The 498,595-nt window shown below is 39.2% G+C and overlaps 13 protein-coding genes and 2 long non-coding RNA genes across 30 annotated transcripts; 6 read left to right on the top strand and 9 right to left on the bottom strand.

Annotated features, from left to right (window-relative positions):
* Positions 1-11,370: 11,370 nt before the first annotated feature.
* On the bottom strand, positions 11,371-41,151 carry LOC139684648 (uncharacterized). 2 transcript variants are annotated; one of them, XM_071580785.1, is made up of 7 exons: positions 41,076-41,151; positions 25,194-25,358; positions 23,190-23,312; positions 21,120-21,167; positions 19,595-19,683; positions 18,641-18,733; positions 11,371-12,963 (listed from the first exon to the last, which is right to left on the bottom strand). In XM_071580785.1, the coding sequence occupies exons 2-7, from the start codon at positions 25,303-25,305 to the stop codon at positions 12,775-12,777; spliced, it is 654 nt and encodes a 217-aa protein (XP_071436886.1). In that variant the 5' UTR covers positions 25,306-25,358; positions 41,076-41,151; the 3' UTR covers positions 11,371-12,774. The 2 variants fall into 2 exon arrangements, with proteins under 2 accessions (XP_071436886.1, XP_071436887.1); XM_071580786.1 differs by lacking the exon at positions 18,641-18,733.
* A 6,120-nt stretch (positions 41,152-47,271) lies between these two features.
* BRD10 (bromodomain containing 10) lies at positions 47,272-102,140 on the top strand. The gene is made up of 8 exons (XM_071579922.1): positions 47,272-48,096; positions 51,007-51,207; positions 55,487-56,916; positions 67,028-67,104; positions 71,004-71,093; positions 84,466-84,581; positions 90,618-90,805; positions 93,559-102,140. The coding sequence occupies exons 1-8, from the start codon at positions 47,543-47,545 to the stop codon at positions 97,179-97,181; spliced, it is 6,279 nt and encodes a 2,092-aa protein (XP_071436023.1). The 5' UTR covers positions 47,272-47,542; the 3' UTR covers positions 97,182-102,140.
* A 5,094-nt stretch (positions 102,141-107,234) lies between these two features.
* LOC139684757 (uncharacterized) lies at positions 107,235-118,743 on the top strand. Its single transcript, XR_011699969.1, has 3 exons — positions 107,235-107,658; positions 111,488-111,520; positions 112,903-118,743. It is a non-coding gene; the product is annotated as an uncharacterized lncRNA (long non-coding RNA).
* On the bottom strand, positions 109,088-114,596 carry MLANA (melan-A). The gene is made up of 4 exons (XM_071581004.1): positions 114,512-114,596; positions 111,894-111,990; positions 110,236-110,337; positions 109,088-109,292 (listed from the first exon to the last, which is right to left on the bottom strand). Exons 1-4 carry the CDS (start codon positions 114,583-114,585, stop codon positions 109,224-109,226), a joined length of 342 nt encoding a protein of 113 aa, XP_071437105.1. The 5' UTR covers positions 114,586-114,596; the 3' UTR covers positions 109,088-109,223.
* LOC139684755 (monocarboxylate transporter 13-like) lies at positions 116,386-137,007 on the bottom strand. 2 transcript variants are annotated; one of them, XR_011699968.1, is made up of 6 exons: positions 136,773-137,007; positions 131,894-132,195; positions 128,193-128,336; positions 125,540-126,346; positions 123,428-123,752; positions 116,386-116,412 (listed from the first exon to the last, which is right to left on the bottom strand). XR_011699968.1 is itself a non-coding variant. In XM_071581003.1 (5 exons), the coding sequence occupies exons 2-5, from the start codon at positions 132,093-132,095 to the stop codon at positions 123,547-123,549; spliced, it is 1,359 nt and encodes a 452-aa protein (XP_071437104.1). In that variant the 5' UTR covers positions 132,096-132,195; positions 136,773-137,007; the 3' UTR covers positions 122,185-123,546. The 2 variants fall into 2 exon arrangements, 1 of the variants encoding a protein (XP_071437104.1); XM_071581003.1 differs by lacking the exon at positions 116,386-116,412 and having other exon boundaries at positions 122,185-123,752.
* Positions 137,008-145,521: 8,514 nt separating this feature from the next.
* Positions 145,522-167,414, top strand: ERMP1 (endoplasmic reticulum metallopeptidase 1). 2 transcript variants are annotated; one of them, XM_071580467.1, is made up of 15 exons: positions 145,524-146,067; positions 146,763-147,064; positions 149,992-150,119; positions 150,479-150,584; positions 151,453-151,599; positions 153,150-153,242; positions 155,312-155,524; positions 156,437-156,657; positions 160,085-160,259; positions 160,815-161,005; positions 161,616-161,768; positions 162,291-162,493; positions 163,211-163,326; positions 163,952-164,115; positions 165,207-167,414. In XM_071580467.1, exons 1-15 carry the CDS (start codon positions 145,784-145,786, stop codon positions 165,369-165,371), a joined length of 2,661 nt encoding a protein of 886 aa, XP_071436568.1. In that variant the 5' UTR covers positions 145,524-145,783; the 3' UTR covers positions 165,372-167,414. The 2 variants fall into 2 exon arrangements, with proteins under 2 accessions (XP_071436569.1, XP_071436568.1); XM_071580468.1 differs by lacking the exon at positions 151,453-151,599 and having other exon boundaries at positions 145,522-146,067.
* A 5,416-nt stretch (positions 167,415-172,830) lies between these two features.
* RIC1 (RIC1 homolog, RAB6A GEF complex partner 1) lies at positions 172,831-220,016 on the bottom strand. 4 transcript variants are annotated; one of them, XM_071580463.1, is made up of 26 exons: positions 219,452-220,016; positions 207,966-208,073; positions 202,993-203,069; positions 193,381-193,488; positions 192,165-192,307; positions 191,804-191,940; positions 191,288-191,379; positions 190,134-190,222; positions 189,112-189,256; positions 188,615-188,663; positions 187,499-187,648; positions 186,951-187,154; positions 185,550-185,588; positions 185,164-185,274; positions 184,489-184,578; positions 183,719-183,879; positions 182,565-182,703; positions 180,903-181,019; positions 179,307-180,035; positions 178,832-178,990; positions 178,588-178,721; positions 177,304-177,590; positions 176,361-176,555; positions 174,359-174,548; positions 174,030-174,218; positions 172,831-173,743 (listed from the first exon to the last, which is right to left on the bottom strand). In XM_071580463.1, exons 1-26 carry the CDS (start codon positions 219,590-219,592, stop codon positions 173,458-173,460), a joined length of 4,269 nt encoding a protein of 1,422 aa, XP_071436564.1. In that variant the 5' UTR covers positions 219,593-220,016; the 3' UTR covers positions 172,831-173,457. The 4 variants fall into 4 exon arrangements, with proteins under 4 accessions (XP_071436564.1, XP_071436567.1, XP_071436566.1 ...); XM_071580466.1 differs by having other exon boundaries at positions 174,359-174,536; XM_071580465.1 differs by having other exon boundaries at positions 191,288-191,376.
* Positions 220,017-220,305: 289 nt separating this feature from the next.
* On the top strand, positions 220,306-227,088 carry LOC139684743 (uncharacterized). Its single transcript, XR_011699965.1, has 2 exons — positions 220,306-220,682; positions 222,933-227,088. It is a non-coding gene; the product is annotated as an uncharacterized lncRNA (long non-coding RNA).
* Positions 227,089-243,405: 16,317 nt separating this feature from the next.
* LOC139684529 (programmed cell death 1 ligand 2-like) lies at positions 243,406-257,917 on the bottom strand. 3 transcript variants are annotated; one of them, XM_071580585.1, is made up of 8 exons: positions 257,910-257,917; positions 252,238-252,313; positions 251,554-251,622; positions 249,905-250,267; positions 248,580-248,864; positions 247,033-247,170; positions 245,977-246,018; positions 243,406-243,840 (listed from the first exon to the last, which is right to left on the bottom strand). In XM_071580585.1, the coding sequence occupies exons 3-8, from the start codon at positions 251,606-251,608 to the stop codon at positions 243,758-243,760; spliced, it is 966 nt and encodes a 321-aa protein (XP_071436686.1). In that variant the 5' UTR covers positions 251,609-251,622; positions 252,238-252,313; positions 257,910-257,917; the 3' UTR covers positions 243,406-243,757. The 3 variants fall into 3 exon arrangements, with proteins under 3 accessions (XP_071436686.1, XP_071436684.1, XP_071436685.1); XM_071580583.1 differs by lacking the exon at positions 257,910-257,917 and adding an exon at positions 257,278-257,444 and having other exon boundaries at positions 249,905-250,238; XM_071580584.1 differs by lacking the exons at positions 252,238-252,313; positions 257,910-257,917 and adding an exon at positions 257,278-257,444.
* Positions 257,918-262,261: 4,344 nt separating this feature from the next.
* Positions 262,262-272,375, bottom strand: CD274 (CD274 molecule). Of its 2 annotated transcripts, none has more exons than XM_071581424.1 (8): positions 272,027-272,375; positions 270,027-270,110; positions 269,028-269,381; positions 268,281-268,562; positions 266,980-267,090; positions 265,243-265,293; positions 264,221-264,286; positions 262,262-263,298 (listed from the first exon to the last, which is right to left on the bottom strand). In XM_071581424.1, the coding sequence occupies exons 2-8, from the start codon at positions 270,094-270,096 to the stop codon at positions 263,276-263,278; spliced, it is 957 nt and encodes a 318-aa protein (XP_071437525.1). In that variant the 5' UTR covers positions 270,097-270,110; positions 272,027-272,375; the 3' UTR covers positions 262,262-263,275. The 2 variants fall into 2 exon arrangements, with proteins under 2 accessions (XP_071437525.1, XP_071437526.1); XM_071581425.1 differs by having other exon boundaries at positions 270,042-270,110.
* A 45,981-nt stretch (positions 272,376-318,356) lies between these two features.
* LOC139684764 (relaxin-3-like) lies at positions 318,357-321,668 on the top strand. Its single transcript, XM_071581016.1, has 2 exons — positions 318,357-318,623; positions 320,869-321,668. Exons 1-2 carry the CDS (start codon positions 318,416-318,418, stop codon positions 321,234-321,236), a joined length of 576 nt encoding a protein of 191 aa, XP_071437117.1. The 5' UTR covers positions 318,357-318,415; the 3' UTR covers positions 321,237-321,668.
* Positions 321,669-335,285: 13,617 nt separating this feature from the next.
* Positions 335,286-421,232, bottom strand: JAK2 (Janus kinase 2). Of its 5 annotated transcripts, XM_071579997.1 has the most exons (26): positions 421,043-421,232; positions 420,535-420,583; positions 379,201-379,346; positions 375,872-376,122; positions 369,245-369,368; positions 368,336-368,453; positions 367,671-367,816; positions 366,003-366,321; positions 363,831-363,950; positions 362,549-362,706; positions 362,101-362,212; positions 360,251-360,437; positions 358,861-358,988; positions 358,235-358,369; positions 356,491-356,578; positions 354,266-354,393; positions 353,356-353,494; positions 351,983-352,134; positions 351,670-351,820; positions 351,248-351,384; positions 350,005-350,194; positions 348,949-349,073; positions 345,517-345,689; positions 344,187-344,304; positions 340,643-340,756; positions 335,286-338,447 (listed from the first exon to the last, which is right to left on the bottom strand). In XM_071579997.1, exons 4-26 carry the CDS (start codon positions 376,089-376,091, stop codon positions 338,340-338,342), a joined length of 3,390 nt encoding a protein of 1,129 aa, XP_071436098.1. In that variant the 5' UTR covers positions 376,092-376,122; positions 379,201-379,346; positions 420,535-420,583; positions 421,043-421,232; the 3' UTR covers positions 335,286-338,339. The 5 variants fall into 5 exon arrangements, with proteins under 5 accessions (XP_071436098.1, XP_071436099.1, XP_071436101.1 ...); XM_071579998.1 differs by lacking the exon at positions 420,535-420,583; XM_071580000.1 differs by lacking the exons at positions 420,535-420,583; positions 421,043-421,232 and adding an exon at positions 391,905-391,919.
* Positions 421,233-437,635: 16,403 nt separating this feature from the next.
* Positions 437,636-463,888, bottom strand: RCL1 (RNA terminal phosphate cyclase like 1). Its single transcript, XM_071580362.1, has 9 exons — positions 463,745-463,888; positions 461,206-461,277; positions 460,302-460,477; positions 455,332-455,406; positions 453,856-453,980; positions 451,293-451,418; positions 449,560-449,716; positions 445,265-445,368; positions 437,636-439,229 (listed from the first exon to the last, which is right to left on the bottom strand). The coding sequence occupies exons 1-9, from the start codon at positions 463,878-463,880 to the stop codon at positions 439,079-439,081; spliced, it is 1,122 nt and encodes a 373-aa protein (XP_071436463.1). The 5' UTR covers positions 463,881-463,888; the 3' UTR covers positions 437,636-439,078.
* A 6,616-nt stretch (positions 463,889-470,504) lies between these two features.
* On the top strand, positions 470,505-482,520 carry AK3 (adenylate kinase 3). Of its 2 annotated transcripts, none has more exons than XM_071580020.1 (5): positions 470,505-470,611; positions 475,845-475,964; positions 478,893-479,065; positions 480,694-480,812; positions 482,169-482,520. In XM_071580020.1, the coding sequence occupies exons 2-5, from the start codon at positions 475,904-475,906 to the stop codon at positions 482,317-482,319; spliced, it is 504 nt and encodes a 167-aa protein (XP_071436121.1). In that variant the 5' UTR covers positions 470,505-470,611; positions 475,845-475,903; the 3' UTR covers positions 482,320-482,520. The 2 variants fall into 2 exon arrangements, with proteins under 2 accessions (XP_071436121.1, XP_071436120.1); XM_071580019.1 differs by lacking the exon at positions 470,505-470,611 and adding an exon at positions 471,274-471,717.
* Positions 482,521-485,717: 3,197 nt separating this feature from the next.
* CDC37L1 (cell division cycle 37 like 1, HSP90 cochaperone) lies at positions 485,718-496,112 on the bottom strand. Of its 2 annotated transcripts, none has more exons than XM_071580016.1 (7): positions 495,920-496,112; positions 494,415-494,696; positions 491,921-492,011; positions 489,234-489,349; positions 488,827-488,949; positions 487,382-487,537; positions 485,718-486,452 (listed from the first exon to the last, which is right to left on the bottom strand). In XM_071580016.1, exons 1-7 carry the CDS (start codon positions 496,052-496,054, stop codon positions 486,351-486,353), a joined length of 1,005 nt encoding a protein of 334 aa, XP_071436117.1. In that variant the 5' UTR covers positions 496,055-496,112; the 3' UTR covers positions 485,718-486,350. The 2 variants fall into 2 exon arrangements, with proteins under 2 accessions (XP_071436117.1, XP_071436119.1); XM_071580018.1 differs by having other exon boundaries at positions 495,944-496,112.
* Between the last annotated feature and the right edge of the window lie 2,483 nt (positions 496,113-498,595).

Below are 498,595 nucleotides of genomic sequence, written 5' to 3'. Positions count from 1 at the left end.
GGACTGGGGTGACAGCAGCAGAAGAATTTCTAGAATTATAACAGCAAGGAAAGGAGTCAACAACTGGAGACATACTCAAGAAATTAGTGACCAAAAAACATAGAGTTGCATAGAAAAGGAAAATTTGACATGATATTTTAGGAGATAAGACAATTCTAATTTTCTTAGAGGAAAACTCTAGTACGAGTGATTGTTTCAAGGAGGAGCTGTGCAAGGGGAACAGCAAGCCAAGAAGGAAATTTTTTTCTTGGACTTATTTCTCTAGGCAACCTTTTAATGACTTGCCAACAATGTATTAACTTGTGTGGGTATTTCATTATCAGCAAATGTGATGACTTGTCTTCCAGGGAAGAGGAAGAGAAGAAGGAAAGTGAAATTGTCCATATGCCCAACTGAGAAGAAATGTGTCCCTAACTCCCACAAAGTCAATGTGACCATTCCAATGTAAACAAGAAAAGAAGGGAGACAACCAGGATGGCTAACTTCATTATCTTCATTTAAACTTGATGAAGAGACTAAAAGAAATGCAGTATAGTTGTTGCAGCTAATGCAGCAAAAAGGCATAAGAATGGTATCCTATGTAGAGCTGACTGTGCTTTCCATCCTGTCAGGGAAGTTATGAAAGACAGCAAAGTTATGACAGTAAGAGTTTATATCATAAATATTTCTATTTGATTACTATAGGAAGAGAACTGCTAACAAGTCTGTCTCATTAAAGATGATATACATAACAATGTTTCTTTTGCCAGAAGGTTGAGACAGAAGTTGTTAGCACAAGTGTGGGCTCTGTGACAGAAGAAATGAGAAGAGGCCTACCCTAAGCCCAGTAAGAGTTCAAGATAAGAGAGCACGGAGTGTTTTGCCCTGCTTATAACTAAGAAAAGTCTATTTTTATTTTACAGTGAAGAGTCCCTGTCCTGTATTTATATAACTGCATACATTTTCTACTGTGCAAAGGTAAAAAGAAGTAGATGTAAGTATACTATATCATTCTAATAATCCCCTACCCAGGTGCAAGTCAAAAGTTCACATTGCTTTTTCACATAATTCTGCTGATTTTAGCAAAATCACAGTAAGAATTTCACTCAGTATATGCTTTTGTTAAATGCTTCCTAATTCATTCTAGTAAAGTTGTCATCCTTGCTTTTTTCTGATGTCAGTAATTTTTGTCATGAAAAGTAACACTTCATGACATTACAGCCTTTGCCATGTATGTGATGTGAGTCCTTTTTCTTGGTTTGAATTGTTCACATCAATTTAGGTATCAATACAATACAGTGTAGCATATAAGAGTAATGGATTTTTTTCATGGAAATGCAGTGATTTTATCAAGAATTATTGTTTTATAATAGTGTTGTAAATTCTACATTACATTACTAAAATGAGTGATGAAGCATTACATTTTCTTTCAAGTTTTTGTATATAAATTCTATGATATTCTGGCTAGATCTAACCATATTGCATTTTAACATTCATCTTTCTACACAAATGCATAACTTAAGAAGAAAACTATTGTGTGGGGGATAGCATTTATAGTTCTGTAATTTATAGTTTTAATATAGAGAAATATTTTACATGTACTATAAAGTCAGTCTTCTATAACAAGGCAGAGCAATATTAAATTACCTAATAACTACTTGAAAAATTTAAGCACTACTCATGCTTAGTTGGTCAACTGCAGGTTTTTAGGTATTAGAGATGAAAACACAACTCATCTTGTAAGCATAGAAGTTAGAAAATCAAGAGGAAACGTGGTCAAAATTACTTATATTTTGTTATGTAGATAGAAAGAGGCATATCTACTTTATGTCTTGTGGTCCATTTTTTCTCTGACTCAGAAATGTCAGTCTAAGTCTCTGTTATTTTTGAGGGGATATCAAAGAACAACATATATGGGTCCATTTATTGCTTTCCACAGTACCCATTAACTTTTAGACATGTGGGTATTTCTCTGTAAAAGATGGAGTGGTTTGAACACAGTCTTATCCTAAAGTTCTTCCCAGTCCTCAAAACTTGGCTTAATCAGGAGGACAAGCCACTTCTCCTTTAAAAATCTTCACATAGTTTGGAGCCATACTTCCTAAGATACTACTGTTTCTCTATGAGGCCATCACTATAGGACTGAAACTGTCCCATGATCTCACCGTATAAGCCAGCAGTGTGCCCAGGTGGCCAAGAAGGCCAGTGCATCCTGGCCCATGTCAGAAATAATGTGGCCAGCAGCAGGACCAGGGCAGTGATTGCACTGCTGTGCTTGGCACTGGTGAGCCCACACCTTGAATTCTGTTTTGGACCCCTCACTACAAGAAAGACATTGAGGTGCTGGAGCTTATCCAGAGAAGGGCAACAAAGCTGGTGAAGGGTCTGGACCACAAGTGCTGTGAGGAGTGGTTGAGGGAGCTGGGATTATTTGGCCTGGAGAAGAGAAGGCTTGGAGGTGACCTTACCTCTCTACAACTGCCTGAAAGAAGGTTCTGTCTAGGTGGAGGTGGTCTCTTGTCTTAGGTAACAAATGACAGGACAAAAGAAAATAGCCTCAAGTGGGACCAGAGGAGGTTTAGACTGAATATTAGGAAAAGGGTAGATGCAGCAATTAAGGACATAGATTAGTGGTGAACATGGCAATGGTGGGTTAACAGTTGGACTTGATAATCTTAGAGAACTTTTCCAACTTAAACATTTCTATTACCTTACCTTATCAACTTAGATAATTTCAAATTCCAGTTGATGCCTAAGGTGTTTTTGATTTTTTGATTTTTTTTCATTTTTATAGATTTTAGACGTTCTTGTAACTGTAGTAAAAGGCAAATTTAGTGTGTTAATATTTCTAGCAGCTTAAGTTCAATGTTTATACATGCCAACCTCTGCTACATATCAGTAGCTCAAATTCTTTTAGCTATCTAGACTCTCTTCAAGGCAGAATGGTGAAGAATATCAGAAAGGTCTGCAGAATGAAACATAAACATAAGCCACTAACCTCAGGTCTAAAGAACACTGGAAAAGCTCCAAGGGCCCTACATGTGCTGAGGAAGAGAAAATGATGAACAGCAAGTCCCACTGACCCCTAATTCAAATCCTGAGGAGGTGTGACCAGAGGCAGAACAGGGCTGGAGCAAGAGATGTGTGAACTGGGGATTGGGTAGACAATATTATAAAAACCATAGAAATCAGTGTTCAGGGTGTGTGTCAATATGTATTTCTGTGGGTCCTAGGCCTGATATTAAAGAACTTTCACTTTTTATTTTATCCCACACCAACTTGGCTTGGAGTCCTGCTTTGCTGGGGTTTCTCACGCCATTACAGTTCTTCTCCAAACTTGGCACAATAGCATCATGTTTAACAAAATACAGCAATTTCTTGTGGATCCAGGTATGACAATATGTCACCTTGGTCTGGTCAGCCAAAACAACAATATTAACCTTAACTCTTATAACAGCTCCCAGTAAAACAGCATTAATCCTAGCTCATCATTCCTAAAGCTTCTTCTCAGATTAATATAACTATAATCTGAGCACATCAAACTCTGCAAGGTGTAGAAGGCCAATGGGATCCAGTCCTGTATCAAAAATAGCGCGGCCAGCAGGACCAGGGAAGTGATCCTTCCCCAGTACTCTGTGTTGGTGAGGCCACACCTTGAGTATTGTGTTCTGTTCTGGGCCCCTCAGTTCAGAAAAGATATTGGGGGGCTGGGGTGGGTCCAGAAAAGAGCAACAAGACTGGTGAAGGGCCTCTCCTATGGGGAGAGGCTGAGGGAGCTGGGGTTGTTTAACCTGGAGAAGAGGAGGCTCAGAGGTGACCTCATCACTGTCTATAACTACCTGAAGGGGAGTTATAGCCAGGTGAGGGTTGGTCTCCTCTCCCAGACACTCAGCAACAGGACAAGGGAGCACAGGCTTAAGCTCTGCCAGGGGAAATTGAAGTTGGATATCAGAAAAAAATTCTTTCCAGAGAGAGTAATCAGGCATTGGAATGGCCTGCCCAGAGAGGTGGAGGATTCACCGTTCCTGGAGATTTTTAAACTGAGATTGGACATGGCACTGAGTGCCATGATCTGGTAAATGGACTGGAGTTGTACCAAGGGTTGGACCTGATGATCTCAAAGGTCTTTTCCAATCCAATCTATTCTATGATTCTATGATAAGTGCAAAGACTAGGAATAGCACATACCAGGAAGCCTATGTGTAACAACATGTATCCATAATTTATTAGTACGGATTACAGCAGTCTATTTCTAGATCTTTCTCTAGCTCAACAATGCCTGCCAGCCCTCCCTGAAGCCCTAGGCCAGCAGAGCCATCTTCCAGCCTCATCTAGCCTTTCATCCATAGCAGATCCAGACTTTACTGTTGTTCCAGGGTTTGGAAGGATTCTGGGCTGAAACTGGACACCATTTAAAATTCAAGCAAACAGCTTTTATTGCAGATAAATAACAAACAAAAGACCAAACTGAGAAAAGGAAAGAAACAAACCCCAAGATTCCCACTCACTCATAAGTGCTGCTGCATCCTTTGGCTTTGGTAGGCTCAACACACTTAGCAGGCATCCCACAGGAGGCAGTGTTGTCCTCTGTGTCAGCACACCTCCACGTTGGAGCAGGAACTGTCTGTGTTTTTACACTCGATCTGTGATGTCTGGACATATGTGACCAACACATGCCCAGATAGATGTCTACAGTCCCTTCCCCTGTTATGTAACTGGAAAAACCCCTTGCACCTGCACAGTGTATATTGAGAGTCTCCCTTTTTGGGTCAGTGGTTGTTACTTCTTCCTCCTCCTCTTCTCTTCTCTTCATGTGTCCTTGCCTGGCTGCTGGCAAGCAGCCAAACTACAAGACAGTCTCAGGATACACAAGACGTTTCTCCTTCAAGGCCAAAGTCCCAATTATAAGTTTTTGTTTTCTATAACTTGACAGTTGGCAAGGCCAGACTAGGACCAAAAATAATAGCATCTCATCACACCCGAATGCAACTGTAGAACATCATATCTTGTTATCCTACTTCCAAACTGAAATTATCACCTCATTTTGCTGTCTAATTAAAGACAATTGCTTGTTTTATGTCTCTTTACTTAGAATTAAAGGTTCTAGTTTTGCAGTTGTCATAGTGCATATGTTCACCTCTGACAATCAGTGAAAAAACCCTGCACCTCCTTGACTCCATCAAAAACCAAGGCTAAAGTTCATAGTTCTCAAACAATACTTCAAACATCTGCTTTAAAAAAGCGAAATGTGCAAAAATTAAAAACATTTTAAGTAATTATATCTGAATTATAAAAATATTTACTTATGAAAACTGAAGGAATTAGCCAGCAATTAAGAAGCACATGCTTGCCGATTTTTTGGGGGGTTTATTTGCATAATAAAATATATTAAGTTTCATCTGCTAACAATGTATTCATTTATATGAGTGTGGTTTTCCTTATATAGCGGTCTGATTATTAATTAAATGTCAGAGAGAAATGTACTTCAAAGCTGAAACTGTCTGTACCAAGGCCAAAATTCTTTCTTCTAATAACATAAGCTCCAGAAAATAAAAGTAAAGGGACTAGAATGGCTTTCATAATCAAATATGGCATATTGCTTCAGTATGAGAAAATAAAGAGCAATTAAAATCAAGATGATGTGTACTAAAAATTACTAAGTGCTGCCAATATGTAAGTAATGTAAGGTCAGTTGAATTACACTACACCTATTCTTGTATGTTTGGAGACTTGTAAAATCAGAGAATGGTTTTAGTTGGAAGGAACCTTTAAAGGTCATCTAGTCCAACTACCCCCTTGCAATGAGAAGGGACGACTTTCATTAGACTCGGTTGCTCAGGGACCTGTCCAACCTGGCCTTGAACACTTCCAGGGATCCAGGAAAGGCATCTACAGCTTCCCTGGACAAGCTATTCCAATGCCTCATTACCTATGTCATAAAAAATGTCTTCCTTATGTTCAGTTTGAATCTACCTTTCTAATGGTTTAAAGCCACTACCCCTTGTCCTATTGCCACAGGCTGTACTAAAAAGTTTGTACCCATTTTTCTTATAGGCCTCCTTTAAGTATTTATGGCCCCAATAAGGTCTCCCTGGAGCTGAACAGCTCTCCAGGCTGAACAACCCAAACATCCTCAGACTTACATCACAGAAGAGATGCTTCAGCCATTTAATCATCTTGGTGGCCTCCTCTGGACTGGCTCCTACAGGTTGATTTCCTGATGTGCTGGAGACCCCAGAGCTGCATGCAGTGCTCCAGGTAGGGTCTCACCAGAGTAGAGCAGAGCAGAGCAGAGGGGTAGAATCCTCCCACAATCTGCTGGCCATGCTGCTTTTAAGGCAGCCCAGGATACATTTGGCTTTCCGGGCTGCAAGTGCACATTACTGGATAATGTCCAGCTTCTCATCTACTAGTATCATCAATTCCATCTCCTCAGGTTTGCTCTCAGTCCCTTAATCCCCTGAGCCTGTACTGGTACTGAGGGGTGGACCTTGCACTTGAACTTGTTGATTACCATGAGGTTCTTGTAAGTCCACTTCTCAAGTCTGTCAAGGTCCTTCTGGATGGCATCCTGTCTCTCAGACTGTCAGCTGCACCACTCAGCTTGGTGTTGTCAACAAAATTGCTGAGACTGCACTCATTCCCTTTGTCTGTGTCACAGACCAAGATATTAAACAGTGCTGATCCCAGTGTGGACCTCTGAGGGACATTACTTGTCATTGAGTTCCATTTGAACACTGAATCACTGACCACTACTCTCCGGATGAGACCACTCAGTCAATTCCTTATGCAATGAACAGTCCATCCATCAAACCCACCTCTCTCTACTTTAGAGATGGTTGTTGTGGGGGAACCATGTAAAGGGCATTGCAAAAGTTCACACAAATGACATCCACAGCTCCTCCCTTTCCACTGATGTAGTCACTCCATCATAAAAAGCCAATATATTGGTTTGTCAAAACTTGTCCTTGGTGAAGCTTTGCTGATTTTGTCAAATCACCTCCCTTTTGTCCAGGCTGTGCCTTAGCATAGCTTCTGGAAGCTATGCTTCCATGATCTTTCCAGGCACAAAAGGAAGGCTAACAGGTTGGTACTTCCCAAGGTCCTCCTTTCTACTCTTTTGAAAAATGGGTGCAATATTTTCCTTTTATTGGTTGCCTAGGACTTGGTCTTGCTGCTGTGACATTTTAAGTGCCATGGAGAGTGGCTTGGCAACTGCATCAGCCAGTTCTTTCATGGCTCTGTGTGGGGTAATGGCCCTTGATGAGCTGAGGGAAATGCCTCAGCCCCCGGAAGGATGCTAGTAAGTGATGGGTGTTACCAAAGTGTGGAATGTTATTGAATTAGCATGGCCTTTCTTTGCTGCACCCTGTGGCACCCTGCAGGAGACCTAAGGAGCCACCCCTCAGGCATCTGTCTATCACCCCCAAAGTTTTGACTTTATTAACACAAAAATCACCTAAAAAGAAAAAAAAAGGTATAAAAAGAGATCGAGTACAAACTAAAAGTGGGGAAAAAACTTCCACCTCTGGGAGGGCAACCTACAAGCTACTCTGTCTCCCCCCATCCCATCGGACATTGCAGGAGTAAGCAGCCAAATTCTTACTTTATGTTCCTATCCCTTACTAATTATAATTTGTTATAGCTTACTGGGTGTATACGTGTTAATGGGAAGCAGCTATAGTTTTTACTGTTGTTTTTCTCTTGGGTTACTGAGTGTGTTTAGATGTGGTGTTAAACTGTAGTGTTTCTGTTTAGTAATCCTCTGTTAGTTAAGTTTGTCATGGGAGGGGTATACTGCTGGAGTTGCCTGTAAAAAGTGTTTTCTGCCAGTGTGTTTTGGGGTATTTTGTACAATCCTGCAGCTAAATGTTACAACCAACAAAGTAACACATATAGTCATTGTCACGTACTTGTATTAATAAATGTTATTTCGGGAGCTATCGGGAGGAAAGTTCTTTTCTTGCTGTTAAGAGTGGTCTCACATCAGAGGTCAGAAACCCTTCCAACCTGTGTGCTATCCCTGACATTAGGCAGTGTTGGGAAACGTAAGGATCTGATTTTCTGGAGGCGCTTATTGCTGTTAAGTTCTCCCTGGCATAAGTGTGGTCCTCACAGGAAGGTCAAAAATCTTTCCAGCCTGTGTTCTGTCCAGTGTCATCAGGCAGCATTGGGTTTATAAAGCTTTGATTGTTCTGAGGACGCTTATAGCTATTAACTTTATATTAATACATTTGAGACTAGAAATCTTTGTATTTCTGTCTCTCCTTCCTTTCTTGTGACACTCTGAGATTCATCTCATCTGGTCCCTTAGACCTATGTATGTTCAGGTTCCTCTGGCAGTCATAAACTTGGTATTTCCTTCCAGTGGGAGAGTTTTTCTTTCCCTTCACTCCCTTGTGGTCCATCCACTTGAGAGGTGTGGAAAGAGAGATTGTCAGTGAAGACTGAGGCAAAAAAATTGCTAAACATCACAGCATTCTCTTCATCTGTTGTTACCTGTTTGTCAGTCTTGTTCATGGTGGATGGGTGTTACACTGTCAGTGAACTTAACTTTCTGTCTGTCATGACTTTAGAAGCACCTATTATTCTTTGTGTCCCTTGCCAAGTTCAGGGCCAGTTGTTTTGTGGTTTTAGCTACAAATACTGGTTATCTAAAAATTTACATACTATGAAGTTCTAAAGAAGATACTATTTTACCTGTTGAAAAGTTTGATAATTTTATCCAGTACTTTTTAGTGGCAATAGAATTTATCTTTCTAAAAATATTTCTGTTGCTGACTATCCATCAGAGAAGTGATTCATGAACTAGGAGAAACCCAAAACAGCACCATGCAAGACATTTCTAAATGATTCACATTTCATCCTCAATACACAGAAAATGCAGTGTGTTCTTGTCCCAGCCTATCATAGGGGCCTGTGAGAAAGTCAGAGGGCTTTCTTGTGCCAGTAGTTCATTGAAATCACCAAACAGCACAAAACTTTCTGGTTAAACAACTAGACCTTTGCAAGGATGGGTACGTTAAGGGAGTAATCTCACAGCAATGCAATATACCTAGCACTTCTGGAGTCAATCATAGACCTCTGAGTGAAGCACTGAAGCTAACTGCACATCATATGCTAAAATTAGATGTCCAAGAAGTACACCCAAAACTGGCAACATGATGAGTGGTGAGCTATTTAAAGACAGTATGAACAGTTTATGTCTGTCTTGATCTAGCAGGACTGAAACAATAAGGGAAGTTGTAAATTCTGTTTTGCAGATAATACAAACAACAGCTCAAACAGCTAATTCTGGATTCATTTTTAGTCAGATTGGAGTTTTCTTTAAAAAAATATTCTTAAATATAATAAGGTATCACTTCCTAAAGGTAAGTAAGACCAGATAGCTAAGTGACCTGGTGTAAGAGATCACAGGTTTGGCTTGCTGTGATAGTATTCTGAGCATTTATACCACCAGCATAAAACTATCAGCCTTCTGTACACCATGGATGCCACCCTTCATTCCTGAAAAAAATGGTCTTTCTAGTTCCACAGAGCAAACACTGACGTGTCCAGAAGGTGGTGCTGGAGACGGCTTTGAGGAACTGTAGGCTGACATCAGAGGTGTGTACATTAGCAGCCTCTATCTTTCCAGCTCGGTACTAGTTAGTCCATGTAATTTGCCAGAAGCAATGAAGAGAGGGGCTGGTAGAGAATATGCTCCTCTGTAGTCTCTTCATGTATACAGGAAATATGAGGAGTTGCATTTAAAGCAAGCAAATGTCCTTGCCTTTGATTTCTCTGGTTAGACAAATTATGGTCAAATAGAATCAAAACTAAATGACAGTAAAACAATGTCTGTTTATACACACCTTCAGAATTCATGCCTTGTACCTCTAAAAGTAGCAACCCTCAAGGCAGAATACTCTTCTATTTAAATCAGTGGGGCATTACAATATACACATATATTATTATATCTACTGTAATGGCCACATCACCCCATTATCCTGTCTAAGAAAAAAGAATATGTGACATCAGACAGTGCATGACTGCAAGGTGAGAATGTAACACCAGGGAAGAGGCAGAAGTGAGCCTGTCTACTGATGTTTTGTGTTACTGAAGATCCTTAACGGAAACTGCATAATTTGGATTACTTACAAGTTTTAGTACTATTGCAATGGTACCAGTGTGAGAGTGTAATAATTTGTTTAGACTCTAGAAACATTCAGTAACCTAATGATTTCTCATTCCAATGTCCAGTTATTTGGGCTCCCCATAATAAAGGTGGTATGCAACACAGAGAAGGATCACATCCTTTACAGTTACTGTAATTCTTCTCACAGGTTTATTGTAGAAAGTCACAGATATGGTCAAAATACTAGAAGTTATATATGAAGAATACTTGCATTACATTGGTCTACAGCAAATAGAATGTAGTATTTTCTTTAAGACATAGCTTTTGAAGAGGAGAAATAAAAGAACAAAATATTTATTACATATGTATTAAAAATATATAGTATAGATATTATTTTAATAATTAACATATCCACTAAATAAAAATTAAAGAATCTCCCTGTTTTGAAATAGCAAAATAGTAATGATATTTTATATTCAGCTGTTAGACACATTGGCTAAATGGGGGGTTTTGTATTGTCAAGTGTTAAAGGCTATATTTTTCTAAAAGATTAACTGGCCTTCATTTTCTATTTTAAAATAAATTTACTGTGTGATTTACACCTCACAAAAGAAAAACTTATCTGCCACTCACAAAACACTGGGTTTAGACAGAATTTGAAAATGCTGGTTTGAAGAGTTTATATGGGCAAAATGAAACTCCATGAAAGATAAGGCTCCAGAAATTGTTAACTTGCTTTCATTTGTACTTTTAGAGCTACAAATCTGGCTGAATTTATTATGTTTTATGAGAAAAATGTGAAATGACTTTCCTATTTTATATCTTAGCTCTGAAATTTTACAAACTTATCACTGCTGTTTTCCATCAGGGCTTTTGTTCCTTGAATTGTACAAAAAATGTTTTTGTTTTTAAAGCAGACAGTAAAAGTACAAAGTTCTGCATATAACCTTAATTTAAGGTTTAACTATAAAATACATTCAACATTCACTGAGGTCAATATCACTCTTGCAGTGATATCGGCAATGCTGATTTTATCAGTATGTTTTGTACAAACTTTGCGATAACTCATCATCTTTTCTTGAACTTGCCATCTAGAGAGTACATTCCGTAACTTGGTGAGGTGATCACATTACCAATAATACATATGACTTTGCAGTGTTAGTGAAATTATTGTGCCTTTTGCATAATTTAATTTATTTCTTGTGCAACATCATAAGTAGTGCTAAAATAATTTCATTCTAGTGTAATGTATGCTGAAAACAGTATCTAGAATTTTGGGGCTATTTTTCTTCCAACTAACTTTATAGAGCTCTTGGCAGGCCCAGAAGTTTTAAGTATTATTTGGAGAATACTCAAAATCTTTCTTCTGTTCAGTTAGCTTTGAAACCAACAAAATGATTTTCACTATTTGAAGAATACAGAAAGCAAGCCATGAAACCTTCTAAGGCCTTACAGACCTTTGGAGTTTGGTCTACAATAAATAATTGCCTTATTGCAGTGTTAACACATTGGTCTGACTGACTGACTGACTGACTGAGACTGACTGTAGGGTTCACACTTCAGATATGCACTATTTATTATATTTACAAAGACCAATTCCTGCAAGTGTTGTGTATCTTGTAGGCTGTTTTGCCACAACTAAGCAACAGCCTCTTGGCATAGATTAATCATGTCTATAATTTTTACACATGCATTCCCAAATGACTTGCATCACATAAAATGGCCACTGAATCACAGTGGACCTCCATGTACGGCAGTGGAGAAGCAGATCTTCAACACGTAGTAATCCTGATCACTTTTAATTTGTTTTGTCTTCTATTTCAAATGTTGCGTCTTGCAGGTTATGATCTATGGGCATTTAAGTGTTGACATCTTCCATTCCACACTTACATACCCTGTTTCTAAAACGCAGGTACTGTTCCTGGTCCTCCAGTATACCCCACATAAACCCCCAGTGTTTATTTTATTCAGTGATTTTGAACATTATTGTTTTTCAGATGTTGTTCTGCACTCTGCTTTGCAGCTGAACACACGATGGCATTTCCCCTCTATGATGCAAAGGTGGGAGCCATTACATCAGAGCAACTTTCTGACAGTGTTCAAAGGCACCTGTCAGAAACTGCATAATGGAGTGTATGGGATGACTTTGAGCTACAGGTGCAGAGAGATCTCCTGACTTTCAGCTTCTTCCTTCATTCTCAGTTAGACCTGAGACAACTTTTCCATTCCTTCTCAAAGTCAGTCAGTCAACATACACACAGATATGCATTTACTAACTTCTAAATGTTTTCTTGCCAAGTTCAGAGCTTATAAGAAACATTTTTTTAAAAGTAAAACATTTACTACATGGAGAACTAATAGTGCTTTTTATGTTCATATGCATGTATATTCCTTCTTTTTCCATCTTTTAATTATCCCTTGTGTATTTTTCCCATTCAAGAAGATTTCATATCCTTAAAAACATAATTCCAGAGGTAAGACACAGGGACTGATCAATTGGTATATTTTTCAAACTTAGCCTTCCTCTTTTGCTATTGAAAGTACAGAAATAAAGGGTGTTGGTGACTCAGAAATTACATAAGTGTAAGATTTCAGCCAAAACAGAAATTAGTTTATCTCAAACTTCCTCCTTTTTTTAGGAGTTGTATGGACACTTAAGCCACTGGAAAGTAAATATGTTAATTTTCCTGTAAATATGACACCTTGAAGTAAAAATTTTTGTCCTCCTTGGGTTCTTTGTTTTCCAGCTTGCAAATATCAAGTGAGTCATCATTCACATGCAGATAGTACCTTCTGTCTTCATAGCATTGGAACTGTACTGATTCTCCTTGGTAATGCATGATGAAAAAGTTATTATCTTCACTCAACTAAGAAAACACACAAGGTAAAGAACACATGTTATATTTTAAAAGCATTTTTATAGGGTTCCACATGACAAAAGTTCATATATGTTGCTGGATTATTATATTTTGAATGTTTTTGCTCCATAACATATATTTACCAATTTTTAAAATAAAACTTTGGCAACATCTAAACATTTCAGGACAGATTCTGTGATAACTATGAATAAAATAACACCTATTTTCCCCAGAGAACTCAGTATGCCAGACTAATAGCTGCACTCTTTTGGTTCACAGAAGTATCAGCACGGTTTTCCCAGTGTCATTAGGATAATTTGGGATTTCCATCTGGTTATTTTCTTATCTTAGACCTACCCTGTCAGTTGTCTCCAGTAAAAGAAATGTCAATTCACAGTTTTTCTTGCCTCTTTTGGAGTAAAATCAGAATGTTGAAGTAGAAATTACTCTTAAACAACTGTTCTGTTACCTATGATCTTTCTGAACATCTCCAGTTTCCAATGTGCTTTTTTTAAGATCCTGGAGGATAAAATATTAGAATTATTCTGGTGGAACAGCTATTGTCCAAACAGCCCATCAGTATGTGTGGATATATTTGGGCTCTTTGGGCACCTTAGAGTAAGGATGGAGAAACAGCTACCAGAAAACACCATGCCAGAGAGAGGAAGGGTATGTGCTGAAAGGTAGCCTCTCAAACCATAAACCCAGAAGACTAGTAGCCCTGTTAAAACTGGCAAGCCTGGGGTACCAAGGAGCTGCTGAAGTTGCCTGTGTCCTCCAGCACACACCGGCACCTACCATGGGTCATGTAACCCAGATCCCATCCAAGAGGGCTGCTATAGGTAGACAGAGATTACAGGGTAGTATATGTGAGCACGAACAAGGAACCTCGTGTGTGACTCTGCACAGCTGTTTGGAAGCCCCTGGAGAGTGTGGGTGTGAGCCCCCACTCCTGACTGTGTGCACTGAATGAGGGACTAACTGAGAAGACTGTGTGGATAGTTATCTGCTCCTAATAGTAAAACCCTGCTGGCAATAGTAAGACCCTGCTGGCAATAGAAAGATGTGAATTAATAGAAAGTTGAGATTTGTCTTAGCCACAACTCAGCCTCCTCTCAGGGATCAGGGAATATATAATATCTTTTAGGAAAAACTGAACGCATCTTCATCTAAGTATTTCAGTCTTCCTTTTGAGTGACCTCTTTGAACACTGCCATCCTACCCAAAAGACTATGCTATAACTCTGTCCAGTTTAGTGTATTATTGCTTAAGGGGAACTCTAAAAGGAAACTGAATGCTTGGGGGAAAGCAGGAGCTCCTTCTGTATCAGCAAAGCTACAATGGCAACTAGCTAAACCACTCTTCCCAGACAGACACAGTGTGACAACAGTGTATCTGCAACTTCAATCCAAGGAGTCTATCTTAAGTAATATTATTAAGAAAGTTGAAGCAAATTTGTCTTTAGCAAAGAAATACCTTCTAGTGTCTCATGATAGACATAAAGAGACATAAATGGGATAAGGGAGTTTGGTGAAAGAAAATCTGCAGAAGCAAGAACAGCAATTCATATGCACAGTGCAGAAATTTATCCTAGAGCAAAGGAGACCTCAGTGGGATCTGATAAATGTGAAGCCAAATTACATGCTTGCAAAAGGATATGGAGATCCAGAAATTAAAACATGCCTACTGTAACTGCATGAAATTACAGAAAATCAGATAGAGAGATACCACAGGAAAATGATATGATGAATGACATGATGTGACTGGGAGAACAAAGAGGAACTGGGAGTAGAAGCATAATAAAACACTGCTTTTCAGCTACAATTTGACCATTTGTTTTCCATTGCATTCAATGAATATCCAATTTGAAGGTTTGGTTTCATATTCAGTGACAAAAAATACACCTTTTCTCATGTCCTATAGGTAATTCACAATGCACTTGCAATAGTGCATGAATGCTCATGTTAGAAAAATGCTACAAGTATTATCTTCACAGGTTAGAGAAAAATATATCAGTGATGGGAGCTACAGAAAGAAATGTGAGAGAGTAGTACCCAAGTTTTAAAATAGATACAGAATGATGTAAACTCAGATTGAATAAGGCACAATGAACATAACTCCAGGCTAAGTTCAACTGCTACACTCTGGGAGTTTCCAGGGGGGATTTGGGGCTCACTGGGGGTTCCAGCTCCCCCAACCCCCCCCAGGGAGCTGCTGTGGCTCCTCATGATCCTGGGGGGCGTCCTGGGTTGGGGGTGGGGGATCTCCAAGGGGCTGATACGAATTTAGGGGTCCTTGGGGGCCTTTGGGGGTCCCTGGGAGGGTCGTCTCGGATTTGGGAGGTCCATGAGAGGGTTTGGGGGTCCCCGGGGGGGTGATCTCGCATTTGGGGGGTCCCAGTGGCATGACTTTGTTCAGCTCAGAACAGTCCACTTTCACCTTCTGTCAGACTTTCATGCTACCCATATTTGACTACTAAAGGGTGAGTGAAGATTTCTGACCACTCCTTGGCTCTCCAATAAGTGAATCAACAGTGGGAGAAAAAAAGCACCTCCTCAGTCTGCATGCTGAGTGCCAAAAAGGACCTGGGGGCGGGGAATGGGGGGGTGGGGTGTTGTTTGACCACAGCCAGCTGCCTAGTACAGTAAACATGGCAGGGTTGCTACTTAAGAGGTCTAAAGTTTTGAACCAAGGTATTTTGGTGGATCTCATGTGACAGGTTTTTCCTGTTTAGAGTTTAATTGGGCCTGCTTAACTGCAGTAGATAAATAAAATCTTTCATGAGTGCATAGCTAGTCCTCCAATGTAATCTCTGTTTTATTTACCTTCAGCCAGCTGCTCAGTAAAATATAGACAATCCTAGAATAAAAACTGTTACATCTCTTAATGGGACTTCTATAGCTGCAGTCCTTCAGGTCTCAGTTCACCCAGGATGATGAATTCCAGCCAATTTTTTTGGAAAACACTATCCAGATACAGACACCTATTAACCCTGCATTATCCAGCAGGGAACAACTCGAAGAGCAGCAGTCAGATCCAGTGATAGAATTGTTGAATTCTATATTTTACTCATCTTTTAAGCAAATGTGCTAATTCAAGAAGATTTGAAACTGAGGGAAAGCTGAGTGCTAGTAGCGCTTAAGAAAAGCTGAGAGGAATAAGTGTACATATGTAAAAGTCCGAGGGAGGTAATGTGTCCAGAATAATAAAACATTACAGTTGAACCAGAACAGAAACTACACTGAAGGGAGACACTACAGATCTGTGCTGAAAAAGATGTGTGCCTTTTTGATAACCAATATATACTCACTAATTCCTGTGCTTCTGGAAGTGTAAAAAAAGAAATAGTAAAAATTTATACATAACTAATAAAAATGGTAAAATGAGAACCATATTGTCTAGTGGAAGAAATATATGAAGGGCTGGGGCACATTGCATCATTGTTAACATATTGTCAGGATACAGCTGGGAAAACCTTTTCAGTGGTGGAACTAAAAGGACATACTCTTCTGTATCTCTTAGTTCATCATGTTGTATGGTTGACTGCATTTTCTTCTATGATATTATTAATTATGATAAGCATGCTCTACTACAGAGTGTAAACAATCACAGTTATAAGTAAATAACAGTGATGTTATTTAACCTGTGATGTTATTATAAACTCTTATGTGCTGTAACAAGTTTTTATTACTTTATTCTCATGACAACATAATTAATAAAAGATGTTTTGATTAATATCGATTGTGAACCATGTCTCCACAAACCCTACAGAAGTAGACATTGACAGTACTATATGTAACTCTACCTGCTTGTGTAACAGCAGGCTCCACAGATTCTCACATTTCTGGTAATTCTACTACCACTATTCAAATTTATAAAGGAAAATGCCCATCTTTTAGGATTTAAAGTTCAAAGCTGCCAGAATAAATGTCACATTGCACCCCTACATAGCATTGTCATTGTCCATGAAAAGTATTTCTCCATATCAGTGAATTACTCCCACACTTTTTGTGCTAAGGACAATGGAGGTTCTATTCATCACAGCTGAATTAGTGCAGTCATTTTAGAAGGTGTATTAAGAATCTCTTGAGTCAGACCTGACTAGGATTTTACCTCTTGGCCCAGATGGATGTGTTTCAAGTGCAGACTGCTGATTTCTTCTCACAAATATGAGTAATATTTCTATTTGATTTGTGGGTATTAGCAAGAAACCATGATGAATTGATCACTATCTGTCTTGTTAGGCAGTGATTGGGTTCTCAGTACGAGTTTTTAATTTTAGTTATTTTTAGAAACTCAAACAGATGAGTAGGTGTCTACAGGCAACTGTTACAGCTCTTCTTCCCAGATGTCTCCCAAAACTTGCAGGCATCAAAACTCTAGTTCTTTCCCTATGAATGGCTCCACAGAATAAATCAAGTATTTCTACTTTTAAAAAAAGTGTATGAATATATTTTAAAAGAACAAAATATGACTGTGAAAGTTAACATCATACAAGGAAGGGACTAGTAGTTGCCTTACACATTTCCTAAACTTTGATGCTTTCTCCTTCGGTATAGAGTCAAGGAATATTAGTGGCAGGTGAGTAACTTAGCAGAACACACTTAGATGTTCAAGACCAGTATACAGGAGACCTGTTCATTAACTATTACTTAATTAGTGCAGCTCATACCTTGGGAAGATCATTTCAGAAAGACTTCAATTTACCAGAATCAGAAAACTAACCCTTTCTAATTTAGGAGAAAGGCTAGCAATGTTAGAAACATTAGGCTGGTTTTCAGGGTTTTGTATTCACTATGGCAAAGTTCTGAAACTATCTGATCCCAGAGAGCTCTAATTCTGCCTGCCGAAATGGAAAAGATTGTCTTTTCCATTCCCCTGAATAATAAACCCACAGGGCTACAACCCTAATCAGAAATTATTATAGGTACAATTCCTTAGTTTTGCATTTCCTTTAGGTTAGAATGTGTATCTAAGGTATCTTATAGAGCAACTAAAGTAATTTCCTTCATGTGCTTACAATGTTTTATCATTTCTATCTAGAGACGTTTGAACAAAATCCAACTTTCATCACAAAAACATATTAAGAAACCATCTGGCTACATGTATGTCTATCCACAATGCATTACTACTGATTTATAATCATCTAATGATACAGAATTCAATCTGAATATATGACAGGAAATGCTCACTTTGAATTTCTCCTTTAGAATAAATCATATATGTATTTATTACTTCCCAGAAGTTTATGATTGATGGAATCACTACCTCTTATGAATGTTCCAACTTTTATAATCTGATTCTCTAGATCTGCTGATAAACTCATCCAGACTTTCTAGCTCTTGTCTAAGAATTTGTACCAGCTGAAAACTACTTTGTATCTCCCTGCATTTTATGTAAGTATAATACTACAGGAAACATATCCATCTTTCATGTATTAATTGAAAGTCAGATATTTTGCCTGTAGATGGAAGGATGTACCATACATAGAAGTCAAGTCAAAAAATATGGAAAATTTCTTTTTCTGAAGAAAATACCAAAGATCATCTGAAATTAAATGAAAGTAAACAATTTGTCACTTAATGAGTAATAGCAGACTGCATTTAGATGCCCTTTTTATATACCTATATTTGCATACACAAATCCCCCACACACTTTTTTTTGTTTTCTGATCATGATTGTATACCTGTTTGAAGTCAGGATCTTCATGGTTACATGTTTTCATGTTGCATCTTTCCACTGAAGGATAATCTGTCTCTGAACAGGATGCTTTTAAGACCTGTGTTTACAAACCCACGAATTTGTTAGATTTGTAATTTAATTTGGTAAATTTGTTTTCATATTTTGTTTTTTTTTAAACTCATCAAATGCAGCATAAATTCTAAAGAAACGTCTGTTTTTTATGAAGTTCATTAATTATTATTATTAAACCAAGACTTTGTGAGGAAGCATTTGGTGATTTACACCATCATGCATGGCCAGCATTAGATGAAGGGTCACTCTTTACCGCAACACAACCTTGTGTAAACAGAGCTTCTTGGACCTTTGCCCTGTTTTAGAGCACAAATTGCAACATAGCCTTTTTCCTCAGACAGATTTTAGTAATGGTTATAACCCATCAGCAGGGAAGAATGTCCGTGCCTTCTCTTCCTGTCATCAAGAAACCTTCACAAGACTGGAGAAAATGAGAACGCTCGGACAACAGGTGGTAAATGTTTTAAACAGGATACTCTGTTTCAGCTCAGTATTTTGTTTTCCTCACATTCCTCATCTTGCAGCATGGAGTGATTAGGAGAAAATAATTCCTGTCTTGAACTCTTCTCTTTTAAATGCAAGATTCTTGCTTTTTTCTCACCTCCTATTTCCTGAATGTTTTCTGGTTAAGAAGTCCCCTCTTCTTCCATCCCTGTCTTCTAGTGACAGTAGTCAACTACCTAACCCAAAGATTATTGCAATAACCTTGACTATTTCCCCAGACAGAATAAAGGCAGGTAGTCATGAAATGGGAAAGGCAGATAAGTAGCGTGACTTTGAAAAGCTCAGGGTGGGGTGGGGGGAGGGGCGGAGGGGGGGGGGGGGGTATTGTCCTACAGCAGGAAAGAGCACCCAGCGGTTAGAAAGGAAATAAACAACTTCTTACCTTCAGACAGAGGTGCTTCTTACCCTTGCACAATAGGACAAATTCATTAAGCTTTGATCTCTGAGTAAGGCTCACCAGATTTTTAGAATCTGTTTTACATAAAGAAGAATATTGTAATAATATGAGTATCACTTTGTAAAATGAAGCATAGATAAATATGATACATAAAGAGAAAACATTCAGTTTACTTTGATAAGTGTAGGAATTAAAAATAAATATAATCACTCGATACTGTATTGTTAAAGACAAAAAATATAAAGAATGTAGCAGTTGATCTGGATGTTCATCACTGCAGCAACTGGACACAAATTTTCCTGACTGTGTTAACAGTTGCAGTTAAGGAAATTTGTCATTTTTATTGCCTTTTGTGACATCAGTTTCAATTTTCATTGCAGTTACAGCTGCAATTTCAGCTGTAGTGTGTAGGAAACTCATCATCAGGCAGGACAGATTTCTTTACCAAGTCCAGACAACAAAAGGGTATGCTGCATTCCACTCAGTTGGCCAGGGACATAAGACAATGTGAGTTACATCCTCAATATTCTTGGCTTTCCTTTTATATAGAGTTTATGGTGACTTGCTTCACATGTTCTTTAGTCTGAGTAACCCTGAGGAGTCCAGCTTTCTACCTCTGAAAGATGTGACGAGTTGTCTACCAGGCAGCCTGTGAGTGGCAAGTAAGAAACCTTTCCATGATTTCAGGCATGTACTTCCACTCTCTGATGGCCTTTGAATTATTTACCTAGTCTCTCTGGTTACTCAAACCTTACCAGAGTGTAAGGGACAATTTAAAAATCCATGCAAAGAAAATGCTTGGAAATTAATTAAATTCAATAACTTCTCATTTGGCATATCCCTAAAATGCAAAGCATAGGGATTTGGGAGGATGTCAGTATTCTATACTGTTCCCTAGAAATCTTCATTTGGTCCTTGTTCAAGGTGCAGTACTGGACCAGATGGTTATTTGTTCTCATTGATTACAGCAGCCTTTGATAGCTGGAACTGAAATGCATTTTTCATCCACTGTAATACCTGAAACTAACATATCTTTAATTTCCTGTTGTTCCTTATGCATACAGTATGAAAGTTCCAACGTTGTCTCTCCTCTTCTTCATATCCATTTCTTTTTGGTCTTCCTCCCCTGCTACAACATGATTTTGCTAGCTAAGACCCATATGCCTGCAATAGATTATTCACACTTTTCTACAAAAAAAGTTGGATCTTCTTGTTTGCATACGATATATTTCATTATACACATTTTTGTTCAGTCCAAGCCACTACTCCTAGTTTGCTAAGGCAAATTTTGTGACTTTAAAGATTTCTTCTTATGGAACACAGAAAGGCTCTTTCATTTTTAGAATTGTCCAGTAACCTGAGCTAAGTGAAAAATCTAGTACAGTATGTTACTTCTAATGTCAAGTCTATGTATAAAACATTACTAGCTTCTTTTCCTACTCTCAAACATATCTTCAAAACCAGAACCTAACAAAGAGAATGATACCCTTTATTCCCACAGGAGATTTACCAGTGACTGCTGGTTCATTCTTCGTAAAGACGCTTAACCATGCAATATCTAAAATAGAAATATTTATCAGATACATGGAATTAGAGAGATACTTCATTGAAATTTAAAAACATTACAAAGAATTTAAAGAATTGTTTTAAAACATCATCTTAGAAGGAGCACGTAATAGCAACAGGCATCAGGCTTCCTTTCTTTTGGCTCTCTGAATTCATTTAGCCCTGGAAGGCTGTACAGGTTAGACTGGTGAACAAGTACCTCCGAAGTCTGAACTCTGAGTCTAATAAGTCTATTGATTTATTAATTATCTTTTGCAAAAGCTAATGCACTTGAGAAACTACAGGTTGGTAAGCAGATGTAAGGCCTAAAATCCTATTAAGAGGGGCGCCTGAAAATACTTTGGCAGCAGAATTAAGTACCTTAATATGAAATGTGCAAGACTGGCAGATAACAGTGCAGTAGCAGGTGGTTTCAGGTTTTTCTAACATTGGCCTGAATCACCCAACCAGTCAGTTGGAGAAGGCATCACACACTTCAAGTCAAAGTCACAAACATCCAGGTTCCTAATATTGAGTTGTCTTAACTATATCATCATGAATATATGTTTGTAGTGCTTGTGTTTATATACACAATAACATTACATAGCCTTTCCTTTTGGCTTGTTTGTTTTTCTTCTAGAAATATTTTACATATCAGGATTGTCCATCTATGCATCTATTCAAAAATTGCTTCCACTGTATACCTGTACAGGTTTTGGTTCTCTTCATAAATTAACAATACCGATTGTAGGAGTTACCTCAAAATTCTACTACATTATCAAGAAGAAGATACTTAAAAATATGTAAATCACACTTAGATACCTTATCAGTGCAGCTTTCATTATTTACAATTGAATAGAATAAAAACAACACAAATTTAGTTCATAAATATATCAAACAAGTGCTATATTTACTTATCTGAATCATATGTAATGAACTTCTCATGCTGTAAAAGCTGAGGTTGTGTAGGGAAAAGATTCAGTAATTCAATAGCTAACTTACAGATTTCAACCTTTTCCTGTATTTTGGTTAGAAATTTATTTTATTGGTTTTTTTCCTCTCTACTTTCACATCTCTGTAAAGTGTATCATTCTTGAATAATTGCATTTCATATTATTTGACTTTTCCCCACAAAAAGAATAACCTCTAATGGGCACTCCCATCGTGTTAGTTATGATAACATTTTTGGTGTCAAATACAGAATCCCTATTTGAGACAAAAGAAGAGTTCCATGAAAAATAAAATAACTCCGCAAATTCCAAAATATGCTGGTTTTTTCTACATTTTGCCCTTGTCTCTGAGGATTGTCTTTGCCTTCTTTGTCTTTAGCACCAAATATCTAGACTTTCCACTGAGTCAAATAAGCATAAACAATTTAATCTTCTTATCATTTAAGTGTATTACATACCTACTGTAAACTGGGATAAAAGTTTTCTTGTATCACTATCAGTATTCATAAGGATGCAATATAATATTATGTCTACAGAAAATAGAATCATAGAAAAACACGATCATCGAGTCCAAACACTGATCTGACACTGCCAGGTCCACCATGTTCCTAATCACCATATCTACACAACTAAATCCCACCCCACCCAATCACTTTCCTGAGCAGCTTTTCCCAAAGCTTGGCAGCACTTACACTGAAGAAATTTTTCCTAATGTCTAAGGTAAATGTCCCCGGTACAGCTTGAGGCCATTTCCTCTTATCCCGTCTCATGTCCTCTAGGAGAAGACGCAGACCCCCACCTGGCTACAATCTCCTCTCAGGTGGTTGTACAGAGTGAGAAGGTCCCCCCTGAGCCTCCCTTTCTCCAGGCTGAACAACCCCAGGTCCCTCAGCTGCTGCTCTTTGGACTTGTGCTCCAGTCCCTTCAGCAGCTCCATTGCCCTGCTCTGGACAAGCTCCAGCACCTCAATGCCTTTTGTGGTGTGAGGGGCCCAGAACTGGACACAGTACACATAATAGGACATTTAAAAATGTCCTGAGTACTTCACATATAGTTGGTAAGTTTTCGAATATAAAACACACTACCTTCATGGGATTGTGAATCCTTCGTTGATATTTCATGATGCCCATCTTCATCAATGTCAAAATGCACTGTTTTTGAATCTTCGGTTAGTATATAACATTTCACCGTTTTTCGCAGACTAAACCCTGATCAAAAATGGGTTACAATTAATCTTACTAACAACAGAGAATGGTAATATTCCACAATAAAAATATCAAGTGTATTTTTCTAGCAATCATTTCTTGATAATCTGTGTGTATTTGAACTGTGAGCAAATAGCCAAATACGTTAGAAGTTTTACAATGTGCTTAAACAGTTCTACAGTGTGTTTTGGGGTCTTGATGGTGGTGTGAAGAAAGAAAACAAGTATTTCTTTGCCTAGAAGGCTATTTCAGTGAAAAGATGTATGCTGAATTTTTTTGAGAGTTTACATGTGTGAAATCTTGAGTTTGAAAAAAATGGTTTCCAACCCAAGAGCCTGAGGGATAGTGGAAGGAGGAGGGATTGTGGACAATCTGCACATCACTGTGTTAAAAAAGACTAATGGAGACAAGCATGAATTTGAACATGAGAGAGTGGGCTCATATTAGCAGTTGGCTGGTGAATTAGTAGACTTATGGTAAGGGATAGAGTTCTGTGGGAAGCCAGAGCCAGAGCAAGATTGTGCACAGAAGCCTTTAAATAGACAGACATGTGAAAACCAAGTCTTCATTCTGAAGAAAAGGAGAGGTGAAGTAGAGAATGTTTCTCTGCAGCATATTGTTTCTAGCCAAGTTTCTTTATTTCATAGGTGAGTATTTGCCTGTTTCCCAATTTTGCCCTTCAAAAATTGGATTTGTGTATAAACAAGAATATTAGGTTAGAGTGCATATGGCTACCTAAAATAGCAGCATTTATTCTGGGGACCAGATATCTCTTACTGGAAAAAACCCCAAGTCTTTTTGGTTAAAAGCTTCTAGGAGGGAACTTGTTCCCTATCACTACTGAATACAACTGTGCAGTTCTGGATGTCAGAAAAGATATAGATCCAGATGCTGGGATGTCAGACACCTACAGAATAACACTATAAGGGACAATTTAGATTATGTTCAGCTGAACATTGTTTACTGGAAGAGGTTTGCTACTTTGGAATACGGGTAAGACATTTCTGAGATCACACAGACCTTCAGGGTATGCTGCAAGATTAACACTCCTTTCTTTGCCAGAACAATTAGGCAAGCAAAACAACAGGATAAACAGAATGCTCCACCAGTGGCATAATGTTCTAGGAATGCTTGACTTTGCCAAAAACTTTGTTACTTTGTATTGAAGTTCCTCCTCTGAAACATCTGTATTTAAGCAGATATTTTCCAAAAAAGTGTTGTTTCCAAGCAGCTTTCTTCCTACCCTGTTAAGCAGAGCAGAAACTCTGCACATGGAATGAAAGAGAGGGTTGATGCACATTCTGACAGTCCGAGTCACACCCTCCAGATGCAGCAGGTCTGACACCTGCTGTGTTGGACCTTCAGCATGTGCATAGCTGATTTATCCCTGGGCAAAGGCTCTCTCTTCAATGACAACTGGATATTAGGCATCCAGAAAAAAAGACAGGTTGTTCTAATGAGCAACAGGACAACAACTACACGAATCAATACCACAAACCTTTAAAAACTTATTATATTGCAGTAGTGATAGTATAGGAATTCTACTTCTAGTTAGAAGTACAAGAACTACTACAGATCCCAAACCAAAATGGTTGGCAAGCATGTTTATGTGATTCACTCTTTTCCACGGAGGTACAGATATATTTTAGGAATTACTGATTTAAATTTAGTGGTTTGAAAAATCTTATGTCAACATTTTAAGGAGTCTTTCTGCTCTAGTTATTTTAAAGACAGCTTTTGGGTTTTAGTTCCACAAGTATTTTTATTTTCTTTTGATGGCATTATAGATAAGCTGTTACAGAAACTAAATTTTTTGGATTCTGCCTTGGATTGGAATGATCTTTCCAAGATTACAAACATATCTGTCACTCAAGTAAGAGTCACCTGACTTTCCATGAGGTCTTTTCATATTTCTAAGCAGAGATTTCTTCTCAACAGGCTGCCTTCTATGGAGAGACACTTCATATGGCTTCTTCCAGCCTGAGCGGAGCAACATTGTGGAAGCACTTCAGAAATACTGATAACCTCAGCTGAGTTTCTTTTCCAGACCTAAAACAGGAATTAGAATTTGTCACAAGACTTCATGTTTCCACTGAGAAACAAGTTTGCAAATACAATTTTGATAAACGACAGTTAAAGGAAAGAGATAAACTCAGTAATGGTTTGACTGCTTGTATGACCCAAGCATGTGTCTTGCAAGGCAAAAGCAGTGTGTTTTCAGTGACAATAAATAATAATAAATAAGTTAGCTATCTACACTTCCACTAAGATGCAGGTTATCATGGACAACACAGTTGTGTTGAAAGAATATATCTTGAAAGAATTTTCCTTAGATAAGATATAAGCAGTTTATATGAGTTCAATTTCTTTATGCTTGCCAGTCATAGGAAACTAGCTATACTTTGCTAAATGGATTGAAAAATCATGTTCATTTTGTCCTTCAAAATACAATGTAAGAAAATTTTCAAAGTGTTCATAAGTGATTGAAAATGATGCTAACTTTAACATAGCAAAATCTCACTCTCAGTAAAGACATACATCTATATTGCAATCTTAAACCAAGGGTCAGGAAAGAATGAGGACTGAAACTTGTAAATTTGAGGAATATTATAATTATTAAGGAATATCAGCTAGGTCAGATATCTGAAAGACAGGTCGATGTCTAAGAATGGGAACAACATTGACAGAGGAACCCCCCAAGCAGATAATAATATATCCTGTTGTTGCAAGTGAAATCACCGCATTTCAGAAAAGCTAAGAACCTCTCTCTGGCTTGAAGAAAGGGAAACTGAAATTCTGAAGCCTACACACTCTCCTGAAGTACAATTTTAGCCCTGTGCAGCTTTGCACAGAATAACTAAGTATCTCTTATGTCAGAGATCATGGCTCTGACACAAACGTAATGACTTGTGAATTCATCTAGGGAAGGAGAGGGCAGTTCTGTTTTCTTCTTTGGTTTAGTTCCCTTATGCATAGTTTCACATTAAATATTTACATGAAATATTAGAAATTAAAGACTTCTGTCCCTGACAATTCTCTTGTTATTAAACTACAAAGGGTAACTGAGGTTCTTTTTCACTCTCTCTGACACTTCAGTTGTAACAACATTTAGTAAGGTCACTGAAAAGTGAAACATTTATTATAGGGAATTAACTTGTTCTTCTTGGTAAAGATGTCCCATTTTTCAAATGTCTGATAACTTGCAGACAAAGGCTGAAAGAAGAGGCTGGGTCATCCTTATCTAGCTAAAATTGCTTTATCATGGAACACATAAAGAGAAGAAAACACTCCCCGTAGTTTTTCAGTAAGCCCTAATTGGAACCTGATCTCTGGAAACATCTGCTTGACTAGGGCTGTCAAGTGTGAGTGGGCAGTAAATACCAGCTTGTGAATCTTGAGGTAATAGCATACTGGGTGTTCAGCATTAACAAAGCATTAAGCCTTTGCTAGATCTATGGGGCTAAAAACCAGACACTTAATCCCTCACTGGAGATTCCTACTGAACACGTAAGTTTAATTCCAGTTTACCTGCCCTCAATCAGAAGTTCTGAGTATCTTGATTCCTGATTTTTACCTACACTCAGAGTCTTGCACCTGCATTACTTACACTCACTACTGTAAGAAAAGAAGGAAAATTATTTCAAGTCAAGACTGAAGAATTCCTGAAGAGGGCAGGGCAGTTCCAAGACATTTTCAGAAACATATTTAGGAAGTGGATAAATTCTTAGGAAACCTTCTGTGATGAATGATTGACAGTAACCTTGAAGTTCTGAAGGACTGTACTTAATTATTTTGGCTTGTAGAAAATTGAAAAGTTTGTTGTAGAACTTCACCTCTGTTTGCTCTCCAGAACAATTAAAGATCTTTACAATAAATGACAAAAGCTTCCACTGCTTGAATTGCCTCATGTGTCTCTGAAAGCTAAATGACATATAAATATTCCTATTTCAATAAGCCTTTCTTCTCATGGCATGTTCTTCCATGGATATTACCTACTCCCACTCTTTTCATTCTTAGTCATAATTTTTAATGCTGTGTATAACTCCCTATGTCAATTTCTTTATTTTAATGCCTTTCATAATTTCTTCTTCTGTTCGTTCCTCTCTTCTGTAAGGTATACACTGCTTGCAGAGGACTGGGAGAATCTGGATGCTACTCTTGGCAGCAGACCTGTCTGTCAACTACTATTTTGGAAACTGAATCTGAATTTTTTTCCTTACTCCACAGACCATATAAATTCATTTATATAAAGGCAGCAAAGAAAATCTGTTATATAGCCTCTCTTGCCCTCCTTAGTGTTCTTAGCCATTATTCTCTCTTTCACTTAACCCCAAGACACATCTGATCATAAAATTAAATCAAATTCAGTACATGAAAACAACATCTAAAATCTATCTCAGAGGGTACTGGTATATTTGTAACAAAATATAGCTAAGATCGTTAAAGAATTAGAATTGGTTTTGTTGAGGGTATTGCATTGCTGCTTTGAGTCTTGCTAGCAAGGATCACAAGTAACTCCTCCAGTTTGTTCCAGTTTAACAGGGATTAAAAAGAACTTTTGGCATCCTACAGCTAATAAATAATGAGGTTACAGTCTCTTTCAAATCTGGCTTTACAAAATCTATACTCTAAACTAGATACAGGAATATAAAAAAACAGACATAAACAAGACAAAGAAAGATATTTCAGAAGAAAACTTTAAAGTTAACTGAAGAAAATCATTACTTCATTACTAAACAAGCAGTCTGATAATATAATCTTAAATTGAAGCATATTTTACCCTGCTATAATACTTTACTCCTGCTTACCTTATTTCGCCTGTTATTGCCTCTGCTGGGATACTTCTACTCAACAGAATGTTAGAAGCAGCTCTATTACAGTGAATTTATTGCCTGAACACAGGGCAGGAAGCCAAACATCTGAATACAAGAAAAGTCTGACGTGGACTTAATCTTCTGTATCTCTCATTTATGTCAATGTTCTAATGGCTCCAACTGCTCATGGAATTCCCTGAGGGTTAGAAAGAGTAAGAGCAAACTATTAAATGTCTGTTTTTTAACATGCCACAGAAGCTTTCCTGCCTGGAACTGCATGCACATTTTTAGCCAATAGTTCTGTGCAATGCCTGAATATACTCATAAATTCTACTCTTAGATTTTACATCTTGTTGTCTGTCATTTTCCAAGGCTTATTCAAGTGCATATACTGGGTTTATAGTAATAGAGGCATATTAAAAGTAGGAGCATAGCCTTTGTTGCAGGGAGCTCAAAACAAACTAACTGCTTAAACATTTACACAACTATCAAATGGGCTTTGCAATGGCAATACTTGGACTGCTTGTGGCATGAGCGAACTTGTTAAAGTGGATGTGCTACATTTCTTTGCCCACAAAGCCCAGATAGTAAATAAGTCTTTTATCAAATTATCAAATTTGGTATGTTCAGTTGGCTTTATCTATCTATGCATGTACATTCCTAACCCTTCACTCACTGATTGGTGAGTCCTCTCTATTCATATTAACCCTTTTTTTTTTCAATTAGTGAGCATTGCATTTTTAAAGAAGTGAATCACACTTTTATTTACCTCACTGAAATAATGAAATTCCTCTAAAAACAACAACATTGACCTTTTAAAATTATTATTATTTTTTTACCCCTCCAGAGTTTTCTTAAAATCACAGAGCTACTGTTTTTATCTGGAACTTGTACACTACGTCATGAAAGTTCTATATTTCAGCTGTGTTTGGTTTAGGAAAAGTCTCTTCGTTTATTAAGTCCTGTACACTAGAAATACATCAGATCAGTAGAAACACTTAACTGAAAGATATATTTAATGGTAAATCAATGTGAAACTTTGAAATCTCGAGTCTTTGGCCTATTACCCAAGTAGACTGAAAAATGTGAGAATGCTTCTAAATCATACACTTGTTCTGACTGTGTCTGGGATAGAGTTAATTTTCATCCTGGTAGGTAGTATAATGCTGTATTTTAAATTTAGAATGAGAATAGTGTTGATAACACACTGATACTTAGTTGTTGTTAAGCAGTGTGAAGTGTGAAGCACTAAGAGAAGGACTTTTCTCCTCCTCACACCACACCAGCAGTGAGGAGGCTGCGGGACAGAAGAAGCTGAGAGGAGATACAACCGGGACAGCTGACCACCACTGACCAAATGGATATTCCATATTATATATATAGCTCAGTAACATAAATTAGGGGAAAAGCTGGCTGGGGTTCACAGGTTGGGCACTGGCTGGGCATTGATTAATAAGTGGTTGGCAGCTTCATATTTTTTCATAATAGTTATTTTTATTTTCCTTTCTTTTTCTGACCTTTTAAAGTGTCTTTATCTCAATGGGTGAATTTTACTTCCTCCCCCCCCCCAGTTCTCTGCCCCATCCTGGGGTGATGATGGGGAAGTGAGCAGGTGGCTTTTGTGGTGTTTATCTGCCCACTGAGTTAAACCACAACAGTCCCTTTTGGCACACAGCCCATGGGACATGAAGGGCTGAGATAATCACAGGTCTGATGAGAGCATGCTAAAACCAATTTTTCATAAGCAATAAATTGTATTGGTTTAATGGTCACTGGTCATAACATTGATTTATTTGATCTCAGTGTCATTATGTGTGTTCTCAAAGCTGCGTTATATAACACCTTACTTGCTGTGTATGTTGCCTGTTGTCTTATTTATCATCCTGGGGTTAAGGTTAAAATGTTGTTGTACTTTGTAACACAGGTTTGTGATAGGATGACATTTCTGCTGGCAGGATTGCAGCATGTATACTCCTGACATCGTCACCATGTCTGCATGGTGGGAGCTGTCTGTTGGAAACATCCCTAATTGCACCATCTGTCTCCTTCCCTTGCAGCCTATCCATGACAGAATTGCCCTCCTCCATCCTCCTGTTCTCCTCCAAGGGAGTTACAACAGCTCTTGGGAAGTCTCAATATCCTCCGTGTGTTCAAACATGCATGAATGTGAAAGCTTATGAAACTCAGTAAGAACATTACCCAGTGATCTGCCCCAAGGCTGGATAGTTACATAAGCGACAGTGTGTGGGGGACAGTATGCGCAAGGACCTAGGACACTTGGGCACCTCCAGTGTTTTGGAACTTCACCTCTGAATAAATGCAGAATGCAGAAAAAAAATTGTAAAATATCTAGAAAATGAGAGCTGTCACCCTGGCGATTCCAGAGAGACTCGAATGACCAGTGTGTTGGGACCAGGCTGATCGAGCCCTGTTCAGCAGCAGTGCTCAGTGCTGGTGATGGGGAGGGAAGGTCTCTGGGTCTGATAACAAAGCAACAGGATCCACAGCTGAACCAGAGAACCAACCTGTGCCAGTATCAGCCTCTGTATGAAAGAAGAAATACCGGAAGGTGGAAGTCAGCTCATTCAATAAGGGATGAAGGAGATGCTTCTAAGAGGGAGCAAGAGGAAGAGGATGAGGCTACTTCAAAATAGGACTATCACAAGTAGAGGAGGAGGAAGATAAGTGGCCACTGCTCACAGAAGAGGAAGCATCAGAACTCTTAAATGGGGGATGATCCTTATCACTGAGAAAGCTACAGGATAGATGAAAGGATTTCACCTGTCAGCCAGTTGAGCACATTTTCAGGTGGATGCTCCAGTGCTGGGATAACAGGACCAGTAGCCTGGAATTAGAGGGTAGGGAAGCCAAGCAGCTGGGTTCATTTTCTAGAGAAGGGGGCATTCATCAAGTGATTGGAAAAAGCGTCCTCAGCCTGTGTAGACTGCTCTTGCCAGGCATGAACAAAAGTTATCCCTTCAAGGAAGATGTTATATGTTGCACAAGCAAGAAGACCACCGTGGAGAAAGGCATCCACTACCTGAGGGAATTAGCCATGCTGGAGGTGACTTATGGCAACCTGGGGAAAAAGCAGTTATACAAAGATCCAGATTAAGTCAGGTGCATGCAACCCATAAGGCTGCGGTTCAACAGAGCCTGAAGAGATGAAGAAAGACAAAGGGCAGATGAATTGGCTGGCCAACTCTGGTAACATAAAGTCTCTCTCCCTCATCTTGTCTGTGGGGGAAGTGGTCTGAGAACTCAAAGAGACAGATATTACTCCTCACCTGTACAGACGAGCATCTCAGTTACCAGGAGTAATCATTTTTCTGCTCAAGAGAGAGGATGTAGTGGGTAGACACCATGGATCATCCCATGGTTTTATTAAATGGCTGTCTGCCTTGCCTAGTCTCTCAGAGGACCCTTCTGTTATGGGGTTGGTGAAGGTTAAAGAGTAGCAGCTGCCAACTGCTACCACAAGGGTACACCAGCAGCAGTATTGCATCAGCCAAGACTCTGTGATTCCAACCCACAAGCCAATTCATTAACTAGACCCAGGGAGTGATTAGCAGGAGAGGACCCACTCACCCTTTAATGGTCCCATACAGCCAGTGTGAAGATCTAATGGAGAACAGAGACTAACAATAGGCTATCATGGCTCAACAGAAGGCACACAGACAGTTGCTGCGCTGAACACGCTGGAACTTCAGTACCAATAGGAATCCAAGGCAGCAAAGTGGTGTGCCTTGGTTTTATTGACAATGTCTGCCAGGAGGTGAAACCTCCAATGGAATAGAAACTCCTCCCCCTAAATACAAGTATGAAAATTAATTTTAAAATTACTAAAATTAGATAACAAAACAGAATAAAACAATGATCGAACAGTAACAGAGAAAGTGTCACCCCAAATCACTCTTTCGCCTCTGCACCACCGAGGCGGCAATGCAGTCTCGATGGTGTCACGTGGTCCCATTGCAGCTGGAGCAGAGTCATGGCTGTACGAGCAGCATCAGTGGTGGCAGATTGTCCTATTAAACTGTCTTTATTTCAGCCCATGAACTTTACTATTTTCCCCTCTAGTTCCTTCCCCCATCCTGGGGGCTAGGGAGGGGCAGTGGTGGAAGTGAGTGTGTAGCTGTGTGTTGTTTAGCTACCTGCTGAATTAAACCATGAAGAGGACAAACACAATGAAAAATGTGTGATGCAGTAAAAGCATTTTCCTTTGTTTTAATACAGTTCTTCAGAGGCTCTGCTGGTTCAAGATCAAACGATGCTGTTGCAGCTGCATTTTTTGGGAGGGAAGAGATGCATCTAGGTTTTAAGGTATAGACTAAAGATCACATGAGCTGTGTTTGTAGGCTGCATACATACCTGGGCCATGAGGTAAAATTCCAGATTTAAATTTGTTGTCCCTACAGCCACAGCACAGAGCAATTTCTTGTTTTATGAGGAACTGTATGAACATCATAATGCACTACACCACCCCTGCTCTAGAAGAGCTAAATATGCCATCAGCAGCCACAAAAAAAGAAACTATCTTAAACTAATTGCAATTGATACCATCTGCATAGATTAAGCCATAGAATACTGAGGTTGCACCCACATTGCAGCTGATCTTCTATTTTAACCTTTACAGATGACTTTAAACTTTACAGTTTATTGCTCCCATTAGAAATAACAGTATCAAAAGCTGGAACAACCAAGGGAATTGTGTTCAGATCCTGATGAAAAATACCAAGTTACCAAGTTAGTAGGTGGGACCACCTGTCCCATTTGAGAGGGAAATAGGGGAGGATATTCATCTGGGGAGCCCTGTAAACTTCTCTTGTAGGCTGACCACTGGGAAGCATCTTCCATTCTCTGCCTCTCTCCAACACTGCCCTCCCCACACTGCTCCTTGGCACTTATGTCTCCCCTTTCCCTTCCCTTCCTGTAACTGCATCCTCACAGTCACATTGGGTTCAGTCCATCACTGGACATGTCTTCAAAATTCTCTTCTAATTAATTTGTCATATTAAATTCTCTTGAAATGCAACAGCCTCTAGAAAACACTGATACACAGAAAAACATCAGTAAAATTACTAAAAAATTAGTTTTGGTATCAATATTGCCATGGAAAGTAACAAGGAAAACAAATGCTTGAAACTGGTTTGTTTTTTGTTTTAGATATCCATCTGTGAAAGGTTAGTATCTGCACAAAAGAGAAGAAGGAAAAGTTTCCTAGTACCCCATGCTACTGCATGAATAATATTGAGTGTGCAGTAAATATCATAAACTACACTTTATCATCCAGTTAATTTGCAAATAATATGCAGGAGACCTAGCTCAGAGTATCTCAAGCTGGAACAAAACTGAAACATAGTCAATGGACTGCACCAGAAAAAATACCAGATATAAAAACTTATTTTTAATTCTGACTTCAGTGTATAGTCAGATTTACACTGGGGAAAGGTTTGATCACAAATAGTAATACTGTGAAGAAAGCCTGTCCTAAGTATTTTCAGTGAAAGTGATTGAACACATTGAAACAGATGTTGAAAGGTAGAATTTTCAGATTTAGGAGATGTCAGATGAAAAAATCTTGCTCTACCTTTGAATACAGGACTTCTATTCTAGAATCCACTGACTTACTCGTAGGAAATACTGATTGTATTTTCATTGTGCCAGAATATATATTAACATTTTATAAGAAGTTCTTGTTTCAGTTCACATTGCAGTCTTTCTCTCCCAAAGACATGAAGATACCAAGCTGAATATATTTAGCAGTAATATATTTTATTTTTGACACAAACTGACATGGTAACCTATCAAGGCGTTTTGTTTCTTGGAAACTGTTGGGTTTTTTAATATTCTAAGAACATTTTATCATGAATCTTTTAACTTCCAACTTTATCTTGCTTTGCATCCTGTTAACAGGGCATGCCAAAGACATACATAGGACTAAATAGAGTCTACCATAGCCTATCTATTGCTCCCAGAACTTCCAAAATGTCATTAAATAATTCTGTTCTACTGTAAAATGAAGACTTCTACTCAAAACAGTAGGCTTTCATTTAAATCTCCACGTGTTTCTGTACACAACAGAAGACTAATGACATTGCAATGCCCATACTGCTGAAAATCAGTATAGGCATTACACTGATGCAAAATCATGCAAAATCTACGATTTTTTAAAACTTGTTCTTAAAAACATACGAAAATGAAAAATGATGCTGTGTAAATGAAAACTACTTCTGCTTCAATGCCATTTTACTACTTTTTAACATTTCTCAAAGCTGAGAGTTTTTACATTGAATATTACTGTAGATGCTTTTTACTCATTATGGGTTGCATTACTTTAGGTGTTTCCAGGAATAAGAGAAAGATGATGCCTCTTAAACTGGAGATCACAAAAGATGTCCTTCTTTTATTTGCTACAGGACACATAGGACCACAGATGGGGTTCAGTAAAAGGGGTCCACTGCACAGTAATACGTAGAAGCCATACAAGGAGCAGCTGAGATCATTTGGTTGTTCAGCCTGGAGACGAGGAGGCTGAGGGGGAGACCTCATTGCAGTTACGACTTCCTTGTGAGGGGAAGTGGAGAGGCAGGCACTGATCTCTGCTCTCTTTGTGGCCAGTGATAGGACTAGTGATAGGGAATCATATGAAGCTGTGCCAGGTGAGGTTTAGGTTGGATATTAGGAAAAGGTTCTTCACTTATAGGGTGATTGTGCACAGAAACAGGCTCCCCACAGAAGTGGCCACAGCACCAAGCTTGACGGAGTTCAATAAGCATTTGGACAATGCTCTCAGGCACATGGTGTGACTTTTGGGGATGGTCCTGTGCAGGGTCAGAAGATGGACTCAATAATCCTTGTGGATCCCTTCCACTTCAGATATTCTGTGATTCTATGTTTCTAACACCCTGTGGTGCTAATAAGCCATGTACTTCAACTGCAAATAGAGAAAAATATGAAGGTTGTCTGGAAATCTTCTTGGACTACAGTATTATTACATTACACTATTATGTCTTTATTACACACAAAATTTTAGTGGACCCTCCATCCTTGAAAATATTGAAAACTCAAATGAACAAGGCTTTGAGCAAACAGTTTTAGTTGTCCCTACTTTGAGCATGGAGGCACGTAGGCAAGAGACATGCAGAGGTCTGCTTCAGTCTCAACTATACTGTGATTCTGAGAAAGCAGTGTTAAAGAAATATTATTTTTATGTGGATTCATTTACTTAGTCTAACTCTTCTAAATGTCCACTTTAGAAATAACTGTATTTCCTCTCTCCATGTAGAATCAAAACAGATATGCAGAACAAACATGGTTGGATAAGACTGAAAGCTGTTACATTTTAACCAAATTTTACTGATAAATTCCTGCAACTTTTGTGACAACACTCCAGAACAAGAATCAGTATTTGTACAGATAATCCTTTTAATTTATAATTTTCAAATATTTCCCAGTCTTTCCACTACTTCTCATAATAGACTGGTACTGTACTGTACTGTACAGGTGTTTTGAGGTGTGCTTTATGTGCAAGGTGTGTCTATACATAAGATGACTAAGCACTGCCACAGCTTCTTTCATTTGACACCACCCACCTGGAACAGTGACATACAACACATACTGTAGAATTGCTGATAATGTGAACATATTTGGAGGAGTTCTCTTTTCCCCTGTCAGAAGCAGACATTCATATAGGGGTGACTGCAGTTTTAGTCCTTGCATATTGTATTTTTACTCAGATACTTTAGCAACCCAGTCTTTACAGTTAATGATCACAAAGGAACTGAATGGGAAGTGAATGGAATAAATATTTCAGTCATCTAAACATTGATTCTTTGTGCTCTTTTATTCTCCACAGCTAGCTTTTCTCAAAATGTCTCTTTGCTATTAAAATTACACCCTTGTATTTTGTCTCCCTTCTTCAGCAATGGGAAAGGGAAATAACTCATTTCTATAATATCACAACAATGAAAAACATGTTTCAGCTATTCAATTAGACATATTAAAGTACAATTGCATAACTTTTCACATGTTACGTCTATATGAAGCAATTTTGTGATTTCCTTTCCTGTGTTGCACAATTACACAGAGCAATTACATTACAATTACACACCTTACATGTAAAGTGTTGGAGATGACTAAGTTCCTGCTTCCAGTTTTCTAAGGGACTCAGGCTTATGCAGTTGTACTGTCTGTCTGTCCTCTCCAACAAGTTTTTAACTTGCTGCATAATTTTGACCAAGTTTGGTAATGGTGTGGAAGGAGGAAGCTTAGTTGAAAATAAATACACATTCTTCCCCGTTTTGTGAACACCAGCAGCTGAACACCAGACAGGCTGACATACATCGCTGAATGAAAAACTGCAGCCTCATCTCTACAGTCATCCCTTCAGTTTGGCTAAGGACCTAGTTATCAGCCTGTAGGTACTAGCTGTTCCCCTGTCAAGTGCAAGACAGTAAATGGCAACCCACAAGGGATCTGAACTCTTGAGTTTATTGCAGAACCAAAGAGACTAGACATTTTACCCTGCTTGATTACCTGGCACAATCGTTCACTGACATCACATTTCTAGGTCTCAACTTGTCTCCTCCTCTGGTTGTCTGGCATAGGCAGGAAGGTCCCTACTGGTGGTCTGGTATGGTTGGGCAGAAAATTGTGTTGATTCCTGTTGTGCTGCCTCCTGCAGTCTCTGGTCTCAAGCATTACTGGTCAAGGTCCCTGGCCATCCCACAGCATTCATCTCCATACAACCTCTGATCTCCAAGATCTCCTCAATTTTTAGGATCATTCCTCCAAACAGGATTTCAACTTCCTCTTTCAGGGCCACTTTTCACTTTATGAGACCACTTCTACTCAGAGACTCTTCTTGTTGAAGTCCTAGGTCCCCAAACTCTTGACTTTCTAAATCCATGCAGTCTATGTGCAGAATTATAATGCATGATCTGCCTCCCAACTGGTAGTTTTGTCTCTTTATTAATTGGAGGGTTCAGAAAATGTGCCTTTTACTTTGCATAAGTATTGCCAGTCAGCCTGTACCAATTGCAGACAGCAGGTATCATGCTCGTGTTTCAGACTTTCAAAGTTCAGTTTCACACATTCATCACCACCTCAACATGACACTATTATCTGCCACCTTTTAGCATTCACGGTTTATGTTATTTTTTTCTTCTGTGCCACCAGTGATCATGTATGTAACTGAACCAACCAGAGCACTGGGCTGTGACACTTGGTTCACTGTTATGGGAAAGTAGTGGAGGGAATGAGGGAAGGTTTAAGAATATGAAGATATTGTAGCACAATAACTTCCTATCAGTGCAACACCAGTAAACAGTGACCCAGCTGAGATTAGTTTTACTGTCCAGGAACAAACATTACAGCTGTATCTGTTCTGCTTGTCTAGGTGACAAAAATGAATTTTAGTGCAGTGGTATGGAGAAAAAGTACCTGGTATAAGGTGAGTTATACTATGAAGAAATGGGGAAGAATTCACCATTCCAGACCATTCCATTGTTTAGAATAAAGATGGCAAGATCCACCACACTGCTCTTCACAGGAAACCTAGGAATGCAGTTGAGTAGTCTAATCAGAAGTAACTAAGTCATGCAGTGGACTTCAAAGGCATTCGGGAATAAAGGAATAAAAACCCATTTGAAAGTGTTTAATTGCTTTATGCTTTCCCTAATTCTAAAAAGACATCATAACAGAACTTTGAGTCATGTCATTAATTTAAAAAATATTATTATATAATAATTATACTCTCTTTCTAAGACAATGGATTTTTGATGCATTGCAACACATTGTAAAATTTTACTTCTGCTTTAAGGTGCCAAGAATGACTTATTTTAAAGAGATCTGTAGTTTTTCAGCACTATTTGCAGCAGAAGTTTGAGTGCAAAACAGGTTACAGCTGTAAGAACTCAAAAAAAGGGAGAATGAGTCTACAATGCATAACTCAAGGACGGTTTCATTTTTTTCTGACAGATTGTATATATGATTGGCAATGAGGAGAGCATTAGCAATAAAAAGTGCCACTGTATCCCTGAAAGGGAGAAAGATCTAAGTCATGGTGGTGGGACATGTGAGAGGACGAAAAAGATCAGCAGAATAACTCATCTGAAACATTTCAAAACTTGATTATTTTCTTCACACTCCAGAGACCTGGTTGCCCAAGAACTTTTGTGCATCTGATAAAAAGGAAGCTTCAGGTGGCAGAGCTGCAAATGGAAAGAACTCTGATAGTGTTCTCTAGAGTTTGGTGCTCATTTTATTTGCCATTAGCTTATATAAGCAAAAGGAACATGTAGTTATTGGGCATACAATTGAAATTATTCTGGTGGCAGTGCTAATTTTGTCGTCTCACAGAGGAGCTCCAAGGACCTTTAATGTGGGCTGTCCTGTATGCCACTGTGGTGGTCATCAGGAGCACAAAACTGTACTTTGGACCTCTGGGTTTAATATATAAACTGAAAGAAGCAGAATTAAGGAAACTAAGCTACTCAGGCAATATTTCTAACACTGCTAGGAGAAGAAAATGATACACTGAGTGGATGGGTATTATATAAAAAATGATTTTGTTTCTGATTTGTGAAGCTTAACCTAAAGCTGAAGTTAGAAGGTACTTTTGGATCTCCTTTACTAATCCTGAAACAGGGAATGTGATTTCAAGGTACAGGAAGTCCAGGCCTTCACAAAAAAAGACAGGCAATTTTACTCCTCTTCCTAAACATGGGTTCTATGCTGTTGTTGCAGAGATCATCCATCTTTCTTCATCCCACACCCTGAAACAGGCAACTCATGACCTGTTGGGACACAACCTTCCAGTGTTCTAGTATGAATACTATAATTCTGCCAGCCTAAATGATTCTTTGAGGGTACAGTGCCATCTGCTCTTACAAAAATGCTACAGTGTCCTTCTCGATAGGATAGACGACAACTTGAGCTAGAGGGCCTTTGGATTTAAGAACTTTACAATAAATTATTTCACACATTTTCTGAGAATTATATGTAAATCTCTAAAAATACATACATAATCTGTTGTTAGATACAGACAATGGGTTCAAGTGATTCGGAGAGTTAAAACTGATAGGTTTTTCCTAGCAATTCATCTTGCTCTATTTAATATTTGTAGCCACTAGCTACAAATTGAAAGCAAATACAAAGTCAAAGTTTCAGGTTAGGGCATAAGATAAAACCTTAACAATAATGCTCAAATCAAGTTTGAGGAAGAGACTATTTTCATTGTCATTGGGTGTATGGAGAAATTGTGGATGCTTTCATGGTCAGTCTGAAATACTGTTTTAGCTTTAGATTCCTGATTATGACCTCTATGACCTGATAGCGCTCCCTCACTCAAGAATTCCATCAGAGCTGGAGGATATTTCATGTGATAGTTATCTCTATTCCTTTACAAGATCATCTTGTCCTTTGTGAACTTTATATGAAAGACTTTCATTTCACTATTCTTTCCCAAGCATACCTCCCATTCCTTCCTCATGGTGCACTTTTATCCACTTGCCATCTGCACTTTTCTGTAACCACCTAAGATATTGTGGATAACACTATAATCACAAAATTTCTTGCCATCTTTGTGATAACATAAAGGCAGAGGGGCTCAGTGTAACATCCTGTCGTTGAGGAGATCCATACTTGCAACTGTTTTTTGTGCTTACAATGTATGTAAATCTCTTTAATTAAATTTTACAAAAATTATATAGCAAAAAGAGATGTATGGAGCAAAATTAGAATATTTATCAGCTCTGTATGTTCTGAACAATATTTTTTTCTGCTATGCAAGTCATACCTCCTATTATTAAAACTGAATATTAGAATCATAGAATCATAGAATTGATTGGGTTGGAAAAGACCTTTGAGATCATCAAGTCCAACCCTTGGTACAACTCCAGTCCCTTTACCAGATCATGACACTCAGTACCACGTTCAATCTGAGTTTAAAAACCTCCAGGGATGGGGAATCCACCACCTCTCTGGGCAGGCCATTCCAATGCCTGATTACTCTCTCTGGAAAGAATTTTTTTCTGATCTCCAACTTAAATTTCCCCTGGCAGAGCTTAAGCCTGTGCCCCCTTGTCCTATTGCTGAGTGTCTGGGAGAAGAGACCAATCCCCACCTGGCCAGAACTATAACTGAATATACAGGTTTTCAAAAGTATTTGCTTTATACTCCAGGAGTCCTACCCTGATTACATCGAAATGGAATATTGACTCTAATTTAAGGCAGGAATCGTATATGGTTTTTATTCAACAGTGCACTCATGTGGCAATACTTAGAAAATACATAGTGTATTATAGGACTAGTTGAATGCAATGTACTTTTTCCATTACAGAAAATAAAATAACACATAAAAGTTGTTGTAGGTTGATACAATATTTTCACCATAATTAATATTTTTTTAATTTCCTTTTAAAACTTACTTTGATTGCATACTTCGAAAAAATATTTTAAATATTTTGGTGATACCAGTCAGAGCTTCCAATAAAGGATATTATCTAGTTCTTTCATATGTGGCCCTGTTCTTCACTGAAATTTAATTTCAGAGCGTAAACTTTAACCCTCCATGTTATCTCAGATCTGTCTCACAGGGCACTTGCAAATGATGAGCACCAATCTAAAATTCTAACTTTCTGGAACAGAAAAAAAGGGTGGAAAACAGATACTACCTTGATACTTCATTATACATTCTCTTCTCATGAAAAAGCTACATATTCCAGAGATCTTAAATTCTTTTCCTTTCATTAAGAAGGCAGTCATCTCAAAGAAATCTTAATGGGCACCTGTATCTGAAGCCTCAGGTATAAACCCAGAAATAGGAAGAAACTTGCAAGGGATGTGTTGCGGGACATTAGAACCGAAGGGACTGCCGCGGTTTTCCGCACTGGCCGCGATCGGCTCCCGCCACCGCCCCCCCGTCCCCCCCCCTTCGCTGCGGGCCAACCTGGGGGACACCTCTGGAGGTCGCGCACAGGCTCTGGCGGACGCCTTGCCTCTCCCCACGCTCCCGCCGTGGCTCCGGCTGCGAGGGCACTGCACCCCACCCCCCACCCCACGTCCCGCCACCGCCGCCTCTTCTTGCTCCCGTCGCCTCCACCCCCCCAGCCTTGGCCGCCGCCGCCGCGCGGGTCCAGCTCCCGCCGCGTTCGGGGATCGCTGCACCCCCCGCCGTCCCCGCCGCCCTGCGAGGGGCTCCAGACTCGGCGCAAGAAAGAAACACGGCACGAAACAGAACTGGGAGGAGAACTGTGCATGCAAAAACAAAAAGCCCCGTATTCCAGCTTTTCGATGCTGAGAGAATTTTTGCTGTGAAATTTCGAAATGGTGCTGCCACTCTGAGATGGGAGGGGCCAGCCCACCCTCCGATGGGGAGGGAGGCGGGTCCCTCGGAGACGTCACCGTGGACAGGCGGAGCTTTGCATACGACATCAGCTCCTTGCACAGGCCCCTGGGTAATGTAGTCTCGCAAAGGACTCTGGTTGTTGTGGTTCCAGTCTGCGAGCCTGTCAGTTAATCAGAAAGCAGCTTGAGTGACCTCGCTTTGACAAACATCAGCCCAGCTTGCCTTTGAGACAACGGAACACAGGCACCCGATGCCCTGTGTCACAGCTTTACAATACATCGTGCACAGACGAAATGCAGCATCTTTCTCCAGCAATTCAGAGAGCAACAGAGAAGCCTTGAAGAGATCTGTTGAACTGATTTCTTTGTTAATTTTTGGCTTTTCTTAAATGGTTACAGAGTGTTCTAAGCTTTTAATAATTTGGAGAAAAGTTTCTATTTTTGTCTCCACAGGTTGGAGTCAGCGATGGATAAGAACAACCAGTTTCCTCTGACTGAATCAAGATCAGTTACCAGAACATTTGAGTGACTGATTAAGCTTTTAATTTGATCCTTCGGATTCAAAATTCATAACACCTTATAGTATTTGATGTATTTCCATCTGTTGGTATTAAGCATTTTCAAACAGCTCTTTTTAGGAGTTCTGAAGTGAATTAAACCAGAGAATGGTTATAGTTATATAGCATTGGATTGGTTAGGATATGTTCTTTTAAATACAAGAATGCATATTTACGACAAGTAACACTGGAATTATAAGACTAAGAGATGTTAAGCTCTGTTTTTTATGAATATAAGACTTCATGCAACATAACTTTGTGAGTTCATAACATACTTTTGGAATCTTTGATTGTTTAGGTCATTGCAGCTGCCCATTATGCCAGTCCCTAACAGCCCATTAGCAGACATGACCCCTCAGGCTGGGTGTTAAGGTGCTGCTGCCTCCCTGGAGAGGAGTTATCACAGCTGAGTCACTGATGTGAAGACAGAAACATTCCCATGCTTTGCAGGGTTACTTTAACACCCAGCCTGCAGCCTGAGGTACCAGGTGTGCCCTGGGCAGCTTCTGCAAATGATCCATTGTTAATAGTTTATGAGAAATGACATAGAGGTTGTAGAATGCAGTTTGGGTTACACCCACATAGTGGTAAACTGGTCCTGGCCACTGTACTGGGACAATGAGTCTCCAGGCAAACAAGCCTTAAAAAACCCCCAAACAAACAAACAACAGAACAAAAAAAAAACCAAAAAAAGAACACTGTAGCTGTCAAGAATAGAATGAACTCAGTCATGGGGGCACAAACTGAATTCATTTATTAAACATGCATCTAGCAATATAAAAACCCTGAAGGCAAGACATGTAAATCAAAAGGCAGGGTTATGCTAACAAGGTGACCAAGCGAATTCTCTGCTACAAAGACACAAGGACAATTAGTCTTTCTTGACAGCATGGGACTGGCTAAAGGAGCTTTCACACAATCTTACAACATCGCTAGAAAGCTATTTCTAGGGCTATAAAACACAGTTAGGCATTGACAAACACAGTCTCTGTTGTACCTCCTTGGGCCTCAGGAATTCAGTTTGAGGAGTCTTTTTCCAAGGCTTGCAAGACAATCCTTTCAGCTCTGTCTCTGCTAAATGTTTAGATTCCTACAGAAAACTGTGGAGTTGAAAGTTGAACATACGTTGAAAGCAAGTGGTTTTACTTATTTTGATATGCAGCATAGAGTATAACCCTCCATGTTATCTCAGATCTGTCTCACAGGGCACTTGCAAATGATGAGCACCAATCTAAAATTCTAACTTTCTGGAACAGAAAAAAAGGGTGGAAAACAGATACTACCTTGATACTTCATTATACATTCTCTTCTCATGAAAAAGCTACATATTTCAGAGATCTTAAATTCTTTTGCTTCGTTAAGAAGGCAGTCATCTCAAAGAAATCATAATGGGCACCTGTATCTGAAGCTTTTAGCTGGAGAGATGCTAACCATTTAGCTGACACAAGTCAAGTCAGTTTTACTATTCCCATTTCTAGTCTTTGTGAAACTGTATTGCAGGGACAAAAAAGCCTCTTGGAGCACACATCACATTTTGGGCAATCACAAGCAGATAAGCATAATGTGAGTGTCAGGGAGCAGAGAGATACAACGGAGGCAGTGCAGAGTGCTCTCTAAGAGAAGCAGTACCATGGTATCCATGCCAGAAGAATTAGACTTCTAATTCTCTCTCTCCTCTGACATTATGTCTTTAGTGTAACTGAAATAGTAAGAAAGACTGTCTAGAGTCTTAGCAAGCCTTCTTTTGTTCTGCCATTTCCCAGAGCTAACAGGTTTCTTCTTACAGTGCCTGGCTGTCAGCAGGTCCCTCAGTGGTGAGGTTGCAGGCAATGCCCATTTCAGTGGGGCTGGAATACAGGAAGATATTCAGTCCTGAAGGAAGAAATGCTCTATTTTGAAGATTACTGGAGAGATGATCTTTGATAATCTAGTGCAGGCCTGATCTCAAGACCTGTGAAGACTCATGCCTTTCATGTTGTTAGACCAAGGACTGAAGGCCAAAGGGATGCCACTGCATGCATGTCCTGTTGAAAGAGACCTAAGAGACCTGTTTGGACTAATTTTCCCATCTAATTGATCCACTACTACCAGAAAATGAGTGTTGCAGGCCAAGCATCCAAACACCAGAAAATTTCTAAAAGAGTTGTCAGCTTAATTACTTCTATTTACATTATACTAGAAAGTCCCACTGTAACTTGAATGGCTGCTTTCGATTATATCCAAGTGTGCTTGTTCATTTTATCTCCATACATGTTGCAGGAATCTCTCCAGTTCTGTCCTTCTGATGACAACCTTTCACCTTCAGCTTGGAGTGGGACTTGGACAAGATAAACACTATTCCTGAGATAAGTTATTAAAGAAAACATAACAAATAATTTCCTGGTTTGCACCAGGACATGCTAGTCCTTATGGTCCCAGTACAAGAAAGGCACTTGGACTCTGATACTGAAAGCATCATTTCAAATGTAATTTATAGTGATACCTTAAGATTACTTATATGAGAGTGGATGATTAACCACCAAATATTGGTGAATGATGCACCTCTGAGGGGCTCAGTTCTGCGTGATTAATCAGCTCTCTGCGCATCAGCCCTAGCCCCTCAGAGCCCAGGAAGGCTCGTTCTGCATCGATTACCCACCACACCCCAAAGAGAGGTCCAGGGGAAATTGAAGTTGGAGATCAGAAAAAAATTCTTTCCAGAGAGAGTAATCGGGTATTGGAATGGGCTGCCCAGAGAGGTGGTGGATTCACCATCCCTGGAGATTTTTAAACGCAGATTGGACGTGGTGCTGAGTGCCATGATCTGGTAAATGGACTGGAGTTGGACCAAGGGTTGGACTTGATGATCTCAGAGGTCTTTTCCAACCCAATTGATTCTATGATTCTATGATACATGACAGTTGGCTCAGACCTTAGATGAGTTTAAATGTCCTTAGAGTGCCCTCAGAATGAGAAAGTGCAGTAACAACAGCTGAGTGGTTCTTCATTTCTTTATGCTGCAAAGTGTGATTTATTCCCATCAAGAGAATTCCATTATAAGTGTGCTGGTTTGAAGGTGAACCAGCAAGGGAAAATGAACTCACCATGAGAGAGATTATAAGTCAGAGCTAAAATTTAATAATAATATTATTATAACAACACTGACACACAAGGGAAATTGCTTTCAACTCACAATACCCCAGCAGTATAACCCAGTGTCCTGGGGCACAAACCCAAGGGGGTTTGTTTGCCCTTGTGCTGAGACCCCTGTGGCTCCCCAAGTCCAGAGCAAAAGGAAAAGAAAAAACCTGTTGGTGCAGGCGAGGGCTGTGGTCTGGGCGAGAGCGGTGATCTCCTGCTGTCGAGGTCCTGCTGCTGCTCTGGATCCGACGAGAAGTACCCGAGGTCTTCTTACCCACCACTTATGTACCCTCAGGGAGCACTCAGTCCCTCCCCCTGGGCGGGGACTCACACAATGGGTGATTGACTCTGGGAGCCAGGGGGTGTTGAGCTGTTGATGGTCCATTAGCAGCTCCGCCCCCTCAGGCTGGGTGTGAAGTGATAATGGCTTCCTGGGCAGCTGCTGCCCATTGTCCTTGGGGAATGAATAGAGGGGGTAGAATACACAGCTTTGATCACCCCCACACAGGGTTAGCTGGTCCCTCCTGCTGAACTAGGACAATAAGCAAGGCCTCTGGAGTGATCTCTGTAGAAAATTACTCTGCAGCATGCTTGTATAAATATCTGAAGGGAGGGTGCCAAGAGGATGGAGGCAGGCTCTTCTCAGTCATGCCAGGAAATGACAAGAGGCAATGGGCAAAAGCTGATGCACATCATGTTCCATGTGAACACGAGGAAGAACTTTGTTACTGTGTGGGTGGTTGAGCACTGCAAGAGATTGTTCAGAGAGGTTATGGTGTCTTCATGACTGGAGATACCACAGAACTGTATAGACACAATCTTGTGCAATGGGATGACCTTGCTTGAGCCGGAAGGTTGGACCAGATGATCCACTGTGGTCCCTTCCAACCTGACTCATCGTGTGATTCTGTGAGAATGGCCAAGAATGCCCCTAGAATCAATGAAAACTTCCTTTTTACCCTGCCTCCTTATATTAGTTCTCAGTCAGCAGGGTGCTCTCAGGTTTTCATAGACATGGATGTGGGGAGGATAAAGCTGGAACTGCAGCAATAACTATCCCTCAGGTGTTTTGTACCGCTACCGTGGAGTTCCCTGGTGTGGGAGTAACGTCCCTTGGGATGTCGTGTAGGGGTGAGCGGGGACTGAAGGCGCCTGAGGGTTAAACCTGGAAGGCCTGCAAGTGCACGCCGAGGACAGGTCAGCGCCGTGGGTACCAGCCTCCTCTCACGAACACCAACGTCCTAAGACGACTCAGGAAGGACTGAGTGTAGAACTGAGCGCCTTTGTGAGGTCGTGCCTCTTTCGTGAGTTGCTGCCTCTCTTGTGAGGTGCTGCCCGCTTCGACGGATGAATGTCAGTGCCGGAAAACCTCTGACACTCGGTACCAAATGCGCTATCTGGGTGTCCTTTGAAGCCAGCTCGCAGGCCTCGCACAGTGCGGACGTGAGCGGGTCCCCACCCCCGGCTCCGGGCGCGGCACCCATCGATGACGCCACGTCCTGCGCGGAGCTGGACCCTGCAGCAGGCAGTGCGCAGGCGCGCGGGGTGAGCGGCGCCGCGTCCGCCCGACCTCCCCAGCCCGGCGCGCGCGCGCCCCGCCCCACCCCTCGCGCCGCCGCGAGCGCGGGGAGGGCCCGGCCCGGCGGGAGGGCGCGCGCACAGCGGGACGCGCTCGCGCGGCCCCGGCAGGGGGGGAGGGAGGAGGGAGGAGGGAAGGACACCGGGACGCGCCCGTGTGGCCCCAGCAGGGAGGGAGGGAAGGACACCGGGACGCGCCCGTGTGGCCCCAGCAGGGTGGGAGGGAGGAGGGAGGAGGGAAGGACACCGGGACGCGCCCGTGTGGCCCCAGCAGGGAGGGAGGGAAGGACACCGGGACGCGCCCGTGTGGCCCCAGCAGGGGGGGAGGGAGGAGGGAAGGACACCGGGACGCGCCCGTGTGGCCCCAGCAGGGAGGGAGGGAAGGACACCGGGACGCGCCCGTGTGGCCCCAGCAGGGGGGGAGGGAGGAGGGAAGGACACCGGGACGTGCCCGAGTGGCCCAAGCAGGGGGGAGGGAGGAGGGAAGGACACCGGGACGCGCCCGAGTGGCCCCAGCAGGGAGGGAGGGAGGAGGGAAGGACACCGGGGCGCGCCCGTGCAGCCCCGACAGGGGGGGAGGGAGTGGCAGGAAGGACTCCGGCACGCGCCCGTGCGGGGCCGGCGCCGGGAGGAGTGGCAGGAAGGGGCGGGCCCAGAAGCTGAGGGCGCGGCCCCTGGGCGGGCGGGGCCGCGGGCAGGCCCGGGCGGTGCTTCCCTTGCGGCGGCCGCGTCCCGCCCCCCGGTGCTGGGCAGGGGCAGGGCCGGGCCGGGCCGGGTCAGCGCGGGGTGTGTTCCCGCAGGGGAGCCCGTGCGGATGCGGCGGCCGCGGGAGGGGCAGCGCCGCGGTCCCCGAGCGGTGCCGAGGAGCCGGCCCGGCGCGGGGGACAGGGACCCCGGCGGAGACCTCCCTGCGGGTCGGCCCGCGGCCCTCCAGTGCGGGATGGAGGAGCCCGACAGGGAGGCAGAGGGTGCGGGAGGGAAGACCGCCTGGCAGCAGAGCCTGAACCCCGAGCTGCAGCAGGGATACCGCATCCTGCGCGAATTCCTTCTGGAAAAGTACCGGCCTCTGACGGCGCCGTTTCTGGAGCCCCTCGAGGATCAGGCATCCTTCAGGGAAGAAGGCGCCGGCTGCTCCCCCTCGGGCCGTAAGACCGGCCAGTCGTACGTGCAGCTGCCAGGTGGAATGTGGCTGTTGAAGATGGAAGAGAAATTTTCCAGTGGGCAGTACAGAGGGATAGCAGATTTCGTGTGTGACTTCCGGCTCATGCTGGAGAGTTGTTACCGGCTGCACGGGGTGGATCATTGGCTCTCCAAACAGGCCCAGAAGCTGGAGATGATGCTGGAACAAAAGTTGGCGCTGCTGTCCCGGTAGGTGTAGAAAACTCTGTAGGGGCACTGCCATATGTTGTTTACATAAAGTAACAGGAGAGTGTGTTTCTTCATGTAAAAAGCTCCATTAGAAGTGACGAAACATCAAAACAAACAAAGCCCCACAACGGAACACTGGAACTCTCAATACTTTCACGGTGAGGAACGCTTCCTACTGTGAACTATTCAAATCTTAATTCAAAACTCTGGAAATTCCAAACCTGAATATTCAAAAATAATTCCAAACCAAAATGCCAAATAGAGCACAGCATTTCTTGGCTAAGATTTTCCTTCGAAAAGAAACCTATTGTGAACACGGAGGCACACTTGTTTACACAAGCTGTCAAATGCTCCTTTATTTTACTCTGTCATGAAACTGGTAAACTCTGTATGAAAATCTGGCTCTTTGAAATTGTTATATTTACATTCTGTGATTTTTTCCCCTGTTTTTTAAGTAGGAGTAAAATCTTAAGCCAAAGTTATGTGCTTTGAAATGGCATATTTTTTAAAGATCATAAAATGAGAGACAGTGCTTGGTATACTATAATCTTTAATGGCAAAATGGTAATTGTGAGAAATTTAAATACAAGGCCTTGACGGGAACTTGTGTATCAGCCAAAAGAGCTGAAACATGGAAAACTGTTGAGCTATAGAAGGTCCAGTTTAAATCACAACTGAAGTAAATGCTTTCTCATGAGTTTTTCACAGGCATAGCTTAATCATTATCAGAAATGCATAATGGCTTCTTAAAATAAAAGGCCCACCAGCCTGCTGAATGATATAGTATTTTGCATGTAAAACACAGGGTTTTTTGGCTAAGGATTAAGGTGAAGAAGGAACAGTATTGGGAAATTTGTGAAGCTGTGCATGTCCATCACCTTTAGTCTTGCTAGTGACACAGAGCATGAGCTGCCAGGTGGTGAGAAGAACCTTACTTGTGTACTAGGAGCAGTTGAGAAGCATCGTGCAGAACTCGGCTGAAACCAGAGTGACTATATTCATTCTGCTGTAGCAGCAGTGTATTTGAAATTGTTTCTGTGTAACAGCAGTTTTGGGACCATTCTGGAGTAGAAGGGAAGGAGCGGAACCTATTGGGGCATGAGTGTTGCGAGTTTGCTTGAGTAAAAAACCCCAGACTTCAGAATTCCTGGCTTAGTAGTTACTGCTGGCAAATAAATCACCAAATGCACCTTGAAAGATCTGTGCAATGTTCATTTATGTACATTGTGTGGCTGTAGCATCTCTCCTGTATTGAATTGAAGGACATCTTGTTGAAGGCTCATGCTTGATCCAAATGGCTATTGGTTGCATTTGGTAGAACCTGAGAATCCTAGAATCATAGCATCGTTTGGGTTGGAAAAGACCTCCAAGATCATCAAGTCCAACCCTTGGTCCAACTCCAGTCCATTTACTAGATCATGGCACTCAGCGCCACGTCCAATCTGCGTTTAAAAATCTCCAGGGATGGTGAATCCACCACCTCTCTGGGCAACCCATTCCAATGCCTGATTACTCTCTCTGGAAAGAATTTTTTTCTGATATCCAACTTCAATTTCCCCTGGCAGAGCTTAAGCCCGTGCCCCCTTGTCCTATTGCTGAGTGCCTGGGAGAAGAGACCAACCCCCACCTGGCTAGAACTTCCCTTCAGGTAGTTCTAGACAGTGATGAGGCCTCCTCTTCTCCAGACTAAACAACCCCAGCTCCCTCAGCCTCTCCCCACAGGGCTTGTGCTCCAGTCCCTTCACCAGCCTTGTTGCTCTTCTCTGGACTCGCTCCAGCACCTCAATATCCTTTCTGAACTGCTCAATGCCTTTTTGTTAGAAATTCCATAAGGAAGCAAAGGCAGTTTATGCACTGTGTCATCAAATAGCAATTTCTGTATTTACTAAGAAAAAATGAATTCTCTTGCCATTCTTTCAAAAATGCAGTCTTTTTCAAATAAATAGTAGGAAATACTAAACTGTCTGAAAATAATCATGTCTTAGTGTATAGTGACTTCTCTTGTATTAACGCTTCAGACATTTTTAAATACTCAATATGTCTGTGTGCACTAGCTTAATAAAGCTTTCCAAGAACTATATATGTAAGTATGGAATCTAGGAGTCTCAAAGTTATTTTATAATATTTGATCCAGCAAATTTGTTTTAGGTGTTTACCAGAACTAGTTTTATTAGTAAAATGAAATTGAAGAACTATGACTTGGAATAGTCATTCTTGCATCATTACAGAGCAGTGTTTAGTTCCATGATCCTCTTCAAGTGAGTGAAAGGCATCAGTCAGTGTTGGTTGTTTAATTCTCAGATACAAGCCACAGAAAATTATCTTAGAATGAGGTTGCATTGGAATTGAGATTGAATTTTTCCCATCTGTCCACTCTAATGTTTAATGGAGTGTTTTGAAACAATATAAGATGAAATGAAGCTTTGCAGCCAAATTTGTCGTGTTTTGCCTTTCACCTTTTGTAGTTTAGACCAGAACTAAACTGGTGTTTAACCCACACTTCCCCAGCTGATACCAACAAATACACCTTTTTTTTCCCTGTTTTTTTCCCTTCCCCAGTATTTTTAGGTATCTGCTAAAAATGATAGTTACTTATCTCAGGTCTTGTGGAAGTTTTTCTTTTCAGCTATTTACAGGTGAATATAGAGAATTCAATTTCCAAATAATATTTAGTTACCTGAGATAAATATCCACTATGTTTAATTGATGTGAAAACATAGGTCATATTAGCATGTTGGGTTGAAGTTTAAAATTTCATAAAGAAACTTTTAAAGTAATAAAAATGGCAGATGAAAAAATAACTGCTTTTGTCTGAGTGAATATTCTTGATCCATGGTTGATAGGGTAGACAGTGGAGTGCTATTGTTAAGGACAACCATAACTGTGAATTGGCTTGCTTTTTTCTTCTAGGCATTTAAGAGAGAAAACATCATTAGCTGTCACATCTCGAGGATGCTGTGGGCAGGAAGATGAGAACGGAACCGCCTGCATTTCCACAAGACGACGTTCCACACCTCGCAATTTAGTAGGCTTATCAACAGGCATGTTTGAGTCTGTGATGGTTCAGGTTCTGAGACAAGAGGAGCAGCTGAGAGCAAAAGAGGAAAAGAGGTAATAGAAAAAACTGTTTTGTTTTAGTTTTAAATAACAACATTATCTTAGTTCTCTACAGGGGCTCACTCCTTATGGCTTCTTTAGGTAAATAAATGTCCTGGGTATTATGGTCTTGGGTATTGAAGTTCATGACTTCAATGCAATACATCCACAAAGCAAGAAAGTAAGTGCCACCTTCCTGAAAAATTGCTGAAGTCATATAATTCATGATACAATGACGAAGGTATTACATTAAGTTATAGCTGTTGTTATTTTAGGATTATGAAAGTTTTAATAGTAACTAAAATCATCAATGCAATTTGCTGTTGCCTCATTCACAGGTTATACGTGTCCTTGGACTGTTTTTCATGGAACAATTAAACTAAAAACTGCCAGAACGCTTAACTGCAATCTAATTCCGTGATCTTGTCACTGCTTCCCTCACTGATAGTTCAGAAGCAGATTATCTCTGCCAGTGCCACTGCTCTTACCTCACAGATGTGGCATTTCAGCTAGTCAGATAGGTAACAATTTTAGAATGTGTGTGTAATTAACTCTGTGGGATTTTGTGGTCTTCATAAATTTGAGAGGTATATAATTCCAGGCAGTATTTAATGTTTCTGTGTTTCACTTGACAAAAAATGAAGTTTATAAGCTTGTATACTTTAACAGTAACTTGAGTGACTGTCTGAAGGTGGACCATGATGATTAGAACATGCTTGATTTAGGAAGCAAAATGTTTCTAGCTTTTTTCAAAGTTGACAGCTTTGGAGACTTTTTCCCCCTAACCAGTTCACTCTTAATTTGGTAGGTAATCTTTGTTTTCAACAGACTTGAAGCTATTTGGCTGAGAGTACTTTTCCCCTAGAAACAACTGAATCTTTCTTCTAATCTACTAATCTTCTAATCACACATTGCAAAAAAAAGAAAAACAAAGATCACTAGGGTTATTCTGTCTCTTTGGTAAAAGTCTCTATTTTTGATCAACTCTGTGTTCTAGAACTCAGAATTTGCTAAACTGTTATGAAAAAGGACATTTTGACTGGACTTTTGTTCATCCATAGAGTCTGTTTACCAGACAAAGTGAAAGTTTTGCTTTCATACACATGTTTTAAGCACATTCCTGCAAAACTGTAGTAATTAACAGTTAAATCTGTGTATCTGCATATAATTAAAAGTCCCAGATCCTGGGCAAAGGATACTCCACAGTGGCTGATTCTTCAGAATGTTCTGCGGTAACAGAAAAAGATCACAACTAGCTTGCCTCTTTACACCTTAGAATTTTGTACTGTACCACTTACTAAGAAGTGATAAAAATCTGTCAGTAGGTGGCTGGTTGAATGTTTCTTTCACTGTATTGACCTACTCAAATAATCATACTTCAGATATCTTCTTAAGTTCTATTTCGTAATGGATCCCACCATGTTTTCAAAGTAATTTGGATCTCTCTATACCAGTTGTTTCCCATCTCACCAAAAATGTTCCAAAAGTACCTTTCAGTAGCATTTTATGAAAAAGTCTTGGAAATTGGAAGGCTTATAAAATTAGTAATGTATTACCAGTGAAGATCACATGATACAATGTATATAAATTTTCAAAGCATTGTATGTATGTAAATGCACATACTTTCAACACTAAGATGGGAAACTTTTTATTCAGAAATATATGTCAACTTTCTAAACTTATTTTGGCTTACTGCTAAAGTATAGATCGTGCTGTTAAGAAGAGAAAAAGATTGTTCTGCTTTTTCTTTAGAAGTCTGATACATTGAGGTTGGCACAGAACAAGTATTTTCAAAACTATATGCAAGATTGCAGGTTTGGGTATTTTAATTGGAGAGCTCATTGCTGACAAATCAGTCGTGTTTGGATAGGCAGCATCTGCTGCTTATCCAACTTTCAAGTGACTTATCAGGAATATAAAAAAAAGGGGCCCCTTTTCTGGTCATCCATCAGGCCATGTACCTTCTAGCCAGTAACTGTCTTGGTTTAGAGTGCTGAGGAATTACAAGTCAGTTTATCTAAACGTAAACATAAATACAATAAAGGTATTGTATTTATTTAGAAAATTCTACCTTGATTTAAATTATGAATTGATGATAAGTTGATTCTGCTTGCAAAGATTATATTTTAGATTACCCAGTGCTTGTGTTTTTATCAAAGAATACTGAAATGTTATTGTTTGTACATATTTTCCATCTCACAATCTACTCATATTTAATCTTACTTCCATACTGTATTAGTAGAGCTCATACTTCTTGGAGGCAGCAAGTTATTAAGAGGTGTGTTTTACATTTAGGAGAAAGGAGTGACTGGAATTTAAGAGTGCTTTGAAATTGATGTTTGAGACCACTTTTTACTTTGTATAATTTCTCCCTGTGCCTTACTTGTAAATTAGTTATTTTTATGTGTTGTTTTCATTTCTTTTTATATCTTATATCAAGGGAATTTTATCACATTGAAATAGAACATTAGTCAGAATAAAAAAAAGTTCTCATTTTACCTATGCAAGAAGTATTGCTGAATTTACTGGTTTATTCCCATAGAAGGGCAAATGGGATTTTGTGCTGCAAAGTGGGATTTTGTTTTTATATCCCATCCTTTACATCGCCAAATTAATGCTGCATTGGGAGACTAGAGTTAAGAAAACTGCCCCGTGTGCCTCTGTATTGTACATGAATCTGTTGTTCTGCATTTGATAGATACATAAATAACAAAATGCATGTATGTGGTATTAAAGATTCCTCGTTAGATTAGGGTAACGACTCACTGGAGATTTAATTCCATCAGATAAAGTGTCCAATGGACTCTTACTGTATTTTGTGTTACTTTGCACATACATGGCATATTTCTCCTGTGCTGATACTACAATGTGGACTAAGCTGGATTTGTCACATTTTTTACATTGTTGAGGTAGCTAATCAATAATTAATGCTTCAAATGCATGCTCTTCCTTGTCAAAATAAAGATTCTAATTTATCAGTATTCTTTTGATGAATTTGAAGGCATTGATGCTTTGAATGGATACATGGCATTTATTTGGTACTTGTATATGAAAAAATATGTCTGGAAATCACGACGTGGACATTCCAATAACAGGTCACATTAGTGTTGGGGGGGTCATTGTTTCTGCCAGTGATAGAAGTTTCAGAAAAAAAGATACGAGGAGCTTAGGATGAGCTCTGAAAAAATTTTCCTGCAAGTACAGCTGTATCCTAATCTTGTCTTTTGGAATCTGGTCATGCCTTCTGGCAAAAAATGTTAGTTTACTATTGCAGCATTAAAACAAAATCCCTTCTATTGCTGGTAAGCTTTAATATTCTTGTGATTCATGGAGTTGTCCAGTTTTCCCCTTTGAAACTGAATTAACATATCCTGTATTTTAGTAAATTAGGTGGTCAGCTAAGTGTCATTTGTTGTCTGAAATGGAAGTGTTTCTTCTTCTAACACTTGTTGCCATTAAATTTCATGATGAATTTGCAAATAAAAGTAAATAGAAGTTCCCAGTATGTCCTGTTAGGTTTATATATTGCTGTCATGTTTCCTCTTGTTAGTGTTTCGTGATTCCAAAGTTTTTATAGGCCTCTGATTACTGATAACCTCCTTCTCTGAATACACATTATTTCTGCTCTATCCCTTTTTAAGATAGGGGGACCAGAACTCAATACAGGTTTTCAGTGAGGGCAAACCATTTATTAATGTAATGACATTTTATTTCTAGTGTTATTTTCCATAATATTCTTCGTGCATCCTGATACTTGTTTTCTTTTTGACCACCATTGCAAATCAACACAGTTAAGGATGGGAGGGAAATGGGCTCTTGTGTGTGTAATTAACACATTCAGCAATTGGGCCTGTACACTTATGTGCTGAGGAAGGGAGGTACAAGGTGGGTGCCAGCAAAATTTGCCCGGAATTTGTTTTAGAGATTTTGTTATGGATAATTTGATGGAAGTGCTTAATCCTGACAAAAGGGATTGGGGAAGGAAATATATATTTTATAAAAAACTCAAAAATCTAAATCATGCAAACAACTGATACATGCCTTGCTTTTTTTCCTACCTCTTTCTCTTTGTTTAAACTAGTGGTGATAGAAACAAAAGACTGTCGCTTTCCATTTTGGTCCAGTGATGCATCGTGTGCTGCAAAGTAAGAGAAAGTGAAGTAAAACTTTATTTGCTGTGCTCTTTATTACTTCACAGCAAGTATGTTTGTCATGCTGTAGCTCTGATTTTTTTTCTCCCTCATTTTTTTTTGTTCACCCAATATCTGAATTTTTATTAACTTTCTTTTAATAGGCAGAGAGATCAAGAAAGAAAAGAAGCAGAAGAAGCTAGTCAGAAAGAAATAGAAGAATGGGAAAAATCACTTTTAGCTCAAGCAGCACCTACAAGGATGGAGACAATGTGGGAGATTCCAGCTATTGGTCATTTTCTTTGTTTAGCACAACAGATTTTAAATTTACCTGAAATAGTATTCTATGAATTGGAACGCTGTCTTCTGATGCCTCAGTGTAATGTTTTTTTATCTAAAATAATGACTTCTTTGTTGAGTCCTCCTCACCGCAGATCTACGTTACATCGCAGGCCCACCTTTTCTTACAGGACTTGGGAAGCAGCGCTGAGAAAGAAAGTACAACACTGGTACACTGTTGTAGGGCAGACTGACAATCCTAATGGCACTGCAGAAAAACTTGGCTTGTGTCCCCAGTTTTTCAAAGTGCTTGGAGAAGTTAATCCCTTGGAGGAAAAACCATTTCATGAACTACCATTCTACCAAAAAGTATGGCTGCTCAAAGGTCTCTGTGACTTTGTGTATGAAACACAGAAGGATGTTCAGGATGCTGTGCTGGGTCAGCCTATCCACGAATGCAGAGAAGTAATTCTTGGTTATGACTGCTTGGAGAATGCATATGTTCATTTCCCACAGTTCTGTGGTGCCGATGTTCGGATTTACAAACAAAAACCTTTTCAGGCTCCTGAATTCCCATCTCTTCCCATCAAAGTTAAAAGAGTGCCACGTATTAAATCGGAAAGAGTAAAACATGAATGTGTAACCAAAAGCAATGGGGAGGTCAGTTCTGCCGATAGACAACTGGTACGTCAGTCCAAGACAGAAGTAGAGAAAAGTATGGATTCCATTGTTATCTGTCCAGAAAAAAAACCACATCTCAGCACGTTTGCAGGCCCTACAGAGGAGATAAATATTAACTGTGAAATTAAAGCCTCGGGAGTCTGTGACATCAAGAAAACTGGTTGTTATAAAGAGAACTTAAGGAATTTGGTTACTTCAGGAGAGACTGTTGGTATGGGTGGTCACCCTAGTTCAAGGGAAACAGATGTGGAGAATGGACAAGGTTGTGCTGAAGTGGCCAGACTAAGATCTGATATATGTCCATTCAAAGAGAACAGACTGAAGGCTTGCCAGGTGCATATCAATGGCACTCACAATGACAACCAAGACACAAATCACCATGAATCTGCTAAAGAAACTGTGCTAGAGAATTCACTGCGAAGTAATAAGAAACTAAGTAAGATACTGGCAAAAAAGAAGAAAAAGAAAAAAAAGAAGTTGAAGGATATTCTAAATGAAAATCTGCAGAGAAAACTTGATGACTTGCAAAGAAAGCGTGAGATTCATCTTCATCCATTCAAATCTTATAAATCTGAGATCCAGAACAAGTTGTTTATAATTAAAAAGAAAGCAAAACATAAGAAGCACAAATCTGGTAAGTTGACATTTTTATCTGCAGTAAAAATTAAGAGGATACTGATTTCTTTTTTAAATTGTGTTCTTAGCTGATAAGTCAATACTTTATTTTGTTAAACAGGACAGCCTTATTGCATTAGACATTTGGGATGTTAATTTTAAAGTGAAAATTTCCCATTCAATAACACAAGCTCATCAGCTGATCCAATCATGATTCATTTGCAGAATTTCCTTTAGAGATTATAATTAACTGGAAGAGGTTGTTTGTTGCAAAAAATATTCAGGAGAATGAATGTGACTGACTGGTTTAGCATCAGAGAGTGTTGCTTGAAGTACTTTAATGGTGTCTTATAGCAACTGTGGAAATGTTTCTCCCGTTGCTGATAGTATTACCATATCCACATTACAGAGAAACAGAGAAATTGCATGAGACTGTGAATCTAATGTCATTCATACTGGAACTGTGCAGTGTTTAGGTCACCAAACAGTCCTGCTTAGACTGTGGGCCTGAGTACATGTCTCCTGAGTCTAAACTGAGATGCAGAGTTTGTGCTGGTGGCGTTTTTATTACAGATTTGGGCAACATCTAGTTAAGTGTTTCAGCTAGTTGATACACAATCCAGATTTCAGTTAACTCACTGGAAAATTTTAAACCTATTTGGAAATAGTAAAGTTTTCAAAGTTCTGAAGTCAGTTCAAATTGTCAGGTAGCTGTAGAATTTTTGACATTGTTTGAAGCATCATGAAACCTTTCTTCTGCTGAGTCCTGGGCTGAGCTGTCTTTGCTAGATTTTAGCAGACTGCTTCAAACGTTGTATTTTTTGAAGCAAGAAGCTACTTCTCAGAGCACTGTCAACTGACAGATAAGTACTGGATTTCATCTGAAAAGTAAGAAGCCAAAATGAAAAACCTGGAGGACAGCAAAATGTCTTTTAAAAAGGGTAAGAGAACTCCAAGATCTGATGCCAATGCATTTTAGATAAAAGTTAAAATTTAAAGCTAAGAAAACAAGTAGTATTTAGATTCCAAATATTTGTGCATAATACCCAAAGAACTCTTACATTTAAATCACAAGTTCCTCCTTCCAAAAAATTTCAATACCCACATCTCAAAAGAAATTTTTAAAGTTGCTATTAAAGTTCATATGTCATATTCAGCAAACCCAATCTATTTTATGGTCACTTTTGTGACTGTCAGGTCTCCAAGAGTGTCACTGTTTTCTTTCTTCTTAAAACCAAGCAAACTGAATAATAACCCACATTGCAAACAAAGTCTCTTTAGTTTATAGAATTGTTACCCTTTATCTCTTAAAATGTTGAGGCATTTTCCATCTTATTCTGACCACTTCGTCATTGTAAATTTCGATCTTACTGGAGAAAGTTTTCCTAAAACTTAACAGCCAGAAAGAGCTTTGCTTCCTATGCTTTTTAATGTCCATCGATCCTGTCCCTGTTAGCCTGAAATGGATACGATGGGATGCAAGCCATGCTAATGCCATGTTGTTCTGTAAGGTTTCATCATGGTTAAGGAATATTTCTCAAAGATCAACTGAAATGTTAATCTTCTGTTTAAAGATTCCCTTACAATGTAGAACAGAAAAAGATTTGGTAAAACCTGGTCTGAATTCACAAAGGCATTTGATTTAAATCTGCTCCCAACACTCCTCACAACATTCTTAGTGCAGTGGGTAGAAGAGAGCATCAGGAATGTACATCTGAGTACCTCTACTTATTTTTTAACAGAAGTATTATTTTACTACTACTGGTTCTCTCAGACAGCTAAATGTAGCTTTGAGTCATATGGTTCATGTTTTTGTGGAGAGGATCTGCACACTCCTGGCTTGCTGTAGCAGTGTTACTTATTGTGAATATAGACCGGGGGTGCAGTTTTTCTAGCTGAAAACTTCCCATAATGATTGTGAGCAAAACTTACTGGAGAACACAGCCATGTTATGGGCTTTGTCATGATTACGAGGTTTTTTTAAAATTTATGAAAAGGTGTAACCACTTCACTGAATCTGTCTTTGAAACAGGGCGATAATTATTACTGTGTCAGTATTATTGACGGCGTAGTGTACTGAATAAAGTGGAAAGGCAGAATCAGCGAGAGCAGTTCTGTAAACTTGCATGCTGTGCCTTCCTCTTTAAATGTTAAATTAGATAAATTAGATTATACATCCTTGCTCTGGACTGTGACAATGGTGATAAGGCTTGCCTAGATGTGGACTAAGACAGCTGCACTGAAGTAAATCGTGAGGTAAAGGTTTCAGTGCAATCTGATTGCATGTTTGAAATAGGGATTGGATGAAATTCAGAACATCTGTAGGGCTGAGAAAATAGAAGTCACCAGAGGCTACTTGAAATAACCTCTGTGCCTGAAGCAGAGTTTGAAGTGTGAGCTGAATCTCTACTTATTCCAATTGATGTAAAAAACACCAATATAGCACACAACTTTAGAAGAACCTTGTAAATTCTATGCCAGTACTCATGCTCTAGAAGATTCATAGCAGTCTGCCTGCTCCAGGTCTGCTTCACAGTATATTTTATTTCTTTAAAGGGCAACTACTTTTTGGGTACGAAGTCAAGCATTGCTTCACTGTGAGGAAATGAATTAAAAAACCTGGCAGCAATTTTGTAGTGTGTGGTTTACTGTCCTGGGGAGTTTAATCTTCAGAAATCTCGTGAAGACTTTTGTGTTCAGTGTTGTAAAAGCTGTTGTAGAATTGTCTAGCCTCTAGATACGTTAATCATGATGAAGGTCTTCAGTGAGGTATTCAGCCCATTGGTAACAATGTACTCAGTGCTTTCAGCTTCAGTGCCAGTATCTTCAGACACATGTTCTGCTGAGGTTTTGCAGGGTTTCCTTACATTGCTCTTTAAATCAGCAGCATTAATCCTCTTGTCCAAACTGGTTTTGCTCTTTTGACTATATCAAAGCATGCACTGTGCCAGTATGGAAGCTTCAAAACTCTGTCATGGTGCTTCTTTTTCCAGATTGTAGCATATTTTCTAAAAGAAGAGCTGTTGGGACCAAGATCAAAGATTAGGAGATTAGAAAGGAAATAGGACATCCTCAGTAGTTGCTCAATCTTTGAAAGGCATGAAATGTGTGTTACAGATTTGTTAACAGAAAGGTATAGTGCCTGTTCTTCAGTCTGAGAACAGGGGAGTTGTTGCTTGAATGTAATGAGAAATTCTTACACTTGGAGGGCACTAACTAAGCTGTATATTACCATGACAGGCTACTGCAGTAGTGTTTGATGTTAAACACATCCATTGCCCCATTTGGGATAATAAGACTTGCATATGCAGTAAAAATCACATTTTTATAAAAAATTATTATTCAAAGAAGCCTTTATTAAAAATTGCTCTATGTTGTCACTTTTTAATTTGAAGCATGGATTAACATTCCTTTTCTTCAAGCAGCCACAAGGACTCAAATTTCACAGTTCACAACAAAAAGTTTTACTAGGTCTGTAAAAACGTTCCTGTTTTCAAGTAAAAATTATTCCAATGTAGAACAACGTAAAAATGGGTTGTGTTGTTCTTACTTAAGTAATTTACAAGTGTCAGGAACATTCCTGTCACTGGGTGTATCTGTCTGATTTTTATGCCTCTAAAGTAGTACTAGAAGAGATCAGAATTATTTATTTGTTTGTGTTCCCTCCTTCACCCTCAGATGGCAAGACCAACTTGAAAAGGCTTATGTTTTAGTTGTATCTCATCTCCCTAAGAGCATTTTTTGGAGGCTCAGAACTAGTGTTCAGGTCCTGGTTGTTATGTTACCTTGTTAATGTTTGCTCATCTATTCAGTACTAACATCTGTGGAATGGAAAGAAGCCTGTGGCAACCAGACGTCTTCTGGACCTACTGGACTTAAACTGAACATAAAAGAAGTTTCACAGACCTGGCAAAGGGGGTCTTGGTTAGGAAAATGTTGATTTTTTGTGCATCTTACAACAGAATTGTTCCACCAGTAGTGTTATTTAAAAGAAATAAATTTGAAAGGTCTGTAGATCTGTATTTGTTTTTTACTTTCAGCAATGAGTTTGTTTAAAAACTTACTTGATGACAACTATTAAGTACATCGAAGAAAAATCAATAAAACCTACCTCTTAACTATCAGTCAAAAGTATAAAATAATCCAACCTCTTAGGATTTGTAGTTTAGAATAGAAGATAAAACAATCCTGATTCAGGGAAGTGATATTTCTTCAGCCTTGCCTATTGTGATCACCGTTTATTAGCATTAATTAGCTTCTTAAGTTGAGCAGTAATGTAAAAAGTCGTTCACATTGAAATTGTGCTGCACATTTATTTTGGTTTAGTTTTGCTTTGTTATAGGAAGCGCTATCTTTGAGACTGAGTCATACATGAAACCTGCAATACACTGTTTTAAACAGTAAAAGTATTTCAGTGCTTTCTAATGTGATGTTCACTTTTGCTTTGAAGTCAGCTTTTCTCGGAACAACATTTGTTTTGTGTTCACTTCAGTGCTTTCACTAATCTCTGATACTTGGTTTATACTAATGCTATTCAGATTTCTGTCCTCATCAAGCATCAAAAACAGGGTGGATAAAGCAGTATCCAAGTGAATGCTGCTTGGGTCTGCTGAATACAGTTTTCAGCTTTTTTGGCAGATAAGTAAGGGGTGGTTTGAGTTAGTTTACTGTGGAAAACCTGTGTTTTGCTCTATTCCTTCTGTGAGAGAGTTTGTTTTCATTCAGGCAAAAGAGTGGTGTGATAGCTAAAATGTGACTAAAAGGATAGCTGTAAGGACTACTGCCCTGTCCTTTCCTGCAGAGTGTATGCATTTTGACAGTGCTCTTGTATCAATTTAATATGCAAGTAGTTTGTTTCAGCAGGTAAAGTCAGAAAATGTGCAGGTTGACTTTTTGGGCTCTGATACCACCAACTGTAGGCATAGCCTGGTCACATGTTACTGGAGAGAAATTTTACTTCAAGTCCATAAATAATTTTGACTTATATCCACAGATAATTGAATTTTAGTTTAAGTTAGGGTAAGGTTTGTTGTAGTTTGCTTGAGGAATAAGATAATTGTGAGTATTCCCTTTATTCTCTGGTAGAGAAAGAAAACTACTATATTTGTTGTACAGTTCTGATTCATTCACTGCACGTGAAACAATTCTGGCATGGGATGTCTGTAGTTGTCCACTCTGTAGCATCAGACATGACTTAGCTGTCTGCAAGTACTGGAGTTGGTATAAAAAGAGGTGATCCTCTCCTGCAGTGTGGGAGGGGAAAAAGAGATGATGTCTACAACTTCTGCTTAAAGTAGAATGTCTCATAGCCTCTTTCCCTCTGAACTGAAACCAAACTGAGATGTGAAGCCTGTTGGAAAAGGCGGTGTGGAGACATTGTTCGTAATTGTGGCACAGTAAATTGTTACTAAGTGAATGTAAAATTACACAGGAATAATGCAGGCTGAGGGGTGGTCCCGTGGTATAAAGGAGATCACTCTGGACTCTGAATCCCAAGGACCTGAGTTCAAGTCTCAGTGGGACCGTCCCCTGGCAGTTCAAGCCTCCCTGCCATCCCCTCCCGTCAGTTCTCGGATGCTCAGCAGGGTCAGCCGCGGTTAGTACTGTGTGCTGTGACAGTCCCGAGGACTTCCCTGTCACTGTCCAAGCTCGCTCAGCCGTGGCAGATGGACCTCAGGAGCTAAAGGGCCAGTTCTGTGCACGCCGTGCCTCACCTAAAACATCCACTGCGCAGGCTGGAAGGGCACGTGGGGAGAGCCCTGCCCAAATCTGCATTTGTGAAGTGTGGCCATGCATATATGTATACAATGCCAGGCTGACAGTTCCTAGATTTAGAACAGTGCCAGTTGATTTTTATTTTTTTAGTAATATTATTTTATAATCCTGGTAATAAATAAAGCACTTTTTTTTCCCCCCAAAGAAGTGTTGCCTATATTTGAAATTGAACTTTATATCAAAAAGAAGTAAAACTTCAGTCTTTATCACAAGTATTGGCAAATAGTGGAAAAGGAATAAGAATAAATCAGTATTTATTTATCAATATTTATAAAATAGTTATCAAACACTTGTCCAAGTAAACATAATTTAGTGTTGTAGCTATTGCTGGATGGGGAGGCCACTGTTAATGCCTCAGGATGTGGCAGATCTAAGAACAGCTTTTGTGTACTTGCAGCTGTTGAAGTAAAGGCCTCTTCAGCTCTTCCAAGGTCATGATTTTCTTTGGACTTCTTGGTTTAGTTTAGGAAACTCTTCATTTGTTTTAATGGGAGAGTGTTTTTCTCATTTCAGTATTGCCTGATTGTGAAGAAGTGTAACAAAATGGATTGGACAACAGTGTTGTCTGACTCGCCTTCCTTCCGGGCAGTGCAGTCCTGAGTTAGTGGCTCCTGTGTATTTGTTACTAGTAAATGCATATGTGCAACACAGTCTTTTTAAAAAAGTCACAAACCATAGAAATACTGTTTGGAGGATGATCTGGAGGTTATCTGCTGTGATTCCATGTTTGGAGCAGAAATGAGACAAATACCAGAGCAGGTCAGGTGTAACTTGAAGACCTCTAAAGATGGAAATCTGTTTATTGAACCACTGTTCCCCCTTTCTTCTCTGAAAAGTTTTGTACTGCAATTGCTTTATTATTTTGTCTATGTGTAGAACTCTTGCTGTGTTCTTTATAAATTACGACTTGTAAAAGATGGGGTCTGGGACATGGGAAGGAAGTGAGCTGTGTTGATTTGAGTAAGTAAGCTAAAGAGATTATGTATATGAGATTTCCTTATTGGAAATATTTGGGTTTCTCTTCATTATTTCTTGAGTTTTACAAGTTTTTTTTAACTGATTGCTATTAGTCAGCAATTAAACATATTTGTACATTGGGTATGCTCTGAAATGTACAGTGCAGTGAACTGACTGCTATCAAAAACATTAGTTCATCTGCTAAGAAATTAATATAAGCCATTTCAAATAGTTACTTTACCTAGGATTATGGGCAAAATATCTCTAGCAGACCTCAGTGGAGTGATTTCAGAAGCTGCCACTCTAGCTGCTGACTGGTCTACCCCTTAACGATTTTGTTATCCCAAGACAGGGTTACTGACCAGATGTGGCAGAGCCAATTACACACAGACAAAGGGTATTTTAGTTCATTACAGAGTTGTAGGTCTGGGTGCTGGGTGGTAATCCACAAAAGCAGCACACTTCTGGGTTACAAAGGTGAGCTTTTACACACTGTTTTATAATATATTCCACCTACGTAATACATGTGGATTACGAGAGAGCTGCTGATTGTGAAAGAATAGGCTCTGTTACATTGTTGGCAGATGTTTGAAGTTGAGAATTACAATCTTTAGAAAAATAGATAGAAGCTTTTTTAAAAGGGAGACATTATCAGTACTACTGCTACAACTTCTTTTTAATATCACTTTTGTATTTTATAAGGATGTTACTAAAATAGAAGATAAACTTGCCATAAGTAGTTTGCTGTATATATTAATTGTGCAAATATCTGTAATGTTTTCTTAGCTTTTGGTATATGATAGCCAACAATGCCTGCACCACAGGTTATCTGGTGTCAAAAAATGGGAAAAAGACAGTAGTGCTTCTCTGTATAGGTAGATGCTCAGCTCAGGGCAGATGAGAATTGTGTAGGTCTTTTTGGTACATATATTCCAACAGGCATGCTTTATGATAACTCATATGTCATACTCTAACTTTTTTTTTTCCTTTATTCACTTTGCACAGAAGGTAAGGCTCATTTTCCTTGTGCTTCTTGAAGCTTCTTTTAATTCTTGGTCTGTCTGTTACCTGATATCTTTCCTGCTTTGTACTTTTCAGATGCTGATGCAAAGGAAGAGATTTTTATTTTATTTGGTTTTTGAATTACTTATAATTCTTTCTAACAATTTTTACCTCTTTCTCACAATGATATATTGAAAAAAGAGGAAGACTATTTCTATTGACAGTTATTTTTTTAAGTACACTGTATCATATGTCATACTGCACTGGACACTGAAAATATTCAAATAAACATTTGTTGAAAAATATGTTAAAATATTCAAGTAAAGTGAAAATTTAATTTTAAACTTACTCAAATCTTCCTTTTTGTGAAGAAGAAAGAGAGTCTATCTGTGCTGTTTTTTATCTTTTCATGTTCTTTCCAGATAACATTTTTTTACAGAACTATAATGAGGAACCACCATATGACCAGACTTCTTTTTGAGTCAGTTTGTCAAGAAAGGTTATGAGGGTCTACTTTAGTTCAGTAAGTGGATAGCACTGTCCTCAGTCGCAGCAATTATGTTTTCAATTCAGCTATATTAATGAAGTATATAATAGAAATGCTGACTTTTTTGCCCCTTGTCAGGACATTTGGTTCATTATTCTAATAAACATGTTTCTCTGTTATATCCCTTATTCTTTAATGTGAAATCTGTTTGGTTTTGGTACTTGAGGTGTCTGTAAATTTTTTTATGTGTTCAGTTTGGGGAGTTTCAAATGTAGGTTAGTTTATTGATTTTTATACAGTTTGATTATATGTGGAGTTTTAGATCTAGAATCATCAAGTCCTGTGCCTTGTCCCTTAGTGTTTTTATTTCAAATTCAAGTAAAGTGTTGCGGAAACTCACAGTGAAATAAACTGGAAATACAGATGCCTAGATATCTGTGAATAGGTGTGTGTGTATGCACACATGCATTTGCACACACAAGAATGTGCTACGAAAAAGTTAAATGCAATATTTGCCAATATTTTCATTATTATAAATATCAAATCTGCCTGTGCTTGTGTCATTACCAAGTGCTTGTAATTGTACTAGTTGACAAAAAATTTCACACTGTATGATTATTTTTTCAAGGTTTTTTTTTGTTTGTTTAAGGTTTTTAATTCTTTTTTAAGACTCATGAGGGGCAGTCCCATGGTGTAAAGGAGAGCACTTTGGACTCTGAATCCCAAGGACCTGAGTTCGAGTCTCAGTATGGACCACCGTCCCCTGGCAGTTCAAGCCTCCCTGCCATCCCATCCCGTCAGATCTCGAATGCTCAGCAGGGTCAGCCCCGGTTAGTACCTGGGGCTGTGACAGTCCCGAGGACTTCCCTGTCACTGTCCAAGCTCGCTCAGCCGTGGCAGATGGACCTCAGGAGTTAAAGGGCCAGTTCTGCACACGCTGTGCCTCACCTAAAAAATCCACTGCCCAGGCTGGAAGGGCACGTGGGGAGAGCCCTGCCCAAATCTGCATTTGTGAAGTCTGGCCATACATAAATACATACATATGTACAAGACTCATGAATGTGAACACAGTAGTCATGTTAGAATGATAATCTTGGCATGAGTGAAAAATTAAAAGTGGTCTTGTATCAATTTGTCATGTGAATGTAGGAATAACCATATAAGAAACTCTACTGGCTTGCATATATTGCTTGGTGACATAACAACTTGATTCAAGAAATACATGTGACTTGTGGACTCTGACACTGTAGGCAGTAAAGCATTTGTCTTAACTTCAAAGGGATTTTTTGTTATATACATGTTATTATATAGCACAGATGGGTGTGAACTGCATTATAGGAAGGTGTTTGCTTTCTTCTGAAAATGTTAGGTTTTGCCTCATCCAGAAAAAACATATCAATAATCTGATTTCATTGGTAACTTCTGTATGTTCAGTCAGAGATTTCTAGATATTGCTTGTACTTTGAGTGTATCTTTTTACTGTAAGATACAGAGATCCCAGATCCTAATGTGTGATTCACTTTACAGTGTCAGAGAACTAATCTTGCAGGTAAGGTGCTATGTTTTTAAGTTTGTGCCATAAGTTCTGAATTTCACTCCTTTCAGAAGAATGGTGTGAATGTTTCTTTTATGACTTAAATTTTTAGGTGCTGTATTACTGGAATTGTAGTGGATTTGTTCCTTTTCTTCTTTTTTCTTTTTCTTTTTTGTCCTTCCCCCCACCCCAGAAGACTGCACTCCACAGATACTTGTTTAATGTTTGCTCTTGCTGAGTCTAGTTCTGATTCATCATGTTTACTGTAAGCCATTTGTTAGTTACAGTTTAGCTTTCAATTCTCTGTGTAATTTGGTTTTATTAACGAAGTACAACAAACAGCATTATGAAGCTCTTCTCTTTTAATCTTACAAGGAAAAAAATCACTATCTAAAAAAGCAATTACAAAGAAGAGGAAAGGTGTCAGGAAGTCTACCATACCAGAATTTCAGGTAAATTATTTTAATTTCTGTTTTAAGCACTTGAAATCTGAATGTCTCTGAAGTAAGTCCTTTGGTTTCTAATAGACATGTTGGAAATCCTAATTAAAGCTGAATTTCCTTCTTCTAGTTTAAAAGGTTTAATCTGATAGTACTTTTTAAAGTGCATTTCACCCTTTCTTGGTAGAGAATGTTTTAGTGATTTTATTATATGCATCTTGCACACTGTACCACAGTGTTGTTTAGGATCTCAGATATATCTGTTACAATAAAACTTGTAATAGCTAGGAGCTGGTAATGAAATTATATCCCAGATACAATTTTCTGGGATAAAATGACTTGGGTTTTGTATGAGGTGTGACAATGGTTATTGAATTGAAATCCATCTTGGTTAACTGAAGGACTTGCAAAAAATTTGTAGGCAACTGCACTCACCTTGCTTGCAACACTTACTCCTTAGAAGCCAGAGATCACCAAGAGTATTAATCATGATAAATGTGGTTTTATGATGCTGTTGTAGAAGTGTTACAGTACTTCAGCTCTGGTTTGCTATTTACAACTGCGTGCCTACTTGGATTGATGTTCTCCTTTGGCTGTTTTTTTTTTACTTCAGGAAGCAATCAGTGCTATTTTGACCAGTAGACACACACTAAATTATAACTGTTTGGCAAACCCCAGCACTGAGTCAGTTTATTCCATGATGATGATGATGTGTTTCAGATGATGCTAGTTGAATTTCTGGTGATAAAATTGATTACTAACAGTCAGTACTGAGAAATGACTGATAGTTAAATGTAAACTGTCTTTGGTCTATGTTGTAATGGTAATATTTAAAATGTTTCCTAGCAGCTCTAAAATACAGGTGCAGTGTCTAAAAATTTTATTTTTCCAAGCACATTACCTGCAGAGCATGGATCTATACAGTTAGATTTGAAATAATTTTTTACAGTATTAAACTACTGCATGGAAGTAGTCTGTCTAAAACATTGTCTACAACTTAGCCCAGCCTTTTAGCTACATGCATTTACATATCTAAGCATGTATTTGTCTATGTAAAAACTTAAATTAAAATGTAACAAAATATTTCTGACTTTTTTGATCAAAGCTAGGAGTTTTATCTAGTTTAGGGCAGGCTCTGATTGATTAGTATTGAGCAGTTTAATCTTATTAGGGGACTTTTTAGCAACTTAACCTGCCTTTTTCAAGAGGACAGACAGGATTGGTATAACTGGTGGAAGTACTTGCAGATACTAAAGTGTTTATAATTGGAATAATACTAAGGCTTTTGGAGTCTAGTAATGTGTGCTTCAATATATGTTTCATGTGCCTGCAGCCTGCAAGTGTAAAAATAAACCGAAACCAACCATAAGGCAATTTATTTTATAAGATTAGGTTCTGTACTTAAGTATAGATCCCTTACCTGAAAATCACAACTTGGCATTAAAGCGGAATAATATTAGTAAGTTTTTAATATGCGCAGTGACACAAATTATATGTTAAAATCAATTATTAACAAAAAAGTTTGTGAGCAAATTGTACTATTAATCCTAAGATTTAAAATGCCTAATATTTATAAAGGAAATGTTTTTTCTCCTCAGATTGTTTTTCTTATGATAGATGATTAGAAAATGTATTCTTCAAGAGCTGTATGTGAAACTATCAGTAAGCTATCAGAATGTGACAAAATTATTAGATTGTAGCATTAATACCTTTCCTTTTACATTCATGTTAACTTACCCATTAAAACATACAAAACAACTTAGAAAGGCAGTGTTGTTCACAGGGAATTGAATTGCTAAGTTCTGCCAATTAACAATCAGGAGTAAAGAACACTGAAACATAAATGAAAGTCTCCTTAGGAGAAATAGCATCTAGGTTCCATATCAAAATGATCATACAAAATACACTACACTTTGTTGTTACTGTTCATCTTTCCTTCAAAACAGTGGCTTCCTCCTGTAAGGTGGGAAATGTTAACCAAGTGAGAGAAGTTTCAGAAATAGTTTCTTCCCCATCAGTGTGCATCCTTATATCCGCATCTCAAATCAACTGTAAATGAACGAAAACAATATGAATTTTTTCTTGAACCTTTTTTATTGCAGTTTCCAGTGCACTATTGGAGTATATCAAATAGTAAACTGATTTTGACTATAAATCCTCCAAGATCAGCTGCAGTTACTTTCCTTGATTTACCAGTGGGTAATTGACTCACAGACATGAGCCTCAAATGTAGACCTCCTCTGATGAGAACTGGAACTTAGAGATTTGATTACTCTTCTCTGCCATCTCCAGCCCCAAGACAACTAAACTTCATATACTGGAATTGTTTTTCACATTGATGTAGTTTGGATTGGTTTCACAGGAGAAATAAAAGGCAGTGAAAAATTTAGTAACTGAATTATCAGGTATTTGGTCAAAAGAGCGGATTGTAATTGTATAGGGAAAATCTTTATCAATGCCTTTATTGGCTCTTGTCCAGGACTTTATGTGCCATACTTGCCATGTTTGGCATAATGGTACAGTGTCATGGTTTACTTCACAAGCCAGACAGGAAAAGAAAAGCCAGTGTTTGGCCTCAGTTTATATCTTAGTTATGTGGAACTTCTTTAAGTGCAGGACAAACATTCATGTTGAACCTACTAAAGTTACACATGATAATTCTGTTTCCTGACTTGAGAGATACCTTTTGCAAGTTAATTTTGCATACATTGTCTGTGGCAAGACAGTGTCAATTTTCTTTTTAATTAGCTATTCTAAATGTGAAAACTACGAATTCCAATTCCTCAATTCTTCAAACGTACACAAGTGTTATGAAAAAAGGTACGTATGTATTAGAGGTTTCTGAAATTTATGCATTCAGCTGTAAGTGTCAGTTCTGTGTTTTAACAGCGAAAGGCTTTTTTTAATATGAAATTACTACAAATCTAAAACTGTACATGAATTTGATGTAAAAATATATTGCTATGAATTACTGATGTGGGAAAAATAATTAGCAGTTGTATGATAAAAAACAGTTTTTCTGGAGTGGGTTTTGTACAGTTGTTTCTTTTAATATTTTTTTATTTTCTTAAATTATTTTAACATGTTTTCAGTAATAATGGAAATATTTCCACCTAAGGGTATTCAGAAAAAGCAAGTCTTAACCTGAAAGAACCAAACAGCTTAATAATCTCCAGTTAAGTCCTAAATTGCCCTGTGATGGTAAGACGAAATGTACAGATTACTTCCATTTGACGATTTTTCCAAGATACTGGCATTCATCTTCTGCAATGAAAAAGCTGATTTCTAGGGACAGGAATAAGAAGAACATAATACTCTCTCAAAACATACATAAGTAGGTAGATTTGATAGACAGCTACATTGCTTTAGAATCATAGAATCATCAAGGTTGGAAGAGTCCTTCAAGATCCTCCAGCCAGCTGTGCACCCAAGCACCACTGCTGTAACCACTCCACCATATCACCAGGTCCACCTGCCTCTTGAACCCCTTCTGCAATGGAACACTCTGTAAGCACAGAAAGTTACGCTCAGAAAAAAGTTGTAATAAGTGTAATATATTATAACCACAGCATACTCCAGAGCTAGTATACTTTAGTTCACCAGGGAGTAGTTTGGTACTCAAAGGTGTTCCAGTTCATTACTGTACTTGAGACAAATTTTGTAGTTGTCATTCACAGAAGTTTTAAGAAAATACCTACATTTTTAAATAGAAGCTTACAGGTATGATTTATGTCTGAAGGAAATAATATTTTATGAGATTTTCTTGCTTTCAAGTCCTGATTTTTGGTTTTTTTTTTCCGCTAAAAATGCTATAATAAAAATAAAAATACTGTGCTTTTACATTTTATTTAACTACGTTGTACATTTTCCAAGTCCCACCTCACCAAGTGTTTGTATCATTTGTTTTTTAGCTTATTTGCACTAATCTTGATGAACTCAGGGAATTAATCACAAAGATTGAGAATGAACTCAAAGATCTGGAGGACATGAAAAAGAAATCGGTATGTGACATTAAAAGCTTTCTCTTGCATGGGTATGAAACAGTTATTTGCTGAGTCCTCTCAGCTGAAGATTTTTATGCTGTTCAGCAACTGCCTAAAACCTCATGTGATACCTGGAAACTGTAATCGCAGTCTTTCCTGTATGTAGTGTCTGTTCTCAATGTTTTTATGGTAAGTGAATTCAATAACTATTTTAACACTTTTCACTGCCAAAATAACTCTGGATAGTGGTAATACCTTAGAAGGAGTAGTTCATTTCAATTAAACATGTGAGCATTCTGTGCTGTGAACAAATTCTTACCAAAAAGCAATTACGGGATAGAATTCTCGTGTCAGAACTTTTAGAGAGCTGACTCTTACATTGTTTACTAGGATTCATAACTCCTTTTGTTTGCAAGTTATTAAAATTGGTTTTGTTTCATTTTTATTGAAGTAGGTTGTACCAGAAAGCATGCTATCTGACTTTGGATGTCATATTGATACACAAATATTAGCAATGTACGCTGGATCACTCAGTCTGTGCAGCTGAAAACTTCAAAAAGTAACAGACAAGAAAATCTACGATGTTTTGGCTTTTGTAGGCGGCAGTAATTTTAATTTAGATGGTAGATATGTTTAAATGCGTGGATACTACTCATTCAAGTGAACTCTACAGTGAATTCTTAATTTTTTCATTGTGGTTCTGTTTATTGAACTAGGCGTTTCTGTGGCATTCCTATGAAAGGTAGTAGATAAAAATGTTTTTCCCTAAACCTTAGAAATTAGGCTTCTTTCAATTCAAGTGACTGTCTACAGTCTCATGCAGAAACAATTTATACTTAGAATAATAATTATTAAAATACCCAAAGGAATAAAAACAGTCTTATCTTGAAATCATTTTGCAGTTGCTAAACCATAAATTGGTATTATGATAAGAATGTCAAGAGGTTATCAGAAAGGCTATGTCAACAATACAAGAAAAAACAAAAAATGAGAGTATGCTACAGCATATCAATAATCTTAGTATAGGTGAGACTTTTAGTCTGCTACTAAAACTGTATGAACAAGACTTCTTCAAGGGTAGACAAATGCTAAATATGTCATAATTGCTCTTTGAACTGAAATCTGATAATGTCATTATGTAAGTAAGTTGCATGACTTCAGCAGGAATACTATGTTTAGTTCTAATTGCATCGTCTTAAAAATACCAAACTCTTAAGTACAGGGGAGTTAAGATAGAACTCATTCAGCATTCAGAAGTTGTGAGGTAAGGACAATCTTTCTTTGTGCTTGTACAGACCTATCAGGCCGTGCTTCTGGATCCCTGAACACGTGTTGTTAGAAATTTTATGTAAAGAAAAAGGGTTAGGATTGATTACTGAAGAAGTGGTTGTGAGGAAATAGTAAAGTGAAATACTGATTTCTAAAAACCTAATTATCAGGGAAGTTCCATATTTATATTCCAAATATACAAATAGACATTAAATTAGATGAATAATCATAAATTTGAATTGCTAAAATTAGGTTTCACTTTATAAGGGAAGTCATTAGGATGTCATTTTTTATGTCTAATACCATGTGTAATTAAGTCAGATAGCTGAAAAACTGGAGAAAAGACAGACTTCTATTCTTCAGCACTGAGTAAATGACAGTGGTGGTTTCAGCAGCATCCAGAATCAAGTTTGTTCAGTTTTTTCTGAAGTGCATAGACTACTAAGTAAAACATTGCTTTTATTTGATAATGGAAATTGGACCTAATGCAAAAGCTTGTTTTATTCATGTATGCTCATGTTCATGGACTTCTTTCTTGTTTTAACCCAAAGATTATCATGATCTTACAACTTCATGGTAACTTTATTGATTTTTGTTCATGGCTGATCTCCTTGGTAATTCCAGTTATAGTAATTACTAGCACATGTCGCTGAGAGAAATCCTCAAGGCCATGTTATGTTAAATACTAGCACATATTAGAAACATAGCTTGTCTAACTGATAGTAAGACTTTTAGATATAACCTTACCTTAGTCTTAACCTCCCTTTTGTTTCCTAGAAGACCATTCTAGAGTACATAAAAGGAATTCCTTCTGCAGAACTTGAAAGTAGTGGAGACTATAATGAAAGAGCTGAGCTGTAAGACTTTTTTAGCATGAATAAGCTTATTGGTTTCCCTCAGTTTTGTAGGTAGTTGGACTGGTTGTATCTGACACTTTTCAGAACATCAGCTTGAGACAACAAATTACTTGACAGATTTTTGTTTGGCAAGTTAAAAGCAAATTAGAACAGTCTTATGTAATGGAAAGCCATGGATAATTTTAAGTGTGGGCATTTCAACAAGTTTCTTCTACAACAATGAAGCAATAAATCTGTTTGGTTGACTAAAACATTTTGTTTCTTTACTCTTGTACACTTGTACTGTCTTTTGAATTAGCTGTTAGTAGTATTTTTCCTTTTAAAAAGTCTTGTCCTCTGGCTTGATTACTGGTGAGTTTGTACCAGTTACATGATTTGCTTTGTGCTAGTTTGCTTTAACTGTTTAGAGAGGAAAATTAAATTTGACCTCAGTTCTGTAATTTTGAACAGAGTTCCACTGTGCTCTTGAACTCTCGCCACGATTCTGAAGCGATGCTGCAATTTCACATATGCTTTCAACCGACATAAGCCAAAACTGCTGCCAGATAAATAGTTCCTGCTCTCCGTGTCTGGAAACTTCTGTTTTCTGTGCCACCCCATGAGACAGGCTAGCGAAATTCTTTGTTCAGCTGCATGATGAGAGTTAGTCTGTGATAAACCTAACTACTCTTTTTCTGCTGCTAAGCTGTTTGTAAGACAGGTCCGTTTCTCAGTGCAATTTATCATGCAGTTGCACAAATACCTGTGCTTGTATTCTGACACGCTCTGAGCAGTAGTTGTAAGAACAGGAATAAGCATCTGAGGGCAGAAGGGAGTGGGACTGATTTTGACAGGAAAAATGCCTTTTTGTGGCATGTGAAGTTGTATGTAGTATTACTGTCAGGGGTGCTCTAAAAAGTCTATCCCTTCAGCTACTAAACAGTTCCTCTCCTTTCTATATAGTACACAGGGAGATGAGATTTACAATTTCTTTGTGTGCCCTAATGGGAAATCAGAAAGTGAAAGGTGCAGAAAGGGTACTTGAAGGATTTAAGTTTAATTTTCTGTGCACTATCTAGTGAAAGGATGGAGGAAAGTTCCCTAAGGAACGTCTAAGCTAGAATCCTTTAATTATAAAATAGTGTAACTAAAAACAGGAATAAAAATTGAATTGATAAAAAAAAGTGTGAAATTACATAGATGGAATTACAAGCAGCCAGGAGACAATTAGAAGCCTGAACTAGAACATACTGGCTAAAAATTCTTTTGAGATTTTATTGCATTTTTCCTTCTTCTTTGCTTAAAATTTATACTGTATATTTAATATGCATGGCTGCTTGGTTGAATATGAGCTCTTAGAAATTTTCTACAACTATCCAATTGGTCAGGATATGCAAAATAGCCTAATTCCACAACTGGAGTGATACTGCTGAAAAAATAATTTTGACAAACACATGATAGTGAAGCATTCTGCCTGTATATTTAGGATGACATGGAGACTTCTATCTAATATATGAAATTTCTTTTAAAAGAAGAGATGGTAAAGTAGCACCTTCTGTCCTGATCAGTACTCAGTGTAACAACTATCAGTTTCTGACATTTTGGATGCCATTTTTCCCTAGGTCTTCTGTGTCTGATCAAATCAGTGGGAATTGCAGCATATGAATGGAAATCTTCTTACTGCCTTGCAGATAATCAGCTTCTCTTGTGATCTGAAGTAATTTTTCTTTTGTGTGTGAAACTGTTAATTGAGCTATTCTGTAGATACCTTGTATGTACTTAACTTTTGCTATCACAGTGATGCCTAAGGATGTGATTTAATGCAATTTTAGAAAGCTTTTAGAATCATAGAGTCTTTTCTGAGTTGCCCTGATCTTAAGTCTGAATATTAAAGTGCCTTTCCCACCAGCTAGCAGGCCTGGTCAAGGTCGAGCTGTTTTGCAGCAGACACCTGCAAGATAACAGAAGACAAACAACAGAAGAAGGCCTAACTGCCTCCCCATCACGAAGGGGGTAGATTGGCAGGACTTTTGGGTGGGCATTAGAGAGAAATGGGAACTTTGGATTGGATGTCCATGAGGGGTATTTAACCCTGAGACTTCCTGACCGAGGGGTCAAACCCCCAGGGTTTGATCGTGGAAGGTCCTTCTAATAAAACCTTCTATCTTTCTCCATTAACTTGTCTGCAGTGTGTCTCTGTTCACAGGGGTATGCAATCTACAGACATCAATAGCAGAATTATTTTTTTTAATCCAAACCCTTCCTGACATTGTGTAGTAGGAAAGTGACAGGACTGCAGGTACTTGTATGAAGTATTGAACTTTCAGCTATTTTGCAGATATCATTTTGCAAGCTGACTTTGTGGTGAACGATGTGGGTTTGAACACGAACATTGAAAGATTTCTTGTTTACTGAAATGCAAGACTTTACTTTGGTAGGACTATTGGATTTGAATCATTCCCTGAAAGTCTGATCAGTAAATGAGTAGCTGTCTAGGGAGTGAGAAGGGAGAATGGAGCCCAGGATTCCTGCAGTTAAATTGAGAAGGTTAAAATGGATTAAGGGCAGTACCCTCCTGAGAAGGAGACCACTCTCTCCTAGAGAGAGAGAAGTCAAAGGTTAACAGAAGGGGAATTACTTAGTCAAAGGACACCATCCAAGCTAACAACTAGTTAGGGTTTGGAGAAAATGCATTGAAGATTTTATTGTTTACAGAGGTCTGTGAGACCCTGATGTCCTTGACTTCATCACAAAAAAGGTAGAAACCTCCCTTATAAAGGCTTTGAGTTCTGCTATTATTTCTAGGTGTTAGAATTGTTCCTGGGTGTTAGAATTACAGTCTCAGGACAGATCAATGTCTTTGTCTACCTTTATAAGCCAGTATTCATTTTAGACAGGTGAATCAGAAGAGCTGAAAGCATGGTGAGGTTTTTTGCAGCTTCAAGTCTGTATCTCCTTAAAATATATGCGTTTCAGAGTGCACCTGAAAATTTAGAGTGAAAAACCTACCGGTTCAGTTCAGAAATATTTAGAACCTTGGACATGAATCATTTTGTGAGGCTAATCAAAGGAATACATTGATCCAGGATGGAACACAGAATTTCTCATGTCTGCTTTTTTTTGACCTTCTAAACAGGCTGCTGTAAAATTTGTTTGTAGGACATGTGTCTAAATTAAGAGACTGTTTTCTGGAGGTTTTAATTTATTTGATACATTTTATTTTAAAATATATTAATATATGACAAAAATAATGCAAAATTGTTCATGTACTAAATAGAAGTTTATAAAATACTTCTCTCTGTTCAGTGAAGAAATGAGAATTACTGTCATATGTTTGAAAACGTTTACTAAGGAAACTGAGTTTAGACAAGACTGTACAGGGACTTCCCAAGAAGAACTTCCCTTCAACAGAAATTCATGTAACCATCAGAAATAGGTTATTAATATTTTAGTGAATCAGACCTCAACTTTACAAACAATAAAGTGGAAAAACTTACTGGGTCTTCTCATTGGGACCCTGTGAAAACTTTTGTATTATTCAGTTAAACCTTCCATTTTTGTGAGCAGATTGACTTCCTCCTCCCTGTAATGGTTTTGATCCATGGCTTCCTCAGTAACTAGGTGTAACCAAGGAAGCAGACATCACAAGTATTCCACACGTGTTTTCCACGTAACAGAGGAGGAGTTTAGTTTTCCTTCTTCGGGGGAGCTGGGTGTGGGAGAAGCCTGGATGGTCTGTTCTGTTCTTGTGGTGTTCCTGGCCTGGGACGTGGGTGAGACCATTTCATGCTTGTTCTCCTTTAATTGCATTTGTCTGTTTCATTTATTTAGGTTTGGTTTTGTTTCTTCCTCTTTTCTGGTTAACAAGTTGTTTGGTTTTTTTCCCTTTTTCCCTTTTCCCTTTCCCCTGGGGGTGGGGTCCTATGTGGTGTGTACACATTGTATATATGTGTTTGCAAATGTCAGGAAAATATAATTTCTTTTTAATTCAGTTCAGTTTCTTTTGAGTTCTTCTCTTTTCAGTTTTTTTTCATTTTTTTTTCCTTTGCTACGAGGACTCAGGGGGGAGGGAGAGGGCAGTCCAGGGTTGGTAAGAAGCTAAGCCAAACCTGAGACACTCCCCATTCCTCTCTCCTCTTTGACTGATCTCTTCCTCCCTCCCCAATAAAATATGTACCATGCTTGAGACTTTTGCATGTAAAGAGGTTTCGGTTGTACATGTTTTCTTCACCATTACTATATTTACATGAATGTACAGACAAACAAGAAATATTGTAGTCTGAGAAATGTGGATATGCGCACACATTTGCAGGTTTGAACTGCAGGGGCAGAGATCTCCAATGAAAGAGATTTCAGTAGATACTTAGGATAACAGAATTTTAATAGATGCAGTTCAAGTCTTGCAGCTGAAACATTTTCCATTTAAGCCTGGGTTCTGTGTTACTGTGCATCTTCATCTGTAATGTATCTAACACATTCTCTTTTTCCATTCTTTATCTGAAAAATTAGATTTATACTTTGGTCACTTCTATTATTGCTTCTCTTTGGCTTGACTGCATCTCTTAAAACACTAATATGAGCCCAACATGTCAAATTTTGAGACTGAAATTTACACATCTACCCCATCCAGCCTCATGTACTTCTGAGGACAGATTGAACATGTGGAGCTTTTGTAATATTTAGTTGTGTAATATGAATGAATAACACCAATTTTAGGCTTCAATTTTTGTTCCGCAATATTTAATTTGTCTTATCTGATGTTTCTGACTTTGTCTTATCTCATTAGCTTTCAATATTTTTGTCCCAGTCTTCAGTTTATCTCAGCTCTTCCTGCTTTTGGTCTTTATTGGCTACTTTTTTTTACTATTTTCCTTGATCTTTCACGCCTTTCCTTATGGCTGACTAAACATCCAACAAATGTATGCTAACAAGCTTTCTTTAGGCCACTTCCTTCACACGTTTCTAAAGCTCCAAATGTGAAAGTGTGGGTTCTGCATCAGAGTTGTACTCATACATTTAATATGGAACATTTTTGTCATAGAGATACTACTGTATATTCAAAACATTTCACAGTGCTCTGGATTTTGGTCGGTTATTATGTTGTTTTGAAGAAATAATTCAATGCATTTCTGTCAGCATACAGTTCTAACTAAAGAGATGATTTTATGGTGCTCAGTTGAAGTACTTGTCTATCCAGATTTAAGAAGATTAAATATTCAGCTGTATAGAAGGGATTTAAATAAGATTGTAACAGCTTAAAAGACCCAGAGTTTTTGTAAATAGTTTAAGATACTACCTACACCCAGTTTCTTCATATGTTGTGCAAGTGTAAGGTAATAACTTGAAGTTCTTCTAATGGGGAGTAAAATATGTCAGCTCAGTGCTGGATAATTTCACTGTTCTGAATTAGATTCAAAACTCTCGTAAGATCATGCTAATAATAAACTTTCTTCTATGTTTTTGTGGCTTATATCTTTAAAAGAATGTGGTAGATTGATCAACACAGTGATTGTTTAACAATTTTGCCTAAATAAAATTGAAACATGTAGCTAAATGAATGAAAGGCCATTTCACAGTAATGAACTACATCAGAAGACAAAGACAGTCTTGGCAGCAAGAAATTTGTTGTGGTTTTGTTGTTGTTTGTTTTACTTTATTTGTTTGCAGTGTATAAGAAGAGAGTATGAGATACCATTTTATGATATAGTTTGCTGTGATCAGATATCTAGGTCATGGATGTTCAAGCTGAATTCTGAGGACTTCTCATTAGTTGCTGGTAAATGCTCAAAAATAAAATTGATAAAGAGATGTCATGGGTGAATTTGTTTTATAATTTACTACTAGTCATTCTTCCTCACTGTATCTAATCCCAGTCTTCAAATAACATCAGATGTTAGCTGTTGTTATATATTTATAATACTCAGAATAATGTTGCTGAATATAAAATACAAGATACTGACTTTCAGAACTTTTACTGTAAAATACAGTTCTAAGCATTTTCAAAATTGAAACACTTTCCGTAGTAGATGAATATTCGTAGTATAAATACAGAATCTCATCATGCATTCTTACTCAGTTTAAAATTGGAAGTATCTGAAATTGTAGTATTTGGCCCATAAATTAGTTTTTAAGAACAGTCCATGTTAATCCATATCTGAATTGAAACAATTACTGATCTCTATTCTTTAGGTATCTGCTGTCCAAAGCAGCTGGAGATCACCAACTCCCTCTCTGTGTGACATCACTAGAAAACGCTAGACTGGTAATGTCACATATACCACAGAACCCCGCTGCAGAATGGAGCAGGCCTATTAAGGGTAAGTTTTATTCCTCCACCACCACCCCTTTTTGACAATATTGGATGGTTTTATAAAATTACTAATTTTCTTTACTTTATGTCTCTAGAATATAAAGTAAAGATGACAGCAAATCTTATAAAACTGCAAAATATTGTGGTGTTGTGTGTGTGTGTTTATTTAAAAGCAAAACAAGAACTCCTATATAAAGTTCAGTCCTTACCCCATATATTAATATCCTGGCTCCAGTCTGCTTTGGGATTCCATGATGAGTATGCCAGAATAGTGTATTTTGGGGCATCAGTCACAGAGAGTGGAGTCAGCATTTCCTGGCTGCTGTGGATGTCAGAAACCTTGTTTTAAAAGGTAAGTTTTCAGTTAAGAATGTGTTGAATGTCTCTTTGCATTTATATGGAAACTTTCAGCACATGTCTAAAATGTATTTTTATTGTGTTTGTATTTTTAAAATTTACCTGTAACTTGACAAAGCTCAAAGTCACATTTTATATTTATTCTCTGTCTAGTTCTTATTTTCTCTTTTTCTGTTGTTAATATCCTATATTGTGTTTCCAGAAAAAAAGGTACTGTTTTGTTTGTCTACCACCTGCAACAAGATGGTAACTAAATTCTGTTTAATATAATTCTCAATGACCTGGACAAGGGTATCAAGGGCACCCTCAGTCTCTTGAAAGACAACACCATGCTGGGCCAGAGTATTGATCTGCTGAGAGGTAGGAACGCCCTGAAGAGGGATCTGGATGGGCTGAATTGATGGACTGAGACCAATGTGAGGTTCAACAAGACCAAGTGCTGGGTTCTGCACTTGGTTCATAACAATCCCAGGCAGTGCTACAGGCTGGGGAGGGAGCAGCTGAAAGTGTTCCAGCACAAAGAGAACCTGGAGGTGCTGATTGACAACAGTGAACATGAGCCAGCAATGTGCCCAGGTGGGCAAGAATGCCAATAGCATCCTGGGGTGTGAAGTGATTTGTCCCCTGTTCTCAGCACTGGTAAGAATCAAGGCACATGGAATCCTGAGTTCAGTTCTGGGCCCCTCACTGCAAGAAGACACTGAGGTGCTGGAGTGAGTCCAGAGAAGGGCAATGAAGCTAAGCGAGGGGTCTGGAACATAAGTCCTGTGATGAGCAGCTAGGGGAGCTGGGATTGTTTAATCTGAAGAAGAGGAGGCTTAGAGGAGACTTTACTGCTCTCTGCAACTACCTGAAGGGCTGTGTGTTTCTGATGAAAATATAGCTTCAGATGTCAAGCCTGAATCTTCTAGTCTTCAGTTTATAGTTGATCTCCTACATTGTATCATTTGATATTTCTGAGAATTTGCAACACAGACATTTGTAAGAATAAGTTCATTATCTATAGAAATGAGTAGGCAGCTATGTAATGCTGAAGTTGTAGTTTCATCAGTTATTGATTTGCCTTCTTATTTTTTATCCTTCTGGAAAAAAAGCACAAGACTGTGTTAGAGAATGTTGAGAATGATATTGTATAAGAAATGCTAAGTTTTGTAGTGCTGTATCTTAAGGTTATATAAATTTTTTTATCTCTCTTTTTACTGTTTAATATTTAAGGAATAATGGCATCTGGCCTTTGCAGAGATATTACATGTTTGCAGGGAAAATCAACTGAACCACTATTAAAAAGACAAGTATTTTTTTTTATTCCAATATTTTGATTTATATTTGTTCTGTCCTGACTCTTTCTTAGGCGTGTAGGTTCTTCTCATGGCTTAAATTTGTCTATGTTTCCATTAACAGGTTTATTGTCAACTCTAAAACCTCAGTAAGAAAAATGAGTAATTGGGATAAAAGGAAATAATTCATTTACATTTTTAAAGTTATGGTGCTATAAAATTTACCTTAAAATTACTTGGAAGCAAATGTGGAGTTTTCCAGAAACTATATCCTGTGGACACTATTTTTCACAGATTCACAGAATGGGTCAAATTAGAAGGGACCACAATGGTTCATCTGGTCCAACCTCCCTGCTCATGCAGGGTCATCCCGGAGCACATGGCACAGGACTGTGTTCTGGAATACCTCCACTGAGGAAGACTCCACAACATCTCTGGTCAATGTGTTCTGTCACCCACACAGTAAAGAAGTTCTTCTTCATGTTCAGGTGGAACTTCTGTGCATCAGTTTCTGCCCTTTTCCTCTTGTATTGTTGCCTGGCCCCACCGATCAGAGCCTGGCTCCAGCCTCTTGGCCCCCTCCCTTCAGATACTAAGGAACATTGATGACATCCCCTATCAGTTGTCTCTTCTTCAGGCTGAACAGGCCCAGCTCCCTCAGTCTTCCTTACAAGAGAGATGGTTCTGTCACCTCATCATCTTTGCCACCTTTGCTGGACATGCCTGGGGAGCTCCATGTCTCTCTTGTCCTGAGGAGCCCAGAGCTAGGCACAGCACTCCAGATGAGGCTTCACCAGGCTGAGCAGATGGACAGGATCATCTCCCTCAAACTGCTGGCAAGGCCCTTCCCAATGCACCTCAGGATGCCATTGGCTTTCTTGGCCCCCATGGCACACTGTTGGCTCATGAACAGTTTGTTGTTGCCGAGGATCTCCAGGTCTTTCTCTGCAGAGCTGCTTTCCAGCAGGTCAGCCCCAGCCTGTACTGGTACCTGGGGTTGTTCTTCCCCAGTGCAGGAAGCTGCATTTGCCTTTGTTAATTTCAGACCGTTCTTCTCTGCCCATCTCTTCAACCTGTTGAGGTACTTCTGAATGACAGCACAGCCCTCTGGGGTACCAGACACTCCTTCACCTTTGTGTTGTCCATGAACTTCCTGAGGAGGCCTCTGTCCCTTCATCCAAGTCATGGATGAACTGGTTAAACAACACTGGACCAGTATTGCACCCTGGGGGACCCCACCAGTGACGTGCCTTCAACTAGATGAAGCTCTAGAATTCAGGAGGCAGGGATTGATTAGGTTTTTTTGTTCATTTTTGTAATTAAGGAGAAAAGTGACATATTCGTTCATATTTGTTATTTTCTGAAGTGTTAGTGAGGTCAATAAAGACTTTATGTCTGTTCTTGACTAAATATTTATATCTGGCTGCATGATACAGTTATCACTTCATTTACTCAGTGGTCAGCTGATATCTCTGTCTTATAAATACTCTTTTTTATCTATTAAGTTGAGATCTTAGCCTTATTTAAAGACAAATTAGTCTCAGAAATTACTAATTTCATTTTAGTCTGTAGTGATTTTTCTTATCTTTTTAATACTACATTTTCACACATCCCCTTCTTTGGTATATTAACTTTATGTACTGCATTTCTATACCACAATAGTGGTGGCATTGTTTATTTTTATTTGATTTTTGTTTTGAGACAGTCCACTAATACTCTGGCATATAAATCCATTGTTTTAAAACTGTCTGTGAAATGTTTTGTATATCTTACAAGAAAAGTAAATCTGTGCACATAGTATTCTTTGATAAGTTAACACATTAATTCTGTTGATTACTGACATTAGGGGATGATGCCAAATGCCCCAGTAGGCTACTGCATGCACAAGAGCTGTTTTCTGTTGCAGGGGCTAGTGACAGGTTTTATGGTGCAGTGCATTATTACATGTGCAATTGTGACTGGCCACAAGTGAAGGAAATTAGAATATGATTTGCTGCCTTGTGTGTGTTCAACACTGATCGTTATGTGGGAATGTGCCATAATATCCTATTTAAAATCTTTGCTTTTGTAATTTTAATCAAAGAATGTTTTATTAGGTAACTTGATTAATCATAAAAAATGGATACCTGGTCTTCAAACAAGCATTCAGCCTGACTTGTCTTGCTGTATATTGGAGAGATCTGCTGAAATATGTGTAAAGTCATTAGGAAGATCATTCTTACAGACTGCTGAAAGGCAGCTATGTCAAGCTTTGTCCAGATTTTGCTGCCTTAGATTTCTTGGTGTGCTAGACCATAGGAAGCTGTGAAGGATATGAGAGATATCAAAAGTTAAATAAGTATATTTAAGTAAGTTCCAAGCATTGCTTCCTTTTCTTTCGGAACCATAGTCTCTTTACTGTCTTATATCCTCTCTGATGAGTCAGCAGGTAAAACCGTCATTTACATAAAATGCAGAGTTAGTAGAGTGGCAGAAGTACTAGAGTGCACCACATCTGTTTTGTAACAGTTACATGTATATTCATTGTTCAGTCTTTTATGTAATGAACTACAGAATAAAGTTTTGGGAAGAAATACTTAGAAAGCATATCTGTAAGTGTTAAAGAGTGTGTTCTGCAGCACGAAGTCCACCATGGTCGTCATTTTCCAGTGTCTCTTATCCTCGTTCCGACTTTCCTGATTTATGAAAACATTAATTATCATGAAAGATCACAAGATTACATATATTGGTTTCGAAAATAAAACCATTTTTAATTATACATTTGAATTGCAATCTTAAAGATTTTATGTTAGTAACTTGGTCTCTGCTGCATAGTCTGTTGCTTCATAAAAGACCAATTGCAGAACTTTTCTTTTAAAAACTTTATCTAGAACTTCAAAGAAAATGTAATGCAAAAACTCTGGGGGTTTTATCCCTGAAAATTGCAGTATTTGGAATTTTTTTTCCAATCAGTAATTATAGAATCTATACCACTTCTTAAATGAGATTATGGTAAGATTTTCTGTAGAAATTTTATCTCTGTGTGAAGTGTGCATACATGGTTGATTTCCAGTTACTTGTTTTAAACACATGGTGTGTTTGCAACATCTTGCTTCAGTTTTAAGTTTGACCTATAAAAATGAGCATCCTTGCAGTATTACATTACATTGCAGAGGACATTATCTCTCTGTAGCTTAAAAAATAAATCAAAATATTAATGTCTTATATAGGTAATGGGTTGATATACCTCTGAAATTTCTTAATATTTTCTTCTAGTTTTTAGTGTACCAGGATTATTGTACTACTAATTAATAAGATTCAGGTCTAACACAATGATAAATAAATGGAATTTATGTTTTCAGGGAAGATGGTACCACCGAAAGCAAGCAGTAAAGGAATTGCATGGTACATTGTTACGACTGCTTAATGAACTGTTACCATGGGAACCAAAGCTAATTAAAGCATTTCAAAGAAACAGGTAATTAGCTGCTCTTTTTTTTTAACAATGGTGCATGAGATGAAACACAGAACAAAATTCACCTTTTAAAAACTAATCAATGAATGTGCTGCTTTCAAGTTAAGTCAAATGAAAATACTTTGAGGAGAGTGAGGCACTGGCAGTACTTCAGTTGGAAAAAGTATTTTATATTTCAGGCTTACCATCTCTAAATAAAATTGAGTTTAACCCCTTAATGTTTTTTTCTTCTGAAACGCTTTAGAATGCATAAGCATGCCTATCAGGAGTGAATCATAATACAGATAGGATTTGCACTGCTGCTTATTTGGTTGAGATGCTGAAAACCTTTTTCTAGAAAACTATACTAGGGCTTCTTAGAATACTCTGACTGCTTATTGTTTGAAGTTACCGAAGTTGGCTGTTAATAATTTCTCCACATAGCAGTGCTTGAAGCATAGTTTTGAGGTCTTTGTAACCCTGTAAATTAGAAATGCAACTGGAATGGGGCATGTCAGAGGAATACCAGTGAAGCAGTGACAGATTTAAATCTAGTAAGGGCAAGTATTAGTAACACTGGAGATGTTATCCTGATTATAAATCATGGAGAGGTTAAATATTGTCCTGAAACTCAGTGCCTTTCTTGTTTGTTAGCAATGTAGTTATTACTGTAATTGTAAAGACAGTAAACAGATGGAGCTACTCAGAGATCAGTTCCTTAGTAGCTCATTTTATGGATACCATGAATGAATTAAAATTTTTATTTGGAAATTTAGGATATTGTTCAACATTTTGCTTTTAAACAATGGACCCTAGCATAAGTTTTGGGTTTTTTTCTATTCCTTTCTATTCACAGTTCTGTTCATTTTCCTTAGCTGTTCATTTCTCTCTGTCTTTTGCAATTTAGACTCCTTTTGGAAATAAGGGAGATAATATTAGTATTAGGGAGGATTTCATTTTCCAATACATAGAGTTCCCAGTTTTATCTTTTCTGTAAATTCTGTTGCTGGATGCCCAGTATTAGTTCTTGTTTAGTGAATCGCAGAAACATAGAATAGTTTTTGTGGCAAGGGAACTTAAAGAACACCTAGTTTGAACCCCCTGCCATGGGCAGGGATGCCTTCCACTAGACTAGGTTTCTCAGAGACCCATCCAACCTGGTTTTGAATATCCCAGGAATGAGGTATGCACAGCTTCTCTGAGCAACCTGCTCCAGTGGCTCACCAGCCTCACACTGCAGAGTTTCTTCCTAATATCCAACCTAAACCTGCTGTATTTCAGTTTGAAACCATTCGCCAATGTGCTGTCACTTACTTGCTCTTGTAAAAAGTCTCTCTGGATCTTTTCTGTAGGCTCCCCTCAGGTACTGGAAAGCTGCAGTCAAATCATGCCAAAGCCTTCTCTTTTCCAGGCTGAACAATCCCAATTCTCTCACAGCCTTTCCTCACAGGAGAGGTGCTCCATCCCTCCAGTCATCTTGGTGGCCTCCTCTGGACTTGCTCCAACAAGTCTGTGTTCTACCTGTGCTGGAGACCCCAGAGCTGAATGCAGCACTCCAGGTGGGGTCTCACCAAAGCAGAGCAGAAGGACAGGATGACCTCCCTCAACCTGCTGGCCACGTTGCTTTGGACTCAGCCCAGGATACAGCTGCTTTTCTGGGCTGCAAGTGCACGTTGCTGTGTCATGTCCAGCCTCTCAGCCACTAACACCCTCATGTCCTTCTCCTCAGGGCTGGTCTCAGTCCCTTCATCCTCCAGCCTATATTGATACCAGTATTGCCTCAATCCAGGTGCAGCACTTTGCACTAAGTTTTGTTAAATCTCCTGAGATTCCCATGGACCCACTTCTGAGCTCGACCATGTCACTCTGTATGGCATTCCAACCTTCAGGTGTGTCAACTATACCCCTCAATTTGGTGCCATCTGCAAATTTGCTGAGGGTGCACCCTTGTCTATGTGATTAATGAGCACATTAAATATCCCAGTACAGACCCCTGGAGGATACCACTTGCCATGTATGACCATCGGGACTCTGAGGCATTGACCATTGCTCTCTAGATGCTATTGTCCAACAACTTTCTTATCCATCCTACAGTCCACTTATCAAATCTCTCCCCAGTTTAGAGAGAAGGATGTTATAGGGGAACATGTCAAAAGCTTTACAGAAGTCCAGATAAATTACATCTGTAACCCTTCCTTTGTCCATTGCTGTAGTCTCTCCATCACAGAGGGCCACTGGGTTGGTCAGTCAGGACTTGCCCCTGGTGAAGCTGTGCCGGCTGTCCCAAATCACCTCCCTGTCCTCCATGTGCCTTAGCAGAGCTTCTAGGTGCCTTAGCAGAGCTTCTCCCAAGGCACAGAGCGGAGGCTGATGGATTGGTAGGTCTCCAGGTCCTCCATTCAACCTTTTAGAAAGATGGGTACAATGTTTCACTTTGTCCAGTCACCTAGGAGTTCAACTGATTGCCGCCACTTTTCATGTATCATAGAGAGTGTCTTGGCGCTGTATCAGCCAATTCCCTCAGGACTCTGGGATGCATCTCATTGGGTCTCACAGACTTCTGTACGTTCAGATTCTTCAAGTGGTCATGAAACTGATTTTTACTTACAGTGAAAGGGACTTTGCTGCACCAATCCCCATCCTGCTGTGCATCCACTCAGGAGGTGTGGGAAGAGATGCTGCCATTGAAGACTAAGGCAAAAGTAGCTCAGCCTTCTCATCCACTATTACCATTTTTCCAGCCTTGTTTATCAGAGAGGATACACCTTCTTTGACCTTCCTTTTCTGATTAACATACCTGTAGAAGACCTTGTTACTCTTTCTATCCCTTGCCAAGTTCAGTTCCAAATTTGTCTTGGCCTTCACTGCCCCATCCCTAAAGAACCTGTCTTCATCTCTGTATTCTTCTCAGGGTTACCTGTTCTTGTTTCTACTGTCTGTGCATTTCCTTCAGTTTCCAACCAGCAGTTCCCAGCTCACCCATGCTGGTCTCTTGCTGTCCTTGCCCCATTTCTTGCCCATGGGTATTGCCAGTTCTTGTGCTCTGTGGAAGACTTCCTTAAAGATCTGTCAGCTCTGATCTGCTCCCTTGTCCACGAGGGCAGTTTCCCCGGGGATCCCACTGACTGTCTCCTTGAGGAGGTGGAACTTTGCTTTCCAAGAGTTCAGGGGCCTAACTTTACTTCTTTACCTGACCCATATCCTTCAGGACTCCAAACTCCACTATTTGCATGGTCACTGCAGCCCGAGTCTTGATGTCCCAGATTTTATTTGGTGCCCATCAGATCCAATATCGCATCCTCTCATGTTGCAAGAGCCTGTGAGCACAATGGCTCCTATAGCTGGAGCAAGAACACTTCATCAATAGGCTCTGCTTGATCAGGGGCCAAAAAACAATGACAAGGTTTCCTTTGTTGCCTTGGTCTCTGATTCTTAACCGCAGGCTTTCGTCCTGCTCATGACTGTTCTTCAGAGACAACTCTTCACATTCAATCCACCCCCTGGTGTAGAGAGCAGCCTCTCTGCCTCTCCTTCCTCCCCTGTCTCTTCTGAACAGCCTGTAGCCCTTGATAGTGTCACTCCAGCCATGTCACATTAAGTTTCTGGAAGGCAACAAGGCCATAACTTTATAGCAGTACAGTGGCTTCCAGCTTGTTGTCTGTGCTGTGTTGATGTGGTTATAGAACACAGAACTGTCATGTAAAGTGTGTTCCATTGCTATGTATGAGTTGTGACTGCTAGGAGTAAATTTAAGTTTGGAGCTGAGTGGAGATCTTACATGTATGTGTGCTGGTAACGAGAGAAGCGTGCACTTAGAGTACAGAATAACTTCCAAGATTAACTTCATTCAACTCATATTTCTTTGTGTTTTAGGTTGTAACCCTAGTTAACCATGGTAGCCTGTCTGTTTGGGCATACACATACCAGCATCGTCACTGTAGATCTGCCCGAGGAAAGAAAGATGGGTGGGGGATTATAGGTCAATGTCTTGATCTGGTTCATTATTCAGCTTCTAGGCAGCTGTGTAGTACCAATGACGGTAGTGAAGAAAGGTGTCATGTAAAAGGGAAAAAGCCACTGAGTATCATTTGCTTATGGTGGTGTAAACATCAGTGCCACCACAAGTCTTGCTGTCATTTCTGTGTCTATAGGGTGTCTCATGAAGCTACTAACATCTACTAATTGAAAACAGCTCTGAACTTCTAAGTTGTAGAGGGCTGGGCAGAGTTCCTTCTTCCTTATACCACGCTATGCAATAAGGATCTAGAGTTTTTCTACCTTCCTTTTTTATTGTCCTTAATTAGTAGGAGTACACTTTGCAATCAAAATGCTTTTCTTTCCCTTCTGAAAGGCCCTCAGGTCTTTTCAAAACTATGACAGAGAATAATGTTGAATGGCATTTGATTAGCAGCAAGATTTAAAAGGAAAGGTTACTTTTGCCCATTAGTTACAAGTGTTCACTGGCCCCACAACAGAAGTTCTTCAAAAGAAAAAGGGGATTTCCATCCAGAAGCTTTGGTACAGCAGTGGTTCCCTGGCATCTTTCTGTAGTTCTTCCACATCTGGACTTTAAGTTCAAAACCCTAATGACAAAGTTGAAGTATTGTATGCACTACATCTTCTTACAGTGTTGTCTTTCAGTGTTGTCTTCTCTCAGTGAGAGTGTCAAAGCTGTGAGTGAACAATTAGGTCTCACTGGTTCTTAGCAGCCCTGCTTGGCCCTCCATCCACACCACTTGTTCATGGGCCCAGGATCTCCATTTCAGGTCATTCTGCAGCCTTCAGTCTCTGCTCTAAGTATGCAAGTTTCCAGCTCAGCTGCATTAGTTACTGTGCCTGTCCACGGGTCCTGCTGATCTGGACTGACTCAGACTTACCAGCATCGTCACTGTAGGTCTGCCCAGAAATCACTCAACAGGACCCTGGCCTTGACAGCCATCACTGGACCTGGACTGACTTCCCAGCTTGACCTCAGACCTGCCTCATCACAAGGAACTCACTTGTTGATCAGGGCTCTTGGTCGAACCCAATTACTACCCCAAGCCTACCCTGCTGCCTCACTCAGGGGCAATGGGAGAGCGTGCTGGCTGGTGAGGCTCATGCCCTGTATGAACTGTGACATGCTTGACTCCTCCCTCCCCATCTCTTAGTGGCCATTGCTGCACTCAATTCAAAGAGCTGTTACTTTAATGCATAAGCATGGGTAAATTTAAGATCTTATTCCTACTCTCGTAGGGGTCAGGTTCCCAATAGAATCTAGATTCTATTCCATACAAGGTGCTAATTGCTATAATCTATTTATTCACTTGCTAAATAATCTTCCTGGGTATTGTATTGGTAATCACCAGCTGAATCCTGATGTTCACTGTGTTTGTACACTAAAATAGCCACTAGATCCCATGTAAACAGTGGTTTAGAAGAAGGGACAATGAAAACACACAGCAGTTTAGCGGTATCAAGGTAAGTGGGTATGTTTCTAAATTGTGATCAAATGAATAAAGTAGCTGTGTATTTCTGTAATGTCCGTATTCTTTAGTGGAGTGTACACCTGTGGAAATGATAGCAAAAGCTGTTCTAATGACACAGAGATAAGAAAGTGGTCTCAAGGAGAAAGTTACATTACAGTCTCATAGCTAGGCCAATAGCATGATGCATTTAAGAAAAAACAAGATTTACTTCTTTAGTTGGTGTTGCTGTCAGAGGAAGTAGACTTGTTGCAGTTAATACTCAAGTCCATACAGATCTATTTGTCACAATGCAAGACCAGGGAAGAAACAGAAGATGAATACAATAAAATAGTGATGATCATATTTGACTCAGTCTTTTTACCTATTGTTAGAGGACTTAATGACATGAAGTTTGCTTTTGGCAAAGAAAAGGACCTTAATGTCACTTCAGATTTTCTTGGGTTTAGAGACTTCAGACAGAACTACAATGACATTTTTTGAAGGGTACAGGCAATGAAATCTATACCAACTTTTTGTATGGCAGCAAATACAAATAAAAATAATGTTTAAAACAGTGTGGTTTTTTAGTAAAGGTAGTTTTATTTTTTTCAAGGTCTAGATTGAAGAAGGACTATGATGACTTTAAAAGACATCCAGAACATGATAAATTTACCAGAGAATTGTGGAGTAATGATGAAAGTGAAGTTGATTCTGGCAAAGAATCCTTTGCAGTGGTATGCGGTAAATCATCAGAGTCTGCAGAACATACAGAAGTTGCCAATAAAGATCACTCAGGCAATGGTAAGCATTTACTAGAATTTAGAATTACATCTCCCATAATATACTCCTGGAAAAGCTGGTAGCCTATGGCTTGGACAAGTGTACCCTCTCCTGGATTAGGAGTTGGCTGGAGGGTCGGGCCCAGAGAGTGCTGGTGAACGGAGCTGCATCCAGCTGGCGGCCGGTCACTAGTGGTGTTCCCGAGGGGTCTGTGTTGGGTCCAGTCCTGTTTAACATCTTTATTGATGATTTAGATGAGGGGATTGAGTCCATCATCAGCAAATTTGCTGATGACACCAAGTTGGGAGGGAGTGTCGACCTGCTGGAAGGCAAGAGGGCTCTGCAGAGTATCTGGATAGACTTGAGAGATGGGCTGATTCCAATGGGATGAAGTTCAATAAGGCCAAGTGCCGGGTCCTGCACTTTGGCCACAACAACCCCCTGCAGCGCTACAGGCTGGGCACAGAGTGCCTGGAGAGCAGCCAGGCGGAAAGGGACCTTGGGGTACTAATTGACAGGAAGCTCAACATGAGCCAACAGTGTGCCCAGGTGTCCAAGAAGGCCAGTGGGATCCTGTCCTGTATCAAAAACAGCATGGCCAGCAGGACCAGGGAAGTGATCCTTCCCCTGCACTCTGCATTGCTGAGGCCACACCTTGAGTATTGTGTTCAGTTCTGGGCCCCTCAGTTCAGAAAGGATATTGAGGTGCTGGAGCGGGCCCAGAGAAGAGCAACAAGGCTGGTGAAGGGACTGAAGCACAAGCCCTATGGGGAGAGGCTGAGGGAGCTGGGGTTGTTTAGCCTGGAGAAGAGGAGGCTCAGAGGTGACCTCGTCACTGTCTAGAACTACCTGAAGGGGAGTTCTAGCCAGGTGGGAGTTGGTCTCTTCTCCCAGGCACTCAGCAATAGGACAAGACTGCCAGATGCCCACCCAGCCACTTTGCCACCCCCAGTTCCTTTACATGACAGGGAGAGAAAACAATGTAGAAACATCAAACGGTCAAGGTACAGACAAGGGAGATCACTCAGGAGTTACTGTCACAGCCAAAACAGACCTACTTGGTTGGGGAGAATTAATTTCATTTATTTCCAATTAAAAATAGAGTAGGATGTTGAGAAACAAAGACAAAAGCTAAACCTCCCTCGTTTTCCCATCTCCACCTCTTCCAAGGCTCATCTTCATTCCTAATTCTTCCTCCTCCCTCCCCTGTCAAGTGGTACAGGAGGGATCGGATCTGGGGATTGAGGTCAGTTGGTAAGAGTTGGTCAGTCTGCTGCTCATTCATCTCCCCTGCTCCAGTGTAGGGTACAGTCCTGTGGGATACAGTCCTTCACAAACTACCCCACTGTGGGTCCTCTCTGCAGGCTGGAGTCTTTCAGGGTAAGACTACACCTGTGTGGGTCCCCCATAAGCCACAGTTCCTGTCAGGAGCTTACTCTAGTATGGGGTCTTCGTGGACTGCAGCTCCTTTCAAGGCATATTCACCTGCTGTAGAATGGGATCCTCAACAGCAGTGTACATACCTGTTCCAGCATGGTCCTCTGTGGAAGCAGGTCAGCCTGCTTGATCATGGTCTTCATGGGTTGCAGGGTAATCCATTCCAGTGCCCGAAGCACTTCTTTCTCCTCCTGCTTCACTAACCTTGGTGTCTACAGGGTTGTTTCTCCTACATTTTTTGCTCATTCCGCTCTGTAACATTCTTCTGAGAAGTGTTTTCCATGAGACATCACCAGCTTGGCAGACAGACTCAGCTATTGCAGTGGGTCTGTTTTGGAGACAGCTGTGCCTGGCACAGGGCAGTGCTGGCTTCTGTCCTCACGGAGGCAGTCCCCCTGCAGCTGCACACAGCCAAAACCTCAGTGCATGGCCCTTCTGTCCACCTATCTCCCTTGCCTTCATACTTGGCTCTCTTATCCGCTTCATGCATCCTCTACTCTCTGACTGGTCCATCTTGATGCTCAGTATGAAACTGACCATTCACATCTTTGTCCCACAGGCACCCCACTCTCACAAGTCCATGTTTGGCCAGCCCAGCCCCCAGGCCCCCTGCTTACCAGTTATTCCGGCTTGTAGTTTACCAGCAAATAGTACACACACACTACCCCCACACACACTGAATTGGGGAGGATGCAGACACGCACCCCACAGCAGTTGGCACCAGGCACGCAGGCAGCCATCCTTGCAGCTCCCTCTTCCTCTGCACATCCCTTCATGGACTTGTATAGCTCTACCAATTCTCTCACCCTGCCCATTGCAGTCTCCAGGATCTCCCCTGGTTTATAATCATATCAGGTGCAAAGTCCAGGTTGATCTTCCTACAAAGGAGCATCTGCAGTTTCTTAATAGCCCATCAATGGGTGTGATTGGTGATGTTGTTTCTTGTCATTGTACTCATTTTTATTTTGTTAGATCTGTGTCTCTATATTTTTTTCCTGACTTCTGCCTTTTCCCCTCAAAATAACCTTGCTTGAATAAACATTCTCCCACTCTCACATGCCATTATCCATTAATGTGATTTCTGTCACTGTCTCCCAGTTGGTTAAGTTTCAGTCTGTGTATGTTCCCATTTATTACTTCTTCCTTTCCTTATTACCCCATTTTTGCATTGAAAAAGATCTTTGACTAGATACCCTTAAGGAAGCAGACATTTTCTTCCACATGTCTTTACTCTTGCAAACTAGCATATTGCCTTTAGCTAGACACTATAAAATTGTTATATAGAGGTTTCAGTTTCAAACATGTAAAATGCAGTTTCTGTTTTAATATCCTTGCAGATGAAATGAAACTATTAGAGATGAATTTACCTGCAGGAAAAAACAGAATTCTGAAAAAAGAATCAGCTTCTAAAGAAATCCAGAAGACACCGCCCAAATGTATTAAACGACAGTTCAAGCAAAATATTTGTCTGGATCAAAGCATTGATGAGCTTTCACCAAGGAAGAGAGCTAAGCAGAGCACTAATGAGGCTGTGGTCCAGAGTTCAGAAAGTAGCTTACAGCCAGATAGTTGTTTGACTGAGCTGAAACAACTGGAAGGGTCAGCTTTAGAGTTGTTGTCCTTGACAGATCCTACAGCGTCAGTATCAAACTTTCTGAAAGGGACCAAGCCCATCCAGGCCTTGCTTGCCAAGAATACCGGGAACAAAGTGACCTTAACAAATCAGCTGTCACCTCCTGCAGTCGTAAATGTATCGACTTCTGAAAAGTCAGTTTTACCACCTTCGGAGTCATCACTGATCCAACCAGCATTGCCCTGCCAGGCCAGTTCAAAGACTCCCTTACAAATGGTATACAAATTGCCAAATGGCTGCTGTGTACCAATAGACCTTCATAACAGCTCAGTGAAAATTCAAATGCAAACCGTGATTGACCCTAAAACCGGAGAAAAAGTCATGCAACAAGTCCTTATTTTACCTAAGAATTTTCTTCTTCAGCAGACGGAAGGAAAAATTTTGTCCAAGGACATTCAGCCACTGCAACAAAAATCATCTGAGCTACACTGTACATCTTCATCAAAAGTGTCAAATGTCAGTGTTTCTTTAACACCTCTCCTGGTAACAGGCACTGCGAATGCTTGCACTCAGTCACCTACTACAAATTTTAGCAAGAATATTACTCACTTGTCACAAGTGACTGGTGCCATGAACACTACACAACCATTGCCTGATGTAACTTCAGCAGGTAACTTATTATCATCAACAATTAAGGTGAACCAAACTGAAACTGACAAAATCAAGACTACTTTTTCTACTGTTACATTGCCTGTGTCTTTGACTTCACCTGCTCTTTCCACAGCTAGCCAGTCCTTGATACCAGCAACAGCATTGAGTGGGTTTGCAAACACTGATTCTGCCTGTCCTAGTCTTGCATCACAGCAGCCATCTGACTCCTGTGAAACTAAGCAAGAGCTGAAGACAGTGTGTGTGAGAGAATCACAATCTATTCTTGTCACAACACGAGGTGGAAACACAGGAATTGTTAAAGTGCAAACAAACCCAGACCAGATTTCACCTAGTAGTTCATCTTCTAGTTCAGTTTTCACTTACACCTCTCAACTTCAGCCATTTCTTGTGCCCAAAACCACAGCATTACCATGCCCTACTCTTCAGTCTGTAGCAACAGCCACATCTGGTCTCACACATATTGGACAATCATCTCTTTCTGGATATGACCCCTCAACAGCTTCTTCTGTTAATGTTCCAGCTTCCCCAGCAGATTTTACCCAGGGAATGGAGAAAAATAACAAATTCACACTACAGCAGCCTGCTGTTGGGGGCACTTCAGGTCAAGTAATAGAGAACTCTGGCTGTATGTCCTCTCCTTTATCCTCCATTTCATTAGCTAGCCATTTGATGTCTCCAACTCCTAACAGTCCTGTTAGTGTGACTAGCACTGGACAAAATAACACTACCCTAACTCCAAATTCTTCTGTGCAGCATCAAGGGGATACTAAAACCAAAACAAATTCCGTTACACAATCTGAGTCTAATGTGGCAACAAGTGGAAATTTAATCAGTGGTACTTCAGTCCAGAAATTTACATTAGTCACAAATTCACCGATTTTATCTCCTTCTGGGGCATCAGGAGTCAGTATTATACCCTCTCTGGCATCCACTGCTGTTAATGCTCAGAAGCTGGTTTTCATTAACACACAAATTTCCAGTGGCCCATCAACCACCAGTCTAGTTGCAGAGTCATTGAAACAGAGCCTTCCTTCTTCCCTAACCAAAACATTTGTTAATGCCACAGAGCAACCCCATTTGGTTCTGATCCCATCTACAGTAGGAACACCAATAAGAATAAATTCATCACCAAATATTGCTCAAGTAAAAGATGTAAAAATTGGACTAAATATAGGTCAGACCTTCGTAAATACTAAAGGCAATGCACAGGAGGCCCCACCGGTTAATATATTGCACTCTGCCATTTCTGAGGGAGAAGATAAAAAGAGCATGGGCTTGGCACTGTCTTTGACAAGTAGTAGTACTGTGGTTCCTGTTCCAAGTTTTGCTGTGTCAACTAATGAATCTTTATGTGTTGCAACAAAAGCTGAAAATGCCTTTACAGTAACAACGGCAAATGCATGTGTGGAATCTGCTTCAGTAATGTCAAATGGGACTTCTTCTGGGACACAGCCCACTGTCTTGATTGGTAGCAATAATCCCTCAAGAATAAGGCCTGTTCTAGGTAATCGACTTTGTACATCAAATACTGGAAATGCTGTGGGTATATCGACTGTGAAAACAGGACATCTTGCTTCATCTGTGCTCATTTCAACCACACAGCCAACAGTATCTCCTCAAAACTTAGAATCTGCTTTGCAGTTTCCATTCATTAGCTTGCCCGGAAGTACAACTGCCCCCCAAAAGGTGTTACGTACAGTTCCTCAATTGGCAACAGTTACAGCTACTCTTCCAGTACCAAAAAACCAGTTGCCCACACTGCTTCACTTTCCATCATCAGGAACTTCAGCTGCTACATCCAGTCATGCAGGTATTCACAAACCTCAGAGTGTGTTGCCCTCTCCATCACCAAACACAGGTAAAGTCATTCATTTTCCCAGTTTTTCTGCCCTACAATGCCAGCAGGTGCCTCCCAGTGCAGAGAAACAAAGTCATGCTTACACTCGTGCTTCTACAGCTCAGATGTCTGCAGCTTCACCACCTGTAACAAGCAAAACAGGAGGAGGTCAGTTGAGTGAATCTTGCATTCAACAGAAAATAGTCATTAACACCTGTATGCCTTTGGCACCTGGAACTCAGATAATGGTTAATGGTACTCGTTTTGTTGTTCCACTGCAAGGTCTTGGAGCTGGCAGCCACGTTCTTCTTCTCTCCTGTAATACAAAACAGACTCCTTTAGCTGTTAACCATGGTCAAGAGGCTCGAAGTGTACCAATTGTTAGTCCAATAACCTCAAAAATCATCCTAGGACCAAGTAATTCATTAAGTTGTCAAATATCAAAACACCCTTTGAAAAGCTCTACAAAAATTGTGAACTCTTTTGGGGCTGCAGATGCTTTACCCATTGTGCATGCAACACCCCAGTTATTTAGTACTTCAGCTAACTCTTGTGCTCCACTGTCTGGGGTAACGCTGTCTGTGTCTTCAGTGACAAAATCTCCTATTAATGTTGTAGCTACATCTTCTGTTGTTTCTGCTGTTCATCCTCCGAATTCTAATTTGCCAAGCAACACTTCAGTGTTTCACTTAGATACTTCTATCAAAAAACTGTTGGTCAGTCCAGAGGGAGCCATTTTGAATGCTCTAAATACTCCAGCACCAAAAGTTTCTTCATCGCTTCCTCCTGTTGTTGTGTCCACAAGCAGAAATCCTACCACTGTCTTCCCTGCATCTCAGTCATCTTGCCTTGATAAACCTGACAAAGCTGCATCTTGAATTTAATGCAAGTGAGCCACTTGGAGTTTTGGGGCATTCTTCAGACTTTGGAAGTTGTAACTATTGAATAATTTCTTACAGTCTATGAATGAATTGATTTACTCAACATTACTTAAGGTTACAGTTTTTCCTGTATACCTGTGGGGATTAGGAGGAAGAAAAAATTTAGTTTGTCAGAAGTTTTGAGAGAGGTCTGTAGTAAAAAGGTCAGAAATGACCAATGAGTTCATTAAACAGTTTGGAGAAATCTCGCCATTTGCACATGTTCCATCTTACATTATGGACTGTTTGCCAGTGTGTTTTTGACAGTGTTTGTCTCCTTTTTGTCAAATTTATTTTTTATCTGTTTCTTCAAAGAAAATATTTATGCATTGTGAAAATGCAATCTATAGTATAGAATTGTAAATATTCCTGAACTCCTAACAATCCATACTAAACAATATGGACAAAAAACTATGCTGTCTTATTTATGTTTGGTTTACATAATGTATAGTTTTTTAAGTATTTTAGTAACTTTGGACCAGTGTACTGTTTAGCAACAATGCAGAAGAATCTGCATAGAATAAATCAACGTTTCTTTACTGCTTTGTGTTGGCAATAGTTAAAAATATGTGTATCTGTTACACCATGGCAGAATACATACATACATATATACAGACACACATATATATGTATGTATACACACATCTTTCTCTTGGTGTATGGTAGAACAAAATTATCGAACCTCATTTGCTCTACTCTAATTTTAGTTTCACATGATTTGGCAGGAGTTGAAAGTAAAGCCTTCATGTTGATCCTTATGATATAGGGCAGGATGAGGCATACTTCATCCGTTCTTAATAAATCTTTGGTTATATTGCCTAAATAACTCCAGTGATGTAGTGTGACTACAAGCAGCTTTCCAGACACCGTTCCAAGTCACACAGGTTGCTGTTGAGGACTGCCATGTTTTGTCTTATAGCTCATAGATCCATTGAACAGTTCATTAATCTCTTATTTTACAGCCTTATTAGCATTTCCACGTATCTGGTAACTGTAACAAGGTCACTTGTTGATCTTCTGTCTAGCCGTAACAAGCTACACATCTTTTTCACCAGTTATGCTTTCTAGATGCATATACTTTTCTTTAGCTAGGTCCATCTGAAGGATAGTCCTAAAACATCACAAAATATTAAAGGAAGCTTTATTAGTACTTTGGGGATAATTTATATGTCACAAAACCCTTCCGTTTTTATGCAATGTATCCAGTATTTGTTGGCTTAATTTCAGCTTTTGATCTGTTAAAATCTTTGGGCTGTTTTCTGCAGATCTGCTGAGTTCACAGCTGCCTGCTGCAGTGCTCATGGAGGTGAAGTTTTTTTTGGCATCTTTTGAGATTTTGCATATAAAGAAAGGGTGTGCATCTAATTTTATGGAAGATGTTGATTTTAGAATTGCTGTCTTTGTATGTGTTGTGTTTTTTGTAGAGTTTGTTTGGAATTTTTTAGAAACTAGAAGGGAAGATTTCAGAAGAACTTATAGTTGCCTTTTTAACAGCTATGACTTCAAAGGGGATAAAAACTTAAATGTCTGTATTGAGCAGCTTTCTTAGACTGAGTTTCAACAAGATGAAGCTTCAGATTTTACTGTTCATCCTGTTGAATTTTCTACTTCCCTTTCCTTTTTGCTATACTAGTTTCACAGTTTGGATGTTGGGCTGAAAAACAGCACCACAGCTTACTTCCTCTGTGTCAGCTGCTCTTTCTATTGTTCTGAAAAGTAACTCAGTAGCTAGTTAGCTAGAGTTGTGGGAAAGTGGGGGAAGAAAGGCTTGTGCCTTCCAAAGGGACCTTTCCTTTTGCACTAAATAAAAATTTGCATTGGGAAATTGCATCTTTCTGAATCAGAAATGCCCATCTTATCTCAGGGCTGGGAAAGATGGAAGCTGTCAGTTTTGGCATGAGAGAAGGTTTGTTTAAATTTTAGAAAAAGCTACCTGCTATACCTTTCCTACTTCTCATTAAAGATGTTTTGTAAACTATTTAGAGAACACCTAGTAGTAAGTGGTGTCTGTCTGGCAGAGTTTACAATATTAAGGATTTTTAAATCTGACTGCATTTTGCAGTTGAATGCTGCAGTGACTTTTCCAACAGAGCAAGATGACAGAGAATGGAGGTTTCTTCAAGGACATTTTATATACTCTAAAACAATATATACCAGAAACTTATTTTGTTTCCATTTCACTTGAATTTTTCTCTTTTCTTGCAATGGCTGTTTTTTCCTTTTTGTTTTCCATTTAGGCTTATTGTAGAGTGAATTGTTTGGAAAGCTCAGGACTAGGTTCTGCTGTCACAGAAGTTCTTTAATGAAAGAAACAATCTTGCGTGACATTTTTCTGTGTGCTAATGTAGTAGAAAGAATTGTTATAGTTAATAAAAGAAAAGTTGAACTTAGGAACTCAGGACTCAAGTAACTTGCCTGAATGATTTCCAAGAAATTTTCTGAATTAATATGATAATACATTGTGATTTTTTATAAATATTTTATAATTTGGCAGATATGTACTTTACAACATGCAAAATTTTGATTAGTTCTCACGAACTTTCATTATCTACTAAACATATGTTCAGATTCAAAATCCTCTTGGAGAGGGACTTGAGATTGCCATGTAATGGGTTTGCATCATTCATTATGTAGAACCAAATTTTAGTAATTTTCATGAATAAAATTCCTATTCCCAACACTCCTCCGATAATATCAATGTCAGTTGGAGCTAAAGCTTTCTTTTAAATGAAAGTAAATAACCACTGACAATATATTACATACTTTTTTCTCTCTACCAAATGTACAGTGCTACTTAGAGCTCAAAAAACCCTATAAAAATAGATTATATTCACAGACACAATGAAAAGGCAGAACTAGGTGCGTCTTACCTGAAGTTAAAGAGACATTTAGTTACACATGTAAAAATAGATCAGCCTCTTAAGAAAATGTGTTTATCTTCTCAGAGCTTGTAAAATGGCTTACTTTTAGACCCCTTCAGGTATTATATACAGCTATTCATACACTATATTATATACAAAACTTTGGGTTTACAAATTCCTTTGAACACTCTGTATTATATCCCTTATATTTACATAAATGAACATGTTCTGCTAAATACTTTTCATATGCTCTGAGAAGAAACTTTGGTTTATTTTACTTCCCTGTTTAAACCTACATGTGTGTGCTGCCCCTGGCACAACAGGAGCAATTAAATTTCATGAGTATTAGAGGTCATTAGAAGTATCAGTTCAAACCAAGTATGGTACTGTCAAGTCATTCAAACCCACACTGATTTCACTGTGTGATGTAGCAAAGGGTACAATGTGAAAAGGGAGGCAAAAATTCTCCCAGTAAGTATGTGAAGAGAAACTAATTTGTCTCATTGGAAGTAGGTCAGAAAATTACTAAAAGCTACCATCTGAAGGGTGTCCATAGCCTTATCACAGAGTTTGTTTCATAGTTGGTTTTGTTTATATTTTGTGGTAGTGCAGAACTTTAGTAGCCCAAAATTATTTTTAAGTAAATTAATAATTTTTATTAAAGCACGAAAGCTTGTTATGATGAGACAGTTTCCTTTAAAAAGAACAGCTGGACGTGCTCAAAAAGACTCAAATTCATGTAGTTTGTTGTCTACAAGCTGTACCTGAAGGGAGTTTACAGACTCAAAGTAAGATTAAGAATGCTGTGTCAGACTTGAGGTCCATCTGTCCTAGCATCATGTCTCTTGAAGCAGTCAACAGTAGCATTCCAAAAGAGCACAATAACAGTCCTGCATAATTTTCTAGTGTCCACTAACCTGTGAGCCAGAATCTTGCTCATGCAGCTGTGGTTTTTCCGGTTTAATAGCTTGCAGTGTATTCCTCTAGATGAAATGGACCAATCCTTTCTAGAATTTTTGAAAGCATGTAAACAAATTATTACCATCCACAACATCCAGTGCTAAAAAGTTTGTAAATAAACCTCCTTTTTGGTTTCAGAACCTGGCACCTGCTAGTTTCATTTGATGCAAATATTATTTATATTGTAAGATGCAATAAGCCTTTGCCGTTTATTCATTTTTCCATGTGGCCTATGTAGACCTTTGCCATGTTGGTTGTCTCTTTTCTAGAATAAAGAGAAGTAGTGAATTTAATTATTTCTTACATGGAAGTGATCAGTTGCTGTCATTGCTGTGTGTGCCTTTTTCAGTTTTCCTTGAGATGTGGCATCAGAAGAGTGCATGTTCTAGAAGCACTATGAATCTATTCAGCTGTGTGTTGATGATTTTTCTCTCATAATTATTTCAGTGTTTGCGGATTGGTTTCTATTATTTAGCCTTGTACTAACTTTTTAATAGAAATATCGGTTGTAACCAAATACATATCGGTGCCAAATTCATTTCATCCTGTAAAACTATACCACTTGCAGAATATCATAGCGATAAAGACATGGTCTTGAAATGGGATTACTGAAACCAGTGCAAGTTTGGAACTTTCCCTATTCGTATTTTTGTTTGGCTTACCTCACAAAATCTAAAAGGAAAAAATGCTCTAATGATATTTTAATTGTCTTTATTTTTATGCATAAGATACAAAATTAAATCTCTCTATTAGGTGTATGGTCATTTTATACACACTGGAATCCAGATAAAGATTTTTTTTGTTGTTCAAGAGGCTTCTTTGTAAATGTGTCACAGAGCAATATTATTTTAATGTATTTTCCCTGAAACTGCATTGGCATAAAAACAAACTTAAAGGTCTTCATAAACACATATTTTCTTCTTTTCTCAAAATCGGAATTGTCTTGTTAATAGACCTGGATGTATGGTATAAACTTGGAAACCAGGACACTTCATTGTTTCATATGTGATTGTTCCAGAAGTTCTTCAGAAAGTTGGTGTTCTTACAGTATCTTTTATTACAATCTCAGCTGAAACGTTAAATAAAAATGGTATGTAAAAGCAGTGTAAAGAAAATGGAATTAATTGCTATAATATTTCTTGAAAGTATGTTTGTTACACAGAAGTTCTATTAAAATGTGCATAAATACAATTTTCCACCTTTTACAGATGAAGGCAATGACATACTGAGTTCTCGTAGCAACATAGAGGAAACTGGGAATAGAATCCTTGGTCCCCTGAACTCCTTCCAGCATCCCATCTATAACCAAAGGTTAGACAACTAGATTACTGATATATTTTCTCCTATTACTGCTTTTTGCAAAGAAGAAAAAAATATTTAGAAAATGAAATTGTTTTCAAGAGTATGAGAGGCATTGACAGATGGCATTTATTTAAAAAGCATGGGAAAGCAAGATGGTAAAGAAACAACTGTGATTTTTGTGATTGTCTTCAGGCATTAAAACTTTGCTTGTCAGTATTCATGTCATAAAAACAAGGCAATACACTTCTTAAGTTGTTCATATTGATTCCATCTAGTAAATATACAAGTATATGATCATACTACTGTGGCTGTCAATAAGTTACCAGCACCTAGTCCCAGCATATACATTGAGATCTAGTCACATGCTGTTATTTGTAGAATCATTCCTCACTCTTTTTTTTATTTCAGTGCTCACATGCAGCACTGAAATAAGACATCAAAGATGGATTAATGACTGGGTATTACTATGTAGCCACAGAGTGTCTTCCTTATAATACAGTGTAATAGATTACATTTACACAGTATAAAAAGCTGATACTTTTACTATTTTAATCAGTTATTGAGAAGGAGGAATTGCTTATATCTATTTATAAAATCCCTGGTCAATTCATATTAGAAACATGCAAATACTACAATTACAGCAGTTTGAGGCTTGTCTGGCCAGTATTCTACAGCTCAACTATATGCTATGCCTTGAAAATACTGTTCTTGCCTGTAGAGTGCTTTTCTGCAATGTGATCTTAGACGAACAAAAGGCTGGGAGAGGCCTGTCTGGAAGTGTTTTCCTCCTTCCATGCCCTAAGAAATTGGTGCATACCCACACCCTTTCGTTAAAAAGCAGCCCATATTTGAAAATGAGCTTCTTGCTTTGGCACATGAAATGTGAGTGATGTGCATTTGCAAGTGGTACAGCAGTCCAGTCCTTGTATAAGCTGCACCTTAAACTGGGCATGTCTCACTGTAGTGGCCAGTAGAGAATGCTTAATGGAAAGAGCAAGAAATAGATCAAGTATGAGTTCGTTTTTCCCAGTATATATGCACATCCTCCAACAGTAATTTCAGGAGAATTGTGTGAACTCAGCCTAACCTTATCTGTGGCATGAAAGAGCAGATTTTGCAGCCAAAGAATAGGTACTGGAGAAAGGTGAGCAGTAATTCAGAGAAGCAGAGCAGAAAAAGATAATCTCATAAAAGCATAAAATTGCTTCTCCAGTTTAAGAAGTCATAGGAGAATCTAAACAGCTAAACAGAATCCTGCTAAACAGCAGAAGTTTTGAATGAGGAGTTGACTGAAATATCATTGTTGTCATTCCTGTTGGTGAGGCCAGAATCCAAGAAGCTTAGATCATGTGGGCTGCATATCCTGGGACGTACAAATGTAAGAAAGACAGGCATCTTAAATATGTCAATACCAAAAGTGTTCAGGAAGAGCTTTCTGGAGATACCGAAATAGCCTTTATTACAAGGCAGGCTTCTGATACCGTCTAGTTTTTGCAAGGATTCCTCTCCAGGATAGTAGTGGTCAGGGAATATTCTATTGTATCACTTACCATATGATTTTATGGTTTTTTTGCAAATCCTGAAGCAGTTCCAAGGTTTTCTGAATATGGTTACCAGATAAAAATCCTAAAATTTCTTCTGCAAACAATTGCAAAAGCAAATCCAGCACTGAACTAAAAAGGGCAACTGTTTTGCTCCAGAGTGTCAGGAGCAATGAGATACTTGGGGTGATGGTATGCATTCTTGTGATGGTATGCATAAATAAAAATATAAGAATATAAAAATAAAATAAAACTGAAAGAAGGAAGGAATTAATGAAAATCAATTACTTCTGCCAAGAGAAGTGGGAAAGGACAAATTTATAGAATTTGGAAGTCTAGATTTTTTTCTAGAAAAATTAGTCCAATTTTTCCCTAATATCTACAAGAATGCAGTGGATGGTAAGATAAATTAAAAAACGAACTGAGAGGAAGGAAAGTTGCTGTTCTGTGTAAGCAGAGAACATAGCAAACATGCAGCAGAGGAGTCTGTTTCTCCCATCCAGAAATGGAAGCTAGCAGAGTTCAAAAGATCTTACAAAATTAGTATTGAAAGACTAAAGTATTTGTATTAGGACAGCATTCGGTGTCTTGTACAGATTTGAACTCAATTCATGTGATGTGTCTCTCAGGAAAGGAGCAAATAAAGTATTTGGTCCAAACATGTAAATGGGGCTATAATAAAATGTGAAGGCACATTTGCTGCTAAAGCACTGTTCAGGTTTTCACACATGTGAGTCCACCAAGAGTGTAGTTTACCACTATCCTACGGCCAGAGTTTTCTGGAGCAACAAGAACTGGCAATGACTGCGTTTTGTAACTCTGATGTCAATAGTGTTGCCAGAGTGGAATTTACATTCTGCCCTTTTTCTATGGGTAAATAGGGCACAGTAGTCTCTGGTTCTTTTTTGATAAGTAGATTTCACAGAATCACAGTATAGGTCAGATTGGAAGGAACCACAGTGGGTCATCTGGTCCTACCTCCCTGCTCAAGCAGGGTCATCCTGGAGCACATGGCACAGGATTGCATCCAGATGGTTCTTGAATATTTCCAATGAGGGACACTCCACAACCTTTTTGGGGAACCTGTTCCAGTGCAAGAAATGTGATCCAGTGTGATTTGAGAGATGGTTTAGTGTGGATGAGGATGAGATGGACGAGTCCTTCATATTGCCATGAGCACAAGGCGGTTAGGTACGCTGCTGTTCCTCAAAAGTGTAGTCTTTTGCATTGGCACAAGAGTAGAACCTATGCAGACAAAACATCTTGAAGAGCTAGATTTTGGCAGTAAGGCAAGCAATAGTTTATTCTGTTTTTTAGAAACCTAGCTGCATTTGAGCCAAGGATTTCTTGGGAAAAGGAAGTAAAGTAAAAATTGGAGGTTCTCTAAGAATGCAAAATATGGAGGATCAGTTCCAAAAAGTGCATAAGTGCTGGTTTTTAGCTGTCAGCATGTATGGGATATGTAGATAGTAGATGTAGATAGCTTTTTAAACCTTATATTGCTGCTAATTTACCTTTATTACTGTATGTGAAGTTCAATACAGGTGTGTGGCCAAAAGACAATACAGAAAAATTTCAAGCACTTTTCAGCTCAATGGACAGTAAAATATGTTTAATGAAATGGCATGTACACAGCAACCTTTCAGTTTTGTTGCATAGTTTAATATGCAGTCAATAGAAAAGTACAAATTAATAAATGCTACTTCTCCAAAACACAGAGGCACTCATTAACCTTTTCCTTTAGATAAGAAGTGAAGTTTGTTTTTAAAGGCAAGAAGGTGTACTCCTGTGTCATGTGAATACATAGATATGAGCCAACAAAGTAATGGATATTTTACCAGTATTAGACATCAACATAAGTCAAAATATTCTGGCAATGTTATATTTCACTGAAAAATTACAAGCAATATGGCTATTAGAGTTCTTAAGGCCAAGGTAACACACGTGCATCCCCAGCTGCATCAGGAGTTGAGCCAAAGGAGATTGCTGAGGTGAATGTCACTGGATCGTCTAGCAACCTGCTGCAAATACCAGTCCTGTTACACTGGACTGGTGAGACTCCAAAAAAGTAAGTACTTCCTGTGGAAAGTTCTTGGTACTTTCTTTTATCATAGCTCTCTGACATATGTGAAATATACCCCCCTGGCTCGTGGCTCAGTGCCAATTTTGCTACATGGTTCACTATGCCAGGAAGATTGAACTCGTCCAGACTTGCTGCATTTAGCACTATAATTTAGCAATTTGACCAAAACATACTATATTAATGAAGGGCCTGGTTTTAGAGGTGTTCATTGCATTTATATAAGGGTTGCATTCATAGCTATGGAGAAGTTGCTAAGATCTTCATGTGCAGGTAAGCTTTAATAACAGTGCATCTACTTCTCTGATGGAAGCGGATTAATGCAGACCGATAGCAAGCAGAGCTTCATTCTCCAGCTATGACCAGCCACCTCTCTTCATCAGCATCCTGGGGGAAAACTCAAATTGCCCATGAATTTCTTCAGTAGCTTTTTTTGATGGGAGAAAATAAAGCACAGATATTGTTGGTTCAGACTTATAGCTGGAATGCAAAGCATCTGATGTCATCTGATTACAGAGGAGCAGAAGGTATTTGACTTTTATACCCTCCCTGTTAAATTCATGACCATACTAGCGAAATTATAAATCTAAATTTTGGTGACAGTTGTTACTCTGGGGTCATATAACTGTCTAATGTGAAAGACTTCGCTGGAAATTTGAAAACTCTATACCATGTTTTCCATGTGTAGTTGTTGAGACATTTCTATACATTTCTCTTTAAGGGAACAGACATCTTAGAAAGTTTTAGCTTGTGCTTGGTTAATGCAGGGTTAGTGAGTGTAATACACAATGTACATAACGTAGCCAGTTCTTGCAACATGCAACTTTGGCAATTGCACGTTTCTTGCTTTCAAGTTCTGATCTGCCTTGATGCTTATTGAATGGATCAGCTATCATACTCTGCAGTATACCATCACTGGATGTAGAGCCAGATTTGAAAAATGGAATTTGCGATGGTGTTCAGCACGAGCGGTGAAATTTTCACCCATGTAATACCGTGCTCTGTGAACCTCTGTGTCATGCTCTTACTTTAATGCACTAATTTAAAATCTGAGACCACTGTCTAACTCTGTCTATAGAGAATACTGCTTTCACAGGGAGAACAAAAGGGAAGAATTTTCTGAAAACTAAGGATAGGTTTCCAAGAGAGCTTATGTATCTTCTAAATATATACAAATTCATGTCAATGTGTAATAGTTGCAGCTCTGGCTGTGGACCAGTTTTAAGAATTTGACCTTAGGTAGTTCTGGAAATAAAATAATGTTTTTACTTCCTCAATGTTAACTTCCTCATGAGCTTTTACAACAGCTCATAACACATATAATGCTGACACTACTGAAAATGTGTGGGATCAAGTAAAGCTTTCTGAACTGTAAGCACTTTAGTTCTCTGTAGTGGATAATCTCTATAGAAATTATTTTCTCAGGCTTGAATGTGTATGTCAGTCCTGTTCCACAGTAGCACTACACAGTCTTTTGAAAGGATTCTGCCTTATAGCACAGAGTTGCTAAAGATATTAGCATCAAATTTTAGCTTACCAATTCTGCAAAACAATCAGTTAGCCATTGTGTTCTGCATCTCCAGTGCTTACTAGCTATAAGATGGCAATTTTTTTACTTTCCTGTGATTTCTTCCTGTCACTGAAATAGTCCACCATTTTTTTCCTCAAGGTGTATATTGGAAATGACACAGGTAAGACAGCTTTTTAGGTTTAAATACCTCTAAGTTTCTAAATAAATATATCAAATAAATTTATAAAAACATATGCAACCTTTCACTGCAATTAATGGTATTTATTATCATCTAACAATTTTATATACTCTATATAAACATTTATATATTATATGTATTTATATGTATACCTTAAATAGATGTATATGCACCTTATATATGCACTTTAAAACAAAAAAAGTTTTAAATGCAAGGCAGATTTACTATAATATAGACATTAGATATAATAAAACCATATGTATATAAAAGATTAATAAACACTCTATATGTCTAATCTAAATAAATGTTTTTATTGCATAAGAAACATTTCAAGAAACCTGCGTCTTATTTGTCACCATATATGGAGCTTATGTTAGGCAAGTAAATCTACTTTGTGTTTAAAACTTTTTTTTGTTTTAAGATGTTTGTATTTGTGTATCTGGTGACAAAGAGCTGGATTTTTTACTAATAGCAGTTAATAATTGCTTTATGAAATCAGTTTTCTTCTGTTACTGCTTTTCACTTTAATGAATATTGTACAGTTTTAACTGTCTCCTGCTGTGAGATACCAGACCTTGTGTATAAATTTGTTGTTCTGCATTTAATCTTATATAATAATCTGGCAAGTAAGCAATAACAAAAAGACTAAATAAAAAATAACTATCAAATCCGTATCACTAACATATGCACCTCACAGCTCTTTGGTTTTTATGACTGCTAGTGCTCTGACAAGCTGGAAAAATTAACATCTTGGAGTCTGCTGTCTTCTGTAGTCTTCAAGTAATACGGCTTTCATGCATTTTCTCATATTGTTTTACCATAGTAGAAACAGATGACATGTAAAGCTATATATCTACAAACTTCTCTTGCTCTCTCACAAGACTGCCAGAAGAAAACTAGAGCTGATGTCATTATACCCATTGACTGGTATGAAATAATATGAACTCTAAGCAGAAATTCCTAGATTGCCTGGATTGTGTTTTATAAGGAATGAATTTACTACAGGTACATAAACAGGTGATGGGCTATAAAAGTGCGTTGTAAAAAATAGTCATTTTTTGGAAATTGATGTTAAAACTGCTGGTAAGGAGAATTAGCCTGTAACAAGTCCAGTAGGTTTGTTCATTTTGTGACAGATTCTTGTACGTCACATTCTAAGGAATAGTTTGTTTGATTATTTATTTATTTATTTATTTCAGGGAGGGAGACTGAGAAAGATGAAAATACAGGTGCCAGCACTTTTTACTGTGATTGATTCTGAATAGTATATACTTGCACTAGGTAGATCTGTGAAGGATGCAAAATGTTCAGAGCATAGAGTATTAATCTGACCACAAGAAATGAAAAAATTAAACCAAAAGCACATTCAGATTTATTGGGGCATTTGAAGAACCCGTTCTGTAAACTAAGAGGTTTCAGCAACTGCTAATGAAAGCATGTGATTTTTTTTCTGTGATTTAACTTTAAGAAAGTTAAGCATGTATAGGAAATTAGGAGGGAGCATGAAGACATGGAATCAGTACATTTAGAGTTTAAAATTCATGTTATCATGGTGAGTAAGGTGGTGGTAACTGATCTGCAGCAATTTTGTCATAAGCTGGCGGAGCACCGGGTACCTATGGTAAGGAGAATGGATGTGAAAGATGAAAAAAACAATTGAGTAATATAAAATTCAATTAAACATGCAGCAAGCTATTTACATATTAGATATGTTTCTATGACTGAAAATAGCTGAGCTCATTCATTATGTCCATTGTTTTGAGGTTTTTGTTTCTAGTATGTTTTCTGGTTTTGCATCCGATTCATTTTATTGCTATTGTTCTTACAAAGAAATTTTTCAGTGTTGTAAAGGCAGGAATTTATTATTGTTAAAATATATGGGGTTTCTGAGTTGATAATTCAGATATATATTGAAGCTTTTCTTTAAGAGCCTTGATGAAGGCATGTGGTCTTAGTGTTAGAAATTTGGGCAGTTTATTTAAAATTGGTTATGCATGAGCCTTTTTCCTATTCTAAAGCCATTTAAACATGCCTGTTACATATATATATACTTATCACTTAATTTAACTTTTTGGCTGTTATAAGTTCCAAAATTATTAGAAGAGCTAAAACCTTGAAACGTTATAATGTTCCATGACAATGTTTATCTGAGTATAGTAATACTAGACACAGTCCATTTGATGTTTGACAGAGTGACAGAACACCTAAAGGAAGATGTTTGGGGTTTTTTCATATCTCAGCATTCAGGTTAACACCTGAATGATAGATAATTGCATAGATAGATCATTCTGATAGATAATTGCATAATGATCATGCAACTTTAAAATAAATGTAAGTGAAAGAAAAGAATTTTTAAAAGAAAAATTCTAAATAGTAGGTTTTAAAAAACCCTTTTCACAGTAAAAATTGTTCAAAATAGTGCTTTCTATGTGGATGTAGTGTCATTGAAGACTCAGTCTAGAGAGCACACCCCAAGAAAGAAATCATCAAGTGCCCATTTACCAATATTATCCATGTCTTACTATGTTTAAGTAAATGAGACCTTGAATTGCAACTTACCACAGAATTAAAGTTTCTGTACTCCTGCAGAGCCATTTTGCAGTCCAGTGTTGCTCCCTCACCTACCACGTTTCTTATTGTGCTCAAACTAGAGCTTTTGCTCTGTGACAGATAATAAAGAAATATGGAGAAGATGAAAGGAAGAAAAGACTGTGATGTTGGAGCAAATTATGTATCGTTTGGTATTTGACAGCACATTTTCAATATGTATTAGAATCTGGAATTAGAACCAGACACAATGCAAGCAAGTGAGAGCAATTTACCTATCACTTTTTGCCATCTCTGCTGAGACACATTCTCTGTGTGTTATCCAATTACATTGCCAGAAAACTAAGCATCGTATTTTTTAGGTGCAGTACTGCTGTAGGAACTGATATCTTCTTATGTACCCAAATGCCTGCTCATTTTTATCCCACACATTTCTTTCTTTAATCTCTAAACTTTTTCTTTTCCATTTTCCAGCATTTATTTTGTACACCTTTGGTACCAGTTCCACCCTAGTAAAAAAAAGCCCAATAAAAATGTGATTTTCAAAACCAGAATGTAGCAATCCACAAAGAGAAGGAATTAAAGAGATTGTGCTTTTTGCCATGATGTACAGTGCAGATATTTGGTTTGATTGCTGAAGGGCTTTTTTGAGTATTACCTTAATTTTTGCAACATTTCACTATGAAAGTTCATGTTTTATGTATTTTGCAAGTTGATATTTATGTTGGATAGATGACTGAAATTAGAATGAGACAAAGTTATGGGAAACAGCAAGGAAATGGATCTGCTGATTTAGATGAGAGGTATGCTGGTTTTTTTAATCCCAAATAGTCATATCTTTTTCAAAATATTAGGATAACTAAATGATATTTACTGTAAAACAAAGAATGGATAAAGCCTTCTACTGGTTACAGATGAGGTAGAGTTCATTATCTTCTTAACAGCTGGTACGGTGCTGTGGTTTGGATTCATTATGAGAATAATGCTGATAAGATGATGATGATTTGGTTGTTGCTCAGTAGCTCTTGCTGTAAATCAAGGACTTTTCAGTGTCTCATGCTCTGACAGCAAGCACATGCACAAGAAACTGAGAGGCTGGGACACCTGACCTGTAGTGGCCAAAACAAATTCCAACCTGCCCTGATCTTTTTTGTAAATCTTAAAACTGCAAGGCAAGTTTTGTACAAATGAATCATGCATCACCCATATATGAACATATTAACATAGTTACTTGTAACAGTTATTTTTCATCTCTCCTTCCTAGATTTACTCTAAATATATCTGTCCTTAATTAGAGGTAAGTCTTATGTGTAATGAAAATGTTACTTTTATTTAAATGAGAGGACACTGAACACATCTTGGTTTTGTGTAAATATTAAATATAAGTCTTCCTACAGATAAACTTTTCCATTAATGTGTTGTGTAAAGCTGGGCAACTGCCTTCATGTTCCTTTGCTTCTGCTTCCTCTTACCCTGTTGTCTGACTTGCAAGTTCTTCAGGGCAAGTTGTGCTTCACATTGTGTGATTTTGCCTGTGACATATGCCAGTGTATAAATTGCCTGAGATAATGATACCCTGTTAGAGATTCAGTATTCTCTGCATTAATGTGCAAAGAGAGGTCATACATTGTCAAAATAATAGCATGCTAAAAGTGACCTGTCATGCTTACCCGCAGACTTTTGTAGCCACTACGTCTTTTGTAATACCAGCAGCCAAAGGCAAGTAAAATTGCCAGCACCAAAATGAAAAGTCCAATACCCAGAGCTCTGTTGGAAAAACAAAACAAAATAATAAACATCACAACTAGATGCATTCTCCTGGGAGCAAGAAAGATTAGAGCACAAGTTTGTGTCAGTGCCCTTTTGTCAGATGAAGGCATGGTGCAGAATTGACCCGAGAAAACACACAAAGTGTCAGTAACTTCATCCAGCCTCTGTAGATTTAGCTGAATCCTCCGCCACGTTCTTAAGCATTTTAAAAATGAGAAGTACATTTCTTTGAAGATAATACTCTACCAGTCACTACTGATTCTAAAGATACCTGCCTGTAAATTTAGCAAAACAGAATGGCAATATTGAAAGGGAATGTGAAATAAATCAAATGCCACACCTGCAGAGACACAGCTCATGTTTATTTGCTAAATTTCTCTTAGCAACAAGTATTGAGAAACCTATCATAATTGCTTCATGTTGCAACAACTGCTGGCTGGTGACACAAGGAGTTTTTTGATATATAGAACACTATACAACCTTAAAACATGACTAAGAAACTTTGAAGTAATCATAAGGAGCTTTATAAGAATTTAGTTCTTGTTTCATGACATGCTAAGCACAGTATTGGTGTCACTGGATCATTTTAGGGAAAATTCACAAACTGTGCTGTGACATCCTTCCCACTGCTCGCTGGGGACTTGAGAAAAGAAGCACAATTCCAGTCTGTTAGAAAGCAAGCTGACAAAGGAATTGCACGTTCCCTAGTCACAAAACCCCTTCCTTCTGTGTTAATATTCTCTCTGTTAAGGCACACAGAATTACTTTCCCCTTTTTTTTTTTGTACTTTGCCTGTTCAGGAACCAAAAAGTAGGCAAAATGGTTAAAGGGAAAAGAGCATGGGGAAAATATTACTGTATGACTCAGGATAAACCCGTTCTAACATATTTGTATGTATCTTCTACCCAGTTGCCTTGCAGTGATTACCATCATGCCCTTCCACTGGTACTGAGTAGTGAGGTATGTGACTTACCAGGAACTTTTTATATCTATTTGCTATCATTTTCACTGACTCCAAGTCTCATGAAGAAGTGTTTCCTTGTGACTTAAGAAGCCTGAAAGAAGATGCATGCAGATCCATGTGACAGAACAGACTGCCTTTTTGTCTGAACTGCCTGTGTGCTCTTTGAAACATGAAGCCCCTTGGAGAAAAAGGGATTCTCTTTTTCTCAAATACTTGGATCTTGCAAGTTGCTCTTGCCCCTTGAAGACTGTGTGGGCTGGAGACCTGTTTAACCCAAGAACGTGAGCATTCACTTGCTTTCTGGTGCAGCCACGTTGCAGCTGATCTTCAAAGTTATTACTGTCCCCAGCACAGTTAAAACTTGGAGAAACCCTCCAAGCAACTGCTGCCTTCTCTACATTTTGAGACTGCTTTGTCCTTTTCAAATTTTATGTAGTTTTAGCTGTCTGTTAGATTGTATGCCTCAAGAATGTATGTCATTTCTGGAGCTGATGCTTTTGACTACATGTTTGCCATCCAACTCCTTCCCTGTCTACTCAAAGGCTAGTATGGAAAGTGTGTATGCAATTTCTTGCAATTCCAGTTAAAGTTGCAGCTGTCCTATTAGAAATCTTGGCTTATATCTAGAATACTCCCTGTGGTACTAAGAGAGTCACTTTTCTTTCACATGTCTAGAAAGACTGCTTACAATTGCAGCCACTGGAACTCACAGTGCTTAGAGGTGAGCGGCTTAGTTTCAAGTGCTGAGACATGACTAGCCAGCTTCTCTTCTGAAGAACTGAACTGCTTTGGATGGACTATGATACAGACTTTCCCTTAGTTATTCTCTCTGCCCGGGCAGGGAGGCACACTTACTTTGCAGTATGTGTATGAGGGACAAGTCATGAAGTTTGGGGCACCGTAAACCAGTACCAGGAGTACATTCCACTTACTGGTATCCCAAGGACACTGGAAACATTGAGGTAATGTAATAAGACATCATCAGAAGGATGGTGTCTCTAATAATCCAAGACCAAACATATTTTATTGTGACCCAAAGCTAACAAAGTGTTAGCTTGACTTAGTTCTGCTTAAGGGGACTCTTTTCCAGAAATAATTTTTGGAGAGTCACATTTGTATGGCATTGATGTCATCATCTGCCTTTTTTTTTACCATTTCTTTGTGGGCTTCCCATATTCTTTAGGGTGAAACAATGTCCCTTTGAGGTTTCTAAGACAGATTGATGGATCTAGAGATAAATTTAGTGTACAGATCACCTTGCAACAGCCTCAAAGAAAATTATAATTAAGCCTCAGTAAGTCTGGTAATTTTTTTATAAAGGCCAGTGACTTCTGATCAAATGATTAAAATTTAGATTTTTCAATTCTGCAATTCTGATTTTTCTTAAACATTGAGGACTGCACAATGACAAACATTAGAGACAACTACAGGATAGTTAAAATGCTCTTATTCTATATACAATGGTGTCTTTTTTTGATACTGTTTTCTGGTTTTCTTTCAATGCAATTTTTTTCACCAGCTTGCAGGCTAACATAGGTTTTGATTTATGCTTACTCTTCTACAGCAAAATAGGTGTGTCCTTTTCCTCTGAAATAGTTGCCATCTGGGTGGTTGTTTCTTCGGGGCATTTTGTGAGCTTGGTCCTGCTCAAACCTACAGGGCAGAAACACAGTGCCTCAGCATGATAAATAATTTGTAATCTTTAAAGCATAAAATCATCAACTTCTTTGTTTTAATGGGAGCATTTCAGGGAGGCAGAACAATCTGATATCTTCAGAATTGAGTAGATCCACATACATGGAACTGTCCCAATTTAAGACAAAACTCAACTACAGACTATAGTCTACATTTTAGTATCTCCATGGACATTAAGGTATTTGCACATGAGTGCAATAGTAAAGAATTGGATGTCGTCTTTTTAGGTACCAAGTGATGGCAGACTTGTGAATTAAAATCTAGAAAGAAAGGCAATTTACATGAACAAGAAAAACGAGAAGAAAAGCCAATATTGTCCTTAAAAGCAGTTGTTTATTTCTGTTATTCCCTGTAAACACTCAGGGGACAGGTTTTCAATCACTATGAACTCTCAGAGATCTGTTGATTTTCAGGTGGGAATAGTAACTTATGTCTGCCACAATCTAAACTCAGATGTGCAGGGAATTTATGTTATAATCTTAACTCCCATACTTAAGATGATAATCATCCAGTTCCAAGGTGTCTGAACAGTTAGAAATATAATTGATCAAATATAGTGGAGAAGAAATCCACAAGTAGTCATGTTTCTGTCATTTAAAGAGCACAACAATAGATCCTACATGACACTATCCAGCTAAACTACCTACCTTACACGGGTAAAGTATAAAACATGATGACTTTACTGAAGACAATTCTAGCCAAAGGAAAAAACCATTTACATGTTTGCTTAGAGAAGTCAAGCCTTTTCTGGAGCATAATTTTGAAGCAAAGCAGAAAATTTTGTGTATCATAAAAATATATAAATATTTGTGTAGAATACAAAAGTATAAATCTTACCTCCTTCAGACCTGTATTCTGTCTGTTAACTGAAAGGCATGTGCAGCTTTCTTTTCCTTGACTTGGTCTGGTTTTTCCTCCTTTGATCTGTTCTCTTATGACTATCACGAGTTTAAATTCCTTTCAGTACAGCATTTGAATGCATTAATTAGCATGAAAGGGGCAAGGACACAACTTTTCACTTTCTTCTGCATCCTTCCCTCTTAAGAAGCAGAAAAATTTGTTATTTCTTGATTTATTACATACCCTCCGAGAGATAGCTCAGCACCTTTTTACCTGCTCAACAGTACAAGCTCCTAGAGTGAGCAGACTATTTCTAAATTCAAATGGTTTTGATTTAGGCCTGATTATTCCGTGACAGAGAACTGGTATTTTCACATGTCTACTATAGCTTTGTTTATGCCCATATTTTTCACCATGTTAACACTGTGAAAAATAATATATTTTGACCAAAACTTGTAGGGGAAAGCTGTTTTACTGTGGGAGAGGTCAGATTTTAGCAAATATAGTTTAGTTCTGCAATTAAAGCAAATTAAACAAACAGAAAAGAGTATCAGTCGCATGGGCTGCAGAACTAATGAAGCCTGGGCTTCTATGGACTTGTGTGTATTGCCTGTGCTAACACTGCAGTAATTCCATTTACACATTTATTTACAAGACCGGGGGGGGAGGGGGGAATGGCAGTCTGATTAATTCAGAGGTCTGAGTACTGAGATGGATAAGTGGTCTTAGATATTGTGAAAAGAGAGGGAAGATACAAAAACCATGTTCTGCTTGTCACTTGTCTTAATGAAACATTAATCTAAGCCTCTCTGTCCTGCCACAGATTTTTTAAATTTGAAGGACTAAAATTTTTTAATAGGTTTTCACTTGCCTTTGAAGCTGTGGACGTGCCTCTAAATGTAGTGAAAACAGCTGACAGACTGAAAAGCAAATAGGAGAGAACAGTCAGTGTGAGAGACCAACATCCATTCCATTAGGAAATCAGAGGAAAAGTCTGAACATTGATATTCTTAGTGCAAGGCTGGGAAATCAGATGATTTTTCCGCTTATGTGTTTTACATAGTCATGGTATAAATCTGTTCTGTCTTAAGATATTGTTCCATGGTGGTGCTCAGTGATGGGGCATGGGGCAATGGGTGCAGGTTGGAATACAGGAGCTACTCCCTGAACATCAAGAAACTTTTTTGTCTGTGGGGTGAGTGACTAAGCACTGGCACAGATTGCCCAGAGAGCTTTTTGAGTCTCGTGCTTTGGAGATACACAAAAACTGTCTGGGCAGAGTTATGTGCAACCAGCTTCAGGTGGCCCTGCTGGAGCAGAGGGTTAGACCACATGAACTCCAGAAGTGCCTTCCAACTTCAACCATGCTGTGATTAACACCAGAAGGATCTAGTTCATTTTGCTGGACCCATTGAAGCTTGACACAATACAGTTTTTGTGAAGAGGAAAATAAAAAGAAGAATGAACAGTGAGGGACATAATTTGGACAAATCATTTAGTGCTTTATATTATCGCAGATGAATTCAAGAGGAGTTTCAAAGGGGACAGAGATGCAGAGAAGTTTCTGTAGATACTCATAATATAAATACTCATAGTGTAAAACTGTAAGTGGACATTATCACAGTCTATCAAATTCCAAAGCAACATATTAGCCCCTTCTGAAAATGTCACAGAGCTTCTTATCAAATCATGTGATATCCTGAAGAAAAGCTTCATTTTTGGGAGAGCATGATAACTGAAGGGGACTGTTTGGTCTTGTGAGAATCAACACAGACAAAGAAAATCCTTGTGATCACTAAAACCAGCCTCTGCCCCATAACTTTCCTAAAGTGATGTGTGGGGTAAAATGTGAACTCCTTGAAGATTTTGTGTTCTGAATGAATCTCTTGTTAATAGTATAACAAGAAAGGGAAAGAAATAACTTTGTCATGGATCTGTGGCACCATCTGGAATGCAAATGCAGAAAGCTGCTATTGTGGAATTGGATGGATGAGAAGGTGGAACACTACATCCTGGTTCTGATCTCAGTTTTTTTAGAAAATCTTATTTCTCTGAGGTAGTACTGTTAACTCCATCAGTGTAAAGTGACTAGAATTGACAAATGGATTCCACAGGTGTTACCATTTCAAAGATAATGTTTCAGGAGAAGAGGATAAAAGATGAGGGGTACTTGGGAGAAACCCCAAAGTAACCCAGCTTTTTGTGATAGCCAGCAACTTGTGCCAAACCCAGGACACTCTGATGAATGTTGATCATAGGAATGAAATGAATGCTTCTAGTGTAATTGAAAATAACAGCGTTGACCTTTGAAAAACAATAGCTGTTGGTTTTGTGTTGTTCATATTGTGATTCCATTTTCTAGGACAAGATCCTGGTATTTTTACTTATTTATTTCCCTTAATTGATAATGATTTTTCTCTGGCATTTGAGGCTTCCTACAGCAGACAGAGCAAAGAAACACAAGTACCTTGACACTTTTTTTAGCAAAGGCTTTAGATTTGAGTTTTATGGGAATTTCAGTGGAAACTCACCTGTATTTCAGTGCTAAATCTACATGAACAGTAACACAGTATAGTAAGAGAAAATAAGGACATTAAACCCTTTTTGAGTTTGTGCTGAGGATACTCATCTCTGTGATCTAATCTCGGAAGCTGAGCAGGATCAGGCCCGGTTGGTAATTGGATGGGAACCTCCCCTGGCAATACTGGGGTCTGTAGGTTCTAGTCCTGAGGACTTCACTGTCACCATCCAAGCTCGCTCGGCCGTGGCAGATGAACCTCAGGACTTAAACGGTGGGGTCAGTTCTGCGCACGCTGAGCCTCACCTAAAATCCACTGCGCAGGCTGGAAGGGCACACCCACGTGGGGACAGCCCTTCCCAAATCTGCATTCACAAAGCCTAGCCATGAAATGAAATGTACTTTCTAGCTTCAGGTCTGAACAGTTCCACTACAAGCCTGATTTGGAGCTTTTTGCAAAGAAGCTTGTCCTCAGCTTGCTGCTATCTTGACTGCAGCCACCTCCAGGAAGCAACATGTCATGTAGAGTGCCTTGGACCAACACTCTTAGTACATTCATCCTGAAAGCCTGGTTCATGACAGGAAGTTCCTCCTCAAGTCATTTCCAAGTGAAGCTCTGGTTCTTGCTGTCAGACCCATCTCCCTCTACTCCATCCCTGAAACTTACAGTAAAGAAGGAATGTTAGTCTTAATTCTGTAGTAGCTATGCCAAGAGGATGGCATGGTTGCAGTGGTGCCTATGTTGCTGCACCATGTTTTTCCAAAATAAAAAAATTGGATAGCTTTCTTAGAGTGTTTTTCTTTGCTCACATTTTGTCTGTGGTTGACTGTAGGTTCTGGGCCCAGGGATTGTTCAGATTTGAGGGACTTTCTCCATGAGATACAGAATGACCAACCGTAGGTGAAAAATTTTTGGATGCCATTGGACACTATCAAGTTGAGGTTGAGTTATGACTTCCCTTGCATTTCAGGAGGCCAGACCTGGATTCAAGAGAAAGGCAGTGCTTTCTAAAGCCTCACATTCCTGTTTCCACAAGTAAGTTGCCACCTGGTTTGGCATGAGAAATTCCTTGCAGATTAGCTGCTGATTTAGGCCTCTGAGGCCATCTCTGAAACATTTGTTTGAAGAAAATTAATATAGTCAACACTGACTACATCCTTAGAACTTGGATCAAAACAGTCCTTTGCAGTATATTGCCCAGGGAGGCAGTGAAGTCGCCATCCCTGGAAGGTGTTTCAGAGGTGTCTGAATCTGGTACTGTGGGATGGTTTAGTGGTTTACAGGTTTCAGCGTTAGTGCTGAGTGAACGGTTGGACTTGATCTTAAAAGTTTCTTCCAACTTTGATGATTCTATGATTCTAAGTGATCCCTGCAATAATAGTCCTTAATTTGAAACTTAATGTGGAATATATCTGCAACAGCTGAAGTAAAAGCAGTCCAAAACCAAATAGAAACACTCAGTACTTCAGCTCTGGACATAACAAGAGCAGATTTCTTGATGTTCAGAGAATTAGTAAATAAAGTACCTGTGGAAAATTATTTTGCCGGTGTTGGCGTCCATCAGTGCTGGTCACTTTTTTAAACATCACTTCCCGAGGGCACAGGAACAGGCAATGCCAACATGTCTGAAGTCAAACAGGCAAGGCAGAAGGCTGACTTAACTGCCTAGGGATCTGGTCTTGAAAATAAGGCAAAAAAGGAAGGTATATGCCCTGTGGCCGCAGATCAAGTGGCATGTGAAGAATTCAGAGATGCTGTTTGATAGTGTAGGTAGAAAATTCATGCAGCCAAAGCCCAGTTGGAGTTAAATCTGGCCAGAAACATGGGGCACAATAAAAGGAGGGTTTTCTAAAATATATTAACAGCAAAAGACAGTGTAGAAATTACATTGGCCCACTAACAGGATTATTTGTGTCACCTCAGAAACAGGAACAGAGGCAAGGCAGAGGTGTCTAGCATTTTCTTGGCCTCTGATTTCGACATGGATGACAACCAAGGGGGTCTCAGTGCCCTAAGCTGGAGGACCATGACTACGAGTTGACCCTGAACTTGTGTGGGATCTGGTGCTCAATGTGAGTCCCTATAAATCTATGGGGCCTGATGGAATTCAGAATCCTCGAGGAGCAAGCTGATGTTATTGCAAAATTTTGATGTTTTTCTGGTAGTCTTGGGAATCTGGAGAGTTCCCATCTGACTGGTCCTAATTTTCAGTAAGGCCAAGAAGGAGGAGCCCAGAAACTACAGGCCTGTCAGTCTCACTTCAGTGCCTGATAATGTTATGGAGAAGATTATTCTGGGAGGTATTGAAAAACACCTAGAGGACAGCACAGTCACTGGTCACAGACAGTATGGTTTCATGAGAGGAAAGTCCTGCTTGTCAAACTTGATTTCTTTCTATGACAGGGTAACCCACCTACTTGATCTAGGAAAGCAGTAGGTGTAATCTTTTTGGACTTCAACAAAGCTTTTGATACTGTCACAGTATCTGAACAAAGTGCCTAGCATACAGATGGATAACCATGTTACTTGATGGGTGAGCACCTGGCTCACAGATTGGGCACAAAACATTATAGGGAATGGGGTAATCTCAGACTGGAGACCTGTCACTGGTGGGGTTCCACAGGGCTCCATTTTAGGCTCTAAGGTTAGGTTTTAAGCTCTTAGAGAACATTCAAAGGAGGGCAAGAAAGATGGTGAAGTGCCTTGAGGAGAAGCATGTGAGGAGCAGCTGAGGTCATTTGGTCTCTTCAGCCTGGAGGAGACTCAGGGGAGACCTCATTGCAGTTACAGCTTCCTCATGAGGGGAAGAGGAGGGGCAAGTTCCTATCTCTTCGCTCTTGTGACCAGTAACACAACCCAATGGAATGGCATGTAGCTGTGTCAGGAGAGGTTTGACTTGGATATCAGGGTAAAGATTCTTCACCCAGAGGGTGGTTGTGCACTGGAACAGGCTCCCCAGGGAAGTGGTCACAGCACCGAATCTGACAGAGTTCAAGAATCATTTGGACAATGCTCTCAGGCACCTGATGTGACTCTTGGGGTGTCCTGCATAAAACCACCAGGAGTTGGACTCAATGATCCTGATGAGTCCTTTCCAACTCAGTATATTCTGTGATTCTACAGTTCTACCTCTTCTGTGACACTAAACTGACTCATAGCCATCAGTTGAGAGTGTCCAGGTGACTAATATGATTCAGTGCATTTTGCAAAGAAAATAAGAGTATGACTTCTCATTTCTCACAAGATCCTGTTCAGGCTAGTGGGAACTGGGGACATGTCCAGCCCCAGCCCTGACAGAGCCATTCTGGACTCAGACCAGGCTGCTCAGGACTTCACCCAGTCAGGCCATGAAACCCTTGAGGACATCATCAACCCAGCCACTCTGGGCTGTGTCCCCACGGTTGGGCTGTCCTCATGGATCCAGCCTGAACTCCTTGTGTTTCAGCTTGTGCCGCTGCCTTTCCTCATACCAAGCACTGCTATGAATGGCCCGGTTGCATCTCCTCCGTCCCTCCCAGTGGTGCCAGGAATGCTGTTTGGTGCCCCCAAAGATGCCAGTCCCCCAGCCGACCCAGCCCCAGTTCCACAGCCTCTCAGTGATCCTCTGCTGAACTCAGTAATGTTTGTCAACTTCTTCACTGAACTTGGTGCTCCAAAATACATTCACAACTGTGGAACAGAAGGTAGTAATCATCTCCCTTGCTCTGCTTCCTGTGCCTTTATCCATACAGCACAGCATGCCACTAAGTGCCTTTTTTAGTGCCCATGTCTGTTGTTAGGACGTGTCAAAATAAGTCAGTGATAGGACTTGTAAATAAAATACAGAATTTTTAACAGGAAGTCGGAGGTAGAAACTAAATCTATTAAACATATCCCCACTTGTCCTGCCTCCAACGATACCCCTTCCCTTCACTTTATAAAATGAAGAGTTATTTTACATATTGGAGCTCTGCAGAATACTGAAAAATAATATTTCTAGAAAAATCCAAGTTTTTCAATTGACGAGTTTGAAAAGTAGTTTTTTGGGACTTTGCTACAACATGCTCAGTTGTGTTCTTTCAAATCAGTCTGTGTTCTTCAATCAAGCCCTCACAGGTAGTTGATTTATTAGTTGTTCAGCTGATTTCCTGTAAGTTTAATTAAGCTTTTGAAATATTTGTTATTCTTAGGAGACAAGAAGTAATTATTTTAGATAAGTGATTTATACTAAACTTCACAGAGGATGTCATTGTAAAAATTTCTTAAGTAAGGCAGCTCTGCTATTCATAACAGTTTGAAAGTTTTAAAATGTTATGTCCTTTTTCCTTGTACTGTTTCTTTCTAAATGTAATCTAGCCCTTCTTCCCTTCTTTTAAGTTCTCATTCCCCCCCTGATAAAATAAAAGTTATTTGGACACAGACTCTTTTCATTCTCATAAATTGAGTATTTACCCATCTAGTTGCATCAGGATAGTTGGAATGTGGGACTAGAGGGGACCTCATGAAGTGATCCAGTCCATCCTACCACTCTAAAGTGCAATCTAATATGTTAAGATTCTTGCTCATGTCTTACCTATTCTCTGATATCTCTTTTCATATTTTCCCTGTAGTCTACTTCCATGCTTAACAGATTATAATCAAGTATTTTAATCTCAAACTATTATGGATTTGAAGGCTGCTCACATGCCCTGTAAAAATTTCTGTCTTCTAAACCAGGCAAGCTATATTTTTTTACACTTTTTCCTTAGGTTGTGTTTTCTTTATTTTCTCTTTTTTGTTCCACTTAATTCTTTACAATTTGTGTACTTCTTCCAGTTACAGACTTGGAAGCATCATTATCTCCTCTATCTTACCAATAACACAGATAGACATATAGTACTTTTCATTGAATGTTGCATTTGGGATTCTGTAGCCTTAGGTCTTCCTTTACTATTCATCAATCCTTCTTCATTTTATTTGGGTGTATTTTGCTTCTTACTCCTTGTATTTACTACTGGTATTCTATTACTCATGTAACTTTTCCCATTTATCAGATTATTTATTTCTCTGATTCCAGCTCTGCTGTGTAGAGCACCTGCAAACCCTTTAGCTCAAAACTGTGTTCAGGTACTGGTGCTTTCATATCCAACTTGTTTACTGAAAATACTGAACACTACTTCCCCAAGCTAAACATCTGTGAGCTGATGCCTCTTCCTGTTTGATGGTGATAGCTGCAGTCTGCATTTGGGGGCAGGGTTTCTACCTGCTGCATACCCACTTCATGGCAATTTCACTTAGACCATGGTTTCCCTAGTTTGCTTAGCACAGCCCTGTGGGACTGTACTGAAGACTTGCATAGTCAAAATGCAACTCCAACATTAAAATAATATGGTCATGGTTACTGCTCTAGTTTGCTTGTAAACTAAATACTTTCTTCTTTAGTTTCAAATGTTCCTACCTGAAACTTCTGTTGCTTTGTAAATCCTAGTAATAATGAGTTTGGCAAAAATAAAACACTTCCATATATCGTGAAATGTTGTCTGAGGTCCAGTGTAGTCACACCACTATATTGTGTTCTCAGTACCTTCTGTTCTTGTGTTTCAGGATATGGAGGGAAGGGAAGGGTAACACTGAGTTTTCCCGTTTAGGACTAGTTTGGCTTCCTTTTTCTTTTCTTTGTTGGAGTTGATCTAAAGTAACTAAGAATCCTGCTGATAGGATGAGAGTGGCTCCTGCCATATAGAAGCCTGCTCTATAGTCTCCAGCCATGTCCACAATCAGACCTGCAGAGAAACAAATGACAGCAATGTGATTAATGGAAAACAGGTGTGAACATATCCTCTCACAAAGGCGGTGTGCTGGGTACATGCCTGTATTGCTGCTTTCTACATCATGAGCACATGGAACATCCCTCCATCATAGCATTTTGAAGCTTGAAACACAATTCACATCTCATTGTTTTGTTTTTCTGATGAAACAATATGCTACACAGTTTGAAGTACTTTCCAACCTTAAGTGTAGCAGATAGTGAAGGTACTGAAGACACTGAAAGTATAGACAATGCAGCTGTGTACCTGAGTAGCTCCATGTTCTGTGGTGTAGCTGTCATCAGTTGCTGTAATTTGGACTATAACTGTACAGCACAAGAGACTTAAAAGAATGAAAGGAGATTCATCTGCTGGAGACATAGCTGGAGAATTTGATGTGTTATGAGTTTCTGGTTCATCATTTTACAGAATCAGAGATATTAGCAAAAGGACCTTGGTTTTCAGGGAGCTTTAAGCCAACCAAAATACATCATGCCATTGTGTACTGTACTGAGAAATCACTAGTATAAGTGGTAGTACTGCAGCAGTGTATCAGCTGCTCTGTGGGTGTGATGGCATATTCCTTCATGGGCTGATGAAAGCTGCTTGCTTGTGGAAGTTTGTCCATATTTAGAGTACTGTCTAGCCCACATTCTAATCTGACATCAGCCCTATATAGTCAAAGGAAGTGTGAATTCAAATATTTTAGATTTTACTCCTAAAGTAGGAGAGGAGAGCTTGAGAGTCACTTGGGGTTCCCTGCTCTTCCATACCTTCTTTATAGATTACTATATATACACAAATGGGTATAATAATCAGTTCTAGTGACCAGCCACTGTATAACATCCTGTTACCTTTGCATTATTTTCAGATCTTTCCAACACACTTTTGATTCTGTTCTGTCTCAAACTGTTTATAAATCTTCCTGGTTCCTGAATTTTCAGAAGTGAATTAAAATGTCCCAGTATGCAGTCTGACTCATTTGCAATCTATTAGTGATGTCATTACCACAGAAGTCACTGTAGTACAAGAGCAATGATCTTTGAATGAGGGCTCAATGTGCATTTTACAAGTCACATTGGTCATTTTCCTGCCAAATCACTTTGTAAAGTCCTTACATCTTGCAGTTCATTTTTCTTGCATTTTCCAAGATGACTATGTCTTATTGCCAGTTCATAAATCCATGTGCTGTCTCATTGTCTGCTCTTTCTTCCCACTGTTCTTATGTGCTGCTTCACCCAAGTATTATATTGGCTGGTTCAAATGCTATCTGAAAACAGCAGGAATCTCTGTGAATATTTGCTTGAGGTTTGTGTAACCTAATGTTTCAGGCTGTTCTACTTGAACTTCCATAGAAACCCTCTCAACAATATAAGCATTTGTACATCACTAGTCTCAAATTTCAATTTCTTCTCTGAAAATATGGATCTGCTGCTTGTCCCAAAGGCACACTTTCATAGCAAGAGAGTAGGAGTCCATCAAGTGGCATTATATGGGACTCAGGAAGCAGGAACACCACCATATGAACCCTGCCATTCATCCCTGCTTTCATGTTTAACAGGTATCTCTAAAATCACAGAAAAGAGAGGGAACAATGTATTTTTTAAAGAATTTAAACCAACTATATATATTTTTATATACTTCTTGGATTACATGCCCCTGAGCTAATAAAGGGGGAATTTTTGGGGTCCAGATCCAGATCTTTTCAGTTTGGGTTACCATCCCCCTTCTTGTAAACTATATTTGGCAGAGTATCAACTTACCTGCAAGGGATGGGCCCACAAAACCTCCAGTGCTTCGAATAAGCATGAAAAGCCCTAGAGCACTGTCAAATTCTGGCATGCCTACAACATCTGCCAGCACTGTAATGTGAATAGCGACTGTTGTGCCAAAGAAGAATCCATAGAAGCCGGTGAATATTGCTAAGGAAACATAATTGTTAGCCAGTGGCAACAGCATCAGGGAAGTACCAATCAGTAAAATGGTCATCGCCAGCAAATGAATGGTTTTGGTAATATGGAGATTGGCATACCAGCCACAGAGCAGTCTGCCTGCAAAGTCCACCAGAGCTAAAATGGATAGGAGGGATGCAGTCCATGATTCATCTATTCTCAGGCTGTAGCTAAGTGGAACTAAAAATAACGGAGGCACAAAAAAACTCATAGCAGCTAATATGCCAAAAATGGAATAAAGTACAAACTCTGGTTGCCTCAGAAGCCTCCAGCTGAAGGTTTTGTGTATGATGGGAGACTTATCTTCTTTGTCTGTCCTGAGTGCACTGTTGCCAGGTGGGGTTTCAGTATCTGAATGGCTATCCTCAAGGAGGCAGCTGCTTGCTAGGGGTCGCATCAGTGCCCCACTGATACAAATATGGAGTTGGATGCCACCTATGATCAAGAGGGCACCTTTCCATCCATATTGACTAATCAACCACTGGAAAAATGGCCCAAATATGAATGTAAAGGCACATTCTCCAGCACTGGCAATAGCATTGGCCAAAGCCCGTTTCTTGGAGAAATAGTGGCTAACAATGCTAATGGCTGGTGTCCATGAAAAGGAAATCCCAAGACCTGAAAAGCACCAATGAAAATAGCACAGGTTAGACACTACTGAGGTATTTTGTGAAGAAAATTAAAGCAGTCACTGCTCCTGCATTTGTGTTATAGTTTCAAAATCTTCCATAGAATTTTTTTTATCCCTTACCAACATCATGGTTTGGGAGTGGGAGGCCAGGACAGATAGCTTGTTGAAGCCCAGCCACCAACTACCTGCTGCCAGGGCCAAAGCCTAAACAAAGGGATGGCTGACAGCTTTGCATTCCAACTTAATGGCTGAGGACAGGACTGGAGGGAGGTGGAGGGAAAGAGAGGTTTCCTGGGTTTTGCCTCACTTCTCCTCCGGCTGCTGTGTGTGCCAGCCACTGCTTGTTGGGCTGGTGGAAGCACTGGGAGGGGGTTCCTGGCTCAGCCCCTGACTCTGCACTCCCTGTGCTGTTCTGAGAGAACAACCACTGCTGCCTGGATTCTCTACAGGCTCATGATGGGGCTGGCACCATCTGCAGAGGAGCTGATACCCTCTCCTCACAATGCTTTTGGACAAAGGACAGTGAGAAAGTCCTTACACAGCCCATGGGAAAGGTTTCATCCTGTTCCTGTGGCCACCATTCCCATGTGAGTTTTGGAACCAGCACCTCTCCCTACCCTCTGCCTTTTGCCTCCCTGAGGTGCGGCATCACCTCTCACTCTCTGTAAATACAACTGCACTGAAGGGGCAGAGATAGGATTTGATCTATTTCAAAGTTTTGGTTATGGTGTTGCTGTTTGTTCTGGTTTTTTTTTCTTTTGGTTATACATATGTATATTTGTAGTAAAGAACTGTTATCCTTTTTCTCCACATTTTCTGATTAAAATCTCTTAATTTCAAAGGTTGTGGTGGTTTCTGGGGAGAGAGCCTTCCATCCTAGTCTGGAAGGTTTCCTCACTTTCTTTGATAGACATCTTGGTTTTCTTTTAAACTGAGACAATTTGAAAATTAGAAAGTAAAAGAACACATTTTTGTTCTTAGCAGAGGCATGAGCTTAGCATAAGGAATCACATGGTCATGTGGCTGAAGCTAGACAGACCTTAGAGTGTCCATGCTGTCTGAATTAAGGCTGGTACTAAGTGAGATCAGTGGGTTAAGCTGATCTGTGCTCAGGGCAGAAAGTGGGACAGGACATAAAGTAAGTCGGTGTGTTACCACTATTTGCTTTTCATTTTCTTTCACAACTAGTCTGAGCAGACGTCAAACCTGCTCTAATTTACAGTAATTTTAATGGCTCCCTAGACTATTTGGCCGCCCAGGACTGCCAAAGGCCTTAAATTCCAGACATTTTCTCAGGCATCCAGCATGGACATCGGAATGGTTTGTTTTATTTCCTGCCAGCTTTGCTTCCTGCTCCACGAAAATCTGCTAGCTTCTGGGAAAACCTTTTTGGCTTGTTTTCACCTGACATAAAGGAAAGAATTGAAATCAAGTGAAAGCCTGGGCCTCTGTTCAAAACATAAGATAATTTCATATAAAGTACAAAACTTGGGATCTCTATGTCTTTGTACATAGAGCACCCTTTATGGAGGTTTTTTAAACCCTCACAGGGCTCTTGTCTCTGATTGAAAAATAAACCACCTAATTTTCTGCTTGCATATAATTTGCAGGTGTAAATTACCAGCATCTAATTATTCACCTTCTTTGTCATTGCAAGTTTCCTGCCAAATTCTTATTTTGACAGTGGGACAGGAGGGAAATCACCTTTTAGGAGCATTGTTGATTCTAGCTGCTCATAAAATCAAAATACATGTCAGATTTCAAAACTCCTACCACTAGCACCCTCAGATACGGGCTCCGAGTTGCTGGTGGAAAAATGCCATAAAGTCATACCCTGCAGGAAGCCAGTCGTTACATACATCCAGAGCATGTTGAATCCAAAAAATCCCAGTGCCATTCCTGAAAAAGCCAGGAGTCCTCCAGTGATCACAACTGTCCTGTGGGTGTATCGTACACATAGCAAACTGGCAACAGGAGCTGAATCAGCAATAAAATTGGAGAAAGAAAAAGACATTAGGAACATTAAGCTAATTGACACAACCAAGTAGTCAAATAAAGCACTTGAAGGAGAACTACCCTTATAATGCTTGTCCCAAACAGACTTAATGCAGCTGGGCGGAGTAGGACATCAGTCAGAGTTTCAAACTGGTTCCTTACTGACAGGGAAATTACTGTCTCTGGGGCACAGGTTCTTAAATATATTCCAAATATGTGGACTTTTTAAAGGGAAAGAGCATTTCAGTGTCTTCACTACAGGACAGTTCTACCAAGTTTCATGTAAGGATACAACTAGCCATGTGCACAAACTAGTGTAGCATTTTAGCAGGAAGTGAAACCTCAATTGTATTATTCAGACTGTGTTGATGTGGCTGGCATGAAAACTTTCTGGAGGAAACTAACCTTTTTCTTTCAGAGTTTTGCAAAATCGTCTCTTCGTGGAATTGCAAACGTTTATAAAGGATCAAAAATCAGTGTTTATTTTGAGGTAATGGTTTTTACAGGAAATTTGCACTTCATTTTAAAATCTTTATTTTAGTGGTACAGTTTCAGTGGACTGCAGGGACTCCTCAACACAAGGGCAAAGCTGCAGTAAGTGCAGATCTGAAGGTGCAGCAACTGCTTTGATCTCTAGTCACTGTCTGGGAACACCTGAAATGTCAGGGATATTTTTGCCTAATTAAGGATCAATTGTACTGCCTGCCGGCTTTTCTATCAGCATCGCAGAGGAGGTAAGGGCCGTAGGATTTCTTTTAATAGCCATGGCCACTAGGGGGCTCCCAAGTACCATCTGGCATGAGTCTGCTCCCTACAATCCCTTAATTGGAGTTTGTGGATAAAATGGAATTCAGTTAACGAGGACCATGCTTGTAAACTAAAATAAGTAGGAAGACAAGGAAGAGAGGACAGTCAGCGAGGAAGGTTTCATAGTATTTTGTACAGGTAGGTCGTTGTAGGTTTACCTGTATTAAGATCAGAATTAAGATAATTTGGTAACTAGGAGGAGTGAAATACACCTGGCAGGGTACTAATGGCTGTAAAATGTGCAGAATATACGTTGTCTGACAGCAGACAAACGTGGCAGAATTTATACAAACCCCAGATGTCTCATCAGCATTTATGGCAAAAATATGATAATTTTATAAACATGTAAAAATTACACTTAAATTCAGTCATAGTCTGTAAGATTTAGTGGATGAGACATGATAAAGCATATACAGTTGGAGAACCATACATTATGATGAAAATAAAAAAAGTAGACTCAGGATACTTCCATGAAAGTGCTTAAAGACAAGGGAAGATCTGCAGTTAGAGCAGAAATACTACCAAAACCCAGTTTTAAAATGGTGAATAAGGAAAATAGATGGGCTGAAATTGAATGCAGGGTAGCAGGAGAAAGAAGCTAGCCACAGAACTGGAAATGGGGAAAATAGCTTGACTCCAGAGCCTGAAAGGATAAAGGGCAACACACAGAAAACTTACAAGCAATGGAAAGGGATGATAATCACAGTGCAAAAAGAAAGGTTGTGGGAGGTGTACATCAATACCAAGAGAAATCATGTGAATGTGATATGGACAATCCTTGCTGTGGTAAGCTGAACAGCCCATTGCAAATGCAGACCTTGCGAGCAGAAGCACATGGTCTCCTTCCATACAAGAGGCAGAGCTGTTATTGAAAAGATCCAAAGAGGAAAAACTAATAATTCAATGATCATCCTTGATACAGAGCCAAATGACACTGAATGTTTCCCAGAGGAACACATTAAGAAAGACTAAGATGCTCAAAGAACTGGAGGCTCAGATGATCTTGTGCAGAAAGTCTTCTGATCCCTATAAATGAATCAAAGGCACGAGAAGATGAGGACCATTATGTATTAACTTGAGACAAAAACTACTCCACAGAGAGATTGGCCATCAAGCTGCATTTACTGGAGGAGGGTTATTTTCATAGGATTTCAAAGGATGAAAACCAATTTCTGCTGAAAATTATAGCTGCCTTCTTGGAAGTAGACCAGCCTCACACCTGGCTAAGTAAATGCAGTTTTGCTGGTCTGTACTTGATATTATTGTTTAATATGCTCTATCCCTTGACACATTCCTATATAATGTTAATATGTGTTGAAACCAAACCAAAACCTAACTAAAACAGGACTTGGAGCTCTTTTATCCTCCCATGCTAGCTTTTTTTTCTCATTAGATTTGCATGCCTGAATGACAAAACAGTATTGCAATCAGTCAGAGACAGGTCTAATTTGTAAACCAAACTGATACATTACCATTTATTAATTTCTGTCATCTGTGAAGTAAGTTCTTCAATGATTTTTTCTTTTTTTTTCTTTTTTTTTTAAATTTTCAGTAATTTCTGTCACTGCAAAACAGGCATCAAGGATAGCAGTTTATGGAACTGATAAATCTTTTCGACCCATGACTTGCTTTATCCTTTGACTTTGGATTATTCTTTTATTCTCTGAATATGTTTTTCAAAGAAAGATCAGTTGCTCATAGTGTTTGGAAGTTCTGCAGTTCCAAGCAGTAATACTGATAGGTGTGGACTGAGTAGGATGCATATAATTATATAGTGTCTATGCAATGAAGTGTGTTCACAAACAAAATTATGATAGCATTTATTATGTAAGGATATTTCTCTATTGCAACCATGTATCTGTATGAGAATACGTAGAGCAGACTTCACAAATTCTGCACAATTCAGGCCTGCACATGTTTAGAATCCTCATCATTATGTGAGGGATCATGCCATTTACAAGGGCACGAGGGACTCTCTAAACAATCAAGTTGAGTCAAGTGCAGTATGTTTCATATTTTTCCCTCCTTCATTTGGTGAGATGTGGTATTTGACCTGCACCAATAGTTCATTGCCTTTGACTGGGATAGTTCACTCCCTCTTCCCCTGCTCTCTGCTTGCATGGTCTTGTCTTTCTTGTGCTCTCTTCTAGGGAACGGATTTTTTTCTTTTTAACTCTGAGTTTTCTGTTAGATCAATGACTTGGAACTGGCAATACATCCAAAGAAGGGGGATCTTGACAAAGACAGAAGGGAGAACTGCGAGAAAGCAGGACTGAGAATCATCATTTTGGTAGCAGATGGTTCATCTGCTAGACTGGGTCATAGTGGTTATGTTTTAAAGTACTTTGAAAAAGTGACAGTCCCTCTGAAATCAGTGAACTTGCACAAACTGGTTTAAGAGCTTGATTCAGCAAGCTCTGTGGTTATTAGAATTATCTCCAATGTGTTTAACTCAAAGCCTGTAGCAAAACTGAATCGTGAGTTTAGGTACATGAAGTTCTTTAAGGCAATCAGATTCCTGTGTATCTCAAGTGCTGTTATTAACCAATTCCATATCTGAGGCAGCAAAGGCCAATTTTCTATAAGAAAATTTTCGCATTTTCTGTAGAGAGAGAAGAAGGAAGTCTTGTCTTTACATATTTTTGGTTTGGGCTTTTTCTTAAGGAAGCTTTTCTAACTTGCTTTGGTAGTTATATATTAAAATAAAATGCTAGAGGAGCATTTCTACCTACCTCCTAAATGAAAGATGGCAATAGTTACTGATGTGATCCAGGAAGTGGTGCTTGCCAGTCCATCAAAGTGCTGCTGGATTTCAACAAAAAACAGACCAAAAGTCTTCAGAACGGCAACAGTGAGGCCCATCACCATGAAGGCTGACACTACCACAACCCATCCATATCCACCATCTGGTGGATTGCTGCCTTTAGTCTGCATCTTTTCTAATTCTCCGATCTTCCCTGCGTTTTGGGTTGGGTTTTGGGTTGGTTTGTTTTTTCTGGAGTGGTAGTGATGGTGATGAGGATTTCTGACAGACCTGCAAATTGGTAGAAGGACCATTGTTAAAGAAATGAATTAAAATATCCTAGGAGTGGCTTACACAAATTAAAATTAACTACCAAATTAAAATACAATATGCATTACAGCAGTTTGACTGAGAATATTCCCTGAGGAGCAGATGACCCAGAAGAAAGAAGACTGAGTGAAGAAAGTAAAACAAAACAAAACACACACACACACACAAACCCACAAAAAACTCCAAAAACCAAAAAAAAACCACCCTACTCAACTACAGAGTGCAGAAAAAAGAAGGACACAGGTGTGAACATAGGAGAGAAGACTGTGGAAAAGGATACAGATATGAAGATTTTTCAAATACAGGCCCAGGATCCTACCCTTTCTAGTAAATTCAAAAAACTTATCCCACCCATTTTTCAAACCAATACATAATAGTAAACAGAAAATAAAATGCCTCATAGGATACCATACTTCCTAATATTCCCTGGGCATTACAATCAATTTCATTACTTTTAAAGCCATCAAGATGGTTGTTTTTCCCCATCAGCCTCTTATCATAATTTTGTGTGTATAGATGAATCATTACTATATTTGCCAAGTTGCCCCTATGGGTGGTATTAGTATTGTGACAGAAGTTGAGATAGAAAAAAAGAAAATATTCCCAATGTTAAAAGGACAGGAAATATGTCCATTTTAATATTCTGGGTATCCACATAAATAGAAATAAATGGAAGCTACTTCACTTATCTGGAAGTCTGAATTTAGTGGACTTTTCATTCCTGAAATAGCAGCCTCTCAGAAAAATATTTCACCTTCCATTTGGCAAATATCAAAATGACATTTTAAAACAAAAGTATTCCAGTTGAAGATATTGACTATGGGATTCTCTCAATCTTGACACTCTTCATTTAATCATTGCATAAGTTACAGGAATACTGCAAGCCTTGTTTTTATTGTTTATGCTTTGTCACTAAAAATCCTATGGGAAGTAGCAACTTCTGCTAAAGAGTGTGAATGTATAAACTCATAATTTCTTGCTGTTGTTGTAAGCAAATCTCAATTCAGAACCATTACAATATTTTCTCAGTAATTTCAGTGGCAACTTGTTTTCTCCGTGTGTAAAAAGGATGTGTGTAATCTCAAAACTGGTATTCAGCATGAAACTTGATGTTACTGTGGTCTCTGAGGAGTGAATTGGGGAACCAGTATGAGATATGGTGCTGGACATCTGGGGACTGACTGTACACTGTGAAACTTTGGAGTTTCCCTATACATAAGACTGTGGATACTTGAACTTCACATGGAAATATTTGATAAATCTGTGCTGTAAAAAAACTATCAGGGATTAACAAATGCTTAAAAATGGCCATTGGTTCAGAAAGTGTCCAAGATGCAACTAGACTGAAATTGGGAAGTATTACTTTATGCTTAATCTATTCTTAATCTTAAAGATCTCCTCTTGGCCTGAGCCAATATAGCTGTGACTGACTTGCAAGCAATGCTGCATAAGAATTTTAGGGTCCTCAACATTTTAGCAATTATAAACATTAGTGGCTTCTGCACTGCCAAGTATTTTTCCCAAAATGGGGTATATGCTTCCTTGTAAAGGTATCTTAATAGGCAAGAACATCTTATTAAACACATAATTGAAGAAGCATATTTCCCTTTAGAAGTTTTGTGGCAAACTTGGAGTAATCATGCAGTGCATGGAGGACACAGGATCTGGCTAAGGGAGGGAGACATTCATACATTTTTCTGGTTCCTTCATGGACCCTAAATTCTGAGCAAGCATATTGTACAAAATGCAGAAGACCAAAAAAGACATGGCACTCCTCTCTCAGAGGGAGAATGAGAGCTTGAGATAGCTGAGGACACACTACACTTAAAATTATCTTCCCTGTGTGCAGTTGGGGAAAAAAAGAGGATTAAGGAAATCCATATCACTAGAAATTATCCAGTACAAAGCAGCAGTTACTAGTCCTGTGATTTGCTTCACTGAGGTGCATGATCTCAGGAGGACCTAAAGCACTCCAGCAGGGTGGGGAAAAGAAGCCATCAGAGACTTGTAGGTATCAGAAGCAAAATCATTCCATTGACATGTGTCAGGACTAACATGGGGCACTAGACACACTTGCAGGACAGACGTAGCCAGACAGATTAATGAGTTGCACAACTCAGACAACATCCTGAAAAATCTTAGAACAGCCACAAGAGAGGGAGGACTGCCTTGTGGCTGAGGTCTATGTGAAGGAATCTGGGTTTCATTCCCACAGTTCCTGGGTGACCTTAAGCAAGTTGTTTGATCTTGCTGTGCCTGTTTTCTCAGTTGGCAAATGCAGGTAATACTTTCAAAGGTCATCATTTTTTTAAGGCTGGAAATGCTAATACTTTCCAACCCTAGCTGGTAAGTATTAGTGCTGAGATACTATAATAAAAAACGGAAACTAGATCAAGCTGTAGCCATGTCTTCTGTTATTGCTGGGATCAAGTAGCATGATCATAATTTTGTTTGAGGCCCTGAAAAATATAAAGAAGATGCAAGACTCAGGCTAAATGAGCCTGCCTAGGCAGAGTGATACTGATATTTCTGCATTCTGCATTGACATGCCTGGGCAAGGGATTATAATTTTTGCCACAAGACAGATAGGAGAAATCTTGCTACTTATCAGGCAGCACCCAGACCAGGCATGATAAAATCTACTACTTCCTGACACCACCTGGCACCCTTCACCTTCATCAGGTTTCTTCAGGAGGAATATAAATCAGGCCCTACCGCTCACAAAACTTAAATGAACAGCATTTTTCCTTACCACAAATACATCTTTCATGTGACTCCTCAGAATTCAGCCCTCAGAGTACATTTTAATGATTACAGAGGTGTGTGTAACTCCAAAATGAACTTACTGTTTCTTTTGCATGATTAATGTAGTTATCTCCCAGCAACGCTATGGATTTGAAAGCAGTGCAGCTACATACTGTAGGGAATTGTTGGAATGCCTGAACAGAGTGGAAGAAAGCATTGATGTTGCAATGGGTGACCATGTTTCTGACACCATGGTTTGCTTTATTCCTCCTTCACTTGCAAGAGAAAGTTTATTATAAGTTGATGTAATTAAAAAAAAAAAAAACAACAAAAAACTAAGCAGAAAAAACCTACACAGGATTTCCTTTTTCTCTTAGCTATTGTGTAATGGTAAACAGTAAGGTTTTAATACCTTTACTTTCTCATCTTCTCCCTGAAACTAGCCTTTTAAAAGAAAGGAGGAAAGATCTGAAAGGAATCTGCTCTTCCTGTTGTGTCTGATCAATACATGAGATCCCTCAAAGAATGTAAAGCCATGTCTGGAAGAATCAGCAGTCTGTCTGGCATCCCACTGACTACTACCTCCAAGATTTGTCACAGCAGCTGGAACAGATGCTCTGTGAGACAGGGGCTTCAATCAGGAAAGCCACAATGCTGTCATCTATGCTTGATGTGTCCATCAGCAAGAGCAGCAGGCACTTTCTGAGGCACTGCAGGTGTTTATTCATGCTCTACAAGTTCTCCAAGCTATTTCTGCTTGGTTCATGTCAATGACTCAAAAGGCTTATCAAACAGTAATAAAAATAAATTCTAAAACGCTTATGTGACTGCTTGCATTTTAGGGTGCCACAGAAACTTGTGAAGACTGATACTTGTTTTACTTGCTTATCTTGTGTTCCATGTTCTAATTTGCTTTTCACAAAAGAGCAAATGAGTTTAATACATTTACTTCACATTGCAGAACAACCGAGTGGTGGAATCAGGAAAAGACTGTTATTGATATGAACCCTAATCTTCTTCTTTTAATGCAACTCATACACAGAACTCCTCAGACAAACTATATTCACTTTCTCTTAAAGGCTGAGTGGACTCCTTGTGAGCTGGTGATACTTTACAGAAACAGGTTTTCCAGAAAGACAAAAAAGGCAAGTATTAAGTCTTTCCACACTTAGATATAAAAACATGACTTGTTTGTGAGGGTTTGGTTTGGGTTTACAGTACAAGTATCGTACATTAATCTGTGATTTAGACTTATCAAAAAAAATAGAGAGAGAGAGAGAAAAGGAAGAAAAACATACTTGATGTACACAGACGCAAAATGACTTTTACCAAAGGCTGATACCTTGAAATAGGAATTACATAAAACTACATACAGAGTAGATTTTTAATAAATTGACAGCAGAATAACTAATATAATAATTTTAATCATTGTATTAGAAGAAATATAGAAATAAGGAAATCAATTGTAAATTATGCTGAAATTTCCTTCACACAGCGAAGGAAGAGGTACTTACTATGTTTGTCGCAGTCAGATACATTATGGTCTTCTAATGCTCAGACTAGCTCTGCTGATGCTCACTTGCAACTATGACTTCAAATACAACAGATCTGTACTGGTTACTGCTCTTCAGATACAAATTCAGGAGGAACTATTAATTAAATTCTCCTTTCTAACTATGATCTCTAACACCATTTATTGACAGAGCATACCAGGGCTGAAAAGAGGAGTTAAATGCTCTGAGCAATCAATCAATTTGAAGTAACAAAAATCAAATATAGTAACAAGAAAATACCTTACTCAGGTAACCAAGGCTTGTATGGGATATGAAGCTCTTCCTTCACCTCCCTTCATCTTTCAGTTGTAAGCAAGTTCTCAAGTTGTGCTGCAAATAACCAGGTCATCTTTCTCATCTGAACTACCATCTGGCTATTTGAACAAACCCATCTGTCTCATTCAGGATTTGTAAACCATCAGATTTTATATTAATCCCCTCCTCCCCTCTTCAAAAGTCACTTGACTCCACCTACACTCAGAGAAACAAAGTTCTGTCCTGACTAGAGATCAGAGAAAGAAAAATCAAGAATGGACGAAGGAAACGAGGAGGAAGGCAAATTTTCTAACATATCTGCCCTGTACTTGTACACAGTTTTTATTGAACTCAACTGTTGGACCAATCAGAAAGTTCAGATGTGTCATCTGACTTCAAACTCTCTGTTCTGTGGTATTTACTGTCAATGTTTATTTAAATCAGAAATTGATTTGTGGCTTCTCTATGGTTGTGCTGTTGGGTAGATGTTGGCTACAGCTACGCATCACATAGCCTGCAGCAACTACAGAAATGCTAGGAAGCTTGAATATGGTCTCCAGGAGTCAAGCCTGATACATACATGTTCAGACCCTTTTATCACACCAGAGCAGTCCCTTCGTTGTGCAATTTAAGGGCCCACAATTCCTTATATACTGCTGGACCTCATAAAGCTTTTCTCTTCCAGCTCTCACTGCTAGTTTGTTGTAACTGATTCTGCTTCCTACCAATTTTCCTTGCAATAAGCTTGTGGTGGCTATAGCCTGCTATTGTAGTAGTGGGAGGGGGTGGGGGTGGGGATAGGGGTGGGTACAGGAGGGGATGTTACAGTAGCTTCTGGCTTTTTGTAATCTTTTTATTTACTGATCAGGAATCTGTGTACTCTGTGTGTGTTAAGGGGAAGTAGATACAGTCAGTTGATCTGCATTAACAAGAAGCAGATATATTCCATATTTTTGGTGTATTTAAAGTGGAAAACCAGCAAGTTCATGTGGACATGCTAATTTTCTTTCACTGTTTTGTAGGGCTGCAGAAGTCAAAAGCATGGCAAAGAAAAATTATGGGGTGGTTTTTGAAGTGTTCTAAGTGTGCACTGCTGATAGAAAGGTTGCCATTCCTACTTCACCTTCCTGCTATCATGTGGGCTTTCATGCAGTGAACCTGAAATTAGCTCAGTTGGTTCAAACTTGGTTGTAATAATGCCAAGGTCATGGGTTCAATCCCCTGTATGGGCCATTGACTTCAGAGTTGAACTCGATGATCCTTGTGGGTCCCTTCTAATTCAGAATAGTCTGTGATTCTGTGAACCAGACTGGTGACCTGACCCTGCCAGTCACTACACTAGAGCAGTTTCTCAGTCTGGAGAAATAAATTGTGTTCTTTCCCAATGCAGAAGGCAGAAAAATGTGGCCAGGAATGAAACAGGGTGAATGGGACTGCTTAATCCGGAGTTGAAACTCACATGGCAGATGTACACAATGAATGTGTCCACACGTCCCCTGAAGCTGTGAGCCTAGAAACTCCCTTACAGACAAGGAAAGGTAGGTGACTCCAGCAGTCCCAAATGAGGAATTGTAGCTGAACTGTGGGTGTACTTTATGACAGAGTTTCAGAGTAACTTTCCAGCATTACACCCCTCAAGCCTTCATTCTGCCTTCCTCATCACACTGGAGAGAGTTATGTGCTGTGTTGCCACACTGCTTCTGTCTGAGCAGCCTGTGAGTCTCTAAGCTGAAATACGTCTTTATGCTGCATTTTCTTATATAAAAGAATTTATATATATTCTGATATATGTCAACTGAACCAGGAGGTCTGGTTCTTTCACAGACTTTTTTTCCCTCCTAACTCTGTAGGTCTGTGCTACCTTCTGGAGTCCCACTGTGAAAAAATTAAACTGTGTAGCCCTTGTATGTGCAGACATGGATGGCACTAGGCTGTATTGTCCAGACAGATATGCATAGGACAGTGACCATGTGATGAACAAAATTACACTTCTTACACAGATAGAGCCGTTAACCAGATGGAGACAAATGGCAATCCAAATGGATTTTGTTGATCATAGCAGAGCTGAAGCCTCTATGGACAACCTGGGACAGTGTTGTACCACTCTCCCAGTAATCCTCCCTCCCCCTGCAATATGCAACTTGAGTCTTCCTTGCTCTAGCTTATGATTCTGACCTTTTATCCTTTTCCCGTGGCACTAAATGGAAAGCAAAAGACTTTTACAATTAGGCTTACAGAAGAAAATTGGCAATGGTTTAAACAGAAGCTGAATCTATGTTTGTCTTTGAAATGCCTTTTTCTCAATGTTATCAAGACTGAAAGTAGTTGAAATTAGTGATGCTAATGTAAATTATTTCAGCTCCATGGATTTCAAAGTTATTTTACCCCTTTCACCACCAGAGAATTTCTTCACTGATTTCCCTCCAATTGGAACAGGGCTGCTTTTGAAGAAGATACATTATGTCTATCTATTGCCTGTTATTATTTTTAAAGCCATAATACACACAGAGCATAAATACACACAGAGCCTGGCAAAGTCTCCTCACAGTCAGCTGTGCTCAAACGGGCGGACAGATTGCTTATGAAATGATGGCTCCTGCGTTGGTCAGTCCTTAGTGGTGATCATGCTTGTCCCTCTATCTGAAACTACCAGCTCTTAGCACATATATGCTCTTTTTTTACTGACCAAAGCCTTCTGAAAGTATTAATTAACAGATAGTAAGCCAAGATAAAATATTGCCAGATCACATGATTTTTCAGCTAAGAGAATATTGATTGAAATGACTCAAACAAAATGACTGTATTTTTTTGGTTTGTGGTGTTAAATGATTGCTGATGTAATATGGGTAGCCTGAACACAAATTGTCAGAAGACTGTGTGCAGGAGACATAACAGGGGAAAGGATTGGGAAACTGTCCTGGAAGAAATAAACAGGCTGACATTATTGGCAAAATAGTTGACATGGAATACTAAATGAACTTGTGTAAGAAATGTAGGTGAGTGTGGAGGGACTTGAGGTCTTGCAGGTAAAAAAGATATTAATCTTGATGTGATTACAGAAGGAGAACCACGGTGTTGATTCAGTTGCATAATGTTAGGTTGATGAAGGAGGTGATTTCTTTGCTTGTGTTTTGAGGAGATATGACAGCTGGCAGTGATGGCTGGCAGATATCAGAGGGGCTAAAGAGCAGAAAGAGTAAGTGAGTGATTAGGCTTTGGCAGAAGCTGTCAGACTGTAAAAAGTGAAATATTTAATAGATAAAGGAAGAATAAATGGCTTATATTTGGACTGGGTTCTGGTTATCCTATTATCACTTTAAGAAATTCTTACTAGTTTAGAAGTGACTGAACCTTTCCAGGCTGGGAGCAAATGAAGAAAAAGTTTTCTGTCCTGAAAACACAGTAAGGTGTGCTGATTGCCTTCCTGCCCCCATTCCAGGCTATCAATTCCTGGCCTCCCTTTAATAACAAAGGGAATGCTGAGCCTGCATGGAAAGGTGGGCAGAGCATTCACAGAGAAAGGGTGACATAGAGCCTGAACTGGTTGCGAAGGGAGGGTATGCCTATCTGAACAAAAGTTGTTTGTTTTGGTTTTCAACAAGCAATAATTAATTAATTTTTTTCTGTGTAATTCTTGGCTGTGGCTACAGCTCCCATTACAAAATTACAGCGTCAGAAGGAGAGGGAGCATAGAATATTAGTACTACTAAACTGGAAAGATGGAAAACCACTGCTTAAGCTTATCAAAACCAAATGGTTAAGTACAGTGCAGATGCAAACAAGAGTCTCTCTGTGCCCTATCAATCTAGAATGTGTTGGGTGGTTCTTCCACTTCCTATCCTGAAATGAGTGACCAGGGGTTAATAATTCTGCTTTAATTAGAGGATGAAGGTGAAATTGCTCAATTCTTGTATATGCCTGGAGTGTCTATGAGGCATTTTCAGTCCTTGTGCCTTAGGAAAGAGATGGATGTGTTTGACTAAATAAGCCCTAAATGTCCCATCGTTGATATATGGGAAGGATTTTAACAAGGATTCAGTTGAGAACACAAACATCAAGGTTATATCTCATTAGACTCCCTGTGCTATTTTCTTAAACTGGGCTATCACACTGCATGCTCTATCGCGGATTTATGATAAAGTGAGGCGATAAAGTGAGGCAATAAAGTTCAAGAAGAAACGCAAACTTGCTGGACAGCACAATGTGCCTGCATAGATGAGTTCTCAAAGTGAACAGCTGCTTATATCTGAACTGAATAAAGGCTACAAAAGGCTGTTCTGTATTTTTATAACAGTGGATTCTTGCACTGAGGTTTTACAATATTCTCCCTGGTTTCATTTGTACAACTAGGATAGCGACAGATAATGAAAAATACCTGTTGATTTAGAGCAGCACTGAATGCTTACCAAGTCTGTTAGGCAAATACTTTCAAGCTTGCAGTACACAGAATGAGAGCCAGGCCACAGCTGAGGGTTGGGGACTGGACTGTTGGTAGTAATCAGCTGGAAGATGGGGTAGATAATTGGTTCAAAATGAGCTTCCAGTTACAACACTGTGGCTACACGAGTGAGGGGACTGATGGGTATATGATCAAAGAGGCGATAGGTCTGTGCCTGATGGTGGAGTGAAGATCTAGTCCTATTGTAGCAGGAAGGCTCAGATGCCCAGTGGTCCAACACCACCTTTAGTGCAGGGAAGCAAGATTTTTCCAAGCCCACAGTTGTTACTAGGAAAGACTGACAAAACAGGCCCTGGAAACTCAGGATGTAAAATCTAGTTTCTTCTCTTCACAGGGTTTCTTGCTTCCTGCTGAATTCAAATTTCACTGGCAGCTTGTCTATTAGAGAAACTATGGGACACTGAGTGGGTGGCTGGAAATGCTGCAGTGACAGAAAGACTCCTGAGACAGCTGGACAGAACTGTTGCTTCAAAGCTGTGGCCGCATGCTTGTGTTAAAGGAAACAAATAGCTTTACCTCCCTGCAGGGTTGCAATTATTTTACCTTTGTATTTTGGTGCTGGTGTAGGTGCTGGAATACTACTTCTCATTTTGGTTTAGCAAAGCAGAAAAGTTACTGGGAAACTAGAAATCATCATAATGGTTACTATGAGTGATGCCTTAGGATTTTTATATATTTGTAGATTTTTATATAGCTGTATAGTTTCTCACACTTGAGGTAGTAACTAACAGTTTCTAACAGTTTCTCACAGTTTGTGCCACATTTCTGAATTTCTGTTTAACTGTCTTTTCAATGGACAAGACAGCAACAAGGACATCGTGTTTGGGACACAGGCACTTGGACCGGAATAGCAAGACATATTGTAGTCAATACAAGACAGAAGACCACAAACCCTTGGAGGAGCTTCAAGAGGGCAGTTCTGAGGGTGGTACCAGGATGGTACTGGGGCAGAAGGTCCTCAGGTTGGACAAACCCACTAGATCTGGCAATTAAGTAGTGTTATTAATTTGTAAGAAGCTTATACTGTGCATGCACCTGTATACTCTGTGCACCTGAAAGCTTTCATTAAAGAACTGCTTTCTACTTTATCTATACTAATATTGTCTTGAAAGTTTTTTACCTCAATTTTAGGCAACAGGAGGATGAAAGAACTGGAAAAGTAATCATTTATAAAACTCAGGCTTGAAGATGGATGTAAAAGCAGTCTTGATCATGGTGTATTAATACCTACACTGGACCAGAAATCTTCTAACAATGGGATTTTTGATTTATCAGTAAATGATGTAAGAGGATTCAATGGATGGAAAACTGAACCTAAGAAATTAGTACCACAGATAAGTCACATTTAAATGAGAACGGTGACTATGGGAACAATTTAAAAATTATTTGATGGATGCTTGATCACTGTTTAATCAAAACTAAATGCTTTCTGAAGGCATTGTTCTAGTTCTGTTATCCTAAATAGTTGATGGTGGCCTTAACATATAAAATATTCATATTTGAATTTTCCTGTTAAGCAACAGTGCTATCATTTAACTTGGTTTTGCTACTAAATCTGAAAACAAACCAGGTACATAGTTTCTCTGGAGGAGAATTGCCTTTTTGTTTTCTCTGCTTAAAACAAAGTTTACAAATATAATTTATGCTCAGTCCATAAGGGATTTTCCCCCTTTATGAGCTGATAAAATGTACCAGCTTGCATTGCAAGATACTAGGTTAAGCATCAGTCTTTTTGACATAAAGTCAAACTGAATTTCTGCTGAATAATTTGTTTGAAAATTAAATCCAATTAGCTTAAATTGGTCATTCCAGACTAACAGAGCAATAAAGGGCACTGTGTTGATGTGTTTGACCCTGATGTCCCAGTCATGTCAAAACATGTATGCACTGTAATTCCAGCTTAATTCATATCACACAGTGCCCTCCCAAATGCTGTGCTCAGAACAAATGATAAAAGGGCTGTCGGTATTACAAACATCAGAAGTCTTTCTGATCTAAAGCAGAAAATTATTTCTGAATTTTGAATTGACAGAGTATTAAAAGTTGTTTTGACCTGTAGAGTATGACTGTCACCAAAATCAGTTCAGTCAGGTTTTTATTTAACTGAGGGGGCTTTAATGTTCAAACGTTGCCCAAAGAATGAAAGTAAAAACACCATTAAGAAAAGGATGGAATTCTACAGTTCCAATCCTGAAGCAAGCATAGAATCAGAAGAAATAAATTACACGTAGCTCCTATTTTCCCAAATTGGGCATTATCCTTCAGATAATAATGCAGGCAGTCAAACTGGTATATGGCAAACTGTGTTACTGGAGAGGATGTAGCTGCTCAGGAGTGGTGGCCCCAGTACAATTGCACTGACACTATACATGAAATCAAAAGAAAAGATGAAAGGCCATATTTGATTCTTTGATTGCCCTCTCTGTACAATTGCAAAACCTAAGAAGAATTTTAAAGGAGAAATAAAGATCTACACTCAAGATTAGGCCACATCTTTCTTTAAAGTTGTATTTTGTTATGTATATTAGTAACACTACTTTAACATCATACAGATTTTCATATGAGACTTTCAAAAGGCAGTTTCCATTCCATTCCATTTTGAAGGGGTTATATTTTATTTTTTGTTTGTTTGTGTTTGTTTTGTTATTTGTGTTGCAAGTATCTATTTTGCTGAACCAATTATGCATTTGTATTTTTAAAAAAACATTTACATTGGAATTTTTCATATTAGTTTCTAATGTAAAATCTAGTTTTGAGAACCAAATCTGGAGATGTTTGTCTGCATGTGAAGGGAAAGGTAACACAGATAAGTGAAACAAAAGCAGAGAGGGAGAAAAACTGAACAAAACAGAATAAACCAAACCTCTCAGACTAGAACTGTGTTTCGTGGTCTTAGCATAATCTGGAGTCATAAATCATAAATTGTGGGCAAAAATCTTGTTGGTATTGAAGGTGCAGTGAAGCAAATGTGAAAACTCACTAAGCTAGAGTATGGAAATTTACTAAAGCACCTGAGGTGTGCAAAGGGTGGAGTCATCACGTTGCAGTGTACCACTCAGACTTCTTCATCCCAAGCCTGTTATCTTTCATCTGGCAATACATAGGCAGGGTAGAAAGCAGAAATGTTCAGTGTACACCTGTGTCACCGGATTTATTGGAACAGTCGTTATCTAGATCACGTCATTACATATTTCATTTCCTGACTACATCACGGAGCAACAAGAAATAAATGTATTTTAGGGTATCTTCAGGAGTAGCGAAGTTGCAAAGCATTATGATAAATATAGGAAAAATAATCACTAAACAGCTCTGTCTTGTCATTAAAAGGCAATGTGAGAGCAGGCACACACCTGCGCAGAGAACCACGTGGAATGCTCTGAGTGACAGTCTGTGTCACAGCTTGGGCTCTCATCCTCGCAAGTGCTCTCCTTGCCATGAGCTCACTGGAAGCCACCATGTCCCTCCTGGAGCTATTACCCTTCAGCCCAGGCTACCTGAACTCCATCCTGGGGAGTGCTACAGCTACAAAATGCCAAAGATAGGATGCAATGGAGGGGAAAACCCTGTGAGCACTGCCAGTGCCGTGACTTCCCATCTGCGAGGCTTTGCCACACCTCCCACCTCGTGTGCTGACCTGTGGCACTCTGCTGCTCACCCACTTGGCACCACTGTTACTTCTCTGAACTTTCTGTTTAAATAAAAACCAAACCAAACCAACAAAATGAACCCATGAAATCAGGAAAAGCCTTTCAGGCTTTGCAAGCGAGATGATGCAGCACACAATGAGGAGTCAGCTCGCCCAGTGCTGTGGTGGGACAGAGGGCTCAAGGCTCTGCTGCCACTGGGTCACCCTTCTCCAAAGGCGACCGCTGCTGAGGGTTTTGGCCTCAGAGTGCCGCTGCACACAGACACAGACTGCTGCTGAGCCCAGGTCTGGGCTCCTCAGCGCGAGACATGAAGCTCCCCGAACAGGTCCAGCACAGACTGACAAAGATGGTTGAAGGATGGGACCATCTCTCTTACAGGGAAGGGCTGAGGGAGCTGGGCCTGTTCAGTCTGGAGAAGAGACGACTGAGAGGGGATGTCATTAATGTTCCGAAGTATCTGAAGGGGCCAAGACACTGGAGCCAGGCTCTGATCAGTGGGGCCAGGCAATGGGACAAGAGACTGGGGACAGGCAGAAACTGATGCACAGGAAGTTCCGCCGGAACATGAGGAAGAACTTTACTTTGCGGGTGACTGAACACTGCGACAGACTGGCCAGACAAGTTGTGGAGTCTCCCTCGCTGGAGATACCAGGAACCGGCTGGACGCGATCCTGTGCCACGTGCTCTGAGATGAGCCTTTGGAGAGGCTGTACCAGATGCCCCACCGTGGCCCTTCCAACCAGCCCGTCCCGTCGAGCGATCCCGCGGCGCTGCGGGGCCGCAGGGCGGGCGCTGTCGCTGCCACGTGAGCGCGGGGCGGCCCCGCCGGGCGGCCCGGGCGCATTTTGACCCCGCGCCGTGCCCGTACGGCGTGTGCGGCACAGCGGGCCATGGAGCGCGGCGGGGACGCGGCCGTGTGGCGGCTCCGCTCCAGCGCCGCGCAGCGCGGCCGCCGCCAGCCCCCGCCAAGGCAGGACGGCGACGGCGGAGCGGGCGGCAAGAAGCGCGGCGGGCCGAGGCGGCGGGCGCTGCTGCCGCTGCCCGAGGCGCGGGGGGCGCCGCTGGTGCTGCTGTACCTGCTGGCGCTGCGGGCGCTGGCGCAGCTGTCGCACCGGCAGCTCCTGAGTCGCCCGTCCGACGCCGGGCCCCCGGACTTCCGCGCCGCCCGCGCCAGGTACGGCCGCGCCGGGGCAGGGCGGGCGGGGCTCGGCCTGGGACGGGGCTCGGCCTGGGACGGGGCTCGGCCTGGGACGGGGCTCGGCCTGGGACGGGGCTCGGGCCGGGTCACGGCTAGGGGTGCGCTGGGGCACTCGCCGGGAAGGACTCACAGGGAGAGGCTTCAGCCCCTGCAAAGGTGCTGCCTCTGGCCGAGGGAGCCATGCGTGCTCCGTAGCTTAGTTCGGGTCCTGCACGGTGCTCAGCTGCTGCAAAAGCTGCCCTGCAGGTTTTCAGGTGGTGTGTCACCGAAACGTCGGGAAGAACAAAACTTTGTAACGCTGTGATTCCGATATTAGAGAATTTATGCCAGGTGTAAGTCTTGACAAAAATGTGCTTGTTCAGCCATCCGGGGGAGGGCATGTGTGCATATATAGAACCACAGTAAAGTCTTTAGCTGCTCCATTCACCCTTTTGTTTCATTTTGGATTGATTTGTTAAAACCAGAAAACCAGTAGTTTGATTTAATATCATGATAGATAAGGAGTCCATAGCGATCCCTGACATCTTATCTAGTTACTGTCCAATTGGCTCTAGTCTCTTCAGCTTACCTTGAGTTTTGAAATAGAACAATGTACAAAACTGCTACAGTTGTAGATAACATTACTAAGTGTTGAACTTGTTGATGCTGAATTTTTAATTTATGTCTTACAGGGAATATCTTGACAACATAACAGCAATTGGGCCCAGAACAGTTGGAAGTCCCGAAAATGAAGTTCTTGCAGTTAACTACCTCTTAGAACAAATTAGGGGAATAGCAAGAGAAAGTACAGATGCTCACAGGATATCTGTAGACATACAGAGGCCCACGGGCTCCTTCAGCATTGACTTTTTAGGAGGTTTTACTAGTTACTATGCAAACATAACCAATGTCATAGTGAAGCTGGAACCTCGAAATGGAGCCGAGCATGCAGTGTTATCCAATTGTCACTTTGATTCCGTACCAAATACCCCGGGTAGGTCCATGTGTTCATCCTGCATTTCTCTGTGTTACGTGAGCTGCAGAGCTTGGCTCCTGGTTTTCTCCTATGAAGCAGCTGTATTAGAACACAGCATGTGTCAGCTGGTCTACTTGATCTCAGTGAGATTCCTTGTTTGGGGTGACAGGTTGATCCTGTTAAACTCGGGATTTCACTCTCAGTTTCTGGTAGGCAGCAAATTACAGATGCTATATTTAGATTTCTAGAAAGTTTAGTTATATCTGCTTTTCTTGTAATTCACTGCTTATGCATGTAGTTCATGTGCTACTTCCACCTGTTCTTCAGGTCTTTTTGTGCTTCTCTACTGATTTAATCCTGGCTTTGCTTTCACAGGATGCTTAGTGCTAGCGACTCTATCCATCCCCCCAACCTGTCTGTGTTTTCACCTCCCTTTGATGGTATCTCAGATTTTGAGTCAGATGTGCTTAAGCTATGCCTTTTTTTTCCTTTCTGCATTCAAATCTTCTGCCTGAAAAGACTGTAGTAATTAAAGGTTAGGGTACTGTTGCATTCGTAGTGTGTACAGCTCTTGCTACTGTTTCACTGTCACTGTTGCCTACTTTCCTACTCTCATTTCTCTACATTCTTATAAATTCTAGTTCTGTTAAATAATTATTGCAGCAAGGGTGTAACAAGCTATGTATGGTCATGGTTTTAACAGTGCCAGGAAGGTAGGGATCTAAAGATTGCACAAAATCTGTTGTAACACTGAGCCACAGGGTGTGTGCCTGTTACTGCAGTTGAAAAACAGTCAGACATCTCGATCACCAATAGTGCAGCTTTTACTGGAGTTTCTTTGTTTATACCCCACACAATATTTTATTTTTGGGGGGAGGAAACCTTCTACTCCATAGCACATGCAAATGGTCTTCATTATTGAGAAAACAGTTGAGTATTAGCTAGAGAAACCAAACACTTGCTATACTCCTCCTGCCTTTTTTCTGTCAAAAATAGTTTACAGAACTTCTCTTTCTCCTCAGCTATATTTGGGTGACAGGAGTTTCCAAATTAAGCTTAATAGCTGCATAATTATTATATATACTCTGTGATTTAGGAACTGCAGAGAGTCTAATTACTGTACGTATAGTCTGTATGTGTCTGCCTAGACTTAGAATATTTCACAAGCATAATACTGGGATTATCGAAAACTGTCTTTAAATTGATGCCCTGTGGAAATTGTGCATCCATTCCTGTGGGTTGTAAGACAGGATTATGTCTACATCAATTAATTTCTTTACAGTTACTCAGTAAAGTATTTCAACAATCTTGCACAGAAGTGGCAGAAAATATTAGTGATCTGTATAGGATTTTACAGAAGTCTGTGGAGAAGCTAGAAACCAGCCTGTGTGCTTGTCCTTAATCACAAAGCAGCCTCGCCCTTTACAACAGTGAGGAGCAACTTTGCCTTTCATTTTCTTACTGTGCCAGTTGCACATAACCTAATGGAGAACGTTTTGTTTTCTGTTCTCCTGTATTTCTCTTAATTACTTGCTTACAGGACTTTTTTCATTACCAGAAGGGTGGATCTTTAACCATAATCTGCATGACTTAATGATCAGTGAGTAGTATATTTGAAAATCAGATAATGAAATACAATCTGCTGTTGGTACTTATGCATACAAGGTGAGTGAAGGAAAACTCAATAAGCCATCAGTGTAAGAAAGCTTTGTTCCTTGTGAAGGAAAGTAATTAACTGTGAGTTCTAAAACATGTCTTTGTTCTAATGGTACTAATTTTCAGTTTATATGGGCCATTTAATTATTTTCTAATAAACTTAAAAGGCAGAAACATCCTTGAAATTATCATTACAGACATAATTGATAGTGTGGTTTCCTTAAGTTCCTGATACTTGCCATAAAATCTGTCTTAACCCCCTGTCAGTTTTGCTATGTATGAAGTGTCTGAGGATCCTGCTTTCTCCATGAGCTTGTGTAATAGTCTGTGGCTACATGGCTGCTTTTATGAGATGTAAGTTTGTGTATCTGTTGAAGTCAGCAACTTTTGCTTTTCTTACCTACAGTGAAGCAGCTAAATGACTAATCCCACTGGAAACTGTACTTATTTGTCTGCTGAGTTTTCAATATAGCATGTTATTTAAAAGAACTCAGCGTGTCTTAAAGTAGACTACTGATAGGACTATAAGGGCCCCTTCCAGCTGAGAATATTCTGTTACATTCTGTGAAATTAACGAAAATCTTTGATAATCAGGACTTTAAACCAGGTACGTGGGTGGATCTTTTTGAAAAGCTTCTGGCATTGCTTTCTGAGAAAATAAAATAGAGAATGGTGTATTGGAAGGATTCTGAAATTTTGTATTCAATTCAATAAGCTAAGGCTAAAATTTAGACTGATATTTATGTTTGTATCAGGAATATGTGCCCTTTTCATGGACAGTGCAGATGTGTCTAAGTTTTTGCCTAGTGACACACTGTGGTAATGGTGCCTTTTTTTAATGTAGAAATTGAACATTTTTAGCAGCTAAGGAGCATGTGGCAATAGCAGGGTGAGGCCTGACCTCACTGTTGTCGTCATCTTGGTGCGGGGCAGTATCACACATGCAACCCAGGCCTGAAGGAAGGAGGTTTAACTTCTCTGTTTTCTCCCAAATTTTATTTATTGGACCAGGGTAGTGTGGTGTTACAGGTTGCACCAAATTGAGGGAAATGGGAAAATGGGAGACTTTGGCTAAAAGACAGATAGTTAATCAAGATTAAAGAAAAAACTGGCAGAGAGGAGGGTTAGGGTGCTGTACACAGGTTACCAGCCAGACCAGAAAATATACTAAAGCTTGACATAGTTATAGTGCTGTTAGATTAAGTGACTGAAATAGCATAAAGCTTTTTTATTCTCTTGTCTTGTTGCAAGTCTGTTATAAGCATTACTATTTTGCTGATTATTTTAAGGAGCCAGTGATGATGCTGTTAGCTGTGCAGTGATGCTTGAAATACTTAACACACTTTCCAAATCGTCGGAGTCCCTGCAGCATGCTGTCATATTCTTATTTAATGGTGCAGAAGAAAATATTTTGCAGGTGAGAATATGCCAGAATTATAAATTATACATAAAAGCTGTGTATTAAAACTTTTAACAAAGGAAAGAGTAACTGCAAATATGACTCATGTTTAATCTATTGAAGTGTTAGTTAAATAACAGTCTTAACATTCTGAGGAAAATGTGTATGATTTCAAAGGGGATAATGCACTTAAATTAAGAATATTGCCTACATTCCTTTTAATTATGAGACTTAGATTTTCTGCATCTGCTTGTGTTGTCTGGCTTGTCAAATCTTGAGTTATGTCTTCAGTTTCATCCAATCTTGAGTGATGAAAAATAACATTTAGCCTGGTCTGGGAGATATTTGACCTATTTTATTTCTGTTTTCCCATCAAGGCTAGTCATGGCTTCATTACACAACATGAGTGGGCCAAGTCAATCAGAGCTTTTATTAACCTGGAGGCAGCAGGTGTAGGAGGAAAAGAACTTGTTTTTCAAACAGGTATGAGCTTGCATTGTGTCCAGTTTCCACATAAGGATAATTTGATAATAAACAATGCAGACTTGAAGGGTATTGAAAATTACTTATCAACAAAAGACAGGGGAACCTCCATACCTTTTTCCCAACCCCATGCAGCAACCAAGTTGCTCTCAGTGTTTGGATACTTGTAGGCTAAAGCACTGCCACAGAAGTTGCCTCATCGCTGGGAAGCCTCTGTAGAACAGAGTAACAGAGGTTGTGTTTCCCTTTTATGTCAAGATAACAAGGAGAAAAACACTTGGATATCACATGTATCTTACATACTTAAAATTTCTCGTGTTCTTTTTCACATGAGTTCTTTCAAAATCTTTGCAGGGAGATGTTGCCATTAGAACTCCATCTACTGCTCAGGAAGCAGCAAAATTCTATGTTTTGTATGCTAGAGTTAAACTAATGATCCATCCTGTCTGCACTGCAGACTTTTCTGTACTGCTGGAGCTGCTTAGTTGTTTCTTTGCACTGATTGCCTCAAGGGAGAGACTTTTTCTAAACAACAGTATTTATGTGTGATACATACGTGATGGACTGGAAGCTCAGCTAAATGTTGTGACTTCTTTGGGAGAAAGAAGTTCTTTTTTGGGAGATGGCTTATCTGCTCTGCCGCTGAACACAAGGCAACAGTGGCTTGTTTCTTTTCCCAAAACTGTATTCTTTCTCTCAAGTATAAGTCATTCAGCCAACACAAATGTACTTCTTATGTACCCTGTGGAGCAGCAGGTTCCACCTGCAGGGAATTCCTTTGCGTTCTTTATTTGTTGCCATGAAGATGCATATCTTAACTGAAGTTCAAAAAGTATTTGCTGTGAACTTTCTGCTCAACTTTTGTTAGGGCCTGAGAACCCTTGGTTGGTACAAGCATACGTGGTTGCAGCCAAACATCCCTTTGCCTCTGTGGTGGCACAGGAAATATTTCAGAGTGGTATTATCCCAGCAGATACAGACTTCCGTATCTACAGGGATTTCGGCAATGTTCCAGGTACATTATTGAAAGAGATGTCCATGCACATGGAGTTTATAAAAGTGATACTGTTCTGTGGTTCACTATGTGAAGATCCTCAAATTTGGTTTGTCTTTCACACTGGTGGCAAATTTTCTTGATTTTTTTTCATAAGGTAAGAGCTTTTAGATTTAGTTTGTCATACTGTTTCTTAGGGATGGTTTTTTGAGACTGATGTTTTCCTGAAGGAAACTACATGGTAGGAAAGTTTCCCTGAAAATCAGGAAAATTTTCCAGGAAGCAACAGCACTCTGTTAAATATTCTGTTCTGAAACATTTTGGTACATGATGCTAGTAACCTGCTTGCAGGAATGAAATGTCTGTATCTAATGAATAAACCAAAATCATCTCTTTAAAAGATAGTGACTTAGTGGTTAATGCATTTCCATTACACCTGGGGTTTGGGTTCTTTTCACAATCAAATTCTAGACAGAAGTTTTTTTAGTTTTGCTAATCTGTTTACAGTTTGCTATCCATTCTGCAGTGAATGACCAGTGGGGAAAAAAATGTGAAATGTTCACACAATGTGAACACAATTCAAAGGACTGTAAACTTCTGTAAAATCTTTGCTTTCTGGGACAGATTGTCATGGAAGTCGCTTTCAAGAAAAGTGATATTTCTGAATTGCTTATCAGAAGAAAACATTTATTGTGGCATATTATCCTAAAGTATGCTTCCAGCCTGGAAATAAAATAGCTAATTTTGTACAATGTCTTCTTTATTTGTTCAGTCATACATGGACAGTAAATGAATTCTCACTGAACACTGTTGGTTTTTTTTCCCAGTGAAATAAAAATGAAATAATTGATTGAAAGATAATTTAAATAAAGATAAAAGAACTAGTTCATTCCTCTTTGTCCACTGGTAGAATTGAGGTCTAACTTGTCAAACCACTGCAAAATTGTGAGGATTCAGCTTGCAGATAGTAGCTTTTTGTCTGTGCAGCTGAGGAGGAGGTTGGAATACACTGAATGTATAACTAATATACCAGAATAACCTTTGGGTTTTGGTAGATATTTTTGTTTATTTGAATCAATTATTCGGACTTCTAAATTAAGAGTTTTCAGACTGGCTGTCTGAAAAACTGTTAACATGTTAGAAGTAAAAAGAACACACCTGACATTTTGAGGAGGTATTTCTACAATACTTCTTTTTGTTACTTTCCAGCGTAGATATTTATTGAAATTTTTCAAGTAAATATTTGCAAAGCACCTTATACATCTTTTCTGAAGCTGCTATGATTTGGAGCTTTCGTGTGTTTCTGTGGGTATGTACAGATATCATGTGAATTGGTACATTAGAAAGGATAGATATTTTAAAAATGTATTGAAACAGTTCTCTTTATAATACACTCAGAATCCTAGTTAATCTTCTTTTGACAAAGGAGACTATTTTGTTCATATTTAAGGACAATGATTGGGCTACAAAGTAGAGCAGCATTTTCTGTGAAATATATGTGAGGCTTTCACATGTTTGTTTTGGGGGTTTCGGATTACATAAATTTAAAAATGCTTTTTCTCTTTCTGTAGGAATAGATTTGGCTTTTATTGAAAATGGCTACATTTACCATACAAAATATGACACATCAGACAGAATTTTAACAGATTCCATTCAGAGAGCAGGTTGGTATTTTAAGAATCCAGTAATTTACTTAAGAGTAATGTTGTAGCTGCTTTTTCATTTTGCTGTAAGACTGCTATCACAAGAAATTAATAATTATAATGACACCTTTAGTATATGTTAGACATATTGTAAAGAATATAGAATTAAGTTAATATATGTCTTTTAAATACAGAGGAAATATGTTCGATCTACTTGGGAAGATAACCTTTATCAGCATCCAGTAATGTTAATTAGATTCCGTGGTTGTTTTCAAATCACAGTTACCATCCAGTCATTGATACCTGATTGTTCAGCATTCCGTGTTCCTTTTCTCTCACTAAGCCTCCTTATTGATTAATGTTTCTCATCAGAAGCTTATTGGTAAGTTGGTGGCATAGAGACTGATATGCCAACAGAGGTTTTTCTTTTAGAATGGATCTCATTGAAACTTACATGGTAGCTCACAGATTGAAAGCAAGATTTATTGTCTACAGCAGGTTGTGCTCATAGGGGGCTATTGACAGACTGCAGTAAAGAAAATGGCAGTACAACCTTTGATTTCCCAGGAAAAGCTAACATAATCCTCAGTATCCTAAATGCAGGATTTTGACCATTCCCTCTTTAAGCTTACAGAGAACCAACTTGAATGACCAGCATGAATAAAAGTTTTAAACACTTTCTTGCACTATTGCAGCTACAAGACAGAAGTAATACTTCTAAATTCCTGTTGGAAAGATGAGTTTACTGATCATGATTGTTATGTAGAACATCTCTTGCTAAACATAGCACAGATGAAAAAAAAAAAACCCTTTCATCCAGTAAGTGTTTTGCCAGGAGGTGAGGGTCAACACAAAGTACACAGACACCAACTTAAAAGCGTAAGCGCGTGAATTTACTGTAGTGCAAACCAGCAAAGAATTACAAAAAAAGCAAAGTGTTATGAAAGGGTAAGCTTAGCAATGCATCTAATCATTACTACAAAGTGTCTATAGTGATTAAGAAATACATCACCAATTATCCTGTTAAGACATTCCCATGATGCAGACCCACATGTCAGCTGGCAAGCCCCAGTCCCACATGGGGAACTGGGAAATCCTATGCAGTGTGTCCACTTGTAGGTGAGGTCACCATCCTTGCTGTGAAAGGGTCCAGCTTTTATATGGTTAAACAGACAGGCTTACATCACTTATTTAGTGCAGAAAATACCTGGCTTTCTTCTCTCCTCAGTTTTGACCCAAAGCCTAGCCAGGGCTTCAGAGGAAAATCAAAGAATCAATTGGAACCAACTGCTGTTGAAGAAAGTTAGATAGATTCATATCTAATAAGGCCAGCCAGCTACCCCCATGGCCTTGACTAGTCTCTAAATACAGAGATAGATATATTGGTAACAAATACACTAAGTGGAATTTTGGCTAATAAGCGGAGACATGGCTAAATACAACATGAGGTTGGAAGGTTCATCTAGATGTCAACTCTGGCTCAGGGCCTGTTGTTCAAGCCTCAGCACTTCAATAAGTACTTTTAGGGGTCAAGTAAAAGCCAAATGTACGTTGAGAGCAATTGTTCTCTTTTGATTACATGTGTTTTGGACGTGCTGTGGGAAAGGAAAAGGTGGTTAGTTCCCTGTAGGCTACAAAGGAAGATAGCCACCTTGTCTTCTACTTTACAGTCATGTAGGGAAAGAAAGGCAGATAATTCATATTAATTGAAACCTGGAGGGATCACTTAGTGGCAAGGAGAAGAGGGGGAAGATTAGAAAACTATAAAATCTTTTGTGGGTTAGCTTTGAAGTTCAGTGCTAAATATCAGAACCGAAGAAGGGCTTATGGGCTGAAAACCTGACTATTTACTTCGTTGCAGTGGTGTTCAAAGGCATGAAGCTTCCCACTATCTTCATTTTAGTGACAGCTGTATAGACTAACCCACAAAAACACTATGCTGTGTGTACTGTCAAATACCAGTTTGACAGTAATCAGTTGCATATTCATGTCTTTGTTGAAGATATTTCTATACAATTTTTATTTAAAAAATGCTGTGTGCTAATTTACTAACTCTGATGATTAGGTTGTGTATCTGCTTTTTTTAATAGGTGACAATATTCTAGCTGTCCTCAAATACCTAGCAACATCAGAAAAGTTGGCTAAATCTTTTGAGTATCGACATGGAAATGTTGTGTTCTTTGATATCCTCGGTTTATTTGTCCTGGCTTATCCTGCTCGTATTGGCACAATCATGAACTATATTACAGCAGCAGTTGCTTTTATTTACTTAAGCAAAAAAGTATTACAGTCAAAAACCAGAGGTAAGTCTTCAGGGTTTTTTTAAAAAACAATCACGTTACTCTTCAATGAATTGCAATTAGTAGGTGAAAAAGAGTAGCTGAAAAAGTATTCAGGCCATTATGGGATCTTTTTAGATACACTTCAGAAATAAATTTTAGGTTTGCAGCATGCCACAGGAGTTGTTTTGTGTTTACATCTCTCAACTTTAAATAATTATGATGATGACAGAACATGATAGCCCTAGATGTTTAACATTTGTGAATTCTGAATTTGTCTCTTATAATTTCATGAAAACTAAAATTAAATCTTTTAAATATCCGAAAATTGAAAAAGAAAGTATCTATTTTTTGTTTGTTAGTTCAGATAAGGCTTCAGAATCATTTTTCTTTAGCACCTGTCCATAGGCAGGAGAAAGTAAGAAAACAGCAAATGGGAAAAATGACAACAAAGCTTAATAAAGGTTGTAAATCAACTTAGAATCCTCTAGCTAGACCTTTTCAGGTAAGTGTAGGAACATACTTGTTTAAAAAAATCCCCAACAAACCAAAACACACCACCAGCACTTCGTCCTCAAAATCCAGAAAAAAAGGTTACAAGAAAAGCAGCTCCAAATTTTTAATTTGTTTTTTGAGATTCAAAAATGGTAGAGTGGCTCCACTGGTTCCCTAGTAAAAATTTTACTATCAGAAATATATTAAAATACACCAATATTCTGGGAATAAATCTTGCAGTGGAGAGGATGGCAAAAAGACATGCAAAGAAATACACTAAATGGTTTAGACCATGCTGTAAGAAGCCTTCAAAGTTGACTTCTCATGGAGTTTTATTTTTGGTCATTAAAGCTATTACATTATGGAATAATTAAAATTTTGATGATAGTCTGCAGTAGAATATATGGTTGCTGAATCCAACTTCTTTTTTCTTCCTCACAGCTATTCAAAACCTGAAGAAACTATTTACTGCATTCAGCTTAACACTGACGAGCTGGATTTGCACCCTGGTGGCAGTGCTTATAGTGGCAGTGTTTGTCTCTGTCATTGGACGGGCTCTGTCTTGGTACACCCATTTCTATGTCTCTGTGTCTCTCTATGGCAGTGCAGCTGCAGCTAAGCTTATTCTTGTGCATATGCTGGCCAAGAAGTTCTTCTACAAGGTAGGCTTCACTTTGTTGTTAATGTTGAAGGGCAATGTAATGTTAAATCTGTGGAAGACTTAATTTTTGAGTTGATTAAAAAGACACAAAAGTTTTGAGTATTTAAAATTTTACTGTAAAACCTGCTTCATCTAAATGTAGGGATTGCTCTACTAAATCAGGGAGGTAAGAGCTCTGTGATTTAAGGCAGCCTTGACCTTTAGAAGATGCTTCAGAAAAAAAGGAAAAGCCTAGTAGAATACAGTATAAGGTATTGTTTCTTTCCCTATTTGCACCTTCCCTTCTTGTCATGATACCAGTGATAAGAGAGCAGAACAACAGCTGGAGAATATAGTTCTTTTGATGCCTTTCAGTGTTCTTGATAATTACAGAATCTACACATCTACTCAAATGCTCTTTGAATCTTACAAGGTTCTTGCCTTTGAATGTACTTGTATGACAAGTTCCCTGTATTTAGTAACTTATTTTGGTACTGTGCCTCCTTATGTCTCTTTTATTATTTTAATGCTTTGTTTAATCTGATTTATCATTTACATTTGGTTGCAAAACTTGGAATTCTAGCTCTGTTTTACTGTCCTTTCATTATGCATGTCATTTTGGCATTGTTATTCATATTCATAAACCACTGAGCAAATAATGCAATTTTTTTTCAGATGGTTCATGAGAGAGCTTTTTTATCTGTCAGAATTTCTAACTCTGCCATGCCCTTTTCTAATACAGGAATATGAGCTGTATAGAGCTTTCTAAATGAAGCTGTAAAAATTTGAGCAGTCACTCTTCCCTCAAAGGCTCTGCAGAGGGATCTGGACAGGCTGGGTCGCTGGGCTGAGGTCAGTGGTGTGAGGTTCAACAAGGCCAAGTGTTGGGTCCTGCATGTGGGTCACAACAACCCCAGGCAGCACTACGGGCTGGGGGCAGAGTGGCTGGAAAGCTGCCCAGTGGAAAAGGACTGGGGGGTGCTGGTCAGTAGGGGCTGAACATGAGCCAGCAGCATGCCCAGGTGGCCAAGGTCACTGGCATTCCTGGCCTGTAACAGGAATAGTGTGGCCAGCAGAACCAGGGCAGGATCATCCCTTTGTAGTTGACACACTAGTGAGGCTGCATCTCAGATCTTGTGTCCAGTTTTGGTCCCATGTGTCCAAGAAGTTCATTCTGATGCTGGAGAAGGGCAACAGAGCCATGAAGGGTCAGGAGCATGAGCCTGATGAGTGGCTGAGGGAGCTGGAGTTGTTTAGCCTGGAGAAAAGGAGGCTCAGGGAAGGCTTTATCCCTCTCTACAACTACCTGAAAGGAGGTTGGGGCATGGTGAGATTGGCTTCTCCCAGCAATAGAACAAGAGGAAGTGGACTCAAGGTGTGTGAGGGAAAGTTCAGGTTGGGTATTAGGAGAAATTTTTCCATGGAAAGTACTATCAACTGTTGACACAAACTGCCTGGAGAAGGGGTTGAGTCACCATCACTGGAGGTATTTAAGAGATGTGTAGGTGTGGCACTTAAAGACATGATTTACTGATGGCCTGGACAGTGCCAGGTTAAGGTTGGACTGAAATGATCTTAAAGGTATTTTCCAACCTTAGTAATTATGGGATTCTTCTGATTTATAATTGTTTTGACCACAGCTGGAGATGGAGAAGAGCTGCTGGGTGTGTTCTTTTCTGAACTAGGTAAAGGCCCTTTAGACCCCTGCAAGGTTAGGTGAGGTTTTGATGTGTGTTACCTTTCCATTGCTGTCATTGATCATGGTTACTGTGTGTCTACCTGTTCTGCTTAGTATTTGTTTTTATGGGCTAACCATTGCAATTTGACTTGCATAATAATTTGATAATTATAGCTGATAAAAATCCTATATGTTCAGATGATAGTTTAATGGTTTTGTATTAAAAACAAATAGGGCCTTGAGGTATCTAATAGAAGATGACACTTCCAGGGTAGAAGTTGACTACTCAGGCATGCTAGGTTGAGGTTTTGGGTGAGGTAATATTTAGACATTCAGCTTGCTGTTACTTATCGTGGAGATTTGTATGAGCTTTTGACAAGGAAATTTAGAAAGCCTTTGTTGTCAGCCAAATCCAGCTTCATACAAATGTTTGAAAAAGCTTTGAGAATTTAGTGAGATTTGATTGTATGGAAGTTCTGAGTGGATGCATCATGTCTTTCTCTGGATGTGGTTTTTGTTTTTTTCATTTTTTGGGAACGAGCAGGTTGAACTGGTACATGGATATTACCAAGTATATGTATGTGGGATTGACCCTTTGTGGAAAATGTGAGCCTTTTTTAAAATGTTTTGTAATCTTTTGGATGAGCTGGCTGGTACTTTCACTAACTGTTTAGACATTCCAGCCTCTGGATCTACTTCATGCCTACTGATTACCAGATCATCACATCAGCCATCTCGAAATCGCAAGTCTTGCATGCTGCAGCTTGCACTACATTGCACAATTTAGGCTGCCTCTATAACTTGCATTTTACTTAGAGTGGCATAAAAATTTTGGCATCCTGTGTCTTCCTTGGCTATCACAAGCAATGCCTGTTCATGACTGAACAACTTGTAAATTAATAAACTTTCTCTTTTGAAATAGGTTTAGCAACTCATATGTGTCTTCACCCCCCTCCTTTTTTTTCTTTTCACCCCTAAACTGAACTAGGTGCTTTCTGATAACCATTGTTCATGGAAGCAGCCCTTCATGCTGCTACCAGGATTTGCAATTAGGACTCTTGCAAACACTCTTAACATTGCCTGTGTAACTTGAAAAACCCAAACCAAACAAAAGAAAACTCCAAGCGAAAGCAAACCACATTTTTGATGTTTTGATGGTTAAACTTCCTTTTTTTTTGTTTTTAAAACATATCTGGTATTACCTCACTTGTGCATGTCTTGTACTCAAAACAAACAACATATTTTAAAAAGCAAGCTTCTGAAGAGACAGCTTTTGGCATGACCTATAAAGGCACCAGCGTAATATTTGTGCACTGGTAACAGTGCTTTATAAGAAGTCTGTTAACAGCTGCTGTTCAAAAACAAGTCTAGATTCTCAGGAGGTGTAGATAACTTTTTCACAGAGACGTGGTATGTAACTCTTTAATATACTCTGTTTCTATGTTTTTTATAAAAAGGCCCTCTTTGCCTTTGTACTAGAAACACTGTCCTTGTGTACTCTTTGTATTGTCATTCATACGCTCCCTTCCTCCCTCTGCCTCAGTCTAGGTAATACTTTTCAAGCTATGTCAGTAGATTTAAAAGAGTAATAAAAAACCTATACTGTCATGTGTAACTCTTAAATGGCAAGAGAATGCTGAGATAATGCTTGTCAAATTGTTAACAGGAAAGCAATTACAGGCAAGAAATAAGGATTTTTCTATGTGTTCTGATGAGATGGGATTCATGTAATGTGCTCAGTAATGAAGTGTATTTGCTTTTTTTGTTACAGAATATGAATGAGCAGTACCTGGGAGATATTTTTTTTGATGCCTCGTTGATGATTTGGTCTGTAGCATTAGCTGTTATGACTCAGATGGGCCTTTGTTCAGCATTTATTTGTACATTATGGGTAGCATTTCCTTTACTCACTAAGCTGATGACCCACAAGGAATTCAGCCAAAAAGGTATGAGTTTTGACGGGCAGAGGTTGTATTTCAAAAGCTCTCTTATTTACACATCTGCTCTCTTATTTAAGCAAAAGAAATCCCAAGTGTTGATTTGAATAGTTAAATTAATTACGTCACATTTTTGTAACAAGAAAAAATGTTCTTGAACTAAAGACAGTTTGAAAGTTTGAGAAAATGTAAAAAAAAATAAACTGAAAAACATCATGCGTCTCAGGCTAAAAGAATAATATTTGTTTTTTTGAAAAAGGGATCAGATATTTTAATGGACTGTAAAGCTTTTTAAAAAATACTGTAATGTTTAAAGAATGTTTAGGACAGAAGATGTTTAAATTTTTTTGTAATACTAGAACAGTTTTGTGTGTGGTGATTTTGAAAGTTATATTGGCATTGGCCATACAAAATGAGATTTCCTTTCTATATCCATGTGAGGGATGAGGACCAGTATTGTGTATTGGGCCTTACAGCAATTGTATGGATATATCAGTAAAGCTGTGTGTTTGTGTTCTTTTAAGCTTTTATGTACTTTTGTCTTTTTTGTTCTGTCCCCTAAAGGTGCCACAATGAAGTTTATTATGATGTACATGCTGGGGATGTTTGTTCCCTATCTGTATATGCTGTATCTTAGTTGGACTGTATTTGAAATGTTTACACCTGTCATGGGACGAAGTGGTTCAGAAATTCCACCAGACATGGTATTAGCAGGATTTATTGTCATCTTCACTATGATTCTGTCATCCTATTTTGTAAGTAAAATTTGTCAATGTTGTTTAATCTTTCCCTAAAGTTTAGTCTAAGTTTTTCTTAATTAATGCTAGAAGTTAATGATAATTTGGCAGTATCTTGGATCTTACAGTAAAGTTCTTGAAAACATGTCAAAGATTCTGTGTTTTCTCTTAGTCAAAGAAAGGTCATTGAAGCAGGGCCTACATTGCCTACATAGGATGATGTAGTAAAGATTGGTGTAAAATATGAAATATGATGGTGAATTTTGAGCAGGCATTTATTTTAGGTATGGTTTGTGGCTGAACAAACATATACATATACAATACTTCAAAAAGAATTCTCAGTTTTGGGGTTTTTTTTCCTGCTGCCATAGAACCTAGAAAGGTTCTAGGTTATTTTTGTTATTGTTAGCAGATGTTTCAAAAATAGAAAATTTTTGGAAGCTCCAGGAAGTACTCGCTTTTTCCCTCTTGGCTTGAAATACTGAGATTGCAAAGAATATCTTGTGTCAGGGGATACTTTCAATTATGTTCTTTTAATGTACTTTCTTGAATTTTAGTATTATACAAGTAGTGTCTTACTTCTTAAGTCTTGCAGTTTTATAATTGGGCTGTTTTTTCTATTCTCTAGGTTAACTTCATTTACCTTGTCAAAAGTACAAAAACAACGCTAGTAACTTTAACTACTGTGTTTGTAGTCACTCTCATTCTTGTTTGTAGTGGAATCTTCTTTCCTTACAGTTCTGATGCAGCTAATCCAAAACCTAAGCGAGTCTTTCTACAGGTAAGAAAAGCTTTGCATGTTGTATTGTCTCTGTTGGTTGCAAGAATGTTCAGTTTCTTCAAAGCTTAACTTCCACCACCTCCTCCACCCCAGAAAAGCAACCTTCCCTTTCTTTTTTGATTTGGAAGTCCTAATGAGTATTGCTGCATTTGAAAGAGTTACTATTGTTTCCCCTGTTCAGTGTAAGGGTTTAGTTCATCTGTGTCAGAAGAGCAGGATATTGTAGGGGCTTTTAAGTAGGAGAGTTGAGTGAATGGTGGTAATGTAAAAAGTGAACATCGCAGTAGGTGAGCTAATACTTACAGTCATCTTCTAAATGTGTTTTCATGGTTTGTTTTTGATCTGAGTAATTCTTGTATTTATATTCATAAATGCTTAAATATATGTTCAGTGCATACTGAAAATGCAGTAGACCTTAAGAATGAACACAGAGGATATTTCAGAATCACCTCTGACTCTTGCAAACTCTCCAGACTCCATCATATTTCTGTGTTTTATTTTGATTTTCTTTTTTCCTTCTAGCACACAAGCAGAAGATTTCACGATCTAGATGGAAATGTGGTTAAAAGTGACGCTGGTATATGGATTAATGGATTTGATTATAATGGAATATCTCACATAACTCCCCATGTACCTGAAATTAATGAGACTATTAGAACTCCTTGTGAGGAGCAGGCTCCCTTCTGTGGCCTTCCCTGGATTCTGCCAGTGCATTTCATGTTCCGGTTGGTGTGAACTCTGCTTCACTTGAGCACTTAACTGCAAAGCACATTGGTCGTTCATGCAATTTCACTTACGTAAGGGAAGGAAAAGTAAGGCTAATCTTGGACTAAAAGTAAATAATCCTTCCTCTTCAGAAGACAAACTTCTGCCTAGGTGCAGTGTCTTCTGACAGAGTCTCTGCAAGGGATTGCTGAGTCTGCTGCAGGAGCTGTAGAAGTTGATTTGTGGAAAACTGATGTAAGCACCAATGGAGAAAAAGGTGAAGAGGGGCCTTCTACAAAGCAGTTGTGAGCAGGAGTATGTGTCTCTCCTCTCTTCTTGCCCCCTTCACCCCAGCTGGCAGCAGAGGATGTCTAGAGTGGCAGGTCTCACAGCAGAAAACCAACTGCTATGACTGTTTCTTATACCCCAAGAATCTTATGAGCAAAAAAAAAATAGCAGTTTGAAGGTGCAATTATTCTTATTTGTTTTGTAAATTAAGGTAGATGAAGGCAATGAGTGAATACATTGCTGAGTATTTTATTTCTAACACACCCTTTAAATATTTGTCTGGCCACAAGCTGTTGATTTTACCTGCCTTCTGTTACAATCAATAGCTTTTGAATATTTAATTTAGTAGCAGCACAGACATACTACACAGAAACTTCTTGCTTTCTGGTATTTAGTACATGAGGGTGTTTCACTGAGAATAACTTGAAACCATTTTTTTTTGTCTACAGGAAAAACTGGTATCTCCCTGCTCCAGAAATTATGCCAAAAAGCCCCATTCAGTTTAAAGTTCTGTCCAAACAGCTGATGCCATGGAACTCTGTGAGGTTAAGCTTTGAAGTATCTGGTGAGTGGCTGAAGCTTCTGGTTTAGGATTTGTGTTTATTTTTATGCCCGTAATAGGCCAGGCTTTGAATCCAGTACTGCAAGTCTTAGTGCTGTTCCCAAGATAGTAAGTTTTGTGAGATTAGATTAATTAATTTAGTTGCCTAACACATCAGAAACTGTGGGTGTTGTGTTGCAGCTGATAGTGTTGTCTATCTTGAGTAAGTCGTGATTGTTTTACAGCAGGTCCTTTCTAGAAGTCCATTTTATATCTTCCTATTAGTATATATAATGTGCGTACATATAGACACACACACATATGTATACACACATAGAGATATGTATATATACACACACACATATGCATACACACATAGAGATATATATTTACACACACACACATATATATACACTAGAGGACCGTATTACATTTATGTTAGATATAGTCTTATATTCCTCTGCTACATCATCTCATTTATCTCAGTGCTGAGGAAGAATTGAAGCTTTTTCTGTAACAAAGACAGTTGTATCGTGCTTTGAAAGACATGAGTAGTAAAACACATGTAACATGCTGTTATATAGGAAAACAGATGGTTGTTCTGCCTCTACCTGCTGATGCAGCCAGACTTGTATCTCCATCTCTGCAGGCCCAAGTCACATGTCTCTGTACGTTCGGCCGCACGAAGGGTCGGCTCTGTCCAGGTGGTCTCTTGGGGATGGCACACCTGTTGCTAGCTTAGGAGGAGATTACTTCGTGTTTTACTCCCACGGGCTGCAGGCTGCACCCTGGCACTTCTGGGTAGAGCTGACGGTGAGTATGTCACTGGAAATCCAGTGATGATCCACCCTCTTGTCACCATTGCTGCATTCCTATGTGAAAAGTGTCATAGTAACTTCTGAAGCTTCATGTTATTTGATAGATCTCAATTCGAGTTTCCCCTTTTTACTTTGTCAGCTCTATATATCAGCTCACATACTTTCGCAATGAGTAGTCCACTAACTTGTCAAAGAGAAGAGTATTTTCCTTGTCTCCATGGTTTTAGGTCATAAGTTTGGATTTCTCCAATCTTAATCTCATAGTTTTTGAAGTTTTATCTTTACTACTGTTACTTCAGAGGTTTTTTTTCCTTTTATGAGTAGTTTCATTTTCACATAACTTGTTTGCTTGGCTCTGGGAAATTACAAAGAGTCCTTAGTGGAAAATTTACCTGTCTTGAATCTGGGGAGAGTTTCCTAAGTTTTCTTTTACATTACTTTCAATTGGAAGGAAGGCTTCCAGCATTGCTGTTTCATTGGGATTTATGATCTGTCCACAAGCCCCTTAACTTGCCACTTAATAACTCCTTGCAGATTTGTATGTAGATTTAACAGTGTCTTATTCTTTGAGTAAATATTACAAGAATCTTTGAATGTTCAGAAAGACCCTTGTTCCTTCCTGCATCAGGCAGTCTAAACACTTGCCAAATAATCCTCTGGGGGTACTCAATAAAGGCAGACAGGAGTCTGGAGTGTGACAAACATTGCAAGACTGATAGTGGCAGAGTGTGCAGAGAAGGCTGTACGTCCTCAGGATTTGCAGTAGAAGGATCAGTATAATGTGTTGAAGTCCATATCTTGATTTGTCAGCAAAACAGACAGATACAAACACTGAAGCTGAAGCATTTGAAAGCTGTGTAACATGTCAGAGGCTCTGGGATCTAAGTATCTGCCTGGCAGTTTATTTAAAATTGAACTCGTCCTGTAATCAGACTAGTATGTTGAACATAGGAAGTATTGTAACATTTAGGACAAAAAGGCTGCAGGATGAAGTTCATTGCATAGATACTGTCTGCAGAAAAGTGATCTTGCATTTCAAAGCCATAAACAATCGTAAAGCCTGTGTTGTCCTTTTCTCACTTTCAGGCCCCAGAAAAACACTCTGATGGAATAGTCTCCCTTGCCATAGCAGCACATTACTTTTTTGGGGAAGATCAAAAGTCACCTCAACTTCATGCCTTACTGGAGAGGTTTCCAAACTGGACGTTTTCTTCTGGTTGGTCCTGCACTTACGACCTTTTTGTCTTTTGACAGTAGTGCTGCAGGGCCAACAAGGTTATCTCTGACGCAGAATGCTGTTGTGGCTAGCACTTTTTAACAAGATGCCAGAGACTTCAACAAGAATTTAAAGTACTGCAGCAGTTGGTGTTTCTTGGCAGTTTGACTGTTTAAAGACTACTGCTCTCTTGGGGATATATAATGGTACTCATGTCAGTGTGAATGCAATTCACCTTTGTTCTTCCACTGAAGTGGCAGTTTGGCTAGTGGGTTTCTTAAAATGAAAACTTGAGGAGGTATTAGAAAAATACATAGTGGTAATTGTAATGGAAAGACTGTATGGAATTATTTTAATGCTATGTGAAATGTAAATGTACTTCACATCTATGTGGAGTATCTCCTGCCAATCCTATCCGTCCTATTCAAGTCAGAACTTGAGCTAAACCTGCTTGTTCCCTTGTGGCGGGGACAGAGCTGGCAAAGTCCTAAACATTACTTTAGTCATTGAATGAAGTCAAAGTCACTGAAAGCTGTGGTGCTTGTGCAGGTTGCATTCCCAGTTTTTGGCAAAAGCACAGTAAGTCTTACAGTGGAATGTGGTAACTATCTATCTGTCCGTCCATTCATCCAAATTACATGTTTCTGTTAAAGAACTTACTTCCTACTCCTGTCTCTTCAGCATTACAGCTTGAGTCGGTAAGTTCAACCTAACTGTCATCTTGTGTGTTTGTTCCTGTTAGGATCATTCACTATCAGCACATGACCATGTGACTTGCTCTCTTGTATGTAAGAGTGCTAAGTCCTCACTCCTTTAAATGGATGTCTTAAAATTAATCTACTCTAATTTCAAGTTACCCTCCAATTTATTAGAATTGGCTAATTTTGGTATCTCCTTTGGAGAGACTTTTGGTGACAGTATTGCATTTTGCTAATACATTGAACTGTTTCTTAAAATAAGATTTGCTTTCCTTAAGGAAAAGTACCTAAGAGAGTAATCTTAAAAAGATATCTAATATCTCTGGATTGCTCTTATTTTCACAGGATGGGTTTTATAAATTACTGTGAGTGTTTTAGAGTATCTTCCAATTTTAATTGACAAGCTTTGAAATCATAAGCTACTGACCTCTTTTTTTATACTACCAGATTTTTTGGTTACTCTGCTGATTAATAGTTAATAGTAATTTCTGAAATTCAAAGAACTCTGTGTATCTGAAGAAACTTCATGCTTTTTTCCAAACTATATATAAAACATTTGGCTACATCAATAGCACACTACAAATTTTACAGTGTTTTATTCATCTCATGAATATTACCTAATGTCATGCAAAGCAGATTTTGTGCATGTATTGTCATGTCAAGTGAAAACATGATAGTACTAGTAAGTTTGCAGGGCACATGAAAGAAAATTCTGACATGGTGATTTGTGTGAGCTGTGGTGCATAACAACTCTCCAATCGGGTATTTTTCCTTCAAATTGTTCTGTAATTGTGCATGGTAGCAGCAACAACCAGTGTCATGTGTTGCAAGGGACATTCACAAAGACTGTCAACTGACTCATGGACTAGGGTAAGAGGTTCAATTACTGTAATCATAATGAACTGGCCATTAGTATCTTAAAGCCAGTGGGTTTCTGCATTAACGTGCATTAATCATCACTTACTTACTTGATTGTATCTGATTTGAAACTACAATCCATATATTATTGAAAAGTGCTATTAGTGATTTGAAGATTTGAGTTACAAACTAAGACTTGTGTCTTGAATCTCAGCAAATGTACTGTACTCTAGCTGATGGACAGCTAATTAACTAAAGCTGCACTGGTATTTACTGTCTTCCTCAGTTTTCATTTTTGTGTTTTGCTTCTGATTTAAAGCTTTGAAAAAGTGCTGTATGAAGAATTCATACTGGGAGCCAAAAAGACAAAAATGCCTCTTGGCAATTTCTGAAACTTCAGTGAAGCAGTAACTTTTGCTGTCTCAGGATTTAACCCTTCTTAAATAATTTAATTATGAGGTATGTCTGATTTGTTGCAAATTTCTTTGTAAATAAAAGCAAAACTCAACTGGTGAAACTTGATTTTTAGCACAACTAAAGGCATATTTGAGTTGTCTTTATTCATCACACTAATGTTTTATTTGAGCTTGGGTTAGAAATACTGCTAAGTGATGCTAGACAGCTGGAGTTGGAGCTGTGTGGAAGATAAGCATGGGCAAGGAATGTAAGAATCATCTGAGTTGAGACAAGTTAAAATGGGGGCCCTGGCTGGTTTCCTGGAGGAGGTGGTTGGTTCTTGAAACAGAATGTGAAATGGAAGAGTCACTGGTAGTAAAGCAAAGTATTCTTTGCAAAACTGATTTACAGTTGATTGCAAATAGAAAAACAGGATGGAAAATTTTGCTGGTTCTGTGTCTGTTTTCCCGTTCAGTACAAGCAGACTAGTCTTCTGCTACTGTGGTTTATTATTTCTTCATAAAAAAGCATTGTGTGTCTTACTCTGTGAAGTGTATAAAGTGCAAGCAGCTAGTAATTTTAAGGATAGAAAGGCAGGGAATAGAAAAATTGTATATTCTTAGTGAGGTCAGTAAACAGACAGCTGATTAGAATTTCCCTGTGTTCATCTGAAACAATTTTTATATCCACAGCTTTTTCTGAATTGCTTTACTCTTGTGTTCTTCCCTGACTTTTGGTAGCTTTGAAAATCTATTATGTTCTCTATGCACATATACATTTCTGAAGCTGTCTGAGTGCTAAGCATTTTATCAGTTTAAGCAAAGGAGGCCTCTACAGTTTGTGGTTATACAGTCTAATTCATCATTAAAGCATGTCACCATACCTTGAAGATTGCCTGTCAAGTCTAAGTATGCATTTGCAAAAGGAAAGTGTTGGGATAGAAGCATGAACAGGAGAATTTCAGCTATCATACACTGAGTGGGGCTGTTCAGTCTTGGTAGGACCCGTTTTTAATGTCTGTAGGTTGGGTTGCAAGCCTGCTTGAAAAACACTAATCAAAAAGACAAGATCTAACAAGTCTGTACAGAGCTAATTGTAGCATATGGGACAGAGCTAACGAAGCTCAGTAACGAAGCTGCTCAGTACTTTTTCCCTTGAGGGCTAAACCTAATCTGATTTTTGGTAATTACCTGGAAGGAGCCTGCAGAATGACCCACCTTAGAACTTGATACGCAGTCTTGGAGAAGAATGATAAGAAGACATGCAAGATCAGTAAACCTTTCTGTCACAAAACCGTCATTGGTGTTAATTTACGTCACTGTGACTTCCATTTTGAAGACAGAACATGCAATCTGAATCATCATGAAAATCCATTTCAGTCTTGGATAAATTGGTCCTAGAAATCAGCCAGTCTTCCTGTTCACTGCAGAGGAGATTCGGTTGGGCTGCAGCACTTAATGCTTATGTCAAAGCCATGGGTGTAGCTTGAGAACATGCCAAGCATAAAGCTGAATGCGGAGCAGGAAGTACAAGCTAGTTTAGGGAGATCTAGTCACTGCTACCTCAATTTCAAGCAGGGTCAATGGCACTAGCCACTAACAAAAGGGGTTTTCAAGAATTTGGTTTCAGAATGCTGCAAGAATCTCTCTTAAAGCAGTTAATCTGAAAAGGAACAATGCTTTCAGTCTGTTCTGAGACTGAAACAAATACAAGCTTCCAAGCCAGTTGGTATACAGGTGCATTTAAGTAACCATGTATGGTTTATCCAGGGAAGCTGTTTGGGTTTTTGGGTGCCTTGTATCTGCTGTTTGGGGCGGTCCCGTAGTGTAATGGTGAGCACTCCAGACCCTGGATCACAAGGTCATGAGTTCAAGTCTCAGTGGAGACTGTACCGGGCAGTTCAAGCCTCCCTGCCATCCCATCCCGTCACATCTCGGATGCTCAGCAGGGTCAGCCCCGGTCAGTACCGAGTGCTGTGACAGTCCCGAGGACTTCCCTGTCACTGTCCAAGCTCGCTCGGCTGTGGCAGATGGACCTCAGGACTGAAACGGTGGGGCCAGTTCTGCACACGCTGAGCCTCACCTGAAAAACATCCACTGTGCAGGCTGGAAGGGCACACCCATGTGGGGAGAGCCCTTCCCAAATCTGCGTTTGTGAAGTCTGGCCATACATACACACATCTGCTGTTTAGCTAACTCAAGTCTCCAGCTTGTGGGCTTTTTAAAGTCTTTTCTCAGTGCTCTGCAGCAGGAAACTCCTTGAGTTTACATATTTGAGGTGCTCCCTGATGTATAAATACAACTTGCTCTGCTGAATGTTCTTTGTTTTGGAGTGGTATGAGAAAGCTCTTCCCTTTTCTGTGTTGAAACACTGGGATGACTTAACCAACTCACTATAAGCTGACATTCATCTCACTGCCCACTAGAGTACTTCAACAGTCTTCATCTCTAGGATAGAAAAGATGAGACAGTAAATTGTGTCTGTAGCCTTTGCTTTCTTTACTGGGGGGCTCTCCTTTTGAAGTCTGCTTACCACCCTCAACAATTTACCCATCATCTTTTATAATACGATAATCATGATAGCCAAAGACAACTTCTCCCCTCAGTTTATAATGTGTCTCAACCTGTAGCTTACACACACTTCAGCTCTAAAACCATTTAAATGGGTTGCTTTGGACTAAAATACACTGATGAAAAATTAGCTTGCTTGGGTTGGCGAAAGTCATGGTAAAAATTATATTCAGATTTGTGACTTGATTAAAGCAGTTTTGCAAGTATACCCCATGTGAAAGGATCTTAGCAAGAAAGTTAAAGTATTGTTGCTGTTTTTCTGAGGCAATTTGTTTTGCACAGGATGAGAACCAGATGAAGAAAACGATGATATGCAAATAGTGGTGAAAGGAGGTAATCAGACCTCAGCCACATGAGCTGGATCTGCAAAATGAGGAGTGACAAGTTGGAATTCCATAAAAAGTGCTGACCCTTAAATGGTTAAATGGTCCGTTTTTCCTATGTTTAGGTTCGTAGTGCACATTTGTAGATGAATAGACCTGTTGTGGTGGGTTAACCCTGATTGCCTACTGCGTACCCACCAAACTACTCTGACACCCTCTCCTCAGCAGGCCAGGAGGAGAAAATGAGAAAACTCCTAGGGTGAGACAGGGACATTATTCACTGATTCCCACAACAGGCAAAATTCACTGAGCCTTGGGAGAATTAATTTAAGTTATTACCAATTAAAGTAGGATAGCAACACATTTCCCCAGCTTACCCTCTCTTCCCAGATCCAAATTCACAATAGTGCAGAAGGACTGGGGATGGTCAGTTGAGGGTCAGGTCGTGATCGGTCTGTAAGATTTCCCCTCATTTGCTTCCTTCCTCTTCACACTGTTGCCCTACTCCAGCATGGGGTCCGCTCCACTGGATAGAGTCTCTGATCAGCTGCTTCAATGTGGATCCTCCTCTTGATGGGTAAGTCCTTCAGGAACAGACTGTTCCAGCATGAGTCCCCCATGGGCCACAGTTCTGCCAGAAACTGATCCTGCATGGGCTTGCTGGGCTGCAGCTTCCTTCAGGGCCCATCCCTCCACCTGCTCCGTGAGGGACTCTCCATAGGCTGCAGTGTGGGTATCTACTCCAGAATGTTCCACCATGGGTTGCAGGGGGACAGCCTCCTAAACCATGCTCCAAAAAGACTTCACTGCTGAACAGCAGCACAGTAGGAAGATGTTAATAGCAAGTATTATCATACTAACATGTGTTTCCACAGGCTGCAGGGAATGTCTTCAATGCCTGCAGTACCTCCTCCTGCTCCTTTACAGGCCTGGCTGTCTGCATGACTATTCTTCACCTATCTCTCACAGCATTTTTTTACCCCTTGTTAAATACATACAGAGGGAAGGCATCAGCTTGGCTGAGAGGCTGAGCTGTGTCCCATGGCAGGTCTGCTGGAACTGGCTCTGTCTGAAACAGAGGCAGCTCTTGCAATCCCCCTTGCTGGAACACCTCGCCACTTAAACCCTGTACACCTCTTTTCAAAGCAGAAGGTGAATGTTAGATGCACTAATAAGGTAAAAGCTTGATTCCCTCCTCTTGTAAAAAACAGGCCCCAGCAATATAACACAATCCTCATTGGGTGGTTTCTTTGAGAGCTTTGTCTCTCTAAGGTAGCTTACTTGAACATTGGTAATGTACTGTAAATGGCTTGAAGACAGAAATATTTTTTTTTCACAGGAGTAACATCAAGTAAAGTTGAATACATTTGTCTTTTAATTACAAGTATAACAGCAGTGAAATTGAAATACAAAATTAGCACATAAGGTTTGCATAGAGATAATTACTACTGAAGAAGTACAAACTTCTAAAATTTCACAACTAAAAAGATTTACCTGCTAAACAACAGCAGCATAGTAGTAAGATATGAATATTAAGAATGTTAGTATATCAGTTAATGTATGGTTTCACTTGTACAGATCTTGAACAGCAGAAAGCTGATCAGGCTAGGCTTGGCTTACATTATTACCACAGAACCACAGAAAAATATTAACTTGAAGCACGTTTTTTATTTAACAGATTAAGCAGGTTTTTTATAATAAAAAAAGCTTTAAGTATTATCCCCTTAAAACAATAATGGATTTAGACGTCAGGTCACAACAGGCTTGTAGGTATGAAAACCATTATCTGTAACCAGTAGCTACAATGCGGAATAAGCTTAATGCTGGGACTCAAACTGGATTTCCTTCCTCTAATTTCAATAGCAGTTTCAACTCTTGAAGTTCAAGTTGCATTCATTAAAAGCTCCAGCTTTCCAAGTAATACTAGCAATTATTGCACTTGTACTGGTTGTATTGGCTTAGTAAAGCCATTCTAAAGCAACTGTTTAATATTTGTACATTTTAAAGCACTTGATCTTATCTACAAAGGAAATAAAGATGATAAACCCACAATCAAACTTAATTATGAACAGTCTTAATTTTCAGAGTTTAAATGGATGTGCATTTAATAACTACACTAGAAAAGCAACAGATGCTGCAACTACCCTATGATGACTAGTTTGGTCCATGTCAGTAATCAAGTGATGTTATAAAAAATAAACTAGTTTATTGTGTATAAAATGAGTAATGTTGCATTTTTGTTCAGATTGCACAGTACAAACAAGCTAATATCTAAATTAATACTGTTACAGGTAGTTATTACATAGGGACAGCAACTAGAAAAAATAAGTACCTCAAAGCAACAGACTTCTGCAGCCAGTTTTCCATAACGTTATATGAAAGTTAAATATGTCTTAGTTAGAAGTATGCATATTATAAAATGTTTGAAAAATGTTTACGTATGAGCTGTTAAACTAGTTTTCCATAGCAAGAGTATATGATGATTATTTACATTTAAAAAATCCATTTTTCAGAAAAGAATTTACAATGAAATAAATAACCTTCAGCAGTCCCTTAACCCAACTACAAGATCTGTAAGTGGCAGTAAGATCTGATAAGCCACCTTGTGTCAGTGTAGGGTCAGTAAAGTATGCGTCATCCAGAAAGAAGTGCAACTCTGCTTTCACTTTACTAGTCATCTAGAAACATGCACAATACATATAGGTACCTCCAAATATGGTACAGTCTTGAGTATTTATACAAGATTATTCACAAAAACATACAATATATTTTACAGTTCTTTAATACAAAATATCGGTATCAAACCAATCTGAACTGCACTGATCAGACATACACTAGGCAGGCAAAAGCTGCGAAGAATAACAGTTTTTAAATTTAATCCCCTCTTCGCCTTTTAAACTCAAGCAAGATATATGCAGTTTCTTCAGAATGTGTTGGTAAGGTAAAGGTGATGTAAAGGTCCTGATGAACATCAGCTGAACCTTTATGTATTCACTGTCTCTCCAACACTATTTAAAGTATCAAAATGTAAAGCTGCAGTCTAAAGATTGCATCAAAAATCAAGCTTACCTCCTTCTGAATTAGATGAAACTGCAGTTTAGTTATCCCCACCAAAGATTTCAAAGATTGAAATATTAAAAAGAAAACACAAAACAAAACCCCCACACTTAAAAAAAAAAGAAAAAAAATAGTTCAAATCCAAAACATGGAAGCATGTCTAAGAGCTGGTTTGCTTCCTTGTCACACCTGATGCTTGGGAAGTTGTTCATCTTCCATTTAAGACACAATACAGTCATAACTGCCTTCCTGCAACAAATGTTCATCCTCTGTCTTAGCCTTGTCCTCTTCATGTCTGCTTGCACTGCTGCTGCCAGCATCACTCTGAGGATTAGTGCCATGGCTGGATGAAGTCCTGCTTTCCTCAGCTCTGGGGTTCACTTGTTCGGGAACCTTAGAAGGATTCACTGGCTGAAATGCTTCAGGCTGTACTTGCTCTTCTACTATTTCATTTAGTTTCTGGATCTGTGGTTTGATGATATTTAGAAATGGCTTGTACCCAGGGCTAGGAAGATAATGGGATAGAGCACTGTGAGAGAATTTCAAAATAGCACCTCTGTCATGTGCCTGAAAAGCAGAAACTTTTTTAAATAAATAGAAAAAGGCAATAAAACAGTGAAAGTTGCAAGGTTGGTATGTTTGTTGTGGTTTCTGTTCTGTTCTTTTTTTCCCAGTTCGATTACAACTGTTTGACTGTCCTGACAAAATGTTTCACCTATGGCTGAAGTTACTTTTTAGGTACCAAATTATCTACAACAGAAATGAACAGGAAGGTGGAAAGTAATACTTACCAGTCTGTGGAAGCCCATTTGTCAACAGCATGTAGGCCAGTCTTGATATTTTGACAGATTTCTCCATCAATATCAGAGGACTGCATTATACTGAAAACCTGGTTGATAACTGAAGATTCTCTGAGAATAAGGCCAATGACAACACACCAATCCAGACATCCCGCTTCCATGAAGATATGTAGCAAGTACCTATATTGAAAAAAACATTCTGCTTATTTTTCCACTCTGAAGACAAAAGGTCACAGTGTGATTCTGTAGACCATGTTTCTTTCTCCTAATGCTTCACACCAGCAAATCCAAGTGTCAAATGCACACATCACATTACTTACCGCAGCTGCACCTGTGACTTGTGCGGCCCTTTACTGGCCAGTTCTAGAGAGAGATGTTCAAGCTCCGACTGAGTTAAACTTAGACTGGAGAAGTTTTCATCCACCATGGTCCAGTCACCATCCACCATAGAACTTGTTTCAGTCAGGTCCGTTGCTGAACCAATGCTGCATTCATCACCTATCAAAAACACTCAGAAACATAAGGGAAAAAAGAAACTACTTACTTTAGTAAGACTCAGAATTTCTGAACTATTTGCTTACAAATTGACAAACAGTAAGTGCTTTCGGGTGTGTCACAGTTACTTCAGGCATACTGTCCATCCCACTTCAGCATTCTTGTCACACTGGATAGTAGAACTATTCCTGCAGTAACGCAGTAGTTTTTCTATCCAGTAAAAATAATTCCACAGAACAGTATCAATAAGGGATCCTATATATATGTTGAGAATCATCACAAAAGCAGAGGGATAAGCCTCTTGCATACTACAGTCCTAGAATTAAGTTTGTAGGAAGGGTTACAGTCTGTCTAAAGATCCTGCTTTTTTAACCTTTATTTTGTTAAAAATGCAGCTGCAATATCTAGTTTTTTCTTTGTACAACACCCTGCAAATTCTGAAATTCTTTGTAATGCAGATATTTACCTGCACTAATTCTAAAAAGAAGTGTTTCTAGCAAAAACATGAAGAGCACACGTAGCCACAGAATTTTCAAAGAAACAGTAACAGCAGCAAAGCTAAAACTGTTGCAGCAGTAAGTCATGAAGGCACCTGCCCTTCAGAATAATTTCCATATTAAAACAGCTGCATCTTTTCCATGGAAGATTTTTAGGAAGTCAGAAAGTTATTTGATTAGCTTCCTGCCCATGAATACCACTGCTGAATTAGTAACTTGTGAAATTACTTTTGGAATTCAGCTTGCAATGTTTTAAAGACTCTTAATTTAATTTCACTTTGAAATAAACTGCTTCTAAATGTACATCAAAGTTCACTGAACTCAAAAGTCTTCATCCAGATCAGAAAAAAACGTGTATACAAAAGAGAGGTAGTGGCAGACGAGCAGTACAAGCAGAGCAATGGGAAGAGATGCTCATTTTCCCCATTTAAGTTGTGGTTTTCTGCAGAGCTCTGCAACAAACTTAAAAATAATGCATTCTTGCAGTCTCTAGAATTAATAAACAAGAGAAACAGGAGTGAAAATAGAATGAGACAGTGCCCAAGCAGATGGAGAGGATCTCTGAATGCTGAGCCCCACAGAAAGCTCTAAAATCTTGGGGAGATACTTGTTCACACTAAGTAATTTTGTCTTTCCCCTAATACAGTGGAAGTGACATGAGTTAAATACTTTTGAAAATGTTGCTCTCTGCTTGAACACAAGAGGGAGCATAAAAATTTTTAATAAATAAAAAGAGGTCAATGGTCACACAAACATTTGCTGTCTGAGATTGGGTTCAGAAAAAATACATGAAAAAAATTCCCTTTTGTATTTTCATAAGCTAATCATACATTTAAGCTTTTAGAAAAGCAATTTAAACACAGACATCAGACAAAATAAAACTATACAGGCCTCTGATTTCCTGAACTTCCTCAATAAATGCATCTTATATCATTATAAAGAAATCCAAAAGCACAAGGTTCATGCAGTTAGAGCAGTGCTAATCTGTGTAAGAGTCTGATTCGTGCACAAGACAAAGATAAAAAAAACCCTTAGAACATTCTTCCTAGTCAGAATGAAAAAATACTTCAAATTATCACCACAGACAGGAACTTCAGCAAGTACCAATTTCATATTCTACTTCAAGTACTTCAAGATATATGGCATGGGCATTATCTTTCTATAATAAAAAATTCAGTTTACTTTTCAACAAGTCTTTTTTTTTTACTGAATTTTCTTTATCAGCGCAATGGAGAAGCAACAATTACAGCAGTGGCATGGAAATATCAAAACCAGCACATACTTCCAGGCATGTTTTTCCAATGACCAGAGAGAAGGAAGAGTGACTAACCTTTACTGAGCAAAGGAGAAAGGAATGCATCTTGCATGTGTGGTCCATGAGATGAAACAGTGTCAATCTCTCTCTGGGAGGAGCTGATGGTACCAAGCCAGCTGCGACTCCGAGGTGTGTTTGAAACCCCTGTATCCATTTCCATGTTTACAAAGGTGTCTGCAGACTGGGATTTGAGCAGTTGCTCCCCCACCGCTAAAAAGGAACAAAACAAACCACACCATAGAAAAGTCATGCAACTATCTAAAAGGAAACTTGGACAATCTTCCAGTATTTCCGGAGGCTAAAACTTGTATCAAAGTCAATATTCAATTAGTTTGCTGAGGGACCAAGAAAATAAGGAATGCAGCAAGTTTAGGTATTTTAAGAATTTCTGATCAGCTTTTTATGTGAGCACTGACATAGAAGTAGTATCATCTGTTACTATCAACAGAACTCAGTAATGATACTGCTACTAAGATGAGGAAGACTTGGCAGCTGGTGCCAACTTTGCAGTAAGGAGATAAGACAGTTGACTGAGAGATTAGTCACAGTTTACATTGAAGTCTTCAAAGTTCAAAGTGAATATTGGGAATATTACTTTTTAATTTTAAAAACATTAAACTGAACCTCATCTAAAGACTGTGTAAGAATATTGATTTTAGTAATTTTCTGCAGCAGAATTTGTATTAGGAGCAATTTCTATGTTCAGTTCAACATCTGCACAAGTGATACCTGGTTTAGTGACCCTGAGAAAGCAGGAAACTTCCAACAGTAATTACAACAAGAGATACCATCTGTGCCAAACAGAATCCCTTCAAATGCACACCCTATGGGAGAAAGCTGTACAGGTGGCAAGCCTGAGCCTATTCTTCACTTGGCTGAACAGAGAACAGATTGAGATTTGCAGATGTTGGACTGCAGAAGGGAAACCTAGTCCTTAACAACTCAGATGTTACAGCACCTGTCTTGTACTTTCCATTCTTGAAAGGTGAATTAATGGATGAAGCTGGTATGACTGGAAATGGCCAGAGGAAATCCTTGTGTAGCTTTTTCAATGCAAACACAAAATCCTCCACGCGGGCAGCTCTGGCTCGCTCCTTGCACAACCAGCCAATCAGCTCAAAGCCCAGCTGTGCAGCAAAGCAGCCAAGGTCTTTCAGCTTGATTTCTTCCAGCAGACGCCGAGCGTGCCGCCACAGCATCATGTCAATGTACATGTTCTCAGCACAGTCACTGTCCTTGCTCCACCTGTACAGACCGGAGAACAGCAACGTTAAGGCTGATAAAACTGAGTCACAAAAGCTGTTGGCTACAACCACAGTACCTCAAAGTGATCACAGTACTGTGGGGGATTTGGGGGGCAGGTCCCTTTGATATAACAGCAAAAGCAGTTTCCATCATTCCTTGCTATTTGTATTCTCACTGCCTCAATAGGTAGGTGAAATAAAGAATGGAAGTTACAACGGCAGCAGTGTTCATACAGTATTGAACTATTAGCAGTGCAGAAAAAAGTAAAGTAGTAGAGATAAAAGGCATATGAGAAACAGGTTTAGAGAACTAGTCAAATATTAGGACCCTTCCTATCAAAACTTTTAAGATAGTACTCTCAATGGAAAAGGACTAATTAAAAGTATTGGAACTTACACTAAGATTGTTTTAGAAGTCTATATTGGGAAAAAAGTCAAAACAAAGATAATAATGAACCCCAGCTCAATGCTGCTTCTGAATCATAATACCTACAAATATCAATTCTATATACAGCAGCTTTAAAGGGGATGTTCCCCTCATCTATTTGTAGTTTGTCAACACACTGCTAGATCAAGATGCGCACAGTAGCACAGTGCAATATACACTATAATGCTGGAAAATGTCAGCTTTCAAATGTATCCTACAGCAAACCAGATTCTTCAAATGTGAGGTATGTGGTCTCACTAGCTATTGAAATTACTACTACACATGCCTCCAGTGGTTTCAGAGGCAAGTGGTTTCTCTCAGCAAGCATACCTGTGTAAATATACATACAAATACACATGCATATATTTATATGTGTGAGAATATATTCTCCCAAGAACGTTATGACACACAGATATTACAGGAGTTGTGAAAACACAAATGCTAAGGATGTGGAAGGAGACTATGACAAATGTAACTCTATCATATAAATGTATTTCTATTACTAAATTGGTAAGAGAGTTAGTACAGCACCTAACAAAGTGGGGAAGGAGAGGACATTACTACCAATTACCTTTTTCCAGATGGGCCAGAGGGCATACTCAGTGTTTTTGTCAAATTAAACTTGCTATGGAGATTCTCTGCTGATTGGGATAAACTAATGCTGCGATGCCTGAAGAACTCAAAGCCACTACTTGAACTGGGTTCCTAGAACCAAGAAAATTAAAACATCCAGTCAAAGGCACAAACATACTATGTAACATCAAGACTAATCGTACAAGGCTCGATGCACACTATTTACTTTGCTTATCACAAACCTGAGTTGTTGGTGTAGCTGGGGGTGTCTCTGTTTCTCCAGAGCCAATGGCTTTAAGAAATCTAATCATATGACGACAAAGATCCCACTTTCCCTGCTCTAAGGCAGTATTAAACAGGAGAGTAGCATGTTGTCTGCTAACTGCTGGAACTTCCATATTCTGCAGGTAACAAAGCACAATTAAGTTACTTGCTTTTGCTGTAGAGCAACAGAAGTCCTATTAAGCCATATTGAGTCACATTCAAGTATACCAAAGATTATAACAAGCTAATTTCATGCTATTATTTCCCTTTTCAAAACAGTAAACTAACTACTTACATCACATGAACTTCCCCTTCTTCGTAAGTGGACATAGGATCAACAGAAAAATCTTAAATTAAAAATGTATTGAACACGCACAACTTTGGTATGACATTTTAAAAATACTGTAATGTTAGTTAATATCACCACTCTTGCAATATGTTAGGTACCCTTACCTGTAGGATAATAAGGTAAGAGGCAGCTGTGTCCAAGTCCTGGGCCATTAAGCACTCTTCAAATAAGTCCTTTGGGTTTCCAACAGCAGCAAAAAGGTAATTCCACAGGGCATACTCTGTCTTCCTAGCACAATGAACAACTGTCTGCAGGAAGAGGGGGAACTCTGTAATGAACTTCGCCACAGTGGGAAGGAGAGGGTCGGGAATGGGTTCCCGCGAGGTAGCTTCTTCTTCGAGCACTTCATGAAGCATCAGTTCTAGTACATGAGGAAAGTATGGTAGTGTGGCACACGAGTGGGCCAAAAGCAAGGCTTGTTCACCGAGGTTCCTAACCAAGAGCTGGCGTAAAATGTGATGGAGGTAGATCTGAGAGGTTCTCTCAACAATGGAGAAAGGAAAGAGAACCTCTAAGTGTTCTCTAGCACTGGTTTGAGTGTATAAACAGTCATAGAGCACAGTGTCATTGACAGCACCAAGAACCAAGGCATCTTCAAATAAAACAGCCAATGGGTATATGTTGATGTGGAAAGGCAGCATGATCCGTCTTGACAGAAAGGAATGTGGTTTTCGATGATCTCTGGGAAACAGGGGAAGCCAGACTTTCATACCTGCCCCACCACAGCTGAGCCACAGAGCCTCCAGTAAGTGGCGTTTCTGTTTGTTAATCCTGCAAGTAGTCCATACATTTTCAACAGACTGGGCTAGGACAACTGGAGCACAAAAAGGCAGCTATGTAAAATGAAAAATAAAAATATCAGTATTCATTATTCCTTTTTTTTTTACCCCTTTCACAGCTAATAACTACTCTCTTCAAACATGATATTCTTCTAACAAAGAAACAAATCTACTTGTTTCTTAACTGCATGCACCCTAGCACCTAGGAAAACACCACTTACTACTTACATTAAATCAAGACACTTCTTTGACTTTTTCTAACCTCCTTAATACTTAGTCAGGAATCAGAAAGAGGTCAGAACAAGGGAGAAAAATAAAAACCTGCTCTCTGCTTCTTCAAGTAGACCACAAGTCCAACCTACAACTGACAAAATTACTATAAACACCAAATCTGCTAGTACTTGAGCTGCAAACAAATCTCCATCTGAACTTTCCAGATGATTTCACTTTTCCAAAGTGCTTGTTTCACTGGGAATTGGTTTTTATCTGCACGGAAGAATTGAAAAGTTCAGTAATTGATTCTATTGATGTTGATGTTTTCAGAAACTTTGTAAACATACTCTGAAAAAATTGTATGTTCCATAAACAGACAGAATAGTTTTAGATAGACCAGACATTTCTCTCATTGGTGCATACCAATTTTGCACAGATTCCTTGTGTGTAAAACTTGTTTATTTCACTTCACTGTAACTAGTAAACACAACTAGTAAAAACTAGGAAGACATTCTTACAGGGAAAAAAAAAGTCATGGAATAGTAATCTACTTCCAGGAATAGTAATATACTTCCATCTAACAATTCAGTCCAACTGTAGATACTGCCCTGCATTATAGATCTATTTTCTTTATTTCTGGACCACTCTTCCACAACTTCTTCAGTCACATTTGAACCCATATGCAATACTCCACATATATTTACTCACATGCTTTCTTTGATTAGGATTATTATCTTTATCGCGTATCTGGGGTCCAGATCGATCCCTTTGCAACATGATCAGTTGTCCTGCTAAGTTAAGCATAATACTTTCAGCTTCACAAGCCTATGGATAAAAAAGATTGTTATGCAAATTATTTAAGTTTTTTGAATGCATCATTTTACTCATAATTAAATAAAAACTCAGAATAAAAAGCGTAAATCAACTGCACCACCCTACCTAGATAACTAACAACGGAATTCAATACAGAAGGACTCAGAAAAATCAAGTAGAACTAAGTACTGCAGTTCTTGTACAAAGAAGTAAATACTAAAAGGTTTCCTATTCACCAGACTCATTCCACATGTTTGATATGGACTTTTACCAACTATGTGTCTCGGCATAGGCAAGCAACCAGCAGTTCAAGAAAAATAAAGCTCTGTATTCTTATCATCACTGTATGATTGGTAGTATCTGACTGCAGAGACTAACACAACCCAAAAAGAGCTGAGCCAAAAAGAGCTGAGCCACACTTGCACAGCATCTTGAATTTCTATTTAGCTGCAGTTAGAGAAAAATCCTTCTAGTTATATCAAGAAAGCAAAGTCTTCTTTATAAAGATTCATATGAAAACTGTCTCATGTTAATTTTAAATCGAGTAACTGGACCTCTTACCATGCCATGCATGAACCTTCGTTTTAAAATACATGTATAGAGGATCTTTCCGTAAATTTGAAGCAGTATGGACTAAAAAACCATAAGCATGTTGCTTTTTATGCTCTTGCCCAAGACCAGACCAATGTCTCTTTACACATGTTCAGCAGTGTGGGACACTAAATTAGAAGGAACTGAAAGAAGGAAACACAAATCTTCAAACTTCAAATCTGTGCCACCACTTTTGTATCTGCCAGTGCCTTTGGTATGTGGAGAAAATTATGCACCTCCACATGCCTCCTGGACTGCCTCACAGGCAACACAACTTCTCATCCATGTTAAAGGAGCTGCCCTCATAAAAAGAAATACACTGTATACTGCAGCTAACTCAGTTAAGCCTCCTCTGTTATACAACAGAAATCCAAGTTCTCTTTGCACTATGCTTTCAGTGGCCTGACTAATTTTTGCAGTTAAGACAGGGCTTCACCTTCACAATTTTAAGTTATTGTTTGGCTATTAATCCATATCCTGACATAACTAGCATGGGATATTATTTTACATTATTTTAGTGTAGTAGGAAATTGACAAGAAGCAACCTGATAGGTTCATATGCCATCTTTTCCTTTTTTCTAGTTACTCTTTGAGTAATGGATATGTTGCTGCAAGAAAGGTCATTCCTAATGACACAGATTGCTCTGGTTTTCGATTTTTAATACAGAATAGAGCAATAAACCCTTTAAATAGTTAAATTAATTTGTCCTCCAAGATCTGGCCCCAAAATTTACAAGATAACAAGAGAAGGCATGAAATAAAATCCAAACTCTTGTTTCAATTTCCAACCCCTTGCCCCCAATTCACATATAAAATGTCTATATAATGAGCATCAGAAAAAACATGTTCTGGATTTTACCACACAGAAAAATTACTGACTTATGATTCATTTATTAGCCAGGTAACCTTTCAGGAGCAAGCTAACAAATTCAGGCACCAATTCTACCAAATTTTGAGACTTATTACCTGCTGAGGCATCTTCAAGGTTATGCCAGTCTCTGTCCTCACTGATGTCAACGTAACAGACACTACAAGAAAAGGATGAGGAATATACCGAGACATGGACACTTCTTGAAGAACTTGGATACTGGCAGTAGGGTTAAGACTGAAAAGAAAGATGACTACATTTAGAAATTTTACAATAGCATTTAACATAAAGTTACTATCTTGAAGTAGTATTAATCAGAATGAGCAACTTAACCTCAGCAAACAGTTTACTCTACAGACTAAACTGATGTTCCTTTTACCAGGAATCAGTACACATGTCCACATATGTACTCTACATAAAGTTACAAAACAAACCTAAGCAGGGTTACTTATCTTGATAGTTTGCAGAAATAATGATATGAGTGGATAGAAGACAACATCAAATTCTTCAGAGTAAGACTCTATTGACCCTTTAATAAAACATTTCCAGGGTTTGGATTCTGTTGTGAGGTTTTTTTCAAAAGCATTGAAAATATTTTCCTCTAAAACTGATCAACAACTTGCTTTCTTCTAACGCATAAAGGTCCCTTCTTGCTGAAACCAATCTACTATAACCACAAGAAAAATCATCTGCTTAGGCACTTATAAAAACCATGCCTGTGAATCTTTATCTCCTCCTTAGGTTCACTGATTTTAGCTGTCTCAAAGTATCTGGCAAATCCTACATTGCTACTAAATTATTTCACTAAAATAACTCCCCACCATCGCAACGAGACCAGATATTCTGCATCTCCATCTTTACCAGTCTGCTGACACCTCACCAATTCCCACTTCTAATGTTACAAACTATTTTTCATTTAAAAATATTCAAATAACACGTGTGCTTTTTGGTACCTTTTTCTTCCATCTACATTCAGTTTTCAAGATCCCATCAGTTAAGAACAGGTTTGATCAAACAGCTGGAAATGTGCTTACGTCAGTCACTACCTGCACACCTAACTGGCCTATCAGCATGCATGCCAGTGACAACACTCACGAACCTGTGCACACAGGTAACACTTATCCCTTTGTACTTTAAAAATCTGACTCCACAAGTTATCAAATGCCTTTGTATTATCCCAAGAACTAAGTCAGACTGAGAACAGATTGACAAAACCACCATATTGCAAAAGCATTCAGATACTGATACTCACGCCTCAGACCTTCTCTCAATACTGTAAAGGCAAATGGAACAATCTGCTCTGAACAATATGACAATGTCCCGGAAGACACTCAGCAGCAACGTGTCTGCCTGCACTTTGGTGATGTGCGCAAACGCATTGTCAAGGTTAGACGTTCTCAGGTAGATTCTCAGCTGCCAGGAAAAGGAGGAGTGTGAACACAGGTTCTGTTTACAACAAACTAAGAGTAACTCCTCTTTCAATAATTTTCTTTTTGTAGAATGGCTGTCAAGGATTTCTAGCAAGACACATTACTGGGTTTTGGTTTCATCAAGTGTTTTATCCATTGCAGTTAATTATTGGATCTCATGTGCTTACAACACAGTCCAGCCAAATCTGAAGTACTGAACAACAAACCGTAAGGAAGGAGTTTAAGTCACTAGTTTTAAAAACCAAAGAGTAGGTAAAACTCCTCTGCCCATCTAATTTAAAACTTTACAGAAGTGTTCCGAAATACCATAACTAGGTATCTCAAAACAGGGTTCATGGAAACATGCAAAAATGTCACAAAGTTTTCAGAATTATAAGTAGATTCACTGTAGTCAGCAGAAAAAAGTTAATTGTGACAATAAAAATTTTACACAAATAATCATTTGTATATTAAAAAATAAATTCTGAACATACCCTCTATGTTTATAGTTTATAAACATGTTTATACTACTGTGCTTTTCATGTTTGTAATACCACTGTAGAGCAGATCAGATATTCTAATTAGATGTTTACACTGAAGAAAAATACCTCACCTCTTCTTGACGATCATTTAAATTATAACATGCAAGAACAATGAAGTCATTCCACCACGCTAAACCACCTGTTACCATCATATTTTGCTCCTGAAAAAAAAAATCCACAAGCAAATGACGTATACAGATGTATTTTTATATACGTACACACATGGACATGTACATTTTACGGGCAATTTCTGAAAGCCATACATGATCTCTACAAGCTTTACACACAGTGGCAAGACTATGTATATGAAGTTTTTGCTGTTTAGAAAACCAAAGTACCAAGGTAAAGTGAAGGAAAAACGACAACCTACAAAACACAACTCCACAGTTCCTTATGCTATTGGCACCCCTGACCTCAAATCTGCTCCTGGTCAGAATTTATAGGCTTTACATCCAGAGCTATGTCACACAAACTCTCAGACAAGACATATGGAAGTAAGTGTCTGGTACTATATGCACTCAGATTTGGAAACCTGTTAATAATCAGACACAAATTAGTGTGTCAAAACCACAAGATAAGCATTTCAGACATTTTATGAAAAACACATGTAAAAACAGCATCTCTGATTCCAAGTGTGTCTGCAGGCTGTTTACTTGAAAAAGATATTTTTTAATTTTCTTCAAATCTCACATTCAAACAAATAAAATCTTCCGAGTGCACCAGAATAAAATACCGTAACTTCTCACCTGGGTAATGTTTCCAAACAGCTTCCATTTTTTGGTGAGTAAAGAATAATGTGCAAAACCACACTTGCCGACAACAGCTACATTCTGTCCAAGCTTGTCAATAGCTGAAAACTGAAAAAAAAAAAAAAATCCGAACCTTATTTAAGGGAACTTATTTAAATGATATATCCCATCCAAGTACAACACCACAAGGCAATACACGTCAGACTCAAAACTTGTAAAGTATTTTTATGTTTTATACTTTACTGCCCAAGGCAGTCTTCTTTCTGTAATGTAAAACCATGATGTCATTTTCCAGAGCTCCTCTTATAATTGTCATCTTAATGGATGATTATAAACCTCCAATATTTTTAAATAAGTAAGAATACACTCCTCAAATAACTCACCCTTATAGGCCAGTTGCTCTCTAGATATGTACTATGAATCTTAAAAAAAAAAAAGGAGACAATTAAAACCATATTACTATTATTAATTATAATGGCCTAAAGTAATTTTCCCCAAAAGATTGCTTAAACATTATAATGTTGGAATTTCTTTTTTATATACAATTACTCCCAGCCGGCTGAAAGTTACTGAAGCTGAAATGTTACCCTGTTTTTAACACATGAAATATCAAAATGCCATCAACAACATAGAACAGCTGATACTGTATTACAGATTAATAGCTATAATTTGCTCATTTTCCCTCCCAGGTGCTTCTCCCTCCAAGTGATCCTTTCATGGGAACACTAAAGTTTTTGACACAGAGAGCATTCAAGTGGGATTTTCAGTGTTGGGATGAAATTCCTAATCCTATCAGAAATACACACCAGCACAGCCAAAAGCCTTGTTATAAGAGAAGTTGACTGGAATATGTCAGATTAAATCTTGACACTGGATTTTTCATGTCGCATGGAATGATACAAATCCAGGATCAAATTTTCCAGTCCTTGGCCTGGCACAAGGCAGGTATGTACTCCCATTACACAGCCACTGTCTGCTTACACAGCTATGTTGCTCCCCACAGTAATTCTAATTGTGTTAGCTTTACTCTTACCACAGAATGAGGACTTCTCCCTCCTATACCAGTTTCAGAAGACAGAAGAGCTACCTGGCCAGCTAAAGTGGAAATTCAACACTATCTAGAACCTGACTTATATTCATAGAATCAAACACTGTTTAATGCTACCAATTCATGTACTATGTGAAGAACAAAATCTTGAGGACCTTTAAAAAACCTTTATTTAGAAAAATATCTACCAATTCAAGCATGGAGGAACATACATCAGAATTATAAACTAAAAGTTACTTAACTTTGTTTACGTCACAGAGAAAAAACTAGAACCTGTCCCATTACTAGTCTGGAAATAATCTCTTCTCTGAAAGTCTGATACTGTAACGCTTTAATTACATGTTTAAATAGATGCCATTTTTCATGCTTGAAAATACAGCTATAATCTGAAGGCTGTATACATTAGCTGAATATGCTTAAGACGTTTTTCATAAAGAACAAAACAAGTCCCCTAAAGTATTTCTTGCATGTTGCACTTATTCTCCCTTTCAGAACAGAGGAAAGTAATTAACTACTCCTTCTCAAAGTAAAAAGGACATTTAAGATTTCTTTTATTGGCTAGGAGGCAATAAGAAAAAGCTGTACCAAGGTAAACCCCAAGAGACAATAAAGAGGCAATGATCTCATACTAGAGGAAAACAGTAGGGCAGAAGAGAGCTGATAAGGTTAGCTGCCAATTCCAGTTCTACAGCCTCCTGCAAGCACAGAGCACATATAGGCAAGCAGGAGCAATTACCTGTACAACATGCCAGTGCCGGTGTCCTAGTAAAGTGCTTAAGCCCTGAGAATCTAAACTGCCATCTGAAAATGGGCCTCTTTCCCTGCTATGGTTATGTTCAGAGTGTGCTGAAGTATTTCTGGGACTCTGAGCCTGTGTGGCATCTCCACAGTTCAAATACAAGCGATCTTCTCCTTGAAGGAGTACTTGTTCCTGGTTACTCTGTATTAAAAACAAAACCACAAAAAAACAAAAGCAATCTTGAATTCTATGTACAGAAAACAAAGGAAAACATATGATCAATATAATAACACTTCCTAAGTAAAGAATATGAAAAATAAGCATTGAGGCAGTTTTTGTATCACTGTGTACTAGCAGGTTTTATGTTACAGCACTGCACAGCAGTATTTTCACAGTACCATTTTAAAGGCTGTATGACAAGAAAGGAAGACAAGCCTAATGGCTACAAAACAGACTTGAAATCTGTTAAGAGAATAACTCAGAGGTCCCCTGAAAACTGGAAATACGCTCTAAAATAAGGATATATTTATCAACAAAAAACTTACCATACAAGGATTAACAGTGAGTGCACTCTTGATGAACTGAAACTGCAGAATACCAAACTGGTGAGCTTCATTATTTGCATCTCTTTCAGGTTTCACATTCGAAGAACTCCCATCAATAACCCAGAGATGATAGCCTTCTGATCCCCAGGTCTGAATGTAAAAGGATAACAATAATAAAACTCTCAAATCAATGCTATATATTCTCATAAAACATGAACTACAGAAATTTACTGTAAGTGAGTTATTAAAGACAGGAGCCTGGTAAAACCCCCACACATTATGGTGTTCTGATATGTATCACTGTGAGTACCAAGCAGTAAAATTCACAAGTAACAGCAAGAATTTAGCTTGACTTACTTTCTTTATTATGCAAAAAATAAAGACTAAATGAAGTGCAATCATGGAAGGACACCCAAACAATCCTGATCCTCAAAATTACATTGGCTGTTGTTCATTTAATTCAATGGCATCAGTTTCAATCTCTGAAGTTTATGAGAAGCTACATTGTACTGCTATTGCAAGTATGAACCTCCATGCTTAAAATTGTCAATCTTCGTAGCAACTAGGTAAAAGAAAATGCTTTAGAAATACTGTACAAAATTCATTGTGGTTTGTATGAGGCCTTGAAGAATGTATTTGATATTTATCAATATCTGGTAATTTTACAGACTAGCAGAATTTAATGTTAACTAGTTTGTATGAAAAAATCCAGCAGTTAAGTTGCCCTGGAATTCATAATCTGAGTAAAGTTACTTTAACTGTCAAAGGTCAGCTAGTATTTTAAAGAAATAAGGAAGATCACAATTAGTGTTGTTCTGTGTCTCACTGTCCTCTAAAATACAGTACCAGATTAAAGAAAAAAAGAAAAGGATAAAAAAGGAATATTAAGGAAAACTAAGTGTTTGTTCATAATGTTAAAAGCAAAGGCAAGAAAAGGCATGTCTTGAATACTTCATGATCAGGTTTGTATATGAAAAGAAAAATAGTAAAGGGGGCTTGCTCTTGAAAAGTAATTAAGTTAAAGAAAGACAACTGAGTTACCGAAAATCCGTTTTACTAAAAGCAATTTAAAACATTAACAGCATCCTATTACAGTATTTTTACATTCATATTTACCATGGAACTGATCTTCAGAGGGTCCTTTTTGGCACCATCAGATTGATACCTTAAAAACAGAACAGAACAAGTTTGAGTTTGGAAATAATTTCATTAAAATAAGAAATTACCTCTTCTTGTCATATAGTTCTATACTGAACCTCATCTCAAATGGTGTAAAGCCCATTTGATCTATGACACTGGAAAAAAGCAACACTAGTGTCAGCTATCTAGCATTAACTGCCTGAGTGATGATTTCTGAATTTTAGCACATTTTCAGCACATATATACTGGCTTTGAGGGAGTTTCAACATTTGCTTGCTCAAGCCTGCCTTTAGGGCAATTTGCTTTTACAGCCAAAAAGACCACTACAAAATGAAAATAATACATTTCCATTTGTATTCAAATGATCCTCTCCTAAACATTTGTCAATTATTTCAATATCTAAGAAATAATATGGGGAAAAGAGATTTTAAAAAGCTAATTCAGTAAATTAATTTCTAATTAAAGATACTCACGCAAAATCACCTCCTAAAGTACAGATAAGCTGAGCACCAAAAACACTCCATAAGGACAAGCCTCCACATTCCCAGGTCACCATCACAACACAGCTGTCAGGTGACCATCTGATTAGTTTAACAGGTCCTGTTTTATTCCAGATATCTGTTTAAAACCAGACAATAAAATATCATATGAAAAATATCAAACATCCTTAAATGTTAACAGTGCTTCATTCTAAGAGTAGAAACAAAAATATAAGCAAATAAATACTTGATTTTTCAATTAACCAGTGCATTTGTCAAACTCACCATCTCAAAATTAATAAGCAGCAAATAAAAAAATTCACTGTTTCTTTCCAGTGCATTCTTGGTTTCGAAAAAACCACCAAAACATGCCAGATATATACTGTGCTATAACAGAACCACAGAACTACTAATTATACGATAAAATGATTTTTAGGATAAAAGAGGCACTTAACACAACTTTTGACACTCTTATTTACAGTTTTGCGTTTCAATTAAAACTTATCAGGCAGACACATTTTCAGTTGAGGATGCAATTTACCCACTTTGTATGTTCCTTTGTCTCAAGCATGGAATACTCATCACTACTACATGAAAAATTTGACTGCAGTTCAGGAAGGGCACTGCACCACTGCATTTTTTCCTGGACCCTATATATCAGTTGCTTCAAGTTAATTCACACTTCTATTATATTTATTATAAGTTTTGACAATAATCTCTCATTTTTGCAGGTGAATAACTGAAAAGCAATCTCAAGATTCAGACTGTTAGAAAAAAAAACCCAACAAAAACTCACAAAGCATCCACCAAGACAATCATATCTGAAACACATCCAAAAGTCGAGTTAAAAAGTAAGCAACTAAAGAACAAATGCACAAGGGTAAGTTACTAGAAACATGCAGGAGAAAATAGAATCAAATCAGTGATCATGCAAATGAACAAACACATGGCCAAGGATAAAACATATGCTATACCCTAGAAACAGCTGGACAATTCTAGCAATAAAAGTGACTCACCAGGGTATTGTTTTGGTGTCAGCTCCAATTTATGAGAAAACTGCATGGCGCCAGTGGTGGTATCTATCGTATAAACCTGCACAGAGCCGCTGAAAGAGATTACACATGCTTTGGACTACAGAACATTTGGATTTCTCATCAGTTTTCAAGAGGTTAAGCTGCATTTTCTCTCACAAATACCAAATTTATCTAGAACAGAAACATTACGTCAAGTAATAGGCAAAGAATTTAAAGAAACAAATTTCTAAGATACTTTCCAGAAGGCAGCAGAAGACTCAAAACACCAACCCTCTGTAATAACCAATGCACTAATTCATTCTCTGAAAATACATGTGCACACGCAATCCACATCCATTTATGGCTTCCAACTCCAAGACAATCCATGAGAAAAGTATTTATTCAGTGCTAAAGTTTCATCAGGGTTGTACTAATGCATACCAAGATCAGTAAATTATAGTAATTATTCCAGTTTCAGAGGAAACACCAACACACTACACTGTTGTTACTGCAACTGACAATACTAGTTCTAAGTACTAGTACTAAGACAACATCTGAAAAATAACCTATCAGATCTTTGGAAAGGCCTTAAAAAAACCCCAAAGAAAATACAATCAAAGAAAATAAAAAGCTTCACTCTAGAGCAGTTAAAGCAGGATTATACAGGGGGGGACTGCCTTGAAGGAGCAATAAGCAAAACACCGTAACTAAAACACTTTTTGCAACATCTAAGTTATAAATATTCACAGCTTACAGGCAACGCTTTGCCTGACCAAATCATCACTTCACAGAGCATTTTCTCAGTTCAGTGCAAAGTGCTCATTCCTGTCCAGTTTTATTAACTGGCTAAAACTGACTTTATAATCCTGCTTTGAAATAAGCTGGGACACCAGCCCTTTCCAATCTGTGTTACTGGTGCAGCTGCCTTTTGGGGCTTTTTTTCCCCAGAGTGGAACAGCAAGCATAAATTTCAATTGCAGTTCAACCATTTCTTTCCACCTCTCCTACCTTTTGACAGAGCACATTATACAGTCTCTAGGAACACTGATCACTTTCATCTTTACAGCTCTTGCAACACAACTTGGTAAGAAGTAACTACTACTTCAGCTTTATAATTGAAGTTCACACACACACCGAACCAGCCACACAAAACTTACTTGGCACATCCAAATGCCATTAGCCTGTATTTGTTATTCACTGCAACACAAGTTCCATCAACCACATCTTGTGCCCAAACACCATGGAGCTGCTGTAAAGAAAGGAATTCACAGGATTTTTCATTAAACAATGCTTTTATTAATGTCAGCTTCTACCCATTTTCACCATGTTACACATTTGTCATTTGAGTTTCATCATCTCATAAAATTTCTATTGTAAATGTCAAGATGAACTGACAAGGCTCAAATAAACAAAATCCAGTATATTTAAATCTGGTTTCATTCTTCTTACTATAAATTACAGAGAGATACTATGTCAGGAAACTGTTTATCAAAGCTCTACATAACCAACGCAGGTCAGTAACTATAAAGCAAAAAAAAAAAAATCCCTCATACTGCATAAACCCCCCCCAAATCAGTATACGGTTAGAATTTGAAGAAAACAGCTAGCTGAAATGCAAAGACCAAGGAAAACACAATGTACAGTGCATGGTAGAAATATTAAAGGAAACATACCTCAGCAGTGAATCTACTTGACATCGGCGTAATAAAACCAACTCTGCCATCATTAAAGACAACAGCAAAGCCATCAAGAGTGGCACAGTATTCCATATCTCTGATGTAAACATCTTCAAAGCCCAAAAATGAACCTGCTGAGAGAATACCAGTAATTTAAAATGCGAACACAGAGATATTTGCAAGCCTACATACATTTCAATGTTTATGTATTACTTCAACTAAAAAAAATAATTTAACCAAGCAATTTTGTTCACATTTATAAATGGCAAAATTTTTTCATCTCTGCCTGAGATTTTGTATTAGACAGTTGGTCACCAAGAGGTAACTTTCTTGGGCAGCAAAAAACCCCAAAACCTACCTCGAGAAGACTGCAGATCCACAGAAAATGGAACTGTACACAGGTTGATGGCCTTCCTTCCATTGGTCATACCATCCCAGTGAACAAGATGAAGAAATCCATCAGCAGTAGCAACAAGTAGATCCTCTAACATGGACTGCAAACTAACAAAGGTATTTGTCAAACCCTAAATAAACTGCATCTCAAAAAATCACTTAATATAACAAACACCAAATTACTGCTTCTTGTACCAGCAACTGTGCTGTGAAGTTACAAATAAGTTACAATTTAACATCCAAATCCTCCAGACTGTAAAGATAACAAGCTGACAAAATATGGTATATGACTCTATTTTTGTCCAGCAATCACTGTTCATTCTCACATATTGTTAGACTAATTGTTTAATTTGTATATTAGGTGCTGAAGATCATTTCAAGATTATTCATTAACCTTAAGACATTGCTGCCAACCATCACTTATTAGTCTATCCTCGCAAACTAACAATACTGCCTAGGCTTTAAATAATCAACAACACTTTCAAAACTGTGGTCTAAGGAAACTGGTGAAGGAGAAATTAGAATTCTTCTAAACCCTTCCCCAACCATCTCCAAAATTCTGAAAACTACTGTGAGACTATTTGCATGCGGGTATCAACAGGAAAGCTTTCTGCAGTACATACTGCACCCCTCCCAACCCCCATTTTCTGTTAAGAAGCCTCTGCCCAAACTCACTTTGTTACTTGCCCCATCATCCCAATGCTATAAAGTTTCATCAACTTTTCACACATCCTTATTTAGTATGGTCAAAGTTTATTTACAGAGAAGGCAATGACCATAAAAAAGAGGCAAACAAAAGGCACAGCACAAATAGGGTCCCTCTGCAGCCAGATGGAGAAATGCCAAAATGCGACGTACAGTTCTGCTCTTACCTACCTATGCCTCCTGCGATCTCTAACACATGTTTCGAGCTGAAGGACAAACTAATTTACAGTAACATACTAAACACACTATATACTTCTATATGTTGAAAATACCAGTACAGACAAGCACACAAATAATTTTTAAAAAGGAATTTACTTTCTTATATCTTAAAACTTACTAATTACTAATAGTGATTTAGTAATATCAGTCCTCAATATTAATAGGTCTAACAACTTATTAGAAGTCTTTTTTTCTATCCAGTTTTCCCTTCACTTTTTAAGAAGTACCAATATATACAGAAAAATTCTTAAGCCTACCTTGTGATAGAGGCCTGCAAGTCGAGCACTTTCTTCATTTCCAGATTTAATGAAGGAGCACATTGTTCTTCCTTGTAATGTGGTGTTCCCTTCAGATGTGGGCTCCCTCTAAAACACAAGAGAAATACTACAATTGAAACAAGTTGTCTCTCAAAAAAAGGAACAGTTTCTGACTGACATTCACATTGTCTTTTTTCCTCCTATACACATACTTACACCGGCCAGTCAAATTCAACCTTCCACAAGCAGCACTGAATATCTAGCACATAATTTTATTGCAAAAAGTTTAGTCTATCGTATTATCTTATATGTCTATAAAGAGTATGTAGGCAAAATAAGGCAATGAATGGAGAATGAACATTAACAATAGCTGTGTAACCTGCCTTTAATACTCCTAAAATAAATTACACATATCAGTGGAAATTCTGATCCAGCAAATTAGTATTTAACTGTTTACATTAAATGTGTTGAATTTTTAAGTAACCCCAGTTAGTTCTTTTTCAAGATGTATTACAGATGTTATAGACTGCAAAATGTTTATGTTTCTTCCATTCCTTTTGCCAGATCAGTGTTTATAATATTAATTCAGCATGCATAACACAACAGGTAGACATATTTATTGTAATACTTCATAGAAATATACTTCTCTACAGCTAATTAAAAATACACTTAAAACATACTCAGAAAAGTCAGAACATTGACTCCCTTCCTCTAAACAAACCATTATACAGTATCAACTTCAAGATGTAGAAAGCTTCTCACTTTTATGTTAATGTTAAATTTCACATTTTAATAATTATTTTACAACATCATTATACATTACTATACAGAATCATTAAAGTACTCCTTATTTGTCTGAGTTGTCAGATGTGCCAAGCGCTTTTAATTTTTTTAAATGAAAACTGACCTACAATCATAAATATTGTAACGTTATCCAGCTCATCCATGTCATCAGCCTTATGCTGGTAAATAAAGCACACCGTGACTGAAACAGGCACTGCAGACAAGTCAGAATTTAGTATAACTTCAGTTGTCAGAAACAATAGATACATACACAAATATAGGCAATATTTTCCTGTCCTTTAACTGACAAAACACTTATATTGGCTACCCTCATGTAATTTAACTGCCTAAGACCTGGCAGAAACCAAAGCAGATGCAGTTTTAGACAAGTTTGACACCACAAGGATACATCATTCTCTTTCCTGCCTTGCTTATATTGGTTGATATTAAGTTCCTTAATTTCATTACAGTTGCATATCAAAACCTAAAATTCATATCCCTTATTCTTTGATGGGCACTATACGTTTCCTTACGTAGCAAGGACAAAGATATATGCTAGCTAAGATAAGGCCAAGGAGACCTTTGGCATTCTGGAGTTCACAGATGGAAGTAGTATCATCTTCCCAGAAAAGAAACATGGTAGCTGTGAAAAATTATAGTGAAAAATGAGAAAAAATGCTTTAAGGTTAGTTAATTTACCACCAAAAGATGACAACTTGTATAAGCATTAAATTAAAATGTTTGGTTTGCATTTTGAGAGGAAATGCAGCTGACTTAGGAAAGAATAGCCCTTCATGTAAGCTATTTATTATGGGCTGACAGGAGGTCTGAAATAACCAGTCACCTTTTTTTTTCCCTAATACTATCATTCTGGGGTTGTTGAAGTTTTTTTCAGATTTACAAAACCCTAAGTGTTTGCAGACATGCCTTTCAACCCATGTGGACATAGAGTTCCACAAAGTATACTCCAAAACTAGTTGAAATTACTCTGGTTTATCAAGAATCAGTGGCAGAGCTGGATCTTTTAAGCAAACAACTGAGAAAATATATATGTGTAATATATAAATGTTTTATAATTTATATATGTGTAATATATAAATGTTCCTGTTAGGTAGGTATAACACAGCACATAACATGTCTGCTGTAATGGACCAAAGCATGTAACCAAGTGCAAACACACTATTTCTGCACAACACAAACTACAAAGACAGAAAGGGAAAAATATGGTTTAAAAGACATATTTTGCTGGAAGAGAAACTTCAAGTATCCATGTGGGCAAGCTTTTTTTTCTTTAAGCACTTTTGATAAAAAATAGCTAGCAATAATATTTGAATATTTCCAGTTTCAAGAGCCAGTTTCAGCAAATTTGTTACCATCTGTGAAGCGCTGTGTTTTCCACTGGGGCTGGGGCACTGTCATTGTTGACTCAAAAAGGATTCTTTTTCTCGATGTACAAGAGGCCGATCCACACACAGAGCTTAAGTACATCATCATGACTGAAACTCCAAAAGTGCCAGTATTTCATACTTTGTACCCTTAGCATGGGTACAAAGGGGGTGCAGTCGAAAGCACAGTGTGTTCATGTAAGCCACATCTGCATGTGCCAGCCTTACTGGCTAAATTACTCTGACCTTTAAACAAAAAATGCGCACAGCTGACAAAGGCAGGAAAGAATGCTTGGTCTGGGCTGCCACATCAGCTTCTGCTACCGCTGGAGCCAAACTTTAAGTAACTCACTTTTGCACAAGAATTGAGAGCAGTGACCAACAAGCTGCATGTCGAATTAAATGCAATCCCTCCTACTTGCATGGCATCTGTTAATGTAACTAAGACTGTTGAATAAAATTGCTTAAAACACAGAATTCAGAAAAATCTCCAACCTCATCCGCAATTCAAGGAAAGCTCAAATATGGAAAGACGAGGAATGCTGGGCTGTTTCTAAAACACAAGCAAACGAAAATCCCCCCACCAAACTTAAAGCATCCTGAATTCAAGAAAGCGGCAGCACTGCGCACAAACATAGTCAGCCAGACCCCCCCACAACTGGTAGGAAGAACTTCCTTGAAATTCGTTATCTGGGGTAGGGGGAGGTTCCAGGCGGAAACAGGACACCAGGCAGCTAATTTTTCTAGGTGCACTGTACTGCATTTATGTCTCCATTACATGCACAGCAGTTAATTGTTACATGATCCACAGACAAAACTCGCTCAGAAATAATACTGCAGAACTTTTGCCTGAAAAAGCAACTGAGAAATACTTAGGAAGTTAATTACAGCAGAATATGAAAGCATGTGCCTAAAGAATGCTTTATAATTGCAACTGAGGTATATAATACATAATATTTTTTAGTCTGGTTTAAGTATTTCAAAATAATGTCCACTGTTTCTGCTTATTACTGAAGAATTCTTGTCCAGAGGCCAAAATAGCATTAAATTGGGATATAAGCTTCCACTGTACTGTCTGGAGTAATCATAGTAATATGGGTAGCAATTATGGTTGCATAATAGTTTAGAAAAGTTCAGAGATGCTCTCACAGTCAAAACATATTCTGCTTCAAGAAAAAAAAATAATGTGCCTAACGGCAGAGATTGTATTAGTTAAGAAACAAACAGCAAACAAATCAGTAGCAGCCACTCTCACAAGCTAAATTGCAACTGCATGGGAAGGAATGGAGACTTTTCACTGACAAAAATATTGATGCCACCAAACTTTTCATCAGAAAATTACTTTAGAACGAGTAATTGACAAAACCAAGGTTAAATATTTGGATACTACTTTTGGGCTATGATATTTATTTGTTGCTGCTAAAATGGTTTCTTCAGTAGTACTTGGAGGGGGAGGGAGGGGAGCAAAAAAATTAAAAATCATGTTTCAGCTATTCATGGAAATATAAACGTGAAAAAACTCGAGCAGTGTTTCTAAATGAATTTGTATCACCAACAATGCTGTTGTTCTCTTTGATGGCAAGAAAGCAAAAAAATTATAACAGCCATTCTTGTTGCATTAGCACAATTACACAATGCTTAGTAACCACTTTAAAATGGTTTATGTGAACACTTCAGTTAGTGAATCGACTGTACAGTTGAGGGTTTAATTTTTTATGCTTAATTTTATACCTGATTCAAAGAGTCTGCATCATCCCCTCTAAACAAGTAAAACAGGTTACTCTGTGAGCTTTGATTTTCATGCAGTTAGCTACTTCTCATCCCTAAATCTGCATCTCTTCACTACACACTGCAGGAAGCCACCAGCTGAGCCTGCTGGATCCAGAGCTATACTCATACAGACTGGCAATAGCAGCACCAACAAAATTAAGGAGAGTCTATGAAAACAGCTGTAAAGAATGAACAAGGATTCAGAAAAAACTTCTTCGTGCAGCCTTCACTATACAATTAGGTAGCAGCAGGTTTCCATGGCTTGAGAAAAGAAACAACTAGCTAGCATATTAATCAAGTATTAATGTCGAAAAGCTAAATATTTTACCAAATTATATTCCAGTTCCACAGATTTTCTGACTACAGTTAAAACCTCTTGAACCACACCAAGGACTAGCAAGTACCATAACGGTTAATAAAAATTTTACACTAATCTAGTTTTAAAAATACATTTTCCAAACAATGCCAGAAACAATTTACAGGGAAAACCACATTGGTGAAGTTTAGCAGAAACCTACTTCTGAAGAAAAATTATTTAGTAAGTTAATTAACCATACACCTCATTGATAACTCTTGAAGAGTTTGAAGTTCAAAACCTTTGTACATGCTAATCTTAAGTCCACTGAATCATGGAAAAAATGTCCACTGATGAGGTAATTTATGGCACCTATAAACCAGCATGCTATAAAAAAGGGAAAACTTTTCAAAAGTGGCAGAAAGAGTATAAAGAGATGTATAAAGTAAACCAGGATATGAACACTACCTTCTTCACATAGCCATACTGGTTAGAAAACAACTTCAATTTTTAAAGTACTTTCAGGGGCTTAATAAGCTACAGCATTGAGGTCTCATTCTAATTTACACAATATTCATATCCCTCCCTAAATGCAGGCACCACTTGAGAAACCTGACACAAAAGAATCTCAAATTACCACATTTAGTTAATTAACCATGTAAAGGCTAATTTTAGATTTTCTCTTTTTTAATTGTAAAAATATCCTCAGCATTAAGTCACATGTGCTGTCTCCTCAAGTAACAGAACTTAAGTTATTCCCCTTGGTAAACCTCTAAACACAAATAACTATCAGTTCAGTTCAGGCCTCAGAGAGGCCTCTACTGTGATGGTGTTACACATCTCTTCACTGTGAAACAAAATAATAACCATGTAAATGCCTTTGGAAACTCCTCAAAAAACTACCACCAATACCTTGCCACAGCTTACAATGCTACAAATTTCATTCTACACGCTGTCATTTTTCTTACATCTATCATAGGCAGAGATAAATTTCATGTTAACATGCTACAACCTTACCATACATACATGTTTCTTCATGTTTTATCTTGTAATTACTTCAGTAATAGGATGGTAAAACCAGGCTGAACTAATTTCAGCAGGACTTTGTACTTGTGTTCACTGCAGGAAAGAATCCCAGAATGCAGGTTAATGGCCAATACTGACTCTCTTCCAACTCTGCTCTGAAGCAAAGTTTCCAAGAGCTGGAATGAAGCTGCAGACTACGCAGGACAATTTAAAAAAAAAATAAAACCCTTTGGAATTACAGGTTTTTGTCCTGGTTTTAGTCTAACAAACTAAGCAGGATACTTTAGGTTTTCACTAAGCATGAACGTCTGTTCATTCCAAGAACATGCTGGCAATTCCCAGCCAAATGCCAACAGAGACAGAAATATTTCCTTCGAGAGAAAAAGTGCAATGCACAACATTCCCAAAATATTACAATTTGACAGAAAACTACCAATGGACTCCAGCAGAAAAAAAATTTTAAAGTTTCCTTTTTAATATGTATTCAAAATTCCTGACAGAATGTTGCACTTATGGCATGAGCACTTATTTTATCATATAAATCTGTGAACAGATTTTTACACATAATGTGCATAATGCTGAACAAGTCAATTCCTTAACTCTTTCCATATTACACGAGTATATTTTAAACTGATCAAATCTCTAAAGACATAGAATAGTATTCAAAAAGAATTTCCCATTCAACCTTCTGAAAATATTCAATATATTCTCAATTTCATAAGGGCTATGCCCTCAGTTACTGATGGAACAAACGCTCCAGTCACAAATGTTAATAATCCTGGATTTCAGCACTTTGATTAAAGCAGTGAATTTCAGAGTACAAGGACCATTGAAACAGGTTGATATGAAAATGAGGAAATCATGCCAAATGTGCATTTTTAAACAGGAAATCAATTTTCCTAGGTTCTGATTTTGTTTGATTTAAAACCAACAGTAGCAGGGTGCAGGGGAAGTTCACTCAACATTACTTTTCAAAATCTCTTTAATTCACACTGCTGAAAGGTAAGGGGAAGCAAAGACTGTTGCATTCAAACACGATGACAGCTTAGCCCCAACTCATACTTTAGCTCCTTTACTAAACCTATGTTGATTACATTACGGAAAAAAGAGAGACTTAGCCCTGAAAAAAAAGCCATGCTGTGATTAAATATACTACAATGCATACTGAGTTATAAACAGCATAATTGTTTCTGTCACTTACCATGCAGTGTCATTCTGCTTTTTATCTTTAGGCATTTTGTTCAAATTGTAGACAAAAAATCTTTGCAAGTGTAATTACAGTTTACACAACAGCTGTATCCTAACACAGTTCTGCAACAGATCAAACACCAGCAAGATCTCCTGGACCATCTTGCTCTACAGCCACGTATAGTAACAAGTCTGTATAAAAGCAACAATAACCTGCAAGGACTGACTGTACATTTTCTCCACAAACATTTCCCTTCCAAACACTCAAATGAGGAGTGATTCTGATTTTCAGCAACTTTTTTGATCCTTTTCTTCAAATCAAGACTAAACCACTATCAAGCAAGTTTTAAAGTAGCTATTTGAAAGCACCAATACCACATGAAGTTGTAACTTTACTTCAGCTACCAGTGTCCCAACCAGGAAGACTGCAAAACCCCACCAGAGTCAAGAACTGCCTGTCTATCACAAACCTACCTTACTGCACACTTTTTCTTTTGTTTACAGTAAAATATGCACATTTGTTTAAATGAGAGCTAAGCTGATAAGAGAACCTAAACACAACCTTTCCCAATATTTTCCCTCCTATGTGAACAAACCCAGCTGCAACTTCAGCTCCAGGATGCTGATTAAACAAGGAAATTTTGCACCACATTTTGGCATAGCTGAAGATGTTCCCAGTGTGTAATCAGAGGCCATGCCCACCTCATTGTGCTCACCTGCACTCATCAAGATGAAGCTGCATTAGGAGGGTTTTCCTTTCTTTTTGTAGTCACTACATTGAAATTCTGAATTTCTGTCAGAACTGGCCATTATTATCTAAAGAAAGGCTACTAAAGAACAGGCTTCATTCTGCTTACAAAAAGTTATAAACATTACGTATTAGTCACAATTTTAAAAAGTAGAAAAAGACTGAGATTTTAGGAGCACTGACAAAAGTGTGCTCAGCAGCTAAACAAACCAAACAAAAACAAAGGAAAAAACCCAAACCAAAACCACAATCCCTCACCCCCAAACAAACCAAACCTACCCCCATCCCCCTCAAAAAAAACCCCAACACACACACAAACCCCCCAAAACCAACATCAAACAACATTTGGATTGGAGCTTCTTTTGTTTGGTATCCCCACACCTCCAAGTACTTGCTCTACAAAGCAAACCACTGGAACTGACCATAAGCACTCACTGTATCTGTATCTGTATCTGCATCTGCACCAAAAAAAGTTCATTCCATCATAATACCTTAAAGAATAATTTGACATTAATCCCAGTAGGCATAATTCACCCACAAATGCTTGTGTCATTCTTTTGATCTAATATAATCAGAACAGTACTAATTTTATGTAAGCTTTCAAAATTGAGGGCTACATATGAACAGACTAGTAATCCCAGTAAATTCAGTAAGATCACTCATCTTCTTAGGTAAGCACACGCACCAGACTTAGGAGATTGTGAGCAACCTTTTATAAACACTCTAGGGACAACCACCTTGTCTCACTCATCTACAGAATCAGCATTATAGTCCTTTATGAGCTACCCAAATGTATCTTAAAACACTGATCACTCAACACACAACTAACAAAGACTTTTCCAAAAAACATGGTTTTAGGTTGACAGGATAAATCAGCTACAAGTGTTTTACAGACAAGTTACACTGGTTAGCCACTAAGAAGTCTTCCTACATGTAACATTCTAAATAAACTTCCCAAAGTTTCTTTCTTAACTCTTATTCCACTTTTTAGATGTATTTCCATATGTTTTCAGATTCTGTCAATTAAAAAACCCCATAACATTCCAAAGAGAACAACAAAAACTTACGATAGATTACTGCTTAGTTTTCTGCATGATGAACAGCTGAGGATATGCTACCTCTTTATTTGTTCCAACAGTTTGCAGTAACAGTTTTCTGCCTTTTTTTTAATACTGATGACAGTAAGCCAGATGTAAGAAGTGAGTTTAAAAAAATGCTATTCAGTTCTCCAATTAGCAAATAGGTAAATTAAGTAAACTTGTCCACATTAGTCTTAAGTTTTTGGAACACGGACAATTGAATTGTAACACTAAATTCCAGTTAATTCTAGACCTTTGATGGCTATTGCAGAGGCCAAAACATGGATCATAGTAGGGACACACATAAGATTTTCCACTCAGTGAAGGAAAATTCACTTTGAAATCATTTACTACTTGTCATTTCTTCCTACAACACTTGTGAGAGAAAATAGATTTTCAAATTTGAAAAAACATTCTAGGTTATCCAGCTGCTCATGTAGAGACACCAGCCAATCAATTTTAACTCATTATTACTATGAAAAAAATTACATTGACTAGTGCTATCATGACAAAGGCATGTAGAGGGATAGAGGAAAAAAAAGGTTTTAGCCAATGAGAAATCAAGAGTGTTTTACTATTCCCATGGACAAATTTGATCCAATCAATGACTACAGATCCTGCCCAACAAAACACACTCAGACATATACACACACACCCCCCATATATATATACACATAAACTCCTTGAAGTTTTAATTTGTCCTAAATATTTTCCAATTTTGCCAAGTCCAAAATTGACTAAGACAACAACAAAAACACCCAAAATGCAGTCACATTTTAAACACATAAAATGTACTGCCATTCACAGTAAGGCAAATAAGCTGTAACTGACAACATAATACACTGCACCTAAAATACTTACCTATATTCTAACTGAAAAGTATTCATACTCTTTCAAAAAGATTGAGATTTTATTCCCCACTTTGTTAAAAAAAAATCTCGAAGTTATTAAAAGCTGGGGGACAGCGAGAAATTTACTTTCACATTGCACCTTAACCATTCCTTAGAAACATGACTTGCTCAACCAAGTTACTCAAAAAGAATTATTAAAGCTTGTTACAGATCATGAATAGAATAGATTACCTCAAATTATAAAATTAGACAATTTTAACCCTGCTATATAGATTTTGAGAGCTTTTAAGATGGACCTTACTAGCACACAGCAATCCAATCAGACACAACTTCTTGGCACTGACTAACTGATATGAATGATGGTTCATGTACCCATCAAATTTTAAAACATATCCTCTAAGGAAATACTTTTTATCAGAAAATCTGCTTAGGACTTGTCTAGTCCTTCTATTTCACACTGTGAAAATGCAAAATTTAAAATACTTACTTGGGATACACTGGCTCATAAAGATACTTGTCTCTTGCTGATGGGATTTCAAAAAATAAAACGTATCCATTTGCAGTCTGAAAGAGAAACACCAGTAAGACACATATCTAGTCTCACCACAAGTAAAATCCATACAGTCTCATGTGATTTCTATGTATGTCTCATATATTGAATGCAAATATACACTCATATCAATCTTCAGACATATTAGAACACTGCGGATTAAGATTAATTCCAGGTAAAATCCATCCTTAACTGAATAGATCACACAGTTAAGTATAAAAATGGAAAAGCAATAATTTTTATATACAAGTCCATCAGAAATTTTCCTCTGATTCACATAAATACATAAAACCTGACAACTGCATCAGATATTTAGAACCCTGACCTCTAATTTGTACCAACTATGTGAATTAATGCAGAAAACACAGCAGAAGGTAGTAAGCCTCCAGAATAAACCCTCCATGTGTTTGAAAATATATGGACACTACAAAATGCAAAGAAGTCAGGCACTGCCTCTCAATGTTGGGCATCCACGCAGTTTTCAAAAACCCTCATATTAGTCATATTCCGTCACTCAGGAAGACTGACTTCAAATTGCAACACTGTTCAGAGAACAAATACAAATAATTTAGTTACCAGATGTTCCAGTCATACCTAGAAGCTGATCAGGTGTTTGCATAAGCATGGGAGAAGCAGATGACCAATAATGTTAGTTGTTCAAAGAGGTGCTACTTGTTTACAGCATAAATTTATTTTTCAGGCAAATTGGAAAATGTATTTTAGTTAAATAGTGTTTCCATCAATTATTTTAATATTGGCTGGGCATGTATCCAAAGCACTGGAGACAAAAAGCACTGAAATGAATGTTGCTTGTCAAGGTTGGTTTCCTTTTCTTTGAATAAAGTAATACTCCTGTTAGCTCAGTTTATCATTTCACCAACGCCATGATTTTCTCCAGTCAAACATTTTGCTTTATCATGAAAGAAATTTGTGTTTTGGCCTCAAAGTCCAAGAAATGCTATTATTCTCATTCAAAGCAATTATCTTTCTCATGCAAAAATAAAATCTGAAGCATAATGGTAAGCTTGAGACAGGACAAAAACAAATGAAAGCTTTTCTGTGTGCTCTAATATCATGTTCAGGTATTATGTGGTAAAGAATCGTGTTAATTTCTAACATCTTTACAGGCTCTTTCCATTACATCATTAAATATTTAACCCTAAGTTATCTTATCCTGGAAAGAAAAGTAAAACAATACTGTGAAGTATCTTTATACTGATATTAAGGTACAAAGGGCCCTACTGAACACTACTGAAAGCACAAAGTTGCCATTGTAACAGGTTCATTTCTAAACAGAACCTCAAACTCCATGAGGAGCTGCATGAATTGCAGGAGCATTCAACCACACTTCCAGCATATGGATCACATTCACAGAGGTTTCTCTACTGCTTTAGAAAAGTCTGTGTTGCAACTAAACTTAGTACAGTAACCATCACTGTCATCCATTCCCCCTGATCATTCTCATCTCTGACAGTCAAAAGGGTAAACACACAGGATCTTGCCAGGGATTTTACAACATGGTTTCCTGTGTCCCAGCATGTTTAATAAAGCTTAGCTATGGGAATGCAGACAGAAGAGCGATTTTTACCAGAGGACTGCCTGTAACAGGGGAAAGATTAAAATGCCTCATATACTTTTCTATATTGAAGCATCTTGACCCAATTCATTAGTTAGTTTTATTCTTAGAACCAGCTACCTTGGATGTATGTACTAACTTAGACAAGAAACAGATTATTTCCCAGTAACACACTACAAATACAGCAATATGAGAGAAAAGATTACAAAATATTAGGGGAAAAAAGGTTAGCTTAGAAAATGTGCCAGGAGTTTAACAACAGACGGTACTTGCAGTAAAAGAAGTTAGAATTGCTAGGGCATGATGACAGTGTGAAAACTGCTTAAACTTGTTTATCTGCATACCATTAAAGCTATCTGAGGTATTTATAAAGCCTCATATGTTGATCCAAGGTCTGCCTTCAGTGCAAATAATAATTACCTCAAAGCATATGCTACAAAGTGATTTATTTTCATAGACACGCTCTGAACATTCTGGCAGTCAGAAACACAAAAAAATGGTACATCTAGTGGACATAAAATGTAGCCTACACTCCCCATCATTACTTCATTTTAAAAAACAATTCAAAAAAACCCCACAGAATGTACCACTTGGCTTTTGCTCGCCTTCTTAAAAACAAACTTTTACTACACAAAATACACTACATACTACTATCAAGAAACTCAGGACCACAGGTAATGACAGGTGTGAAACATGATCCAACATCTTTCAAACTAGAATTTTTAGCTGTTCCACAGGGCTTCAGTAATTAACTGACGCTAATTCAGGTCAAAGTTACCATTTTTTCAATAAAAACCTGCTTTGCTACCCCTCATTCATTTGAACTCATTAGTTAAGAACAAGTCAAAAAGGAGAGAAAACCATTGTTGGGAAGAAGTTTATGGTTCTACTGGGCGATGAAAGTACCGCGCATATGAAGGAACGTCTTCATTAACATCCCCAAACTGACTTCCTGTCCTGTGCCACTACAACAAAACCAGCTATACTGGTAAATGTGGTCTGTCAGTAGGACTCATTAACTGCTTCAAATTAAATTCCATATACATTCTAAAAGTATACTGCTGATGCTCAAGGGGTTTTTCTGATTTTTCAATTTTCATATTTTGTAGATTTTAGGAACACAGTAGATGTAATGCTGTAGATTTTAGTGAATTAATATTTAGCAGCTTATAGTATAAAGTCCTTCTATCTCTACCCCTGCTCCAGAACAGGCAGCTAAGATCTGCCAGCTATTTAGTCTCTTTCTCAAGGTACCAGATTAAAGAATATCAGAGAAAACATAAACACAGAGCAGAGTGACTCGAAGCCCGGAGAGCATCCAGAGAACCTTTGTGTGCTGAAGAAGAGGAGGTGGATGAAGACAGAGGGTCCCAACAACCCCAGCCCCAATTCAACAGGGGTGGGAACTGGGAGGGGACAGAGGTGGAACTGGACATGTGGACAGTAGTGATTGGATAGGTTATATTATAAAAGCTATAGAACTCAGAGCTTGCTTGCGCGCACGTCGATGTATTCCTGGATGAGCGGGGTTGCTCATTAAAGTGCCTGCCCATTATCTTATCTCCAACAAATCTTGGCTCGGAGTCTTTTTTACAGACTTTTATGGCAACACTGCTAATGTTAAAACTACTAAACCAGACATGCTTGACTGTATGATTTGGATACATATACCCAGGAGATGCAATATAACCATACGAAACATGAATAATATTAGAAATTTTATGTCCATTTCAACTTTTAACTCATAGAGCTTTAATTTACAAACTGAGACTTTATGGGCATTTAGATTCTGGGATTATCTGCCAAAAAGAACACTATACATTTAGCTGCAGAAAAACTTGAAAGCGCAAAGACTGAAGTGGCAGAAACTAAAGCTTATCTGACTGTCAGCTGAACCACCAGGTTTCTTGAGCAAATGGATCCCCAATGCCCCAGAGAAAAAAAAACACAATATGCCACATAATTCAATATAAAAATTTTAATTTCTTCTGAACTACAACACTGAGGTTTAACTAAAATGTGTTTGGATAGTTCAGTGTTATATATTCTATGTTTATATGCTGTATTTATAGATGTAATATAAAACTGTGGAATTCTTTTTTATTCATAGTAAAAAGTTACAGAAGTCTCCTTTCTGCCCCTGTTGATAACTATTAGCAGTCACTAATTGAGAATATAATCTGGCACCAACAGAGATACTTTACTGCATTGATTCCATGAGATAACTGTAATAAACATTCTAGACCACCTACTTGGCCCTACATTACATAAAAGAAAATGGAAGCACAGAAATTTTAGTTAACTTAGAGTTATGATGATATTGCTAAGACATAAACTATTCCATAAACCACCTGATAATTTCCACTATGATAACAATATCTGATTGTTTTAAATTTCATGCCTCATTTTAAGCATGAAAGATGTTTAGTATTTGGAGATGAAATCACTGTACCAATAAATACAGTAATTATCATGCTTTTAGTAATTCCACATAATCAACTCCTGATGGGGAAGGTTAAATAATTTTATTCTTTTCTTCTGTACTTTTCCACAAAAAAAAATTCTTAAGTACAATGGCCTTAGTTTTATAAGCTACAAAAAGAATCTTACCCAATTCAAGACCTGATCCTGACATGAGACCTGACCAAAAGTCATCAAAAGCACTATCCCATATTGTGACTTCTATAAACTCTACTCCACCACCTTGCTTACATCTCACATCTCAAACTTTTAAATACCGGTGCTCCCAATTTACTGTTGTGAGCACAGACCAGCTATGAAACAAAACTTTATTTCCATGTGAGACAAGATCTCATCTTTATCTTTCAGACTCTTAACAGAACAGTTCATGGATCACTTATCACAGTCCTTGTTTCTGTTCTGAGTGCCTTGCAATTCCTTTTAATCACCAAAAGTCACAGTAATAAATCCACAGTTTAACCTCCTAAGACCCATCTTTAGACCCTGTTTATCAAGCTTAATATGCTTATGTCACGTAAACACAAAACTATTTCTTTCATTCACATATCTTTATATTCCTTTATTATTTGTGGCCAAATTACTGAAGTGAAGACATGCTGTGTCACCCCTCACTAACGCATCTAAACATTGCTTTAAAATAAAGAACTTTCCTTCTCAGGGGGTAAAATTAATGAAGACTACAAAAGAAAGCTTTTATCATCAAAAAAATCCTTGGTAATACTACATATTTTCACAAGACACAGATCAATTAAATGTATATACGATCTGCAAGTTTGTATAAACACAGAAACTGATAATGTAAAACTCTGTTTGCAACAGTTTAACCACAGTAAGAAGTAAAATCTCTACTTACTGAAACAGCTATCATTGTGCTGTCAGGACGCCATTCTGCTTGTTTGTAAGGTCCAAACTGAGAAGATGCTTTTGAAAGTTCCTTGTAGCTTATGATTAATACACTAGGCTGGAGGAAAAAGATACAAAAATTACATCTCATATCTAGAAGGAATGGAATGTTTCTTACATTGTGCTGTAACTGCAAAGAACTGTGTTTCCTCAGCAGCAACAGCATGTTTCCCTTGAAGAAACAGGTTAAAAAATCAGTACATAATTGACAATGCATTACACAATGGAGCTTTTAAAGGGAGCTCATGCAGAACACTGTCATTCCTAATCTCACTCTTTCAAACTCACAACATTTAAATAAAACACTTCCCTGCACAGTACGGAGTTATTCCAGAACACAGAAGTAGTTTCAAATCAGAGAAAGGGTGACTGATACTTAAGATGAACAGGAGCAACTCAAACAGGCTCCTGTAATGACATGGGATGTCAAATTAATTAGGATACAATCCTCCATTTATTCAGTTTCTGCTAAATGGATGGGCCAGTGTATTAAAGAGACATAAAACAGATTTCCTGATTATCAATCTCTTCAAGAAGCGTTTGTCAGAAACTGTGCAGAAGATACAACTCAGCAGTTTCCTGGAAGGGTTATTCACATGGTAAGGTGCACTTACCAGCACCTTTCCTCCTGGGAACTGAGAAAAGTGCTGGGGTCATGAAGCCCAGACAAAGCTACCACAGACACTTGATTCCCTTTCAGAAAAGCAGCCAAGACAAAAAAACGTAATGCAAAGTTACCCTTCCTTGCTCTAGTGCTTAGAAACTATCTTCCTCCTTAAATATACACCAGAACTGTTTCTACTTTCTTGCTCTTGAATCAGTAACAGTTTTCAGTTTAGACTGGTATTGCCCCTTCTGTTACCCTCCATCCACCACGGGGAGGAGGAAGTTAAATTAAGCAAATCACACTTTTCTTTTTGTAGAACAAGTTACCACTCATCTTCACACCATATGCTGTCCTTAACTGTATCACTGCCAGTTTTCCTTCAGAGCTGTAGCAGCAAACTCTGTACCGCAAAGAACATACGGAAAGGGAACCAAAAGACTAAACAGTAATCACTCGTTTTCCAGAAATTAATCATGAAATCACCAAGCAAAGCTTGCTATCCACTGCTAAGTCCAACGGTGATGGAAATTTGCTATTGTTCTTGGTATACTTGCTCCAAACAGCAGAAGCAGTACAATAAACCTAAAAACATTAATTCTACTGAGAAACTGTGGGTGTCCCCACTACACCAGAATTTGGTGGGTGTCTACCAACATCATATTTGGAATCATTTGCTTCATTTCCCTTTAAGAAAAAGTAGTTGCAAACAAATTAATTGAAAAGTATGAATATTAATTTAATATAGTACGACACAAAGCAATGAAATGTCACAATGTAAACAAGTAAAGAGCTGGGTTAGTGTCACACAGGCAGCCTTAGCCTTGGTAAATTCATAGTGTGCTTTTTCATTCTCTTCACAGCATTATTACTTAAATTTCACATCCACACAGAACTGAATAATCAAAAATAAAGTTAAATATTTATATTGTAAAGCATAACAAGAACACTAATCCTTATCCTAATAACTATTTACAATGGCTTTTCCAATTCATGTGGCCTCTTTTGCAGACAGGTGCACATCAAAATGTCTAACATTAAATAGATAACTAATTACTCTTAACAGATTCTTGTTAATTGCTCTCATGAACTACATAGCACTTCACTATTGGCTAGATTGGCCTAGAACCACCAGGATTACCTTAGATATACTGAAAAAAGTCAAGCCTTGGTAAACTGCAACATTACTGCAGATGTGGAGATCAATCTTCAAGCACATCTGTGCCTGAAGCATTTTAGCAGCTGGCAAAACAGTTACAGAAACTCAGTAACACACAACAATTTTCTTTCTATATTGCTACTTTTACAGAACATAATGACTGTATTTATGCTGTAAAGTTCTTGTGACATTTGTTCAGAAGAAAGCTGCTATTACACCTTAAAACCTGGAACAACACTCTGCATACACAGCAGCTCTAAACTTCACACAAACTGACTCCTAGGCTTTATGCTTTACAGATGAGGATTAAAGGAGCCAACATTAGGAGTGCAAGTAATGATTTTGATCTTTTTGCAGTTTAAGTAGCTTCTTTTCTCATTAGAAAGCAGATTAATTTTTAATTCAATATGTCACAAAGGGCTACCTGGGTAAAGATTAAACTATAAATTATTTCACTGACAGTTTACTTCCACATACTCCACAGCTCCAGAGCATTAATTCATATGTGAGGAAAACGTTAACATACAAACTTTATCTGCCTGTTTAAATGCTTCCCACAGATGCATGAACTTTTTGGATTAACAAAGATAGAAGGACAACCAAAATCCTGCTCTGTTCATGCAGAGAAATGGTAATTTTCTATCTGAAGTAATTTACTATATCTAAAGTGTCTGAAGATGCATAGAGGCACAGGGGTATTTCTGTAAATAGAAGAATATCAGTCTAAGTACTTCACTCAGGCACAGCAAGCCACTAAACATATATTTTATTTAAAAAAACCAAAACCAAACAAACAAAAAAGCAGGCTTGGTTAGTATGATACTTCTCCTTCAGTTAAGTTTTACACATTTAATTCATAGCTTGTACTGAAACAGTAGGGGTTTAAGATTCAATTAATCAGATCTTCCCTTAATCTTTATATTTGATTCTGTTAGAAGAAACAACTCTCTGTATCACCTCCATGGTTTTCCCTCTCCACACTTCTGCATGCAGCTACTAAAAGAATAAAGAAATCTAGTTAAGCTCAACTAATGGATTATGCCCACTGTCTCAAATATGCCAAAATATTAATCCTCCTCCTTTAAAATGCTTAAAATCTACTTGCTAAAATATAAATAGTAGAGCTACAGCTTCAGGAGAACCTGGATTCCAGAACCATAGCAAATGACCTAACAAATAAAGAGTTTTTTAAAAACAAGCAATTAATTGTCTATAGGAAGGCGTAAACACCTTCAGTTGTTAAGGAGAAAACAGAAAACTAATGAAATAAAAACTGAGTAAGCAAGTCTTAATTTGCATTGCAATTTAACATTAGTAAAAGCTTCCCAAAATACCTAAGAAGGATACCTGGCATTTTACAATCTGCTGCAGAGAAAATCTAGCATTTTGATATAGTACATTTTGTCTCTCAGGAGGAATGCAAGGTCGGGCAAAACAGAAGCTGCCACTCACTTATGAACAGAACTAGGATGGTGGATGCTCACAGGATAACAAAAATGGCAAAAAAATAGGAAGTACAAATAGGAAATATAACTTTAAAAAGAATGTAATACTATCGTTACTAAAGACTAAATGAACTCTCCAGTGCTCTAGCTAGTAGTACGAAAAAGAAACAGAACTCCTTGTTCTCCCAGGTAAATATAGTTTATCTCCTTCCATCAGTCAGATACTTTGGCTATCTCTTCACAAGAGAACATTCCACAGTTCTGCTCTGAAATTTTTATGCTTCACAACAATGTCTTTCTAGCATTAAACACGGCTCCTTTTTACTGACAAGAGATTATGACAACACTCACAAGAGACAGCTGAAAGAAATCCATTTTGGATGATCAAAGAGGAATTGTACTATTTGTAAAACAAAGACAGCTTCATCAACAAAGGCACCTAAACTCAAAACACCTAAAAATTCGCATCTGTTTTATGATCAGTTGTTTTTGTACAATAAGAATCCCTCTGGACTTTCAACTATGAAAGATGAGCTTTGTACCAAGGTTAGAACAAAATACCTATGCAAACAACTAAAAAAACCTAACATAAAACACACTGGACAGCAGCCAAACCCATGATTAAATATTATGCAATTGTTACTATTTCACTTCATTCTATCTGACCAAATACTGTATATTTCCCATTCACAAAGTATCAAAATGTCCAGCACAGCTGGACATCATGTGGTGGGTGAGCAGTTGGCTCACAGGTCGAGCACAGAGGGTGACAGTGAATGGGGTGACACCAGACTGGTGACCTGTCACTAGTGGGTTCCACAGGGCTCCATCTTGGGCCCTGTGCTCTTCAACAGCTTCATAAATGACCTGGATGCAGGACTGGAAGGGATACTGAGCCAGTTTGCAGATGACATAGAACTGAGAGAAGCTGTTAACTCCCTCGAAAGCAGGGAGGCCCTGCAGAGAGACCTCAACAAATCAGAGGGCTGGGCAATCAGCAACCATATGAAGTTCAACAAGGGAAAGTGCTGGATTCTGCACCTGGGATGGGGCAACCCCAGATGCATGGACAGACTGGGGAATGAGGTGCTGGAAAGGGACCTGTGGGTCCTGGTTGATGGCAAGTTGAATATGAGCCAGCAGTGTCCTGGCAGACAGGAGAGCCAACCCTGTCCTGGGGACATCAGGCACAGCATCACCAGCCTGTCAGGGGAGGGGATTGTCCCCCTCTGCTCTGCATTGGGGTGGCCTCACCTTGGATATTCTGTGCAGTTTTGGGCACCACAATATAAGAAAGATATTAAGCTGTTAGAGAGTGTCCAAAGGAGGGCAACAAAGATGGTGAAGGGCCTTGAGGGGAAACCGTGTGAGGAGCAGCTGAGGGCACTTGGTCTGTTCAGCCTGGTGAAGAGCAGACTCAGGGGAGACCTCATTGCAGTTACAACTTCCTCCTGAGGGGAGGAGGAGGTGCAGGCACTGATCTCTCCTCTGTGGTGACCAGTGACAGGACTAAGGGAATGGCCTGGAGTTGTGACAGGGGAAGTTTAGGATGGGTGTTGGAAAAAGATTCGTCACCCAGAGGGTGGTTGGGCACTGAACAGGCTCCCTGGGGAAGTGGTCACAGCACCAAGCCTGACAGAGTTCAAGAGGTGTTTGGACAACACTCTCAGTCACATGGTGTGACTCTTGGGGATGGTTCTGTGCAGGGTCAGGAGTTGGACTCCATAATCGTTGTGGGTTCCTTCCAACTTGGCGTATTCTGTGATTCTATGACTCTATTAGCAGCATAACTAGTCCCAGAACACTGAATGATATAAACTAGTTTTTACAAAAAAAGTATCTATCAAGGTATACAAACCCTGAGGAAAATTCACTCAGAGAGCTTAAATATGTTATCAATTCGCTTTTTGAAACACAACCAGCTTACTATATCAGATGTAAATGTAAATCAAGTATACACTTAAACCCTAGACTAAGATGAGAATGTTGCTCTGAACAGGCCCTCTTTGAAGAGAGCAAGTAGTCTTGAACAGATTGAACAGCAACCATTCCATGAGAAGTATCTGTCCCGAGATGGTTAACAAGTGATACATCAACCTCCTGGAGAGAGATATAACCATTGTTTCTTTGACCTAACACAAAATAACAAAAAAACCCCATTTTCCTTAATTGAGATTCTCTGGTTTGACTGCTGCAAGTTAATTTCTGTGCATACAGTGAATTTTACAAGTTAAGTAGGTCAGCAAATACAATGGAAAACTACTGGCCTAAGTTTGAAAAGTAAACACCTAATAGCATATGTGCAACATGGTCTTATACACAGGTTTGGATTACCTAATGTAGGATCAGTACAAGAACTTGCATGGCCATGGGTAATTGTTAAAACACTAATATTCTCATCCCCTAACAATGTATTACTCTAGACATCAAAAGTCCATCTGATTTAGAATCAAGAGGCATATTCTTTCCAACACACAAATGCCCTGGTTAGTTTTATAACAGAAATGCTTCAATGTTTAATTAGACTGTAGATACAAGACACAAATGGAAAACACTCTGTTCAGATGAGCTTATGATCTAAGTGACAAAGGCAAGGCTGGGAGAAAACAGAACAAAAGGCAGGTGACACCGAGCGCTTATGTTTCATCATTACACAGTCCATGCTCCACTTTAAATGCTGAAGCTTTGCAGGATTACAAATCAGATAGTTTATACAGAGAAATGAAACGCATGATGTATGCATAAGGAACATCAGTATTAAGGACCAGAAGGAAAAAAAAAAGAGCACAAAAGGCCACTTTGTCAGTAACAGAAATACAAGCAGAAACTTAACTCCTTTAATTCAATTTTGAAAGCATTTGGAAAGCCTAGAATCAACACAGCACCCATGCAACAAACACAGCAGACACAGCTCCCAATACTGTGCTGCACAGCTATTGTCAAGTAGTTCAGAAAACCAAAGTGCATCAGAATTGTCAATCACTACCTCTCCCACAAGAAAGCTTTCACTTAACCTACTGCTCAGAAATGCTGCCAAAAAGCAAGGACATATCCTACACATCCTTGCTGTTCTGCCATGTGCAACTAACTGGACAGTCAAAACTCAAAACTGAGAATGTTCTTCCCTTTCTGCAAGTAATTCTGGTGCATCTTTCAGGGGTTATCTATTTTATATTAATACAAGAGACACCAAAAACTTGGTAGTCCTACTGAATAACCACATGGCAATTTTATATTTTATATAATAAATGCATCAGTGCAATTGGTATTTCATTTTCTTCATTATGTAATCACAAATAATAGGAGCAACAGCATAACTCTTACTGACATACAAAAAGAAATCACTTTCTCAGGTCAATGTCTGAAGGGTATCAGAAAGAGATTAGCATATCAGAGGTTAAACTACTCAGGAAAAAAACACAGCAGAAGAGGTAAGACATCCTAACTTGCACTGATGCTACCTGTGTCATATGGTTCACAATACACAACCAACACGACCACTTGTATCATTATTAAGATATTTGTTGTCTCCCTCTGAGTCAAATTCCAGATAAAGATCCTACAGAGGTAAATAAATAAATCAATATACAGCAGAAGAACTGGACATCACACACAGACCAATGTGATCGAGTGAATGCCCATGTATTATACACTACACACGGTTTATATAGAGCTAAAGCTACACAACATTGGCTAAGTTAAAACCTCACACCATCAAGCCACAAACTTTAATTGGTTATAAACCATATGTCACAAGTCCAATGTTTTGGAGAACTTATCCTAGATGTTTTCACGAACCTGAAGAGTCCTGTGAGAAACTACTGTGTGAATTCCTAGGAAGTAACCTCCTCCCTACCACCCAGCAGCAGCTGTGCTCCTTGCTGCTTCTAGCTGGCTTCAGTCTCACAGGATCCCACACAGATCTCAAGTGCTCACTCTTCTTTTTCTGTAGCAACACAGAGGCTGTATCCAATTCTCTCTAAGAAAAGGCCATACACAATAATTCTGTAAATTATTCTGCTTACAGTTCTGAGATTAAAACATAATCTTAAAAGAACAGTGAAAATATTTCTTTTAATGGCCACCTGTAATTAAAAAAAATTACAAAAACCAGTGCAGATAATTGTTATGTATTTATTTATGTATTTTATGAACTACAGGCACTGGTGTCACAAGTAACTCCTTTACAGCATGGCAAAATTCCAGGCTACAGAGTCACTTCCCCAACAGAAGCACAGTCCCCTCTTTTGTCCTGTTGTTTTGACTAACGTGCACGCATAGTTTTAAAGCACATATCGAGTTCAACTCTAATACAGCAACAGCTAAAGACTGAAAAGCACATAAGAGTGAGCAACTAGAACTGTCTGAATATCGACATACCCAGCATTTTCAATGAATACCAATTATTTGACAATCTAGGATTCTGACATGCATGCTTTCCCATATGCTTATTTCAGTTCAATGGGGTGATCTGAACTCATCATCGCAACACAACAGCATCAGATCATCACCAAAAAAACCCAAGACAATTTAAAAACCAAGGGTAAATGTAAATTACAAGCTGAGAAGCACATAGGTAATCAAGAAAATATCCTCCAAGTGAGTGGTTGGGGCAAGCTCCTCTTGCCTTCACAAAGGTTACAGAACTGGTTTTGACTGGCAGTCATAGCAGATACTCCAACAACCTGCAGGAGTTTCATTAAATGTTCAAGGCCAGCACTTATTCTGGTCATCGTCACAAGTTTGTTAGGATTAAAGAAAGAAATGCTGAACTGTATTTTATATACAACTGCATCAGCAGACTATTCGTGTGGCACACAATTCACTTTACAAGGGTGAGGCAGAGAACTCCACTCATCTATGACACCTTCTTCCTTATCTGCACTCATCTTCCCTAGAGCCCTGTTAGTGAATATCTAGAATTCAAGAGATAAAAGAACCAATTTAAAATTAAGGTCACAACTGCTAAAAGAGTAACACTTTCAACAGGTCAATTATAATGTTTCTTTGATTCATTCATAAGCTAAAAATAAAGACAAGCTTGTATTTGTTCATTAACCATAAGAGCTCTATAAAAAGACAACACTAGTCCACCAAAAACCCATTAAAATAGAGGTGCAAACAGGAAAGATCATGACAGAGATTTCTTGTCAAGCCCCATCTTCAGTTCCCAAGTCAATCTATTAAACATCAATTACCTCATTTTAGCTTTTCAGAAAGTTTCTTTCATTAATTGACGTGTCCCATTTCAAGCACTCAAGTAGTCAATGTTACCAGAATGACAAGCTGTCCAACGTTGTCAGTGAAAACAGTTTCATTGGCTCTTAGTGCCAAGGAATTTTCTGAGGTGTGTAGGCGTAAAATTTCTGATTTAGGAATATTTGAAACCGAGGTCTCCAACGAGGGATGCATTTAATACAACCCACTGGTGAGCAAGAAAGGGTTTTCTGTACCAATAATATATAAAATATACTAAAAAAATTAAAATATGTTTATTTTGACTTTACCTCAGGTTTCTGGGGGGCTTTTTTGCTTCCTTTTAAAACCCAGGACAGGAGTTCAGGAGAGGTGGTTGATGACCTGAGTCTACCAGCTCTTAATAACACGATTTAACTTTTGGTCAGCCCAGAACTGGCCAGGGCAGTTGAACTAGGTGATCACTGTAGGTCCCTTCCAACTGAAATAAAATTAGAGCAGAGAAGACCAGACTACATTGTGTATGCTTGATAGAATCACAGACTGTTCTGAGTTGGAAGGGACCCACAAGGATCATCGAGTCCAACTCAAGTCAATGGCCCACACAGGGGATTGAACCCATGACCTTGGCATTATTACAGCCAAGTTTTAACCAACTGAGCTATCTCAGGGTCACTAGTGTGCATCCTGGTACAGCACCACATGCACACAATTCATAAATAAATGTAAATATACTGGCAGTGTGTGCTCAATGATCTTTCACCTATACTGGTGCATGATCAGAAACATTCACCACTGGTCAGCGACCTTCTCTATCCACAATCCAATCTCTACCAACATGTAAAATAATCACAGACTTTTTGGTTCAAAAACACTAAGAGAATTCCCATCTGGTTTTTACCAGCACCATTTACCCCAATTTCTAATCTTAATACCTATATTGATTCCAAAACAGAAAACAATCCATGCCTTGAGAAAAATTTGCCTTAGTTCCACTAGTTCTCAGTACACAGAAGATGAAAAGGAGCTTTAAACATTACCATGTCACTTTAAAAATACACATACTGAATGTAAACTCACACACCTGGAAGTATTTCAAAGGGCCTCCTGTTTCTGAAAGACTCAGAACTTTCCCAGTCTCATTCTTAAATGAAATCTCTCATATAAAGCTGAGACAGTAATAAGCCTTAACACGAACATTACCCTCAAGGCCTTGCTACTTCAAGAAATTGAGTTTGTTCAACCTGACTAGAACTTCTCCTTGTTCCAAAGAACACAATTCTGACAAATGAAAGCATTTTCTAGAACACAGTAATTTTATTTTATAGAAGTTCAACATGTGGTTTTAACCTTCATCTTCAAACAAAAAAACTATCAAAAAACACGAATCAAACCAACCAAACACACAAACCCCCTAAACTAGCCCCACACACACACTCAAAACTTCAGCTGTACACAGAGAAATAATGCAAGAAATTCTCTTTCAAAATACCCCTGATCAAAACCTTTACTCTTACAGGTTTATCGTAACAGCCAGTTGTCCACAAAGGCAGTGAGCTTGTAACACATTTTTTCGTTTAAGATCAGTCAGTGGTCAAGCCTGGCCAAGTCAGCACCTTCCTCAAAAGCACCATTACCAACTGAATCAATACCTGTTTTAGAAACATTAGTGCCCTGTGAGTTTACGCAACTCCTTTGCACCAAATGAATCCTTACAGTACTCTGTCAGTAGCCAGCTATACAATGTTTCACATTTCAAAACAAGTCCAAGCTTGTGAGTTCATGATGAACCTTGTCCTTGGGAATAGACCATAAAGTAAACTACATTCTAGACAACAGGGCACATCTTGAGGAGCACTCCACAAGCCTGCTGGGTTTTACGTATTTTCCTAGAAAAGAAGATCAGTTGTGGGCTATTGACAGACTAACACTACAGGGTCAAGCAGTGGCAAAAGCGAGAGGAGTGTATACTTTACCTACATTGTGTTCCACAAACCTAAGAAAACAGAGGCCACATGATGTTGTTCAGAAAGCATAATTACTGGGCTGGTTATGTCCTGGCTGGACACCTGTCTGGGTTCAGAAACAGGATCAGCACCCCAGTCAGGAAGCAATGAACAGCCACGCAAAGCACTATAAAACGTAACATGATGAATTCTCAGCATAACTTAAAATGAGATTTTAAGGCTATGACTGTTATTTGACATCTTCCAGTATCAACTTTTTAAAATTGGATTGTTGGTAATCTGAGATGAACTCTACATTACCTGGAGCCAGAGATATTTATAGACAGATTTAGGGCCTAATCTAGGCAGTATTTAAAAGGATCCAGGATCAAAATTTAAACTCAGTATCACAGTTATTTCATTGAGTGTGTCAAATCAAACTGACAAACAGTATTTTTGTTTCTTCACCAGTACAAGGGGAATTAAAAGTAAAGCACCTAATGCCAATTATTCACATAGCCTTAAACTGGATGTTGCCAGAGTGTCAAATTCCACGCAAAAGCATGACAAGTCTTCTTGGGGCCACAAAACTTTTAGACTTTCCATAAACAGAAAAGTTTGTGAACTTCTGTGTTAAAACATTCTGAGCAGTGAGTTTGTCCTGTGCTTTACAAAAACTGTCGTATCCCCGACATTCATATGTTCTTTTATACAAAACGCATAACATGAAAAGGCAGAAGGCATGAAGCATATTTGAAAAAGAAATAGAACTGCTACAAACTCTCCTTACGTTAGGCATAAGCTCTACTTGGCGTTTAAAAAAAAATGCTTGTTGGAAGTCTCATTTTCCGGGAATAACAGGTGTTAACTGCAAGATCAATGTTGCATATCTTCTTAACGCTACATTGCTACCAGTAAACACGGTGGCTTAACAGCTCTGATACACAAATAATGAACTATGCTATGAATTCAGTCTTAAAATTTTACTACCGTTTCTGGAAGAACAACAACAAAAAATTAACAGACGAGAGGGCTTTTCAGCTGGGAGTGCAGGGGCCGAGAGCTTACAAGACGATGGATACTCACTCTGCAGTACCAGATGCTTAGCTGAGATGGGGACAAAACTGCGAAGAAAGCTCGCTGGGGATCCGTCTGGATGTGAAGCGGTGGCTCCCAGGACTCCAGAGGACAGAGCAGCCTCTTGGGCCAGCCGCTGAGGAAATACATGGCTGTGGATTTCCCTCTGCCCGAGCGCTCAGCCTGCTCTAGCCCAGGCGGGGGGCAGCGGGGGCATCAGCCGACGGAGAGGTGCAGGCTGGGCGGCCGATCGCGCATAATCCCCGGCACAGCGCCGGGACCGCGGGCTCAGCCGCGCCGGGGAGGGCCCGCGGACTGCCCGGCGCCGGGGCCGGTGCGGAGGCGGAGGCGAGTGAGTGCCGGGCGAGGGCCGGGCGGGCCGCGGGAGGCGGCGGGGGGCACTCGGCCGGTCGGTCACTGCTCCGAGCGGGCGCGGCGGCGCTGCGGCGGCGGCAGCTCCGCCCTCCCGCGGGTGCCTCGCCCGGCCGCGCTCCGGGTCGGTGTTGTCGCCGAAGGCCCCGCCGCCATCTCCTCCCGCTCTTCCTCCTCCTCCTCTTCCTGTTCCTTCTCCTGCTCCGCCTCCTCCTCCCCCGCTCCGGTACCACGCGCCGAGCGGCGGCGGCGCGGCCGGGCGGGACCGGGCCGCGGGAAATGACGTCACGTGCGCGTCACCGTTCCGGGCGGAAAAGGAGCGTCCGGCGTCGGGGGCGCGAGGAGCGCGTGCGCTGGACGGGGACGGGGACGGGGACGGGGACGGGGACGGGGACGGGGACGGGGACGGGGACGGGGACGGGGACGGGGACGGGGACGGGGACGGGGACGGGGACGCAAATGCGGGCAAGGGGGAAAAGGAGCGGAAGGAAGGGGAGCAGGGGGAGAGGGGAGGAGAGGTTGAAGGAGTGGTAGGCGGGGGACATGGAAGCGGAGGGGAGAAGAAAGTCAAGTGGGAGGTGACAGGACAAGGGGAATGGATTCTAGAATGGAATAGGTATAAAGGAGGAAGACGTCGCTGTGAGGGCAGTGAGGCCCTGGAACAAGTTGCCCAGGGAAGCTGTGGCTGTCCCACTCATGTCAGTGCTCAGGGCCAGGCTGGAGGGGGCTCTGAGCAGCCTGGTCAGGCGGGAGGTGGCCCTGCTTGGAACTGAAGGATCTGTAAGATCACTTCCATCCCAGGCGTTCCGTGTCTCTGATCTGCTGGGGGAAGCCCGGCGAGGCCCAGCATGAGCCGTGTTGGGGCAGGGTGAGCGCAGCTGCACATGCCGTGCGTGTGTGTGTGTGTGTGTCTGTGTGTGTGTGTGTCTGTGTGTGTGTGTGTCTGTGTGTGTGTGTGTCTGTGTGTGTGTGTGTCTGTGTGTGTGTGTGTCTGTGTGTGTGTGTGTCTGTGTGTGTGTGTGTCTGTGTGTGTGTGTGTGTCTGTGTGTGTGTGTGTCTGTGTGTGTGTGTGTCTGTGTGTGTGTGTGTCTGTGTGTGTGTGTGTCTGTGTGTGTGTGTGTCTGTGTGTGTGTGTGTCTGTGTGTGTGTGTCTGTGTGTGTGTGTCTGTGTGTGTGTGTCTGTGTGTGTGTCTGTGTGTGTGTCTGTGTGTGTGTCTGTGTGTGTCTGTGTGTGTGTCTGTGTGTGTCTGTGTGTGTGTCTGTGTGTGTCTGTGTGTGTGTCTGTGTGTGTGTCTGTGTGTGTGTCTGTGTGTGTCTGTGTGTGTGTCTGTGTGTGTGTCTGTGTGTGTGTCTGTGTGTGTGTGTGTCTGTGTGTGTGTCTGTGTGTGTGTCTGTGTGTGTCTGTGTGTGTCTGTGTGTGTGTGTGTCTGTGTGTGTGTCTGTGTGTGTGTCTGTGTGTGTGTCTGTGTGTGTCTGTGTGTGTGTGTGTCTGTGTGTGTGTCTGTGTGTGTGTCTGTGTGTGTGTCTGTGTGTGTGTCTGTGTGTGTGTCTGTGTGTGTGTCTGTGTGTGTGTGTCTGTGTGTGTGTGTCTGTGTGTGTGTGTCTGTGTGTGTGTCTGTGTGTGCGCGCGAGTGTGCGCGCGAGTGTGCGCGTGCCTGGGTGCGCGTGCCTGGGTGCGCGTGCGTGCGTGTCTGTGCGTGCGTGTCTGTGCGTGCGTGTCTGTGCGTGCGTGTCTGTGTGTGTGTCTGTGTGCGTGTGCGTGCGTGTGTCTGTGTGCGTGTCTGTGTGCGTGTCTGTGTGCGTGTCTGTGTGCGTGTCTGTGTGCGTGTGTGTCTGTGTGTGTGTGTCTGTCTGTGTGTGTGTGTGTGTGTGTGTCTGTGTGTGCGCGCGCGTGTGTGCACGTGCCTGTGCGTGCGCGTGCGTGTGGGTGTGTGTGCGTGTGTGTGAGCGCGTGCGCGTGTGTGTGCGTGTGTGTGTGCGCGCGTGTGTGTCTGTGTCTGTGTGTGTGCATCCATGATTGCCCAAATGCTTTTATTCACACATTATGGAGAGAGCAGGAGCGTGTGGTGTGAAGGATGAAAAGCAGAAACTAAAGGTAGTGAATGAGGTAGTGAAACTAAAGGTAGTGAATGAGGTAGTGAAACTAAAGGTAGTGAATGAGGCTTGTCAGTCTCTCCTTGTAACTGGAAATGAAAAGGAAATGGAAGAGAACTAAAGGCAAGATCTCTATGTCATTGCAAGGGCAGTGCCTGTGTTAGAAAGAAATGGCTGTTGGTAGAAATAATCCAAAATTTTGTGAACCAGTCCCCCAGCACTGCCTGTTAGAGCAGCTCTTCTGGACTGAGCTGTCTGGAAACAGGTCTCAAATTACCTACAGCCCTTCAAAGATCTTGGCCTGTCCCCACACCTAGGCACTGCTTTCTGGTAGTAAATTGTTGCCATATAAATACCATGTCCCAGATGAAAGATTTTTATTTGAACACAAAAAGAAAAGTGAGTTATAAGGACATATCCATTAAAATGCAGACAAAACCATCATATACCTTGAAAAAAAAGGTTGTAAAAGAACTAAATGCCAAGATATTCCACACTTTATGCTTTTAACTGGGCAACTTGGAAATGCCTTATCATCAAATTCCCTGCTCTCAGATGTATGCCAACCAGTGTAGCTTGTATGAACAGCCTCCTTGCTATAGTCTCTTGCCTGAATTGTTTTTGACAGCTATCCTTCTGAGTGTGGCATCATCTCATTTTATTGACTCCCCTTGTATTTCTCAGATTATGAAATAATTGACACAAAATATGTCCTGGTAAATACAGTTTCAGAGCCATCGTTCTGCATTAATTGCATTTTGCTGACTTCATCTTACTTCATGGAAGTACAGGAAAATTTGTCAAAGAAAATCAATTAAAGAATTAGTAAGGGACTTGCATTTTGTCTCAGTTTAAAACAAAACTAAGATGTCCATCTGGACTAGGAAAGGGGTCTCTTCCCAAAAACCACCACAACTTTTGAAATTAGGAGACTTTAATCAGGAAATGTGTAGAGAAGGATAACAGTTCTTAACTACAAATATGTAACCAATTAAGTCCTCTCTCTGTCCACTCTTCAATGAAGTTACATTTACAGACAGCGGGAGGTGATGCCGTGCCTCGGGAGGCAGTGTCCATGACAGTCACTCCCAGGCTCCAGCGAGACTAGCTCTGGAAATGCATGGCCAAACTTCGTGAACGAAGATTTGGGAAGGGCTCTCGCCAGGTGGGGGTGTGCCTTTCCAGCCTGCGCAGTGGATGTTTTAGGTGAGGCACAGCGTGTGCAGAACTGACCCCACCGTTTAAGTCACAAGGTCCATCTGCCACGGCCGAGCGAGCTTGGACAGTGACAGTGAAGTCCTCAGGACTGTCACAGCACCCGGTACCGGGGCTGACCCTGCTGAGCATCCGAGATGTGACGGGATGGGATGGCAGGGAGGCATTGAACTGCCGAGGGGACGGTCCACCACTGAGACTCGAACTAACGACCTTGTGATCAGAGTCCGGAGTGCTCACCATTACACCACGGGACCGCCCCAGCTCTGGAAAACTCACATGGGAAATGGTGGTCACAAGGAAAGGGATGGAACCTTTCCTGTGGGCAGTGTAGAGATTCTCTGAAAGCGCTGGGGAAGCATGAGGGGTTAGCATTTCTTCTGCGGATGGCCTCAGTTCTCAGGAAGTCTGTAGCAAAATCCAGGTCGTCGTAACTGCTCTCTCTCTCTGGAGAACAGCCCAGGACATGCGGACTTGGGTATGCTGAGCCAAGGGAGCTCCCTCCAGGCGCCTGCACCAGCCCAGCGAACTTGGCTGGCACCCACACAACGCCCACACAACAGCCGGTGCAGAGCAAGTGTGGTCAGCAAGAGGAAAGAACCTCTCTCCTTTGCCCTCTGACCGCCTATCGGCCATCAAGCTGGAATGCAGAACTATCAGCCACCCCTTTGTTACCTGTCCTGGCTCTTCAGCTCCCAAAATTTTTTGTGTTGGTAAGGGAGGGAAAAATTCCTGGAAACATTTTGAAACTATAATACGTGTTTCATACTTCTCTGTAGCTGCCTTAGTAAATGCTGCAGCATCTTAACATGTTTGTATAAGAGGCAAATGTACTTTCAGGTCATGTTTTTGGTGGATGCAGATCAGTGCAAGGTTGTGTGCTGGGAGCAGCATTAAAGGAAACAGCTGCTGCTTCTAATAGTGACTGCGTTGTAGGATTTTGTTGTATAAACGGAGGCTGGAGCCCTTGTAGGTTTAGGATTGCTGCTATTGTTCTTTTCTCTGTGGAGAGGCATGAGGCATGTATTTGAAATTAAAAATAATGATGACAGCAGCATGTCATTAAAAGTGTGACTACCAAAATCCTCACATCCATAATACAAATGTGATCTAAACTATGTAATGGTTTTGATACGGTTTTGTAGGCTGAATCAAAAACATATGCTGAGAATGGTAATGTAATGATAGACTTCTCCTAATAATAGACTGTTTGTACTTGACTACAAATTCATATTTCTCAGTCTTATGGTACAGGAATGTAACTCATAATACCCTGGGACACAAAAGTTGTGTGCAGCAGACCAAGCTCAGAGAGTTTCTTGAACAAATCTGGCAGTGGCTACTAAGGCACAGTTACAGGATATAGCAGCAAGACTGTGATAACAAAGCTCAACAGAATTGTAAAAGCCCTTTATGCACAAAGGTCAACTTGTCAGCTGTCATCAAGTTCTGCTAGTTGAAGAAAAGACTTGGCTTGCAGCTGTCCATTCAGTGACAGTCATGTCGTTTAGGAAACTGCGCTCTTGAGATGGCTGTGTCCTGGAAAGGAAGAGCTCATGCAGAGCTGTCAGAACATCCAGGGACATTGAAATGTCATAAGCCAAAATACGTAAGTCGTGATATTAGCAGGCTAGTGAAAGGAAGGAGGACTCACTACCAGTGGCAAAAGTAGATCCAGAATGAAAATGCTGGACAAGAGTAGCTGTTCTGTGTAGTTGCCACTGTTAAGACTCCTGGTGTTGATGTGAAGCTATTGCCATGAGTTGTCATTAAGATTGTCCAGCTAGTTCTCACCTAATGTTATATCTGCCCCTGTTCTGTGAGCAGTGATGTAGGGTCAGTCCATGCATGTTAAATTTAAAAAAAAAAATTACCCTTCTCCCTATTATTGTCACTATTGGCAATATAGCTCAAAGTTAAAAAAAGAAAACAAAACAAAAAGCAACCCAAGGACTCAGTGAGGCATGGACCTGGTCAATGTCATGCAGTTTTTGCCGTGCAGGCATTATGTCATATAAAGCACAGAACGGGTGTGACAATGGGTAAGCATATATGTTGTGTGCTTGAAAATGTCTTTATTACCTTCACTTCTTAAAACTATGGAACAAATTAATCCTTTACCTTGGAGATTTTTCCTGATGAAATTGCCTGTCATTTAAATGGCACATTTTATCATTTTAGCCATCCTTTGACCCACCAAACAGGGCAAGGTAGGGCAAATATTCAACTTATTTTCCCACAGATGAGGCAGAGAGGTTATCTCAGGATGAATTATAGTGGTTGTTACCATCTTTAAAGGTGAAATCTAAATAAGTTTCAAAATAATATTAGAAATTAAAAAAAAAAAAAACAGAAGAAAACCACCCAACAAACCCAAAATCCAAAGCAAAACAAGGACAAAAAACCCCCAAACCCAAAAAATATAAACCCCCAAACAAACAAAAAACCTTAAAACCAAAGAAAAAACCACCCACAACCCAATAAAAGAGAAGTTATTTCTTGTAATACTGTAGGGAAATCTTAGGTATTTTAAAAGTACAAGAAAAAAACCCCAAACAGTGGGTTAGATGCTAAGGCTAGTCAGTGGCAATTAATAAAGAGCAAAATCACTCTGATTATTTCAGACATTTTCTGAATTCAGCCAGGAGAGATGAAAGGAATACTCCTGTGAAGAGACTGTTTAGTTAGGTTAAAAATCAAATAAATTTGGGCCCAAAATACTTTATTTTGTTTATTTGTCTCTGAGAAAATAGAAAGGGAAATCATAGCAGAGCTCTTTAAAAAGGGAGAAATACATTTGATGGTTCTGAAAGCAACTTGTATTTTATAGGGAATTAATCATAGTAAATGTCAATAAATATATGTGCCAAAACCATGGTCTATCAGATTTAACATAGCTAGACAGCTAGGAGATCTGGATTCTCCAGTTTTACAACCCTGAGGACTTCAGTTGAGTTTTCATAACTGCTGTAAGTTCAGTAGGGTGATATTTTTTAAAATATCCTCTACATCAGTGAAAATATCCTTAGAAATGCAGTCTGTTGTTTCAGACTATTATCTTTATCACTGACTGGTGAATATGCTCACAGTTTCATGGCTAGCTTACCAGTGAAGTATTTGCTTTGTGCACAAAATTACTTTTCCAAAACCCATTGTGGTTTCTGAGTATGTCTAGAGAACTGCATTCCTTGAAGGTCTTTGACATTTGATACTAGGAAGCTGAAACGTGCAGAATCACAGATCATTTTTAAAGTCTTGGCTTTAGAAAATAAATTTATTCTCTTAAATTCTGGAACACACAATGCTGCCTCCTATGCAAAGCACCAACATTGTGAACTGCAGGTCATTTGATTGGATTCAATCACCTCTGATCAGCAAAGAGGCTAAATACAAAGTATATGTGGCTTTTGAAGCAGAAAAGAAGGTCTGTAGAAGGAGCCAGCTTTTGTAACATCACATTCAGTATCAACCAGTGCTGGAAAAACATTCTCTATTCACTTTGGACAAACTGACCAAAGAACCATACAAGCTGCCATGTGTAGAAAGAAATTAATGAAGCCTTTTTGGGGGGATCGACTGCATATTTTACCAGGTAACCCTACCAACATGAAGTAGAGGGTACACAGTACAACTAGAGTGTATTAGATGGATGGGGGAGTTGCAGGCGAAAGAGTTGGAGACATAGGAGCTCTTGTGTAGGGAAGCGTTGGTAGATAGCATGACCTAGAACTTGTCATGTGTTGTGCATGTAAGTTCCTGATTTTACTAGATGTTTCTGGAATTTTGTGAACATCTCCTTTACTGTATAATCTGAAACTCACAGAATTGCACTTGAATGAGATTGCTGTACATGTCATATCCATACATGTTATCCATAACATTTGTGTTCACAGTGTCAACTCCACTGTTGAATTTGAATGTTTTCAGATGAACAATAAAGGACAACATAGATGTTGGAGGCAGAAGTCTTATATCCAAGTCTTATATCCAAGAAGCAGGGTCCTGACTTACTGGTGAGTAGATGCAAAACATATTTGCAAGTATCTGCAGATATAAGGGACAAAGTAAAAGAAAAGAAGAGAACACTGGGTTTTTCTTGCATAATATTAGTGGATATTAACATTATCTTGTCTTCTATGTCTCTTCCATGTAGGCATTAGCTTGGACTGATATGCATATTAAATAACCTCTCTCAGTATATTAAGATGCAGATAGCATTTAGCAGTGACCTCTGCAGGCTTTTATTTGTTAAGCAGAGGGAGTTGTAACAGTTCCATTCTGGTTTTATTGTGTTTATACTAGTTGAGTTGGTTCTTTTTACATATTTTGCTAGCAGAACATCATTTGAACTTGGGAGGTTTTTTCCCAAGCTGCTTCGAAACAAACACAGAGTGCTGTAAGTTATCCACGAGGTGCTACACAAATTACCCACTTGTTTCAAGAACCTTGTTTCTTACCAGTTTGTGTGTTACAATCTGACAGCATCCGTGGCAACAGGAATTCAAGTTTCCAGTTCTCCTTCCCCTAGAAACCTATTTCTGTCTGTACTGACCTGGCTGTCTCTGCAAGAAACAGGCGATCAATTCAGCTTTTAGTTCTTTGTGATCAGTGATTATACTGGAAAAAAAAATACATCAGCTTTTTTTTACAAGGTCCTTGTATCACATTCAGCCAAGCTGATACTGGGGTGGAGGTGTGCAAACATCCCTAAAATACAGCTGAAAATACAATTGAAATCATCACTGTTAGAGAAGGCATCATATTTTTAGTTGTTTCCTGTTCATGTCCAGTGTAAAAGAAATTATTTTCAAATTCTACTTTTTTATCTATTTGTTTATGATCTATACATTTTGGCTTAAAATACCTTCTAGTTGCAGGGACAGAACTTGGAAATAATTTCTCTCTTGGTACATTCGGTGAAAATTAACTTCTCCTTCCACATCATTGTTGATTAAATGGTAGCCATTTCAGTACAAGTATATCACCACAATAAAGTAGAGCCCTTTCATTACTATATTTATGAGTCAACTGGTCTCATTCATGCCTGTGACTTGCACACCAAACAAAATATGTTTTCCAGTTACGAGGCTCAGAACAATGAGGGCAGTTACAGGCAAAGAGTTCTGACTTCTAATCTGAGACCATGGAGGGACATTTTTGTGGTCTCTAGGATGTCATCAAAGTCTTTGTTGTTAAGATCTTACTAAAAGAGACAGATTTGAAGGGTTTTGTCAAGCAGAAGCTTGTATTAACTTAGCTGAAGGGGGAAAAGATGCAACATCTGGACTAGCTGGTAATATACGTGCAAAAAAAAGTGTGAATACTGTCAGTTACATTCTTAGATGGACCTCACAAATATTAAATAACCTAACTGAAAAATAAATCCATTAAAGAAGAATGCATTTAAAAATTGTAGAAAGTGTATTGACTTTATCCACATTTAGAAAAATACCTAGGTATCCTGTGGCCTCTTCAGAGGTTTGATGTAGGTAAATTAACACTGTGTGGAGCTATAGAGCTTGTTCTTTGGGATATTTGACTTAGCATCAAAACAGCAAAAGAAAAGGGGAAGTGCTACATGAACTTCTGCTTTTAGCCTATGCTGCAATAGTCACAGTTTTTCAGTCATGGAACTCTGCCAACTTTTCAGCAGTTCCTTGACAGAGTTAAATAGATATTTTCCTAAATGTAATCAAAGCTCTTGTTTTCAGTTAATAAAATAAAAAAAGAGAGAGAGAGAGAGAAACATTTCAGCTTTTATAGACTGTACGCATAAAACTATTGAGTGGGAAGCAAAGTGACTGGAATGCTGGCAGAGCAAAATGCAGTTCTGTACACCAAGGCTTACTTGTTCTGGTAAGCATGCTATATATCACTGGATGCCAGTTTTTCAGCTTGGATACTGCTTTGGATACTGCTTTTATAATTTGGCTTAATACTTATGGTAAATAAATAAGGACATGCTCTGGCAGAAGTGTTTTCATTATTCATCTTTTTGGAATGATATGATGAAACACATCACCATCATTCTTCAACATTCTTGGGAAACACAGGTGTCAGAATGACTATCTTACAGTCTCATTAAAAATAATTACTAGGTTTTATTAAAAATACTATACTTCTATATCAAGAGTTATTTTCCTGTTTTACTTATGTAGGTCAGTGAAAATTACTGGTGAATGAGAAATGGGACCTAAAACCCTATTTTGTGAAACTTCTAAATCTGCTTTGCAAAGTATTGCTTGCATAGCAAGAACACTTAACTCACGAAACATGGCATGAAGTGATGAGTCACTTTGTTTTGGTACAGACTGTCTAGCAATTATTAGAAACTAGTGTACCATGGATTAGGTGTCATAAATTAAGGTAAGTGTGCTGCTTTAAAGGTAAAGCAGCAGAAGTGAACCTAACACAAAAGAAATTATAAGTCAGGGTTACAATTTAATAAAAATATTACAAGGAATGCAATGATACAAAGAAAAATTGGCTTTGCTCCACAAAACCCAGAAGTATAACCCAGCACCGTGGGGCACAAACAGAATGGTGTTCATTGGCCCTGGTGCTGAGTCCCCCCTCCATGGTAAAAGGAAGGGAAAAAACCTGCTGGTGCAGATGATGGGCACAGTCCAGTTGAGAGTGGTGGTCTCAGTCCTGTCAAGGTTCTGGTCCTGCTCTGGATCCAGCAGGTGGCACCAGAAGTCCCAAATCCCAAGATTATATACCTTCAGGGAGTTCCACAATGGGTGATCTGACTCTGTGAGTCATGAGGTATTTCTGGAATCATTGATGGCCCACTAGCAGACATGACCCCTCAGGCTGGGTGTGAAGGTGCTAATGACTCCCTCCCGGAGGGGAACTATCACAACTCCTATCTCACAGGCTTCTTTAACACCCAGCTTACATCCTGAGGGGTTGGGTGTGCCCTGGGCAGCTGCTGCAAATGGTCCATTGTTAACAGTTCATGGGAAATGAATAGAGGGTTTAGAATACACAGCTTTGGTGACACTCACATGGTGATAAACTGGTCCCAGCTGCTGAACTAGGACAGTAAGCTAGGCACTTCAATAGGATGAAATGGTAAAGAGCCAGGATTTTATAGAATTAAGGCCAAGATTTTACAAGTTTGAAAGGTCATGTCGCTAAACAAAGAAATGGCATAAGTCCAACAGTGATGAAGATGCTTCAAGATCACCCGACGGATGAAGTCAGGAGACCACTACCCAAATTTCAAGCCAAAAGGAAAATTCCGCCCAAGATTTTGCCCAGTCATTAATATGGAAATTAGAAGGTGTAACTATGAACTCAAAACTGTATAAATGGCTTATTTTACACAGACAAGCAAGCAAGTTTTTGCCCAGTATCAACTGGCTTGCTTCCAATGTTGTTAATAAGTACCTTTGCTGCTAAAAGAATAAAAAAGTCTCTTAGCAGTTATTAATTTTCAGCATCACTGTCCAGCTCTGAATATATTGAAATAATCTCTGTAATGCGAAATGTACATGACTTATAGAGGACAGATACAAGAAGATACTTAGTCAAGCAGGTGCTTAAACTGCCTCAGTGACTCACATTGGCTTCGGTGGTACTTAAATTGAACCCTCTAGTTATACTTTTAGTGTGCCATTCTATACAGACAAGAGGTTCTTATTTACACACCAAGAATTAGTGAAGCACGCTTTTAATGCATTCTGAAAACACAGCTACAGTATCAGCTCTTAAACACTTTTTTGTGTTTTGATGTGTTTTACCCTAACAAATGCAAGCTTAATTTTACTTTACTGATAGTATACAGAACATTGTTTTATCAGTAACTTCAAAGCGTTCTTGCCACTTTAACGGGGTGGGGTGGTGGGGGGACTGCTGTTCTCACCCTTTCACATCAAAAAGGCACCTGAGAGCAACAAGACCGATCTAAGGCCTCAGGGCTGCAGGCTGTTGAGTAGGATCTGACCAAGGGGTAAATTCTTGGAAAAGGATGTGAAAAATTATTGTACATGACCTGAAAAGAACTACAAATGTGAATATACCTTTAAGAATATGTGAGTGAGAACATGCCTATGTTTCACTATTCAAGACTGATAAGCTAGAGTGGAGAAACAGGATCAGGGTCCATCTGTGTCCATGCACATGTGAGCACAGTTTGTGTTTGCATGGGAGACAGAAAAGGAAAAGATGAGGGAAAAAACACTGCAAAATCTATCAGGCTAGATGGTGTGAATAAGGACCTGATTTTCACTGTCCCTTCCATTGCAAGACACAGGGAATATCCAGTGAAGCTTGCATTTGGATAGGTAGTGAATGAGCTTATTCTATCTAAAATTAGATGGAGAAAATCAGTGTGTCTGCTTCTTGAGTAGCCTATTATGTTGCAGACACATTTTCTCACAATTTCATTCTTTTTTTTGCCAAAATGAGTTTATCAGATAGTATGTATTGTTACTTGAAGCATGTGAACAAGATTGCATAAGGGTTAAAATTCAAAATGCCAAGAATCAAATTCGTTGTCATTTCTGTGTCATCTCCATTTGGGACGCATAATACATAGTCCACAAGCAGTCCCCAACATTAAATGAGGCAAAACTTTAATCCTTTAATCACAGTGTCCAATGATCTTTCTTCAGCTTTTACTCAGGCAAAACTTTTCAAAATGCCATGTTTTTGTTCTTTGACGGAATTTTGGAATTTTATCCCCAAACCTTGTACAAATAGAATTCTAATTAATCTCTCTTGACTTTTTTTTTAAAAGGAACCTTAGTGACTCACTAATTACAAACTAAATTTTAATAGATGGATTTGTATTGTTTTATTTTCCATTTCATTCCTTTGGCAAACATCCAAGAGCTTATGGGAAGGCACACAGACAAAACTGGTCTTGAAACCTTGCTTTATCAGCTAAAATAAATTACCCACTTGCAAGGTAATTTGTAAGCAACCTTGTAAGCAAGCACAAGACGTGTATAAATTAAGTCAGTAGAAAAATTAAGTATATAGATCTAGTCCTTGCAACTGTTCAGTTTTTCAGCTTCTGGTGAACATAGAGATTTACAACATCTCAGCACCCAACACAATTTAGCTCTAAGTAAACATGGGGAAACCAGGTCTGCCATTGCTCAGCAAAATCTAAAGAAAATCTAGATTTAAAAGAAATGCTTTTCTTGAGTCATGTGGCATTCTTGGACTTGTGAGACTTCTATACAGTCCTTGAAATACTGAGATTTCATCCCTTCTTCCTTCTCTAAGAACTGGATTCCAAAATAATACACCTCTTGTTGAGAGCTCAAACTAAAATTCCCATGTTACAGACAGAGTCCTATGCTATGTTGTAAAGGTATCCAGAGAAATTCCCAAATGTGACATGAATATCTGAATTAAGGAGCTGAAAACTCATCTTCTGTCAGTAGAATAAAAGACTTGCAGAAATACAGGATTTTGCACCAAGAACAGGACATTATAATGCTAACGTTAATAAACCCTGTGGAAACACATAGAAATCTGGTGTTTCAACATGTAAATGACATGTAAAATATTAGCTTCCCTCATGTCAATAGCAATCAAAGATACCACTGTTATGCCTGTTTGACAAGAGCTAGGTATAATTTAAAATGTAGGAACACCAGACTGGATTAAAAGTTTCTCTTGCACAGTGGTACTCTGACTGAGCTGCTATTAGTTATGCAGGTAAAAACATTAACAAATGTGTTGTCATTTCATTTTGTTTTGTTTTGTTTTGTTTTTTTCTGTGGCTGTTGGCACATATACTGCTCAAGAGAAATTTGAAATCTGAAATATGCAGAGGAGGGCAGGGGAATAGGAGTGAAAACCACTAGTCTAGCATACAGAGAAACCTTTATTAATTTGCTATCAAATTCCCTTTTAAAGAGTTCCATTGAAATCCTGTTTCAGTTTGAGACACAAAGTATGCCAGAACAGGAGTTAAGTAACTGAATACCAGCACAATATTCTTTGCTATGAAACTGTTTTCTTTTCACCTCCTCAGGGCTGCTTAGTGAAACTTGTTTCAGATTTTTAGCAGTCCGTTTCCTGTTGAGATGGGAGGAATCATGTGGGGGAGGATCCTATTTGCCATCTGTCATTATCTCTTTTTTAGTAATTATTGCCTTTTTCTTGCAGGTTGCCATGGGTGTGGTTTTGGAGTTTTTTTCCCTATAGAAGGTGATATCTTATTATGAGATCTTGTTTATAATTCTCCATTATTCTGCTTGGTAATAGGTCTTTCTGTAGCACCTGAGCTGATGGCTTACTCAATTGACAATCACATGATTCCTTACTGTGACACCTTTTATAACACTATATTTAAATTAAAAGTCGTTGACTGAGCATGACTGTTCAGTAAAGGCAGAACTACTGCAAGGATGGTCTCTAGCACTTGCTATTGAATTATCAGCCCTACAGATCTTCTGGGCTGCTCATTTGTGAAAGGCAGCACAATTGCGGAGTCATGCTATGTATCTGTCAGAAGCAGATGTTAAATGACATCTCATTAGATTTAACCAAGTTTGTTATGTAAAAAAGGGATGAGGATGTGTCACTAAAGCATGTAACCAATCCTCCTAACTTGAAATAAGATCTGTCAGCAGCATTGTGGTTAGCTCAGCAGAACTTATCTGTAAGAGAAGCTGGGACAGCTTCTGTTTCTTTATTGTTATTTTATGGAAGAAAATTCATTTGAGTGGGTGCAGGGATTGAGTGAGCTGTATTTCTGCTCAGAGTTTTCCATGCTCTGCTGGGAGCTCAGACTGTTCTTTCTTTTGTGTGGAAAAAAAGTTGTGCTGCCGTGAAATGAAGAGCAAATGGCAGTTAATTGACTTTTAAGATTTTTTAACAGACAGCTATGTTTGGGTATGAGTAAATATATTTAAGTGTCTGTGCTTGCCTGTTGCAAAAAAATCCCCGAAACCAAACAAAACCAAAAACAAACAGAGAAACAAACAAAACCAAAAAAATCCCAAACAAAACCTTCAATATATAAAAAGAGCTATATGCAGGGTTGTGGTTAAATACTACTGTTAAAGCAGAAGGAACATACATACTGCAGAAGTGGCTGCTCTAAGAGTAGGAGTCATAGGAGACATCCTGCTCTAGTACAAAGATGATTGCTATTAAAACTGGTAATATTGAAGACAGGATGTTTTATAGGAGGGCATGGCCTCCTCCTTGTCAGATGGCTATGTGTAACAGAGGGCTTTAGCTACCCTGTCCAGCTGTATTGGTGACACTACCAATGCACTCTCTGGCCATGGGCCCAGGACCACACACAAGCCTTGCCTGAGCTGAGCTGGAGGTAGTTTTGTACTGAGCCATGTCCCCTGTCATCCTGACTTGCTACTTTTCCTGGCTGGACCATGGCCCCATGCTCTAGATGGCTGCACCTAATTGGATCCCCTGGGTGAGTCTTGGACCTCATTAATCACCTTACCTAGCAATGGGTTGTTGAGAGATTATGTCATCAACCCTGGTCCTGTGTAAGCACCCTGGCATTGAGCCCTGATGGGGAGGACATGGTGCTGAGGTTGCTCTCTACTGATTCGTAGCCTCTCATGGGGCAGCCCTGGTCTTGCAGCTCACCAACAGTTTACCTTGCAAGACTAGTAAAACTAGTTATATGTGGATTGTAGTGAAACTACAATGTGACTTTTGTTCCTTTAATGTCCTTCCCTCTGCTTCTATTAAGGTATGTGCTTACCTTCTCCATCAGTAAAATATATTTGGAAAACATTATGAGATTCTCAGATAGGAGGTACTCTGTTGATGCTTCACAAACTTACAAAACCATGAAGTCAAGTAATTAAATTGCTTTCTCAGGAAATTCTTTGCTTCTTGTGAAATAGATCAAATGATAAATAGCAAGATTCAGTACAAAAAACAGTCCCTTTTTTGAGTCTTCTTATGTGCACTCATACCTAGGATAGAAAATGGGGGCCAAAATAAACTATGTTGTCCCTTTTGAAAGCAGCCATCTGAGTTTTCAGTGTAGTTACTCTCTTTTTCAGGAACCTAGTCAGCTATTTGGCTGCTGCTTTTACATGCAGCTCTTTCCCAAAGTTAGAAGTTCAAATAAACATAGTACTGTGATGCTGGGATGTAGGGCCTGCTGTTTGGGCAGACAGTTTATGAAAGCAGGTAAGTACTTCACCATGTTCAAGTACATTTGCTGTAGTATAGTCTGCTATACTTCAGAGAGCTTCTGTAAATACATCAAAACTACTGGTATAATGCAGCTTGCAGCACTGAGATCTACAGTGACCAAGTTTTGGAGGAAAACAAACACAAACTTATCCTGTTGTTCCAGCCCATCAAAAACCAGAAGACAAACTTTTCTTTCTGAAGAAAAGTGGGCTTATAGGAGGCAGTGTATCCTATTAAAACATTAGTAAAAAGAACAGTTCTACTTAAATCTACCAAGGAGGATAAATTCAAATAATTACACTCAAAATACAAGCCAGATTACCTAACTCATTCTAGTTTCATTTCTCTATCTCCCTCTGGCTTTTTGGATGTAATTAACAACTTTAAAACTTTCGGGGATGTTCATATGCCCAAGGAGGCATTTGAAACACGTTGTATCACTTTTACCCCCACAGACTGGCTAGCACAATTGGTTTCAGCCACTTTTGTTGGTGGGCTTCACAGGCTGTATCTTAATGGCACAAAGCCCAATTCTGCAAAAAGCCATGCCATGTGTCTGCAAACTGCACACACCATGTTAGCTGTGCAATGCCTGCAGAATGAGAGCCACAGGCAAGGCAGTAACTAATAACCTGTACTCTGTACAGTGCTCCCACTGTCAAGCAGCAATGAAGTAAAAGACTGGTGTGGAGCAAGCTGCATCTACCTACACATGGAAATGATTTGTTCACAGTGATCACCATGCAGGGCTGAAGAACAGTTTACCTTATCCTTTTTCTTTATTTTGCCTTTTCCTTATTCCTGCTGTGAGGCTTGTGGTTTCTCAACCAGCAGTGGGCCTCTTTAGTAGAGCATTTACTTTGTGACTCTGCAGGATAAGAGCTGTTTTTCATAACAAGTAAGATTTCAACATACATCAAACATGCACATGTTCTTGTTCTCCTGGGAAAACCCCAGATTTGAACAAGGATCTGGCCAGTTTCCACGGGCAAAACTTTTCTATTAAAACAGACTTTTGCTTCAGTTTATAGGCCTAAGCAATAAGAGTATCCAAGTAGGAGCTCAGTAGTGGATAATTGCAGTTTGTTACTCCTGGTCATTAAAAGGGGTTGAAAGAAAATTAATACAGGCAATGCTTGGTGTTGTTTTAAAAGTTAACAACCCAAGGAAAGCTGGTGTCCTCACAAGGATAGACCTCAGGTTGTGCTGAAAAGGTTCCTGTAATCTTTAAGACGGGAGACAGAATTGGAGTGGGTCTCATTATTACCATGTCCAGGACCCCCAGGTCATAAGACTTGACTCAGTTCCTGCTACCCCTTTTACAAACTTTCTGAGCTCAAGCTGTAAATGTTTTTCTTTACTGCTTTCACTGAAAAGCTTCTTCTGACCCTCCTACTCTAAAACTCTCGAGAAGCCTAATCTCCACAGTGCGTTTAGCAAACAGGCACCTTTGTTTCTATGCCACTATTGTCTCCTAAACAATTTCGTTCCATCCTGGTGGACTATTCCTCCAATAACCTGTTATGAGAAAATTTGCTTAACAACTATCCTATCTTCACTCATAAACTGGCACAATTCAAGATGTACTTGAGTACTACAAAAGGCAATGACAAAAAGAAAAACTATGCAGGCCTGGAAACAGGAATCTTAATTATCTGTTATGATTATGTTTTGAAATAACGTATCAAGGAGCAAGTCATATGTGTAGCCCAGAACTGGAGCTAAGTTATACATGCAGTTGTGCTGCTGTAACTGACAGGGTACCTGTTGCAGGCAGAATGGAAGCTCTGGACAAGCTTTATGAGGGATACCCTTCCTTTGAGACATGAGACGCATAAAAAGGACCTACATGCTTTCTAATCTCCTTTTCAGAGAGGAAGCTTGGTTCAGTTGGATCCACTCCTAGCCCCAGACTTAGTCAACAGTTTACATCTAAAGGATTACATAGGTGTAACTGAGCCTTTAAACGACTTTGCCCTGCAGGATTAAGGATGGCAAACCAATTATATTTATATAAAACATTGATTTATTTAAATTGATGGTTGTAATGATAATGATTAGACTAAAAGATCTTAATCAGAATTATTTACTACGTTGTATAGCTCTAAGTACTAGCACAGTGCACTATTTATTGAAGCAATATTGAAGCAGTTATATTAAAGCTAGCAAAATAATTATTACATAGAGATGTTTCTCACCTATATCAATGACCATGGACACATCTCTTGTGCAGCCTAGAGGAGTAACCTTGAGGGGTGTTCCCACTCAAAGGAGGAATCTCTACACATATTCCTAGAAGGGATATGTTAGATGACTCTACCATTAAAAAGTCGGACAGGCCTTTTACAGGATAAAGTGATTAACTATCACTCATATATCTCCAGGCCAGCTGTGTCACCTCAGCAGCTTTACACAAGTTATCAGTAATATCACTGGTTCCTTTATCAGGAACTTTGTCTCACCATTGCCAGTTTGTCAGGAAACATCTGTTTTCCTCAGAATGCTTAACTTTGGGCTTGATGAGTGAAGCTGATCTCAGCATTCTTTGAGAACAAAAGTCGCGTGTCCCCTCTTCCACCTCTACCCATCACTGATGACTTTTGCGAATAGGGTTTTGTTCAAGCTTGCTTCCCCCTACTCTAGGCAGAGCATTCTGCTACAGTACCTGGGGCACACCACTTAAAGAATGAAGCTCAAAATATGCCGATCAACAAAAGATTCATGATGTATATCAAGGCCCAGCAGAGAGCACATGCACAGATTGATGACTTTTGGCTCAAGAAATTCCATGGCCTTTTCTACATGAGATTAAGATCCTTTCCATCTAGTTGATTTTCCTAATAATTTCCTACAATTTTTTTTTTAGCTTTCTATATTTGAATCAAGAACTTTTTAGTTTCTGCCCATTAGAGCTCTCCTGTCAAGCCAAATACACAACTAAATCTCAATGTTTTAAACAGGAACCAGTCACCTGGAAGGACTAGGACTGTTAAATTATCCCAGCACACAGTTTGGCTTCCAGAATAATGGTGCCTGCAGTATCGGAGATAGAATAAGTCAGCAATGACTAATTGAGCAGAATTGGCTTGTGCCTTGAAATGGCTTCCACAGTATGTCTTGTTCAAGGTGTCTTGACTAAAGCAAGAAAATGCTTCCTACTCATGGACTTTTTCCACCTTATTTCTCTAGTGAGAGGTACAGTTGTACAATCCAGCATTGTGGAAATCCTGGGATACCTGTCACAGTCAGCTTCCTCCCAGTGATGGTGATCAGGGCTTTGATCTTCTGTTCTCATGCAGCAATTGTTATACACATTTTTAGATTTGGAAAACTTGACAAATGTATGGAAGTGAAGTTTGAGATTTGTTATAAAGAATTCAAACAATTCTTCATACCCTCTAACAGAGGGGCAATTAAAACAATGGAGCCAGTAGTCTCTTCTGAAGTTAAACTGTTAAATCTATATTAACAGCAGAATGTATGGGAAGGCGGGAACCATTCTTATTCACAACATACACTAGTCTTCATCCATCTCTAAGAAGATTCATGTAAATAAACTTCACAGGTGGGTATTAACCAGATTCTTTGTCTCTAAATTTGCTGAATCAGATTCTGCTTCTGGCTTTGAGCATGTAACTTCATCCAGAAGCAGGCTCTAATCTCTCATATCTTCACCAATATCTCAGCAAGGTCTACACTCTCTGGTTTATATTATACTTTACAGCTCTTTAAAAGCATAAGGTATGTGCATGGCAAACATACAGAAAATCAAAGACTTTGCATGGAGGTCTATATATGTTGTTTCTGCTCAATAAATTCATAGCTGTTCTGCCTCAGTTTTCTCACCAGTCTGAGGCAGGTCTGTGGACAAGGAGTGCAATATTTTGGGGATATACAGAAACATCCCTCAGCAGTTCATAGCTTCTTACATGAACTGGGAAGTTCTTTGAACTCACAGTGCTCCTTCTGACTTTGCTATTGTCACAAAAGTTTTGTGTCCCTCTTGAAAAAAGATTGTTGACCTTCTCCTGTTCCCTTTTCCCACCACCAGCTTCTGCTTTCTCAGTGACATTCTCAATCTGATATGTCTATACATTGATATCTAGCCTCTCTTTTCAGCAAGGTTTGCATTGTTAAGGCTGCCAATCATCTATTCTACTTCTGGGAAGAGTATGTTCATCATCTCACCTGAAAAAAAAAAAACATTCACTTCATACACAAATACTATTGTCCAGTAGCATAGAAATCCTCTTGCTAGCAACATTGTGATTAGAACCCCAAATTTCTGACTAGATGGATTTCCTACCTCATCACAGAAAGCCCTGCCTTCACCAGCTGAGACTTAGGTAACCATCTTGCCTCACTTCTTGAAAAACACATGTGTGTAAGAAATGAATCTAAACCCACTCTCCAAATTTCTATTGCCTTATTTCCTTATGTAAAGTGGTTTCTCATACAAATTTTGTACAAAAGCCATCTCTCATCTCACTTGGAAAAACCCATTAAGAGAAGATGTTTGTGAGTAAACAAACCTTAGCTGCAGAAAAAGGCACTAAAGGTAAAAGCCAAAAGTAAATACATCTGAACTCAATAATTCTTTAAAGTCAGCTTTTAACAATGTTTGCACAGTGCACTTACCTGTGTCAGCTAATTTTTACCATATGGCTGCATATTGAAGATGAGTGAAATATTACCAAGCACTGGTTATAAATCAGTATTTCAGAGCACCCTTGACAACATGATGAAGAAAAACAGGATATTTTGTTGAACCAGATGGCAGTCATTGATCTCTGGCTATACTTGCAGGCCACATATTCACCAGAGTATAAGAAAAGCCAGATAATTATAAAGGATGTGGAAGCTAATTTGATCAACATATTTACAATCAAAGTTCATTTTAGGTTAGAAGCGACTTCTGAGGTGACTTAGTTGATTCCCTTCCCCACAGAAAGAAAAGGCAAGTTTGAAATTAGATATCTTCCTGTAATAGTGACTCTTTACTGTATAGAGGTGATTTGTAAAACTTTTCTCCAGTGCTATTTTGTGAAGTAGGTAGATACCATTTTTGGTGGCCAGCAGCATGTTTCTGTTAAATGAAGGAAGAAATTCTGTATGAAAAGATGGCTGCAGTATTCCTTAAGAAAGAATAGGGTTTTGTTGGCAATCTAAATTTCTAAAGGGCATTTTCAACTGCTCCCAGTAAGCCATAGTCAGACTCAGCTGGTAGTTTTCTACTATGTAGAATTAAGTCTTGAAAGGCATTTCAACTGGCTATTAGAAACACCTCTTCCACTTCATTTTTTTCCAGATATAATTACATTCTTGATGTTAACCATTGCTCTTAGCCATGTTTGTGCTAATGGGAGTCAAGTAAATGGAGTTAGTTTAGGCTGTTGCTGGTATGAAAGTGAACTTTGTACAAAAGAGCTAATCTTCCTCTGCTTTATGCTTCTAATCACAGACCAAACTGCAACTCACAGCTACTAAAAACATTGCAGTTGTAGAAAAGCCCAAATAAACCCGCTGTAAGCCCTTAAATCTCTAGTAAATATGAGCAGGAAGACTAATCACCCAATTTGCCAGTCACTCCTGTGCTACAATGGCAAAGAGCTCGTTTATAGTAAAGCAGGTCACAGAATTGGAGAAGTAGTTTTTCCTTAGCCAGACCAGAAGTAGTAAATACTTACAAACCAGTTTTTCTCGGCTTGCTTGTGAAAAATGGTCATCATTAAAATTCAGTGAACTGTTTTTGATGATTATAAACTACTGAGTAGATTCTTTGCACATTTTCATACAACATTCTGCCAACTTCAATTGAATCCTTACTTCTTTACCATATACTAACATAGTATTGCTTATGACATTTGCCTAACTGAGACAAATATATGGAGATGAACAGAGGAGATACATGTCAGAAAAGATATGAAAGGTACCTATTATGTCACTCTAAAATGCCAGGTGAGAGTACAAGTAAGTTTTAAAGTCAAACCTTACAGATTATATTACATCTAAAACCACCTAATATTTTTGTGGTCTAATAACATGAGCTCTTGACTCACTGTAATGTTCAAAACTATAAAAAACAAACCCCCCAAAAGCCCCTAACAAACAAAGCAAACAAACAAACCAACAAAAACCCTCCAACAACAACAAAAAACCCCAAACCATTCAAATATTTTGCAGGCAGTTTATCTGTATCTGAAAACTCTTGCTTCCGCAGTTTCAAGATAGCAGCATGTAAAACAGTGAGTGAAGCAGAAGGAACAAAGACTCATCGTATCACACATGTATCATATGCTCAGTGGTTCACAGTAAAAAACAAGTCATGCATGAATTCGTTGACACAGACAGATTGGCCAAGCTGCTGACAAGCCAGCTTTTATGCTCAGATGTCACAGTCATCTTCATCAGTATCCGGCAAGAGCTGCTAAAAGTAAAAACTTGTGAGCCAAGATACATTTCTGGGTATTCTTGTGATTATTACAGTAAGTATTGCTATTGTTCCTTTCATAATGAAATGGAGTGGATAGGGCATAGGATTGTTGTGCAAAACTGAGCTCCCTCTGTCTAGGTATGCCAGAGGAAACTTTTCAGTATACAGACCATTAAGAGGGAAAGTAGGGTAGTGTTTGTCATGTCTGCAAAATGGGCAGGAAGTCCTGCCCACACTTCTTTGCTCACACCAAGGCAACATTTACTCAGCAGCATAAGATAATGTCAGAATTACTTTCATTTTGTTAAGGAACAATGATAGTCACCATAATATAATTGCAAAGGCTGTGATGTACTGTTTGTGTTCATCCACATAAATTCAGAAATTTGAATTTCTTCCATTTTATGATGAGGAGGAAAAAAGAAATAGAAAAATGCAAAATTAAGTCCTTCCAGGAGTACAGTGGGTTAGAATTTCACTAGGACTGACAGAAGGGGCTCACAGTTCCCTGAGGAGTACAAATCTGGAAACAAGAGAAATTGCTTTCCTGTACACACTGACCCACAAGTATTGGCGATTGGTGCAAGTCAGGGCAGTTCCCAAACTGCTATTCTATCTTAAGCTAGGCAGTGTTTCAAGACGCTCCATCAGATTTGCTGACATTTACCTGTTTTGCCATGTCAGCAAGGGCATAGGACATAGCAAACCCAGTGCAGATTTGTCTCAGCTGCCTCCAGCGTCTACAAATGGGTATTTAAAGGTGTAATTCATAGATATTAGAGATGATGGCAGAGAGAGGTTAGTTTTTCTCTTCCACAGGTAAAATTAGCAGCAACCCTGCTTTTTAAAATCAGCTGTCTTGATGAAACACAAGGGTGTGAACGCTGCTGTTCTGGTCCCATAGCAGCACTGTAGGTCTACTTTGTGCTGGAGTAAATAGCTGTAAAGTGACACTGGAGAAGGAGTTCCTATTTAAATCCAGAGCAAGTGCAATGAAGAAAACCTTAACAGAGAGCACTTTTCTAAGACCAAGTTAATGACTGAAGTAGTATTACATTCTTCAGTCTTGTTACATACATCTTAGTAGAAAAAGCACGTCACCAAAGTCACTGCTCTTTCAAAAATATACTACAAATCTTACCAGTGCCTTGTTTCACTATCTGATTACTATCTAAGATGCCATGTTGGGTGTTTTTTCAAACCTGGCATTCCAATAATAGGAAGTAAAACAGCCTGACATGGAAAAGACTCACCTTTTACTCTGAGGAAAGGCAAGATTACTGTTTAAAAATAACCAGGGCAGAAATCTGGCTGAGCTTCATTTTCACTTTTTGTTTCCAAATTCCTCCTAAAGAAAATTCTGTTGAATAATCAGTTCAAATGTGAAACTTCTTACTATCATGTAGCATAGCATCACAGTTCATGTTTTTTTTTTTTACCTGACTTACTTTTTACATGAAGAGTGCATTGAAATTCTCCTAAGTGACATAATTATGATTTACTATTCTTTTGGGGATTTTTTTGTCTGTTCTTTGACATAATTTTAATTTCTCTTGTCATTTGAAATATGCTTTATATGTTACCACGCTGATGGGTACTTGTGCTAATTTCTAATTTAATGTCTTAGAAGGTTTGGAGATGGGATATGGGCATTTAATTTTGTCTCCACCTGAAAGATGACTGCTTAGACATGAAATAACATTTACAGATTTTATTCAAATTCCTACAGGATGTTTGAATCCAAGCACCATTCCTGAGACTGGAACAGTTAAGGCATTCTTAAACAAAAGTTTCTTGAGCAACAGTAAGTCCAAAAGTAAAGTGTATCAAAGGCACTCAGATGACCTCTTCACAGTGGTAAACCACATTTCATGACAACACAATTCTCAGTAACTTCAAGTTATCTGAAGAGGCATGGTTTTCCATTGCTGAAGTGCAAGTACATCCCCATGAGTTCACTGTTTATCGCAAGGCTAAAGTGCTCTAATTTTCCTTTGAAGTCCCCAAAAAGAGATGCAAGAAGTGCAAATTATGGCATGCAAGATGAAGAGTTTTCACAGATCCACAATCTCACTCTGTCTTGAAGCTGTGACAGTAGACAAGTATAAAGCCTCAGTTTGAGTGTTAAAATCATCACCTTAAAGAAAGAAAATGAAATAGTATTAGTTTAAAAATCTGCAATGATTTAAGAAAATAAATAGCCCAATTTTAACAACTGAGTGGTAAAGAGTGGAAGTTATGTCTTCATTGTGTGCAAATATTTCTGGGCCATGCTGAAGTTGCAGTGGCTCCTTAAAACAGTGATAATTTACAAGGACATTCTGTTGCAATCATTTCTGAGGGAACAATATCTCTGTCCCTCTCTTGTCTGTAGTCCAAATTCTGAATTTTTTATTACATCAAATCTATCACTGACTTTCAGTTATATAAATTAAATAACAAAACTGAAATCTGGTTAGAGAGCATCCATGGGAATGCTTGTCAGTAAATCTATACATCTGATTAAAAGTGCGCAGAACTGGGACTTCAGTGATGAGGTCAAATGCCCTACATATTCAGTTCTGATACAGCTTGAGCTGTGACTTAAAACTGATAACATTAACAAGCCTTGTTCCCGTAACCAAGGCCATGTGGGTCATTTCCAAGGCACTCTGGTGAACTATCTGTGGCTTTTCTGCTTCAAATACCTACTCATCTTGGAAAAAAGGTTCTTTCCAATGTTTCTTTAAAATATGTGATGCTGAGAAATAGAAGTGTTTGTCATCTGACTTACTGCATGTTGCAAAAGTTTTCAGTCATTAAAATGAAGAAGTAAAACAAACCCACAAAGAGCAGTCTCATCTCCTTTTATTTCTTCATTTCACTAAGTGCACAGAGGAGGCTATGGCCTACTAAGTGAGAAAATTCTACAACGGTAATACAAAAAGCCATGGGAAGCCAGGCTATGCCCAGACAATACACACTTGGATTATGCCTGGACATGCAACATTGCTGTCCTCCAGAATGCTGCATGCCTTGAGCATATATTCATTTGTGCTTGGCATGATGCCACTGAAGTTTCACACCATCATGTACAAAATAAGAATAAACCTTTGACTACAGCAAGTGTTGATTTCTGAAGGGTGAAAATGTCTTTCTGAATGTGTCATTTTGATTGTAATATCCACCAATGACAGTGGATCGAACAGTTACAGGTAAGATGCAAACATCTGAGGTGATTTGGGAATCAGTGAATTCATGCCTTCTTCATTCAATCCCTAGTTTTCACCTACAAAAGTTATTTTTTAAGCTGGTGACTTCTGCATATATTTTTTTAGCAGTGAGAAACATGGGCAGATTCTCAAATAAATCCCATCCTTGGAAAGGCCCTGGCTTGCCTACATGTCCAAAAGCTATGTGTTGTTTCTTCAGGCTGCTTGGTCAGCTGCATTACTGTTTTGCTTCATTTTTGGTCTTTGAGGAGAAATCATGCATATACCTGGAGCATATTAGGTAGCCCTGGGGCTGACCTTAATAGGATGTGTTAGAGTCTGCTTGGACACCAAGGAATTACAGCTTAACCCTGCACCTCCGTACCTAACACTGGGAACATCCTCTTTCCTCACAATGCATTAACCTGTCAGACTTTCATTTATAGGTAACAAACTGATTTATATAAGTAAGTGTTTTCAGAGCTTTCTTATCATATTGCTTTATAGTTTTCTATGGTGGTTTCTTCTTTTCAGTTCCATTTTAGTACAGAACTCTTAGATGTATCTTCACAGTTTTTTAGGTATTACCTTCCTCTTGCAATCTAAAAATTTCTGAATGTCTAGGGAAGTCATATGCTCATAAAAAGAGAAGTAGCTAAAGATAATATTCCAGATAAATGAGATGTTTGTTTGTTAAGGCATGTAGCCTGTTCTAAAGGTATAACAGACTATTTAAAAAAAAATCTTGATGCCTTCCAAAACAACCAGCTTTCCATGTGTTTCTTCATCCAAGACTACTAGAACTCCAGTTAGGATACAGAGGTGCATGCTAAGCTATGTATGCAAGCCACTGGTATCTCAGTGAAAAGGAACTAACTTTTATAAATTTTTACAACACATGTGAGAAAGTCAAAACTTTAGATATTGAATTTTTAAAAGACTAAGGAAAATTTTAATATAAATTCAAAACTATCCTCTATTTTGGTGTAGCTTTATCAAGTTGCAATCTATATATTTTTTTAAAATTTTATATGTAAGAAAAAAATCCGTAAGCATTAATACAAAAAATCTTTATGACTTACTGTTTTCATCTTTCAGGTGAGGGTTCAGTTTTCTTTTCCCGTCTGTTAAAGTAAATATATACAAATTTAGCTTATACAATACTATACTTGAAACAAATAATACTATTCAACAAACCTTTAGATTAAACTGAGCTTTAAGCACACTTAAGTTTATTATTGTCATAACAAATACATAAACTTCTCTAAACTTCTTTACTTTTCCAAATCTTGAAACAAATTATGAAGTCATAATGTTAAGACTTTCCTTTCAAGACTATAAACACATTTGTCTGAGTTTACTGATGTCTATTCATATGCAAGAAAATACTAAAATAATAGCTGTTTTCTTTATTATTTTTGCTCTACTGCACTTGCAAAATAGGAACGAAACAGTTTGTGATAGTCCAGTATGTATAAAAAACCTGCGTGTGGCTTGGCTTCGCGAACGAAGATTTGGGAAGGGCTGTCCCCAGCCTGCCCAGTGGATTTTAGGTGAGGCTCAGCGTGCGCAGAACTGGCCCCACCGTTTAAGTCCTGAGGTTCATCTGCCATGGCCGAGCGAGCTTGGACAGTGCCAGTGAAGTCCTCAGGACTAGAACCTACAGCACCCGGCATTTCCCAGGAGGTCTCCCATCCAACTACTAATCCGGGGCTGACCCTGCTTAGCTTCCAAGATCTGGCACATCATTTTAGCTATACAAACTTAAAGGAGGTGGAAAATCAAGATTCTCTGTCATATGCTCTAGCTACAATGTCTTTGTAGCAATGAAGAAAACACCATTCAAATCACACTTTTACAACCCTCCTTACCCAGGGCAAGGCTTATTTGTGCTCTTTACAGAACACTAGCTGGTCAGTTTAAAAATTGTACTTTCCATATACCTTGTCTCACACAGGTAACAAGGTGAGGAAAATAAAACCCAACTCAAATGATCCAAGATCTCATTTTAGAATATCTTCTCATGTAGAAATAAAGTGTGACCAAAGTCACACAAGTTTGCCTAGAGTTTCTAAAATTTCCTACACTTCGTTCAAAGGAAAATAGTGAAAATATTCACTGTCTAAAGTGAAATGTACCTTTTTTGCGTTGCCCATTCTTGAATGATTTTCTCTTCTGAAATATTATTAGTGCAGACAGGACAGCTACAGTTACACACGTGGGGATGATAAATGACATCAGGAATTTTTGTCCGTGATGCTGTGTTCTCATTAAAGCTGTTAAAATCATGAAAGGAAAGTAAATAGTTACGACTGGAAGGGATCTCTGGAGATCATCCAGTCCACCTGCCCTTGCTAAGGCAGGGTCACCTAGAGCAGGTTGCATAGGAACACATCCAGGTGGGGTTTGAATATCTTCAGAAAGGGAGACTGAACAATCTACCTAGGCATCCATCCATAGCACTGGATTCCAGTGTTCTACCACCCTTAATGTAAAGAAGTTCTTCCTTGTGTTGATGTGGAACTTGTTGTGTTTTAGTTTATGGCTGTTACTCCATGTTACAGCACTGACACTATGTTCTTAACATGCATCTTTGGGATAGTTATGTGCACTGAGATCCCATCTCAGTCTTCTCTAGACTAAACAGGTCCAACTTCCTCAGTCTCTTCTCATAGAAGATATGCTCCAAAACCCTAATCATCTTTGTAGCTCTCTGTTAGACCCTCTCCAGTAGTTCCTTGTCTCTCTCGCACTGAGGAGCCCAGAATTGAACATACTATGGACGTGGCCTTGCTAGAGCTGAGTAGAGGGAGAGGATCACCTTCCTCAACCTGCTGACCAGGCTTTTCCCAATGCACTTCAGAATACCATTGGCCATCCTGGGTACAAGGACACACTGCTGGCCCATGGACAGCTTCTCACTCACGAAGACCCCCAGGTCCTTCTCCGCAGGGCTGCTCTCCAGTAGGTCAGCTCCAGGTACTTGGGGTTATTCCTTCCCAGGTACAGGACCCTACACTTGCCTTTGTTGAACCTTATTAGGTTCCTCTCCTCCCAACTCTCCAGATTTTAAGGTCCTGCTGAATGGCAGCAAAGCCTTCAGGTGTATCAGCCAATCCCCCCAGTTTAGTGTCATCAGCAAACTTGCTGAGGGTGCATTCTACCCCTTCATCCAGGTCATTGATAAACAAGAATAAGACTGGACCCTGTATTGATCCCTGGGAAATGCCACTGACTACAGGCCTCCAACTGGATTCTGCTCCACAACACTCTGATCTCTGCCATTCACCAGTTCTTGATCCACCTCATGGTCCATTCATCTAACTCACATTTCCTGACCTATGAGTATGTTCTGGGAGACAATGTGAAGGTAGACAACAAGGTAGAACAATTAATTAGGAGACTTTCAGGGAAGACACCTGTGCAGCTGAAAAAATTCCCTCTGTACTGGCTGGCAAGTAATGGAGGCTACACTGAAATTGTCATATATAGAATGTATAGAATACAGTCTGGCTTGCTGAAGTGTGAACTAGCTGAGACTTCAAAGACATAAATAATACTGAATTGTTTAATTGCATGAGCACCAATATTACAGTTTTCTAGCACTGAATTCCAGTGATGGATCATAGAACATGATGCATGTACAAATGCTCTCTGACTTATACATGTTCAAGGTGATACGAACCTAAAGTGGAAACATGAGCTGAAGTTTCTCCATTCAGTTCTCTATTCCAGAACACACAGCTGTAGTTTTCACTCATATTTGGTTTGAATGTCAAGATGCTGGTGACATTGTAGAGGCCATCCTCAGTCAGAGTATAGGTGGTATTTGCAGGTGCACTGAGATTGAAGTTCTTCTCATTTTGCCAAAATACCTCCGCCAGAGGAAAGCCTTCTGACTGGCACATAAAAACAACCTTGTCTTCACCTGGTTTTCTCATTACTCGAGTGTTTATACTCTTGTAGGATGCTGCATAAGAAGTTGTTCAGTGAAATTGTTGTATGCAACAAGAGTAATTTTTCCACTTCACTTTCCTTCCTTCCTTTTAACGCACCTATTTTCTATGGCAGCATCTGAAGGAGACCTATTTAAATGCTGTAGGATGTTTTGAAGAGCAATGTAGTATTCATTATTCAATCCTTACCACACCTACTTCTTCATACAAGGCAGCAATTCACACTAAACTTACTATTTGTCAATACAGAGGACACAAGTGAAATTTCATGGGACTCTATTTCACTTTTTGAATATGCAACATCAAGAAAAAGGCTGATTTTAATTTTTGCTTTTCCATAGCTTATAAACTGTAATATTTTCATCATATTAGAACAAAATTGATTTTTAAGAGGAGCCAATGCAGGTTTTAAGAATGGCTGTGTCCATTTTTGGATTTGACAAAGGTTATTACTTACATGTCTGGGTGGGAAATGAATGCTGCCTTGTATTAGATGGACACACATGGGAAATACCAGAGGTGTTTCAAAGGACTGGTCTGTCATGCTGTCCAGTAACATATGCCTTTATTACCAATGTCCATTTGGCTTCAGTGAACACAGAAAATCACATCCTAATTCTAGGAGCAGCAGTCACTTAGGGAATTCTCAGCTACTTCGGTAGTTGCAGCAGGGTTCATAAGTATGTTAAAACACCTCTGAGAAACTTCTGGGAGTGGCCAGAGGTGGCTCAACAAGGCAGGAAATCAAATGAGAGGTGGAAGGTGGTGGCACTGGAGAAGGGGGGATGGAAAGAAGGAGAAAGGATGAAGGATGGAGGGAGAACAGATGCTATCCCTCTCTGGCACAGACTGCTCCCAGAGAAGCTCAGCTGGCTGTTGAACCAAAGACTCACCAGCACTATCACAACTGCTTTGGTTCAGCTGACGGCTAAGCACAGGGTCTTAGTGAAAGAATTATCAGTAAAGTCCTTTAAATTAATCAATTTCTACAATTTTGTAGGATTTTTTTAGACATCTCAATGAGTATATACTTACATTCAATTCAACCACTAACCTTTTACTTCCAAAGTAATGTACTTGTAGTCTACGCCCTGGTAGTTAATGAGACAAAGGTATGACCCTGCATCTGTGATCTTCACACTGGTGATCTGAAGGATAGCCCGTCCCAGCTTCAATTCACTGTGCAGAAGTGATGCTCTTCCTATGTAATCAGGATGTTGGGATGGAGGGACTGCCTTCCCATTGCGCAGTGTGTACACCTCTTTTGATTTCAACCAGCCCGGTCTTTTATGCTCCCAAACAACAGTTAGGAGTCCTAGATTTATTGAGCCATTCACAGGGAATCTGCATTCCATGGTCACGTTGCTCCCATACTCTGCAATGTAGAGCTGTTGAGGAACTTCAACTGTAAATAAAGCTACATGAAGAAAAGAAAAGTTTCGTTTGTTGCATTATCATGTATGTTCTGATTCTCTTTCAATTTGGACAAAACTGTGTCAGGTAGTCAGGCATATGGTTGCTAATTTGACTAAAGGTTTTAAGCATTTTTTGTTAATACTCACACTCACATTTTTGCCATAAATTAGTTATCACAAGTCATCTATATTCTGTATTTATTACAAAATCTGAAAGATGAGGAGAAAATGAGCAAGATTTTTTTTCACATTTTATAGATAACTTCAGTTTGAGCCAGGGATTACACAGGGAGCATTTTTATGAAATTGGTGGTCTCTAATATGTCCTAAGATTCTAGTAAAAACAACAGTTAATTGTGGAAACAGTAAATCTCACTCCATTATCCATTACAAAAAGGAATACCAATGTAGTTCCTCTGAGTTGCACTGGATAAGCATGTAGCTCTTGGAAGAATTGCTATATAGCAATTACAGTCTCCTACAAGCCTGGAGCCATGTGAATGTATCATTTGATCCCATGCATCTTCTTAGATACATGCAACAGTATTAAAGAAAATATAGCAAAATAATCTTATCCATTCACCCAACATGAAATTCTTATTTCTATTAATAGTTTGCCATTTTAAGTTTACTTGATAAAGCAGAGTTATTTACAATACATCATTCAATATACCTTGTTACTACTTTTTATATTGGATGTACCATATATTGGTAGATTTAATTTAGAAGCACTTGTAATTATTGATAGCAATATTCCAAAGAGAAGACCATGCAACTGTTTCTGCATTCATTTATTGTATGTGTATTTGAAATAATTACAGGGAAAACTTCAATTCCTCTTAGCAGTGTTTCTTTATTTATTCTAATACAACCATAATGAGGGAAAAAATTATATGAAGAAGTGCTGAGCCACTTCTGGGTTTTAGCCAAGCTGCTCCTTCTACAGGCATGTACAGGGGAACACAGGTGGTTTTACTTCCCTCTTTCCTCATGCTGAGGTTGTTCTACTTCCCAATGAGTGTGTCAGTGTGGTCATCCTCCCTCTCACAGCCATGCCTGCTGTTACCAGACACCTCAGCCGTCAATACACCATACCTCAAACAAGCCTGATTGTGACAGACATCTGTCCTGAGCTCAGTTAGTGCCAGTGCCTTCTGTAAGAGGCTGGAAATCGGAGACTCCACACATTACTGGCCATTCATGCAAGTATAACTGGAGGTCCTGAAGCCCACATACTAAGGGCTGCATTGGTTCTGCTGGTGGAATTGAAAGACAGTTTCTCTCTCACCTGAAACCACGGAGAGCTGTGTTTCCAGCAACAGAATTGTGAGCATCTGGAGCATTTTGTCAGATAGGTCTGAAACAAGAGTAGGATTGCATCAGAGCTTGCAACAACTACCTTTTCCTTCTGTGGCAGATCAGAGCCACGCTAGCCTTCAGAACCATCACATTGCTCATGAACAGCAAAAATAGAACCAAACACTAGGCCACCAGAAGAAACAAGGAATATCCTGACTAAAACAACCCATGCACACACACAGAGTATAAACCAATGGCAATGAACCAGTAGCAATAAAGGGAAAGAAAACATTTCCACAACATCAACCATGATGTTTACAGGATCTGTAGATGGCAGGCACCCTTAAATAATCTGACAGGGCAATGTTTTTAGATTTCTTACTAACCATGAATAATAGAAACCAACTGCAGTTAACATCTTACATGCGAGAGAGTTTCATAACCATGCACAAGGGGATTTTTAGCTGCCTGCACTAACACCAGATCAGTTTACAAGATCACTAACATTGATTTTGTTTCACCTCTGCTTTGCATATTTTTTTTCTCAGATTCTTCTTGTCTGAGATCTTTAACCTAAAGACTAGCAGATGCCTGGAACCTACTGTGAGGTAGGGAAAATCTCAGGGTGGGTAAATTAAAGTTGGCTTCAGAATGGATTGGAATAAAGACTTACTGCTGCTAATTCTTTCACTTTCCACATGCCTGATGTGTACAAAGTGCCTTGTATTACTGGTAGTAAAGTAACAGCCCTGGAATAATGCAAAAGGAGAAAGTGCAGTTTTAGAGTGAGTGTATTCCTCTTCCAGTAGCAAGCAAACTATTAATTATTTGTCATACATTTGTATACAGATCAACATAACTAAAAGGAGAAATAACAAATAGAACAAAAAAACAGAGGCAAAATTTATAACAAAACTATTGAGACAGTAGAAAAGAAGGAAGAATTACTTTAAATAGAGTGTGCAAACATACAGTATAACCTGAAAAAAAATAGTGAAGTAGATCCAGAAATAAGCTGTAAGGAAGTAAAGAAGAGAAGAAGCAATTTTAGATTTCCCCAGAGCTGGACTAACTGGAGGAATGGCTTAATTTTACTTCTGTGTATTTTGTGGCTCAGCTTGAAACTTTCTGTTTCCAATTTTCTAAGGTGCTGCATCCCTCATTGTTCCTGCCTTTGAGCTCTTAGTACTTCAGAAAGTGAGGCTCAAACTTTAGCAAATGAGCAGCCAAAATTATAGGACTTCATTGATCAAGGGAAGCCAGTTGATGTAATCTTTTTGGATTTCAGTAAAGCTTTCAATACTGTCTCTCACAGGATCCTCCTGGACCAAATGTCCAGCACAGCTGGATAGACACATCATGTGGTGGGTGAGCAATTGGCTCACAGATCGAGCACAGAGGGTGACAGTGAATGGGGTGACATCAGACTGGTGACCTGTCACTAGTGGGGTTCCACAGGGCTCCATCTTGGGCCCTGTGCTCTTCAAAGTCTTCATAAATGACTTGGACACAGGACTGGAAGGGATAATAAGCAAGTTTGCAGATGACAAAGAACTGAGAGGAGCTGTTGACTCTCTCAAAAGCAGGGAGGCCCTGCAGAGAGACCTTGACAAATTAGAGGGCTGGTTAATCACTAACCATATGAAGTTCAACAAGGGAAAGTGCTGGATTCTGCACCTGGGATGGGGCACCCCAAATGTATGGACAGACTGGGGAATGATATACTGGAAAGCTGCGCCATGGAAAGGGACCTGGGGGTCCTGGTTGGCAAGTTGAATATGAGTCAACAGTGCCCTGGCAGCCAGGAGGGCCAACCGTGTCCTGGGGGGCCTCAGGCACAGCATTGCCAGCTGGTCGAGGAAGGGAATTGTTCCATTCTGCTCTGCACTGGAGTGGCCTCACCTTGGATATTCTGTGCAGTTTTGGGCAACACAATATGGGAAAGATTTTAAGTTGTTAGAGAGTGTCCAAAGGAGGGCAAAGAAGATGGTGAAGGGCCTTGAGGGGAAACCGTGTGAGGAGTGGCTGAGGGCACTTGGTCTGTTCAGCCTGGAGGAGACTGAGGGGAGACATCATTGCAGTCTGCAACTTTCTCATGAGGGGAAGAGCAGGGACAGCAACACTGATCTCTCTGTGGTGATCAGTGACAGGACCTGAGGGAATTGGCCTGAAATTGTGTCAGGGGAGGTTTAGGTTGGATCTTAGAAAAATGTTCTTCACCCAGAGAGTGGTTGTCACTGGAACAGGTTCCCCAAGGAAGTGGTCATAGCACCAAGCCTGACAGAGTTCCAGAAGCATTTGGACAACACTCTCAGGCACATGATGTGACTCTTGGGGATGGTCTTGTGCAGGGCCAGGAGTTGGACTCAATGTTCCTTGTGGGTCCCTTCCAACTTGGCATATTCTGATCCTGTAACATTTTCTGGAAATTTAGACCTGGTCGTTTGATGTCACAGATAAAGGTGGATATGCAAACTACCATAAGCAGACTTATTACATGTAAATGAAAGCTAGTTACCTTTATCAGAGGATGGAGTAAATTGCCACTACTTAACATGTGATGAATGGTAATTACTTCAGCTGCATGAGAAAGGAGCTAATAAACATTATCACTCTCTCTGTTTTCCAGATGCAGAAGTAAAGACTGTACTGCCCTGACAGCCAGGTTAAATTTCACTCATGTAACCATCATGTGAAATTATGTTTCAGTTAATACTATAACAAAATTTACCATTCTCAGTCTCTTGCTATGCTCCCTTGCCTACACAGCTTATCTAAAGCAAGTGGGCATAGTGGGAAGAAGTGAATGAAGAAGGGATCAATATTTCACATTAATATTTAGATCTCTGGATTAGCCTTACATGAGACATTTGAGGTAATCCACTCTCTTTTTGTAGCTCAGAGTACACTGAGAATGCAGAGCAAGTTTATTTTCCAATGTAGGGGATTAGACTTTTCAAAATATACATATTACTGAGAGTAAAATGGTAGAACAAAAATAAGGGGATACATAATCAAAGCCCCAGCAGAAAGAAATCATAGTTATTAAATATCAAGTAAATCTTGTCTGACCAGATGGATTAACATGAGAAGAGCATTAGACATAAATAATAAAAGAATCCAAATGCAAAAAAATTTCATTTGTGATACTGAAAGCAGAATCATGGAATGCTTGTGGGGGTCAGAAAAGATTGGTGTTAGAGGTATCAATGATCTATTGCATGGGTCTGTATTGGAAGGATCAAGGATCTGTCATCAAGGATCTGTATTAGTAGGCATCCTTCTTTATTTGCACAATCTTACTGGCAAATATCAAGCTGTTTTGCAACCTCAGTGCAATCTACTCATGCAGCTTAATCATGTGGCTCTGCTGCATGACACACGTCCACAGAGAAATCCTCACCAGCATCTCGAAGGCGATTTCTTCTGAGCTTGTGCTACCAACCCTCATGCTGTTACAGAATAGCCCTCATTCTCTCTGTTTTTCAAAAACACATGGCATGCCCTGCTATACAGTACTTCTTGTACACAATTAGTCCAACAAGCTTATGCACAATACATATTTTCTTTTTTTCCTTTAAACAAAAGGCCATTTCTATGTCTGCTACAGTTTCATGGGGATATAACAAGGGAATGCTGCACTATAAAAATCAGCACTTAATGGTTCTGGAAGAAAAGTGAGGAATTGAAATTACACATCCGAGAACACGAAGAAGTTGTGTGACCTTTCTACAGCAATTCAGATGCAGTCAGTAATAAATTTCTCAGACCAGACTGCAGAAAAATCCAGTTTTCACACAGAGCTGTGTGATTATGAAAATCAAGCTGAAAAAACTTTGAGGGTTGAGGTGATAAAAAGCATCACATCAAACATGGAAAAATCATCAAGGCTTTTATGATTCATTATAGTTTCAGTGAAGATGTGGGGGCCAAGACTAACAATTTGAATGGTAACAATGAAAACAAAAGGTTAACTATGAATGGGGAAAAGGAGGAATATAATCTCAATACTATTTTTTGCTTTACTAGTAGTACTAAGTTGCATACTTAACTTTCAGTGGCCCATAACGAAAATATTCTGGTAAGTTTTCTTAGTGAATGCAGAGTGAAATCCAGATGACAATGATAAAAAATTGTGAAAGTTCCAACAAAAAGCTGTTTTGGAAGGATCAAGGGGTTATTAGTAAAATATATGCCAATGTATAATGTATAGTAGCATGATATATGGTAATGTAATATGTTAGCAAAATAGCACCAAAGGTCAAAACCACACTATGTATTCTTTTCCTGCTTTTGATTCAGTTAATCATTCCCGTGATTAGTCCTGGCCCCAGGTCACATACCCATGGGGATTATAACACTCCTCTCCAGAAAAAAAGAGAATTTTTGGCTAATGGAATGTCTCACTTCACATATCTCAAGTAGTTGCCCAAAATCTTTCTGGTTAGGAGTGAGAAGGATATTTCTTGTTCCCTTAGAAAATTTAGACTCAGCTTTCCTATTTAAAATTGCACAAGCTCTGTGCTGCAGGCAACAATATTGTTCCATTTTCAACATTATGTATATAGACTTCCTTCAACTCTACACACAGAAGAGAAGAGTTGTTTATCCTGACACAACTTTTATTTTATGAGGATGCTCTCAGGAACTGAAACTAGTGGCAAAATGGGAACATTAAACTGCTACATGCTTAAAGTATGAAGCTCTTGAACAAAAGCTGGGACAGTTCTTTTAGGTAGCTGTGCTTTGTATAAATCTCTTCAGAATGTGTTTATTGTTATGGCTACTGGATCTTTTTTCAGGGAACACTCATGTGAACAACAGTGAGTTGGGGAGTGAGATAGGCACCAATCTGGTCATAAATATTTGGCCTCACTTAGTGACAACTCCCACGATGTTCATAATAGTAAGTTTACAAGAAGTTTTGCAAGCAAAGGAACATGAAGATCACAGAATATTTTGCTATCCGATCCTTAGTAACAAAGATTGAAACACATATCTGAACAATGTGAAATAAATTCTGTTCCAAAATGAAAATCTATATATCTTGAAAGATTATAACGCTTTTCTTAAATAAATGGAGCATCTTAGCATAAGATCCTGAATAGTGCAGGCTAACACCACAACATGATACACTGCAAATTTTCTTTCATATCCAGCTTCTACAGAAAGATTTTTTCAGAGAGGCACAAGAAATTGTCATCTTCATAACCTGTACTTCTCCTGGGATGCAGAAGCTGAAATTCTCCAGACTTGCTATACAATCAAAACAACTTACTATCTGCCAGTAGTGGGTTAAAAACAATGCAAAGAAAGTAAACAGGAATGTTTCATATAAATATATACAGTTTTTTTCTCCATTTCACTCTTCCCTGAAATTCAGAATGAAATATTTACTAACAGCTACATCCTGTTGCATAAGCTGAAGAGTCTCATCACCACAACTCTTACACATTTGCCTGTGAGAGAAGACTGAATTGCGAGACACATTCAGTTTCTAAAACTAGGTCCTAGTCATACTGAAGTTGTATGGACCTGTGTTTTAGGATCTGAGACTTAGCAATCTCTGGTTCAGAATCAGGGTCCATATGCCAGAAATAATCAGAAAATAGACTTAATTTAAGCAAATCTTAAGAAAGTAGAAAAAAATCTGCAATCCATCAGTCAGAAATACATTAAATATAAATCTGCATTTTATAATTGCTATACTCACATCAGATCTTTATGCAGGCATAGGGAGAATCCAGTTCATGTAATTAAGGTTTTCCAAGTTTAACAGAGTATCTCTGTTCTATTTGCACAATAGCAGAAACTACTGAGATCTCATGATGAATGTGTAACATGCATCAACAGTACAGCTTGTAGGCTGATCTTATTCAGGCTTTATGTCACAAAACAACTGACTTTTAAAAGGAAATCAACAAGCTTGTTAGGGTGTTGTTAGCAGTTCCAGTTTCATTTTGTGTACTCTGCATTGCTGAGAAGCTACATTAAAAAAAAGATTATACAAAGCATCCTGTAAAATTAATATGCTCAAATTCTGCTTTTAATTACATCCATAACTTTATGCTTGGTCTATGCCCATTTAGAGAAGTATACAGCTTTGCATTTGCTAAGACTGTTCTTCACTCACGGAACTATCAAGTTACATTTTCTTAGTTTTCATCAGATTACTTTTACAAAATTTCCTCTAGTTATTACCTAACATTTACAGAATACATTTCATATTAGTTTTCAGATATATTGATATTATTATTATTATTATTATTATTATTATTATTACTATTATTATTTTTAAAAAGGGTAATCAAACACTCCTGTGAGGCTGTGAATCTCCATCCTTACCTTACAAATATACCAAACTTGACTGGACAAGTCTTGGGCAGTTGGATTTAAGCTGGCACCACTTTGAGTGGAAGTTTGGACTCAGTGAATGACACATCTCCTTTACAATATAAAAATATTCTATTCTATAAAACAGCCTTATCAAGGGATGTCTCTGTTCATTTTTCATCACTTTATCTTTTAATTTTTGATGACATCATGAGTGGGAGGCACAAAAGAGGACACAAAGTCTTCCCAGGTTTCTCAGTTGCATTGATGCTACAGGTGGGACACACATACTCCTTATTTCCAGTTAGCTGCTTATCCCTTCAGAGAATTGTGCTCTACTTCCACACAAATAATGATTGTAGCTTTGTATGTATGGTCAGACTTTGCGAACGCAGATTTGGGAAGGGCTCTCCCCACGTGGGTGTGCCCTTCCAGCCTGCGCAATTGATTTTTTAGGTGAGGCTCAGTGTGTGCAGAACTGGCCCCACCGTTTAACTCCTGAGGTTCATCTGCCATGGCCGAGTGAGCTTGGACAGTGACAGTGAAGTCCTCAGGTCTGTCACAGCACTCGGTACTAACCGGGGCTGACCCTGCTCAGCTCCCGAGATCTGACGGGATCGGATGTCAGGGAGGCATTTCACTGCCTGTTGTAGCTTTAGTCCTGTCACTAAAGCACTTGGCTGGTTTTGGATGATTTGTGATCATTGCCTGCCTCACAGTTGCAGACTGAGTCAGACTGTGAAATCATGTCTCCTGCTGCCTAGTGCAGAGCAATTCAACTCAACTAAACCAGTTTTATTTCCTTAGTACACTTACTCTGTGTAGCCCTGTCACATAAAGTAACTCCTGGGTTTTTCCCCAGAAAAGCTCCACTGACCACTTTGGCAGCTGTTTGTAGTCAGGGGTTCCTATTACTAGGCATGTGAAGGAGAAAGAAAAGCCCATAAGGTTAGGGTTGAGATTGATCTATGATTTACAATTAAAATCAGGTTAGACCTAATGATGGCCTAATACTTTCAGTAAAAGCAAAAGGGACAAGATGGCAGACAACTGGGATCTGTGCTGTTTTAGTAGGTATGTGAGAGTGGGGGAATCTCCCTAAGGTTGTTCCTGGCTGATGCTTTCATGCCTACTGTTTCTCTTAACTTCATCTTCACCTTCCACCTGCTGCCAGTTCTCAAAAGGCTTGTGTGTTTTGTGGCCTTCCACAAGACAAACAGCCTGTTTAGGGAAAAGTATTTATGCAAACACACCTTACAATTAATTACTTTTTTAAAGGATTGATGCCAAAGGAGTTTTTGATTTTCACATTTTGTAATAGGAACACAGTAACTGTAGCAAATGTAGTGTTCATATTTGTAACAGCCTGAGTTCATTGTTTATATATCCTAACTCCTACCACAGATTAGTAGCTCAAACTCTTTTAGCTATTCAGGCTCTCTTCAAGGCAGAAAAGCTGAAGACTATCAGAAAGGCCTGCAAAACAAGACCAAACATAAACCAACAACCTTGAGTCTAAGAACACTGGAAGAACTCCAAAGCCCAAGGAAGAGGAGCTAATGAAGAGCACAGGGTCCCATGAACCCCCAGACCAAATTCCTGGGGGTGGGACTGGGGCTGGACTGAGAAATGTGTAAAGTAATGACTGGGTGAGCAGTATTATAAAAGCCATGGAATTCAGTGTTCGGGAGTGCATGAAGATGTCATCATGTATTCCTAAAAGCCCTAAGCCTGGACATTAAAGAATGTATCTTTTTATCTTATCCCACATTAACTTGGCTCAGAGTCCTGCTTTGTGGGGGCACTCATGGCATCAGATTTATTAATAGTAAAATAAAGAAATAAAGCAGAAAAATACAAAATGTGTAGGTCATGCAGAGCACTTGAGCATTTTGAGGTGGTAACGGCTCTACCAGACCCACTGTAAAAGCTGGATGTCCCAGCTAAAGTCATGGTGCTTCCCAGTACCTGCCAGTGCAGAATACCAGTGTCCTACCATGTGACACTGTCTGCATAAGGAAGCCTTGTCTTGTTGGTTGCTATGTTCCTTCTCTTCTAATTAACCCTTTGCTTCCCCATCCCCTCCACAACCTCCTCACTTGTTTATAGAGGAATGTCTATCTCCCCTGCATCTAAGTGTCTAGTTTCTCTGCAGTTCCTGTGACTTCCAGAAGGAAAACAAGTGCTCCTTGTTCTCTTCCCACCTGACAGAAAAGGAACCTCAAAGTTGCTTCACAGTCACCATCACCACATTCTACTCATTCTGAGGCAGTTCTGCCTACAATAGGGTTTCTTCAGGGGTTCTCATTTTGAGACAGAGAGAAAGCTCAATGCAATTGCCCAACAGTCAGTGAGCTGCCTTGGACATCTCATGAACCAAATAGATTCTGTCAGGGACTTGATTGGGATAATATTTGCAGGACCAGAGAAGTGGAGAGAGAAACAGGGAATCATGAGGAAGATGCTGTAAAATCAGAAGTCCTTCTGTTAACATCTGCAGAAGCAAGAATTCCAGTGTTAGTATCTCTGTCATTTTGCTGGTTAGCCCATGCTGGAATGATGCACCATTGGTACATGGCCCTCAAGGACATTAAGATTACTTTTCTGGCCAAAGGGAAAAGGGACATATCCTGCATGCTGCTCCATGAAAAGAAAGCCCTGTGGGTCAATAGCAATGATTGTATCTCTCTTATTATGAGTTCTTTAATGTAATTGTTATTAGCAATAGCATTCAAATGCTTCAAAATTAAGTGCCACATCACAAAACAGGCCTCCAGAATGGTTCAGTTACATTTTTCAAATGAATGCGTCCTGAACCCAAATACCAATTAGCCAGTGTAGACAGTGCATATGAACCCGGCTTTTCAGAGCACTTCTGGAAATCTAGTGCTTGGCCATTAGGAAGCAAAATGCAGTTACTAATGAAGCTAAGTCTGCACTGGCTTCCTTCCAGATTTCATTTTCCAGATATCCAAAAACACTGAAGTGCTACACAAATATTTTTAACTGGAGGTAAAAAATACTATTACACATGTAGTTCTTAACTACATTTTTTATGTTAGGATAGGAAGGATTTCCTCTTACATAGTTCTCATGACATAAATTTATTGTACTTTCACTTATTTGTATATTCTCCCTCTGTCATGAGTGGAAAACAATTGAGCTGAAACCACTCATGGCATTAGAGGATAAACATATGGGCCTGTCTCCCTGTAGCCATAAAGCCGAGAGACTTAGCTTATTCTAAACTCTTAATGTGTAAAATTACTAAAATTAGGTAAGTTCTGGTTCTTATTTCAGAGAAGTATAAAGTAGAGCTTATTTATTTAAAGCTTATTCACATGTCTTGCTTTTCTAAGTAGCAAAATTTCACACTTCTACCAACCACTCAGAAATTCAAACACTATCATTTTAGATGTTAGGGTTCAGCTATAGAATTTAAAACTGTATTTTTATCCCCCCATTTCATTATCTTACTTAGATAATATACAGCATTTTCAACAGTAACTTACCCTTTCTTCTGCTGGGAAAAGATAAATGGGACTATTCCCTTTGTTTGATAAAGATATAAAATTCAGTTCCATGACTCTAAGCATTCACTAATGACATTGCCTTGCAAATGCTGATAATAACTAAAAGAAGCAGATTTGCCACTTTTTCTTTATTATGCACACAGCTATTACAGTCTCAAAGAGGATGTAGAAAATGAAGAGGTTAGGCTATCTGGAAAGGGAATTATTTACATGATGATATGATTCTACATTTGCAAGTTGAGGAAAGTCAGTGCTTTGTCTACAAATGGGCCTTGGTATTTCCAAAAACATTTTTGCACTCTGTGGATAATTAAAAATTGGCTAACACCTTCACAGTGACACCCAGATGATGGCCTGAAAAAGCATGTTGGGACATGGGAAATGACAAGAATCAGTATCAGAATATGCAAGCTAGGCAATGAATTAAGGAAATCACTTTATAATAATTATTTTACTTAACTGGAGTCTACCAACTCTGTTATGGTTATGTGACACATTTCTCTACCATACTACATAGGACATCTGGCTGAGATGTAATAAATACAACCTTACATTAGCTGGATTGAATACAGCCAGCAGTCAAACCCTGGGCTAACAACTGCATTCACATACTTCGGACTGCACAACAAACTTATTTAAACAGAAAAATAAGAGTTGAGTCCAACGAGATTCCAGTTCTTCACCATCTCTTCTTTGTGGGAGCCATTACAGTGATAACATGGGTGTAGACACTCTTCTACACCCAAATCTTAGGTATTTATTTTCCCAGAAAAAGTGAAAGTAGTGATTACACTACTTACTGACAAGTCAAGAAAAGCAGAGGAGAACACAAGAAGAACAAAACACATTTTATTAAAAAAATATAATTGTGAACAGCATTGTAATAAATAATTTTGACCTGTGTATGAACCACCCCTGACTAAAACAAACAAACAAACAAACAAGCTATGCACCTAGCAAAATTTAACATAATAACTTAAGAAATGTGATCCAGGAACATGTTTCCCCTGCACTTCTAAGGTAATCACATGTGCATGTATTTCAAGTCCTAGAAAGTTTTCTTTCTTTTATTTGCAAGATGAAAATAAAGGCTTCCAAAACAAGAGTTGTTTTTCCTGAATGTCCAAACTGTCATATTATCCCCAAAATTGTAAATCAGAATAGTAATGAACAGTAACCAAGTAGTGCCAGCTATATCACAGGGAAATTTAATTCCCAAAATACTTTTAAGAGATCAAAAAACTCAGTATTATTTAACTTCTCAAACACAGTTGCCAAGAGGGTTACAGCATTGATTTCAGGCTTAGCTGTGAGTATCTGGTATTTTAGGGACAGAAAATGCCCTGTATGTATGTCATCTCATCTTGTTGCATCCTTTTATGATGATCAAAGAATTGCAAAAATTCTGTAAAAGTTGGAAAACAAAATCCCTGCAGGAAATTGAGAGCTCAGGTGAGGAAGGGAAAAAAATGCCCAGAAGATTACTTGTCAAGAAATAGCTGTGAAGTGAATGATGGTCACAGACATAAAGCGCTTCGCCTTAAAGACATTTTGAATGAAAGGTGTCTTTGAAAGACACATTTACCTAAACTTGAGAAGGTAGAAAATCAGATATTTAAATAAACACCTCAATATCTAGTCACATATATAAAAGCATGAATCCAAGGACTTTTTATGCTATCATTTTTTTGAACTTAATTGCATTTTTCCCAAGTTACAACATAGAAGATTGTCTTCACACAATAAAAACAAAAAAATAATATCCCCTTTAAGAGATAGAACACAGAACACCTGAGCTGTCACATCTTCACCACAGAGATAAAAATCTTCTCTTTCTTTTCCTATCTAGGTCTTCTCAATTTGCAAATCTGTAAAAGGAAAAATTATATGAAATAATTATCAAATTACTAAATAAAAAAGTCACAGAATAGCTCATGGCTTCGGGCTTCTTTCCTAGAGTTTGGAGGTACCAAAATTTCCTTCATTGTCCAAATTAAAGATCTAAAAGGAAATTAATTAAAAGATCAAGCAACAGATGATCATGGGAGGAAATGAAGTGGTAGTTGGTGGGAAATGGAAGTGGTGGGAAGTGCTCTTTAGCAAATACAGTGAAATTGCTGTTGCTTAGGTTCCCCTTTCTTTTAAAAACTTTTTAAATTCTTTCAAATGCACTCAGTGCTTTATCTATCAGTACCCACAGCAGCATATCCCTGGGCCTTAACTCTTTGACTTGGAGATCTACACCTGCAGAACCACAGGCTTATCTGTATGTTTTCTGCATTGAACTGTAGCAGGGAGGGATTTGGCTTGTAATTAATGCAAGTGCTTTAAAAGTCAGCAAGAACATGAAAGAAAACCACAACAATTTTGCCCTTCTGTTCCATGCTACGTTTCAGAGATTTCAGAAATTTGGTCATGTTTTCTTGCTCTGCCAAGACAGAATCTTAGAGCTTGAGACTTGCACAAGTGGCTGTGATGGGCTACTGTCTCCTTCCCCATGGTGTGAGAACAGCTGTTTCTATAGCAAAAGTGTGAAGCAGAAAAATAGATTGATTTTGGTTGTTAAGTATCTTCACATCACATCTTCCTTTGTATATCTTTTCTTTCTGTTTTAAAAACCAGATTCATTGTTTGATGTAATGAAAAGTACACAACGTGCTATGATGGTGAGTTTGGAAGACAAAGAATGGGAGGCTGTATTTCTCTTGAAGGCTCTATCTTTCAAAAACCATGGATGGTTTATGCTGTGTGTAATCTGCTACTATTTTTTGTTTTGTCACTTATACTTACATTTCAGCTCTCTGTCTTCAAAAGATGCATCTCTGCAGTCATATGTATCCTTATCTTTCGAAAACTCTTTAAGCAAATGACATACATACAGATAACAGTGAGCATGGTTTAAATAGTGATAAATCTTTGCTAAAAGCTGCCATCTCAGGCTGCCCAGGGATTAATTGATTTAAATGCAGAGCAGGAGAAGAGATTAACACCAAATGCTGTGTCCATTTGGACAAGTATTCTCAGGAGAGGTTTTCTTAGGAAAAACCCCAACTTGCCAGTGTGAACTAATTTTCACACAGTAGTTTAATTTGAGGTGGTCGGTCTTCAAATAAAACATGCAACAAAGTTAAAAATAAATCAACCAATATCCATTATGAGAGGCAACAAAAGGATTTTAATCTCTTCTATCCCACTGTAAATATTAACACTCTTCACTCCTTAATTTCTCACTGTCATGGTGCTAGTGGCCTTTCATAGAGCTTCACTTATAGTAAATAGCACCGTATCAAAACAGGACAAAAAAGAAACTGTTAGGGAAGCTAAAGCTTCTTTCTGTGTTTCTCTCAACAGGGGCAAACCCACTGTCACAAATGTTGTGACAAAGACCCTCAAATATGCATTCTAATACTGGAAGAAACATAGGATTCTTCCAGCATGGTTCAAATTACAGAGAATTTGCACATCAGGATGGGATGTCATCCTGAGGTATATGTTTCAGGAGCATCTTGCATCCTATTGCAGATTTTCCAAAACAGAGAATACCACTCTGTCCTTTTCTTGTGCATATCAGAGATGCATCTGCTCATGGAGTGAGTTGCATTTCTTTCATATTTTCCTTTCAATAAGCTGACATAGTAATGGAAAGCCACTCTTCAATTGTAATTTATTGTTGTTACATAAATAAAAAGTAGAAAGCAAAATCAAAGTTGAATTTAAATCACTGTTTGATTGTCACCATTCCAAAGTAAATTCTCAAGCAATTTATTTCCAAAAGAATGACACTGAGCTAGATTAATGCCATATATACGTACTTGCCATTGATAAACTCAACACAGGTGTTCTGTTTTCCTTATTTGCTTTAGCTGAAAGAAAATTAAAGAAAAAATCAAAAGGAAAACAAAATACTTACTTTAGATCTAATGCAGGGCTTAAGCACACTAGTGGAAAGGGCACATGTAGCATAGTGTAATCACTGGTTCTCAAAACACTAAATTTCTTCAAAGACCTTAAAATAAATTCCTCAGTGTCCCCAGTCTGCCCATTTTGTTTCCAACTTCCCTTCTTTGTTCCTGAGCCAGAAGTCCACTGATACTATACACTGGAAAATACTGGTTCAAGTGGTTTTCCACTGTGTATTTTCACCCATAATTTGAACATATCAGACAACAGGGGAAAAAAAGGGATCACCTTCTCAGTGTGTTTTGAGGTGAAAAAAAGCCCATATTCCATTTCCAGTCTGAAAGGGTCACTTGTCCTGTCATCTACAACAGCTTGGGGTTTAGAACAAAAACCTGTTGGTACTACTTTAACTTCTGAACAACTTGTAGTTTATCACACACAGACACACACAGACACACTATATATATACATGTAGCATAATCATGATAATCATATACATCATGCTATGTACGTACATTGTCACATATACACACAGAAATAAATATTAGTCAGGCAACATAGGAAACTTCTGACCTTCACTGAAATTCCAGTGGGAGTCTTTTGAGAAGTCAAGGAGTTTGCAGAACTTTCATGTTCTGCTCCTATTCCTATCATGTTCTTACACATGCAGAGTTATCTACAGGTCTTCTGCAGGCTGGTAACATCACCTGGAAGCTTTAAGCTTATGAACACTTCTCCTGTTATACATTTTCATAGCATCTCCACAAGCAACCACCAACAAAAAAAAGTAACAGTACTTCTTTAAGGTTAAGCAACCAGTTTCAAACACTTATTTTCTTTATTTGGGGGGCTAACCATATTCTTTTAATTTTCAGGTACCCTAAAAATTATTTCTCCAAGTTTTTTCTTTGGTTAACTAGCAAGTAAAACTAAACTATTGCCAGTGCAACATAATGTGATGCTGAAATGTACAATTCAAGTTAGTGAAATGAACTAGAAAAACTCAAAACTTAACAAGGAAATTAATCAAGTGATGTGAAGCCTAAGAGGGAATATTCCCTCTTGTGAAAAAAATCTTTCATACTTAACACCTTAGACATAAAACTTCTTATGCAGTCCACAGTTTTTACAGTATTTTAACCAGAATAAAGATTTATGCAGACTTCATAACAATTGGATCACTTAAAAAACACACATTCACAGTTCAGTGAAATTTTCAGAGAATGAAGGGGAAAAGAAGTCCTAAAAAACTTCCAGTACCCTGCCTGCTACCAACAGTTTGGACCCCAGTCTAAAGGGAGGACATAGAACAGGAAACTTCCATTTTCAGCAGGTAAATAAACTGTGCTTTGAAGTTTGAATAGACTAGACACTCATCTTACTGCCCTACAGAGCAGTAAGAAAAATCAGCAGATATGCATGTATAAGTGGTTTGTGAAGGGCTGATGACCTGGTCCACTCTATTAACTCACTAGTATTTAACTAGGCCCAATAAAGAAAGAGAAATAATCAATGTGGTAAAAGAATTAGTGATTTCAGGACAAAAGATCTAAGGCAGACATTTATTGTCTCATTCCACCTCGACAAGGATGAATTAACAGAACAGACTGATAATAACTGAGATGCTACAAAATAAATAATTTGAATACCTTTTCTTATGCAGAGCATAAATAGAAGCACTGATCCAACAAAAGCAGCAGCAATGAGAGTTGCTCCAACAGAGCGTCTGTTCTCAGTCTGTAGAATGCCATCAGCTGAATCTTCGAGAAAAAGAAGAGAGGGATAAGACATTACATAATTCCATGAGCTCCTCTCTTTTCCTTTCATTTTCACCATATCAAGTCTGCTATGAGCAGTTCAGATGTGATAACAGCATTATATATTGTGTCTAAGGTTAGTTGCATCTCTTTGTTCAAATAAGGGGAAAAAAGATAGAACATATTTATCTTTGTTCCCTGCATGCCATGTGATAGCGGCTTTGATTCTTCTCACACTCCCTGCTTGTCACCAAGGTACAAAGTGTTATATCTAGCTTAGTTTCCCATCAGGACTACAGAGAAAAGCTAATTGAGAAAGTCCCTGCCATCTGGTAAAGCTCTGAATGTGAAGGATAGGTGGTCTCCTTGGAACCCCAGAGGCTTTTCTCGTTAAAAACAATCTTGCCTGTTAAAAGGATGCCTTGGCTTTCTCGCTCCCGCTTGCCTGTTTCCAAGCCTTGTCAGGCCCAAAAACTGTGCTGGCACAATGTTTTTAAAACTAGGTGGTAAAAAACTAGGACCAGCAAAATGACCTGACCAAGTAACAGTCTGATAAACAGAAATACTATTTTTTGAGTTGGATCAAGTTTCCAGTCTGGTGGAAAGCATTTCAAGCTACAATGCAGAAAAGAGTAGTCAAAAGCAAAAACAGTATGGGTGCAGGGCAGTTAAAAGGTCTAATGAAAAACTGTATTGATCTTGTCCACTCATGTGTTTTTCTTCAAACCAGACTTTATGAGGAAAAAAATCTGTGTACAATGAGTTAGTTAAATTTAAACATGCTCAAAGGAAAGCCTATCATTGCAAGAAAATACCATGTTGTTCAAATTTATCTGACAGTAATCATCAGCAAAATAGAATCTCCTTGGAAGACGTGTTTAATTTATTTGAGAGAGTTTCATTTCTAGTCTGAACTATGCATCTTTCAAATAATGGAGCTTGTTTAACATTTAGAGTTGATTTCATATAACTGCAAGTCATGCAAATTCCTGTCTTTGAATCCTGACCACACATGCATTATGAACATGTTAGTATGGTGGAAGCGTACATTAATAACAAAACAACACAGGCATTTTCTTTTTAGCCTTTTCAAAATTAGAGAGGAAAGAGAAATGCATAATGGCTGATTCAGCTGGGGTAAAATTACATAGCATCTTGAAATGTATTACTGTAATGTAATTTAGAAATGTTACCTGCTATGTGTAAAATGAGAGATGTATTTTCTTGCAGCTCTTTATTCCAAAATATGCAGTAAAATACCTCATCAATTCTACTTTTGATTGTAAGGGTACTTGTCACATAATACAACTGGTCCCTTCCAATTTCAGAACTTGTGTTTGCCTTATCAGTCAAATCTTCACAGTCTCTGTTTTGCCATATCACTTCAGCTCCTGGGTATCCTTTAGACTGACATGTCAACTTCCATTCATTGGGTCCTGTGCTTACCACTCTTTGGGTTATAGTTCTGTAAGGAGCTAAACAAATGGAAGGAAATTATTACTAGTTGGAAGCTACAAGAACAGCATATATTAAATGCAAGATACCTTCTCTTTATCTTCAGCCCTATGGTCAAGTTTCAGCTTGGATTTTGCAAGTAATACCCTTGATAGGAAAAATAAAAATCACTATTATGTCTGTAACTGGAGACACAGGATTTATCCCAATTTTGGCACTGTTTAGAAAAGTGTGCTAGCTTTCTGGTCTTTGTACTGACTAAATAGCTTTGCAACACCATGTCTTATTTGGGAATACAGGACAGAACACGGATTCAAATCAACCTAAAAAGGAACACTAACATATAGCTAAGAAAGCACCATCAGGCAGCTCCTACTTCCAGATAGGTTTCTTTAAATAGTAATCCAGATGTGTCTTACTTCAGAGTCACCTCTAAAATCTTCCAACAGTATCAGACAGTACTGAACCTCTGATAGCACACTCACCCTTAACTTTCAGGTGGATTGTCTTGTAGTCAGCTCCCCCATAGCCAATAATGCAGTGGTAAAACCCTGCATCTCCGAGTTTCACATCAGTGATCTGAAGGAGAGACTGTCCCAAGCTCAGATTCTCTTTCAATAATTTTATTCTCCCCTTAAAGTCACTGTGCTGACTTTTGAAGTCTTCCTCTCCTTTAAGAAGTACATACACCACCTTCTTTAACTCATCTTTCTTTTCCCAGGTGACGCTTAAATCTTGCAAGTTTAATTTCCCATTCACTGGAAATGTGCATTCCAAGGTCACATTGTTCCCATGTTCCACAGTGTAGAGTAACCGAGGAGCTTCAACAGTGAATAAAGCTGAAAAATAGAATTTGAAAGAAAACTTAACTTTCCAAAAATAAGCCTAATCTTAGAAGTCATGTCTCATCATATCCATAGGAAATTTTAAGGACCAAAGTATCTGCTCTGTTCTGCAAAGTTAAACATTTTGACATGCTCTTGCCTAAGTTTGGGACAAACTGGGCTAGTAATACCTGCAGACACCTGCTTTGTGCACACATACAGTGTGCTGTACTAAAAAGAGTTACCTATGTCTGCACGGTCCCTCAGCTGTTGCTTTCAGAACACTGTCATTGTAACAGGAAACTTAGTGCCTTGGATGGGAATGTTCTGTTTAAATAAATGTTTCTGTTTTTACACACAATGCTAAAGAATTTGCAACAATTCCCAGGTTTGACAGTGCCAATAAAAACCTCTTGTGTAATGCAAATGGTACTGTGTCTGGAATGGTGTCTATGCTGGATCACTGATAGAGATTTCATCTCAGCCCCATATGAAAATGCCTATCTCTAGTTTAATGTAAAAGCTTCCTGAGATCTTTCTATTAAAACTGTTAAGAAAAAAACCCCAAATGCTAGCATCTGAAGGAATACTGAGGAATTAACTTCTCTTTGCTTATACATGGAAAGTAAACATGCTTAAACAGTTCTACTGCTTACTTACTGTTTAGCTTCTTACCATTCAGGAAATTCCAGTAGAATAAAAATATATACAAAAGCAAAGGCCTTTCCATGATGTAGATAGAACCTAAAATGAGAATAGAAATAGACAAATAGAAATACCTACTGATTTTCTGACTTGAATTCTAAAATACACTTTATAGTCAGTCCACACAAAGAACTGAGCAGAAGGCACAGAATTCCACTGTGGTCAAAAACACAACAAAATTGCACCCGGTAGATAATCAGGCAGAAATCTTCCTGCATAGGTTCAAAAGCCATGGGAAAAACATCTTATTTTACTTGCTTTAAACACATGTTTAAATACCTGTTTGCCTTATTTTAACATACTGTGAACACACTGCATTTTATCATGGTCTCACAGTATTTATCATAAGGCTCGCAAAATTACATATATTGTGAAAACAATTAATGCAATTGTTAATCACATGTATTTACACAATGGTGCCTTTGTAGAACAGTGACAAAACCAGTCAGGCTACAGTCAGAATCTATTTTCTTGATTTCAGCTGCTTTACCTCTGAACCTGTAAGTTATCTCAATTTTCTGTCAGAGGTTTTTTCCCTCTTTACTGACAAAGGTTTTATACTCCTACACAACACTTCAACATCATAAAATGCTTGTTAATGTCAATTCACACACTTAACCTTCACACACCCAGTCTTTTTCATAAGTGTGTATCTTAAGTCAGAACAATACCAGCAACCAGCACTGCCATTTTTCAAATTACTGTCAAGAAAAATTCAAACTCATTGTAATGGAAATATTTCATGGCTACAGAAAACTGTAATGTTTTATCTAAATATAGTCCTAATTTTGGATACCCAAAGTGCCACAAAAATAAGGGATCATTGCGTTCAACTATTTCCTAGTGGTACTTTCAGAATTTGTGTAAGACATTAGACACCTGCAATACCCATCACATTACCTAACTTTCTATCTGGACCATGACTCTCAACCATAACCATTTTTGGTATTTGTCCTTCTTTTTCTGATTGTCAAGTTCAAGGTGATAATGAAGCAACAATTCATAAGACATGTGTGCCTTTACAGTGTTGTGGCTTAAGGGAATTAACTTTCTCATAAGAATTTTATTCAAGCTACTTCTTTTTCTCAGATTGCTGTTGTCTGATCGCAATAGCTGGTTTGCAGAAAGCAAAGCAATAGGAGCTGAGAAAGGAAGTCAACCTAACATTGTTCGTTAGTCAGGTATGAATAATTACAAAAGCATGTTTTCCTGAGAGGGGCAGTAAAAATACAAAGAAGATTCTCAGGGTGAAAGATCCAATTAATTGATAAATCCTACGCTTCCAAATGTGGTTAGGTACCAAATTCATTCCTAAGCTACAAGTGATGTGTTTGAAAGCATCAGCAAAATTGCTGCCTAATTCTATCAGTCCCCAAGAGTTTCTAGTGATGTGTATGCTTTGGAATTCCTCCATGATGCCACTGCTTGAGTAACAAGCAATCCAGACCACCAACTAAGCTCCAAAGTAATGCATCTCAAACAATATAGAGGCATACTGATCTCACAGGTGTGCCAAGGTCACACCTACTCTGGAGACAAGCCTGCAGAAGAGCAAGTCACAGACACTAAAGGGTCTTGGTGTGCACTCCCCATGTTGGAACAACCAGAGTTGTAACACAGTCAGACCCAAAATAATTCCTTTTTTTTTTTGACTGCAAAGAACAAAGTAGACTACTCAAAACAGTAGGCTGCTTGGAATAAACATCATGTGCACTACACTCCTGATACCCATACCCATGCATGCAACACATATCCACCTTTTGTTGTGAAATCTGAATGTTGGCATGAACTTCAGGTGTTCTGATTAATTTCTGGAAGACATTACAAGTTAGCTTTTATGGTTTTAAGACCCATGTTTATGTCCTGCAATTGCTGAACTTTAATTAGTGTGCTTTCTCTCCCTGTAGAGGAAAACAAGCCTTAAAATACACAAAAGAAGTATGACTACTACTTACAAATTTCCTCGAGACTGAGAAAGTCTGCTGCTGTACTCAAATTTTCACTTTCAGAGAGAAAAAAAAGAAAGTAGGTCCAGGTAAAATCCAGATGCCCATGAAAATAATCCACTGCAACAACTGTTACAGAACCATCTCCTGCTTCACCCTGAGGCAAAGGATCCTCTGACTGGATAGGCTGAAGCAGTTTGAGACCTTGATGCCAATCAAAGCTCTTTACCAAAGCTATCACCTTGCCATTTCTCTTACAGAACCTACAACAATGCTCCTTCTCTCCTCCTGCCAGCTCCTGACAACTAAGGCAAATAATTTTATAAAAGCAAAATATATTCACTGTGCAAAATGCACTTCAGTATCGCTGCTATATGGTTCCCCCACAATCAAAAGAAGAACACAGGAAAAACAGAACAACTAGTCAAAAGACTTCATGTCAGAGAACTTAAATGTTGATGTGACTCCACCTACTTCTTTACAAAACTTCCCCATTATTAGAAAATTCCCCACTTGGGAAAATTCTCTATTGCTAACAGTGATTCATGCTAACCAGAGACAGTAACATTGGGAAAATTAGTACATAAAATACAGTTTTAATCTCAAGCAGTGGCAAACAGCTGCTAACAATGACTAGATATTTCTGCACAACTTACTCATGTCTTTAAAGGTCATAGAAACAGGGAAAATGTAGGAATAACAGGAAAAGTGGGAAGAGCATTGCCTACTCTCCTCTGGTAAGGACAGATACTCTCTACCCAAGATTTGAGCACAGCGAAGGTCCCTTGACTTGCTACTGTGTGGGGAAAGGAAAGTGGTTAAGCCCATGCACAGCTTAGCAAAAAATAGAGATCATTGTCTTTTTCATTGTCTTGGTTCTAGAAGTCATTTAAGAATACAGAAAAACCCTGAGGTATTAGAAGCCAAAGAAGGTACTCACATTAACCTGTGGACTGCAGCCAGAGAACCAGGTGCACAAAACACAACTTCAGTGTAAGCTCATTCACTTAGACTCTCCTTGCCTATCTCAAAAAGAGACTGATATTCTCAGATGAGTTAAAATACTGTGAAATGACCACTCAAGTTTTCAGTATTTCTTCCTTTGCACTTCACAGCCCACTCACGGTATCTGTCATGGAAGAAAAAACATGTAATACGCAAAACTGGTTAACCTTTTTACTTGATGTGAGAGATGAACATGGAAACAGTGGTATATAAAATAGCTTAATATAACATTTAGATTCCAAAAACCTGAAACTACCTTAGTAGGTTGAGGGGGTGGATTTCCACAATAGGTGAGACCGATGAGTATTAATTTCCACTCTTTTTATTATGTGCTTAAAAAGAGGCTTAATGACACTGTCTCAGAAAAGAAGTTGAAACACATTTTTAAAATACTGTGCAACCACAGAAGCCACTGATGTAGCTACCTTTCAATGTTAGGAATTTAGTTTCTGCTTTTTCATTGCTTGCCTTTAGATCATAGGATTGCTTTTTCCATGCAAGTGTTTAGTAGCAAATAAAAGACCAGGACAGGTGGGGTTCTTGTTTTTTCTTTATTTAATTTTGTCTTATACACACATATACTCCTAAATACATATACACACAAATATCTACATGCACAAAACCACATTTTACAGCACAGTTCTACACTACAGCTGGTGGGGGTTCACTGTTTTGTTTGGCTTTTTCCCACCTGTTCCACAACAAGTTTCCCAGATACCTGTCTCAGTCCTGCCTGTCACTGGGCATTTCCAAGCCAAACAAATGCTTTCAGGGAGAATGCGCGAGGGGAACGCTCCGGCGGCCGTCGGTACCGTGGATGCCTCACGGAGGGATGCGCTCCGTGCAGCACAGGGATGGGGTAGCCCTGCCGGCAGCCCCGCGCACCCCTAGACTGCAGCCCTACTCCTCACTCCCTGGCGGCTCCTCCCTACCCAGCGGCTCCCGCTGCCTGGCGGCTCATCCCTACCTGGCGGCTCCCGCCGGGGTTCTGCGGCAGCCGCCCCACGTCAGCCCGGCCTCAGGTTGCACTCGGTGTGTTCCACGCCGGCCCTGGCCCGGATATTCCCCGACCGCCCCCGCTGCAGGGTCGCCGGCGGTGGCTAAGCCGGGAACTCCTCCCGGCTGCGGCGCTTAGCGGGAAGCCGTCCCGAAATGCCCCAGTGCCGTTCTCCTAAGCCTCGCTTTCCCCTACGCTTGAGCTGGGGCGGAGCAGGCAGTGCGGGCGAGTGGACGATTCCCAAGGGCTGTAGAAAAAGGAAAAGCAGCACCAAAGCCACCCCCCGGCGTGTTCCCTTCCCTTATCGGGAAAAAACGTGATGTGAGGGGGACGCATGGCTCATTGCTCAGTCACCTGACTGCATGCTTTTGTTTTCTCTTTCTTTTTGAAAAAAGATGAATTTATATTCGTCAGTTCCCAAACGGATGGCTTTTTACTTAGACGGCGGATGACACAGCATCCGGGAATACCCATAAAGTCCAGGAGCTATGTCCTGCTTGTGTAGAGACAAGCAATCAAACTTTATTTAAATAGCTCTGCTCCCTGCCGCTTAAAGATCCTGCTGGAGGATAAAACTCCAGTTTAATAACCTTATAATACGATCTGGGAATACAGTGTGCTATACACTATCTTTGTTGTGATAACATTTCTTACGTTATGAAACATAACCATAACAAGATATCTGCCATAACTTTTCCAAAAAAAGCAGCCCTGAAATAAGAATATTACTCAGGACAATACCAAAGAACCAAGGAACCATTGTGAGAAGTTTACTAGTGAGTATATTTACAGGATGGAATATGAAGCAAATACAAATTTGTAACCTGTGGCAGCATGCAAGTGGTAGAGATGTGTATTGAAGGAGGGGAAGAATACCCAAACTCCTATGCTCTCTATGCCCTAAGTATCAGGTACTGCCACCTGCAATATGTACTTAATGGTTTTATGGGCCATAAGCCAGCAGGTGGTTGAGAAGTCACTGGACTCCCTACCTGGAAACCATCAGGTTTTCGGTTTTTTTAGCACAATGCCGTGGAGGTGCTTGACAAATATTGGTTTGATTTGGTTCAAATGTTCCAAACCATATAACATGAGCCTCTCAAAAAGAAGGATGTGGAATGTTAGGTTATGTAATACAAGCCCCTCTGCACCCATCTCACACACACACTCCCAGAGAGACAATGGCTGCTGTCCCTGCTGCTAGGCCCTCACAGGGGATATCAGTGCAACAGAGACCCACCTTCACAAGTGCAGAGAAGCACAGAGGTCTCAAGGCAGGTGGGAACTCAAATAAAGGACTCAGAGGAAGCTTCAAATTGTTTAGCAATAAACATGACATTTGTAAATGGCAAATTTAATGATACAGCTAAGTAGTGTACATAAAGTTACAAAACAGTCACAAAACAGACTAAGTTTCTTTCCAGTAAGAACAAAAAATTAACTACAAAAACATTCCCCGAATGAAGGGGAAGCTTCTAGTTTATGATAAATGGTTTAGTTAACTAAGAAGATTAGATTACATAGGGACTTCCCCTACAGCAAACAAAAATTCTGTATCAAAGCTAAAGGTTTCTCTTGGTTCTGCCTATGTGCGTGGATGTTCAAAGTTCATGTCTACATATAGTCACACATTTCCTGTTTGCAGAAGTTGAATAATAAAACAAACAAAAATCGTCAAGAATGCAAACTTTTTTTTTCATTAACCTAAGGTATTAGAAATCTGGATTTTTTTGCTGAACACTCGTTTCTAAAATTTAAAAAAAAGTTACTGACACAAGTTAAAAAATTAATTATTGTGGGGTTAAAAATGCCACAGCCACTTGTGTTTTTCCGTCAGTACACTTCTAGCATACACAAGTAAATATGCCATGGTAAAACAAGGAAATTAGCTTGCTAAATAGCATGAATTTAGGGCATTGATCTTTATTTCTTTCAAACTATTTAACTATTTTGATGGATTAATTTTGGAATTTCATTTCATTTCAGTCCAATGGAATCAAGCAGGCAGATTGATACAGATGTAATGTGGAAGCCATAGTGCAGCAGGAAAACTATGACATAGTTGCTATCACAGAAAGGTGGTGGGATGACTCACATGACTGGAGTGCTGCTATGGGGGGCTACAAGCTCTTCAGAAAGGACAGACAGGGAAGGAGAGGTGGAGGGGTGGCTTTATATGTTAGAGAGTCTCTTGACTCTGTTGAAGTTGAGGTCAGCAGTGACAAGGTTGAGTGTCTGTGGGCCAGAGTCAGGGGCAAGGCCAACAAGGCTGGCACCCTTGTGGGTGTCTGTTACAGACCGCCCAACCAGGATGATGAAGGAGATGAATTGTTCTACAAGCAGCTGGCAGATGTCTCAAAATCTCCAGCCCTTGTTCTTGTGGGTGACTTTAACCTGCCAGATATCTGCTGGGAGCTTCATACTGCATAAAGAGGCAGTCAAGGAGGTTCCTGGAGTGTATAGAGGACAATTTCCTTCATCAACTGGTAAATGAGCCTACCAGGGGTAAGGCCCTGCTAGACTTACTGTTTACAAACAGAGAGGGGGCTGGTGGATGATGTAGTGGTTGGAGGCCGCCTGGGGCATAGTGACCATGAAATAATAGAATTTTCAGTCCTCAGGGATGTAAGGAGAGCCACCATTAAAACCTCTGCTTTGGACTTCCGGAGAGCAGATTTTGGCCTATTCAAAAAACTGATTCAGAGCATATCCTGGGAAACAACCCTTAAAGGCAAGGGGGTCCAGGAGGGATGGACATGTTTTAAGAAGGAAATTTTGAGTGCACAGCAACAGGCTGTCCCAGTGTGCCGAAAGGCCAGCCGGAGGAGAAGACGGCCAGCTTGGTTAAATAGGGAGATTCTGAAAGAAATCAGGGATAAAAAGAAAGTTTACAGACTATGGAGAAAAGGGCTGGCTACTTACAAAGAATTTACAGATAAAGCTAGGTCATGCAGGAAAAAAATTAGGGAAAGAAAAGTGGAATTTGAAGTAAATTTGGCTATTTCAGTTAGGGATAACAAAAAGTCCTTTTATAAATACATTAATAACAAAAGGAGGGGCAAGGAAAACCTCCATTCTCTGTTGGACTTGAAGGGAAATATAGTTAAGGAAGATGAGGAGAAGGCTGAGGTACTTAACACCTACTTTGCCTCAGTTTTCACCAGTAGGACAGGTGGCCCTCAAGACAACTGGCCTCTGGAGCTGGTAGACAGGGAGAGGGAGCTGAATAGCCCTGCTGTATTCCAGGAGGAAATAGTTACTGACTTACTGAGCCAGCTGGATCCTAACAAGTCTATGGGACCAGATGGGATCCATCCCAGGGTGATGAGGGAGCTGGCAGAAGAGCTTGCCAAACCGCTCTCCATCATCTTCCAAGAGTCCTGGCTCTCTGGGGAGGTCCCAGATGATTGGAGGTTGGCCAATGTCACTCCAATCCACAAAAAGGGCTGCAAGCAGGACCCTGGCAACTACAGGCCTGTCAGCCTGACCTCCGTGCCTGGCAGGGTTATGGAGCAGTTCATCCTGAGTGCAATCACACAGCACCTTCAGGATAGACAAGGGATTAGACCCAGCCAGCATGGGTTTTGGAGGGGCAGGTCCTGTCTGACCAACCTGATCTCTTTTTACAATCAGGTGACCCACCTGGTGGATGAGGGGAAGGCTGTGGATGTGGTCTGTCTGGACTTCAGCAAGGCCTTTGACACTGTCTCCCATAATATACCCCTGGAAAAGCTGGTAGCCCATGGCCTGGACAAGTGTACCCTCTCCTGGATTAAGAGCTGGCTGGAGGGTCAGGCCCAGAGAGTGCTGGTGAATGGAGCTGCATCCAGCTGGCGGCCAGTCACCAGTGGTGTTCCCCAGGGGTCTGTGTTGGGTCCAGTCCTGTTTAACATCTTTATTGATGATTTAGATGAGGGGATTGAGTCCATCATCAGCAAATTTGCTGATGACACCAAGCTGGGAGGGAGTGTCGATCTGCTGGAAGGCAGGAGGGCTCTGCAGAGGGATCTGGATAGTCTTGAGAGATGGGCTGATTCCAATGGGATGAAGTTCAATAAGGCCAAGTGCCGGGTCCTGCACTCTGGCCACAACAACCCTCTCCAGCACTACAGGCTGGGCACAGAGTGGCTGGAGAGCAGCCAGGCAGAAAGGGACGTGCGGGTACTAATTGACAGGAAGCTCAACATGAGCCAACAGTGTGCCCAGGTGGCCAAGAAGGCCAATGGGATCCTGGCCTGTATCAAAAACAGCGTGGCCAGCAGGACCAGGGAAGTGATTCTTCCCCTGTACTCTGCATTGGTGAGGCCACACCTTGAGTATTGTGTTCAGTTCTGGGCCCCTCAGTTCAGAAAGGATATTGAGGTGCTGGAGCGAGTCCAGAGAAGAGCAACAAGGCTGGTGAAGGGACTGGAGCACAAGCCCTGTGGGGAGAGGCTGAGGGAGCTGGGGTTGTTTAGCCTGGAGAAGAGGAGGCTCAGAGGTGACCTCATCACTGTCTAGAACTACCTGAAGGGAAGTTATAGCCAGGTGGGGGCTGGTCTCTTCTCCCAGGCACTCAGCAATAGGACAAGGGGGCACGGGCTTAAGCTCTGTCAGGGGAAATTTAAGTTGGATATCAGAAAAAAATTCTTTCCAGAGGGAGTAATCAGACATTGGAATGGGCTGCCCAGAGAGGTGGTGGATTCACCATCCCTAGAGATTTTTAAACGCAGATTGGACGTGGCGCTGAGTGCCATGATCTAGTAAATGGACTGGAGTTGGACCAAGGGTTGGACTCGATGATCTTGGAGGTCTTTTCCAACCCAATCGATTCTATGATTCTATTCCAGATACTACTTCTGAAGGCTATCTCTAGCATGATATGCTTTCTTCTTAATCTGTATTATGAAACAGAAGTGGACAATCAGTTGTTTTATACTTAAATCATTATAGTACAGTTCAAACTGATGCATCCAAATGCACTATATACACAGATAAAAGGAAGAATATGTACCTTTTTTCAAACATTTCTTCTGGTTCTTATTATATGTTTTCCTTTCTTGTCACATAAAATTCTCATTTAATTTATCCAATAAACACCTGCATTGGCACAAATTATAATTATTTCCATTTTCAGTTTACTCAGTTTTCTTTGGTTAAGTACCACATCCAAAATTTCCAAAACTTAATTATTTTTGTATCAACTTTTTGTGGAGAAAATACATCTTATAATTTAAATATTTTTTAAAAAGATGACAAGAACAAAAGAGACATGACTGCCGAGCCAACGGCTGCTTGCTTGGGATTACTACATGCCCTGGTCTACGGGTAAACTAGCAGAAGAAATGAACCCAACTCAAGAGAGATTAAAGTCAGAGCTACAATTTACTAAAAAGACTACAATAAACACAATGATACAGAAAAAACTGGTTTTAACCCACAAAATGGTGTTCATTAGCCCCTCTGCTGACTGCCATGTGGTCCCCCTGAAAGCAAAGTAAAGGAAAAGCTGTTGGTGAGGATGATGGTCACAGTTCTCTTACAGTAATGATTGCAGTCCTGTTGAGGTTCTAGTCCTCCTCTGAACCTGAGAAGTGGTCCCAAACCTGAAGATTATATATGCTTCGGTTCAGGTGGGAATGCCCAGGACCTCCCCCAGCACAGGGAGTTTCACAATGGGTGATTTAACTCTGTGAGTAATGGGGTATTTCTGAAATCTTTGATGGTTTAGGTCATTGCAGCTGCCCATTATGCCAGTCCCTGATAGCCCAGTAGCAGACATGATCCCTCGGGCTGCGTGTTAAGGTGCTACTGCCTCCCTGGAGGGGAGTTATCACAGCTGAGTCACTGATGTGAAGACAGAAACATTCCCATGCCTCTAACACCCAGCCTGCAGCCTGAGGTACCAGGTGTGCTATGGGCAGCTTGTGCAAACGATCTATTATTAACAGGTCATGAGAAATTACACAGAGGATGTAAAATACAGTTTTTGTTACACCCACATAATGATAAACTGGTCCGGGCTGCTTACTAGGAGACTACAAAATGTCTTTATGACTGCACGTGGGTCTTCTGTAATGGTGGAAATACCTATCACTTTCTGAACTACTGAAATAATGCTTGCCTTCAGAAATGCCTGCAATTTAATAGCACCATGCAATATGTGATGCTGTCTGATTTTCTTCTGTGGTATCCATATCATGATCTGACAAACTGGGAATTGGAGCAGTATAGGCAATGTTCCCCAGTGTGGTGCCATGCATATTGAAATATAAGTTAAATATAAGTGAAATCATGCAATATAAGTGAATATAAGTGAAATCATGCAATATAAGTGAAATCATATAATTCAGCTCATGTCTGGAGCAGCAAGTAGATATCAGCAAGGAGAGACAAGAGCTGTAACCTATGTTGCAGATGGCCTTCTCCTCAGTGTCTGCAGCCTGGTGCGGCTCAAATCTGTCTCGCCTCTACATGTGCAAACCACAATGGCTTCTTATTCCCTATTGAAACTAGTTTACTTTCTCTGTGCTGCATCTTAAATCTTTAATCCTTTCTTCAGAAACTATCCCATTTCCCTAGCAGTCAGCCACAACTCCTGCCCACCCCACCCCCCTGCCCCGGCCCACTCTCTGTTCTTGTATTATTGAAATATTCTGCCCCATCATCACAGAATCACAGAATATGCCATTTGGAAGGGACTCACAGGGATTATCGAGTCCAGCTCCTGGCCCTGCACAGAACCATCCCCAAGAGTCACACCATGTGCCTGAGACTATCATCCAAAAGCTTCTTGAACTCTGTCAGGCTTGGTGCTGCAACCACTGCCTTGAGCCTGTTCCAATGACTAACCACCCTGTGAGTGAAGAACCATTCTCTAATACCCAAACTAAATTCCCCTGACACAACTTCAGACCATTCCCTTGGGTCCTGTCACTGGTCACCACAGAGGAGAGATCAGTGCCTTTTCCTTCTCTTTCCTTCACAAGGAAATTGATGAAGTTTTCCCTCAGTCTCCTCTTCTCCAGGCTGATCAGACCAAGTGCCCTCAAGTTGCTCCTTACACGGCTTCCCCTCAAGGCCCTTCAGTCATGTTTGTTGTCCTCTTTTGGACATTGTCTAAGAGCTTAATATCTTTCTTATATTGTGGTGCCCCAAACTGCACACAATATTCAAGGTGAGGCTGCCTCAGTGCAGAGCAGAGGGGGACAATCCCCTCCCTCGCCCGGCTGGTGATGCTGTACCTGATGCTCCCCAGGACATGGCTGGCCATTGGGAATGGCTGCAGGGCTAAGAGCTGGACTTGATGATTCTTGTGGGTCCCTTCCAACTCTGCATATTCTGTGATTCTGTGAAGAACTACCTGCCAGTGGCTGCCAGCACAGCACTGCCATCTTACGCGGAGCAGAAGTATAGCAAGAAATTTCTCCTCTGGAGCTCTGCTGCATCAGAGACCCAGGGGAGAACATTAAATATTTTCTTAATACTTTAAAAAGTCACAGGCATTTCCAAAATATTACTAAAATTTCAAGTTCTTGGAAGGGCTTGAAGTAAAAATATTAAGACATTTTCCACAATAGAAAAACTATTTTTATTTTGCTTTTCTTTTACTTTTGCTGTCCCACTAACAAGCTAAAAAAAAAAAGGAAAAATGGGAAGATAGGTGTGTCTTCTCAGTCTTTTTTCAAAGTCAAAACTTCTTGAAAAATGTTTGCATTTAGAAAATAACTATTAACAAGAACATTTGCAGGTCAAGATATCAGCAGATATAAGTATTTAAAAGTCATATTCACTACATCTGAATCTTGAACAAGAAAACTCTTTATGGAAAAACATTAATTCTTGTGGTAAGGTGAGAAGTCAGTTTTCTCTATGACGATATTTGAGGTTCCATATATACTCACAGACTCATGTTTGAAACTTTAATGACATACTCTTTAGTGACAAAAGAATTCTGGAAATTCTATGCCTTATTTTTATCACTGTTTTAAAAGTCAACTGACAAAGCATGATTTCTGACTCAACACTTTTTTAGTTATGAAAATTTAATTTCTTTGGTTATCAAAACAAGCTTTTACGTGTGGATGATAATGCCATGAAAACATGCTGACACATGACAAAAGGCAGAGCAAGGTAAGAAGAGTGCCAAAGGTATTTTTACTTCTTTCCTTGCCAGTTTATACTCAGTACCTGGATGCATCACACCCGAGTTGTGAGCCTGACAGGACCTGTGTGTACATTTACATGGGAAGAGTTCCTCCAAGTTTCTTGAGACGGTTCTTGTACACACGGGGGGAAAACAAAACCCAAAAAATCAAAAACCCGAAAAACCACACATAAAAAACAGCCCCCAACTAAACAAAACAAAACCACAAACAAAAAAAAAAACCCAAAACAAACAACCAAACGACCGAACAACCCCACTTCCCCTCCCTTCCCCCCCCCCAGAAAAAACCCACCCCAAACCAAAAAACCAAAAAACCCCAAACCCCCAAAACCCCAAACCAACCAAACGAGGCGGGGTCCGGTGCCCACGGGGCGGGACCCGCGGCAGGCTCCTCCCGCGAGCGCCTCTCTCCCGTCTCCCATCATTTCCCGACACAGTGGCATCAGGTGTCTCCTGCCTTCTGCCGCTCCAGGGCACCGTGGGGTTCATCTTCTCGAAGGCCGTGAACGACAGCCTGAAGGGGCAGCAGAAGCTCATGCGGCTCCCGGTAACGGAGGTGCCGGCGGCGTGTGGCGGAAGGTCAGGAAAGTCACTGCGATTCGCTGTCCGCTCAGAGCTGGGCTTGCAGCTTCCAAAGCCGAGCTTTGCTCTCCTGACAGGGTCCAAGGTGCGCTATTTGCGTGCTCCACTAGTTCCAGTGTGGTTGCCTAATGCAGCAGATTCAGGTGTGTCAAAGCGCCTCTTCGTTGGATCAAACAACCTCCTTGTCAATCTGTGGTGACAAATTGTGGAAATGGAAAGTATTCATATGGCAGCCAGATCCTAAAAACACAGTTTTGAAAACCTAGTTTGAGAAGTACACTTACATCGAAATTGTGCTTACACTGAAACACAGCTGGGCTGCCTCGGGGTTATGCAATATGTGTATGTTAAAGTGAATCAGTAACAATGTGCATATCAAAACAGATACTATACTCTTAAAATACAGGAGTTAAATATGTTTCAACAATTCCACTGTAAAAAACTTTTCTGAATATCTCTTTCTTTAGGTTCAGTTCGGTAACTGCACCTACTTGTTCTAGAAGCCTCACATAAATGGGCCATAGGAGAAGTTTTAGTCCCTTTCACAGAATAACAAAATACCAGCAGAAAGGAAGGAAAGCTAGCTTGACTAAGGTTCAGAAAGTTGCACGGAACAGAACTTAAAGTATAGCACTAGTTACAGCTTTCTGATTCATTGTTAGGTATCTTGTCGTTTGTAACTTACTTGCAACATTTATATGCTTAAATACTGGAATGCAATCTGAAGGATTTAGCTGGAGTTTGTCTCTTTAGTGAGGAATGAACTTCCAATTTATTAAATCGCCAGTAGATGGCATATTCTAGTCTTCAAAGCAGTGTGCAGATAGAAGGGTTTGTATGATCACATGTATAACTGAACTCTGAAGGTGAGCCTAGAGATATGTCTAAGAAAAAGCATAATGAAAAGTGGTATCATAAAATACTGAACCACTCTTAACTGTTTAAAGAAAAGCCACTTTTTACAAGGTTTGTAGACATCATTTTACATATGTGCTGGGTTATACGTTTCTCAGATGCAAACGCAAGTTTGTGTGCAACCTTTTTTTTATTTTTCCCCATACACAGAGGTGGTCCTCACATCCCCAAAGTTTTTGGAAATCCAAATGACAGGGAGGTTTTCTATTTGACAGATTGATAATGAAGTTAAAGTGGAGACTTGTTTCATGATCTACTTCTCTGTTGTACAGAAAGATAGATTTGAGAAAATAGCTTGCATTTGCAGGCTGCTGCAGACTTTGAATGGCAACATTTGGCTTGGCTCAGTTGCCTACTAGCTCTAGTTCTAACCCAAATGCTCAGGCATTTATAAAAAATAAACTTTGAGGGTAGTTACAAAAAAGCCCTTACAAAATTGCATATAAATTTGTTGCAAGTTGCTCTTCAGGAACTTCTTTTGTGTTATATATCTTCTTTTTGATTACAGTTGTAGTCAACATAGTACATTTCTTTCTAACACTAAAAACGCCTGATCATATCTTATTCCAACTGTGTTTGCAGACATGTTAGTAAACCTCCATCTTTCAAAAATGCACAGTTATGTCAGGTGTAAAAGATGCAGTAGGGGCAAGGGAAGAACTAAATTTTGTGTTATTAGGGGATGGAAGAAAATAGCTTTGTTTGATCTTAGGAAGAATGCAGGGAAGATAAAAGACTGCTAGTTGTCTTTTCCATATGTGAGTAAAACCTATGATGTGTCTGAAGTCCAGTGTTAAACAAATTACTCCCAGGCTATTTGTGGAAAATAGTATGGCCTGATTTAATTGCTTTTAGGGCAAAATTGTAACTAGAGATTCTTGGAGAAGTTAGGTCATGCTAGGACCACAACCAAATAGCTTAACTTAAAGCATTTATATGTTCTCTTATGGTGAAATACTGGGTTTTGAGTGATACCATTTCAGCCATGGTCATGCTTATCAATAAAATGAAAGCTTCCACTTGAAATAGTGTGATATATGTACTATAAAAGATTAAACAATACTGATTTGTTTTAAACATAAATCTACCCCAAAACAACATGCAAGATAAAAAATTCTAGGAGCTTCTGAATGTTCTTTCAGAGTGCCCATGATTAAATTGTAGAGGAAAAAGGGTACAATTGTCACTCCATAAGGCAATTGTTATGAGTCAAGAAGTCATCAAGATTGTTTCTCCTAGAATGCCTTCTCTGCTAGCAATGGTGAAACGACACTGCTCAGAAATGGACTAGTAAGTCTTTGGGTTGATCTGGAGCAACATACAGCAGGTGTTGGTCACACAGTCAGACAGATGTTGATAAAAACCACTCAAATCCCAAATCTTGGTGCATGCTAAAGCTCAGTCACTTTTACAGTCACTCGGATGTGTACTGGACACCCAAATCAGCTGAACTGCTTCAAAATAGGAAAATGTTAAAAAGGTGTTGTAAAGTTGCATGCATATTTTTTCTTTACATCGTTCTTGGGATAACTCTGAAGAAAAGGATTTGTGGCCTTGTAAATTGTATCTTAATGCTTTTTTGAAGAATAATAAAAACTCAACTGTTTGCCTTGATGTTGAAGGACTTGCCAGTTGTTTGTTTTGTCTTGGTATGGCTCCAGAATGAAGTTCCAGTCTGTGTCAAGTGGAAACTGTTTGTGGTAGAAGTTTGTTGAGGCTTCATTTTTATCATGAGCCTGCTACTTAAAAGTGTAGCTTGCAAAATTCTTTCCAAACACTTAATATATCAGATATACAGCTCAAGCCTAGTATATGACTTTGCTAGTGGTTTTCGTGCAGCTTCATGAGTTAGAGGTCTCTGCTCCAGGTCACAGAGCAGTTACAGCAGATAATCTATTTTCATGAGCACTGTGGGTGCTTGTAACAGAATTAAATGCAGAGATTTCATGTATTTTTTTTTTTGTCAGAGTGCTAAGTTCTGTACTTTCTTTTCTGGTTAGACTTTTATTCTTTGCCATTTTTTTAACAATCCAGATGTATACCTTGAGAAAGCTATTTCAATCACTGTTTTCTAAGAACCATTTTAAGATGTACAGTGCAACCTGAAAAAGATACACATTTGAAGCTAGCAACTAGGAATGCAGAAATGTTTGAGGCTAATTATTCTTTCCTCAATATGGATTAGAACCCTTTAAATAGAACTTTTTTTTTAATATTTCTAGACAGTAACATTCCTTGACCAACAAGAAGTTTTTTAATAGCAAATTGAATTCACACACTTGCTTGCTAAAAACTTCATTGTGGTGAGACCAGTTTAAGTTTGATCAGTGCATAATACAAGTACACTGTCTTTGAATAATATAAAAAATGCTAAAACAACCTAAACCAGCCTTGTGTACTTTACATGTAGTGTTGTTTAGAGTGATAAGAAGTAAAATCATGGTAGAAGGTCAGGGCACAGTACACATTAATTTTAATTTATTCTTAATGAATTTGATTTTAGGATTACATAACACAAAACTTACTAACTTTACATTAGAGAAGGGTATTTTTGAGCTGATGTGTAAAAGGCATTTTAAATGCAACTTAAAAGGCTTTTACTTTATGGTGTAGATATGGAAAATCCTAGGCTCTCCTGTGAAATTTTTTCCAAGTTTCCTTGTGCATGTAGATGAATCAAAAACTGTTTCTTTTCCCTTGAACAGAACTCCACCAACTCAGTACTATGCTACTCCCTCCCCTGTCCCTCCACCCAGCATCTCCGCCCCATCTCCACCTCTCCCCCAGTTAGATTTAAGTTTATTTTAGTTATAATCTGGAATATCCCTTTGGTCAGTGTGGATCACCTCTCCTGGCTCTGTCTCCTCCACACCTCCGAAGCACCCCCACCTTCCCTGACAGTGTGGCAAGATAGAAAGCAGAAAAGGCTGTGCAAGCTCTGCTCAGCAATAACAAAAACATCTCTATATTATCAACCCTGAGTTCAACACAAATTCAAAATACAGCTCCAAAGCAACTGCTATGAAGAAAATTAACTTTGCACCAGCCAAAAAAAACAGCACACATTTAAAATCCTCCATAACTGTTTTTGTTACATCTCTACATATAATACTTAGTAAGAAGAATTTTTTCACTGAACTCCACAAATAATTGGTGATACACTGAATCCTTTAATGAATACCCTTTCTACTCTTTCATATATTAGCTTGCAACATCATTAATAATGAGATCTCAATTAATGAATACATTATAGTTTTTTTTCCTAACATGAGATGACCAAAATGGGAGGGCAGTATTTGACTGATTTGTTTGTGATATTTTTATGTATAACAACCATACCTAAAGGATTCGGTCCATGTCTTGATGTTGTCTATTGATGTTTTCTCCTATAGTGGTTTGTGGGAAAACTGTACCATAAAGGAACAGTGAGGAGAGAGAAAAACACTGAAATAGGTCAGAGAATGGAAAAGACAAATGTGTTGTGTGGGGGCTTGCCTAGTGAAATGAAGTAAATAGTGCAGGTCAGCTCAAAAAAGCTAGAATTGTGTATCTGGAGTCTAAGCCATGTAGAAAAGATAAATTCCTAGCTTTGTTGAATTGCTGAATGTGATACCGAGCAGGTTATAAATAATGAACTTCTTTCTCCAATAATTTAGAGCATAAAGAATTCTCTAAGCTTATGCAGCGCATTTTGCTTTGCTTTTGGAAGAAAAAGCCCCAAAACCCAGAAAACAAAAAACATCTGTTTTCCTCAAAAAGTATTCTGCCATCTTAAAAAAATGGTCCTACTGCAGCAGCTCAGTAGGAGCATTTTTCTGTGGTAGCAGATGTTAAGTAAAAAAGTCTAGAACATACTTTGTTCTTGCAGAAACTTTTATGAGGCAATGGAATTTCTGCAGTGTTGATAGTTCTGGAGACAGAAAGCCTGTACATGCTCAGGTGCACATGCACACAGCCTGAGAAATGAGCAGGAAGAAAAAGAGCCATTTCTGGTCACAAAACTGCGACATCATGGGAATAGCAGATGTGATGGGACAGCTCATGCAACTTGAAATCTGTAACAGATAGGTACTAGCCCTTCAGGAAAGACAGATAGGAAAAACAAGGAGTAGGGATGCACACAATGTAAAGGTGTAGCTTTTCAGTTGAAGTCAAAGAAGAGGCCATGAAACATAACACTGTGGTAGGACCATGCTCCAGATCACCAATCAGGGAGATAAAATACATGAAGCCTTTAAAGAACTGAAAAAATCGTCTGGATTACTGACTGGTTCTCGTGAGATTGTAGGCTGCCTAACATCTGCTGGAAGTATCATTAAAAGGACATACGGAATTTAGTCCATTTCTGCAAAATGTGAGGAGTAACTGCTTGATACAGGTAGGTACTGGATGGGCCATCCAGACTCATGCACAGCTGGCTTTGCTACTTACAAATAGGGAAGAACTGATTTGGGGGTGTAATACCAAAGGCAGACTTATTTTTAGCAAGATCACTTGAAGACCCTGGACAATGTGAGAGCAGATTTCATCTTATTCAGGGAACTGGTAGATGCAATGCCATAGAAAGCAGCTCTGGAGGACAAAGTTGTTCAGGAAAGCTGACATGATTCATGTCAGTTAAGTGTCCCTGGCAACAATACAGGCTGGGAGCTGACAACTGGGGAGTAATTCTGTAGAGATGGAGGGAACAAGGGAAGACAGCAACCAGACCATAAGTCAGCAGTGTGCCCTGACAGAAGAGAAAGTCAAAAGGACCAACAGAGGTTTTATAAGCAGTAGTGAAGCCAGTATGTTGACGAAAATTACCGTTGTTTTCTGTTCAGTGCATTGTTAAATGCGTTTCAATACTGCATCCAAGTTTAAGATTACAGCAGGTTGGTTCTGCCAGTGTTCCAGTGTAAAATCAAACTGATGTATTAGAAGACTTGAGGACTGAAATTCTTGAAAAATAAAAGTTTTATGAAAAAGTTATAGAGAAGCCAAAAATGACTGAAAGTACTGGAAAGAAGAGAGACTAGTTAGTGCTTAGGGCATATCATCGTTTTCTGGGTCCAACAAGATCTTTTGTTGTTGCTGTTTTGGGATAGCAGTTCACAGTGATTTGGAGAGGGTTTTTTGCAGGGTTTTGGGTGGGTTTTGCTTTTTATTTATTTATTTGGTTGGTTGGTTTTTTCCAGCAAGAAGCATTTCTTATCAGAGGAAAGGATAATCTCGGTGGGAAAGCATAATTGCATTCAGGAGTCACAGATATTCCTCCAAATTAATCTTTGATGGGAGCCAGTTAACCTTTCAGAAAATAAACAGGCTGGAAAGTAATATTCTTCTGACAGATCTCGTATTTACTAATAATAAAAATGTTTTATTATAACCTGTATGCAATGTGTATCTCTGGATAGTCTCACTCCCATTCTGTTACTGTCCCTACTCTCTCCCCATTTTATTATATCAGACTCTAAAGTGCATTATTCTCCCCAGGTAATATTGGATAGCCAGGAAACAGCCATACATCTACTTTCATAGCAGTTAGTCTTTGAGAGTTTATAAACTTGTTCCCTGTATGCTCCCTGTGTGGGCATGGAAAAGGTTCTATACTCTGTGGTAAAAAAAATGTCACAATCAAGTAAAGCTGGGAAAGTAAGGGTTTATTTTTATATTTCTGACAATGCAGTGCAAATACATTTTTTTTTTCCTGAAAATTCATGCCAACTTTTCCTTGTTTTTTGAATATTGTCTTTATTTTGGGTCCCAGACATCATCTAGGTTCATTTTGAGCCATGAGAAAACTGCATGATCCTATTCTAATGAAGGCTAGGTAGTAGTATGGAAGATCCTCTGTAGTTCTGTACCTAAACAGATACTTTTATACTTATTTCTTTCTTTTTTTTTTTTCTCTTGGCAGTCTCTTTTTTTTTTCTTGCTTTGTTTTAACTGCTTCTTTCAAAATTTTGGCAGGGGTGCAAATTAGCAAGGAAAAATAAAAACTAGAGGCATTTTTTCCCCAGTTAGTAAAAATCATTGAATAACTGAGCAGATAGTATAAAACATTGCTAGGGAAACTCATCCTCCAGTGCAATATTGCATAGTTTGCCTTTTCAAAAATGAAAAATAGCGTAGCAGTTTCTTTTGTAAGTAAACTTTTGACACAACACAGAAATGCCAAGAAAATTTGAATTTTGCAGAAAAAACATCTTCCTTGGTTGATTTTAAAGTGTTCTGCACTTTAATTTGTTCTTCAGCTCTTGCCTCTGGAGAAAGATGTATGCATTTTACATTGTATGTACAAGCTACATTACATGCATTCACAAATCAGCTTGAGGTGAAACTGCTATTGAATGTTTTCCATATCCACAAATGACTCTAAAGCTCTCAGTTTCATTAAGAAAGTGCTTCGGAATGTTATTTCATCATGTATATTGATGTGTACATTAATTTCATGAGGCTGTAATTTGATGTTACGAAAGATGAATTTGCTGAGATGGCAGCTAGGATCTTGCAGGATATGTCTGGCTAGATGTTTGTGAAAGCTTTCAGGCAAAACTACTGATAGTTTCTTCAACAGAGTTTTGACAGAGGAACAATGGAGGAGTATTATTGATTACATTTCTGTTATCTGATCATTGCACCTGGAAAGACCTCTCACCCGCAGTCCCACCTCCCCCAGTCCTTTCCCCAGACATTAGGTGGAACGAAAAGCTATCAGCCATCCCTTTGTTAGCTGGTTCTGGGAACAGGTAGTGGGGGGCTGGGCTTCAGCTCCCAAACCACTGTGTTGGTAATGGAGAGAAAAAATTCCATGAAAGATTTGGAAACTATAACACTATTAAACAGAACTGGACCGGACCGTAACCCCCGTGGGACACCACTGGTGACCGGCTGCCAGCTGGATGCAGCTCCGTTCACCAGCACTCTCTGGGCCCGGCCAGCCAGCTCCTAACCCAGCAGAGAGTGCTTCTCCCTGTCCAAGCTGTGGGCTGCCGGCATTTCCAGGAGCATGTTATGGGAGACAGTGTCAAAGGCTTTGCCGAAGTCTAGATAGACCACATCCACAGCCTTCCCCTCATCCACCAGGCAGGTCACCTGGTCATAAAAGTAGATCAGGTTGGTCAGGCAGGACCTGCCCCTCCAAAATCCATGCTGACTGGATCTGATGCCCTGTCTGTCTTGTAGGTACTGTGTGATCGCACTCAGTATGATCTGCTCCATAACCTTGCCAGGAACTGAGGTCAGGCTGACAGGCTTGTTGTTTCCTGGATCTTTCTTCTGGCTCTTCTTGTGGATGAGTGTCACATTGGCCAACTTCCAATCAGCCAGAACCTCCCTATTGAGCCAGGGCTGTTGATAAATGATAGACAGCAGCTTGGTGAGCTCTTCTGCCAGGTCCCTCAACACCCTAGGATGGATCCTATCTGGTCCCATAGACTTTTGAGGATCTAAGTGGCTCAGCAGGGCACTAACTGCTTCCTCCTGGATTACAGGGGTGCTATTCAGCTCCCTATCCCTGTCTACTGGCTCAGGAGGCCAGTTTTCCTGAGGAGGACCTATCTCACTGTTGAAAACTGAGACAAAGCTGTTAAGTACCTCAGGCTTTTCCTTACCTTGGTAAGTATGTTCCCCCACCATGTTCAACTAGGAATACAAGTTTTCCTTGCCTCTCCCTTCCTTTTTGTTATCCTTAACAGAAATGGCCAGATGAAGTTTAAATTATGCTTTCACCTCTCTAATTTTTTTCTACAAGACCTGACATTCTTAAACACTTCATGAGTTGCCTGCCCTTTTTTCCAAAGATGCTAAACTCTCTTTTTTTCCCTAAGTTTCTGGAAAAGGTCCCTGTCCAGCCAAGCTGGTTGTCTTCCACTCTGGCTCACCTTTTGGTGCATTGGGACAGCCTGCTCCTGTGCCTTCAAGATTTCTTTATTGAAGTGTGTCTGTTCATCCTTCCTGAACCCTTTTGTTTCTCAGGGCTCTCAAGATACTCTCAGGATGAGCCTTCTGAATAGGCCAAAGTCTGCCCTCCAGAAGTCCAGGGTAAGGGTTTTGTCAATGCCCTGCCTTGTGTCACTGACTATGGAAAACCACGATTTCATGGTCACTGTGCCCCAGACAGCCTCTGACCACTTCATCTCCCACCAGTCCCTCTCTGTTTGTAAACAGCAGGTCTAGCAGGACCCCACCCCAGTGGGTTAATTTACCAGCTGAAACATGAAATTATCCTCCACACATTCCAAGAACCTCCTAGACTGCCTCTTTTCTGCTGTATTGAGCTACCAACAGGTTAAAGTCACCCGCAAGAACAAGGACTGGTGATTTTGAAACATCTGCCAGCTGCTTGTAGAAGAATTCATTCACCTCTTCATCCTGGCTGGGTGGTCTATAGCAGACTCCCACTAGGATGGCCAGCCTTGTTGGCCTTCCCCCTGCTTCTTACCCATAGGCTCTCAACCTTGTTGTCACTGATCTTAATTTCTACAGAGGCAAGAGACTCTCTAACATACAGGGCCACCTCTCCACTTCTCTTACCTTGCCGATCTCTCCAGAAGAGCATGTAGCCCCCCATAGCAGCACTCCAGTCATGCAAGTCATCCCACTACATCTCTGTGATCGCGGCTACATCATAGCTTTCCTGCTGCACAATGGCTTCCAGCTCCTCTTCTTTGTTGCCCATACTGCATGCATTAGTGTACATGCACTTCAGCTGGGCTGCTGATTTCACTCTTAATTCTAGTTTACAACCCTTTGGCTCATCTCTAGAGAGCCTGGTCTCATCGCCTTCTCCCTAGTTTAAAACTCTCCTGATCAGCCCTACCAAGTTAAAGGATAGAGTTCTTTTGGTGTCCATCCAACTTTGGCAGGCCTGGTAGCATAAAAGCTGCCCCATGATCATAAAAACCAAAATTCTGCCTGTGGTGCCAATCCTTAAGCCACTTAGTGATTAAATGGGTTTTCCTGCTCCTTTCCCCATTCATCCCTGCTACTGCAGGAACTGAGGCGAACAGCACATGCACTCCTGATCCATTAACCAAATGACCTAGAGCCTGAAAGTCCTTTTTAATTGAACTGGCACCTCTTTTATCAATCTCATTACCAGCAACCTGAACAACGATCAGTGGGTAATAATCACAGGTCCAAATTAGCTGGCAGAGTCTCCTGCTAACATGCCTCACCCCAGCCCTGGAGAGGCAGCAGACTTCCCTGTTGGATGGGTCTAGTCGGCATATAGGGCCTTCAGGTCCCCTCAGAAAGGAGTTGTCCGCTACAACTACCCTTCTTTTTTTTCTTAATAACTGAGGTTGTGATCTGTGTATAGGCAAGGAGCAGTGGGGAGAACCAATAGACAGACTTTTTTCATGAGTGTCCTCTGCCTGACCCTCTAGATCCAGGGCCTCGTACCTGTTCTTTAAGGGTACCTGGGGAGGTGCTGGGGGTTGGGCAGGGATTTTTTACCTCTCCGATCAGGGACCCATTTCCATTCCCCCCCATCTAACTGATCTGCTCCTTCTGCCTAGTGGCAAGAGGGCTTCTCTGACTCCTGCTGAGCTTCTTTCAGGGTTGAAAGGGCAGGACTCCACCAGTCGATTTCCTTTTCGCTGTCCCTAATACTCCTTTACATTGACAGCTCTTGGTTAGAGGCAAACCATAGCATGATTGCATTACTTTCCTGCCAGGATTGTATTGCCCTAAGAGGTTTGCATTGAATGCCAATAAATGAAATTAACAAGGCAGTTTTCTCTTCATGCTCAACAATTTGTCCTTAAAATGAAATGGAAGTGTAGGAGTACCCTGTAGCATGCTTATTAATTGACCATATCTTATGATGAAATTATATTGTGGTGTTCTTTTCTGAATTAAAGAAATAATAACAATTAAAAAAAAAGTCAGGCCTATTATAAGTGATGGAAATGGACTATAACATTTCAATTTATATTCAGTCAATCATACGTTTTTCAAAATAAAATCTTGCCATAATTCAATGAAATGTTTCTTGTGTAAAATGTTAGATTTGGAGCCACGGCTTAGTATTCTGATTGTCTTGGTGAATAGGAAAATGCCTGAAATAATAAGCAATGGTATATAATAGGTAATAGAATAAATACCAATCCAGAGCATTATATCCTAGGAGGAAATGTTAAATGGATTGACTGAATGTAAGTGATTAGACTTGGGGAACTTAAAAAAATACCTAGATTTTAAATACTTGTGCATAAACATCAATGTATTTTTATTATATATTCATATATACTTCTATGCTGATATACAAACTGAGTCAACATCACAGATTCTTGTAAAATGCAGATATAATTGTGGATTTATTAACCAGACGATGAAATTACTCAATTTGCACTACTGATGACTTTACTGGGAAAAAGACTTTGATACTTCTAATGAGCAGGCAGGCTTTGAAGAGTTCAGAGATAGTAGGAAGAATAATAAAGGCTTTAGAACATATGAGTAAAGGATGAAAATATCATATTTGTCTGACACTATAAACATATCTGTTATGAATTTTAAGCTTGTGAGCATTGGTGGTGTTTTTTTAACCCACTCATTTTTCTCATACTTCTTTCTAGGAATATTGAGCACTTTCCATTGCAAAAGACTTGGGATAGATATTAGATTTCGAGTGTTTAACTGTCATTATATGGGTTACTAAGAAAGGCAGTGAAATCTGTCCCTGGTGGTCTTGATTGGGATAAATGTATCTCTTTCATCTTCCGACTTCCAGGCTAACTTTAAAGGACCTCTGAATATGCTTTCTAGTCTTATCCTCATGACTGTGAAAATGTAGAGGCTGAAGTACCTGGACAGAATGTAGACCCATTTAACTGAGCACTGGCTAATGTGCAGTAACTCTTACTTCTAGATTTATTTTGCCCTTGGTGTTGTTACTTCCTTAGTAACATCTCTTTTCCAACCTTACAACTTCAAACCAGCTCAAACACATGAGTAAATGTGATAGGTGTTTGGGTTTGGCTTTTTTTACACAGAAAATGCCTGTTTTTCAGGAATTAACACTGCCATTGTATATCACATTACCAGTGAGACTTTTACCTAGCAAATACTACAAGAAATTTTAACTTCAAGTATGTGATTGCTTGTCATTGGTGTTTGCTTTTCATCTCAGTGCAGGGAGAGATGACTTCTTTTTTATTTGAAGATGATTTTATTTATATACGAAAACAATTGCAGAATTCTGATGTTTTTTTCTTAATACATTTAATTAACCCATTACTCAGTCAAAATGCTGTTGATTATTTATCAGTTGAACTTAAGATGAAGTGGTTCTTGAAAGGCATTGGTGTGCTGTGTTTTGACTCTTGGTAGGAAGAATGGCTAATATTAAGATGCCAAGGAGTTTCTGAACAAATAAGCTTTTTACATGCTTTTTCACTGTCCTTGATAAAAAAGAAAGTACTGACACAGTTTTCTGCCTAAGCTGATTTCTATTAAGTCCTTCCTGTGCCTAAGAAAAATTTTATGTGATGACATTTTTTCCATCTACAGCTTTGTCACCTTATCTTTGTTAGTGAAAGATAAATCTCTTCCATGATGATACCTGAAAAATTAAATTTTTCTTAATGTCTCATACACTGAGTCATTTTCTGCAGGGTTTTATAAGTCCCTAACCTTTTCCTCCCTAAAGTTTTCACTGAGATTTAGCCAAAAGAATTTTTTAAAAAATTCTATTAAAATGAAAACAATTGTTCCCTTTCTTTCTTGTGAAGTAAAATGTAAACAAGCTTTGCCTTTTCTGACTACTCCCATGTTTTTTCCTTCAGGGTGAGAAATATCTGGATTTGTCTTCTATTGACAAGGTACTAGTAGTGCTTATGACATCTCTAATGCATTTGTCTTGAAGCGTTGCAAAAATTGTTTTGCCCCTTAGGTGATCTGAGCTTAATTCGGGAAATAAATGCTCTCTGGTAACAGTTCTATATCCTTATTAGTTTCTGTGCATCAAATGGAACAGAACAAGATGAAAGCTATCTGTACTGAGGAAGATTAGAACCATATATCATGCAGTAAAAAAGTCAATTTGGTTGGTATTAGCTGAGAGATTGTATACTCTGCCTGATGACTGTAAAGAAACAAATGCAGTGCCTTACAAAGAGCAGGTTTTAATAGCTGTTTTTAACATGCAATGACCACCAGCAACAGATGCAAAACAGACTGGTTGCTGTGTTATTAGTGAGACAAATATTAATTAAATTTGCTCAGTTAAATCAATTGTAGCAGTCTTTTTGCTGGGAAATATCTGTGACTAAAATGTATTGTTGTGAATGCAGCTTGCAACTGTTGTCTTGTCTGGAGGTGCACCCCCTGCTTACCATTGCATGTTTAGTCTCAGTTTGTTGGGGGAATTTAACTGTCTGCAAAGAAGAGATGCCTTCTGAAACTGCCTTCTGTAACATTATGAATTTTTCATAATTCCTTCCTTCTCAGTAGAGCAAACCTACCATTTCATTCTTCTTCTGTTAAGTCTATTGAAGTAAGTTTGGCCTTTTACTTACTTTCTATGAAGTACTATTTCCTGAATGTGAAGTTTTTTTCAAAAAAAAGGTGAGGAAGGAGGGGAGATCTGTATTGAATATAACTCATAAACCCCCAGGAGGTACCATGGATAAGTAAAGTGTTCTTATACCTATTTTAATTCCATAATAAAAAGGGTGTAAAGAGAGACACAGTAATTTTGCAAGTCAGAATCTGAAACAGAGAGGAAGAAATGCTGTATTTGCAGATTTTGTTGATATTGTAACAGCATTTCTTATTGCAGTATCATTTTACAGCTACTTCTTGTGCTTTTCGTTTTTTATTTATTCCTATAAGTATTTTAAAAACCCAGGATTTTGAGGCATATGAGGCATACAAGGAGCATACCTAGAGGCATTCCTGGGACATGGAAATAAGAAATTGAATAGTTCTTATTCTTTTATTAGTCAGAATTACTTGACATTGTAATATTAACTGTCTTACACTCCTTGATCTATTTCACTATTCCTACAGTATGGATAGCTGTTTTTTATGTAACTGGCTGTTCAATGACTTTGGTTTGTCCTTATAGAGCTTATATAAAACTCCTGAGAATTCTGAATACTGTTATCTGTACCTTAAAATTTTGCTTACTCGTGTAAATGCAATTAAATGCAGGTGGTGGACACACTTCTTCACTCTGCTGCATGTTCATTGCTTAAAGGCTACACAGCAGAATCACAGGAACACATGACTACTGCCAAGAAATGTTACTTTCATACTTTTATCATTTGGATTGAATTTCTCCTTTTCACAACTCAGAATGTCACATGGATTTAGCTGCTTTTGATATTATTTTCTTTTTATATGGCATGTAATTCCAGTAATTTATTGACAACAACATGAATATAGAAAGGATTTGATGCAAATAAACAGCAAGGTGGCAGGTTTGATTCCAGTATGGATCCTTCACTGTAGAGTTGGACTTGGTGATCTTTGTGTGTCCCTAGCAACTCAGAGTATTCTGTGATTCCGTGTGATTTTTTTTTTTCAGTGCAGTTTACATTCTGACTTATAGCTCATACTGTGAGATGCCTTTCTTTTTATAATAGCACTTTGCTTGTAAGTAATTTGTAATCTGTCTTTGCAGGGAAGTTTAGCTTCAAAAATTGAGTTTTCTTTTTCAGGAGTGAAGGTTCTTGCCGCGTTAATAATTTTAATTGCTCTGTGTACATGATGTGAAAAGTGTTTGCAAATGAGCTTTGAAGCAGCAGGATAAAACATGTAAGTCTGATTTATTTTAACTATTTGATTTAGAGGCCTATTCCTGACACATCTGTGTGCATGCTGGTGACAGAACTAAGCAGACATTGCACAATTATTATAAGCTGTCATCTCTGTGCTGTGCTGTTATGGCTTACAATGGAGGTGTAAACATAGGTACCAGTATTCTGTTTTCTGTTTATTGTTGCCAAACAACCATTTGCAGCAGCTTCTAGTTTTGCCCACTGATTAGAAAGGATGACCCCTGGAATAGGTCGCATAAACCTTTAATCTCTCATCTGATTATGAAATGCCAGGTGCATTGCTGCTGCAAGAGGTTTGTGCAGTTATGTAGGTCTACTACCTGCACACCAACTTTCATATGAGTTTTGTAAGCGATTTGTAAGATTGTTATATTGTGATTGTCACATTTTTTGAAAACTTAAGCCTTAATTTTGATTCCAGCTCTGAGTGCTCAGAAGTTAAAAGTTAGTGACTGTTTAAAGAACACTTTCAGAGTCTTTGACCACTGGAAAACCCTAAGTGAAAATAACCTTCTGTTATAGGCACAGTAGCTGTGGCCTATAACAGATGTGTTAGCCTACAACAAAACTGGAGACTCTTTTAACCTGAATGTAAGGATATTCCAAGAGTTTCTTCAGGTTTCACTTTTCTTAGGTTTAGATACTGAGTTTCAGAACTTAAGCAGGGATGGTGTTTATCTGATCATTGCTTATAATGTAGATAATTTCTTTCCTGTCTAAATACCTGTTTACCAAGCTGTCAGTATAATTATGTCTTAATGATGGTGACATGAAATACTGTTCTCTTTGTAGGTTACTGCCATGACTGCTCTCAGGCTGTGTGTTTGTCCTGCCCACTGTTTTTGATGGGTTGGGAAAAAGAGCTTATCTCCCAGGAGGGCCATTAAATATATTGGGTTGCAAATCAACACGTTATTGAGCGCTGGTTACTATGTCTTCCTCCCCCTAGATAAATCTTGACTTTTACAAAATACATCTAAGAAATTGTATTTATCTTACATGGACAGTGAAGAAGAGAGCATTTCACAGTGGCTTTGGCTTTCCATTTCCATTGAGCCTTTGTACACCTTGCATCCTATTTGGGGGTACAAAACCAAAGTAGCATCTGTTCCCCCTCCAGCATCTGAACATGAAATAGAAAAGCAGCAAGAAAGAGAGATAACAAGCTAAAAGTCTAAATTATGATAAATTTTCTCTCTGTCTACCAATGAAGATAAGGCTTGTAATTCAGAGAGGACTGGTTATTTTTTTGCAAGTTGTCAAAGTTGATTAAATTATTTCAGATGAGAATTTTCTCCCACTGGATTTTAATCAATGAAATGATGGTATAAATGCCTTTTTATGTGGTTTGACATAATTGCGGCAGTCTGAAGAACAGAAATGATAAGATAGTTACCACTGACTAGTTTATTAACATTATCAGTTTCACGGTAACTGACCTTTTCCCTCTCCGCCTCACTTCTCTTCATCTGTCATGATTCATTTTGTAACATTGATTTCCTTTTACTGTAACAGTTTGTATGTGGCAGACTTCAAATCCCAATCAGACTTTACAGTTTCTCACACAGTGTTGAGAAACTACTAGCTGTATTTAAAGAAAAATTGGAAAGTTATTTCTAATTGGGCCCTCCTGAGCGTGTTATAAAATATAAAATGTTACTTAGTGCTAGTAACCATTATATTTTGAAATGCTAAACTTAAATTTTAAAATTATATGATCAATAGTTTTTACCAATATAGAAGTTGCTACTGTCACTTAAAATCTGTTTGTTATGGAATTAAACTTGCAGAATTTTACGAAGTTCTCTTTTTTTTTTTTTTTTAGACTCTGATGTTAACTGTGTCTCTAAAACATGCTGTGATTGTTATATGACACAATCTCTTAACAGTAACAGAAAACCATGCTTGCATGTGTACCCACCCATGCATACACATCACAGCTTCAGTCGTCTAGGGCCATGCACAGCAACCTGGGTGGGAAAATTATAGCATCTCTTTGTCCTGTGGTAAATCTACACTTGAGATCTATAATCTATAGTTTTAATACAAGATTAGTCATGTAAATAATTCCTACTGAAGTTTTTATGGCTATGCAGATGGGAGGTTTATGTATTTAAAGTGAAATAGAATTTATTCCCTCAGACATGGCACTTGGATGATGAACTGTTCACTTAATAAGTATGATGTACACCTGTGTTTTGTTTCCTCAATAATCAACTTCTCCCATCCATAAGATTATTCCAAATAAACTATAGCACACCTCTGCTAAGTTTGAATGGTACACCTCTTTTTTGTCTTATTACCTGTAAAGTTCTCCATGTGAAGTTATGGTTTGCAGTAAAAATTAATACTTTTTATTTCTTACTTCTGCTCTGCCATAATGGTAAAAGAAGTAATCTTAAACATCACTGTAAAGTAAGCCCTAAGGAAGTAGGACTTGGCCTTTATCATAAAATCTGCATGTTAATAGACCAAAAGTCTTCCACTATCTCAGTGTGACTGGCATTTTCAATAGAACACATGTGGAGGAAAATAAGACAGAATTGCTAAGAAATTAAAGGCTGAAAATGGGATATTGATTTGAACTGCAGTCAAATATGATTTGGTTTTCTTTCATCTAATTTCAAATCATCTTTTGTGGTGGACTCCTGAGCCTTTACCTATATAGATATGTTTTCAAATCCTAACTTGCTTAAGGTTAGCATAATCTTAATGTAATAGTTTTGTCTTAAGATCTACCAGTAGTTGTTTGCCAGTGTAAATTCAGTATATCAGGGTATCTTGATCATTCAAAACTATCCAAGCTCAAGGTGTAAATTTAAGATTGGAATGTTGTATGGATAAACACAAGGATATTGCCCATGGATTTTTTGGGGTTTTGAAACATTGAGATACACAGGAGTTGCCCGAGTGCCCATGTAGATTCTTAATATTCACACTTAAAGCATCCAAATTTCATTGAAATGCATATAATTTTTTAAGATCATTGCTCATAAACCTATTTAGCTGTTCAGATGTCATATCTGGACATGCTAAAGTAGTGTTTGATGGCACAGAGTAGGCAGGTGCCCTGCCCTTTGTCTGCTCTGTCAAAGTATGCCAGAGAAGTGTTCCCTGCTGCACAGCACAGTGACTTTGATGCTCCCTGAACAGAGCTGAAGTTTCTCCAAACCAGTTTTTCTACAGTTATTCCATTAAGTTTGAATTGTGTGATGAAGCAGTATGTAACAGGGCAACTTCAGCCGTCATTGTTGTTCAGGGTTGTTGCTCTCCTTTTCCTTAAGGAGACTCTGAAATCCAGTGAAGTCAGTGTGGAATTGCACTGGAACACACACTAAAACTTCTTCATTTTTCAGATTCCCATTGCAATCCTAACAGCTACAGCACTATTGTCTGCATGTTTATAGTCTTTTGTTTTGCAAGGTGAAACTATGCCAAGTGACAAAGTTGATCTTGGAAATGCAAAGCATGAATGAAGATTTTTTCAGAATAAAGGAGGACAGAACGAAGGGAATTTATGGCACCTGAGGGACGTAATCCTGGGTTTGGCATAAGATCAAATAGGTTTAGAGAAATTTTGGAGCTCGTGTTTGTATATTCATTTTCGATTTTCTTCTTGCAGCTTATGACTAACTAAAAATTCGTTTAAAAACCAACCTCTGCATCAGTACTGTAGATTACTTAACATCTCCAAACATATCTCAGAGCTTTCTTGATGCTACATTTTAAGTTTATGGACAAAATAGGTCTTGTAAACTCTTCAGTGTGACATCATGAAACTTCAGTAACAGCATGAATTAAATTATTCTTTCAGCTAGATAAGACTTTATATCCACATGGAAGAATTTTACTCAAAGAAAAGGAATTATGAGCAATTTTCTATGTATTTCATTTATTTATTTTTAGATCAAGAAAGCTGATGGTTGTTTCTTTCAAGTGAAAGAAAAAAGATCTGGTTAGAAAAGAATATGAAAAAGTGTTTCACTATGTTATATGATTGCTGTCTATAATACACAAAACGAGATGCTTTCATTTATACTAGGTTATTTATACAAAATAATTGTAGATACACACAGAAGTACCCTTGGGCTTCTGAAATTTGATATGACAGTCTCCGACAGAGAGGTGTTTGTTTGACCTTTTTAGTTTTTTTAACCTTAGTGTCTGTGACTTACCTTTTTCTTTCAGAACTTGGTTTTTAAGGAGCTGTCAAAGTATAAGATTTATAAGGGGCTTTTTTGTTTGTCTTTGGGAAGCTTTGTGTGTGTGTGTGTGTTTGATTTTTGAGTTTTTTTTATTTGGTTTGGTTTTGTGTGTGTGTGTGTATGTGTGCGTTTTATTTTAGAGAAATAATATTAGGATCCTTTAATTTACTCTTGTAGGTTTAAACTTACAGCCTTCTTTTTATGCAATGCTTACTTCTTTCTAAATCCTGTTCATATTAAACTATCTGTTTTTCTTCTTGTCTGTTTTTTGCTTTTAGAGAGACATATATTTGATCAGCATATCGTTGTCCCAGTACCTTACCATGTGCTTCTTCAAAGGGAAGCTCATTTAGGGTAATACTTTGCATCTTGGAAGCCTACGCTTCTTATTTTTGCTGACAGGCAAACAAAGGATCCCTTAATTCTTTTCACACATGTGCAAACTACACCTATAGTCAGATTGAAGAGGAAAATAGAGTCATTAAATTGATATTACATGTCATTATTTTATCTTATCATGTCAGCCCTCAGCAATTTACCAGGCTTAGGATATTGGGAAACAAAATGGATCTAATTAATGGGCAGTGTGCTTGTTTATTTTAATATTTCCAAGTATCTCATAGGTGACAAAATAAAATCTAATTATTTTGATGTTTTATTAAGTGGCTTGTCAGCCATTATACAATTATTTTTTTTAAAAAAGGCAATCCGAAAATTACAGCTATCAGGAAGGTAAAGCCTGTTGATATTTTTTGTGAGAACAACAACTGCAATGTAAGTCTTGAGGAAAGAGAAACAGATGAAACAGTACTGTTAGACTACAGTGAATGTTGTTTTCCCTTCTGTGTATAATTTTATGTAATTAGATCTGTTCTTTTTTTCATTATGCTGTCTCAAAAATTAATTCTACCTATCTAAGTAGTGAATGGACTTGTAAATAAGATAGCAAGATCAACACAGTCTGAAGAAATAATTAGTAACAATTTAACAGAAATTGTTCTGTTCAGGCTAAATCAATAGTAATGCAGATGAATAAATGGGTAGAAACCTTAAGTAATTACAAATCCTTTAAATTATTCTTGAATTAGAGAGCAGGAAAAAAGAACATATTTAATTACTTTTATAGATTCATTAGAAGAGAACTTTCTGAATTCATTCTTTTTTCTTCCTTCCCTAGAATACTCTTTTTTAGGCAGCTGGTATTCAGTTTCCTGTACCTGGTTGGACTTTTCATGCAACTTGGTTAGCTAGGCTAGACACACCAATCCAGGTACTCTGGTTTTTTCCCCAAAAGATGAGTTATTAACACTACTGTGAAGAACAGACTTCTTATTTTGTTAACTAACTTCTCTGCTCTGGTTTCAGACTGCTTATTTTTGGCACAATTCTTGTTTTTGCATCACTCTTATAAGAAAATAACATTTTCTTTTAGTGTTCTCTATAGTTGAAAGGAACTTCTAAGAAATACTGGAAATGTATTGGTATGTTTAGATGGGGCATGTAACTGGAAAAAAAGAGAATAGTCTACTTTTATTATGAATAGTCTACTTTTATTATGTACCACAAAAGATGGTATTTTGATGTGTGAATATACTGTCTAGTTAGTACTTTTTGCATTATTGCTTTTAATTTTAGTTATAGAAGTATTTTCTCATAAACTTCTGATATGTATTCCGGTATCTTTAAAATATCTGTTATCTTCACAGTGTTTTTTCTATATTTGTGAACAGAGGTGTTGCAGAAGAGTTATTATGCCACTACGAAGCATCATGAGGAAGAGAAATCTCAAAGGGCAAAGAGGTGTCAATATTGACTCCAAAGTTACTATCAACTAAATCAAAATTAAACAGAATGAATCAGAAGGCAGCTAGATAGTACCCTATGGATCACCATGTAAATGCAAAGGGCAGTGTACCTTACTGTAGGGACTACTGTAGAAACTTGGGGGTTTTGGTTGTTTGTTTTTTTGACTTTTGAGAAGCAGCATTTGAAAGATTCTGCATTAAAGCATTTGCTAATTAACCTAAATGCTTTCTCTGTAAAAACTATCCTGAGTTATTACTGAAGAAGACCATTCTCAGTCAAAAGCTATGAATGACTGCCATCTGAGTTGGGGGGGGGTTGTGTTGAATTTATAGACGAGAGATTGACTCAGTCTTTAAAATAAATGGATGACTTAATTTTATTTAACCTCTCTTCCGTCTTTAGCTGGAAAGGCAATTAGTGCTGCAGAAGCTGAGAGACAAACAGCCATGAAGATTGCTTGGACACAGGATTTCTGAAATATTTTGGGACATTTTTTGGACTTTCTGCTGTAGTTTTAACAACTGGGTATGAAGTTTATTTCCTAACAGAAAATATAAATATATTACATGTGTATTTCTATATTGCTGGATCTTCCTTTTGCATTACAACAAGTCGTTATTTTTATCCAGTAATTGCTCAGAGGCTGATCATATGACAAAGGGACTCTAAATTCTTTGTGCTTCTGGATGTGTTTTGGTTATGTCTGTACTGCAGATATATTTAAAAGCACAGACATGAGCTGACAATAAAATGATACACCTGAAGTAGCAAAAGTTCAGTGTAAAATAAAAGTTGTTTGTGGAAAAGGAGAGACTGTTTAAAAGCCATGTTATTTTCTTGTTTGCACTGTGATTTAGTGTACTATTAATGAGCAACAAATCCTCTATCTGGGTTTTTTAATGCAGTGAACAAGTGAAGTTACTCTGGAGCCTACTCACTGAAATTTGAATCAACTGACCCAAGGAAGAAAGAAAAACCTGGCTAGTAAAGCTGTATTGCATAGGGACGTACATAGAGTACTTTCTGTTTGACAACATATTTTTCTTGTGCTGTAACATGATTAGAGGCAGTGTAGAAAATATTTGTGGGTTTGTGTACATACTACAGATTAAATGCACCTTGGAATGGGCTGCCCAGAGAGGTGGTGGATTCACCATCCCTGGAGATATTTAAATGCAGAATGGACGTGGCACTGAGTACCATGATCTAGTAAAGGGACTGGAGTTGGACCAAAGGTTGGACTTGATGATCTCAGAGGTCTTTTCCAACCCAATCAATTCTATGATTCTATGATAGTTTATACATTCTCTGCAAACTCAGATGCATTTGGAACTGAGCACAGTATTTTCATTGTTACATGTTGCATGTGGCTGGGTATTTGCATGTGCACATGTATGCTACATGAGTAGATAGTCCCATTTTTTTAGATATATTCAAAACCTGCTTTAAGCATTTTTACGTACCCTTAGGTTGAGCAAAAAGGCAACCAAAACATAAATGCTTCTGAGGAAATTAAGATTTGTTCTTTGATTAGAGATTGTAGAAGGGTAGACAGTCAAGGTCAGCCTAAGCTAACAGTGCTGATATGCCGAATATCTTCAATAATATTTTTCTTTTTCTTAAACACAGAGGAATTAAAAAGAACCCAGAAATTTTAATGCCAGTGTTTCCATTAAGCTTTGTGTTTGCCTATATTGGGTATGGGACGCTGTTGCAAAGGATCAAAGGTATATAGGTCTGTCCTGTTCACACAAAAAATCAAGCTTCAGATAACCTGCTATGTTTTTTAAAATGATTGGGAGAAAAATTGTAATAGATTTTTCCTTTTTTTTTTTACAAAAATCTAGTGTCTCGTTTTTTCCCCTCTGTTAAAATCCGATATTTTCCCAGCCAACAGTACTCATTCTACTTTTACAGCTTTCCCTTCAGTTAAGACTGTTCATTGTTTTCTCCCCTTATTTCAAAAAATTTGAATGCTAAGGCTATAAATACAGCTAAAGTAACCATTACGTACTTGGTAGAAATGATAAATCTAGTTATTTTCTTCCATATGCCACTCTGATACTGCTGTTTTGGCAAGAGTTAGGGATGATAATAATGTATAAAGGGATACAGACAGGAATCATATCCTTACCCCTTAGTGACCAAACACAGTCATCAGCTGATCAACTTTCCACACTGTCCTGCTAAGACTGAAGAAAGGTGAGTCCCCGAAATCAGGGTCTTGCCTCATAGTGACCACTGGTGTGTCTGATTAAGTGATGGGTGCTGAGGATTATGGAAGCCCACTTAAGTTAACTCCAATTCCTAGTGAAGGAGACATGCTCACTCTGATTCCTAGTGAAGGAGACATGCTTGGTGACTGGTCATTGTAAGTGAAGACAGTGTTGGGCCATGGCTTGTCACCTTCATAAATCATCTTAGTTAACTAACTTGATTTTCTTGTTTGCTACTGACATAACAATACTGAAACAAAACAAAAATCTGTTTTAGCTTATGGTCTTTAGCCTCCAGATCCAACAGCTAGTTGTATACTTCACTGAAAATAATGGTAAGTTAAATAGACAAAATCTACGGTAGTTCCTTCTGCATACAGGTGCAAAGATATTTAGATGACGCAGGAATGTGTATCTGAAACATTTCCTCTACCCCACTAAATAAATTTCTTTGGATTTTAATATGAACAGGCAGCTAAGCACAGGGAGGGAACATTGGTTAGTTCTTGGAAATCAGAGTGTTGAAAAAGAGATTAGTACATACAGTGCAAAAGGGGCATTTGGAATTTAGGATTTGTATGTATTGTGTTTACTATGCACCGTGAGGTCCTGTATAGGTTGAAGAGGGGCAGTATGGTATCCTATTGCTTTCCAAACAGGAAAAGTCAAGGAAAAGATCTATTAGGGGAACTTAAGCAGGTTGCAAGGCTTGTGAAAAGGTTTTGGAGAAAAGAAGCTATGAAGCCAAATGCAGAATAAGAAAATTAAATATGCCTAACTAACTGTCTTTTCCAGGAATTTTTTTTTCAAAAGAAATGTAGTAGATCTATTATAAACTCATGAAAGTATTTGGTGTGTTATCACATGAAGATTAACTTAGTGTGAAGAACGTGGAAATTATTATACATGGGACTAACAATATTCCTCAAGATTTGGTCTGGATCTGCTTTTGTTTGGTATTTGAAATTATGAGAAGGTTATACTAATCAAATCTCTGTGTGAAAAACTTGATTAGCTTCATCAACAGAGAAGAAATAAACGTTCATACAGGAAGAACTGATGGCTTGAAAAAAACGACACAATAACATAGGACTCAATTTGATAAGGTCAGCAAGAAGATAGAGACTGATAGGGATTTCTACCATCAGAGTGTAGCAGTTGGAAATGAAAGAAAAAAATTACTCCAAACCTTGAATGCATTAAAAGATCACAGAATGAGTATAAACTAATAGTGTGATGAAATTGAGAGTTCAGCAAAGTCTAGAAACATAAAATGAGGTTTCCTAGTATCATGGCATGGTTGGGGTTGGAAGGAACCTCCAGAGGTGGAGGTTGTCTGGTCTAACCCCCATGCTCAAGAAGGATAATCTAGAGTCAGTTGCTCAGGAAAATGTCAATAAGGCTTTTAGTATCTCCAATGATGGATATTCCAGGCACTCAGCAATAGGACCAGGGGGCACAGGCTCAAGCTCTGCCAGGGGAAATTTAAGTTGGAGATCAGAAAAAGATTCTTTACAGAGAGAGTAATCAGGCGTTGGAATGTCCTGCCCAGAGAGGTGGTGGGTTCACCATCCCTGGAGATTTTTAAACTGAGATTGGATGTGGCACTGAGTGCCATGATCTGGTAAATGGACTGGAGTTGGACCAAGGGTTGGACTTTATGATCTCAGAGGTCTTTTCCTACCCAATCGATTCTATGATTCTATAATTCCACTACCCTAGTACAAATAGAGTACAAATGGGAAGGTATTGATGCAGAAAAATGATTCTTTCTGTGGAAATTTCCATGTAATTTGGATCACTTCTGTAAAAGGAATCTGGAATTACACTGAAGAGCTGAAATTATTACAGAATGCCAAGCTACCTTGCAAGAGAAAACAAAATGATTAGTTAGTTTAACCTTGTAATGAGACATCAGAGATTTGGGTCTGCAAATCCTACTTTATAGCATAGGATAGAGGAAAGTAAGAGAAGGAAATTAAACTAATTGCCAATATCAGCACTGGAGTAAAAGGAAATGTGTTAGCCTGAGTGAATCTGGTCTGGAAATCAGGTTCAGGAGTTCATTTTTATTTTAACATTAAAATTACGTAGTTGAAGAGAAGATTTTATGACATAATTGACCTGCAGCCTCAGTCCTTGTTCTCAATACTCCTTGTGCCCACTCCTGTACCTTCTCAACCACTTCTCTGCTTATCTGTCTATCCTGTTCATTCATGCCATGCTTCATGTTTCTAGTGTCATAATGAATGTATACAACATTCCCTTTATTGTTCCCTATTTTACTGGTATCTTACATCCAGGATATGCCTGTCTTCAGCCTCACAGCCAATTCCCTCTCCTAAGCTAATCTGCAATTATTTCTGTGCTGCACGGTGAACCTTGAATCTGAAGTACCTCGATCACATAGGTCTGCTTCTGCTGTCCTTCATCTTTTGGAATTGTTTTATACTCTGGAACGTTTCTCTGTTTCTCTTTCACCAGGCATTTTGTCTCTGATCTTGCTTACAGTTAATTTTTAATTCTGTCTCAGGCCTACTTTGTCCGAGCGTTATCTCATGACTTGAGTGTTCTTCCACATTGAAATCAAAGGGGTATTTTCTACCTGCTTTATAGCTTGGGCTAATCAAAGCCCAAAACCTGAGAACCAAGGAGGAAACACCTGTTTTGAGTTCTGTTTCTGCTGTTGAAAAGCCCTAAGCATGTCAGGGCTGTATATCAGAACCTTTGTGGGGATGGCAGTGTTACAAAACAGCCCCTAGGTGTGCTAACTCTTCTGTATGTCTGAGGACATGACAGTCATGCACTTTCTCTCTGTTTTCTGGGCCTTGCTATTCTTGCTTTTTCCTCCCAGTCCAGGCACATACTGTTGGTGTTTTTCAGACAAATGGTTAGAGGAGGGGAGGGATTGTACAGCCAGCCTCCAAATAAACATAACTTCTCCACTAAGCCATGCAACTCCAGCCACCTTCTCCAAGATTTAGACAGCTCAGTCCTTGTATCCTGAACCATGTGAGAAGGATGGTGCCTGGGCAATGTGACCTAATGCTTGTGAATGACAGCACAGAGATTTCCCTATGTACATCTTTCTGTCACGTGAGATCTCTTCCTATTTCATAACTAGATGCTATATGCAACTGACTGACGTTGCGTTATTACAAGTTACTGGGAGTGTTAACCAGTGTAGGATATTACTGATGTGCAGAGGTCCCATTTGTAGTACTATCAAAATTGCAGTTGGGAGATTTTGGCATTACGACTTGTTTTGAATAATGACCACAGCCTTGACTACATTGCAATGATCAGTCAGGTTTACTGCACGTAAATACAGTTTCAGATCACTGCTGAAACGATCATCAAGTGAGCAGTTAAGGCATAGGTAAACAAGATTCTTGGCATTGTACAAAACAGCATCAGCCAAAACAAATACATTCTTTGCCTAATCTTCCTCATTTCTTACATCACAATCAGACCACCACAACCTGTGCATACTGTTCATTCTGTATCTTTGTTTTTTGGATTCTCTGTCCTAGATGTTTTCATTTCAGCATTACAAAGAGCATGCTGCACCCTATAACTTTTCCCTGTTATGCTGTTAAGACTGAATGTTTAGGTAATTGTCTTGGCAAATATTTTTTGAGCAATGTGCTTTGACCAATGCCTCTTCAAGTCCTGTGCTGCCCAGTTTCTGGTTGTAGCCTGTCATCTTTTAGCCTAGGCCTGAGACAAGCAGAAAAGTTGTGCCAAAATATGGCACATCTACAGTACTGTGTACAGGTTCATTTGTTAAAGTTTATGTGTGCCTTTATGTGTGTGTCTGATCCATCCTCTTCTCAGACTCCTAATAATTACACCTGTCCAAAATTCCTTAGAGACAACTTTATTGTTATATTGACATCAGCTTGTTTTGTTTGTTAAATGCATAGCTGTGACTTGCTGTGTTGTCATTCTGGTCCAAACAATAATATCTAAATCAGGTCTTTTTTTTTCTTTCTTTGCTTGCTCTCTCTGTAAGACTGATGAAATTTACTCAACTTTTTTGTGGTTTGTTTGTTTGTTGTTGTTGGTTTTGGTTTTGAAGATGAAGCAGAGAACATACTTGAAACACAGAGTATTTTGTTAGAATTGCCTAAAGGACCTTCAACTTTTGAAATCTGGAGAAAATGAGATCTCAGAGCAAGTTCTTCATAGAAAAATAAAAATATGGTATTAAAGTTGCATATCTGAAATGTGATTATAATACTGGATCAGGACATAAATGAATAATTGAAAATTTAAGAAAATTATGAGCTTTTATAAAATCAAAATTTAATTCCCTTATTACAATCAGTACTTTCTAGATCAATGGTTTTCATATTACATGTATCTCTTTAAAAATATCCATTGTTACTGTACTACATTTTTCTTGTTTATAACAAAATATTGAATTCCATTCTCTATTCAGTCTGAAAATAACTTTCACCTGTAGTAAAAATGTCTAGTACTGACCAAACGCAGTATAATCACTAAAGATAAGTTAATTGGTTGTTATAACTTTTTATAAACATAGTCATAATTTTCAAATCTATTTCAAGATGCACAGCATATTTTGAAGTCAGGAACAGACAATTTATTTGAAAAATAAGACACTTTTTATTTGCTGTTCTTTGAGCAGTAAATGCACCATCTTTCTTCGAATTCTGGAATAAACAACTTTTATCAGAAATAAGTTCAGAAGTAAACATGTCACTTGTTAACGGTATGTTTCACTCTTAGGGGAAACTGTGTCAAAGTATGAGCAAAGATAGTTTCCCAATAAGAGAGAATAAATTATGTAGCTATTTCCTGAATCTTTTTCATGCTTGTTTGACATTCTGAAACTCAGGATAATTTGTTTACATGAAATCAGAGTTTCACTAGTAAGATTAATATTAACTTCAGCTAACAGCAGGCAAAACTATTAATGTATGTTTTGTAATACGTAGATCCAAATGACCTTACAAGTACAGAAAAACTGAGGGATTTTTTGCATGCCTTTAATCTAGCATGGTATATACTGAGAATATAGTTTCAGTATACTTTAAAATGTCACATGTGGAAAAAATGCATTTTTCTGTATTGCAAATCTTGTTTAAATACAGATGATGTTGTGTTTTGGCTGGAAATTTTCTAGCATTAGTTTAATCGTGGAATGAAAAACAAATGTTCAGAAACCATCTAACAATGAATTAAGCCTAAGTCTGTACTGACAATTTATTGACTTAAAAATTAAATTCCAGCTGGAGATAATGCCCCAAATATGATTTTTAAATTAGAATATTGTTGCAAAAAGACAGGTAAGTACATAATGAAGCAAAAGCTTCTCAATATGGAAGAAATTAATAGCAGTTTCCATGGCTGTGTAAGTTTGATTTCTGAAATTGCATTCACTTCTGCATTCAGTCATGTCTGTAACTGATTCTGTCCTCTGCATGTTAACAACACATATAGTCTGTAACATACTTCAAATATAATGTGCTTTAATGTTTAGTGGAATAAAACAGGTTATAATAGCCTGTTTGGTTGTGGTAGCTTAGTCTACACTTCAGCTGTTTAAGATTTAAGGTGGTGAAATTGTCATAGAAAGTGTGCCTCAACTCAGCCTGTGCTGCAACACATGTTCTGCAAGCTCACAAAACACAGCTCAAGACTACTTCACATTTTTGCCTGTCTTGTAACACAGTCCCTCACCACTTGCTACTGTATTATGTACTTACTCCTAGAACAAAAACACTCTACTTATTTGTTTTGCTGTGAATAATAGATCATCTGCTATGTTTCCTCCAAGTTCTGAAGTCCACCTTGCTTTAATTTTGAAAAATTGTAACAGTCTTTTATGTTTTGATCTCTGTCATTTATTGATACTCTTTCTCCCAAGAAATAAAAACAATTAAACCATCTTGTTTTGGTATTTTTTATGTCTCCATCAGTGCCTTTTAACTCAGCTATTAAGCCTATGAAAGACATTTTCTCAAGAGAGCAGTTTTAATAGCCCTTACAACAGTTTTACTTACAAATCCTAGAAAATTAGGAAATACCCTAATCATATCCACTGTGAATTAGGAATCATATCTGTATGTTTGTGACAATTTGCTGGCTATGGTGTTGGATCAAAAAGCAGTGTTAAAGGAAGCAGGCTGAGCAGTTTTAGGAGGTAATAGGGTAGCCATTTATTACTCCACTCAATCTAAATATGATTTTTTTTTTCTCCCAAAGTTTGAACTTAGATCAGTAGGGTTAATCCATTGCAAGACTTCATACTAAAAAGTAATGGAAATGGGGCAAGTTTAATTCAATATTACACAATAAGTATCAGTGAAAGTTACCTAATTTATGAGGGGAAAAGTATAGGCTCTAAGCCGGCCAGCCTAATGCAAAACCCAAAAGTGGACTTAAATGGTCTACATGGAATGTGCCAAAGATCGTCAAGAAGTTGAGGCTTAGTCACCTTTATTACCTTTATTTTTTTATTGTTAGATTTACTTTTTTTTCCCTTGATTAATGCCTGGTTTTGTTTTGAGTATTTATTCTACTGCCAGTGTATTAATCAAAATGCTTACATGGGCCATGCCCAGTCAAGTGCCATCTGTCACATAGTGACAGCTATAGACTGGTTTAACAGTGTAGCTTTCTTCAGAGAACAATGAAAGAAAGTCAGAAAGCTTACCTGTGGCAAGGTTTACTTCGGGAAAATAAATGTTTGCTGCACAAGTTGCCCATAATCATTCTACCTGTTAGAGAAATAAATAAAATGTCTAAACCACCTGAAACATCCTGCATTGGATGTACTACACTGGATGTACTTGTCTTGCCACATGCCACAAATCATGAATGGAAATTCATTCTTTTCTCTGCTGTCGGCTTTTATTCTTTATAAAACAAACACTTAAAAGGTGTATAGTTACTTCAGATTTTTTACATTTATATTATTAATTTTCTCATGCCTATTTTGTTTTAAATAGCAGTAATTTTTCTAGATATGACAAACAGATAAACAAACCTAGCCCATGACTTAATTTAATTTCATGGCAAAGTACTGACAAATTGCCAGTTAGGCTTTTCTGTATAAAATCCTGTATGATTTGAAGTTATATGACTAACATAGTAAATTTCTTTATAACCACTGTTTAAATGACAGTAGATGAAGTTGAAAGCCCTAGATGCAAAAGCAATGTTGCCAAAATATGACTGGAGGAAAAATACTGAGCAGTACCCGAGCAATACACCCTACTAATGAAACTACATTAAATGTAGTAACATTTAACAATGTCAAGCTCCTGCCAGTTTGTTCAGATATGATCCTTAATAAAACTCATTAACTTGCTGCCTGTCGTTACAGCCTTTAATCCTTGTAAGAGAGCATTCACAGGCGATGCTTTTAAACAAGAATGATGAAGAATGCTGCACTGAGGCTTTCCTGTGTGTCTTCTGTTTAATAAGACCAAACTGTTTGCTAAGGGGACAGGAGCCTTCCTGGGTTAGAAAGATGGAAAGCTCCTCCCTCCAAGTTATTATTTCAAAATTAAGAGGCTTCAGGCACAAAATGTACAAAAGGGAAATAACACTCCTTTACTAATATATTCATATACATATACACACACAACCAAAACGAGAACAGAACAAACAGCAACACTGTAACCAATATGCTCAAACAAACCAAGTCTTGCATTTGCCCCTTTGGTGCAGTTGTATTTACAGACAGCAGGGGGCAGCATTTACAGTGACGCACTCGTGGCCACCACGGGGCGCTGTGGGGCTCAGGCAAGGCACAGACACGGACAGGGACCGGTGCTGGTTCCGAAGCTCAGGTGGGAATGGCAGCCACACCAGCAGGCTGGAACCTTTCCCATGAGCAGTCTGCAGTTGGCGCCAGCCCTTCAGTGACTCTGTAATGAATCCAGGCAGTGTTGGCTGTCCCCTCTCAGGAGAACAGCACAGGGCATACAGAGTCGAGTCCGAACCCCCCTTCCAGCCCTCACTGGCCCAGCAAACAGTGGCTGGACACCCAAGCAGAGGGAGAACAAGGGTGTAGGGCTTTGGGGAAAAAAAAAAAAAAGCACAGGGAAACCTCTCTCTGACCTCCTCCCAAGCCAGGAAAAAAGCGAAGTCCCAGTAAAAACCCCCACCTTCCGCCAGTCCTCTCACAAGCCATCACAATGGAATGCAAAGCTATTAGCTATCCCTTTGTTTACGTTTTAGACAGTTATCTGGCTCTGGCAGGTAGTGAGAGAGCTGAGCTCCAACAAGCTATCTCCTTCTGGCTCCCAACCTCCAAACTGTTGTGTTGGCAAGAGATAAAAAAAAAAAACCTCCATGAAAGATTTTGAAACTATAACATTATCCACCCCAATTTTCTTTACCATACCAACGCACTATACTGAACTTAAACTGTTCAACGATATACACGCATATTTCAACTGTTTACACATTCATAGGTATGTACATACAGATACAGTGTTATGGCCAACTTACCCAAAGTTGAGGTATCCATTGTGTTTCTCCATCATCCTGCATCACCCACCAGGTGCAAACTGATCCTTGAGCAAAAACAATCCCACAAATGGGTTTGCCTTTGGCTGAGGCAGGGTTAATCCAAACTATTTTCCCTAACATACCTCTCAGGTGTATTACAGTGACTTTATCTCCATGAACAGGATGAAGAGATTCTGACTGTGCAGGGTCAGCTCGATTGATAGAGCCTCTGGTGTTGACTAGCCACGTAGCCTTTGCTAGATGCTGATGCCAGTGTTTTAAAGTCCCTCCACTCAATGCCTTCAAAATGGTTTTTAACAGTCCATTACACTGTTCAACCTTCCCAGCAGCTGGTGCATGGTAGGGGATATGATACACCCACTCAATGTTGTGCTCTTTTGCCAAGGTGGTAACTAGGCTATTCTTGAAATGAGTTCCATTATCTGACTCAATTCGCTCTGGGGTGCCATGTCGCCACAGCACTTGTTTTTCCAGGCCTAGGATGGTGTTCCGAGCAGTGGCGTGAGGCACTGGGTGTGTCTCCAGCCACCCTGTGGTTGCTTCCACCATGGTGAGCACATAGCGCTTGCCTTGGCGGGTCTGTGGCAGTGTGATGTAGTCAACCTGCCAGGCCTCCCCGTACTTATACTTATCCCAGCGTCCACCATACCACAGGGGCTTCACTCTCTTAGCCTGCTTAATGGCAGCACATGTCTCGCAGTCATGGATAACCTGAGAGATAATGTCCATGGTTAAATCCACCCCTCGGTCTCATGCCAATTTATAAGTGGCATCTCTGCCCTGATGGCCCGAGGCATCATGGGCCCATCGAGCCAAGAACAGCTCTCCCTTGTGCTGCCAGTCCAGATCTGTCTGTGATACTTTCACTTGCGCAGCTCGGTCTGCCTGTTGGTTATTGCAATGCTCCTCATGGGCTCGATTTTTGGGCACGTGTGCGTCTACGTGGCGGACTCTCACAATCAGCTTCTCTACCCACATGGCAATGTCTTGCCGTATATTGGCAGTCCAGATGGGTTTTCCTCTATGTTTCCAATTGGCTTTCTTCCATCAGTCTAACCATCCCTAGAGAGCATTGGCCACCATCCATGAGTCAGTGTAGAGGTAAAGCTTTGGCCATTTCTCTTGTTCAGCAATGTCCAGGGCCAACTGGGTGGCTTTGAGCTCTGAAAATTGACTAGGCCTACCTTCTTCCTCAGTAGCTTCTGCAACTTGTTGTGAGTGGGACTCCATGCTTTCCATTTTCAGTTTGTCCCTAAAACACGACAGGAGCCATCAGTGAAGAGGGTGTAGCGTATTTCCTCTTTTGGCAATTGATTATATGATGGAGCTTCCTCTGCACGAGTCACCTGCTTTTCTTCCTCTTCATCTGCTAGACCAAAATTTTCACCTTCAGGCCAGTTTGTGATGATTTCCAGGATCCCAGGGCGATTTGGTTTTCCCATACGGGCGTGCTGTGTAATCAGGGCAATCCACTTGCTCCAGGTGGCATCAGTGGCGTGATGTGTAGAGGCAGCCTGTCCTGCCAACACCCACTTCAGCACTGGTAGTTGGGGTGCTAGGAAAAGCTGTTCCTCTGTGCCAGCCACCTCTGAGGTGGCTTGAACTCCTTCATAGGCAGCTAGGATCTCTTTCTTTTTTGGGGTATAGTTGGCTTCAGATCCTCCGTAGCCTCGGCTCCAGAATCCAAGTGATCACCCTCGAGTCTCACCAGGCACCTTCTGCCAAAGGCTCCAGAACAGGCCATTATTCCTGGCAGTGGAGTAGAGCATGTTCTGTATGTCTGGTCCTGTCCTGACTGGCCCAAGGGCTACAACATGAGCAATCTCCTGCTTGATCTGGTCAAGGCTTGCTGCTGTTCAGGGCCCCAGTGGAAATCATTCTTCTTACAGGTTACCAAGGAGAGAGGGCTTATGATCTGGCTGTATGCTGGGATATGCATCCTCCAGAACCCTATGGCACCCAAGAAGGCTTGTGTTTCCTTTTTGCTGGTAGGTGGAGACATTGCTGTGATCTTGTCAATGACTTCTGTCAGAATCTGATGACGTCCATCTTGCCTTTTCACTCCCAGGAACTGGAGTGCCCTAACCTTACAGTTTGATGGTCAAAAAAATTCCATGAAAGATTTTGAAGTAAGTTCACCTAATGTGATGGGTATCTTCAGGAAAAGTCCATGCAACCAGCAAAATCAAAGTGCTGCTCCCTCAAAATGTAAGGTATGATTGCCCCTGTACAACTGGTCTGTAACAGAATAGTAGGTAAGACTTTAACTGACAGAGAAACTGATCAAGGTTTTATTCTTCAGGAATTTTGAATTAGCAGCCTCCACTTCTGCAGATTTCATCCTACTAACTCCTGGATGACAGTGCCTACTGATGAAGAGGTAACACTATGTAAAACATTTAAAACTGGACCACAAAGGAAGGTAAAATATAGACAACTGTGCTAGTTTTGGCTGGGTTTACAGTTAAATTTCTTCACAGTGGCTTTTATGGGGCTGTGGTTTGGATTAGTACTGAACACAGGGTTGATAATATAGGAATGTTTTATTGTTGCTGAGCAGGGCTTGCACTGAGCCAAGGCCTTTTCTGCTTTCTGTCCTGCCCTGCTGGTGAGGAAGCTGAGGGTGCATGGAGGTTGGAAGGAGACACAGCCAGGACAGGTGATCCCAAACTGACCAAAGTGATATTCCACACCAGTAACATCATGCTTAGTATATAAAGTGGAGAGGGGGCAGATGTTTGGAGTGATGCTATTTGTTTTCCCCAAGTAATGGTTGGGTGCAATGGAGCCCTGCCCTCCTGGAGATGGCTGAACACCTTTCTGCCCATGAGAAGCAGTGAATTAATTCCTTGTTTTGCTTTGCTTGTATATGTGACTTCTGCTTTCCCTGGTAAACTGTTTTTATCTCAACTCATCAGTTTTCTGGCTTTTACTGTTCTGATTCCCTCCCTTATCCTGCTGGTGGGGAAGTGAGCAAGTGGCTGTGTGGGCTTAGTGGCTTTCCAGAGCTAAATCACAACCAAATCTTTGCAGGTTGCTCACAATTTTAGGCCTTTACAGCCTCATTCTAGATTCAGCTCAGTGTAAAACACCAAGTTCTCCTTGGAGAGGTGACTGGAGTCTATGTCTTTAGTGCCAGCGCAAGTGAACCATTCACTTTGTTCATGCAGTAGCAGTCGGTAGACACATATCTTCTCTGTGCTCCCCTTCTAGATTGAGCTTTGAGGGGTTTTCTTTCCATAAGCTAACAGTACTCAAAGGATAGAAAGCATAGTCCTCATGCAAAAAGATCTATAGACAACAAAGTATTTCAAGAGAGATGAACTTTTCTGGTTCTCCATAGGATGACTTTTTATAAAAGAGGACAGCAGCCAATTTTTGTACTGTTGTGCTGGAAAAAAACAAATCCAGAAGTAAAGCTTACTTTTACAGGGGGCTTAGTTCTGACCTTGATGGTCCAAAGAACACCACCCTTGCCAGCAGGAGCCTGCTGGGTCTTACTGATGAAACACACAGTTGTGGAGCTCCACATCCCCTGGACACACATGTTGGATGGAGCCAAGGTGTCTCTGACACTTGGGTTCCTATGACTGCCATGGAACTCAGGCCTACAGAACAATAAACCTGAGAGGAATCCAGGCTTTGAAATCCCACCTCAAGTATCCACAGCTGAAGTAGTTCTGTTGAAGTGCATTTATTTTACTTTACTTCTGTCTTCTTGTATCAGCCAACATTTTTAGGTTGTAGAAATAGTTACACAAATTCTAGACTTGTAAGGGAAATAGCAGCCAAGCTGAAGTTTTTCACATTTTCAGAGCAATTCGAGAGGGCATCGGCAACAGCTACCTGACCACAAACGGGAAAAGCTCAGGTGCAGCCCCGGCGGAGGGGATGGAACGTGTCGCCGGGTCGGTGGGGGGCCACGAGCCCGAGGAGGGAGGCCAAAAGTGAGCTGCATCTTCACAGCGGCGTGGAGAGCCGCGACAGCTGGCGAGGGTCAGGAAAACCGGGGAGCGCTGCCCGAAGGTTTCAAGCACGGGAACCACCCGACGAGAGACGGCAGCGTCGGGACCGGGGAAGAGGAGGGGGCTCGGGGCTGCGGCCGGGGCGGTGACTCAGCACCGCCCGCAGCACATAAAAAGGCGGGCGGCGGGCGGAGGGTCTGGGCTCGACGCCGCGATCGCGGGAGTTGTGGCGGCCGTCGGGTCTGCTGGAAACGAACCCGCGGGACGGGGACGACGCCATGGGGGCGGGCAAGCTGCGACTGCTGTGCGCTGCGGTGGCACTGCTGTGTGCGACACCGCCGGGGCATCCCGGCGCCGCGCTGCCCGCGGGCGAGGGGGACGCGTACGGGGTGAAGCTGTGCGGCCGGGAGTTCATCCGCGCCGTCATCTTCACCTGCGGCGGGTCCCGCTGGAAGCGGCTCTCCCTGCTGGTGGAGCCCGCGGCCGGTGAGTGTCCCGGGAGGGGCGCCGAGGGGCGCGCTGACGAGAGGATGGGCGGCACTGTCTCCCAATCCCCGCGGGCAGCGGCGGCTGTCGGGGCGCCTCACTCGCTCCCGAGCGAGGATCTGTGAGGAAAAACGGGGAGGATGGGAGGGAGCGGGGAAGGGACAATATTCCGCGGTACCTATCGCTCCTCCCGCCTTGAGCCGCGGAGGGAGCGTCCGCGTCCTTCTCCCGCTTTCCCTCTCCTGTCCGATGGCATTACCCCTGACTTCTGGAAGGATAGCCTCAAATTCAGAGGAAAAGGCACAGCAGGCGCCGGGGCCTTATTAGCTGAGATAACCCGTAAACTTTTTGGTCCGTTCGGATACGGCGCTGCTGCTCAGGGCTACCGGCGTCCAAGGTGCCTTTGCTTTAAAATCTCACAAAATCACACTTTTCCGCTCTCTTGGACATACAGGGAGGGTTGATGCGACCGGGGAGCGCTGGGGAATGCCTCTCGCCATGTGCTTCGCTCCTTCTCAAAGCTCGGTAACTCCTCGGCCGGGGCGGGGGTCCGGCTCGGGTCTCCCTCCCTGCCGAGAGCTCCCGGGACTTGCGGGACTGCCATGGATGTGGAATTGCGCGAGATTTTATCCTTCGCTTGTGCTGCTCTGCACCGGAGGGATGGATGGGACTCTCTTGGTGCTTCAGGTTACAATTTAGACAAGAACTGCTTTAGGAGTCTATGGTGAAACAGTTAATGGTAAAATATTCCTGAGAGTTTTACTGTCGCGTGTCCCAAGCCCAGTATATTAAGAAAGTGTATGCAGATGTCTTTGGGTCTATGTTCTCAAACTGCAGTAATGTAACAGTAATTTTAAGCGGTATCTCTCATTTATATCTATATTTTGAATCGTGAAAACAATAAAATATCATTTTTAACAAGGACAAAAGTTGAAATTATGGCTAAAACCTGCTATGGAAGAGACTTTTATCTCATTAAACACACTGTTAATGAAATAATTTAAGGCAGTTAATGAAGCCTGTATTCTGGGTTTCCTGAGTGGGGTTTTTTTGTTTGTTTGGTTTGGTTTATTTTTCTTTTCTCCCTGACAGGTTGAGTAAAAGATACAAGTTACCTTTGTAATTATAGCAAATTACTTATGCACAGCCTCTGCAGGGACTCTGTTCTCTCCCTGCAAACTTTGGCTTCCTTTTTATTAACACCACCTTCTGAGAACAGCAGTCACTATGGAGCCTCCACTGTGCTGCATAACGTCTAACTAAAGTCTTCCCCACCCCAAAAGACTACTAAATACAAGTCTGCCTAATTAGTAAAGTAGCTACAACCACTTTTATTTTTACACATACTCAGTCAGCTGTTCTACCTGAGAGTTTTTACATACTGATTAGCCATATTAAAATAAATATAAAATTCACTGGATGTTCTTGTGTTCCTTCAGCATTCTGAAACAAAGCCCCTCATATTAATAGTGTTAAGACCACAAGAAAAATACCTTTTTTTAACTCTTTTTAAATTAAGAATTGAAGAAACTGCTTTTCTTCACTTTAGCTGAAGTAAGCAATGCCACTTCCCTTGCAGAAGTAGAATGAAGAGAAAAAATATGAAGTGAAGGGAAGTAGAGCTGGATTTTTGAGACCATTTTTGAGAACACAGTGAGATGAAGTATGTCATAAGTAAATTCTGCAAGCCTCTGATTAGACTTGAGAATTGAGAGAAATTAGTGAAAAAACATAAGCTAAGATTATCTATAAAAATATGGTCTGTAAGAAGCAGTTTACATATGATCTTTGCTTAGTTTGTCCTTCCTACATTTGTTCTTCACATGATGCTAGTTCGTGTGATTGTGCACAGGGGACTAATGGTCTAATATAATTCACGTGCCACATGACATAGCTCTGTGGTGTATCTGGATACATGCCTTTGCAACAAAATTTTGTTTCTGTGAAAAAATTGAGATTTCTCTGCCAGTAACTCTGCAGTTGTGATAGGATGCCTTTAATTTGGTCACAGTTGTAGCTACATACTCTCTGTGTCTAAAAGGCAGTATAGATTTTAAAACATAGATTCCACTAAAAGTAAGCTACAAGTAAGTAATGGTGTGGATACTCTAGGTACTGACCATTCTGTCAGATAACAGTGCTTCACTTGATACTGACTGAATGGCTTTTGATGCTGTTTCTTAGAACTGTGTGCTTCTTTATTGCTCCTACAGTCTGAACTTAAAAACCTCATCTCTTTAAACAGGTTCTGCTCAAACATCAAGTAACAGATTACTGGGAAACTTTAACCTGCAATCAGTTTTGGATCCTGAAGTGGAACAACTGCAGAGAAGCAGCCCAGTTCTTGGATGGGAGACATTAAAGGACTTGTTTAATTTAAATTACTATAATGAATATGTACCTGTGGCAGATGACTTCAAAGAACTTGTTCGCCAGGTAGAGGAAGCTGTTCAGAAGGACAGGGGAGGAACAGGAAATGCAAATCCCATGGAATCAAGCAGTTATCTTTGGGCCAGGTATCCAAGAAGAAAACGGGAATCTCTGGGTTTGGCAGGAATGTGTTGCAAATGGGGCTGTACAAAAGCTGAAATCAGTACTATATGCAGAGTTTAAAGTCCTCTCTGCACTTATGCATGAAATCAATGTTCATTGCAGTGCTATTTGATTGAATACACTATGGAGGAAGAAAACTCTCTCTGTAATTTTTTTTGCCTGTATGTGCCAGTCAATATTGCTGGTTTTCTTTAAAAAAACAAACCAAACCAAACAAAAAAACAACAGCAAACCAAACACAAATGTAATTGCAATGACTTTGTTTTGCTGCAGTAACTTCTAGTCTATATTTTTTACTAAGTCTTTTCATTTTAATGTTAAGCCTTTACACTTATAAATGTATTACATCTTTGTAACACTTTAGAAAGAGATTCCATATTTCATTAAAATGTAATTATATTAAGTGTTATGGAATTACTCTTTGCCTGTCAATAGAATGAACAGAGAATGGCTTGTGCTGGAAGAGATCAACCTTAAAGATCACATAGTTCCAACCCCTCTACCATGGGCAGGGACACCTTCCACTAGATCAGGTTGCTCAATACCCCCTTCAACCTGGCCTTAAACACTATAGGGCATCCACAACTTCTGTACACAACATGTTCACTACCCCCGCAGGGAAGAATTTCTAACCTAAATTTCCCCTTTTTCAGTTTGAACTTATTACTCCTACTGCTGTCACTAAGTATCTTATGAAGAGTCCCTCTCCAGCTTCTTTGTAACACCCAACAATATTCTTGAAATGGGATTCATGGTACAAAGGTGTCGAAACCCCACCTTAACACTAACTCATCTTGCCAATTATTTTGACCCCACTTTTTCCATTTCCTTGTAATTGAAGAATTTTTTATGAAATGATGAAATTGGTTTTATGCAATATTGTCTTTCTAGAAATGATACCACAACACAACATTTGGAGTATGAATATTTCTCCATATTCATAGCTGGATTTAAATAGTTATTGTCACTTCAGTTATTCCTTGTTTACCTTACTCCACCCCTTTTACCCTGCTACTGCTGAGTGAGAGTGTTAGATGTGTTTCAAGTAAAATGCTGTACAGAGATTGAGATATCTTTCAGTGTGTTCTTACAGTATGCTGGTCTATGCTAATTCAGATGTATTTCTAAGTTGCAAGTTGTTACTGTATTTATAAATAGCTAATTTCATCTTTGTAGTTCAAAATCCTTTTGGTTTTTCTGACCTCTGTGGTGCTCATGGTAACTTACCTTTGTAGCAGTAGTTGACTCAGAGTAAGCATCATGGCTTAGGCTGTGCAGTTGTTGCCTTGGGCTTTGTTCTTCAAATTGTCTTTTGACAAGTGTTCCTTGATTGGACTAGTACTTCCTGCAATTAGTGCATCACTTCTTTATTTATTTTCCTAAGATGCAATTATGCATTTATAAATCCTTTTTATTTTTCAAAGACAACAGTTTTATTCAGTAGAGATTGGACAGAAGGGGCATTCACTATGAATGCTATTATCTTCCAGATGAAAATCACTACCTCTTCTGTCAACAACAATATCTATGAAGAAATGAGTTTTCTTCTTAAACACCATTGTTGTATTGACTTTAAGATGTTTTTTTCCACTTTGGAAAAAATAACTGTGAAATTCCACTATAGTTTTGGCATTTTTTTGCAATAAGTGAGCTAAACTTCTATAGGTTGGCTTTCACCAACTTCACCTCATGGATAGTTTCGGTTTTGGAGAATCCTAGTTTAGATTAGGATGTCCAAGAAGAATACAAGATGAGGGGATGTTTTCCTGATTTTTGAGCAGGATTGAAGGCTTTTGGAGGTAAGATTTCTTAGCAGTAAGGTGAAGAATAAGAGGTACATAGAAAACCTAAAAAAAGGCACAATGTGAAAATGCTGTGGTTGATGAAACTGGAAATTAGCCTGTGTGTGGTTTTGTTTTGCTACAAAACTGTCTCTCAAGCTTTTAGAAAGGAATATTGGGAAAGGTGGATGTGGCTTCAATGAAACAAAGATGTAGTTAAAACCTTAAATTTGTGAGCTTAACTCTTGAATGGAGCAATCTGAAATTTAACCTGCTGGGTTACATGTAACCCACTGGTGACACGTACAAACCCAACCCACTGATAAAAGTACAAATAGTTGAAGTAGAAATTAGTGTTTGGGAGGAACTGTTTGAGGCGGAGATGAGTTTATAAATGGAAAACTGCATCTTTATTTGACATGAACAGGCTTTCTTTCAGAGGTATGCAACAAACCAAAAAAATGGTGAGATTTGTGTCTTCATCTGGTTTCTTAACAGGCATCACGATAGTTTGTAACAGCTTTAGCAGGTCAGCCATGGCACAGGCAGGTGGCACACATAGAAATAAAGCCTGTATTTTAGAGTAAGACTATATTTGCATACATATTACAATGCACAAAAGTTTTCTTCGTTTTAAAGCAAGTCAAGTTTTCAAAGACTGAAGGTTTTCTTTGACACTAGGCTGTATTTTATAATGGTTTCTTTGCAATGTAGTCAAAGGAGACAGTTATGTGTCACTTGATTACAAAGCTCTAGAGGGTGCCATCTGCTTACTGGTGAGGCGATTCAGTGTCCAAAGATATTTTTTTAAGACCAGAAGCAAGACTTTTATTTAAAATGAGGTGTCTAACTAATAAGTGGGGGAAGCAAACATGCTCTGAAGCAGACAGCTCAAAACATAAAATAATGACTGAGTTGGGTATTGATCCACATAGCAGACCAGAAGCACACTGCCTGGGCTGAAAGCACCTTAAGCAGTGCTGCCAAATGTATTCAGCAGCATAAATGTGAGTGTAGCAGTTCAAAGCAACACACTTTGATTACCACCACAACTGTCCAGAAACATAGTTTTTCACAAGGCCAAAGTTGAGCTTTCCGCCATTTCTTTCACTTGAGAAAAGTATTGTTTTAGTAACTTGCTGCTTACAGAAATGGCTTACAATCCTGTTGTAGCCTTAAGGCATAAGAAGTGCCCAATTTGGGGGTAATCTATTAAGATGTGTGAGCCATCTTCTGAACTGCTATTTTGAGTTCATGCATAAAAATAGTATGCCAGCACATTTCCATATTAGCAGTGCCAGTTTGTGTGTTCATGAGTGTGTTCTAGGTGGTTTGGGGAATTTTTTTCACTCTGGTGGTATTTGTAGTTGTGGGTGTATGTGTAGTGCGATTCCTGTCTGACTATGAGCTCCTTGAACAATGCCCACGTGGCAGTAATTCACAGCAGTACATAACAGGCTTTGCAGCTCTGTTCCCTGCTATTCCCTTTTAAACCTGATGGCCCTCTTCATGTAAAGCACTATGCAATGTGTTGATTGTGGTGTAGCTAGAGCCAAGGATCTCAAACAGCGATGATGTGTAAGTTTGAACATAGATAGAATTCTGAATGTGCTACCTCTGTCTAGCAGATTCCACAGACCTGGAAGACACATCTGTTCTAACTCTAGTCCTATTTGGTCAGTTCTTTATTTTGCCAATTGTTTAAATCAGAGATGAAAACACCTAAATTCCTGAGTTACTGTGCTATCCTTTTTTTTTTCCCTAACTTCCACTGACAGGCAGGAAAAACATTAAGCCTTTTTCTACCTTCTGGCAAAGCTGGAGACAGAGCTAGCATTAGCACTCTGAGTTTTAGGAAGACCTTTAGAGACTACCATCCTTCCTCCTCAATAGGCAGCAGAGTCTCAATAGAAAATGCCAACTCCTTTGCTACTCACCAGAACAGAACCTGGTAGACTCCATCCCCTGTACTGCTCTGCAGTCACTCACCCGTATCAACAAGTAGCTGAAATAGAGTCCTTTCCTCATTTGTGCCACACTGCCACCATACATTTAGTGAATTCTGTTATTGCACAACTTTTATGTATCTTGGGAACAAACCCTTCAGCTCTTGGCTCCTTTTCCTGGATTTTTGTTCCACCAGACATATTTGACTGTTAGACTGCTTTGTGCTACCTGCTTTGTAGGTCTTGATACTAGATACTGCATTGTAGTAGTGTGCTTGTCCAGCACTCTTTCTGACCTACAAACTAGAGAACCACCACTAGTAGGAAGGGAGATAAATTATCTAGTCTGTGCATCACCTCGTTTTCTTCGCCTAAGCTCACAGCTAACTACATCTATCCTGGAAGTTTCCTACACCTGATTTGCATTTCTAAATGTTCCTCAACTTTAGCCTACTTTCATACTTTAACAATAGAGTGTGTAAAGCCATATGTATCTCCATGATTTTTCAAGAGCACATCATTGTTAACACACCTGAGTGATGTCATGTATATCTCATGTATGGAAACTCAGACAAGAACCAAAACCTGGCTGCCAGCCTTTGTGCTCTGAAAAATTCTGGGTACTGCCCTTCAAAGTAGGCCAGCCAAAGAGACCCAGACAGGTATGTTGCATTGTCTTGTCTGGATTGCCTTCTGTGGGTTGTTGTGTTTGACCTGAGACTCTACAGTTCCTTCCCATTTCTGTGAGATAGCCACCAAGTGAAGTTTCCGTTCTGGCACTGAGGAGTGCCTCATCAGGAGCTGTTTTGTCCAACAAGCTGAAAGCAAAGTGCACCAAGATCATGCTTTCTGCCTCTGAACCAGAATGGGATCACCATGGTTTCAGCTTTCCCAGTACCATTCCTCAGTGGCTTATTCAGTGAAGTTGTTCCCTATGTCTGCAACCTGGTGTAGTTTGCCTCTGACCATATGCTTCTGGCATTGCAGAAATCATTGAGTTCAGCAGCAACTAGTCTCAACACCAAAGCCCACCGTTGAAGTATTTCTGTGTCTCTGTAGCTTTGCATCTTTTCAACCCTGTGCCAAGAGATGAAATCTGAGGTGTTTCCCATGCAGCAATACAGTGTGATGATATACTTTTTCCCCCCTGTCCTTTTTTAATTTGAGATCATGGCACTGAGCTGAGGGCTCCAATTCAGTGCCATGCTGACACCAGCAGTCTAGTGCCCTCTGTGCAGAGCTTCTGAGAGGCAGACACTTCAGTAGGCAGATCAACATCGCTGTCCTGCTGACATGTGGTAGCTGTTGGCCTTGGAGACTTTTAGTAACATTAGTAAGTGGCTGGTGCGTTTTACAATGGACTGATGACAATGAGGACACCTTCCTGCTTTGAGGAATGTTAAGATTCATCCTACAGGTCCTTCCAACCCTGAACAATGTGGGCCAAGTTACTTGAACAGCAAGGGAACTTTTCAGAACCTATTCAGGTTAGTGGCAGTATTGCTGCATTTCCATTGCAGAGCAAAGTCTGGTTCTTTTCACACCTTGCCAAGTTTCCTACATTCCCAACATTCATCTTAGGTCTCTCAGCGCTAGCTCTTACAGGTTTCTTCCTCTCTCATTGTGTGCTGCATGACTCTTTGTGAGTGTGCGTGTCTGTGTGTCTCTCTGCATATCTAAATTAGGAGGCTCAGAAACTGAATAGGCCATGGAAGAAGACATAGTCTTCTGTATTGGTCCAGTTGTGCAGCAACCAATCAGACCTTGTTTGCCAGATGTGTGTCTAGTTTAGTTTAACTTTGAACCTTTGTTTAGTTTTTGCAGGCTTATTCACCTAGAGAAGCATTCTCAGCTTTGATTTTGGAAATTCAGATGGCTTCCAGCCCAGCACTGAAGTGTGTATGTACATTACTGTCCTGCCTGTTCCCTTAGTAGCTGGTCTGCATTAATTCTTAGAGCTGCAGAGTGCAGGCATCTTCAAAGAGATACAGTGATCTTACAGTGACTGCAGCCTCATGCTTTAATGGCTACATTTCCTCTTTTCAAGGAATTTTAGGCTACACTGCAATTCCTGACAATCTTTCCAAAATTTATACGAGGAAGCACACTTTCAAGTTCCTGCTGTCCCACTCAGACTCTTCTTTTGGTAGACCCTTAGTAATCTGAGCTTTGTCAATCCACCTTCAAGTACACAGAAGCTTTTTCTTTTGTTGTGGCTCCAGGCTTGTCCAAAACTTTATTCAGGCAACAGCATCCATCTCAAAATTTGTCAGTGAACTAGGTTTGAGCCTTCAGAGTTCAAGACCACACAGAAAGGTTATATTGGAAGCTGATCAAGAGACGGCCTGTTAAAAAATAGGTTCTAGTGGTGATCAGAGCTGTGCACCTATTCTAAACTCAAGCGTTAAATCACAGCGACTAGGACTTTAAAATCAAAAAGCACCAGTCCTGCTCATAGTATAATCCTTTTCAATGGCAGCGTGTGTAAGAGAACTGTTTCTGGTGTGCATTCCTAACTTGGCTTAACTATTGCCTCTCTCACCCTTGTGGAATGTAGGTGTTGAGGAATACATTCAGTGCAGATAGATCGATAGATGTGCTGCTGTTATGTACTTGCTGGAGCGAGTTACAGATTGAGCTCTGGGTGGTGGCAGCCCAAGACAAGAGGCCATGAACTGGTACTGATCTTTTGCCTAACAAAGGTCACAGACTTGTGGCACTGGCCAGGTGACCAGACACTCAGAAACAGCAGGACCCAAGGACTTGGGAGAAGGAGTGAGATATTCACAGGCACAGACTGTTAGGGCATTAAAGCCCAGGGATTCTCTTGTTCAGGGTCCCTCCTTGGAGGCACCAGCTCAGGCTTTTTCTGTGTTACTGGTAAGGAAACCTGGTTTGACTGGGTGAGAATGGGGTGTGTAGGGAGTGAAGTGGGGCACCCTTTGGCTCACTGAAGCTGCTCACTGTGAAGGGGCTTCAGCCCCAGCAGTTTAAGTCTTACTGATGGGAGTGTGACTGCCAGAGTGGCTTCTGAATGGTCAGACACAATAACCTCTTAAATTTTACCTTTGAGTCTAAATTTAACCATAAGCTTAAATTGTGGCTACACTAAATTAGTTGACCTGAACAGGTAACTGGAGGATCGAAAAGAAGTCCCCATTACACAGTCTCCTGCTATCATCAATGAAAAAGTCATCAAGGAACAAAGTTCATTACTGGTGTATGTGGGGAAAAGATTGCAAACCATGGTGATAAACACCAGAGGCTCAGGTGGGAGATAAAAATAAAGCCTTTAGCCCATGATGACAGCCTAGCACCAGGGCCCAGACCCAGGGAATTTGTGCTGCCTATAGCCTTGAGGAATCTTCAGGCCCTCTCAGGGTAATGCCTTAAGGAGCCTGATCTGACCATGCAGCTGAGCCTGCTGTGGGCAGGGTATGTTACAGCAGTCTGGCCAAGGTCCCGCCAGCCTTCATTCCCCCGAGATTTCCCCTGCAGGAGTGCAGACCAGGATGCAAACAAAGGAGCCATCTACAATAGAGCAATTGGTATAAAGACTAAGATGTGGAAGGATTTATTTTTCTTCTGTAATATTGACAAACGTAGGGCAGTTCAATGTCACCCTGACATCCAATCCCATCAGATCGTGGAAGCTGAGCAGGGTCAGCCCTGGTTAGTACTTGGATGGGAGACCTCCTGGCAATACTGGGGGCTGTAGGTTCTAGTCCTGAGGACTTCACTGTCACCGTCCAAGCTCGCTCGGCCGTGGCAAACGAACCTCATGAGTTAAAGGGTGGCGCCAGTTCTGTGCACGCTGTGCCTCACCTAAAATATCCACTGTGCAGGCTGGAAGGGCACACCCATGCGGGGAGAGCCCTTCCTAAATCTCCGTTCACGAAGTCAAGCCATGATTGGCAAACACAAGCTGAGCTACTTTTGTTAATTATATATAAATATATATTCATTATATGCTATTGTTATATACTAGCAGATAACCACCATATATATATCTATACACACACTATAATGAGTTTATTACACAATAATGCAAGAGAACAGGAAACAGGAATGGCTCAATCTCTTAAATTGTATTTTAAATCATTTCCTAATTGGCATGATAGAGATTCAGTAGGATAGTCAATACAGCAAGTACAGTCTGTTCAGAAAAGATAGCCAGGACTAAAAGGCTATTTCAAAGATGTTTATTCTTATTGTTTAGTCCAGAAGGGGTTTTGGAAGCTAGAGTGACTAAATATTTCTCAGTAAAAGCAATATTGCTGTCATGTAGGGGACAATGATAGACTTCAATAAAGTTGTTAATGGAGATGAGTCTTTCTCTGGGTGATCAAGGGACTTATCAAAAGCAATAAACTTCATACTAATAGGAAATTTCAATTACCATTTTGATGAGAAAATGATAGAGTAGGACACAAACAACCCAGAAAATTCTGGAAAGGTGTTGAAGCACTCTGCAGAAGATGGACAAAACACCTGGAGGCGAAAGTGTTACTAAATTAGAACCACTTCAAGAGATACAGCTGAGAATCTGTACACAGCAGACATCATAAGAAAAAAATGGTCAACATACAGTCATATGTTTTAGAAAATAAAATAGTACCAAAACAAATAATGACATAGGGAATTTTAAAAAGTATCTACTACTTCCCCCAGTGCTCCAATGTTTACTGAAATTACCAAGTACAACTAGCACAACTATACCAGTGATCTGGGGCTCCAAACGGAGACTAGGCTATTGTTGTGGATGAGTGGAATGCATCTCACTCAAGAGAGAAGCAGCAATATGTTACATTAAGCTAAAATAATAATTAGACAGAGTTCAATAAGTTGGATGGAATTTAACAAATTTTAGCAGCAGTTTGACAAGGTTCAGTAAGTTTGATGGCAAGGTGCACCTTATTAATTACTGCATGGAGGAAACAAAGTAAAATTGAGTTAGAATTTAGAATTGTTGACACAGAGACAGGAGGTGCAAAGAGTAGGGAAGACCCTGTCATTGAGTCACAAGATTCAGAGAGGACCCCCTTACCTTCTAAAATTCTTGTGGAGCCTGGGTGCACCAGGTCCAATCTTGGTCTCAGACTTGGAAAATGGTTTATGGAATTAAGAAATTACCTATACAATGCACATAATAACATTGAGTAGCTATAAGGATCAGTAATGCTTCACTGATTTTAATTCAGCACACTGTCAAGTCACTTCAAGGATTCGTCACAAATTAATGATCTTCTGCCTTGGGCATGGCAGGATCTGTCAGTCCCAGGTACGTAATCTGAAATCCCAACAGTTGTCCCTGCATAAGGGGAAAGTCACCTACTGCACAGTCCAGCTGCAGTAGCTCCAATTGGGTCCATCCTGATGGTGATACTTATAGAGCAAAGTAGTTGGCTGCTAGTCAATAGTATAGACAAGATACATGACTTTATTTTAGCCTGTGGTATCCTGTTTCCTGTATTGACTTTTTAAATTTTTTGATTTTGAAACCATCATCTGAAATACTCTTTGGAGTCATCTTTACTGCATGAGAATCAAGGCTTGTTAAGCTAGGTGTTTGCATTGCCCATGATGAGATGGCAGATCTGGCAATAGTTGCCTGTGGGAATTCAGAGGACAAGAGAACTTTCTAGTGGTAGGAAAAAACATATAAACGGTTTAAGAGTGGAAAGAGAACTACAGGTCAGTAATTCAGTCTGACTGTAATGCAAGGGGCAAGAGGAAATATAGCAAATAGTCAAGTGAACAATACTTAGAAGATGATGAAGAGCCACCAACATGGATTAAAAAAAATAAAATCTTGTGATTAGATGTTATGTATCTTGGCATCAAAACTGACAATCCTCACAATTAAACCACGTGAGCACAAACTGAACTAAACTATTAAAAAGAGTTTTGTCGGCTCCTCTTAATATGGCATTTCTGCCATTTAACAAAGAGAAGAGTCAGGCCAACTGAGTTCAGAGCATCCTCTCTACTAAACATTTGCATTAATTGCTTGCATGAAGCAAGAGAGATGACGAAGATGGAGAAAGAACTGGAGAATAAATGCAGAGGAATTTCCAGATGGTATTGAGAAGGAAGGAACTGAAGTATGTTGGAAGAGTTCAAACTGGTCTTCCAAAATTAGGGAAATTATTTCCTATGCTTAGGAATAGTCAGAATCATTTTCCATCAAAACATCCTTTTAAATATCTTTGGCTAAGTGAGGGGATTCATGTCCTTATGTCAGGTGCTCTTGAGTTGAAGGCTGAAGTCAAGCTTAGGTTTCACCTTAAATTTTAATCAGTCTTTTCAGAGGTCCATTCAGAGGTAGGAACCTTCATATGTTTATTTATAAGCACCACACTTCCTTTCCAAAAGCTGCTGTATGCAGACCAGATATTTTGATTTACCTTCTTAATTGATAGATCAGTATTTTTGAGAAGCCAGTTAGTGACCTGACTGAGAGTTTTAATAACATACTTAGAAAAGTCCATTGATCTGATTAGAGCTCAACCAGCTGCAGCGCAGGCAACACATAAGCATTGACATTTCATAGCTGCTTTTTTTCAACCGCTCTTGATGTAATTGTTTAGCTTTTGCTGTTTCATTGTTCATGTTAGTTGAAGTCAATAACGCACTCATGATTGCTAACTGGATTCCTTGTTGGGGGAAAATACTGCAATTTTAAATTAATTGCAATACCCCTGAGCTAGGTAGTCAGGTAAATGTAACTAATTTAAATATTTGATTACTGCTAAATTTTGTAATGAAGTTTTATAAAAGTTATGTGAAAATTGTTACATATATATAAAGACTAGAGTTAAAATGAATTGTATAGATTCAGTAAAATAGTAGACAAGATTATAGTGGCAGAGCAAAATCATTAGTAGCTACTACATTTGTAGGATTTTTTAAAAAGAAATTAGTAATGTGATTGCAGCTGTATTACAGAGGGAATGAAAGACGATGTTAATTTTCTTCCTCCATGCATCACTCAATAACATACCACCCAGCTAAAATTTATTGTACACACCTAGAATATTTCTACCAATCATATACCTTGAACTTCAACAGGATGTTTTTGCTGTCTGTGTTTAGGTAGTCTGATTTATGACAGTTCTGATACAACTCTGCAATAGTATCATTTTTCTCTCCTGGCACACTTAATACAGGTTTTTGTTCTCTCCACATTTTCAGTTCTTCTGAGAGTCTTTTAAAAGTGACAGATATATTTATTAAAGTCATCTGACATAATTACATTCTTATTATTGTCCATTATTACAAAAACCCCCAAATTATTTGAGGCATTTTCTCTGTATAATCAGGTTTATCTCCACAGGTGCACAAGTTCAAGACCCAAGAGTGACTGAAAATTTTAAGTATTCTATTCTGTCATTTGTTATGCAAGCAGAGTATTTTTGACATCTTCCTCTTTATTCAATCATGCAATCCAAAGATCTGAAAACAGAGACAATAAAAAGCAAATTTCAATAAAAGAGGGGTTTTGGAGAGATCCAAAATTTTTACCTAGGTGCCTAAGGAAGAGGTACTTAGAAAAGACAATTAGAGTTGTCATTCTAAACTTAAAGGCCTAAAAACTGGTTCTTAGTTGAATTTTAATTTTAAAGCCATCTTGGTTTCATAGAAATTCCTATTTCTTCAGTGCCTCTGCACTCCTATGGCTTTTGCTGATGCCCAAAAACATTGGTTGGACTTGATGATGTTAAAAAGTCTCTTTCAACTTTGATGATTCTCTAATTTTATTAGTGAGTGGTTTCACAGCTGTTCCAGATGGCAAAGACAGTTTGATGTCAGGAAAGTGTCGGGTTTCCTACTTGTCACCCAGTGGCTTTGCCTCAGAGGCCCTTAGCCTGATGGGTGAGGTTGGCAATGAAAAACATGCACAGAAATAGCAGCATGCTGCTGTTCAGGTAGGGCATCCAAACATTTGACATTGCTGTTCAATCTATTAAGCAAAGCAAGAATGAGACAGGCTTTTCACTCTCTTACATCACACACCATACAAAATTGCCCCAGTCCACCTCACATCTTCCCACATGCCTCGCTGAAGGGCTTCTGGGTAGCAGCTCAGTTCCAGTGTGGAGCAGCTCCACCTCAGCCACATCTACTGCAGCATGTTCTGCCTCCATGTTCTGCTGAACTTCCGCATTCCCTTCCATATGCCTTTCTGATGGATCATAGCACAATGTGCTAATGCTCTGCTCCCCTCCTATCTCAAAGCCAGGCTCCATCTCGGCCAGCAGAGTCACAGTCCTGGTTGGGCTGCTCCAAATCTTTGTACACTTACCAACCGAGCACACAGGTGGGAGATGCTGACTGATCAGCTCCAGAGCCACAGGTCCCCAGGAGTGAAACTGTCCCAACACAGGAGGTTAAAGCTCCTCCAGTGCAGGATGCTTGATCCATATGACGGCTCATAAAGGCCTCATGGAAAGGTCTCCTGCTCAATACCCTTGCAAATGCTTGGTTGTCACACAGCTGCTCAGAGACTCAGGGATTCCTCGCCCCCCAACTTGCCCTGGCCCTCACGCCTCCAGTTGTGTCTGACAGAGCAGGTAAGCCTTGCTCCCAGAGCTCCAGACTGTATGTGCCTTGGGACCTGTGTATGCATTAACCCAACAGCAACAACTGCAAAGTAGGCATGCAAACTCTCTCTGAAACTCCCGTTGGACTATAAAATTTTCAGACAATTTGCTCTGAGAATAAAATACCTTTTATGTGCGATAAGGACAACTGAATTAGCTTAATTGTTACTTCCACCACAGCAGAGTAGCTTAAGTATATGTCTGCATGCTTGTATTTGTGTATTTTCCATTTTGCCAATGTATTTCTCAAAATTTAGCAAGTGCATTTGACTCTGTTCAAGGGAAGTGGTGGTAATTTTCCTGTAAAGTTACAGGAAAGTCATACGAAAAATGACTAATGCAAATCAAGCCACTGGAATTTCTAAGAAATTAAAGAACTGTAGCATCATAATAGGCAATCTGTTAGCCACCTCTGCCTTACATACATCTCTCTAAATAACGAGAACAAAAGGAATTGCTTCTTCATCCCAAATTAATTAGGTCTATGAAAACTAAAAAAAACCAAACAAAACAAAAACAAAAACCCCCACCCCCACCCCCACCCAGTTTTATTGTTTAGGGAACACCCAATATACCACTTACTTTTACTTTGGTACATCTAAGTTTCTTCCAGAACATAAACACTTCATATGGCTATTCTTGAAAGGTCACAAAGTTGCATGTGCTATGTTCTACCTCTTTAAACAGACAGGTTCTCTTCAGCAGGGATTTAAACACCAGTAACAAATTTTAGGTAATGTAAGAAAGAAATTGCTAGCAGGCCTGTGCCATTTCATTGTATTTAGTTTTTGTTTTCACTATCCAAACTCAAAAGAAACACAGTTAAGTTTCAGGTATTGATAGAGTTTTCTAAAAAATACCCCTTTCATGTTCTCCTCAGTAAACTATGCATTCAGTTCGACCATAAGTAGCAAGCGTCTTCTCCACCTCTCCACTGTCAAGGGACTTTTTTACTTTAATATAAAGTACTGTAAACCTCTTACTCAAAAAGAAAAATTCAGAAGAAAACTTCTTAAACAAACACCTTTACACAATTGTTGTCTGGCATGACACAACATTATGCAGTTTCGTTTGGTATAGTAATTCTTGTCATTTTTTCAGTTAGCTCAGGTCTCTGTGGGTATTTGAGACTTAAAGCAGACAATACACAATTTAGAAATACATTAGCACGTATTTGTCATGGTATGGCATTTTCAGTAGACATTGGTTTTCCATAATTCATTGTGCATTTCACATTTCAGAAAGTTTCATCAGTGCTGACCTTCAGCCTTTTTTCTTTAGTTTTCTTGTTCTTCTAGACCTCTACCTTTGCTCTCAGAACTCTATCCTCTGGGTGTTTGTGATCCCACGTTCCTAAAAAGTTTGCTTTCTTTACTCAAGAGTTACATTTCTTCATACTTATACGGTAACATCTTTCCCTATATATTTCAAGGCAACATTTCAATCAAATGCAACAATTGAAAACTTAATTTTTGGGAAAAACAGTTTTTACATATATTTTTAAATTCATCTGTATATTTAGTAACAATTCTCAACTATGGAAGCTTTTAACCAATTCTAGGACTTGACAAGAATGTGGGTTTCCTGAAAATTCATTCCACCTCTGGCTTACTACATGACTGCAAGTTTGTGAAATATTGTGTGGAATATGTTTAAAAACTAATTTTGAAACTTAACATAATGATAGACAAGAAACCAATGTTATACTACACAATACTTAATTGCAGAGATTCTATAAGATATATTGTGCACTTATAAAAAATTCTTTCACTTCAAATGTAAGTGCAAAGCAGTAGTTAATATTTTAATTCTACATCGTAGTAGCAGTCAGCTATACATAAACCAGCACTTTCAATACAAACCCAAAAAATAAACAAACAAACAAAAAAACACCACAACAAAACCCCCTCCACCCATTTGCATTTTAGGTAGCATAATGATTACACTAAAGTGTGACAAATGCAATGCCAACTGAAGAAAGTTTTTAAAAATAAGAACATATGCTGTTAATACAAAGGTTATATAAAAATATGACATTATCAATGCTACTGTAGGTCTGAACACCTTCAAAATCCAGTGTTTTTTGTTTGGCTTTTTTTGTTTGGTTGTTGGGGTTTTTTTTTAGAATTCTACAACTGGCAGTAGAAAATTCAGTAAAAATCACTGCATCTACATCCTCAACAGCTTTTTGAGAAAACAATTGGGTTTGCCCCGGGACTTAAATATCAACACTGCAGATGATCACACATCCTCCGAGAGTCCTACGCACTACTTGGTCCTATTCACCCAGCCAAGAACACTCACCCCAAATAGTAAAGCCCATGCACAGGCCATTGGTTGTTAGAAAAGACTGTCTGTTCCTGACCAACAGGCCAAACTTATACGACAGTGTAAAAATATGGCTTTCTCTAAAAACGATATAGCATTAAAGTAAAAAAAAAATTCCACAAGACACTTAAAAACTATTCTGGTGTTCAACACTACATTTATGCAATCAAATATACTACGTAATCAGTCATACTGTAGTAGAACAAGAAAAAGACCTTTTATTCACTGGAAAAAATAGCAGACTGGAAGATTTCTTCATTGTATTACACAAACCTCCCTGAGATTTTTACATAAATTATACTTAGTCTACTACATAATGGAAACCAGTTAGCTACTAAGTGTCATAACACTGCACATTTTACATATTTCCTGCATATGTTATCCAGCTAAAAATGCTGTTTCAATGCTTTAAAGCTTTATCTCCTTTTGTTACAAAAAACATGAACACACCACTGAGACTACAAATGCAAAGACATTTTTGCACAAAATTTCAGATCTTCAAAGCAATGTACAGAAATTGAGAAAACATGTTCGGTTGAACAAAGCACTTCAAAGCTCTTTGCAGGTGGAAAACTGACTGTGAAATTACTTTGAAAAATCATCTATTCAAGTGTTTGGTGGCAAGAAAACCAATAGAAATACTTTTAAATGCAAGGGGCAGAAAGAGGGCTGCTGCTGCTCTCCTTACTTAGCACCCTCTCACAGTATAAAATTGTAATTTCATAGGAGTGATTGTGGGAGAGAAACATCACAGTGGTTCAAAACACTGCTATACTGGCACTGTTACAGTAAGTAAGGGTTATTTTTCATTTTTTTTTTTAAATTGAGGCTCTTAAACTTCTGATATGATGGACGTAGTTACCTACAAATCTTAATGAGACCCCACAGTGAATGTAACTCCTCTATTTCACTGACTCATTGCTACAAATTTTAAAAATGAACACCTCACTTTAAATACAAATCCAGATGTCAAGTCAGTTTGCCAAGTTGTATATCCCCTTAACTGGACTTCTCTCAGCAGAAGTCCAAGAAGAACAATGTTCATACTTTGCAAACAATAATGCTTAAGTAAAAACAAACAAACAAACAAGATTATCTGAACTAAAAATACATAAACCCTGCAATTTTACTACTTTGAGATATGAGATTATCCCCAAGTTTTATGCCTGACGGCAAAACCAAAGCATTGTCTTGTCCATAAATTTTTGTTAGACTTATTTCAAAAGCTGAATTATACAGCATTCAGGCAGCTCTGATCTCCTTCCAGTTCTCAGTAACTGGAATCATGTCCTTGCCCTCCGCTGAGTGAGGAGCAATTGCACTTGTAATTCCTCCTTCCCAATAGTCTCATGTTGGGTATCACCAGAGAAAGAAATAGGAGGTGACTTGGGCCACTTCATTACAAAAGAGGCTCGATGTGGTTCTGACTGGATGTATCATACTGGGCCATAAGTATTCCTTTTCTGTACTGGAAGGAAGGTATAAGGTGACCATATTACCAGCAAAGAAAGGAACTGTGAAATGGAGGGCATTTTCTAGATTTCTAATCCTGCTTTAAAAGTTCCCAATTCATAGATACACTTAGGACTGCATGAAAATTACAAAGATGGAAAGAATAAAAGAGCAGCATTTAAAAGCAGTATGTTTAGCTTTTTCTTATTCAAACTGAAGACATGGCCTTGTATAAAATGGCTTCACTTCTTCATGTTATCACTGTATTTTCAATTCTATAAGGAGAACCTAATACTTACTCAACAAAGGAAAGGTGGAGTAAAAAGAAATGGATAACATTTTTGCTTTTCCATTTTTAAATTAAAATGTTCACGTGGATAAGTACACTTTTTGGCTCTTCAAATTAGGAACAATTTGCTCCCTTTCCCTCAAAATACTTACAGTACATCACACAGCCTCATATCAATTTGGATATACTGCTGGCTGATAGTTGATTCAGACAGGCATATTAGAAGTTCCTGGGTTACAAAACTACTTCTATTTTGTTATATAGTGAGGCCATTTCTGCATCAACAATGAAAATATCATAAAAATGTATTAACAAACAAAAGTCCTTGTGCAACACACAAAACAGGGTGCCAAGTTATTATATACTCAGTGTGAAAGGATTTCTAGAAGTCTTTTCTGTGCATCTCCCTTTCAACAAGAAAAATACTGTCTTTTCATCTCTTAATCTGACCACATTTTAAGTCACCTCTTTCTTGCAGTGCCAAGTAAGGCAAATAATGGTGTTGTTGAATGACCAGATATTATTTTAGTTAGAAAAATAATTTCTCTCTCTATTGAGAATTTCAGCACATTGTCATAGCAAGAAGTATATCCTGATAAAAAAACCCAGCAGGATTCCTCAGTATGCAGATCGAGATAGGATATTTGCCGCGCAGATTTTACTTCCAGCAAGGATAAGATATGCACATATGTCAATTATACACAGCAGACCAACTACGTTTTGTTCTGCATTCCAACATATTCTCTGAAGGAGGGGCAGTTGTCTCAGCCACCCATGTTTTCCCTTATATGATCCACTCGCTGAGCAAGATCCCTAAAGGTGGGGCGCTGGGCAACATTATTGTTCCAGCATTCTTTCATGATAGCATAAATCTGGAGAAGAAAAAAGAAAAATTGGTAGTAGGTAAACACATACTACAAAGTTAGTATTTATTTTGAAATGGTCTGAAGAATATCCAACTTAAATTCATGCTTCCAAGCAACAGCTGCAAAAGAGTGTGCCTAAAGTCTTGCTATACCCATTCATTTATCTGCTTGATCCCAGTGACAGCAAGAAGTGAAAATAGCAGGGTCTTTAAAAGCCCTTTTATAAAAGATTATTTTTTAAAGTAAATATGAAAATTCATTCAGCTAGTTTTTGAAAATTTTACAAGACTTATATTATTTTGCTTTGTTTTTATCTTCTTGCTTGCTCTTAGTTTGTAAAAGCACTAAAGTGTTTAACATGACAAGTACAAGTTCAACCAGAAATCAGATTTACAAAGGCAGTAATTCTAAATTAAGCTTCCCCTGCAATGCTAACATACAATTTTCCACATTCATATATTAAATTCTTAATTATCCTTCATATATAATCAGAAACAAGCCAGAAAAGTCACCATGCAAACCGAACCCACTTCTAGTACAAGTCAATTTAAATGATTTTTGGAAGATATTTCCACTACGATAATTATTTGGCAACCGTTTTCTCTTTCCCCAAACATGTACCTGATACCTGATCTCATACAATTTGTCAAGCTCTTCACTTGTACCCTTCTCATTAATTCAATCCAGATCATTATTACCAATTTCTTGTACTTTTAGCAATTTTTCACACATTGCTTAAGAACAATCTGTACAGCCACCAGGAAAAAAAGGAGAAACTATTACTTATTTTTCAGCTAATCTGAAATACCTGCATTAACCAAGCTGCTTTAGAACCAAGTCTCAAGCAGCTTGTCAGCTACAAGATAAACTGCTGTAAGCTACATGTATCTGAAAGATTTACTGTCTCTGATGACTGGTCTTTCAGGATCAAAAGACATTTCCACCTTTCTTTGATAACTGAAGAAATGCCAGAAATTGAAACCTTTCTGTTAGTTTGGATACAGTTTCAGTAAAATAGATTATTATTATCTTGCACATATGACATTCAGGTTATCTACAAAAAGCCAAACCTTTGCAATTCAACAGTAGCTGTACCCATACATAAAATGCCAGAAAGGTTACTTCAGAGACTTCTCTTTATATTCTTTATATTCTTCCCCTGTGGCTTCCCTGCCCCACTTGTACTGTCCTTTCTCTTCTCTGTCAGACCATTCTATTAGACCTGTTGCCAATTTTGAATGCATATTGCTCGATTTATTGCCAAGTGCTTGATTCTAAATGGATGCAGCAATCAGAGCTAGTTACATATTAAAAAACACAGCTGTTTTACTTCCTTTTCTCCACTACTGACTCACCTACACAGCCCTACCAGTTTGACTGAAGCTGACTTTGTGCACCAAAAACCGAAGAACAGAGAATTACAAGACTTAGAAGTAGTATGAAAGTATTCTTTAAAACGTCTGCAGTATTAGCAAAACCAAATGAACACTGAGTTATTTTGTGTGTCTTGAGGACAGTTTTACACATACACATAGAATTCAGTATCTAAAAAGAACATAAATACCAATCTGAAGACTCTGAAAACACAAAATCTAATTCACATATTTAACTCTGTCTACAGCGGGCAGGCAGCTCTTAGCTGAAAACAATTAACATACTTGAATAATATACATGATAAACATGGGTATTCCTATGCTTGAGGAGGGAAGAGCAAGATAAAGGAAATAATCAAGATAAGTAGCTTATTAAATTTTGTAATTAAATGTGAAAACCTTAAGTAGTTATTAAGATAGTTCTGCTAAATGTTACAGACTTCAAAAGGATCAATCCATAGTTTACAGTTTTGAATGAGAACTCCATATGGGACTTACATGGAACAAGTTCTATATACCAATCTTGTTGCCTTAACAGATATATCTTTTTGAAATAGAAGCCTGAGTGCTCAAGTACAGCAGTCAGTCGTAATACTCCCACTGCATGTATTTAGCAAGACTACATTCTAGGCTCCTGAGGGAGTGCAAGCTAAACAATCAGAAAAGAAGTATGATTATACTCATCATGCAACTGACAAAACAACAGCACAGCCATTCTGCTTGAGTAAATATTTTAGTAGTCCAAGCAGAATGAAATAAAAGTTCTGCATTTATGAGGCACTCTCCCTAAATTTCAGACTATAGTAATGTATTAACACAATACTTCACCTCATCAGGACATCCATCTGGTCTTGGCAGTCGTCCATTATTCTTCAAAAGCTCTATCAAATGAAATACAATCATTTGCCCTTGTTTATCATTGCCAATCATGCGCATGAATTCCTGAAACAGAAGACCAACAGTCATACATAATCGTTACAGGAAAAAACGATGCTGCAGTATTCATATCAAGAGAAACTTCTTCGTAAGAATAGTAAGATTAACTAGAATAGTACACCATAATGATGAAATCCTAAGTTATAAGTCCAGAGAACATATCAATAATTACAGATTTTGTGTCTGTGTGTGTAGAATAGAATAATAATATACAATAGAATAAAATAGAATGATACATACACATGTAAGTGAAAGCAGTAAGTGAAAAATCTTTAAAAACTGCTGATCATCATGTGATGATCTTGCTACTCCAGATAAAGAGAAGACAGGTTCTCAACAACTTCTATGTCTCAGTCCTCACTGGCAAGTGGTCCAGCTACGCTGCCCTAGTTAAGAAAGGCAATTGCAGGACTGGGAGAATGAAGATGCTAAGCTTATTGAGGAGAGGATGAGGTTTGAGACCATCTAAAGAACCGGAATGTGCACAAGTCCATGGGACCTGATGAAAGAGCTGGCAGATGAGGGAGCTGGCAGATGAGGTTGCTAAGGTGAAGTTTCCAATGACTTGAAAAAGGGAAATATAACCCGAAATTTTAAAGAGGGGAAAGTGAAAGACCCAGTGAACTACAGACCAGTCAGTTTTACATATGTGCCAGGCAAGATTATGGAGCAGATTTTCTTGGAAACTATGCTAAGAAAAAAGGAAAACAAAAATTTGTTTTTGTACTGATTGGTAACAGCCAACAGGCAACAAATTTGTGCCTGACAAGTTTGGTGACCTTCTATGACTGGGCTACAGCATTGGTGAAGAGGGGCAGAGCAACTGACATAGTCTACTTGGATTTACACAAAGTATTTGACACTGTCCTGCATGACATCCTTGTCTCTGAATTGAAGAGATGTGGATTTGATGGACAGACTCCTTGCTGGGTAAAGAACAGGCTGGATGACTGCACACAGAGTTTTGGTCAATGGCTCACTATCCACATGGAGACCAGTGACGAGTGGTGTCCCTCACAGGTTGGTACTGGGGCCAATATTGTTCAACATCTTTGTTGGTGACATGGACAGTGAGATTGAAGGCACCCTCGGCAAGTTTGCTGATGACACCAAGTTGTGTGGTGCAGTCAACATACTGAAGGGAAGGGATAATGTCCAGAGAAGCCTTGACAGTTTGGAGCGTTGGGCCTGTGTGAACCTCATGAAGTTAAACAAAGCAAAGTGCATGGTCCTACGTGTGGGTCATGGCAATCCCAGGCACAATCTACAGGCTCGGCAGAGAATTGATTGAGAGCAGCCCTGCGAAGGACCTGGGGGTGATGGTTGATCAAAAACTCAACGTGAGCCAGCAGTGTGTGCTCACAGCCCAGAAAGCCAATCATGTCCTGGGCTGCATCAGGACTGTGGCCAGCAGGTCAAAGGAGTGATTCCCCACCATCTGCTCTGCTCCTGTGAGACCCCACCCAAAGTACTGAGTGTAGTTCTGGACTAGACATGAAGTTAATTAAAAGGACTAAAGCACATCCCCTATTTAGACAGCCTGAGAAATTTGGGGTGGTTCAGCCTGGAGAACGTTGCATGGAAACCTCATAGCAACCTTCCAGCGTCTGAAGGGGGTCTACAGTGAAAATGGAGAGGGACTCTTCATCAGGAACTGCAGTGAATAATTGGAATAAATTGAAAGAGGATAGGCTTAGGTTAGCTGTCAGCAAGAAATTCTTTACTGTGTGGGTGTTAAGATTATGGAACAGATTGCCCAGTAAAGTTATGGATGTCCCAACCCTGCTAGTGTTCAAGGCTAGATAAGGCCTTGGGCAATCTGGTCTAGTGGGAGATGTTCCTGCACGTGGAAGTGAGGGTTGGGACTACATGACCATTAAGTTCCCTTCCAACCCTTAATTTTCTATGATTCTATGATTAACTAGTTTTAAAAGGATAAGATTCACAGGTGATTCTAATGAGCAACATGAAACACTAAAACAAGATCTCAATGCTTTGAAAAATGCCAAACAGAAAACAGGTATTATCATACTGATGCATAACAAGCAGTTAGCAGGACTAATCAGTAACTACTGAGCAGAAAAATTACTACAATTAAAGTCTGCAGAAATGGCTTAGATAAATCTTGCTATCAACAAAATCAACATAACTCAATAAGATTAAAACCTCACTGAGATTGCCAAAGATCTAAAGTAAATGAGGATGTACAATTAACTCATTTCCAAGCACAACATAAAGGAATTATTTTTCCTTCAATGCTAAATAAATTTCTTTAATGATCCTTGACATGAAAGTGTGAAACAACCACTGGCTGAATGTACAAATAGTCAAGCTGGGAAAACAATGTCTAATTATATAGACTCCAATAGTTAAACAAACCACTGTTTTTAATTTAAACAAATTATATTTTTCTTGATACATACCAAGAGGATAATCAACTTGATGAAAGGATGAATGCAGATATAGAAATGATTAATTCCAAGTACGGTCCACCTGAGCCCATAACTTACTCTTACACTTTTCATTTCATAATCCAGAAGAACTCTAGGTGTCTGCAACATTTATGTCATTATGCTGGAAGAGTTGCCTCTGTCTTGAGAGTTCTTCTGTGATATATCTGAGATCTCACTGTACCAAATCACTAAGAGGTCCACTGAGGCCAATGCAGGTATTCTCCAAGTGCATTTTTGCCTACCATCACTATTCAGCTCTCAAAACTCCTTTTGCCAGGATGGACTGAGACTCTGGACAAGGGTGAGGTGAGCTCCAGTAAATATAAAAGGTTCAAATCTCCTCTATTATGCCTGCAGAGGACTGCTAGGTGTTAAGTAAAATCATGAATCTTATTTTCAGTTGGAGAACTGTTACTAGTATTTTTCTCCACTTACTGTAAGTTTGCCTTTAAAATACCTGTCAACAGGCTGCAAAAAGCCACTCCCTTTCTCTTCAAACTTCACTGACTTACTAACTTGAGTTCTGGTAACATAACAAAATACACTTAAGTTACCTTATTTAAATTAACTATATGTATATGTGTACATATATGTATATAATTTGTTTAGCTCAGCCTTAAATTTGGAATAGCACTAAAAACACATGGCCATCTTGCAATGAAATGGTTGTATCTAGGATAACTCTTCATGAAGGATGGGAAAGAACCACCTTTAGTAAGAGATATTAAAATCTTTTTCAAAGAGTTAGAAATTACAGGATGGGTAACATCTGTAGACTATCAAGTGATTTCCTTTCCTACATATGGTTTGATACCAGTACCTTTTAGCACATTACTGCTTTTCATTGGATGCTGCCTCATAAACACTAAGGTATCTCTAGAAAATGGTCAATAAATATTAACCTGTTTAGGTATATGAACAATCTCTATGTTCTAGAAAACTTAAATAAACAATCCTTAAGAACTAATTAAGTATATACTTACAGCTGGTGGGCTTTTGCTTTTGTCAATATAGGTGAAGAGTTCATACAAGACCACACCAAAACTCCACACATCTGAGGCCACAGAAAATTTGCTTTCTGTCAGAGACTCTGGAGCATACCTGCAACACGTGGTTAAAGAAAAATTACTCTATGCAATATGTGTCTTCCTGGTTTTGAAAACATTTGTTTTAACAAGACTGACCTTTTTCCATGAATAACTGTTCATTATGCATAGATATGAGCATGTTCTCATGTGCTTGCAAGTGCCTTCACAGAGTAACTATTACTTTAATAATAGTTACTTGGGATTTAAAACAAAATTCACCTTAAACAAACACAGTGATTACTAGAACCAAGTTTGAGGGTTTTTTCCAACAAAGTTGTAAATATTTTTCTTATCTGTAGTGCAAGAAAACAAGATTTTGACGTGGTAAGACCTGGAAAGAAAATTATACCCTTTCACCACTTTCAGTGAGCTTTGAACTGTCCCAGCTAATTCTGAAATTAAACTGTACATCTCCAATAACATCAATTAAGATGCCATTTTGTATCATTTATGCTTTAAGTGCCTAAGGCAGAACTAAAATATAGACTAAAATCACAAATACAGAATGGCATTTTCTTTTGCTATCAAGGCAAAATGGTTTTTAAAAAAGTTATCTGCCAGTGTATTTTCTAAGGTATTTCTACATCTTAATAGACTAGAGCGTAAGTATACCTCTGGCATCCTGAATGTAATCTACCAACTTGAATTTCACAGTTATTCAGTTTACCCCAGGCTGCACAAAGGGTTTTCTTCCTTTTCAAATCAAGTGTAGTTGGTTGGAGCATTGCTGTAATTTGGGGTAATTTAGACCCTCTCTGGAAGCTCGGTGACAAAATATAGATATCTACTTGCATATTAACTCTCAGCACTTGATTCTTGCTACTTATAGTTTATGGCACTTAACCCCACTTGGTCATCAGAGGTTCTATCCAACAGATCTCAGCTAGAAGACATCAAAGAACAGTCAGTCTGAAAGACCCAAAAATTTGCAAGCAGCCAGGGGAAGAGACCCTTTTAGATTTCCATTATCTCTTTCCCATGACATGCTATTTCTTTTAAATATGTTGGTAATTTTTAGGCATTTGTTTTGGATGGGGCTTTTTTAAGTGTGTTGAAAAGTCCTGGATGGTGTTCTATGAAGTGAAACATCATGCATGTGACTTCCCCAATGCTGGGAAACTGATGGGGAGTTCGCACTTAAAAATTCCACAGTATGCAAAACAATTGGCTGAAACAGTGAAAACTGAAAACACATCATGATTTCACATACCAAAATAAGACTTACCAAAATATAGGGCTTTCACCAGGTTCTTTCACTTTGTAGTATTCTTTGTCTTGTGGCAAGACTTTTGTCAATCCAAAATCTCCAATTTTAACTCTGTTTTCATTCTCCACCAAGATATTTCTTGTTGCTAAATCCCGGTGAACATACCTTTTAGTACCCAGATACTCCATGCCCTTGGTTCAGAAGCCACAAAACAATAGGAAAAGAGTTACCTTTACCATTACATAGTTGCACTTGCCCTAAGAAGATGAATTAACCTCAAAGTTAAAATCAAAACCAGATCATTGCTAAAGTTGATGTGCTTGAACATTTGTCTTCTCTGAGGAGTTACTTTTTCCAAGCTCAGGGACTCCCTTAATTGATGGGACATAGACTGAGCACCTGCCAGAATCAAGTATTTTTTTTATTATGTAGCTGGATAGCTGTTACAGCTCCTTTCTGTGGCCAAATGCAGTTTTCTGGTGATATACAGAAGGAAAACAAAATTTGGAGTAGCCTACACAATCCAGAGCATGCGAGAAGACTGTCTACACACCCATTTTATTTACCCTTTTTTCTTCACACTGTACATCTGCTTTCCTGACTGCTTCCATGCAACTTTATGATTCCTTGAATTTGACAATTTCTGACTGTATTCCCACCCATGTGTCTTGTTTCTCTTTAGTATTGGGCATTATTCAACAACAGAGTTCTGCTTATTGTTTTATTACCATGGACTGCTGTAAGAAAACACTGGTCTCAAGCCATCCTGCCTTTTGTTGCTGATGACCTTCTTACCTGTGCACCTAATTATTTTTGCTAACAACAAAATGTGGAAACTGCAAAGCAAGGCATGTACACTGTCACTCTTAGACTTTGCTTCCCTCAGAAATGAAAACAAATTTGTTTCAGAGAAAGCTCTGTGTGGATTTCCCACATTTTCATCCTGTTTGTACCCATGGTTTGTCACAAGAAAGCAGGACAGTTTCCCACTTAAGTTTCTGCAGGAGGGATATTTTAGCTCCCTTTGTTTTGGCTGGTGCTTTGTACTTAGGAAGCAGCCATTTCATCTACAATTTTCATTTTTCACCATCCCAGAGACCTGTAATATTTTTAAGATTCTTTTATATATGTTTATGTACATAAACATTAAGATCTTTTTCCTTTGTACGTTCTGAATACAGTTCCCTTCCCAAAGATTCCTGCCATACTTGCATAGCCTGTGAAGGCCTAAATCTACCTTTCAGTCTTCCCATCAGACAAGTCTGTCTCAGACACCTGGGTCCTGAGATATGTTGCCACTGTTGATCCTCCATGCTTTGAATAAAGGCCTGAAGACTTACATATGCCTCACATCTGAGTACACATGGCAGTCACCTTCAGGTCCCTGATGCATCATTACTCTATGAAAGATTCAGTCACCGTGCTCAGACTTGGTGCTAAGTGTTTGACTCTTCCAGCTCTGCTTGAACAAAGACTGATTTTGGTGACAACATCGTAACAGTCATTTTGTTGCAGAAATAATTCTGACAGAGTTTCATAGGCCTGTTACTGTAGAATGATTTCTTGTTTTGGAAACACAGATCAGAGGGCTCTTCGATCTTTCTGTTATGGGCTTAGCAAAGTAGGCCTAAATTTAGGCTTTAGATTTCAGATTAGGCCTGGGACTGTCAGCTGACTTGAGCTGGGCTGGGCTAGCTGACAGCTGGTTTCTTCTAGCCGATGGTATTCCATACCATACTCCGACAACATCTCAAAGTGTAAGAGCCGGTGTGGGAGTGGCTTGGTCAGTTCCTTCGTAGCTGTTGTCTCAGAAGGATGCACCGTGCTGTCCCGGCAGGGATGGGAGGCCCAGGCTCAGCACCAGTTTACCACCATGTTATCTTAGGGAAGTAAAATGTTCTTAGGCTTTTCTCTCTGCTTGGGTCTGTCTCTGAGGAATTGAGTTTTCTAGGGTGATTTGTAGTTAGAATAGTGGGATTTGTGTTCACTGGGGAGTGGGGAGTTATTTCTAACTTGTGAAGTGTGTATTGTATTGTAGTTCCCTTTTAATTTTCTCTTTTCTGTATAACTATATAAAGTTAGTTAAAGTTTTAAACCTAGTTTGAGGGGTTTTTTCCTTTCCTTTCTTTTCTTGGTGGGTGAAGAGAAGCTCTGATACTGTGTTGGGCAGTTGGCATTTTGCCAGCTCAACCCAAGACTCTTTCTGTGAAAAGACTAACACTTGCCACAGACTTGCTAACATTTTCTGTTTTCCCACCTTCTTCCTCTCCACCCGCTCATCAAGGAGCTTTGGCTGGACACTGCCCACACTGATTTCAGTGAAGTACAGAACAGGTGAGATAAGCTATTAAATTGCATGCGTCCCTCTCAACATGCACCAGGTCCAACAACTAAAAGAGCTAATGGATTAGTCCAGTTTCAAGCAGGGAAGTAGCAAACTCTTTTCACTACGTGGAAGTTTGAACGTCTGAAGCAGATCTCAGCTCTGGCAGAGACTCTCTCCTGATTCCTGTCAGGCCTTTTCTGTGGATATTGCAAATGGAAAGTCTTTTGCTCTGAGTGTGGCAGGGCACAGTTACCAGTCATCTGTGGGCTCCATAGCCTAAAGAATATGGACTAATTTCATGTATGCTACTGTTTCCCTGTCTTTGATATGGGTATAGGGAAAAGGAATTTAAAAATATTTCTGGTCTGTGCCTTTAGGGGTGTAGTTGTATTTTTTTCTCTCTCTCCCTCACCCCCATTTTTTTTCTTCCCCTGAATTACTGAACACTTAATGAAATCTAAAGCGTCTGTAGTTTCCTGTATCTAAAGCATGATTACAGAATAAAACTAGGGTATGCATAAGCCCTCTTTCTAAGGAAATGAGATATCACAATAAAGATCAGATGTTTGCTCCCCCTTTTCATAATTTTATGAATTATGCTCAGTACCAAATAATTTATTACAGTGTGGGCATTTTTATGGTGTCCAGTTCTTCACAGACAAATCAGGTATCCTTGCTCTTCCTGCCAAATAATCTGACAGTTTAAAGTAATTATTTTAAACATATACCTGTTGTTATATAGCTGAATGTCACAGTTCTGATAAATCAGCTATAGTATGTCACAAACAGATTACCTGAGCGAGTATATTAACACTTACTAATTTTATTTTAGATCTCATTAGACAGAAAAGAGGTTTTAATTATTATGAATGAAATACAATCTTAGTAAACTAGAAAATACACAAAAATAAATGGAGGATATTCTGTCTCAGTCAGCAGATATGCCAATCTCAGTATCCTGCGTTAAGGTACTCAGAAGTTTTTCCAACTTGCTACTTTTTTTAGTGTTATGTGGTGCTAGTAGGCCAACAATACTATAAAAGTTAAAATTTTTATGAGACAAATGGGATGAGACAAAAAGACAAAACTTTGTTAAAAATTATAAATAATTTGAAATTTCCTACCTTGCATATCTGAGATGCATACAACAAAAGCTTCTTGTGGTCCAGCCTCTCCTTGTGTTTCTGAAGATAATCTCGTAAACTTCCATAAGGTAAGTACTCCATAATTAATCTTAGATTCCTGCGACCTTTTACAACAACAGTAAAAATTGCTCTTAATTTTTCTGTAATTTTCCAATGGCAAGTTTTTAAATATAAATATTTTAAACCACCTATCAATAGGAGTAACAGAAAATAATCTTAATAACAAAAATTAGTTTCTGATTTGTACATCACTATGCAATTTTTCATATATTATTTAACCACATTTGGTCAGGAAATGCCACTTATTTAAACTTTACAACAAAGTGGATATTCTTGTTATACTAGTGTATCACTACTCAAGACCATTTCATCAATACTTTAGCTACTATTGCTAAAAGTGTATACATCTGTGTTAAGATGAAATGACAACAGTTCCCAATGGCAAGCAACATCGTCTTATCACCAATTTTACCAGCTTTTAAAACTTAGCCTGATTTTGAACCAAAGATTTTTCTTTTTACAGTAAGTTCCTGGGCAGAACCCATATTTTCATTTATACTTTCATTCCTGGGCAGAACATATACTTTCATTCAATGGCTTCACCAATTCATTCAAATAGATCTGCTTCTGAAGCTTTTTCCTGTATATTCTTCTACTGTATGGGCTCTACCAGAAACTGGTAATATCCACTCTGGAGTATTACACTGAGCAAAAAACCAAGAACAGTTACAAAATGGCGCATTTTCTCACTTAAATTCTATCTTCTTTTCTAGCATGACTTTTATGCTTACAGATAAAGAAGCTAGGTAAAGAGTCAAAATGGTACTTTCTCTAAACCAATCAAATTATCCAACGAGTTGACCAAATAAAATATCCATCTTGTACTGAGATGTAGCAAACAACAGACACTACTTTGTTTGTTTTGCACCCTCTAAGTCCTAGTAAAGCTAGACTGTCATAAACACTTATCTCTCTGAATTTCTCAGAGGGTATACTTGGGTATATACCTGAAGGGGTATTCAATATAGCACATACCTGCACTGTAGCATACTCCTTTGTATTTAACAATGTTATCATGCTGCAGAGATTTAAGTATTTCAATTTCTCTTTCAAAGTCCCTAAGGTGCTCTTCTGTGCTGTGTTGCAGCTTTTTCACGGCCACCACCTCCCCAGTATTATCCTGCAGTGGGTCATACCGGCACATCTCAACACTGCCAAAATTTCCCTAGATCACAAATGGAAATACTTGGGAATTAAAAACAAGTTCACATCATTCTCTCTTTCTTAGTGTTTCTTAGTGTATAGCATTTGTAGTATTTGTTCAGTGCTCACTGTATTAAGCACGAAGGTGATTGTGATTAATTATTTACGTGAAATGCCACAAAACCTCCTTCAGAAAAATCAGGGTAGGAATCATGGGTATCAGTTCTAAAAGAAGCATATTCTAAGTAAGGAAGAAAACAGCACAGGAAATGATGACAAGAAGAGGGTGTGATATCCAATCATTTTCTTCCACCCCACAGATTTCCACCTGCACTTTCAAAACTATCAAGCTAGCATTCTCCTTTTCCTGCTCTTGCATAAATCCTTCCTCTTGGTTCTTAATTCTCCTCTGCTTCTTGGTTCTACCTTCTTCCCTTTCTCCATTTATATTGTCTTTGTCTTCTCTTAAGCTGCCATCATTTACTGGCCTGCTGTTCTCCCCATGCTACAGTACCATTTACAGTCAACAATCAACCATCTGCAAACAGAAGTAGTTCTGCTACTTAGCTTTCAGATTTTCTTCCAGTAGTAGTTGCAGCCAAAGCCACAAACTAGCATGGAACCATTCTGGAAAAATGGTTCTTTGTGAAGATCTGCCAGCTGCACTTGGTAATCTGTCAAGGCATGCTTTCACATAGCCAGACTGCAATGACTTCCAAAACCAGTTACCAAATGCTGATTTGTAAAGTTCAAAAGGTTCAAGGCCTACATGTACCTTGAATATATTACTGAATTAAAAGACTGTACATTCAGCTTCTCAGAATATGCATGCAAAAAAACCCTAATCCCTCTAGTGCTGTGCAAGACTGCTCAAGAGTATTCTTAACTTTCTACTAAGAATACAATGAAAGTGAAGAAAGAGCAAAAAAAAGAACTGCATGTGGTGCTCAGATACGACTGAAATTACTAATTCCTGTAACAGAAGTTTCAAAGTAAATAATGTATATGGCATCATCAAAAGGTAACTGAAAACATAGTTATATCCTAGACATTAGAGAATTTTGAAACAGCCTACCTTGCCAAGCTGCTGTAAAAACTTCAGATGTCTTTCTTCAAATTGTGTTGGGTCCCGATCTTCAAAAGCACCAGAAAATCCAAGTGCTCCAATTCTCATATTTGGCAACATATCACTTTCTGTCAACAGCTCATAATCTGACAGGTGGAAAGAAAAAGAGAAGAAGGGGAACAGAAGGCACAGAGTAATGAACAAGAGAAGGAAGAACCTTATTACAATCATGGCATGTTCTACCTTTGTTTGGCATACTTCAAGCTCAGTAGTACATTAACAGCCACCTTAATTTCTTTACAGGAATTTGCAGTCAAAGACAAAGATGTATTGCAAAAAATGTACCTAAAAGGAAGGCACTATATGAAAATGAACCAACAGGAGTAAGGGTTCTTTTTGTCTAGTGCGTTCCTGTTGTATCACAGACTCACCTGGAGTGAACAAACTGTTCAAATCACGTATAATTGCCCTAAAAGAAGGCCTGAAATCTGGCTCATAATCCATACAGTTGTTTATAAGGTTTGCAAGTTCTGTCCAGTTGGGGGCAGGAAGCTGGTGCCTATCTTCATAAAACTGTAGTTTCTGGAATTAAATAGGCATATCATTTTACATTTTACAACCATTCTTCCTACAGTGGTCATGGACCACACTACTTCACATGCTGATATAATTACAACAGCAGATGTTTTAAATCAGAAGTGTTCAAAGAACAGTTATGATGACTGCACATCCAGTAATACTTACCCTTGAAGAATCCAGTGCACTCAGAGGTTTGTCTCCTCCACTGCAGATTTCCCACAAAGTGGTACCGAAACTCCATTTGTCTGTGGCTAGGCTTAGTTGTTTGGGATTCTCAATACATTCAGGAGGAACCCATGGTATTCTCTCAAGAAGAACTGTGCAATCACACCAAGGAAACACATTAGGATAAATAATAAAATTAGAAAATTCCATAACATCTTTGATTTGGTAAAAATGACTTTGGTATACATAGGCATTTCACTCTGTAATGTGCTTTGAGTGCTTTACCAAGTTTTTTTCTTGCCTAAAAAAGATGGACAAAACTAAGAATCAGAGTGGGGATCATGAGTCTTATTGTAAAATAAGCCTAATGGTATAAAATTGCCTTAACCCCATTTCCACATTACACAAAAGAATTTAATGTCAAATAATAAAAAGTACTTTGTTAGTAGTTGGCACATTATGGCACAACTAAAGGCACCATGGAAAGGAACTTCGCACTATCTGATTTTTAAACTATTGATACTGACTTTAGTAACAATTCAAAATGTGGGATTGTATGGATGTGGATTTAGAGCTCCTAAAAATGAGATCGTATGAGATTAATATAGGATTCACATTTAAACAGGGAGAATTTAATTAGTTTATTGGAAAATGATGGCACCACATTGCTTATAGGCTCTTTGATGCATTATTTCTTGTATAAAATCACCAAGCCTAAAGTGTTTTGATTTTTCCAAAATTGTTAAAAATACCACAAAAATAGTAAGGTTACTTCAAGTTCCATTAGCATAACAATCTTGCACACACTTTTGTTTTAATTAATTATGCTGTTAGTAAAGCATTGGAACAGTCTCAATGGTGGATGATAACCCAGTATTTTTAATATCATCACGTAGCTCCAGGTATTCACCAAGAAATGCACGAAGATGATTTTTAACTGCCAATTAGCATTTTCAGAAGTGTGTTTTCTTTCAGTTCTGAAAATTTTTTCAAGCTATAAAGTGCTTGATCAGTTACAGGACATTAAGTTCAGCAGCTATGTGCAAATGCAAGGGACTATATTTACATTATAGCATACTAATAGCGCTACCATTGAAAAAAGTTGAAAATGATAACAACCAGGAAAAAACTAAAAATCTCACACAATGGAGAATGGAGAATTGTAGTTTTGTTTCTTGTAGTTACTTTCTGATAAAGAAGACACACTCAAAACTGCTTGTCTAGGACTGTAGAGAATATTATAAAATAACAGATGGATCAAGGAACTTACTATAACAGAAGTACTTCTGATGGTGGCCAGGGAAAAAAAACCAACCGCAAACTTATTTTTCAAATCAGAAGTACTGAACAAGAAAGCTGACACAAAGACTTACTGTCTCTTGGCAAAACTGTAATACTGATGCCAGGATCACTTAGTTTGATAAAAGGAAGATTCCCAGACTTCCTGTCTTCCTCTCTGATAAGCAAGATGTTTTTTGCACAGACATTCCCATGAACAAGGCCTTTATCCTCCTATAAACAGAAATGCACCTTCTGCATATCAACAAAAGAAGTCTTATGGTTGAACAGGTATTTAAAAGCAATACCGTACAGCATAAGGGAAACATCAGCAAATAAATTGGTGATCATCAAGTTCATCAAACTTCAGATACTTAAATCAGTTCCTCTCAAAGGTATAGTTTTCACACAATTTTCATTATCTACCTAAATTTTCAAGTTTAAAACCATCTGATGTATGTTAATTCAGAAGAATACTTATCCATCAGTACTATCCACTTAAAATTAATGTAAAAACATTTAAACTCTGTTAAAGGAAAGACTCACCTAGTGACATATCCTCTCTGGAAAAAATGGCCTTTATGTGGAATTAAACTCACTGTAAGTTTGGGAACTAATGCCCAAAAAGAATGTATTAGCAATGTGAACAGTACAGTGTTTTCCCCTCCCAGTGGGTAAGTATTAACACTATCAGGGAATAGTTTATATTCAGCATTACGAGCTTAGGTGAGAAATCCAGAAATGACTCATTTGTGGGGAAAAAAATAACACATTACTGGAAATGTGTTTTTATTTCATGCTAAAACACGGAGCATTAAAAAACAACAGGACAGTCAATTACACTTTGCTTAAGATGTAAAGTCTGCCCTTGGCTATCCCACCAAATATTATATCTATTTTCCAATACACTTCAGATTTTCAAGATTTGGGGTAATAGCTCAGCCTTTCTACATGCATTAGTCTGAAACACTTGAATCCAGCCTTTAACAAAATGGAACTACTTACCAGAAAATGCATGGCTAATGCCAACTGTTTCGCTACTTCCAGCTTCCACAAAATATTGATAACATTTTTGTTCTTTTTCAAATATGTGTCCAAGGATCCAAATTTTACATATTCTTGTACAAGGATGTCTGATTTATAACAGTAAAAAGAGTAACAATTAAAAGCAAAACCAAGAAATAATGAAGGTTCAGGACAGATTCGTAGAATCATAGAAACAGCTGGGTTGGAGGAGACCACTGAGATCATCAAGTCCGACCCTTGATTCACCACCACATTGCTCTAGTACTACTCTTTTTTTGATACCTTGGCCTAACTGTGAAGCTGTATGATACCTTAGTATTGCCACAAACATTCTATGTTTTTCATACTTCTTCAAAGGTGTGGAAGTTCACATAATTTCATCTCAAACTAGATTTAATTCCTTTTTACAGGTTAGATAAAATCCAGTGAGAATCGTTCAACCCTCACTTGAAAGGCACAATAAATAATGTAACTGCTGACATAGGACAGTAGTGTACAGCAGTATCAAAGTAGTGAGTCAAATAGCATTCAAGTAATTCACTTCTCTGTTGTTTACAATCTATATTCTTTGTGCCAAATGCAATGATTTACTGGCAAAAGATGCTCTCTTCTTGAAAACAGACTAGTACTTGCAATAAAAAAAATTGTGTATATATCACATGTCTCCATGCAGTCATCCTGCAAAGAACCCCAGAAACATGGTCCATTTCACAGCACTGTTGTCTTAATCACTTTCAACACAAACATTTCAAATTACATGACTGAACTCTTGCACTAAGCTGCAAGATGCTCATATTGCAATGTGTCTTATTTAGTCTCTGAAGACACCAGAATCAACTGGTGTTATACTTGGCTGTAATAAATAAATGATTTTTTAACAAATTCATTTTACAGACAGCAAACTTTTTTTTTGCAATTATGTGAGATCATTTCAATCAAATCTTACATCAAGTGTGTAAACTGCAGAATTAATAACAGCTGCTTGTTCCTACTTCCTCATAACAGCTCTTACTAAACTGTAGTAAGTCTCTAAGTCTCGCCTTCAATAACAGAACAATCTATGTAACCTAAAGGTGAAATAAGTAACCACGTATGTATTTTAATAACTTTTTCTCAATTATAAATTTGATCTACCTAAAATTTTAGATGTAGTCTCTGTGCAGGCTACAATGCATAAAATAGAAAAAAAATCCCTAGGGTTGTTTTCACAAAGCTTGCACAAGTTCTTGGCTATACATAGTGCTGTACCTTTTCCAGCCTTCTAAGAGAGGTAACTCCTGATACAGAATCCACTCTCTTTTGGAAATTTCTTTCTTCCTGATGAAGGCTACCATCTACACTGTAAGCTTACGCAATTATTATGAAGTGCTTCCTTTTGTACAAATTTCTAATCAGAAAAAAATGGGTTTAGGGCAAACTGACATTTGTGCCCAAAGATTGAATGAAGAGGATATACTGCCAAAGCAAGACCCAGCAGTGCATATTCAAAGATTGCACACATCAGCACATGAAAACCATCCAAAATTAAGATTCCATTACAAGATGGGATAAAAGTATTTCAGATGTTCTTAGAAAAGCCTTATTAATATACAGTGAAAAGGCAGTAAGCTAAACTGAAAAGACATTCAATTTCTGCAGACAGTGCAAAGATTTTATTGCTCTTAATATTTCTTAGTGTTTTTTGTTGAAGTAACAGGACCTTGTGTTTTCAGAATGGGACCTCTAAACTAAACTTCCCAAAGCTATATTTGGGCTCACGAAGTCAGCACATGTGTGGAAAAGGGTGGCCGTTTCTGATCACAGTAAATGACTTTTTTAGCTAGCCAGGCACTCACCTTTCTAGCTAACCACAGCTGATACAATGTAGGGGTGCAATTTTTTCTGGTATTTCAAAAACTCATTTCAGAGGTTCAGCAAAGCTTTCTTCAGATACAACAAGCATGACTGAGTCATTTATAGAGGCTACTGTTCACACTGACTGTACTTAAGACAATGTTCTACTTTTCTTTGTTACCACCATATTTACTAGTTCTCAGACACGAAGACAAATACTACTGCAATGTAAACATGTATTGGCTGTCCAGCTGGTGTGCCAAATTATTTTGTTTTGTTTGTTTTTTTCCCCTGCTTTTACCCAGAACAATGCCAAACTCTTGTGAGAGATGTATAAAATCATTGCAAAAAGATCATTAATTTCTACTTACTCTCTTCTCCACATACACAGACGCCATAATTTAACACCAGATGTTTATAAGAAAGCTGGCTCATCATGCTTGCTGCCTCAAAGAAGGACTTTTTGGTAGGAAAGAGAGAGAGAGAAAAAATAAGTATCAGTGAAAACAAAGTTCCAAAATGCTAACAGATTTATTAAACCCATATGCATTTTTTAAAACATTTCAACTTTCATCTCATTGCAAAGACCCTAGATAACATATTTTATATTGTTTGTTGGCTTATGTGTTTTTTAGGGGTAAGGTTTTTCTGCTTATTTAGGTTGGGGTTTTTTGTTGTTTTCTCAGTTGTGGGATTGTTTCCTGATTTTTTTTTCTAGGTAATGGATAATCCATATTCCAGGTAGGTTAACAGTCTTTTTTTTCTGCAGGCAGGTGTATCCCAACATTTTAAAAAGAATCTTTTCTTTTGTCAGTTAGCTGTGTAAAGTAAATTGCAGACAAATCACAACATACTATTTAGTTTCTCATTTATTCTGTCATAATGCGCTATTCAGTTTCAAATTTATTTCTTTTTAGCACACTCTTAAGTTAAAAGACAACAAGTATTATGTAATTCATCCATTACTGCAAGACCTTACCTAACTTGGTCAGGACAATTTCAAATGTTTTTATTTCTTCCATCACTTTTTATTCTCCTCAGTGCTATCTCCAACTACACTTGCTTGTGTACTGATTATTCACCCAAGAAAGCAAGGTCAAAATGAGTAAATTTTTCCTTTAGCTGCCCATATTTTTATTCTATACTCTTACAGCTTTGTGCTTTTAGTAAACAATTCTCACTCAACTTTAGAATACAAATATATTACCCATTTTATTAAAATTACAATATGGGTTATGGTTTCTTTATTGTTTTCTGTTGTCCAAAGTGTCTGCCTACACAGCTTATGAATATTAGCCATCTGAAGTGTCTCTTTCCTTGTTTGCTGACCTTTTCTAAGATTTTTGTCTTCATCAATTGAAAAGTTCAGTAAAGAGTACACTGGTTCTGTTGGCCTGCTGTAAATACAGCTAGATTAATTAGGAATTTGAATCTTTTATATATTCAAATAAACAGTCATATGAAGTTACATTAATGAAATAAACACTACTACATTTTGTGAAATTCTGTAAAATAAATTCTCACACACACAATCTTGGGTTCAATTACCTTACTAATGTATTAGTTTTTATACAAAGGCATTTCAGGTTTGTTAACAGCCTCACTCAAAAAGTGACAAGTCTCAGTGAATACGAGTGTTTCTCATACATAAATACTTCTGATTTTTTATTACTTGATCCAAAATGTTGATTTTACTGGAGAATCAGTATGACTCCAAAACACTGAAAAAAGTCTACCCAAAGAAAGTGATTTTTCCATAAATGCTAGTCCCTCATCAGTACACAATTTACTGGTTAAGACAATTCTGTGGCCATACCAGCTCTCCCATAGTACTTCCATGGTATAAATAAACTGTTCTTCAATTCTCACTGTGTAGCTCTGAATTCTCTGATGGGTGGTGAGGGGATGGGAAACAAAGTATGTAAGTGTACTTCCCAAAGCCAGTTTCAAATCCATAATCTCAGTGTCACAAGTCCAAGAAAATTGGTTAAACAATACAATACTCCACTATAAAACCAATACTCATTTATTGTAGGAGAAGTAATGCTTTGGACAAATGTTATAGCAGTATTAGCACTGGATAGAAGTTAGATAGTGGTCAACAATCACACCAACCTCAGAGTAGTTTCTATGCACTTTATCCAGCACCTTCAAAAGAACTTCAGTTTGATGGAGCTGGCCATAGTCTCCCACTTCTTTCCTTACACCTTTGAAAATCTTAGTAAATGTGCCCTGTCCAAGACTCTCCTCCTGTAAGAAAGGAATGATAGAGACGGGAAAAAAAGTCAGAAATATATCCCTGTTTGGCAAAAGATCTCTTAAAAAAATATATGCAAATCTTTAGAGGTGTGCTGGCTCTAGAGTCAAACTGATAGGAAAAAGAAGCAACTGTAACAGAAACATTTTAAATTTTTGCTTATTTTTTACTGACTCCTCAAGAATCTCACAAAATAACTTGCTGTAAGAACCAGAGAGGAAGAATTGTTCTCAAATAACTATTTAGAGAGCTCCAGAAGCAAAACAACTGCTATTGCAGTCAAAACTAAGCTTCTTAATTTTAAAAAAGTAATTAACTGCATTAATGGAAAACAAAAATACGTACTTTGTTCCCTCTCTAAAGAAAGATTACAGCAAAATCTCCTGGTTCAGATAAGACTCTTTTAAACACATACTGAGGTTTTTAAAACTTGGTGTGTACTAAACCAAACAACTGCAGTGGAAAAAGCAACTGATGGACTTACAAATATCAAGTCCTCATTACGGATTTTGTGAAAGACCATCTGATTGACATTATTGTGTCTCTGTAGCGTTGGTGATGAAGGTACATCAGAAACACTATTGCTTCTGAAGACCAGCAGATTTGATTTATCTGGGAGAAGAAAGAGGGAAAGAAAAAACACATTAAGTTTGTAAAATATAAAACAAAATCAATGTTATTTTAGAAGGGTTACTAATGAGGGATAGCTCATTCAACTCAAATAAGATACCACATTGAGATCAGTTTATTCAAAAATCACATATTATTTAATTTAATTCAGAGTCTGATATTTTCTCATCAGGCAAAAGCATCTGGTTTACTCCTTTATTTTATGCTTTTTAAGTATTCCTACTTTTGACAAACATTCTGAAAATATTCCTACCTCCTTTCATATTTTAATTGCTGCTGTATTTATAACAACAATCACGGATGGAAAAGAGGATGTATATCACCTTCTTTCATATTACAAAGTATAGCAGGTCTGATACTAAATCTAAAGCTGAAAAGTACATCTTTGTAGTTATCTGGTCACACACATGTTTATATTTGTTCATTAATTTATAATTCTGATGCATATACATTTTTGGTTTCATATTGGATAAGTCTATAAAATTATTCTCTAAAATGCCCATATATATATTCATTTGTTAATTTTTTCTGAGGTTTTGAACCCATTGGCTATTTTCAATCAAATTTGAAAGAGGCAAAAGTAGTATCAAATAGTCTGTTGTCACAGGTTTTTCTTTAAATAGAGACTCCGATAAAGTCTAAGAATAACCAATATTAACCGTAACTAACACCACATAGAAGGGCACATGTTAACAGAATTCATAAAAGAAAGATATGAATATTAAAGGTAGGTTAAAAAAACTTAATATAACTAAAAGAAAATCCACTCCTTAGGCAGGAGATCTGATCCAAGTGTATTTTTCAGTGTTAATAAGGAGCTTTAATCACATTGCAGCCTTGGCATAACTCAGCTAAGATGTCAGCAATGACAGAAATTCACTGGCTTTGTTGGTTCCACTGTTTATAGAATCATCCTTAGTGATAAATGATACATTTAAGTACCTATTTCCTTCTCAAGACATGAAAACACTTGACTTGAAAAGAAGTGCAGTTTTACACAATCCACCACAATTAAGAAACCAGCTTTGCTTCTCATCATGAAACTGGCTACCATGGTTACTTCTGGAAGACCATCTTATACCAAAATAAAACTTGGCAGACACTGAGACTGAACATTGTGACTAACAAGATGAACAAATGGGTCAGTGAAATTCTACCTGAGAGTCATTTAGTGTTAACTTATTTTTTAAATCTTTAATCTAGAAGTTGGAAAGCCTTCTGCTTAGAAATAATATTTCTCTTACCTTTTGGTTTTGGGGGACAGCATTTGATGAACTGGAAAATTATGCTGTCTGAACGTACAGTTTCTGTCTGGTAACAGGTCAAGAGATCCTTAAGATTACTAAAACTTCTCTTGGTTCCACTAAGATTATATTCTCCATTTTCATTCTTCGTAATTAAGCAGTGCTTATAATCTGTGGTATTGTCACGCTGCAGAGATTTTTTTCCATTAAAAATATAATTGATTAATACTTGGTATTTGAAAGCTTATTTAAAGGTATAGCACTCTACTAATAAAGAAAGGATGCTTCAGCAAAATATAACCATAATTTGTTATTTTGTTCTCACTATGTAATGATTCTGAGAAAACATGACTCTACTCCTGTCACTGGAACTAGTATGTTGATGCTAGAGAAAAACAAATGTTAATGAAATCTGCAAAGATGGAGCTGAGAAAAGAGATAATTGATCCTAGGAAATATCCTTCAGAGCTATTAATGAAAGCTTATTCACCTTGACATGGGGTAATATCAAACCAAATTTTGTCGGAAGCAATAGCCCAAAAAGACCTGCTCCATGTTCTTTTGGCAGGCATTTGGAGATCTCAGCTGTAGTTCTCTTTTTCTGTCATCTACAGTACAGTTCTAAGAAATTAGTTCCTAGCACAGACTTTCACTATGCACTGAATTATTTTTACAATGAGTCTTGAAAAGATACCATTGAATATTTTTAGACAAGATGAGCTCTTAATAGTGCTTTTGTGGTTCTTCCTCTCAATACTGTAGCAAATGTTCCAACAAATTCTGACTCTCAAAAGCCTTCCAATGACTTGCACAAGACTCAGAATAAGGAGAAAAGATGGGGCTAAGTCACTTCATGGCAAGCTTGACTCTTACACTGTGCCTCTCTAAGCTTTCTCAGGAACTCATCTCAGTATACAAAATTCCTTATCAAACTCACTTCATTGACTGAACATAACATTTCTGTGAAACTGATGTTTACTTCTTCATTCACACATCAACATGATTTTGTCCTTTTAAGAGATGTATACATCTCTGTCAGTATTAGCAAACCTGGTAACTTGCTGCACACTGGCAGAAAAAAAGACATGTATTACCTTGCCTACTTAAAAACCCAAAGGTTAAAACCCCAAAGCTCTGTTAATATAATTAAAGAGAAGTCCATCCTTGGAACAAGATCATGTAATTATGTTAACAGCAAGATTAAGGTATTGTCTTATCACTAACTGAAATGTCACAGAGGGGTACATCTGGTTCTTTGCCTGCCTGAGGACCACATGCATTTCCAGGGTATCTTTCTCTCTAGCTAACACCAGACACTCCCAGGAAAGTGTGGTGATGTAGCAGCTGCCAAATAATATGGTTCCCCAGCACTGGAGATGGGGAAAGGACCCAAACCCAGAGGAATCTGTGAAGGAGAGACACTCTCCAATCATCAAGGGCAATACACTCTGCCTAACAGTCTAGTTTGTGAGGGGGAAGGAGGTATGTGGAAATCCCAGGAAAAAAAAAAAAACAAACAACTAAAAAACCCCAAACTTAAAAAAAAAGTAAAACATCCCATCAAACCGCTTCACCTCCCAAGACCAACATGACCATCCTCAGAACTTCCCTCTTCCTGTCTTGGTCTCCTAGGCTTATGGTATGTGCCATTAGCAATTCTTTACCATACATGCACTTTGATGTTTCTCACAAGACCCTGCAAGCTCACCAGACTGACAGAAGTAGCTAAGAACATACACATCAGACAAACATTCTGAAGGAAAAATTCAGAATTATTTACAGAACATCTCAGGCTCATCATTATATCACAAAAAAGATAAAACAGGTACTATTTAAAATAGAATACAAACCTCTATAGCAAAGGTAAGGAAGTACTTTTTAAAATCTTTAGGACTGCAGCGAAGGACGTAGAAACCAGTCTGATTGCCCGCTTTCTTCAGTTTACTGATAGCAAAGTCCATGCTATAGTAAAAAGAAAATGTTTAATACTGCATAATTTCAAAATACAGGAGTATCACAGATTGGATAATGAACAATATAACAGATACCAATGTAACAACAATTCACACTTGCAACTTTTTATAGCTTCCTTTAAGTTAATCTTTTTGCCCATTTATTTTTCAATGCCTAGGGTGGCTGCTTACGTATTTTGAAAAGTGAAAAATAAAGAGAAAAAATTTTAGCATTATATGTACATAAGTGCAATTAATACATATTTTAAGATGTCCACCACAATTCAGTCAACTAAAGCTCATCTTTCAAATATCACCTTGCTAAATTGCTAAAAAAATTACTTACAAAATTGGTCCATGACAGTTGCTTTGGATATTTTCAAGGACTGATGGTGGTGCTACTTCTTTGCAGAGATAATGGTGGGCATCCGCAGTTAATCTGTAATATCCATCAATTAATGATACAAAGGAGAGAGCTTCTCTTAAGGACTGAAATTCAGCCTCCTGTTAAATGGCCAGAGAACAATGGCAGAGGGGGAGGAGAGAGAGAATTTCAATTTTTAGTAGGTAACACAAAATTCCTGGTTATGTTAGCTGTATAAAAGATAATACATATATGCATACATTAAAGACATGAATAAAAGTATTTTTAACTGCTGTTTGTATATTCTGCCTTCTTCTTGTCACTCAAAACTTGATAGCAATCTTCATTGTTCAAAATCAAACATAAACAAAACAAAACAGAGCTGTGGATGTCCTGTCCCTGGAAGGGACTTTGAGCAACCTGGTTAGTGAAAAGTGTCCTTGCCCATGGTAGGTGAGTTGGAACTAGATGATCTTTAAAGTCCATTCCAACTCAAACCATTCCATGATTCTATGAAATCTGCCATTAAAAAAAACCCAACCTTACTCTAAATATATGAAATAGCAGAAGAACGATGACATGAGAACATTTGAAAGGGAAAAACTGAGTAGTGCCTACTTGCACTGGCTACACAGTGGTATTTTTCTTCTGAAAAGAAAGTGGGGAGTGACAAAGTGGCTCTGGAGAGCACCCGGCATCCAGCCAGGGTCAGTCCACCACACAATTCCATGACAGTTACACCTGCTAGAAAGCCTGATTAATGTGCAATGCTGGAGTTCAAGCAAAAAGCCTTTTACATTCCTGTATAAAATACTTTTCAAGGATCTTTTTCAAAGAAACTTAAACAGCAAAAGCAATGACCTTGATTTTGTCCCAATACTTATTTTGTGTGTATTGTAATTCCTTCAGAGAATTTTGAAGCATTTTTCAATGAGTTGTCTCTAGCAGAGAGGTTACCATGATGCCATGGAAACAGTACACTTGAGAACTAAAGTCACAGACTCAAGTTAAGACTCTAATAATCAAAGAATCAGTCTGTGTATCACAAATTTTCCTCAGATATAAATGTCCCTTTCCATGCACAAAGCTTTGAATGCAGAAGATGTTTAGTATTCCAATACACCACTTACACTACTGAAATTCATTTAGTTTTAGCTCGTGCTTAATTAACATGGTATTTGGCTAGACAATACTAAATATATAACAACCACAGTCTGCTCAAAACAACATCTATTTGAAAGAACAACAACCAGAGTTAACAGACCAGATTCTTGCTATCTTGTTTGTGAATGGTGACAATTCTTCTCTCACTGGAGCCTTCTTGGTTGGCTTGTTTAATGCTGACATCAATGATATCAGGAAAATCACAGTATGTTTGTAAATCCTGCAACAAATATGGGTTATACCATGTCAGTACAAACATAAATGGCAATTAAGAAGCCTCACCTATTTGCAGATTGGAATTTCTTCAATTCTGAACTCGTAATCTGGCAACAAACAGGGTCATAAAACCTTAAACATACAATTACAAATAAATAAAGGAGTATTGTGTTTATGGACCATTACTAGGAACATAATTTAAAGAGTGCAGAGAGATCCAGGAACTGTGAATAGAAATATCCATATATGGGTTTGGCTTTTTATAATTGTAGATATTTCTTTCTTTTGTAGTATTTTGCAAGGATTAACAGTGGAACATTTTCAATATTTTTTGAGAGGGTTTTTTTTCCTGTAAACTCATTATTGGCATTCTGATTCAAGAGGTTTAAAAAGTCAGTTAACAATACAAAATGTCACGTCTTCATTCAGAGTGACACACACTGCAAAATCTGATAGAAAAGAGATGGATTTAGTATGAATGAACAAAGAGTCTAAAAGAAGGTTGCCCTATCAGCTACAGTCATCACCAACTAGGTAACCTGAAGCACCATCCCAATGAAAAGAAAATGTAAGACACATTTTCCTTTGATAACAAGTACGGGTACTTTTCAACACTATGACATTTTGTACCCCTTCCTTCAGTCTTTCACAAGTCAAATTACACTGTCATATAAATCATACTTTGCTTTGTTTTCAGTAGAATTTTAGGTGCTAAGCAAGACCTTTAAAGAAAGCTACATTTATCTATCCAAAATTATTCTTCCTAAGCAAACAGATTTCTTCCAAATCTACCCCACATATGTCATTCCATACAAACAAGTAAAAATTTTGTTTCAATTCAGTATCTTAATAAAGATTCATCAGTAAAGTTTGCTGAATCAAGAGTTATGATCACATTTACAAGCAGTCATATTATTTCACTGGGGTTTCATAACCAACTTTATAAACAGTTTCTGTACCAGTGAAAATATATGCAGTTTTTCACAATGGAATGATAATATTTTAACGATGAAAAAATAATTTGGCAATCTCTATGGGAAATATGATCCATTTAAACACTACTCTTACTAAAGGTTTGGTTGCCAGGCCTAAAGAGCATAGTATGCATAAATTGTGTACAGCTAAAACTAAAAATTACAAAATCTGACATTTATGATAGCTCCTGCCAGATGAACTGGCACTTGGAGGAAAATTAGGAAAGACAGAGGGATGATACATAAAAAAATATCCAATGTCCATCCAAAAATATTCTAAGAACATCACACTTTAAAAACCTGGGTATGTAGTCAGATTTATTTTTGTTAACTATTGAAAAAAAACCCACCAGCATATATAATCTTTACTAATTATTACAACAGCGTACAGTAAAAATATAACCTTTTGTAGTTTGGTCTTGATTGCTACATCTCATGAATCAAAGGTATGAAACAGATGCAATTATTTTGGAAAACTCACATGTGCTCGACTTTGCTTTTACTTTTACCTTGGGAAAATTCCCACACTCCCTATGTATACTGCTATAAGTGTGTATCAGATTATGGTAAATTCAACATAATGAACAGTCATGATGGGAAATCACACACAGGAGAAATAATACTGATAAATAAAAATGCAGCAGTACGTGATTACTAGCACTTACAGGAAGCATTTAGAATTTAATTCCTGAACAAAGACTAAGTCCTGACAAAGACACAGTCACAGAAAGGTCACTTTAAACTTGCTAACTCACACACTGCTTGGACTCTACCTGCAGCATGAAAGAGGTAAGGGAAATTTGCCTGGCATTTGGAGTCCTTAAACTCCTGCTTTCAAAGAGGATTTGAGGAATTTGTGCATTTTACTTATATCAGGGGGCAGGGCCACTACTTTTCCAGTTTTCACAGTAATGAAAGTCAATATATTTCTGTGATCCTCAGCCATACGGAAATCGTATCATTACTGTGACGTAAAATTTACCTACTGAATTTACTTGGGGTAAATCAGAACTTCTAACATAAGGTAATTACTCCGTTACATGACAAATTCCATAGTTATTAATATAATTTTAAAAAATTACCTGCTCAGCAAGTGTCTCACAGTCTTTAAGTTTTCCTCTTGAACACTGAATTCCACCATTTCCAGTTATTACAATGGTTGCAAAACTTTCCTCTCCAGGACCTCCACCAGGTTCTTTTACTTCAAAAACCTCTGAATAGAAGGCAGACTGAAGGGTTTCCAGATTTATAAGATACTTAAGTTTCAAGTTTCTGGCAGTAGCTTTACATTGGCCAAACTGTTGTATAAATTTGCGGAACCTGTACCTTATTCTTTTCCGTGTCAAAATGTGGTAGTCTTGGATTTTTGCTCGCACACATTTAGGTAAAAACATTTTGTAGCTGTGAACACATAACCAGAAAAAGCTATTAATTTTATCCATTAAATGCCGCAAAGATAATTAGTTCAATGCTAAACAAGTCAACATGAAAATATCTTTTTCTCTAGAAGTACCCTTATTTTAAAACTGTAGAATAACAAGAATCCTTCAACCTGTAGTACACCCTTTCAAATACAGCCCTGTGTCTTCTTCCATTTTTCCCCTACTCAGTAGCAACATATATTGCATAATGCTTTTTCCATAAATCCAGAGATGTCTTTTCTTCCGTTAGTTAAGTTTTGAGGTAAGGCTGCAGAAGTTACACAGTTGGCTTGGTTTGGTGTAGAAGTTGGAAAGTGGATACTGCACACATAGAGGCAACTGTATGGATAAAGGGCAAATTTCTTGGCTGAAAATACAGGTGGTAGAATAACGCTGTGTTTGGTTCTCACTAAAGTTCCTGTATCACAGTCCGTAAATAGCCTGTATCAAGAGGCAAAAGTGTTGCAGTGATCACCTGCAACGAGCTGGCCAATTCAATGTCTTGTTCTGTTTTTATCTATTCCTGCTAGGTTTCATTAAAAGACAAACGCAGAGGATTAAGTACTAAGCAGGGACAGAATTTACTCAGCTAGAGTAGAAACTGATTAGGTTGATACACCAAAGTGAATTTGATAAATTCAATCAAGTTCAGCAGAGATCTGCCCAAAATGGCTAAGAGCCTGGAGCACATCGCATGAGAGAAGAGGCATATGGGAGCTTGACTTACTAAGCCTGAAGAAAAGAAGGCCCAAGTAGGGTCTTCTACTAATTGTCTTCAATTGATGGGGAGTAATGGAAAAGACCAAATTAAACTTCTCAGAAATGCACAGTGAAAGGACAAGAGGGAACAGAGGATTATCAGCATCACTAGATACACCAAAAGTATCTTCTTCCAGGAGTGTGGTCACACTCAGAGCAAAGCTGCCCAGAGATACAGCGGAATCTCCGTGCCTGGACATTTTCAGAACTTTACTGGATGAGGCCCTGAGTAACTTCATCTTACGTTCAAGTTGGCCCTGAACAGAGGGTTGGATCTGATGATTTCCAGAGGGGTGTCTCTCCTCAAATCACCGCTTATGTACTTTCCCACAGCGAGAAGCTGCTGCCTTACCTTTCATTAAGAGAAACCAAATCCATGTCCCCAAAAAATGAATAGCCACGATGATAGAAGTCTTCTATTAATTACTAGTTCAGACTACAGGTAAATTGTCTAACCATTTGGATACATCAATTGCCAGCAGTTGAATATCTCCTCCCAGATGCTAATGTGCAAAAATACTGCCTTTAGGTATCAGATAGGTGTAAAACAGTTATGAATTATGGAGTCACCTGACTGAATTGTAAATAGCCAGTGGGGTTTGGTCCTTTTCTTTGGCCACTCTCATCATATCTAGAACAGCCATTCCAAGGCATTCTTCTTGTGTTTCGTGAGTAACAGGCATCTGTACCCAGCCATCCAAAAAATCAGCTCGCCACTGAGAAAAAACACAAGAAAGCAAATTAAAACTGTAGCACTGCTACTTATCAATAAAGGTTTTTGGGGTGCAGTTGTTGGGGGGAGGTTGTTGTTTTGTTTGATTGCTTAGGTTAGCTTTGTTTGGGGATTTTTGTTGGTTTTGGTTTTTTAACGATTGCACTCTTCTGAATTAATTCCTTCACCCACAAAAAGGACTTACTCATAAGGAATACCAGCTGCCATCATGCATAGAAATGCTGTTTTCAAAATACTTTTGTTTCAAGTCTCAGAAAGGTTGATATGGGGAGGATGTTCTACACTGTGTCAGTTCAACCTAAACATTCTCAATGCTCCCCCTACAACTGCCATTTGAGTTTCATCTCTCCAAACATACAATAGGGCACGGAATTTAATTTTCATCTTGAGTGGATTTCAAGCTGTCAACAGCCTACACAATTACTATCAGAAGACAGAAAGGGAATAAATACTGACAACCTTTACCAATCTGCATTAAAAAATAAGCAAGCAAATCATATACCTGTGCGAATAGGTAAGACATGACAAGATCATCAAGCACTGGGCTCTCTGCACCGCGAAGAATGCCATACCGATATGCTCTGTTGGTGCCACTGCAGTACCAGTGGGGAAAATAAAACCTGTTAGGAAATAAATTTAAGCAAATGTCAATAAACAGATACTTTTGCTTATCAGCATTAGACATTATTGCTCTTATATACATGTATTAGTGCTGGCTGGTTTGGAGGACTACTATGAAGTTCCGGTTAGTCAACAAAGGCTTCACATCCCGCTCTTGGTGTCAAAGTACTACAACATTTAACTAAGGTAATAAACTGTAGTGATAGGAATGAGGACTGTTGCAAAGTTATTCTGACTAATCAGAATACAGAGAATTTTGTTAGTGTCTTCCTGTTTCCTCTGAAATTGTTGCTAAAGAAACACTCAGGCCACATTATATAATGTAAATAAACAAAATCTTTTACAAAAGGAAAACTGTGACTGTAGCTTTAGATGTCTACATTCAAACATGAGGCTGGAAAAAATGGTTCTGTTGCAGACACATGTCTGAGCACACAGAGTAAACACTCTGCATTTCAGAAATGTCACTAATTTCAAACAGGCAAGCACAGAGGAGAGGAGATGTATAATTATTCAGACAAATAGTATTCTTACTTCTGCTATATTTTTTACTCTTTGCTTCTTCAATCTGACATTGGTAAATATATGGGATACAGAAAATTGATAAAATACGTTATTTAAACCACTCCAATAATTTTGATTCTTTTATCTATCTCTTTTCCAGATAACACCAACAATCCGTTCATAACTTCCAAGAGAAACTATGGTTCAGCTAAATATCTTAGTGGTGGTATTTTCTCATATAGTTTTCTTTGACCATGAAAGTTGTGTAACATTTGATTTAGATTACCTTATCCGATAAATTAGGACGAGTCTAGTTGCTTCATCTACATGGAAGATGTGATTTGGGGGATACCACATTCTGTCTGTTTCACTCATGAGTGCAAACATGTTATGGTACACTGGCATGATACCTAAAGGAAGAATAAAGAAGCAAACATCTATAGGAAAGTGTTTTCAAAAAGTATTAAAAAAATATTGTGGGTTAAAAGTAGCCAATTTACACCATGCTCGAGTGCTATCAGCAACAGGTATCAATATTGCCAACAGCATTGCAATCATTATACAATAACCCGGAGGCTGCTTTTGATGGTTTAATTTCTCATTCTTCCTGTATGTTCTCTGACTGCAGACTGTGTTCACCTGTTACCCCATACTTCACTGTTAGATTACAAGATTTCCTCTGATTTAATAAAATCTTCTTAGCCTCTCAGTTTAAAAACAGCTAACAAGAGTATACTACCTTTTTTTCTTACCTTTTCCAAAATCAGATCTAGGGACTGATTTTAAGACTTTAGACTCATGAAAAACAAGTAGTAAAGCAATACAAAGAAAGTTATGACTAGGACAACCACATGTCATTTCAATTTTAGTAATTCAGTTGAGAACAAAGTTAAACATACATTGTGAATAAAACAAAATTTTCCCCTCAACAATTTAGGATTATTTTAATGACAATTGACATGCAATCCTACTGAAACACAAACTACGGAAATCAGTTGAGCATCAGCTCTTTGGCAGCACCAGAACTTTAATTTGGTTCTGAGGCTTCCAGCTGAAAGCACAGCCTAACATACAACAGATGCCTCAGCACTGTACTGTGCTGCAGTGCTACGCATCTAACAGGCTAAATGACTGAGAACTGACAGCACAAAAGGATGAGCTGACAAACATGTTTTGAAGACGGGAAGAGACACAAGTCTGGAAATCAGAGAGTAGAATTAAAGATTACCATGTCAGTGTCACAGTAGGCCATATCTAAAGAGAACTTTCCATTAAAGCAATACACTTTGGGATGAAAAGTCAAAAAATAATGCAAAAAACCCAACAAAAAACTGGTAAAGACAATGGAAGTAACTTAAATGATACCGAGAGACAAGAATTTCTGGAAAAGGCAAAGAACCCACAGTCCTGCCCCATAGACTTGGAATTAAATAAATGAAATTCCCACAAGGAACTAGGAGAAAAACAGATATCCTTTATTTCTTTCCGTTCTGAACCATATCTAGGTACTTATTGAAGGGGGCAGACCCCAAATTTCCTTCATCACATCTAAACTGCATGTAAGACAATCAGTTAGAAGAAACAACTAACCAACTCCACATGTAAAGCCACATAATCTTGTGGAACAAAACGTATTTCAGTCTTAAATAACAAACAGTTTATTAAATTTGATACAAAGAAGGGGTTCAGTAAAAGGGCTAAGAACAAGAGTTCTGTTGTGAAGATTAAACTGCTGAAATCTATAGGGTAATCATTTGATGCTTTCTTGAATCAAAGCTCACCAAACCATACCAAAACTGTAGGTTAAAACACACAATTTTCTATGAGAAGGAGTCAGTGACTTACAGGAAACTACAGAAATGGAAAGCATTATGTAAAGTAATGAAAGAAAAACCAAAACTAAATAACCTCCCAATAGGCTTAGACCCAAAGGGATTAGTAACTGAAGAATTAGCTGCAAATCTAAATGTTGCAAATTAATGGCACAAAAAGACATATTTTATCCATCCAAGTTATGAGAAATATTTTGTGGAGTTAAAAAGAAACCCATCCCAACAACTAAACATAGTTTTCATTTGGTGTGTGAAGTGGGATCAACTACACTACATTACATATCAGTTGTCTACAAAGCAGTCACCTTAACAGTTTTAAGGTTGTGTGGCGTCTGTATCTCAAATAATTTAACATCAATTACAGTGCTGTAATTGATGCAATTGATCCAAATGCCAAGCAGCATTCAAGGAAATGCTGAATATTTACCTAGTCTCACTAATACACCTACGCAAACTCCTAGCAATCCCATGTAAGCACACTGTAGAGGAAAAAATTTCCAAGTCATATTCTTAAATTCAAATGTTAAGCTGTATCTCACCAAATACATTACGGACACCCTCACCACCATCCTCCTCTCAAAAAACCTCACAGCAAAATAAAGAACCCCACCAATAAGGTCATGGGTTCAATCCCCTATGTGGGCCATTGACCTAAGAGTTGAACTCAATGACCCTTGTGGGTCCTTTCCAACTCAGAATAGTCTGTGATCCTGTGATAATTCCAACCATACTATTGCCATTCTGAAAGTTTCAGTAAGAAAGTTATCAGGACATTGGTACTCTCCCTATCAGTACGAAATGTTTACATTAACAACAACAACAATCCTCCCTGCTGCCTTCCTTTCTATGAAAAGTAAACTGCGCTCATCCATCACTCACACTTTGGCATTTATAGATTTGTAATTCTGAATGGTAACTTGCATCATTCACTGCTAGTTCTCAAAGACACACAGATCATGTGGTTTCCAAGAAAAGGATTTACACTTTTTTTTCCCTTCCCCTTAAGAACTATGCATTTGCATTGGTACACTTAATGCTCAAAAATTATAAAAACAGTGCAAATCCCTTTATTGGAGTCTCCAAAATTGTTCACAAAAATCTGACATAAGCAAAGAGGCCATGTAATTGCAGGGACCTTTCAAGTGAACTGTAGTATCTAAGTGCTCTCTCCAGAAACAATGAAAACAAAAAGACTTGAGTGGGGAATCAAAGTCTTCTGTTGAAAGCCAGACATGACAACAATAGTGAAAACTTCTGCCAAATGTATTGCTCAACACAAGTAAAATCATAAAAGCTATTCACAAGAGGTAATGAAAAGCCTCTCCTGGATTTTTGCACTGTACTAACCATGCTATCAATTCAGTCAATTACAAATAAAGAGAGAAGACAGACAGTGACTCAAACAAAATTAAGCAGAACTTTTTCCACTTTGCTTCTCCAGCAAGGGCAATCAAATATTTTCTAGACTACTGCAATATGACTATATCTTGACAATTTATTTACTACATAAGGCTAAAGAAAGGAGCCTTGCTATACTATACAGTATGTCAGGTGTCATCATGAAAGATTGAAACACAGCCTAAATTTATTCCTCAAACATCTATTTCAAGCCTCAAACTCCCCCAAATTGCTTGCACAGTAGTTTATTCTTTTCCTGATAACAATTTTAGAATTTCACATCCAGACAAGTCACATTACTTCATTTACTCTGAAGCAGCTAAGGTATATTTCTTCCTTTATTGGCATTAGGTACTTTTTCTTTTATACAATGTTTTCACAGGGTAATGTCCCTCTTTAAAGAAAAATTAAAAGACAAAAAGCGTAAATTAATACCAGCCATGACACCATTTTGAAACATGAAAGCCATGCACACTCTACAGTAGAAATGCTGTTTTATGAAACTGTCATTTCAACCATGTAAGTCATTAGACATAAGCAGATAAAAGCAATTAGTTGAATGACTAAAACCAATTCTTTAAAAATCTCAAATTTTCCAAGTCTAATACAAATATTAGTCAGTTCTCACACACAGCTGTAAGTAAACTCATTAAAACATAGGAAGTCCTGCATGTACCAGACAGAAATTTGTTAGCCTTTTCTTCCATAAAAATAATAGCTTACCCTCATCTTTCATAAAAACTGGAGGCTTACCACACTCTGACATCACATTTAATGCCACTATCCTGTCAACAAAATGTTTTCTGAATAGTCAATCAAAGTACACATTTCCTTTCCTGGTAAAACAGAATTGCCCAGAGTTGTGATTAATTCATTCCTTATCTATGGGGGAAGCAGCAGAGGGCAGCATGTTCAGTGTGGATATTCAGGAAACGTTATCATCTAAGAATTAAAAAAAACCCAGAACAAAACAAAAAGACAAAAAAAAATCCCAAAGCAAAAGAAAAACCACAAACCCAACTTAAAACCCCAAACAAAAAAGACAATCCCCCACTGAGCAGTTATAATCAATGATAACTCTGAGTCATGCAAATTCTGGAAATTCAGCATGTTAAGGAAAATCTGCTTAAAATTCCCTTGTTAGTAGGAAGGAATCTGTTCTTGAGGCATACAAGCAGAGAGGCACTACAAGGCATCATGATCAGTGCAACACCCTTGCCCCCTTGAAAATGTTTGACTGTAAACAATGTCAGCATTTAGTCACATGGAATGTTTTGAAATAATGTTTTTACTTTGGTATAATTAAAAATTTTCTGTTTTTTTTTCTTGGAAAGTACCATGCAATTTTCAATTTACTTGCAAGTCAGATGGATGAGAATTAAAAGATTCCTAGCTGGAATTTCAGGTTATCAACATAAAAAAAACCCAAACCAAAACACAGAAGCCAATCAATTCAAGGTCTTTTATTAACTGCTGGCTGCCCAAAACTCAGCAACTATCAGGATTTCAAAACTCATTCTGTCTTGGGATTCTAGTTCCATTACAAAAGGTAAGATTCCAGAGTTTAATGACCCTAACAGAAAGAGATGAGGATATGAAAATAAAAGCCTGTCAGACAGTAAATAAAGTTAGACATATCCTACAGAAATTTAGGGTTCTTATATACCAGGGGAAAAGCCACGACAGAAAGCAAGATACTTAACAAAGCTATGCTCATTAGTTGACTTTGTTAACAATTTTCAGTGTGCTGCTCAAATGTTGTTGTGGGATTTAAAGTGTCTCTCTCTGCATACTTTGCTACTATTCTATTAAGATTTTCAAGAATATGTCATAAATTTATTTGGCTAATACCAAAGCAATGCTTTATACTTGTAATTGCAGGTGTATTAACTGTGATTTACAAACTCACTTACCTAGTGTCATATACACTTTGTTAACTTGCATTCAGTAAAAATTTGGATTATACATAAAAGTAATGCACATATTTTTTACTCATATTATTCAGCCAATGGAATGAACAAACAAATCATTGGTTTCAATATTACAAGAAACTATTTTTCCATGTAATACTCATCTTCTGTGCAATGTATTATTCTGGTAAATTATAGTGTAGAGTTCCAAATTTTTTTACCTTTTTTAATTACTTATCAAATGATAAATACTCTGAAATTCACTTTAAAGACACTGGGAAGTATCTGACTGCAGAATTAGTGCTATAGCATAGTAACACTAATGCAGTGTACAAATGTACTAACTTCCTTTCTGTATACAAAAAAGTACATTCAACATTCCAATTCAGATTTCAGATGCTTCCAGCAGTCTGCATCTGATTTACTTACAACACAACAAAATTCAATAAATGTTATTTCCAATTACATTCACTAATTTTTGAACACAGATTTCTAGGGGCTTTTTCATAATTTACATTTTCAATACAAGAAGAATTATGGACAAAGTTTACAGTTTTTCTGCAAAAAATCACATTTATATATTTTGTAAACTATCACATCAAGTTTGTATTATCAGTCTCTTGCACCAGCTGTGGTGGCTTTCTTGAATCATTACATCTACTTTTGTTCAAATGGCCTGTCTGACTGCTCTATAAACTGTAAAGACATGAAAAACAGCTTAAAAGAGAAATTCCATTTAAGATTGAGATCAGAGAAGATCAAAGGGTTACAGATCATATTTTGAGAAAACAAGCCTCTGATGCTGAATGAAGACACATCTAACACAATGATTCTGGAAACCTCCAGAACCATTTCTTCTTCACATTTTATTTCTACCATCAGGTGGTTCCTCTAACATCACTTCTTCCCTCAGGCTGAGAGCAATGACTTTTAGTTGTTTCAGTGTGACATTTATGATTTTTTACACAGCAATTAACACACTAACATACAAGAATGGAACCATGACTGACTAGTCAATTTAAAATTAATTTCAAGACACTTCATTTGTTTTTGAATATCTGCTTGGAAAATGTGATAGTTTCATGTTCAGACAGCTTTACATATTAAAGAAGTAAACTAAAAAAGTTTCATATTTATTATATTTTTCAAAAAAAATTTTTTTTTTAAAAAGCTGAAAAAAGGCTGCATCAAACAGGCATGCAACTACAGAATAACGTTGAGACAGACGAATATTTATATCAGCCAATATAGGCAATACATAACACATGTTAAAATATACTACTCTGCTATTTACATGCTTAATTTATTAAACAATTATGAAAAGCATTAACCACAAACACAAGCAGCAATGTTTAATTTAATAGAACAGTTTCTATCTGCAAAGTAATTAAGCATGTATAATATACAACATATCCGTAACTTTCAGGACCGATCTGTTTGGCAGGGTTGCATCAGTAAGGAATTTCCAGGCTTCTGCAGTGATTTAACTCGCCAAACTATATCTCAACTCAGTGAAAGAAGAATTCCTAGTAAAGAATAGTATACATTAAATTATTTGATAGAACATGGCAGTCACCCAATTATAATTCAGTTTCACAACTATTTTAACAGGAGCAGTTTCACTGCCTGGTGCTAATTATTTCTGAAAGAAAAGAGAAATTAGCCCTTTGGTTCAAATCCCATCATTTTTATGAGCTCTGGATTGTTAAAAACTTTTCTGTATGAAGTTGAATTTCAATAATTCATCAGACAGATTGTTATGTGTCTACTTACCACAGGCTTTACAGGCAACAGCACAAATCTCTTCTGCAACATATTCTCCAGCTGAAAATTGAAGGTATTCTCCTCCTGTCTTCCCAGGAGAATGATACAGGTACACTTGCAGCAATGGTTCTGTCTGCCTGGGTGCACTGGTATTCCCACGGATGTCACCATTTTGGTGGACAGCAGAAGTTGCTGTGCTTTCCATATTTGTCATTGTAAGACAAGCCATAGCTCGCTTTGGTTCTGTTCAGAGCATTTGCCTAAAAGAAATGTAAGAAGTACTTCTTGACTAACTGTACTCAGTTTTATTTGCAATACTCCTATTTAATGACAGTACTGTTCTGACACAAGAAAAACACGAACACCTGAGAACAAGAGAATTACTTGGGTGGTTTACTAAAAGCTAAGTTTCTCTTTTATTTACTATATAGCCCTAGATGAAGACTAACAGACAGTCACACAGGAGAAAACAAAATATTAATTGGGACTTCAACGAGAGGATTATTACCTCTCACTGGATTTTAGATCGTGTGCTTACCTGTCTAATTGAAAGATGTTAGTTAAACGTGAAAGCCAAAAGAAACCCTTTAATGACATCTATACAACTCATTATATTCCCAGTTTAAATGCAAATATTGCACTGAGAACTTAGAAGACCTGACAAACAGCTGGCACTGATGAAGAGAAGGGTAGGAAAAGCACCTTTCAGCTGAGTTTTACTCTTAAGCAGACACCTAAAAAACGTGCTGAGATGAGAATCTAAGTAAGCAGACTTGGCTTGTACCTACAAATGGGGGGACTTACAAGATCACCACAATCTTCTCTGTTAAACATTATCAGAGTAGAAGACACTTATAATGCAATATATAACCACAGGTACATTTGATAACGAAAAAAAATGTTAAAAAAAAGAGACTGGACAGCATATTCCGAAAGCCAGCTGAAGAATGTCTTTGCTTTTCTGTGACACCATCACAATTGCATCAGTGTAATCCATGCTTACAATAAAAGCTTTGATCACAGTCTGTAAGGTTTGCTTTTATTAAAACTGATTCTAAGTAACTACTATATGGAATTCTGCATTTCATATTTTGAAAATAAAACATTTCCCAGCCTGTACTCATACTGGAGATTGCCCTGATCCAGGTGCAGGACCAGGTGCTCTTCGCCTCCTTGAACTTCAAGAGGTCCCCATGGGCCCATTTCTCAAGCCTGTCAAGGTCCCTCTGGTATTTTCCCTTAAGTCCCTCAGCTGCAATAGTCAGTTTGGGGTCTTTCCAAAATTTTCCAAGGGTGCATATGACACTGATGAAGATATTGAAGAGTTAACAAAGATATTGAACCTGGAAATGTTACTATTTAACTTAAAAGTATGCTTATTGTTTTGCATAGGCAGGTGGGTATTACATTCTTAAAACACAATTTTCAACAGAATTGTGTTGCTTTTATCATAAAAGTGCTGTTTGGAACATGGGGTGGTTTTTTTGTTTTTTGGCTTTTTTTTTTAATTTTCTGCTCCTAACTACAATTACTTAGGAAAGGATGAGTGTATGACTATACATTTATGTGGGAATAAGACAATGTGTGCTACAGAGATCAACAGTTACAACAGCTGGAAAAAAAAGGCAAAACACCTTAAAAAAAGGGGAAAACATGAAGTTCATGAGTGACAGAACATTATTTGACAGAATACATACAGAGGATAAAACTATTTTACCATGATGGTAATTCTGAGAGAAATTGAAAAAGAGACACCATCACCATGAGAAAAATGCATCATTTTACTTCCCAAACTAAGCAACAAAAAGAGACAGTGTATAATAAACAAATAAATCTTAATGTCTAGATGCAAATGTCACTCACTATATTCCTTAGACCCTGATCTAGGGGACATGTGGGTTCCCTATACCTCATTTATAGACTCAGCCACCCTTTAAATGAGATTTGTGTTTTTAGCTTCAAAGACAGCATAGCTAAAAAGGAAGGGTTCAATTAAGCAAAAAAAAATGCACCTCTTAACTCACCATGGAATTCTTTTTTAGAAGAAAATAGCCACATCTCTAGAAACATAATATTTAAAAGATTTCTCACTACTTCTGTCAATAATATGAAAGATGTAATGTTTGTGCTCTACCACTTGCTTTATAAAATATGCACAGCTTAACTCTCCAGGGGAAGCCTTCTTTAATTACTACAGAAGATTTCCTAAAATATTCCTATATTAACCTTCTGTTGATACCAACCTTCACCTGAGTTGACAGACCCCTTCATCCTGTCCCTTGGTATTATGCCCAGCTAACACTGAGTGGAAATACTGTTTGTACACCTAACTGAAAACGTGGCCAATTTCAGGAGTGAACTAAACAGACATGCTTGTGCCTCGGTCTCCTTCGTAAAGATGGTGTATTTAACGACACATTTTTCCTTTCAAAAAACCCCCACCTCTTTGCTTCCATATAAAAAACCTCAGTGAACCACAAAGGGAACCTTCCTTAATCACACCTCAGAATGAGAAATATCAATAAAATGCAATAAAAATGCAAAGTAAATACTCTAACAGAATACTCAGTTCTTTTTGTTGCACAAATTTCAAAGGTTCTATATAAGTATGTGAAAAAAATCTCAAGATACTATTTGTAAAATTGTGTCCTCAATTCAAATTAAGTAATTTTCAAGTTTGCCCTTTATGTCCAAGGGCAGACAACAGTGGTGAAAGCAAGAAATATTCATACATCAGTTTCTTTGCTGAAAAACAGAAAACACATTTTCGTGGCCTCTGTTTTAAACATGTAACAGAATCAGTTATATGGATAGGGCCTTATGTGCAAAGTAACTGAAACACATGGTCACCACTCACCAGTGGTGTGAAAAACAAAACAAAAGTGCTTTCACCTGTATTGCCCAGCAGACAAGTCTCCAATTAGACACACTTGGCTTTCCCTGCTTTGCTCCATCCAGAAACCACTGTATCAGCACAACAGAAACATTAAACAAGGCAAAAAAATTAATTGCTATTGATTCAGAATATTTAAAATATTACCTACTTCTCTGACCATTGTAAAAATTGAGCAACTTGAGGTTAAACATACTGGGAGACACTAACGTACTTGTTTGCAGAACACATTTGAGTATCATTTTCTGAGGTATTCAGATTTGTTATCATATTGTAATTCACAAGAATTTCTGTGTTTGTGTAAACAATACATATGTAAATGTATATAATCCTCACAGCTGTATAGAAAGGATTTAATATATCCGAATGGGTCTTTTTGTAGGTAAGGTTCAAAGATGAGAGTATTCTCTTGCTACAGATAAATAAATTCGAACAGTTAATTCACCTTTTTATCATGTGAGAAGTCTCTGTATTATACATGGGAGCAATGAAGTCCTTTAAATAAGCATGTCCCAAGCCACCTACTGGCTGATGGAATCCACAGAAAATCAGACAAAGCAGACACATGAGCAGTGGTGGAACACAACGCACCTGCAATAAAAACACAGTATTAAAAAAAAGTCAATTGCTGTGAACAATACATAATGTGAAGAATTCAAATCTGTGTTTAGGTACAGTGATCCACTCCTATTTCATTTGCCCAAATTCCTGTCTGACAAGGACTTTTTAAATTTAGGCTTTTTAAATACAAGGTGTAAAAAACACCAGTTTCTAAAAACACAGTTTTGGTACTGAGACTGCTTCTCAGTTCCAGCAATAAAGTGCTGCATAAACCAGAAACCCGACTTCAAATGTAATTGCGGATTTTTGTGCACTCATGTTTTTCTTTTCTCTGAATACAGCACCAGTTAAAGACAACTTTTGATGGCATTACACATAGAAAATAGAAATGAAAAAGGAAACAATCACAAAAAGAGATATGCTATGTTCACTTCATGTACTAACACTCCCTTTAACCAGAACAATCAGATCTGTTTGAAAACTGACAAGAGCCACTCATTTCAATTCATGTGGAAGTTAAGACCAACTGCCTTGTTGCAGGAAGGACAAGGGCACACCCACCCTTGCTCTCTTTGCACAATATTTCTGTGGTTGCAGGAAACTCCACTTGAAAGCACTTAAGTACAACAGCAGTTTCCTGCAGCAGTGAAAAAAAAATTTCCTTTGTAACCCTCCCACACAGGAAAGGGCCTGACAGAGAGGCAAAAATTCATTTTAAAACTAACTAGAGGGGGGAAAATACAGTGGAAGTTCAAAGAGGACAGAATTCAGAATGGGAGAACTTCACAAGTTTTATGTCTGATGACTTTTCTGAGAGGTATCTCCCTGAACAGCAGTGAAGACACAGTTTCCTCAGCGCCTTGTGTTGTGTCTACTGAGTCTGTCACTAATACCACATACTCTCCCCTCCCTCCAAAAGAAAAGAACTCTTCTCAATGAGCGGTACATTCAGCTTCCTGCCACACAGAAGTCAGGCACTCACGGCAATGATCAGCGTTTTTCCCCTTGCAATACTAACTTCAAAGATAAGCAGTTTTGCCTTGCTTGGACAGCTGCGTATTTTGTATGCACCTCCAAGTGCTTCAGATCACACCAGGAGCTTTCCAGACCTCTGCTGAGGGCCAGAGGGAGAGAGGGAAGGTTGGTTGGGACAGAGCCGTCTATCACTGACCTACTGAGCACACATTCCACACACACTAATCAGAGAGCACCGGCTTCAAATGAAGCAGAGAACCACCACCTGTTCATGCAGGCACTGTGGCTATTCTAAATTATTTACTATTTTAAAAGTACTGTTTCATGCTCAGAACTGCCTTGCATTCATAATTTCCAGTTAGGCTCCTTACTTTGGGCAAAACTGAATGAAAATTCACCTGCGTTTAACTGCAGTTTTTCCACAAACTCAGTAGAATAAAGGTTGCAAAATTTTGAGTAACCTCAGTGACATTAGAGCTTGCATTTCAGATGCAAAAAAATTCATAAAGCAGCCTAATATCAAGTCTGTTCTTCATATGACAAACAAAAATGATTGCTTGCTTATGAAAGAGCAGCTTACAGCTCTGGACAAGAAGCATGGAAACTCAGAGATGAAAAACTCCAAGGTGAACAGGTTTGGCTGTTTCTCCCCTCCTCGCCCTGTAGGAGAGAATGAACCAGTATTTCTTCAGAAAACATTTGCAGACATACCCATCGACAGGATCTGCATCAAGCCCTTATAAAACTATTCAGTTTACATACTTTCAGGTTTAGTAAGTCTCATCTGACACAACTTACTCTTTCAGCAACAGTGTTGCTGTAACAATCTCACAGTGCATCATCTTGCTCCCCTGTTTCCTCTTTCCCTGATTTGTTCCAGTCTACATCAGCTCACATTTCTGGCAGCTGCAAGGATTTAAATGCCAATTTAAAAATGAACTTAAGAGTCTAATGAAACTCCATTAAAATAAATTAGTCCATCACTTCCAAATTCCAACTGTCTGCGAAGAACACAATACAGAATTTGTTATGCAGATGAGATTTACAACCTGAAATAGTCACTTTTCAGGAAGCCTTCAGAACTGCCATAAATACAGTCAGTGCTTCTGCCTGTGTCACCAACTCCTCAGTTTACTAGAGAGAGGAGAAAGATTGAAGAGCATTTTCTATTGACAAGCAAGGTTTTGTAGGCTGTCTCCCAACAACTCAGTATGTTTATTGCCAGTAAACTGAAAAATGACAGCCACGTGCACACCTTACACCTGCTTCTTTCAAGTAATTTGAATGAACATTGCAAACATCAGTCATGAAAGCCTTCCCAAATAATGATGGATAGGTGGTCAAGACTGTAGCAAATTATCACAGAAGGTGCTAACGGGTCTTGTGCTTGTCAGTAGTAATAGAACATCACTAGAGTCTAAAGAGTACTATGTGTCTTAGTACAGGACCACCAAAATATTTACCTCTAGGCACAAACTTAGACTACGAAAAAAAGTCAGTCAATTTCCTGCTTGCAAGTTTTGACGGTTTGTTTTACACTTAATATGTATACTTATACATTTAATTATAGTCTTCACAGTTCAGTTTGACTGTATCAACAAATGGAGCACAACTAAACATTCCCACAACATGCACTCAGCATGACTCGTTATGCTTCAAGAACTTTAAAATTTTAAAAGGATAACAGTAGTATTCATACTCTGCATAGAACATGTGGTACCCCTGATTATCTGAGTCTGAATTGCTTTGCACATGCAGGCTTCTTCTGGCAGGTTTCTTTAAAACCAAAAGTATACGAGATACAAGAAACCAAATACATGGGCTATTCTGACAGGCAATACATTAGTGTATTTTTAAAACATCACATACAGAAATGCTAGTGCTATTTAATGGACCAATAAGAGGTTATAAAGTGTTCAGTCAGAATGGTACAGAATTTCACAAAGAATTCACAGTAACAGACCCAAATATTTCCAATACATATTCACAAGAAAACAATCTCCTGACTAACTTCAGCGAAGTATTCAACAAAACCTTTAAAAATACTAAGCAACCTGGAAAATCTGAGAACATTTTCCATTGCTTAGATAGCAGGTGCCAAGTTCACACATAAAGTTAATCTGTGCTTTTAGGGCATCATCTTCTGCATTAAAACTCTGTTGTGTTTTCCCAGGTAATACTCATTCTGACTTAAAAACAACTTGCACAAAAATATAGAACATCATCTTAAAGCATAGTCAAAGATGTTTTGTAGACAAGGAGTATGTCTTCAGTTTTCACGGTCTCTTTTCTAATATGCTCTGCCTATTGTTGCCCTGCCATGATGTAAAGCCACACAAGAAAACTGCTCATACAAGAAACAATGGCAAAAAGTTGAGTAGTTTCAGAGGAATTTTCCTGTTTTATCAGCTGTATATTGATATCACACAAGAATTTTTAATATATCAAAATCTGATGCATGTGGTAGAAAGCAAATAAAGAAGGAAGGTGACAGACAAAGATATCAATGGCAAAACATGGTTAAAAAAGTGGAGAAGCAAAAATAACATTTGCTTACAGTTTGCACTTGGCAAACCACTACCCTTATCCGCAATTCAGTATCAGTCCCTGAACTTTTGTATAAGGAAAGAGTAATGATCCTGGCCTGATAGGTTTGCATGACACATGGGGACTGAGTAGATAGAAATTGTTAATATAGGGATTTTATCGTTCTGTCCTGGTCAAAAATTAAAAATTGTGAGCTCTGTGTTCTTCAGAACAGAATTAAGTCAATGCTGTAGCTTAAGCAGGATGAAAACTACCTGTGGCTGCTGTCAGAAAAGCAGAACGAACAACACATTGTAGAAGCCTCAGCATCACAACAGCCTGACAAGTAGGTGAGTTACCAGAAAAGGAATCAAATCAAAGACCTGCCCACAAGCAACAGCTCTGTTTATGTTCCATTAGAATGTTGGGAAAAGTTGGTGTATCTGCAAAACAATTCAGTTTCACCATGCTGATAAATATCAGTAAAAGACTATTTCATCAGAAATTTTCCAAGCAATTCAAAAGGTTGCCCAATCATTCTGGCACAGATTATGTCCTAAAACAGTGGCATCTGAGGATCCTCAGTCCATTCAGAGCTACCATTATCTGCACAGCTTTATATGCACAGAAGACATAGGAAAAGTAACCATAATGGGTCAGAAAGACTTTTAGCATGAAGCACCTGAAAAATGTCACTAAATCATCTGTGGGGTGATGGCCCATGTGATAAGGCCTGATGGGTTGAAGGAGATGCCTCAGCCCCTGAAGGGGTGCTCCAGCCGAGGACAAAGGCTTTCAAACTGATAAGATTAACATAGGGTGGAGTGTTGTTTAAGGAATGACATGGCCCCCTCTGCGATATCTTCTATGACTGCTCAAAGGAGCCACCTCACCTCAGGCATCTGCATCACCATCACCCTCCCAAGAGGTTGACTTAGCCACACAAACCACATGGAAGGAAAAAAAAAGGTATAAAAAGTGTTTGGAGTTTAAACTCCAGGAGGAGAGAGAGAAATGCCAATGTCTCTGTGAGGGTAACTGCTGCAGCTCCTCTTGGAACAATGTAGGGGTGAGGAGACCATGTGCTTTCTATTTTTTCTAACTTTACTTTCTTAACTTTCTTACTTTCCTTCTTACTTTGATTCTTACTTTATAAGAATTTCTTTCACTAAATGTGTTTTGCTGCCTTAATACTAATAACAGTAACTTCCTTCACACTCTGCTACTTTACTTTCAAAGTGCAGTTTCTTTTTTCAACATGTATGTTGATAAGAAGCAGCTCTGCTCTTCCCTTTTGTTCTGTGTTACAGAGAGAGTGGTGTGCAAGATATTTTATTGTCTGATGTTATTGAGTGTCTGGATGAATGTTTTAGGTGGCTGTGTTTTTAGTTAGTAGTTCTTTGTTGCTGGTTTCTGCCTGTTGTGAAAATAGGATACATTGTTAGTGTGTTTGTCTTTGTAGAATGTGTTTTGTGCTGGTTTCTTTTGGGGTCTTTTATTATCAATTAAATACAATCTTGCAGCTGAACGTTATCACTGGCAAAGCAGAACCCACAACAACTGTCACATATTTGTATTAATAAATGCTATTTTGGGAGCTGTTGTGAGAAAATATCTTTTCTCCCTGGCTTAAGTGTGGCTTCACATTAGAAGTCAGAAACCCTTCCAACCTGTGTGCTGTCCGTTAGTTGACAGACAGTGTTGGGGAACACAAGGCTCTGATTCTACAGAAGCGCTTATTGCTAATAATTTTCTCCCTGGCTGAAGTGAAGCTTCACATCAGAGGTCAGAACCCCTTCCACCCTGTGTGCTGTCAGTTAAAAGACAGACAGTGTTTGGTACCTAAGGATCTGATTGTCTGGAAGCACTTACAGCTAATAACTTTTAATTAATACAGTTAAGACTAGAAATCTTGGCATTTCTGTCTCCCTCCTCCCTTTCATGTGACAGTCATCATTCTTTCCTTTATTCCCCTATGTATCTTTCAAATTCTTCTAAAATGATGCACTAAAAGATGACAACCCCAAAATTAGGACCAAGTGATATTTTCACAAGGATGCCACAGCATACTAGACTTTGTACTGGAAACTGAATTCAGTTTAATAGCTCAGACCATGAAATAAGTGCTAATTAGTGGAGCACAGGTCTTCCTTAACTGATCTTTTGATCTCTTTCAGAAAAACATACAATAGGAATTGCCAATTCTCCTGTGTGCATGGAGGAAATTAGTTCAAAGTAAAAAGGAGGATTGCTTGCCCCGGTCTCATTCTGCCTGAAGACTTGGTTTCAAAAAAATAGCAAACCACTGTTCTACATTGAACAACCAAAATGGTTTCTATGTAAAAACAACTACCAATACATTACCAAAAAAATCAGGAGACAGTAAAAAAAGGTTAAGCAAATAACATTTCAATGTGGAAAAAGTATTCTGACATTACTGAAACAGAATAAGGTTTGGGTTTTTTTTTTTCAATTAAAAGGCATTTTTGTTAAAAACACCATCTAGGGGACAAATTCAATGACCTCTGGAGAATACCTAAGACAGTTACAGTGACACTCACAAGATTAAACAAATACTGACAGTGCAAACAAAAGGTACAATAGCAACAGCATCAAAGTAGTTTGTCGAATTACTTGACTTTCTCAAACATTGTAAGACTGAGATCAGGTGAAGTAATGGTGGAACAAACTTATGAAGAAAGCAAGTTACTCTTTTCCAAATGCAATTCCCAGTGTCATAATTGAAGACCGATGTGTTAAAACATGAGCCAACACTTGTTGCTACAGTTCTGCAGGGCCAAAGAACAGCATCAACAGTAGCAAAACAGATGCCAGTTTATCAGATGCTGTCAAGCAGGCTACACTAAGCTATCAGAATGCATACACATTTCACGCTGCTGTCGGTGTGCTGAAGTGTGGCCCAGCAAACACCAGCTGTATTGCAATGGAAGAGGTTTCAAAGCTCTTTTCTCTCAGCCTTCTGTCCTTTTTCCTGTGGCAGGCAGGGATTTCTCAGTTAAATGTCTGTTCTCAGCAGCTTAACTATGGAAGAAAGAGAACAGCCAAGTCCATCATTTGCTGTAGTCTCGTACCTCTCAAGGACATCAGACCTTTGATAAAATTCTTTACCCTCTCCAACTACAGATGTGCTCTGGAGTTATGAGTCTATAAAAAAGTATCTCTAGGCAAATAACAATGCAACAGTTTCATCAAGCAGAATAAAATGCTGGAAAATACATGGTTCTCATCCCTCATAGAAGATAAAGGGTTTCTCACAGCAAACACCTCTGTGAGGAAAACCAGTCATAATGATTTCCAACTGCCATTGGCTATTCAGATAAATTGCCCATCTTGCATTTGATCAGGATGCTTTTTCCAAGACTTAGATTTTAAAAATTTAAACTGTTTTGGAGTTTCCTCCTGAATTCTGTCGTGTCCCTTTTCTTGCACTCTTATCTCACTTCCCCAGTCTGGCAACTTCCCTCCTCGGAAGTGAAACTACTCCACAGTAACTGTCACATGTGTTTACGCTGCACAGACACTCAGGAGGGCTGAAGAGCTACAATTTTACTGCAAATCAGGAGCACAAGATTATGTGGCAGGGGGAAAGGGCAGTGACACCAGAAGTCTCCTGTAGGCAAGTAGGAGGCGCACAAAAGGAGGAAGAGCCAATATAAAGTCAAGAAGTATAAAAAAAAAATGTTTAAAAACCTCCTTTCTCCTTCATGGGAATGAAGTATAGAAAGATCCTGTTTACCAGCCAAGGATGAGAACAGCTTAAGAGAAAACTGTTACCACAAAGACAGATAAGGAAATTTGCAGTCATTATGTGAAAAATAATTGCACAGAACACTATTGCTATGACTCTTTATTATACTGTTCTAGGTGAAAAGGGATGTGCAGCTTCAACAACCAGAATATCATGAGCAAAACTTTTACTCTTTGCCAAACTTCTAAGTGTCTACCTTAGGAGATTAAAAGTACACTTTTACACTCTGCCATACAGAGGAAAGTATCATGGAGAGAATATAATCACAACCTCAACCAGCTGTTCTGCCTACAAAAAGAGAAAACAAAAAAGGTTCACTATGTTCTTCACAATATTATTTTTGTATAATATGCTACTCCCACTTTTGTGGGTTCTTTGGTTTCTTTCCTCTCCCAGTTTTCACACCTGACAAAAGCAAGAGGTAAAGCAGTCTTGGACAAGAAAACTGCATGATACGCTGCATGATAAAACACACGTGACCTTGTTTCCTATAACATTTCTTCTGTGAAAAACATGGGGAAGAGCAAGTCTAGTAAATCTGGGACAGAGCCATCAAAAATGTGAAAACATCTGGATGAAGGAAGTTATCCCCTTACTTCTACCCCAGCTTTTACACTATCTAAAAGTCTGAAAACATATGTTTCTACAAATTAGCTCTTTGCAGAAATAACTGTAAGCATCTAAACAGGATAACATTTAAGTCAGAGTGAATCAGCAAACTCTTCTGAACAGCCAAGAGCAACATATGTCTGTATATCCTCTGGACCCTCCAGAAATACTTTCTTCTCTTCAGCCTACCCTGCTTTTTCAGGGTAGCTTCAGTTTAGAAACTGTATAATCAAAAGGTCAGATATGATGCAAATTTCATGTACAAATTCCTTCCTCAACGTGTGGGGGTTTCTTGGGGATTTTCGTGTCATTCCCCTCCTTCCTTCTCACCTTTGGAAAAGTGCTTAAAGTTTTGTAGAGGAAGCAATGCCAGCTCTTTACAATGACACATCAGTTACAGGAACCTGGAACACTAACATTATTTAAAAGTGCTTAACTTTGAATTACCCTTATTTGTAGAAAATGTAATTTGATACAATGCAATCTCTATAAAATGTCTTAGACATTTATCTAAGTTTTCTTTGGTATTGCAAGAGTAGCTAAAAAACTACGTGAGATTAGAGCCTGAAGCTCTAAGCCAGCTAATAAATTAAACTATCTTAAAAAACACCACTCACTGCAACAAAAACCTAAACCCCACCAAAACAAAAACAAAACCCCAACCCAAAAAAAGCCAAAAAGCAAAACATAAGCACAACACCTTGCTTCCCGCTCTCCAGCTTACACCCTATATGGATTCAACAAGGATATTAACAGGCACTGTGCACAAACTAAATCACATTGATAAATCCTTATAGAATCAGGGTCTGGTCACATAATGCAATACAAAAAGAAAAAACCAGAACACAAAAAAGACCCTTTGAGACATACAAGGAATGATCTTGTTAGACACTGCCACAGAAGCATTTGAAACCAAGTTATTTCTGTATACAAAAGTTTAATTAAATAGTAAAAGAAAGTAATAGTAAAATAGTAAACCCCAATACTATATAAATGCATTCACAAGCCTACCAAATAATGATTTAGACTTCAATTACTATATAAATATTGTTGTTTCTTGTTATTCTTTGATAGAGAGGCAATATATTTTTAAACCCTAGTTAATGCTTCATATTGTTGAATAATTTAAAACAGCAATGTTGATGTTTTATCTTTATAATTCAGAAAAATGTACTTGCTTGATAGTTTCCTTAATGTTTTCTTAATCATCAATGGCCTGAGAGTTCTGCACTTTTTCACTATCTGAAATACCAGCCAGCTTTTGCAAAGATACTGCACTACATGCTTTGCCAAGATCATGTTATCTCTATAAACACAGATGGACAGAAAAAATGGAGGCAAAAAAACCCAGGGCTCTGAAAGTAAACAAAGGCTCATCAGAAAACATGCCATTAGCAGAGATTCTGCAAAACTCTAATAAAAGTGACAAGAAGGAGCCTTTTAGCTAAGACAAACATATCTTCACAATAACAGTTCAAATAGTCTGTGTTCTCTTGAACGCTTAAAAAACGCAAGAGACTTGTGCTTCCCTTCCACACTGGAAAAGAGTAAAATTATCACCACGTGTGTCCAGTGCTCACATAACTGTTTGGAATATGGTTAAGCATTCAATTATATACTTTACTTCTAAAGTGAAAGTAAATATTCCAAACTAAGATAAACAGAGCTCCCTATATTCATATTGCCTTTCCCCCTAAGTTCTGAAATAAGAATAATACAAAACCTTTTCCATGATTCTTGATATTATAACCTGAAACACCACAAGAAAATTGCAGAAGGCAAGAGTGTGAAAATTGTGCCCCAATAACTTAAAAAGCTTGAGCCGACTACCTGACAGAGATTAAAAAAAAAAAAGAACAAAACAAAACAACCTCCCCACCCCCACCCTACACACCCTCAGCCCCCCAAAAAACCCCAACCCACACATAATAGAAAACAATTATTTAAGTAGGGTACACAATACCTTTAGAATAAATACCTATTTAAAATATAACATTTTTCTCTCTCTCTCTCTGAAACAAGAATATCAAATGACTGAAACAAACAGTCAAGGGAGTAGATTCTGTATTTCCTGATTTTAAAGCACTAACGAGTTGCAAAATAAGCTTTAGATAAACCTGTATTACTGAACTTGGTGGAGGAAGAAAGCAAAAATGTAACTAACTGGTCTATGATACATCGGAGATCAGATAAGAAGATACAGTGTTCTTTTCTGTATTTCAAAATATGCTGTTATAGATTGTGCTACTATCAGTTCCTTTATGAAAAGGCACTTTAAAATAAAGATTAAACATTTATAGCATAAAAGTATTTAACAACTGAGAAGTTGTTTATAAAGAAGTTACATTACAGAATTTCCACTAAACAATTTAACTCTTTTTTGAAGTTTCTCTGATGACAGAAAACTAGCAAAAAACCTTAAAACACTCAAGTGTCTCAGTACATAAATCAAATTCCAACACAGGGTTTGTCTCTGAGCCCTGAAGACTAAGGCTTTCATTAACTTTACAATGTCTTTAGAAGAGCACCCGAAAGTTCTGCAAATGTATCTACTCTGTAACCCAAACTAAGGCACACCCGTTCTCCCCTCAACACCCCCACTCCAACTCAGCAATGATGCTGGTTCAATCTTGCCTGGAAGTGGTATAGGAAATTTGAATGCACCTAAGGCGATCTGTTCAAAATGTAGGATACTCTATTATCTAAATAATAGAACAAGAAGGGCTTTTTAGTAGATCAATATCAGAATTACAAGCCATTTCAGTTTTCTACCGAAGTGCTCAGCATATTCTGCAATAATTCTTTGCAGCTTCACCTCAGCTCTGACAAAATAATAATTTCAGATCTATCTGAAGGGTTTAGAACAAGTTGTTGCAAAGAAGCATGGACCTCGTCAACCACTTTCCCAGGCAAACCAGAACAAAAAGATGACAAAAGCAAGCTATGATTGTGATGCAATGAAATACCCAGCCAGCCTCACAGCCAAAAATGCCCGTTAAAGATACTGCAGAGTCTTGGACACTTTTATTTCATTGAATACGATCCATTAGATGAGCTGGAGCCAAGTCTAGGGGGCAAGAGCAATACAGTGTATTACAGGCAAGCTTTTTTGTAACTTGCAAAACACACCAAGTAAGACACATCACCGTCTGAGATGCACTGAAATGAACTTGAAGTTTAAAACTGACCATGGTCTCTCTTCTCTTTATGGAAGCTTTGAGCTCCTAAACAAACTACAAACTACTAAAAATACTGGTAGTTCTTGGATTTGTTAAATAAATAATCCAATTAGCAAACAAAATCCAACTAAAAATCCTAAGCAGGAATCAATAATGCCTGAATGGACCACTCCTCACCAGGCATCCCAGTATCTATAAATGGATATCCCTCTCCTGCCCTTAAGCATTTACCATATCTACTCACCTACCAGAAAGCAATCTTCTAAATACATTTCTTTTTCTTAATGGGTACTTAGTAAGGACTTTGAGCACTGGTACATGCAAGGAACAGTCCACCCACACCTAGACCCATGATACTTGTCTGCTAATGCATCAAATAATAACTGAATTAAGTTTCTTTTCATTAAAGCAAATAATGCCATAGAACAATTACATCCTTCTTAATGGCCCACAGACAAAAAGAAAATGTAAACAACCACCGCTCAAAATAACAGGACAAGTCAGACCACAGCCTTAACTTTTTAGATCACTGATAGCATTCTTTAGGATCAAATTTGTTTACAAACAAAACCCCACAATGCAGCTTTGCTGCAAAACACAGAGCATTCTTCTGTCAGTGACTGACTTTGCCTCATTGCCTTCAGATAATTTCCAGATAATACCTATTTGCACAACTCTGTAACAATGCACAGTAATCTCAATATTTTCAGTTCCTGCTGCACTTCAGTATTCAGGTGCTTTACATAAAACACTCTCACCTTTTGTCTTTTCCATAATGTAAGTACAAGGGTCTATACCATTTCCCTAAGTTCATGCTGTGAAACAGTGATAGACCAGATACAAACATGACTCTTCGTTTCACAAAATATTTAAAAGAAATTTCATTACAAGGAAAGATCTCACAATTCCTTTCAAGAAAGGTAAGTATTTGAAAAACTAAGTAAAACCATGAAGAAAAGAAACACGAAGGAAAAGCAATCTCCAAACCGCTTAAACACTGCACAAACCCCCCAAAACTAAAAAAAAACAAACCAAACAAACCCAACACCCAATTTTAAACTTAATTCCTAACCATAACTCTCCCCATATAGTTTCCAAGTTTTCTTTTTCAGTTGCAGTATATAGAGAAAACCTCAGGGAGGGAAAAGAGAAAGAAATCCTCCTGAACGCAGAGTTCAACACAAGGAGTGTGAAGAAGAAAGAAATCAAATCATCTCAATTGAGGAGAAAACAAGCATTGAGGGAAAGACACAGATGTCACACAATCAATATATTTAGCACCTCTTCAAGTAACACAATACAGTGATTCTGCAACTACTCTTTAGAGTTCAGTAAAGAGATAATTAGGTAACAAATGTGACACTCCTGTGAACATTTCTATGAAAGGTTCTGGGTATATTGTTCAGTACCTCACAGGTGACCAAGACATCCCTCATGCCCGCAACAGAAACAAGATTCTTAGTTACTCTGTGGCACTGCTACAGTTTAAATACCATTACTATGTGGGATTTAATGCCTTCTCCATTTTACCGAGCAGTAAGTAACACAAAGTCACAGAAACGGGCTCTTTTTACTCTTCTACCCCATTTGAGACTGAGATGCTCTAAGAAAAGTGAAATTTATCTCATTTAGCAGATGTTTCCCCTCCCATCTCCCTGAAAACTGTTCACAGACAATATCACCATTTAACACTTGACCTCATTAACCTACTGTCATAAGCAGCACATGTGGTCACTGTGACCACATCTAAGGACAGTGTGAAGCTGGGACAGATTCTGTCAGTCACTTCAGAGAGACATTCAGAATTGCAAGAAGGGGAGTAACAGATTCTTTTTGAAAAAAGAAGCGAAACCAGTTAGATGACTCTCAAAATCAGCAAAGGATGTTACAGACTCTTTGAAATCAAAATAACCCAAGAAGTGGTAAATCATCACAGAGTTTTCCCTTGGGCTCCTTTATACCAGACACAAGCTTGTGTTGACAGCAAGACAGTGTAATGGACGGATGTATCCTTTGATGAAGGGTCTCATCCCATTTGATGTCGAAACTTCCCAAAACCAAATTATCCCCCTCTCAGACTACATCCTGTTAAGCAATGTATGCACAGTAGTTGAGTCACACGGAAGATGTGAGACTATTTCATGTGTTCTACACCATCTTCTCAGAAAGAAGAAAAAGAATGGGCAACTGGTAAAACAAGCAAATCACTGAGAAGAAAAAAAAAAAGAGATAATCCAGAGAAGAGGAGAGAATTACATGTATCAAAACCTGACAGTTACAGCAGAACATGAGATTTTCTACTAAGGTTTGAGGATCTGTTACTCTAAAACCTGAATGTTTCTTGACTAGTCCTCAAGTTTGTAATGTATTGGTAGGCCAAACACATCGATTAGTATGCCAAATCTGAACCCAAATGTCTCAAATAATAGCTGCTTTTCCTCTTTCTGTATTCCCATTCCTCATCTCAACCAGTTTTTCTAAAGAACAGAAATTCTCCTCTCCTTTCTTACCCACAACTGAGCACAGAACCAGACTTGAATTTTGGATGAAATCATCATTTACTCTACCTTGTTTAAAACTTATTGAAAACTAATATAACTTGTTTAAAACTAATTAAAAATTAATGGTTCATAGGCAGGCAGAACCTTATTATACACAAAGTGAAACCAATGAGTCTCCATAAGCAAATGAAAGAAACCAGCAGGTTGGAACATGCTTGATCTTGATAGGCACAGGAAAACACGTAGCAACCAGTGAGCATGAGCAGAAGTCTGGACACTATTTGATTCCTAGAAAAATCCAAAAAGAGGAAGGAAATGAAGACATACTGCCACAATCAAGTTCTGCCAAAGCATTCTGTATTAACCTTTGGAAACATAACTGAATGCAAATGAAAACTTGGGAAGAATTTTGAACCCTTCTGAGAAAAGAATACCTTCTTATGGATTATTTGTGAGGAGGCAGTGAGAAACAGTAGAGGGAAGCAATACTTTCTGGCAGGAAAAGGACTGAAGGAAAAGCTGGAGGCTCAGTTCAGGTGGAAAATAGAGACAGCACTCTGAGTCATACGAGGGACAGAAATCAAGAAAGAGGGTAGATATTTGTCCTTCTTTATCTTCTGCAGCTCTACATTGCCTCGTACAGAAGAGCATGTAAGACTCTTCCATTCCCCTCCTATCTCTGTCAGATATGGTCCTTCCTAATCAGGTCCCAAACTCACCCAAGTAAACCAATTCTGTGTCATTCCGCACCAAGAACTCTCCTTTCACAGTTCCCCTCTGTTCTGTATCCCCAGGATCCCCAGCCTAAAAAAATCAGTCACGGCAGAGCACAAGAAAGGATCCCATCCCATACCACAGGATAAATAACGCATTCTCAAGTTGTCCAAATCATAGGTACACATAAGCAGAAATAAGAAGCAGGAATAGCTGCTATTAAAAATGCAACAGAGGTGATGGGTGGATCCCATTCCCCTTTCCTTCCCTTTTTGGAGACAAGGAGAAATTTTTATTTTAATCCTTTGCAAATACTTCTTTGGTACTTTGCTCACTCTCCAAGCAACATTTACTTGTGGTCTTACTGAGATGGAAAAATCTGGTGGAGCAGGATTTGATCACATTACTGAGCCTCGGGGGTAGTGACAAGGACTTTTAAGTCAAGGATTTTAGGTCAATACTTCCTCTCAAACACGGACAGTAACCTGGAGACACCTCAAAGGCAGCTCATGCCCTTGAGCATTACAAATGCCACTAATGCTTTTGAGCATTGAAATCACACACCCTCCTGTTGCTGAGATTTTCAGTTCTTTTTTTTCTTACAAAGGTAGAATAAATGAAACCTACAAAACCCATACTTTAAAGTGACAGAAAATGAGAAGAAGTATGAGAAAACACCTTTATGGGAAAAAAAAGACCCTTTTAGACATTGATTGAGGGGAGAAAAAAAGGTAGTTTTTTTTTCCAAAGTGTCTGTCAGTACAGCTGTTGAGTAACACCAAGTTAAATCACCTTTTGAATCTTCCCATTGTGTGTGCATAAAGAAAAAATATCAGTAAAGTGACTGCTACTCTTCAATAAACTTGAGCTACTATGGAACAAGAGGCCAATGGTATCCTGGCTTGTATCAGGACTACGATATCTGTCCCCATCCCCATCTGTCCCCAGTACTGGTGAGGCTCCATCTCAAATTCCGAGTTCTGTTTTGAGCCCTTGACAATAAGGAGGACATTGAGGTGCTGGAGTGGGTCCAGAGAAGGGCAACAAAGCTGGAGAAGGCACTGGAACAGAAATCCTATGCGAGCTGCTGAGGGAACTAGGACTGTTTAGCCTGAAGAAAAGAAGGCTGAGGGGGGCACCTTATTGCTCTCCACAACTACCTGACAGGAGGTTGTCGAAGGTGGTGGCAGGTCCCTTCTCTCAAGTAACGAGTGAAGGACAAGGGGAAATGGCCTCAGGCTGTGTCAAGGGAACTTCAGGTTGGCTATTACGAAAAAATTTCTTTACTGAAACAGTGGTTAAGCATTGAAACATGCAACTGAAAGAAGTGGTAGAATCACCATCCCTAGAAGTGTTCAAAAAACAAGCAGATGTAGCACTTCATGCTATGGGTTTAAGTGGGCATGATAGTGTTCAGTTCAAGGTTGGACTTGAAGATCTTCAAGGGTTTTTCCAACCATCATGGTTCTATGACTCTATGATATGCTATGCATATTCCCAATGACAGAATAAAGATTGTTTAGAGTCTCAACTAGTGACAATTGATACCTGTTGCAGAGCCAACTACCTTCACTGAAGAAACCAGAACAGTTACTACTTCTAGCAACACAATCCTCCAGAAGAACAAAGCCCCTCTAATCCCTGTGGTTCAGTCAGGTACTCTGTGATCTGCCACACTCAAGCAGAATGGAGAGATAGCAAAGTAGCTCTGTTAATTCCTCAGCACCTGGAACATACAATGAGCCAAACTACATCTAATTGTAAGCATCTGGCTTATATTCCAAGTACATACAAAACAGAGCAGAAAAAGTAGTTCTGCACAGTCCATCAGCTAACAAGTGTGGATTTCACAGCTGTTCAGATTTTTCTTGGGCAGTCTATGAAAACACCTGCTCAGACAAATGAGTTTTGCTTCCTCCTGGACGCAAGAAACTACCTAATTTTCCCCAGAGTTTTTAAAACACCCAGCCTAACAGCACGGTGAACAGGCTTCAGCAAGCTGTGCCTACTATTTCAATGATTATAACATAAATCTTTGAAAAGGTGTATCGTATGCACCAATGCCAACCAATTTCTTCTCTAGTAAAACAGATGTACAATCACTACTATGAGTTTAAATGCCATAATGAAGCACTGGTGATGTTGAAGGACAATCAGCCCCTGACAGCTTTTGAAGCAGATTATCATTTCCTCATGTCTTATCACAGAGCTTCCACCCCAACATACCTTCCACATCAACATGCTTTTGTAATATGAGTCTGGAGGCTGTGAAACCACACAGAAGTTGAAGAAGTCAAAGCACAGACTGTGGAGAAACAAACCTAAATGTTCAGAAGCCCTATAGCCAAGGGCAACACAATTAGGTGATTCTCATGCATCAATGCTAAGTTGATATTGGTCTCTCTACTGCCTGATTTCTCAGCCATGCTGTCCATTTAGGTTTAAGAAGAGTTGTATTACATTGAACACACAACAAACCTCCTCGAAATGGATAGTGCATGGTTTATCTATTCACTGAAACTGCTGAAACGCACTTGCAGTACATCTCCTTCCCTCAGCTGCTTCACGCACAATTATCTTATCATGTATGATGATTTATGGGAAATTAGAGATAGTACCTACTGTGGGATGATGGATAGGGTTAAAATTTAGAGGAGGCTGGGAATTCTAGGGTCAAAGCAGCTGCAACTTCCTGGACCCAATGCAGATGACATGCTTCCCGATGATAATCATCTGCTCAGAGGAACGGAACAGAGAGTGGAATGAAGTGGAGATTACGTGGCCTCTCTCCATTCAAATCCCAGCAGAAAGGAAGATCATGAGACCACACAGTACCTGTCAGCCAACAGAGAGTCAAGGTGTTCTGCTGCTATGTCAAGAACCATGTCAAAACCCCCTCCTCAGGTGCCAAGTCACGACCACCCTTCTCCCATTAGATATGGCAAGAGAACTTTACACAAATCAGAAAGTATTTATTACCACTCAAGCTCCACCTAGACATAAATAATATAAAAGTAAGTTCGGCATAGGGGGAAGACTCCACCAAAACTGCAGGGATCAATCATCTACTCTCACAGGGAAAACTTCAGTAAGAATTACAATCTACACATGTTAAATATTGCTTTTAGGATTAGAGCTTGTGCTTGCTTAATATATGTATCAGTAGATTGCTCCAAAACATAATTTTGCAGTCAGACTCTGTCAGCAATGACCATGAACCATATCAACCTGTCACAATTTGTCTTATAGAGTGTTATTCTGTGAATTGTTAGAGTCCTTTCTGATGCTGGTAGCAGGTAACACTTTGGCAAGGCCTGCTGAGGGGTCTTTGCATTGTTGGCCCAGCCCCCCCGACAAAGGTAGTCAAATCACCCTCTGACCTTGTGAATCTATTGGTGAAGGGTCTCATTATGAGACACTGACAGATGGCCAGACACAAGGGTCTTGACTTTCCTTGGGGGCACCAACAGGCAAAAATCTAAACATCCCCCTTTCACATGACACCTGCCTTTCAAATTGTTCTTTTTTTCAGTCTTTCAAAAGAATTAAAGATAACTGCTTTTTTACTTCAAGTACTTGCCTTAATTGCAAGAGCCTTTTTAATGAATAGTACATAGTTCTACAGTCAGTGAAGTATTTGCTTTATGATCAGTAGGTACCAGGGCAAGACACAGTTTATTACAAATAATTTTGTGATTATTAATGATTTCCCTAGACTACCAGTGTGATGAGCTTGACAAACTAAATTTCCCTTTCATCACGGGTATGCAACATGAATTTCTTATCAATTGCTGCCCAGGTCTGGTCTTTAACATCTCTTAATCCTTATAGTTCTATGTGCTACTTTTATTTCTACAATGAAGGAGTATCAGTAACTATTTCTGGAACACCTGCACTTTGCGATAACTACTGAACAATGAAAGAAAAGCTTAGTACTTCACACTTACTCGTTATGAAATACTTCTTTGTTAGTCTACCACTTCCCTTTCTTTCAGTTATACGAAGCATTCATTCCTGCTTTCCCTCAAACTGGTATCTAACAAATTGCGACACCTGTAAACTCAGCCCAGGTTTTGAAATATCCGTAGGTTACTTAGCAACAGCAATTAAGGTTCTTTCAGTTATGTTTACAAACATACATTTACAGCCATTTTGAAGTGGCTTTGACTTAATAAACACAAAACTCACTCCATATACTTAGTCTCTTCCTTTTCTAAGCATTCCACTCTAAGCCTGTATTTTGCTTACTGGCAGAGATCCAGAAAGTCTGTTTCAGAATCACCCACAAGACAAAAAGGCAGAGGTCTTGCCTTCTACAATGAAACAACTACCTGGGTGGATGAGGGGAGAGCAGTGAATTTTGACACTTGTCTTGCACAACATCCTCATGGGCAAACTCAGGAAGTGTGGACTGAATGAGTGGACAGTGAGGTGGATTGAGAACTGGCTGAACGGCAGATCCCAAAGGATCTAGTTGAGCCCTTTCACTAGAGGTGTGATTAAGGGACTGGAACATCTCTCTTACAAGGAAAGGCTGAGAGAGCTGGGATTGTTCAGCCTGGAGAAGAGATGTCTAGGAGGGGATCTCATCCATGCCATAAGTATCTGAAGGGAGGGTAACAAGAGGATGGATCCAGGCTCTTCTCAGGGATGCCGAGCAATAGGACAAGAGGCAACAGGAAGAAACTGATGGACAGGAAGTTCCACTTAAATACAAGGATGAACTTCTGTACTGTGCATGTGACCATGCAGTGGAACAGACTGCCTTGAAAGGCTGTGGAGTCTCCCTCACTGCAAATTAAATTCAAGAATAGTCTGGACACAATCCTGTGACACATGCTCTAGGATGACCCTGCTTGAACAGGGAGGTTGGACCAGGTGAATCCACTGTGGTCTCTTCTAATCTGACCCATTCTGTGATTCTATGTCTTTTCTCAGTTAATGTCGATGTTTAGCACATTGTGTGAAATCAGACTAATTTTCTTTTTTAACCGTACAAGGAACAATTCTGTTATTTGTATTTATTCTGCACCTAAACTACGACAGGGCAACATGATTCTGGAGTATGTTTTACCAAGCCATTTGTTGGTTCACTTGTTTCAGAACAGGCAGGATGAGACCAAAGGTATGTCTAGCTCTTCTAACAGTGGCCAAGAATAAGTGCCTAGAAAAGATCTATGGAGTGCAAGTCTACAAAGTACTTTCCCAGCGTAGTTTCACAGTGATCCAAGATTCACAAATATTTTAAGCCAAGATGATCTTTGTGTTCTTTACAACCAACACCTGAAAACAACACCTTTCCTCGCTACAACAACTTGAAAGGACACTGTAGTGGGGGGGGGTCAGTCTCTTTGCCCAGGTAACCAACAGTCAGAACAAGAGGAAATGGCCAGGGGAGGTTTAGCTGGGATATTAGGAAAAATTTCCTCACTGAAAGGGTAGTCAGGCATTGGAACAAGCTACCCAGGGAGGTGGTGGAATCATCATTCTTGGAAGTGTTTAAAAGATGTGTGGATGTGACTCATGGGAATGTGGTTTAGTGCTGAACACAGTGATGGTGGATTAATGGTTGGACTTGATCTCAGAGGACTTTTCCAACCTTAATGATTCTATGATTCTATGAAAAGAGCTTGTTTGTTCAACAGGCTCTTTAAACTCCAACTATTGGAATTCTTGTTAAGATCACATTCAAGACTATCTTCTATTCCTACATCTTCAGAAAACTTCTTACCTGTGATTTAGCTGAAATGCTCTTTAATTCTTCAGAGGGATTGCACTCGCTTATTCTACTCATTTCCTTGTTTCCCAATTTTAGATCAGTCCAAATTTCCTCATCAACAGTGTTTTATTTGAAGGTTTCATGTATGATTCTTTCCCCACGTATTTCAGTCTAACACCACATTGTTTGTATCTTTAGTCATTTTCCCAGCAGCATCATTCCCATGTTGCTGTCAAAAGGAGACAGCAGCATTTGGGCACTGATCAAGACCAGAGATGTGTAACAAAGGAAGAGCTTTAACTGTGTGCTGGTTTTGTCTGGGGTACAGTTAATTTTCCTCAAAGTAGCTGGTATGAACCCAACAGAATGTTAACTTTGTTTATATTAACAGAAATGATCGTACCAATAATTTCGCAAAAACTTTGGAATAAGGTGTATTTAGACAGTCACTGTAGACATGATGTAATTAGGCAGTACAAACTAATTTATCCACTATCCGACAATGTAACAACTCATTAACTTATTTTACTTTGTTTCAAAAATACCATGAAGATTCTTTTATTCTTTTAAAATATGTTACCATTTATGTCATCATTATTATAAAGGTAAACGATCAAAATCACTTAATTTCCATTCCATGTACTTCCTTGTGCATGTTTTGTATATTTGTTTGCTTTTATTTTAATTGTAAGCTTAGTTTGCCAAGAGTTCTAATGGTTCTGTATCAGAAAAGTGGAAGAAAAACTTCAATCTACTTTGCAAATGAGAAGTATCCCAATAGGAGTACGTTAGCTCTTATTTTCCCCAGTCTTCATGCTTTGTAACCAGGCAAGCAAATACATTTGGAAACAAAGAAGTGCTCAGATTTTTATTACTGGTCTCAAAAGGTCAGTAATCATCATCCGCCTTAAAAACTAGAACTTAATGCATCATGCTGCTGAAACTCTATGTTTCAACTGCATTAAAGGAGGAAAATATCAAGAAAAAGAGCATGGTTGGCAGAAAACTGAAATTTTGTCATGGGGCTATCAATTCATATGTGTTCACAACAAAAATAAATGTTAATCACCCTAAATGTTCCTATAAACACGTCTAATATGGAGTTAGCATTTATCATTTAGCAGAGAAGTAGCTTTGTAAAGTCAAATAATTAGAAGAATATATACAAATGGTAACATGATTAGAAATTACAAGAGAAAAATACAATGAGCATTACAGGTTTATTAATAGTTGCAAGACTCCAGGTCTCTGTTAGCACTATCAGATCAATTCACTGTTCATTTCTCACCAAGAACTAGTATTAGACTCAGGACAAAGATGACTTGTATTGAAATTAACACTGAGGTAGGTCATTAGGAACAAACAAAACAGCTCAGTAACATGTTTTGTAAGAGTACGCAGACAGGTAATATTACCTGTCAGATTAATATTCAAGGTGGATGTTCATTTAACTTGTAAATTCCCTGGCAGAGATTTGGGTTGCTTAATGTTCTGAACAACTTCTGTTGTGTTTTCAGACTTCTGTGTCTGCACTCAGCTGAATTAAAATACAAAAATCACTCAAAATAGTGATTTTTGATGGCTGTTAGGTATGTCTGACAGTTTTGAAAATCCATCTGGTCTTCAGACATGAAAATTATCAGTCCTAAAGGTAGTAAAGTCCTAGAATTAAATTAGAAAGACCTTTTCCCATGTCTCCCCAATTGATTAAGCTTAAGAACACACATCATTCGTAATTCCCATGTAACTTCCTCTTTCTCTTCTAATGTTTTCTTTCTCCATCTTTTCTTGTCACTTCCCCTACAGTTTTTTTTCTCCCATTCTACTGATAATCTCAGTAATCTTCTTCTGTGACAACTGAGCTAACTCAGAAAACACAGAATCATTATCAGCCACTCATCAAATCAACTTCCACGTAATGAAATCAAAGTCAAAGTAGCACATCAAATAGGTATTTTTGGACAAGAAGAAAATACCTACGCGGGCATCACCTAAGACAGGAACTCACTATAAAGTAACAACTCCATACTAAAATGACTGGGTAAACAGTGTGAAAGGAAAAGAATGCAAGCAGGCATTTCACTGTCAGGGAAGACACAGAACATGGCAGCAACATCAGGCAGGACTACAAATTCATTTGGCAAGGACAATGATTCACACTTGAACACAACAAGGGGTGAGGCAGAACTACACAATTATTCAGAGATCTTGAAAGGACTTGAAGGAAACTGATCTTCCTCAGTGATGCCTCCTGACCCTCAAGTAGGAAAAGGCATGCTTATAATGAAGGAAAAACCCTGGTGGTGCTTTCACAGAGACATGTCTGATTATACAGGCTGACCAGCAGAGAGAGCTGCATGAACTGGAAAGCCTGCATCTCAAAATGGGCACAGTCAACACAGACTATCTGGAACAGATTATGGCACTACTTAATTAAAAGTGTAAGATATAAGGTATGCGTGCATATGTTGTGCACACACAAACTGACAGACCACAAGAGAACTGAACCCACACAAACACATCCCTTCAATTCTCATATACAAGTGCTGAGCATCCTGCTAGTGTATGAGAAGAATGCAGTTATGCAGAGATCTGAAAAAGTTCTTATATGAAAATGGTGTTCTTGAAAACATCAACACAATTTACAGTACTGCAATACATGAGCTGTTGGCAAAGTTGTGGAAGCATGGGAGGTGACTCACTACTAGTACAAAATCAAATGAAATCTTTTTTTGAAATTCAAATTCACATGCACTTCATGAAGTCTAAAGGAATCTTACTTCAATTCTCATCTTCAAGGACTTGTTCTTGATTAACCCTTCCACATGCTACCTTTTCAATAAATAAACATACATTTACATTTAAAGCTCATTAGAAATCAGATAAACTTTTAAATAAATAGGACACTTAAATATATTACTTTTATCATTACAAGAATTGTATGTGTTTACTTTGGATATCCAAAATCACAGAACCATCTAAAATGAGAACAGCCAAGAGCTGACATTAATCCCAGACTAGCACAAAAAACCCCCTACAAACAGCAGCAAGTCCCTACTAGACTGCCTTTTCTGCCAGTCAAAAAGGGTTTAACAAAGTTACACATTTCTTTGAGGAATTCCCATTGTACAAACGTGCCACAGAAATGAAAATCCAATGTACCAAGGACATTTACTTGCAAATTTACCTGAAAGAGGCAGCTACATTTGGAGCTGAATAAGCAGCTCAACTAATTTTGAATGCCTATAAAACCAGCCTCAATCCCATTTTTTGGTGACCAAAACTTAAGATTACTGTAACTATTTAACTATTGACCAATTCTAGAACCAAATATACTAAAAAACAAAATTAAAAATTCTTAAATACGATGATTAATGAAAACCAACTGCTTTTTGGAGGACAGAGGTTTCGCACTAGCTTAAATCTAGGAAACTCTGGAAAGCTGAAGTCTGCTTTTCCCTTCACCTGATACTCCTACTTGCTCCCTTATGTCAGCATCTATATTTGTACTGTGAAAATATTCAGTGAACCAGTGTCACTTAGGGCTATTTTAAAGTTTCCTCTTGTTAGTTTTCTGCATTTTTTCACTTCCAAGACACAGGAATGCTATCACAGGTGCAGAGAAATCCATGGGACTATGTCCCAGCCTAACACTGTCATACACTGACTTTGAACTGTATCCTCAATAAATGCATCACTGAAAGTCAAAGTTTGTTCTAAATCTGCAGAAAAACCAGAAGAGTTAGAAAAGACTTCATTCATGGCTGGAAACTTATATTCTTTTGCAAGAGACACAAGGAAAATATGAAAATAAAAGATTTCATAAAGGGAAAAGGCTGTGAGCATACTTTCTATGTAGTAAGACATTTTAATTAACCACAGACATCTGTACAGGTTCAGTAGATTCTTGCAGGGATTTGTACTTAATATCCCACTACATTCCACTTCAAAAAACAAGCAAAAAACATACTTTAGAGAGGCTGTTAGATATTATCAAAGTAATAACCAAAAGGGAATCAAAAGTAAAGAAGGTTATTTACTCCAAGGTTAGGATTATTCATAAACAAGTCCAATTCAAGCAAATACTTTCTTTGATGTAAGACAATACACTCTTTTCCTGCTGCAAAACCAAAAGTCACAACTATTACATGTGTAAGTGACAAAGGTTAATATAAATTATAATTAATGATAAGAAATTGTAGATTAATATAGTTGGAAGGCACTTATGATGGTTATTTGGTCCATTAACCCTGATCAAAGCAGGGTCAAATCAGACCAGGCTCAAAACCTGTCTAGCTGATTCCTTCACCATGTTCAGAGATGGATATTTCACAACTGCCCAGAACAGCTTGTTCCAGTGTTTCACTGTCCTCCTGCTGAAAAAATTTGCCTTAATATCTCACAAAAATTTCCCATGTCCCTTGTGTCTGTTGTCTCTCATCCAAACATCACATGCCTTTAAAAAAAGTCCAGCTCCATATTCTTTATAGCCACCCATCAGGTATCTGAAGACAACAAACAGATGTCTACTCCAACTTTTCCAAATGAAGACACACAGTTCCCTCAGCCCATAGTACAACATGAATTCCACCCCAATTCATCTTTGGCGGTCCTTCCCTGAACTTATTCCAGCATGCCAAAGTTGATGTAGTATTCAAAAGCCCTAGAATGGAATAGCACAATCAGACACAAGGACTGCCTTTTCAAACAAAGCTTTCTTTCAAAAGAAATATAATTCAATGGTACAAATGCCAAGATAGCTAAGCAAGGAAAATGCAGGCTAGGCTCAGGAAATAAGGCAGTATGGCCTGAAAAGTAGTAGTTACAATAACTACAGTTATGGTGACAGCTGAATTAAACACTAATTGAGCAGCAAACATATCTTGCAAGTACCTCCCATATATATGGGTCAGATCACGTCTTCTTTATGCATAACCACATGTAACATTATGCACATTCAATTGTACTTATATGCTTCAAATACGTAAAGGACTTAGTCATCATGGGTGGAGACCTTACATACAACCTGACTGAAATAAAAAAAAAGTACAGTTCTGCATTTATTTAAGACTATTCTAGTTTGAAGACTATCTAGACATTAAAATACAAAAATTCTTAACAACTTCAAAAATCCTGGACTACATCAAAGAACGTAACTATCATTTATAAACACTTGCTGTGCCTGCTGAAGTTGTATATATCAGACACATTCACTAAACTTGCTGGAGCAGCTTCTGACTTGAAAAAGTCTGCGAAACAACTGCAAGACCTGCACATGAAAGAACCAACAGTAACCCAAAACTCTACTCTTATGTAGGAACTTTGCTATGCAGCAAAGTGGCTGGTTCAGTTTTAAACCTTCTTTGGACTAAAGTGATTTTTAATTTTTCAAGTAATGCAGACTAAGCTTTAAAGTCAGAGAACACCTTGCCTCATACTTAAAGGATGTGTCATATTACTCCACAACACACTTTGCTAGAGCACATGAGAGAAACTCGTATTTTATTCCAAATAACACCAACGACTAACAAACTCAATCTGTAAATGGGGGGGAAGTATACACACAGACACAAACTGATTCCTGAAATAGTACCTTTTTGGATTCTATCTAAAGACAGAATTTTTCACCAGGACACACTGTGGGGTAATAATTACATCAGCCAGCAAGTAAGTACTGTCAATTTGACAAAAAAAGTTAAATTATTTCAGAGAATCACCATTTTAGCGAGGAAGAGATGTTCCTAATCAGAAAATGTTTAGAGATTAAAGGGTTTACTCCCTTTGTCACTATAATAAAGTATTTCTCAGTCTCTGCAACCCAGTCTGCTAATGAATAGAAGCAAGGACTACAATGTGCTTTTTGCTGTCACAGACAAGTTGCCAAAGTAATAAATCCAGTGGGTGCTAAATGTACTGGTGGTTTCTTCCAAAATGCTGTATCTTATCTTTTATGTAGAGTCACCTTAACTATCTCAGCAATAACTCAGAAATTAACCTAATAAAGAAATAATCTCCTGCTACATAAAACCTACAGGCTGAGTCACATATTACTCAAATATTTATCATGTCTACATAGCTCAAAATAAAAATGGTTTAATTCAAATTAATTAAAATTAATTTTGTTGATTTCATAAAGCTTTGGCTGAGAGCTCAAGCAATGAAACAGTACTTGAACCCTGACAGAAGAAAAAAAATTGGAAATCAAATTAAACAAGCTGCAGCTCAGTCAGATTAGGGAGTCTAATGTGTTTGATTCTTGACTTGCTTTTTGCATATTTATCTAGTGCATATTTCCATATGAACCCCAAAAGGGTGGGTCCTTTAGGCATATATCAGAAGCCAAGTTTCTAGCGATAACACTCAATCTTTTGCATATAGGTGGTTGGTTATTTTTAAATAGGAACAAAAAAAATATGATCCAGCTGCAGATCCTCTTTAAAAGTCCTTGAAATTTGTTTGTTTCAGGGTGGTAATCATATATGCAGTTATGATTTTCTTTTATTCTTAATATTTTAGGGACCTTATTTTACAGTGAATGCAACCAAATAATAGACTTTGTGCTTTGATGAAAGCCACCTGTATGTCCTATCTCTGAAACAGTATTTCTTTTAATTTCTTCAACTACTGTAACAACACTGTGTAAGTAGGTGCAACGAATTTCCTCAGCTTAATGCCCACCCTTTGTCTCTGCAGCAGTACTAGAAACAAAACAATGACAAACACAGGCCTACTAACCTTCTTCATCTATGTTACTCAACTCCAGATAATTTGGTTGTCCTTCAACTCTATCAACAAAGGAGCACTGCAGCTCTGAAAGCCCCATCTTGTGGAGGGGTGTCTGCTAGTGTCTTTGGGAACGTGTCTCCTAGGCTCCTGACATGGGACAAAGGGTCAATACTGAAACTTTTATCCCTTTCTCTTTTTTTAATCCCTCTCTCGTCTCTGTTTTCTGCACAAGGACCTCATTCCTCTCATTTTATCAGGCTTGTTTGCAGGAGGTGTTGGTAAGAGTGACAGTAAGCTTCCACATACTTTCTCATCCCAGCCTTGCCAAATCTCTTCATGATAATGTTGTCTTCTTCACCTTATCAGCAATTCTACTCTATCAGCAAACAAAACCAGTAAACACTTGTATGGTTGTCCTCCTTTTAACTCCACTTTCACGTGTTCATGACTAACTGGTGTATTGGATGGGAAACTTCTGCCACTTGAGCAATACAGGAGCTACAGGTAGACAGTCAAAGGCTTCACACACCAGAGCCCACATCCTGGCTGACTGGACAACATGATCAGTGAAACAAGTGCACTTTCCACAATGGTCAAAACAGATGAAATGTCATTACATTTGATTCCTTTTACAAATCCAAAGCAGCCTTTTTGGTAGTTCAACTGTCTTTGTGGAGCTGTAATTTCTCTCTATCAGTCCATTCTGTATTGTTTTTGCTCACCTACGGAGGACTCCCTTTACTGGCCCTTCATTTCATGAGCTTTTCCAATGCAGCAACTTTGGACAAGTGATTACATGTCTCTACCACACAAAAGCAAATATATTGTCTATTTGTCCTGAAAAGCCATGAAATACTTCTCAAGCTGAGCTTTCAGTCCAACAACGCTGTAATTATGGCAGCAGCCAAATCCCCTTCCAGTTTTTCCTCTGGTTTTGTTCTTCCCTTCTCTTTTATACACCATAACCCTTACCCTGTCCTCAAAAAGACAAAAGGAAAAAAAGGAGGGGGAAAAGAGTGGAGAAGAAACTGACTTTTCATCTTTCCACTTTACTCTATATCCCTGCTCTATCCTGTGTTTTGTAAAAGCTTCCCATCTTAAATTCCTTCACCTTTGTTTATTCTGGGTATTCTCCATTTCCCATTTTTTATCTTCCTTTCCTAACACTGGATTTGTCTACGGGAATTCATTCTGCCCCTTTGAGAGGTTTGGGGGGTTTTTTTGCCTTGGTATAAGACTAAAAAGCCATCTCTCCCTAGTATTTCATTTCCTTATCACTCAAGAGCATACAAATTGCTTTCAGAGTTGATAATCTTCAGTTCCTTCTTGTGTAACGGCTGTCAACTCGGTAATTTTAAATAATCCATTGAAAGTGCGTATTATTGATCAGGCTATTTACACGATCACTGAACTTTACAAGACAGGATTATCTCCAAACAGGGTACTCTCAAAGAGTGAAGTCTATCAGGCAAACAAGCTAACTTAAAATTTATATAAACTCTAGAATATATTAGGAAGCACGTAGAAAAAGGTTCTAGAAAACTCAATTTTATGCTTTCACTAAAGATAGTGTTGCCAAAAAGAAAAAATGCCAATTTTTTATTGTTTCTGTGCTGCAAATTATATTGATTTTACCTGTGATAAAGCCTAGATTACTCTCATTAGTTTCAGCAGTATTGGTGAGCTAAAAATCACACAAGGTATTGTCTACCTTCTATGTGAAAGAAACACACCATTGGTGATGCTAAAAGATAGGTTACTGTTACTGAGTTTAGATACTATGCATTTGCTCTAAATAAATAGGCTAATCATTATAGTAGTCTTGACAGTAAACATGATGGTCTTAAGTCAATCACGATTTTCAGGTTACGAGGGCAAAAATGAAAAGACAAATTAACAAAGTGACACTCCTACATACAGGCTGTGTAATCCACAGCTGACCTGCCATTTCTTTCATTACTTGTACACACAATTTAACACTTTAAGTATGGTTGTAATCATATAATGAGATTTGCTAAAGTGAGACTTCGTGTCAACTCATCCAGCAGTGGCATTCTGAGGATCTACTTGCTGAACACCAAGAGTACTTGTCAAATGTTTTGAAACTAGCAGAAACAGTAGCTTTAGAAATAATATATTTGAAATGTTCTAGTTGTATTTTGAAAGCATATGAAATTCGAATCATTACCTAGATTAAGTCCAATGTTACTTAAAACAGAGACATGTCATAATTTAAAATACAGAATTATTGATATATATTTATGTATACAATTATTATATGCTACTAGAGATTCCCTCTCAGAAAAACAACAGAATTGTGTAACATTTTGCAGTAAACACTGTGTGTATAACTGTACTTAACAGAATATAATTGTTTCAGTAACAAAGTTAGAGCACCATGTAGCAATTCACTACCCAGTGAATTAGCAATGTGATTCCATTATTTTCATTACGCCATTACACAGATAAAATTTAAAAAACCCCACATATGAACAAATGCAAATGGAGAGATCAGAAATTGTAATTGCAAAACTAATCCAAGACATGATCTGTGTGACCAGAGAGGTCATAAAACAAAAAGGCTGATACTTTGTTCCATCACGCAGCCTAAATAATGAAAGGTTTACAATCCGAAATACACATTTCTGCTCTTTCCTCCATTAGGAAACTAAAAAGGCATTGGTGAAAAATTAGTAAGGAATGTGTGCATGTATATGTGTTAGATAGAGCATTTACTGGGGAAACAAATTCTGTTTTATTTTAGAGACAATTTCAGTTTAAAGTATGAAACCTTTGATGCCCATATACAACCAGAGTGTCTGGCCCCTCAATCATGTGAATCGAAAGATTTGCACACAGCCTAAAGAGCTGTCCCAAATGCCTACAAGCATCACTTTTTCTAGATCAGTTGTCTATTCTGAGGTTACAAAAGGACATTTCCAAAGCCTTACCACAAGAAAGGACCTCTCCACTCTCAACACATCAGCCTCACTGAAATTTGAAATTACACAGTACTTTCCAACAGTTCCAACTGCTGGAATAATTAAACATGTACAGTAACAGTGAAGGTTGAAAAGGCACATACAAGGCCTTACACCTGTCTGCATTTCCAGTACAGAACCACTCATCCACCCACACTTACACAGAATACTCAGTTCACTTTCATGACACTTGACAGTGAAAGAAGTGAGGGCACTTACAAACTCAAGACTCACAGAATAACTCTGAGTTGGAAGGGACCCATAGGGATCACCAAGTCCAGCTTTTAGGTGAATGGTCCATATGGGGATTGAACCCTCAACCTTAGTGTTGTATTAGTATCATGCTCTAAGCGACTGAGCTCATTTCAGGGTTTCTTGCACCTTCTCACACCTTTTTACTTATCTGTCACCTGCATTTCCTTTCCCTCCTTCATAATACATTTGCACTTTCTTCCATAATTCTTCTATTCAGAGTAAACATCAGTTCTCATCCAGCCTACTGCTAAGGGACCTGCCAGTCTCTCTTTTCCTTCCAGACAAATACCGATACTACTCATTTCTTACACTTCAAAAGAAATTTTAATCACAATCACATACCCTTGCCCACCAAGGCTAAAAGAACTGAGTCTTTGCAAAATCTGTTTTTCAGAAGCAATCTTTTCTTCCACTAACAAATCAAAACTAATTTCCTCTTCAAAACCATTTCAGTCCAACTGACAATCAATTTTCTAACCTCCCAGATAATTTTAATATAGCTTAGCCCAGCTTAAAAATACTTCTATATTTGGTATATACTTTCTGATCTTAATATTTCTTTTACATAATGTGGATTTTGGTAATTTTATTTTCTTCCCATTTCCCCATCCAGAGGGAGTCACAACCTGACTGAGGAGTCACAACTTGAATGAGGAGTTTGCTCTAGCAAATGTGAGAACAACAGATCCAGAAAGACAAAAGGTTGTTTCAGCAATGTAAAATGGAAGACACAGTACTTGGCTGGATTTGGGCCCTGAAGTTTGATTCCAAGTAGGTCAGACCTTGACTACCACAGGATCAAAAAGCAATCTTAAAACCCACTTGACTCTGAGAAAAGAACAGCAACTGGCTCTTTATTAATTGGACCAAAGGAAGGAATGCAAGACAGCAACAAAGCCACCACCACAGGAGAAATGTGGCTGAACATGATAGAAAAGTTCTGAAAAAAGAAGAGTAAAGAGATGGTAAGAAGGTAATGAATATAAAGGCACCTGGAGGGATGAAGAGACAAAGCCATTTACATTCCTGCTCTTTCCTTACTTTAAGCCATTTTATTTCCAGAATTCTGTTGAGTTCCTGCTTCTGCCTGTAAACTCACCTCATGTTTCACTACTGCAAGAAAGGAAAGCAGAAGTATTTTTACAGTTGTGGTAAAAGAAGACAATTACTTTTCTTGCAACACTAGAAACATAAACATTCAGGAACAGTAAGGACATATTATGCTCTCCCCACAGTATCTTTGACTGTCTTCTTTTTTTCCTGGAGACTCAAAATAGTTACCTTGTGTGTGGTACAGTATCATTCACAATAGAAAGTCCATCTTTACAGGGTTTTTTCCTACCACCTGTTGTGTAAGCTTAGCGAATGAGTCTAGATGATCACTTAACTTTGTTGCTGTGTCTTGTCTATTTTTGCCAGGGAGGCTTTAATATTGTTTTCAATCCCTTTAGTCTCTCTTTCTTGTTGTTTATATGTCACTGGTGAGGATAATTTCCCATCTTATTTCCCTGACAGCAAGGGGATGTCCATCAGTTTTATTTGCTTAGTTTCTTCCTCTCATGGCTCAGTGTGTAACTGGAAATTATGTCTAGATGAGAAAGATATTGCACCAAACAATAGATAAGTATTCTAGAACCACTCTCATGTATTATAACAAATTAACTATTAGATGAGAAATTCTCCATTGTAGTGATCCATGCGTGTTTACCACCTCCACTTCTCTCTAATAGCGAAATAATAGGGAAAGCAATTAGATATCCTTTTCCTTAAGAATCTGGGATTTCTTAAAATGTTTTATTTCCCCTTTTGAACTAATCTTAAATAATCAAGAAATCAGCCTTATAATTTAGGTCATCTTAATTTGAGAAGAGACAGCAATATGAAATTTAAAAAGCAGTGTAAAGCAAAATGAAGTGGAAACAGAAGGGAAATGTTCTAACATTACATATATAATCAGCTCCTCAAACACAAGGGCAAATCTTAGTAAGAAATAGAAATATTTGGGGCATAAATAATATCACTAGTACAAGCTCTTACTAAACAAATTTAGACATCATTCAATGATGCCAAAAAATGGGATACTGATTCATGATACATTTATATTTCTCAAGGAAAGAAACTAACAGTCAACAATTAACTTTATTAGTAAGGAATGACATTACAGACCAACTGTTAAGAAAGGTAAATACTAAACAAAGTCAACTTGTGAACTCACTCAAGAATACAGCTTGATGAAAGAACCAAATCACACTGGCATACCCTTGCAACCAGCTCTATAAGACATTCATTCCAGCAGGAGATAATGCATTGGTCTCAACTGGTTGAAGTTTAATATCTTGACAAAAACAAAAGGCCATAACACTACAAAAGTTCCAGTTGGTTTAACTGTCCATGAATCTCAGAGAATGAAAGTCAATCAAGAAAAGAAAAGAAAAAAATCAACCCCCAGCAAATAGAAATATGTGCATTACGTGCATAAAATGCATAATTAAGTATTCAGCAATCTAATGGCAAGACAATTCAATTTATTCAAATTAATTTAAAATAGCTTCGAGCTATGATTGAAATTGAAGCAAACTTTTAAAATCAACCACTCATGTTGCATGTTTGCTTTTTAATCTGTTGTTTCACATGTTTAATCAATGAAGCAGTCAAATAGTTCTTTGCACTTGTTTTTAATTAAACAAGGCATATTATGATGCATTTTTATGTAAGAAGAGACAGAACTTAATGAGTTCCATCTAGACTTTGAGTTTTAATAAATTACATTACGCTAAAAAGTACATTGACTACAGTTTTCAATACATTAATTTTTAACTTATTTCTGTCATACTGCATTTCAAAAATTGAAATGTAACAAACACATATAAAACTTTAAAAAACTGCTATGGCTGACATTATTAAATACAATTCTTATTAAAAAATGTTACATGACCAAACATATTTATCAAAACATTCTGTTTTTCAAACTGCACAGTTAATTAAGGAGGGGAAGCAAGGGAATGACATGAACTGAACGGCCTGTTTCTGGTCACAATGTCCTTCAAGGATTTAAACCAAACATAGCTCATCATCTTATGGTTATTTTTACACATAAACTGGGGGAAGAAAACGCTCCCTGTCTGGTTGTTGAAAAGTCTCTGACCACCTACTGTTCTGGCTTTTATTTAGAAATCTGGCAATATTCAGATCTGACTTGAATTTAAAATTCTGTGTCCAGGCACTATCCCATTGCCCCAACACAGAAAAACAAACAGGTTCACAGCAGAGAACACTGACATAGCCAGGACTGTAGTACAGACCCTGTGAAGACAGACTGAGGAGCAGGGCCTATTCCACCTGGAGAAGACCTGGGGAACCAAAGGATCAACAAGGAGGTTATTCAGAAGACCAAGTCAAGCCCTTTACAGCACAAGAGACAACAGGCACAAGCTGAAACACAGGATGTTCAGAGATGATATAAGGAAAAAGTTTGACATCCAGAGGAAGTCCAGCAGTTATGTGTTGCCTCCATCCTTGAAGGTTTTTAAGACCTGACTGGATACAACTTTCATACCTGTTACAATCTCATTATTTGACCCTGCTTTAAGCAGAACTTTGAAAGCAGAAACCTATTGAGGTCCCCTCCTCACAAAATTCCCCTGTTATTCTATAAATACAGTATCTCTGTTTAACCAAAAGTTACACTATTTGACTAAATATAGGTTTTAGCAGAATTGCAATAATAACATCCAAATGTTTTACTTTACAACAAACAGTAATTTAAAGAAATCCTCTCCATCTCTTTCATCTGCCTGTCCACTGAAGATCAGGGATGACATACTCTAGTTTTCATCCGGTGTGTCCCCGCAGCATGAAAAGGCATCATCACTTCTCTTGGCTTCACACCTATTTAACCTACTTTAACTGTATGATAAAGAGCACTCAAGGTCACTTCCCCTTGGGTTTTGGTGAAAAACACTACAGCTACATCGTGACACCAAAATGATACTGAGTTTCTTAACACAGACATACTACATATGCAGGAGATGGAGAAAAGTGGTTTGACACATTACCACAAAGCACCAAGTGCCCTACATGCTGTTTACAAGTAAAGCTTTCCATATTTCCATAAATGACTTCAAATAATCTAAATACAAAGCTGTTCTAAGACTTTTCACACAAGTTAGAAGAACAGTCCACAAGGCCACTGTATGGATGAGAAACTAGACAGACAATACCTTCCAGCACATTATGGCATGCAATTAACTTGCAGTAATATCAAGTAATGACAAACTTCAAAGATCCTTCTGGAAAGGTCTGACTGAAAGAAATATTCTTTCATCACCTTGCAGAGTCATAACAACCATGCAACCACATCACAGCATAATAACTACAAAAAGAGATATGGTGCATTATCAACTTACTCGAAAACTTTTACCTCAAGTTCAAGATTGCAAAAAATCAATCTCTCAAAACTCATCAAACCACCATAAAATTGACAAGTTACAATCTCTTTTACAAAACAAACATTTAAAAACATTTTAATATTCCAAAGTGAGTTTAAAACTCAGTTTGTGAGTTCACAGGCAAAAATATTGATAAGCTATCAGTTTGAGCAAGTGACAGAGCTCTTAGAAAACAGACCTGGAAAAACAGAAGCCCAAGAAACTTATGGCACAGCTTAAGCCTGCTGCAGTCCAAAGATATCCTTCTAAACACTGCTAGTACACCTGAACCAGCTTGGGGAGCAACAGCAATGTAAACCTTTCAGTGTCCTGTGTAGTTTACACTACTGTGCTTCCTGTTGCTGAAATATGATCTTGTTCAGGTACACCTGATGTGTTAAAATCACACATGCAACTCTATTGCAGACATAGCTGCAAATTAATATGGTTCTGACTGATGCTGGTGCAATCTCATCAACCTCAACCAAATAACCCCCCCTGGTTTATTTATTCTCCACTTTGACCCAAGTCTATTTAATCACACTGCTTTGAGATCTGTCAATGTAAAACAATGAAAAGTGAGGATTCCAGCTCATTTTTACACCCATCTTGCACAGGGCCTAACAGTTTTGCATTCTCATTATCACATACTTAAGTCTTATGCTTCTCCCCAGCTTCTGCAAGCACGTTTCTGAAACACTCATTGGAATTCAATGCAAGTCTATCATCCTTTCGATGTCCAGAACATGATTTTACTGGGCTAGGCTTCAGTTTTAGGGACCAAAAGACCCATAGCAATAGAATGCCCTAGTGTTAACCAGCTAACTTGAAATCACTTCAAACCAAAGAAGCCAGGTTAAAAGAAAGGCAACCAGAAGTGCTTTTTCACAAGTCCCCTGACAGCATAGTTACAAAGGTTTATGAAGACCCAGGTATAGAGCAATTAAAAGATAACCATGCACCTATTTACACAGTTGTCGAGTAGTTCCAAAGTCTCAACCTTTTGGGAGCCAGCCGTTGGACTGACACATGCTTTTCTGCCCAAAACTGAGGATCTGGGTCTTGTGCAATCCAGTGCCCTCAGATTCCACTGGGAACCCAAAATTTCCTTTGTAGCCGAGTCCATCTTTGGGGTTATCCAGGATGTGGTTACACAATATTTGGTCCAATATTGCAAGCCAGCTCAAGAAGTTATCCTGTCTATTTCTCTCCCCTCATGCCACTTATTCCAAAAGAGAAAAAAAAATAATTTTAACTTAGGTCACTTGTGATACAGTTTACACCACAGCCCTACAAAAAGCTACACAACTGACAGAGCAGCAATTACAGTGTTTGTGAGAGACTGAGGAAACAAAAGTGTTGAGAACCAGAGACAGTTTAAAAGAACAGTTAAACTATCATGAAACTACACACTCTACCTTACTCTTAGATGTCTGTGACTTCATGGTTTTTAATTTCTGACAAAAAAGCCAAAATTCTTTGTCTGCTTGAATTGCCACCCATATTCCCCAGCATAAGGAATTCTACTGTCTCTTGGCCATCGATTGCTAAGTAGATAGAGAATGCTTTTAACTGCTTCAAAGAACAAAACCTCAAGGTATCAAAATATATAAAAAACCCAAAAGTGTTGCTGTTTCACTCAATGCAGAAATCTTAAAATTATGTACAGCAGCCACTTTGTCAATATAATACAAAAACTTGTTACTTAAAAACTGGATATTAATACTGATCTAAATATGCTGAAGTGGGCATTCAAATCTCATACGACTAATCCGAAATTCTTAAGAGAACAACCTTGTAGAATCAGATTACAGCTGATTTTATAATACAATAAAAACTGAACACCTTTCTATGTACATATTATTATAACACATTCTGTATTAAAATAAAACTCCTGAGAGGTCAAAAAATGAATCCAAGGAGAGAACCTACAGTGCCAGTGCTGCAAATTTTAGCAATATAGTGTAGGGAATAAGGTCTGAGCCAGTCATGATTTCCAAAATTAATTGTACAAGAAGCACTTTTCTCTGTGAGGTGCATTTCACAGGGAGGGGAAATGTCTTTAGTACTTTGATGATAAAATTGAAAAGCATGCAAGCTTTCAAGTTCACCAATCCTCCTGGCAGTCTTCATACAACCTATAAAATGAGAATGGTTTAGCTTTGGCTCCAGTTTTGATTCCTTCAGCTATAAGGAAGTGGTTTTAAAGGTTTCACTTTCACTCCTTTACTCCCTCCATTTTCCGAATACTACATTTTCCCTTCTTTACCCTTTGTAGACTATAGGACTGGAATAAGAATGTTTTCAATTCTGCTTATCCCTGAGGGCATACCCCCTCACATAACCAGTTGCAATTTGGCCCCAGCTTTTGATTTCTAGGCCCACAGGAGTACTTCTTCATATAGATCAGAGACAACACGTAACTGGCTTTATTTTGCCTCTCCATTGCTCCTCTGCTTCAGAAAGAAGTACAGAGCTATCTGGGGATTGTTGTCCCTTGCAACTGTATTAAAGCTAACTTAGGAACAAACATAATACAGCATTGCTGTATTTTGCAGAATCAGCAGCAAACATTAAAGAATGTCAGAACTCACCACAACTGGAAAATTCAGCAAAACGGAAAATTTTTGCTGGCTTATAGTATGCAGTATCCTAACTATATCACACATAACAGACTTGGTACTTCTTTCTGAACACGTTCCTCCCAATGTGAACTTTCACTTGAAAGCTGTATTTTTAAGAGGCTTTAGTCTTTATAATCACAGAGCCTTCTGTATCATTTGACTCTCAACAGATTTCCAAAGTACCTTTTTAAGTCACAAAAAATTTCTCTTTTATTAGGAATTAATGTTTGTTTTCCAACAGTCATCGTCCTCAAATACCTTTGCTTTAGTCTCACAGTCAATTTCTGCCAAATACATACAGTATAACTCAGACACCACCCACAGCCCTATCTCCATAACTGAATCCATGCAAGCAAATCCCATCATTTCATGCTGAAGTTAAAAGGGCTCCCAATCTAAATGCATTTGAATAACTGAGGTCTCTAAAATTTTTTCATAAATACAGGTTCCAAATTTACTGTATATTTATGTATCCAGACTGGATATTTGGAAGGCAAAGTTCTTCTTACTTTAAAAATATGTCACAGTGCTAGAAACTCAGGCTGTAGTCTGTGCCATGACACATTGAAGACTGATGAACATTTTGGTCATAATTATGAAATCCTAGTAATCAAGTAAGACTAATGGATAGCAAAGACAGAAGATAGCCATTTAAGGCACAACAGACATGTCCTTAAAGATCTGTTATTTATGCAAAGTGTCACTGTTAGACCAGGAAATCTTAATGCTATTCTAAAACATTCACCCTTCATCCCCAAAAATCTTAAAGTTCTTGTTCCCATAAATTGCTTCTGGTAAACAGGATGACTTGAGAATGTGCAAAAAATAAAGCCTCATGAACTGATTTAAATTGATTTGATAATTATGCTCATTAAATGCTACAAAAAATAAATACTTGAGACCAATTAACTCACATAAAGAAGCACCTTTAAATTTTTAATTACACATGCAAATAACTTGAATCACAACACTTAGAACATGTATAATAAATTCACTTATTTAAAACACTTCTAAAATATTTTCTTAAGGCCTGAAATCTACTGCAATTGCTCAAGCACATATGCACAATGATAAATGGAATACCATCTAAGATATCTCCACTGGACAGTCAATACAAAACTTTTCATGACAAACAACACACAAACCAGGAACAGGAGTAAATACCAGGAAAGGCTCTACATGGGGATGCTCACAGAGCAAGAAATACCACAGTCTATACACTTATGCAAGCATATAAACACTGTTCAAAGTCCTAGCCTAAAAACAACTTTAGCAATAACCAGCTTACATGAGACTTGTGCAGGATCAAAATTGAGAGCTAGCCAAACAACAACAACAACAACAAAAAATACAAAACAGAAGACAGCTAACATTTGATGCCAATAAATTCAAAATAATAAATTCCTGAAAGAATAACTTGCAGTTATTCCCACATGGCATTGAATTTTAAGCCAAATGTAAGCAGATAAACAAAACAACCACACACAGGATGTGCAGCTCGACAGAATTTCTGCTTAATAGAAATACATGCAAGACAAGAAACAAAGTGTTCCAATGAAAAAAGGAAAGGGATTGAAAACATTCTCAATTCACCTGGAATACTGTCTTTTGTGACATCAAAAAACACAGAAAACTAGAATCAGTTCACAGATTTATATGAGCTATGAACAAATACTACAGATTCTATGAAAAGAGAAAACCCACACATACACACACACCTGCCCCTCCCTCCACACACAAAAGAGCACCACACAAAACTAGAAGAAAGCCAAACCGACAGAAAACCAAAACATTAAGAGCTAATGCCCCTCTTCCTATTAAAAGGAAATGTGCTACCATTATTCAAAAGCAATTCACTAACAACAAAAGGAACTCTGCAATACTACTATGAAGTTATTGTCAAATACCTATGCAGAGACCATCCATGAAAGGACAAGGCCTCTATTGATTTTAAATAATTGCCTGCATTAGATTGGACCTTTTTTCCTACAAATCAGATTTAAAGACTCATGGTTGACTGTGTGATACAACGGCTGCATAACCAAAATTAGATAGACAATTGCCTTCCAGCCAAGTCATTCTACCTAACACATGGGGATTATCATTGCCCATGTAAACCAGATCTCTCTGCAGTACTGCATAACCCACAGAGCTTAACAGTTGAGTGAGGCATCACTCTTTTTCCTACAGCACCTCAAAGGCTGCAACTGATAATGACAGCACACCTTACACTTGTAGCACTTTATTGTTCTGAGAAGCATGTAATCCACTCGAGTGACAGATACAGTGTACTCTCTAGATGAACATGACATTCAGCAAAACACCTACTGACATGTGGCAAACAAAACTGATTACAGTTCCTCAAGCAGAACTACTATAAAGAAGATTCATTATATATACACATCTGTGCACAGAGGTCTCCATAAAGACAGATCTACCTCATGCAATAATCTGCAAAATCTCATGTCCAGAAATTCAAGAAAGCTCCTCATTTACCTTCTGATAAAGAAATCACATCTGAAACAAGTTACAGAAAGACAAACGTAAGCATGAGCTCAAATGTTGACTCAGATACTATTAGTATTACTCACATTAGTCATCTTACTGGGCTCATGCTGAGAACCCTGTGGGTGGACATAAGAATACATAAGGAACCCACCAAAATCAGTGCAGAGCTGGGGTCAGAGGTTTTGAAACAGCAGCTCTATTAAGTTAAATGAAAAAATGTAACTGTGTCCTGCCTAATAACAGGGATAATATTTGCTTGCAATCCAAGGTAGGAAGTAGGGAGAGTGTTAAAACAAAAATGCTAGCCTGTAATAGCACAGGAGCACTAGGATAAGATAATTTGGGTTGAAAGTCACCTCATGAGGTCATCTAGTTCAACCTTCTACTTCCAGCTCCAGTTATTTTTATAAAAAAGACACAGGATTTTGGTTGCTCTCTTCCAAATCAGTTGAGGTTTTTAGAACATCATTAAAACAAATATTTATTATTGCATTCTCAACTATGTCAATTGCTTTTTAATTAAAGTTTTGTAACTTTTGATGGTAGTTCTCTTTTATTAATAATGAACACCATTTAATTAATGTCTCTGCTTAATACTACACTACTATCTGAATTTTGTTTATTTACCTTTAGAAGTTCTTTCAGATGAGATACTAAGTTGTTTCTTCTAACTGCAAACTTCATCATTTAGATTTTTTTTAACATAAGGTCATACTGTAAAAATGTTCCAGAGCTGAGGTAAGAGGCCAATAGGAAAGCAACAACTCCATTCAACAACTGCTTTTCTTATAACTTCAGCAAAAAGATCCAGTGCTAGTACAAGATGGCAGTGACATTCTCTTCAGTAGTAGTCTGTGGTCATGCATAACATTACCTCCACATAGTCTGGAAATGGTCATTCTACAGATATTTCAACATTTTTTTAGCCTAATCATCACTCTGAACAGCTACAAATGAAAAGCAGTAGCAGCCTCCTTTTGTTTTTCATTGTGCAGTTCCAGACAGTCTGATTTGATTAACAAGGATGTTGAACCATTTACTGCATTCTGTGAACTTCTTACTCATTACAACTTCCCCTCCAAGCAGCAAATACTACTTCCCCATGTTGCTGTTGTTGGCACTTACAAAAATTAAAAACTCTGTAAAGCTCACTTGGGACACACTCTGATCAAGCAGAAGACAGTGATGGCTACTGCATTCCTACTGAATCCTCAAACTACTGCCACCAACCCTAAAAAAGGAGGATAAATGGGCATGCCTAAGAAACATCACTACAATATTACTCCCATATCACTTATCAGGAAGACTAAGAAGGTGGGGAAGAATAAACAAAGTTAACGAAACCCTTCCAAGCTACCTTTACACAGAATATCTCTAAAATCTTCTGTCAATTTTGACTTTCCTTAAAATACAAACTTAAGAAATAGTTCTCTCTCATCTAAACAACATATACATTAAATTTGACTAAGAACAGAACAAATGAAGGAGTAGATAATAAATTGGAAAGCTGTACTGGGCTAAGATGTCAGAAATACTGACCATTAGGCAACAAATAGCGAGTACAAAAACATACTCGAAACTGTAAATAGCTATCACCATCTTCCCAATTATGTTTCCTTCTGCCCAACACCCAAAAGGAATATACTGAACGTCTCTCAGCATAAAGCAGTTTACAAATAGCCAAAGGAAAGTGATATTTTCTCACCTGTCACTGACTGCAGAGGTGACAAGGCCGCAGTAGGGTTCTAAACAGACTTCGGCCACAAATTAAAAAAAAAAAATCCGAATAAGTTTTACCTGTAATTCTTTTCTTAAAAAATATAATCCTGCGAAAATGAATTTTTAGGGAAACATTTGCCCACGCAGAATCAAATTCAATAGAGACATACAGATAAAATCCACAGACTCTGTGGCTGTTTGCCCTCCTTCTGCAATGAGGCGAGTTGAGTTTGGGGTTTTGTTACAGCACAAGTAGCCTTCTCGGGGAAGCTGTCCCGCAGCACACAGGCCCGCAGCACGGCCGCAGCCGCTGCCGGAGCCACAGCGCTCCGCGGGCGCGAAGGGGCCGGGCCGGGCCGCGCTGGCGGCGCGGGGCAGGCGCAGCGGCGGGGCCGCACTCGGCGGGGCAGGGCCGGAGCAGCCCCGCTCGGGCGCGGGACACGGTGTGGCAGCCGCCAACCCCCACCCTCCCCGGGCGGCGCCGCCCCACTCACCCGGCGGCGGCGGCGGCTGTGGCTGTGGCTGTGGCTGTGGCCGTGACTGTGGCTGTGGCTGTGGCTGTGCAGCGCGGCGGAGGCAGCGTTCGACCGTTCCTTGTCCCTGTCCCTGTCCCTGCCCCTGTCCCTGCCCAGGCACGGCGGCGCCGGCCGGGGACGCGGCAGCAGCTCCGCGCCGACCCGCGCTCTGCGCGCACCTCCGCCCGCCCCTGGCTGGGCGGTGCTCCCGCGCCGCGTCACCGGGCCAGGCTGGGCCGGGCCGAGCCGGCCGGGTGGGGCGGGCTCGTGGCTCTCCCGGGTGGGACGCGGTGTCGCACACGGCGGGCAGGCAGACGGCGGTGGGAAACTGCCCCGGCCGCAGAACAGGCTCGGCCCCGCCGCACACGGCGGGCAGGCACACGGCGGTGGGACACTGTGTCCCCGGCCGCAGGGCTGGCTCGGAGCGCCCCTCCCGCGCAGGCGGCAGCGCCTCGGCACAGAACCACAGATTATGCTGAGCTGGGAGGAACCCACGGGGATGGTCGAATCCAACTGCCGGCCCTGCACACGTTATCCCCAAGAATTACGCCATGTGCCTGAGAGCATTGTCCAAACGCATTCTGAGCTCTGTTAGGCTTCGCCGGCGCTGGAGGGCACCGGGCGCTATGAGTGCGGGAGCGGAGCGCGGCCTGCCCCGCTCCCGCCCCACAGCCCGTGTGGGCAGCGAGGGCTGCTGAGCCTAACAACGCTCCTTCTGTAGGAGCTGCGGCGAGGTGATAGCTGGAGGGAAGTGAGGCGAAGGGCATCGGCCCAGCGAGTGCAGGGACAGACCCGGCCTTGTTGGGCCGCGGTAAACAGCAGCAGTGCAGTCTGGCTGCAAAGCAGTGTGTGTGTTGGTTGGGTCAAAGGGAAAATGTGCAGGTGAGTTTTTAAGCAGTGCGTGTGTGTGCTAGTTCTGTCCCACCTGCCGAGATTTATTGTACAGTTCTGACTGCAGAAATGTACGCTTTTCTGTAACTTCTTAAGTGTTTAATTTGTTCCTTGTTTTCGTGCCCATTAGAAGAAAATGCACCTCACCCAAAAGCTCAGGAACCGGGCTGTCTGTAAGACAAAGAACACAAGTTAGGACAGGGAAGAACTAAAAGCTATGTAAAGGTTTGATAGATGATGAGTCTCAAACTACCAACACGCTCATGCTCATGACATCCAGTGACTTCAAGCTGTTACCTATCAGCTAGCAATTTGCTACTGTCAAAATACAATTATTTAAGGACAATCTTGTCACTCATTCCTGAGATGTTAAGCATGGTTTTTGTTGTAGTTTGGGATTATTATGTAAATTTTCTCCCCTGCCACTTAACTGCCCAGGCCAGCGGTTAACAAAAGAAGCAGTTAACTGTTGATCGCTGGGGTGGGGGCAGGTTTGTCTCTTTTGTTTTTTGGGTTTTTTTTTGATTTCTCCGGAGTCTTGGCTCAGCGGAACGGGGGAGTGGGGGCTCGAAGGAGGCAGGCTGCCCTGCTGGTTACTGCTGGGGTTTTTCCTGGCTGTCTTGCCGCTGCCCACCTCGGACTACTTTTCGTGCCGTGCTGATGCTGCTACCTGCCTTGGATTTGCTGCTGGTTGCTCGTACCTTTCTGCTTCTTGGACGGGGAACACAGGGGGAAGAGACTGAGTCCATCTGAAAGCCCACTGCTCGTCTGTTTCGCTGGAGAGGGACTGAAACTCACTCTGCAGCCAGCCGGGCTGTGACAAGGACACTTAAGTATAACCTTTTCTCCCGGAGAAAAAAAACCTGCTGGGTTTTGTTGTTGTTTTGTTTCTTTTGGTTTGTTTTTTTTTCCCTCTCTTGTGGTGTTGGGGAAGTGGGTTGCACTAGTCTGTTTACATATATATATAGCAGTTATCCTTCTTGTATTAAAATTCCTTTTCTTAAATTTGATAAAGAGTGGTGTGATTATCGTGGAGGAGGCCCCTCCCCTGCTTGTGGGTAAAACATTTTGGGTTTTTTTTTCCGTCAAACCCAGACAGTTTTTTACTCTGTGCCAGAGACGAAAGTATGCACATGTCCAATAGCATCCTCTCACAAGAAATACAGTATAGATCATTCAGAACTAGAGATTAGCTCAGTGGGTACTTTGCTTTGCATATTGGTTTTGCTTGAATATGCAGTTTAAAGGATACCTGGTGATTTTGAAATAAAGTCAGTCACAGCATGTTTTCATCTGCAATTTCTAGTCCTTTGTCTCACAGAAAGTTTTCCTCTGCTAATTTGCTTTTCATTTTTAATGTCTCTTTACAGGTTGCAGTGCTGAAAACTTACACAAACATTCTGCAGTGACACTGAAATAATCTTTCAAGTAGGGAAGGGAAACAGCCTGCAAAATAAAAGTACTCTGATGCCTCCCAAATAAAATTACCTAATATGCCACTGGTATCCAGAGCACTTAAAAGACCGGGAGAGTAGGGTTCAACATTGTTTGTAGTCTCACTGATCTCTTAAGACTCTGCTTATCAAGATTTCTGTGGACAGTATCCTGCAAATGCAAAGAATTCTACTGAAATAGATGGAAAGTCCTTATATTATTAAGCTTCAGCAGTTTATCAGAGTCAGGTGTAGTTGGACCTGCAAGACTTCACAACATTTGGAGTGACAAAGCATGCTATAACTTGAGGGGATTGCGGAAGTCCAGTCTGTTAGGATTCCAAATATTACAGCTTATGTAATGATACCTGGCATTTTTACTTTTGTTTATTTTCAATTGTAATTAAAGATATTTTAGTATAGCATAGCAAGAAATAGTATGGTCTCATGAAATATCCTCTTTCACTAGTCTGTTCAGGATTGTTCATTCCTTTCAGCAGTGTTCCTGCTACTACGTCAATTTTTAACAAGTCCTTTAAAAGGCATCTGCACCTAAACTGAATATCTCAGATTTGCATCTTACTACCATTTAAACATCCCCCTTTCCTTTTAGTTTGCTAAATGTTCATATAGTGTCCATACATTTGCATGTGTATATGCTTGGCTAGAAATGTCAGCCTGTGACAGAGAGTTGAAGTATCATTTGTCTACATGTATTTAATATTGCGTATTCACCCCTTGTGATTAGACCCATGTGTAGGGTATAGTAATACAGGCATAACCACAGAACCAAAAATTAAAGGATGTTAAACACTAAACTTATTCAATATATTCCCAAACAACAGACAAAACTACCACTATTTATATACATGATTTTTACAGGTCTTGTAACATGTAAACAAAATTTCATTTGTTTTTTAAAGCAAGTTACAAAACTTGCCATCTGTGCAAAAGGCTCAGTTTTACTTTCTTGATTGCTTCTGTATTCCAAATTCTGAGAGTAGCATGCATGCCAGGAAATAGATTTTGTTTCATTTTCATATGCAGAAAGCTAAATATTCTAGGAATAGTAGTAGTTCCTTCAAAAATTCTCGTAGTTGGATTTAGATTTATAATTTTCAGCTGAAATTAAAATGAAAGTATATCCTCTGTTCAGGAGGAGGGGATTATTTACAAAGCCTCTGCAAATTACAGCGCCAAGGAGTTACTTACTTAAATCAAATCTATGACATGTATTTCTCTTTTGCTTCTACTGTTGTAGTAGGATGTAAAATTCTTATTGTTTAGTGATAAGTACATATGTTGTAATGTTTTTTCTTGGGTTTTTTTGTGTAGGCCCAACCTTGGAGAAAAACATCTTTTGGTTAAAAATCCATGCTTTTCCTTTAAATATATGGCAGAGAGAACACTCTTAAAGAAAACTTCAATTTTTTATAGTCATTCTCTGAAACCTATTTCCTGAAAATGTGTAAGTGATTACCTCTTTCCTGAGGAGAACAGCAATACAAGCATCTGTAAATACAGGTTTGCATATGATTCAGCTGCAGAAAGCATTTGTTTTCCATTTGGGAAAACAAACTAGGAAAAAAAGCCTTCCCTTGGCCTCTGAGGGCCTCAGCAGTAAGGGAAAGTTTTTCCCCTTCTAGACATCTACTTGATAACTTCCTCTGATAGACAGTAGAAAGTACCTAAAAATACCTGCTGTAATGCATTTCTGCAAAGACTAATTTTGAAGCATTCACCTAAGAATGCAAAAGGTACTTCTCCAGACACTAAACTCTACTCTGATTGCTGCTGCTGTTGAAAGACACTTCTTTGTCAGTTCCTTCTCTAATAGTCCACTGTGTTCTTGATCAGGTGCAAAATGCTGAATCATACAACAATCCTACAGGGAAAAAAAATCCCCAAACAAACATGGTAAAAATCTGCAAAAACAGGCATCAGTTCAATTGCTGAGCAACTCAAAAGCACTCAGAGACCAAAGTGACTAAAGCAGGACAATGATTTCTATAAACTGGAGAAAAATGGAATCAAGGAGTGCTCCCCCCTCCTTCGTGTCCGTAACTGCCCTATTTCCCTTCCGTAGCATTTTCCAGGAGCTGGTTAAGTTGACATTTTCCAACAGCTCTCTGAGATTCCCTCCATGCAATACATGAAGACAGAGAAAAAGCCTGCAGTGATCAGGAATAGTGCTCTGCTTGGCAGATTCTTGGTTTGTATGAGAGATGTGCATGCTAGATGTTCAGTGGCAATAAAACTTGGATTAAAAAAGATCACATAGTAGTAGTGCTGTATTTATTGACTGTGTTGATAGCACAGTCAATCACATGTAGTGTGTAAGATCTTCATTCGTGCCTTTCAAATTGAAATGTTCTGGGTTTGTGGGTTTCAGTAGTCACTGGTAGGTTTTCTGCAGTTAAAGATTAAGTGATTCTTTAATTTACTTTGTAATGAAGCTGATTGCCTCATCTGAACAGCAAGGCCTGCACTGATCTCCACACTGCTTTTGGCTCTATTAAATGTTCCAACACTTAGAACACTTTCATCCATGTGGCTCAGCAAGGTTGGTGTGGATCTGATCTGGAGATGGAGTAAATTAATTTCTTGCCAAGTTAGTTGACTCACAACTGAGCAGCAGCGTGGGATTTCCTTTAAAGGAACTTGTGCCTTTCTCCTCTTAGAGGACAGAACATAGCATTCAGCCAACAGTTATGTAGCTGGAAAAAGCAGTCAGGCAACTAAGTGCAAACAATTGGTTAACTCTAGAACTTCAAAAAAAATTTTGAAATGCAGTCCACTGATGGGAAATGGCTCAATATAAATGGCAGTACTGGGAAATACAAATTTACTGACTGTTTTGCTTACTGTCTGAGTAAACAGTTAGATGTACTAGTACCATATAGTGAGGAAAAAATTCAGTGTGTCTGAGATTCTCAAAATCTGCTAACAGAACAAAATGAAACAAAACTGCACCCTGACGTTGAAGGAGACCCTAGAAACACAGACTGCAGACCTCAGCTTGCAGTATTTGCCAGTGGCTCTGCTGTCAAAACTACTAATGATTGCAATAAGAATGCTTCTGGCATCCATCAGTATGCTAGGTCTCCATAGAGTTATTTCCTAATCAACTTTTACTTGCATAGGTTTGGTTTATTTTGTTTTCCCTTTACACTATTTAATCTTTAGAGCAGGATATTTTCTGTGTTTAACTGGTACATAAACACAATGATATGTGAATTTGTATTGAGTTTACATGGTCAGGTTTTGTAGTAGTGGGGCTACAGGGGTGGCTTTTGTGAGATGCCAGAAGCTTCCCCCACATATCTGGCAGAGCCAATGCCAGACAGCTCCAAGATTTACATGCCACTGGCCAAGCCTGGGCCAACCAGAAATTGTGGTTAACACCTCTGTGATAACATATTTAAGAAGGAGAAGAAGTTATTGGGCAGGCACTCAGAGAGAAGCGTAGTGAGAATATGTGGAAGAAACTGCCCTGCAGACACCAAAGTCAGCGGAGAAGGAGGGGGAGGGGGTGCTCCAGGCACAACAGCTGAGGTTCTCCTGCAGCCCATGGTGAAGACCATGGTGAGTCAGGCTGTCCTCCTGCAGCCCATGGAGGTCAGTGGGAATGCAGAGAGCCACACCAGAGAAGATAGATGCCCAAAAGAAGGCTGTGAGCCCATGTGCTAGAGCAAGCTCCTGTCAGGGACCTGCAGACTCATAGAGAGAGGAGCTGATGCTGGAAGAGGTTTCCCGGTAGGACTTGTGACCCTCCTGAGGACCCACACTGGAGCACCTTGTGCCTGAAAGACTGTACCCTGAAGAAGAGTGACCCACGCTGGAGAAGTTCATGCAGAACTATTGCCCATGGGGTGGATTCACATTAGAGAAGCTCATGGGGGACTGTCTCCTGTGGGAGGGACCCCACAGAAGCAGGGAAAGGACTCCTTTCACTGAGAAGTGGCAGAAACAACCTGTGATGAACTGACCATAACCCCCATTCCCCATCTCCCTGCACTGCTGCAGGTGGGGAGGCAGAGCCTGGGAAGGAGGGACAGGTGGGAAGGTGTTTTTAAGATTTCTTTTGCTTCTCATTATCCTGATACGGGTTTTTTTGTAATAAATTCAATTAATTTCTGAAAGTTGAGTCTATTTTGTCTGTGGCAGTATTCAGTGAGTGATGTCTCCCTGTCCTTATCTCAACTCATGAACCTTTCATTTTATTTTCTGTCCCTGGTCCACTTGTGAAGTGGAGTGATGACCAGCTTTGGTAAGTACCTGGCATCCTGCCAGGATTAACCCCCCACAGAATTCAAAAGGTTTTTGGTTATACTGTTATACAAATTGTATCTATATTCATAATAAAGACAAACTAAAGTGCCTTCCCAGACCGACCTATCACTGGGAAAATAGCTTATAAAAAAAAGTTGTCTTTGAAAATCCCACGGGAGTGGAAAAGTCTACTAGCTTGAAAACCTGTTGAAACAGATTTTGGAGCAACCAGCTTTTGTTTTTGCTTTTGAAAACTCCAAGCAAAATCCCTTCAGCCTTTCCTACATTAGTCCCATATGGGAAACAGCCTACTTCATCCATATACACAAACTAATATTTCTGCATTGTCTCGGAGTTTTGAGACATGGAAAAGGACCTAGAAAATGATCGGAAGAACTCTACTGCAATATTAAGTTTCCAGCCCAGGTGTTACGTAAATACTTTCTCCAGACTTCACTCTGTCCAGTGTTCAGGCCTGCATAATGACCTGATATCCACTTGTGGAAAGTCTTTGAATAGATATTTTAACATGTGTACATACTATATTTTGTTCTTATGTTTCAAGATGTATGTGGACATTTAGATGAGAACATCTGTTATGAATTTTTCAAATTAAGGTTTCTAGAAGTTAAACATGTAGTGATTAATGATATTGAATTTTAAATGTAATGAACCACCACTCTGCCCGAGTTCCTTTATTTTGCATTATCATGGAAAGTTAACCTTCTTGAACTTGTTTGGCATCACTTTTCTATCTGTGAAAGTCAGGAAGCTTCAAAAGTTAATGTTTATATAAATTCATTTCCATTGATAGTTTTTTATCCTGTTGGGGTTTTTTTTATTATTATCTAATCTGCTTTTGTAATTTAATCTGCCTTAGTGTAACAGGATGTAAGTGTGATACAGTTAAACTAAAAGGACAAAAGACAACAGAATGGGATAACAAAAATCCTGTTAAGGTCAATGGTTGAAATTTTGGAATTTCCTCACTTGAAGGCTCAACCTTAGTGATATTTTCAATTTTTTTTTTCATTTTGGTGTATGATTAAGATACAATTACTAGGTTACTTGCATGCAATATGGAAGTCAATGTCTTAAAACTGAACCAAGTGTGTCTTTTACATTTTCCTAACTGCCTACTGTACCTGTACTCACATCAATCACCAGAGAGCTTGAAGAAGGCTTCTGAGTTCAGCCTGGAGAAGGGGAGATTTCAGGGAGGAGGATGCAGGAAGACTTTATAGCCGTCTTCCAGTCTGAGTAGTCTTCCTGTAAAGGGGCTTGTGGGAAAATTGGAGAGGGACGTTTTACATGGGCATGAAGTGACAGGACATAATGGCTTTAAACTGAAAGAAAGTAGGCTTAGATTAGATATTAAGAAGTTCTTTACTGAGAGAGTACTGAGGTGCTGGAACAGGTTGTCCAAAGAAATTGTGAATACCCCATCCCTGGAAATGTTCAAGGCCAGGCTGGATGGGGCTCTGAGCAAACTGATCTAGTGAAAGGTGTCCATGCCTGTGACGGAGCATTGAAACGTGGTGAACTTTAAGGTCTCTTCCAACCCAAAACCCACTAGGATTCTGTAAGAGCAAGAACCTTAATACACACACAAAAATCTGAACAAGAAACTTTCACAAACTGTTTCTAAAACTCTTTAAATTGCTTACAGTAAATTCAAAGTGAAAAATTTAATTTGTTTGTACTTAATGTTTCCATTCTCATCCTAGGATTTGACAGTGAAGAAAAGACACTGAGTTTCACTTTTTTTTCCTCAGTTTTCCTTCTGATTGATAGTACACAGTAACAGCAAGTTGTGTTTTGATTCACAGTCCTGAACAAGGATGAGCAGAGTTTAATTTAAAATCAGAAACCTATTTCAGTTTGAAATAAGATTATAAAAATATGCATTCTGCTGATTTTTCAAATGTGCTAAGTAATTATTGCTCAGATGAAAGTCAGTATGAGATGCTTCACTTTATCAATATTCTAAAAAAGTAAATTACTTCAGGAAGCAGCTAGACATCAGTTGATATCAAGTGTGCCCTGGCAAAACTAAAACATCAAGATATTTTATGTTTAAAATAAATAATTAAGTCTATTTGGCATAGCTGTTCTGCTTTTCATGAATATTTTGGCCAGTTTCATTTAAAACTAGCAGGAGCACAGGAGCTGCACAAAGAAATGTGTCTGGATTCAAAAAGATACCCTGCTCTGAACCTAAGCAAACCAGCTAAAAGGCACTTCTAAGGGAGGGACCTATCCCACAGGCTACCACTCGAGTAACACTGCTTTCATTAGTTAATTGGGGGGTCAGACTCTACATAACTTTTATTAACTAGTAATTTTCACTATTGCTTTGTAATTAAATAGGTACAAACAACATCAAACCCACATTAATCATTCTCTTTTCCTCCTTTGTTTTTGAACTCCAGTCAGATCAGTTCAAATCTTTGCTTTGTAATTAAAACAATAAATCAAATTCATATGTTTTCATTTCCTATATTAGAAAAGGCACCCAGCAACCATTGCTTTTAAAAACATTAATTCCTCATTCCGCTTTTTGTGGTGTAATGAAAATAAACACGTATTAGAGCTCTCAGAGAGACCATTTCAGGATATGGAAATAGCTTCCACAAACTCTTTTCTTGGAGGAGAAAGACTTTTAGATAAGCAGTTACAGCACGTATTCCCTGACACTGAGGCACAGGTGCAGAATAAAAGCTCTCCCCTGGGCAAAGAATATGTGTCACTTAGCCATCAAGTTTCTGTAGGATTATAAAAGATACTGCCAAGGTAGTTGTACATAAGGTAAAAACAGCAGTTAACTCAGTTTGATCCTCACAGGAATTAGCTTCAGAGCGTGTCATTCCCAAGATAGATTTTCTGTGAAGGACCAGAGCAATTAGATGTGTTTATCTAATTCCTTGAAAGAGTACAAGTAGTTCTCACCCGCGGAACTGAAGAAAAGCTATTTGTCATGGTTTTCACTCAGTGCCCTATCCAGTGCAGAGCACTGTTGCATCTGGGGTTCCTGGAGCTGGAGAAACCTCAGGACTACCCTGCATCCCTGGCATCAACACAGCTGGACCCAAGGAGCAAACCCAGGCCTCTGAGGTGAGCCACGGGAGTCCAGCTCTCCTGGTTTTGAATGTCTTCTATTCTGTTTCCTCTGCTGCCACACAACCTAGTCAGCCATGGGTGGAAAACCTGGAGCTACCAGGAAACCCAGCCAGAGATATTTTGGTTTAGTGGAAATTGTGGAAATGGGAACCTGTTTGTGCTGAAGCAGGCAACAGAAATAACTATGCTGATCAGAGGAGAGGCCCATTCCGTAAATGGCTGAGGAAGCAAGTTAAAAAGATTGTAAAGGGAGCTGCTTTTACTTGGAACTGCCACTTTTCTTCTTCCCTCCAAAAGTGAAACTAGCATGCCACCCACACAACTTGTTAATATTTGTCTAGAAGCTGCAGTAACACCAGCAAGAGTGGATTGCATGAGAATGGTAGGTGAGATATAGCTACTGAAGTCCTTAGGATCTGTGATTTTTGGTCTGTTATATGAGCTAGTGCTACAAAACATGCTGGCAAGGGTTGTGATATTTTTTTATTCTCTATAAAATACTAAAGGGCTAAAGAACACTATTTTAAAATAGTTTAAATATTTTAAACACAAGGAGATAATTGAAACTCTAGTACAGTTATTTAGTTTGTTCCATTGTGTGCTTTTATGTCTTTGTGACTTTCATTCCCCTCCCTACTTCACTGTAAAGCAGAAAGCTGAAAAGTAGTATCTAGTCCTCAGAACGCCTTCTCTTAAGTCAACCTTGTCTTTGTGTTCAAACTTGCAGTAGACACCTTATATAATGAAACACAGTTAGAGTTTTCAACAGTGGAACAAAACAAAGGAGAAAAAAACAAGTAACAAAAAACCCAAGCAAAGAAACAAACAACCAAACAAAACCCAAATAAATAAAAAGCCAGCATAAAAAAAAAGAGAAAAATTAAGCCAGGGAAATTTGGGGTTGTACAGCCACAATGAAATTATAGCCATCATAATGTGGGGCAGATGTTTGCACAGGCCTGAGAATCTGTGAATCTTGATATTTTCTAGTCCAGCTACCTGTGGGATACAAATAAGTCACTTCATTCTTTTGTACTATAGGCACAAAAACAGTTTTCCAAAACACAGACTTTGGAACAGATGATAAAAATCCATAAAGCCAAGAATTTCAGTACATGAATGTGAACAGTGTACCTTTTTATATTTATATGCCTATAACTTGGTAATAACAAATCAAATAATGTATTAATTAATACTATTGTTATTGTCTGGAGAAGACATAAGATAGAGGAAATGATTGAGGGGCCTTATGAAATCTGAAAAGATGTGAAAAGAGAAGTTTCAGTCAAGTTCCCTCATAGCAGTGATACCTAATTTCCTGCAAGAGACTCTCAAAACGTTAGTGGAGATATAAAGTTAATGTAGCCCTTTTTATTGGAATCTTTCAAGGTGCAGACCAAAGTATGTGCACATGCGTCAGCCAGATGTTGCAGTTTTTATAACTTTCAGTAATTTGTATTTGTGATATCTGTAGCCAACCCTTGGTACCATTTCCCCTGTTGCCCATGCTCAGAACTCCTCAGAACTGCCCCTTGGATCTCCTCCAAGGACTCAGAGCTTACTCTCCTGTTTTGACTACAAGCTATCTTATTGTCTCAGTTGGAGTTCTTGCAGGTGTTCTTCAAACCGTGTCCTTGATAATGTGATAATAAAGTTCAGAAATGTGTGAGAAAGTGCTTAGTAACTTCTAAATACCACTTAAAATGTGAGAAGTTTAGGAAAACTTATCCAACTTATATAACATTATGGAAATCTACAAAATACATGCTAAAATCCTTAGGCATCAGCAGTTCTTTCTTTGAAAGCTGGGTCAGTGAAGAAAATGCTATGAACATAAGCATGGGTAAATTTTTGCATTGTGTTTCAGTCAAGCAAGTGAGGATTCTAGCAATTTTCCTTACAAGGTCTCAAAAGAGATTCAACAATTTCTAACCACATTGCTCTTTTCTGTGTAAATCTGTGAGGCTCAGGAAAGAAAGGGTAGTAGGATTGTGCAATACCCTCTTCTTGGCTATTAGTTACACTCTCTTTTTACTTCCTGTGTAGATTTCAATTCTTAAAAAATTGCTAACAATGCTTATTTAACTCTGAAAGCTGAAACAGACCTTCATTCTTTATTTGTACTTCAAAACTGAAATTAAGAAAATATTTTTAGGCAGCTGCCATATCTAGCTCCTGGTTGTGTAGCTTTAGATTAGCCACTGTCACGCTCTTGTTGAGTAAGAAACTGGTAACTGCAGTAAAAACCCTTTCCCACAGACACATCCTAGTTGTTTACATGCATTTCTAAATGCACATACTTAAATCTCTCAGAAAGTCTTACTGCATCAAGCACCTTCTGAATGCTGACTCACAAACAAGCCAGTAAGGTTGGGGCTTTCTTCTCTCTCTTTCTCGTTTCTTTTTTCCCCACTAGACCTGGCTTGTAGATGCTTAGTCTTTTATACCTAATCAAAACTACATTTCCAGACACACAAAGAAAATTGTCTGTCCTGATGTGCTGAGAGATGACCACTCAGAATCATAGTCTTAACTTATAGAATATATCTACATTCATCCAAAGTTCAAAGAATATAACTCCATTTATACAGATACTTGTTAAAGCAACTTTTTTTCTTCTGTATGGAGACAATTTAAGATTGAAAAAGATGTAACTTTTAAGGAGCAGAGTGGTAGCAGGTTAGAAGCATGATGACGAGTAGGAGGTTTTCTCTCAAATGATGTGACTTCTGAGGCATCCTGCAAACATGGATAGCCCACTGAGCCTGTTACATCTTGTATAATGGAATGTGTCACTGACATATAGTGATCATCATTGGAATCAAACCCTTAATCCTACTACCTCATCCATACTTAAGCACCAGGGTACCTCTCATGGATCATTCCTCACCAGAACCCTACAGATTTTCACCATGCACTCACTGTGGAAGGAGTACTGATGTTTGTTGTGTGAATGGCACAGTGGAGGCTGTCAGGGAAGTGTGGTCAAACCAGTACTGGGAAGAAGGGGGACAATCTGGCAGACATACAACATGAGGAAAAAGGACAAAAACGCAGTCTACCTCTGTATGTACAGCTGTGCAGAGGGGTTGCTACTTCACTTCCATGGGCACCCAGCCACTATTCACCCTGGTGTAAAGAACTTATTTTGGGCTTTGTTTTCTTGTGGTTATATCCTTGATCCATACCAGTTTAAGTAAGGTTTCCTTTACTGTTACCTACACACATAGTTATTTCTATACTCTGTAGTACACACGGAATATATCTCTAGGCACTCTTCTTGGTGTGTATATGTAACATTACTCTTCCAGGAAAGAGATTAGCACTCAGACCTAACATCTATTGCTACAGATTTGCTACAAATAGACTTAATAGCTCTGTCTTGTAACAATGTCACAAATCAATTTATATCTTGTCAAAGTTGTGTTTGGATGTTGAGATGCTCTGATACAGTGCATCACTTAGTTTTATACAATGCTGTCACTTTGTGTCTTTTTTTACCTCTCCCAGTAACCACATGTTATGGTGCCAGGCACAAGAAAAACTCTACATATCCCACCAAGGGTGAGAGAGAGAAACCACTCATAGGCAGAATTCTGTTTTCTGAAAACTGATGCTGTTCTTCTTTTTCTTTTGTCCTTCTGTTACTGTGTCAAGAGTATGACTGAAAAATAGGGAAGTGAATGTCAGAGCTTGCGAAAGCAGAATTATGCCTCAGTGGCTTGAAACAAAATCCACTTGACTAATAATATCACTCATGGGAAAGGAGAAGAGAGAGTATCTATGCTCTGGCAGTAACATAAATACCATTTTGAAAATATTACCCAAGAATGCCATGTACTTACTGTTTTGGTCTAGCTAACTTGCTGCTGCATTCTTCCCCAGTTATTGCACTGGCTTCTAGTCACATGCCTTTGGTAAAGTGCAGTGGCTTGGACTGAAACAATTTTATTTTCAGCATAATGTCTTTTACTCCAGAACTTGTCCTACAGCAAGTTAACATGAATTTTCTGACATAACCACAGAAGATGTGGTCAAAGTACCCTCACATCATCACAGAAGAAAGTTTGAAAACTACTACAAAAGTGAAAGCAGCTGTAAGGTAAAGGCATATTTTACAAACACTTTTCGTGTCTACACTGTGGCAGCCTTTCCTGTTAGGAAGTGTGGTGGATTGACACTGGCTGGACACGAGGTGCCCAGCAGAGCCACTCTATCACTCCCATCCACAACTGGACCAGGGAATGAAAATATAATGAAAGGTTCATGAGTTGAGATAAAGACAGGGAGAGACCACAAACCAATTACCATCACAGAAAAAACAGACACGACTTGTGGAAATTAATTGAATTTATTACCAGTCAAACTCAGAGCAGGATAATAAGAAGTAAAATAAATCTTAAAATTGTCTTCCCCTCACCTGTCCCTCCTTCCCAGGCTTTACCTCTCCCCCACTCAAGCAGTGCAGGGAGATGGGGAATCAGGATTATGGTCAGTTCATCACAGGTCGTTTCTGCTGCTGCTCAGGGAGAGGGGTCCTTCCCATGCTCTCCGTGGGGTCTCTCCCATGGCAGACAGTATTCCAAAAACTTCTCTAGCATGAGTCCATCCCATGGGCAACAGTTCTTCATGACCTGCTCCACTGTGGGTCCCTTTCCACAGGGTACACAACTGCAAGAACAGCAGCTTCCATGTGGGTCCTCAGTAGGGTCACAAGTCCTACCAGGAACTCTGCTCTAGCATGGACTCCTCTCTCCACAAGTCTGCAGGTCCCTGCCAGGAACCTGCTCCAGCACAGGCTTCCTGTGGACTTGTTCTGGGTATCCATCTGCTCCAGCATGGGTCTCCTCCATGGACTGCAGGTGGGTCTGTGCGCTCTCTTACCTGCAGGGGTACAGCCTGCCTCACTATACTCTTTACTGTCTCCAGTTCCTCACTTGTCAGAAGAAACACAAGGAGCAACTGGAAAGGGTCCAGCGGAGGGCAACAAACATGATAAGGGGTCTGGAACATCTTTCTTATGAGGAGAGACTACAGGAGCTGGGCCTGTTTAGAAAGTTTTGCAGTTGCAGGACTAGAGTATTATCAGGGAACATTATCAGGTTATTATTGATATGTCTCAGCAATGTGGACTCACAGCTCAGAAAGCCAGCCACATGCTGGGCTTCATCGCAAGAAGTGTGGCCAGCAGGTTGAGGGAGGTGATTCTGCCCCTCCATTTCACTCTCATGATACCCCATCTGGAGGGTTGCATCCAGCTCCAGGACCCCCAGGTGAAGATTTGGACCTGATGGGGCAAGTCCAGAGGAGAGCCACAGTGATGCTTAGAGGGCTGGAGCAACTCTCCTCCTACGAATACAGGCTGAAAGTCAGGGCTGCTCAGCCTGGAGAAGGCTATAGGGAGACCTCACAACATCCTCCAGTACCTAACAAAGCCTACAGGAAGGCTGGAGAGGAACTTTTTACCAGGGCATGCAGTGACAGGACAAGGGGGGTTGGCTTCAAGCCAACCAATGCATGCTTAGATTAGATATTAGGAAGAAATTCTTTACTGTGAGAAGTGCCCTAACAGGTTGCCCAGCATAACGGAGGATGTCCCATCCCTGGAAGTGTTCAAGAGCAGACTGGATGGGGCTTTGAGCAACCTGGCTGGAGAGGGTAGAACTAGATGATCTTTAAGGTCCCTTCCAACCCAAACTATTTTATGATTCTATGATCAGAGCTGTTCACCCCAAGGGATGAACTACATTGTTGATGAATAGTTCAAAGAGCACAGGATTATTCATGCATAGCCGATCACTTCAAATTCAAGTCATCTGGGTATTACTCTGCCATGGATGGACTGAGATGAAAGATGTGTCGCCTAGTAACAATCATCCCTTACCAGGTCCGTGACTATCAAGATGATGAACTGATTTCGCCAAAAATTAATTTTGTCTGTCCAGCTCTAAAATTGAACTATCTCACTGCTTGTGGGATCAGTGCACCACAACAGATGTTAATTTCTGTTCTGCTGATAAACAAACAGCTATTATCTGCAGGATTTCCTCTTAATAAGTACTTTTCCAAGAATATGAGGGCTAAACAATTTTAAGAAAGCTCTTACCTAAAACCTTCTCTGGAATTGTTCCTATTTCTCCAGAGAGTGGCTGTGCCAGAAAAATATATTAGTTTCATAAACCTATCTTTTTCTCTGTAAAGCAACAAGCAAATTCCGAGTCACAGCAAGCGTTGTGTTGTAGAGCTATGTGATTTGCACCAGGGTGAAGGGTTAGCAGTCCAACTTTAACAATGAGGTTAAGTACAGGTAATTTTATGACACAATTATTGCTGAAGAATCTGTTACCTGGGCAATACATTGCCTTTTCTATGTTTGGTGCAACTGGAACATTTGGAAAAATTCCTACAGCTTAAAAGTTAAGTTTAAAGATAATAAAGTTTTTGATTTTTGAAGATGTAGCAATACTCCCATAAATTTTTACTTAGGCCAATTTTGGAAATCTGAGCTGTGTCACAAACTTGTATCTTTATTTAGTGCAAGCTTTTTATTTTTATTCTAGTGTCTATTATTCTTAGCTTGTACATTTCACCTTTTGGACCAGTGTCTCCCTGTATTTAGGATAAATTTAATTCTTAAAAGTTTCTAGCTTTTTCATTGCATAGGTGACAGAAGGGAGCAAAGTAAATTCTTTGTTGCCCACATATTTTTTTTAATGTAAAGTGAAATTTAAAAAATATAGACAAGTTATTTTACTTCACATTTTACTGTTTTATTTAGGGTTTCCTTAACTGCAAAACAAATTTTGCAAAGCTAGTAAATTTTAAGAATGGCTTTGCCCTTTCTCCTCCTCCCACTCTGGTAACTCCCAAAGCTGTTTTTTTGATCTATCAGTTCAAAATAGCCATTTATCCTATCAAGTGCCATCTTACAGGGCTGGGGAAAAGCTTTCAGGCTTTGCTGTTGTTTTGTTTTAAATGGAAATAAAACCTTATTTAGGAATAAAATACTTTATTTTTCAAAAACTTGTTTGACAGATTGCAACAAGAACAAAGTACAGTACAGAAATGACACACGCAGCCCACAATAGTTAACAAAATACTAATCAAATACTTAACTTTTTTGTCAAAGGCCTTTTGGGTCCAATATACATTTTCCGTATTACAGAGGTAATGCCCACTGGACACTGGCATCAGACAAAATTTGTAAGACCATTATAACACAGTCACTAGCATTTGTTCTCTCTGTATACCAGCTCTCAACACAGTTTTATTTTTCTTCCAGACACACTGTATGTAATCTGCAGTCAAATATAAATTTCTTACCTTGTGTCATTTCAGAATTAACTTTTGCCTGGAATCTACCAAAAAGCCTTTCTTACTCAAGTATTTATATCCCAGTGGAAACTTTTTTGCATCTGTCAATCCAAGCAATGCTCATACACAGTAATCCCCACTTTCAAAAGGGAGCAGATGCAAAAAACATGATGGTGTATCTGAATGTAATTTTGTCTCTCAAAATCTACAGCTACTTTTGATACCTCTCACAACTGTGAACTGTGGTGTTTGGCATGCCAAACAAACCCAATAAGAATATATGTAATAAGTCTTAAACTGTCAAGTAGGTTTGTCCTCCCATGCCCATCTTTGCAAATAAGTCAGTATAGGGTGTGATCTCTTCTGTAGTAAGGAAATATAAAAGGCAGATATTTTATTCTGTTTGTGAAACTCCAATTTAGTAAACATAAGCAGAAGTGAAGCATCTGACAAACTCTATACACTGGCAATGTATAAACAAAGAATTACTGTCACTTTTTTACTACAATGCCAATATTATCTCTGCAATTACCCCAAGACTCTAATATTTCTGTTGTGATCATTTGTTTTGCACTGTAAAGCTTGTTTCGGTCAATTTTGTTTTCACTTTCTGCCTAAACCTTTCAGAAAAAGCTAAAAGTGAAATCAGTAGATACACAAAACCAAAGCACCCACCTCATTAAGGTTTGAGGGCACAGTGACATGAGGCACTTGTGTCCCATTCAGTGGAATACAGTGCAAAGAGTCCCAAGCCAGCTGACAATCCAGCCAGCCACTCCACACAGCATAGAATTCTGGCATTGCATTTATAAATAGCACAGGCCTAAATAGCCTGAAGTCAGCTTTATTGTTTACATGCAGCAAGCTTGGGTACCTCCGCACTGGAATCATCATGGGTTTTTCTATGCCAGAATAAGTATAGAGACAGGTAGTTTTTTAGATCTTTGCACCATTTTCTGTCTTTCATGAAGTCTTCAGACGTTTCTTATCTTATAGTTTTACTGAGGTTGGAAAACCCAATGCCAACACATGTCATTAAGACTTTCTCGCCGCCCATGTGCTCTTCCTCAGGGGTCTTTGTTTCAATTTTAAACATGATCTGGAAGAAGCTTCTCAGGTGCCGCAGAAACTCAATTCTGAGAGAGAGAAAGCAACACAGTTTAAGAAACAAAACAGAAGGCTCATCCCAGCAATGAACACAGTGAATGAAACAAGAAAAAACATTGCTTAGTAAAGAAAAAGAAGCCTACAGGCTCGAAACATTGTTCTCACTTGTGCTGTAGACGTGGCTAATGATCCCTACTGAAACCATTGCACGCTTTGTACGGGCAGAGAAAGGAATGCCTGGTAGCGCAGCAAGACAAAGTGGTGAGGGAAGAAGGAAGAAAAACGTAGCCAGGCAAGGTCATTTAGTCATGGTGTTGATCTCCATCAGGGCTATATGAACCTCACACCAACCAGTGGTACTCCTCTCCCTGTTCTAAAGTTTAAAGCAGAAATAAAAGCGAAACAGGGATAGCCAAAAGGTTGGGTACGTACTTTAAGAAGAGAGATCCTAAAGCATGTGTTTGATTTGTGTCATCAACTTGTCTGCTTCTTAGTTAAATGCTTCATTAAAAGCACATTTGGACTCTGAATCCTTCCTGTTTTCTCATTTAAAAAAACCCCAACAAACAAATGAAAAACCAGAACTAATTTTTTTTTCATCACTTTAGAAAGAAAGGCACGAAGAAATTAAACAGACAGAGTGCTCACAAACACACAGTGACTGGAGGACAAATTACAGGAAAAATTATTAAAAAAAAGAACAAAAACATTCCTACTTGCTTCTCCAAAACAGAGAACAATTACACCAAAAGACTACACAGATTCAAAATTTGTAATTGTTCCTGACAGAAATTTGGTCTCTTTAAGTCATGGCCACAAGCAAGTCTGTAGTCTTGAACTAAGTCCTCCAGCAATTGGTAAGTGCTTTTCTTAGTTTAGGTTTACCCTTTAAAGAAAGGAAATGTGGACATCTAGTGCACACATTTGCTTGTCTGCCAGTCTGAAAAGAGCCTCTGCTGTGCATGCTTGAAAGCATAATCACAAGCTAATCACACATACATCATTACAACAAATCAAGAGAAAGTACCCACAAATGGAGACCAGGAGAATAGGACAGTACTCAGTGCAACATCATGAGGCCTCTGAAAGCCTCCTGGCAGCTCCTACTCACACAAGTTGTGAATAAGCACAATGAAAGTTGCAGGAGCAAAAATTGCCTTAACCACTGCAGCTGGGCATGCTGATGCTCTTGTGCTCAGATATATGTATGGGGAGAGGAGAGAAATGGCAGGAGTGAGACAGTAAGAGGCTGCTTGGGATGACAGAAGTTATCTCAGGGGCAGTCTACTGAATATCCCTGCACAGTGAATGTGGGCACATGGCTTCCAAAGCTATGTGCACCTTTCTACTGCACCATCCCAGGATGGTAACTTGACTTAGCACAGAAATCAGCTCTCTCACCTCTCAAATGGATTTAATAGTTGAAAGAAGGAAATGAGAAGTGCCTTTTCTTTCATGCCTCTGCAGCTGCAAGGTTTCTGGTTGCAGCTATAATAAGCAAATGGGCATATGCTGGCACAAATGCTTCAGTAAAGCTGACAGGCAACAAGCTCTGTACTAGCTTTCTCCTTAGCTGGGTCCTCTCCCAGGGCTGTGGCAGTCTGACAAGAAAGCAGCCAAGTGCAAAACTGCAGGAGTGGCATGCTGAACTGCAAGAAAGGCACAGAATAAACTGTACAAATACCAAAGGCAGTGTGGAGCCAGAGACTCAGAGGAAAACTCTAAAAGCTGTGAGCAAACTTTGCAACATCTTGGTTGGATTGGTTAAATCCACCCTTTTCTTTGCACATAGATGGGCAATCATGTATTTCTGTCTCTTCTTCCTTTTGAATAAAGGCAGAGTGAGAAAACACATATCAGACCCCATGTACATCAGAAAGGCTCACTGGAGTGGGAGTGAAGGGGAGGCTGCCTGAGGACATCAGGGGAGAATCTGGAAGCAGCAAAAAGCCACCTCTGTCTTGTAGCAGTAGAAGCACAAGTGGTAAGAGCCCTGGAAATAGGAGAGAAACAGGGGAGAAGGTAGAGGTACATTACAGAAGTGCAGCAGCAAGCAGGTTTGTAAAAGTTCTGAGGTTGATCTGGGACATGTGTGGGCATCTCAAATAATAGTGCAAGGTGCACCAAACACACAGGCATAGACTGGAAGACTGAGGGAGGAGTTGGAAGGTATAAAGAAGGTTTATTTTGCTGAAAATTTAAACTGTATGTTCAGGCAGGAGAACTGAACACTGCAGCTCCAGGGACAGCTACATGAGCCACAATGGAGGTTTTTCTTACAGCCAACACCAAGAAAAAAACGCAGCAAACAAACCAAAATAAAAGTAAGAAAAAAGGAGTTAAAAGTCTGTTTATCTAAGTGCTGTCTTTTCCCCAAAAACTGGTAAGGAACACCAAAAGATACACAGCCACATCATGTGTCAGGACAAAGTAACCAATGCATAGACCAGTGCGAGAGAAGACCTGTTCACCAGCAATGCCTTGTTAGTTCAAATGCCCTAGGACCCACACAGGACTCTGCCTGGCAGTGCCAGCAGTCCCAGCACTGCTCCCCTCAGTCCAACCAGAGGTCATCCTGGGAGCAGATAGACAAAGGAGCTGGAGGTGGGCACCCCTGGGCAGGGGAACAACTGAAAGTATCTGCCAGGTTGGGCAGAGGCACCCTTACCCCTCTTCTTGAAGCCCCTAAACCTTGCAAAGCCAAGGCGCTCAGGCTTTCCTGTTGCTGCCCTTCAGGTACTTCTGGCTCACGCTGATCCACCTGCATGCAGACAAGTCTGTCCTGCCAGACTGACCTCTGTGAATTAGTGGCAGAGCCAGCACGCTGCATTTAATTATAAACTCAGCCTGACAGAGAGGCACTTACTTCTATGAAATTTGGATGATAAAAAAAGGATAATGCAGATGGTTGCTGGCCAAGTGGTCTTCCTGGGACAGGTGTCCCCAGTGCCACTCATGACAGCCTATTCAAGGTGTTGCCTGCACTCTTGATCCCCACCGTTAGCTGGGGCAAAGGATGTCCTCTATGAAAACACACAAAATTCCAAAGCACAGAGAGAGAAATTTCCTCATTCTGATGCCATATTCCAAAGCACCATGTCCCCATGTGGTACTCTCAGCATCCAGCTGAATTGTCACATTCATTCTACAGTATGGTAGATACAGAAGCCAATCTAGCATAACATGGCTTTTAAATAGCTTCAGATTCTGCAGGTCAAAGTGTTAAATGCAAAGATATCACAGCCCTGAGAGAGATAAAAAGGGACAATGATGGTGAACATGATAGTCCTACAACTTACTTCATAAGCTCGTGCATCCAATGGGTTTCTCAGGAACCAAACTTATCAGCCCTTTGTAAACAGCCTTAGCAAGGGCATGGGGGTGCTGCACGCAAAGCTGCATTCTCTCTGCATAGATCCTTACAGAACTGATGAGTCACACTCTCACAGAATCATGGATTTTATCATCTGCTGCTTCAGGATGCATGCTCCTGACCTTTATGCCTGCTGCACACACCTAGCTTTAAAGAAGTGATGACACACCAATTTGAATCAGCCTACCTACAAACCAAACTAGTGCATTTGCTTGATTTTCATAGCACAAAAAAAAATCATGAAAAAATAAAAAAGACTGGACAATGACAAGTGATTGGATTGTTTCATGTGCCTATCTGTGCACTTAAAACACTAATATCTACCTTTGTAAGCTTTTTACATGAATACTTACTTTAGAGGAGATTACTTCACCTCTGTGCAATGTGACACTTTCCTGTCCTCCCCTCAAAATCTGATGAGAACGTTGCTTCAAAGGTATCAGAGGTTGAGAAGAGCAGTTAGGCAATTTCCACCTCTCATGTGATGGCACTACCATTCTTCAGTTATCACAGTACTGTACTTTTCACGTATACAGCACCGGTACCATGATAACCGAAAAAGGACAGTTTATAGTCTTATTATCTGATGCCATTGTCAGATAAACAAACAACCCTTCATTTGACTAAGAAAAACTGCTCAGTCCCTAGGAATAACTCTGATCTAGTCAATCACTTGCAAGTCTGATAAATTAAATTTTTGATACTGGATGCTCTTTCCCTAAGTAGTTTCTGCTAGAACTCAATCTGGCTTAATGTCTTCTTTGCCTCAGTCTTTAACAGGAAGATCATTTATCCTCAGGGCAATTAGAGGAGAGCAGGCTGGGAGCCTAACACCCCCTGTAATCCAGGAGGAAGTTGTCAGTGACCTGCTGTACCACTTGGACACTCACATGTTTATGGGTTCGAATGGGATTCATCCAAGTGTATTAAGGGTGCTGGCAAAAGAGCTCATCAAGACATTCTCCATCATTTATCATCAGTCCTGGCTAACTGGATAAGTCCCAGATGACTGGAGGCTGGCCAATGTAATGCCCATCTGTTCAAGGAGGACTGGGGGAACTACAGTAACATGCCTGAACAGGTACACTCTTTGCTGGGTAAAAAACTGTATGGATGTCCAGGTCCAGAGATGGGGAGTGAACGCTGCCACGTCCGTCTGGCGGTCACCAGTGCTGTTCCCCAGGGCTCAGTACAGGGGTCAGTTCTGTTTAATACCTTCATCAATGAGCTGGATGAGGGGATCAAGTGCTCCCTCAGTCAGTGTGCAGATAATACCAAGTTGAGTGGGAGCACTGGAAGGCTCTGCAGAAGGTTCTGGATCAACAGGCCAAGGCCAACTGGTATGAGGTTCAACAAGGCCAAGTGCTGGGTCCTGGTCTTGGATCACAACAACCACAGGCAGCACTACAGGCTGGGGGCAGAGTGGCTGGAAAGCTGCTTGGAGGAAAATGACCTGGGAATGCTGGTCAACAGCAGGTGAACATGAGTCAGCAGTGTGCCCAGCTGGGCAAGAAGGCTAATGGCATCCTGACTTGTATCAAAAATAGTGTGGCCAGCAGGACCAGCATAGTGTCTGTCACCCTGTATTCAGCACTGGTGAGGCTGCACCTTGAATCCCATGCCTAGTTTTTGGCACCTCACTACAAGAAAGATATTGAGGTCCTAGAGCATGTCCAGAGAAGGGTCACAAAGCTGGTAAAGCATTTAAAGAGTAAGTTGTATGAAAAATGATTGAAGCAGCTGGTGTTGTTTAGCCTGAAGAAAAGGAGGCTCACATAAGACCTTACTGCTCTTGACAACTACCTGAAAGGAGGTTGTAGGCAGGAGATTGGCCTCTTCTCCCAGGCAACTGCCAGCGACAGGATAAGAAGAAACTGCCTCAAGCTGCACCAGGGGAGGTTCAGGCTGGACATCTGCAAGAATTTCTTCTCTGAAAGGGTGGTCAGGCATTAGAACAGACTACCCAGGGAGGTGGTGGAATCCCTATCTCTGGAGGTGTTCAAGAAATGACTGGACACGGCACTTAGTGCTATGGTCTAGTTGATAAAATGGTGTTCAGTCAAAGGCTGGACTTGATCTTGCAGGTCTATACTAACCTTGATGATCCTGTGCTTCTGTAACCTGTGCTCACAACTAGCAATGTAAGAACGTCAGTCTTTTTCTATCCTTTGAACAACTATCAGCTGCAGACAAAGCTTTAATAAAAACTGAGACTGAATGACAAGATAGTCTGCTGCCAAAGAGGGGTAAAACTTTGACGTATGACATAGCTCCATGAATTGAAGTCTTCAGATGTTTCTTAGGGACAATCACAGCTTTACAATTTGGCTAGACAGTTGAAATATGACATTTAATGACACAGTTACAGACAGATCACTAGGAAAACACCGCAGTGTACACTAGGCAACAAAAAGCAAACTGATGTACACATGTAATTCAGGTCAAGAACCATCAATAAACTCCATCTCCGCAATTCTCAGAAACAGGAATAATACAGAACAGTAAGGGAATCATCATCTAACATGTAGAAATAAACTCAAAGTAACTTGCGCCACTTGTCTCATTTGAAGTCAGGTACAAGTTGTTCTATTCAGAACCATAGGCAAAATCTTCCATATATAAAAATAGCTGTGCAATAAAACTAGTGAATTCAAACACAACTGCTAAATTAAACTGAACAAAACAACTTACGTGTATGGGGACAGAGGTCCTAACAGGACTTTGGAAACATCCCGTTGTCCAAGGGTCATAAGGAGCAGAGCAAGGCTCTGATTTGTTGAATCTACACAGCCTCCCTGCAAAAAACCCCAGTTTTAATAATTAATTTCTGTACAAACCAGAAATTTGGATGTGAGGAGAGTAATCAAGGAAAAAGATACACTTAAAAGGCTGAATACCACTCCCAATTTTAAAGGGCCATGAAGATAAAAATCTAGATTTTGTAACAATGACAAACCATTTCCACATGGCAGGGTGGGAAAGGAATGGAACTAAAACCAACCCAGAACAAGGTCACACTAAACATCCTTCCCAATCCACTTAATCTTTTTTAACATCACAGAATGTAAACTCTGAAAAATTTCTTTGAAGTAAATTAAAAAGAGACATTAATCATAGTTCATATGCATTTGAAGATACCATAAATTGCAGCACTTCATGTATTTGCCAATCTGAAACATGTACAAGAAGCAGACGAGAGTTTCATACAACTTGGTCCAACTCTAGTCCATTTACTAGATCATGGCACTTAGTGCCACGTCCAATCTCAGTTTAAAAACCTCCAGGTATGGGGAATCCACCACCTCTCTGGGCAGGCCATATCATTGCCTGATTACTCTCTCTGGAAAGAATTTTTTCTGATCTCCAACTTAAATTTCCCCTGGCAGAGCTTGAGCCCATGACCCCTTGTCCTATTGCTGACTGCCTGGGAGAAGAGACCAACCCCCACCTGGCTAGAACTTCCCTTCAGGTACTTATAGACAGTGATAAGGTCACCTCTGAGCCTCCTCTTCTCCAGGCTAAACAACCCCAGCTCCCTCAGCCTCTCCCCATAGGGCTTGGGCTCCAGTCCCTTCACCAGCCTTGTTGCTCAGTCAGGAGAGGTGTCTGAGGACTGGAAGATAAAGCAAATGTCACTCTGGTCTTCGAAAAGGACAAGGAGGAGGATACAGGAAACTACTGGGTAAAAAAATATTGCAGAGGGCTTCTGTTTTGGTTTTATTTGTTGTTTTGGGTTTTTTTTCCTGGAAGAATGGAGCAGATGGATGCTTCCCACCTTGAAGTAAGGCCATCTTGAAAATTAAGTGAAATCGTTCAATCATTTTAGTTCTCCTGCCCCTCCAAGGTCCCCTAACAACTCTGCCTTTCTTTGTTGAAGAATTCAGCCTTAAACAGGTACTGCATCCTCCCATTTTTCATGATCACAAGCAATATAAAAATTAAATCCTTTTCCAGTTCTTCCAGGCCTTTCCATTCTGCCAATTACTTGCTATATAAAGCTCCCATAAGCAATGCCTTTCAAAGAGTTAAAATCCTCATTGGCCTTCTACAACTAAGCTTCAGGAAGAATTGTGTGTGGATTTGTAATGACAATGCTAGTCAGACACTCCATGCCCCATCTACCAAAGCCACTGCAATTACCACTGTTCTGCTTATTAATAGTCAATTAGCTTTGGCATTTTTCCATCAACAAATGTGCATAAAAAAGCTCCACAACTCCAAGGATCATACCACCTCTTTCATTTCTCTTTGGAGGTTTAGTAAAAAGACCATTTAGCACTTAACATTTCAAGACTAAAATCCTTAGGCTTCCTAGGTGGCAAAGCAAGCACTTTATGAAATGTCCCTGGGACCCTTTAAGCAGTAATGAACTCCTGCAGATTTGTGGGTGACCCATAAAGCTAAAGCCCTTTCACAGAGAATTATCTTAAGTGCTCTCAGGATGCTCTTCTCTGGTCAACCCTCCCTGGCTGCTGTAGCACAGTACCTACATGCAAAAACACAGATGGAGAAACAATCTCATAAAGAGGGAATTCTCCCTTGAGCCCTGTATTCCGTAAGTGGTGCAAAGAGAGTGGGACTTAAAGACTGCCTGTTCAGAGCACCCTATTCTTGCTTTTCCAAATTTTTAGTTTCATTAAACATGTTACCTAAGCAAAGAAATGTAGGGGGGGGGGAGGTATATTCAAACTAAACAAACACTGCACACTTTGCAAAGTGTTTTTATCGCCCCTCTGGGATGAACACTAAATCCAGCTGACCTAAGGAAAAAAAGCCACAAAACAAAACAAATTTTCAAAAACCACTTACTCAAAAAAAGCCTACCCAAAAAAAAAAACCCCAAACCAACCAAAAAGTAAGAGAGAAAGTAAGAAAGTACATATTTTCAAATTTCAGGCTAGCACTGTATGACCATGTGTGCTATACATAAATTCAAGTGCATATTCTGAAAACTATGTAACAAACCCCATCATATTCCCTATGACAAAGAAAATGGAGAATTCACTAAATAAGGGCTGAGCTTATCCACCGGATAAGCAGCACAATAGTCCAAAATGCTAACAAACAAGGATTTTCCACAGTGAGCTGCTGTAGTCGAGGACAAGCAGTCTTGTACACTGCTCAGCTTGTCAGTCACTCTTGGACTCAAGTGGCCCACACATAAAAATCTTCCAGGAGCACCAGCAGTACCGTAGCAGGCCATAGCTAACACCCTCAGCTTCCAAAGGGAATCTGATCTTCAAAGACACTGAAACCTCACAGCCTATTACCTTATCATTCAAATACTTGCCTGATCCTGTTTCCTACTCAAATATTTTTTCTCTTGTCCTGAGACTTTCACTATCCTTTGCAAAACTTGACTCATCACATCACATGCCTGAAGTGCACTGAAGCAGAAAGTTACCTAGTTCAAGCCTTTCCAGCCCTCTTCATTTCAGAAGTTTTCTGACACCTGACTCTGAACACACCACAGTATCTGGACAGATTTCCTGACTAGTTTCAATCTGTAAAGTGCTGGATGGTTTCCAAAGGTAAAAATACTTCTTGCTGCTGATAAAAGTGTATGAAAATTGGATCCTTGATGTCTCCAAACATCTGACTACCTGAGGATGTTTTCCAAAACACTTACACAAAGCAACAAATGTACCAAATTTTAGTCTAGGTTGGGTGGATTTTTTGTTTTAGTTTTGGTTTTGTTTGCATTTTATTTCAGGAAGGAGGAAGGAAATCCCTCAAATAAAAATAGCTACCTGACACTAAATAATTGCAGAAATAGCCAGAAGCTTCAGTCACTAGTTGTGACTACTTTCTCCATACATGATGGACTTTTAAATGCCAGAGGTCTAAACATGACTCAGGAACCCAAGAAGAATATTTATTGGTGGTATTTCTATGCAATAAAAAGTCTGGGCTAGAAAGGGAGAGTCTTCTAGCAAAATGGTGCATATACTTGATAAAGAAAGACAAAATATTAACGGAAGACTGGAACAAATGGCAAGTTGGTAATTCAAACAGATGAAGGGCTTGCAGCAGGGAAAGAAAAAGATAACATGGTCACATATAAACAATCTACTACAGGCATGGATGTAATTTATGAGGCTGAAGGGCACTTTTACGGTTGACTACATGCCCTCATACAGAATCTCAATAATGGCATTTTTAACCCTTTGCAAAGTCCTGCCAGGTTATTACAGTTCAGAGCAACCACTTTTTTTTTTTTAAACAGTGGGTATAATTTGTAGATGACTGCCGCCTAAAGGCCAAATGTGTTTTGTCAATACCAAAAACTAGTTATTTTAATGTCTGTGGAGATGTGAAACAAAAGCAGCAGAGAGGTTCTTTATTAAATCAGAAACTCACTAGTGTGCTATTTGCCAAATCATTTGGAAGGCTGAAAGCTGCTTGTCCACTAAAAGTCTTGCCACAAATGAAAACTATTTTAATAATTAAAAAAATCCACAGTGCTGCAGAAAACTGAGATGCACGCAAGATTCCTATGCAAAAACTGTCCAAGCTGCTTTCCAACATGCCATTCAGCCAATTCCTCACAGAACCAACAGATCTCAGCACATTTGACTTTGTCATCATCACAACAAAGTGGTCAATATTGAGGCCTGGTGCAATTTTTTCCTCTTCTTGTGTGTTCTACTCATAATACTCCATTCCAACTACTAGCTAAGAAGCATTGACTATATTACCCATCCAACTTCTTAGAAAAAGCCTAACCGCCCATGTGAAGGTAACCGAATTCTGTTGCAGGCAGAAAACAACAAAAGAAAAACCACCATTACTATGACTCATCGTAACATCTCTTGAACATTGGAAATAATGGCCCTGCATGTCATTACAATGTTAAAGGAACCATTCAAAACCACTCTTTGTTTGGATCTGAGCCTGTCTGAGGGTGCCCCCAAGCCACCTCTTACTTTAGCAATTTCATCACCTCCTTTCCCTACAGTTATAGACACAAAACATTGGCCACTTACCCTGTAGATCTCCTCAAGCAACAGCTTAGCACAGTTCTGGCCCAGTTCCTCAGGAAGCACAGCTGCTCCCTGGCCCTGAGGGTTTGAGGCTAGCTCAGCACTAAGAACAGTGCCATTGATGGTTTCTGCAGTAAGGCACATGCCAAAACCTGGTGATCTGAAAGAAAGGGAAAAAGTGCGTTTTATTTAAGGGCAAAAATCAATTAATGAGCCATGACCTACTCCCAGCTATCCTCCTCTTCAAGTCACAATTAGCTCCTCCTCTCATAGGGCAATACTGGGAATTTGGACTTGATGACAAATTTCCTGTTTGAAACATTGGATTTGCTATGGAAAAAAAATTAACAGCAGTATCTAAAAGTCAAATTAAGTACCACTTCCCATAAACCCCTCTATTATGCTGGCTATTCCTGGGACAAACCCTGTAAAAAGGAAAAAATAAAAGAAAAGAAAAAGCCATCCAAACTTCAGAAATGCTATTTTTTTAACAAAGGAGGGTATCTTTCACATTTATTTAATTCATGTTTGATGAGCATTTCAAAGGTATCTGCTGTTTCTTCTCTTAACATTAAAAAACCAAAGCTTGCTATCTTTAGCACTTGAGCTCTGACCATGCAAGCTTCAATATTTAGCAAGATTAGACTAATTATTCAGTATCAGGGATACTACAGTCACACTGAAATCATACTTAAGACAAATGTGATAGCACAGCAGCATCAGAAACCCACATGCAACAGCGAGGTGGAAAGGGATCCAGTTCCTCTTCCCATGTATTATCCCTCTGCATGGGCTACATGCAGTAAACACAATGTTGCTGTTTCAATTCATTTGACTTTTTAATTTTATAGACAGATGAAAAAAATTAGGACCCTAAAAACACACAGCTCTCAGAAAAGTTTCTGCAATTCTGATCACTGTTGACAGTCTGGAGCCACAAAACTTATAAACCTGGGATATTAAATATGATGAATTGGAAAAGAGGAAAAATACTTTCAAATTAGTCAACAATTTCTAGGTTTGTTAACTTTTGAACCTAACAAGTTTTAAGGTAACATCTCGAGGAACAGAAACAGTGAAAGAAAATGTGCATGTCGCATTTAAGCATATAGACAGAAGACAAACAAGTGAGTAATCCAGAACTCTTTCAACCTCAGTTAAGAGTGACAAGAGGATAACAGAGTTGACAGATACCAGTAAAATTGTCTGAATCACATCCATCACTTCTGTGTTCTGCTGGCAAACAAAATCTGTAGAAGTACAGTAAATTAATTTTCCAGTCCTCACTGGTGAAAAGACAGTCCTTTAGCTATTCAGCAGAAGACAACCCATACTGCTCCAACACTTCTTAGCACAGTTTGGTCCCATCCTCAATTTCCATCAGAAGGTGTACAGTCAAGGTTGAATGTTGGTTTCCTCAATGTACCACAGCACCTCTGATCTAAATCTCACTTCAAAGCAATGGTTTTAAAAATTGAGAGAGCTCAAGCTGCCTTTAGTGGCAGTAATGATGTACTGCATTTCTTGTTTAGGAAAACACACTTCTACTCTGTTACATGAGTAAAACAAATGCATCTAGTGAATCATTTCATTTTTACCTTGTGAGAAATATTTATTTCAAGTCAGCAAAATAGAAGATTGTGATCTCAAACTCCACAAAATTACTGATCAAAACACCCTAGCAGATGAACAAATGCAGATTACATATCTGTTCCTTGTGAATAGTGGATACTCACTTTCCAGAGCTGGCCCCCTTCATATGATCTGTGTAGATATAGATGTCTGGGAGGAATTTATTCAGGATGCCCCTTGCAGATTCCACCATTCTGTTTGCCATCTGTGGTGACACTCGGACAGAGTATCTACATTTCTGAGCTAAGAAATTCATTGTGTTCACAAAAGAAATTAAAAGCAGAGGCTGGAAAAACTGGTCAAGAACTTCCAGTGCATTATTTCAGAAAACATGGTTGTGTCCTATACATCTATTCATCAGCACTGGTCCTTGTTACTGTACTTAGAAAAGCATATGCGTGTACATGCTTTCTACAATCTTTTCACTGATATGTCTTGAAGTGAAGTACACAGGACATGCTGAATAACAACCTGTTATGACTAGGAAAACATCTATCTTGAGAATGTCCTTCAACAAATTGAAATTGCTGTTCTATCCTCTTGTGTTTTCTTATGATGGAGGAAGCCCTGTGTGCTCTTGTTATTTGTACACTATTAAAACAGGAATGTTTTAATAGTGAAGTTTCTGTGAATTAGCAGCAAGAAATTCCTCCTCTCTATCAGGGAGAAATTGGGAAGATGAGTAAGAAATTAAAGACAACTGTTTTAACAAAAAAGAAAAACTGTAAAAGGCTATAAGGAAAATACCTTTGCTCTCTTCGACTATTTTGCAGTGCTCTGAGTCTATCAAGTTCACTGAGTCCCTAGTCACTAAGTATCTGAAGGTTTCAAGAAAGAAGAAATTGCCACCTTCCTGCTCACCCCAACTCACCTTCTCAAAGTACACAAAAACTGCCCTTCTGCCCTTGTACTTGAGTGCTGCTTCAGAGAAACTTCTAACAGATCTTCAAATGTACAAAGCACGCTGCGCTCCAGATTCTATTCCAAGTACAACACACTTCTACTCTGTACATTTAACCACCCATCTGCACATACATTCACATAGCAATGCAGAGAAATACACTTTCTAAACTTCCAGATCGCAGGGAGAAATTTCCTTTTCTACAAATTTCTACAGCATCTCTTGTGGAATAGGTAAACCAAGAACTTTCAGATTTTAAGGTCAAAATCACTAGATAATTACCAGAAAACTGATTCTCGGCACAGCTGGTGCACTCAGTATTTTGGATGACTGTGAAAGGTTGCTGCAACACAATCTCACCAGCAGTGAGGAAGCAGATTTGCTCAGATGAATCTTGAAGGGACAAAAATATATACTGAAAAGACCTAAGGACTTATCCTCCCAAGTACTTTGTTTTCTACTGTCTTGAAGGACCACTTAATGACTAAACTAAGATCATCTCTTATTTGGCTTACTAAAAAGCCCAGAAAAACCTACAGGAAAGTGCAAGATCAAAAATCTGTAGTTCACATACATCAATCAAAACAGTCAAAGAGGCCAAGAAGGGTGCTGCACATTAACACCAATTTAGAACAATGACAGTAAAGCCATGATCATTGCTTCCTCCTTCACACACTAATAGACAGAACTACTTACTACAGAGAGGAATGAAGGCATAAGAAAAGTACTTTCTTCATCAAAAGATCACGGCAACCAGCACCAAAAGCACAATGAGCCACCTCCTCTTTGAACTACAGGAAATGCTCTTGCTTGGCAATCCTGCACTCATGCAAATGCCACAATTGGAAAGACATCCTGTTCTCACACACAATTATGATGGTATGCCACAAAGTAAAAGAAGGAACAGGCCGCCAGTCTGCACCTCTGGTAGGAAACTTGACCTCATTCCTGCTTTCCTTTTGATTAATCAAAGCCAGATTATGTTTGGGACTTTCAATCACAAATTAAACTACAAGTTGGTCCTTGCTCAAGAGAGTTTTCTGTAAGGGATTTCTGTGTTCTTCCTACAAAGACAGCAAATTCATAACAAACACCATACAAAAACCACAAGAGAAAAATAAACCCAAAAAGAAACAAACAATCCAGAACAGTAACTACACGTAGAGATCTGTTTGAAAAAGGAAGACGTTCACAACAATATTTTGTGCCCTTATCTTTGTGCAGAAGTAAAACCTCCTCCACTTCCACCTGCAATAGTACTACCAAAGGTGAAGAGCCAATAAGTTCTTTACAAAATACAACAAAAAGTTCAGTGTGTGCAGCAAGGTAAACTGAACTAAGAATTAAGCTCCCATCTAACTTCCGCTAGACTCATTAACAACCAAGATGTCACCTCTTCAGTGCATAACAAAACTATTTTTGTTACTACTGGATTTACACACAAGGTTAAGATTTCTTTTATTGTTACTACATAATGTGATGGAATGCGTTTTAACTTTTTCTTGCTATTGAAAAGATTTTAAATAGTGCTGTTTCGGTTTAAATTTACTCACTCATGTACAGATGTGTTTTGAACAACAACATTCTGAACACAGCAGTTTTGAGACACTGTCCTAAAACCTACTTATAGGACCTCTCTATGTAACTTTACCCTGTGTTACCTGAATACAAGCTCAACAACATGGTGCTCTCCTGCAACTTCACACAAGGAGACTTTTTTTTAAAGTAAAATTATTTAGAAGTACAAAAACAGACAAAAAGGATACGCAGTTCCTCTGATGCGCTTGATTTTGCCTGGGTCTGTAAACTGAATAGGCTGCAAGACCTTTCTCACTGGACAAGCAAACAGTATCTCTCCACCCCCTTTGGGAGGCATTCCTCTCCGGTTGATCTAGACACAATAATGGAAGAAAAAAACAGATTAGTAAAGAGCACAAAGAATGTACCCACACACCCCAAAAATTTCATATAGAATAAAATGTTATGAGTAGGGGCATTATGTGAAAACAGGTAAGAAAGATGTTCTAAAGGCAGAAATAGATTTTGCACAAAACCAAAAGCAAATAGGGATTTCTGTTTTCCTCTACTCTCAAGTACAGTAAGGAATGGCTTCTCAATAGAAAACAAAGCATTATGAACCAAACAAAAAACATCTTCAGCAAAAGAACCTTAGCTTGAGTGGTCTCTAGTAGCAAATGTGCACCTCGCTGCTGAAGGAAGACTAGAAGTGTTTGAGCTCAGTTGGTTAGAGCAGGGTGCTAATAAAACCAAGGTCATGGGTTTGATCTCTTCAGTAAGATTCAGACCTGATGATCCTTGTGGGTCCCTTCCAACTCAGAATATTCTGTAATTCTGTATAAGGGGGACCAGAATGAACTCATTCCCACAAGAAGGTCTGTTCAGCCTGACCCTATCGCATCACCCCAAGGCAACATCCACAGGGATGTAGCTGGGACATGGGCCTGTGAGTGGGTCTGGCCCAGGTGTCCCATGGCTGGACAGGACTATGCTGTGGGGAGGTCAGGACTGGCTGCAGGGTTCCAGGAGCAGAGGCTGACAGTCCGAGGACAATGACATGGTGGCCTGGGCTGTGGGCAGGGGGAGAGGAAGCATGAGGGGTAAGGCTTGGCAGAGCAAGGCACGAGCAGGCCCTAGTAGTGCAGGCAGTGCCTTTACACATTTGGAATGAGTGTTCTCAACTTTGAAAAGCTACAGTTTCTTTCTCCAAAAACTATTTTACATCTAGATTTATTTGGCCTGTGAAGAGTGTAGTCCTTGAGATAAGCTTCTTTCCTGTATTTTCCAAACTGAAAGCAAACCTCCATCACCCAAACACAGATCCAGCTCCCCTGGATTCCCCTGAAGAATGCAAAAAATACGCTTTTATTCCCTGGCCTCGAGCATGGGGCACAAAGACCAAATAGAAACAAAAAGATATTAAGTTAACTGAAAAGCAACAGGAAAACAAAAGATCTCTTAGTGTGCTTTGGAGGCTAAGAGAAGTCACTACTTTCTCCTTACCCTCTGTGCCCACAGCCTTTGCATTTCTCCTACTACAATTACTGTGTGGCTGGTGCGTCACTTAAAACATGTCAAGAACAGGGGGCAATCTTAGACATGCATGTATCCTCAACTAGGTATCTGTTAGAGACAGAAACCAACAGCATGCATATGGCCCCTTGAAGCAGTGCAAAAGTATCACTTGAATATATGCTAGAGAAGAAAGGAACAAACTGTCTTACCTTGATTTCTAGACTTTCACCATCAATTCCAAACTTCTTCAGTAGGGGTAAAGCTGTTGCCTTAAGGACATCAACCTATGGAACACAGAATTTAAAAAGCAGACTCTTTATTGGAAGTTATGTTAGTCCATAATTTAAAAATCACTGCAGTATGAGATGACTAACAAAGACAAGCCTCCTCCATACACGATACTCTATGGGAAGACATGACAATGCAGCACAAAGAGCTTCAGCTACTCCTAGGACTACTACAGTACCTCATGACTAATAAAATTTGCTAGAACAAGTAACTGGCAGGTGGAATTTGCTATTCTGGCTTTCTTCCTCAGCCTGATTTTTACTTCCATTATGGTTCAGCTAAAACAGCTCACTTGTTTCTCTGAACACAGTTATTGAAAAGGTTACATTCTTCTGTCAGGACTAAACCATTCCTTACAGCTGAATAACTTGTTGCAAGAACCTTTGCAATTTTTGCAAATGATTTTTGAAAGCATCATTTCAAGAGAAGGCCCTTGATTTGGCTGTTCTGTCAAGAGCTTCTTTTCTTCTGTTTCTGAGAAACAGAATCTTCCATGTAACTTTTACTGAAGCACTTCAAAGAATCTGAGGTGTATGACAAATCATGAATGATGTGTCTTTGAGCCCTTTGAGCCAGATGCTCAACCAATCCAGGTTTGGACAGAATTACTCTTGTTCTTTCTAACTGCTGACTTAAGACTGCAGTGACTGTCCTTTTCTCTATTCTGAAACTTCAGTAGCATTGCCAGGAAGTGGAAAAAACTATTTATCTATGCAACCCAGCTAGTGAGAGACAATATCTTGCAGTTTTTATGTAGCATAAATGCAAATCCTTTTCCTTTAAAGGAAACTACAATAGTTAAAAACAAAAAGAAAAAAAAAAGGAGGAAAAGTAACTTTTAAAGTCCCTTAGTTAGTGCAAAGCTGAAAAAAATCCATCCAGCAAACCAGACATAGACTCTACACTTCAGCATGTGGCTACTTTGGAAAGGGACAAGCATCAGTTGGGATTCATTAGCACTGCCAAGAATATAATTTAGCCCTGCCATACATACAGCATTATGTTTTGTGGAAAAGGGCCCAGACTGGGAGAAGGGGCATAAGAGAAAAACAGAACTCAGCAGGGAAAACAGAAAAGCTGGGGAAGGGGTAGAAAATTCAGTAGAAGGAACTTCTTGTTTTCTACAGACAACTGATGAATTTTGATTAAGATTGAAGATTATTGCTCCCAAGCCAAAACTTCACATACTATAGTCTCATGTCTCATGTCAGCCTAACAGTCATTTCAACTCGAAGTCCCATGGCATAGCTGTAAGAAAACTCCAATACTTGCAAACACAAACATTAAGAATGGTTATTCTAAACAGGTTACTGCAGCACTATATACTGACCAGAATAAGAGTATGTAGAGAAGGAAAGATTAGCAACTACCACTTGCATGCCACCTCCATCCCTTCAAAAAGGCCGTTTACAAAGTCAGCCCCTGCAGGCACAGTCACTATACAGAGAAACTTGAATCTACCTCAATCCAGTCTCTCAGGGCTGCACCCACAAGCTATCAATGGGTCAGGTCTTACCAGTGATGGCACAGAAAAACAGAATGCCAGCATAGGCTGCCAGTGCATACCTCTTCTCATTAAGTGCGAACAAAGTAGCATTGCTCTCACCCATTTAGGATGTATCACTCAGATCACAATAATATATGATTATATACACAGTAATACATGCAACATTATTAGTAATAATATCACCACAGTTCCATTTGGTACAATTGCATGTTACCCATTATTTCAGTGACCACAGTATTCTTTTGGACCAGTACCAGCTGTGAAAAAGCTCTCCATTGCATGCCATTGAAAGGCTATTAATATATATAAACAAATACTAAGTGTAAACACACACTCTATACTCCAAGAACTCAGCCTCACCTGTGCCTCACTGAACTCAGCTGAAGTCTTTTCTTCTACAAGTTGTCCTTAAGAAACACCCTTCCTCTCACCCTGACCACTTGTACTCTACCCATGGCAGGAGATCTGCCATACTCCCTTCTGACCTCCTGACATGGGGGTCTCTGGCAAAGAGCAACCTTAAACCACAGAGCAATCACATCCCACAAATACTTCTGAGGCTGTGTGAAAGCCAAGACTTCAGTGCTGAGAATGGATTTCAGAAAGTCCTGGAGAACAGGCAACCTGCTCACTGCTCCCATGAGGGAAAAGTCCTGCTCCTCTGGCTGCACACACATTCCTGCTACTTACTTATCCTTGAGGATGTCTCCATGAGTAAAGGCAGGGGTACAGCTGTCCTGCCAGTTAGTTGAACTGGCTAGGGAAGGCTTTGAAAAGTGTCTGCAGTATTAGAGTACACAAGACTCTGTGGTTGAAAGCAGAAGCCACGGAGGGAAGATAGGCTCCTGTTTGCCACTTCTCTGTTCAAGCACAAATGGGATGCTGTGGGATTGCAGATGTGCAAATATGCACGTGTGTATGTACACACATATTTTTACACGTGCATACATAAATTTGTAGATTTATCTGCAGATGGCAGATGTTTAACACACTCATGGACAAGGATACACTCTGCAGAGTTCACCTAGCTCCAAAATAAAGACACATTTACAAAAATTTGTATCCCTTTCACAAATAAAAACAACAAAAATTCTCCAAAGCTGATGAGCGCATGCCTTGCTTATTGTACCTATATAGTGGGTTGACCCTGGTTGAATGCCAGGTGCCCACCAAAGATGCTCTATCACTTCCCTTCCTCAGCTGGACAGGGGAAACAAAATACAAAGAAAAGCTCATGAGTTGAGATAAGGAGAGGGAGAAATCATTCACCACTTACCATAATGGGCAAAACTGACTTGACTCAGGGAAATTAACCGAATTTATTGGCAATCAAATCAGAGTAGGGTAATGAGAATTAAAACCAAATTTTAAAAACACCTTTATTCCACTCCTCACTTCTTCCTGGGCTTAACTTTATTCCTAATTCTCTACCTCCTTTCCTCCAGCAGCACTATGGGATGGGGAATGGCAGTTGCAGTCAGTCCATGACACATTATCTCTGCCACTCCTTCCCTCTGCAGGGGGAGAGCTCCTCACACTCTTTCCCTACAGTAGAGTGGGATCTTTCCCATGGGAGGATGGGAAATTCTGCCATGAACTTCTCCAAAGTGGATCCTTTCCACTAGCTACATTTCTTTATGAACTCCTCCCTTTTTTCACTGACCTTGGTGTCTGCAGGCCTGTTTCTCTTACATACTTTCACCCCTCTCTCTGGCTGCAGGTTATTTTCACAGTTGCCTCTGACTCTCCACTTCCCCCTTAAATCTGTTATCCCAGCAGCGCTACCACCACCATTGGTGGGCTCAGCCATGGCCTGCAGTGGGTCCATCTTGGAGGTGGCTGGCACTGGCTTTGCTGGATGTGGTAGAAGCTTCTGGTAGTTTCTTAGAGAACCCACACCTGTACCGCTCTGCTACCAAAACCTGGCCAGGCAAACCCAATACAACCTAGTAAATTGAGATTGAGAGGTTCTTACATCAAGAGCAGCAGTGAACACACCTTGCCCATTTTGAACTCCCATATTATATTCACTACAGTTCGCCTTTCCACTTTCTCCATGGAAAGTCAGAAAGCATACAGATGGACAGAAAAATTTAAGTGTCCCTTTTAGGACAAGCATAGGTAGTAATTGTTCACTCAGTTAATAAGCATCCTCTGTCTACTGAAAAGTGAAAGCCGAAATTTCCATTTACTTAAGCAGATAAATCAATTAGGGTTCCACTTGAATTTGCACTTTTAGTCTCAACAGCCGGCAGAGCTGTATGCTATAAAAATAACTTGTAAAACTCCCTAAAGTAGTTTATTGCTGTGCACTAGGTTTAATGTTTCCTCAGGCAAGGTAAATAGACATAAACCCAGTTTAAACCAATTTTAGAAATTGGTATTCAGTTATTATCACAGAAAAAATTATAAAGTTGTTACTGTGTTAGTTGTCATTGACAAATACTGTGTAGTTGCTACTATGACATAATGAACTTAAGATGTAACTCTTTAGCATGCATTTTATTTACATTTAGTGTTAGGAACCTCAAGTCAATTATCTTTACCAACCCCCACATGCCTGAGCTTTGGCAAGTGCAAGACCCCTTCAAGCACAAACTAACTGGCTTAAATTCTTGCACCCATTTCAGCTAAAATTGTTTAATCTCAGGCCCAAGCAACTGATAGCTAAAAAGAGATAATTTCCAAAATCAAGACTAGGTTGCCTAGGTAAGTGTCCAAACCTACTTGAAAGCAACATCAACACTGGACTGCTTTTTACCTCCAGATTATCCAGAAAGTTCTACATTGTGATTAAATAGACATTGACAACAAAAAAAAGACTTTTTCTGATTCTTACTACTTACCAGTTATATTAAGTACTTTTAATCAGAATGACTGAAAGATTAGCAAAACATGCGTCCCTTTTTTTTTTTGTACAACCCACTTTGATCATCCTTTCACTCATGTGGATGTCTCACAGAGCCACAGGTGAGAGAATGAGATTTTTAAATGACAAGAAAAGCACAGCTGGAAAGTCTGAAATACTGAGAAGACTCAGAGGCTCATCCAATATCTGCAGTTATACTTCACAGGATTTTTATTCATTTAAACTGGTTATGTTTTCAGATTATGTTTCCTTAATCTACTCAGAGGAAAACAGTCTTCAATCACCATTCAAACAGTAAACAGCGGTGCTGTTCTCCAGAAGCAAAGGCTTATGTCTGGAGGGCTTTAGAAAAAGAAAACAAAGCCAAAAAATTTAAGCAGATGCTTGTTTGATTCAAAGAGTTTGTTGGTAAATGCAGTAACACTGGACACTTTTGGATGTTTTAGACACTCCTTCCTAATATGTTTTTCTGGGGGGTGAGGGGGAATATCCTCCTCTGGTACTTTATTACTTACCGAAGGATCTACTTGATCATTTGTTACTCCCCTCAAGACAATCTTCAATGGATGCTTCATGAAAGGTGCCAAGCAGAGCAGACTTTCCAAATAGTAACCAATACCACGACTGGGGCTGCAATCATGTTCCAGTGAGCCTCCATACAGAAGACCAGGCTGGTAATACAAGGTAGTACCTGGGGAAGATGCCAAGGGAGCAACCCAAATGAGAGCACTGCAAGAACACTGGCCACTACTTCACCATAACCATACTTTGCAACAAGTAAATGAGTCAATACACAGGAGTGTCTGTCTGCCCTGCACATCATTTCTCCTCCTTTCCCCTTCCCCTACAAAACCAAGGATCTCTTAGCCATCTCCAAAACACTGATACAAGCAATAATTGTCCTCCACAGAAGCTACCTCATCAGTCCATCAGGTCATTGGTGCCCTGGCACATCTGGTGGTTATTTGACTGTTTTACTGACCAACCATAATCCTTAGATTCCTTAGGAAAAAAAAAAGGAAGAGGAACTCCAAACCAGCTTCATGCTCTAACCAAAACCTTTTCTAAGCATGAATAAGAAAGCAGAAGTTTGCCTTTGCAGAAGGTAAACCTTGCCTCCCAGAAAAGTCCATTCTGGTTCAAAGGAAGTTTCCCCCATTAGGAATTGCTGCATATCCAAGAAAATACTAATTTTAATTCTTGGGCAATATAGTTTCCTTAACACTCTGCATTATGGTGGAGTGCTGGTCTTTTTGCATGCAATCAATTACTACAAAACACCTCAGCTTGGTTATTTCTGATCTTCTCAGTCAATCTATCTGAACACCTACCTCTGTCAAGACAAAACTTTGATTCTGCTGCAGAAACTGATAGAGCCTGGAAGACCAGAACAGAGGAAACAGAGGAAATAGAGCCTACCTGTTTGGTTTATTTCAATCCTTGAGCCATTGGTCACTTTGTCAATCAGGCGAATAAAACTTGCTTCAAAATCTAAGGAGTAAAACACACAGAGAGTTTTAAAGTTTCCTAAAATTCAACTTGTACTACTTGTACTTTTACCCTTTCCTGCCTTTCACAACAGTAAGGCTTACCCTCACTTTTCAAGTTGTGGTATAATGCTAGCACATGAGAAAAGGCAATTAACTGTAAAAACAGAGATGTCATTTGAGCCTCCATGCCCATAGGCATCTCAAATCAATTGAGATGGTCTCATATGTGGCAGCTGGACTAGTCACATTCCTCTCCCTGGCACACAGCACATGATAAAAGTAGACACTTCTGACCACAGTGGCCTGAGAGATTGCCCTAGTCCAGGATAAAACATTTGACAGTTAACATTTTGCTCAGCACAATGCAAAACATACAAATCATAACACACAGGACTCTCTCTATTGAAGCATGACAAGCTTCCACATTATTCTGTGTAAATGTCTTAGCTGAGCTTCAAAGAAGGGGACAGGACATTCAGATGTGAAGTGTTGCTACTGCATAGCTATTACATAAACAAAATTAGTTATCTGCAGACTTTAAAATTTTCCATTTCCAAAACAGTAATTGACATACTAAGGGCTAGAGAAACCTGTCTTCCCACTGTCTCTTTTCTAGCTTACTGTGTTCACTACAGCATTTCATGTGAAACTAATTTCTCAATTTCTCTTGTTTGTGTAGACTCTTGCTAAAGAAATATGGGAAAGGACAAGCAAATTTAACCCAAACCAAAACCAAAACCCCCTTTCAACCAACCAAAAGCAAAAATGAAACAAAACAAAAAATCCAACCAGAAAAAAGAAGACCACCTCAGGAGGAATACAGTAGTATTCTAGTTCTTAGGTATTCCAACATGGTACAGACTCAATATCAACAAAGATATGTGAACATGTACAGAATTCAAAACCCAGGTAGTTTTAATGGCCAACACCCCCTGCATAATAGTTGGTAGGTTGCAGAACTTCCTCAGCAATAAATCCCTGTGTTATTTCTTAAACAGTAATCAGAATTTTTTCCTATATGTTTCTAGGATACAATAGCAGAAATTACCTTTTGTCAATATTTGCATAACAAGACTGATGTTCCACTCACACAATACTGGTTTTGCCCTCTGTTTTGACAATTTCTAAACTTTCTGACAGTCTATATGTTTATAAAGTTTATGACAGCACTGAGGCCTCTTCCAGTGCAAGAGTGCATCCTTGCAAGCACATGTTTCACTCTTGGATAACACCTCTAGAGGAGTTCTCTTAACAAATGTTCCAGTCGTGAAAAGCAAAAAGAACTGCATGTTGACTCATTAACACGAATCAGAGTTTGTTGTTACTGTTTTTCTGTTAGTCATAGTTTATACTTTAGCTCATAAGTGAAAAAGGCAATTCAAACACCTTTGAAAGAAACATGGCAAACCTATAAACTTCACCACTACATGATGCTAAAAAATGCTTTGGGTCATGGTAAATGTTAAGTCAAATACACAAGAAAGTTTTGACAGTTTCTGAGGAGAATTTCTGGCAATAAAGTGAAGCCTGTCAGGAGGCAGAGTAGCATCTCCACCTGTTCTTGAACTTCACGACTGGGGGTCTTGCCCAAAAAATAACTGAACACCACAACGATGTTTCTTCCTCAGTCTCTATCCTATTTCTTCTTACTTCATTTTATGACAGAATTCACCATGGGATGCCAAAGGTCTTGTACAAGAATGAAAAGGGTACTCCCCAAGAAAGGTTTCCCTCAAAGGAGCCTGCACTTTTGGAAGCTTTCAGAAATGAAAAGCAAATGGATTCCACCTGTTACACCTTTACTGTTTGGACAAACCCTAACAAAAATCACAGCATAACACCTGACACATTAAAACCGCAGCAACGCGGGCTCCACGAACAGAGCGAGCACACGGTACCTGGGCACGCGGCAGAAACGCCGGCCCGAGAGCCAGGGCATTATTCTGCCACTCCCGACTGCGGAGCCGCCGCCACAGGGGCACGAACCAGCGCCGGGGATCACGCACAGCCAGGGAGCCGGTCAGACCCGCGCCAGGCGCGGTCCCCGCCCCGTCCCACCGGGGCGGCTCGGCACGAACCCCCGCGGGTACGCCTGACCTCGTGGGCAGGCTGGGCCGGTGGCACGGCGCTGTCACAGACCCATGGGTGGGTGACTGCCTCCCTGTTCCGGTCTCCCCTGCCGCCCTGCGCCGCTCCCACGCCTCCCGCTCCTCCTCCCAAAGCCCTGCTCTCCACGTGTGACAGCTCCACCCGAGAACGCGCCGGCCACCGCCGCCCGCTCCGGGAGCGCACAGCGCCCAGGGCAGACAGACACCACCCACGGGGCGACACCGGCACACAGCCGGGTCCCACCGTGCTCGGCGCGGGGCTGACCCTGCTCGGCAGCAGGTTGGAGGCATAGCCGGCGCCGGAGGTCCGCTACCGCCCGCCACGGCTCCTCCCCCGCGGCCGCGGGAGCCGCCGCTCACCGCGCAGCCCAGGGTCCTCCTCCTTGGCGCGGATCTTGCGGATCTTCAGCGGGCGGCCGCTGAGCGTGGCCAGCACCAGGCGCTGCCGCAGGAAGTTGCAGCCCGTGTAGCCGAGACTCTGCGCCTCGCCCGCCATCCCGGCCACGTGGGTGGAACAGGAAGCGCCGGGATGCGCGGGGGCAAAGGGCAGGGGGCGGGCGGCGCGGGGTGGGGGCGCTCCGGCTCCCATATCGGAGCCGCCGGAGGGGCAGAGCGGGGGTGGCGCGAGTGAAGTGGCATCCTCTGCGGCTGCTCTCCCCACCTGAGTGTTTTTAATTGAAATTTAAGAGTTTGAAAGGGTCGGTAGATGTGTCTGACCGAGGCCTGGTGCCCCTCTGGCCTCTCCTCCGGGCGGTGCGGGCGCTGCCCTGCGGGAGGGGCAATGAGGACGGCCCGGAGCAGAACAGGGTGCCTGCACCGGGGTGCTCTCCCGACACCAAAATGAGTCAGTTCCAGGGAATGCGTTCCCTCAGACATTCCTTTCGTCCCTGACTGTCTTAAGCAAAACCGAGCAGAGGAGTGAGGATGGCTTGGAGTTTTCAGGCCAGCCTGTTTGCTAAATGAGAGTGTCAATAGCCCAGCTGTCCTTAATGAGGACACTGAGCAAAGCTTTCAGCTTTGCTTTAGGAGAAACCTTGATTACAGTGGAGGTGTAAGTGTCAATTGCTAGGCTACTTTTATGTGTATCAGCGTAGAAGTTAGAGAGGAGGTAGTTCTAGTTGGAAGGGACCAACAGCAATTATTTCCAACTGCCTGAGCACCCCAAGGGCTGACCAAAAGTTAAAGCATGTTAAGGGCATTGTCCAAATGACCCGTATACACGCAGGGACTAAGGGCTTGTGCCACACCCTCTGAAGAAGTCTGCTCCAAGGTTTGACCACCCTCTGTAAAATGACAAGTTTGAATGTCCCTTGATACAGCTTTGAAACATTCCTACATGTTGTATCACTGGATCCCAGGAAGAAGAGATCAGCACCTTCCTTTCCACCTCCTCTCCTCAGGAAGCTATACAGAGACAAGAAGGTTACGCCTCAGCCTTTTTCTTTAAACTAGACAAGACCAAAGGCTGTAGCAGTTCCTCAAAGGACATGGTATCCAGTCCTTCCCCCAGCTTTCTTGCCCTACTCTAGGCACATTTGGAGACCTTCACATCTCTGAAATGGTGGGGCCCAGACCTGCACCCAGTGGAAGGCCCTGCACTAACACTGAATTCAACAGGACAGTCACCTCTTTTATGGCCAGTGATGCACCCAGGATGGGGTTAGTTGCCCTCCTGGCTGCCAGGGCACACTAATGGGTGCTACAGAGCCTGCTGCCAACCAGCACCCCCAAAGACCTCTCTGTAAGGCTGCTCTCCAGCCACCTTTCTCCCAGTTTAGACTTGTGCTGGCCTTTCTCTATTCCAGGTGCAGAATCCAGCATTTCAACTTGTCACTTTCATGTCACTGCTTATTGCCCAATGCTCCACTCTGCCCAAACTCTGCAAGAACTTTTGTACAGCAAGGAGAGTCAACAGCATCTGGTTTTGTACAGCAAATGTCAGACTATTTTCCTTTCAAATAATAACAATTTCTTTTTCCCAATAAATTGTTTTCTAGAGACTAAAACTTTTTTTTTAACCCATAATAGGGACGCTTTACCAAAACTGCAGGAACTAGACCATCTTCTGATAACTGCTTTCTGACTTAGTTTTTCTGATCAGCATGCATAAGGATTATTTGTTGTGTTAATAAGCCAGTCTGCAAGGTGTTTATCCTAGAAAAACAATGATTTGTGTTGGAAGGAACCTTTAAAGATCACCTAGTCTGACCCTCCTACCATGGGCAGGGACGCCTTCCACTAGAGCAGGTTGCTCAAAGCCTGATTGACCGTGGCCTTGAACACTTTCAGGGATGTAGCGTCCACAGCTTCTCTGGGCAACCTGTTCTAGTGCCTCAACACCCTCATCATAGAAAAGATCTTCCTTATGTCCAATTTAAATCTACCCTCTTTCAGTTTAAAACTCTCGTCCCTTGTCCTGTCACTACTTTTTGATAAAAAGTCTCCTTCCACCTCTGTGATAAGCCCCTCTTAAATACTGGAAGTCTGCAAGGAGCTCTCACCAAGGTGTTCTATTCTTTTTTCTTCTCTGGCTGAACAACCCTAGTGCTCTCAGCCTTTCCTCAAGGAGAAATTATTTCAGACCCATGATGATTTTTGTGGCCCTCCTCTGGACTGGCTGTGCTGGGTCCATATCTTTCCTGTACTGAGATCTCCAGAGCTTGCATGCAAGAATTCAAGTGCAGTCTCATAAGCAGGGAGTAGAGGGGAACAGTCATGTCCCTTGACCAGCTGGCTATGCTGCTCTTTATGCAGCCCAGAAATAAAGTTGGCTTTCTCAGCTGCAAGTGTGAATTGCTGGCTGATGTCCAGCTCTTCATGTACCCAAATTTTTTGTCCACTCAATACATTCACCACCCAGTCTATATAGATAGTGTGGACTTCCCACACTCAGGTGCTAAGCCAAAAAATCACAATCAGAAAAATTATATGTGTGAATGAAAAGACCATATCTAAGCTGAAACAAAGCCTAAAAATTTGTCTTAAAGGAAACAGGCTGAGAAATTTGTGAAAAATGAGGATCAAAGAATGATAGCAGTAACTGTACTGGTTCACACAGGTAGTGCCCAGGATTTCTGAGATATGGGTAAAAGTGTCTAGAGCTATTCTTATGCAGATGAACATATCTGTCTTTTTGAAAAAGAAAATTTTGTTTTATTTTTGTGGAATGAGAGACGTAGCTTTCTGTGTGTTAGAAATTTGTTTCCAGTTGCAGTTCTGATCTAGGATATGATAGAAAAGATAGTGGGTCTTGTGCAACTGAAATTCTTTTCTGTAATGCACTGAGCAGAACTAAGAGAAAATTATGATTAGGAGGAGGGTAAACAATACACATATTCTCTCAGACCTAATAAATCTATGCAGACATGATTAATGGGGTCTCTTGTTTAACAAACACAACATCACAGCCTAATCCAGATTGGAAGTCAGATCTTTAGTCCTATCTGTGTCCAAAATCATGGTCAGACTGGGTTGCTCTGGGCGTTATCCAGGCTGGGCACAGAGTGGGTGGAGAGCAGCCAGGAGGAAAGGGACCTGGGCGTACTGATTGACAGGAAGCTCAACATGAGCCAACAGCGTGCCCAGGTGGCCAAGAAGGCCAATGGGATCCTGTCCTGTATCAAAAATAGCGTGGCCAGCAGGACCAGGGCAGTGATCCTTCCCCTGTACTCTGCGTTGGTGAGGCCCCACCTTGAGTGTTGTGTTCAGTTCTGGGCCCCTCAGTTCAGGAAAGATCTTGAGGGACTGGAGTGGATCCAGAGAAGAGCAACAAGGCTGGTGAAGGGACTGGAGCACAAGCCCTATGGGGAGAGGCTGAGGGAGGCTGGGGTTGTTTAGCCTGGAGAAGAGGAGGCTCAGAGGTGACCTCATCACTGTCTTTAACTACCTGAAGGGAAGTTCTAGCCAGGTAGGGGCTGGTCTCTTCTCCCAGGCAGTCAGCAATAGGACAAGGGGGCATGGGCTCAAGCTCTGCCAGGGGAAATTGAAGTTGGAGATCAGAAAAAATTCTTTCCAGAGAGAGTGCTCAGGCATTGGAATGGGCTGCCCAGAGAGGTGGTGGATTCCCCATTCCTGGAGGTTTTTAAACTGAGATTGGACATGGCACTGAGAGGCATGATCTGGTAAACGGACTGGAGTTGGACCAAGTGTTGGACTTGATGATCTCAGAGGTCTTTTCCAACCCAATCCATTCTATGATTCTATGATTCTATGAAAAACCTTGGAGGGCTGAGACTACTAATAGTTTTATTCCACTGCCTGACTGAATGAGTTCTGCCACACACCTTAGTAAGCAGCCGAGCCCTGCCTTCTCAGTTACCTGCTCATGAGTGTTAGAAGGCTGCTCTTAGGTACTGTGAACCTTTCTTCCCAGCAGTCTGAACAAGCCTGTGGCAGGGCTTTTCTCCAGCCTCTGATCATCTTGGTCAGTTTTTGCTAAACCTGCCCCAGCTGGTCAATACCTGTCTTGTACTGAAGGGCCCAAAACTGGCCACAGTATCCAAGATGTGACCTAAGGAGTAGCTAATACAAGGGGCTAATTGTTTCCCCTGATGTAGTGGCTACCTTCCTGTTGTTATGGCCCAGGATGTTGGTGGCCATGTGCTGGTGGTGCTTAGCTGGCTGTCCACCAGTATCTCCTGGTCTTCTTCAGCAGAGCTGCTACTCTGCTAGTCAGTTCCCAGCCTTTACCATTGAAAGCAGTCAGTGTGTGTTGATTACAGGACTTTGCACCTGCCTTTGCTGAATTTTGCCACGGTCCTGCTTTGTCCCTCTCCTCACCTCTCCTTGCTGAACCCCACCTCCTGCCCCTGGGCCCCTCCACTAAGGTTGCATGGTTTGGTATTACTTGCAAAGTTGATGAGGGTGCATTCTCCTCCTGAAGCTATTTATAGACACTAGACAGGACAAGGTCCCAGGGCAGTCCATGGCAATGCACACTCATTAAGGGCTTCTTCATAGGGTACAATATGCTAACCACTACACTTTGACCTTGGTTCCAGACAATTTTTCACTAATCTATTTGCCCACCCATCCACCCAGATGAATTCCAGAAATTAGGTCAGAAGCCATGTCAGGAGCCCTATCAAAGTCATTATACTATAACTTCTTCCTCATGTAAGTAACCATTTAATTTTGGGTCAAAATTGAATACTTGGAAATAGTTACCCCACAGTACTAAAGGATTTGTGTGTCAAACTCAAAAGAAAGGATTTAGATCTCCAAAGAGCAAACATGACAGAAACTCTTTTGACAATTAAAACTTAAAAATACTTTTTAAAGAATTTCTTATGTTTGAAAAAAAATCTGAGAAATCTGAAAGATTCTCTATTGAAAAGAAGATTTGGATTTGTTTGAAACAAGATTTTCATTTCTGTTCTGTCACCATGAGGGCTATTTCAATGAACTCACTGAGCATGAGTTAGGATCTTAATGAATAACTGTAGGCTTCCTGTGTGAGAAAGATTAATCCAGAACTCAATGCAAGTTGTATTAATTAAACATTGGGTAATGTATTAAGATATGAATAATAAAGTCTGAATGAAGATAATGTCATGTTTCAAACATTAAAATGAGGGCTGCAAAAAAAATGGTTTCTTTGTCTTTAAATACAGAATAATTCTGGAAAACATTGTATACAAACTAGTGAACCATTGGCCTATTTCTCCCATTATTTCCTTTTCCACTTCTGAGGATGTCACAACTATTGCACAAAGCTACTAGGACAAGGTTTAGACTCTGGCAAAGATAGCCAAGGAACAGAGAACAATAATTTCTTTTACTAATACTTTTTGCAAGATGAGTATCCACTATTGTTCTGCAAAGGTCCTGTGTTAGTAAGAGCCTCTCTGTGTGTATGAGGAGAGGAGTGTCTAGCCATTTCCACCCTGTCTTCATGAATCTGTTATGAATTTCAGAGAGGTTGCTAAATTGTCTTTAACAGTGGGATTATTTTAGCATTCCCCTCTGGAGTTTTTCTGAGCTGCTCGATAGTGCCTACAGAGAAGCTGAACCTCATGTTCCCTCTTTGACAGGCAAATGAATTATTGCTGTTTTTCACACACAGTGGCATTGGACACAAGAGTTAATGATCTCCATGACAAGTCTAGTTATTTGTTGGAGATTTATTTCATATAATACCTTCCATTTTCCCACATACTTGAAGATGTCTACATATTTTGTGGACTTCCACCATTCAGAAGTCTGTGAAGTGTGGAGCTTGAAACAAACAGCATGACTTCTCACATGTAAATGGCTATTTGTTGCCAGATTTTGTTTAAGACTGTGGTGCTTTGGCAGACTGAGATGTTGCCCTGGGAACACTGCTAAAGCCCTGAATGTTTCACTCTTGCTGCCTTACTGCATTCTGGAACAGAAGTATTACTAGGTTCAATTCCAGAGATTCACATTGCTCAGTGCAGTCAGATTTATGCTCATAGTAAGATTTCTGTCTAAGTCAGTGCCTTCCTACTTAATTTTTAAGGCCATTTATTTTGTTGACTGGACAGTTTTAGGGCTATATTGCCATTGCCATACTGTTCTTAAGTATCAATCATCCTTTTGAATGTTTCTTTGTTGCTTTACTGTCACAACCTCGAAATTCACACAGACGCAGTTCTTAGCGTCCTGCATGTTCTCCAACACTTTACTTGTTTCAATGTAAAACCGCTGAAATGAAACAAGAGCTGAAAACAGAAAGCTGAATTTCATTAATATCTTGGCTTTAGCTCTGCTTTCTATGGGATTGCTTTTTCACTGTGGCTTTTCTGATTCACAGTGGTCAAGATCCATCAGCATCTACAGAACCTTCAGCAGGAAGTCTCGCTTCTCTGGCTGTGGACAACACTGAACACTCGGGGAATGGAAGTCTTCTGTTTGGGCGAAAACATTTTGTTCTGCTGTAGCTGAGAATCACTGAATCGTATCTGTGGGAAAGGAGTTCTGAGTGTCGTTTGTAAGAACACCGCTCAAAACAAAGACAACCTGCAGTTTTTCACATTCAAGTATCTTGAACAAAACTCAGGCACAGCTCGTTGCAAATGCGGCTTCCTGCTGCTAAGCAGTTGGAGCTTACTTGTGAGAGACCAGCAAAAGCTGGATTGCAGCATGGGGTGGAAGGACGGAAGCTGAGCAGCACAGCAAAGTCTGTCACAGTCTCAGGGAACGGGGTCAGGCCAGTGACAGCAACGGGACGTGCCAGCAGCCCAACAGTCATCAGGTGACAGGCAGGTAAGGAGCCATATCCCAGGTCAGCCTGCGAAATCCTTATGACAGTTCAAGGAGATGAAGGTGTCACTATCCCTGGGGGTATTTAAAAGCCGTGGAGATGTGTCAGTTAGGAACATGGTTTAGAGGTGGACTTAGCACTGTTGGACTTGGTGACCTTCGAGATGTTTTCCAACCTAAACGATTCCCTAATTCCATTACTGACAATGGAAACAGGCAGGGGCAGAGGGTTCCAGGAGCGGCCAAGATGGGTCTCCTGGGCAGAGTGGCATGGGGATGCTGGTCAGATCCAGTTCGGGCCATGATGCACTAATGCGACCTGATGCGACTTTCTAAAATGCAATTTGCTTTAGTTATCTTATTATTATTTATTCATCCTTCGCTCCCGCCGTGCATTTACGTACAAGACCTTTCCTTCCTGCCCCTGACTGACAGCCAGAGAAGCGGCGGCTGTCTTTCCCTGGGAGGCCCGGCCCGGCCCGGCCCGGGCTCCCGTGCGGGGAGGCGGCGCTGCTCCGCTCCCTGCCCGTGCTGTGCGGGAAAGCGGCGCTGTGGGAGGAGGCGGCGTTGTGCGGGGAGGTGGCGCTGTGCGGGGAGGCGGTGTTGTGCGTGGAGGCGGCGTTGTGCGGGGAGGCGGCGTTGTGCGGGGAAGCGGCGCTGTGCGGGAAGCAGCGCTGTGTGGGGTGGCGGCTCTGTGCGGGGAGGCAGCGCTGTGCGGGAGGCGGCGCTGTGCGGGGAGGCAGCGCTGCTCCGCGCCCTGCCCGTGCTGTGCGGGGAGGCGGCGCTGTGCGGGAGGCGGCGCTGTGCGGGGAGGCAGCGCTGCTCCGCGCCCTGCCCGTGCTCTGTGGGGAGGAGGCGCTGTGCGGAAGGCGGCGCTGCTGCGCGCCCTGCCCGTGCCGTGCGGGGAGGCGGCGCTGCCCCCGCGCCCTCCCGTGCGGGGCGGTGGCGGCGGAACAGCGCGATGGTGGTGCCGCCGCTGCTGCGCGCCGTCATCATGGGCCCGCCGGGCTCCGGGAAGGGCACCGTGTCCGCGCGGATTATCAAACACTTCGGCGTGATGCACCTCTCCAGCGGTGACCTGCTGAGGGAGAACATGCAGAAGAAGACAGGTGGGAGTGGGAATGGCAATGGGGAGGGGACGGGACTTGGAGGATGTACGAGCGTCCCCTGCCCCCAATCCGCGGGAACAGCCCGGCAGGAGCTCCCGCGGGGCAGAGCCCCGCGCCGGGCAGGGAACACGCCCGCGGCAACAGTCCTGCTCCCAGCCCCACTGCTGCCCTCCATTCTCCCTCCGGGCAGCCCTTGCGAGCTTCTGAAGAGGTATTGGTGCTCCCAAGTGCCACCGCTGTGCTCCCCCGCACCCAGGTACGGGCTGGATGACTTCACACAGCTCCCCTGCAGGCGCCAGCGAGCTGGGCCTCCTATCTTCAAGCTGTCACTTCGCATCCTCCTTGTGAAGGTGTATGGAGTTATCTGGGCTTATCCCGTCTGCCTTGTTTTGTTCCACTTCACTGTTTCCTCCTCTAGGTGCTTTTCGTAAGCACTCAGTACTTTTTGTAGGTGTTTCTAATAGCTCTGATAGTTTCTGATAATTGTTCTAGCTGGAAGCATCTTAAAAGGGAAAAATAGTCACACTTAAAAAACAGGCAGGGCAAGAAGAGGGGTTGTGGGCAAGCAGACTTTTTCAGATCTCCATTTCCTGCCTAGAAGCTGAGACACCTAGAATTATTTACAGCTATTCCAAAATTAGAAGGCCTTGTCCCAAACAGGCAGGCATAATGGTATTTTTGAACTGCTTATCTTGTGCTTTTAAAATTCTTGATACTGCCTTACAAGTTCATACTGTGCTTGGGTTTCGTCATGGTCTGTGTTTGCATGTAGTACTGCTTGTTTTGGGTAATGATGTGAATTATTCTTACTATATAGTTCTGGCTTGACCTCTGGCCTCTACTGAGATGCCACAGGCCCTCTCTCTAGTGGATTTTTGCAATGATGAGAGGTCTTCTTCTAACTTCCACACCTGCTATTCCTTACGGTGGGGTGTGAAACCTTGTAAGGACCATTTCAGGTTCCCTGTGATGAAGTGAGAGTTGTTATTTCCAGCACTTTAAAGCTCAGAGGACTGCATTCACTTGTGAATATCATGGTATTGGTTACCCTTAGGTAACTGGCAATCTCTTTATTTTTGGAAACTGATAAGCATGTTTGAAGGTGAAAAATTATGTGCATTGTGATATCAATTGTGATGTGATTCCCATATCTCTTCACACAAATTCTGTTTGCCCAGTAAGAACAATGACTTTGGCACAGTGACCAACTTTACTACAGGTGATATCTGCAGGTTAAACATTTGCTAGGAACACCTTTTGTGCAGGTGTATCTGATCATATGCATGCTATTTCTGTCTGTTTGGTTGCACAATCAAAAGTTTTTATTTACTGAGGGTCACAAAACTATTCTTTTATGAACTTTCAGTGTAAGACCTAGTGGGAAGCTGTTTCAGAAGATGAAGGAAATGTGCTCTTTTTATCAAGTGCTTTGGGGCTTATGTTATATACTAAATACTTTAGGGTTTGTGCTCTTTGAATACGTCTTGGAAGCAAGATCATAAAGCCCCAGAATCAAGATGAAGAGTGTGTGAGAAAAGGACATTTCAAGAAGAAATACTGCATTGCTTGATTTGAGGAGGGAGCCATGAAGTGGTGGAAAGAAGTGATTAGGCAAAATATTCTGTGTGGGTTGGACAGATGAAAGAATGTGAAGCAGAGCAAGGTGTGAAATGAAAATGTAGCAGAGATGTTAAAACCCTGAATGTGACGAGAGGAGCCAGTGGCGGATAGTTTTCTCTGACTTCACTAGCACGAACTTAACAGAACCTGCTACAGAGTTTTTCATTCACTAATTAAACCAGATAAAGTTCTATTGTAATTTCATTGAAAGTCCGTCGCTGGTTGCAGAAATGGTCTGGAAAGGGTTGAGATGAAGTACGAGGTAGCAGGAATAAGTAGTACACTGAAGATAGGAAAATGACTGAGAGGCAATTCAGAGAGCTTTGACGACTTTAATCAAGGGAAAATGTTCATGAGTTTTTGATCATAATAGAAGAGTCCTGCAATTCCCAGGATGGGCAGTTAAAACACTTAGAAAATTAGATATAATTAACTGTAGTTATATGGTGCAAATTTTCGCATTTGCTATCTTTTGAAAATGGACATTGGTGAAAAGTCCTGTTGAAGGTTTGAGTGTCTGTAGCAATTTGCAATTATTACCACATTCTGCTGCTTTGGAGAGCGGAGGGTCTGTGACCACTTCTGTGGTGCTAAGGAAACTATTGCTGATTATGACTAGAGCTTGTTTGCTGTAATGTGGTGAGAAAATGCTGGTCTTTTGTAAACCCATGAAACATGGGTGCCTGCTATCACCTAGAAAGGAAAGAAACCTTGTGTTGCCTTTAATTCCAAAAACTCCCATCCCTGTAATGGTTTCAGACCCAAGGGGAAAAAACCTTAGAACTAAATAGAACCAACATCACTTCACAAAATCTCACTCCCAAGAGCAGAGAAACAATGTAAAAGCTATGATCTAGTGTACAAAATTTTGTCTAATATATAACTATTTGAGTACAGTGGTGCCTATTTTTTCCTTCTGTAATAGTAACTTTCTAAATGACCTGAGTTCTGTAGAGAGAGGCAAGAAGCAGTGTGTTTCCAACTCTGTTGACCTAATAATAGGACCTCACAACTTGCTGTATTCTAAACCTCTCTGGGCCCAACACCACATCAGTCTTGCCATGGTATGTTAGAACTGTTGTCTGTGAACCTTTCCTCGCACATATTTTTAGATTATTGTGGCTAGAGCAATACTGCCATGTAAATCAGTAGCAGTTCCAAGCATCAAGTACACATTAAACTATGTAGAGGTGATTTATTCCTCCTCCTAAGCCTTACTTCTGCAGGGTATGTGGTTTAAAGTGCTCTAGAATAGTAAAAGATCTGACTTGCTGACCTTGAAGAAGGAAGGTAGGGAAAAGAAGATCTGCTTCATACCCAGGCAGACTTAGTACCTGTTTCATGGTCTTCATACTTTTCAAGGCCTGACTACAGATATGAGCACCCAGTAAGGGGAAATTGTCTCTTCATTGGTTTTTTTTTTCTCATCACTAAAGCTACTGTTTGCATCTACTACTTTTCAGTTGCCTTATCTGAAGAAGAGCTATTGCACATTCCATGCATAGAGTGATGAAATTAGCAATTTTCACTGCTTTGTGCTGAAAGTGGCTATATCTTGTGTTGGTATGTCAGTCCATCCCATTTTCTCCTCTTGTTTAGTTTTCTGTAACTAGATCTGAACTGTCTGCAAGTAAAGGCTTCTGCAGATCCAGAATAAAACCAGTCTAGCTGCTACTCTGGGTGTCTTAACATAATTGGGTAATTGTTTTATAAATAAAAACTATGGAGACTTTGTGCCTGGGACACAAACAATTGAATTTCTTCATGACTGTACCCCTTATTTGGGTGAATGACAGCATGCTACTGCCTGTCATGTAGGAGCGTGGTGTGACGCCTAAAACTGTGATGTGTGGGTGTAATTTTAGCGAGCCAGGGGTTAAATGACTGGTATTAAAGGTTAGTCAGTTCCATGGGAAAATACGACTGCCTGTGTGCTCCCATAAATAGTTTACAACATCTATAAACATCCTCTTGTAACTCTAGTAATCATAAAAATACATGTCTGGCAAGCATGTCCCACTGCATACTTCTCTTGTAAATGCCAAAGATGTTTCTCTTTGTAGTGAAGTCTAAGTGTAAGTTAGTAAGTAACTGAGAAAATAACTTTTTACAGGAAATCTGAGGGCTGATATCTTAACAAACTAGTAATCTTTATATTTCTTACTTTGAAGACTGTTTTGTCTAATGGCCTTTCCTGATTTTAGTTTTTTGAACTTAATATTTCAAATATTTACTAGTAAACTTATTCAGAGGGTATGGGGATAGAGGTGTGTTCTTCCCTGTTGCCATCTGTCAAGCTACAGACTGAGCACATTAATCTGATACACATTTGCAGGGTCAGATCCTAGCTGACATCTGTTTTTTTTAATTTGAGCAAGCCTACTGTCTGTCTTGTTTACAACTTTTCTATCCCATCCCAATCGAAACAAGTTTTTTGCAGGCTTGTGGGAGGTCATTGCTTGCTGGAGGTCAGAGATAGTGTAATGCATCTTCTTTTACTTTTGCAGAAGTTGGAATCCTTGCCAAGTCGTACATTGATCAGGGGCGGCTTATTCCAGATGACATCATGACACAGCTAATGCTGAACGAGCTAAAAGGTCTAGATCGGTACAACTGGCTATTGGATGGTAAGTTAGCATGTTTGATATCACTATATATGGGGAGAAAATCTGCTCTGGAAAGCTTGGAGTGCTTTGGTCACTTGTTAACAAGCTTGTTGTGAAACTTTCAGCAGCTAATCTGCCTCAGTTTCTTTGGCTGAACAACGTTTTGGTTCCATCCTGCCTTCAGAACATTACAGGGATATTTAACTCATGTTGAAAAGGGCGGTTCAATACTCAAGTAAAATTTCAAAACTGGCAGTTCTGATAGTTTTTATGACATTTCCCCCTTAAAATATTCATTGAGAAGTTTCTGTTTTTAAAGCCTTTTTCTGTTAAAGTCCTTGGGGAATGAAAACTTTTGAAGGTGTGGCTAAGGAATTATTTAAATAGAAAGATAGGCGTGTGATGGCAGTAACATGGAAAGTATGGAAAAGTGCCACAGCAGTGTGGTGTGTAGTAAGTAATTAACAAAACCATTGCTTAGTGCTTTAAAGGGTCTCTTTCACTTGCTGCTGGGTTCTGTTCTCTACAGTGAACTGTTGTACATTTCTGCAGTCTAAGCTTATTGCTTCAGCATTCACACTGGAGAGAAAATGCATTTGCCACTGTCTTCTTGAACTGGTTGGCTCTTGTTGTCCCACCCCTTGAGAGTACGGTTGGATGCACAGCACAAAGACAGTGTCTAGGCTGGATGTGTGTGTTTTAGGACTCTATTTACAACATGTCTCAGTAGATAAAACTAAAAAGTTATTGGTGTGGCCTTCTTTTTTGGGGGGAGTGAAAAATCCCCAGTGTTCTTTGTCCCTTAGTGCTTTATTATAATTGCTTCTAAGTACAGTGATCTGTTCTGGTGGCTTAGCCACAGTAATTCCCATAGTAACCAACACAATGAAACCTAATCAGTAAAGCAAAGAGCTGCAGATAGTTTTTTTTGAACTTTAGTTCCAGGACCTGTGAATGCACACTTCCAGCCTTGTGGATCTGGAGTTTTAGCAGCATAGCTCTACACACTGGCAGCTATTAACAGAAAAACTGTGTGGAGGCCAAAAGAGAATAAATAATTTTCTACTGCATATTAATATGCTGCTGCCTTTGAATTTTTGGAGCAAAGATTTTGTCTGCATCAGCATTTGGAATAAGACTCATTGAATTACATTAGGGTAGATCTAGTGTAGTGGGCTCTGTAGGAACAACGCTGTTCTGCTAGAAAACGTTATCAAACTAGAGATTTTGGATTAACTGCAATGCAGAATAATCAGTTCAAGTCAGCTAGCTCAAACTAGAGTTGCTGAATTGCTTGTATGCTCACTAATATTTTCCCATGGAACTGAATAACCTTTAACACCAGTTATTTGGCCTCCTCGCTCACTAAAATTACATCCACACATCACAGTTCTGGGTATCACATCATGCTCCTACATGACAGGCAGATACATGTCATAGCAGATGTAGCAGTCAAAATCATATGTATTGGTGGGTATAATCTGCTTAGATTTATGTGTTCCTGGAATCCTCATAATTCATCATATCCTTGTAGACTTTTTCCTGTATCATGAAAACATTCTATGCAGCAAGCACTGGTTCAATTTCAATGAAATGGTTTTGTAAAGGCATTTTAGTTTGTTGACAAAGTTTCTCATTACTCAGTCCCACAGCAGACTCATTTTCCAGCCGCATAACTTAATGCGTGCTGGCTGCCTAGCTTGCCAGTAGTAAGAACAGCAGTGCTGAAGTCATGGCTCTCCCTCTTGTTCTTAATGTTTAGAAGCACTTCCATGAGACAATGTGAATGTTTGAGAAATAGGATGAGGGCAGCTGCTGACTGTGATGCAAACCAGGTGCATGAGACAGTGCAGAAGACAGAGCTTTGTCTGAGATAATTAGTCCTTTCCTTTTATAATGTTTTAGACAGGACACAGTAGCCTTGTGACTTCTTTTTTTTCCTGTGGTAAGGCTAGTTCCTTTCTGGTTCTTACTCAGGCAATGGACCGACCAACAAATGTCATGCAAGAAGAGTTTCTGACGTTTGTGCCTATCAGTATTTGCCTTTAAGGAGAAGTTTACTTGTGTAGCATAGTAAAAATTACAAGCTACTGAATTACATGAGACTGTGCTAGAGCTATGTTCTAGTGAACCTATAATGCAGCAGGGTGTTCTGCAGTAGCTTTGACCATGGAAGTTCTTATGCTCAATTTTTCACTTTAAATCCTTTGTGGAGACCTTGGCTTTCTTGTTGTTTCCCACTGCACCCCTTCATAAATTCCACTGTTTCTCTAGTAGTTGAAGGCACACAGTAGGGAGCTATGGAGTTCATGGGGCAAGAATGCAGTGTCTTTTAACTGAAGACAGGTTCCTGTTCAGCCTGAATATTCTCACAGTGATCATACCCGAGGACAGTTTGATACACTACAACTTCAAGAACCCCTTTTAAACCTATTCTTTTATATAAAATTAGTCCTGTGCTGCCTATAGTAAATATATTTGACTTACTGCAACTGAATAAAATAGGTTTGTAATGGTCACTGCCTTGAGCCAGACTTACACAACTATGGGAATGAGAGATATCACAAATGTTTCTAGGTTGTTCCAGACATCTGAGTGAAGCTTTTCATTGGAGATTTTATTGTCCCAAATGCATATACAGTGCTTTTGTGCAATGTAGTGGTATGTGTTACCTATGAGTATGGGGTCTTTTTGCATTTATTTGTTACACTGTTGGGAAGATGGTTAATTGAAATGAGGAAATGAAATCTGGGAGGCATTTAACAAGTTAAAATGCCACAACACATTGAAAAATACTTGGAAAAATCTGATGTCTTTTCAACCTTTAGAATATGATAATGCTTTTTCTTTTTCTTCTATTTGACAATTATTTTCTCTAATGACTGAATCCAGGTAATTTTCACTATAACTTTACTTTTGGAATTTTATAGAGTTGTTTCCTTTAAAAAGGTTTCCCCAGAACAGTCGCTCAGGCAAAAGCCCTGGATAAAGAATGTCATATAGACACCGTGATTGACCTAGATGTGCCATTTGAGACCATAAAATGTCGCCTCACAGCACGTTGGATCCACCCTGCCAGTGGTAGAGTCTACAATCTTGAATTCAGCCCTCCCAAAGTGCAGGTAAGAAATACATGTTGGTGTGGCACTAAATAAAAGCTGCATTTGGTAGTTGAAGTAAAATATTGTTTGCATTTGCTTTTTCAAAACACAGTAGATCAGAAGAAAAGGGCTCATTTCATCTCTTGGGAGCACAGAATCTTTCTTTTAACACCCAGCCTCTGAGGGTATGTTGTGACCTGGTAGAACCTCAAGCTGATGGACAATGCATTTGTACCATGCAGAACTGAACACCATGATTTTTCATAAGCTCTTGTTAAAGCTGTTCACTGATGTGGAATACTGTCTGCCTTGCACAGTGGCATAGGATCTAGGCATACTCTTAGCCTGTTTGCAGCCTGTACAAGTCAAAATGTAGTTTCCTTTTCCTTCCTCCAGAAGAGTAAGTCTTTGCATCTAGGAAGCAGGCCAAATCATCAGTCAGAGGAATTCAGTTAATGCTTTCCCTGTGCTTATATTTAACCAGGATAGGTAATTTCAAAGGAAGAGTTGCTGTACTGCAAAATTGGATGTAGAAAATTGCAACTCAGGGAAGCTTCTCAACAGATCTAAGAGGTCATGGCTTGAGATATCCTAAAGAGGAACTTAAAGATTGTACATTGTTACCTTAAGGTTTCTGAAGAACTAGGATTTGCCTTAGAGCAACTCGGCTTAACCTGTATCTCATCCACAACTCTAACTAACTTAGCTGTTGTGGCATCACATTTCACCTGGAAGATTTATTTTACATCAGAAACACACTGGGCCCTGTAGTTTTTGGATTTCAGTGTTGCAGAACAAGAGGCCAGCTTGAAGTAGCAGGTAAGCACTGGAAGTGAGCAACTGAGAGCATTGTCTTTGTTTTGTTTAAAGCAAGGTGTTTAAAATCATGGTTATTTTTATTTGCGGAAGAGCACAGGCAAGCTGTAACAGAATTATCAGACCTACCAAAGAGTAGGCTTCAGCTGCCAGAGCTTTGCTGTTAGAAACACTGCTTTCCTTTCACTAATTAGCAGGCACGTCACAACATAGTAGATTGCATTATGTAACTGAAACATGGAATAGAACTGAACAGGTGAAATACGGTTGTATCTAATAGACCTACAAAATGTTTACTTACTTAATAGGAAAAAGACATATTATGTCCCTACCCCTGTGGGGAAAGCTTCAGCTGACTTTTCCACCATTTTTTTATACAGCTGTTGCCAAATGATAACTCTTCCGTTTTGCAATTTAAAATCAAAGGGCCATTAACTCCTTTGTCCATTTAATATCATCTAACAAAGTTGGTCTCTTATTTCCTGTTATGCAGGAACATATTACCAACAATAATGTTTTCCTTTGTACGTGAAGGTTTTATATTTTAGACTATTCCCTATATTCCATGAATGCTCCAGAGGATAAATTAGTCAGGTTACTGTAATCTAATGTCTGCTGGCAATCCTGAGAAAATGTTTGTAACTGACGTACTGTTTTACTGGAAATTCAACAATTTGTATTCCAGATAAGATGCGAGCAGCAGCCTTTCTCTACATAAGCAGAAATTTACACCCTAACTGACCACTGATTATAACTTAAATAGAAAATTACACAAAACATATTTAACCAGAAACAAGAAATATGCTTCAGTGTTTGCTTTTAACCATGATTAGGGCATGGATGATATAACTGGTGAGCCACTTGTTCAGCGTGATGATGACAAGCCAGAGACGGTTAGCAAGAGGCTGCAGGCTTATGATGCACAAACAAAACCTGTTCTAGAATATTATCGGTAAGTAGTAAAATCTCTTCTTCCATATTCTAAAAGCTCATTTCACACTAGCATAGCAAGGAACATATCCCTCCAGTTACAGAATATATTATACCACAACAGAGAATGTAGTGTGGGTAGCCATGTAGCTTTCATGGACTCAAAAAGAAATCAACACAGTAGAATGAGTATGTTTGTTTTACACTGTTGTGTGAGACATTTTCAGAACCTGCAGAGTAAAATAGCCTGTCACTGCAGTCATATTTAGCTTTATAAAGAGCACTATGCATTATTCATTACATCACAGTACTGTTCTGAGCAACACAGCTCTGGTCAGGTAACAGAGACAGTTCCTTTTTCTGGAACATCTTAACAGTATTTTTTGTCTTCTAAATGTATAAGTAGAAGCTTTCTAACAAGTGCAAGGGGTCAAGAAGTGATACAGAAACAGAGAAACTGTTTAATGAACATTTAAAAGTGGCTGTTCTAAGAACAAGCCTGTGATGGGCCCAGCTAGCAAGACTCTTTGGGAATAAGGAGCTGTTTGAGAATTATGTCATTTGCATTGTGAAGTGATAAAAAATTACTAGTCCTTTTAAGAGCCAATATTACACACAATTTCACCTACGTAAAGTAGCAAATACCACACTGCTAATACACAGGTAATAGTAGGTCACCATGCAGACCTTTACTCTTAACTTGCCTAGACAAAGAAATCAGACTTCTGATGACAATTATGAAGTGATTGTCCTTCTTCTATCTTTGTATCTACCATCCTTCACAATGTGCTGCCAGGACTGTTGAGCAGAACATCAGAAGCTCCGTCTTTGGTGTGGTTAACTTTTAAAGAAGTTTTTCTAGATTGACAGTGATATTCCTGATTTTTGTTAGATTTCTGAAGTGAAAATGCCTCAAAGCACCATAGTAAGACATAGGCCCAAGCTATTGTTATTATTGATAATAATATACTATACAGATAAAACTAGCTACTAATTCAGAATAACTTGATTGTGCCTGGTTATCTTGCTTGTTCTGATGCACATCTATGAGGTCCAACTTTACAATATCTGGGTTAGTCATAGTTGTTTGGATGACTGCTCTACAGCATGTGCTGTGTGACTACATTGCTGCTTATCTTTACCCTGTTTGTTAAGTGCTGTGCAGACAGCACTCAGCTTCATGAGCTGATGTGGCCAATAGCTTGCTGTTTGAGGCATAGAGAATGAATGTCCAACCTACATTTCTAATGCTATGGCTGTTCTTGGTGTTAAATCACATGCGCATTTGCTCAGTCCTGCCAGGACAATCTTGAAGTGAGGCAGAGATCTTGGAACAATTCAACAATTTAATTTCTGTAACGCTTTTTTTCTTCTTTAGGGAAAAAGGGTTGCTGAAATCCTTCTCCGGAACAGAAACCAATAAGATCTGGCCACATATCTATGCTTTCCTCCAAACCAAGTTGCCAGATGTGAGTCAGAAAAAGGCTGCCACTTCTGAAATAGATCAGACTTCTGCTCATCTGTCATAGCTCACACTTGATTACATGAGATTCAGCAATCAAGGATTCCTTGAAGTAGTCTATCAGACTGATGATTAATAAAGTTCAATACTGTTCTTAACTTACATTATGATAGAATTGTGTTGTCTGCAGTTCTCACTTTAATGCTTTATTTTTTTATATTATATAGACCTAATTTTAAAAATACAATAACTGACTTTAACAAAAGCAGCTACTCTCGTGTCTTTTATTTGGAAAATGTATTTGTAAATATTGACTGGTGAAGGAAACACTTCAGAATATAGCAGCTATAGAAAGCACATGGATTCATTTACTCACTCATTAAATGAAGCAATGAGAAGGATATGAAAGCACATTTTTTGAATGTGTGATTCATTGGGGCTAGTCAGAAGCTGTGGAGAACTATGACCACTATTCTGCAAAAAGCCATTTCAGACCAGAACTGGCATTACAGATAGGTTTTGATGTCATGGAAGAGTCATCTTCTGGTAGGTTTGCTTGCACAGATGTTAGTTGATTTTGCTTGGCTTAAATTACACTTACCACTTGCTTAGATGATTTGCCTTATTATTACCATGTTTATATTTCTGCCCTCAAAGCAACTACCTTGCAGGCATGGGACATGGCGTTTCAGTGACATGTAACACGTTTGGCAAAGCCTCTCTAAGACCTTATCAGTAAAAAGACAGCAGATACTGAACGCATTAAGTGTAATCTGGTAAAACTGTAGCTAGATAATCTACACTAGGCAAATGTGTCTTTTCTAAGATCTTTGAAAACACCTGCTTGTTGATGTGAGTGCCACGTTTTCCAGTCCTCAAATTTTTAACTTTGGCCTATTACTGTAGCAAGTTTTATTGTAGCAACTGGACTGGTTTTCCTGAGATTCTTGTCTCTGACCTGCTCTTGTGTTTATTTATTCACTAAATAACTAGGATTACAAACCTTCACAATCTACACCTTTTAACAGCCTAGGTAATGCAGACACTGCTATTTTTAGTGAACTCTCCCAGCCCTCTTTTTATGCTCACCAGATCAGGAGTTTAAAGAAGAGTCAGCAAAACCTGAAGAACAAACACCTATGTCTAGGCCACATCTGAGGGTAGCTGTGTCCTAGTAAGGCAGGTCCCTCCCTATTTCCTTTTGCAGTGACTGTAGGCAGCTGCAGAGCTGTGGTGTTGACATACCCTGGACTGCATCTGCACATCAAGTTTTAGCATTATCAGTAGTGAGACATGTTTGAGCCTAAATAACAAGAGGGGCCATTGTAGAATTTGTCCATTACTATAAATGAACAATACAGGCAGAAGATATCACTACAGTCAGTTTTCCTTACATTTTAAAGAAAGTTTACCAAAAAGGTTGCCCACTTGAATTGTCCTCTTCAGAAATGTCTATATGGAGGCTGCAGACTGAGTGAGTTTAGAGATGCACTTCCTTAAAAAAGTCATGGTTAGAAAACAGTAAGTAGCATATTACAGTGCTACTTACTTATATTTTTGCATTTTGATTTCAATAAAAATCAGTTATGATGGTTTTTTTTGCCAGCCTACATTAGTTTCAGTGAGCCAGAAGAGGGAGGGAATCTCCCTATTATCTGACATTTATTCCCACATCATTCAATTTTAAACCGTTTAGAACTTTAAAAAAACTCTTTAAGTGTATCACAGGTTTCTAGATCAATGGCTTTACTGTTAATGATGGCAATCACAACTCACTGTGCTACATTGCCCTTACTATTTTCATATACACCATTCAGTTAAAAAAATAACATGAAATTGTCCCTTAGTTTTGCTTGACAATTAATTATGATAGAGGAGGCAGTGTTTACTTGTCCTTTCTGGACTATGTGTCAAACTTAAAAAATATGAATTTTAACTGATTATCTTCAATTTGTGGGACAGAGCTACTGCTTGCTTCTTTATCCTTGATCTGTCTTCAAAAGAATGCTAGAGCACAAGTCACATGGAAAGCTACTTCTATCAGTGGTTCTGCTACTGGATTTGTACTAATACTCTGATACAGACTGCAGTTTTCCCCATCTCTGTTGTAGCTAAAGCTGAAAATTACTCCATCCCAGCATGGCTTTTCTTAGAACCACTAAGGCTGGAAAAGACCTCCAAGATTGAGCTGAACCTTTGACGAATCACCACCATGTCAACTGGACCGCAGCACTAAGTACTATGTCCAGTCATTTCTTCAAATACTTCCAGGGATAGTGACTCCACCACCTTCCTGGGCAGTCTGTTTTAATGCCCAACCACTCTGTTTCAGTGAAGAAATTCTACTGAAGTCCAACCTGAACCTTCCCCTGGTGCAGCCTGAGGCCATTTCTTCTCACCCTATTGTTAACTGCTTGGGGGAAGAGGCCGACCCCCACCCGGCTACAACCTCCTTTCACACAGTTGTATAGAGTGGTCTCACTAGAGCCTCCTTCAGCCTAACAACCCCAGCTCCCTCAGCCACTCCTCATAGGACTTGTACTCCAGACCCTTCACCAGCTCTGTTGCCCTTCTCCAGACACACACACTAGCACCTCCATGCCTTTTGTGGAGTGAGGGGGCCCAAAACTGAACACAGGCTTTGAGGTGTGGCATCACCAGTATCAAGAACAGGTCAGTCACCTCCTTGGTTCTGCTGGTCATACTCTTTCTGATATAGGCCAGGGTGCCATTGGCCTTCTTGGCCACCTGGGCACGCTGCTGTCTCATGTTTGGCTGGTGTAAACCAGCACTCTCAGCTCATTTTCCACCAGGCAGCTTTCCAGCCACTCGCCCCCCAGCTTGTAGTGCTGCCTGGGTTTGTTGTGTTGCCTGAACTAATGACTGCAGGTAGTCTGTGTTCATTGAACTACTGAAATTGAGATACCTTGTGTACAATCAGAACAATACAATAAAGGATGAAGAGTGTGTACTGATACCATTGTTTGAGTTATGAACTGTCTCTGCTGGATTCTTCCAAATGCAGTACTCAATTTTATAGAGAGACCTGCTGCAATATCAGCAAGTTAGAAAAGCATAGTAGAGTTCTGGACTGCAGATGGTCTGTGGAAGGCCTTGTCTAAAAATTGTATCTGGATTTTCAGCTCCTCAAACAGGAAGTTTTTAATTATTTTCCAGTTTTTACTTGTTTGAGTTGACAATGTCAGAAACCTACTCTGCTTTAGTAGTATATGAAGTACCTTTCAAACACCACATGACATCTTACCCTGTATGACCTGTGACAAAGCTTTTTGTTTAAATTGAAGTCTTACCCTAAACCCTTGTACCTCATGTTTCTTCCATCACATACTTAGACCCATAAAGACACTTGGTTTAAAAAAAGAATCTGAAGTTAGCCTTATGAACAAGAGGAGTCAGACTCTCAGAAATTATACAACCCAACAGTCATTTGTAGACAAGTGTTGCTTACATCTTAGGACAAAACCAAGTTATATTTAATGAAGGTACAATTATTACATTTATATCCCCTTAGTAGAGGTAGAAAGCCAGTGTTTTAGTCTAATCCATTCAGATCAGAAATACTCATACCAGATATTGATTTATTGCTATTAGTGATAACCAAATTTGAGAGCTTATACTGTCAGCAAGGTAGCATGAATACAGTTGCGATCTCCAATGTTCAGAGTAAATCATGTCCACATCTGTAGTAAGACAATAGCAGATTCCACTGAAGAATCTGCTGCTTCTTGTAAACATTGTATTTGTGCAGAACTTTTTAATTTCTAAAGTCTTGAAAGGCAAGGTTAGTAGCAGAAAACACATCCAGTTTCACATTCAGCAATATAAGAACCCTGCTCTTCAAGGTCAACCAAGAACCTAGCAGCAACATTTTCGAACAATATTACAAATTTTTCTGAATTACCAACCCTTCAAAATCCCTTCCCCCTAAAACCAAACAAAAAACAACAAAAATCTGACACCAAAAATAAAGTGCAGTACCCAGAAAAATAAGTGTCAAGAAAATAGCCATGTTTGTTTCTTTGGGAAAAAAAAATGAAGGGGAAAAAACAAAAGTACTTGGCCTCAGTCTTAAGAGAACTATAATGTGTCCATCATTTTTGATTCTTCTTCATCTTTTTGTATCACAGAGTTCAAACTGCAGACATCTGTGTTTACGGAACCTTGTAGATCTCCTGTGTTCTGCAACAGATGAAAAATTGACAGTTTAATTCTCCACAACTATATATATGGAAGGAGAAAGAGAGTGACTGAGAAACAGAGAGACTTTAGTTTAAGAAGACAGTTTGTGTTGTCCATCTTATGATGAGACGAATTTGCAATAGTAAGAAAATAAGTTTTGAAAAAATTATCAATCAATATTATCTCGCTGTGTCAAGAATTTTTAAAATTTGCTGGAATAGCTTGTATTTTGTCTTAATATGACTTGCACCTAATGCACATTTACTTAGAATTCAGCGGTTTGATCTTAAATGAGAGATACTTTAATTGAATTGTTTCAGGTAAGTACTTTCAATTGTGACACTTTCCCTAACACCTTATTCTTGACAAGCTTTTAAGCTGCTTCTTCATTCCAAAATATGGCATAACTAGAACTGTAAAAAAGACCTACGTATGTTCACACAAAAGGACACTTTCCCTAAACTTCACTTCTCTTGCCCAGAGAAGTTGTGGGGCCCCTGAACTGTTCAAGGCCAGACTGGATGGCACTTTGAGTAAAGTGGTCTAGTGGAAGGTGTACCTGCCATTGGCAGGGTGGTGGGAACGAGGTGAACTTTCAGGTCCGCTCCAACCCAAGCTGTTTGACGATTCTGTGACTTACCAGAATGATTTAATGAATAGGATTAGTTACCTTACATTGCTTGTGGCAAAGACTCTGAATACAATTTTTGCATCTGGTCAGTTTTATCACGTGAGGTTTATTTTAGGCATGAAAATGTAAAGGTACTGAACAAACATAGCCTTGTGTATTAATAATACTGCATGCTACATGCCAAGCATGTATCACAAGTTCTAGGAATAATTCTCTTTATATCACAGAAAAGTACATTTCTCAAGGCAGGACCTAATCTTACTTTAGTTCAATTAATTTCTAGAAATAATAAACCTACCTGTAAAAAAGATGTCCGCTCTCCTACACAACCAGGATTGACATTGAGATCATGTAGTAACATAGTTTGAAAGCCATGTGATTGTGACCAGATTCTCACTCTTGTCTTGAATGCCTCAAGTTCATTTTTAAAGGCCTCAAAATAGCCTTCACCTGTCTGCAAAGAGAATAATGCAATATTAAGAGAATAATGAAATATTTGCAAGTCAGCCACATTTACTTTTGAGTTGCACACATACACAGTGCTGAAAAAAACCCCATGCAGTTTTACTATCTTTTGGGGAATAACAACTGTGAACATCTGACGAATATTAGTCAATTTAAAATTACATTTCAGTGGATTTCTTTTTAAGACAATCTGTAGCATTTATATGTAGAAGTAATTGATTTTATCTAAGGACATGTAAAACTAAATCTAATTCTAGCCTTCCATTTATTCCAACTCAGAAGGTACCCTTAGAAGAACAGGTGCTGGTTGAAGCCCTCTGATCAAAAAGTAAGGTACATTTTAACTGTGCTCCTTTAGGTACTACTAAGATCTATCAGTCTTGAATAACTGAACAGAGTCTCCAGCAAACCACAGTCTCAGTTTTCCCACATTTCTGCTGCGTAATTCAGGATTGTACTGTTTCAGTAATGAGAAAGGGACACTATTTTGGGCCCCACTGTAAACTGCAGATAAAATGGAAAGTAGTGACAATACATAAGTACACTTTGAAATCACAAGAGTAATTAGTAAAAAATCAGTCCTTAAATTGGTTTGTTGTTGTTACTTAGTTATTATTTGTCTATAACACCCTTGTTGTCCCCCTGTTCACCTTGCTTTCCATCTGGGACAAGCTTTCATTTTAAGAACTGGAATTAAAATAAATTATTTTGTCTGGAAAATAGAATCATAGAATTAGTTGGGTTGGCAGAGACCTTTGAGAGCATCAAGTCCAACCCTTAATCCAACCCCACTTTGATTACTAGATCATCCAGTCTCATCTTAAAAACCTCCAGGGTCGGAGAATCCACCACCTCTCTGGGCAGCCCATTCCAACGTCTGACCACTCTCTCTGTAAAGAACATCTTTCTGATATCCAACCTAAACCTCCCCTGGCAGAGCTTAAGCCCATGCCCTCTTGTCCTACTGCTGGTTGTCTGGGAGAAGAGACCAATCCCCACCTGGCTACAACATCCTTTCAGCTGGTTGTAGAGAGTGATAAGGTCTCCCATGAGCCTCCTCTTCTTCAGGCTGAACAACCCCAGGTCCGTCAGCCTTTCCTCACAGGACTTGTGCTCAAGCCCCTTCACTTCAAATAATTGCTAACAAAACACTTTCCCATAAGCCTAAGTCAGTCAACAAATTATACAGTCTCATATGGTTAGAAGAAACCTTCTCTAAAACTCTGGTCTCTTGCCCAGCATCAAGAGTTTCTTAAGTCATTACCGAAGTTGACTTACTTTGGCTTTTTGGAAAAAGAGACGAAAACATCCCCTTGGATCCACATTACAGCTTTTGGCAATTTCTATTATAAACTGCATTACAACTGCTTGGTGTGCTACTTGCTCCATCAGAGCTCTTTTCTGGAAAAAAAAAGGTTTAAGTTATGAGTTAAACAAGTTTCCTGTGATTATATTTCTAAAATTCAGCATAATTTGGTTTTGTTCCAGTTCCTAAACAGATGAGAACTGATGCTTACAGAAGGAAAGGGACTTATAATTTGCTATAACTAAACATATGTGACAATGCGCTACCAATAAAGTAGAGAGGTGAAATGAACAGTTAAACAGCTGATCAAGTTGGTCACCTTTATCACAGTGCAAGTGGGAGACCGTACACTTTCAAAGAAATTTAAATCTCTTCATACCTGCTCAGCTTCTAGATGAAAACACCACAACATGAGATATCTAGATGTCTCTTCACATACAAGGTATGGGTGATCAGACAAAAACCTTTGACTATCATCCCATCTGCTCAGCATGCCTAATAAGAGAAACATAATTAAGATATTTGAATGAGATAAATGATTTAATGCAGCAAGGGACTTACTTGCACTGATACCCCAGTAACAACTTTGCAATTCACTAACCTCAGAATGACAGTATGCAGCTAAATTTGGGCATTTTATTTATACATCTAACCAGTGCTGAAAAAAGCATTACCAAAAGGTATAATTAGACTCTGAAGATACTAAAAGTAGACTATAACAGTCATGTATATGTAGCAAGTTATTTTTAATCAGTTCTCCTACACAGTAACAAAGTGGTGTGGGTATCTGTTAGTTACATCATCAAGTACCATAAGTGGTTTATGGATAGAGATTTACATTCAGTGATTCTGACAAACACAAATTCTTTACATGTTTGCAAATAAGAATGCAAAGAACAAAATCTGTAATCTGTCAAAAATTAAAGTGCTTCTAAGACATGATTTGCTAGGTTTTTAGAAAAGCTTAAATTAATGACACGAACACCTTGATCTCAAAAAGCAAAGCCACATCAGTATTGGAAAGTTAATTGTAAATTTGAATTGTGGTATCATGATACTATCTTCACATATCAAGCTGAGTTTAAAAATCAGAACCCAATACTGAAACCACTTCTTAAAATCATCCTTCAAGTATCACTGACTCACTACTGGCAACACGTATCAGATGTACAGCTTTATCTGTCTATCAGCGTATCACTGTAACTGGGCTAAAGATAATTCAGTGGTAATGACCCAAGCTAATCTTAATTCTAGCAAACAAATGCCTACATAGAAAGCAGTAGCTAGTATTTCTTTTGACTGTTTTAAAGTTATTCCAGGTAAGTTCTTTATTGCTTGGAAGCCAGAGCAAGATTCAGAAACAGGATTCACGCAATGTGCCTAGCGAAGTTCACACTGCCCCTTGGCACCACTTAGCGTGGAACAAGAGACTTCAAAAAGCATTAATGTACTGTCACTTTTTTACACTGGACTCATGTATTTAAAATTAAAATAACAACACATCTTTGAATTTATGAAGAACAAAAAAAAATTATCATCTTCTTTAATAAGGTTGCTTCTTTAATAGTTTAATCTGAATTTAGATAAGGAGTAATTTTGCCCAACTCTCAGCTATGAAGCCTGCAAGAAAACCTCTTTTTTTTCTTGTTGAAGTGCTTGGCAAGGGAGGTGTCTTCTGAATTCACTATCATTACACTGAACAGTTAATGTACTTGAGAGAACCTGTGCTTATTACTGTTATTTGCATTCTCTGACAGCGTTGTGCCTCAGCTTGGTACTTGCAAGCCTTGCTACAACTAACAGGGCTAGGAGCCCTTGCCTTAGAAGCCAAACAGCTTGGTGAAAACAAGTTTGTAGAAAGAAGTGAATTTTGCCAACTCTGCTCTGTTCTTGATTGTTCTGGAATCTCAAATATGGCTACATCATACTATAGTCTGAAACCAGCCTGTAACTAAGAATGGAAAGCTCTTCTAAGAACTATTAAAATTTCAGATTGCTGTACAAGATCAGCTTTGTGCTTAATTGGGTTCGACAATTATGACAGAGCTGAAGTGACACCTAGTGGATAATTAAGAATAGTTTCAAATGTGCAGTTCTGTGCACATGCATTCTCAGTAGGTGCTTACAAACATATCCATTTAATCAAGCATTACCCTTGTAGCTTAACAGGTGCCAGAAAATCATTTATTAAAAGGAGAGAGCTATGGACAATCCTATGTACTTTTATATATGACTTATATTTCCATGAATGTCCCTGCCCTTTCCCACTGCACAGCAGAAAAAGTTGCTAAAATTGTAGTTTTCATGGCTTGTCCCGGTTTTGTCTGGGATTAATAATAATTGTAATGGAAAGGAGGCAGGGAGGGAGGTGGAGAGGTGAGGGAGAGGAGGCATAGGGAGTGAGAAAAAGGGAGGGGAGGGAGAGAGAGCAATAAACACTAAGAGGAACATGTGATGCTCAATACAGTTTCTCACCATTCCCTGGCTGACGTCCATCTCATTCCTGAGCAAGGACTGGCCCATCCCAGTCAACTCCCTCACTTATATACTGGGTATGATGTTCTGTGGTGGGGAACATCCCTTTGACCACTACAGGTCAGGTGTCCCAGCTATGCATTCTCCCAGTTTATTGCACACCTGATGTGCACCTGATGTCAGAGCATAAGTCACTGAAAAGTCCTTGATTTACAGTAAGTGCTATGGAGCAACAGCCAAATCATCACATTATCAGCATTATTCTCACGATGAATCCAAAACGCAGCATTGCATCAGTTACTGAGAAGAGATTTAACTATATTCCAACTGAAACCAGGACACTGCTTAAGTTCAGTTGAGTATTAATCTGTAATTTCTTTTTTCAATTAGAGTTCTTGTTGCTCACAGGAACTAACAAGTTTCTTCAATTAGCACCTTATTTCAGTTTTAAACTAATATCTGTACTGATAAAATAAAGCTGAACAGTCTCTTATCCAGGTCTTTCATTTGTTAGCATTCATTCTACACAAGAAGGAGCAAACTAACACAAATACTGTATGGACTGCAAAACGTTTGAAAAAACAGACTCACCAAAGTGTCTAATCTTTTGTTCATGTTTTTGCATAAGTGGTTCAGACACAGCTTCATCTTCTATTTCTTTTGTCTTTTGATTAATAAAACTCTGAGAAAGAGAAAAATTGTACTATCACAGAAACTCCAGACATACTGTTTAGGGATGCAAATGAGTACTGTATTTGAATATATTATTATTCAACGGGCTATGTTCTAATATTAGAGTCACAATTAGGAGATGTGCTAACAATTAGGAGACTGAAATGAAATTGTGAAATCAAAGCTGAGATTCTACTATGAAAAGAACTTTGTGCTAAATACTCTGTATTACAGTAGGCAGAGGCAAATTAACAGTTTCACATATTGGGGTGGATGGGACATCTAGGGATCACAGTTTCACTCCTCCCTGCCATAGACAGGGATATCAATCTTCCACTGGATCAGGCTACTTCAAGCCCCATCCAGTCTGGGCTATGCTGCTTCCAGGGATGGGGAATCCACAACTTCCCTGGGCAACCTATTCCAGTGTCTCACCGCACTAATAAAATTTCTTCCTTATATCCAATACAAATCTACTGTGTTTCAGTTTAAAGCAATTCCCCCTTATCCTATCACAACAGGGCATGATGAAATAGTCTTTCTCCGTCTAAGGTTCCTCTAAGTATTGAAAGGTCACAATAAGGTAAATAACGGCTCCCCAGCAGCCTTCTCTTCTCCATGCTGAACAACCCAAACTCTCTACACCTTTCCTCCCAGGAGAGGTGCTCCAGCCCTCTGATCATCTTCGTGGCCCTCTTCTGGACCCACTCTAACAGGTCCATGTTGTTCTTGTACTGGGGACCCCAGAGCTGGATGCAGCACTTAAAGGGGGTGGGTCTCACCAGAGAAGAGCAGAGGGGCAGAATCCTCTGTCTTGACTTGTTGGTCACGCAACTTTTGATGCAGCCTAGGTTACAGCTGGCTTTCTGGACTGCAAGCACACACTGTCAGGTCATACCTAGATGACCGACACAAGTTTGATCCTCACTTCTGGTAGAGAAATGTCATCCAGAACTGTGCTATTAGTGCAGCTTGCTTACTTTCAGGAGGCAAACTAAGAAAAAAAATAATCCAACACAATCATAGAATGGAAACAGAATAGTCTGGATTGGAAGGGACCTTAAACATCATCTATTTCCTAATTCCCTGCCATGGGAAGGCCAGTCTAATGGACCTTTCACTAGACCAGGTTGTTCAGAGCTCCATCTGATCCTGTCTTAAACAGCTGCAAGGATGGGGCATTCACAGTTACTCTGGGGAACCTGTGCCAGTGTCTCACCACCCTCACAGTACAGAACTTCTTCCTAATATCCAATCTGCCCTCTTCCAGTTTGAAACTATTCCCACTTGTCCTGTGACTAAATGCTCTTGTAAAAAGTCTCTCTCCATCTTTCTTGTAGGCTCCCCTTAGGTACTGAAAAGCTACAATAAGGTCACCCTGAAGTCTTCTCTTTTCCAGGCTAAACAAAGCGAGTACTCTCACAGCCTTTCCTCACAGGAGAGGTGCTCCATTCCTCAAATCCTCTTGGTGGCCTCCTCCAGACTTGCTCCAACAGGTCAGTCTCCTTCCTGTGCTGGGGACCCCAGAGCTGGATGCAGCACTTCAGGTGGGGTCTCACCAGAGCAAAGGGGGCAGAATCACCTCCCTTGACCTGGCCACACTTCTTTGACTTTCTGGGCTGCAAGTGCACATTGCTGGGTCACGTCCAGCCCCTCATCCACTAGCACCTTCAAGTGCTTCTCAGCACGAGTGCTCTTCATCTGTTCACCATCCCCCAGCCTCTACTGATACCAAAGGTTGCCCCAACCCAGGTGCAACACCATGGATTTGGTGTTAAACCTCATGAGATTCCCATGGATGCACTTCTTGAGCTTACTCAGGTCCCTCTGGATAGCATCCTAACTTTCAGGTGTGACAACCACATCCCTCGTCTGGGTGTCATGTGCTAAGGGTGCACTCGATCCCTCTATGTCATTAATGAAGATATTAAATTACACTAGTCCCAGCATGAACCCCTGAGGAACATCACTTGTCCCTGATGTGTGTTGGAACTCTTGAGACATTGACCACTGCCTTCTGGATGCCACCATCTAACCACTTTCTTATGAATCTAACAATTGACCGAATTCATGTTGTGGGGAACATGTCAAAAGCTTTACAGAAGTCCAGATAAATTACATCTGTAACCCTTCCTTTGTCCATTGCTGTAGTCTCTCCATCACAGAAGGCCACTGGGTTGGTCAGTCAGGACTTGCACCTGGTGAAGCTGTGCTGAGTGTCCCAAATCACCTCCATGTGCCTTAGCAGAGCTTCTAGAAGGGTCTGTTCCTTGAACTCCCAAGGCACAGAGGTGAGGGACATACTATGGTTTTGTGCTGTACTAGACACAGAAGATGCTCAGAGACTAGTAATAAAACAGAATGAACAAAAGAGCCTAGCACCTTTTTCCATGCACACAGATATGGGTCATACCTTATTAAATACTTCCTTACTGACAGGATCTATGTTCCATAGATTCTGTCTTTCCCTCTGGTTTAGTGCTTCTTCTTTTCTTCTCCACTCTTCCTCTCTCCATCTCAACTCTGCAGCTTCTGTCCTCGCTTGAGCAGATTCCTGATCGCAGGATTCTGAATTATGCAGTGCTAAGCTACCGAATTTTTGCTGAGCTTCTGCTAGGTTCCACGTGCATTCTACAGAGTGCTTCACGAACTCTCTTTCTTTTTGGCAGGCTAACTCAATCCCCTGGCTGTATGTCTGTGAGGAAAATCAGACATGCTATTTATGGAGGGAAAATTGTCAGTTTACAGTTTATATAGAATCAGACTGGCCTATATACCAAAGTTAATAATAATGCACCTGGAAGGCACCTTAGATATACAGCATTATATGAGCAAGAGTGATGAAGCATGGCATTGTACAGCTGTCTTTTTTAGAAAAAGATTCTCAATTCAAGCCTGAACTTTGTTAAGTGCATTTTAAAAATCATTGATCATGTACTGCTATCAGTAAAAGTCTCCAGACTGTAAAAGTACTTCTGACATAGCTGAAACCCCTCTGGCTATCTTTAGGCTGCAACATTAGCAGCTGCCAAGTGTGACAATACTATGAATATACACTTCTGAGAAGAAAGAATCATTGTGATGATGTCAGATCACAACAGTAAAGTAACTGCTGCTGCCTGCATTCCAGAATGGATTAGTACCTAAACATATGGCCAGTATCTTCTTCCCCTGAACCAGCAATGCAAGTGAATTTAAGTTACCAAGTGGCTGAGGCCCAGCACAAACATACGCTCCTTTTGGTCAAATCTGTTGAGGAGGTCACCACTCACAGCTGGGAGACAAAAGTGACCTCTTAAGCAACTCTGCCTGTACTACTTCCATGCGTGTACTGGGAATTCACACTCAGTAAGTTAAGAAATTATTCTCTATAGCATATGCCATTCCTTTTCCAGCAAGAGTGAAGAAAAAAGCATCCACATGCATTAGTTCCTCAGCCTTCCAGTGTCACGTTATGAGATCCGTGGTGCTGGTAACTTCTGGTAGGGGCACATGTAGGGCAAGCTGTGAAAGATTATCTGAAGGAAACTTTAAGGCAAGTACATCAAAGTTTTGTCCCAGCTTTGTTTCGGAATTACAGCATTTTTTACTTCTGCAATAACAAAAGAAAACCCCACTGTTTGGAAAAGGAACGTTATGGCAGCGTCTTGCGAGAGCACACGGAATTCCTGACGTGTTTATAAATCGCCGACTTGCCCTGGCCAACAGAGAGACACATCGCCCGTGTATCTTCTCTTCAGGCTCAGGATGCGAGGATAACTCCAGCCCAGCGCCTTTCCCGTCCCTTTCCCATGGAGGAGCCGCTACCCACGGCGGGGGCCCCGCCAGCCCCGCCCGCCGAGCCCCGGCCGGCCCTCCCGCCGCGCCCGCACGGTGCCCGCGCCCCTCCGCGCTGCCTGCAGGGCCGAGGGCCCGTACCCGGCGGCTGCGGCTCGGCTGTACCTGCACCTCCGGCGGGCGCTGGCGGGAGGCGACATCCTGCGGCCGCTCCTCGCCGTCCGCCGCCGGGCCGCCGCCGCCGCCGTCCCGGGAGCACGGCAGCCACAGCGCCATGCCAATGCCGTCCCGGCGGCGCGCCCGCCTCGCCGGAACTGGGGCACGGCACTTCCGCCCATGGCAGCGGGGCGGAGTGCCCGTCCCCGGGGGCGGCACCGGGGCTGGGCCGCTGCTGCTGCTGCTCCGCCCCTGCTCCAGGGGGCGGCACCGGGGCTGGGCCGCTGCTGCTGCTGCTCCGCCCCTGCTCCGGGGGGCGGCACCGGGGCTGGGCCGCTGCTGCTGCTGCTCCGCCCCTGCTCCGGGGGGCGGCACCGGAGCTGGGCCGCTGCTGCTGCTGTTACCCCGCTGCCCCGGGGGGCGGCACCGGAGCTGGGCCGCTGCTGCTCCGCCCCTGCCCCGGAGCTGCCCCCGCAGCGGCCTCGGTCGTGCGCTAGTACCTGACCCTTACCCTGCCCCTGCTTCTTCCCTGCGCCTTCCCCTGTCTCTGGCCGTGACCCCGCTCCTCCCCTTCCCTGCCCCTCGTGCTGTTCCTGCCCCCGCCCCCGCCCCGCCCCTTCCCTTTTCCTGCCCCTGCCCCTGTTGCTGCTCCCTGGCCCTGACACAGCCCCTGTCCTGTCACTTCCTGTGTCACTTTCCCTGTCCCTGCCCTGCTTCTGTCCCTGGCCCTGTTGCTGCTGCTGCCCTGTCCCTCTCCCTGCCCCTCTTCTTGCTCCTCTCCCTGCCCCTCTCCCTGCCCCTCTCCTTGCCCCTCTCCCTGCCCTTTTCCCTGCCCCTCGCCCTGTCCCTTTCCCTGCCCCTCTCCCTGCCCCTTTCCCTGTCCCTTTCCCTCTCCCTCTCTCTGCCCCTTTCTCTGCCCCTTTCCCTGTCCCTTTCCCTGCCCCTCTCCCTGCCCCTTTCCCGGCCCCTCTCTCCCTGCCCCTCTCCCTGTCCCTGCCTCTCCTGTGCCGGTGGAGGGGCGGTCACGTCCTTGCAGGCTGTCGCACAGCGCTGTCAGACTACACGTCTGTGGGGTACATACAGGTGTATATATATGGACCGTCAATCCTAAGAGCTCCTGGGGTGCTGTCTGGTTGTCAATTGCTTGGATCTCATTTGGGAATGGAAGTTAGCATAAAATGAGGCCATACCCTTGCAGTGAAGCTGAAAATGTGCCCTGGTTGTAGCCCTAATTTCTCACCTATGTGTTATTTAGATCTTCCTCCAAACAGGAGGCACTGACTGGTTCTTAGGAGTCACAGGTATACAATCTACTAGAAAGAGTGTGCAAGGAAAAGGTAAGGTGAAATGGAGGGAAGGGAAGAAGCTTCTTGCTCTGTGATGATTATTTAATGAAGAGAATGGTGCTGTGGCACAAATGGATACTTGTATGCTGGTCATAACACATATAAGAATAAAAATCGTGGTTTTCTTTCAGTCATTCCTTTGTAGGAATCAAATGTTTCTCTGTGTGTAATGTTAAGGTCTATGAAATCAGTCCCTGTTACATGGGATGATAAAAGTCAAAAATATGAAACGAGAGAACTCCCAGTGATAGATGTAAAACTGGTACCCTTTTGACACTATCAGTAATAAAGCCAAAGGCTAATGAGTCCCTTCTGAGACAGGGCACTGCAAATTTGGACTGATGCACATGTGTAAGACTGGACTAAGGGACATCATGTGAGTGATCTTTTTCTTTCCTAAGGTTACATTTCCTGATGTGTTTCAGGCTAAGAAACACAACATTTTCCTCAGTTTTTGTGTTTTGATCACCACCCTTCTTCCTGTTTTCCCTCTTTTCGTCTCATGAGATTTACTTTGAAAAGGTGATTTTCATTTGTTGGATGGCTAGGGCTAAAAATGGATGTTTCAAGCCTTTTACAAGCCGTAATTAATCCATAGTCTTATTTTTCTGTACAACTGATAAGTTATTCTTGTTTCACATGTATCTCAACATAATAAGATGCAGTCTTTAGTCCATTCCTGGAATTGAACTTAACATTTCTTTAAGATGTTATGATCTGGAGCTTTGACAGAAGTGGTGATGAGAGGTTGTCTCTCAGATGGACAGTTCACATGGCAACAGTGTATATGAGAGTAATCGAATTTATTTTGATTCACATATGGTTGTTCTGGAAGGATATGATACCTCAATTCTAACATGGTGTGTTAGGTTGAGTTGGCAAAATGCCAATTGCCCAACACGGAAAGAAAATCCACCCCCCTCACCAAGGGAAGAGGAGGGAGGAAAAAAACCCCCAAAACCTGCAACAGCCAGTTTGTTATATTACACAAAATAGAGGCAATTGAAAACAGAATATTATGTAATACATACATATACACAAATGTGAAAAAAACCAAACCAACAGCAACAACAACCATTAAGTCACCCACCCAACAATACAGACCTCCCCCACCCCAGCTCACAAAAATAATCCCTGCTAAGGATGCCCGGCAAGAGAGGAGAAAACCAACAACAAAAGGGTACTTCCCAAACCAAACAGCTGTGAAGTGGTGAATGAGGCACAGTTTCCCCAGCAGCAGTGATAGCAGGTCTGCCCAGTAGCTGGACATCAAGGGACTGAGACAGGCACAGCCCACAACTTCTCTTATACTCAA

Source organism: Pithys albifrons, chromosome Z, assembly GCF_047495875.1.
Source record: "Pithys albifrons albifrons isolate INPA30051 chromosome Z, PitAlb_v1, whole genome shotgun sequence".
NCBI classification, from domain to species: Eukaryota; Metazoa; Chordata; class Aves; order Passeriformes; family Thamnophilidae; genus Pithys; species Pithys albifrons.
This window is presented reverse-complemented; position numbering and strand designations above follow the sequence as displayed.

Excerpts from the sequence above, each read along its gene's own strand:
- LOC139684648 (XM_071580785.1), bottom strand. The coding sequence starts at position 25,305 with ATGTTGCTCCGCTCAGGCTGGAAGAAGCCATATGAAGTGTCTCTCCAT. Across the intron at positions 23,313-25,193 it reads AAGACCTCATGGAAAGTCAG|GGTTTAGTCTGCGAAAAACG; the intron begins GTGACTCTTACT and ends ATTTTTGATCAG. Across the intron at positions 21,168-23,189 it reads GGATTCACAATCCCATGAAG|ATATTGCATGGTTAAGCGTC; the intron begins GTAGTGTGTTTT and ends TTTCTATTTTAG.
- BRD10 (XM_071579922.1), top strand. The coding sequence starts at position 47,543 with ATGCGGCGGCCGCGGGAGGGGCAGCGCCGCGGTCCCCGAGCGGTGCCG. Across the intron at positions 48,097-51,006 it reads AAGTTGGCGCTGCTGTCCCG|GCATTTAAGAGAGAAAACAT; the intron begins GTAGGTGTAGAA and ends TTTTTCTTCTAG. Across the intron at positions 84,582-90,617 it reads AAAGCATTTCAAAGAAACAG|GTCTAGATTGAAGAAGGACT; the intron begins GTAATTAGCTGC and ends ATTTTTTTCAAG.
- MLANA (XM_071581004.1), bottom strand. The coding sequence starts at position 114,585 with ATGCCCCGAAGAAACAACCACCCAGATGGCAACTATTTCAGAGGAAAA. Across the intron at positions 111,991-114,511 it reads ACCTATTTTGCTGTAGAAGA|AGCTCTGGGTATTGGACTTT; the intron begins GTAAGCATAAAT and ends TTTTTCCAACAG. Across the intron at positions 110,338-111,893 it reads GTGGCTACAAAAGTCTGCGG|AGCAAAAGCTCTAGTTTGAG; the intron begins GTAAGCATGACA and ends TATCTGTCACAG.
- LOC139684755 (XM_071581003.1), bottom strand. The coding sequence starts at position 132,095 with ATGCAGACTAAAGGCAGCAATCCACCAGATGGTGGATATGGATGGGTT. Across the intron at positions 126,347-128,192 it reads AACGACTGGCTTCCTGCAGG|GTCTTGGGATTTCCTTTTCA; the intron begins GTATGACTTTAT and ends GGTGCTTTTCAG. Across the intron at positions 123,753-125,539 it reads TGTGGGCCCATCCCTTGCAG|GTCTGATTGTGGACATGGCT; the intron begins GTAAGTTGATAC and ends GTTTCTCTGCAG.
- ERMP1 (XM_071580467.1), top strand. The coding sequence starts at position 145,784 with ATGGAGCGCGGCGGGGACGCGGCCGTGTGGCGGCTCCGCTCCAGCGCC. Across the intron at positions 160,260-160,814 it reads CAAGGAATTCAGCCAAAAAG|GTGCCACAATGAAGTTTATT; the intron begins GTATGAGTTTTG and ends TGTCCCCTAAAG. Across the intron at positions 162,494-163,210 it reads CCAGTGCATTTCATGTTCCG|GAAAAACTGGTATCTCCCTG; the intron begins GTTGGTGTGAAC and ends TTTTGTCTACAG.
- RIC1 (XM_071580463.1), bottom strand. The coding sequence starts at position 219,592 with ATGTATTTCCTCAGCGGCTGGCCCAAGAGGCTGCTCTGTCCTCTGGAG. Across the intron at positions 192,308-193,380 it reads TTGCAGGCCTCTATCACAAG|TTTGCAGTCCATGTTAGAGG; the intron begins GTAGGCTTAAGA and ends TACCTTTGTTAG. Across the intron at positions 190,223-191,287 it reads ATGGCATTTGGATGTGCCAA|CGGCTCTGTGCAGGTTTATA; the intron begins GTAAGTTTTGTG and ends AATCTCTTTCAG.
- LOC139684529 (XM_071580583.1), bottom strand. Across the intron at positions 247,171-248,579 it reads AGCTCATGTTTCCACTTTAG|CTTTAATGAGAACACAGCAT; the intron begins GTTCGTATCACC and ends TGATTTTAACAG. Across the intron at positions 243,841-245,976 it reads TCACCTGAAAGATGAAAACA|GTGATGATTTTAACACTCAA; the intron begins GTAAGTCATAAA and ends TCTTTCTTTAAG.
- CD274 (XM_071581424.1), bottom strand. The coding sequence starts at position 270,096 with ATGGAAAGGCCTTTGCTTTTGTATATATTTTTATTCTACTGGAATTTC. Across the intron at positions 268,563-269,027 it reads AATCCACCTGAAAGTTAAGG|CTCCTTACAGAACTATAACC; the intron begins GTGAGTGTGCTA and ends CCATTTGTTTAG. Across the intron at positions 267,091-268,280 it reads TCTCATTTTACACATAGCAG|ATTCAGCTGATGGCATTCTA; the intron begins GTAACATTTCTA and ends TTTTTCTCGAAG.
- LOC139684764 (XM_071581016.1), top strand. The coding sequence starts at position 318,416 with ATGGGGGCGGGCAAGCTGCGACTGCTGTGCGCTGCGGTGGCACTGCTG. Across the intron at positions 318,624-320,868 it reads GCTGGTGGAGCCCGCGGCCG|GTTCTGCTCAAACATCAAGT; the intron begins GTGAGTGTCCCG and ends CTCTTTAAACAG.
- JAK2 (XM_071579997.1), bottom strand. The coding sequence starts at position 376,091 with ATGGCTTGTCTTACAATGACAAATATGGAAAGCACAGCAACTTCTGCT. Across the intron at positions 360,438-362,100 it reads TCCTTACCTTTGCTATAGAG|CGTGACAATACCACAGATTA; the intron begins GTTTGTATTCTA and ends AAATCTCTGCAG. Across the intron at positions 350,195-351,247 it reads TTTTACAGCAGCTTGGCAAG|GGAAATTTTGGCAGTGTTGA; the intron begins GTAGGCTGTTTC and ends TTTGTGATCTAG.
- RCL1 (XM_071580362.1), bottom strand. The coding sequence starts at position 463,880 with ATGGCGGGCGAGGCGCAGAGTCTCGGCTACACGGGCTGCAACTTCCTG. Across the intron at positions 451,419-453,855 it reads AAGCGCATCAGAGGAACTGC|ATACTCTGTCCGAGTGTCAC; the intron begins GTATCCTTTTTG and ends TCAGAAATGTAG. Across the intron at positions 445,369-449,559 it reads TGCTTGAGGAGATCTACAGG|GGAGGCTGTGTAGATTCAAC; the intron begins GTAAGTGGCCAA and ends GGTTTTTTGCAG.
- AK3 (XM_071580019.1), top strand. The coding sequence starts at position 471,570 with ATGGTGGTGCCGCCGCTGCTGCGCGCCGTCATCATGGGCCCGCCGGGC. Across the intron at positions 471,718-475,844 it reads GAACATGCAGAAGAAGACAG|AAGTTGGAATCCTTGCCAAG; the intron begins GTGGGAGTGGGA and ends TTACTTTTGCAG. Across the intron at positions 475,965-478,892 it reads GTACAACTGGCTATTGGATG|GTTTCCCCAGAACAGTCGCT; the intron begins GTAAGTTAGCAT and ends TCCTTTAAAAAG.
- CDC37L1 (XM_071580016.1), bottom strand. The coding sequence starts at position 496,054 with ATGGCGCTGTGGCTGCCGTGCTCCCGGGACGGCGGCGGCGGCGGCCCG. Across the intron at positions 494,697-495,919 it reads AGCCGAGCCGCAGCCGCCGG|ACATACAGCCAGGGGATTGA; the intron begins GTACGGGCCCTC and ends TTTTCCTCACAG. Across the intron at positions 486,453-487,381 it reads AGCGGACATCTTTTTTACAG|AACACAGGAGATCTACAAGG; the intron begins GTAGGTTTATTA and ends CATCTGTTGCAG.